We start from the raw sequence: 576716 nt of genomic DNA, 5'->3' as shown, positions 1-576716 counted from the left end.
CTACCTTTCAGTAGAAGCATTGGCAACAGTAATCCACACAACAGTCACCACGAGGTTGGACTATTTGCAACGCCTTATATGCCGGCCTACCGAAGTCAACAACCCAGAAGATTCGGATGGTCCAAAATGCAACGGCCAGGCTGCTAGTGGGATCATCTATAAGATCCCATATTACACCGATTCTGCAACAACTGCATCAGCTACCAATAGAACATCGGATTTCTTACAAGATACTGATCCTGACATTTAGAGCTCAAAATGGCCAAGGACCTTTATATCTTAGGGACCGCCTCATTCCTTTTCTCCATCAGTGGTCACCTCGATCCACCCAGGAAAATCTCCTATACATACCGGGCCCTAGGGAGGTACATCTGGAAGCTACAAGGCGTAGAGCTTTTTCGACCTATGCTCCAATTCTGTGGAACTCATTGCCTCCATACATCAGAGCAATGTCGGCGTTGCGACCTTCTGTAAAGGCACTCAAGACTTAGCTGTTTGGTTGTGCATTTAAGTAATCAGATCTAAATTGCCAAATAGTTACTGTTGAATGTTTTTATGTTGAATGTTTTTATATCGTGTAAATGCTATTTTAGACTGTAAGTTGCTCGGAGCACCTTGGTGTAGAGCGACTAATTAAGAAATGAAGTGAAGTGAAGTGAAGAATATGGCAGATAAGACTCTAAACATGGTCAAAGGCCTGTTTTAAAAGCCATTGAAGAGTGCGGGTAATCTAATCTTTCTAGGAAGGGCATTCCAGAGCCGGGGGGGGGGGGGGGCACCACCAAGAAGGTCCTCTCTCTTGTCCCCATCAACCGTGGTTGAGAAGGAGATAGGACTGAGAAAAGGGCCTCCCCGGCAGATCTCAGAGCCCACACCGGTTCATAGAAGGAGATGCGATCTCAAAGTCGCCCGTAAGGGCTGAGAATGGCGGTCAATAAGTGCATCTAATAAATAATAAATAAATAAAGATAGGTTGGACCTGAAGCGTATAGGGCTTTATAGGTAAAGACCTGCACTTTGAATTGGGTTCGGAAACTTGTCAATAGTCATACATGTCTACATCAGGAATAACTATGATAGAATCCTTGGGGTCTCTCAGTTCCTGAGATAAATTATAATAATACAATCCTGCTCTTTGCTAGCTTTATGGCATCATTTACTGCAGCCATGCTGTTGCAAGTTGACACAAGTTTGTTTCTCTAGCTTTCCTTGATGATGTTCCAAACGCTAATGCTATTTTTACATAATCTTCCAATCAAGATAGATGAGGAGAATATGGGCCAGTTGGGTTGCAGTCATAAAAAGACTTGTATTTCATACTTTCTTCAACATTTTTTGCTTTGGCTTGACAAGCTTGAGGCTGAGAAAAGATATGGTTACTGAAAATAAAGCAGAGAGATGAACTTTTCTCTTTTTACACAGTGTTTGTAGCGAAGGAGGGCAGATGGGTCTTACTAGCAGTTTGATTTTGTTTGTTTTTGTGCTGCTGGGAAAGCAAGTTCCCAACAGGGCTCTCTGTGGACGTGGAGCCTAGGGAACTTCTCCAATGCTGATCGGGGAGGGAGAAAAGACGCTGCAAGAACTTCTCCAGCAGCTCCGCGGGCAGACCCCTGCCTCAGGTATAATGCAGATTTAACTCCATCATCTCCAGAAGCCAATCAATCTGACTCTCTTGATCAGTTTTGGCGAGTGTTGGGGCTCAGCAGCAACATGCTGGGGATGCTGGAGATTCTGCCTTGGAGAATGAGGATTTTTCACTGAGTCTGTGTGTGATCAGGCTGAATCACAGACAGAAATGCAGGCTGTAAATAAGGATGAAGGACAGACAGCTACAGAAGAAATGAAAGATGTTTGGGATTCTTTTTCCCTTGAGAATCAGCCTTCACCGCTTTCTCAGCCTCCAGAGGATGGGGAGTTGTCCTGTAATATGAGATTAGGCCTCTGCTTAGAGAAAGCAAAGGAAATTTTAATTAGAAAGTCAGAAAAACTTTGTGGGAAACAGTCCTTGAAACCCAGATGCAGAAGGGATGGCGTCATGGCTTTTTGGTCAAGTTTGAGCTTAAATTAAGAGCTGGTTTCTTGGTCTCTTCACAGCAGACAACATTGCTTTAAAATCCAGTTCATGTTTTGATCTCAAGTTGCCTATGTTCCTTGAATAGTTTTGTCTTACAAAAGTTCCTGTTTTCATGCCTATGCATTAATGTCTGTGTTCCTGTTTCACGCTAATGGATTTACGGATTTCTTCCTACGCTCTCGATTTCATGGATTTCATGTACCTTGCCTTCATGGATTATTTGTACCCTGCTATCTTGGATTATTGATCTTTGTACGTTGGACTACTGCTATTTCATAGCACCCTTTCTATTGCTTTTTGGGAATTGCCATTTTTCCTTTTGTACATACCTTTTGTAAATAAACTGTAGTTAGCTACTTCTGGACTCTGTGTGGTACTGGGTGAAAAGGTGTTCCACAGCTAGAGCGTCATACAGGGAACATACCACCCCTCTGCTATGTCAGCTCCACTGGCTGCCGATCCAGTTCTGAGCACAATTCAAAGTGCTGGTTTTGGCCTATAAAACCCTATACGTTTCTGGCCCAGCATACCTGTCCGAACGTATCTCCTTCTATGTCCCACCTCGGAGTTTAAGATCTTCTGGGGAGGCCCTGATCTCGGCCCCACCTTTATCACAAGTAAGACTGGTGGGAACGAGGGACAGGGCCTTCTCAGTGGTGGCCCCTCGCCTGTGGAATTCACTCCCCAGGGAAATTAGGTCATCGATATCCCTCCTTTCCTTCAGAAGGAAGTTGACAACATGGATATAGGACCAGGTCTTTGGGCAATCTGGCAGACTGACAAGGTAATGACGACCAGAGATTGGAAAGGACTATGATAATGCTGAATGGACTTATGGATTTTTACAACTTGGTGAACGTTTAGTTGTTATTGTAATAATTGATTGTTTTTTACTATTTGTGATTACTGTTGCTATGTATTTTATTTGTTGAATTGTTGGCATCGAATTGTGCCGGTTGTAAGCCGGCCTGAGTCCCCCTTAGGGGGTTGAGAAGGGTGGGGTAGAAGTACTCGAAATAAATAAATAAATAGAGTGAAACACAGAGCTTTTTGGTTCCCTCCTCCCCGTTCTGTTTTCAGGGGATTGCACAAAAGAGAACACCAAATATTACAAATCACTTTTTAGTCAAACTGATTTGGGTCCAAGCCTAGTACCCAAGCCCAGGGGATGCCCAAAACAAACCATGAAACAGGATTACCAGACATGAATTGGCTGGATAAAATCAGTTTCTTAGGGGCCCAGTTCTTCCACTGGTTGGAAGGAGATGCTGGACCCCATCAGTTTTTCTTTCCAATGTGGATAACCTCAAAACTAATTCTAAAAGAGATGTGTAAAGGTGAACTGAGTATACAACCCGGGGGGGGATTTGTTACAGTAAGTCATAACAGGATCAAGTATATGTGTGTGTTAAAGAAAACCTTATACTGTTGATTATTATGTGCAGCTGCTAATGTAGGTCAACTAGTAAGAGTGGACCACACCCGGTGAAGTATAACTGTATGGGTTTTAGAATACAGTTCGGCTTTTGCTCTGAGGAGCTTTTGCTCAGGCATTTTGCTCCACCTTTTTGTATTGCTCTCATTTGTTTGAAGAAGCCTTATTCTGTATTGCTTACAAGGACTGTGTAAGTTTGTTGCACTGGGGTTTTTTTTGTTTGCAACACTGCAAGTTTATGTTTTAACTCTGCTGATAAGAGTAAAGATATTCTGTTCATTTTTCCTCTTGCCTCTGTGAAATGTTATTGTGTCTCCTGCATTAGACCTGACTGAAACCCGCTACGTGCAACAGGATGAATCCTACATTACAATTTCATTCAGGATACTTAGGGGAAAAGGTGCACACTCAAGATACCTTAATATATATTGAGATCTCAACTGTTGCACATGCTTATTAGTCTAATGATTATGGCAAGGGCTAAGAAGACTTTTTCTATTATAGCCTTAGGATAGTTTCAATATCTCCTCCCAAAATACAAAAAAAACAAAAACCATCATTTTGCATCAAAGAGCTTGATTCATCTCAATGGGCCTTTTATCCAACACTTAAAGGGTAATTTGCATGAGCCATACAGAGTTGCAAGTAGTGCTTGCAATCATAATTTTAAGTTTTATTGTGCCTAAATGTGTTCCTTATGTCGAGACTACATTATCAAAAGTGTGCTGATTGTTACATTGTACATGATTGTCTCTTTTCCTCACTTTAAAAGGACTACTTTGGCATTAAAATGTTGTTTCAAAATTATCCTAATCATTACATCAGATAGAAATGGTGTCTCCAAGTGCAAATTTGACTGCTAACACTCCATGACAAATACTAGATATTTGAGGATGCTAGATATAACGGTTAGGGACTTATTTGTGAACAAATCCCATCGCTGTGTCACCACTTGTAATGGATTATTAACAAAATCCCCCGGTGGCGCAGTGGGTTAAACCCCTGTGCCGGCAGGACCGAAGACCTACAGGGCGCAGGTTCGAATCCGGGGAGAGGTGGATGAGCTCCCTCTATCAGCTTCAGCTCCTCATGCGAGAACATGAGAGAAGCCTCCCACAAGGATGATAAAAACATCAAATCATCCAGGCGTCCCTTGGGCAACGTCCTTGCAGACGGCCAATTCTCTCACACCAGGAGTCACTCCTGACACAACAAAAAAAACCCCAAAAAACCAAAATCCCACCAGCTGTACCACCACTTATAATGGAATGTGGCCTATTTAATTAAAAATCAAAAACTGGATAAGCTGAAACACTCTTCTGGCCAAAAAACCTTTTAAAAGAACACTGGTTACCATCACTCTTAAAAGAAATGTTAAGCCCTTGGCTCGCCTTGAGGTATCTTTAGGCTAGAATGTGCTGGATTCGCACTCAGGCTTTATACTCTGAGGTAACACTTAAGAGATTCCTTTTAAAATACATGGTGCCACCATTTAACTTTGATTTCTGTAATAATTTGCTTTGGAACTCCTCACACAGAGGCACACGCGAGACAGATGTTGTGAACCGATAACAATGATGTTTATTTGAGAGAATTTGAACGATACAGGCTTAAAGCTTAGTGGTTGCAAATATTGAAATAAAAGAGTATGGTTTCTTTAAACAGTTCAGCACTTAGTTGCAGATAACACTCCTCTCTCCCTCCAGAAACTACTGACAGGATTCCTCTCTGCCTAATAATCCTAAACTCCACACAGACAGTCCTTTCCTTTGGGATCTGTCCTTCCAATCCACCAGCTATCCTTCCCAATAGCTATAAAAATCTTCTCACTAACTAAATCTGCTGACTAACTGACCAACCTCTGGCTTCACTAACTCTTCTCTTCTTCACACCAAACCCTAACTCCTTCTTCTTTGACACACAGACCCAAACTGAGCTGTCAGGATTTAAAATGGCCCCTTAAAGTCATTTTTTTCTTTTCTCAAGTTAAGCTCCACTCACTCTCTCCCAGCCAATCACAGACTCCCCTCATTTCCCTCCAAGCTGCTCCTAATCACGCCCCCTCCAGGAAATGAGATTCTAAGATGGATGCCCCCAGGTGCCCTTCTAAAATGGCTGCTGAACTTCCTGGCCCAACTTTTCTGAGCTTTTCCTAGCCTAACAGATAGGGAATTCATCACACTAGACATGATGATAAGAGCTGCAAAGACATAGTAATATCAGAATAGAATTATTAAAATCCTGATGCCCAATATGTAGTGTGCCATGAGCACACATTTAGAACTACTTAATACGTGAGCACACAGTAATTTGATTTTACTGCTAGAAGAAAGCTTGCAGACCTTTCATGAAAGAGCAGTTCTTGGATTTCTACCCAGCTTTCTAATTGAGGGAGGACAGCAATGGCAAGACCCTTTGAACCAATCTTGCCAAGAAAACCCATGACAAGTTCACCCTAGGGTTGACTTAAGTCGGAACTTGAAGACATACAGCAACAGCAACAACAAAACAAGTTTTCCCTCCTGGAAGTCAAATGCTCCTGCTGACCTTCTGATAACATGATGTAAGGGAAAATACACCAGAAGGCTTTGTACAAAAATGAAAAGGTTGATGTGTGCCACTTGCTCTATCATACTAACCACTTTCGCTATTTTCTGCCAGAAGCCTAAGCAGTACTAGCCTTGGTTCTTACTTATATCTGACTTTAGTGTGTAGCTGGCAGAGCCTTCAAGGAATTGAGGCATCAATGTCAGTTATTTGCTGTGATTCACCCTTAATAACAACAATAATAAATACTGTGGGACTTTCGAATCCAGACTGACAGTAGAACACAATAAACCAGACATCACGATTGGAAAAGAAAAAAGTCTAGATTATTGATGTCGCCATACCAGGTGACAGTTGAATTGAAGAAAAACAACAGGAAAAACTCAGCTGTTATCAGGACCTCAAAATCGAAGTGCAAAGGCTCTGGCATAAACCAGTACAGCTGGTCCCAGTGGTCATTGGCACACTGCAGTGCCAAAAGATCTCAGCTGGCATTTGGAAACAATAAACATTGACAAAATCACAATCTGTCAACTGCAAAAGACCACCTTACTTGGATCTGCATTCATCATTCAAAAATACATCACACAGTCCTAGATGCTTAGGAAGTTTTCGACTTGTGATTTTGTGATACAAAATCCAGCATATAGATCTCATTTGCTGTGACATACTGTGTTTTTGTGTCAGTAAAATAATAATAATAATAATAATAATAATAATAATACTTTATTTGTATTATGCCCTATCTCCCCAAGGGAACTTAGGGCAGATTCCAGCATATATAAACACAAAGGCAAACATTCAATGCCTAGAGACAACAAAACACGGATAAAAGTAAAGGCTTCCCTTTCCGGCTCTGAGGGGTAGCGCTCATATCCATTTGTAAGCCAAAGAGCCTGTGTTATCAGTAGAAACCCCTAGGTTATGTGGCAGGAATGACTGAATGGAGCGCCATTTATCTTCCTGCCAAGGCGGTACCTATTGATCTACTCACATTTACATGTTTTTTAACTGCTAGGTTGGCAGAAGCTGGGGCTAACAACAGGAGCTCACCCCATCCCATAGATTCAAACCACCAACCTTCTGGTCAGCACTTTCAGCAGCTAAGAGGTTTAACCTGTTGTGTCACTGTGGCCCCCTTGTCCAGATAAATGTAAACATAGCCCATTAGCAATTAGAACAACAATTATTCATTAGGTCATTATAAAGCAACAAAAGTAGGTATACGGAAATGCAAGCATACATTCAAAGCGGAATGGATATGACAAGTCAAAGGGACTCTATATAAGTAAAAATTTAATGTTCGCTTGTAGGATTGACATAACTCAAAAACCACTGGACAATTGGCCGACAAATTTGGCCTCAAGACACCCACTAACCCAAGGAGTGGACATCACTCAAAAATTGATTTTGTCATTTGGGAGTTGTAGTTGCTGGGATTTATAGTTCACCTACAATCAAAGAGCATTATGAACGCCACCAATTATGGAATTGAACCAAACGTGACACATAGGACTCCCATGACCATCAGAAAACACTAGAAGGGTTTGGTGGGCATTGACCTTGAGTTTTGGAGTTGTAGTTCACCTACATCCAGACAGCGCTGTGGACTCAAATAATGATGGATCTGGACCAAACTTGGCACAAATATTCCATACGCCCAAATATGAACACAAATGGAGTTTGGGGGAAATAGACCTTGACATTTGGGATTTGTACTTACTGGGATTTATAGTTCACCTGCAATCAAAGAGCATTCTGAACCCCACCAATGACAGAATTGGGGCAAACTTCCCACACAGAACCCCCATGACCAACAGAAAATACTTAAGGCCATCCAGTGCTACTCCCTTCACCAGGGCAAGAAAGCGTAATCAAAGCCCTCCTGACAAAGAGCCATCCAGCCATAGATATAGATAGATAGATATGATTCACACACACACAGATATAGTATCATAGATTTGAAGGGGGCCCCTAAAGAAGGACAATGATATGTTGTTTGTTCCAGAGTAGGCAAACCAGACAATCTCCACATCAATACTGACAAAGAAACATGCTGTGCTCTGCCCTGAGTCCCCTTCGGTGTGAGAAGAAAGAAATATAAATGTTTTAAATAAATAAATAAATAAATAAATAAATAAATAAATAAATTGTTTGGAATCAAGTCAAGATCTCGTCCCTGTTCTTTGGAAGCCTTGCTTTGGAAAGATTCATGTTCTAAGTGCCTTTGATCCATGTTTTTGATTCTTGGATTTTATGATTATGTGCTTAAGTGCTTTGGATTCATGTTTCCAGTGTTTTGGATTTTACTATAGAAGTTTCTGCCTTTGTTTTTGATGGACTAATTTCTTGGGCTATTTTGTTCCAGCTTATCTTCCTACCTAATTGGATTTACCTATACCTTTAAAGTGCTTTTTACTTTTACTGCTTTTTAATTATCTTCAATAAACGGATTGCATTTCTACTCAACTGTGTGGTGTATAAAGTCATAGGGCTCCTCCTGGTCTGGAGTGCAACACACAGTACCTTTGATTCACAATCCCTCTAAGTTTTCCAGAAGGATAACATGGTTGGTTGTATCAAAATCCACTGAGAGACCTAGAAGCATCAACAGGGCAACCTTTCCCCTATTACTGTTAATATGCAGATCATCCACAAAGACTTGGAAAGACATAAAATTAGAAGCAAGGCTTGGAAAAATTACTTTTGTACATTACAATTCTGAACTTCTCTAGCAAGGATGGGTACAAGATCTCTGACTCAACCAACACATCTGAATAATGAATCTAAATCAATCACAAGAGAAATACAAAACATTCAAGCTTACCAAATGACCGTTCATTCACTTCACCAGCTATCTGCTGCCTGTATTAAGCTAATACTTTGGCCTATATATTTTCAGGCTTCCATGCATCAGTGCTTGTAGTAATTAACATTTTAATCGCTTGGGGGAGTTCCTTTGTGAAATATTTGATAGCAATAGATTTTCTTTAATGATCTGGAGCAAAGTACACATTTCACAATAGAGCTGAAATGACGTACAAAATGGGTGGATGAGATATTTCTGGTTTCTATTGCCAGCTCCTTATTGCGTCAAATACTCACAGAATACTCCATCCTGTGAGCTGTCTATTCATTCACGACAGAAGAAGAGCAGCAATTAAAAGTGACAAATTCTGTGGCACAGGTGATTTTCCAAGTATCTCTTTCATAGGGTCTTGATTTCAATGACAACCGCTTCTTTGTCTTGAAGCTTGTCATTTGCAGAAGAGACAGCTCTGAGCTGTCTGTCCTTTCTTCCTGATGCTTTCTTCCTTGTCCTCAGATTGCCACCACCTTCTCATATCACTACATGTGGCATACCTATTCCAACAGAACCATAGTATTTTGGTCTTTTCTGGTATGCCTTTCTTTTAAATTAATTAATTACACAAATATACACTTTATTCCCTCACTGGCTTTTAAAAATATTATTAAATCTTCAAGAAAACTAGGAATTACCATGGTTCTCCTTTCTTCCTGTCTTCTGCATAAATTTTAGTGGTTATTTCCAACTGTACATCTAACTTAAAGCAGGACATTCAAATTCCTCTGTCTTCAATTTGGGTGATTCAGATGATGATGATGGTGGTCGTGATGATGATTATGATGGTGATGATGATAACAATCACAACAACAACAACTTTATTTCCAACCTACCCTCTCTCCCCGAAGAAATTCAGGACAGCTTCCAAAGCAAAAGGAAGCATTCAATTCCACATACAGTCATATAAACACAACACTCTAAAAATAACTGAGTAATATTTTTTTCCATGTCAGGAGCAACTTGAGAAACTGCAAGTCCCTTCTGGTGTGAGAGTATTGGCCGTCTGCAAGGATGTTGCCAAGGGAACACCTGGATGTTTTACCATCGTCTGGGAGGCTTGTCTCATGACCCTGCATGAGAAGCTGGAGCTGACAGACAAAAGCTCACCTCACTCCACTGATTTGAACTGCCAACCTTTCAGTCAGCAGGGGCTGCTTTGTAATAGATTAAAACATTGATTAAAAATAGACCCCCATAAGAAAGATAGGTGATCAGGCCTCATAAAGTGCATGAGCAGTAAATACTAGACATGGTTAGGTTCAGTCGTAAACTTCGTAATTCGGAATAAATTCGATAAGATTTGCTTTTTTTGAAGCGATTTTGAACTTTTTAAGGAAACCGGAAGTCCCTTTGCCCTTCCGAAGCTTTTTCCACCATTTCTGTAATGAGTCGGAAAATTATTCAGCATTTCCCTGTCCTTGGTTCAAGCCTGCATAGTGTTTTAAAACCCAGTGGGTGACTTTCCTCCATTTACTCCCCCCCCCCCAACCTTTCTGGAGTAAAACAACTACTTGCAAAGTAAAGACCACCCAATGAAACAGGAAACAACACTCTCAAACAATTAAGGAAGGATTCGGAAGTCTCGGAAGTTTTTTTTAAGTTTTGAACTTTTTTTTCTGTGAAAATTGGAATTGACTTCAAAATCGAACCACCAGCGCCCCCTACATCCGAAACGAGTTTTGAACCTTTTTTTTAATCAAACAAGCCTAGTAAATAATGTTTAAATATGAGATATGAGTAAAAATATAAGATATAAGTATAAAAGAGGCTCTCAGGATTTGCATATCCTTAACAAGGACACTTCTCATTCATCAATCTCTCCATAGGCTATGGAGCATAAATAGGTTTTTAATTGTTTTTTAAAGGGGGGAAGGAAGGGGCTATTCTAAGTTCAAAGTGGAGGGAGTTACTCTGATTTGGTGGCATTTAAGGACCTCCTCCCCACAAATACGATATATAGTATCTATATTTTGTGTTTCAACACATAAAACTGTTACAAAGTGTCTAAAGAAATGTTAATGTTTTTAGCCCATCTTAAGTTCAACAACAAATATTTTCCTACATTTAAAGAAAATTGTTACTTATGTTATTTTTATTTATTTTATTGTAGTTATATACTGCCTTTCTCACTCCTGGAGTTTAGAACATATAACTTTCTTAAAATCATTAAAACCATCAAACACAAGACATAAACAAAATTTAAACATTCAGACAAAGTATTAAAATTGTAACTTTCAATGTCACTATATATTGCACTCCAGGACTAGAAGAAGCCCTCTGACTTAAAACAGACCACATGAAGAGTGTAGAAACAAATCTTCTTTTATTGAAGCTTAGCAAATAGCCAGAAGAAATAAATGCTTGTAAGAAAATCAGAAGGTTTCAAAAAGTATTAATCCATAAACAGTAGTAATCCAAGGCAATATCCACACAAGAAATACAGGCAATCCAAGGCAGCATTAATCCAGACAGGAATCAAGCAGAATGCAAAAACAATCCAAAAGGCTAAAAAAACTCCACAGAAACAAGACCCATGAACAAGACTTCCATGGCACAGGAACTTGATTTCCAAACGATGCCTGATCTGACAGGTTTCCCCTTGAAGCAAACTTTATATCCCAAAACTCAGAAATTGGTTTCATTTCCTTCCACATTTTCCCTTTATCAGACGCAGCCTTTCAAAGCAACGTAAATACTGAGATTGTTGCCAATCCTGGCTAATATCCAGCCGCCTATTCATCAGCTCCTTATCTGGCTGCTCTAGCTGCTCATTAAAATTCCCAGGTGTCAGATTGTTTTCCAAACCCAAATCTTGAGAGTTCACAGAAAGAGGGAGGGAATTATCACTGCTAGGCCCAGGGATATTCTCATGAGAAAATGCCCTTTGCACTGGGGCCTCTCTGTCATTGTCTGTATGAAAATCATTGACCAAACCATCTCCATCTTGTACCTCAGCCTCGGCAACATCATTTCCCTCATCATTTCCCACATCAGATCCTGAAACACAAACACAGGCTGATTCCCAACACTATAGGGAATTAACACATTTCTGAAATGTGAGCCCAAAGAAGTACATAGCAGCCCTAAACATTTTAATATAATTCAAGAAGTTATCAATGTGTTGCTAGTCATAGTAGCTACATCGGTTTTAAATACAGTTTGAATTATTTTAATTCTCTGTTGATTATTTCTCCCTGATTTTCCATTTTTGGAAATCAATGCATGGGAGGCTTTTCAATCTTGAAACAAGTAATAATTATAATAAATAAAAAACTATAAAAACAAACAAATATTTAATCTCAACATTCTGGGGATGGATTCTTCATTATTTTCTTCTCCACAATGCCAAAAATCCCTATACTATCTTTTAAAAATATTTCATACATTATTCATCTCAATCTTCATATGACAATCCTTGTTAAACGTTGTTGTGCGTTTTCCGGACTGTATGGCCATGTTCCAGAAGCATTATCTCCCGACGTTTGCCTGCATCTATGGCAGGCTTCCTCAGAGGTTGTGAGGAAGAAACATCAGGAGAGAATGCTTCTGGAACATGGCCATACAGCCCGGAAAACACACAACAACCTAGTGATTCCGGCCATGAAAGCCTTCGACAATACGATCCTTGTTAAGGTAAACCAAAGTTGTGCTAGTCTTTCAATGACCTAGTAAATACTAGGCCTGTTTGATCAAGAAAAAATTTGTTTCTAAATTCGATTCTTAATTGGGGTGTTTTTTTGTTTCGATATTAAAAATATTTACAAAACTTTCAAAAAAAATGTTTTGTTATTTACGAATTTTCGTTATTATTTACAAAACATTTTTGAAAAAAAATTTTTCTTGATCAAACAGGCTAAGTGTGAATGTTGCAGTAATGGTCACCTTGATTAGCATTGAATGGCTTTCTCCCACCCTGGACATTCCATAGATAATATTAGATGATATATAACTCACCATTTGCCTAGTTTCCAACAGACCTCTGAGGATGCCTGCCATAGATGTGGGCAAAATGTCAGGAGAGAATGCTTCTGGAACATGGTCATACAGCCCTGAAAAGTCACACAAGCCGGATGGCGCGCGGAGGCCGCTTGTGAGCCCGCGCGCGCCATCCAATGGGCTCCGGCGCCCCCCTCCTCCTCCTCCTCCTCCTCCTCTTCCTCCCAGCTGGGAGGAAGAGGAGGAGGAGGAGGAGGAGGAGGGGGGCGCAGGAGCCAAAGCCGGATGGCGCGCGGAGGCCGCTTGTGAGCCCGCGCGCGCCATCCAATGGGCTCCGGCGCCCCCCTCCTCCTCCTCCTCCTCCTCCTCTTCCTCCCAGCTGGGAGGAAGAGGAGGAGGAGGAGGAGGAGGAGGGGGGCGCAGGAGCCAAAGCCGGATGGCGCGCGGAGGCCGCTTGTGAGCCCGCGCGCGCCATCCAATGGGCTCCGGCGCCCCCCTCCTCCTCCTCCTCCTCCTCCTCTTCCTCCCAGCTGGGAGGAAGAGGAGGAGGAGGAGGAGGAGGAGGGGGGCGCAGGAGCCAAAGCCGGATGGCGCGCGGAGGCCGCTTGTGAGCCCGCGCGCGCCATCCAATGGGCTCCGGCGCCCCCCTCCTCCTCCTCCTCCTCCTCCTCTTCCTCCCAGCTGGGAGGAAGAGGAGGAGGAGGAGGAGGAGGAGGGGGGCGCAGGAGCCAAAGCCGGATGGCGCGCGGAGGCCGCTTGTGAGCCCGCGCGCGCCATCCAATGGGCTCCGGCGCCCCCCTCCTCCTCCTCCTCCTCCTCCTCTTCCTCCCAGCTGGGAGGAAGAGGAGGAGGAGGAGGAGGAGGAGGGGGGCGCAGGAGCCAAAGCCGGATGGCGCGCGGAGGCTGCTTGTGAGCCCGCGCGCGCCATCCAATGGGCTCCGGCGCCCCCCTCCTCCTCCTCCTCCTCCTCCTCTTCCTCCCAGCTGGGAGGAAGAGGAGGAGGAGGAGGAGGAGGAGGGGGGCGCAGGAGCCAGAGCCGGATGGCGCGCGGAGGCCGCTTGTGAGCGCGCGCGCGCCATCCAATGGGCTCCGGCGCCCCCCCCTCCTCCTCCTCCTCCTCCTCTTCCTCCCAGCTGGGAGGAAGAGGAGGAGGAGGAGGAGGAGGAGGGGGGCGCAGGAGCCAGAGCCGGATGGCGCGCGGAGGCCGCTTGTGAGCGCGCGCGCGCCATCCAATGGGCTCCGGAGGAAGAGGAGGAGCCAGAGCCGGATGGCGCGCTCAGCAGCAGCCTCCATGCAATTAACGAGCGGAGCTTCAGCTCGTAAAATACATGGGGCTGCTGCTTCAATATTTTTAAACCCTTCCGGGTTTAAAAATATGTTTTGATATCGCTTCGGATATGCAAAAAATAACGATTTTAATACGAATTAACGAATTAACGAAACGAAACCGACAGGCCTAGTAAATACCCCCCACTGGAAAACACCCAAGTAAAAGTGACACAAATGCGCTTGCAATCCAAACTATAGATATTTCATTTTCTTATTTTTGTTGCTGTCTCCAGAGCTCAAAAATTAAAACTGTGGATTGAGATTTCTTTCTTAGTTAATAGTGAAACTACTCCACCTACTGGATCTCTAGTGAGAGTGAATAAAAATCACAAACCACAAGAGTACACAGATCACTTCAATTGCGTTTTGAACCATCTGGGAATATCTGATTCTGGGGCACTGCTGAACCTATGCACTTACACACTTCATGCGCCAATTCCTGTCCCTGATAATACACTTACACAGTTCTTTGGATGTGACATTAGAATAATAATAAAATCTGGGTTTTTTTTAGTGTTTGTCTTCAATCAGTCTTTCTATTTGGTAACATAATTTAACAAGTCCAACCAAGACGCAACTTGATTTATCAAATTTACAGCATGAGCCAAAATCCAAATTTGTACAACGATCCAAGAGAAAATAATGTTCGATGTTAGAAAGGTAGAGAACTATTGTACTAGAGGTTTGCAATGTACTTTTTCTAAGTTCTAGAAAGGATCAGGGCTTTTTCTGTTGCAGCTGTCACGGGTTAATTGAGTGTATGATTTTTCTCCTGTATATAGTAAGCCACAGTGTGTTTGTAAATTTTTGAGCATTGCATTCTAAGCTTTGCTTGAGGGCTCATTTTGAGCTGAAAAGCCTTTGTTTGGTGCCAGGAGCAGTTCTGCAAGCGTCCTGAAGATAAAGTTTGTTTACAGCAAGACAAGGTCACTCTACTAAGTTAGAGACTGTATATTATTCTGTTACAAGGCTGCATATCGCCGTTGATTGAAGAGGACTCACCGAAGACATTGTTTTTGTTATATTTTGGTGAGAACAATTCTTCTGTCTTGTTTTGTATATGGTGAATAGAACATTTTATTTCTACTTAAAGCGAAAAGACTCATGTTTTCTGAATGAGTTATTTTTATCACACTTAAGAGTTACAAGGGCTAGAGTCATTCTGCGGACTACTCATGCTAACGCTGGCAAAGTTGTAGTACAACACTCAAACCATTATACCATACTAGTCAAGTTGATATGCCACATAATTCCAGTGCATGAATATAGCAGCCATGCGGCCAGGATTGATTATGTGATTGTTCACAACCTTGCTTATTGGAAGGAAAAGACCAATGCAATTAGCTCGCTGGCTAAGAAGGAGACAGATTTAATCCTTGGGACATTTATTTATTTATTTATTTATTTATTTTATACGCTTGTATACCGCTAATATCTCAGCCTAAGTCGGCGACTCATTGCGGTTTACAACAATTAAAAAACAGTATTCAATTTAAAACATAAAACACATATACAATACAAATTATTGGGCCACCAATAATAATCCCATGCATCTCGTAACTAAAATCACAATCCAAAATTCGTCGTCCATGATTACCAGTCCTTTAGTCATCAAAATTCGTTGCAACGGATTAACCGAATGCTTGTTTAAACATCCATGTCTTCAATCTCTTCCGAAACACCATCAGCGTGGAGGCTGATCGTACCTCTATAGGGAGGGTGTTCCAAAGCCGAGGGGCCACCACAGAAAAGGCCGTCTCTCGTTCCAGCCAGCCGCACTTGTGAAGCCGGCGGGATAGAGAGCAGGGTCTCCCCAGAAGATCTTAGGGTCCTGGTGGGCTGATAGGCTGAGATACATTCGGATAGATAAGTTGGGCCAGAACCGTTTAGGGCTTTAAAGGCCAACGCCAGCACTTTGAATTGAGCCCGGTAGCAGATCGGCAGCCAGTGGAGCTGGTGCAGCAGAGGAGTTGTGTGCTCCCTGCGCCCCGCTCCTGTTAGTATCATGGCTGCCGCCCGTTGGACTAATTGGAGCTTCCAGGCTGTCTTCAAAGGCAACCCCACGTAGAGAGCATTGCAGTAGTCAAGGCGGGATGTAACCAGAGCGTGGACTACCGTGGCTAAGTCAGACTTCCCAAGGTACGGTCGCAGTTGGCGCACAAGTTTTAACTGTGCGAATGCTCCCCTGGTCACCGCCGAAACCTGGGGTTCCAGGCTCAGCAATGAGTCCAGGATCACACCCAAACTGCGAACCTGCGTCTTCAGGGGGAGTGCGACCCCGTCTAACACAGGCTGTAACCCTATACCCTGTTCGGCCTTGCGACTAACCAGGAGTACCTCTGTCTTGTCTGGATTCAATTTCAATTTGTTCGCCCCCATCCAGACCGTCACAGCGGCCAAGCACCGGTTCAGGACCTCGACAGCCTCCTTAGTAGCAGGTGGAAAGGAGTGACAGAGTTGAACATCATCCGCGTACAGATGACATCGCACTCTGAAACTCCGGATGATCTCGCCCAGCGGCTTCATGTAGATGTTAAACAACATGGGAGACAGTATTGAACCCTGAGGAACCCCACAAAACAGTAAAGTATGAAGTTATGAAGCAGGCTGGAGATCTAGTCCAAAATAGTGTTTCAGAGCAGGCAGCACTGTGCAAGACAGGTCAGCTCTCTGACTAAATATTGTGAAGCTTCATCAGTTTTGAGCAAAGGCAAAGTGATTAACTTACCCAGAGAATCTGCTTTGTTTTCAACAGTTTCATTCACTTTCCGAGCTACTCTTGCAACAGCTTCTCCCATCTTTTTCTCCATACAGAAATGTCCGACAACGAGAATAATTTGAGGGATGTGCTGCAGTTGAAGAAATGAAAACAAAACAAAAAGATTCATTGCACTAGTACTTTGTAAAAGGTTACTAAATGGCTTTTCAGAGAAAAAACTTACTTGGAAAAAAATGCTTAAAATTCAATATGAGCCACAAATCTAGAATAAAAGCTAAGTAGGGTTTTAATAAAGAGAGAGGTGCTTCTTTATCCTTCACAGAAACTACTTCCTCAAAATCTACACAGAGAAGAGGCAACAAGTTCTAGAAGCAGGTACACCTTGAAATATAGAATTTGGCCAGTTGATGTGGGCACACGTTCGGGGAATTATATATGCAAAGGTATTTTCCTTATTCCATTTGTAGACTATACATTGTCCAAAGTTTGCTGTTTTTCACCAACCAATATCCTAAACTTGGGAGTGGGTGAGCGAGGAAACTGCTATCCCTTCCAGGTTAAAACAGATTAAAACATTTGAAACCCAGAAGGGGCAGAATAGTTTAATACTATTTTTAATACTATGTATTAATATTTTTTAGTATTTTTAATACTATTTAATACTATTTTTAATACTATTTATTTTTTTAATACTATTTATTTTTTCTGTAGCTGTTTTGGCTCCAGTCATATCAGTATTTGCCACTCAAGTTAGAGGGCGTAAAAAATAAAACCATAAAAACAACACAAGTCAAACATACTGACAGAAACAGAGATTATAGTTTAAAAGTTCACAAGACGAAAACATCTGCTCCGGCAATTAATAAAGCTGGTGCCGTCAAGCAGTGCAAACACAATGCCATAAAGTCTTATCTCCACTTGTCCCCTGCTAACCTTAACATTCAGTGGGGCCTTCTCACCCTAAGCCAATAGTTCTCAACCTTCCTAATGCCGCGACCCCTTAATACAATTCCTCAAATTGTGGTGACCCCCAACCATAACATTATTTTCGTTGCTACTTTGTAACTGTAATTTTGCTACTGTTATGAATCGTAATGTAAATATCTGATACTGTATGCAGGATGTATTTTCAATCACTGGACCAAATTTGGAACAAATACCCAATACGACCAAATTTAAATACTGGTAGGGTTGCGGGGGGGGGGGGGATTGATTTTGTCATTTGGGAGTTGTAGTTGCTGGGATTGATAGTCAACCTCCCATCAAAGAGCATTCTGAACTCCACCAACAATGGAATTGAACCAAACTTGGCACACAAAACTCCCATGACCAACAGAAAATACTGGAAGAGTTTAGTAGGCATTGATCTTGAGTTTTGGAGTTATAATTCATCTACATCCAGAGAGCACTGTGGACTCAAACAATGATGGATCTGGTCCAAGCTTGGTACAAATATTCCATATGCCCAAATATAAACACACAAGGAGTTTGGGGGAAATAGACCATGGCATTTGGGAGTTATAGTTGCTGGGATTTACAGCTCACCTACAATCAAAGAACATTCTGAACTTTACAAACAATGGATTGAACAAAACTTGGCATACAGAACGCTCATGACCAAAAGAAAATACTGGAAGAGTTTGGTGGGCATTGACCTTGAGTTTTGTAGTTCACCTACATCCAGAGAGCACTGTGGACTCAAACAATGATGGATCTGGACCAAACTTGGCACGAATACTCAATATGCCCAAATGTAACACTGATGGAGTTTAGGGAAAATAGACCTTGACATCTGGGAGTTGTAGTTGCTGGGATTTATAGTTTACCTACAATCAAAGTGCATTCTGAACCCCACCAATTATAGAATTGGGCCAAACTTCCCACACAGCACCCTCATGACTAACTGTGTTTTCTGATGGTCTTGGTGACCCTCCTGACACCCCCTCATGACCCCCCCAGGGGTCCCAACTCCCAGGTTGAGAAACACTGCCCTAAGCAGACATGTACAGAATTAAAAGCTGAAATGATGCAATATTCTACACTGCCATATAATCCAAATTATCAAAGCAGATAACTCACATTATCTGTTTTGTACTGCATTAGATGAGCGTATAATCTAGTTCAAATCAGATAATCTAAATTTTATATGTAAAAGGGGGCTAAATAGAAATCAATACATTTATTTCATTTTGAAACATAACTGTAATAATAATAATAACATAATAATAAACTTTTATTTGTACCCCGTTATCATCTCCCAAAGGACTCGGTGAGACTTACAAGAGGCCGAGCCCAAATACAATAGTAAAAACAATAACAACAACAGCAAAATAACTCAAAAAACAAAGCAATAACATTAACAACACACAATGACGCAATTAAAATCAATGGCAGGGCCAAAAGTAGCAATTAAAATTAAAAAGTGCTGGGCGTGACCAGGTGGAGTGTTTGGAGGGGGATGGGTGTGTAACTGTATTGACATCAGTGAGTAAAAGCCTGGATCTACATTCCCCATTATCCCTGGATCGGATTCCAGATTATCTTCTTTGAGATGGATTATATGAGTCTACACTGCCAGATAATCTGGGATAAGAAGATACATCAGGGATCAGATCCTGGGATAAAGGGCAGTGTGGATTCAGACAAAGTAAGAAGCGCCTCCTAGTGATTGCTTTTGAAACATTTTCAAAACAAAGTATTATATAACTGATACATTAAAGACACACCCAACATTTCAAAACAAAGTATTATACAACTGATAAGTTAAAGACATATTCAACAGGCTTCATATCTCAACAGTCACATTATGCACCTGGCTTCTGGGATATTTTGACATCACGGCACTAGCAACAAACAGCAGAAAAGGATCTCATCTGCTCTTCATCTGGGGGATTATCACTCGTGATCCACTATTTAATGACCCTCTCCCTGATCTTGGGGTGAAGCTACACTGTAGAATTAATACTGATTGACACCACTTTAATTGTCATGGCTCAGTGCTATGGAAACATGGGAGGTGTAGTTTAAGGAGGTACCAGCACTATTTGGCAGAGAAGGCTAAAGGCCATACTAAACTTCAATGTGCATGATTCTGTAGCATTGAACTATGGCAATAAAAGTGATGTCAAACTGAATTAATTCTACAGTGTAGATGCACCCTAAATGGGTTGTACCAATAGAATCACCACTACCATTACTACTTTTTTTCTACTACTTAGGGGTTTTGAAGAAAGAAGAAAAGGTGAAAGAAAACCATACACACAAACACACACACACAAGTTAAAGGAGGAGGACACAGAAAGAGGCTCCTTGAAGACTGAGTTCATACATTCGGGCGTCCCCCGGGCAACGTTTCTCATAAACGGCTAATCTTTCCAAATCCAAACGCATTGCTTGTAAACATTTTAAATTGGAGGTGTTTTTTCCCCCTCCACATATGGATGAACACCAAAGGTCTTTATCAAGACCATTGCTAACTATTGCTGTTGCTTGTTTTTGGTCAAAAGATATTTAGCTGCCTGTACACCTTCTATTTTTATCAGTTTTTATACTAATTTATGCAATGCTTTTGATACGAAATAAATAAATAAGTTAGAGGTGGATCTTATTCCCCATCTATATTGACCATTTAATACACTTCAAAGCTACCTTCACGCTGTGGTGGAATAACAACAAACTCCCACAAAAGCATGCAAAAGAAATCCCTTAAAGAACATTGATGCTTTGTGGTTTGTGTAATCACTATTCAGGCCTCAAACTAGAAATTATCAAGATTTCCTATATAATCATTTGCAGTGAAATCACTTTCTTCAAAACCAGTTTGAAACTGCATTAAATGATCAATGTTACTAAGACTAAAAATGGATCATAAGTCAGAAAAGGATGGAAACAACTGGAAAGGACACCCTTTTCCATAGAGTTTAGAGACGTTTATCTTTTTGGAAACCCCAATTTGGCACACTGGCCTCCGTTTCATTGCCGATATGGTATACTTAATTTAAAGAATATATGGAAACCTAGTCATTATTTTAAATGTTGTTTTTATCTATTCATTTCATCAGTCACCTTACAACTATAGTGCTTTGGGTGACACAGAAAAGGAATGGGAAAATGCAATTATATCATAATGGTGAAAAAAACATAACTACAGAATCAAAGACTTTGGAACCAAAATCAAGAGGAGAAAAAAACCCTCAGTATCACATTTTTAAAAAAAAACCTGGGAGCAAAGAAACAATATGTGTTGTCGAAGGCTTTCATGGCTGGAATCACTGGGTTGCTGTGAGTTTTCCAGACTGTGTGGCAATGTTCTAGAAGCATTTTCTCCTCACGTTTCACCCACATCTATGGCAGGCATCCTCAGACCTCACAACCTCAGACCTCAGAATGTCAGGAGAGAATGCTTCTGGAACATGGCCATACAGCCAAGAAAACTCACAGCAACCCAAGGAAATCATAAATTTTGCAGAGGTACAAATAGACCACTCAGACCCCTTCTACATTGCCATATAATACAGGTTATTAAGGCAGATAATCCACATTGGATTATGTGAGTCTACACTGCCATATAATCCAGTTCAAAGCAGATATTCTGGACTGTATTTGGTTGTGCAAAAGGGGCCTCAGTGTGCTGTCTTCTGGAAACTGTAGTTTAAAAGGTAACATTTCCAAACATTTGAGACCATGGTACAAGATTTCAAGAGTTTTGAATAATAAATAGTATGTTTTCACATTACAATCCTTTCTGCAACAACTAACTTTAATGCACAGTTATCACATTATCGTTGCTACAGTTTTTTACCACAAACACAGCTCAGGTTCTATCTTTAGTTGCAATGGCAAAGTTGAAGTGCTGAACTGCTGACAGAAAACCAATCTGCCAAGCCGAGGGACTCTGCCAAAAAATAAGTAATACTAAACCTCTGAGGCTGGTGGCTCCTAGTACTGCCAATGAAAAAGATATTACACGTACATATATATATATATAAAAGCATGAAAGAATAATGGGAAAAGAAACAAGTTACAGGTGGAAATTATTTCCTCCCTGCAAAAAACTTAGGAATGGCCAAGTCTGGTTTAGCAGTCTAAATTTTGTTTTGAAGCTTTCTGAAATACGGATAAATATCCAAGAACTACAGTCACAAATATATAACTAGCTCAACATTGTAACACAATATGGCTGGAAATGTTTTGCATTCTGTTGTTGTTGTTGTTGTAGTTGTTGTTCTATCAGTACGCAAACCAAGTTTTATCAATATGACTTAGAAGTTCAATATTGATGATTTCATCAAACTTAATTTTCAGTGTGCATATTTAGGATTGTAACACTTCAATTTTCACAAGCCAAAAAGCTCGAAATTTTTCTGTGTTTCATTATTCTTCAGTGACAGAGAACACGCAAAATTCCCAAGCAGTTCATGATCAACCATCTCAAACAGCAACAAAGATATCCTATCATTTGCCCTTTTCACACTCAAGGTTACATATCTCTTAGTACTTGAAACACTGGGTCTGGACTAGACGCTTTTGAACATACTGAGTATAAAGCTTTTCTTATCTTTCATTCTTGTTCTGACATCAGTGGCTTTGTAGAGGTTCTTCCTTAAAACATTTCTCTACTTGCATGGAAATGCACCTTTCTGGGATTACACTCTATAATTCTCTGAAGATTGTAGGAATAGGTTCTGTGGGGTTTTTCGGGCTATATGGCCATGTTCTAGAGGCATTTTCTCCTGACGTTTCGCCTGCATCTATGGCAAGCATCCTCAGATGTAGTGAAGTCTGTTTGAGTTAACAAAATATATCTGTGGAATGACTGGGGTGGGGCAAAGAGCTCTTCTCTGCTGGAGCTAGGTGTGAATGTTTCAACTGACCACCTTCATTAGCATTTGAAGGCCTGGCTGAGTCTGCGGGAATCTTTTTTTGAGAGGTGTTAAGATGTGCCTGGTTGTTTCCTCCCAGACTCAGCCAGGCCTTCAAATGCTAATGAAAGTGGTCAGTTGAAACATTCACACCTAGCTCCAGCAGAGAAGAGCTCTTTGCCCCACCCCAGTCATTCCACAGATATATAAACCCATTTTCCTAACTCCAACAGACCTCACTACCTCTGAGGATGCTTGCCATAAATGCAGGCGAAACGTCAGGAGAAAATGCCTCTAGAACATGGCCATATAGCCCGAAAAAACCCCACAAGAACCTAGTGATTCCACCCGTGAAACCCTTCGACAATACATTGTAGGAATAGTTGTATGTTGGAGCACACAAAACGGAGAAGCAGAGAGAGAGAAAAAACTAGTGCAGAACTCATCATTTCAACTACACTGATCCACTAATACTTCTAAGGCTGGATCTGAACAGTTCTATATCCCAGGATCTGATCTGTTCTTATCCCAGATTATCTGGCTGTGGTGACTCAGCCCCTTCCACACAGCTGAATAAAATCCCACATTTTCTGCTTTGAATTGGAATATATCGTAGTGTCGACAGATATTGTGGGATTTTCTGTCTTGATACTCTGGGTTATGTGGCTGTGTGGAAAGACTCTCTTTAAGTCCAGTTCAAAGCAGATAACCTGGGATCAGTGTAACTCCAGCCTAAAGATGCATCTAGACCAGTGGTTCTCAACCTGTGGGTCCCCAGATGTTTTGGCCTTCAACTCCCATAAATCCTAACAGCTAGTAAACTGGCTGGGATTTCTGGGAGTTGGGGGTCAAACACCTGGGGACTCACAGGTTGAGAACCACTGATCTAGACTGTAGAGCTTTTCGGAAAGGAATGACTTTTTAGAGATCATAACCTTTTGGAAAACCAGAAATCTCCATAGCCTTTTGGAAATGTGTCCCTTTTGAAGATTAATTGGCATTTACATTATTTGAAATAATCATAACTCTTTTGTAAAGTATGATCTTCCTGAAAAGAGTTAAATACTCGTTTGAGGAATCTTCTCCTTAGAAGTAAACATCCACTAGTACAGTGGTTCTCAACCTGTGGGTCCCAGAAGTTTTGGCCTTCAACTCCCAGAAATCCTAACAGCTGGTAAACTGGCTGGGGTTTCTGGGAGTTGTAGGCCAAAATATCTGGGGACCCACAGGTTAAGAACCACTGCACTAGTATTCATGCAAGGCTAATCATAAACCTTTTGTATGATCTTCCTGAAAAGAGTGAAATACTCGCTTGAGTGAATCTTCTCCTTAGTGGTAAATATCCACCTGTATTCATGCAAGGCAATTTAGGCTTCTCAGTTGTTAGAATGATATACCTGGTCATCTCTATGAACTGTTAGGAACAAATATGTGCCAATGCACAAAATATATAGCAGATCTTCAGAAATGTTATTTCAGTTGCCCCAAAAACATCTACTCTCCCATAAAATAGATTGCTTTTAAATCATGCTCTCAAAAGGCCAAAATAAGTAGTCTCTGTTAGAAGTAACATAGTTGATTTATTTACAAACTTCACGTATTCAGCATACAGGTACATTTCTTATTGGTTGAGAGTTTAAACAGTAAGTTCTCTAAAACATTGTTTTAGTCTCTTCTCTGTTGCATACAGACTAACACTCTCTTCAGTCTAATACACTACTGAACACTGACTCAATACAGACTGACTACACACTGCAGAATACTGACACTAACTTTTAAACCAGGGGTCCTCAAACTAAGGCCCGGGGGTCGGAAGCGGCCCTCCAAGGTCATTTACCCGGCCCTCGCTCAGGTTCAACCTAAGTATGAAACTACTTGAAAGCACACAGTAACAACAATCCTATCTCATCAGCCAAAAGCAGGCCCACACTTTCCATTGAAATACAAATAAGTTTATATTTGTGAAAATTATTCTTAATTTTAATTATTGTACTGTTTTTAAATGTTTTTGCACTATAAATAAGATATGTGCACTGTGCATAGGAATTCATTCGTATTTTTTTCGAATTATAATCTGGCCCGCCAACAGTTTGAGGGACTGTGACCTGGCCCTCTGCTTAAAACGTTTGTGGACCCCTGTTTTAAACTGTACTGCTTCTGATGAAAACATTTTATCTCTGAAAGCCATCTAGGGCATTGCTTCTTATTTAAACTGTGGGTCCCAACCACAAACGGGAATCCACTTAATACTGGGGTCATTAAAATTTGGCAACAGTAAAATGCAACCTAGCCCCCTTCCAGTTGTTGTTCATTCATTCAGTCATCTCCGACTCTTCGTGACCTCATGGACCAGCCCACGCCAGAGCTCCCTGTCGGCCGTTACCACCCCCAGCTCCTTCAAGGTCAGTCCAGTCACTTCAAGGATGCCATCCATCCATCTTGCCCTTGGTCGGCCCCTCTTCCTTTTGCCTTCCACTTTCCCAAGCATCATTGTCTTCTCTAGGCTTTGCTGTCTCCTCATGATGTGGCCAAAGTACTTCAACTTTGTCTCTAGTATCCTTCCCTCCAGTGAGCAGCCGGGCTTTATTTCCTGGAGAATGGACTGGTTGGATCTTCTCGCAGTCCAAGGCACTCTCAGAACTTTCCTCCAACACCACAGCTCAAAAGCATCTATCTTCCTTCGCTCAGCCTTCCCTAAGGTCCAGCTCTCACATCCATAGGTTACTACAGGGAATACCATGGCTTTGACTAGGCGGATCTTTGCTATATCCCAGGATCTGATCCCAGGTTTTCTGCTTTAAACTGGATATCAGTCTCCGCTGCCAGATAATCTGGGATAAACAGAAAACCTGGGATCAGATACTGAGATATACGGGCTGTCTGGAAGGGCCCCTACACAAATCTGCTGACAAATCCTGCGGTGTTTACGGTACACTCTGCAGAAATTGCTTCAGATGAACATCATAAGACGAAAAAGCAGCCCATTTAGCAAGCCTTGCAAATACCGATTATCAGTATATGTCTAGTTTTTGTACCTATTTTATACAAAAACTATATAATATATATAATAAAAGCTATATTGTATTTCCTATTCTACTGCACTTTGGGGGGGAAGCCTTTTTTTTTGTTTTGTACATGTTTTTCTTAATAAAGTTTTGTAGTTAGTACTACTGGACTCTGGTGTGGTGCTGGGTGAAAAGGTGTCTTAAGGCTAGAGTGCAACAGTGAGGATTGTATACATAAAATGCAAACTTTGTTTAGAAAGTACAATATACACACCCAAATATGTAAACCTGTATGCATGTAATGTATTAGACCTTGAAGATAACATTCACTCAGACTATATATATTTTAGTCAATGTGTAAATACAAACTTGAAAAGCTCTCAAAACTGGGCTCCAGGTGCTACCTGAAAAAAAGTTTCACCCTGTAATATTTATTTTATTTATTTACGGCATTTCTACCCTGCCTTTCTCTACCCTGGCGGGGACTCAAGGCAGCTGACATATAGGCAACCATACGAAGCCATAGGATATGTACAATTATAGACTTTTAAATTAAGTTATAAAATACATTAAAACACTTGTAAAAACATATAAAACAAGAGAAGGAATGAAGGAGAGAAAGAAAGAAGAAAAGAGGGAGGGAAAGAAAAGGTAGGAAAGGAAGGGAAGAGAAGGAAGGAGAGAGAGAAAGAAAGAAGAAAAGAAAAAGAGGGAGGGGAAGAAAAGGTGGGGAAGGAAGGGAAAAGAAGGAAGGAGATAATGAAAGGAGAGGAAGGGAAAGAAAAAAGTGGGGAAGGAAGAGGAAAGAAAGAAGAGAAAGAGGGTGGGAAAGAAAAGGTGGGAAAGGAAGGGAAGAGAAGGAAGGAAGGAGAAAAAGAAAAGAAAGAGGGAGGGAAAGAAGAGGTAGGGAAGGGAAGAGAAGGAAGGAGATAATGAAACAAGAGGAAGGGAAAGAAAAGGTGGGGAAGGAAGAGAAGGAGAGAAAGAAAGAAGAGAAAGAGGAGGGAGGGAAAGAAAAGGTGGGAAAGGAAGGGAAGGGAGGAAGGAGAGAAAGAAAAAGAAAGAAAGAAAAGAAAGAGGGAGGGAGGGAAGGAAGGGAAGGAAGGAGATAATGAAAGAAGAGGAAGAGAAAGAAAGGGTGGGGAAGGAAGAGGAGAGAAAGAAAGAAGAGAAAGAGGGGGGAAAGAAAATGTGGGGAAGGAAGGGAAGAGAAGGAAGGGAGGAGAGAATGAAAGAAGAGGAAGGGAAAGAAAAGGTGGGGAAGGAAGAGAAGGAGAGAAAGAAGAGAAAGAGGGAGGAAGGGAAAGAAAAGATGAGGAAGGAAGGGAAGAGAAGGAAGGAGATAATGAAAGAAGAGGAAGACGAAGGGAAAGAAAAGGTGGGGAAGGAAGGGAAGAGAAGGAAGGAAGGAGATAATGAAAAAAGAGGAAGGGGAAGAAAAGGTGGGGAAGGAAGAGGAGAGAAAGAAAGAAGAGAAAGAGCATGGGAAAGAAAAGGTGGGGAAGGAAGGGGAGAGAGGGAAGGAAGGAGAGAAAGAAAGAAAGAACGAAAAGAAAGACGGAGGGAAAGAAGAGGTAGGGAAGGAAAGGAAGAAAAGGAAGGAGAATGAAACAAGAGGAAGGGAAAGAAAATGTGGGGAAGGAAGAGAAGGAGAGAAAGAAAGAAGAGAAAGAGGAGGGAGGGAAAGAAAAGGTGGGAAAGGAAGGGAAGGGAGGAAGGAGAGAAAGAAAAAGAAAGAAAGAAAAGAAAGAGGGAAGGACGGACGGAAAGAAGAGGGAGGGAAGGAAGGGAAGAAAGGAAGGAGATAATGAAAGAAGAGGAAGGGAAAGAAAGGGTGGGGAAGGAAGAGGAGAGAAAGAAAGAAAGAGGGAGGGGAGAAAGAAAGAAGAGGGTGGGGAAGGAAGGGAAGAGAAGGAAATAATGAAAAAAGAGGAAGGGAAAGAAAAGGTTGGGAAGGAAGAGGAGAGAAAGAAAGAAGAGAAAGAGGGAGGGAAAGAAAAGGCGAGGAAGGAAGGGGAGAGAGGGAAGGAAGGAGAGAAAGAATGAACGAAAAGAAAGAGGGAGGGAAAGAAGAGGCAGGGAAGGGAAGAGAAGGAAGGAGAGAAAGAAAAAAGAGAAAGAGGGAGGGAAGGTTTGCCACAGCAACGCATGGCAGGTACAGCTAGTGTAATATAAAATATATAATTATAATATCATATTATTAGTAGTAGTAGGATTATATTGTATTGCATTCCAATATTATGAATATTATATCTATATCTATGGCAGACATCCTCAGAGGCCCTCAGGCGAAACGTCAGGAGAGAATGCTTCTAGAACTGGGCCACATCAGCCCGAAAGACCTACAACAACCCAGTTTAAGTGGGGTTCTTCCGGTCGCCTGGTGTTCTTCCGGTCCCCGCGAGGGCAGCGCCATCTCGCCGGCCTCTTCCTCCTCTTTACTGCGCATGCGTCAGTCTGGCTGGTGGGCACGCGCCTCTAGCTGAGCGCGAGCCTCCTTAGGCTTCGGGTTTGTGGCGCGCGGCGTGCTCTTACCCGGAACACAAGCGCGACGGCGGCCTTTCCTTGCTGGTCAGCCTCTGAGCCTCGGGGCGAGTCAGGCGGAGCCTCGGAGGCCTGCCCTCCTGGCCATGGCTGAAGAGCGGCAACAGCTGGCTCTCCCTTCGGTGAATTGAGACGGAGGAAACCCCGGGAAGGAGAACCAGCTTCTCCAGAGCCAATCCGTGGAGGGAAAAAGCGCCCTCTGGTGTTGCCTAGGAGACAACCCCATCTGACATGTATCTGCTACACCACGCATGGGCAAACTGCCTTGATTCTTGCAGGTCTGGGCAAACTTCAGCCCTCCTGGTGTTTTGGACTTCAACTCCCACAATTCCTAGCAGCCAGTAGGCTGGGATGTTGTAGGTTTTTTTCGGGCTATATAGCCATGTTCTAGAGCAGTGTTTCTCAACCTGGGAGTCGGGACCCCTATGGGGGTCGCAAGGGGGTGCCAGAGGGGTCACCAAAGACCATCAGAAAACATAGTATTATCTGTTGGTCATGGGGGTTCTGTGTGGAAAGTTTGGTCCAATTCTATCTGAGAGGTTCAGAATGCAATTTCATTGTGGGTGAACTATAAATCCCAACAACTACAACTCCCAAATGGCAAGGTCTATTTTCTCCAAACTCTACCAGTGTTCACATTTGGGCATATTGAGTATTTCTGCCAAGTTTGATCCAGATCCATCATTGCTTGAGTCTACAGTCTGGATATAGGTGAACAACAACTCCAAAAACTCAAGGTCAATGTCCACCAGACCTTCCCAGTATTTTCTCTTGGTCATGGGAATTCTGTGTGCCACGTTTGATTCAATTCCATCATTGGTGGAGTTCAAAAAGCTCTTTGATTGTAGGTGAACTATAAATCCCAGCAACTCCAGCACTACCAAATGACAAAATCAATCACCCTTAACCCCACCAGTATTCAATTTTGGGCGTATCAGGTATTTGTGCCAAATTAAGTCCAGTTACTGAAAATACATTCATAACAGTAGCAAAATGACAGTAATGAAGTAGCAATGAAAAGAATGTTATGTTTGGGGGTCACCACAACATGAGGACCTGTACTAAGGGGTCGCGGCATTAGGAAGGTTGAGAACTACTGTTCTAGAGGCATTCTCTCCTGACGTTTTGCCTGCATCTATGGCAAGCATCCTCAGAGGTAGTGAGGTCTGTTGGAACTAGGAAAAGGGTTTATATATCTGTGGAATGACCTGAGTGGGACAAAGAAATCTTGTCTGTTGGAGCTAGATGTGAATGTTTCAACTGACCACCTTGATTAGCATTTGATGGCTGTTCCTGGGGCAGTCTTTTGCTGAGAGGTGATTAGATGTCCCTGATTGTACAGACCCACCAAGAAAATCCAACAAATGCTACGTTCAGCAAAGGACAAGAGGGATCCTCTCACTTCTGCAGGAGTCTACCTTATACTATAATATAAAAATGTGTTCCTGAATGAAATGCATACAACAAAAATACCACTTGTATAACATAAACAATAATATAATTCAACAACAGTATATAAACATGCTGCACTGTTAACCTCACAGCGACAACAAACAATATAGTGCAAATTTTTAGTAAAGTCGTATTTTCTTGTAAGTAGCTTGTGGATCAGCCATCCACGACCGGTTTCGGCCTACCTCAGGCCTTCCTCTGGTGGACTGAAATTAATGTACAAATCAATATTTTACTCCAGTAGCATACATATAGAAAATCTGTATCATTAAATATCATGAGTTACAACACACTTAAGTACTTAGAAAGTTATACACTTGAACAAATTCTCCTCAGGGGATACAGATATTTTTGAGTCAGTGGTATCTACATCAAAGGAACGAAATGTGGCTATGAGAGTTTGAAAATTACTATGTTTAAAATGATTATATTGTAGAAATACTTAATATTCAAGTATTTTACATATTAAGAAATTAGTAAAGTCTTCACACTTGTTATTACATCAATATTTGTTGAACATATCCATTAAATACCATAAGTTACAACACATTTGAGTACTTACAAAATTATATACTTGAGAGTTTGTTCTCTTCAGGAGATACAGATTTTTTTAGCTCAGTAGTATCTACATAAAAGGAACGAAATGTGGCTATGAAAGTTTGAAAATTACTATGTTAAAAATGATTATTTTGTAGTCTACTGTATACCATGCAGCTGTGGACAAGTCTACATAAGGACCACCAAACGCAGCTTTGCCCAAACACCAATCAAGGAACATGAAAGGCACTGCAGACTACTTCAACCAGAGAAGTCAGCCATAGCAGAGCACCTGATGAACCAACCTGGACACAGCATGTTATTTGAGAACACAGAAATGCTGGACCACTCTCACAACCATCATGCCAGACTACACAGAGAAGCCATCAAAATCCACAAGCATGTGGACAATTTCAACAGAAAGGAGGAAACCATAAAAATGAACAAAATCTGGCTACCCATATTAAAAAACCTCTAAAATTACAACAGCAAAACAGAGGTGAAACATTCACACCTAGCTCCAACAGACAAGAGTTCTTTGCCCCACCCTAGTCATTCCACAGATATATAAAACCACTTTCCTAGTTCCCATAGATCTCACTACCTCTGAGGATGCTTGCCATAGATGCAGGTGAAACGTCAGGAGAGAATGCCTCTAGAACATGGCCATATATCCCGAAAAAAACTACAACAACCCAGTACTCAATAGCAGACTGGCAGCCAATGGAGCTTTAAACAGTAAAAAAAACAAAAAACAGTATTAATAGCCGTAACATCATTCCAGTCAATTCCATATTCAATTCCATGTCAAAGTGCTATCTATGTCTGTTGTCCAAAAGCCTGATCCCAGAACCACGACTTCAATTTCTTCCTAAATGACAGGAGGGACGGAGCCAATCTTACTTCAGTGGGAAGCAAGTACCACAGGTGGGGGCCACAGCCGAGAAGGCCCTGTCTCTTGTCCCTATGTACTATGATAATAATATATTGTATTTACTTTTTACTTGTAAACTGCTTTGAGTCCCCTTCAGGGTGAGAAGGGCGGCATATAAATGTCATAAATAAATAAATATTTACTTATCAGTGTGGGGAAAAAAACCAAAGTGCTTTGGTCTCCAAGCATTTCAGATACTCAACCTGTATTTTGCAGGATGGTACGGTGCATATTACTGAGAGGAAAATTGAGTGTAAAAGCATTTAGAAATGGCACTACTTATAGACCCACCTCTCACAACCAGCTCAGGATTGAACTTCATTCCTGCGAAGGGGTAGAACCAGCTTCTCAGAGGTTGCACCAAGGGCATATAGTCCTGCTTGGGCTAAGATTTCTAAAATTGGGGATATGAGGGAAGCATATGGTCTGCCTGTGCTGTAAGCAGACATTGCTTTGCATGTGTGAAGCCTTCCTGCTGATTTTCCCCTGTTAAGCTTTTGAACGGTACTGAGATCCTGCCAAAGCAACAGAGGTAGATGCAATTAACCAGAGTTAGGAGTTGTTTTATTAATGAAGGGCTAAGCTAACTTTGACAGAATATGCATAAGAGAGAGTTCAACAGCTTTATCTCATAACATCCCTTCTTTCATCCAACTGCTTTGAGGGACAGAAGCCATCTCTTTATTACAGAGCAACTCAACTTTGTAGATGCCAGATCTCATCTGATTCATGAAAGATTAAAATGCCTTTGTTCAGAGGCTGCACTTGACAATCATTTGCAAAGCAAACACACCACCGACCTATTTAGGAGTCTTCTAAAAACTTTCTAAGGACACATTACTATCTGATGGGTTCTTTGCCACTTTCCTTGGCATGAGTTGATTGGTTACAGTTTGCTCAATAATAGGGGTGTGCAATCTTTGTTTTTAAATTGTAAGTCATATGTAATTAATAGATTTTGTATATATGAACAGATATTAAGGATGCTTGCCATAGATGCAGGCAAAACGTCAGGAGAGAATGCCTCTAGGCCATGGCCATATAGCCTGAAAAAACCTACAACAACACAGATATTAAGAAACAGGGCTCCCATGCAAAAACTTCAGAATCAAAACTCACCCAATTTCATTTGAATTTTGTAATGCATGGAAGTCAGACTCATTTTTAGCACAAGCAAAATGTCAAAACTTTTTTTAAAATCCCCAAAATCAGTAGATGTGTGAATATTTCTGAAACTTGAGGGGATAATCTGTTATCTTGTGTCATTGTATAGAAAATTCAAGGAGATAGCTCTTGTAGTTTTTTTAAAAAAATCTTTGTAAAAACATTGGAAATTCCTTGAAAATCCATGGATGAGTGAAACATTCTGAAACTTGATGGGCTAACAGTGGTAAATGTGTCCTTTAATCATAGCAAGTTTTGTGCAAATAACTCTAACAATGAGGGATACAGGATTTCCCCATTGGCACAATTACTTAACGAAAAAGGAGTTAACTCATCAAAGTTACGATACGGACCCTGTCCAGTTTCGTCAACACTTTAGAAACAATTTTCCTTCACTGCCTAATTTTGCAATGAGTATTGAAACTTTTTTGCTGTTGATTGCACAGGCCTACCAAATAATAATAATAATAATAATAATAATAATAATAATAATAATAATAATAATCTGATTCCTCTCTTCGTGTTTTGAGGTAGGTTACATCAATTCATTCTACATATGTATTTTGTAGAATGAATTTCTACAAAATACATATATTAAAATACACAGAACAATTATTAAAATATAGGGGACACAAAATGCGAGTTTAAAATTCATAATTAAAACTGTCTGGGCCTATTATTTTAATTTTCTTAGCATAGCGGTAATTAGTGTCATTCTCTGGTTAATGCTTGGATGGGAGACTGTCAATGAATACAATTTACAGTTTATTTATTTACATCATTTATATACCGCCTTTCTCACCTCTGGGGGGACTCAAGGAAGAGTCCCCTCAGGGGTTTTGGCTATATTTCAGAGGAAGAAGCTGGCAAAAACCACCCTTGCCTAGGAAAACCCAATGCAATTCATGGGGTCACCATAAGTCAACAAGCAAACTGAAGACGCATGCATACAAAAGCACAATTTTCTTTCTTTCTGATACCACTTTTACAATGCCATATAATCCAGGTTATTAAAGCAGATAATCGACATCCGCTTTGTACTGGATTATATGAGTCTACACTGCCATATTATCCAGTTCAAAGCAGATAATCTGGATTTTATGTGGCAGTGTAGAAGCGGCCTAGGAAATGATGATTCCTGGCTATGTATGAAATAGAATTTCCATGGAGTAAACATAGCTATTTCTCACAACTGAGAAATTGAGAAAAGAGTTTTCAAGACAATCTATATAAATAAAAATTTCATGTTCATTTGTGGGATTAACAGAACTCGAAAACCACTGGACAAATTGACACCAAATTTGGACATAAGACAGCTAAAAGCCCAATGTATGTTCTTCACTCAAAAAAATTGATTTTGTCATTTGGGAGTTGTAGTTGCTGGGATTTATAGTTCATCTACAATCAAAGAGCATTCTGAACCCCACCAACGATGGAATTGAACCAAACTTGGCACACAGTTCTCCCATGACCAACAGAAAATACTGGAAGGGTTTGGTGGGCAGTGTCCTTTGGTATTGGAGTTGTAGTTCGCCTACATCCAGAGATCACTGTGGACTCAAACATTGATGGATCAGGACCAAACTTTACACGAATACTCAATATGCCCAAATTTGAACACTGGTGGAGTTTGGGGAAAATAGAATATTGGCATTTGGGAGTTGTAGTTGCTGGGATGTATAGTTCACCTACAATCACAGAGCATTCTGAACCCCACCAACGATAGAATTGGGCAAAACCTCCCACACCACCCCCATGAGCACCAGAGTGGCCCACAGCAATGCGTGGCAGGGGACGGCTAGTCTATATAAATAAAAATGTAATGTTCGTTTGTGGGATTAACATAACTCAAAAGCCACTGGATGAATTGACAACAAATTTGGACACACTATACCTATCAGGCCAATGAGTGACCATCACTCATAAAAACACTGAAAAACACATCAGAAGAGATATAAAAAGCCAAATAACAATAAATTATAATGCATGTTCAAAACCACATATATACACAAACACACATATATACACATATACACAAATATATATATACCTACAAACATATATACACAGATTAGGCCACAGCAACACATGGCAGGGGACAGCTAGTAATAGGTATTTAAGGTGGGCGTCACACCAGAAGCGACTTGCAGTTTCTCAAGTCACTCCTGACATGAAAAGAAAGGTGGGTGTCATCCTAGGTACTTTGTTTTGTGTCTATAGAGTGTATTTTAGAGAATAGTTGAGTATGTTCTGAGATATGATTTAATAATGTTAAGCTGGACTCTGTGTGATTCCTTTATCTATTGGTAAAATAACCTTTATAGCTGCACAAAATACATTAATCACAGACAATTTGCATTACAAATAGCAAATTTGAACATTAACAATTATCAGAATGAATAGAATGTCATTCTTGAGTCATGACTTACTGGGTTTCTCTCTCCATATTTTCTCCATTTATTCATCATATAGTTAAAGCTCTCAGAGTAGTCTGCATATTTACAAAATAAGAATCAAGTAAATAAAATTAATAGAATTCAATTTTAAAAAATGAAGACCATTTAAAAATAGCAAAGACTAAAAGGTCAAATTAAAAATGCCTCCCCCCCCCCCCACCACCACCCCCTTAATGAGTTTCTTTAACAATGCAATTGTATACCTATTTATTGAGGAATGGGACTTCTAAATCAACAGCTACAGGACTGCACTGTTTTATTCTGACTCAGTATCTTCTAAATAGCTACAAAACAAAATAATCTTAAAGTAACAAATTGAAAAGTATGCCAAAATGTCCAGGTCCATTGATGGTTTATGCCGGGACTGTGGGTTCTCAGAGAACAGCTAAACAATTTGGTATTAATTGTTTAAGAAAATTCTATGAGATCATAAAACTGGGAACTTGAAGACACACATTTTCTTTGCATCTGTCACCAAATAATCTGGATTTATCTGCGGTTGAGATTCCAAAGTGATGTATGACTTTGAATGAGCAACAAGAAGGATGATCGGTTTTGTCGTAACTTTATTTTTCTTTTTACTATGTTTTGATTTTTATTATGTTTGATCAGTGTCCTTATATGATGTTTGTCTTGATAGAAAGGTGTCACTAAACAAACCAAGTGACCCCTGCTGGATGCCCAGAGGAATGCAGACAAACCTCCAGAATCCATGACCAATCTGTCCTGGAAAAAATTATTCCCCACCGCAAAAGGGTGTCCATTCATCTTCTCCTTCATAGGTCTTGCTGATTTACTGTAAATTTAATTGTTCCATGAAAAGCCATTCTGCCTAATACACAAATCAATTTATTTGGCACACATCTCTAAATGGGCCCGTTCTTCACTTCTATATAATCCAGATTATCAAAGTAGATAATACACATATAATCCAGTTCAAATCAGATATGGATTTTTTTTATGGCAGTGTAGACAGGGCCTCACTGGATCTGCTCTGGCTTACAAATCCATTTCTATGCTTTATCACATGAACTGCAACTGAAGCTGGAGGCACACTGCCATATAATGCAGTTTGGTACTGTGTTGGACAGGGTTGCACTCCCCCAGAAGTCACAGGTCCGCAGTTTGGGTGTCCTCGTGGACTCCTCACTTACGCTTGAGGCTCAGGCATCAGCGGTGGCCAGGAGGGCCTTTGCACAATTAAGACTCATGCACCAACTGCAACCATACCCGTGAAGGCGGATCTGGCCAGGGTGATCCATGCCTTAGTCATCTCCAGATTGGACTACTGTAATGTGCTCTATGTGGGGCTGCCCTTGAAAACGGCTCGGAAATTTCAGTTGGTCCAACGGGCGGTGGCCAGGTTGTTAACTGGCGCTCCTTACAGGGAGCGGTCAACCCTCCTGTTTAAGGAGCTCCACTGGCTGCCATTCATTTTCTGGACCCAATTCAAGGTGCAGGTGCTTACCTACAAAGCTCTGAACGGTTTGGGACTGTTCAGAGCTTTGTAGGTAAGCACCTGCACATTTCTGTGTACGAACCCACACGATCTCTTTGATCATCTGGAGAGGCCCTACTCGCGCTCCCACCTGCATCGCAAGCGCGATTAGTGGGGACGAGAGAGAGGACCTTCTCGGTGGTGGTGACTCTGGAACTCACTTCCTAAGGACATCAGGCATACCCAACTTTGGCAGTCTTTAGGAGCTTGAAAACGTGGTTGTTCCAGTGTGCCCAGAATAATGAACCCTTAGCATTATGTCCTCTAAAAGCATTTTATACTGATTTAAGACTGCTTGTACGTTTCCACCAACGCCCGACCTCCTCTATCTTGTTCATGCCCAGCATTATTTTTTAACTTAATTACATTTGGCCCAGTCATAGTTTTTAAATGTGTTTTGTGCTATTGTTCAATGTTTATGCTATTTGTGTATGAGATTTATTTTAATTGCTTTGTATTTGTATTTTGCTTTGTATTGTGGTTGTTATTGTTTCTATTGATGTATTGTGGGCTCGGTCTCATGTAAGCCACACCGAGTCCCTTGGGAGATGGTAGTGGGGTTTAAATAAAGTTTTATATTATTATTTTACTATTATTTATGTAAACAGGGCATACTTGACCAGGTTGTTTCATTTGACATGTTCCTATGGTTTATTCTGGATTAAAAAGTTTTCTGGAATATATTGAACTTTTCATACTCATTATGCTGTAGGGACCTATCCCTGTTGTTTTCATGATATTTCTACCAACTCTGGTGCCACATTTTTGTTGTTATTATTATTATTATTACTGCATTATATGGTCAGTGTGTAGAACTACATAATGTAGTTCAACTTCATTGAATTGCTTTATATGGATCTACACTGACCATATAATTCTATTCAAACTTCACTATATGGCAGTATTGATCCAGCCAGAAAGAAAAACTAGTGTGAATATGAGCTGGAACAGCCCCCTTCCGATTAGGAAAAAAAAAATTATGCCCAATAAGTCTGTCTGCATACCTCTCTCTTTTCCCCAGAGAGTGTAAAGAAGCCACAACTTGACAATGCCCAACTAAAAAATTCTTTATGATTTTTAGGCTGGTTCCTGGGGTTATTTGGGGCACTGCTTCAGGCAATTGAATTGGATATACTGCATCTAGTTTCTTAGGACCTTCTAGGGCCCTTCTATTGATGCGGAGCATCTCCCCCCCCCCCCAAGTATTTGTAGTTCGCCAAGGGCCGGACGATGGATTCTGCCGCTTCCTGACCCAGCACACATAACTGGATTCCTGTTTCCTCTTTGTGAATTCTCTGGCTTGTGCACTGGACTATGGACTCTGCTACTACCCAACCCAGCTCCCCCTTCAGCTCCAGCTCCTGTTCCTAGAAGGAGCCAATCTTCTGTTGACCAACCCGGACCTTGGACTGATCTTCTGATGGCCAGCCTGATGCATGGACTGGCCCCTGCACCCAAAACCCTTCCGTCCAGACTTTGGGACTTCTAGTTCTTTTCTCTCTCTTTTTATGAAATGAATAAAATATTTTCTTATTACTGTGGATTGGGGTTGGGATGGGTGGTGGGTGGTGATATATAGAATGCCTGTATACTGGTGATGCCTATGGTTTATGAATATGAAATATGTAACCCCTATGAACTCCTCTGTATCCTCACCCCCTTGACCCTCGCCCCACAAGGAAACCAGCGTGACCAGGAACTGCCTGGGGACAGAGCCCAAGCCTCTTTCCCCCAAATCACCCATTGATTGACTCATTTTGCATGGACAATGCTGCTGGCCCCAACCCTAGCCCTCGGAGCATGGCCAGCGAAGGAACAAGGGTCAGCAGAGCTTCGGAAAAAGAGACTGATTAATTCACCCAGATATTGTTGACCCTCCGGGTGGTCCGATATTGATCTAGCCTATTCAAATTCCCTGCCAGACTCATCAAGGACAGGAAAGCCTTTGTTTGTCAAACATCTGGAGACATTTTTCCTTTGTTTCGCTGAGCACATGGCATTCCTTTGTCTGCAGATTCCTTTCCCAGATTCCTTTGTGCTCCCTCCTCCCGCCCCCATTTCTCCTGATTGGCTGTCGCCACCATGTGATAGAGGTCTCCCCATTGGATCCTACAGACCACTGGAGTTTCCTGATTGGTACAGAGGCGCCAGGGGCGGGAGGGCTGCTTCCCAGGTGTCCGCCCATCACCCAATCACAGCGGGGAACACCTGAGGGGCCGGGGCAGAAGGGTTGAACTCTGGGTTTTCAAAAATTGTATAAATATGCCTGCATCACTGTACCCCAGTATGCTTATGGTGGAATTATCCCTGTAACGCATCCTTTTCAGCTGAATCGCAGAAATAAACGCTTCGGTCGCTGGATACCTCTTCAGCCTCTGGTGGGATTAATTCTTAATATTTTGCGCTTTGGATTGGCTTTTGCTGGCAGCTCACCAAGGTCAAAGACCCCCTTGGCGGTCTTCTGGGGCCTTCCTCGCTGGGAAAGCCCCCCAAAAGGAGCTCGATATCACTATCTGCTTTGAACAGAACTATGTGGCAGTGTAGACTCATATAATCCAGTTCAAAGTAGATAATGTGGATTATCGGCTTTGAAAAACTACATTATATGGCAGTGTAGAAGGGGACTCACATAATCCAAATCAAGGCAGATAATGTGGGTTATCTTCTTTCATAAACTGAATTATATGAGTTTACACTGCTACATAATCCAGTTCAAAGCAGATAATATGGATTTTATATGCAGAGATATACAGTGATATGAATATACGCATTTTCTGGCTCGAATCTGGATAATAGTGGACCTTTTTAACACGTGTTTTTTGTCAGTTGCTGCGAATCAGCATGGATTAACCGCTAGCATCATTGATCTAACCCCCCTTTTAATCCGGTAACTTCTGCATTTTTGGGCCCGTGTAGATGGGCCCTTAGATATAGTTTTCTATGAGTAAGCTGATGGTATGGCATCTATTCTGTGTATCGAAAAACAAGGCTGATAGAGGAAAACTGGTGTCATTTTTAGAATCAGTAGGTCAAATATGCCTAAAAACGAGACTAACATCTGGTACTAAAATGTATGTTGGCCAGTGTTATCAATTCCTTGTTGAAAGTGAATTTCCAGCTAAAAGAAATCACTTGTTTACCCATTCCCTAAAGATGTCATACTTTTTCATGGCCATTCTCAACTAGTAAATTCTTGTGAGTGATGGGAAGGAGCCAACTTGTACCTGTTAGAATAAACACTGGATTATCTTGACATGAACAAAATATAGCAATCCTTGGACACACTCTATCCTCTGTTTTCTCCTGCCAGAACTGCAAGGGAGAGAACGAATACTTTCACTTCTCTTTTTTATTAACCACAGCTCAGCACTGCATTCAAATTATGAAATGTGGTTCATAATAGGCACCTTCCACACAGCTGTATAAAATCCATATTGAAGTGGATTATCTGGAAGTGTGGATTCAGATATTCCAGTTCAAAGCAGATACTAGGGTTGGAACTTTAATATTGGCAACTATTTCTTTACATATAATACAAAAGTTATACATGCCACCAAGTTTTCCAGTCTTTCAATATATTCGGCAGAATTGTGTACAATCTGTTTCCAACAATGTGGAAGTCATAGGACACCTGTTGCAGCGCCTGTTCTGTTGATAGTTCAAATGGAGCTGTCTACTGACACAAGAATCGCTGAAACAGTTCTGAAGCGAATGCCACAAAAAGTGGTTCCTTCATCTTACGAATTAAGTCAAAGTCACAAGGGCTTACGTCTGGGGAGTATGGTGGGTGGTACGGCATTTCCCATCCCCATTGATCGAGCAAATCAGCCACAGCTTGCGCTGCATGTGGCCAAGCATTGTCATGCAAAATGATAGGGGCGTTTTGCAGAAAGTGTCACCATTTTTTTCTCAAAGCTGGTCTGAGATGGCACCACAATTCAAGAGAGATATTGACAAGCTGGAATGTGTCCAGAGGAGGGCGACTAAAATGATCAAGGGTCTGGAGAACAAGCTCCAATGAGGAGCGGCTTAAGGAGCTGGGCATGTTTAGCCTGAAGAAGAGAAGGCTGAGAGGAGATATGATAGCCATGTATAAATATGTGAGAGGAAGCCACAGGGAGAAGGCAGCAAGTTGTTTTCCTTGGAGACTAGAACGCGAAACAATGGCTTCAAACTACAAGAAATGAGATTCCATCTGAACATGAGGAAGAACTTCCTGACTGTGAGAGCCGTTCAGCAGTGGAACTCTCTGCCCCAGAGTGTGGTGGAGGCTCCTTCTTTGGAAGCTTTTAAACAGAGGCTGGATGGCCATCTGTTAGGGGTGATTTGAATGCAATATTCCTGCTTCTTGGCAGGGGGTTGGACTGGATAGCCCATGAGGTCTCTTCCAACTCTTTGATTCTATGATTCTATGATAAGCAGTAATACTGCGCATTGACGGTCTGATGTGTGGGGACAGTATGCGTTTGGATGACACCATCACAAGTCGTACACTGGAATCACCATAACTTTCACATTGCTGGGGTTCTGACAAAATTTCAAACTTTGTGGTGACCCATAATGACGCCATTCGTTCAGTTGCCATTTCAATTTTGGCTGGTACGATCTGGCCCAAGTTTTATTCAGTGTAGTGATACGGCGTAAGAAAGCCTCTCCTTCATGCTCATAGCGCTCCAAGCATCGTATTGTAGGCATTTCTGTATTTCCGTCAAATGATGTGAAACTCATCACGAAGCAATTTTTCTCATGCCCAGGCGTTCCTTCAGAATGTGGAGCACAATCGTATGCGCAAATCCTGTGTTTTGGGTCAGCTCACAAATCGTATGGCGTCAATCACTGTCTGCGAGTGAGGCAACAGCATTCACTTCCGCTTCGCTGACACTAGGATGACCTGGCTGATGCATGTTTGCCACACTTTGGCATCCTTCGTTGAAGCCTTTTACCCACCTTGCCACTCTTCTGTTAGGCAATGCAGATTCCCCGCAAGCCTCTTGAAGACCTTGATGACACTGTCATGCTGCATGACTTCTGGCACATTCAGTCTTGATCCAACTCCGTTGTTCTTGTTTTAAAAGCATCATGACAACACTTACTTTAGACCGCAAGCTAACACGAGGCGTGACGTAGGAAAGGCGAGTCTTTTTGCTCAGAGGTAAGGTTGGTATGTAACTAACATGTGGTATACACGACATTCTTTGGTTTCATTGTGTTGCATCTTTACAGCAGTGTTGCCACTATTAAAAGTTCCAACTCCCATATTATGGATTATCTGCCTTGATATTCTGGGTTATATGACTGTGTGGAAGGGCCCATCATTGCAGTTTTTTCATACAAAAAAAATTTGTTATAATCCAGGGTTTAAAAGTGGTTTGCTTCAAGCAAAACACAGTTAAGAGATTAAGCAAAGTTTTGTTTCTATGGTTCTTACTTCAGGGTACAGAAAATGTGATGGCGCGAGTGGCGCCACCTATGTATAGAACTGTTAGTTGCAAGATTTAAACTGTTGTATCATGCTTAATCCTTCCCCTTTTACCCTGCTTATGTATAGTTGTATGAATTGGTTGCTTATAGCTGTCAATCAGTACTGTTTGGCTCCACCTCTTCCTGCAGGAGGGGAGTGCTTCCTTTCTTTTCATTCTGCCATCAGAGTTCCTACCATATGGATGTGAGTAAGAGACTTGACTCTAAAAGACCCTGATTTAAGTTACCTCTTAGCACCAGTTCTGAGGTTTTTTACCCTTGAGACTTGTGCTTCATGTTCAGACCAACCTGAACGACATTGGAAGACTCAAGCGCCTTCAAACCGGTAGTTTTGGCACCAAAGGAAGATCCTGAGTCTTCAAAACATAGGCCATCTGAACTGGGGTTGTGGTTTGCTCCGGCATTCACAGCCATTGAGGAAAGAGGAAACTTGGTGGGGCTTCTCAGCTTCAAATACCTTGGACCCAGGACTAATTGAGACTGTAATGTATATTTTCCTTCACCCCTCTGAAGTTTCCAGTTCATTGCTGTAAAGAAATAACTCTTTGTGATCAATAAAACTTATTTTGAGTTATTTACAGCGTTTTGGGTTTTTGAGATTTCCAGTTTCCTATAGGAGGGCAAGAAGCAATCCCCTGGAGAAAGATGCCACGTCCATCCCTCCTTCATTTAGAAAAATAGCCCCCAAGCGCGACGGCACAGAAAATGCATAAGACTACCCTGTTAGCATGAATTTTAAAAAAAAGTTGTACATAACCCAGATGTAAATCCCACTTTCTTAATGAAATTTTCTCCTACATAAGTGTGCATATCCAAGAAAATGAGGAGCCAGTGTACTATAGTAGTTACGTCACTGGACTATGATTAGACACCAGAGTTCAAATCCCCACTTGGCTATGGAAATCTACTGGGTGACCTTGGGTGAGTCACACTCTCTCAGCTTTAGAATAAAGCAAAAGCAAACCCCTTCTGAACAGAGATTCCCAATAAAATCCTATGATAGTGTCCCCTTTAGGGTCATCCTAAGTCAGAAACTACTTGAAAGCACACAATACCAGCAAACCACACAGTAGAAGTGAAGGCTTCCTGATTTTCTTTTCGAGGAAGGTTGCATCAGACTAAACTAATGATTAACTGTTGTTCAGCTAGTTCATATTTTGAAAGACAGCATTATACCCAAACAGGTGAAGGCAGACATGCATTACCAAAAAAACAAAAACAAAAACAAAAAAAATCCTTGTCTCTAATTCTGGCACAAAAATCTATTTCTAAAGAAAACACACATAGCAATAGCCTGGGCGGTTATCTGTGAAGGAGGTCAGTTTTTCAATGTGTTACATACAAGCAACCAATACAGGGCATCAGTCTGATAAGGCAAGAAACAGTTATTAACGTAAGACATGCCGATGTCAGTTAAAATTAGTAGATTGTATACTGGGAACCTCCCCTCCACAAATTCCTGCAGCCTGGGACTCTTTAACACTGCACAGTTAAAACTACTACTGAGCCCTTAGACCCCTTCTACACTACCATATAAAATCCAGAAGCATACGAGAAGCTCGGCCTGTCATTGAACATTGAAAAAACCAAGGTGCTGTTCCAGCAGACACCAGCCAACCCCTCTCCAATGCCAGTGATACAGCTTAATGGTGTAATATTAGAAAATGTTGATCATTTCTGCTACCTTGGGAGCCACCTCTCCACCAAAGTCAACATTGACACCGAAATACAACACCGCCTGAGCTCTGCGAGCGCAACATTTTTCCAAATGAAGCAGAGAGTGTTTGAGGACCGGGACATCCGTAGGGATACCAAGGTGCTTGTTTATAGAGCTATTGTCCTCCCAACCCTGCTCTATGCCTGTGAGACGTGGACTGTCTACAGATGTCACGTGCAACTCTTGGAACGATTCCATCAGCACTGCCTCCGGAAAATCCTGCAAATCTCTTGGGAAGACAGGCGGACAAACGTCAGCATGCTGGAAGAAGCAAAGACCACCAGCATTGAAGCGATGGTCCTCCGCCATCAACTTCGCTGGACCGGCCACGTTGTCCGGATGCCCAACCACCGTCTCCCAAAGTAGTTGCTCTACTCTGAACTCAAGAATGGAAAATGGAATATTGGTGGACAGGAAAAGAGATTTAAAGTTGGGTTCAAAGCCAACCTTAAAAACTCTGGCATAGACACTGAGAACTAGGAAGCCCTGGCCCTTGTCCGCCCTCACTGCGGAAGAAGATGCAGAGCAAGAATAGGGCTCCACGGCCACATACGGACCCACCAGAATACTGGAAGGTAATCATCCTCAGAAAACGAGGGATCGCCTAAGTAAAAGTAAAATCAAGATTATCTGGTTTGAACTGGATTATATGACAGTGTAGACTCATATAATCCAGTTCAAAGCAGATAATCTGGATTATCTTCTTTTATAATTTGGATTACATGGCAGTGTAGAAGGGGTTAGAGAAGGCCTTCTCTTGCATTCCCACCACCCACTGACATCTCTAGGATGGTAACGTTAGCGGTGCGGTACTGGTGTGGTAGCATTAGCAGAGTGTTAGCAGTGCACTGCCAGTGTATTAATGGTGCAGTACTGGTTTGGTAGCGTTATCGAGCAACTATACCCGCACACGCCCCCCCCCCCCAAATGAGTTATAGTTCATCAGGAGACTACAAACAGATATATTATTATTTCTTTTTATTAAAAACCTTTTTTCGGAGGTCTGTAGTTGCGAAATTCCAAAGCATTAGAAGCTCCAGAACAGATCTAGCAGCAGCGTGGATGTTAGCGGGATCACCAAAGACCACCGGAAAACACAGTATTTTCTGTTGGTCATGGGGGTTCTGTATGGGAAGTTTGGTCCAATTCTCTCTGTGGTGGGGTTCAGAATGCTCTTTGACTGTAGGTGAACTATAAATCTCAGTGACTACAACTCCCAAATGTCAAGGTCTATTTTCCCCCAAACTCTACCAGTGCTCACATTTGACCACATTGAGTATTCGTGCCAAGTTTGGTCCAGATCCATTATTGTACCCCCTGGATGAAGGTAAACTACAACTCCAAAAGACAAACCCCACCAAACCCATCCAGTATTTTCTGTTGATCATGGCAGTTCTGTGTGTCAGGTTTGGTTCAATTCAATTGTTGGAGGAGTTTGGAATGCTCTTTGATTGTAGGTGATCTATAAATCCCAGCAACTACAACTCCCAAATGACAAAATCAACCCCCCCCCCCCCCCACACACACACACACACACAAGCTCCACCGGTATTCAAATTTGGGCACATTGGGTATTTGTGCCAAATTTCGCCAGTGAATGAAAATACATCCTCCATATCAGATATTTACATGATTATTCATAACAGTAGCAAAATTACAGTTATGAAGTAGGAACAAAAATAATGTTATGGTTGGGGGTCATCACAATATGAGGCACCGTATTAAGGGGTAGCGGCATTAAGAAGGTTGAGAAACAGTGCTCTATTGTATCTAACCCTTTAATAAAATGTAGCAATTTGATTATTTTTGTGTGATTTGTATCTTTCCTATACTGTGTACTGTATCAATTCCTTATATAGAATGTATAAGCTGTCCTCTAAATATATGTATCAAAATGTAATTTGAAGCAAGCCACCTCTCTGTGACCCAGCTTGCATAAATCCTCTAGGAAGGGGACCGTGGCCAAGATCCCTCCAGACATTTCCCAACTGTCAGACCTATTGTGTAGATATGTAGATAGATGATCCTCTTTTCCAACAACATAAGCCCAGGATATTTGTCCATTTAAGCTGAGGCTGAGAGTCTGCCACATTCATTAACTTTCTATACTGGCAGCCAAGTCCCTGATTGTCTAAGATCAGCATCTTTATCTTTTGAACCTTACACCTTTGTCTTTCATGGAACTGGACGTGCAAGTTGATCAAAACACATATCTACACCATTATTTCCTCATAGGGGGGCACTCTACAGTGGATTGGCTCCTTGGACAGACCAATCTCTGACCACCATTCTTCCCGCCATAGGAATTTTTGCCTGTATGCTGTGACATCAAGGGAACCCCCAGCCAATCTTAGCACAGATCTTGGCCAGCCTCTTTCTCAGACAATCATGGGACGAAATGGGAATTCTGAATGAACTGTGAAATGAACTGTGTAAGATATAGTTCATTTCTATGTGTATTTATGATCGTACCTTTGGAAGCAAATTGCATCCTTTTTTAGCCAAATCATATTACACCTCTTTGACTTGTCTTCAATCTGGTGAGTCTGTTTCTCTGTCCTGGCTAATTTGGTTTATCATATGCTTGCCAGGCACAGATCCTTTAACTGCAGTCCTATCTGAAAACAGTACAGTAGCAGTGCTTGCAATGGTGGTGGGACCAAGAGGAGACCCACTCCTGAGGATCTCAGGCAAGTCCGTACTAGGAGGTGTGGTCTGCCAATAGTACCTTTAAGTTATGTGTTTTTGTTATGCTGTTGTTTTATTGAGGCCTTGGCCTGTGTAAGCCGCATTGAGTCCTTCGGGAGATGCTAGCGGGGTACAAATAAAGTTAATAATAATAATAATAATAATAATAATAATAATAATAATACCTGGCACTGCTGCTGCATTATGTACCAGGAAACTGGGGGTGCATAGATTGCACAGTAGATTTATTTGTAAGGTAGGGTCACAATGATACAATAAACAGACCTTACGGATCTCAAATCTTGCAAAGAAGAATCCCCCCCTCCAAATACAACTTTTAAAGAATTATCTGGTAAGAATCTATTTAATTACTATTTAAGATACAGTGTGCACTGATACATTTAGTTCTCTAGTCACAGATTCTGCATCCATGCATTTCACAAGTTTAGATCCAAAAAGCCGACCTTGATTTTTTTTCATTTTATATAAGGGACACTGTTTAACTACAGTCTTCCCTTACTTATCGCGGGTGTTCCATTCCAGGAGCCACCCACAATAAGTGAAAATCCGCAAAGTAGGAACACTATATTTATTTTGATATTTATACGTTATTTTAGCATAATGTATAAATATTAAAATTAATATAGCGTCCCTATCTTGCGGATTTTCTTACCCACCTGGGAGGCAGGCCTTCCCCACCATGCATCAGGCTGCTGCACTTCCAAGGTCCGTGGAGGCCAGGGAGGCAGGCCTTCCCCGCTGCGCCTCAGGCCGCCACAATTCCGGGGTCCACGGAGGAATGGGAGGCAAGCCTTCCCCACTGCATCTCAGGACCCTGGAAGTGCGGTGACCTGATGCGTGGCGGGGAAGGCCTGCCTCCCTGGCCTCTGCGGACACTGGAGCAGGCCTTCCCCACCACGCCTCAAGCCGCCACACTTCCGGGGTCTGCAGAGGCCTGGGAGGCAGGCCTTCTCTGCTGCACCTCAGGACCCCGGAAGTGCAGGAGCCTGGGGCACAGTGGGGAAGGCCTGCCTCCCTGGTCTCCATGGACACCAGAAGTGCGGCGGCCTGAGGCATAGCGGGGAAGGCCTGCCACCTTGGTCTGCTGCCGCCTGCCTGGCCTTGGAGGCTCTGCCAGGATCTGCGGAGGCCAGGAAGGCAGGCAGGCACTCTCGGGATGGCCCAGGAGAAGCAGCCGCTGCACAAGCACTCCAAGTCGCGGGAGGGCAAGAGGAGCCGGCGGAGGGAGTTCCAACCCACACACCAGCCTCCTTTTAATAGGATATAAATATTTTATATTTTATTTTAATATTTACAAAACCCCGTGATACAGCAAGTCCACGTAAAATTAACCACGAAGTAGCAAGGGAACACTGTATGCCATTGTACACAATGGTAATCCATGAATTTTTGCATCCATGGGAGGGGGCAATTATGGAACTAAACCTGTGGATATAAAGAGCTCACACTATTTAGCATTGGCTACTTATTTACATCTTGGGAGGAGAGCAATGTCCAGTCTCGATAAAATAGTAAAGAGTAGAGACATCAGACTGGCAACAAAGATCCGCCTAGTCAAAGCCATGGTATTCCCTGTAGTAACCTACGGATGTGAGAGCTGGACCTTAGGGAAGGCTGAGCGAAGGAAGAGAGATGCTTTTGAGCTGTGGTGTTGGAGGAAAGTTCTGAGAGTGCCTTGGACTGCGAGAAGATCCAACCAGTCCATCCGCCAGGAAATAAAGCCCGGCTGCTCACTGGAGGGAAGGATACTAGAGACAAAGTTGAAGTAATTTGGCCACATCATGAGGAGACAGGAAAGCCTAGAGAAGGCAATTATGCTGGGGAAAGTGGAAGGCAAAAGGAAGAGGGGCCGACCAAGGGCAAGATGGATGGATGGCATCCTTGAAGTGACTGGACTGACCTTGAAGGAGCTGGGGGTAGTGACGGCCGACAGGGAGCTCTGGCGTGGGCTGGTCCATGAGGTCACGAAGAGTAGGAAACGACTGAACAAATGAACAACAACAACTTATTTACATCTCCTGGCCCACTTGGCTACAGTCCACCTTAATAGCCAGCAGCTGGAATAAGTAAAAGAAATCTGTTGAACAGCTGACAGGGGCACCAAGAGGAGGGTTTGCAAACTCAAAGCAAGGTGGCTACAAGGTCTTCTAATCGTTGCAACCTCACTTGCTGATAGAACCGAGCAGCTGGCTGTTATGGACATTTACAAGGTCTTGCAGTAAGACTATGTAGTTTGATCCAATACGGAACAACTACGATTTTTTAAGTCTAGTTTACAGATCTATAACTACATAGCTTAGGAACATATGGCCAACTTTGTCACTGAAATTACAGCTCTTGGATTTTTAGCAACAGCTGGCTGTGCAGAAATTAAGCAAAGATTGCACAGTATCTGGGGGGGGGGGGGGAGCTTTTATTTATTTCCTTTCTTTGTGTCCAAATGTTATGAACGTTAGAGGCAGTAAGCAATTATGAGTCTTTGAACATGTGTACACACCCAAAATGTATGCATCCACTGGCATCTGTAAACACCAAAACAGGATTGGTTATACAATTAAGAACGACATTATATGCAAAACATTCCTAGAAATTAAGTTCTGTTGTGCTGAAGATAAAGGTGAGTATGTATGCTTTAAGTGAGCCTCATGCCCTGGTTTTCTGCAAAAGAAAAAGAAAAGACCAAAAATGCACAATCAGCCAGTATCACTAACAGGGCCCACAATGTGCCCAGTCTTATCTTCTTTCTCTTGGCCTTGGCAAGAAGACAACAGCTTGCATTTCAAGTTAGCTTGTCTCGTTTTAACACAGGCTGGTGAATACACATCTGTATGAACATATATTTAGAATTAAGCTTGGTTGTATTAATACTATTCAACTTTTATTTTTATGTTGTAAACTACTCTACTACATTGGCAAAAAAAGGATAGAACTAATTTATAGCTATTCAAATAAAATGTAAACCCAAATAAACATGACCAAAATACTATTTGAGTATCTTGGTACTAATGCAAGGGCAGGGTCACGGAAAGGCAAGATAATCTTTTAAATTTAAGCTACATGGGGAGGGAGAAGTCAACACCCAAGGCGTGGACTGTAGTTCACTTAAGCTTGTGCCAAATAAAACCCCTGCCAAGGTATCTCAAGACTCTGAGCTCTTTTAAGGGATCCATGTGTTGCCCATGATCTGAATCCTTATGTTTGTTCCAACTGAAATAGAATTGCGTCAATGCAACTCACTCCAAGTGTGACCTAAGTCACCACTGGGTTGTTGTAGGTTTTTGGGGGCTATATGGCCATGTTTTAAAGGCATTTGCTCCTGACGTTTTGCCTGTATCTATGGCAAGCATCCTCACTACCTCTGAAGACGCTTGCCATAGATGCAGGCGAAACGTCAGGAGAAAATGCCTTTAGAACATGGTCATATAACCCGAAAAAACCTACAACAACCCAGTGATTCCGGCCATGAAAGCCTTCGACAATACATTAAGTCATCACTGCTTCAGTGTATCTCCTCTAGTCGGGAGTGACAATAGTACAAGTTTAGCATCTCTTTTCCTCAATTCCAAAATATTCCAAAATCCTCCACGAGTGGTTGAGAAAGCAACACCTTTGCTTTCTGGTGGTCCACAAGCTGTGCTTCACGCACAAATTGTTTTTTAACCACCAAACGCAGCATTGCTCAAACACGAATCAAGGAACATGAAAGGCACTGCAGGGTATTTCAACCAGAGAAGTCAGCCATAGCAGAGCACTTGATGAACCAACCTGGACACAGCATATTATTTGAGAACACAGAAATGCTGGACCACTCTCACAACCACTGTCAGATTACACAGAGAAGCACTTCCACATAGCCCTATATCCCACAATATCAAGACAGAAAATCCCACAATATCAGCTTTGAACTGCGTTATCTGAGTCCACACTCAGATAATGTGGCATTTCCTGCCTTGATATTCTGGATATAGGACTGTGTGGAAAGGCCCTCAAATCCACAAGCATGTGGACAATTTCAAGAGAAAGGGGGAAATCATGAAAATGAACAAAACCTGGCAACTAGTATTTTAAAAACTCTAAAATCAGGACAGTAAATAAAGAGGAACAGTCAGACTCCAGGCATGAAACAATCTGGGCCAGCTAACACCTCCCAATAAAGGATTCCCCCCAGGCAGGAAGCAGCCAGGCTTTGAGGCTGCAAAGCCATTAAATGCTAATAAAGGTGGCCAATTGCAACTTTCGCACTTGCCTAAAGCAGGCAAGGGTTCTTTCTCCCACCCTGGACATTCCACAGATATATAAACCCCACGTGTCTAGTTTCCAACAGACCTCACAGCCTCTGAGGATGCCTGCCATAGATGTGGGCACAACGCCAGGAGAGAATGCTTCTGGAACATGGCCATACAGCCCACAAAACGCACAGCTACCCAGTGATTCTGACCTTTTGTGTGTGTGTGTGTATGTCTAGGGCAGGCATGTAGCCGGGGGGGGGGGGAACCTTGAGGGGCTTCAGTCCCCCCCTCCGAAATTCTCATGGAGGTCCGCGAGAAGGCCTTTCTGGTACATTATTTAAACTGTTATGTTCATTCATATCATGATTTGATCACCATGCTCAATATATCCCATATACATGGGGATATTGGGGTAATGATACAAAAGGTTTGCTAGGGTAGACCCTCTTTCACTCAGACTCAGCCCCCCCCCCATCAAACTCAGCTCCCCCCGAAACAAAATCCTGGCTACGGGCATGGCCTGGGGCAACTTGAGAAACTGCAAGTCTCTTCTGGTGTGATAGAATTGGCCGTCTGCAAAGACGTAACCCCGAGGACACTCAGATGTTGTGACCTAAATGGCTTAGGTCCAGGTTATTTGACAAATCGTATCTCCCTCTATAGACCAACTCTGACACTGCGGTCATTGGAGAAGGTCCTCCTCTCAGTTCCAACTCTGTCCCAAGAACGACTGGTGGGAATGAGAGAAAGGGCCTTTTCCATGGCTGCCCATTTCTGGAACTCCCTTCCTAAGGAGTTAAAGATGGAGGAGACCTGGAGGGGATCCCTTCCAAGGAGCTCAAGGAGATTTATTTATCGTGCCAGGAGCGAACCAAAACAGTTGTACTGCATTAAAAAACAGACAAACAAACAAACAAAACACAAAGTTTGCAGACTTGGTATTCTATTAAATGTCCTTTGACCAGTATCTGGCCACTTGGAGTGCCTCTGGTGTTGCCGCAAGAAGGTCCTCCATTGTGCATGTGGCAGGGCTCAGGCTGCATTGCAGCAGGTGGTCAGTGGTCTGCTCTTCGCACCTGCATGTTGAGGAGTCCACTTTGTAGCCCCATTTCTTAAGATTGGCTCTGCATCTCGTGGTGCCAGAGTCATGCCCAGTATTTTAATTTTTTTAATTATTACATTTGGCCATGCTGTAGGTTTTTAACGCGTCGTGGTGTTATTATTATTGTTTATTGCTTTGTTATGAGTTTATTTATTGTCTGTATTGCTGTGTTGTTTTCATCAATGTATTTGGCTCGGCCTCTTGTATGCCGCACCAAGTCCTCCGGGGTATAAATAAAGGTTTATTGTTATTATTATTAAGAGAGAGAGGGGAGGGAGAGAGAAAGGGAAAGGGGGAGGGAGAGCGGGTAGGGAGAGAGAAGGGGGAGAGAAAGAAAGGGAGAGAGAGGGGGAGGAAGAAAGGGGAGGGAGAGAGAGAAAGGGGGAGGGGGATAGAGGGGGAGGAAGAAAGGGGAAGAGAGAGGGGGGAGGGAGAGAGAGAAAGGGAGAGAGAGGGGGAGGAAGAGAGGGGAACAGAGAGGGGAGAGGGAGGGAAAGGGAGAGGGGAGGGGGAGGGAGAAAGAGGGAAGAGTGAGAGAGAAAGGGAGAGGGGGAGGGAGAGAGAAGGGGGCGAGGGGGGAGGAAGAAAGGGGAAGAGAGAGGGGGAGAGAGAGAGAGAAAGTGGGAGGAAGAGAGGGGAAGAGAGAGAGGGTGGAGGGAGAGAGAGGGGAGAGAGAGAGAAAGAGAGAGGGGGGGGAGGAAGAGAGGGGAAGAGAGAGGGGGGAGGGAGAGAAAGGGAGAGAGAGGAGAGGGAGAGAGAAAGGGGGAGGGGGAGGGGGGGAGGAAGAAGGGAAGAGAGAGGGGGGAGAGAGAGAAAGTGGGTGGAAGAGAGGGGAAGAGAGAGAGGGGAGGGGGAGGAAGAGAGAGGGTGGAGGGAGAGAGGAAGAAAGTGGAAGAGAGAGGGGGGAGGGAGAGGGGGAGAGAGAAAATGGGAGGAAGAGAGGGGAAGAGAGAGAGGGGAGGGGGAGGGAGAGAGAGGGTGGAGGGAGAGAGGAAGAAAGTGGAAGAGAGAGGGGGGAGGGAGAGGGGGAGAGAGAAAATGGGAGGAAGAGAGGGGAAGAGAGAGAGGGGAGGGGGAGGAAGGGAGAGGGTGGAGGGAGAGAGAGGGGGGTAGAGAGAGAGGGGGAAGAGAGAGATAGAGAAAGGGAGAGAGAGGGGAAGAGAGAGAGGGGAGGGGGAGGGAGAGAGAGGGGGAGGGAGACAGAGAAAGGGAGAGAGAGGGGAAGAGAGAGAGGGGAGGGGAAGGGAGAGAGAGGGGGGAGAGAGGGGGGAGGGAGAGGGGGGAGGAAAAGAGGGGAAGAGAGAGGGGGGAGAGAGGGAGAAGGGGAAGAGAGGGGAAGAGAGGGGAAGAGAGAGGGGGAGAGAGGGAGGAGGGAGAGAGAGGGGGAGGGAGAGAGGGGAAGAGGGAGAGAGAGGGGGAGGGAGAGAGAAGGGGAAGAGAGAGGGGGGAGAGAGAGGGAGGAGGGAGAGAGAGGGGAGGGAGAGAGGGAGGGGGGGAGAGAGAGAGAAAGGGAGAGAGAGGGGAAGAGAGAGAGGGGAGGGGGTGAGAGAGAGAAGGGTGAGAGAGAAGAGGGGGAGAAAGGGAGAGAGAGGGAAGGGGAGGGAGAGAGAGGGGGGAGGGAGAGAGAGGGGGAGGGAGAGAGGGGAAGAGAGAGGGGGGAGGGAGAGAGAGGGGGAGACAGAGAGAAAGGAAGAGAGAGGGGGAGGGAGAAAGAGAGAGAGAGCGCGCGCGCGACGCTTCCTGCCGAGCCTTGCAATGGCCTTTGGGAGCGGGGCAGCCCCGCCTGGCTTTTCCCCGCCCCTCTTCCTCCTCCTCCTCCTCCTCCTCCTGCTCCCTCCCTCTCGCTTCCTGCTGCTGCTGCTGCTGGTGGAGGCCGAGGGAGAAGGTGGCGGCGGAGGCGAGGGCCCTGAAGCCGAGGAAGCGCAGCAGCCGCAGCAAGAAGGACGACGACGCCGCCCCCTCCTCCTCCGGCACCCTTCCTCCCCCCTCGCTGCTTTCTTTTCTCTCCGGGGTTTGCTTCCACCATGTCCTCCTCCTCCCGCAACAGCGGCGTGGGGCCCCTCCACCCCAGCCAGAGCCGCGCCATCCCCACCCGGACGGTGCCCATCAGCGACTCCTCGCAGCTACCTCACGACTACTGCACCACGCCCGGGGGGACCCTCTTCTCCACCACGCCCGGAGGTAAGCAAGCAAGGAAGGAAGGCAGGCTCCAACCCCCTCACCCCCAAGAGAGAGAATGGCCAAGCGAAGGAGGCGTGGGCTCAGGGCCCTTGCTGCGCGAGACGTGGCCCACTCGCTGCCTCGTGCGAGCGAGCGCGCGCGTTCCCAAGGCAGGCGCGCGGGCAGAGGGAGGTGGAGGGCTTTCCTTTCTCTCTGCTTTTGCAGCATTGCAAGGCTGTAGGCTCTACTAGCATTGCCTGTGGTTTCCATATAAAGCAGTTTGAGCAGTGGAGACCCCCACAATGCAGTCTGCATGATATGGACAGCGGAGACCCCTATAATTTATTGATTTTATTTATTTACAGTATTTATATCCCGCCCTTCTTACCCCGCAGGGGACTCAGGGCGGATTGCAATGTACATATACATGGCAAACATTCAATGCCATAGGCACACAACATATATTATTATTATATTATTATTATAACTTTATTTGTACCCCGCTAGCATCTCCCGAAGGACTCGATACGGCTTACATAGGCCAAGGCCTCAAAACACAATACAACAATACAATACCTAAAGCAAATTAAAAACAGTTAAGCAGAATAAACAACAACAATATATATAGACAGACACACAGAGGCCCTTAATATCCCAGCTTATTGATAAGGGCATTCTGGCCACCAAGGGAGCTGTTGCTTCACCGTCCATTTGTGACACTGATGAAGTACTTCCTCATTCTTTGCAGGCTTGCTGGAGTTTCTTATGGCATCGTAAATTAGTTAAATTGGCCTCCCCGCATACGCAGTACCTACATTTCTTACTTGATAGATGCAACTGTTTTTCAGACTGCAAAAGTCGACAGCAAGCTACACAAATTGGTCGGAAGCTCACTCCGACTTGGGCTGGCTTCGAACTCATGACCTTTCAGTCAGTAGTGATCTTAATGCAGCTGACTCCCAATCAGCTGCGCCACAGTCCCGGTGCATGATGTGGACAGTGAGACCCCCTTATAATGCGTGATGTGGATAGTTCAGGCCCCTATAATGCATAAAGTGGACTATGGAGACCCCTTTAATGTCTGATGTGGACAGTGGGGGCCCCTTTAATGCATGTTTTATATTATTATTATTATTATTATTATTATTATGTGGTTGACAGTGAGACCACCCTATAATGAATTACGTGAACAGTGGAGACCCCTATAATACATAATGTGGACAGTGCAGATAAAGGTTTTCCCCTGACATTAAGGCCAGTCGTGTCCGACTCTGGGGTGGTGGTGCTCATCTCAATTTCTAAGCCGAAGAACTGGCATTGTCCGTAGACACCTCCAAGGTCATATGGCTGTGATGACTGCATGGAGTGCTGTTACCTTCCCATCAGAGCGGTACCTATTAATCTACTCACATCTGCATGTTTTCGAACTGCTAAGTTGGCAGAAGCTGGGGCTGACAGCGGAAGCTCACGCCTCTCCCTGGATTAAGAACCTGCGACCTTTTGGTCAACTAACTTAGCAGCTCAGTGGTTTAACCCACTGCGTGACTGGGGATACCGGCGGACAGTGCAGACCCCCTATAATTCAGTCTAATGATATGGACAGTGAGAATACATGATGTGGACAATCTGCTTGATATGGACAGTGGAGACAGTGGAAACCCCTATTATGCATGATGTGGACCGTGGAGACTCATATAATTTAGTCTGCATAATGTGCACCCTCGAAACCTATTATAATTACTATTACTATTATAATATTTATTTATACTCCGTTTTATCTCCCCAAAGGGGACTCAAAGCCGCTTGACACAAAAGCATTAGTATACAATTAAAAATGTAAAAAAATGCAAACATAAAATAGAATTAAACACAAATGCAGACTGCATGATATGGGCCTACAAACTGCCCTTTCAAACTGCATTATATAGCAGTGTAGATCCAGCCGCAGATAAAGGCCTTTTGGCATGGCACTCCTAGGCGGCTTGGGCATGGAGGCCATTATTATTATTATTATTATTATTATTATTATTATTATTAGGGTGACTATTGGGGTGAACAGTAGGAACTGTAACAACAAAGGTGTGCACGCATAATTGTCAACACTAGACCAACAGGGAATCTATGCTTGTCAGATTCATGCAGTTTGGCTGCACTTTAACTGCCAGCCTGTGTTTTGAGGTTGACAGTCACTCCTTGGAAGGGATACGAGGATCTTTTGGCAAGGCACTCCTAGGTGTTATTTTTTGGTAGGGGGCGGGATGGTATTGTTGTTATATTATTATTTGAAACACAACAAGATGAGTCCACAGCAGACAAGATCACTCTGCTGGTTGTTGTATTGGATCACACGTTCGACACTTCCCAAGTGTCTAGGACTGTGTGATGTATCAGCGAATAAGGCGTGCAGATCCCAGTAAGTTGGCCGTTTGCAGCTGGAGGATGGCAATTTTGTCAGCGCCGATTGTGTTTAAGTGCAGGCCAAGGTCTTTAGGCACTGCACTCAGTGTACCGATCACCACTTTAATGGTTTGTGCCAGAGTCTTTGCATATCGTGTCAGGTTTTCCAGTTGTTTCTCTTCAATCCTGCTGTCACCTAGGATAGCAACATCGATAATCCATACTTTGTTTTTTAACACAATTGTGAAGTCAGGAGTATTGTATTATTGTATTATTATTATTATTGCATTATTATTATTATTTTACTGACACAAAAACACAGCACATCACAGCAAACGAGACCCACATTATTATTATTATTATTATTATTATTATTGTCGAAGGCTTTCATGGCCGGAATCACTGGGTTGTTGTAGTTTTTTTGGGCTATATGGCCATGGTCTAGAGGCATTCTCTCCTGACGTTTCGCCTGCATCTATGGCAAGCATCCTCAGAGGTAGTGAAATCTGTTGGAACTAGGAAAAAGGGTTTATATATCTGTGGAATGACCATGGCCATATAGTCTGAGAAAAACTACAACAACCCTATTATTATTATTATTATTATTATTATTATTATTATTATTATTATCAGGGATGACCATTAGGCTGCACAGTAGGAACCGTAAACAACAAAGATATATGTGCATAATTGCCAACACCAGGGGAGTCTATGCTTGTCGGATTAATGCAGTTTGGCCCCACTTTAATGCTATGGAATTGTAGTTTGGTGAGGCACCAGCACTCTTTGGCAAAGATGGCTGAACACCTTTATAAAAACTACAACTCCCAGTAGTTTGTGTGATATTGCTGGTACAACCTACTTTGGGTGCATTTTCCCTGTCGAATTATAGAATCATAGAATCAAAGAGTTGGAAGAGACTTCATGGGCCATCCAGTCCAACCCCCTGCCAAGAAGCAGGAATATTGCATTCAAATCACCCCCGACAGATGGCCATCCAGCCTCTATTTAAAAGCTTCCAAAGAAGGAGCCTCCACCACACTCCAGGGCAGAGAGTTCCACTGCTGAATGGCTCTCACAGTTAGAAAGTTCTTCCTCATGTTCAGATGGAATCTCCTCTCTTGTAGTTTGAAGCCATTGTTCTGCGTCCTAGTCTCCAAGGAAGCAGAAAACAAGCTTGCTCCCTCCTCCCTGTGGCTTCCTCTCACATATTTATACATGGCTATCATATCTCTTCTCAGCCTTCTCTTCTTCAGGCTAAACATGCCCAACTCCTTAAGCCGCTCCTCATAGGGCTTGTTCTCCAGACGGTTGATCATTTCAGTCACCCTCCTCTGGACACATTCCAGCTTGTCAATATCTCTCTTTAATTGTGGTGCCCAGAATTGGAATGGATGCAGTTGGCCCCCCACTTGAACAGCCCTGGCTCAATATTTTGGGAGTTGTAAATTTTGCAAAGTCTTTAGCTTTTTTTGGAGCCCCCGGTGGGTTAAAGCGCAGTGGGTTAAAGCACTGAGCTGCTGAGCTTGTTGATCGAAAGGTCGCAGGTTCGATTCCGGGGAGCGGCGTGAGCTTCCGCTGTCAGCCCTAGCTTCTGCCAACCTAGCAGTTCGAAAACATGCAAATGTGAGAAGGTAACGTAGCGGAAGGTAACGTAGCGGGAAGGTAACGGCGCTCCATGCAGTCATGCCGGCCACATGACCTTGGAGGTGTCTACGGACAACGCTGGCTCTTCGGCTTAGAAATGGAGATGAGCACCACACCCCAGAGTCAGACATGACTGGACTTAATATCAGGGGACAACCTTTACCTACCTTAGCTTTTTTGGCCCAAGAGAACTTGTGCCTAACAAACTGCGACTCCCAGGATTCCAAATAGGGTCGAACTGCATTGTTTCCTGCAATCTTGATACATCCTGTGTACGAAATAGCACTCTGCTTTTCAACTGGGGGATTTATCATAATCGGTGACTCTCTCCCTAATCTAAGAGTGCATCTACACTGTAGAATTAAAGCAGATTGACACCACTTTCACTGCCGTGGCTGAATGCTATGCAATCCTGGGAGTTTTGCAAGGACTGTAGCTTTCCTATGCTAAAGAAACTGCAAATTGTAGGATCTCATAGCTTTGACCCATGGCAGAGTGGTGTCAAACTGCAATAATCCTACAGTGTAGCTGCACCCCAATTCTATGCTCCACCAGAAAGCAAAAGTGTTACTTTATCAGCCATGCATGTAGATGACTTTGGTGCATTTTGGATTTTTCGAATGGAATGCAGTGGAAAAGGAAAGGGGGACCGGTGGTGGAATTGGGGGATATCCAGTCCTTGGCTCATCAGAAAAGACGCCCTACTGGAAGGGAAGGGGGCTTCTCAAGCGGAGAAGGGGGCATGCAGGCCTAGGCCTGAGCGGAGAGGGCCAGAGGCCTAGGCCAAAGCCAGGCCACGACAGGCCTAGGCCTCGCGGCGCGCTATTTGTAAACAAGGCCCGGAGCCTCGAGGAGAAGCCCGTGACTGTTGCACAATAGGAAGGGAGGAGCAGGGTTGAAAAAGGAGGAGGAGGCAGCCGCAGCGGGAAGAAATTCCCCAACAGCTGCAGCTCAGAAAGAGGGACCCACAGACACTCTCCCCGTCCAAGTCTGGCCCCATTCCCAGGGCAGAAGATGGAGGGAGCCCAGGGAAACCTTAGGGCTTTGCAGCCACGCTTGTTTACCAGCCAGGCTCCCCGATCGGTTAGGTTATTGGAAACTCAACCCTGCTGTTCTCCGTTATTAATAAACGGACTAGGCCACTGTCCATTTTCCTGGATGTAACAAGACATAACTGAGTTCTTCTGGTCTTATGACAATAGAAAGTCAATCCAGATTCCCCTCCCTTTTAATTTATAAACAAGAAAGGTCGAGTCCATTCATAGGATGTCATTGTCGAAGTAATGCATTTTGATGGCTTTAAACTGCTGTCCCTTAATTGCTGTGGAAACTTGAGAGTTGTAGTTTTCCAAAGTCATGTTAACAGAGGCGGCCCTAGGTAATTTTCAACAGTAAGCAAACAGTATCCCCCCCCCCCCCAACCAATCACTGATATTGTCGTGGGAGTTCTGTGTGCCATATTTGGTTCAATTCCATCATTGTTTGGGTCCACAGTGATCTCTGGATGTAGGTGAACTACAACTCCAAAACCAAAGGTCACTGCCCACCAAACCCTTCCAGTATTTTCTGTTGGTCATGGGAGAACTGTGTGCCAAGTTTGGTTCAATTCCATAATTGGTGGATTTCAGAATGCTCTTTGATTGTGGGTGAACTATACATCCCAGTAACTACAACTCGCATATGTCAAGGTATATTTTCCCCCAAGAGCGCCTTAAGAGCGCCCCTGGGCAAAATCAACTATACTGCAAATGCTTACTTTGCGTAATGGGTTTAGCCGCCCCTGCATGTTAGCCAAAGACTACTGGTGCCTCACCGAACTACAAATCCCAGGATTTGTAAAGACTTTTCTGTATATATTTCAGACTACCCCCCCCCCCCTGCAACGCATTGCTGTGGCCCAGTCTGTGTATATATGTTTTGTGTGTGTATATATCTGTGTATATATGTGTTTGCATATATATATGTGGGTGTATATATGTGTGTATATATGTGTGTATTTGTGTTTATATGTGTACATGCATATTGTGTATATGTGTGTATATATGTGTGTATATATGTGTTTGCTTATATATGTGTGTGGGTGGGTGGGTGTATATATGTGTGTATATATTTGTGTATTTATGTTTATATGTGTACATGCATATTGTGTATATGTGTGTATATATTTGTGTATATATATGTGTTTGCTTATATATTTGTGTGTGTATATGTGTGCGTATATATTTGTGTACTAGCCTTCCCCTGCCACACGTTGCTGTGGCCCACATGGGGGTTCTGTGTGGGAGGTTTGGCCCAATTTGCTTTGAACTTGATTATATGTGGATTATCTACTTTGATAATTTAGATTATATAGCAGTGTAGAAGGGCCCCAGGTTGAGAGATGTGTGGCAAAGAAATTTGAGTACTAGCCGTCCCTGGCATGCGTTGCTGTGGCCCACATGGGGGTTCTGTTAGGGAGGTTTGGCCCAATTCTATCGTTAGTGGGGTTTAGAATGCTCTGTGATTGTAGGTGAACTATACATCCCAGCAACTACAACTCCCAAATGCCAAGATTCTATTTTCCCCAAACTCCACCAGTGTTCACATTTGGGCATATTGAGTATTCGTGTAGAGTTTGGTCCAGATCCATCATTGTTTGATTCCACAGTGATCTCTGGATGTAGGTGAACTACAACTCCAATACCAAAGGACACTGCCCACCAAACCCTTCCAGTATTTTCTGTTGGTCATGGGAGAACTGTCTGCTAAGTTTGGTTCAATTCCATCATTGGTGGAGTTCAGAATGCTCTTTGATTGTAGGTGAACTATAAATCCCAGCAACCACAACTCCCAAATGACAAAATCAGTTTTTTTGAGTGAAGGACATACATTGGGTTGTTAGGTGTCTTGTGTCCAAATTTGGTGTCAATTCATCCAGTGGTTTTTGAGTTCTGTTAATCCCACAAACGAACATTACATTTTTGTTTATATAGAAGATTTGTGTGTTTATATGTGTATATGCATATTGTGTATATGTGTATGCTTGTCTATATGCATATTTGTATGTATATATGTATGTATGTGGATATGTATATGTGTGTGTATGTGTATATATGTGTGCGTATTTGTGTGTGTTTGTGCATATATATATATATACGTGTGTGTGTGTGTATGAATGTGTGCATGTGCATATGTATATGAGTGTATGTGTGTATGTATATATGGTATGTTTTTGGGTTTTTAAGTCTGTTCTGCTGGGGTTTTGTGTGTGTGTGTGTTTATGGGTGATGGACACTCGTTGGACTGTTAGGTGTGTTGTGTCCAAATTTTGTGTCAATTCGTCCAGTGGTTTTTGAGTTATGTTAATCCCACAAACAAACATTACATTTTTATTTATATAGATTTCAATATTAATGTCCAAAATACGTAGTATGATTTTACATAGGATTCGTGCTACATTCGAACAGTAAAGACAAATATCACATTAAATATTAAATTGAGCCATGACTGTTAAAGCGGCGTCAAACTGCATTAATTCTGCATCCATCTGTGCTGCATCTCCACTGTTTAATTAATTCAAGTTTCATAGCATTTTAACTCTGGTGAAATTTTAGGAGTTTTAGTTTTACAAGGTCTTTACTCTCCTATGTGCCCCCTGAGTACCAAGATCTTTATTGTTTCAGCATTACAGTATCTTGTTTACACTTAGAGCCCTTCCAGACAGGCCCTATATCCCAGGTTCTTTTTTATGTAAACAGGAATATATGATTCCGTACTGACAGAATCTGGGATAAACTGAAAACCTGGGATCAGATCCTGGGATATCAGGTCTGTCTGGAAGGGCCCTTAGTTTCTGTTAGTGCTCATACTTATACACACTTGATTTTCTTTTGTCTGCACCTTCTTCTTCTTTATATTCCCTTTTCTTTGATGGCATTTTTATTGTTTACACCCCTCAACCCCATCCCCATCATCCTTCCCTTTGACCACATATTTATATCTTTATCTTATCCATTCACACAATTTCCTGAATTTCTGTACAATATTTACGTTGGTTTCACCTTTTTCTGTCCATTCTATATATGTCTTCCATTCCTTTTTAATTTCTTCCATTTTGTCCTCCTGTGTATCCTCCCAAATAACATATGCTAAGATTTTGGATTGGATCTGATTATAAATATAGTTATTCCAATTTTCTTTTGTCCTTTTATTTTGTTTTTCCACCCCCAGGCTATCATCATTTTGAACAGTTCTTGGTTTTTTTTTTTTTAAATAATCTTATTATTCAGTAGGACTCCCATTAGCATCAGTTTTGCATTCACTTTGAACTGTATTTTAAATAATTTTTACGTTTTTTTCCTATAATTATTTTTCCTCTTTTTTAAGCTTTTGAACATTCCCACCACATATTGGTATTTCAACCTTTACTTATACCACAGTGCCAACACATATATTTATCTCTTTCATCATATACTATTTTGGGTACTCGGTATTGCCTGAGTTATTTGAAAAAGTCTATTTTTAAATTGTACAAAATGCATAAGGTTGTGGTTAGACTACAACTCACATCATGTCAGATGAACCCTGATAAACTCTATCAGTACTTAAAGTTTGTTATGTTGGGCAAGATTGCTCTAGAGATGCATCATCGGTGGTGTTCAGTGTGCTCTCTGGCTGTAGGGTAAACTACAACTCCCACTATGGTGAGTCAGTCCCTTCAATGGGGATTGACTCACCATAGTGGGGGTTTTGTGTGAAATGTTTGTCCAGGCCCATCCTCTATGGTGGTCACCGTTTCTCTGGTTGTGGTGAACTACAACTCCCAGAAAGGAGGGTCCGTTCCCCCCAAACCCCTCAAGTAATCAAATTTCAACACATCAGGTCTGTGTGCCAAGTTTGGTCCAATTCCATCTTTGGTGGAGTTCAGAGTGCTATTGATTGCAGGTGGACTATAAATCCCAGCACCCACAACTCCAAAATGTCCAGGCAAATTTCCCTCAAAACCCAACAGTATTCAAATTTGGGTATATCGGGTATGCATGGCAAGTTTGGTCCAGAGCCATCATTGTTTGGGTTCATAGTGTGCCCTGAATGTAGGTGAACTACAACTCCTATAAATCCCTCCAAAGACCTTCAGTATTTTTGTTGGTCATGGGGGTTCTGTGTGCCAAGTTAGTTCCAAGTCCATCGTTGGTGGAATTCAGAGTGCTGTTAATTGCAGGAGAACTATACATCCCAGTACCTACAACCCCTATAAATAATGGTGAATTGTCCCCAAACCTCTATAGTATGTTTAGTTGCTTATCAATTCCTCTGTTTGCTATGTGCCATAGAAAAGAATAGGAAAGGGTTAAGGGAAAGGCAGTGGGCGGGGTCATGCAAATTTCACGCCAATGGAGAGAGTCAGAAACACTGGGATGCCTGAAATTGTCATTGAAATTACTACCTGTGGACTTATAGCAACAGTAATTGGGAGGAAAAATCTTCACTCAATCATTCATTAATTTTATAGCTACATCATTGAAATCTATGGACATTCTATTAGTTACCAGTAAATATAGTCGGCCCTCCATATCCAAGATTCTGCTTTTACAGATTCAAACTTCAATGACTTGAATTTATTTTTAAATCCCAAAAGATTTTTGCCACGTTATATAAGAGATGCCATTTTATTATGCCATTGTACATAATGGTACTTAGCAGCCACATATGTACGAGGGTTGAATGAAAAGTAACGCCTCCATCTTCGAAACTCCTCAACAAATGACAGTACTGGCATGCGGCAGGTACTGGTTGCTTCAGTAGACTCTCCTCTACAGTTCCATTTTGGCAGGAAGCCTTAGCATTGAATTGTTGTGTTGTTAAAGTGCAAAGTATGGAACCCTGCACAGACGGTTGGTCAATGCAGCTTAAGCAATGTGCAGTGATTGAATTCTTGACAGCATAAGATGTCACCCCAAAGGAGATTCATCAGAGAATGCAAGCTGTTTATGGTGATTGTGTTGATATGAGTACTGAGCGTTGTTGGATGGGTAAGTTTAAAGATGTTGAGGAGGGAATGTCTGACTTGCATGACAAAGAGTTGGACGTCCTGTGACAGCAACCACTGAATTTCACAAGCAATAGGTTGACAGATTGATTCAGGACCATCGTCGTATCACTCAGAAATGTCAAGCATAATCAGCAATTCACAAGAGTGTGTGGTTCACATTATTGCTTTGCTTGGCTATTGGAAGATCTGTGCACGATGGGTACCCAGAATGCTGACGCCTGAAATGAAAGCGCACAGACTTGAAACTTCAGATACTGGATCTTACCACCATACGACATCCTCCATATAGTCCAGATTTAGCACCGTCTGACTTCCATCTGTTCCGAATAATGAAAGAAGATCTGCAGGGGCATCATTATGCTTCTGATGAAGATGTTGAGAGAACTGTGAGGCTGGTTGCGGAAACAGAATGTCAACTTCTTCTGTGATGGCTTCAGAAAACTTGTTCATTGTTTGCAGAAATGTATCCAATTGTCTGGTGATTATGTGGAAAAATGAAAAGTGGCAAGAGCACAATCTAAGGATTATTTCTGTGTTTGATTTATTAAAATATTACCATCCAAACCCAAGTAACGAAGGTGGAGGCATTACTTTTAATTCAACCCTCATAGTTATCTACAAAGGTCCTGGAACAAAACCCAAATGGATACCAAGGGTCCACTGTAAACATCTGAAGTTGAGTTGATTTCAGTGGTGTTATTACCTTGGGTTTCAGTGCTTTATTCTGTGACATTTTAAATGCTTTGAATGCTCAGTGAACCAGAGCAGGAGACCTGAAGGCAATCAGGATTTCTGAGCTAACTATTAGCCTTGTTTCTCTATAAGTTGAAAGAGCTAGTGTGTGACAGTGGGGAGGAGGTACTTTCAGCTCGAGAGCTGAATTGTATAATTATCATTTGAATGTTGTAGTGACCTGGTTCACAGCCCAAAACTAATTGCTAAAAAAATAAATTAAAATGTGGAAGTTGGCTTCTTATGATGAGCTATTTCTTACTGTTAGACGAGACCAAAACAATATCTAGAACCTTGCTGCTCTGAGTCACCCAAACATAAAGCCTTCTCCTGAAAACATAGCCTCAAATGTGTGGATGAATAAGATTGTTTCCTTTCTTATCCATTTTATATATATGCTGGAAGTACTGGATTGTAAATAATGATTCATTCCGGATAAGTATTCATGTTCATTTAAGGAGGAAGGGCATTATGTTGTACCTTCAAAACGCATGGTTACTGTGGCATTGAACTTCAAGGGGCTACCGTATTTTCTCGCATATAAGACTACTTTTTAACCCAAGAAAATAATCTCAAAAGTCTGGGGTCATCTTATATGCCGGGAGTCATCTCATATTGCGGGTGCTGAAACTTCCAATCCGGATTGGAGAATCTGTGTTTGCTGCATATTTATTTATTTATTTACTATATTTGTATACCGCTCTTCTCAGCCCTGGGGCAACTCAGCGTGGTTAACAATAGCAAAATTCAATGCTCAAAAACATCATAAAACAGTGAAAAAACAATTAAAACAATAGCATAATAAACAGTCAATATAATTTATTTATTTATTTTATTTATTTACTTTACTTGTATACCGCAGTTTCTCAGCCCAACAGGCGACTCAGCGTGGTTTACAACAAGGGTAAAAAGTCAATCAACGATATACAATTTAAAACCATAAGAACACAGTATACAAATATTAACACAACAGTAAGAACCCAATACATCTCATCACTAGAGTTGTGATCCAGTTCGTCATCCATATTTCCATTCCTGTGATCATCACATTCATTGCACTGTTTATCCGAATGCCCGTTCGAACATCCAAGTTTTTAATCTCCTTCGGAACACCATTAGCGAGGGGGCTGATCTCACCTCCATGGGAAGGGCGTTCCACAGCCGAGGGGCCACCACAGAAAAGGCCCTGTCTCTTGTCCCCGCCAGCCGCACCTGTGAAGCAGGCGGGATAGAGAGCAGGGCCTCCCCAGAAGATCTTAGGGTCCTGGCGGGCTGATAGGCAGAGATACGTTCGGATAGGTAGCTTGGGCCAGAACCGTTTAGGGCTTTATAGGCCAACGCCAGCACTTTGAATTGAGCCCGGTAGCAAATCGGCAGCCAGTGGAGCTGGTGCAGCAGAGGAGTAGTATGCTCCCTGCGCTCCGCTCCTGTTAGTATCATGGCTGCCGAGCGTTGGACTAGTTAGAGCTTCCGAGCCATCTTCAAAGGCAACCCCACGTAGAGAGCGTTGCAGTAGTCTAAACGGGATGTAACCAGAGCGTGGACTACCGTGGCCAAGTCAGACTTCCCAAGGTACGGGCGCAGTTGGCGCACAATATAAGTCAATAAAACATCTCATTAGTGTTTCATAGTTAAAATCAAGATCCAGTCTCATCATCCAATTGTTCCATATTCCTATATTTGTTACACTGCCTATTCAAATGCCTGCTTGAACAACCAGGTCTTCACTTTCCTCCGAAATGTCAACAGGGAGGGGGCCGATCTAATATCTGTAGGAAGGGCGTTCCACAGCCGAGGGGCCACCACTGAGAAGGCCCTGTCCCTCGTCCCTGCCGAACGTACTTGAGACGCAGGCGGGACCGAGAGCAGGGCTTCCCCAGACAATCTTAACACCCTAGCTGGTTCATAGGCAGAGATGCATATAGTGGGGGGAGCAGCGACTGTATGAAAGCATTAAGGGCGATGCTGTACAAGTATGATAGAAGAAAATCCATTCATCAGGATTCGTGGACAATGCAGTCCCGATGGTGAGATGAAGGGGAGCCTCGCCGGGAACGTGTAAGTCAGGGGTCCTCAAACTTTTTTAACCGGGGGCCAGTTCACTGTCCCTCAGACCGTTGGAGGGCCAAACTATAGTTTAAAAAAAAAAATCAATAAAAAAAAACTCCTATGCACATTGCACATATCTTATTTTGCTGTGTGAAAGGGCCCTTAGAGGGGGTTCTTTCTAGCCCTCTTTAGGCAGTAATTCCAGGAGCAGAGAATGGGAAATCTTCCTATTTCTACTCTGAACAAAATCTGGCTACCAATATTAAAAAAAACTCTAAAATTATAACTGTAAGTAAAGAACAACACTCAAACACAGGGGAACTCCAGACAAGAAACAATCAGGGCCAGCTAATCACCTCTCAGGAAAGGATTCTCCCTAAAAACTGTCAGGCCATGAAATGGTAATCAAGGTGGCCAATTGAAACATTCATACCTACCTCCAACAGACAAGAGTTCTTTCTCCCACCCTGGATCCTCCACAGTTATCCTAGGTAAAGGTTTTCCTGTAACATGAAGTCCAGTCGTGTCCGACTCTGGGGTGTGGTGCTCATCTGAGCTGGCATTGTCCATAGACACCTCCAAGGTCATGTGGCCGGCATGACTGCATGGAGCGCCGGGGCAGCCTCACTTGGCTGGCTCACGCTGCCCATCGGGCCTGACAGATAGCGTGAGCCAGCCAAGGGAGGAGCAGCACCACGTGGCCTACTCTCACATAAAGCACCTCACGAGATTTGAGCACGATTTATACTAATGTCTGAATTTGGCCCTCTCTGTTACATACATATGGCATTTCAGTGGCAGTTTTGACTATATTATATACCTGTCGAATTCTGAATGGCTTCTGAATATATTTAATATAAGTACATGAACACACAGTTTTTGCACACAGTGAAAACTTTTCAGTAAGATTATGTGTGGTCCTGTAAAACACGTTGACAAATAGTACCTTTTTTTCCTTGGGCAATAGATTTCCCCCATGAAATCACTGTATTCTGTGTATTGTGTGCTCCATTTTAAAATCCTAATGCTCAGAGTAAGAATCTTCACTGCTCTGATTACCTGGATAGGTATGTGTGCCTTCAAGTTGCTTGTTGACTTAATGAAAAGTCCATGAATTGCAAACTAGTATTACTCAGAGGTGGTTTTGCCAGTTCCTTTCTTTGAAATATAATATATAGGACCTGATATTTGCTGGAAGTCTCTCATCCAAGTACTAACAAGGGCAGATCCAGCTTAGCTTCCAATGTCAGATGGGATCTGGTGCCTTTAGGCTATTTAGGCCTGGATATATGGGTAGTTGTCGTTAATTGTATTTGGGGTTACAAATGCTCTGTACAGGCCGTCCCTGAACTACAAACATATGACTTGCATACAACTCATAGCTAAGAATGGGAGTTTATTTATTTATTTCGTATCAAAAGCATTGCATAAAGAATAGTGTGAAACAACGGGAAGTGACAGATATTTAGTGACATGGGCAATCCATGGTTCTAAAGTACTTACAAAACTAAACTTCTGGTGGTGAAAACTAGGGGGGTGCTAGTGCTTTGCTTCTACAGTGTTGCTAAAGTTCTGGTGGTTTTTTTTTTTTTTTTGGTTGTGTCAGGAGCAACTTCAGAAACTTCAAGTTGCTTCTGGTGTGAGAGAATTGGCCATCTGCAAGGACGTTGCCCAGGGGACGCCCGGATGTTTTGATGTTTTATCATCCTTGTGGGAGGCTTCCCTCATGTCCCTGCATGAGGAGCTGGAGCTGATAGAGCAGTGGTTCTCAACCTTTCTAATGCTGTGACCCCTGAATAAGGTTCATCATGTTGTGACCCCCAACCAAAATATTATTTTTGTTGCTGCTTCACAACTATAATTTTGCTACTGTTATGAATCATAATATAAATATCTGATATGCAGGATGTATTTTCATTTACTGGACCAAATTTGGCACAAATACCCGATATGCCCAAATTTGAATACTGGTGGGGTTGGCAGGGGATTGATTTTGTCCCTTGGGAGTTGTAGTCACTGGGATTTATAGTTCGCCTACAATCAAAGAGCATTCTGAACTCCACCAATGATGGAATTGAACCAAACTTGGCACACAGAACTCTCATGACCAACGAAAAATACTGGAAGGGTTTGGTGGGCATTGACCTTGAGGTTTGGAGTTGTAGTTCACCTACACCCAGAGAGCACTGTAGACACAAACAATGATGGATCTGGACCAAACTTGCCATGAATACTCAACATGCCCAATGTGAATGAACACTGGTGGAGTTTGGGGAAAATAGACCTTGGCATTTGAGTTTTAGTTGCTGGGATTTATAGTTCACCTACAGTCAAAGATCATTCTGATCCCCACCAATGATAGAATTGGGCCAAACTTGCACATGGAACCCCTATGACCAACTGAAAATACTATATTTTTGGATGGTCTTTGGTGACCCCTCTGAAACCTCCTCATGACCCCCCCAGGGGTCCAGACCCCCAGGTTGAGAACCACTGTGATAGAGGAAGCTCATCCGCGCTCTCCCTGGATTCGAACCTGCAATCTGTCGGTCTTCAGTCCACTGCGCTACAGGGGCTCCAAGTTCTGGTGGTGAAAATTTCAGAACTCTAAAAAAACTTTCAAAATTTTGTTTAAAAATGACAGTTCCTATTGGGTCTATCATAAAAATTGCCAATAATGAAAATTCGAAAGTTTTGTTAGAGTTCTGAAATTTTCACCACCAGAACATTAGCAACCCTGTAGGAACAAAGCACCAGCGCCCCCTGGTGTTCACCATCAGAACTTTAGTTTTGTAAGTATTTTAGAACCATAGAATCACGGATTGCCCATGCCCTACCCTTAGAAAGGGAAATCCACCCCTGGAAGAATTATTATGGGGAAAACGTGTCTCAGCTGAAGCTTTGTTACCGATTCTTGTTTCCACAACAAGACAAATGTTTCACAATCCAATTATCACAGGGACAGAAAGTGAGGTGAAATCTTCTGAGCAGGAGCACAGACAGCAAAAACAAACAGAATTTCAAAATTGCTCACATGGATGTTTGAGATAGTGACACCTTAGCTTTGTGGTGGTTCGGTATGCACAAACCTGAGTAATTCACCACATTATTGAAAATATTGTATAAAATTATCTTTAGGCTATGTGTATAAGGTATATATGAAATATAAATCAAGTCTGAGTTTAACATTAATATTAATAACATTAATATTAACTCCATTACATGTAAAACAACAATAAAGCCCCAATCCATTAAAACACGAAAGGACCTAACAAGCTGTAAAATAGGGGCTATGAGGAATATCTATCCTTGTAAAGTGCAACAGTGACTGCTCACTAACTACTACTACTAACTAAGTTTCTAAAAGTTTCTAAAGTTTCAATCCCTAAACATGGTTGAAAGTTTGTGTAAAAAGCCATGTTTTTAGCTGTTTACAAAAACCTGGAGATGGGGTCTACCCTAATCTCTTTGGGGAGGGGAGTCCAAAGCTTGGGGGGGGGGGCACCACCAAGAAGGCCCTCACTCTTTTCCCCACCAACCATACTTGAGATGGTGGTGGGACTGAGAGAAGGCTTCCCCAGCAGATCTTTGAAATATCTGTGCAAATACAAGTCTTTCAAAATCCAGAAAACCCCCAAATCCAAGACACATATGATTCCAAACATTTCAAATAAGGAATACATCTTGGAGGGCAGGGGAATGCCGGAGACATGGCACGAAGCATACATAACTAATTCATAAAGAAAAAACAGACTCCACAAATGTAAAAAATTATTGCCCAATTTCCCTCCTAAACTGCGACTATAAGATCTTCGCAAGTATAGTGGCAGAAAGATTCAAGAGACTATTAAAAGAAAGAATAAAGGAAGACCAGAGAGGGTTCCTGCCGAACTGTCAGATGAGGGACAATATAAGGTCAATCTTGGACATTGTGGAATATTATGAGAAGAATAGACAGAAAGAGATAGGTCTTCTCTTTCTCGATGCAGAGAAGGCCTTCGATAATACAAATTGGGATTTTTTAAATACATACCTTAAAGGAAATAGACACTGGCCATCAAATAATAAACACAGTAAAATCCATTTATTCCAAACAGTCTGCTACAGTTATAGTTAACGGACAATACATAGAAAAAATTAAAATACAAAGAGGAGTCAGACAAGGATGTCCCTTATCCCCGTTATTGTTTATTTTGGTGCTGTCTCACCATTGAGTAATGCTTTGTAGTTCATTTGCATGTTTACTCCTCTGGAAAGTCTGTGTGCAGGTGGTTTATATGAATAAAGTTCCATGATGTTGGAAAGTAATGGAAGTCTACAATTATTCTTCAATTGAGATGTTCATAAAATGATTACAAGGAAGTTACAGAAATATTGAAAGGGGGGGGGGAGCATCCAAAGTAGCAATTGCCAATGTGATGATGTGAATTGTTTGTAAACATACAAGTCCTGCTATCTACTGGGTTCAGTGAAGTTTTCATGCAAATGAGAGTGCCTTTAATTGACAGTTCTGTGCAAACTAGGGATGGAACTTCACTAAAAACAGAGGATTGTCCTTACCAATAAGACATAACTAAGATCAAGCTAAAAATGTATATTGTATTTTGAAGGCTTTCATGGCCGGAATCACTGGGTTGCTGAATGAATGGATGAATTTTCCTGATATTTCGTCCACATCTATGGCAGGCATCCTCAAAGGTTGTGAGGTCTGTTGGAAACTAGGCAGGTGAGGTTTATATGTCTGTGGAATGCCCAGGGTTGGAGAAAGAACTCTTTGTTTGTATTGTCGAAGGCTTTCATGGCCAGAATCACTGGGTTGTTGTAGTTTTTTTCGGGCTATATGGCCATGTTCTAGAGGCATTTCTCCTGACATTTCGCCTACATCTGTGGCACGCATCCTCAGAGGTAGTGAGGTCTGTTGGAACTAGGAAAAAGGGTTTATATATCTGTGGAATGACCAGGATGAGACAAAGGACTTTTGTCTGCTGGAGCTAGGTGTGAATGTTTCAACTGACCACCTTGATTAGCATTTGATTGCCTGGCAGTGCCTGGAGCAATCTTTTGTTGAGAGGTGATTAGATGTCCTTTGTTTGCCTTCGGCAGGTGTGAATGTTGCACTTGGCCACCTTTATTAGCATGTAATGGCCTTGTAGGTTCAAAGCCTGGCTGCTTCCTGCCGGGGGGATCCTTTGTTGCAAGGTGTTAGTTGGCCCTGATTGTTTCATGTCATGAATTCCCCTGTTTTTTTAGTGCTGCTCTTTATTTACTGTCCTGATTTTAGAGGTTTTTTTAATACTGGTAGCCAGATTTTGTTCCTTTTCATGGTTTCCTCCTTTTTGTCGAAATTGTCCACATGCTTGTGGATTTCAGTGGCTTCTCTGTGTAGTCTGACATGGCGGTTGTTCGAGTGGTCCAGCATTTCTATGTTCTCAAATAATATGCTGTGTCCAGGTTGGTGCATCAGGTGCTTTGCTATAGCTGACTTCTCTGGTTGAATTAGTCTGCAGTGCCTTTCATGTTCCTCGATTTGTGTTGAAATTTGGGGGAGACAACTTGGCCCCCTGAAGATTATTTTTGTACGAAAACTCCCAGCATGGAATACAACTCTCTCATTAGTAGTGATTGTAGGATTGCAGCCCCAAATATATGGAGGATGTCATTTTGCCTAACCTTTCTTGAGAATGTTCTCTTTCAAATTACAAAAACTGCGGAAAATGGCTTATGCATGACAAATACAGTCATCCATTCCTTCTGAAATGAAGAAGGGTATTTCAGAATTAGAGACTTATAATGGGATGGGGTGTGGCATGTTTATTTAAACCAGCAGCATGTATTTACAAATATTGTAATGTATCTTCTGTATTTCAGCAAAGTGCCACTAGTGTAAAGATATTTCTGAAGTGGAAATGCCATAATTCCTTTCCATCTGCTGTGCTGGCTGTAGCTACTGGGATTTGTAGCCAAAAACATTTGGGGAACCACAGTTGTCCACCTTGATCTAAGATGGCAAGACTGTGTTTATATTTGGGCATATGGAGTATTTGTGCCAAGTTTGATCCAGATCCATCATTGTTTGAGTCCACAGTGCTCTCTAGATGCAGGTGAACTACAACTCCAAAACTCAAGGTCAATGCCCACCAAACCCTTCTAATGTTTTCTGTTGGTCAGGGGAGTCCTGTGTGCCAAGTTTGGTTCAATTCCATCATTGGTGGAGTTCTTTGATTATAGGTGAACTATAAATCCTAGCAACTATAACTCCCAGATGACAAAATCACAATTTTTGAGTGATGGTCACTCCTTGTGTTTTGAGACGTTTTGTTGCCAAATTTGGTGTGATTTCGTTCATTGGTTCATTTGTTTTTAGGGTACTCATTATGCACGGAGCGTTTATATATATATATATAGATGAGTTGACATTTACCTTCCCCTGATGCATAGAACAGATGAATAACTTGCCCAAATGCTGATATTAACGTTCACGGCTAGTACTCTTGGGTGATGCTTCCCAAAGAAGCGGCCAGTATTTGCCCTCTAATATATCTGTATTGCATTATTGTCATGGGAGACAAAAGTTAGATTGTAGAATTTTTCATGATGTAGCACCTACTGCTGTGTGGTTGTTGCAAGAAATGCTGAATGAATTGTTGAACGCTTTCATGGCAGGAATCACTGGGTTGTTGTAGGTTTTGGGGGCTATATGGCCATGTTCTAGAAGCATTCCCTCCTGGCGTTTTCTGTTGGTCATGGGAGTCCTATGTGCCATATTTGGTTCAATTCCATCATTGGTGGAGTTCAGAATGTTCTTTGATTGTAGGTGAACTATAAATCCCAGCAACTGCAACTCCCAAACGTCAAGATGTATTTCCCCCAAACTGCATCTGTGTGCATATTTGGGCATATGAAAGTTTGATCCAGATCCAACATGGTTTGAGTCCACAGTGCTCTCTGGATGTAGGTGAACTACAACTCCCAAACTCAAGGTCAATGCCCACCAAACCCTTCTAGTGTTTTCTGTTGGTCATGGGAGTCCTATGTGCCACATTTGGTTCAATTACATCATTGGTGGAGTTCAAAATGCTCTTTGATTGTAGGTGAACTATAAATCCCAGCAACTACAACTCCTAAATGACAAAATCAATTTTTTGTGAGTGATGATCACTCCATGGTTTAGTAGATGTCTTGTGGCCGAATTTGTTGGCAATTTGTCCAGTGGTTTTTGAGTTATGTTAATCTCACAAACGAACAGTACATTTTTATTTATATAGATGATGATGGTGATGGTGATTATTATTATTATTATTATTATTATTATTGGTTATGGAATTTCCAATAGAGACCAATGTAGTTTCCATGGAGTTTGGCATTGAAGTTTGGCTGGAGTGCCAGCGGCTAGAAGGAACTGAGTAGGGGCAAATATACGTGTGTGTGTGTGTGTGTATGTCGTACATACTTACTTGAATGGGCCTGTGTGAGAATCAAGCTGAAGAAGAAGCTGTTAGCAGCTTGTTTCAGAAACCAGCCCAGAATAGCAGGGGCCAGAAACTGAATAGTACTTCTCTGTAGATGTAGCAGTGGATGTGTAAAGGAGAAGGAATTTGGAAGGACAGAGTATCAGTTTGCTGTTTAGGAGTGCCAGCGGCTAGAAGGAACTGAGGAGGGGCAAAAACACAGGGCTTTGGCAACATTCGGATTGGTTCTCCAGCTTATACAGAGTTCCTTCTGTTTTGTTCGGAGACATATTCCATGCGCATTCTGGTTTTGTTTTGTTGCGTTTGAAAGCACTGAGTGTGCCTCGCTACCTACCATGGCCACTGGAACTTCGCCCAGGTCAACAAAAAAGGTTATACTGGTGCCAAGAGTTTTTTAAAAAGATGAACATTCAGATTTTAACACTTCTTGTTGATCTTTGCATTCGAAAGCAGCACCCCAGTAGTTTGCTTTGGGAACTCTGCATTTTTAATTGTTGATGAACAGAGAGAAACTTAGAAGGAATCGCTTTAGTAGTATGGAAGAGTTGAGCTGGGAATTTATAAAATCAGTACTGTCCTCTCCTTATTGTTGACCTCATTTTATCTTGAGTTTGAAATCCAATGTTTGTCCTGTTCAGGAATAAAACAGGAAACAAAATATTTGTGTTGCCAAGTAGCCACCCATGGGTGAGACATTTGATATGAACAGTGAAAATAGGACAAAATTGTATTATCTGGATCACTAGATTGTGTGTCTGGAATCTAATTTAGATTGATGGAGGAAGTGAACTGGTTAGGGAAAAATGACAACCTGCACTTCATATGGTATTGCAAATTAGATGAAGGCAGACTTTAAGTTAAAGTGAAGACAAGTAGATAAAAAGTTTGCTAAAACATGAGGAAATGCTTTTCTATTTTGCAGTACATGAACCTACCCCCAATTTTTCCATGTTGTTCCTGCCTCCAATACAGTGGGCCTTTGTTACCTGCTGGGACTTGGTTCCAAGATCCGCTGTAAATACCAAAATCTATGGGATATACAGTGAAGTAAAATTGCATTCCTTATCTGAAATAGTAAAATCGAATGTTGGTTTTTGGATTTTGAAACAAATATTTTCTTTTCTTATTTTTAGATGTTGAACATTTTAAATACATCCCAGTACTCAAAATCTCAACATTTTAAAAACAAGGGTACTTGTAGCATGTTCACAATAATAATAATAATAATAATAATAACTTTATTTGTACCCCGCTACCATCTCCCCAAGGGACTCGGTGCGGCTTACATGAGGCCAAGCCTGCAGTACATCAATAAAACAAAGGCAATCACAAAATAATCAATACAAAACAATAAAATAAATCTCAACAAAAATTAAAATAACATACAAGCATTTAAAAACCTATGGCCGTGCCAAATGTAATAATATTGTTCGGGCTTGGCCCCATGTAAGCCGTTCCGAGTCCCCATCGGGGAGATGGTGGTGGGGTATAAATAAAGATTATTATTGGGTTGTTGTAGGTTTTTTCAGGCTATATGGCCATGGTCTAGAGGCATTCTCTTCTGACATTTCGCCTGCATCTATGTCAAGCATCCTCAGAGGTAGTGAGGTCTGTTGGAACTAGGAAAAATGGTTTATATATCTGTGGAATGACCAGGGTGAGACAAAGGACTCTAGTCTGCTGGAGCTAGTTGTGAATGTTTCAACTGACCACCTTAGCATACAATGGCCTGACTGTGCCTGGAGCAAACTTTTGTTGAGAAGTGATTAGATGTCCTTGTTTGTTTCCTCTCTGTTGTTGTGCTGTTGCAATTGTAGAGGTTTTTTTTTTAATACTGGTAGCCAGATTTCTGTGTTTCATTGTTTCTAGGCATTTAATATTTGTCTTTGTGTGTGTATATGCAGGGATCCGCCCTGAGTCCCCTTGGGAAGATAGGGCTGAATACAAATAAAGTATTACTATTATTATTATTATTATTATTATTATTTCTTGTCTGAGAAAACCCTATGAAATTAAAAGGGTCATCATAAGTCCAACCTGAATGCACATATTGATCCAAGCTGTCTTTTACATGCCTTTCTTTGGTTATTTTTCATTGATTTGGGGCCTGAAAGAAAAGGGAGGAAACTTGGTTACTGTCCAGTTTGCCTATGCTTTCTTTCCAGTCTTGTAGAAGTGCATCTTACTTGGGACAGTAAGTTGAGTAAGTGGCTGTTTACAGGCTTGTTCAGTTTGTGTTATTTATATGACGGGAAATGTGTTCAAATGGGGCCGTACAGGTGTCGCACTAAGTTGATCTTGCCAGAGCAAGCTGGAACATCAGGGAGGGACCTGTTATTTAACAGCGTTGGGCCCCAAGCCATCAAGGCCTTTTAGGTCACACTCAAAGCCCTCTTGTGTAGCACTTTGGCAGCTATTTCTATTTATTTGGCCTGTTGTCCAGGGAAGGAAAACAGGCTCGGAGGCGTGGTTGCAGAATAACTCATGGCAAAGATGGCCAAGTCAGAGTCTCTGATGACGATGGGAATTAGAAGAATTTGGATGTTCAGTGATCAAAACATCTTCAATCTGATAAACAAGGGGATTGAAGAGGAATTCTCCTTCAGGTGTTTTTTTTTCTCTTTTGGGGATAAACAACAAAATGCAAGATTGTTGTGCTCTCTTTTATGAAGAGTACAAAAATATTGCATTCTGTCTTCCACATCCTTTAGTCTTTCACATTCAGGGATGGAATTTGGTTCACATCTTTTCTTTTGATTAAAACAATACTCTTGTTTTCCTCTCCTTGTAGATTTGAAACTGCAGTCATAATAATTCTGCTTTTTATTATGGAGTGAAAGGAGGCATATAATTGGCTTTTTAGAAGAATTCTAGAGTGTTTTTGCTGGTGGTGCAAGACATTATGCACTTTTCCTTCTCCAGATGTTTCTTTTCCTCTGTTCTTCAGCAGTATTGGAGGGTGTACAGATGTATCTAGGTCTTTCTCCAGATCAACAGTGAGAATCTGAAGATAACAATGTCCTTCTGAATGGGAACAATAGCACAGTTCACCCACAATTTCCTTTTTTATTTCAAGAGTTCAATTTGAACCATAGTTGGTATCTTGGTATTTATCACATTGCCAGGGCTCTTCCAATATTTAGGCAGAGATGAACCAAACAAAAATCCAGTTTGTATGAAATAATTTTATTAAAAAAGCACTTACTTTCTGGCTGTTTTAATAGTCCAAAACATAAAACATAAAGATAGTAGTCAGCCACAGAATATAAAACAAAAATAGCAAACACTGTTGCAGGTTCAAGATAACTCCATAGTCAAAAGGTCCAGTCCAGTGGTCAAACGCTGAGAGTACAACAAACAAAGTCCAGGGGTCAAGAATCTATGCTGTAGTCAGAAGCCAGACCAAAGGTTTAAGGTTCCAGGATTCCAAAGGTTCAGGAGACAGGTCAGGACACTGAAGATCCACAAACCTGGGGGAAAACCAGCAGCATCTACCACCAAGATAAAACAAATACTTTTCTCCCGAAGATCAGTCCCAAGGCTAGCTCATTATATCCAGAAACATCCAGCTGCAACCCATCTCTTGCAAACCTCCACCCTTAACTGATTTCACCCATGAACTCTTACTTACAGATTACTGAACCCTTTAGAACTAAGAATTACATTAACCCTTCCATCACCAACTTCTAGGCCTGCCACCACCAATCACCATCAACTGCAGAACATGATACATGACAGTATTCTCCTCTAAATGTTTTGGACTTCCCATAACTCTACTTAACAGTGCTTATGGGAGTTGTAGTTCAGAACACGGGGGTAGGTGTTAGTACCTACATTCATAACAAGGATCTTTCTCTAGTACAGATTCCTGTTTTTCATGGTGGTCTGTCGCCATCAGAAAGCCCTCAAACCGAGCATAAAATCTAAAGCCTTCCCATGTTGTGTATCTTCAATGTTGGTATTCAATGCATTCATCCTCTGAATAATAGAAATAACTTCTTTTCATGGAATAGGAGTCAAAGATTGTCTGGGAAATCTAGAACATGGATCTATGTTTTGTCTGAGAGCCAGGGTTATATATTGGCTATGAGTAACTAGACAGGGGGAGTGTGTCCCTGTTGGTTCTGCTGGACCTCTCAGCGGCCTTCAATACCGTCAACCATGGTATCCTTTTGGGACACCTCGCAGGAATGGGCCTTGGAGGTACAGTTCTGCAGTGGCTCTGGTCTTTCCTAGAGGGTTATTCCCAAAAGGTGTTGTTGGGAGATTCCTGCTCGACCTCACAACCATTGTCTTGTGGGGTCCCGCAGGGGTCAATACTATCTCCCATGTTATTTAACATCTACATGAAGCCGTTGGGAGAGATCATCCGGAGTTTCGGGTTGCGGTGTCACCTGTACGCAGATGACGTCCAACTCTGTCACTCCTTTTCACCTGCTACTAAGGAGGCTGTCCAGGTCCTGAACCGGTGCTTGGCCGCTGTGACGGTCTGGATGAGGGCGAACAAATTGAAATTGAATCCAGACAAGACAGAGGTCCTCCTGGTCAGCTGAAAGGCCGAACAGGGGATAGGGTTACAACCTGTGTTGGATGGGGTTACACTCCCCCTGAAGACGCAGGTTCGCAGTTTGGGAGTAATCCTGGACTCATCACTGAGCCAAAACCCCAGGTCTCGGTGGTGGCCGGGAGAGCTTTTGCACAACTAAAACTTGTGCGCCAGCTACGCCCGTTGGTCCACGATGGTCCACACTCTGGTTACATCCCGTATAGACTACTGCAACGTTCTCTACATGGGGTTGCCTTTGAAGACTGTTCGGAAGCTCCAAACGGTCCAACGGGCGGCAGCCAGGTTGCTAACAGGAGCGGCGCCCAGGGAGCATACCACTCCCCTGTTGCGCCAGCTCCACTGGCTGCCAATTTGCTACCGAGCACAATTCAAAGTGCTGGCTTTAGCCTTTAAAGCCCTAAACCAGTGTTTCTCAACCTTCCCAATTACGCGACCCCTTAATACAGTTCCTCATGTTGTGGTGACCCCCAACCATAACATTATGTTCATTGCTACTTCATAACGGTAACTACTGTTATGAATCATCACGTAAATATGCAGGATGTATTTTCATTCACCGGACCAAAATTTGGTACATATACCCGATATGCTCAAATCTGAATACCGGTGGGGTTGGGAAGCGGAATTGATTTTTGTCATTTGGGAGTTATAGTTGCTGGGATTTATAGTTCACCCTACAATCAAAGAGTATTCTAAACTCCACCAATGATGGAATAGAACCAAACTTGGCACACAGAACTCCCATAACCAAGAAAAAATAATGGAAGGGTTTGGTGGGGTTTTAGAGTTGTAGTTCACCTACATCCAGAGAGAACGATGGACTCAATGATGGGTCTGGACCAAACTTGGCACAAATACTCAATTTGCCCAAATGTGAACACTGGTGGAGTTTGGGTGAAAATAGACCTTAACATTTGGGAGTTGTTGTTGCTGGGATTTATAGTTCACCTACAATCAAAGAGCATTCTGAACCCCACCAACAATAGAATTGGACCTAACTTTCCACACAGAATCCAGATGACCAACAGAAAATACTGTGTTTTCTGATGGTCTTTGGCGACCCCCTCTGACACCCTCTTGCGACCCCCTCAGGGGTCCCGACCCCCAGGTTGAGAAACACCGCCCTAAACAGTTCTGGCCCTGCTTACCTGTCTGAACGTATCTCTTGTTACGAACCCTCTAGGAATTTAAGATCTTCTGGGGAGGCCCTGCCATCTTCACAGTCTCGATTGGCGGGGACGAGGGCTAGGGCCTTCTCAGCGGTGGCCCCTCGGTTGTGAAATGCCCTCCCCAGGAACATTAGATCAGCCCCCACCCTCTTAACATTTTGCAAAAAAGTTAAAACCTGGCTATATGAGCAGGCCTTTCCAAATGCAGTGTAGCTATTAAACTCTGATCTCGGAACGGTTGGACAACGTGACTGGATAATGACTGGATAATGAAATGCGGAGGACTTATGGGTTTTTTTTAAAAAAATATTTTTTATTTGGAATATGTTGCTCCTCAGATGGAGCGGATAGAAAGAAGTAAATTCATCAGAAATAGGGTTACTTACATGGAAAGAGTGAGAACAATGTTTTCAGTAAAGCTGGAAACATAGACGGGGAATTGAGGAAGGGGGAAAGAGAAGAGACAGAAGATAAAAAAAGGGGGGGGGGGAGGAAAAAAAAGAAAAGTGTCTGTTAAAATACTTCCAGGAGTTCCCTAGGCAGATAATTGGGAAATAAACATTGAATTAATCCCTTTGTTATATGTTCTTGTTATTTATTTGTCAGCTTCCCATTGATAGTCTGTTGAGCTTCTTCACTGTAGATTGCTGATATAAATTTCCTTATTTGTCTTTCTTATATACTCCAGAAAATTTCTCCAATCCGTCTTGGGTGGTTTCACTATATTCCGTGATATTCTTAGCATTAAAATATCCATATTCATAATATCCATACTTTTAACAACCATTGTTCCACTGTGGGGGTTTCCTTAGATCTCCAAACTCTGGCTATTACTATCCTCGCCGCAGTGGACTTATGGTTTTTATTGTGTTACTGATGTTAATTGTAGTGAATTTTTACCTGTGTTAAATGTTTTTAATGTTTAAATTATTTTTGTACTGTTGTGGGCATCGAATTGTACCATTTGTAAACCGCTATGAGTCGCCCTCGGGCTGAGAATGGTGGTATAGAAGCATAGTAAATAAAATAAATAAATAAAGTCCGAATCCACATTCAGGCACAGAAACCCACAGGGAGACCTTGGGCATGCCATACTCTCAGCCTCAGGGGAAGGTAAAGCCAACCCCCCTCTGAACAAACTTTGCTAAGAGAACATCATGATACGCTTGCTTAGGGTTGCCGTTAGTTAGAAATGACTTGAAAGCATTTGAGATTTGCTGCTTGCAAAAAGAATGCAAGAAGGCACAGTCAAGATTACTCATTTGCCCCTATGTTGAAATGTTGTCATGTTAAAAATAAATAAAAGAGGAAGTGTGTTTTCATCCTAAGAAACTGTTATTGTGTGTCTTTAAAAGAAAAGAAAACAGAAACAATGCACATAGCAGTTGTTTTTGACTACATGTACATTGCAGTCTTAAGCATAATTACTCAGTGTTTACTTTTTTGCAAGCAGCTTTAGGAGTTTTCCTGCTTAGTTAGTATGAAGAACTTAGATGTTTGTTCATACTAAAGGTTTCCGTGTTAACTGAGTTTGTGTACAGATAGTATCTGTAATCTTTTCTGTTGTAAGTGAATGGTTGGTGCATCCTAGTCACCTTTTCTTCTCCCTCCTCTAGGTACCCGAATCATCTATGACCGCAAGTTTCTGTTAGATCGTCGCAATTCTCCAATGGCTCAAACCCCTCCGTGCCACCTTCCAAATATCCCAGGAGTTACCAGCCCTGGTTCCATGACTGAGGATTCCAAAGTGGAAGTAAACAACCTGAACAATCATGATGGAAAGGCTATAATTGGTAAGAACAGGAGTGGAAGTATGGCACAGTTCTCCATGTTTGCTTACAGTCTTAAAATATATCAAAAATGCTATTTACCTGTTTCCATGGGATGAGTAGCTACTGGATTTTTGACAAGAAAATTACAGTATTAGTACATCTGTAGGGCCAAGAAAGTAACATGCCTAGTTCTTCATGGCAGAAATTTTGAGCATTTGATTCCTCAAATGTTTTGAATTTCAGTTTCCAGAATCCCATTGGCCATGCTTGTTGGAACTTTTGAGAGCTGAAATCCCAAACATTAAGAGGACCAACATTTATAAGAAAAACTAGCCGTCCCCTGCCATGCGTTGCTGTGGCCCAGTCTGCTGATCTGGAAAATAATGAGAAGGTGTTGATTTCTAATATATGTAATGTCTTTATGCTTGTGGGTAAGCAGTATCTCTTGCTGTTTCTTTGTCAGTGTTGATGTGGAGATTGTCTGGTTTGCCTACTCTGGAACATGCAACATATCATAGTCCTTCTTTAGGAGTCCCTTTCAAATCTATGATACTATATCTCTGTGTGTGAGTCATATATATCTATCTATATCTATGGCTGGATGGCGCTTTGTTTACGTTTTCTTGCCCCGGTGAAGGGAGTTGGACTGGATGGCCTTAAGTATTTTCTGAAGAGATAGATCCAGGATAGGACTCTCTGTGCTGGTGTTTAGAATTACTTTCAGAGAAGCAATCCTGTCAGTAATCTGTGGAGGGAGAGAGAAGTGTTTCTGTGTAAGTCTGAACTGCTTAAAGTAACCACACACTTTTAAAGTCAATATTTTGAAACAGCTAAGCTTTATACCTGAATTGTTCCTGTTCTCTTAAATAAACGTCTTTGTTTTGTTGTTCACAACATCTGCCTCACATGTGCCTCTGTGGGTGAAGTTTTAAAAGTAGTTTCCTGCAGCAATCAAGAGTCTATGGTGGCAGCGTATATTTTGCTTTTCTGTTACCTCAGAAACACAAGCCTGAGTGCTAAATCCAACACACTCTTGCCTAAAATACTTCCAGTAAGCCAAGGGCTTATCAGTACTTTTAAGTTGGAATGGAATGAATTTATGGATTCTGAGTTGGCGAACGTTGAATATTATATTGGTTTTATTGATTGTTTTAATTGTTTAATAATTGCTTTTGATACATGTTTTATTTTATTGTTATTGTTGGCATCGAATTGTGCCTTGTGTAAGCCGCCCTGAGTCCCCCCTCGGGGGTTGAGAAGGGCGGGGTAGAAGTGCGCGAAATAAATAAATAAAATCAGTTTGGTGGTGGCCAGAGAGTTTTCCAAAGGTTTTTCATTCCAGCTTTTCCTTACAGCTTTTTGTTTTGGGGGCTTTTAATCACAGAAACCACATTCCAATCACAAGTGGTGTTCTGCCTTTAAGGATTTTATTCTCTCCAAATAAGCCCCCATCTTTTTATTAAACACGTTGTGTTAATACTGTCACGTATTGAGAACGTCTGCCTTTAGTGCCTGAGAACTCAAGGCTCACCAGCACAACCCGCGGCCAGGTTCTGGCTTGGGAAATGATGAAGGGTCTGAAGAACAAGCCCTATGAGGAGCGGCTTAAGGAGCTGGGCATGTTTAGCCTGAAGAAGAGAAGTTTGAGAGGAGATATGATAGCCATGTATAAATATGTGAAAGGAAGCCATAGGGAGGAGGGAGCAAGCTTGTTTTCTGCTTCCCTGGAGACTAGGATGCAAAACAATGGCTTCAAACTACAAGAAAGGACATTCCATCTGAACATGAGGAAGACTTCCTGGCTGTGAGAGCCGTTCAGTAGTGGAAATCTCTGCCCCAGAGTGTGGTGGAGACTCCTTCTTTGGAAGCTTTTAAACAGAGGCTGGATGGCCAGATGTCAGGGGTTATTTGAATGCAACAGGCCCGTAGCCAGGATTTCGATTCGGGGGGGGGGGGGGTTCGGGGGGGCTGAGTTTTGGGGGGGGGGCTGAGTCTGAGTGAAAGAAGGTCTACACTAGCAAACCTTTTGTATCATTACCCCAATACCCCCATGCATATGAGATATATTGAGTATGGTGATCAGATCATGATATGAATAAACATAACAGTTTAAATAATGCACCAGTAAGGCCTTTTCATGAACCACCATGAGAATTTGGGGGGGGGGGGCTGAAGCCCCTCAAGCCCCCCCCCCCCCCCGACTACATGCCTGGAATGCAATATTCCTGCTTCTTGGCAGGGGGTTGGACTGGATGACCCATGAGGTCTCTTCCAACTCTGTGATTCTATGATTCTAAGTGATATAAAAATTGTGAGGTTGTGGAATTGGGTTCCCTCTGAGACCCCTAGTATTGATTTTTTTTGCCTCTTCCTCTCCTTGACGCAGGTGATGATGCTCAGTTTGAGATGGACATCTGATCTTCCTTGAAGGTAACCATGGAAAGACAGCAACTCCTGATCACCTGTGCACATCTGATTTGGCCAACAGGATCAATAACGTGAAGAGTGGTGGAAGAAGAAGAAGAAGAAGCTGTTTCCACTCGAGTCCTCACTTCATCTTTGGAAGTGCCAAAGGATAAAGGGACTGTTCCCCTCCCTGATTCCCATTAGCCATACCATGCTTTCCCTGTTTCCTCTGCTTCCCTCCAATTCCCTCCTCTTTTTTTTTTCTATCTCCTCCCTGGTCTGTGATTGATTCAAGCCTGTGATAAATTTATACAGCTGAGGAACATACCTTGGCTTCTCGCACTTTAAAGGCAACTTATCAAATCATACACATGCGAGAACTTAAGATGCCCATCAACAATTTGGTATTTATTGCAAAACACAAAGGGCCACGGGAGGGAGGGGTGGATTTATGCTTGAAGGGACATAACATTGTCGTTGTTCTCCTCCCCTTCAACTACTGTTAACTTGATACCAATTTTTTTTTCTGTGTACCTTTTATTGGTGTGCAGAATGCACTCCCTTTGGTTGTAAGCCGCCTTTAAAACTTTTTTTTTTTAGTACACAAATCTTTACATATGGGCACATCATATGGTGGGGGTTTTGCCCCCTAGAACAGCATTGCTGACCTTAATAAATTCCTGTAACTTTAGAACAGACGGACAATTTGAAAAGCATTACTCTAGGATATATCCATTTTCTTTTCCATTTCATCTCATCCCAAAGATTGCCTCATAGATCATGCCATTTTTCAGTTTCCTTGTTTCCATCAGTGTTAAATAGGAACCACATTTTTGTTCTGATATAACCTTGGGAATACCATGCTTGATGGTCCTCAGTCTGTTTGTTTTTTTCTCCTTCCATATTTGCTGCTGTTTAATTTCTGCTGGTTTCTTTGCAAGTCTATTATTGTGCCAAAAGGATTAATTGAAATAACCTGGCTATGCTTGACTAAGATGGGCTTGGCAAGAGTCTGATGCTCTTGGGAAAGTCCTGTGTAGACTTGGGCCTCCCTAACAATTACTTGTCTGCATTGCGAATTTCATGATGCGTGACTTCAGTAGATGTGGACAACCAAATAGTAGGCAGTTATTTCCTGCTGTCTTCTGGAAAGTAAAACCCACCCACCTGTTTTGTGGTCACCATCTTATTGGTTACATCTCTCCTGAATTCACACATTATTAAATCTGCCAGAAGAGGCATAAAATTTGAGCCTGTCCGGGACCAGTTTCAACAGGCAGGAAAAAGTTGCTGATGGTCTCATTTGATTCCATTCATCTAGACTTGTTGCCCAATTGCTATCTATTTGTAGTCCATTTATATACTGATTAGGGTGGACTTCCCCCCATGGATTGGTGCTTTAATTGGGATAGAAAAGGCTCTTTGTGGGTGGCAAGAGATAATGTGTGATAGCATCTATAGCAGGTATGGGCAAACGCAGACTCAGGGGCCGGATATGGCCCCATGGGCTCTTTTCTCAGGCCCTCCTCTCGCTCACCATCCTATCCTTCTTTCCTTCCCTCTTTCCTTCCTCTTTCCCTCACTCTTTCTCCTTCCCTCCCACCTTTTCATCTTTCCTTCCTTCCCTCTCTTCCTGTTTCTCCTTCCTTCTTTCCATCTCTCCTTTATCCTTCCCTTCCTTCCTCCCTTTCTTCCTCCTTTTTCCTTCCTCTTTCCCTTCCTTCCTTCCCTTGTGTTGCTCCTTCCTTCCCTCTTTCCTTCCTCCTTCCCTTCCTTCCATCTTTCCCTCCCTTTTGTCTTTCCTTCCTTCTTGCTTTCCTTCCTCCTTACCTTCCTCTTTCTCCTTCCTTCCTTCCTTCCTTCTTTTTCCTTCCTCCTTCCCTCACTCTTTCTCCTTCCCTCCCACCTTTTTATCTTTCCTTCCTTCCCTCTCTTCCTCTTTCTCCTTCCTTCCTTCTTTCCTTTCGTCCATCTCTCCTTTATCCTTCACTTCCTTCCTTTTCCTTCCTCCCTTCCCTTGTGTCTTTCCTTCCTTCCCTCTTCCCTTCCTCCTTCCCTTCCTTCCATCTTTCCCTCCCTTTTGTCTTTCCTTCTCGCTTTTCTTCCTCCTTATCTCCCTCTTTCTCCTTCCTCCCTCCCTCCCTCCCTCCCTTCTTTTTCCTTCCTCCTTCGCTTTCTTCCATCTTTCCCTCCCTTTTGTCTTTCCTTCCTTCCCACTTTCCTTCCTCCTTACCTCCCTCTTTTTCCTTCCTTCCTTCTTTTTTTGTGTTTCCTTTCTTATCTCTTTCCCTCTGTCCCTTTCTCCTTCCATCCTTCCCTTCCTCCCTTTCATCCTTCCTTCCTTCTCTTTTTCCTTCCTCCTTATCTCCCTCTTTCGGCTTCCTTCCTTCCCTCCCTCTTTCTCCCTCCCTTCCCTTCCACCCTTTCATCCTTCCTTCCTTCTCTCTTTCCTTCCTGCTTCCCTTCTTTCCTTCCTTCCTCTGATCCATCCATTCATCCATCACCAGGCAGCCAGTGCTAGCATGTGGCCCCCAAGTTAGAAAGTTTGCCCATGCCTGATCTATAGCCAACTGGGCTATCTTGCAATAATGCCATGTGGAGAGGGGGGAGATGAGTGATTTGAATTCAGCCAATAGGTACATTTATGCCTTGGTTGTGGTGCCACCCAATCGCTGAACCAAGAAAATGTTTTTTCCCTAAATCTGTAAACCTTCGCCTCTTTAATTGGCTAGACTAACACATTAAAAGCTTTTTTGGGTTGATTTTATAATGCCCCGGAGAAATCAGATGGGAGATTTTTTTTATTTTTGCTAACTTTTTTTGTACAAATGCTTCACAAGAAGGCAACCAGAGAGACATTCCTAGTGGAATGCTTCTTCTCAAACAGTGCTTCCTGCACAGGCATCAGAAACAAAGTTTTTCCTCCAACTCATTTGACACACATCAGAATTGTATGTGTTTACTTGGAAGTCAATCCCACAGTGTCCAATGAGCCTACTCCTTTGTTAGTGTGTTTGTAGAATAAGATCTATGAGGACGGAGAAGGGAAACCCTTGGCCATCCTAGATGCTAGTTCATCCGCATCTGGAGGACCATACTTTCCCCACTCTGACTCTGACCTGCTTTAATCAAGCGTCAGCTTTACTTCTTCCAGTTTCAGAGTGGGTGGTTGTTGCCTCTGATTATTTCAAGGAATGGCTTATATGTGCCCTATGTTAATGTTTTGAGAAACAAGATGATTGGATCATAACCGAAGCTGTTGTATCAGTGGTGCTGACTCTCCCTCGCCACCCCACTGGGGCTGCTTCCGTTGCTGATGTTGCAATTTCCTCTGTGTTTTTTGCTGTCCAAATATAACTGAAACGGTATGGGACCCACCCTTGGGGATGGGGCAGTCGCACTATGATTCTGATGTAAGAGACAATCCTGGGAGATAAGCTGTGAGAAGGTGGTGAGTCCCATTAAATAGAAACCTTTCAAGTGACAGAGAAGACCTCTGCTCTACTTGTGGAGTTGTCATTTTTTCTGACCCTTGGGATAGACTCAACACTTTTAATTGTCCAAAGACCCCAATTTCCTTTAGTTGGAGATTTAAAAAAAGGAATAATTTTGCTTTCATTGCATGGTAGTTTCGTAAGCCAGGAGAAATCTACATTACTATAGTTTTAAATTTTTTTCCTACTCAAAAATGTGAATAATACAGGAACAAAATTGCTTTGTAACTGTTGATCTCTCAGGAATAGTCTCTGTTTGCAGTGTTTCCGGGGAGGGCAACGCTGCCTCTGAATTGGTGGTGAAGAGTGGCTAAGCTGTGATTCGTGCTCTTGAGAGTATTTTCAAAGCGCACTGCAGGTTCTGCCCAGGGTTCAGAACACAGTTGGATTTCCATCCTGCCTCTCGCATTATTATCACCAGCAGTTGTTTCTGGAACCTCGCCGCCTATTCTGTCGATGAAGCAGAATGGATACAGCTTTGCTCTGTGCTGCTGACAGTACAACTCAGTTTTGACCATGAATTAAACTCGTTTAGTTGGTGGTTAAGGTGGAGGAAGAGAGATATAGAACTTAAAGGTCACTATTCTCATCATAGGGTTTCTTCCATACATTTTTAGCGAAGGGAGTAGCTACGAGGGGTATTTTTTAAGTAAGGTCCGTTTTGTTGTAGACACTAGTAGTTCGCGCGCATACCGCAATGAGCGCGTGCGTTGTGTACCGGAATGCCTCTGGAACAACTGTGCTCAGTTTCCGCTCTGTAGTTAACCTGTATGGTTCTGTTCTGTGCTTTAAAAATGTTTAAGACTATCAACTCACCCTCCGCATGTGAGGTTCGCTCAGTGATACGGTTTTTCTGCCTGCTGCAGAAATTCATCGACAGATTTGTGAAGTGTACAGTGATACTGTTATGAGTGAAAGCAAAGTGCGTAAGTGGGTACGACAATTCAAAGATGGCCGTGACAATGTCCATGATGAGGACCGCTCCGGTCGTCCTTCTTTGATTACAGATGATTTGATGGCTTCAGTTGAAGCGAGGATTCGTGAGAACAGGCGCTTCACAATAACAGGTCTCTCAAACGAATTTCCTGATGTGTCAAAATCAGTGCTTTACAACATTGTTTCTGAACACTTAAAGTTTAGGAAACTGTGCTCCCGTTGGGTCCCGAAACTCCTAACAGAGGATCACAAAAACCAAAGATTTGAGTGTGCGATCAAATCAAATTGTCTGTAATCAAAGAAGGGCGACTGGAGCAGTCCTCATCATGGATGTTGTCACAGCCATCTTTGAATTGTCGTACCCACTTATGCACTTTGCTTTCACTCATAACAGTATCACCGTACACTTCACAAATCTGTCGATGAATTTCTGCAGCAGGCAGGTTCCTTGCTGACAAAAACTACCACTGAGCGAACCTCACATGCGGAGGGTGAGTTGATAGTCTTAAACATTTTTAAAGCACAGAACAGAACCGTGCAGGTTAGCTACAGAGCGGAAACTGAGCACAGTTGTTCCCGAGGCATGCCGGTACATGACACATGCACTTGTTGCGGTATGCGCGCAAACTACTAGTGTCTACAACAAAACGGACCTTACTTTAAAAATACCCTCATATTTAGGTGAGCAGTGCAGCAAATTTTCTCAAAGGAATGTAACTTCGGTTTGCAAAGGCTGCTATGGCCTCTGTTGTTTGTCCTACAAACTAAGGTCCCATCTACACTGTCATATAAAATCCAGATTATCTGTTTTGAACTGGAATATATGAGTCTACCATATAATCCAATTCAAAACAGATAATCTGGATTTTATACGGCCTCAGAGAAGGGAGGATATTTTAATAGTCCAGTGCTTGACTGAGACGTCAACAATCAGATGTCTTTCTCTTCTCTGTTGAAGGTTCCTTTGTGTGTCTCTGGGGAAGTCTCTTCAATCTCTTTGTGCCTCAATTCCCCACTGTCAAAATGGGGGGCCGTTGACTCCTACCTCACAGGGTTGTTGTGAGGATACATTTGTTGATATTTGTAAGGCACTCAGAAGAAGTGAGTGGTGAGTGCTGTAAAGAAGCCAATAAATTTTACTTTCTTTTAAAGCCCAGCAAAATGGTCCGGTCATCGCTGTGATGGCAATGAGACTGCCTTCTCCCTGGATTATCTCTCTCTAAATTCTTGATCAACTAAGGCAGGGTGGGTTGTTTTTTATTTATTTATGGGGCAATAGGTGAAAAAGCTGCATAGAGCAAAGGGCTTCTTAATCTTTTTCCTTCACAAAACCTCTGGCAGAGTTGTTACCCGTTATGCATTTCACTCACTTGCTGCTGATGTCTTCAAATGCTCAAAAATTAGAGTACAGGCTCATTAAAAACCCTCTTGTCTTCCGGGGTCCATATGGAAAGCTACCAAGGACTGAGTTGACCCCCTTGGCCTGCTATTTGCCTGTCATTTTTCTAGAAGTACAAACTCTGATACTGAATCAACAGTATGATGCATTGTTTCATTCAGAGACACATCCTGTGCTTCCATGTGCTGTTGGAAATAGAGGTTGAGTGGCCAGAGAAGTAATGCAACGATTCAACTGATAGATCAAATTATGCTGATTGATGCTTCACCATAATATATTCGATGACTTGAAATGTTTCAAAATGTCAGCATCCACTTGGGGACAATGGCCTTTCAGACATGTTGTAAATAACCTTGATTATAAGAGAAACACGAATGTACGGTGTCATTCAAAATATTTATTTACTGCCTGAAGCCAAGCAAAGCAAGGAGAGCCATTCTTAGCCATTTTTCTTTTTCTCAGGCTACTATTCTATGTTAAAAATGCTGCAGGTTAACATCTAAATAGGAATTACATTTTTCAGGACCTCCGAGCTTATTTGTTAGTATTCTGGCACAGTGTTTGCTCGTTAACTGAAATCCAAAATTCCAAAATGTAGCCGTTTTATGAACTAAATAACTGTTTGATGTAGATCTCATTCATTGAGGTGGTATTGTGTTTGAAACAACTTCCTTTGGTTTCTAAATTTAGGGTGATTTACAATGGGCTCTGATATTGCAGCCAATATCCATGCCAGTGATTCTTCTTTCCAATGCCGCCAATGTGGGAATTACTTTAGAAATGTGCTCCAAGGGCAGGATGGTTTTCAATAGATTCCACCACCAGTGGGAGGAACTGTCCTTCATCCCACAGCAACCTTCCCTGTCTTTCCTAAACCAGTTCTGGGGTGCCTGGAAACACTCCAGACTCAGTTTTTGGAAGATGTGAGTTGCTGCCATGGAGAGAAGATTAAGTGAGAGCAAAACAGTGATCACCTGCCCAACAGACTTCCAAAGACATTTGTATAACCCAGTGATTCTCAAACTGTGGGTCCCCAGATGTTTTGGCCTTCAGCTCCCAGAAATCCTAACAACTGGTTAACTGGCTAGGATTTCTGGGAGTTGTAGGCCGGAATACCAGGGACCCACAGGTTGAAAACCACTGATTTAGATAATTATAACTAACATAAAATGTGAACATAAGACATCCGAATTACCTTAAAAAGCCAATGAAGGTTCGAAGATGTATGCACTGATTGTGTGGCAAGTGATGTTAAATGGGCTAATATAGTCTAACAAGGCCGAATACATTGATAATTTCCAATCAGCAGTCTGGTAGTAGTCTCTCTTCATCTAATCCTCCTCTCCGTATGCTAGTGAGCAAAAATAGGTTGTCAGATGTTTTTTGAAGGAGAAAAGAAAGGGGGGCAGCTTTATTTCTTTAGGGAGAGAGTTCCAGAGGTGGAGGGTGGTCACAGAGAAGGCCCTGTCTCGTTCCCACCAGCCGTACTTGAGATGGAACTGAGAGCAGGACCTCCTCCGATGACCACAGTGCCCGGTTTGGTTTGTAGAAGGAGATGTGGTTAGTCAAATCATTGAACTCTGTAGGACATATTCCCATTGAGTGAGTGTACATGACAGTTGAGCCTAAATATTTCATCAGTTGACTTGCTTTCATATTTGAGTTTTGCACTTTAACACACAACCCAGCCCACCTATCTCTGCTTCCCTTTAATAGCTTGAAACTGGATTTATGGAAGTAGGAATGTTCAATGTTGTGGATCCCAGGAGTCTTTGTATTCTTTTGAAGCTTAGGCTCACAATGGAAAGGTATGTCCCCACTCCATTGTGGTTTTTTTAACAATACTTTTTTCCTAGAACTGTATTGAAGAATATTTAATCCTTGACTGCCACTTAAAATCTATGCTGGTGGTTTTTATGCTGTACTGACATGACTTGAAGGATTTCCGATGCGCCCCCCCCCCCCCCTTTTCTGGACGTAATTTGCCATCTGTTTTTCAGCCTTGCAAATTGGAAACTGCGAGCTCTTTATCAGTGGGACAGCCTTGTATTGTGTCTTCCGCAGAACGTGGCCTCCAAAGCTAATTGGCTGCTAGCTGCTTGCTTTTGTTTTTCTCCCATGTTCTAGCTTTATAAAAGGAGCGGTTTGTGGCTGGTACTACATACAAGTGCCCTTGTGATGATGTGGATCCAGTCCCAAACTGTTTAGCCGAGTAAGCTTTCAGCATTTAATCAAACATTTTGGTCAGTTAAGGAAGAATCAACAGATTTTAACATGTTAGGGTGAAATTAATTGTAACTGAAATAGCTATTGCAAAATTTCATCTTGAGCATTCTTTCCTAAATGAGAGAAGGAAAGGGATTCTTTTCCCAAGATGATCTGCTGTAAAACTTTTCTAAACTTCATAATATGCAGATTTATTTTGATCCAAACTCCTATGATCAAGATTTATTTAACTGAATGACAACCTTATTCTGTCTTTGCCTCCATGTATATAATGTGTGATAAATCAGGGATGTCTTCCTTCTGTATTCCAAGGCCACTCCACTCTCCAGGAGCAAATTGACTTCCTCCTTCCTGGTTAGGTTTAATCACGAACGTGGTGCAACCTTGCATTAATGCCTAAGCACAAGGGCTCCTTGGCCCAGACACAACATAGAAAATCCAGGGAAATGTGTAGTGCCACATAAGAACTATGTCACACGCTGCAAACATTTTTCCTTTCTAGTGAAGTCATAGAGAGCTTGGTATTTGATTAAAAGGTGCGAGATAATAGTGATTTATAAAGCATCTGTCAGATTTGGTTTATCCACTGATCCCAAGGCTATCCTGGAAAGAAGGAAGATCGTTCTAATTGCTAGTGCAGTTTCTATAGCAATTAGATAGCAATTAGATAGCAAAAGCCATGTTGAGCTCCTCCTACCTTAGAAGACCCAAAAGACTTCCCTAGTCTAACATTATTTTCCTTTGATACTCAAATGTCTATAGAAAATACCCAGAGCAGAGCATGAGTGTGGCAGGCCTTTCATTACATTTCCCACCAGCTGATAGTGAAAGCAATACTGCTAGTATTGATAGCTTTGTTCTCCTATCTTAGAAAAGTACATCTGGATGCTTCTGGTAGCCTTGTGGGGGAAAACATGGCACTTCAGGAGCCATCATAACATGGGAGGAGCCCCCGGTGGCACAGTGGGTTAAAGCCCTGTGCCGGCAGGACTCAAGACCGACAGGTCGCAGGTTCGAATCCGGGGAGAGGCGGATGAGCTCCCTCTATCAGCTCCAGCTCCTCATGCAGGGACATGAGAGAAGCCTCCCACAAGGATGATAAAAACATCAAATCATCCGGGCGTCCCCTGGGCAACGTCCTTGCAGACGGCCAGTTCTCTCACAACAGGAGCGACTCCTGACACGACAATAATAATAATAACAACGAGAGAGGTACATTATTTAAAGCAGGGGTCCTCAAACTTTTTAAACGGAGGGCCAGGTCACAGCCCCTCAAACTGTTGGCGGGCCGGATTATAATTTGAAAAAAGCATGAATGAATTCCTATGCACACTGCACACATCTTATTTGTAGTGTAAAAAACACTTAAAAACAATAAAATAACTAAAATGAAGAACAATCTTAACAAATATAAATTTATTAGTATTTCAATGGGAAGTGTGGGCCTGCTTTCATGAGATAAGGTTGTTGTTGTGTGCTTTCAAATCGTTTCAGACTTAGGTTGACTCTGAGCGAGGGCCGGGTAAATGACCTTGGAGGGCCGTATTCGGCCCTCGGGCCTTAGTTTGAAGACCCCTGATTTAAAGGCACGTTGTTGTAAGCATATCTCCATTTGCAATGCTGAATGATTGTTTCCATATCATTGAGGAAGTGAGTCCACTCATGTTTTAATCTGCACATTAAATTAGCTACCAAGAATATTCCTAAGGTAGTTATTGTCCCTTTGGGAAAGCCAGTGTAGTGTATTGGTATGAACTTTGGATTACAACGGTTTGATTTCCCATGGAAGCCGTTGGATAAACGGATCACCCATTCTCAGCTCCAGAAAATCTCATGATAGGGTCACATTGGTTGCCATAAATCAGAAACTGCTTATAAAAGCATACAATCACAATAGCTTTCTTTAAAAAGACGAAAATCCAGAGCAGATTCTCACTTTATTGACAGACCCACCTAGTACCGCTGTCTATTTGTGCAATAGCCGGGAGCATATTACGCTGATATCTGTGTTGATGTGTTAAGACATAGTGCATTTATCTGATAAAAAACTGAAGGTGGCACAGTGCTTCCAAACTTCTGACTTGACTGCCACTGAAAGGAAAAACTGAGGAGGCCGAGTTTTTGTAGTGTTTTACTTTCCTGTTTCCTTTCATTAACTAAAAATAAGACAACTGGTATTATTTCAGGCTGACAACTTGAGTGTCCTGGTACTATGCTGGTTTCTGTATTGTTGAGATAGTACATTTAGTCTTGCAAGGTTGTTAAATTTTATCTTTGTGGCATAACAAGTCAGATCCTAGATTTTCTAAGCACCATGGATGGTCCTTAAGTGAAATAATCCCGTGTAGACTTGATGTACTTCTGTATTGTCAAAGGCTTTCATGGCTGGAATCATTGGATAGTTGTAGGTTTTTTCAGGCTATATGGCCATATTCTAGAGCAGTGTTTCTCAACCTTAGGTCCCCAGATGTTTTTGGCCTACAACTCCCAGAAATCCCAGTTTACCAGCTGTTAGGATTTCTGGGAGTTGAAGGCCAAAAACATCTGGGGACCCCAGGTTGAGAACCACTGTTCGAAATGGTTCTAAAATACTTACAAAACTTCGCCGTAGATGCAGGTGAAACATCAGGAGAGAATGCCTCTAGAACATGGCCATATAGCCCGAAAAAATCTACAACAACCCAAGAACTCCACTTAATATTATCCTTTTAATACATTTTTCATTTCCTTTCTTTCTTTCCTTCTTTTTTAATGCTTGGCAATCACCAACAGGTTCTTGGAACCAAGAACTTGGTATGGATGCATCTTGAGTAGTGCAGAAGAATTTATAATGGGGAGTGATGCAGTCTGAAATTCAGGATTGCTATGCAAAATATGTGGCTCACTCTTGCTTAATTCTTTCCCATGCGTAAATCCTGATATCTGGCATGCCTTTTTAAAAAGTTCTCGTGTATGATCACTTCTTCTATCTGTTGTGGGACACAACTATGTTTTCGCAGTGGTAAGGAGAACTGAAGTTCAAATTTAACTGTTTACCACAGTTCACAATTACTGTGATTTATTTCTGTCATAATAGTAGCACACTGATCTAACCACAAATAATGGATGTTCCAATGTGGCCTTGGAATGTATCCTCTCTTCTGCCAGAATCCTATGTTTCTTGACTTTGGAGAGGATAAAAGCCACATTTGGTATGCTTGGCCAAATAAGTGGTGAAATTCCACTTTACTTGCACCAAAGATAACTTGCCCATTGCATCAGTGAAAGTTTTCCCACCAATGAAAAATATTCATGGCCAGATGAGAAATCATAATCCTTTCACTGTTATGTGATCTATTACACACCAATCGTGTTTTGTTGGAGAACTACTTCTAAGAATGGACATAGTGACACAATGAAGCTTTCAGTACCTGAGCAGTGGTATGATATATTCTGGGACTCGATAGCATCACCCCATTGTTGCCCCATTTAGAGTTATCATCACCATTCCAAGTTTCAGTTCAATTACATTCTTGGGATGTCAGTTGTTCGTGGGGTTTTGCCACTGTAAATTGACCATGACTGCCAGTTTTTCAGGAAAAGCTATTGGTGGTTTCCTAAAAGCAGAAGTGGGCAGTCAGTAGATCAGGATCCACTGGTAGGCTGGCAAGAGTGTCTATCTCCCCATCATCTATTGCAGGAGTCCTCAAACTTTCTAAACGGAGGGCCAGGTCACAGTCCCTCAAATGGTGGAGGGCCAGATTATAATTTGAGAAAAAAAAATGAATGAATTCCTATGCACACTGAACATATATTATTTGTAGTGCAAAAAACACTTAAAAACAATACAATAATTAAAATGAAGAACAATTTTAATAAATATAAACTTATTAGTATTTCAATGGGAAGTGTGGGCCTGCTTTTGGCTGATGAGATAGGGTTGTTGTTGTGTGCTTTCAAGTTGTTTCAGACATACGTTGACTCTGAGTGAGGGCCGGGTATATGACCTTGGAGGGCTGTATCCGGCCACCAGGCCTTAGTTTGAGGACCCCTGATCTATTGATTACAACAGGGAACAGCCATTCTCCCCAATTAAGCTGCCATAAAAGAAAGCTAGGAGTGCATTTCTGTGTATGATCTGATTCTGGTGCTGACCACAGATGTGCTGAGCATGTGCAGAGGCGCAGCCTATTCTTACTTCTTAGCATGTCTCTCCATTTCTCCTTAGCAGCCTTCAGGGTAGAATAAAAAGGAAAAAAAGCAAACCCAAAGTGGATCTGACCAGTCTGCAGTCTACCCACATCTTCCTTACGAAACCCATTGATGGCTTTCATATCAGTAGACCATTTCCTGTCCTGGATCTTCTCATGTAACCAATATCCTGTTCACATCAGGGAGTGACAGCCTTGGGTGCCTGCTCTCCACTGCCATTGTAGTTGTAGGCCATCTCTCTGCAATTTCTGGTGCCTCTCAACCATTCATGGTACTGTCCTTGATATTTCAATAGATTTTCATTATGTGAACACATTTTCACGTGGCCAGTTAGACTTGGATCATATTTAGTACTTCTTTGCAGGTCACAGGATAAGTTTTGTAGCTTGGATCTTCAGAAATCTGAGATGCAAATAACTTTTTCTTTGTATTGTCGAAGGCTTTCATGGCCGGAATCACTGGGTTGTTGTAGGTTTTTCCGGGCTATATGGCCATGTTCTGGAGGCAATTTTTCTCCTGACGTTTCGCCTGCATCTATGGCAAGCATCCTCAGAGGTAGTGAGGTCACCTCAGAGGACCTCACTACCTCTGAGGGTGCTTGCCATAGATGCAGGCGAAACAGGAGAAAAATTGCCTCCAGAACATGGCCATATAGCCCGGAAAAACCTACAACCCAACTTTTTCTTTCTTTTGCTCTAATTTGGTATCCTAGATTTGGCTGATAGGTGTAGCAATGCAGTCTCTGCTCCGTTCTTTCTAGTCTGTAAGCTTAAATAACAGGCCCCTTTGTGCGTTTTTTTTAAATCATAGCAAAAAAATGAGACTATACCGAAAACTTGGATAGTCATTTCAAGAGGCATCTCTCAATGTTTTTGTATCTCTAATAAAAAAAAAAGTTTAACATTTCATTACGTGAACAGAACTAGTTTATACCTTCCTAAAACGGACTGCGGAAAAGAAATTCTCCTTATGCAAACTTGGTGTGATGATAAGCTGCTTGCCTTTTTGTCTCCCTCATCCTGACATTATGCTGCACAGGGAGTATGGTAGGTTGAAAGGTTTGCTTTTGTTCGCCATCAGCAAAACTGGGTAACTGTGGAAAAAATGAGAAATCTCTAGTGTGGAGAGAGGGTGAGTGCAAAATAAATATGTATGTGGGCGGATGTTTATGCACACACAAAGGTATATATATATATGTATGTATATTTTACTTTTAGGAAAAAAATGAGAACTGTATTGATTCTTTTAAAGTTGAGAAACTATACTTAGAGCTGATGTATATACGGAATATCTGGTTCAACATGTGATACATCTCTAGAAAATCAGCTTGACAACATCAAGAATAATTTTGCCTAAAATGGAAAGAGGCATGTGCACTCGGAACTAGATGGTTTTTTAAAATGTGTGTGAATCAAACAAGAGGTGGGGGAGTTAATCAGCACCTTGGTCCCTGTTTACACGAGGAACACAAGACTTCCCTTGCCCCTCCTCCATATTCCCTTTTGTGTCTGCATCACTGCGAGATGATGATCCAGTGTGCCTTTCTTCGCCTGAGACAGGAGAAGAACTATTTATAATACTATGGGGCAGCTCACTTTCCAGGCTTTTGTTGGCCACCATGGGAGAAGAGTAGGGGCTGCTGCCAATAAGATGACTGAATGTCCTTTACATGTTGAAAAATGTTTAATTATGTATCAACCTACCCCATTCCCATTTACTGCTCCTTCACTTCCGTCTCCCCTATATCTTCGATTAAACATTTTAAAAAAGGAAAATAGGCCAACGGAGGTGGTCTGAACAGTCCTTCGGCTACTTCTGTACAAATTCGGTTTTTACTCAAACAGGTGTTTTGGGAAAACACTCTCACCAATGGTTGCTGTTACTGTGAGATCAATAAAAGATCTTGATTATATCAAGCTCCAGTGTTTGCTTTATTGGGGCAGTGAAAACAATTGGGGGCCAAGCTCTTTGTTTATAGGTTATGTGATGATTTTTCCACTGAAATGGTTATACTAATATATAGTTATCTATATAAATAAAAATGTAATGTTTGTTTGTGGGATGAACATAACTCAGAAACCACTGGATGAATTGACACCAAATTTGGCCACAAGACACCTACTAACCCAAGGAGTGACCATCACTAAAAAAAAAATTGATTTTGTCATTTGGGAGTTGTAGTTGCTGGGATTTATGGTACAGCTACAATCAATGAGCATTCTGAACTCCACCAATGATGGAATTGAACCAAATGTGGCACAAAGGACTCCCATGACCAACAGAGAACACTGTTGATCTGGACCAAACTTGGCACAAATATTCCATATGCCCAAATATGAACACAGGTGTAGTTTGGGGGAAATAGACCCTGACATTTGGAAGTTATAGTTACAGGCATTTATAGTTCACTTACAATCAATGAGCATTCTTAACTCCACCAACGGGTTCACTTACAATCAAAGAGCATTCTGAACTCCACCAATGATGGAACTGAACCAGGGATTTATAGTTCACTTACAATCAAAGAGCATTCTGAACTCCACCAACGGGTTCACTTACAATCAAAGAGCATTCTGAACTCCACCAATGATGGAACTGAACCAGGGATTTATAGTTCACTTACAATCAAAGAGCATTCTGAACTCCACCAATGAGTTCACTTACAATCAAAGAGCATTCTGAACTCCACCAATGATGGAATTGAACCAAAGTGGCACACAGGACTCCCATGACCAACAGAGAACACTGTTGATCTGGACCAAACTTGGCACGAATATTCCATATGCCCAAATATGAACACAGATGGAGTTTGGGGGAAATAGACCATGACATTTGGGAGTTATAGTTACAGAGGTTTATAGTTCACTTACAATCAAAGAGTATTCTGAACCCCACCAGCGACAGAATTGGGGCAAACTTCCCACACAAAACCTTGATGACCAACAGAAAATACTTAAGGCCATCCAGTCCAACTCCCTTCACCAGGGCAAGAAAACGTAATAAAAGCCCTCCTGACAAAGAGCCATCCAGCCATAGATATAGTTATGTATGATTCACACACACACACACACACACAGAGATATAGTATCATATATTTGAAAAGGGACTCCTAAAGGGCAATTATATGTTGCATGTTCCAGAGTAGGCAAACCAGACAATCTTCACATCAACGCTGAGGAAGAAGCAGCAAGAATTGCTGTTTACCCACTAGCATAAAGAAATTGCATATATTAGAAACCAACACTTTGTCATTACTTTATTTTCCAGATCACCAGAATGAGCCACAGCAACGCGTGGCAGGGGACGGCTAGTATCTATATATATATATTTATATTCTGCTCTATCTCCCCGAGGGGACTCAGTGTGGATTACAGAGTACCGTATTTTCCGGCGTACTGGACGACTTTTTGACCCTGGAAAATCCTCTCAGAAGTCACGGGTCGTCTTAATATGCCGGGTATAAAACTTATATTAAATATTTCGGAAGGGATGAGTAAATGTTGATTAAAGGGTGGGTGCTTACTTCGGCAAGGGTGCCAAGCAAAAGCCTCAAGTATTCCTGGTGGCTGCTTCTCTTCCTCTCCGTTGCCCAGTGGCTCCCTCACGTCGCCTCCTCCTCCTCCTCTTCCACCGAGGCGGGCATAGAGTGGAGGAGCCCTTCAGGGAGACTGAAGCCCAACAAAGGGAGGCAAGGGGTGCAGCAGCAGTAGCTGTGTCGAGTGCCCTGCTCCAGCGGGAGGGCAGTTGCTCTCCTCCTCCACCCTCGGCGTCCCGAGTGGCATGGCCTGAGGAGGAGGGAGCACGTGGGGAGGAGGAGCAGCAAGCCGCATTGCCAAGGAGACCGCTGGGCTGTCCCGCCGCCAGCAGCCTAGTCGCACTGCCTTGCCATGACTCTCCAGCAGAGGACCTTCAAGCCTGGAGTGAAGAAAGCTCTCCTCCTCAATTGCAGCAGGAGGAGAAAAGGAGGGAGAGGAGGAGGAGGAAAGTGGAGGGAGGGAGGGCACAGGGAGGAGTGGCAAGCTGCATTGCCATGGAGACTGCTGGGTTGTCTCCGCCGCCGCCATAGGCCTATACTGGCTTTCCCTGGCCCGGAGAGAAGGAAGCTCTCTCAAGCTACTACAAAAAAGAAGAGTGGTCTTATACGGTGAGTATATCCTAAACAGTCAATTTTAGATGGAAAAGTTAGGGGTTGTCTTATACCCCCAGTCGTCTACTATGCCAGAAAATACAGTACATATATGGCAAATATTCAATGCTGTTATACAACTGACAACAAAGACAGTACATAAACAGAGGCAAGGCTTTCCTCTTTTTCATTTCCGGCATCTGGAGGCTGTGCTCAACTTGGCCATGGGGAGGTGCTGTTGTTCCATTTTTCCACACCAAGGAGTATGTTGTCCCATGATTGAACTGCCGGCATGTTTTTAGGGGCAATTTTTATCTCCCCGCCAAAGTGGGACCTATTTATCTACTCACGGCATGATCTTTTGTAGCTGGTGATTCAACCCGCTGTGCTAACTATGGCCCTTTAATACAGAATGGGAAGCCAGCGGTAGTTGGCTTACTACATGTATGCTGCTGGGAGGGAGGGCAAAGAACCCATCAGTACTTTCTTAACCATTCCAAAACCTGCACTTAAGGATTTTGCTTTGTTAGTAGGCTTGTGCGATCAATGAAAAAAAAAAATCAAAACTCATTACGAAAGTAGGGGGTTCTAATTAGAGGGTTCAAATTTCTAAAGTGTTTCTGAAATTGAACAGGGTCTGTATCGTAAGATAGATGCTTTTGAGCTGTGGTGTTGGAGGAAAGTTCTGAGAGTGCCTTGGACTTCGAGAAGATCCAACCAGTCCATCCTCCAGGAAATAAAGCCCGACTGCTCACTGGAGGGAAGGATACTAGAGACAAAGTTGAAGTACTTTGGCCACATCATGAGAAGACAATTATGCTGGGGAAAGTAGAAGGTAAAAGGAAGAGGGGCCGACCAAGGGCAAGATGGATGGATGGCATCCTTGAAGTGACTGGACTGACCTTGAAGGAGCTGGGGGTGGTGATGGCAGACAGGGAGCACTGGCGTGGGCTGGTCCATGAGGTCACGAAGAGTCGGAGACAACTGAACGAATGAACAACAACAAATTAGGGGTTCACATTTCTAAAGTGTTTCTGAAATTGGACAGGATCTGTATCGTAACTAACAGTTAACTACTTTTTTGTTACTTTTATTAAGTAATTAATTATCCCAATGGGGAAACTTCAGGGGAAACGCCTTTCTCCCTCATTGTTAAGAGCAACTGGCATAAAACTTGCTGCAATTACAGAACACATTTACCATTGTTATTTCCTGTTGAATTGTGCAGTACTTATTTTGAAAGTAGTTGTTATACTCCAGAAACATGGTTTTTGTGGCTGCCACAAACTATGTTGAATAGGTTGAGACTGAGAATAATCATTTAAAAACTATAGCAAAAAGTGCTGCAGGATGTCCCGCAAAATCAAAGCTTTTACAGTTTAATAAACTTTTCCCATGTTTTTGTGATAGAACCAATTTGGAAGTGACATTTATAACCCAGGGTCAAAAATTGTGTTACATACCATTATTCAATGCCTAAAGGAGAATGCCAGGAGGGGGGTTGGCAAAGCGTCTGTTTATGTCCCCATGTTGTTGTTCAGTCGTCTCCGACTCTTTGTGACCTCATGGACCAGCCTACGCCAGAGCTCCCTGTCGGCCATCACCACCCCCAACTCCTTCAAGGTCAGTCCAGTCACTTCAAGGATCCCATCCATCCATCTTGCCCTTGGTTCGCCCCTCTTCCTTTTACCTTCCACTTTCCCCAGCATAATTGTCTTCTCTAAGCTTTGCTGTCTCCTCATGATGTGGCCAAAGTACTTCAACTTTGTCAACTTATGTCCCCATAACCAGATGCAAAATGATTACAGAGTCTGCTGTGGTCTTCTAAACACCTGAACAATTTGATATCATCAGTTCCTGTCTGGCTACTAGATGCTTCTTTGATCCCACACATACAAGTCACTACTTGAGAGATTGGCTATTGCAAGTATGGAAGATGCCAATCTCTGCATCAACCAAAGAAGGACATGTTGGATTGACTGACAGGATGTCAGATAGTATTTGCGAATTCCCCGGAATTTCCGCAAGCATGACAAAGGGTAATGGTTGGTTAAGAGTCACTTTCTACATTGCCTGGAGGTCAAGCATTCCACATCCTTTTACTAGCTGTGCCCTGCCACGCGTTGCTGTGGCTTTTAGTAAGAGTTTTGAATTCTCTGCCTGGCCTCTCTTCCTTCCTTCCCTCGCTCTCTTTCCCTCTCTCTCTCTCACACACTCCTTCCTTTCCCCTCTTTCTCTCTTTCCCCCTTTCTCTCTCTCACACTCCTTCCTTTCTCCTCTTTCTCTCTCTCTCTCCCTCTTTCTCTCTCTCTCACTCCTTCCTTTCCCCTCTTTCTCTCTCTTTCCCTCTTTCTCTCTCTCTCACTCCTTCCTTTCCCCTCTTTCTCTCTCTCTTTCCCTCTTTCTCTCTCACACTCCTTCCTTTCCCCTCTTTCTCTCTCTTTCCATCTTTCTCTCTCTCACACTCCTTCCTTTCCCCTCTTTCTCTCTCTCTTTCCCTCTTTCTCTCACACTCTTTCTGTTGGGTCATGGGAGTCCTGTGTGCCACGTTTGGTTTATTTCCGTCGTTGCTGGAATTCAGAATGCTTTGATTACAGGTAAACTAAAAATCCCAACAGCTACAACGGAGGGGGGTGGGTGGAGGAGGAGTGCAGGGGCGGGGCGTCGGTGGGTGTGGGCGGGGCTTGGGCGGAGGGGGTTGGAGGAGGAGTGCAGGGGCGGGGCGTTGGTGGGTGTGGGCGGGGCTTGGGCGGAGGGGGGTGGGAGGAGAAGGAGTGCAGGGGCGGGGCGTCGGTGGGTGTGGGCAGGGCTTGGGCGGAGGGGGGGTGGGAGGAGGAGGAGTGCAGGGGCGGGGCATCGGTGGGTGTGGGCGGGGCTTGGGCGGAGGGGGTTGGAGGAGGAGTGCAGGGGCGGGGCGTTGGTGGGTGTGGGCGGGGCTTGGGCGGAGGGGGGTGGGAGGAGGAGGAGTGCAGGGGCGGGGCATCGGTGGGTGTGGGCGGGGCTTGGGCGGAGGGGGGGTGGGAGGAGGAGGAGTGCAGGGGCGGGGCATCGGTGGGTGTGGGCGGGGCTTCGGCGGAGGGGGGTGGGTGGAGGAGGAGTGCAGGGGCGGGGCGTCGGTGGGTGTGGGCGGGGCTTGGGCGGAGGGGGTTGGAGGAGGAGTGCAGGGGCGGGGCGTTGGTGAGTGTGGGCGGGGCTTGGGCGGAGGGGGGTGGGAGGAGAAGGAGTGCAGGGGCGGGGCGTCGGTGGGTGTGGGCAGGGCTTGGGCGGAGGGGGGGTGGGAGGAGGAGGAGTGCAGGGGCGGGGCATCGGTGGGTGTGGGCGGGGCTTGGGCGGAGGGGGTTGGAGGAGGAGTGCAGGGGCGGGGCGTTGGTGGGTGTGGGCGGGGCTTGGGCGGAGGGGGGGTGGGAGGAGGAGGAGTGCAGGGGCGGGGCGTCGGTGGGTGTGGGCGGGGCTTGGGCGGAGGGGGTTGGAGGAGGAGTGCAGGGGCGGGGCGTTGGTGGGTGTGGGCGGGGCTTGGGCGGAGGGGGGGTGGGAGGAGGAGGAGTGCAGGGGCGGGGCGTCGGTGGGTGTGGGCGGGGCTTGGGCGGAGGGGGTTGGAGGAGGAGTGCAGGGGCGGGGCGTTGCTGGGTGTGGGCGGGGCTTGGGCGGAGGGGGGTGGGAGGAGAAGGAGTGCAGGGGCGGGGCGTCGGTGGGTGTGGGCAGGGCTTGGGCGGAGGGGGGGTGGGAGGAGGAGGAGTGCAGGGGCGGGGCGTCGGTGGGTGTGGGCGGGGCTTGGGCGGAGGGGGTTGGAGGAGGAGTGCAGGGGCGGGGCGTTGCTGGGTGTGGGCGGGGCTTGGGCGGAGGGGGGTGGGAGGAGAAGGAGTGCAGGGGCGGGGCGTCGGTGGGTGTGGGCAGGGCTTGGGCGGAGGGGGGGTGGGAGGAGGAGGAGTGCAGGGGCGGGGCATCGGTGGGTGTGGGCGGGGCTTCGGCGGAGGGGAGTGGGAGGAGGAGGAGTGCAGGGGCGGGGCGTCGGTGGGTGTGGGTGGGGCTTCGGCAGAGTGGGGTGGGAGGAGGAGGAGTGCAGGCAGCATGGGCAGGGTAAGATGAAGGAGGGGGCGGAGAGATGCTTTCGACAGGGCAGGAAGCGGCGTGGCGGGGCTTGGACTGGGGGAAGAGGGTGGCAGGGTTAGAAAGGGGCGAGGCTTGGCAGCGGCGTGGGTGGGCTTAGCAGGGGGAGGGGGGAAGTTGCGTGGTGCATGTGTGGGCGAGAAGGGGGCGGGGCGAAGTTGGATGTCGGTGAACTACAACTCCCATACTCAAGGTCACGGAGGGAAGGGGTGGGGCGAAGGGAGGGGGCGGGTCTTTCCGGAGGGGGTGGAAGGAGGAAGGAGTGAGTCAGGGAAGGCAGGGGGGTTTGTTACCGCCGTGTTTCAGGGCCGGAAGGGGTGGGAGGAAGTTGCGATGCGTGTGTGTGTGTTTGTGGCGGCGACGTGTTCGTGCTGGGCGAGGGAGGGAGGGAAGTGCCGTTCGGCCGTTCGGCCATGTGTGCGCGCGCGCTGGGGTCTTTGCGGCAGTGCGCATGCTCAGTTGTTTTGCCACTTTGTGAGTGTGTTGTTGTGTTGTTTGTAATTGTGAGTGGATTAGTTTGTACCGAGTGGGTTGTCCTAGGGCCATGGCAATTTTGGTGCAGTTTCGTTGGGGGGGTTTAGAGTTTACCTGTCCGGTATAACCAACCTAACAGATTTATATATATAGATTAAACAGTTACTACACATATAGGGTGTTAATAATCCCCGTAGGAAAAAGAAAGGCTCTCAAAACTTTTGAGACTCCGCACCTAAAATAATGGTGCAGATATCTACTCCAATCTCTCTTCCTGAGTCAAAAGGGAAAATGCAGGATGGAAGTACCTGAGTTTCTAGCATATTTACAGTAATTAAAAGAAACATGGGGTTAGGAAGCAAAAAACTGAACCAAAACTTGAAAAATAGCATAGCAGGAAGCACGCTAACTGGAACAGTTTCTATGTAAAATGATAGCAGCTGGCTTCATCTAATGGAATGCTTTTTGTTAAGAGTACAACAGGCCTTTTCAGACAACCATCTCAAGTAATATGCTACGTTACAACCTGTAAGATATGATAGGATGGTGCTAAAATAAGAAATGGGAACTCAACGTGAATGCAGACCTATTTTTTACGTCTACAATTGGACCACAATTCTAAGTTCATACTGAGGGTTGACCCACTTACCGTGGCATTCCTTCATGTGTGGGACAGCAAAGACATGGTCTAGAGTAGAGTTTCTCAAACTGCTCCTCCAGATGCTTTGGACTTCAGCTCCCACCAGGCCCGTAGCCAGGATTTTGATCTGGGGGGAGCTGAGTTTGATTCGGGGGGCGGGGGTCTGAGTAAAAGAGGGTCTACCCTAGCAAACCTTTTGTATCGTTACCCCAATACCCCCATGCATATGGGCTATATTGAGCATGGTGATCAGATCATGATATGAATAAACATACTCAGTTCTTGTGGGTTTTTTCGGGCTATATGGCCATGTTCTAGAGGCATTTCTCCTGACGTTTCGCCTGCATCTATGGCAAGCATCCTCAGAGGTGAGGTCTGCTGGAAACTGGGGAAAAAGGGGTTTATATATCTGTGGAATGACCAGGGTGAGACAAAGGGCTTTTGTAAGTTGGGCTAGGTGTGAATCTTTCAACTGACCACCTTGATTAGCATACCAGTATTAAAAAATTCTAAAATTGCAACAGCAAAAACAGCAGAGAGAAAAACAGGCAGGGACATCTAACCACTTTTCAAGAAGAGTTTGCTCCAGGCACAGTCAGCCCATTGTATGCTAATCAGGCGGTCAGTTGAAAGACAATACATTGAATAAACATAGTTTAAATAATGTACCAGTAAGGCCTTCTCGCAGACCACCATGAGAATTTGGGGGGGGGGGGGCTGAAGCCCCTCAAGCACAGCACCCACCCCCCACCCCCCTGCTACATGCCTGGCTCCCACAATTACTTAACAGCTGGTAAGGTGGCTCTGATTCCTGGGAGCTGAAGTCCAACAAAACATCTGGAGGAACAGAGTTTGAGAAACACTTTTCAGTTAACTCCTTTGCCACACAATGTATGGTATTTGGCATCTTAACTCTGCATAATTTCAGAGTTAGAGGCTGTTAGTCATAATTTTGGTCATATGGTGAGGGGAGACACTGCTTCGGGAATGGTTGTACCTTCAAGAACGCATAGAGAGTTGGCCACCCAGTCCAACCTCCTGCCATGAAGCAGGAAATCGCATTTGAAGCACCTCCAACTGATGGCCATCCAACCTCTGTTTAAAAGCCTCCAAAGATGGAACCTCCACCACACTCCGGGGCTGAGAGTTCCACTGCTGAACAGCTTTCACAGTTAGGAAGTTCATCCTAATGTTCAGGTGGAATCTCCTTTCCTGTAGTTTGAAGCCATTGCTCCACGTCCTAGTCTCCAGGGCAGCAGAAAACAAGCTTGTTCAAATTTGTTCCTTCCTCCCTATGACTTCTCACATATTTATATATGGCCACCATGTCTCCTCTCCTGCAGGTTAAACATGCCCAGCTCTTCTCTTCTGCAGGTTAAACATGCCCAGCCCTTTAAGCTGCTCCTGATAGGGCTTGTTCTCCAGACCCTTGAACATTTTAGATGCCCTTCTCTGAACACATTCCAGCTTGTCAACATCTGCCTTCAATTGTGGTGCCCAGAATTGGACACAGTGTGATTCCAGGTGTGGTCTGACCAAGGGTAGCATGACTTCCCTGGATCTAGACAGTAGACTCCTATTTATGCAGGCCAAAATCCCATTGGCTTCTTTTGCTGCCATATGATATTGTAGGCACATGTTTAACTTGCTGCCCATGAGGACTCCCAAGATCTTTTTCACACATATTGTTATCGAGCCAGGCACCCCACATTCTGTATCTTTGCATTTCATTTTTTCTGGTTAAGTGGAGTATCTTGCATTTGTCCCTGTTGAAGTTCATTTTGTTAGTTTTGTCCCATCTCTCTAATCTGTTAAGATCGTTTTGAATTCTCCTCCTGTCTTCTGAAGCTATCCTTCGCAATTTGGTGTCATCTGCAAACTTGATGATCATGCCTGCTAACCCTTCATCTAAGTCATTAATAGAGGTAGGCAGGCATTTTCCCCCCAGGCAGAAGTCATTAATAAAGATATTGAACAGGACCAGGACCAGGACTCCACTCGTCACTTCTTTCCAGGATGAAGAGGAAACATTGATGAGCATCCTCTGGGTTCGTTCACTTAACCAATTCCAGATCCTCCTAACCGTAGTTTTGCCTAGTCCACGTTTGACTAGATTGTTTGCCAGAAGGTCACAGGGGACCTTGTTGAAGACCTTACTGAAATCCAGATATGCTACATCCACGGTGTTCTATCCAGTTTGTAACTCTATCGAAAAAAAAGATCAGATTAGACTGGCATAACTTGTTTTTCATAAATCCATGTTGATTATTAGCAATGATAGTCAACATGACTATCATCATGTTGGAATAGCTCAACTGGAAGATCTATTCTGTTGTTTTCAAGTATACAGGATTAATGAAATTTAAAGGCAGGACACCATTTCAATAGATGAACATTCTAGAGAGAGTTGTCATCTGCACTCAGAACGTAACAGCAATGACTGATATCCTATTAGTTGTTTTCTTTTTTGTCGTGTCAGGAGCGACTTGAGAAACTGCAAGTCGCTTCTGGTGTGTGAGAGAATTGGCTGTCTGCAAGGACGTTGCCCAGGGGACGCCTGGATGATTTGATGTTTTTATCATCTTTGTGGGAGGCTTCTCTCATGTCCCCGCATGAGGAGCTGGAGCTGATAGAGGGAGCTCATCCACCTCTCCCCGGATTCGAATCTTCAGTCCTGCCGGCACAGGGGTTTAACCCATTGTGCCACCGGGGGTCCCCATCCTATTAGTGAGTTACAATGATTTTGGTCAGACTTACACAATTGCAACTCATTTTTATGGTATAATAATATGGAGCAATAATAATAATAACAACAACAACAACAACAACAATAATAACAACAACGATGATGTTGTATGGATTGTCGATGTCGCAATCCCAGGTAACAGCAGGATTGCTGAGAAACAACTGGAAAAGCTGACACGATATGAGGATTTAAAGATCGAACTGCAAAGAATCTGGCACAAGCCAGTCAAGGTGGTCCTAGTGGTGATCGGCACACTGGGTGAAGTGCCTGAAGACCTTGACCTGCACTTAAACTCAATCGGCGCTGACAAAATTACCATCTGCCAGTTGCAGGAGGCCACCTTACTGGGATCTGCATACATTATTCGCCAATACAGTCCTAGACACTTGGGAAGTGTCCGACGTGTGATCCAATTCAATAGCCAGCAGAGTGTCTGCTGTGGACTCATCTTGTTGTGTTTCAAATAATAATAATCATAATAATAACAATCTGAAGTGTATTCTAAGTACACTGCACAAGCAAGGTGGGGTTTGCCCAGGGAGGGGCCGTAAATGTTAAAGAGACGGGGAAGAGTAGGACTTAGGCCCATTCGCTAATTATTTTGGTCAGATTTACACCATTGCAACTCATTTTTATGGTTATTGCATAGAAATGCTGTTCAAATCGTGAAATAACCAAAACACACCACACAAACTTGTTTTGTAAGCAGCACAGCTCCCCAGCATAGCCAATTCTGTGTTGCCTGAGAGACAAGGGATAAGTAGGGACATATCCCATTACTTTCTTGAAGCCGCACATGCTGCAGATTAATTAACTACAGAACTCATAAGAACCCCTGGATAACCTGTCTTAGCTCATCCTTGCACGTTCTGATGACGTGGTGGCGGCAGGGTGGGGTTGTGCTGCTTACAAGGTGGGGTTGTGTTACAAGGTGAGTTTGGAGAGGTTGCATCATGAGACATAGAGAGACATAACATGAAACATTAACACGGGACAGGGCCTTCTCCGTGGTGGTCCCCCGATTCTGGAACTCTCTCCCCAAGGACATCAGACAAGCCCCAACATTGGCAGTCTTTAGGAAGAGCCTGAAGATGTGGTTGTTCCAGCGTGCCTTCCCAGAATAGGAAACTCCTAGCATCATGTCCCAAATGCACTTTACTAGAGATTTAAGATTGTCTGCACACTGCACCTATCTCCAAAAACCTATCCATCTCACCTGTCATGCTCAGCATTTTTAAATTTTTAATCATTACATTTGGCCCGGCCTTAGTTTTAAATGCGTTGTGGTGTTATTGTCTAATGTTTATTGCTATTGTTTTAATGTTTATTGCTTGTTTTATGAGTTTATTTATTGTTGTATTTTTTATGCTGTTGTTTTATTGATGTGTTGGGCCTCGGCCTTTTGTAAGCAGCACCGAGTCATTCGGGAGATGTTAGCGGGGTATAAATAAAGGATTATTATTATTATTATTATTATTAGGGATGCTTGGAACCTTGAAAATAAAAATTGATTATCACTTCATAGCCTGGGCATTCACAGTTAAAGGACACATACTGGGCATTAACATATGACAAAAGGAGGAACACAGGTGTATGTCGCTTGCAACCTAGCTTTCTTGTGCATATATTTACAGGTAACCTTTTTGGTCATATCTTCATTCAAGTTTGGTAGAATTCTTGGCCTGCAAGAAGACAGATTTGAGGAACTTATTATAGCATGCAGCCTATTAGTTGATCATCTGTCAACTCTTTTTCAGTCACTATCAATCAAGATCATTTTTTCCATAAAAAGACCTGTCTTTAAATTATTAAAATATTTTAAGGAGCAAAGGAGGATTGAATGACCTTGAAGCATTTAACTAACCACTTTCATTGTAAAGATACCTATAGCTCTTCTTTCTTCTCAGATATTTTACTGAAATGCAGTCAGTGATAGAAGAGCTATTTCTATTATTTTTAAGTATGAGGGTTGAATGAAAAGTAATGCCTCCACCTTCGTAACTCCTCAACAGATGGCAGTACTGGTATGTGGCAGGTACTGGCTTGTTCAGTAGACTCTCCCCTACAGTTCCATTTTGGCGGGAAGTCTTAGTATTGAGCGGTTGTGTTGTTAAAATGCGAAGTATGGAACCCTGCGCAGACGGTCGGTCAATGCGGCCTAAGCAAGGTGCCGTCATTGAATTCTTGAAAGCAGAAGGTGTCACCCTAAAGGAGATTCATCAGAGAATGCAAGCTGTTTATGGTGATTGCGTTGATGTGAGTACTGTGCGTCATTGGGCGACTAAGTTTAAAGATGTTGATGTGACACCTTCTACTGTCAAGAATTTAATGACTGCACCTTCCTTAAGCCGCATTGCCCGACCGTTTCGCACTTTAACAACACAACCGCTCAGAAGAAAGGAGAAGAGGGGTGAAGAGGGAAGGAAGAGAGAAGAAGAAAGAGAGGAGGAGAAGATAGAAAAAGTAGAAAGAAAACAAAGGAAGAAATAAGAAAGGAAGAACAGAAGAAAGGGAAAGAAAAAAAAGGAGAGAAATAAGACTGATGCTTGCAATCTGGAAAAAGAACAAACTAAAAGAGCTGTTTAAATATATTATTGAATGCCATGTTAGAGATGGATGGAGGTTATTTAATCACTTACCTGTATTTGGTCGTGTTTTTTTTTCCACTTTTGTATTTTTTCTCTCTATTATTATTGGTATCATCATCATTATTATTATCTTTATCAATATGTTTTTTCCTCTTTATTCGTTTCTGTCTTTTCTCTCTCTCTTCCTTTTTCTTGCTTTCTATTTACTCTATATCCTTTAATATAAGATTCGTGATTTTATAATTGTATATTTGAAAACTCAATAAAAATCATTTTATATAAAAAAAGAATTTAATGACTGCACGTTGTTTAAGTAGCATTGACAGACCGTCTGCGCAGGGTTTCATACTTTGCACTTTAACAATACAACCAATCAATGATAAGGCTTCCCGCCAAAATGGAACTGTAGGGGAGAGTCTACTGAACAAGCCTGTACCTGCAACATACCAGTACTGTGTACTGTTACTGTCCAATGCAGGGGTCCTCAAACTTTTTAAACAGGGGGCCAGGTTACAGTCCCTCAAACTGTTGGAGGGCCGGATTATAATTTGAAAAAAGCATGAATGAATTCGTATGCACACTGCACATATCTTATTTGTAGTGCAAAAGACATTTAAAAACAATACAATAATTAAAATGAAGAACAATTAAAACAAATATAGGCTTATTAGTATTTCAATGGGAAGTGTGGGCCTGCTTTTGGCTGATGAGATAGGATTGTTATTATTGTTGTGTGCTTTCAAGTCGTTTCAGACTTAGGTTGACCCTGAGCGAGGGCTGGGTAAATGACCTTGGAGGGCCGTATCTGGCCCTCGGGCCATAGTTTGAGGACCTCTGGTCTAATGTTTATTGCTATTGTTTTAATGTTTATTGTTTTGCTTTATGAGTATTTATTGTTGTATTGCTATGCTGTTGTTTTATTGTTGTGTTGGGCCTTGGCCTCTTGTAAGCCGCACCGAGTCCTTCGGGAGATGTTAGCGGGGTATAAATAAAGATTAATAATAATAATAATAATAATAATAATAATAATAATAATCTGTTGAGGAGTTACGAAGGCAGAGGCATTACTTTTCATTCAACCCTCGTACATTGGGGTACTAGGAGAAATAATACTTTTCCTTGTTTTAAACAAGCCATTAAATGTTACTTCATTAGCTAAGAGCAATGAAATGAAATGTTTTATCAAATCCGACTTTTATTTACCTGTGTGACAAAAATGTAAACATAGGATTAGTTCATGTCTAGCACACACTGTCCCATCGGGTGCTTGAAACTGTAAGCTTCCCCATGACCTCAAAGTTTAAGATCAGGGCACTTGTTGCCACATTGGCAGAGCAAATGATAGTTTATTGGTGCTGAACAGTTTTCCAGATCATGATAGATATCACTCTGTAAGGACAGGACCATGCATTCACTTGGGATCATGGTGAAGCTGCATGGTGAAGTCTATATCTTTCTACAGTCTACTTTAATTCTTGTATTTTCTACTTCTCGGCAGACAGCCAACTTTCATTCTCACTTTTGACTGGTGGATAGAAAACAAATACCTTTGGCAGCCCATGGCAGGCTGGGCCTGTCTTCCCAGCTGGTTTCAGCATCAAATTTTAACAACACCTTCATTACAGGTCAAAGCTCACAAGCTTTCTTGTCCATGAGGCAAGTCTTCTTTTATCTTCTCAGTTTAGGAAGGGCCAAAATGGAAGCTTCCACCACTTCCCGCAGTCTCCTCAGCGGCATCCACACTCTTCCACTATCATATCTTCATGATGACCTAGGTTAACCCGTCCTTCTTCATAATAGAGCAGGCTTAGTGGGCTCAGTCTCACTGGGATGCAGCAGGCAGCAGGAACTCTTTCAGGGTAATGATATTTCAGCACACTCTGGAAGAGAAGTGCATTTTCCTCTAAGACAGTGGTTCTCAACTTGTGGGTTCTCAGGTGTTTTGGCCAACAACTCCCAGAAATCCCAGAAAGTTTACCAGCTATTAGGATTTGTGCGAGTTGAAGGCCAAAACTTCTAGGGACCCACATGCTGAGAACCACTGCTCTAAGAGTTAGTAAACATTTATAAGGTGGAACACAAATACTGGGTTATGTTTCTCGATAACTTATCAATCTCTTACATTTATTATTTATTTATTATTAGATTATTAGAGAAAGTGGGTAATGAGGGCTCTGTGTGCCAAGTTTGGTCTTGATCAGTCATTGGATGAGGGTCGCAGTGATTTCAGTAAGTGAGTGAAGGTACTGCAAGTCCCATCATTCATGGTCCACACTCCTCCAAACTGCAGCAGGATGTAGAGTGGGTCATGGGGGCTCTGTGTGCCAAGTTTGGTCTTTATTGGTCATTGGATGATGGTCGCAGTGGTTTCAGTAAGTCAAATCCCATCATCCATGGTCCATCCCCCCTTAGAACTGCATCAGGATGTACAGTGGGTCATGGGGGCTCTGTGTGCCAAGTTTGGTCACTGGATGATGGTTGCAGTGGTTTCAGTAAGTGAGTGAAAGTACTGCAAATCCCATCATCCATGGTCCATCCCCCTTAGAACTGCATCAGGATGTAGAGTGGGTCATGAGTACTCTGTGTGCCAAGTTTGGGCCTGGTCTGTGATTTGTAGGGGCTGCAGTGTTCTGTAGGAAGGGAATCGGGTGAAGGTACTGCTAATCCCATCATTCGTGGCCCATCCTGCCCTAAACACCAGCACTAGATTGTAAAGTGGGCCATTGGGTCTCTGTGTGCCATATTTGGTCATGATCCGTCATTGGTGTGGGCCAAAGTGTTCTAAGGTAGTGAGTTAATGTTGTGCAAGTCCCATCATTCATGGTCCATCTTCCCTCAAACTGCACCAGGATGTAGAGTGGGTCTTGGGCGGGGAGGGGGTCTATGTGCCAAGTTTGGTCTTGTTCTGTCATTGTTGGGGGCCACAAGGTGTTTTGGACTTCAATTCCCACCATTCCTGAAAGCCTCAGACCCTTACCTTTTCCCTCTCAGTCACTTCAGAATGTTAGAATGTTGAGGCTGCCCTATCAGAAACCATATGCAAATTATACCACAGTGGGAACCTATCAGAATGTTAGAATGCTGAGGCTGGCCTACCAGAAACCATATGCAAATTATACCACAGTGGCAACCAATTATAATGTTAGAATGTTGAGGCTGGCCAATCAGAGACCTTATATACATTTATTAGGAGCATTTCTATCCTGTCCTTCTCACCTCCGAAGAGGGACTCAGGACGGCTACCAACAGGCACCATTCGGTGCTGAACAATAACAACAAAGCATAATATACTTTAGCATACATTAAAACAATTATTTGTTTATTTATTTATTTATTTATTTACCTTACTTATATACCGCTGTTCTCAGCCCGAAGCGGTTCACAACAAATAAGAACAGCAAAAATTCAATGCTACAGTATAAAAGCAGTTAACAACCTAACACATTGCACAATTAATAACAATTACTACAATAACCATTCACTATCGTCTCATCATCAAAAACATGATCCAGATTCGTCATCCATTGTTCCATTCCAGTGTTCATTAACCAATCATTGCACTAATTATTTGAACGCCTGCTCAAACAGCCAGGTCTTCACTTTTTTGCGGAATACCATTAGAGATGGTGCTAGCCTAATGTCCGTAGGAAGGGCGTTCCACAGCCGAGGAGCCACCACTGAGAAGGCCCTATCTCTCATCCCCGCCAGCCGTGCAATACATTAAAACAGGTCACCATTTCACTTTGTCTTCCAAATCAATCCACTGCCATCAGCTAAAACCAGTCCATTAAACCAATCTATTCTGCAAAAGGTTGATCCCATAACCAGGATTTGAGCTTCTTCTGGAAGCTCATGAGGGAGGGGACAGATCTGATCTCATTAGGGAGGGAGTTCTACAGCCGAGGGGCCACCACCGAGAAGATTCTGTCTCTCATTCCCAACAAACACGATGCGATGGCAGTGGGACCAAGAGCAGGGCCTCTCTAGGTCCTTGGGGGTTCGTAGAGGGAGATACGTTCGGACAGGTAAGCTGGGCCGGAACCATTTAGGGTTTTATAGGTCAAGGCCAGCACTCTGAATTGCGCTCGGAAGCTAATAGGCAGGCAGTGGAGGTGGCGTAACAAGGGGGTTGTAAGCTCCCTGTGAGCAGCTCCAGTGAGCAACCTGGCTGCATTACAATCACACTGCAATTCATTACATTTAGTTAACTTTTCAAGGAAAATCCTTTTCAGGAAAAGACAGCTCAGCAGCCATTTTTTCCTTGTCCAAAGCCATCATCAACTTCACATTATGACTTGGGCTCGTGGCATTTACTGCAATCATACCATTTAGTCACCACTGTGGAGCAGGGAGATTACAAAGTTGGTGTGTAATGAAATAATGGCATAAATCCAACACGGCACAAGCAAAAAGCACATTTTTAAATTTCCCTGCTGCCAGGGGGGAAAAAAACCAGGTTAGGTTTTGAGGGTTCATAAAGGGCTGAGTCTGTCGTACTTTATCCATATAATCAAAAGAGATGACTCAGAAAAGATGATAATGCTTGGTAAAGGGGAGGGTAGTAGGAAAAGAGCAGGGCTGTATTCCATATGGACAGAATTGATCTGAGAAGCTACGGCCCTGAGTCTGCAAGACCTAAGCAGGGTTGTTAAGGATAAGATGACTAGGAGGTCTCTCATTTATAGGGTCAATATGAGTTGAAGTCAACTTGAAGCTGGTTAACAAGAACAACAAAGGGAGAGGGAGGATGGGTTCCATCAAGAGATGCATCTTCATCAGCAGATATAGTTCTATCCACCAGAAAAAACCCAATGTTTTGATATTGTTTACAAGTGACAATGACAGGAGATATGGAGACATGAAGGAAGGAGGCAAGTGAATCTATACACATAATAAATGTATGTGTGTATGTGGTTGGGGTGTCCACGTACACATACAAGCTCCAGCCTCCACAAATGGCTATAGCTCTCACTACTAATGAGGCACCAAATGCCCTCCCTCCAAATGACATTACAGGTTACACTGAGCACCAAGAATATGCACAAGAACCCTTCCAATGTCCTCCACAAACACCACAGTGCCCACCACCCAAGTGAAGGCTTTCATAAAGGGACAATTTCGTCCTATGTATTGTCGAATTTCGTCCTAGATTTTATGTTTCCTCCACCACAGACATCCCAGTGTTTCTGACTCCACTGGTGTGAAATTTGCATGACTCCACCCACGGCCTCCCACTTAACCTTTTCCTATTCTTTTTTATACACGGCAAACAGAGGAATTGATCAGCAGGGTTGTTGTTTTTTTTTTGTCATGTCAGGAGCGACGAGAAACTGCAAGTTGCTTCTGGTGTGAGAGAATAGGCCATCTGCAAGGACGTTGCCCAGGGGACGCCCAGATGAATTGATTTTTTTAAAATCATCCTTGTGGGAGGCTTCTCTCATGTCCCCGCATGAGGAGCTGGAGTCGATAGAGGGAGCTCATCCGCCTCTCCCCGGATTCGAACCTGCGACCTGTTGACCTTCAGTCCTGCCGGCACAGGGGTTTAACCCACTGCACCACCGGGGGCTTCACCGATCAGCAGGTGAAAATACTAGAGAGGTTTGGGGAGAATTCACCATGATTTATAGTAGTAGTAGGTACTGGGATGTATAGTTCACCTGCAATCTAAGAGCACTCTGAACTCCACAAATGATAGACCTGGAACTAATTAGGCACACACAATCCCCATGACCAACAAAAAATACTGGAGGTCTTTGGAGGGATTTATAGGAGTTGTAGTTCATCCAGAGCACATTATGAACCCAAACAATGATGGTTCTGGGCCAAAATTGGCATCCAGATCCGATATGCCCAAATTTGAATACTGTTGGGATTTGAGGGGAATTGGCCTGGACATTTTGGAGTTGTAAGTACTGGGATTTATAGTTCACCTGCAATCAATGAGCACTCTGAACTCCACCAAAGATGGACATGGACCAAACTTGGCACACAGAGCTCCCACGACCAGCAAAAATAACTGGAGGTTTTGGGGAAAATTCACCTTAATTTGGGGGAATTGTAGTTCACCTACATTCAGAGAGCACTGTGAGCATAAACACCAATGAAGATGGACCAAACTTGGCACACATATGCTGAAATTTAATTACTGAGGAGGGGGGCTGGGGGGGGAGTACTGACCTTCCGTTCTGGGAGTGGTAGTCCACCCACATCCAAAGACACAGTGACCTCCATCGATGATGGACCTAGATCAAACTTGGCACACACAACCCCACAAATAACTCAGCCTACTGGAGGAGTTTGAGGGAACTGACTCACCATAGTGGGAGCTGTAGTTTAACCTACAGCAGTGGTTCTCAACCTGTGGGTCCCCAGATGTTTTGGCCTTCAACTCTCAGAAATCCTAACTGGCTGGTATACTGTCTGGGATTTCTGGGAGTTGTAGGCCAAAACACCTGGGGACCCACAGGTTGAGAACCACTGCTCTACAGCCAGAGAGCACACTGAACTCCACCGATGATGCATCTCTAGAGCAAACTTGCCCAACATAACAAACTATAAGTACTGATGGAGTTTCTCGGGGTTAACCTGGCATGATGTCAGTTGTAGTTAATCCACAACCTTATGCATTTTGTACAATTAAAAACTGACTTTTTCAAATAACCCAGGCAATGTTGGGGACCCAAGCTAATGAAACTGCACCAACTGAGAACATTGGGGGGGGGGGGGGGGGGTAATTCATAACTATCACTGGTTCTTTCTGTTGTCTCAATTTGTTCAAAATGTTTCTCAAACCACTTGAGGTTTAAAAAAAGAAATCCAAATTCTTTTTTAAAGGGTGCAGTGTAAATAGATGCACAATTGAATTCTGTTCAAGAGTGCAATCTCAGGCGAAGTTTGATGTGAGACTGCAACTTCTAAGGTAAAGGTAAAAGTAGTCCCCTGACATTAAGTCCAGTCATGTCTGACTCTGGGGTGTGGTGCTCATCTCCATTTCTAAGCTGAAGAGCCAGCGTTGTCCGTAGACACCTCCAAGGTCATGTGGCCGGCATGACTGCATGGAGTGCCGTTACCTTCCCGCCGGAGCGGTACCTATTGATCTACTCACATTTGCATGTTTTCGAACTGCTAGGTTGGCAGAAGCTAGGGCTGACAGCGGAAGCTCACGCCGCTCCCCGGAATCGAACCTGCGACCTTTCGATCAACAAGCTCAGTAGCTCAGTGCTTTAACCCACTGCGCCACCGGGGGCTCTCAACTTCTAGGACTCAGTATTTCATTCATAATTGAGGGAAAACAGAGTCTCATAGCCATTAATAAGGTCATGCTGAGAGCGTCCTCGTGACTGAAATCACCATGTCAAAATGACTTTTAAACATGTTGCCTTTTGAAGTCTTTAAGTTAACCAAGAAAATGCTAGGGTTAGATAAACATCTTAATTGGCAATCTCTAAAAGAAGCAATTTAACGCCCTGGTTGTCGAATAAAGCTTTGATACTTTTCAGAATACATAGATGTATCTGCCAACTTTGCAGTAGCAATTCCTCCCTTTCTTAAAACAGATATTAAAGGTATCTTATGTTTCGCATTGTTGTCCCAGATTCATCTAAGGAGTTGCAATGGTGCTTAAGAAGGCTTTCCAGCCTCAAGGCATTTGTAACAATGACTGATAGAGGGAGCGGTCTGGACTTTGCAGTTTTCAAGTGGTGTCTGTTGTCCTTTCTTCAGGGCATCGGGCATGCACAGAAATTCCTGATTTGCAAAGTGAGCGTTTTAAGATTATTCAGATCTTCAGGTCTTGAATTTGCTACCTGTTTTCATATTTAACTAGCTGTCCCCTGCCACGAGTTGCTGTGGCCCAGTCTGTGTATATGTATTTTGTGTGTGTGTATATGTATATATGTGTGTATATGCGTAAATATGTTGTTTTGTGCATGCATTTTAATGTTTTTTGCTTTTTTAGTCTCTTCTGCTGTGTTTTTCAGTGTTTTTATAAGTGATGGCCACTTGTTGCTGGCCTGATATGTGTATTTTGTCCAAATGTGGTGTCTATTCGTCCAGTGGTTTTTTATTTATGTTAATCATAAATACACAGACAGTATTTTATTTATTTTATAGGATGTCTTTAGCAGTGTTTCTATACTTTTTTTAAAGACACAACCCCTTAATGCAATTCCTCATGTTGTGGTGACCCCCAACCATAATACTATTTTCGTTGCTCCTTCATAACTGTAATTTTGCTAGTGTTCTGAATCATCATGTAAATATCTGATATGCAATATGTATTTATGTTGAAAGTCTTCGACAATACATTGTATTTCTGTTCTTATAAATTGAACATAATTAAGGCATACTGATTAATCACAAAAACATTAAGTTTGGGGAGTATGGACAATGGATGATGGGGTTTGGAGTACCTTCAAATGATTCAGCTCAGACTTCCACAGACCACTAAGACCCCCGTTAATGACAGATCTGAACCAAACTTGGCACATAGAACCTTCATGGTCATCAGAAAATACTGGAGGGATTTGGGAGGAATCCACAGTAATAGGATCCTAGTGTTGCAAGATACCTCCAAGGGCCATGCAGTCCAACCTCCCTCTGCCATAAGGGAAAAACACAATCCAAGCACTCCTAACAGATTGCCATAGAGGCTCTGCTTAATAACAATATTAATAATAATAGTAATAGAATCCTAGAGTAGGGAAACCTCCAAGGGCCATCCAGTCCAACCTCCTTCTGGCATAAGGGAAAAGCACAGCAAAACACTCCTGATAGATGGCCATTTAGACTCTCCGTAATAATAATAATAATAATAATAATAATAATAATAATTCCCTTCTTCCTCCCTTCCTTCCTTCTCTCATTCTTGCCTACTTTCCTTTCCTTCCTCTTTCTTTCCTTCTACCTTTCCTTCCATTCATATCCTTCTCTTCACCAGTCCTTTTCCTCCTGTCTTCTCTCCTTTCTTTCCCTTCCTTCCTCCCTTCCTTCTGTGACAGTTTGTATTGGAAGGAGGGGTTGCCTGGGGGCCATTTGGGCTTCAAGAAGCCTCTACGGCTCCTCCCTCTCTCCTTCCTTCCTTCCCTCTTTCCTTTCCTCAGGAGTTTGCCTTCCTGCTTGGAAAGGGACTCCATGGCGAGGCAGCCCCTTTCCCTCTCAACGGTTGGTGCCTCAGTCTTCTCGCGCGCGTGCTCAGTTAGGTACTTTTTTTTTGGGGGGGGGGGATTTATAAGTTGCTTACCTGTAACTGTAGTTTCCTGAGTAGTCACCTGTGAATTTGTACATTTGGTATTCTTGCGCTTGCGCAGTGCAACTTCCGGAACCTTCTAGAAAATAAAAGAACATCTTAGCCCCAGCTAGTCCCGCCCCCCCTCCTCCCGAGTATATATACCCCGAAGGCGGGGCTAGCCAACAGTTCTCTTCAACCGCAAAGCAGCTAGAAGGCGTGGCATGATACTCGAGGGGAGGAAGGGCGGGTATGTACAAATTCACAGGTGACTACTCAGGAAACTACAGTTACAGGTAAGCAACTTATAATTTCCTGTCGTAGTCCCTGTGAATTGTACATTTGGTAGACTAACGAGCTATCAGCACGGCTGGCGGGATCATGCCACCGCCGAGGATAGCACCGCTCTACCAAACTCTAAGTCTCTCTCTGACGGCGCGTCCACCTTATAATGAGACACGAACGTCAAAGGAGATGACCATATTGCCGCCCGACAGATAGCCTCCAAGGAAACTCCCTTCATAAAGGCCGTGGATGTTGCTACAGCCCTTGTGGAATGGCCCCTAACCTGCAAAGGCAGGTCTTTACCAGCCATACGGTAACTTAATTGGATAGTGGAGACTATCCAGGATGACAGCCTCTGGGAAGACAATGGCAGGCCCAATGTGTCCCTTCGATATTTAATAAACAACCTAGTCGTTTTCCTAATAGCAGCCGTCCTATCCACGTAAAAGGCCAACGCCCTACGAACGTCGAGTAGATGTAAAGAGCGTTCAGTAGGGGTGGAAGGATTTTGAAAGAACCCGGGTAACACCAGTTCTTGGGACATGTGAAACCTAGAAGAGGCTTTGGGTAGAAAGGCTATGTCAGTTCGCAAAACTGCTCTATCCCTGTGAAACCTGAGATAGGGGGGATCCACCCGCAGGGCACACAGTTCACTGGAACGCCTTGCCGACGTTATTGCCATCAAAAAGGCAGTTTTCCATGACAAAAAGGATAGATCAACTTTAGCTAAGGGCTCAAAGGGGGGTTTTGACAGGGAAGATAATACAATCTCCAAGCTCCATGCGGGAGTAATTGGAGCCACCGAAGGTCGAACATTAGCAAAACCCCTGAGGAAAGTCTTGACCAGGGGGTCGACAAAACATGACTGTAAACCTGACTTTCGCCGAAACCACGAAATAGCAGCAACGTAACATTTCAAAGAGGAGTGGGATAAACCCGCTTCTGCTAACTCAGCTAAAAAGTCCAAAACAACAGGTATAGGAGCTCTAGCGGGATCAAAACCTCTGGAGCGTGCAAAGGAACTAAACTTAGACCATTTGTAAATGTAAGATCGTTTTGTGGAGGCCCTATGGGCAGCCTCCAGGATCGCCAGCACAGGTGCGGAGAGCGTCTCAAAGGGAACTACTGATCCGGGTTGATCCTCCACGCTGTAAGCTTCAGCTTGTGGACCTCTGGATACAGGACCCTGTCGCCCTGCGACGTCAGAAGGTCCACTCTGGCTGGAAAACGAAAGAAGACGCCTTTCGCCATCTGGTGCAGAGGGGCAAACCACGGCTGTCGGGGCCACCATGGGGTCACTAAAATGCACCGAGCGGACTCTCTTTGGACCTTGGCCACTACCCGCAGGAGGAGGGGGAAGGGGGGAAACGCATAAAGAGTTCGGCTCGACCAGTCTAGAAGGAAGGCATCCCCCAGACAACCCCTCTCGGGCGAGGCCTGAGTCCGGGCGCAAAAAAGGGCGCACTTCGTGTTGGCCTGGGTCGCAAAGAGATCCACCTCCGGAGTGCCCCAGGCTCGGAAGAGTCTCACAGTCTCCCACTGATTGAGAGCCCATTCGTGGTGGGTCAGCGGGCTCCTGCTGAGCGCATCCGCTAGTAAGTTTTGCTCCCCAGGGAGGTGCGTCACCAGGAGGTGCACGCCTCGGTTGAGACACCAATCCCAGATTCGAATGGTCAGATGTAGCAGCGGGGGAGAGTGGGTGCCACCCTGCTTGTTGAGGTAGTACATCACCGTGGTGTTGTCGGTGAGCACCTGTACTACCTGACCTAGAATGACCCTCTCGAAAGACATTAAGGCCCTCTCCACCGCCAAGAGTTCTAAGACGTTTATGTGCATTGTGGTTTCGTCTCCTACCCAGACGCCTTGAGCGACGAGGCCTTGGGTATGAGCCCCCCAACCCCTGAGGGAAGAGTCCGTAGTGAGCACCACAGTGGCAGGAGGAGGATGGAAGGGGAGCCCCGCACACACCCAGAGAGCATCCCGCCAGCATAGGAGGGATTGCCGAACTGGGATGGGCAAGGTAAGGCGCATGGATGAACTGTCCGTTATAGGGTTGAACATGGAGATAAACCAAGACTGAAGGGGTCGCATTCGCAGTCTGGCATACGGCGTGACAGAGGTGGTGGAGGCCATGTGCCCCAACAGGATCTGGAGGTGCTTGGCTGTCACGAAGGGAGACTGAATGGTCTGCTGTACCAAGTCCCTCAGGTTGCTGAAGCGGTCCCGTGGAAGGAAGACCTTCTGGGAGACGGAATCCAGCATGGCCCCAATGAAAGTGATTCGCTGCGACGGGGAGAGGGACGACTTCTCGAGGTTGACCACGAGGCCCAGCGACTGGAGAAGGGACAAAACACAAGATAATTGGGTTTGAAGCTTCTCTCGAGACCTCGAAACGATCAACCAGTCGTCAATGTATGGGTACACCGTAACGCCCCTTGTGCGTAGGTAGGCTGCTACCACCGCCATGCATTTTGTGAAGACCCGCGGGGCTGCGGATAACCCGAAGGGAAGAACATTAAAACAGTAAGCCTCTTTACCCACCATGAAGGCCAAAAATCTGCGGTGATGTTGGGCAATTGACAGGTGGAAATACGCATCTTTTAAGTCTATGGTGGCGAACCAAACACCCTCAGACAATAAAGGCAAAATGGAGGCAAGTGTCACCATCCGGAACTTTTTAGGCCGGATATATTTATTTAGGCCCCTGAGGTCAAGAATGGGACGCAGCCCACCTCCGCGCTTGCTGACCAAGAAGTAACGAGAAAAAAAGCAGTAAGGAAACATCGAGGAACTCAGGGGTGAAACCGCACCCTTATTCAACATCATTTTAACTTCGTCCAGCAGGGGAACTGAAGGTGGGGTACACCGAATGTGTCCCACCCTTGGCTGGTCAACAAACTCAATTGAGTAACCATGAGCAATGATAGAAAGCACCCAACTATCCGTGGTACTGCTTGCCCAAACCTGGAAGAAGGGAGACAGCCTATCCTTAAACTGGTGAACCACCTGAGGCCCAGTCTGAGTGGGAGAAATTAACTGCTCTGCAACAGGCAGAGATGCCTCGACATGCTGAGGACCACTCCCAGGGAGCAGTGCGTCAAAGACGCTTTTTAGGGCCACCCTGGCCTTTTGTTTTGTTGCCGAAGGGCTGGTTACGGGATCTAGCAAAGTAGGGGGACTTTCTCCCGCCCTGGAATCTAGAAGAGTTATTATTCCTGTTTCTAAATGGGCCCCCATAGGAACTCCCGTAGTTCCTGCGGAAACCGGAGGAAGGTGGGTTCCACCTCTGGCGCTGCTGGGGGTAAGGCTGCCAGGCGTAGCCGAATTTGCCTGCAGCCTGCCGAACGTCTTGCTTTTGTTTCAAGTTGTCATCAGTTTGGGGATTAAATAACCCGTCCTCATGGAAGGGAAGGTCCTCTGCTAGGGCCTTCCCTTCTTCGGAGAGGTTGGAAGCACGGAGCCAGGCATGTCTCCTGATTGAAGCGGCGGTAGAATAGAGGTTACCGGCCGCCTCGGCCATGTGCTTCGCAAAATCTTTTTGCATTCTCGACACTGCGAGACCTTCGGCCTGTAATGCTTTAGGAAATCGTTGCTGGTCGGTAGGCAGCGCTTCGATGTATGGTAAGATTTTACCCCATAGGAAGGTCTGGTAGCCACTGGCATAAGTCGCATAATGCGCCATCCGGGTGAATAACCCCGCGGCGGAATGTGCCTTCTTTCCTAAAGTATCTATTTTCTTGCCCTCCCTATCGGGGGGGGGCAGTCAGTGAATTTTTGGGGCGTTTCGTTTTCGCCACCTCGGCCACCACGGTATTAGGTCTAGGTGGGGCCGTAACCCATTTTGCGGAGGAGACGTCAATCCTATAGAGTGAATCCAGCCTCCTTGGGATAGCCGGAACTAGGGAGGGCGACATGTCGGCTACCTTCGCTAGTTTCAAAAGATACGGTAAGACAGGTAACGGGGAGGCAGGGGATATGACCTGTTCTTCGGACGGAAACATAGGATCCTCCACGTGCTCGGGAGGCTTCGGGGCAGGGATGTCCAAGGCCTTTATCATTTTATCAATTAGTGCCGCGAAACGATTAACATCAGCGGGATGTATGAATGAGGCACTTTCGCCCTCCCCTTGCTGAGATGGATCCGGAGGCTCTTGTTCAGAGCCAGAGCTATCTCCATCAGCGTTAGTTTGCCCAGGCCCCATAGGGGTTGCGTCACCACGTGACTGTGGCAAGGAGACGCTCATGGTAATAGGGCCAGTCTCAGTAGCCCCTGCATGGGAAGGAGGGAGGGAGGAAGCCAACACAGGAGCTGCAATACAGGGATTCACATCATTTAACACAGAAACAGCATTACATGAGTTCATATCATTGGAGTTCAGTGTCATCGAGGGCCCATAAAAGGAAGCCCTACCCTGGCCAGCATGAGAAGTGGAGGGCTCTTCTGCCGATGTCGAGGGCCGAGCCACCGGAGCAGTAGCAGTTCCTGTGGGTGGCAAAGTTTGGGCCGGTGGTGCGGGAGGGGCTTGCAGCGGGGCTTGAACGAAGATCATTTGGCCCGCAGGGCCCATTTGCCAGAACCCGGAACAGGGAATGGGAGCCACAGGAGGGCGTCCCCAACGTGGGGTCCTGATGGACCTCGACCGCCTGCTGCGCCTCGAGCGACCGGAGGAGGAAGACGATGAGGAGGAGGACGAGGAGGTTGAGGAGGAGCGGGTGCGTCTCGACGCCGAGCGGCGGCGGCGGCGGCGCGATCTCTCGCTTCTCCGGGAGGGAGACCTGGATCTTCTTGGTCTCCTGCTCCGGCGATGGGGCTGGCGTTGCGGCCAGGATCCCGGAGCAGGATCAGGGAGAGTCGGTATCGGGGCGGTACCGAGAGGGGCTTGCTCCTCTCTCCGGGGGCCCGCCTCCATGGCGACGTCCACGGCGTCCTCAACCGTGCCCTCGGCACCCGAGGGAGCAAGGAGGACCGGAGCCTCCGGCTGCGGGATGGCGGGCAGCAGAGTGGATGCCGGCATCGGGGAGGTCTCCGCCGCGATCGAGAGCGGCATAGGCTCCTGGGCCCGAGTGATGGGCGGAGGCGAGAGGAGCGGCAACACAGAAGTGGGCGGCGTTTGGGATGCCGGCTCCGAGCCCGGCGCATGCGCGGCTCGAGGAGTCGAAGTCGTGACCGCCGTAAAGGAGATGGGGGCCTGTTGCCCAAAGGGCCTTCCCTCCGCTTGGCCGCTAGGAGTCGAGAGCGGCACGGTCTCGCGGTCGGGGCCCGGAGGCCTTCCCGCTTTTTCCAACGGGCTTTTGCCCTGGAGGGAGGCCTGAGCGCCATCTTGAGAGGCCTTTGGTTTGGGCCTTTTGGTCTTCTTTTTTGCCGCGGCCGCGGCCAGCGAAGGTAAGTCTTGGCGCTCCATTGCTCGCCCCGGGGTGACAGGCGGCAGCAAAGCCCTTTCGTAGAGGGCCGCTCGAAGCCTCGAGACCCTGTTTTTTCTCGTTTGAGGGGTAAACGAGGAACAGATGGCGCAGGCCTGGGTCAGATGGGCTTCGCCCAAGCAGGTGAGGCAAAGGGAATGTCCGTCCGTGTCCGGCAGGATGTTGGGACACCTCGTGCACTTCTTAAAAGAAGTAGTAGTAGCCATGGTTGTGGCCTAGAGAGTTGTCGAAAGCCGGTCCGAGGTCGAGCACTTGATCAATCCAATAGCGTCAGGCAGAGGGGCTAAGCAGAAGAGTCGTCAAATCAGTCCAGTCTAAAGTCCGTTATCACAAGAAATACACAAAGATCGAGGATCGAAGGTTCTCTCAGCTATGCACACGCGAGCGGATTAAGAGAACTGTTGGCTAGCCCCGCCTTCGGGGTATATATACTCGGGAGGAGGGGGGGCGGGACTAGCTGGGGCTAAGATGTTCTTTTATTTTCTAGAAGGTTCCGGAAGTTGCACTGCGCAAGCGCAAGAATACCAAATGTACAATTCACAGGGACTACGACAGGAAAATTAAAGTTATTTCCCTTTCCTTTTTAAAGATTTTTTTTATTTGGAAGACATAGATTGGATTACAATGTGTTTTGCTGCCAAATTTGGTCCCAATTCGTCCAGTAGATTTTAAGTTCTGTGAATCCCACAAACGAACATTACATTTTTATTTATATAGATTTGATAGGATGACCAACTGAAGTTTACCCCTGTTCTCTCTCATTGAATTACTAAGCTAACTTGCAATATTAAAATTAAAAGGGGATTATGGAAACAAATAAATGTTTGGAAAATATGGGGAAAATTTATTATGTCTTTAATGAGGGAAAGGGGTATAAGCCAGCAACAGAAACAATGACATTTTGGAATTGTGAAACAACATGAGTTGTTTGGTCCTGGTGAAGGGGGCACAAACTAAGGGGAAGGAGAAGGGGAAACGGCATAATAATAATTATAAAGAAATAAAACATGTATAAGTAGATAAAAGGTGTGTGATAGAGTTATATGTAGTATAAGTTGTAATGGAAATTTAAAAATAATGATAAAATATGCTTAAAGATGGTTTTTTTTTTGTATATACTCTTTTGTCTAAGATATTGTAAAAAGAGGGAAGAATGTATGCTTATACATTTTGTTTGACAAACTTATTAAAAAATATAAGAAACAGGGTCTAAATAAAATAAAGAAAAAAACGTATATACTCGAATATAAGCCAACCCGACTATAAGCCAAGGCATCTAATTTTACCACAAAAAACTGGAAAAGCATATTGACTTGAAGATACGCCGAGGGTAGGAAATGCCAAAAATAGATACCAATAAATGTACATTAATTGAGGCATCTGTAGTTTAAATGTTTTTGAATATTTACATAAAACTGTAATTTAAAATAAGACTGTCCAACTATGATTAAACCATTATTCTGACTTTCTCCAATGTAAATGTGCTTACGTAACCTTCTAATAATAAATAAAGTAAAATAATAAGTGTAATAATAAAAATACAGTAAAATAATGGAAATATAATAATGACAATAATAATAGAGTAAAATAATAAATGTAAAAACAACAACAATAAAGTAAAGTAATAAATGCAATAATAATAATAATAATAATAATAAAGTAAAATGATAAATGTACTAATAATAACAACAACAACAATAATAAATAGAGTAAAACAATAAATGTAATAAAATAATAGAGTAAAATAATAAATAACTTAAAAAAGGGCTGAAAAACTAGGCTTATACTCGAGTATATACAGTAAATGAATATGCTGTAAAAACTGAGACTGAAATGCTCTTGAGAAACCTAAATGGTGTGGAATCAGTGTGATTTACATATGCATTGATTCACCAGCTGATCAATGCATATGTAAATCAAGGCGGAAAATCCTACATTATCTGAGTGTGGACTCAGATGACCCAGTTCAAAGCAGACATTGTGGGATTTTCTGTCTTGATATTCTGGGATATAGGGCTGTGTGGAAGGGCCCTTAGTCTACTCTAACTGGGATTACAAATAGATTTCAGGCCAAAGATTTTATTTACCTTACTGAATGATTAGAAAAGAGAATAAAGAAAGAAAATTACATGAATGGAAACAATTATATTTTCAGTTGATGTTGCTCTTACTTGTTTCCTTTTTGCTACACACCTGCCTTGATATCTGAAAAATGTGTCCAGTGAGTATTCATTCACCCCATTTCTGTTTCTTCCACCCACAGTGTTGCCCCTATGATACACTTTCTCCTGTCCTAAACTGAAAGCCTAACCCCACTGTTCATCCTTTTGGGCTCCTCTCAAATGCACTTTTTTTTACATCCAGGATTTTATCATTTTACCTTATCCATTTGTCTCACCCATTGTGTGGCAGAATAGAGTAAACAAAGCAACATAACATGATTTTATATCATGCTATTTTGCTTTGTTTACTCTATTCTGCTACTGTATGTATTTTATTGTGATGTAATTTTTGTTATTTTTTGTTGTTTGCATTTTGTATTTTTTTTTTTTTTGCTGTATTGTATCTTTGGGTTTGGCCTCATGTTAGCTGCCCAGAGTCCCCCTTGGGGAAATGGTGGCAGTATACAAATATAGTTTGTTTATTTATTTATTTATTATGTTTGGTAGGCAATGGGCCGATTTCCATAGAAGTATGCGGTGGAGAAATAACACTATCATATTTCTTCTTGAAGAATGAGAATATGGAAAGCTGGGTCAATGTGTGGATTCGCATCACACTTATATATTATTTAAAGTATATAAGTTTGAGGACCTGGACATCCGTAGGGATACCAACGTGCTTGTTTATAAAGCTATTGTCCTCCCAACCCTGCTATAAGCCTGCAAAACGTGGACTGTCTACAGACGCCACATGCAACTCCTGGAAAGATTCCATCAGCGCTGCCTCCGGAAAATCCTGCTAATCTCTTGGGAAGACAGGCGGACAAATGTCACCATGCTGGAAGAAGCAAAGACCACTAGCATTGAAGCGATGGTCCTCCACCATCAACTCCGCTGGACCGGCCACGTTGTCTGGATACCTGACCACCGTCTCCCAAAGCAGTTGCTCTACTCTGAACTCAAGAACGGAAAATGGAATGTTGGTGGGCAGGAAAAGAGATTTAAAGATGGGCTCAAAGCCAACCTTTAAAACTCTGGGAAGCCCTGGCCCTTGAGTACTCCCGCTGGAGGTCAGCTGTGACCAGCAGTGCTGTAGAATTTGAAGAGGCACAAATGGAGGGCGAAAGAGAGAAACGTGCCAAGAGGAAGGCGTGTCAAGCCAACTCCGACCGAGACCGCCTTCCACCTGGAAACATTTTTTTAACTGCTGTGTTGTCGGGCTTGGCCTCATGTAAGCAGCTCCGAGTCCCCTTGGCGAGATGGTGGCGGGGTATAAATAAACATTTATTATTATTTATTATTATTATTACTCTTAAATTCAGCTCTGGCTTTGGAGTTTGGGACTCCATGAGCATTTGAGTACCTTTTGAGGTATTGTTTTACAATGAAATTCTTAATGGCCCTGAAATACTAGAGTTGAGGAGGATGAGAATATGACAGTAAGGAAGCTTCTAATATCCTTTCTATGTTGTATTGGGTTGAATACCTCGTCTTTCAAGAGTTCATAGACAGCCTACTTTGACCACATGACTGATCAGTGTTTTCTCTACACCACTGGTCACATAAAGAGCATTTATTTGACCCATGAAGGTGACTGGGCACACGATAATCCAAGAATCCTCTACACACCACTCCTAACCAAGCAGAAAATTAATTATTCCGGTCACCTTGTTCTAAAATCTCTAGAAGTTACTTTTGGCAATCTTACCTGCATGTAGGCATTGTTTGTTGGCTGGAATTCTTCTCTCAGTGGGACAGGACATGTTCCCTCACAACGGAAGGCGTTGTATTGCTTGGGATATACAATCCAGGAATCCCAGCCTATTGCCTCAAAGTTAATAAAGAAGTCCACCCTTCGGCAGAGCTGTTTGAGTTCTAGCTCTTCTGAGCTCAGTGAAGATGAATCTTTGGGGTTCTTGTGGCGCCTGTGCCTCTTGCTGTTCCAGAGAGGTACTATCTTTTTTGGTGTCTCCTGCTGAACAAATTTTGAACCTTTCACCGTCTGGAGTAAAGTCGGGCCGTGTAATTCTTTCTCTCCTTTGGAAAGTCTTAAGAAAAGCACCAATATGGCCCTTCTATCCACAGATCCACACTTGCTGGTTACTGTCTTTGGAAGACTTTTTGTATGTTGCTGTCTTTGACTGACAACTTCCTTGGCAGGATCCTTTGCTGAACTGCTATTGGCAAACCACTTCAGTAGCTGCTCTGTGACTTCCAGGACTACCCAGTTTGAAGGTGCTGATGGGGATACCCCAAAGGAGCCTAAGTGGTCAATGTGTATGCAGTTTTGGCCACTTGGGCAAGTTATTTCCTGCTGGTGATACAGCTCCACTGATACTGGTGTACTGTTGAAAGAAGAGTTCCTCCCAGACCTGGGCAGGTGAAGTCTTAACTCAGCGAGCTGCAGCTCTTCTTCTTCATAAATAGAAAAGTTGAAAACAATGCTCCATTTTTGTCCCACCTGATGGACACCTATAAGGTGAAGAAAGCAGGGATAATGAGCAAGAGAAGATAGTTTTCTATAGGAAGCAAACACTTCCTTCTTTCTGGGATCTAGTTCTCATTAAAGTGGTAAATCTATGTTAGACCGAACCACTTCAAATTGCAATATGGGCATTCTCTCTCTTTCTCCTGCTCTTCATATACACATATTCGCCCAAAAAACTAAACACTGGACCAGGGGTCCACAAACTTTTTAAACAGAGGGCCACATCACAGTCCCTCAAATTGTTCAAGGGCTGGATTACAATATGAAAAAAAAACATGAATGAATTCCCAAAGGCTTTCATGGCCGGAATCACTGGGTTGCTGTAGGTTTTTTCGGGCTGTATGGCCATGGTCTAGAGCAGGGAACCTCAAACTTTTAAAACAGAGGGCCAGGTCACAGTCCCTCAAACTGTTGGAGGGCCGGATTATAATTTGAAAAGAACATGAATGAATTCCTATGTACATTGCAGATATCTTATTTGTAGTGTAGAAAACACTTAAAAACAATACAATAATTAAAATTAAGAACAATTTTAACAAATATAAACTTATTAGTATTTCAATGGGAAGTGTGGGCCTGCTTTTGGCTGATGAGATAGGATTGTTGTTGTTATTGTGTGCTTTCAAGTCGCTTCAGAACTTAGATTGTCCCTGAGCGAGGGCCGAGTAAATGACCTTGGAGGGCCGTATCCGGCCCGCGGGCCTTAGTTTGAGGACCCCTGGTCTAGAGGCATTCTCTCCTGATGTTTCGCCTGCATCTATGGCAAGCATCCTCAGAGGTAGTGAGGTCTGTTGGAACTAGGAAAAAGGGTTTATATATCTGTGGAATGACCAGGGTGAAACAAAGGTCTCTTGTCTGCTGGAGCTAGGTGTGAATGTTTCAACTCACCACCTTGATCAGCATACCAAGGGCTTACTGTGCCTGGAGCAAACCTTTGTTGAGAGGTGATTAGATGTCCCTGCCTGCTTCCTCTCTGTTGTTGTGCTGTTGCAATTTTAGAGTTTTTTTTTCCAATACTGGTAGCCAGATTTTGTTCATTTTCATGGTTTCTTCCTTTCTGTTGAAATTGTCCACATGCTTGTGTATTTCAATGACTTCTCTGTGTAGTCTGACATGTTGGTTGTGAGAGTGGTCCAGCATTTCTGTGTTCTCAAATGAAATGCTGTGTCCAGGTTGCTTCATCAGGTGCTCTGCTATGAGCCTACCGTGTATCATGCAGCTGTGGACAAGTCTACATAGGGACCACCAAACGCAAAGAATCAAGGAACGTGAAAGGCACTGCAGACTATTTCAACCAGAGAAATCAGCCATAGAAGCCATTGAAATACACAAGCATGTGGACAATTTCAACAGAAAGAAGGAAACCATGAAAACGAACAAAAAGAACCCCAGATTCAAACCACCAACCTTTCGGTCAGCAAGTTCAGTCCCTCTGCAGTTTAACACACTGCGCCACCTGGGGCCCTACAATTATGGATACCAGGGATCAAATCCCCAATGAGCCATGGAAACCCTTAGAAAATCACACTTTCTCAGCTTCAGAGGAAGGCAAAGTTATAACCTCTCTGAACACATCTTGCCATGAAAATGCTGTGAATAGGAAGCCTTAAAGTCCCTATAATTTGCAAATGACATGAAGGCACACAACAACAACAAACTAAGTTGGAAAGAGAAGACTGCATTACAGATGGATTCGTTCAACAAAAGAAGTCATCACCCCAAGTTAGCAAGACCTGGAGGCTATTCACTTTGCACATTTATAGCACTGAAATTCCACTTGAACTGCCATGGCTGCATCCTTATGCATCATAAGATTTGGTGAGGCATTACAGCTCTCTGCCTAAGAACTCTAAATGCTTTTTCATATTGGAGGACATGCATATTGAAAAAGATTTTAAAACCACACTAAAAATGAGTCACACTTATGTCAATAATAAAAATAATAATATAATAATAAAATTTTATGTATACCCTGCCACCATCTCCCCAAGAGGACTTGGAGCGGCTTACATGAGGCCAAGCCCGACAACACATCAATAAAAAAAATACAGTAAGCAAAAGCAATACAATTAATATAACTCACATATAAACAATAACATGTAACGATTTTTAAAAACTATGTATACTTCATCTTGTTGATGGGAAGCTTCCCACCAGCGCAAATAATCTGGCAAGCTATTTAACCTCAGCAGACTGAAAGCCAAAACCAAGGTTACAACAACATCTGTTATAGAACTCCAATATGCTGATGACAACATCATCTGTGTGCATTCAGAAGGAGACCTACAAGCCACTCTAAACACCTTCACAGAAGCATACGAGAAGCTCAGCCCGTCACTGAACATCGAGAAAACCAAAATGCTCTTCCACCAGTCACCAGCCAATCCCTCTCCAATGCCAGAAATACAGCTTAGTGGTGTAACATTAGAAAATGTTGACCATTTCCACTACCTTGGCAGCCGCCTCTCGACAAAAGTCAAGATTGACATCGAAATACAACACCGCCTGAGCTCGGTGAGTGCAGCTTTTTTCTGAATGAAGCAGAGAGTGTTTGAGGACCGGGACATCTGTAGGGATACTAAGGTTCTTGTTTAGAAAGCTATTGTCCTCCCAATCCTGCTATACGCCTGCAAGACGTGGACTGTCTACAGATGTCACATGCAACTCCTGGAACGATTCCATCAGCGCTGCCTTCGGAAAATCCTACAAATCTCTTGGGAAGACAAGCGGACAAACGTCAGTGTGTTGGAAGAAGCAAAGACCACCAGCATTGAAGCAATGGTCGTCCACCATTAACTCTGCTGGACCGGCCACATTGTCCGGATGCCCGACCACCGGCTTCCAAAGCAGTTGCTCTACTCCGAACTCAAGAACAGAAAACGGAATGTTGGAGGACAGGAAAAGAGATTTAAAGATGGGCTCAAAGCCAACCGTAAAAACTCTGGCATAGACACTGAGAACTGGGAAGCCCTGGCCCTGGAGATCAGCTGTGACCAGCAGTGCTGTAGAATTTGAAGAGGCACAAATGGAGGGTAAAGGAGAGAAACGTGCCAAGAGGATGGCACGTCAAGCCAACCCCATCCGGGACCACCTTCCACCTGGAAATAAATGCCCTCACTGTGGGAGAAGATGGAGATCAAGATAGGGCTCCACAGTCACCTCCAGACTCACCAGTACACTGATCTTGGAAGACTATCCTACTTGGACAACAAAGGATCACCTAAGTAAGCAAGCAACCAGTATTTACAATCATTTTTTTAAAAACCATATTCAGATAAGAAAGTTTTAACCTGGCATGAAAAATAATGTAATGTTGTCATGCGGTATGAATCCTACAGGAGGGCATTCCCTTTTAGTTTTTAATATTCCAGAAAAGGCTCTCTTTTCGTAGGGAAGTGCCCTAAAGAAGGCATGTAAGGGATATAATACTCTTGCTATCAGCCCTTCTCTGCCCCAACTGCATTCTGTCAAAGGTACTATTTAATTTACTCTGTAATTCTTTCCCAATAGCGCTGCTTTGACTTTGATCACACCGCTCCATTTTAATCTGTTTTGAAAATGGATTGCCTACCAAGAAACTTAAAAGGAGCGTGCAATTGATTGGGAAGGAGTAAAGATGAACGATCCTTTTCAACTAAATAATGGGTAAATAAATGGAGAAAAGCTATGGGATGGAACTAATTCATGTCCCTCAAACTGACTGTGAATCCTCGTCTAGTGGTGATCTAATCTCCTTAAATGGGAAAGGAGAGCTTTAGAATGTGGATTGTAAATCCACTTGGATTTCTGTAGCTCCGGGTGTCTTGTCTGGAACACTGATCCCCATTATCTTGATTTAGGTTGCTGAAAAGAGGACAAAAAAGCTAACCTCTTTCAGATGAAAGTAACGAAGTAGATGGATGCGTGAATGAAGGACATTACCAACTGACACTTTCACAAGCATTCTCCCTGGGGTGGATTTTTTCAGACAGCACAAGGATGTGGATTGAGTCAGCTCAGGGTGTCTGGGTGTGAGGTGTGAAAGTTTCTCACTCATATATCTTCCCAGGCAAATGATTCAAAATTCAAAGACCCAACGTGGTATATTTGTTTGAATGTTGCATTCTTTTTCATGCCCAGAGAAATCCCGTTTAGCCTTTGGCCAGTCATACTCTCTCAGCCTTATAGGAAATCAACGAGAAACCCCTACTTTATAATAAAAACCTTGCTAAGAAAAACTCAAGAGTTGGGTTGTTGTAGGTTTTTGGGGGCTATATGGCCATAGTCTAGAGGCATTCTCTCCTGACGTTTCGCCTGCATCTATGGCAAGCATCCTCAGAGGTAGCGAGGTCTGTTGGGACTACGGAAAAGGAGTTTATATATCTGTGGAATGACCAGGGTGAGACAAAGGACTCTTGTCTGCTGGAGCTAGGTGTGAATGTTTCAACTGACTCAAGAGTTGACTTGAAGGCCTGTAACAACAACAAACGAAAGAACTGCAAGCCACCTGGAAGAATAATTTGACTTGGGTAGAGCAAAATGACATGGCCTAAGATGACAAAGTGCATGTGAAACTTTCTGAACATCCTATATCCAAAAATGGAGGTTATTTTTCAAAACTTCTTACAGTGGGATCTGGAGACCTGTTACTTCTAGTCCCTAGAATTGATTGATTTATTTACTAGTCATTCCCTGCCAGGTGTTGCCGTGGCCCAGTCTGTGTATATGTGTTTTGTGTGTATATATATTTATGGATATGTGTATATATGTATGTTTGTGTATATATATGTGGTTTTCCGCATGAATGGTAATGTATTTTTGGGTTGTTTTTTTTTTTTTTTTGGCTTTTAAAGACTTTTCTGCTGTGTTTTACAGTGTTTTTATGAGTGAAGGTCACTTGTTGGCCTAATAGGTGTATTGTGTCCAAATTTGGTGTCAATTCATCCAGTGGTTTTTGAATTATGTTAATCCCACAAACGAACATTACATTTTTCTTTATATAGACTAGCAGTCCCCTGCCACGCATTGCTGTGGCCCAATCTGTGTATATGTGTTTTGTGTGTGTATGTATGTTTATATGTGTATATATGTGGTTTTTGCATGCGTTGTAATACAATTTTTATCTTTTGGCTTTTTAAGCCCCTTCTGCTGTGTTTTTCAGTGTTTTCATGAGTGATGGTCACTTCTTGGCCTGATAGGTGTATTGTGTCCAAATCTGGTGTCAATTCATCCAGTGGTTTTGAGTTATGTTAATCCCACAAACTAACATTACATTTTTCTTTATATAGATTTACACAATTTATACCTTGCCTTTCACGACCGCAAAGGGACTCAAGGCAGTTTATATATGGCAATTAGAAGAAAGATAGTAATATATTTCCAACATATCAAGGCAAAGATAAGCTTTTTTAAAAAATGTGTCAAAAACATGGCATAAATAGGATCAAACTGATAAAATAGAGAGAGAACAAGCAGCTAAATAATTTTAGACAGAAAAAACGGGCAACAGCGACCACATTGACTATAGCTTTAAATGATTCCTCCTCTGTGCATGAGGCAGGGCATTGTGAGCAAGCATACAGATACAAAGTAGTTTGTTCTGCTACACAGTTGCACAAGGTGAAGAATTCTTCTAGGGACCCTTCCACACAGCCATATAATCCAGAATAAAAATCTAATTCTTTTGGCTAGCACTGCCAGAAGGGATGTGATGGGTGTGGCTAATCACAGCCATCTTAATTATAGTTTGGGAAGGCCAGGTCCCCAATGGTAGAGATTGCAAAAGGCCCTGCTGTTAAACTACATTTCTCACAATGCATACCTGCTCAGTAGCCAAATGATGGCTGAAGGACCCAAAAATAGCTGTCTGTAGCAGTCTTCATCTAAATATAAAATAAACTGATTGTATCTACAATGAGGTCTAAAGGTCAGTAAAGCAATAAGCGAATGAAGGGGGCCCTCCTCACTGCGCCTTCGTCCCTCCCCTCGGATACCGTACGGTGGTCCCTGCCACGTCAACAGAGCCGGCCCAGCCTGGCAGCTGTTACAGCACTCAGTATTTTCACTGGTCATTCTGACATGTAGTGCCTTTTGATTTTAGGATTTTTATCTCTATTTTATTATTATTTTATTTGCAACTTTTGCAAAGCCAAGAGAATATAAACTGCTTAAAAAATAATCATTTTACTTTGGCCTGATTGCCATGAACAAGGCACTGGGGTAGCCAGCCACAGCCAGCCAGCCCTTTACAGTCAGTAAGAAATGATAAAATAAAATGGATGTGTCTTGAGGGTCCCCTCCAACTCAGTAGAGAAAGCAAATGGAAGTCAGGAGAGTTTAGATGATGCCTTTCTTCCCAGAAGAAGGGAGTCAGTCTAGATGTCCCTTGATGACGCCTGTGCTATGATCTCTGTTCTCCGCCAATTTAATACAGTTTGCGCTTTTAACAAAGTTTCTAGAGTAGAACAACTACTTTCAAAGTAAATACCACCCAATGAAACAGGAAATAACACTTTCAAACCAGGAACAGATTTTCTTTATTATTAAAAAATTTCCTTCATAAAAATACTTTGAAAATTCGTCAAAAATCCATGAATAAGTCAAAAGTTTTGAAATTTGGTGGGCTAATAGTGGTCTATGTGTTATACCACTGTAGCAAGTTTAATCAGGATTGATCTAAAAATGAGGGAGAATCCTCTGGTTTCCCCAGTGCCCGTGCTGTTTTTCTCTACTGTGCATGAGCATCCGCATTAACAAATTGATTCAGAAGTTTCAGAAAGTTTCAGTTTAAAAAATGGAAATGACTTTAGAATTGAATCACCAGCACCCCCTACTTCTGAACTGAGTTTAGAACCATTTTTGATCAACCAAACCTACTACCAACACAATATTTTGAAGCTTAGAAGGTGGTTCTTGACTTCCACTCCCCAGCCTTTCCATCTATCTTCCTTTTCATTTATCTTTCTTTCATCTCTCACACATTTTTCATTGACTCATTGAATCTAGTCATCAGGAAGTGTCACCTGAAAGAATGGCAGGCATTATATTGCCTGGTTGACAGCAGAAAACAAATACATAGAAAGCTAATCCCTTTACAGCTGAGTGATTTGTTAATGCCTTGCTTATCACTAAAAGTCTGTTGCTGTCAGTTATTCGTATGCACAAGGAAGACACACAAATGGAGAGGTATGCCTGCTGGAAAGGATGAGAACCTAACAGCAAGGTTGTTGCTTTATAAGGAGCTGGATCTCCAAGGACACTTTAGAAGGGCTCCTTGGCTCTCAATATAAACCCTCCCAAAGTTGATGGAACCCCTGCTTGAAGACAAATGAGTTTTGGGGTCCTTGGTACAAGCAGGTTTGGATGTTGGAATTTCTGGTCTGTGTATCAAAATAAATGACTTATTTGAAATATTATGGAACTTCAATTTGGCAGTTGTACACCATCATTTGCTGTTCTGATGCAGTGGAACTCTCTGCCCCGGAGTGTAGTGGAGAGGCTGGATGGCCATCTGTCAGGGGTGCTTTTAATGCAATATTCCTGCTTCTTGACAGGGGGTTGGACTGGATGGCCCATGAGGTCTCTTCCAACTCTATGATTCTATGGTTCTATATATATGTGTGTGTGGAAATGGAGCCTCCAGCGGTGCAGTGGGTTAAACTGCTGAGCTCCTGAGATTGTTGACCGAAAGGTCGTAGGTTGGAATCTGGGGAGTGGCGTGGGCTTCCACTGTCAGCCCCAGCTTATGCCAACCTAGCAGTTCGAAAACATGCAAATGTGAGTAGATTAATACGTACTGCTCCGGTGGTAAGGTAACGGCACTCCATGCAGTCATGCCGGCCAAATGACCTTGAGGGTGTCTATGGACAACGCCGGCTCTTTGGCTTAGCACCACACCCCAGAGTCGGACACAACTGGACTTCATTTCAGGGGCAAACCTTTACTTATATATGGAAATAAAGAACAACACTCAAAAACTGGGGAATTCCAGACCAGAAACAATCAGGGCCGGGTAATCACCTCCCAACAAAGGATTCCCCCAGGCAGTAATTATTATTATTAATTATTATTAAACTTTATTTGTACCCTGCTAGCATCTCCCGCAGGACTCGATGCAGCTTACAAAGGCCAAGGCCTCAACACAACAACAGCAAAACAATAACAATACAATTTAAAGCAAATTAAAACATAAGCAATAAGAAAACAATACATCAATTATGCAATAAAAACTAGGGCCGGGCCAGTGATGGGTACAGGTTAAAAGTGCTGGGTGTCGCAGGTGGTATTTTGGATTTCCAGGCAAGTGCAATGTGCAGAGAGTCTTAAACTCTAATAAAGTGCTTCTGGGATGTAGTGCTGGAGGTTATCCTATTCCGGAAAGGCACATCGGAATAGCCAGGTCTTCATATTCTTCCTGAAGACTGCCAACGTGGGTGCTAGTCTAATATCTTTGGGGAGGGTGTTCCAGAGTTGGGGGGCAACCACAGAGAAGGCCCTGTCCCTCGTCCCCACCAAACGTGCCTGTGACGCAGGTGGGATCGTAAGCAAGGCCTCTCCGGATGAACAAAGGGATCGCATGGGTTCATACACGGAGATGCGGTCACGCAGGTAGGCAGGTCCCAAACCGTTTAGGGCTTTGTAGGTAAGCACCTGCACCTTGAAGAAGCCAGACCTTGAAACTGCTAGGCCATTCAATGCTAATCAAAGTCACCAATTGCAAGATGCCTCTAGCAGACAAGAGTTCTTCCTCCCACCCTGGACATTCCACGGATATATAAACATGACCTTGGAGGTGTCTATGGACAATGCCAGCTCTTCGGCTTAGAAATGAAGATGAGCACCACACCCCAGAGTCAGCCACGACTGGACTTCATTTCAGGGGAAAACCTTTACCTTTACTTATATATGGAAATAAAGAACAACACTCAAAATTTGGGAAATTCCAGACAAGAAACAATCAGGGCCAGCTAATCACCTCCCAACAAAGGATTCCCTCAAGCACTAAGAAGCCAGACTTTGAAACTGCTAGGCCATTCAATGCTAATCAAAGTTGCCAATTGCAACATACACACTTGCCTCTAGCAGACAAGAGTCTGCTATATCTGGACATTCCACAGATATATAAACTCAATTTTCCTAGTTTCCAACAGACCTCACAACCTCTGAGTATGCCTGCCATAGATGCAGGCGAAACGCAGGAGAGAATGCTTCTGGAACATTGCCATACAGATTCTTGTGGGTTTTTTTCGGGCTATAGGGCCATGTTCTAGAGGCATTTCTCCTGACGTTTCGCCTGCATCTATGGCAAGCATCCTCAGAGGTAGTGAGGTCTGTTGGAATTAGGACAATGGGTTTATATATCTGTGGAATGACTGGGGTGGGGCAAAGAGCTCTTCTCTGCTGGAGCTAGGTATGAATGTTTCAACTGACCACCTTGATTAGCATATAATGGTCTGACAGTGCCCAGAGCAAACTTTTGTTGAGAAGTGATTACTGATTAGATGTCCTTGTTTGTTTCCTCTCTGTTGTTGTGCTGTTCTAATTTTAGAGGTTTTTTTAATACTGGTAGCCAGATTTTGTTCATTTTCATGGTCTCCTCCTTTCTGTTGAAATTGTCCACATGCTTGTGGATTTCAATGGCACATCTTAACACCTCTCAACAAAAGATTCCCCCAGGCTCAGTCAGGCCTTCAAATGCTAATGAAGGTGGTCAGTTGAAACATTCATACCTAGCTCCAGCAGGGAAGAGCTCTTTGCCCCACCCCAGCCATTCCACAGATATATAAACCCATTTTCCTAATTCCAACAGACCTCACTACCTCTGAGGATGCTTGCCATAGATGCAGGCGAAACGTCAGGAGAGAATGCCTCTCGAACATGGCCCTATAGCCCGAAAAAAAACCACAAGAACCTAGTGATTCCAGCCATGAAAGCCTTCGACAATACATTGCCATACAGCCCAGAAAACTCACAATAACATACTCATATATATATATATACACACACACACATACATAAATATATATGAGTTTTGGATAGAATTGGGAAGTGGTGCTTTAACAATATCCCACTATTATTATTATTATTATTATTATTATTATTGTCTTCAAATAATAATGGACTGAATGCAAAGGTGGTTAGTACTGCATGCAACCCACAGTGTCATAACAGCCTACAGACCAACACACATGCCTTCCATGCCTTAAGTAAGGGCTGCGCCTCCTCTAAGCAAGCAGTCAGCAGGCTGAGCCTGCGGCCTACACCTGTCCAGGTGAGCGGTTTACTTACTGTGAGGCCGGAGGCTGCGGACGAGGCCTGCGGGCGGGAGAGCGCTGGGGCGGGAGAGGCCCAGCAGGTAGGCCGGCCAAGCGGCGCAGGGCCTGCGGGTGAGGGCCGGGGAAGCGCCTCCTCCTCCTCCTCCGCCTTGGGCCAGGCCCGCCAGCAGGAGCAGGAGCGGCAGGAGCGTCTGCATCTCGGCTGAGCGTCTGCGCCGCCTTTCATAGCTCGGCTAGGCCAAGGAGAGCCGGCCTCCCCTTTTGACCCGCCGGCCCGCCTCCGCCATTTTGTCAGATTGCAAGGCTGCCTGAAACATGCACCCAGAAGGCCTACCAACGCCACCGTTTCATTTCAGGCGAGGGATGAAGACAACAAAGATCCCAAGAGTTGGCCTTCCCATATCTCTGCATAAGACATCAATACAAGACTGGAAGTGCATTTCTTGAAGGATTATTTCACCCTCTTCTAAGGCCCATTCCACACAACTGTACACAATCCACATTGAGCTGGATTATATGGCAGTGTGGACTCAGATAACCCAGCTCAAAGCAGATATTGTGGGATTTCCTGCCTTGATATTCTGGGTTATTGTAGAACCCGTCCACACAGCTCTACACAATCCACATCGAACTGGATTATATGGCAGTGTGGACTCAGATAACCCAGCTCTCAGCAAATACTGTGGGATTCCTGCCTTGATATTCTGGGTTATATGGCTGTCTGGGATGGATGGATGGCATCCTTGAAGCAAGGTTTGACTGTGAAGGAGCTGGGGGAGGTGACAGTCGACAGGGAGCTCTGGCGTGGGCTGGTCCATGAAGTCATGAAGAGTCGGAAACGACTGAACGAATGAACAACTACAACAACATGGCTGTGTGGATGAAGGTTTTCCCCTGACATTAAGTCCAGTTGTGTCCGACTCTGGGGTGTGGTGCCCATCTCCATTTCTTAGCCGAAGAACCGGCGTTATCCGTAGACACCTCCAAGGTCAGGTGGCCAGCATGACTGCATAGAGAGCCGTTACCTTCCCGCCGGAGCGGTAGCTATTGACCTATTCACATTTGCATGTTTTCAAACTGCTAGGTTGGCAGAAGCTGGGGCTGACAGCGGAAGCGCACGCCGCTTCTCAGATTCGAACCAGCGATCTTTCAGTCAGTAAGCTTAGCAGCTCAATGGTTTAACCCACTGCACCATCGGGGTACTACCATATAATCCAGTTCAAAGCAGACAATGTGGATTTTATACAGCTGTATATAAGGACCCATAGCCATTTCTCAGGGCCCTTCCACACCGCCCTATATCCCAGAATATCAAGACAGATAATCCCACAATATTTGCTTTGAACTGGATTATCCGAGTCCACACTGCTATATAATCCAGTTCAATGTGGATCGTGTACAGCTGTGTGGGAGGAGTCAAAAATAATCCAGTTCAAATAAAACATGTGGATTTTCTGCTGTGATAACTTGGATTTATCTGGCAGTGCAGAAGGGACCTTAGTCTACACTGCTATATAATCCATTTCAAAGGCGATAATTTGGGATTTTATACAGCTATGTAGAAGGGGCCAGAGAGATGACTGAGGCGCCTTCAACACTACCATATAATCCAGATTATTAAAATATACTCCACGTGATCTGCTTTGCACTTGATTGTATGAGTCTACACTGCCAGATAATCCAGTTCAATTGAGATAATCTGGATTTTGTATGGCCGTGTAGGATGTGATGCTGAGATATTTCCTCTTGATTTTTGGTTTTAAAGGATCCCTCAACACAGCCAGATAACCCAGAATGTCAAGGCAGATAATCCATAATATTGCTTTGAACTGGGTTATAGGTGTCCACACTGCCATATATTCTGGTTCAAAGCACAAAATGTGGTATTTTATTCTGCTGCATGGAAGGGGCCCCAGAATATCAAGGCAGATAATCCACAATATTACTTTGAACTGGGTTATCTGAGTCCACACAGTCATATAATCCAGTTTAATGTGGATTCATACACCTGTGTGGAAGGGGCTAAAGTCTTTGACCCCTTCTACACTGCCATATAATCCAGATTATCAAAGCAGATAATCCACAATATTTTCTTTGAACTGGATTATATTAGTCTACACTGCCATATAATCCAGTTCAAAGCAGATAATGTGGATTTTATACAGCTGTGTAGAAGGGGCCTTTGATTCAGTAGTTGTGTGTTTTCACCATTATAATGTATTTGTATTTTCCCATTCCTTTTCTGTGTCACCCAGTGCACTATATGACTTATGAAAGAATAGATATATATTCTTATTCATATATATTCTATATATTCTTTCAATTAAGTGTATCTGTGATTAAACTGAGGCCACTTCTCTGGTAGATACAAGTTAATTCCCCATGTCTGAAATGTTTGGCTCCAGAAGTGTTTTGGATTTCAGATTCTGAAAAACCTATATTTACATATGCATAGACCCCTTCTACTCTGCCACATAAAATCCAGATAATCTGGATATAATCCAGTTCAAAGCAGATTATCTGGATTATTGTCTTTGATAATCTGAATTCTATGGCCTAAGAAGCTTCCTTTCTTATTCCTGTGAAAGACGTTTTCATTTTCTAAATAGAAATCAGTAACAATCCTTCAACTTTCCCACTGGTATTTGAAGTATTTAGCTTTGACTAGCATTTCAAAGTTAAGAGCTGGTTCACAGCAGCCATCTGCATACTCACCAACTTCAAGCTAAAGATATTATTTTGTCAATTTTTTTTTTTCAGAAGCGAATTCCTTGAATTAATACAATTATATGTAATATTATGTCTGGCATTATAGTAAAGAAGGAACAACAGGGTGGCACCGTCAGCGATTGAATCAACACTGAGTTTTTTCTTGTTCCCCAAGAACTGGGTTGTTGTAGGTTTTTTGGGCTGTATGGCCATGTTCTAGAAGCATTCTCTCCAGATGTTTTGCCTGCATATGTGGCAGGCATCCTCAGAGGTTCGATCTTCGAGGGGGGCCCTCCTTTCGTCCCTGCCAGTCTCACAAGCGCGTCTTGTGGGCACAATGGAGAGAGCCTTCTCCTCTGTGGCTCCCCGACTCTGGAACTAATTACCTGGAGATATCAGGAAAGCCCCTACCCTAGAAACCTTTAAAAAGAACCTTAAAACCTGGCTCTTCTGCTGCGCCTTTGGCGAGTAGGTGCACAACATGACACTATTGCTCCCCTCAACGCTTCTGCCACTGGAGTACACACACCCCTAATGGGAAGTTTAGTTTCACAACCCTGTGTTTCTTTATGAGCTCCCTGCAAATAATTTTGCTCCTATTCTTATCTCATTCGAGTTTTTAAACATTTTATCCTGCACATGTGGCGCGCCCACTGTCACTGTGATTGTGTTGATTGTAATGTTATATTGTTACTGTATTCATATGTTTTTTCCCCTTTTAAATGTAATTTTAATGCTGTTGCTTGTTGCTTATGTTTTGGTTTTATCTTGCTGTAATATGTTGTCTGGGCTTGGCCTCATGTAAACCGCCCGAGTCCCCGTTGGGTAGATGGTGGCAGGGTATAAATAAAGATTAATATAATATAAATGGGTTCCTGAATAAGTACATACAACAAAAATACCACTTATATATAGAGTAAACAATAATAGAATTCAATAAACAGTTATATAGACATGTTGTACTGTTCAATTTCACAGTGATGTCAAACAATATTGTGTAACTCAACATAGAGCAGAGTATCTTGTGAGTACCCTCTTAATATGTAAACTACTTTAATGTTTTTACAAAATAATAATTTTAACATAGTAATTTTCAAACACTCATAGCCACATTTCGTTCCTTTGATGTAGATACCACTGAGCCAAAAATCTGTATCTCCTGAGGAGAACAAATTCTCAAGTGTATAACTTTGTAAGTACTTAAATGTGTTGTAACTTATGGTGTTTAATGGATATGTTCAACAAATTTATTTATTTATTTATTTATTTACTACGCTTATATACCGCAATTCTCAGCCCAAGGGTGACTCATTGCGGTGTACAACATAGAAAACAGGTGCAAAATACAAGACATAGTGTAAAAAATCCAGAATTCATCATTATCAAAAATTTATCATTATCAAAAAACATCTCATCAAAACATCAACATTACTACAAAAGCCAATTCCGAGTCGTCTCATCGTCAAACCCACAATCCGATATCATTTCCGTTGTTCCATTCCTATGGTCAATTTACCAGTCCTTGCACTTCTTATTCAAATGCCTTCTTAAACAGCCAGGTCTTTAGCTTCCTGCGGAATATCAACAGGGAGGGAGCTAGCCTGATGTCCATGGGAAGGGTGTTCCACAGCCGAGGAGCCACCACCGAGAAGGCCCTATCTCTTGTCCCCGCCAGCCGTGCCTGTGACGCAGGCGGGATCGAGAGCAGGGCCTCCCCGGAAGATCTCAAAGTCCTCGTTGTAATAACAATTGTTGTAATAACAAGTGTGAAGACTTAACAAATTTATTTGAGTACATTTTAGTATAAGATGTTCTATATGTATGCAACTGGAGCAAAATATTTATTTATACATTAATTTCAGTCCACCAGAAGAAGGCCTGAAATAGGCCGAAACCGGTCGTGGACGACATCTATAAGCTACTCAACATAAGAAGATACGACATTGATATTATTCTAAAGAGACTGTACCAAAATTTACATAACAGTGTTTGACATCACTGTGAAATTGAACAGTACAACATGTCTATATAACTGCTTGTTGAATTCCATTATTGTTTTGATATTATTCTAAAGAGACTGTACCAAAATTTACACAATATTGTTTGACATCACTGTGAAATTGAACAGTACAACATGTCTATTGTTGAATTCTATTATTGTTTACTCTCTATATAAGTGCTATTTGTGTTGTATGTATAAATAAAGATTATTATTATTATTATTATTATTACCTTGTGACCATTTCCTCTAATTTGCGATAGCATATTTAAGAGTGGCAAGCTTCTGTGCGGGCGAAGCTCTGTTGCAGTTCTCTAGTTACCATTTTATTCCCTCAAGGATATAATTGTTTAAAGCTTTATACCACTTTTCCTTCCTTCTTTTACTCATATGGTGTCCTAGCTACATTTGACTACTATGTGATATTCCTGGCAATGATATTTGAGCAACAATTACACAACTTCCTGTCCATGTGTAACAGATGTGGTGCTGCAGGTCTGTGTGATGAAAGGTATAACAACCATTGCTCATACACGCCACTGATAGATCGAAAATAACATATATGAATATTAGGGAATACAAGTAAAAAAAGAAGGACAGCTGGGTTATTCTTGAGCAACAGGGCTGCAACCTGAGACATACTTAACTGGGAGCAAATTCCATTAAACACAGTGAGGCTTATGTCTGAGGAAATAGAGCTGCACATGCCCTGCTTTTCCTTTCCTTTAACAGTTTTTATGCAACTATGACAAAACCTTGGGGTATAATCTGGAGCAATAATGCAATATAATACTACTACTAATAATATGATATTATAATTATATGTTTATTTTACATGTAATATTACTAATAATATTACAGTATAATTGATATAGTGCAATATAGCAATATTTAAAACTGATATTGTACTATGTTAATAATATATTGTATGTATATATACCTTGTAAGCCGCTCTGAGTCCCCTTCGGGGTGAGAAGAGCTGCATATAAATGTCGCAAATAAATAAATAAATAAGGCTCTGTAGTATTCTACTTCATAATTCTGCTAATACATGGGAGAAATGGTGTGCTATACACACATGTTTTTAACATGCATCTGAATATGTGTATATATGTATGTGTGTTTATGATATCTATTCATCTAAACCTAAACAGCATGAAAAACTTCCTGATGATACGAGGTATTCTACAGTTTGGGAGTCTCCTCTGGAGGTTTTTAAGCAAAAGCTGAATGGCCATCTGTCAGGAGTGCTTTGATTGTGTATTCCTACGTTGCAGGAAGTTGGACTGGATGGCCCTTGGGGTCTCTTCCAACTATGATTCTGAATATGTCAATATGTCTGAATATCCATGTGTATTTATAAGGTATCACAAAATACTGATATGATGAATCTGTTTTGAATCCCCACTATGCAATAGAAGAAGAATTTTTTATCATATCAAAGGGTAATTGAGAATTCTGGTTTAAGAAAATTGGTTGTCTGCAAGGACGTTGTGCAGGGGACTCCAGGATGTGTTACCATCTTGTGAGAGGCTTCTCTCATGTCCCCGTGTGGGAAGCTGGGGCTGACAGACGGGAGCTCACCCCATCTCGCAGATTCAAACAGCCAACCTTTAGGTTTTCAGGTCAGCAGTTTATTTATTTATTTATTTGCTTTACTTCTATACCGCCTTTCTCAGCCGAAATGGCTGGCACAAGGGTTTAACCCATTGCTCCACCATGGCTGCAATAGAGGAATGCATGGGTGGAATGCAGTTTGATGGGTGGTTGCTGGGTTGATGGCCCAATGCCAGCTAGAGAAAGGAGATGCTGGCCAATAGACCATGGGTGTTTGGAGCACAGTTACATACAATTTTAGATAAAATCAGATAATGGTCCCTTCCATACAGCTGAATAAAATCCCACATTTGCTGCTTTGAACTGGAATACATGGCAGTATAGACTCAGATAACCTAGTTCAAAGCAGATATTGTGGGATTTTCTGCCTTGATATTATGGGTTATATAACAGTGTGGGTGTCAAGGGCCCAAAGAGAAAGAAGAAAGAGAGAGAGAAATGAACTAAGGATGGATATATATATAGAGAGAGGGGGGGGGGAGTTAGAAAGGAAGAAGAGAGATAAAAGAAGGAAGTAGAAGGGAAGGAAGGAGAGAAAAAGGAAGAAGAGGAGAAAGAGGGAGGAAGAAGATAAAAGAAGGAAAGAAGAAGAAAAACAAGGGAGAGAGAGAGAAAGCAAGGAAGAGGAGAAAGGAAGGAAAGGAGATAAAAGAAAGAAGGAAGGAGAAAAACGAGAGAGAAAGGAAGGAAGAAGATGAAAGAAGGAAGGAGAAAAACAAGGGAGAGAGAAAGCAAGCAAGGAAGAGGAGAAAGGAAGGAAAGGAGATAAAAGAAAGAAGGAAGGAGAAAAACAAGAGAGAAAGGAAGGAAGATGAAAGAAGGAAGGAGAAAAACAAGGGAGAGAGAAAGAAAGCAAGGAAGAGGAGAAAGGTAGGAAGGAGTTAAAAGAATGAAGGAAGGAAGGAAAAAAAGGAGAGAGAAAGGAAGGATAAGAAAAACAAGGGAGAGAGGAAGGAAGGAAGAAGAGAAAGGAAGGAGATGAAAGAAGGAAAGGAGAAAAACGAAAGGAAGGAAGAGGGGAAAGGAAGGAAGGAGATAAAAGAAGGAAAGAAGGAGAAAAACAAGAGAAAGGAAGGAAGAAGATGAAAGAAGGAAGGAGAAAACAAGGGAGAGAGAAAGAAAGCAAGGAAGAGGAGAAAGGAAGGAAGGAGATAAAAGAAAGAAGGAAGGAGAAAAAGGAGAGAGAAAGGAAGGATAAGAAAAACAAGGGGGAGAGAAAGGAAGGAAGAAGAGAAAGGAAGATGAAAGAAGGAAGGAGAAAATGGCAGGTGAGAGAAAGGAAGGAAGAAGATAAGGAAGGAAGGAGAAAAACAAGGGAGAGAGAAAGAAAGGAAGGAAGAGGAGAAAGAGGAAGGAAGAAGATAAAAGAAGGAAGGAGGAAAAGGAAGGACGAGGAGAAAGGAAGGAAGGAGAAAGAGGAAGAGGTAAAAGAGGAAGGAAGGAGAGAAAGAAAGAAAAGAAGGAAGAGGAGAAAGCGAAATGAAAGAAGAGGAGAAAGGAAGGAGATAAAAGAAAGGGGGGAAAGAAAGGAGAGGAAACGGAAGGAAGAGGAGAAAGAGGAAGGAAGGAGAGAGAGAGAAAGGAAGGAAGGAAGGAAGAGAAAGAGGAAGGAGATAAAAGAAGGGAGAAAAAGAAAGGAGAGGCATCGGAAGGAAGAGGAGAAAGAGGAAGGAAGGAAGGAAAGAAAAAGGAAGGAAGGAGCGAGAGAAAGGAAGGAAGAGGAGAAAGAGGGAGAAAGGAGATAAAAGAAGGAAGGAAGGAGAGACAGAAAGGAAGAGGAGAGGAAGGAAGGAAGGAAGGAGAGAAAGAAAGAAAAGGAAGAGGAGAAAGGAAGGAGATAAAAGAAAGGGGAAAAAGAAAGGAAGAGGAGAAAGAGGAAGGAAGGAAGGAAGGAAGGAGAGAGAGAGGAAGGAAGAGGAGAAAGATCAAAGAAGGAGAGAGAGAGAGAAGGGAAAGAAGGAAGAGAAAGAGGAAGGAGATAAAAGAAGGGAGAAAAAGAAAGGAAGAGGAGAAAGAGGGAGGAAGGAGATAAAAGAAGGAAGGAAGGGGAAAAAGGAAGGAGAGAGAAAGGAAGGACCAGGAGAAAGAGGAAGGAAGGAGACAGAAAGGAAGAGGAGAAAGAGGAAGGAAGGAGACAGAAAGGAAGAGGAGAAAGAGGAAGGAAGGAGAGAAAGAAAGAAAAGAAGGAAGAGAAGAAAGCGGGAGGAAGGAAGGAAGGAAGAGGAGAAAGAGAAAGGAAGGAGATAATACAAGGAAGGAGAAAAAAGGAGAGAGAAAGGAAGGAAGGTGAGAGAAAGGAAGAAAGAGGAGAAAGAAGAAGGAAGAAGGACAGAAAAAGGAAGGAAGAGGGGAAGTGGCTGGAGGGGAGAGAGTGGCTCTGTGCAAAGGGCAGGAGGAGCCAGGCGCAGAGCGGAACCATCTGCCTCTAAAGCCGGCAACAGCTGCTGCAGCTGCAAAGCAGCCTCCCCCTTCTTTACTTCCTTCCTTCCTTCCTTTCTTTCCTTTCCCCTTTCCCCGCCGGCTCTGATTGAGGAGTGGAGCCTGGGACCTCCATCCGGGGCTTCTGGCAGCTCAGGCGCGAGCCCATCCGAGGAGCGCCTGGACTTCGGCTGGACAAAGGAAGGGCTCGCTGGGGGCCCGGCGGGAGGTGCGTCCCCTCCGGTGAGCGGCCCGGCTCTTCCGCTTCGGGAGCCCCCTCCCCCCGCGTGCCCTCCCTCCCTCCTTCCTCGGCTCCTGGCAGGAAGTGGCGCCTCGGAGGGTTCTTCCTCCATGCCGCTTGGCTCCATGCCGACTTGTAAGTAACCACCAGATCTGATTCAATGGCATGCGGGGGGCATCTACACCACATTGACTGCCTTGGCTCAGTGCTAGGGGATGCTGGGATTTGTAGAGCAGGAGGAAAGGCTGGGGAAACTGCTGCTTCAGGTACAATATTGTGCAATGTTTTGCTTGGTAAGGAAAGGACCAGGGTCCAGGGAGGCAGCTTTGGATGAATCAACATGCCTTGTTCCTGATCTGGTGACATCTCCTAACGCTCCCTTGGATCTACACTGCACTAAATCCCAGGATCTGATCCCAGATTATCTGCTTTGAACTGAGTCTATTTCTTTCATAGAATCATAGAGTTAGAATAGATCTCATGGACAAACCAGTCCAACCCCCTGCCAAAAAGCAGGAAAATTGCATTCAAAGCACCCCCGACAGATGGCCATCCAGCCCCTGGATTGTTGTGGGTTTTTTCAGGCTGTATGGCCATGGTCTAGAGCAGTGTTTCTCAACCTGCAGGTTGGGACCTCTGCAGGGGTCGCGAGGGGGTGTCAGAGGGGTCACCAAAGACCATCAGAAAACACAGTATTTTCTCTTAGTCATGGGGGTTCTGTATAGGAAGTTTGGCCCAATTCTATCGTTGGTAAAGTTCAGAATGCTCTGTGATCGTAGGTGAACTATAAATCCCAGCAACTACAACTTCCAAGTGTCAAGGCCTATTCTCCCCAAACTCCACCAGTATTCACATTTGGGCATATTGAGTATTCGTGCCAAGTTTGGTCCAGATCCATCATTGCTTGGGTCTACAGTCCTCTCTGGATGTACATGAACTACAACTCCGAAACTCAAGGTCAATGCCCACCGAACCCTTCCAGTATTTTCTGCTGGTCATGGGAGTTCTGTGTGCCAAGATTGGTTCAATTCCATCTTTTGGTGGAGTTCAGAAAGCTCTTTGATTGTAGGCAAACCATAAATCCCAGCAACTGCAACTCCCAAATGACAACATCAACCCCCAACCCCAGCAATATTCAAATTTGGGTGTATCAAGTATTTGCGCCAAATTTGGTCCAGTGAATGAAAATACATCTTACGTATCAGATATTTACGTAACAGGAGCAAAATTATAGTTATGAAATAGCAACAGAAATAATTTGATGGTTGGGGGTCACCTCAACATGAGGAACTGTATTAAGGGGTCGCGGCATTAGGAAGGTTGGGAACCACTGGTCTAGAGGCATTGTCTCCTGACGTTTCGCCTACATCTGTGGCAAGCATCCTCAGAGGTAGTGAGGTCTGTTGGAAAAACTGGGAAAAGCCCCTGTTTAAAAGCCTCCAAAGAAAGAGCCTCCCCCACAATTCACGGCAGAGAGTTCCACTGCTGAACGGCTCTCACAGTCAGGAAGTTCTTCCTAATGTTCAAATGGAATCTCCTTTCTTGTAGGCATCCTACATTTCTTTCTTACGAGGCATCCTAGTCTCCAGGGCAGCAGAAAACAAGTTTGCTCCCCCCTCTCTATGACTTCCTCTATTTTTATTATATTTATACATTTATTATATTTATACATAGTTATCATGTCTCCTCCTCTTCTTCAGGCTAAACATGCACAGCTCTTTAAGCCGCTCCTCATAGGGCTTGTTCTCAGGACCCTTGATCGTTTTAGTCGCCCTCCTCTGGACACATTCCAGCTTGTCAATATCTCTCTTCAGTTGTGGTGCCCAGAATTGGACACAATATTCCAGGTGTGGTCTAACCAAGGCAGAATGACTTCCCTGGATCTAGACACTATACTCCAGGAGTCCTCAACCTAAGGCCCGGGGGCCGGATACAGCCCTCTAAGGTCGACTTGAAAGCACGCAACATCAACAACAACAATCCTACCTCATCAGCCAAAGCATGCCCACATTTCCCATTGAAATAATAAGTTTATATTTGTTAAAAATGTTCATCATTTTAATTATTGTATTGTTTTTAAGTGTTTTTTGCACTACAAATAAGATATGTGCAGTGTGCATAGGAATTCATTCATTTTTTTTCAAATTATAATTCAGCCGTCCAACAGTTTGAGGGACTGTGACCTGGCCCTCTATTTAAAAAGTTTGAGGACCCCTGCTATGCTCCTATTGATGCAGGCCAAAATCCCATTGGCTTTTTTTGTTGCCGCATCACATTGTTGGCTCATGTTTAACTTGTTGTCCGTGAGGATTCCCAAGATCTTTTTCACACTACTGCTCTCGAGCCAGGCGTCCCCCATTTATTTATTTACTCTATTTGTAAATAAAGGGCGAGAGAAAGAAATCGTATCTGTTTGAGACAGTTGTGAATGTCGCCATTGGCCAGCTTGATTATTTATTATTTATTTACCACATTTATATACCGCCCTTCTCAGCCCAGACGTGACTCGGCAACAATTTGATGCCTCAACAATTATAACAAATAAACAATAATAGAATACTGTTAAAAACATTAGCATACAATATAAGAATATAAAAAACCATACAAAGCCTTAAAAACATAATTGTGAGCGTCTCCATGTCAAGTCATTATTCAATTGCATCGTCAAGTGATTTTGTATAACTAGGCCGTGTTTGGGAAGGCCGCATTTGGGATTAGCATTGAATAGCCCTGCAGCTTTAAAGCCTGGCTGCTTCCTGTGTGTGGGGTCCTTTGATGAGAGGTGTTAGCTGGCCCTGATTGTTTCATGCCTGGAATTCCTCTGTTTTCTGAGTGTTGCTCTTTTTTACTGTCTTTAGTTTAGAGTTTTTTTAAATACTGGTAGCCAGATTTTGTTCATTTTCATGGTTTTCTCCTTTCTGTTGAAATTGTCCACATGCTTGTGGATTTCAGTGGCTTCTCTGTGTCGTCTGACATGGAGGTTGTTAGAGTGGTCCAGCATTTCTGTGTTCTCAAATAAAATGCTGTGTCCAGGTTGGTTCATCAGGTGCTCTGCTATGGCTGACTTCTCTGGTTGAAGTTGTCTGCAGTGCCTTTCATGCTCCTTGATTCGTGTTTGGGCAATGCTGCGTTTGGTGGTCCCTATGTAGACTTGTCCACAGCTGCATGGTATACGGTAGACTCCTGCAGAAGTGAGAGGATCCCTCTTGTTGTTCTGGTACAGCTGTACCAGGAGCTCCAACTTTATTTGCTCTGTTTAATTGCAGTCCTAGGTTTCAGGGACTCTGCAGACAGGTGGCTTCTTTTGGTTGCAGTCATAGGACAAGTCACCTGTCCATCATCGTTAAGTTTTGGTCCCGCCCCTTGCTCAGGGCAATTGGGAAGGGAAGGGAGCCATTTTTAGTTAGTCTCAGCAAGGAAAGCTAATGTATAGGATGTGTGCAAGCTTCCCCTGTACAAAAGCTTCAACCTTTAAGAATTTCCAGGAAAACAGCCCTAAAGACCAAAGAACTCCAGTTGGAGAACATCTAAGCCTTTACTGGTAGGTCCACTCGGCGTTCAAGAAACAGTTCGACCCGGTAGCGAAGCCCACATCAGTAAGGGTTAGATTACAGTTAGCCTGGGAGAAGTTAAAAGGGGGATTTTCCTTTAAAGAAGAAGATATTGAAGATGGTTGCCTGTCCTTCGTGGGCAAGATTAGGAATTCACCAGTTGCCTAAAAGCTTGGAATCATTTGCATAACTTTACTGAAGACAAGAGAAGTTTCTGATTGATTGTTCATTAATAAAATACTTTGTTGTACTTCACAAGCCATCTAAAGACTGTTTGTGGTGGAAAACCTCTGAGAACTTCTCTTCTCTGGCTTCCCACTGGGCAAAGGTTGCATGTCCTGTTCTAAAGGAAATTCTTCACAGGCCCAGCGTGCGACAGAATACTTGTCCTTTGCTGAACGTAGCATTTGTTGAATTTTCTTGGTGGGTCTGTAGATAGTTTGTGTTTCTTCATCAGCTTCCCTATGCGGTTAGTGGTTCCCTTGATGTATGGCAAGAACACTTTTCCTCTGGGTGGATCTTTGTCTTTACTCCCGTGGCTAGTCCTTGGTCATGCAGCTCTTCTGATATCTGTTGTAGAATACCCATTCGCCTGTAGAGCCTAGTTTAGGTGGTTCAGTTCACCTTAGAGGAGATGGGGTTTGCAGATCCTGTTTGCATGGCATACCAGGGCTTTAATTGTGTGTTTTTTTTAAAAATCTGGGTTGGAATTTTTATTTAGGTATCTAGCCTTGTGCATAGGTCTTCTGTAGACTGTGTGGCTCAATTGTTAATTTGGTTTGTGGATGACTAAGACATCTAGAAGTGGTAGTTTTCCTTCATTTTCTTTTTCCATGGTAAATTGGAGGAATTGAAAAGAAAAATGGATTCTCCTGAAACTGTGACCAAAATCCACTGATTATGGTAATGCGAATGTATCTAAATTAACTCCATGTATACTTACAAATACATAGATCAACAAAACACAAAGCTGCCACATTCACATTAAACAGAAACAATTGGTTCTTCTCTTGAAGTATGAAACAAAACCTTCATGTGAGTAAGAATAGTCCTTGAATGTCAATAAATGTCCTATTGGGTTGTTGTAGGTTTTTTCGGGCTATATGGCCATGTTCTAGAGGCATTTCTCCTGATGTTTTGCCTGCATCTGTGGCAAGCATCCTCAGAGGTAGTGAGGTCTGTTGGAACTAGGAAAAAGGGTTTATATATATGTGGAATGACCAGGGTGAGACAAAGGACTCTTGTCTGCTGGAGCTAGGTGTGAATGTTTCAACTGACCACCTTGATTAGCATTTGATTGCCTGGTAGTGCCTGGAGCAATCTTTTGTTGAGAGGTGATTAGATATCCTTGTTTGTTTCCTCTCTGTTGTTCTGCTGTTGTAATTTTAGAGTTTTTTAATACTGGTAGCCAGATTTTGTTCATTTTCATGGTTTCCTCCTTTCTGTTGAAATTGTCCACATGCTTGTGGATTTCAATGGCTTTTCTGTGTAGTCTGACATGGTGGTTGTTGAAGTGATCTAGCATTTCTGTGTTCTCAAATAATATGCTGTGTCCAGGTTGGTTCATCAGGTGCTCTGCTATGGCTGACTTCTCTGGTTGAAGTAGTCTGCAGTGCCTTTCATGTTCCTTGAGAAGTCACTACCAGGCAATCAAATTCTAATCAAGGTGGTCAGTTGAAACATTCACACCTAGCTCCAGCAGACAAGAGTCCTTTGTCTCACCCTGGTCATTCCACACATATATAAACCCTTTTTCCTAGTTCCAACAGACCTTACTACCTCTGAGGATGCTTGCCACAGATGCAGGCGAAACGCCAGGAGAGAATGCCTCTAGACCATGGCCATATAGCCCAAAAAACCTACAACAACCCAGTGATTCTGGCCATGAAAGCCTTCGACAAAATGTCCTATTCCTTATTGCATACGAGTAGACTCCAGTAATCACAATAGGTGTCCTATTTCCTTCCGTACACATGAGTCGACTCCAACCTGCAACCGGTTTCGACCACAAGAGCCTTCATCAGGCAGTTGGGTCTACAAACAACACATATCATTAATACACACATACAGCTGGATGATTTGTTCAACTGTATGTGTGTATTAATGATATGTGTTTTTTGTAGACCCAACCACCTGATGAAGGCTCTTGTGAGTCGAAATTGGAGAAACATCAGGAGGGAATGCTACTGGAACATGACCATTCAACCCGAAAACTTCACAGCAACCCAGTGATTCTGGCCATGAAGGTCTTCAACAACAGTGGGTTAAACCCCTGTGCTGGTAGGACTGAAGACTGACAGGTCGCAGGTTTGAATTTGGGGAGATTGCGGATGAGCTCCCTCTATCAGCTCCAGCTCCCCATGCGAGGACATGAGAGATGCCTCCCACAACGATGGTAAAAACATGAAAAACATCCGGGTGTCCCCTGGGCAACATCCTTCCAGACGGCCAATTCTCTCACACCAGAAGCGACTTGCAGTTTCTCAAGTTGCTCTTGACATGACCAAAAAAAAAAACAAAATCACCAAAACAACACATTGATATAATTGTTCTTTTTTACTTAGTGTTTAAGACTCTGAAGACAGTCGGCCTTTATGCCACCAAGAATAAAATGAGTTACAGTGCTGGGAAATCCCATCTTTGCCTTATATAGCAGAGCTTTCTTATCTTTAATTCCCTTTCTTTGACTCTCTGGAAGCAGAGAAAGGGGGCATTCTCAGTCTTCTCATGTGATCACTCATAAAATCAATACTCCCCAGTCTAGCACAAACGAATGATGCCTTCTGATTTGCATTTACACTTCCAAGGAGCACATGTAAGTTACTGCTATTGTTCATGACATGTGGCATGCAAGGCAGTCTGGTCTCCATCCCTTGGCCTGTCTGTCCTTTGCTCCTCTGTACATGCATCCCTTTAGTATTAGGTCATAAGAAATATTGTTTCTTATCAAACAACTCATCCTGCAATTGTTTTTTTTTTTTTTGGAAGGTCTTCCTTTTCATTTTTCTCCCTTTTTATTTCTCCTCCTTCCTAACCACAATCCCATTTTAACGTATTTTCTAGATGTGAAAGTATGTCATGGTACATGTGCCTTCACAAGTCATTGACTTTGTTATTTTGATCTGCTAAAAGAGGGATGGTTTGGCCTTCAGCTCCTTAATACCTTCGATATTAGAGAGAACCTGCACCTTTCCACACAGCCCTATATCTCAGAATATCAAGGCAGCCGGTGGCGCAGTGGGTTAAACCCATGTGCCGGCAGGACTGAAGACCAACAGGTTGCAGGTTCGAATCCGGGGAGAGTTGGATGAGCTCCCTCTATCAGCTCCAGCTCCTCATGCGGGGACATGAGAGAGGCCTCCCACAAGGATGATAGAACATCAAATCATCCGGGCATCCCCTGGGCAACGTCCTTGCAGACGGCCAATTCTCTCACACCAGAAGCGACTTGCAGTCTCTCAGGTCACTCCTGACATGACAAAAAAGGTAGAAAATTCCACAATATTTGCTATGAACGGGATTATCTGAGTCCACACTGCCATATATTCCAATTCAAAGCAAATATTTTTGGATTTTCTGCCTTGAAGGGCTCTAAGAGATCTCCAGCCTCCTTCAGTCCGTATTAGCTTGGTCATTGTTAGGGGATATCTATTTATTTATTTACCACATGTGTATACCGCCTTTCTCAGCTGGAGGCGACTCAAGGCGGATAACACATTTCCTAATTGACTCTCATAAAACATGGAAAAAGTTTGTTAAACTTCAAAAACTTTTGTTTTTGCGGGACATCCTGCAGTACTTTTCAATAACTATATGATAGAGTCTCAAACAATTCAACATAGTGTTGCTGTGAGTTTTCTGAGAAGCATTCTCTCCTGATGTTTTGCCTACATCGATGGCAGGCATTCTCAGAGGTTGTGAGGTCTGTTGGAAACAAGGCAAGTGGGGTCTATATCTCTGTAGAATGTCCAAGGTGGGAGAAAGAACTCTTGTCTGCTTGAGGCGAGTGTGAATGTTGCAATTGGTCAGTTTGATTAGCATTGAATGGCCTTGTAGCTTCAAAGCCTGGCTGCTTCCTGCCAGGGGATACTTTGTTGGGAGGTGTTAGCTGGCCCCGAGTGATTCTTGTTTGAAATGCCCCTGTTGTTTGAGTGTTGCTTTTTATTTACTGTCCTGATTTTAGAGTTTTTTTAATACTGGTAGGCAGATTTTATTCATTTTCATGGCTTCCTCCTTTCTGTTGAAATTGTCCACCTTTGGAAATTGCAACACTAAAAGAATAGGGGAATTCCAGACAAGAATCAATCAGGGCCAGCTAGCACCTCCCAACAAAGGATCCCTGGCAGGAAGCAGCCAGGCTTTGAAGCTACAAAGCCATTAAATGCTAATCAAGTTGGCCAATTGCAACATTCACACTTGTCTCAAGCAGGCAAGAGTTCTTTCTCCCACCCTGGACATTCTACAGATGTATAAACCCCACTTGCCTAGTTCCCAGCCAGTCTTACACCTCTGAGTATGCCTGCCATAGATGTGGGTAAAACGTCAGGAGAGAATGCTTCTGGAACATTGCCAGACAGCTCGGAAAACTCACAGCAACCCATTGATTCCGGCCATGAAAGCCTTCGACAACATAGTTTGTGGCAGCCAAAAAAATGAAGTTTCTGGAGTATAACAACTATTTTCAAAGTGAGTACTTCATAATTAAACAAGAAATAACACTTTCAAATCAGGAACAGAAAAACTTTCAAATTTTGTTATATAGTGTAATGGGAACAGTCATTCTTCAGGTCTACAAATTCCCTTGCTTAAAAGAGCTTGGCAAATATCTTTTTATGGTTCAACCTTTGGATAGCTGTTGTTACTGGATTTGGTAGGCTCTTGCTTTTTACGTTACTTAGGATTAAATATACTCCCTTCAAAATCCTGTTAAAACTTTTTTTTTCTGGAAGTAAGGGATACTTGTTGGTATATGGCTTCCAGTTTACCAGAAGCGTGTCTCTGGGTGCACATATTCATTGTTTATGTCAAACAGAGTTTCAGAATGGTGTTGCACGGCACGTTCATGTGTTAACTGCAGTGTGTAATGCGTTGTGTGAACGTAACGAGAAATGACCAAAATCTTGAAAATGTATGTCTTTTCCCCTTAAAGGTAAAGGTAAAGGTAGTCCCCTGACATTAAGTCCAGTCATGGCTGACTCTGGGGTGTGGTGCTCATCTCCATTTCTAAGCCGAAGAGCCAGCGTTGTCCGTAGACACCTCCAAGGTCATGTGGCTGGCATGACTGCATGGAGCCCTCTTTTCCCCTTACAAATCACATATTTCTAAAAAGATTAATGAAAGACTTTCATTAGCTATGTTGCATCCCCATACATTTCGTTATTACCATTTATGTATGTGTTCTTAACTCTTATAAGGGGTTGGTTTAACCTCCTTTGTGCTAGTAAAACTGAATTGCTGTGTTGCGAAATAATGTGTGTCTAAAAAGCATGTCACCAACACAAACTGGTTGGAAAGCTCTGGTTTAAAGTAATGCTTTGGCGTTGAAACACTGAGCATTTCTTACTACCCGTCCTCTCTATGCAGATAGTATATAGCTGTTGCAACCCAGAGCAGGAAACTGGACCCTCAGACAACAATCCATCACACTTGGCTTCAGGAAAACAATCCTTTTTTATTGATGAAAGATGAATACAAAATAGAGGAAAAAATGCAAAGGTAAAAAGCCACAGTAAAAACCAGCAACAAGAAATGTCCATAAACAAGATAATGAAACCCACAGCTAAACTGCTGAATCCTGGAACCTGTTAGCAAATCACTAACCGTACTTAGGGCAACTAGAAAACCTCTGAGGAACAAGGCTACCTGAATCAGGAGACCTGCAAACGCTGGCACATGAATCTGGAACAATGTCTGGTCTGAAGCTGGATTCAGAACAGGCATATTTAAGGCCAAGAAATCTATTGCGAGACATGCCTGAAAATTTTGTTTGGATTTCTTTCAATCTGGCTGACCTGCGTAAACATTGGGCTTCTCCCCGACTCTGCCAAATCTGCCCCCACCTATCCTCATTAGGCAGACCAGGTGCCTGATTCTCTGGAGAGCTAAAACTGGGAGGAAAAGGGAGTGAACCGTCTCAGCTTGGCCCGGAATGTATGTTCTCATGGGAATCTTGACTTTCACTTTCCAAGGCTGTAGGATTTTCACAACTCAAACCACCATCATCTAAATTGGCCTCAGAATTCACATTGACATCTACATGGGCATCAGGAAATACAATCAGAGAGTCAGGTTCAAGTTCACACACAGGCTGAACCCCAACAATAGCGTAGATGTGATATCGAACACAAATTTGGGAGGTCCTGCCTAGGCAGACCCAAAAAAGGGGATCCGGGACACCTGGCGAGACAACAAGCACCAAAGAAGATTTTCCCCTAATTTTCCCAAAATAAAGTTTCACTGAGTTAAAGGAAAGCCACTGAGGTTTTATTTCATCCCAGCTGGAACGGATGACAACCGTAGTTATCTGCCCAGGACCCGACATAACCACTGGGCTGAGAAATACAATATTTATAGAGCTGTCAACTTCATATCTCCCGCGCCCGCCCCCTGAGCCGGCTTCATTGTGATTGGTTGTGACATCAGCGAGCCGGGAGGAGATCCAATGAGGGCCCTGGCCCTGCTTTGGCTGCTCAACCAATGAGGTGGGAGGGAGGTGGGAAACAATGAAGAAATGTCTAGTTGACTAGATTACAAATGACCGGTGTTTGCCAAATGACCAGGCAATAGCTTCAAGCTCTCAAGCCTGGTCTGAGTTATTGTTTTGTCTCTTGAATTAACATTTTTGTCTGGCCCCAAGAGGCCAGGTTCTTTGTCTTACTGTCCTGTGATATGGAGTTCATTGATAAAGCAGAGATAGGTTCTGGAGGTCAGGATGTGGCACAGCAGGTAGGCGGTGACAAATCCCCGGTCCCTCGCAGATGGGGAAATGTCCTTGTGTTGTGTAATTCAATATGTCCATAGACTCCATTATTCTGGATAGCCTGGCTATCAGCCCTCTGAGGTCCAAGCAAATAGATTGGATGGATCTGGTTGAGTCCTTTGCCCAAGAGCCACAAGCTGCTGGTTTATGAAAAGGCAGCTTTGCTTCATATTTTCTTATATAGACATACATACATACATACACACACACATATAAATTCTCTGTACCTTAAAAACAAAAGAACCAATGAACGAAATCACACCAAATTTGGCAACAAAAAGTCTCACAACACAAGGAGTGACCACCACTCAAAAAATTATGAAGTTGTCATTTGGGAGTTGTAGTTGCTGGGATTTATAGTTCGCCTACAATCAAAGAGCATTCTGAACTCTATCAACGATGGAATTGAATCAAATTTGGCACACAGAACTCCCATGACCAACAGAAAATGCTGGAAGGATTTGGTGGGCATTGACCATGAGTTTGGGAGTTGTAGTTCACCTACATCCAGAGAGCACTATGGACTCACACAATGATGGATCTGGACCAAACTTGGTGCGAATATTCCATACGTCCAAATATGAATACAGATGGAGTTTTGGGGGAAATAGAACTTGACATTTGGGAGTTGTAGTTACTGGGATTTATAGTTCACATACAATCAAAGAGCATTCTGAACCACACCGGGAGAATTGGGCCAAACTTCCCACAGAGAACTCCCATGACCAACAGAAATGCTGCCTTAAGGCCATCCAGTCCAACTCCCTTCACCAGGGAAGAAAACGTAATCAAAGCCCTCCCGACAAAGACCCATCCAGCCATAGATATAGATATAGATATATTATTCACACACAGAGAGAGATATAGTATCATAGATTTGAAAGGGACTCCTAAAGAAGAACAATTATATGTTGCATGTTCCAGAGTAGGCAAATCACATCAACAATGACAAAGAAACAAGAAGAAATACTGTTTACCTACAAGCATAAATAAATTACATATATTAGAAACCAACACTTTCTCATTACTTTATTTTCCAGATCACCAGACAGGGCCACAGCAACGCGTGGCAGGGGGTGGCTAGTACATATATATAGGGAATGAGGAATGGGGCATGGGAGCATACATGGGAGTTCATAGGGAAGGGGGGGATGATAATGCAGGGTTGAAGGGGAACTCATGCCAGCCCCCCAAAGTCCATAAAAGTTCCTATAAAGTTCATGAGAGTTCATAAAAGTTATGGGGGATTATGGGATCATTTCAACCTGGTGTCCTTGGCAAAACTATGAATTCCCTGATTCTGAACTATCTTTTACAGAGCCCCGGGGGAGGGTCACCTTCAATTACAGATGCAATAGTCAAATGGGAGCTGATGGTTTGGTTGGAGTTTTTTTCTCCCCAGCTGTTTGCTGTAGTCATTGCTTTTCCAAGCAGAAGTCCTTATACGCTTAGCTACCTCATAAAATCATAGAATCAAAGAGTTGGAAGAGACCTCATGGGCCATCCAGTCCAACCCCCTGCCAAGAAGCAGGAATATTGCATTCAAATCACCCCTGACAGATGGCCATCCAGCCTCTGTTTAAAAGCTTACAGAGAAGGAGCCTCCACCACACTCCGGGGCAGAGAGTTCCACTGCTCAACGGCTCTCACAGTCAGGAAGTTCTTCCTCATGTTCAGATGGAATCTCCTTTCTTGTAGTTTTAAGCCATTGTTTCGCGTGCTAGTTAGTCTCCAAGGAAGCAGAAAACAAGCTTGTTCCCGCCTCCCTGTGGCTTCCTCTCACATATTTACACATGGCTATCATATTTCCTCTCAGCCTTCTCTTCTTCAGGCTAAACATGCCCAGCTCCTTAAGCCGCTCCTCATAGGGCTTGTTCTCCAGACCCTTGATCATTCCATTAAACCTATGACTTCAGACTTCATGGAGAGCACCTGCATTTAATAGCACTGCAAGGGATATGTAGGCCCTTGTGCTGCTCTACATCCATAAACAGGGAAATAGAAAAGTTTTGACTTTGCTTACATTGGATTGCATAGTCTGTGCTGTGGGAGTGCTTGCCTGAGCATGTGCCACATTGAAGGAATATTTAGCAATAGTAGTCTTGTTTTACCAGTTGCCTGTGGTAAAGAATCGCTAGGCTTCCCTTTGAGCATATGTGGAGCAAGGACAGTTCATGAGCTTTGTGGTGTGAGTATACGTTCAATTCTGTTTTGGTTATTTCGGCAGTGTTTTGTTGCATTTTGATGTTATTCGGGACACTGGGTTGTTGTAGGTTTTTCGGGCTGTATGGCCATATTCTAGAAGTATTCTCTCCTGACGTTTTGCCTGCATCTGTGGCAGGCATCCTCAGAAGTTGTGAGGTCTGTTGGAAACGTGGAAAATTGGGTTTATATATCTGTGGAAGGTCCAGGTTGGGAGAAAGAACTCTTGTCTGTTGGAGGTAGGTGCGAATGTTTCAGTTGGCCACCAGTGATTCCAGCCATGAAAGCCTTCAACAATACATTATTCGGGACAACTTATGTCTCATACAAAAGTTGGACTGCAGTGCAACCCTTGTATCTACAAGACCTGCTCCTCTGGTTTCATTTACCTTTTCTCTTTTCCACCAACCCTTTAAGGTGATCCACGTCTATGGAATTACCCAGGAAAACTGATTTACTTCCTCTATTCCAGCGTTTCTCAACCGGGGGGTTGGGACCACTGGGGGGATCGCAAGGGGGTGTCAGAGGGGTTGCCAAAGACCATCAGAAAACACAGGATTTTCTGTTGGTCATGGGAGTTCTGTGTGGAAAGTTTGGCCCAATTCTGTAGTTAGTGGGGTTCAGAATGCTCTTTGATTATAGGTGAACTACAAATCCCAGTAAGTACAACTCCCAAATGTCAAGTCTATTTTCCCCAAACTCCACCAGTGTACACATTTGGGCATATGGAGTATTTGTGCCAAATTTGGTCCAGATCCATCATTGTTTGAATCCACAGTGCTCTCTGGATGTAGGTGAACTACAACTCCCAAAGTCAATGCCCACCAAATCATTCCAGTATATATCCGTTGGTCATGGGAGTTCTGTGTTCCAAGTTTGGTTCAACTCCATCATTGGTGGAGTTCAGAGTGCTCTTTGAGTGTTGGTGAACTATAAATCCCAGCAACTACATCTCCCAAATGACAAAATCAATCCCCCTTCCAACCCCACCAGTATTCAAATGTGGGCATATTGGGTATTTGTGCCAAACTTGGTCCAGTGAATGAAGATACGTCCTGCATATCAGATATTTACATTACAGTTCACAACAGTAGCAAAATTACAGTTATGAAATAGCACCGAAAATAATGTGATGGTCGGGGGTCACCAAAACATGACGAACTGTATTAAGGGGTCTTTTCATTATGTGGCCAAAATACTTCATCTTGGCCTCTAATATCCTTCCCTCCAATGAGCAGTTGGGCTTTATTTCCTGAAGTATGGACTGGTTGGATCTTCTTGCAGTCCAAGGCACTCTCAGAACTTTCCTCCAGCACCACAGTACAAAAGCATCTATCTTCCTTCACTCAGCCTTCCCTATGGTCCAGCTCTCACATTCGTAGGTTACTATGGGGAATACCGTTGCTTTTACTATGCGGATCTTGGTTGCCAGTGTGATGTCTCTACTCTTCACTATTTTATCTAGATTGGTCATAGCTCTTCTCCCAAGAAGTAAGCGTCTCCTGATTTCCTGGCTGCAGTCTGCACCTGCTATAATCTTTGCACCTATAAATACAAAGTCTGTCACTGCCTCCATATTTTCTCCCTCTATTTGCCAGATATCAGTCAGTCTGGTTGCCATAAACTTGGGTTTTTTAAAATGTTTAACTGCCACCCATCTTTTGCACTTTTTTCTTTCACTTTGGTTAGAAGGCTCCTTAGCTCCTCCTCACTTTCAGCCATCAAAGTGGTGTCATCTGCATATCTAAGTTTGTTAATGTTTCTTCCAGCAATTTTAACCGCAGCTTAGCATTCGTCAAGCCCTGCACATTGCGTGATGTGTTCTGCATACAAGTTGAATAGATTGGGTGAGAGTATACAACCCTGCCGTACGCCTTTCCCAATCTTGAACCAGTCTGTTGTTCCATGGTTAGTTCTTCCTGTTGCTACTTGGTCCTTGTACAGATTCCTCAGGAGAGAGACAGGGTGATTTGGTATGCCCATACCACCAAGAACTTGCCACAATTTATTATGATCCACACAGTCAAAGGCTTTAGACTAGTCAATAAAACAGAAATAGATGTTTTTCTGAAACTTCCTGCCTTTCTCCTTGCCTGTTTGTATGAGAATACCATATTTTGCCAGGAGAGGTCAGCATTAGGCAACTTCCTGAAGGCTTTGTTTTGTTTTAAACATACTACAGAATTGGGATGAAGAAAACAAGCTGTTTTGTTAAAAGAATGGTATCCAAAATATCAGTAGAAAATTCCTGCCTTAATTAGCATTGTGAAAACATATATACTGAGAGTGCTTGAGGTGTAGAGGGAAAACCACATGTGAGTTTTGCTAGCACAATTCAAAGTGCTGACTTTAGCCTATAAAGTCCTAAATAGTTCTAGCCCAGCTTAGTTGTTTGAACGTATCTCCCTCTATGATCCACCTCGAAGGTTAAGATCTTCTGGGGAGGCCATGCTCTCAGTCCCAACTTCTTTGCGGTTGTGGTTGGTGGGGATGAGAGACAGGGCCTTCTCAGTGGTGGCCCCTCACCTGTGGAACTTCCTCCTCAGTGAAATTAGATCAGCTCCCTCCCTACCTTCAGGACCAAGCTTTTGTTTAGTAATTTTCAGTGCAATAAGTGAATATAGAAAAATTAAATGACGATTGGAATGGCCTTTATGATTTCGGACTGTGTGGTTTTAATAATTGGTTTTAAAGTTGATACGTTTTTAGCTTTTTGGTTTTAATGTATAACCTAGTCTGCATATATGTGTTTTGTGTGTGTATATATTTGTGTATATGCGTATCTATGTGTGTTTCCGTATGTATTTTGTAATTTTTGGCTTTTTAAGTCACTTCCAGTGTGTTTTTCTGTGTTTTTATGAGTGATGGTCACTTGTTGCCCTGATAGGTGTATTGTGTCCAAATTTGGTGTCAATTCGCCCAGTGGTTTTGGAGTTCTGTTAATCCCACAAACGAACATTACATTTTTATTTATATAGATGAGTGTTTCTCAACCTGGGGGTCGGGACCCCTGGGGGGGGGTCACAAAGGGGTGTCAGAGGGGTCACCAAAGACCACCAGAAAACACAGTACTTTCTGTTGGTTATGGGGGCTCTGTGTGGGAAGTTTGGCCCAATTCTATCGTTGGTGGGGTTCAGAATATTCTCTGATTGTAGGTGAACTATAAATCCCAGCAACTCCCAAATGCCAAGGTCTATTTTCCTCAAACTCCACCAGTGTTCACATATTGGCATATTGAGTATTTGTGCCAAATTTGGTGTTGTTGGGCTTGGCCTCGTGTAAGCCGCTCCGAGTCCCTTGGGGAGATGGTGGCGGGGTATAAATAAAGCGTATTATTATTATTATTATTATTATTATTATTACTAGCCATCCCCTGCCATGCATTGCTGTGTTCTTTGTGGGAGGTTTGGCCTAATTCTATTGTTGGTGGGGTTCAAAATGCTCTGTGATTGTAGGTGAACTATAAACCCCAGCAACTACAACTCCCAAATGCCAAGGTCCATTTACCCCAAACTCCACCAGTGTTCACATATTGGCATATTGAGTATTTGTGCCAAATTTGGTCCAGATCCATCATTGTTTGAGTCCACAGTGCTCTCTGTGGGTGTAGGGGAACTACAATTCCCAAACTCAAGGTCAATGCCCACCAAACCTGTCCAGTATTTTCTGTTGGTCATGGGAGAACTCTGTGCCAAGTTTGGTTCAATTCCATCGTTGGTGGGGTTCAGAATATTCTCTGATTGTAGGTGAACTATAAATCCCAGCAACTCCCAAATGCCAAGGTCTATTTTCCTCAAACTCCACCAGTGTTCACATTTGGGCATATTGAATATTCATGCCAAGTTTGGTTCAGATCCATCATTGTTTGAGTCCACAGTGCTCTCTGGATTTAGGTGAACTACAACTCCAAAATTCAAGGTCAATGCCCACCAAACCCTTCTAGTATTTTCTGTTGGTCGTGGGAGTTCTGTGTGCAAAGTTTGGGTCAATTCCATTGCTGGTGGAGTTCAGAATGCTCTTTGATTGGAGGTGAACTATAAATCCCAGCAACTACAACTCCCAAATGACAAAATAAATCCCCCCCCCAACCCCATCAGTATTCAAATTTGGGCATATTGGGTATTTGTGCCAAATATGGTCCAGTGAATGAAAATACATCCTGCATATTGGATATTTACATTACAATTCATAACAGGAGCACAATTACAGTTATGAAGTAGCAACAAAAATAATTTTATGGTTGGGGGTCACCACAACATGAGGAACTGTATTAAGGGGTCACGGCATTAGGAAGGTTGAGAACCACTGATATAGATTGTTTTGTTAATCTTATGGTTATGTTGTTTACTCTATATGTATTGATGATGTTACTTGGAAACTGCTCTGTGTCCCCTTGGGAAGATGGAGTGGTATATAAAAGGTAAAGGTAAAGGTTGTCCCCTGACATTAAGTCCAGTCATGTCTGACTCTGGGGTGTGGTGCTCATCTCCATTTCTAAGCCGAAGAGTCAGCGTTGTCCGTAGACACGTCCAAGGTCATGTGGCCGGCATGACTGCATGGAGTGCCGTTACCTTCCCGCCGGAGCGGTACCTATTCATCTACTCACATTTGCATGTTTTCGAACTGCTAGGTTGGCAGAAGCTAGGGCTGACAGCGGAAGCTCACGCTGCTCCCCGGAATCGAACCTGCAACCTTTCGATCAACAAGCTCAGCAGCTCAGTGCTTTAACCCACTGCACCACCGGGGGCCCCAACGGTGGTATATAAATAAAGATTATTATTATTATTATTATTATTATTATTATTATTATTATTATTTTCCATGTTCGTTTTTCAAGCCACCGTTAAAGCAAAATCTCAAACTTTCAGGACTATCACGTGTTATGCGGTTATGCAATACGACTACATAGTTTCCTGAAAAATGTTTTCTAGTATATAAATGCGTGTGTCCCATCTGTGCCTCATTTCAGGACAAACTCCTCTACAAACTTCGTTCACCAAAAAGTTAATACTGAGTCGTTTCCTACCTTTCTTCATTAGCGCTTTGGCTTGGCAAATAGCTTTGTGGCAGCGACAATAACAGCAAAAATCTGTGAGAAGAAATCTCTGTTGCTTGGAGACAGCCTGGCAACAGACCTTATTTCAAAAGCTGGCATAGAGACAAAGTAAAAGGAATCCAGTAGCAATGACAAGAGGCTTTATCCCCCCCAAACAGATTTTACTACTCTTGTTTAATCTTTAATTCTACTACTTTAAGAAGTTAAGCATTCTTGCCCAGATTGTGCAAACATCTAACTTTTTCCCATTGCGGGTCTTATGAGTTGCAAACCTGTGCCTCGTAAGAAGGAAGCAATTAACAGACTTACTTCCGTATGAATATATGTATGTATAAAATGGTGCTGTTAGGCATTTCCCCCCCCCAAATCCATAGTATTTCTAGTGTTTATTGAATGACATTTTTTCTAGCACTGAATATTTATCTGAAATGAAATGTTGGAAGTAGGGCTGTAGATCTCTTTCTTTCTCTGTTTCTCTGTCTTCTGTTATAGTATATATGTATTTCGGGAGTCTGTCTTCATAGACCTGTCAGCAGCTTATGATACCGTAAACCACCGCCTCCTCCTGAGAAAAATGTATAATATCACAAAGGACTACCACCTTACCTGCCTCATAGGAAACCTGCTACAAAACAGGAGCTTCTTTGTTGAGTTCCAGGGCCAGAGAAGCAGATGGCGGAAACAGAAGAACGGCCTGCCTCAGGGGAGCGTGCTTGCCCCATCCATGTTCAACATCTACACAAATGACCAGCCACTGCCAGAAGGGACAGAGTATCATCTATGCTGATGATCGTGCCATCACCGCTCAAGCAGGGAGCTTTGAGATGGTTGAAAAGAAGCTCTCCGAAGCTCTAGGTGCTCTTACTGCCTATTACAGGGAAAACCAGCTGATCCCTAATCCATCTAAAACACAGACATGTGCCTTTCACCTTAAGAACAGACAAAATCCCGAGCTCTGAGGATGACCTGGGAAGGAATCCCACTGGAGCATTGCAGCACATCCAAATACCTGGGAGTCACTCTGGACCGTGCTCTTACCTACAAGAAGCACTGCCTGAACATCAAGCAAAAAGTGGGCGCTAGAAACAATATCATACGAAAGCTGAGTGGCACAACCTGGGGATCACAACCAGACACAGTGAAGACATCTGCCCTTGCACTATGCTACTCTGCTGCTGAGTATGCATGCCCAGTGTGGAACACATCTCACCACGCTAAAACAGTGGATGTGGCTCTTAATGAGACATGCCGCATTATCACGGGGTGTCTGCGCCCTACACCACTGGAGACATTACACTGTCGAGCCAGTATCGCACCACCTGACATCCGCCGGGAAGTGGCAGCCAATAGTGAAAGGACCAAGGCAGTGACATCTCCAGCTCATCCCTTGTTTGGGTATCAGCCAGCACGTCAACGACTTAAATCAAGAAATAGTTTTCTAAGATCTACAGAGACACTCGCTGGAACACCTCAACAAGCGAGAGTCCAAAAGTGGCAGGCTCAAACCCAGAACTTCAATCAATGACTGATACCAAATGAGAGACTCCCCCCTGGGCACACAGAGGACTGGGCGACTTGGAAGGCGCTGAACAGACTGCGCTCTGGCACCACGAGATGCAGAGCCAACCTTAAGAAATGGGGCTACAAAGTGGAATCCACGACATGCGAGTGTGGAGAAGAGCAAACCACTGACCACCTGCTGCAATGCAACCTGAGTCCTGCCACATGCACAATGGAGGACCTTCTTATAGCAACACCAGAGGCACTCCAAGTGGCTAGGTACTGGTCAAAGGACATTTAATCAGCTACCAAGCTTGCAAATTCTGTGTTTTGTCTGTTGCTTGGCTGGGAGTCAGCTACATTAAGATCTCTACTGACCAAAAGGTCATGCGTTCGAAGCCAGCCTGGAAACTATGATTTTCTTTAGTGACAGAACGATGTCTCTCTTTTTTATTAGGGGTTGGGGTCGTTGTGCTTGATAACAATTTGGCCATGCCAAAGCGGAATGTAATTCCTAACGCCAGCTAGTGATTGTCAAATGAAGTTTGGCTCTTATCTAACACCCACAACATGAGCATTGTGTTAACAGAACTTTGGGACTTCAAGCTTTACCATTTTCGGACACTGTCTGGGTTCCGTTTACATTCCACTTTCCCCACTCCTCCTGATGTTTATTGTGCTGAATCCCTTTTCACTACTTTCCCTTCAGACTGATGCTATCCTATAAATATTTGGCTTCTTTTTGGCAGCTGCAGTAAAACCTGACAATGTTGTTGGAAGAAATCTAATCTAATATTTAAATGAAACATGTTCGCTGTGCATGGCTGGCGTGTGGCTAAATGCTTTCCCAGATGAAATGTATGAACTGTAGTAAGACTTCAGAAGATGGGGATGTGATGAGGTTAGTGCTAGTGACCAGTCCTGCCATTGTGCTCAGTATATGAGTGGCAAGTTAGACTATGAGTGTAGCCTTGATTCTCACTCTGGTCTGCATCTTACGGTGCATCTATACTGTAGAATGAATGCAGTTTGACATCACCTTAAGTGCCATGACTCACTGCTATGGGTTTTTAGTTTGGTGTGGCAGCAGCACTCTTTGGCAGAAAAGGCTACAAACCTTGTAAAACTACAAATCCCAGTTTAGATGCACCTCTAATAGTTTACTCTGTCTGAGTCCATGAAATGCAGAATGAGAACTACCAAGGAACTGATTGTTGCACTCCAGGTTAGGAAAGAGCCCTCTGACTTTAAACACACCATACGAAGAGTGAAGAACAAATTTTCTTTTATTGAAACTTATTAAATAGCCAAAAGAAATAAATGCTTGCAAGGAAATAAGATAATTCCAAAAAGTAATAAGTCCGTAAAAGGTAGTAACCCAAAGCAATGTTCACACAAGATATAAAAGCAATTCAAGACAGCATTTATCCAGACAGGAATCAACAGGATGCAGAGACAATCCAAAAGGCTAAAAAACTCCACAAGAACAAGACCCCTTCCATGGCACATGAAATTGATTTCCAAAACGATGCCTGATCTAACAGGTCTTCCCCTGAGGCAAACTTTATATCCCGAAACTCAGAAATTGGTTTCGCTTTCCCCCACATTTTCTCTTTATCAGGCGAAGCCTTTCAGAGCGACGTAAATACTGAGTTTGCTGTCGATCCTGGCTAATCTACAGCCGCTTATTGTTCAGCTCCCTATCTGGCTGCTCATTAAAATTCCCAGGTGTCAGATTGTTTTCCAAACCCAAATCTTGAGAACTCTCAGAGAGAGGGAGTGAACCATCATTGCTAGGCCCAGCAGGGAGATTCTCATGAGAAACTGCCCTTTGCACTGGGCCCTCTCTGTCATTGTATGAAAATCATTGACCAAACCATCTCCATCTTGTACCTCAGCCTCGGCACCATCATTTCTCTCATCATTTCCCACATCAGGATCCTGAAACACAAACACAGGCTGATTCCCAACACTGATCTGCACGCATCATCCGAAAATACATCACACCGTCCTAGACGCTTGGGAAGTGTTCGACTTGTGATTTTGTGATATGAAATCCAGCATATAGATCTCATTTGCTGTGACATACTGTGTTTTTGTGTCAAAATAACAACAACAACAACAACAACAACAACAACAGAATATGACTGAAGCAAATTTATTTGCATCTAATTGATATCAGACAACAATGGTCCATCCTAATAAATTACATTCAAGTGAAACAGAAGTGATTTATTCTTGTGATTTGTTGGAAGTTAAATCATTTGAAGATCACCCTCTATTTCAAGAAACTGAGAAGCAATTGACTTTTCCCCCTATTTTTTATTTTGTTTTTGTTTTGCCGATTTGCCTTTCCTCCAGCAGTAAGAATAACTTCTGTGTGTAATTTTTTTGTTCTTGCCAGTTCTTTATTTAGAAATCTAGGCCCCATGTGGGATGCCATTCCGTCACAAAGCACAAAAGAAACTTTCCCTATCGTCCCGTGCTATCCATTTCAAGTTGTAAGTTGCATGCTTCCTAGCGGGTAAATTCTATTAAACAGTGGTTCTTCTGAATGAAAATATGCATGATAATAATATATAATAACACTTTATTTGTATTCTGACCTATCTCCCCGAGGGGACTTAGAGCAGATTCCAGCATATACACAGACACAGGCAGACATTCAATTTATTGTCGAAGGCTTTCATGGCTGGAATCACTAGGTTCTTGTGGGTTTTTTTGGGCTATAGGGCCATGTTCTAGAGGCATTTCTCCTGACATTTCGCCTGCATCTATGGCAAGCATCCTCAGAGGTAGTGAGGTCTGTTGGAATAAGGACAATGGGTTTATATATCCACAAGCATGTGGACGATTTCAACAGAAAGGAAGAGACCATGAAAATGAACAAAATCTGGCTACCAGTATTAAAAAACTCTAAAATTACAACAGCAAAACAGCAGAGAGGAAACAACCAGGCACATCTTCACACCTCTCAACGAAAGATTTTCCCAGACTCAGCCAGGCCTTCAAATGCTAATGAAGGTGGTCAGTTGAAACATTCACACCTAGCTCCACCAGGGAAGAGCTCTGCCCCACCCCAGCCATTCCACAGATATGTAAACCCATTGTCCTTATTCCAACAGACCTCACTACCTCTGAGGATGCTTGCCATAGATGCAGGCGAAACGTCAGGAGAAATGCCTCTAGAACATGGCCCTATAGCCCGAAAAAACCCACAAGAACCTAAACATTCAATTTCTTTGAAACACAATGAAACACTAACTCAGAGATAAAAGCAGAGGCTTCCACTTTCATCTCCAGCTCTGGGAGAGGTGCTCTTCTCCATTTCTAAGCTGAGGAGTCTGCATTGTCCATAGACGCCTCCTAGGTCATGTAACTGGCATAACTGCATGGAGCGCTGTTATCTTCCAGTCGAAGTTTGGCCCAATTCTATCATTATTGAGGTTCAGTATGCTCTTTGATTGTAGGTGAACTATAAATCCCAGCAACTATAACTCCCAAATGTCCAGGTTTATTTTCCCTAAACTCCACCAGTGTTCATATTTGGGCATATTGAGTATCCGTGCCAAGTTTGGTCCAGATTTATCATTGTTTGAGTCCACAGTGCTCTCTCTATGTAGGTGAACTACAACTCCAAAACAACTGGAAGGGTTTGGTCAATGCCCACTATTGTAGGTTTATTTGCCCATCCCATCTCACATTTGCATGTTTTCAAACTGCTAAGTTGGGTACAAGTTTAGGGTAAAATTAAGGATTTTGATAGGTAAAGGTAAAGGTTGTCCCCTGACATTAAGTCCAGTCATGTCTGACTCTGGGGTGTGGTGCTCATCTCCATTTCTAAGCCGAAGAGCCAGCGTTGTCCGTAGACACCTCCAAAGTCATGTGGCCGGCATGACTGCATGGAGCGCTGTTACCTTCCCGCTGGAGCGGTACCTATTGATCTACTCACATTTGCATGTTTTCAAACTGCTAGGTTGGCAGAAGCTAGGGCTGACAGCGGAAGCTCACGCCGCTCCCCGGAATCGAACCTGCGATCTTTCGATCAACAAGCTCAGCAGCTCAGCGCTTTAACGGATTTTGATATGACCTGTGAATAAGTCGAGAGGGCAATGCCACTACCACCTTGGGCCAGCAGCCACCATTTCCCTGCCCAGGCATTCAAAAAGACAAGGGACCTCATCACATGGATGTTTTCCCCATGTTTTCTCTATTTTTGCATGCTGGCAAAACAGAATTCCACAGAGGCTTTCTCATGATGCATGACCCGTTCTGCCTGGTGGCCCCTCGTGGTACTCCATCCTGCAAGCTTGCTACAAGGGAGAGAAGACTCCCTTCTCAGGATTTGGGAAAGTTTATTTTATTTATTTCATATCAAAACCATTGCATAAATTAGTATAAAACCAATAAAAATAGAAGGCGCGCAGGTGGCTAAATATCTTTTGACCAAAAACGGGCAACAGCAATGGCATTGTCTGTAGCCTCCAACAATTCTTCCTTTGTACATGAGGCAGGGCATAGTGGACAGGCATACAGATGTGGAGTTGTCTGTTCTGCTCCACAGTCACACAAGGTGTGGGATTCTTTTAGGTAGTGCCATTTTGCCAGGTTGTCTTTTGATCTGCCCACTCCACTTCTGAGTCTGTTCAGGGACTTCCAAGTTGCTCATCCTTGGTTTGCCCCTGGAAGAAGACCCTCATGGGGGGCGATCCAGTTGGGATTTCCTGGTCTAGCTGCCCAGAGGGATACGCTTGCTGTTGCTGCGGGGACGCCAAGAGGAGTGGTAGTTCTCATAAAGCTTTTCCTTGATTCAGGCATGTAGCCGGGGGGGGGGGGGGGGGGGGGCTTGGGGGCTTCAGCCACCCCCCGAAATTCTCATGGTGGTCTGCGAGAAGGCCTTACTGGTGCATTATTTAAACTGTTATGTTTATTCATATCATGATCTGATCACCATACTCAATATATCCCATATGCATGGGGGTATTGGGGTAACAATACAAAAGGTTTGCTAGGGTAGACCCTCTTTCGCTCAGACTCAGCCTCCCCCCCCAAATCAAACTCAGCCCCCCCCCCTCCGAATCAAAATCCTGGATACGGGCCTGCCTTGATTTGAGTCTACTGGGAGGAGGCTGGTAGCCATGTAGTGGATGGCTTTCACAGTGTTCAACCTTATTTCTCTCACATTTAGCAGCAACTTCCTGTCGCACATCGGGGGGGGGGGGGGCAATGCCAGCTAGCTTGTAGAGTTTATCAACAGGTGGAGGTTTAAGACATCCTGTAATTATTCTGCATCTTTCATTCAATGCTATGTTCACCTGCTTGGCATGGGCTGACCTATGCCAAACAGGGCAGACATACTCGGCAGTTGTGTAAGACAAGGCTAGGGCTGATGTTCTTACTAATTTTGGGTCTGCACCCCATGTGCTGCCAGTAAGTTTCCGCAGGATGTTATTGCGTGCAGCTACTTAGTGTTTGGTGTTCAAGCAATGTTTCCTATATGCTTGTGTTCGATCTAAAGTGACATTGAGATATTTAGGATGGAAACAATGTTCAAGCTCTTGACCTTCGCAGGTGACTTTCAATTTCCTGTTGGCTTCACGGTTGTGTAGGTGGAATGCACACACTTGTGTCTTGGTAGGTTTAGGCTTCAGCTGGATATTTTTGTAGTAGCTGGAGAGATCTTTCAAGGCATTAGTAAGTTGGATATCAACTGTTTCAAAGTCTTTTGCTTGGGTTGTTAGGCCAAGGTCCTCAGCATATATAAAGCAGGAAAGTGAAATGAAGATGTCTCCAAATGTGGTGTCTTCTGGGAGAGAACAGGATAATATGTTTTTCTCGCTGTTCCGTCTTCCAGGAGCATGGTTTGCTTTACCTTTTAGCTGCATGGGATAGCATTCTTTTGCATTTCCCCAGGGCTGCTAAAGACCCAGCAGCACCCTGGAAGTTAAACAGTATCAGAGTCTGCAAAGCCAGACTGCAGGCCCTCTGCAGTTATTGGTTTAGAAAAGTATCTCTTTGGGTCTAGAGACTGCCCTTTTTCCAAGGGATGAGATTTCCATTTTGGAATCTCCCCTGCCTCCTTCAGTAGAGAAAGAAAGCTTCAGATGTGCTGTTGGTAAGCTAGGTAGCTCTGAAAAAATCGATTGAGTAGATTGAGTTATATAGATAAAGAAACAAATTGAGATAGATAGCAATTGAGTTGTAGATATCAATTGAGATATAGAAAAGTTATTGAATATTATTGAGCAGTACTTCATCTCCAAAGCTAATCTTGAGCTATAGATAGGGAAAAACCTGTTTTTCTAACCATAGCAGCTCAGGGTTAGGGTGAAAGGATCCCAGGATATTTTCTACCTTTTGGGGAAGACTAACTGAATAAAATGGAGCCCCCGGTGGCGCAGTGGGTTAAAGCACTGAGCTGCTGAGCTTGTTGATTGAAAGGTCGCAGGTTCGATTCCGGGGAGCGGCGTGAGCTTCCGCTGTCCGCCCTAGCTTCTGCCAACCTAGCAGTTCGAAAACATGAGTAGATCAATAGGTACCGCTCCGGCGGGAAGGTAACGGCGCTCCATGCAGTCATGTCGGCCACATGACTTTGGAGGTGTCTACGGACAACGCTGGTTCTTTGGCTTAGAAATGGAGATGAGCACCACACCCCAGAGTCAGACATGACTGGACTTAATGTCAGGGGACTACCTTTACCTTTTAACTGAATAAAAAAGGAAGATTATCTCTATGGTTTCACCAATTGACTGTTTTGTTTGTAACTTTGACAAGCTGTGCCAAGTCTACGAGGACTTTGAGAACTAAATATTCTGTTTTGGTGTTCAAAACCTGTAGTAGCCTCAATTGCTGGGAATCTCAAGCTTCTAAAGAAAGACCCCCGCGGTCCGCCCAGACAAAGAGAGAAGCATATCTTAGTTTTATTTTTATAGGATCTGGGTGTGATGGCACACTCGTTCTTCCCAACACTTTCCCCTGCTTCCTTCTTGTCTGTCTGATGAAGTCCTAGAAGTGGCATATAGCAGAAAGAAGTAGTTGTTTTAGGTTTTCCTGGGATGGACCAAGCTCTTACCCTCTGCCACTCTACTCAGAGAAGGGGATGTTTTCACACTGACCCATGGATACTAGGCTTGGGCGATCCAGTTCGTTAATTTCGTAATTCGTTATTAATTCGTATTTAAATTAGCTTACGATCCAATATCGAACCATGCAGGAATAGTGTGAGGAGTAATTAAGAATTGAAACAATTTTTCAATTTTCGTAATTATTTCGTAATTATTTTCGTATGTCTGGTGCAAGTTTTACAATCTCGCATTTAGCCCACTTCCGGTCCCTTTGCTCTGCTGCTTCCCTCCTCTTTCCTCATGCTTCTTCTTGCATCACTCTAATATACAATACTATAACATAATATATAATATAATAATATTATAATATATATATATATTATATTATTATAATACTATTATATTATAGTATTGTATATATTATATTATTATATTATATATTTTATTACTATATTATTATATTATAATTGTATAATATAATATAATATATATTATAATATCACATATTATAATATTATATATATAATATAATATATTATAATATAAAGTAATATAATATAATAATATAATATAATATACAATAACATAATATAATATAAAGTAATATAATATAATAATATAATATAATAATACAATAACATAATATAATATAAATATAATATAATATACAATAACATAATATAATATAAATATAATATAATAATAATATATTATATTATAATATAATAATATATAATATACAATAATATAATAATATAATATAATATATATAATATAATAATATAATTATAATATAATATACAATAATATAATATAATAATATAATATACAACAATATAATATAGTAATATTATAATAATATAATATAATATCATAGAATCATAGAATCAAAGAGTTGGAAGAGACCTCATGGGCCATCCAGTCCAACCCTCTGCCAAGAAGCAGGAATATTGCATTCAAATCACCCCTGACAAATGGCCATCCAGCCTCTGCTTAAAAGCTTCCAAAGAAAGAGCCTCCACCACACTCCGGGGCAGAGAGTTCCACTGCTGAACGGCTCTCACAATCAGGAAGTTCTTCCTAATGTTCAGATGGAATCTCCTCTCTTGTAGTTTGAAGCCATTGTTCCGCGTCCTAGTCTCCAAGGAAGCAGAAAACAAGCTTGCTCCCTCCTCCCTGTGGCTTCCTCTCACATATTTATACATGGCTATCATATCTCCTCTCAGCCTTCTCTTCTTCAGGCTAAACATGCCCAGTTCCCTAAGCCGCTCCTCATAGGGCTTGTTCTCCAGACCCTTGATCATTTTAGTCGCCCTCCTCTGGACACATTCCAGCTTGTCAATATCTCTCTTGAATTGTGGTGCCCAGAATTAGACACAATATTCCAGATGTGGTCTAACCAATGCAGAATAGGTGCAGAATATAGTTGTTGTTTGTTTTATCACACCAACAGTCAACAACAGAGGGAGAGGGAAGCTTCAGAAGTTCCCCCTGTCCCATTTGGAGGTTTTTTTAGCATATTGAGTAATTCAGTGCATTTCTGGTAATTTGAACATAGGAACGGAACAATGGACGTCGAACTTGGATCACGCTTGGATGATGAGACGATTGGGGGTGGGTTTTTGGGATAACTGTGTATTGATGTTTGTTTATTAGCTTGTAATGGAAATGTGTAATTTAACTGTTATGATATATTAATTATTGCTGTTTTTTACTGCCTTTGTTGTTTGCTGTCTGGAAACCGCTGTGAGTCGCTCTCGGGCTTGAGATACAGCGGTATACAAGAATAGTAAATAAATAAATAATAAATAAATATTGCGCAATCGCGTCCGCCATTAACGAATCGATTCGTAATTTACGAAATTTCGGAAATTTTGAAATCTTAAATTTCGGAAGTCCTCAGAATTTAGAAACGCTAGCGCACCCTAGAAACGAAACGAGTTTAGAACCAATTTTTTTCTTGATCGCCCAAGCCTAGTGGATATATTGAGAGTTGTTTTGGGTTGATGTTTTGACTTTGATTTCTAGACTTATACATGAGTATGTAGGGTAGTTTGTTGGATGCTTTTGAGGCAGTCCCCCTGAAGAAAGAGTAAAACATGAAAACAGACAGTGAGGCCAAAAGTGATGCCTGGAAAGTGCTGAGATGGCAGCATTTCTAGACAGTGCCAGGGAAGCTCTCAGGCAAGCGGCTGGATTCCTGTGCTTTCCTGTTCCTTTTTCATTATCTATATATACTCGGCCTGGAGTCTCTCCTAGCGCGTGTGGCTTCTGTTGCCAGGAGTCCCGAGCTTTCCATTGGTAGAGAAGCCCACGGAGCTGGCCCTCTCTCTTGAAAGTCCACCCCCACATCCTTTTCAGCGCACAGACATCCAGGCTGTTCCGCTCGGAGAGTGCAAGCCCCCGTTGCTCTCTGCTGGTCCTGTTTTTGTTGGCAATGGCTGGGATTTGATCTCATGAAAACAAAGTGCTACAGTCTCTGCTTCTGCGGCCGACATCGCTTGCTTGCTTCTCTCCACTTTTCTTCTTCCCCACCCGCTGCTCTTTAAAAAAAGGAAGAAGATGGGTTTAACTGCTTCGTCACCGAAGTAGCAGAAGCAGCAAGTCCTTGATGGCATGTCTGAGAATTGGCAAGGAGAAGGAAGAACAGGCTGAAAAGTTGGCTGGCATGTTTTTGAAGCCCTGAGATTCTGATTGTTTTCTCCTTCCATTCAACGTTCTTCAGTTCACTTGAAGGGATCCTGGATGTCCAGCCCTGCCACTTGAAATCAGGTACCTTCACAGCTCTATTCCATCATCTGCTTTGATGCTGTGCTATCTCTTTCACACTGCAATGGACAAAAAGGCATTTCTTGTAGGACTTTTTTTTGTAGAAACCTCTTTATTTAGGTTTCCCATCTTGAAACGGGGTTCTGTCCCTTATTTCAGGTTTCCGATTCCTTCGCTTCATTACTTTCTGTGGCCATTTTTTGGGAGGGGCCGCATTTTCCAGATCAGTAGATTATGAATCCGAAGTGTTTCAACAGCTCTTGTATATTTTTGTTTTTGTAATGCAAGCTTTGGAGGGTCTCGTATTTTGCATGCTGTCTGAATGCTGGTGAATGTGATGCGCTTGATATTGAGGAAATGGTGCAGGAAGATTGCAGTTCTCTGTGCAGGTTTTTGCTGGATTCGAGCACATGACTCCACATTCTGACAGATCCTAGATATAGTTGTAGGATAAGCTTCCCTAAATTGAGTGTACTCCAGAAGCCATACTTACTAGCGATGGTGGAAGTTGTAGTCCAGCCCACCCAGCAAATTGCTTTCTTGTTTTATTGATGTGTTGTTGGGCTTGGCCTCGTGTAAGCCTCTCCGAGTCCCTTGGGGAGATGGTGGCGGGGTATAAATAAAGATTTATTATTATTATTATTATTATTATTATTAAGAACTGGTTGAGAAGGAATTGTAGTTTATCCTCCTGTATAGTAAAGAGAAAGATTTTTCCCTGACATGAAGTCCAGTCGTGTCTGACTTTGGGGTGTGGTGCTCATCTCCATTTCTAAGCCGAAGAGCCAGCGTTGTCCGTAGACACCTCCAAGGTCATGTGGCCGGCATGACTGCATGGAGCGCCGTTACCTTCCCGCCGGAGCGGTACCTATTGATCTACTCACATTTGCATGTTTTCGAACTGCTAGGTTGGCAGAAGCTAGGGCTGACAGTGGAAGCTCACGCCGCTCCCCAGAATCAAACCTGCGACCTTTCGATCAACAAGCTCAGCAGCTCAGTGCTTTAACCCACTGCGCCACTGGGGGCTCCAGTTGTAGGATAGGCTTCCCTAAATTGAGTGTGCTCCAGAAGTCATACTTACTAGGGGAGTATGGAAGTTGTAGTCTAGCCCACTCAGCAAATTGTATTGTTTTGTTTATTGCTTTCTTGTTTTATTGATGTGTTGTTGGGCTTGGCCTCGTGTAAGCCTCTCCGAGTCCCTTGGGGAGATGGTGGGGGGGTATAAATAAAGATTTATTATTATTATTATTATTATTATTATTATTATCATTACTAGCCGTCCCCTGCCACGCATTGCTGTGTTCTTTGTGGGAGGTTTGGCCTAATTCTATTGTTGGTGGGGTTCAAAATGCTCTGTGATTGTAGGTGAACTATAAACCCCAGCAACTACAACTCCCAAATGCCAAGGTCCATTTCCCCCAAAATCCACCAGTGTTCACATATTGGCATATTGAGTATTTGTGCCAAGTTTGGTCCAGATCCATCATTGTTTGAGTCCACAGTGCTCTCTGTGGCTGTAGGTGAACTACAACTCCCAAACTCAAGGTCAATGCCCACCAAACCCTTCCAGTATTTTCTGTTGGTCATGGGAGAACTCTGTGCCAAGTTTGGTTCAATTCCATCGTTGGTGGAGTTCAGAATGTTCTTTGGTTGTAGGTGAACTATAAATCCCAGCAACTACAACTCCCAAATGACAAAATCTTTTTTTTTGAGTGAAGGACATACATTGGGTTGTTAGGTGTCTTGTGTCCAAATTTGGTGTCAATTTGTCCAGTAGTTTTTGAGTTCTGTTATCCCACAAACGAGCATTACATTTTTATTTATATAGATTATTATTAAGAACTGGTTGAGAAGGAATTGTAGTTTATCCTCCTGTATAGTAAAGATAAAGGTTCTCCCCTGACATTATGTCCAGTCGTGTCTGACTTTGGGGTGTGGTGCTCATCTCCATTTCTAAGCTGAAGAGCCAGCGTTGTCCGTAGACACCTCCAAGGTCATGTGGCCGGCATGACTGCATGGAGCGCCGTTACCTTCCTGCTGGAGCGGTACCTATTGATCTACTCACATTTGCATGTTTTCGAACTGCTAGTTTGGCAGAAGCTAGGGCTGACAGCGGAAGCTCACGCCGCTCCCCAGAATCAAACCTGCGACCTTTCGATCAACAAGCTCAGCAGCTCAGTGCTTTAACCCACTGCGCCACCGGGAGCTCCAGTTGTAGGATAGGCTTCCCTAAATTGAGTGTACTCCAGAAGCCATACTTACTAGGGAAGGTGGAAGTTGTAGTCCAGCCCACTCAGCAAATTGTATTGTTTTGTTTCTTGCTTTCTTGTTTTATTGATGTGTTGTTGGGCTTGGCCTCGTGTAAGCCGCTCCGAGTCCTTTGGGGAGATGGTGGCGGGGTATAAATAAAGCATTATTATTATTATTATTATTATTATTATTATTATTATTAGCTGTCCCCTGCCACGAGTTGCTGTGGCCCAGACTGGTGATCTGGAAAACAAAGTAATGAGAAAGCGTTGGGTTCTAATATATGTAATTTCTTTATGCTTGTGGGTAAACAGTATTTGATTGTGTTTTCTTGCCCTGGTGAAGGTAGTTGGACTGGATGGCCTTAAGTATTTTCTATTGTCATAAGGGTTCTGTGTGGGAAGTTTGCCTCAATTGTATCGTTTATGGGCTTCAGAATGCTCTTTGATTGTAGGTGAACTATAAATCCCAGCAACTACAACTCCCAAATGCCAAGGTCCATTTCCCCCAAACTCCACCAGTGTTCACATATTGGCATATTGAGTATTTGTGCCAAATTTGGTCCAGATCCATCATTGTTTGAGTCCACAGTGCTCTCTGTGGGTGTAGGGGAACTACAACTCCCAAACTCAAGGTCAATGCCCACCAAACCCTTCCAGTATTTTCTGTTGGTCATGGGAGAACTCCGTGCCAAGTTTGGTTCAATTCCATCGTTGGTGGAGTTCAGAATGTTCTTTGGTTGTAGGTGAACTATAAATCCCAGCAAGTACAACTCCCAAATGACAAAATCCATTTTTTTGAGTGAAGGACATACATTGGGTTGTTAGGTGTCTTGTGTCCAAATTTGGTGTCAATTTGTCCAGTAGTTTTTGAGTTCTGTTATCCCACAAACGAGCATTACATTTTTATTTATATAGATTATTATTAAGAACTGGTTGAGAAGGAATTGTAGTTTATCCTCGTGTATAGTAAAGGTAAAAGTTTTCCCTGGCATGAAGTCCAGTTGTATCCGACTTGGGTGTGGTGCTCATCTCCATTTCTAAGCCGAAGAGCCGGCGTTGTCCGTATACACCTCCAAGGTCATGTGGCCAGCATGACTGCATGGAGCGCTGATACCTTCCCGCCGGAGCGGTACCTATTGATCTACTCACATTTTGCATGTCTTCGAACTGCTAGGTTGGCAGAAGCTGGGGCTGACAGTGGAAGCTCACGCTGCTCCCCGGATTCGAATTTGCGACCTTTCGATCAACAAGCTCAGTAGCTCAGTACTTTAACCTACTGTGCCACCGTGGACTCCCACATCCTCCTGTATACTCCTGTTCAATTGGTTATCTGAAATTGAGAAAAAACCTGGAGTAGACACACACAAACATTCAAACTTGTTCAGTGTTACACTGATAGAAATCTTGATATTTGATAGGGAGTTATGTACTTTGGATTTTTTTTGTGTGTGGCCTGGAAAATGATTCCTTCTGCAGTTGAGAGAGGTCACAGCTGTTTGTTTATTTGTTTCTTTTTTAAATATTGGGATGGGATTCTGGGTAATGTAATTTTCATTTTTGTACAATAAAAATGCCAGTGGAATTATAGGTAGACTGTATATTACTCATGCTACCCGTACTTTTGTTTAGCTCTTATATTCACCCTGTATTTAAGCCTGCGGATTGCAACCCTGAAGGGCAACAGAATGTATTTCCAAGTCACATTTGAATTCAAACCTTAGTTTCATTGTATTTTCGAAGGCTTTCATGGCCAGAATCACTGGGTTGTTGTAGGTTTTTTCGGGCTATATGGCCATGTTCTAGAGGCATTCTCTCCTGACGTTTCGCCTGCATCTATGGCAAGCATCCTCATTTTCTTGGAACAGTTTCTCCCTGTAGAGATGCTCAATATATTGTCGAAGGCTTTCATGGCCGGAATCACTGGGTTGTTGTTGGCTTTTTTCGGGCTATATGGCCATGTTCTAGAGGCATTCTCTCCTGACATTTCGCCTGCATCTATGACAAGCATCCTCATTTTCTTGGAACAATTTCTCCCCGTAGAGATGTTCAATGTATTGTTGAAGACTTTCATGGCCGGAATCACTGGGTTATTGTTGCCTTTTTTCAGGCTATATGGCCATGTTCTAGAGGCATTCTCTCCTGACGTTTCGCCTGCATCTATGGCAAGCATCCTCATTTTCTTGGAACAGTTTCTCCCCGTAGAGATGTTCAATATATTGTCGAAGGCTTTCATGGCCGGAATCACTGGGTTGTTGTAGGTTTTTTTCGGACTATATGGCCATGTTCTAGAGGCATTCTCTCCTGACATTTCGCCTGCATCTATGACAAGCATCCTCATTTTCTTAGAACAGTTTCTCCCCATAGAGATGTTCAATGTATTGTCGAAGGCTTTCATGGCCGGAATCACTGGGTTGTTGTAGGTTTTTTCGGACTATATGGCCATGTTCTAGAGGCATTCTCTCCTGACGTTTTGCCTGCATCTATGTGGCAAGTATCCTCATTTTCTTAGAATAGTTTCTCCCCGTAGAGATGTTCAATGTATTGTCGAAGGCTTTCATGGCTGGAATCACTGGGTTGTTGTAAGTTTTTTCGGACTATATGGCCATGTTCTAGAGGCATTCTCTCCTGACGTTTCGCCTGCATCTATGGCAAGCATCCTCAGGATGCTTGAGAATTTATTTATTTACTTATTTATCATGTCATCAGCAACCATACCATTTATTACATTTCTAACAGAACAAAACAAACACACAGATTAAAAAAAAACATAGATTTTGCAAACTTGGTAGTTGGTTAAATGTCCTTTGACCAGTATCTGGCCACTTGGAGTGCCTCTGGTGTTGCCGCAAGAAGGTCCTCCATTGTGCATGTGGCAGGGCTGAGGGGGCATTGCAGCAGGTGGTTAGTGGTTTGTTCTTCTCCGCATTCGCATGCCGTGGACTCCACCCTGTAGCCCAATTTCTTAAGATTGGCTCTGCATCTCGTGGTGCCAGAGCGCAGTCTGGTCAGCGCCTTCCAAGTCGCCCAGTCTTCTGTGTGCCCAGGGGGGAGTCTCTCATCTGGTATCACCCATGGATTGAGGTGCTGGGTTTGGGCCTGCCACTTTTGGACTCTCGCTTGCTGAAGTGTTCCAGCAAGTGTCTCTGTAGATCTTAGAAAACTATGTCTAGATTTAAGTCGTTGACGTGCTGGCTGATACCCAAACAGGGGATGAGCTGGAGATGTCTCTGCCTTGGTCCTTTCACTATTGTCTGCTACTTCCCGGCGGATGTCAGGTGGTGAAATACCGGCTAAGCAGTGTAATTTCTCCAGTGGTGTGGGGCGCAGACACCCTGTGATAATGCGGCATGTCTCATTAAGAGCCACATCCACTGTTTTAGTGTGGTGAGATGTGTTCCACACTGGGCATTCGTACTCGGCAGCAGAGTAGCATAGCGCAAGGGCAGATGTCTTCACTGTGTCTGGTTGTGATCCCCAGGTTGTGCCAGTCAGCTTTCGTATGATGTTGTTTCTAGCGCCCACTTTTTGCTTGATGTTCAGGCAGTTCTTCTTGTAGGTCAGAGCACGGTCCAAAGTGACTCCCAGGTATTTGGGTGTTTTGCAATGCACCAGTGGGATTCCTTCCCAGGTAATCCTCAGAGCTCGGGATGCTTCTCTGTTCTTAAGGTGAAAGGCTCATGTCTGTTTTAGATGGATTAGGGATCAGTTGGTTTTCCCTGTAATAGGTAGTAGAGCTTCGGATAGCTTCTTTTCAACCATCTCAAAGCTCCCTGCTTGAGTGGTAATGGCACGATCATCAGCATAGATGAAACTCTCTTTCCCTTCTGCTTGAAAATGCTTGCCATAGATGCAGGCGAAACGTCAGGAGAGAATGCCTCTAGAACATGGCCATATAGCCCGAAAAAACCTACAACAACCTTAGTTTCATTCTTTCTCATGCCAGATTCAGAAAACATCCCATGCAGCAAGTTCCTTTGATTTATATCCTTCATCTTGTGTGCATCTTCTGGCTTCTTGCAAGCCTAGCAGTTATCAAAACATTGAAATATAGCTAGGGAAAAGAGAGAAAAAATTATTATTATTATTATTATTATTATTATTATAACTTTATTTGTACCCCGCTAGCATCTCCCAAGGGATTTGATGCGGCTTACAACAGGCCGAAGCCCACACAATACAACAATACAGTACCTAGCAAATAAAACAGTTAAGCAAGAACAATAACAATAGCAGTACAACAAGACATTATTAAAACTTAGCCGGCCAGAGTAGGGGTACAGGATTAAAAGTGCTGATGTGTCGGAGGGATATGGGATTATAATATAAGTGCGGTGATCTTGGTTCTAACTAAAGTGCTTCTGGGATTTGGTACTGGGGTTCCTAGTCTGAAAAGGCACATTGGAACAGCCAGGTTTTCAAATTCTTTCTGAAGACTGCCAATGTAGGGGCTTGTCTGAGGTCTTTTGGGAGGGCATTCCAGAGGTGGGGGGCCACCACAGAGAAGGCCCTGTCTCGTGTCCCCACCAAGCGCGCTTGTGACGCGGGCGGGATCACGAGCAGGGTCTCTCCAGATGACCGGAGTGAATGTGTGGGTTCGTAGGCAACGATACGGTCACGCAGATAGGGTGGTCCCAAACCGTTCAGGGCTTTGTAGGTAAGCACCTGCACCTTAAATTGGGCTCAGAAAATAAACGGCAGCCAGTGGAGCTCCTTAAACAGGAGGGTTGACCTCTCTCTGTAGTGGGCCCCAGTTAACATTCTGGCTGCTGCCCGTTGGACCAATTGGAGTTTCCGAGCCGTTTTCAAGGGCAGCCCCACGTAGAGCGCATTGCAGTAATCCAGTCTGGAGGTGACTAAGGCGTGGACCACCCCGGCCAGATCAGCCTTAGCGAGGTACGGTCGTAGCTGGCGCACAAGTCTCAGTTGTGCAAAAGCCCTCCCGGCCACCGCCGACGCCTGAGCCTCAAGCGTGAGCGATGAGTCCAGGAGGACTCCCAAGCTACGGACCTGTGGATTCAGGGGGAGTGTAACCCCGTCCAACACAGGTTGCCACCCTATACCCCGATCTGGTTTACGATCGACCAGGAGGACCTCTGTCTTGTCGGGATTGATCTTCAGCTTGTTCGTCCTCATCCAGATGGACACAGCAGCCAGGCACTCGTCTAGCACCCGAGAGGCCTCCTTGGAATTAGGTGGAAAAGAATAGTAGAGTTGTGTGTCATCTGCGTAGAGATGGCACCCAACTCCAAAACTCAATGTGTACTGCAAAAACCCAATGTGTACTGCCGAGGCAAAAATATTTTCACTTTCTGGTCAAAGGGATAGAAACAAAACTTCTCGTATGACATTTTGCTTAACATTTTAAAAAGTAGACTTAAGTTGAAATTCTGCATCCATTTTTATTGCCATTAGAGTATGCTTTCATCCTGCAGGAAAGCAAAAATATTCAAGGTGCAATCTTTGGAATATAACTTTTTACTGTGAAGTTTTAAACCTGTCTTGTGTGCGTAGAAAGGGAATAGCTGTAAAAGTAATAAATATTGTGCCATAAATGCATGTGAATCAAAATCTACTTAGTCAGAGGCATGAAAGAGGTCATCTCTCTAGTCTCTCTTCCATGGCTTGAACTTGGCAAGGGAACAGTTTCATGGGTAGGGCACAAGCAGGCAGCCCATGGACTCCATATGCCCTTTAGAGGCCTTGGCTGCAACTCTCTGTGTTCGGTGCCCGAGCCTGCTGCTCAGTTGTTCTTCTCCAGGAAGAGTGAACACATCCCCTCACCCAACCGATTGGCATTCTTCCCAGGGTCAATGGGACAATGCAGGGAGATTGCAGAGGAAAGATGAGAACTTCCCTGTCCCTGCAGTCACCAGATCCTGTCTGGTCTTGGAATCTAAGCAGGGTGAGACCCAGTTAGTACTTGCGGGGAGACCACCAACACATACTACATGCTGCTGGATATTTCAGAGGAAGAAGATCGCAAACCACCTCTTGAGTATTTCTTTCAAGAAAACTATTTGGAATCCATGGCTTTGTCATAGTTTGACAAGTGACATACACGCATCCCTGCACTTGGAGAGGGTGAGTGAGATATATGGTGTTGAACAAAAACAACCCAGTTCTAGTTAGGTCCGTTGCTTTCTTCCTGTATATGCAGAGGCAGCCCTAGGTAATTTTCAACGGTAAGCAAACAGTATTTTACCCCCCCCCCCCCCCAACTAATCACTGATATATATTTTCTGTTCATCGTGGGAGTTCTGTGTGCCATATTTGGTTCAATTCCATCATTGGTGGAGTTCGGAATGCTCTTTGATTGGATGTGAACTATACATCCCAGTAACTACAACTCGCATATGTCCAGGTCTATTTCCCCCCAAGAGCGCCTCAAGAGCGCTCCTGGGCAAAATCAACTATACTGCAAATGCTTACTTTGCGTAATGGGTTGAGCCGCCCCTGTGTATATGGCATCTGGACTTCTACTCACTACCTATATTTACTGTGTCTCAAGGAATGGGGAACTGTTTGCTTGTCCATTGTTGCTGCTGCTGCTGCTGCTGCTACTGTTGTTGTTGTTGTTGTTGTTGTTGTTGTTGTTGTTGTGTGCCTTTAAGTCATTTCCAACTTATGGCAACTCCATCATGGGTTTTCTTGGTTAGATGTATTTGGAAAGGATTTGCCTTTGCCTTGCTTTGAGACTGAGATAATTTGTGATCGGACCATGGTGGATTTCCATGGCTGAGTAATATAGTAAAGGTAAAGGTTTTCTTCTGACATTAAGTCCAGTTGTGTCCGACTCTGGGGGTTGGTGCTCATCTCCATTTCTAAGCCAAAGAGCCGGCGTTGTCCATAGACACCTCCAAGGTCATGTGGCCAGCATGACTGCGTGGAGTGCCATGACCTTCCTGCCGGAGCGGAATCTATTGATCTACTCACATTTGCATGTTTTTGAACTGCTAGGTTGGGAGCCCCCAGTGGCGCAGTGGGTTAAACTGCTGAACTGCTAAACTTGTTGACCAAAAGGTCGCAGGTTCAAATCCGGGAAGAGGCGTGAGCTTCTGCTGTTAGCCCCAGCTACTGCCAACCTAGCAGTTCGAAAACATGAAAATGTGAGTAGATCAATAGGTACCGCTCCGGCGGGAAGGTAACAGCGCTCCATACAGTCATGCCGGCCACATGATCTTGGAGGTGTCTAAGGACAATGCCGGCTCTTTGGCTTAGAAATGGAGATGAGCACCAACGCCCAGAGTCAGACACAACTGGACTTAATGTCAGGGAAAACCTTTACCTTTACCTTAGGTTGGCAGAAGCTGGGGCTGACAGTGGAAGCTCACACCGCTCCCCAGATTCGAACCTGTGACCTTTCGGTCAACAAGTTTAGCAGCTCAGTGGTTTAACCCACTGCGCCACCACCAGTTAACACCTCCCAGCATGACTGCATTGAGCGCCATGACCTTCCTGCCGGAGTAGAACCTATTGATCTACTCACATTTGCATGTTTTCGAACTGTTAGGTTGGCAGAACCTGGGGCTGATAGCGGAATCCCATGCCGCTCCCCAGATTCAAACCTGTGTCCTTTCAACAAGTTTAGCAGCTTAGTGATTTAACCCACTGCACCACCGGGGGCTCCCTGAGTGAAATAACATTCATTTATTTACTAGTCGTCCCCTGCCACGCGTTGCTGTGGCCCACATGGGGGTTCTGTGTGGGAGGTTTGGCCCAATTCTATCGTTGGCGGGGCTCAGAATGCTCTGTGATTGTAGGTGAACTATAAATCCCAGCAACTACAACTCCCAAATGTCAAGATTCTATTTTCCCCAAACTCCACCAGTGTTCACATTTGGGCATATTGATTATTCTTGTAGAGTTTGGTCCAGTTCCATCATTGTTTTGAGTCCACAGTGATCTCTGGATGTAGATGAACTACAACTCCAAATCCAAAGGACACCGCCCACCAAACCCTTCCAGTATTTTCTGTTGGTCATGGGAGAACTGTGTGCCAAGTTTGGTTCAATTCCATCGTTGGTGGGGTTCAGAATGTTCTTTGATTGTGGGTGAACTATAAATCCCAGCAACTACAACTCCCAAATGACAAAATTATAATTTTTTGAATGAAGGACATACATTGGATTATTAGGTGTCTTGTGTCCAAATTTGGTGTCAATTCGTCTAGTGGTTTTGAGTTCTGTCAATCCCACAAATGAACATTACATTTTTATTTATATAGACTAGCTGTCCCTGCCACGCGTTGCTGTGGCCCAGTCTGTGTATATGTGTTTTTCCTGTCGTAGTCCCTGTGGATTGTACATTTGGTATTCTTGCGCTTGCGCAGTGCAACTTCCGGAACCTTCTAGAAAGTAAAAGAACATCTTAGCCCCAGCTAGACCCGCCCCCCCTCCTCCCGAGTATATATACCCCAAAGGCGGGGCTAGCCAACAGTTCTCTTAATCCGCTTCGCGTGTGCATAGCTAGAGAGAACCTTCGAATTTCGATCTTTTCAAACTCCTGACTGATCTACAGACAATTTGACTTGGACTGATTTTGACGACTCTTCTGCTTAGCCCCTCGATTTGACGCTCGTTGGACTGATTAAGGTGCTCTGACCCCGGACCGGCCTCCGATTATTCTCAAGCCACAACTATGGCTACTACCACTTCTTTTAAGAAGTGCAGTAAGTGCCCGAATATTCTACCGGATACGGACGGGCATTCCCTTTGCCTCACCTGCTTGGGCGAAGCCCATCTGACTCAGGCGTGCGCTATCTGTTCCTCGTTCACTCCTCAAACGAGGAAGAACAGGGTCTCGAGGCTTCGAGCGGCCCTCTACGAAAGGGCCTTGCTGCCGCCTGTTACTCCGGGGCGAACAATGGAGCGCCAGGACTTACCTTCGCTGGCCGCGGCAAAGAAAAAGTCCAAAAGGCCCAAGTCTAAGGCCTCTCAAAATGGCGCCCACACCTCCCTCCAGGGAAGGAGCCCTCTGGAAAGAGCGGGAAGGCCCTTGGGCCCCGACCGCGAGCCCGCGCCGCTCTCGACTCCTGGCGGCCAAGCGGAGGACGGGCAACAGGCTCCGGCTCCCTTTACGGCGGTCGCGACTTCGACCCCGCGAGCCGCGCATGCGCCGGTCCCGGAGCCGGCGTCTCAAGCACCTCCCACTTCTGCGCTGCCTCTCCTCTCGCCCCCGCCCATCACCCGGACCCAGGAGCCGGTGCCGCTCCCGATAAGGATGGAAGCCGCCCCGATGCCGACACCCATACTGCTGCCTCCGATCCCGCAGCCGGAGGCTCCGACCAACCCTGCCTCTTCGGGTGCCGGGAGCACACAAATATAAATTCGCAAAAGCACACACACACACACACATATATATATATGTGTGTGTGTGTTTTTGCGCATGCGTTGTAATGTATTTTGGGGGAGGGGTTGCTTTTAAAGTCTCTTTTGTTGTGTTTTCCAGTGTTTTTATGAATGATGGTCACTTGTTGGCCTGATAGGTGTATTGTGTCCAAATTGGGTGTCAATTCATCCAGTGGTTTTGAAGTTATGAACATTGCATTTTTATTTATATAGATGTATTTATTTCTTGCCCGCCTCTCTTCATGGCTTGAAGCGGGTTACAACACTGTAAAGCAAACATTCACCTAAACACATTTTTTAAAATAAACATATTAAAACATATTTCCATATGATATATATTAAAATACACAAAACAGAGATATGCAAGTTGCACCTGTTGGACTTTTGGATAAATGTGAAATGCATTTTTTCTCACAGCTAATGTGCTCTCACCACAAGCTAATGGTTGTAACACAATATTCACTTTCCATGTAATGGATTTGTTTCTTATTTTCCTGCAAGAAGGGCAGACATTTCCCAGCTGCCCACTTAGCCTGCAGGAGCAGACTTTTCTTGAGTATGCAGTGTTTCTCTTTAGCTGGCATGCTGTATGTGGAAACCTGATTCCCTGAAGGTATTGGTAATGGTATGTGTTTTGTAGGGCCATATGCCCATAACACTCCTCCTGCAAAGTGCTTAATTAATATTCTTCCTAAAACAATTTACACAATGTTTTCTATTAAACCTGGGTGGTCAGCAGGATTTTAAAAACTGTTTTTGGCCTTAAAAGCGGTGGGTGCTATCTGGCAAGGTACCATAGGATCTTTCTCATATGTTTCTGCTGGGATTGCCAAAAGGCAGGGCATGTCTCTGGACCATCCTCCAAAAAATCGGGTGCCCTAACAAATTTGTGAACATCCATGTGGCTCCTCCATGATGAAATGATGACAACAGTCTTGGACAGCAATGGCTCCCAAAGTGACCCATTTAAAGTGGAATCTCTTCTTCTTTCTCTCCTTCCTTCCTTCCCCTATTCTGTATATGTGTTTTGTGTGTATATATATGCATATTTGTGTGTATATTTTTGTGTATATGTGTATATATGTGTGTTTGCATGTATATATGTGGTTTTGCGCACGTGTTGTAATGTGTTTATTTGTTTTTTTTGGCTTTTTAAGTCCCTTCTGCTGTGTTTTTCAGTGTTTTTATGAGTGATGGTCACTCGTTGGCCTGAGAGGTGTCTTGTGTCCAAATTTGGTGTCAATTCGTCCAGTGGTTTTTGAGTTATGTTAATCCCACAAACGAACATGACATTTTTATTTATATAGATATTGTATTACTAGCCTTCCCCTGCCACGTGTTGCCGTGGCCCAGTCTGTGTATATGTGTTTTGTGTGTGTATATATTTGTGTATATGTGTATATATGTGTTTGCATATATATGTGGTTTTGCACATGTGTTGTAATGGGGTTTTTTTTTTTGCTTTTTAAGTCTCTTCTGCTGTGTTTTCCAGTGTTTTTATGAGTGATGGTCACTCATTGGCTTGATATGTGCATTGTGTCCAAATTTGGTGTCAATTCGTCCAGTGGTTTTTGAGTTATGTTAATCCCACAAACAAACATTACATTTTTATTTATATAGATACGAGCTTGGGATTTATATGAGCCTTGCCATTTGTGGTGGTTGCCAGGGCTGAGACCTGCCTCAAGTTAAGCCCTGAATGTTTCTCCGAACTCTAAAATTATACTTCTGCAGGCACTGCGATTAACACAAAGGCTTGTTATAGGGGATGCATTGCCAGCTGTCTGAGCAGATTACCCTTTGTTTTGCTCCTTTCCCCTTCCCAAAAACCAGGTCTGGCGAACAGTGTTAGTAGGGTTTTTAAAGCTTTTTTTTGTGTGTCACGTGTGACTTGAGAAACTGCAAGTCACTTCTCACACCAGAAGCTTTCTTAAGTAGCAGAAAGAGAGGTTGTATTTTTTTTATCCTGTAGCCTTTTCATGCTGTGATTCTGTCTCATCTGCAGTACTTTAGTGATTCTTATGTCCTATGTGTGCATACTTCTGTATATACTGATTGCTTTAAGCCAGAAAGTAATCAACATTATGTAAATGAAGATTATATTTATCCTAACACTGGGTGTGGACTGGGTGTCTCTCGCAAACCCTTTTGTCTTGTTCTATAAGTTACAGAAAGTCGGGAGGGGTGCTTTCTCAGTGGTTTATAAAAGATCACAAACGTTTTGGCCCAGTGTGAGAGGCCAGTTTTGTGCAGGGATACGCAGTCCTTGTTGCTGATTCAACACAGCAGGCCCTCTGTATCTTTCTAAGGAATGAAAAACTCCTGATGACTTTCTATCATTGTGCTATAGAGTTTCCTAACCTACTGCATCTGCGCTGGTTTGGTAACTGCACAGTGGCAGAAAAGAGGTTGCACCAAAGGGTCACCACTACTGCACTAGGAATCATTGGTTGCCCTCTCCCCTCTTAGGAAAAACGTTATAATTCCCGCAGCCGTAAGAAAGCTCAAAGCATTCTTGGGGATCCATCTCACCCGGCATATTCTTTTTTTTTTTTTTTTTTTTTTGAATTCTTACCATTTGGCAGACTGTACAGGGTGACAAAGGCAAGGACAACCAGACTGGGAGACAGCTTTTATCCTAGAGCTGTGGCGATGTTTAACTCCATGGCTTTGCATTGATGTGGCATTGGGTCCTGTGGGAGTGTGGAGGGATAGATGTGTTGTTTTGTGATGTGTGTTGGGGAAGGCATTTAATTTCATTGTATAATGTGCAATGACAATAAAGCTATTCTCTGCTGTGCTGAGAATTGGCAATTAAAATGCTTACCCTTTGTGTTATATTATGTTTATTTAGTTTATCCTTGCTTAAGTTTGGTTTTATAAGTTATATTTAGTTTAGTTTATTTTATGTTTTATTTTAATTGTGGTGTATTTGATCTTGGCATTGAAAGTTTGCCATTTTTGTTATACAGTAGAGCAGGGGTCCTCAAACTAAGGCCCAGGGGCCAGATACGGCCCTCCAAGGTCATTTATCTGGCCGTCGCTCAGGGTCAGCCTAAGTCTGAAATGACTTGAAAGCACACAACAGCAACAATAATCCTATCTCTTCAGCCAAAAGCAGGTCCACACTTCCCATTGAAATACTAATAAGTTTATATTTTTTTAAATGTTCTTCATTTTAATTATTGTATTGTTTTAAAGTGTTTTTTGCACTACAGATAAGATATGTGCAGTGTGCTTAGGAATTCATTCATGTTTTTTTCAAATTATAATCCGGCCCTCCAACAGTTTGCAGGACTGTGACCTGGCCCTCTGTTTAAAAAGTTTGTGGACCCCTGCAGTAGGGTCTTGTTTATCCACCATAAAAGGGTCGGCAGAACGTTGGATAAGCAAACATGTTGGATAATAATGAGGGATTCAGGAAAAGCCTATTAAACATCAAATAATGTTATGATCAAATAATGTTACTAGAGACAAAGCTGAAGTACTTTGGCCACATCATGAGGAGACAGCAAAGCCTAGAGAAGACAATTATGCTGGGGAAAGTGGAAGGCAAAAGGAAGAGGGGCCGACCAAGGGCAAGATGGATGGATGGCATCCTTGAAGTGACTGGAATGACCTTGAAGGAGCTGGGGGTGGTGACGGCCGACAGGGAGCTCTGGCGTGGGCTGGTCCATGAGGTCACGAAGAGTCAGAGACGACTGAACGAATGAACAACAACAAATGTTATGATTTTACAAATTAAGCTCCAAAATATAATGTTTTATAACAAATTTACAGAAGAAGCAGTTCAGTACACTGTAACATTATGTAGTAATTACTGCATTTATGAATTTAGCACCAAAACATTGCAATGTATTGAAACAGCTATGGATTTCAGGCAGGAGGCTGACTGTGTTGGATAATATAGAATATTGGATGAGCAAAGGTTGGATAAGCAAGACCCTTCTGTACTTTGGAAACTTCCCTGAGTCCCTTCAGGGAGAGAGGGCAGAGTTGTTTTTGTTATTGTTGTTATAAGATGTGAAGTCAAGATAAAGTCACCCTTTTGCGCTGACCCTGGGGACATTCCTGGTTCAGTTTGACCCTCCGTTTACAATGACAGTACAGGTTCAATAGGTTTGTTCTTAAGTTGAATTTGTATGTAAGTTGTAACAGGTACATTTTTAAGTGTAACTCTAGGCAAACACCTTGAACGTTTGTTTTGCCATCTGTGCTACTGTTCAGAAGATTTCATCTCACTTTCTGTCCCTGTGAAAATTCAAGTCGAATCTAAGTCAGATATTTGTAACTTAGGGACTGCCTGAACAGTACTTTAGACCAGTAGAAAGAACAAGAATTTGCCCTCTTGCTGCCGTGTGACCAGAACCAATGGGCTACATGACATTACTCCCCTGTAATGACATCATTCTGCTGTAATGACATTGCTCTCTGTATGAGTCTGACTTGGCTGTGATCGCTTGTGGGATAGGAAGACTATTTGAAATGGAACCTAAGTAGTAGCTTTGGTATAGTGATTTCAATGTTGAATCACTCCCATCAGCTATGGAAACCCACCCTGGGCGAGTCACATTTGCAGGTATTTTAGTATTATGGGCATGATAATAAAAAGTTAGGATATTGATCTGTGTAAATGCATTTTCATCCTTTTGAATGGGAATATAGATCAAGCATTATTTCCACTTTCAATATAGCAGTTACCTAGTAACAGTTTGTGAGTGTATTATGGTAATACAGTTGCAGCACCTTTTGATATCTGTGTGTGTTAGAGAGAGAGAGAGAGACCGACCTCATCTCAGCCATTCCTGTTGTGTTGAAATCATTAATTATAGTTGCAGGGAAACTTCAACCAACACATATAGTTTGTAATTGTTAGTTGAAAAAAAAATACAAATTTGAGATGAATGAAATTAGATCAGAGTTGACGGAGTTACACTCCCCCTGAGGGCACAGGTCCGTAGCTTGGGGGTCCTCCTGGACTCAATGCTGTCACTTGATGCTCAGGTGTCGGCGGTGGCCAGGAGGGCCTTTGCACAACTTACACCTGTGCGCCAGTTGCGACCATACCTTGTGAAGTCTGACTTGGCCAGCGTGGTCCACGCCTTGGTTACATCCAGATTGGACCATTGCAATGCGTTCTATGTGGGGCTGCCCTTGAAGATGATCCAGAAGCTCCAACTGGTACAATGGGCGATAGCCAGGCTCCTTACGGTCACAAACTATAGGGAGCATACAATGCCCCTTTTAAAACAGCTTCACTGGCTGCCGATAAGTTGCCGAGCCAAATTCAAGGTGCAGGTTGTGACCTATAAAGGCCTAAACAGTTCGGTACCTGCCTATCTTCACGATCGCATCTCCCTCTATGAACTGACGTGAACTTTAAGATCTTCCGGGGAGGCCCTCCTTTTGCTCCCACCAATGTCACAAGCATGGTTGGTGGGGACAAGAGAGAGGGCCTTCTCAGTGGTGGCCCTATCCCTCCCCACCTTTCATAAGAGCCTGAAGACCTTGTGGTTTAAACAAACCTTTGAGAACGACTAGTTCTAGCTCTGCCCCAGATACTGTTGAAATTGGCCATATCTTTTTCTACCAATTACCCAGGTCACTTTCTAATATTAGGCCCTGGAAATGTATAGCCATAAACTCTACCTAATTTCCCGGGCCCTCTAAAATCGCACTAGCCCGGCCCGGCCTTTTAAACTGCCTTGAACAGGCAGGAGTATTTTAAATATATATGCTATTGTGGTTTTTAATGCTTATATTGTCTTGTTAATTTTACGTTTATGCTCTTTTCTTTGTATTATGTTACTTGGAAACTGCTCAGAGTCCCCATGGGGAGATAGAGCGGTATATAAATAAAGTGTAGTTGTTGTTGTTGAATGAAAAATTCAATTTTTCTCTACAAATAAACTAATGGAAAACTCCCCTAGCTTCAGACACCATTCTTTAATAATAAATTATCCGTTTCAGCTAAATATTTGCAATATTTACAGATAATACTTCCAAAATGTGAAAGTGGCACTATGTGGACTTGTTCAATGTTTTACTTATATCTTGTTGAATGTATCAGAATGCATTCATTTTGTATTAGAATAATATTTGGCATTTACAGATAAACATAAGAAAGTTACATACCCTAAAGGCACTAGATGCCACCTGATTTTGGAAACCAAGCAGGATCAATCCAGGCTACAAATTGGATGGGAGACTGCAAACAAATACCAGGTGCTGTAGCCCATATTTCAGAATAAGAATTTGGCAAAACCATGTCTGTGTAGTCCTTGCCAAAGGAAACCATATGGGATTCATGGGGTCACCGTAAGTCAACAGGCAGCTTGAAGGCACATACCCATATATTCTTTCAAATTATATCCCTGCAATATATAATTTCACTGAGGGTAAATGTGGTTGGAACCTGCGTGCTCTCACAGTCTTACTCTAAGACTGGAAAGATAAACTATTGTTCAGTAGTCAGTAGTCAGAAGGTCACAGTGCTTTAGCAATGCATGAATGCGTGTTTTAGAGTTGTCAAGAAAATATGTTGGAAATATGGTTAATGCATATCCCTACCCCATTTTTTTGTATGTACTCCCTATCTTTTTTTGCTTTATTATCTTTTCCCCATCTTTAATTTACTCATTTTCGTTTGGAAAATGGAAATCTTCAGAATCTTTTGGAGATTTTATGATCTTTGGAAAGGCATGACCTTGTTAGAAGTCACAACTTTTTGAAAAATGATGCCATAACCTTTTGGGAAAATGGCATTCGTGCAAGGCAGTTAGGTTTCTCAGATGTTAAACTGGTGTAACTAGTAGGGCTGGGCGATTTCGTTCGTTAATTTCATAATTCGTTATTAATTTGTTAATTTTTTTGATAACGAAGCGATATTGAACCATTCAGGAGCAACTAAAAAACGAAACGAATTTTTCAATTCATTTCGTAATTGTTTCGAAATCGTTTCGAAATCGTTTTGAAATCGTTTCGAAATCGTTTTGTTATTATTTCCGCATTTCTGGTGCAAGTTTTAGGGTTGCTGTTTGTTTTCTCAGTGAAAAAAAAATATAATTATCGCACCAACAGTCAACAACAGAGGGAGAGGGAAGCTTCAGAAGTTCCCCCTGTCCCATTTGGAGGGTTTTTTAGCGTATTGCGCGAACGCGTCCGCCATTAACGAATCGATTCGTTATTGTTTCGTAATTGTTTCGTAATTTCCGAAATTTCGTAAATTTCGAACTTTTTTAAAGGAAAATTTCTGAATTCTTTTAAAAATCGAAACGCAAAAACCCCCTAAAAACGAATCGAGTTTAGAAACAATTTTTTCCGTGGTTGCCCAGCCCTAGTAACTAGATATTTCTTTGAACTGTTAGGGACAGAGATATGCCAATGCACAAAACGCACACACACATATATAGCAGTTTCAAAAGTTTTCCTTTTAGTTTCCCCAAAACATCTACTCTCTCTCAAAATATATTTGCCTTTAAATCATGCTCTCAAGAGACAAAAATAAGCAGACTTCTTTAAAAGTAACATAGTTGGTTTGCTCACAAACTTCATGTATTCAGTATACAGGTACTTTGCATATCAATCCAGTTACAAATAGGATTTGAAGTACCATATTTTCCGGCATATAAGACAACCGGGCGTATAAGACGACCCCCAACTTTTCCAGTTAAAATATAGAATTTGGGATATACTCGCCGTATAAGATTACCCCTCTTCCAATGCACACCAAATAAAATTTTAAAAAGCATCAGATTTGATTTCAAAAAACATTGTCCCATCATGTCGTTCAGTCGTTCCAATTCCTGTTTCTTTTACTTTGCATTTTCAAATGCTTGCTCAAACAACCAAGTCTTGGCTCTTTTCTTCATTGTTAATGAGAATTTAGAGTAGAATGGGCAGGAGAAAAACATTTTGCCCAAAGGGTGGGCAAGGATTTGAATTGAAGAATTGTAAAAGCATCAGGAAATCTGGTGTTCTTCAGAACGTCTTGTGAATATAAATTGGGAAAACTCTGTATTTTTGCAACAGCACGATCTGAGCCTCTTCCTGCATTTGTAACCACTATGCTACGTGCTTCACTTGAAAGAGCAAGAATTGGCTTTCTCTTCCATCAAAGTCTATCCAGCTGTGATTGTGGCATACTAACTTCCATCTTCTCCTGCAGATACTCTGTTCACCAACCAGTTATCAAATGGTTTTTCATAGGTTTGGCACATCTTTATCCATCTGCTTCTCTGCCCCCCTTTTCCTTCATTGCTGTATCTGGTCTGATTCACAACAATTTGAATCACTTGCAATCGTTTACTAAAGGTAAAGATTTTCCCCTGACATTAAGTCAAGACATTGAGACCCCAGTGGCTCAGTGGGTTAAACCGCTGAGCTGCTCAGCTTGTTGACAGAAAGATCGCAGGTTCGAATCTGGGGAGTGGCGTGAGCTTCCGCTGTCAGCCCCAGCTTCTGACAATTATTATTATTATTATTATTATTATTATTATTATTGAGCCCCCGGTGGCGCAGTGGGTTAAAGCACTGTGCCGGCAGGACTGAAGACCGACAAGGTCGCAGGTTCGAATCCCGGGAGAGGCGGATGAGCTCCCTCTATTAGCTCCAGCTCCTCATGCGGGGACATGAGAGAAGCCTCCCACAAGGATGATAAAACATCAAAAAAAAATCATCCAGGCGTCCCCTGGGCAACGTCCTTGCAGACGGCCAATTCTCTCACAACAGGAGCGGTTGCTCCTGACACGACCAAAAAAATTATTATTATTATTATTATTATTATTATTATTATCTTTATTTATACCCTGCAAAATCTCCCGAAGGACTCGATGCGGCTTACAAAGGCCAAGGCCGCCAACAACAACAACATACAAATATCACAGTAAAACTCGTAAGCAATAATAATAAAACATCAAGCAAAACAATAAAACACTAAAACAATGACATCATGACGCATTTAAAACCTAAAGGCCGGGCCAAATGTAATGGACAGAATTTAAAAGTGCTAAACTTGACAGGAGGTATGTAGAGGTTTTTTGGAGGTAGGTGCAATGTGCAAACAATCCTGGTCTCTGAGAAAGTGCATTTGGGACATGATATCAGGAGTTTCCTAATCTGGAAAGGCACACTGGAACAGCCAGGTCTTCAGGCTCTTCCTAAAGATTGCCAACATTGGGGCTTGTCTGATGTCCTTGGGGAGAGAGTTCCAGAGTCGGGGGGCCACCACAGAGAAGGCCAACCTAGCAGTTGGAAAACATGCAAATGTGAGTAGATCAATAGGTACCACTCCAGCGCCATTACCTTCCCACCAGAGTGGTACCTATTAATCTACCCACATTTGCATGCTTTCAAACTGCTAGGTTGGCAGAAGCTGGGGCTAACAGGAGGAGCTCACTCTGCTCCCCGGATTTGAACCAGCGATCTTTCGGTCAGCAAATTCAGCAGCTCAGTGGTTTAACCAACTGCGCCACCGGGGGCCCTTTTTATCATTGACATGTGCCTATTTACTCTAATGGTAACATTCCTTGTTGCTATCCTTTATGCCAATTTCATGCCATATATAAAGCTGACCCGAATATAAGCCGAGGTACCTAATTTTACCACAAAAAACTGAGAAAATGGATTTTTAAAAAATATCTTTTTATTTAGAATATGTGCTCTTAGAGTAGAGCGTGATAGAAAAGTCTAAAATTCGCTTTTATTACATACATTAAAAAAAGAGGAAACAATGAAAACTGGGAAAATGGATTGACTCGAATATAAGCCAAGGGTGGGAAATGCAGAGGGTACTGGTAAATTGCAAAATAAAAATAGATACCAAATAAATTACATTAATTGAGGAATCAGTAGGTTCTATATTTTCGATTATTTATAAAAATGGTAACTTAAGATAAGAGTGTGGACTACCGTGGCCAAGTCAGACTTCCCAAGTCTGTGTGAAGTCTTCCCAAGTCTACTATGTGAAGATCCCCCAATCTTCTGTTATGGATCACCTTGGAGAACTGTTTGGTATCAGCTTTGAATTTATTTTGGTACAAAATAAATTTACTTGGAGACAAACAATGCTGCATTATGCATTATTTAGGTGATTCGGTGATTGCTAGGTTCGGTATTATAGCTGGGAGATTTTGAATGTTGTAGTACAAAAATGAATTTTTCCAAATTTTCTTTTCTAAGCCGCTTGTTAAACCTGTTTCTAACCTATTGGTTGTATTTCTGATTTCGGTTGTGGCAAATAAATGTGAAAGTTTCTCAAGTTTGTTCACCTAAAATAGCAAGCAAAATCTGTACTGATGTGGTTTGTGATGTTCATTCCATTGATGTGTTTGATCACATTCGTTGCACATGATAAAACAAAACTAGAGTAAATCAAGGCTTTGGGCAGCTTTTTCATTTATCTAGAGTAAATAAATTCAGAAAGACAGGAAAACCCCTCTTAAACTTTTAAGAAATATGATCTGAAAAGTCTTCACTCATAAACCGTTGTCCCTGGCCTCCTAACTGCAACAATATGGAAGGAATATGAGTATCATGAAGACACGATCCTCGGTGCTCGGAGGATTCTCTTAATTGGCAGGAGGAACAGTGGTTTTGCTATGAATAGAACAAAAATCATAGTGCTGAGTTTCCAAATATACATCTTTTTGTATGCTTGTTGGCTGTCCCTAGACCAAAACTTACACACACTAGTGTTTCATATTATCTTAAATGCTGTGCAGAATTTTGGTTTTTCTGTATGGGTGTTTCCTCTTGTGTGTGTGTATTTATTCTGGGTGAAAGATCTCATTGTTTCCTATATTCTCTTTCTTATTTTGGCCTATTCTTTTCTTTTCTTTTGGCATTTGTGTTGAAAGATTTCTTCATGAAGAATAGTTCTTTTCAATATTGACTGGATCACTTGATAATGTGAGAGAAATAAATTTCCAGGAACAGATTACAAATAGAGCTGTTTCAGGCTACAGAGACATAATCCGATCTAGTAAAATCTGTCAGCGAATTTGGAAAACAACACAGTGAAATTCAGTCCCCAAGAAAAGGGACATTGAGGATTGCAGAAACTGCACAACCATGGCATTAACTTTCTGTGCAACCTTCTGTGCAACTTTCTGTGTTGTATGAGTTATCAAACTCATACAACAAAAACTTTTATCATATATGGATTGAGAAATGCCAGATGTCCACCTGGATTCATGAAAGGAAGAGGCTCTAGAGATCATATCACAAGAAAATCAGCCTTTGCTTTACAGATTATAACAAATCCCTCAACTACGGGTGAGGCAGCATAACTTCCTTTTTTTAAATGTGCGCCATTCGGTTGAAGACGTAGCGGAGTGCTAGTGGTCTCGTTCGAGAAGCAGGAGTATAAAGTTTTGTCCTGACAGTTCAGTCGCCATCATGCGTTGGAACACTTTTCGAGCGGATTTGGAGTGGTCAGCCCGCTCTCCAGATTTGTCCCCTTGTGATTTTTTTCTGTGGGTTTTTTTTTAAATCCCATGTTTATGTGAACCGTCCAAGGACCCTACAAGATTTGAAGACCAACATCCAGGAAGAAATTGTCAACATAACGCCTGCCATGCTGGCAAGAGTCATGACAAATGCCAGAAATTGGTTTACCCTGTGTATGGAGAATGGAGAACGGGGGACGTCACCTACCTAATTTGATCTTCAAAACTACGTAAAACAAAACTTTAGGTATGCGCTTACATTATAAAAAACATTCTGATTCATACAATGGGTTTTATTAAGTTTTGAAAAAAGGAAGTTATGCGGCCTCACCCTGGATATGGTTTATTAAATGAATGGATCACTCGTGAAGAAATGAGTTTGCCACAATATTTGATTGCCCTGTTATGTAATCTATCATGACAGAATATAGAAAAATAGAATGATACAAGAGAGTAATGTTAGGACAGAAGAAGGAGAAATCTCACCAAGTTGAAGAGAAAGCCATCGAGGTTTTTTATTTCATTCCAGCTGGAAAGGATGGTGATGGCAGTAATCTGCCAACAAAATCGACATGCCCACTGGGCAAAAAGATACAATATTTATAGCCTTCAGATTCAAAAGTTCCCATGCCCACTCCTCCCCCCCCCCTTCCGAGCAGGCTTTGTTATGATTGGCTATGACATCAGCAAACCAGCAGGAGAGCCAATGGTGGCCTGAGCCCTGCTTTGGCCTCTCAGCCAATGAGGTGGAAGTGAGGCGGGCAACAGGGAAGAAGAAATGAAGAAATGTCTAGCTGACTAGATTAAGATGACCAATGTTTGCCAAATGGCTGGGCAATAACCTTTAGGCTCTCAAGCCTAGCCAAGGTTATTGTTTGATTCTTTGGATTAATGTCTTGGTCTAGCCCCTAGGGCCTACGTCCTATGTTTTTACAGTTCTGAAATATGGAGTCCATTGAAGAAGTTAATGTTGGTTTCTGGCCAGTTGGGTTGTCACACTGGAAAAGGCTGTGGTGAAATTCCTGGTTCCTCGCAGATAGGAAGACACCCTTTGTGTTGGATGATTAAAATGTCCATAAATCCTATTACTGCAGGTGGTCTGGCCTTGCTCTCAGAGGCCTGGTTTTGATAAGAGCTATTTACTTATTGTCCATGCAAGTGGGCTTGGTGAAACCTTTTGTTAAGGGATCGTGGAAGGATTTCCTGAGCCATGAGTGTTGCTGGTCTTACGAAGCAGTGGCTTTTCCTTGATTTTTCAAAATATAGACACACTCACATATATTGATATGGGGAAAGGGGACATGCAAGGAATTCATAAGGGATTTATTTATCGTGTCATCAGCAACCATACCATTGTATTACATCTCTAACAGAACAGAACAAACAAACAGACAAAAAAAGCACAAATTTTGCAAACTTGGTAGTTGATTCAATGTCCTTTGACCAGTATCTGGCCACTTGGAGTGTCTCTGGTGTTGCCGCAAGAAGGTCCTCCATTGTGCATGTAGCAGGGCTCAGGGTGCATTGAAGCAGGTGGTCTGTGGTTTGCTCTTCTCTGCACTCGCATGTTGTGGATTCAACTTTGTAGCCCCATTTCTTGAGGTTGGCTCTGCATCTCGTGGTGCCAGAGCGCAGTCTGTTCAGCGCCTTCCAAGTCGCCCAGTTTTTTGTGTGCCCAGGGGGGAGTCTCTCATTTGGTATCAGCCATTGATTGAGGTTCTGGGTTTGAGCCTGCCACTTTTGGAGTCTCGCTTGCTGAGGTGTTCCAGCAAGTGTCTCTGTAGATCTCAGAAAACTATTTCTTGATTTAAGTCGTTGACGTGCTGGCCAAACAAGGGATGAGCTGAAGATGTCACTGCCTTGGTCCTTTCACTATTGGCTGCTACTTCCCGGTGGATGTCAGGTGGTGCAATACCAGCTAAGCAGTGTAATTTCTCCAGTGGTGTAGGGCGCAGACACCCTGTGATAATGTGGCATGTCTCATTAAGAGCCACATCCACTGTTTTAGTGTGGTGAAATATATACTCAGCAGCAGAGTAGCATAGCGCAAGGGCAGATGTCTTCACTGTGTCTGGTTGTGATCCTCAGGTTGTGCTAGTCAGTCATAAGGGATAGATCATGCAAAGTCAAAGGGGAACCATGTTAGTGAAAATCATATGAATTCATAGGGTTTTGGCAAGAGGGTTCCAAAGAGTTCCAAAGTCCTTTAAAAGTTGATTTAAGTTCCATAAAGTTTATGAAAGTGGGGGAAAGTTCATAAGAGTTAGGGCATGGGGGCATGGAAAAAGCCTTAGGTTCCCACATGGAGAGAGATAGGGGATTATGGGATCATTCCAGCCTGGTGTCCTTGGCAAAACTATGACTTTCCTGATTTTGAACCATCTTTTACAGAGTCCGGGAGGGGGGGTTATCTTTGATCTCAATATCATGGGAAGAAATTACTCATTAGAAAGACAATAATGCTTGCCAAGGTAAAAAAGGAGGACTGCATTCCAGATGGATGGACCATCAAGGAAGTCTGGAAGACTTGAGTGGGGCTGTCGGAGATGGTGTGACTCAGAGGTCTCTCATCATGGGGACACCATAAGTCAAAGTTGACTTGAGGCTAGTTAACAACACACTATGCGGTACCACCAGTATATTTGCTGCTTTGTCATGCCTGCAGCATTAGAATTCAAAAGCAACAACACAAAGCAGATCCTTGCCTCAGGTCTTCCCCGGTGGCAAATGTTGTTCTTTTCACAAAATGCAAGAGTTCAAAGGCACCTGTTAAGATTAAATCTTTTCAGCATTGCAGTAGCAATGCTTTAAATGAGTCCCAAACAGGTTTTAGGGCCAGGTCATTAGTTTCGTCTCAAGTGTGTGCAACAGACTATTTTTCCGAGATAAAAAAACTTTATAATGGTTGCTTGGAGAAGCTACTGGAAACTGAGGTTTTAAAGCTCCATTTGGCTAAGTACTCATGTTCCACTCTTCATAACAGTAATAAATTTGAGGGAAATGTAATCTGCCCTCTTCATGCTGATGCACTCAAGTTCTAATAAAGCTTGCAGATTTTTGGGGTTTTTGGCAAATTGCTTTTCCTCTGCATAGACTTGATGAAAATTATATCTGTTTGGCAATTCGCTCTTCCTCTGCATAGATTTGATGAAAATTATATCTGTAATGTCTCGTTTTCAACCATTTTGCCTTACACTGAAAACAGATGTTGTTTATGCTGCTTGCTTGGCTACTCCTGTTCTGTCGCACTAGAATTCCAATAGTAATGATATTTCTCTTTTTTTCCTCTGTCTAGTTGAGCATGCTTAGTCTGGTTTACTGACTGCACTGGTGTAGTTAGGAGCCCTCGGTGACGGATTGGGTTAAACCAGGGGTCCTCATACTTTTTAAAACAGGGCCAGGTCACAGTCCCTCAGATTGTTGTAGGGATGGATTATAATTTGAAAGAAACATGAATTCCTATGTACGCTGCACATATCTTATTTGTAGCTCTTACTGCCTATTACAGGGAAAACCAACTGATCCCTAATCCATCTAAAACACAGACATGTGTCTTTCACCTTAAGAACAGACAATCCATCTAAAACACAGACATGTGTCTTTCACCTTACGAACAGACAAGTATCCTGAGCTCTAAAGATCACCTGGGAAGGAATCCCACTGGAGAATTGCAGCACACCCAAATACCTGGGAGTCACTCTGGACCGTGCTCTGACCTACAAGGAGCAATGCCTGAACATCAAGCAAAAAGTGGGCGCTAGAAACAATATCATACGAAAGCTGACTGGCACAACCTGGGGATCACAACCAGACACAATGAAGACATCTGCCCTTGCGCTATGCTACTCTGCTGCTGAGTACGCATGCCCAGTGTGGAACACATCTCACCACACTAAAACAGTGGATGTGGCTCTTAATGAGACATGCCGCATTATCACAGGGTGTCTGCGCCCTACACCACTGGAGAAATTACATTGCTTAGCCGGTATTGCACCACCTGACATCCGCCGGGAAATAGCAGCCAATAGTGAAAGGACCAAGGCAGTGACATCTACAGCTCATCCCTTGTTTGGGTATCAGCCAGCATGTCAACGACTTAAATAAAGAAATAGTTTTCTTAGAGCTACAGAGACATTCGCTGGAACACCTCAGCAAGCGAGAGTCCAAAACTGGCAGGCTCAAACTCAACACCTCAATCCGTGGGTGATACCAGATGAGAGACTCCCTCCTGGGCACACAGAAGACTGGGCAACTTGGAAGGCGCTGAACAGACTGCGTTCTGGCACCACGAGATGCAGAGCCAATCTTAAGAAATGGGGCTACAAAATTGAATCCACGACATGCAAGTGCAGAGAAGAGCAAACCACTAACCACCTGCTGCAATGCAACCTGAGCCTTGCTACATGCACAATGGAGGACCTTCTTGCGGCAACACCAGAGGCCCTCCAAGTGGCCAGATACTGGTCAAAGGACATTTAATCAACTACCAAGTTTGCAAAATTTGTGTTTTTTATCTGTTTGTTTGTTTTTGTTCTGTTAGAAATGTAATACAATGGTATGGTTGCTGATGACACGATAAATAAATAGCTCAAAAATACTTTAAAACAATGCAATAATCAAAATGAAGAATAATTTTAACACATATAAACTTATTAGTATTTCAATGGGAAGTGTGGGCCTGCTTTTGGTTGATGAGATAGGATTGTTGTTGTTGTTGCTGTTGTTGTGTGCTTTCAAGTCATTTCATAGCAAAGTTGACCTTGAGTGAGGGCCGGGTAAATGACCTTGGAGGACTGTATCTGGCCCCCGGGCCTTAGTTTGAGGACCCCTGGGTTAAACCCTTGTGCTGGCAGAAATGAAGACCGACAGGTTGTAGATTCGAATCTAGGGAGAGCGCAGATTGTTGCGCAGAAGCAGATTTTATCCAGGTCCAGTGCAATAGACACAAAGGCAAGAGGAAAAAGGAACAGAATAAAATGAATCTTATCAGCAGAGGCGAAACGTAAACTTGCAGTGTTGCATACAAAATCAAACAGTGCAACAAACTTACATAGTCCTTGTAAGTAACACAGAATAAGGCTTCTTCATCTTCATTCAAGAGAGAGCAAAACATAAACCTTGAGTAAATAGCTATTCCACCATAGCAAAGAGCATCGCTTTTGGAGCATAGCAGCATTACAGCATATTGCATCTCCTTCAGAGCAGCATATTGCTTCTCCAAACTGTATTCTAAAATCCATACAGTTACACCCCACCGGGTGTGGCCCAAACATGCTGGCTGACCTACGTTACCAGCTGCACATAATAGTAGTAGTAGTAGTAGTAGCAGTAGTAATTTTATTGATTAGCCCTTAGGCCATATCACAATAAGAAACAGAACAACAAGGCCTGACAAGACCTGATCACACTCCACGTAGAAAATTAAAATAAGACACTTATAATAATACAGTAAATACATATGATAAGACATGATAAAACTGATAAACTGATCAAGCTGAGTATATACATCATATTTCATTATCACCCCTACAATTTACCCCAATCAGCCCTATATATGTGGTTCTCAGACGTATTGTTTTGCTTAAGTACAGAGCTGTTTTATATGTTATTTTTGGGTTTTGACCACACATAAAATATGTTGTTCTGATGTGAGAATCCCAATACATTGCACATAGTAATTAACATCATAAGGGTTTTCTTTAACACACATTTGATCCTGTTACGACTTACTGTAACACAGATGAGCTCCCTCTGTCAGCTCCAGTTAATTAATAATAATAATAATAATAATAATAATAATAATAAACCTTTATTTATACCCCGCTACCATCTCCCGGAGGACTTGGTGCGGCTTACAAGAGGCTGAGCCCAATTACATCAATAAAACAACACAGCAATACAGACAACAAAAACTCATAAACAAAGCAATAAACAATAACAGTAACACCACGACGCATTAAAAACCTATGGCAGGGCCAAATGTAATAATTAAAATTTTAAAATACTGGGCATGACAAGGTGACATATGACTATGATGGGTATTTGGAGAGAAATGGGGCGAGCAGAAAATCCTAGATCATTAGTAAAGTGCAATTAGGGACATGTTGCTTAGGGTTCCTTATTCTGAGAAGGCACACTGGAACAACCACATTTTCAGGCTCCTCTTAAAGACTGCCAAAGTTGGGGCATGTCTAATATCCTTGGGGAGCGAGTTCCAGAGTCGAGGGGTCATGAGAGAAGCCTCCCACAAGGATGGTAAAACATCAGAACATCTGGGTATCCCCTGGGCAATGTCCTTGCAGACGGCCAATTCTCTCACACCAGAAGCGACTTGCAGTTTCTTAAGTTGTTCCTGACATGAAAACAAAAACAAACAAAAACTGATGTGGTTTAGAATAGCTACAGAGGCTATTATAGAAATAGTAGCCTGATAAGTCATACCTGAACAGGCTCTTTCTGTAGACCAGCTGTTCAAAATCACTTTTACCACGTGTTCAAGGTAAACGTCAGGGAAATTGGTTTTCTAAGGTTCACTGTCTATGCTGTGTTGTCGCTGGGTGGGCTGTGAGCCCATGAGCTAAAAAAACCCATGTTTAATGGGCTTTGGCTTTACAAAAGACAATAGATTTTGTAAGGCAATCCAGTCTCATTACTCGCTGATTTGCTGTTGTCACAATAATTTGGCTCATTTCGTAGGCAAGCTCAGTTTCTGTCCTGAAGGGTATGAAGTCTTCCTTCAGTGGTTCAAATGTTCCTTGATTAAATTTTGTTTGCTTCTCTCGGTGTTTAATTTCAAAGCAAATCTTCCTTCTTATTTTCTAGTCTCCTTACTAGCTGCTCCATCGCCTCTCCCCAGAGTGCAAGATTGATGATTTAGTAATGTATTGTAGTAAATAAAGCAATCTGAGTGATGTCTGTGCCATGCCACAAAGCTTACTGGTGGTTTTCTCATAGAAGACAAATACGCAATCGGATATTAGTTAGCAATGCAGGAGGAATGCAGTCTTTGGACCTTCCTATGTGAAATGATTTACACTCCTTGATATATTGGAATACATTGCTGAAGAGTCCAGAAACAAAATATGAATTTAAATGCATACTTTGAGGGGAAAAAACACATAGTTTACTTAACTTATATACAACTCTGGGGAGTTCGGTTTCCTTTAAAGGTGAAACCAGGATGCAACAGAGTTATGGGTGAATGGAAGTGAAAGTGAACCAGTCCACAAATCAGATACATAAATCAATTTGAGAGTTTGTACTCTTCCTATGTGAGCGAGAGATTCAGAGAGAGATCATTTATCTTCTTCTCTCTCCAATATACAAGCAAAATTGCTTAACAAGGTCAGTTTGCTCAAAGTGAACCAAATCCTTGAGGTTCCTATTGTATGTGTATATCCTTACGAACACAAGTCTGCAGCTGTTTTGGTCAAGCAAATTAGATTAGAAACTAGATAGGAATCATGTATATGCTGCTGAGTTCCCTCAGACAAAGTAGACATATAAATGAAGTGCATTTGGTCATGTGGTTGTCGCTCCTTCCATAGAATCATAGAATAATCAAAATGGAAGAGACCACATGGACCATCTAGCCCAATCCCCTGCCATGCAAGAAAAACACAATCAAAATACGCTGACAGATGGCCATCTAGCCTCAATTTAAAAGCTGCCAAGGAAGGAGCTTCTACCGCACTCCCAAAGCAGAGAGTTCCACTGCTGAACATCTTATTATTATTATTATTATTATTATTAAACTTTATTTGTACCCCGCTAGCATCTCCCAAAGGATTCGATGCGGCTTACACAGGCCAAGGCCTCAACAACACAACATAACAATACAATCAGCAAATCAAACAATTAAAAACAAAATAAAGCAAAGTAAGCAACAGGCACAATACATTAAAACACAATAAAACTGGGCCGGGCCAAAAGGTGGGTACAAGAATTAAAAGTGCTGATTTGACAGGAGGTGTATAAAGGGTTTCTAGTAGGGCTGGGCGGTTTCGTTCGTTAATTTCATAATTCGTTATTAATTCGTTATTTTTTTTTATAACGAAGCGATATTGAACCATTCAGGAGCAACTAAAAATCGAAACGAATTTTTCAATTCGTTTCGTAATTGTTTCGAAATCGTTTCGAAATCGTTTCGAAATCGTTTCATTATTATTTCCGCATGTCTGGTGCAAGTTTTATAGTTGTTGTTTGTTTTATCAGTGAAAAAAATATATAATTATCACACCAACAGTCAACAACAGAGGGAGAGGGAAGCTTCAGAAGTTCCCCTCTCCCATTTGGAGGTTTTTTTAGCGTATTGCGCGGTCGCGTCCGCCATTAACGAATCGATTTGTAATCGTTTCGTAATTGTTTCGTAATTTCGTAAATTTCGTAAATTTCGAACTTTTTTAAAGAAAAATTTTGGAATTCTTTTAAAAATCGAAACACAAAACCCCCCTAAAAACGAATTGAGTTTAGAAACAAATTTTTCCATGGTTGCCCAGCCCTAGTTTCTAGGGCAAGTGCGATGTGCGATGTGCAGCAATCATTGGTTCTGGTAAAGTGCTTGTGGGACTCGGTAGTGGAGATTTCCTAATCTGGGAAGGCGCATCGGAAAAGCCAGGTTTTTAAGTTCTTTCTGAAGACAGCCAATGAAGGGGCCTGTCTAAGGTCTTTGGGGAGGGTGTTCCAGAGTTAGGGGGGCACTACGGAAAAGGCCCTGTCCCGCGTCCCCACCAAGCGTGCTTGCGACGCCGGTGGGATCACGATCAGGGCCTCTCCAGATGACCGAAGAGAACGCGTGGGTTCGTAGATGGAAATGCGGTCACGCAGGTAGGCTGGTCCCAAACCGTTCAGGGCTTTGTAGGTAAGCACCTGCACCTTAAATTGGGCTCGGAATATAAACGGCAGCCAGTGGAGTTCCTTAAACAGGAGGGTTGACCTCTCTCTGTAAGGGGCCCCAGTTAGCATCCTGGCTGCTGATCGTTGGACCAGTTGGAACTTCCGAGCCGTCTTCAAGGGCAGCCCCACGTAGAGCGCATTGCAGTAATCCAATCTGGAGGTGACCAAGGCATGGACCACTCCGGCCAGATCCGCCTTCGCGAGGTACGGTCGCAGTTGGCGCACAAGTCTCAGTTGTGCGAAGGCCCTCCCAGACACTGCCGACGCCTGAGCCTCAAGCGAGAGCGTTGAATCCAAGACGACTCACAAACTGCGGACCTGTGACTTCAGGGGGAATGTAACCCTGTCCAGCACAGGTTGCAACCCTATACCCCGGTCAGGTTTGCGATCGACCAGAAGGACCTCTGTCTTCTGACTGTCTCTTACAGTCAGAAAGTTCTTCCTAATATCCTTTCCTGTCATTTGAACCCACTGCTCCAGGTCCTAGTTTTCAGGGCAGCAAAAAATAAACCTACTCTCTTTTCCTTAAGACATCCTTTCACATATTTAAACATGGCCTCTCAGCATTGTCTTCTGCAGGCTAAACATGCCCGGCTCTTTAAGCCGGCCTTATAGGGCTTGTTCTCCAGAACATTGATCATTTTAGTTGCCCTCCTCAGGACACTTTCCAGCTTGTCAATATTTCTCTTAAACTGTTAAGAGTCAACATCTTTAAGCAGCTTAGAGTCAACATCTCCCTTAAATTGTGTTGCCCAGAATTGGACACAGTATTCCAGGTGAGATCTAACCAAAGCAGAATAGAGAGACACCATGACTTCCCTCGATCTAGACACTAGACTCCTTTTGATGCAGTCCAAAATCTCATTGGCTGTTTTGGCTGCTGCATCACACTTTTGGCTTATGTTCAACTTGTCCATGAAGTCTCCAAGACCTTTCTCACATGGACTGTTGTTGAGCCAGGCATCACAAATTTCATATCTCCGCATATATATTTTTTCTGCCAAAGTGTATCTTAATATTTGTCCATCTTGAAATTTATTTTGTTATTTTTGGCCCATTTTTGAGGTCATTTTGAATTCTGATCCTATCCTCTGGAGTTTACTTTACTTAGGTGATCCCTCGTTTTCCGAGGATTGTCTTCCAGTGTGGGTCCATATGTGGCTGTGGAGCCTTATTCTTGCTCTGCATCTTCTCCTGCAGTGAGGGCATTGGTTTCCAGATGGAAGGTGGTCTCGGTCGGGGTTGGCTTGACGCACCTTCCTCTTGGCACGCTTCTCCCTTTCACCCTCCATTCGTGCCTCTTCAAATTCTGCAGCACTGCTGGTCACAGCTGACCTCCAGCTGGAGCGGTCAAGGGCCAGGCTTCCCAGTTCTCAGTGTCTATGCCAGAGTTTTTAAGGTTGGCTTTGAGCCCATCTTTAAATCTCTTTTCCTGCCCACCAACATTCCGTTTTCCATTCTTGAGTTCGGAGTAGAGCAACTGCTTTGGGAGACGGTGGTCGGGTATCCGGACAACGTGGCCGGTCCAGCGGAGTTGATGGCGGAGGACCATCGCTTCAATGCTGGTGGTCTTTGCTTCTTCCAGCACGCTGACGTTTGTCCGCTTGTCTTCCCAAGAGATTTGCAGGATTTTCCGGAGGCAGCACTGATGGAATGGTTCCAGGAGGTGCATGTGATATCTGTAGACAGTCCACGTCTCACAGGCATATAGCAGGGTTGGGAAGACAGTAGCTCTATAAACAAGCACCTTGGTATCCCTACGGATGTCCCGGTCCTCAAACACTCTCTGCTTCAGTCAGAGAAATCCTGCACTCGCAGAGCTCAGGCGGTGTTGTATTTCAGTGTCAATATTGACTTTGGTGGAGAGGTGGCTGCCAAGGTAGCGGAAATGATCAACATTTTCTATTGTTACACCATTAAGCTGTATCACTGGCATTGGAGAGGGATTGGCTGGTGTCTGCTGAAACAGCACCTTGGTTTTTTCAATGTTCAATGACAGGCCGAGCTTCTCGTCTGCTTCTGCAAAGGTGTTTAAAGTGGCTTGTAGATCTTCTGAATGCGCACAGACGACCCTCTGGAGTATTAGGTATCCCTTCTCATTTGGGATGGGGCCCTGTCTTATTTTCCTTGGAAAGGTGTTCCAAAAACGGGGGGCCACCACCGAGAAGGCTTGTGACGGAGGTGGGAGCGAGAGGAGGGCCTTCCCTGAGGACCTATCTCTTCTGGTAGGCCTACCCAGTCAAACAGGGGTTTTAAACTTGTGCCTTGTGTTTACTATAGTTTAATCTTTGTCCTATGTATTTTAATATATGTATTTTGTAAATATATGCTTTAATATGTGTATTTTATATAATGTTTCTATAATCTCATTGATGTCAGTTCTGATATTCAGCAGTTGTCATTTGGATGATGTTTGCTTGGATGGACCAGCCTTTTCCTGTCTTGAATATGTCATTGTGGCTGGAAGTCTTCACCTAGTCTGACTTCAGTTCATGAACCTGAAACAAGCTATGAATTAAGATCTGTTGTCTCCTGGAATCCTGTCAACAGGACTTAATGGGGTGATACGGTAACATGTTCTAGGAACACAGTGAGAACTGACAAAGAGGTCTTGCCGATTACATATACCTCTCCTGTTGCACAGGATGTGTCTTTTGGCATGGAAATGATTTAATTAAAGCAGTTAACAAAAGCTACTGTTCTGGCTTGGGGAGGGGAGGGGGCTTAACAGGAAGATAGAAGAAACCTCCCCCCTCCTTTCCATTTCCCCAAAAATGCATTCCTGGCATTCTTTTCCGCTTTTATAAGGGAAAAACTCTTTTTTTACTTCTACTTTCCTCCTTTCCCTAGAGGTTTTTGTCATGGCTTCAGCTGGTTTGCAACAGAATTTCTCATAACAAAAGCATTGCAGTTAATTTTTCCTACTGGACAGTTGGTTAGAGTTTGCAGTTTTGCTGCTGTTTAGATGGCACAGAAGCAAAGGGCTATAAACTATCATGGTATTGGAATAATGAAAAGTAACACATCCACCTTCATAACTCCCCAACAGATGGCACTACTGGTATGTGGCAGGTACTGGCTTGTTCAGTAGGCTCTCCTCTACAGTTCCATTTTGGCAGGAAGCCATAGCATTGAACGGTTGTGTTGTTAAAGTGCGACATATGGAACCCTGCACAGATGGTTGGCCAATGCGACTTCAGCAATATGCAGTCATTGAATTCTTGACAGCAGAAGGTGTCACCCCAAAGGAGATTCATCAGAGAATGCAAGCTGTTTATGGTGATTGTCTTGATGTGAGTACTGTGCGTCGTTGGGCAAGTAAGTTTAAAGATGTTGAGGTGGGAACATCTGACTTGTGTGACAAACTAAGAGTTGGACGTCCTGTGACAGCAAGCACAGAGTTTCACAAGCAAAAGGTTGACAGATTGATTCGGGATGATTGTCGTATCAGAGACAAATTTCAAGCATAGTCGGCATTTCATAAGAATGTGTTTCTCAGTCTCTTGACTGGATCACTTTAATCTTGTATTTTGTACAAGAAAGAGAGAAATCAATACCTCGGACCATTCATTACACAGAAGACTCACTGGGATCCCCGTATCAAAACTACATTTTAATGGCTAACCAGAATGCAAAGATAACACACCAAATGACCCTTTTTCTACATAAAGCAACACAGCTGAGACCTGCGTATTTGGAGGTGATTCGGTAAACTGTAGGGTGATGCAGATATCTGAACTGGATTAAGATTGTGTAATAGCTGGTCTATTTTAACCTTTGTTTTAACTTTCGTCCTTAACTTCTGTGGTAGGCAGGAAGCAGGCAGGCTTTGAAACTGCTAGGCCATTCAATGCTAATCAAGGTGGCTAACTGCAACATTCACACTTACCTCAAACAGACAAGAGCTCTTTCTCCCACCCTGGACATTCCACAGATATATAAACCTCACTTCCCTAGTTTCCAACAGATCTCACAATGTCTGAGGATCCCTGCCATAGATGGGGAGAGAATGCTTCTGGAACATGGCCATACAGCCCGGAAAACTCACAGCAACCCATGATAATAATATACCATACTTTTACAGGCAGCCTAAAAGTGCATATATCCCTCCCCTCATTTACCTCCCATATTCCAAAACAAGAATTGTAGCCAAAACCAGCTAGCTGCTTAAGGAGTGATGATCCATCGGCCAGCACGCCATGTATAATATATATGATGAGCTTATTTGGGAGACAAAATCCCAGCTCTTGCCACCAATATATAAAAGGTGGAGATTTATTTGGAAAACAAAATCCCCCCCAAAAGGCAGAACACCACTTAGAACTGAATGTGGCTTCTGTGATAAAGAGCCCAAAACAAAAAGCTGTAAGGAAAGCTGGAACTTTCTTCTGGCTGAAAACCTTTTGAAAGAACTTTCTGGCCGCCACCAACTTAAAAGCACTGATAAGCCCTTGGCTTATTTGAAGTATCTTGGGCAAATGTGTGTTGGAATAGCACTCAAGCTTGTGTTCTGAGTTAGCACTAAAAGATTGTTCTTAAAATTATACGCTGTCACCATTAGTCTCCTGTTTGCTGCAGGAAACTGCTTTTATAACTTCACCCACAGAGGCACACGTGAGGCAGATGTTGTGAACAACAAACAAAGATGTTTATTTAAGAAAACTTTTCTAGGCTTTTCCTAGCCTAACATGTAGGGAATTCACTACACCATGCTACCTTGACAGCCAGGAGAAACATAAACCGGGTTTGAAGGTAATAACAGAAGGTTTGATTTACTTTTATGCCTGAAAAGATGTCTGATACAGACTCTGCACTCAAAGGGAAATTTGACATAACAATACAATACAGTGCAAGACATTTATCCCATTTGACATCAGTTCAAAAGACCTGCTCCTTGCAGTGGCCAAAGGCAGTTGGCCTTAAGACGGCACTCCTTTGTATGGAATAACCCTTGACTCACTCATGGGACACATCAAAATCCATAATTAGGTCCTAAAACTGTCCCTCAATTATTACATGAGGTCAAGTGTATATGGACTTATATGCAAGTGTATGTGAAGTGTGTTGTTGAAGGCTTTCATGGCTGGAATCACTGGGTTGCAGTGAGTTTTTCGGGTTGTATAGGCTTGTTTCAGGAGCATTATCTCTTAACGTTTCATCTGCATCTGTGGCAAGCATCCTCAGACCTCTGAACAAACTTCTGAAGATGCCAGCCACAGATGTAGGTGAAATGTCAGGAAAGAATGCTACTGGAGCATGGCCATAAAGCCTGAAAAACACTCAGCAACCTTGTATGTGGTGTATTCTAAACGTATCCTCTTCTCACATATTTCCACTTTAAGATCCATTTAAGGAAAGCTTGGCGTCCGTATGGGATATACATGGGATATTTTCGTAGAAGAGGAATTGAACTTAAACCCAAACGTATCACTATAACACCTTTCCCCCTTGACTTGTAAACTTTCAGAACTGTTTTAAAATTTTTAAACAGAGCTGCACCCTGCTGCAACCATAACAACACAACACTTTTAAAATACTCTGCTTTTCGTCTGAATTTCACCAGCTGGCCTTATCCTACAGATCTGCGTTAGTTCCTGTAAAGTTCTCCATAACAAGAAGCAGAACTGATGCCTGCATTTAGGGAGATAAGGGCCCATCAAAACGCTCTCTGTTGGAAAGAGGATGCACTATAGCCTTTTAAGACACTGTTATCTTTTCACATAGGATTTGAAAAGGAACATAGAGGATGTACGGGATGTTCACTGGGAAATGCCAAAGGACAACCTGCTTAGTGAAGTAATTTCCTTCCTTCTTCTCTAAACTAATTGCTGCTGCTTTCTTCCACAATAACATTTCCCCTTTTTAGCGCTATTTGATGTTATTCCATTTTACTCTCCGGGATCGGGTCAGGAACAGATGTGATTAGGAATTTGCACACTGCACTTTAGGGACGGAAATGTCTTTGTATTCCTTTTTTCTATAGCTTTTTCCCTTGTCAAATTAAGCCTTTGAGAATGGGCTGTGCAGTTATCTTTCATTTGCTTTATTTGAGTCTCCATTGCCATATAATCTGGGATAAGAAGATAATCTGGGATCAAATTCTGGGTGCCTTTGAGTGATAACTGCCGCTCTGGGCCATAGTGAAGAGAGAGGGGGCCAGGAGACAGTTCCACCTTGTCTCCTGCCTATGTCATCAGTTGGGGACCCCTCCCCCCAGCACCAACTGCCGCTCTGGGACAGAGTGGAGAGAGAGGGGGCCAGGGGACAGTTCCACCTTGTCTCCTACCTATGTCATCAGTTGGGGACCCCTCCCCCCAGCACCAACTGCCGCTCTGGGACAGAGTGAAGAGAGAGGGGGCCAGGGGACAGTTCCACCTTGTCTCCTACCTATGTCATCAGTTGGGGACCCCTCCCCCTAGCACCAACTGCCGCTCTGGGACAGAGTGAAGAGAGAGGGGGCCAGGGGACAGTTCCACCTTGTCTCCTACCTATGTCATCAGTTGGGGACCCCTCCCCCTAGCACCAACTGCCACTCTGGGCCAGAGTGGAGAGAGAGGGGGCCAGGGGACAGTTCCACCTTGTCTCCTGCCTATGTCATAAGTTGGGGACCCCTCCCCCCAACACCAACTGCCGCTCTGGGCCAGAGTGAAGAGAGAGGGGGCCAGGGAACAGTTCCACCTTGTCTCCTACCTATGTCATCAGTTGGGGACCCCTCCCCCTAGCACCAACTGCCACTCTGGGCCAGAGTGGAGAGAGAGGGGGCCAGGGGACAGTTCCACCTTGTCTCCTGCCTATGTCATAAGTTGGGGACCCCTCCCCCCAACACCAACTGCCGCTCTGGGCCAGAGTGAAGAGAGAGGGGGCCAGGGGACAGTTCCACCTTGTCTCCTGCCTATGTCATCAGTTGGGGACCCCCGCCCCCAGCACCAACTGCCACTCTGGGCCAGAGGGAAGAGAGAGGGGGCCAGGGGACAGTTCCACCTTGTCTCCTGCATATGCCATCAGTTGGGGACCCCTCCCCCTAGCACCAAATGCAGCTCTGGGCCAGAGTGAAGAGAGGGGGGGCCAGGGGACAGTTCCACCTTGTCTCCTGCCTATGTCATCAGTTGGGGACCTCTCCCTCCAGCACCAACTGCCTCTCTGGGCCAGAGTGAAGAGAGAAGGGGCCAGGGGACAGTTCCACCTTGTCTCCTGCCTATGTCATCAGTTGGGGACCCCCGCCCCCAGCACCAACTGCCACTCTGGGCCAGAGGGAAGAGAGAGGGGGCCAGGGGACAGTTCCACCTTGTCTCCTGCCTATGTCATCAGTTGGTGACCCCTCCCCCAGCACCAACTGCCACTCTGGGCCAGAGTGGAGAGAGAGAGGGGGCCAGGGGACAGTTCCACCTTGTCTCCTGCCTATGTCATCAGTTGAGGTCCCCTCACCCTAGCACCAACTGCCACTTTGGGCCAGAGTGGGGAGAGAAGGGGCCAGGGGACAGTTCCACCTTGTCTCCTGCCTATGTCATCAGTTGGGGACCCCCGCCCCCAGCACCAACTGCCACTCTGGGCCAGAGGGAAGAGAGAGGGGGCCAGGGGACAGTTCCACCTTGTCTCCTGCCTATGTCATCAGTTGGGGACCTCTTCCTCCAGCACCAACTGCCTCTCTGGGCCAGAGTGAAGAGAGAAGGGGCCAGGGGACAGTTCCACCTTGTCTCCTGCCTATGTCATCAGTTGGGGACCCCCGCCCCCAGCACCAACTGCCACCCTGGGCCAGAGGGAAGAGAGAGGGGGCCAGGGGACAGTTCCACCTTGTCTCCTGCCTATGTCATCAGTTGGGGACTCCCGCCCCCAGCACCAACTGCCACTCTGGGCCAGAGGGAAGAGAGAGGGGGCCAGGGGACAGTTCCACCTTGTCTCCTGCCTATGTCATCAGTTGGTGACCCCTCTCCCAGCACCAACTGCTGCTCTGGGCCAGAGTGAAGAGAGAGGGGGCCAGGGGATGGTTCCACCTTGTCTCCTGCCTATGTCATCAGTTGGTGACCCCTCCCCCAGCACCAACTGCCACTCTGGGCCAGAGTGGAGAGAGAGAGGGGGCCAGGGGACAGTTCCACCTTGTCTCCTGCCTATGTCATCAGTTGAGGTTCCCTCACCCTAGCACCAACTGCCACTTTGGGCCAGAGTGGGGAGAGAAGGGGCCAGGGGACAGTTCCACCTTGTCTCCTGCCTATGTCATCAGTTGGGGACCCCCGCCCCCAGCACCAACTGCCACTCTGGGCCAGAGGGAAGAGAGAGGGGGCCAGGGGACAGTTCCACCTTGTCTCCTGCCTATGTCATCAGTTGGGGACCCCCGCCCCCAGCACCAACTGCCACTCTGGGCCAGAGGGAAGAGAGAGGGGGCCAGGGGACAGTTCCACCTTGTCTCCTGCCTATGTCATCAGTTGGTGACCCCTCTCCCAGCACCAACTGCTGCTCTGGGCCAGAGTGAAGAGAGAGGGGGCCAGGGGATGGTTCCACCTTGTCTCCTGCCTATGTCATCAGTTGGTGACCCCTCCCCCAGCACCAACTGCCACTCTGGGCCAGAGTGGAGAGAGAGAGGGGGCCAGGGGACAGTTCCACCTTGTCTCCTGCCTATGTCATCAGTTGAGGTTCCCTCACCCTAGCACCAACTGCCACTTTGGGCCAGAGTGGGGAGAGAAGGGGCCAGGGGACAGTTCCACCTTGTCTCCTGCCTATGTCATCAGTTGGGGACCCCCGCCCCCAGCACCAACTGCCACTCTGGGCCAGAGGGAAGAGAGAGGGGGCCAGGGGACAGTTCCACCTTGTCTCCTGCCTATGTCATCAGTTGGTGACCCCTCTCCCAGCACCAACTGCTGCTCTGGGCCAGAGTGAAGAGAGAGGGGGCCAGGGGATGGTTCCACCTTGTCTCCTGCACATATCATCACCAGGGGACAGTTCCATCTTGTTTCCTGTGCTATGCTAATAATATAATGTAATATAATATAATATAGTATATTGTATATACATATAATATTTATAACATTCTAATGTAATACAATATAATAATAATATGATATTATAAATATTGTATATTACATGTAATATTACAATATAGTGGTATAGTACAATATAGTAATATATAATACTGATATTGTACTATGCTAATAATATAATATACTGTATGTATATATATCTTGTAAGCCGCTCTGAGTCCCCTTCGGGGTGAGAAGGGCGGCATATAAATGTCGTAAATAAATAAATAAAACATTTTTTTTAATTTTACTAATCATTTAGATGATCCTGAAAGACTTGCTTGTATTCTGTTCCCTTCACAGTCTAAATCCCACTATCAAGTCTGGAAGTTTTAATAAAGAAATGTCTATGATTCTATCACATCTTCCTCTTTGGTTGAAAGGGAACACTACACTACACAGTCATAGCACTATGATCCCACTATAATTGCTATGACAGAGTTGTAGGGGCTACTGGGATGTGCAGTTTCTTGAGGGATATGTAGAATTCCCAGCCAGAGAACTCCAGGATTTCATAGGATGCAATCATAACAATTAAAGTGGAATATAACATCATAAGAATTCCTAAATACAGTGGGCTCTTGGTATGCCTTGGAGTTTGGTCCCAGAACTCCCCTGGATACTAAAATCTGTGGATGCTCAAGTCCCATTAATGCAGTGGTTCTCAACCTGTGGGTCCCAGGATTTTTTGGCCTTCAACTCCCAGAAAATCTAACAGCTGATAAACTGGCTGGGATTTCTGGGAGTTGTAGGCCAAAACACCTGGGGACCCACTGTTAATGCAACAGTGGAGTAAAATGCTAATATAAGATGGAAAATCATGGTTTGCTTTTGGGGATTTAATGGATTATTTTCAAACTATGAATTGTTGCATCAATGGATGCAGAAAGGACATGGAGAACCAACTGTACTTTGAAGGCACCAGATGCTATCTGATCTTGGATGCTATGCAGGGTCAAGCATGCTACGAGGGTTGAATGAAAAATAATGCCTTGGATTTGGATGGGAATATTTTAATAAATCAAACACAGAAATAATCCTTAGAATGTGCTCTTTAACTTCCACCATTCACTTTTCCACATAATCACCAGACAATTGGATACATTTCTGTCAACAATGAACAAGTTTTCTGAAGCCGTCATGTAAGAAGTTGACATTTTGTTTCCGCAACTCATCGGGCTCAGATCTTCCGATAGCCAAGCAAAGCAATAATGTGACTATACCGACTATGCTTGAAATTTCTCTCTGAGTGATACGACGATCATCCTGAACCAATCTGTCAACCTTTTGCTTGTGAAACTCGGTGGTTGCTGTCACAGGACATCCAACTCTTTGTTTGTCATGCAAGTCAGATGTTCCCACCTCAACATCTTTAAACTTCCTTGCCTAACGATGCACAGTACTCATATCAACACAATCACCATAAACAGCTTGCATTCTCTGATGAATCTCCTTTTGGGTGGCACCTTCTGCTGTCAAGAATTCAGTGACTGCACGTTGCTTAAGTCGTATTGACCGACTGTACAGGGGTGCATACTTCACATTTTAACAACACAACCATTCAATGCTAAGGGTTCCCACCAAAATGGAACTGTAGAGGAGAGTCTACTGAAGAAACCAGTACCTGCCGCATACCAGTACTACCATCTGTTGAGGAGTGGAGGCATTACTTTTCATTCAACCTGCGTATATAGTTGGAAAAGGGATCACCCAGGAGTACCTGATGCTATAGGTTTTATTTCAACTGTGAGCAATGGAACCACCTATGGCTATGCCTTGCCTAAGTTAATTCTATGAACGCCATTGGGTCACCATGACTTGAAAGTACATAACTACAAAGTGCTGTAATTGTGCCATATGAAAGAAAGATACAAGTAGATGTTCTCATGAAAAATTAGTTATTGAAGAACTTTTTGTCTCTCCCCCTCTTGCTGCAAATGTTCTCAACATGGACCATCTTTAAATCAATTATAATCTGCTTGTTATGATAGTACAAACAAACTGTTCCAAGTTAATTCCCACTGACAAACAAATGAGTGGCTCTGAATGTGATTTTGACAGCCTAGCCTATATGGTTGGAAGTACATGTAATAGTAATACAGTCCTTTCTGGGCTGCTTTACGTTGGATTATAGATGAGGCTTTACACGTTGGCATGCTCTGTTTCTTTGAGAACCTGATGCTTCATCCTTATATAATACTAGGCGGGGTACAAATAAAGTTTATTATTATTATTATTATTATTATTATTATTATTATTATTACTGTTAGCTGTCCCCGCCACACTTTGTGTGGCCAACCTTCTCTCCCTCTGTCTGTCTGCCCTTCCTTCCTTCCTTCCTTCCTTCCTTCCTTCCTTCCTTCCTTCCTTCCTTCCTTCCTTCTCTCTCCTTCCTTTCCTCCCTCTTTCCTTCCTTCCCTCTTTTTCTTTCCCTTCCTTCTCTCTTCTCTGTTTCTTTTCTCGCTTCCCTTGCTCTTTGGTTCCATCCTTCCTTGCCTCTTTCTTTCCTTCCTCCCTCCCCTCTTTCTCTCTTTCGTTCCCTCTCTCCTTTCTTCAATCTCTCTCTTTCCTTCTTTCTTTAACTTTTTTATTTCCTTCCCTCCTTCTCTACCTTTCTTTCTTTCCTTCCTTCTCTCCTTCTCTCTTTCCTTCCTTCCTTCATCCTTTCTCTGTGTGTATATATGCATATATGTGTGTTTGCGTATATATATGTGGCTTTGTGCATGCACTTGCATATATGTGTGTATATATTTGTGTATATATGTGTGTTTGTGTGGCTTTGCACATGCGTTGTAATTCATTTTGGGGGTTTGGTTTTTTTTTTGCTTTTTAAGTCCTTTCCACTATATTTTTCAGTATTTCTATGAGTGATGGTCACTCGTTGGCCTGATAGGTGTATTGTGTCCAAATTTGGTGTCAATTCGTCCAGTTTTTTTTGAGTTATGTTAATTCCACAAACGAACATTACATTTTTATTTATATAGATTTCCAGGGTGACCAAAGACATTAAAAGGGTTTGTTTTTTTTTAAAGGATGTGAGCAGATGAATAATTTCATATATGTGTACAATCCTACTTGTAGTCTGAATCAGTATAGTCCCATTGTTCTGTCGCGCACTGGGTTCGAACAAATAGACTTTATTCTATAGGACGTATACTTTAAACCCAGTGGGAAGCCGGGGTGCCCGAAGAGAGATTGTTAGAGATTTCCTGAAGTAATGGGCTTTAGAGTCTTTAATGGTACAACAAAGTCTTTATTAAGGAACAAATGTTCAAACAACACTTCAAGACTTTTCTATTCTAGTCTTTAAGAGACTGGCACTGACTTAAATTAATTGTACTCTCTCAGCACGAGGAAGAACTCTTTATAATCTCTCCAAGGCTGCTTTCTATCTATGCCTCGTCGGCGTGGGTACTACTACCGAATCCACATGCGTCTGGGTATTGAGCAGACCTTACCGGCTGAGGCTTGAAGATATTGCAGCTGAAATTCCGTGGTTCTGCAATGCTGTCTAATGGGAACTTCAGGGCTGTTTTTCCCCTCTGGTGTTGTGAGGCTGAGAGACAGTGAGCTCTCAGCCAGAGCCTTTGGGATCTTTTCCTTCTGTTTCCCCGGATAGTTTCCGGATGGTCCCCAGATGGTCTTGAGGAATGAAGCCTTTCCTACGGGACAAACTGATTTGTGTCCTATAGACTGGCTTCCTTGTGAGTGACTGACTAAAATGGTTCCTCTCTCTTCCCAGAGCCAAGAATAAGGGGCGGAACCAAAGCTAAATGATGATGGACAGGTGGCTTGCCCTATAACTGCAAACTTTAACAGGAAGCCACCCTGCTGCAAAATCCCAAGCCTAGGATTGCAGGCAAACCTTTAATATAAAGCAAATAAAGTTGGAGCCCCTGGTACTGCTGTACCAGAACACCCACAATAAGTACATCACTTGTCCAAACGTATCTCCTTCTATGTCCCACCACGGAGTTTAAAATCTTCTGGGGAGGCCCTGCTCTCGGCCCCACCTTTATCATAAGTGAGGCTGGTGGGGACGAGAGACAGGGCCTTCTCAGTGGTGACCCCTCGCCTGGGGAAATTAGGTTGTCAACATCCCTCCATCAGCTCCATTGGCTGCCGATCCAGTTCCGAGCACAATTCGAAGTGCTGGTTTTGACCTTTAAAACCCTATATGGCACCGGCCCAGTGTACTTGTCTAAACGTATCTCCTTCTATGTCCCACCACGGAGTTTAAGATCTTCTGGGGAGGCCCTGCTCTCGGCCCCACCTTTATCACAAGTGAGGCTGGTGGGGACGAGAGACAGGGCCTTCTCAGTGGTGGCCCCTCGCCTGTGGAATTCACTCCCCGGGGAAATTAGGTTGTCAACATCTCTCCTCTCCTTCAGGAGAAAGCTGAAGACATGGATATGGGACCAGGCATTTGGGTAGTCTGGCAGGGTGACAAGGTGATGATGACTAGAGTTGGAAAGGGCTATGGCAATGCTAAACGGATTGACGGATTTTAGAACACGATGAACGCAGGCTTTAGAGCGGTTTTAGTTGATATTGTATTGTGTTATATTGTACTGTATTAATTGTCTGTTTTTAATCTATTGTGTCATTGTTATTGCATTTTATTGTAATTGTGGGCATCGAATTGTGCCGGATGTAAGCCGCCTTGAGTCCCACCTAGGGGGTGAGAAAGGCGGAGTATAAATGACCGGAATAAATAAATAAATAAATAAATTATTTTTGCTGATTGTGCAAATCAGGAGGAAGAACGATGTAGCCCTTCACATGTCAGTGGACTGAACAACAACAACAACAACAACACTTTATATTCCGTCCATCTCCCCAAGTAGCCTTGCACCGGCTACCCCATCGTTGTTCCATTTGGTAGCTCAACAATATGTCACTTTCATATCTCTGGAAATACAGAAGGAAGAAAACACAACCGGGCCACGCTTCCCCTTTCAGCATTCTCACACAAAGTGTGAAGTCAAAAGATATTTATTTGCACACGCATATATTGAAAGGCAGCGCCACACACGCCATGAAACAAACCCATGAAGCACTTCAAAATCTCACATCTGAATTTGCTTTTTCTACTTCCAGCGACACAATAGGCGCAGTGTAACTCTCCACCAGTACCACGTGCTTGAACTTCATTCTTTTCCCCAAGTGGTTCTGTACTACGATTATTCACACGTATAGTTATTCACACGTCTTGAATTTGCATTCCACTAAAGTAGGGAATTTGGCTGGGAATCAGAGACAGACCCAACAATGGACTAAATATAGACAGCGTGTCTAACAGGGAGGAGAAAGAAGACCACAGCTGCAGGATGCATCTGTCCAGGACTCTGCTCATTGGGAGGAAGCATCTTTTTTGCTTTGCTTTCCTTGCTAAGAAGAGACTCTGCTCCAAAAGCATGTGTACACACACAAACACACACACCAACCTTTCATTTGCCTCAACAACCTCTCATCAGCCTTTGTCCAAACAAAGATCTTGAACAGCTGTGCACAGAATCGAAGCTAGGCAGCATATTGAAATTTATTGCTATATCTCTTTTTAATGTGTTAAGCCATTAACAATATGACATAACTGTTTTTCAAGCAGAACAAACAAGAAACTCACCAGGCATTGCACTTTTTCAAGGTTTTCAAGGTTTATATATCTTTGGTCCATGGGAGGAGAAAATAACAATAAATGTACCATTCAACTAAAACATCTCTTCATAGATCCAAACATGAACATGAAAGAGGTAGAAACTCCCTACGGTCACTGATAAAAAAAAATCAGGAAAAGGAAACTATATTGAAAAGATGTTAAGCTCTGATTGGTCATTTTTCTCATCTTGGAAAGTTTTTTCTTTTTTATTTATTTTTGGAAAGTAGATTTCATAGAATCATAGAATCAAAGAGTTGGAAGAGACCTCATGGGCCATCCAGTCCAACCCCCTGCCAAGAAGCAGGAATATTGCATTCAAATCACCCCTGACAGATGGCCATCCAGCCTCTGCTTAAAAGCTTCCAAAGAAGGAGCCTCCACCACACTCCGGGGCAGAGAGTTCCACTGCTGAACGGCTCTCACAGTCAGGAAGTTCTTCCTAATGTTCAGATGGAATCTCCTCTCTTGTAGTTTGAAGCCATTGTTCCGAGTCCTAGTCTCCAAGGAAGCAGAAAACAAGCTTGCTCCCTCCTCCCTGTGGCTTCCTCTCACATATTTATACATGGCTATCATATCTCCTCTCAGCCTTCTCTTCTTCAGGCTAAACATGCCCAGTTCCCTAAGCCGCTCCTCATAGGGCTTGTTCTCCAGACCCTTGATCATTTTAGTCGCCCTCCTCTGGACACATTCCAGCTTGTCAATATCTCTCTTGAATTGTGGTGCCCAGAATTGTACACAATATTCCAGATGTGGTCTAACCAAAGCAGAATAGAGGGGTAGCATTACCTCCTTAGATCTAGACACTATGCTCCTATTGATGCAGGCCAAAATCCCATTGGCTTTTTTTGCCGCCACATCACATTGTTGGCTCATGTTTACTTGTTGTCCACGAGGACTCCAAGATCTTTTTCACACGTACTGCTCTCGAGCCAGGCGTCCCCCATTCTCTATCTTTGCATTTCATTTTTTCTGCCAAAGTGGAGTATCTTGCGTTTGTCACTGTTGAACTTCATTTTGTTAGTTTTGGCCCATCTCTCTAATCTGTCAAGATCGTTTTGAATTCGGCTCCTGTCCTCTGGAGTATTGGCTATCCCTCCCAATTTGGTGTCGTCTGCAAACTTGATGATCATGCCTTCTAGCCCTGATTTCAACTTTTCCAAAAGTACTTTTGTTGTTCATTCATTCAGTGACTTCTGACTCTTCGTGACCTCATGGACCAGGCCACGGCAGAGCTCCCTGTCGGCTGTCACCACCCCAGCTCCTTCAAGGTCAAGACAGTCACTTCCATCTATCTTGCCCTTGATTGGACAGGAGCAGGATTCAAAACGATCTTGACAGATTAGAGAGATGGACCAAAACTAACAAAATGAAGTTCAACAGTGACAAATGTAAGATACACCACTTTGGCAGGAAAAACGAAATGCAAAGATACAGAATGGGGGATGCCTGGCTCGAGAGCATCAATAGGAGCATAGTGTCTAGATCTAGGGAAGTCATGCTACCCCTCTATTCTGTTTTGGTTAGACCACATCTGGAATATTGTGTCCAATTCTGGGCACCACAATTTAAGAGAGATATTGACAAGCTGGAATGTGTCCAGAGGAGGGCGACTAAAATGATAAAAGGTCTGGAGAACAAGCCCTATGAGGAGCGGCTTAAGGAACTGGGCATGTTTAGCCTGAAGAAGAGAAGGCTGAGAGGGGATATGATAGCCATGTATAAATATGTGAGAGGAAGCCACAGGGAGGAGGGAGCAAGCTTCTTTTCTGCTTCCCTGGAGGCTAGGACGCGGAACAATGGCTTCAAACTACAAGAGAGGAGATTCCATCTGAACATGAGGAAGAACTTCCTGACTGTGAGAGCCGTTCAGCAGTGGAACTCTCTGCCCCGGAGTGTGGTGGAGGCTCCTTTTTTGGAAGCTTTTAAACAGAGGCTGGATGGCCATCTGTCAGGGGTGATTTGAATGCAATATTCCTGCTTCTTGGCAGGGGGTTGGACTGGATGGCCCATGAGGTCTCTTCCAACTCTTTGATTCTATGATTGGCCCCTCTTCCTTTTTCTTCCCATTTTCCCCAGCATAATTGCCTTCTTTAAGCTTTCCTGTCTTCTCATGATGTGAGAAGCCAGGTTCTCACATCATGAGAAGCCAGGTTGCTAACAGGAGCGGCACTCAGGGAACATACTACTCCTCTGTTGCGCCAGCTCTACTGGCTGCCAGTTTGCTACCGGGCACAATTCAAAGTGCTGGCGTTAGCCTATAAAGCCCTAAACGTTTCTGGCCCTACTTCCCTCTCCGAACGTATCTCCTCCTATGAACCGACTAGGAACTAAGATCATCTGGGGAGGCCCTGCTCTCTGTCCCGCCTGCATCACAGGCGTACTTGGCGGGGATGAGAGACAGGGCCTTCTCAGTGGTGGCCCCTCGGCTGTGGAATGCCCTGCCTGCAGCCCCCTCCCTGCTGGCATTTTGGAGGAAAGTGAAGACCTGGCTGTTTGAACAAGCATTTGATTGAACATAGGAATACGGAATAATGGATGATGAGGCTGGATTCTGATTTTACTGTTGAGGAGCTAATGATTGTTATACTGATGTTTAATTATTTATGTTACAATTGTTTTTAATTGCCCTATACTTGACTCATGATGTTTTGTATCGATGTTGTTCACCGCTTTGAGTCGCCTGAGGGCTGAGAAAAGCGGTATATAAATAAAGTAAACAAACAAATAAATAAATGTGGCTAGAGTACTTCATCTTTGCATCTGATATCCTTCAATCCAATGAGCAGTCGGGCTTTATTTCCTGGAGGATGGACTGGTTGGATCTTCTAGCAGTCCAAGGCACTCTCAGAATTTTTCTCCAACACCACAATTAAAAAGCATATATCTTCCTTCGTTCAGCCTTCCCTATATTCCACCTCTCACATCTGTAGGTTACTATGGGGAATACCGTTGCTTTTACTATGCGGATCTTTGTTGCCAATGTGATGTCTCTACTCTTCACTATTTTATTGGGATTGGTCATTGCTCTCCTCCCAAAAAGTAAACGTCTCCTGATTTCCTGGCTGCAGTCTGCGTCTGCAGTAATCTTTGCACCTAGAAATACAAAGTCTGTCACTGCCTCCACCTTTTCTCCCTCTATTTGCCAGTTATCAATCATTCTTGTTGCCAAAATCTTGTTTTTTTAATGTTTAACTGCAACCCAGCTTTTATGCTTTCTTTTTTCACCTTGATTAGAAGGCTCCTCAGCTCCTCCTTGCTTTCGGCCATCAAAGTGGTGTCATCTGCATATCTAAGGTGGTTAATGTTTCTTCCAGCAATTTTCACCCCAGCCTTGCCTTCCTCAAGCCCCGCACATCGCATGATGTGTTCTGCATACAAGTTGAATCCGTTGGGGGAGAGTATACAACCCTGCCCTACGCCTTTCCCAATCTTGAACCAGTCTTTTGTTCCATGGTTGTTTCTTACTGTCGCTACTTGATCATTATACAGATTCCTCAGGAGACAGACAAGGTGATTTGGTATGCCCATACCGCCAAGAACTTTCCACAATTTATTATGATCCACACAGTCAAAGGCTTAAGAATAGTCAATAAAGCAGAAATAAATGTTTTTCTGAAACTCCCTGCCTTTTCCATTATCTAGCTCATATTGGCAATTTGGTCTCTCATTCCTCTACCTTTTCTAAACCCAGATTGTACATCTGGCAACTCTCTCTCCATGTATTGCTGGAGTCTTCCTTGCAGGATCTTGAGCATTTCCTTACTGGTATGAGAAATAAGGGCAACTGTACAAAAGTTTGAGCAGTCTTTAGCATTTTCCTTTTTTTGGTATGGGGATATAAGTTGATGTTTTCCAGTCTGATGGCCATTCTTGCGTTTTCCATATTTGCTGGCATATGGCATGCATCACCTTGACAGCATCCTCTTTCAAGATTTTAAACCATTCAGTTGGGATCTTGTGGGTTTTTTCGGGCTATAGGGCCATGTTCTAGAGGCATTTCTCCTGACGTTTCACCTGCATCTATGGCAAGCATCCTCAGAGGTAGTGATGTCTGTTGGAATTAGGACAATGGGTTTATATATCTGTGGAATGGCTGGGGTGGGGCAAAGAGCCCTTCTCTGCTGGAGCTAGGTGTGAATGTTTCAACTGACCACCTTCATTAGCATTTGAAGGCCTGGCTGAGCCTGGGAAAATCTTTTGTTGAGATTCAGTTGGGATCCTGTAGTCTCCTGTTGCCTTGTTGTTAGCAATGCTTCTTAAGACTCATTCAACCTCACACAGAAAAAGGTCAGCAGAAAGGATGCTGACCTTTTTCTGCTGGCTCCCCCAGATTGTCCTGTTTCCTTTGAGCTTTGTGGTATGGGGAGGGTATACTTTCCTTGCAACAACAACAACAACAACAACAATTTATTTATATTCCGCCCTTCTCACCTCAAAAGGGACTGAGGGGGGATCACAGTACATATACACGGCAAACATTCATTGATGCTTTTGTATAGACAATACACAGACAGACAGAACAGAAGGAGGTGGTTTGTTTCAGCTGTTTTTGGTGCCTTAGAAGGTTGGGTACTATCCATAGAGGATAGTGCTGCTGCTTTATCCTCTATGACGAAGAGCCGTCAGGACTTCCTCCTTCCTTTTGGTCACCCAGCATTTTCTGATCTTCTTTCTTTATGGCATCGTAAAACATCTCCCCCACTTTTTAGTGGTACCTAATTTCTCTAATCACAGATAAAGCTGTTTTCGCATTGCTTAGGTAAACAGTGAGCTAGGCTAACAGTTGGCAGCTCATGCCAACCCGGGGCTTCGAACTTGCAACCTTTTGGTTGATAGATCTTATAATTGCTGATGATTTATCCACTTGTGCTAAACCTCCAGCCTCACCAATATATTGGTATGGGCTGTTCTTGTAATGCAAAGTATTCTGGAATAGCTTGTTATTGAATGGGTAGTTAAGGTACATTTGCTTTGCAGAAGACATGGTCATGGGCAATTAAGATGGTTTTGTTTTGCAGAAGACATGAAAGCATCTATAAATGATTTTTTGACACTGAGATAAAGTGTTTGGGGGGGAGGGGTGCTGATAGTTACTTCATGCAGCACTCAATGCTTAAGTTCCTTGCCGTAGCAACTGGTAATTGCCACTGGATTAGATGGCTTTAAGAATAGATACAAAACCATGGAGGAAAGGACCTGGTTCTTGTTGCTTTGTTTCAACTAGAATATACCTGTTGATTCAGTTATTGAATGGTGAGTGAACACATAAGGGACTATTGTTATTGTGTGCCTTCAAGTCAAATTGTGACTTATGGTGACCATGTCACATTTTTTGAGTTTGCCTTTGCCTCTTTGATTGTAGGTGACCCTCTTACACATCCTCACTACTCCCCAGGGGTCCCGATCCCCAGGTTGAGAAATGCTGACCTAAGTCCTATGAACAGGTAGATTTTGCTTTAATACGTCATGGATAGGATCTATTCTTTTAAGAAGACATTTCTGCCTGTAAACTAATTGTAATTTTTGTCTTGTGTTTAGTGGTGAGGGGGGCCCCCGGTGGCGCAGTGGGTTAAAGCACTGAGCTGCTGAGCTTGTTGATCGAAAGGTCGCAGGTTCTATTCCGGGGAGCGGCGTGAGCTTCCGCTGTCAGCCCTAGCTTCTGCCAACCTAGCAGTTCGAAAACATGCAAATGTGAGTAGATCAATACTACTCCGGTGGGAAGGTAACGGCGCTCCATGCAGTCATGCCGGCCACATGACCTTGGAGGTGTCTACGGACAACGCTGGCTCTTCGGCTTAGAAATGGAGAAGAGCACCACACCCCAGAGTCAGACATGACAGGACTTAATGTCAGGGGACTACCTTTACCTTTACCTTAGTGGTGAGGCATATCTCACAGCCGTAAACTTGCTGCTGGTGTTTGAGTGTGTGTATATGAGCGAATATTCCTTAGTAAACAAGTGCTTAGCAGTGTAGATCCCTACAGCACACACCGTAAGGTTTTCAAACATATCTGTGTAATCTAGAGCCATGTGATTTAACCCTCTGAAGCCAATGTCAACTGTAAATTGATGAACTGGCAACTTGCACAAAAACATCGCTGTGACTTCTATGTGAATTTGGTTGTTTTAATTACCGAGTAAGCCATATAATATATGCATCTTTCGCTGATAGAGCTTAGGTCAGATTTAGCGTTTCCTCTCGTTAATTTTGAAGGCAATTTGAGTACTTAATGGAATTGGGAGGAAAACCCAAAACAGGACTTCTTTCTAAGAGAATGAAAGGCAACTGCTGATCCAGCAGTTGTGGTTGCAGCTGATACTTTGCAATCTGAGAACCCTTTTCTAAAAATATTTAGAGGAGAGAACAAGAAGTCCGGGAGAAAATGACAGATAGTTTGTAAAAAGAAGGCAGATGGTTGTTTCTATAGATTTTTTTTCCAGGGGGAACAAAATGGCTTTTCTTAACAGAAATGCTATGTTTATTCACTCAATTGTAAATCTTTTATCCTCCCGGCACAATTGTGCTTCACTCATTCTGTTTCTTCTTGCCTCTTCACCCATTTTACCCTTTTGTGTGTGTGTTTTTCTTCAGATTTCCTGCAGAACTGTTGAGGATGCCGGCCTCTTACGGTTTTGAAGGATGGTAGAAAAATAAGCAAATATGTGGACTAAAACCTCAGAAGCCAGGGATCTAGCTCTTCACAAATTCTCCTGAATATGATATTCAATCCCTTACATAGCATACCATATACCGGTTATGGAAGAAAACACTGATATTGTAATAGCATGACTTTCTGGCTGTGTGACTTCAAGTCATTTCTGACTTACAGTGACACAAAGGTGAACTTACTATGAGATTGGGTTGTTGTAGGTTTTTTCGGGCTATATGGCCATGTTCTAGAGGCATTCTCTCCTGACGTTTCGCCTGCATCTATGGCAAGCTTCTTCAGAGGTAGTGAGATTTTCTATGAGATTTTCTTGGCAAGATTTGTTCAAAGCAGGGGTCCTCAAACTAAGGGCCGAGGGCCAGAGACAGCCCTCCAAGGTCATTTATCTGGCCCTCGCTCAGGGTCAACCGTCTGAAATGACTTGAAAGGACATGACAACAACAACAATCTTATCACATCAGCCAAAAGCAGTCCACACTTCCCATTGTACTACTAATAAGTTTATATTTGCTATATGCCTGCAAGACGTGGACTGTCTACAGACGTCACATGCAACTCCTGGAACGATTCCATCAATGCTGCCTCCAAAAAATCCTGCAAATCTCTTGGGAAGACAGGCGGACAAATGTCAACGTGCTGGAAGAAGCAAAGACCACCAGCATGGAAGCGATGGTCTTCCATCATCAACTCCGCTCGACCAGCCACGTTGTCCTGATGCCTGACCACCGTCTCCCAAAGCAGTTGCTCTACTCCGAACTCAAAAACGGAAAATGGACTGCGTTGTTGTAGGTTTTTTTCGGGCTATATGGCCATGTTCTAAAGACATTTTCTCCTGACTTTTCGCCTGCATCTATGGCAAGCATCCTCAGAGGTAGTGAGGTCTGTTGGAACTAGGAAAAAAGGTTTATATATCTGTGGAATGTCCAGGGTGGGACAAAGGACTCTTGTCTTCTGGAGCTAGGTGTGAATGTTTCAACTGATCACCTTGATTAGCATTTGATTGCCTGGCAGTGTCTGGAGCAATTTTTTGTTGAGAGATAATTAGATGTCCTTGTTTGTTTCCTCTCTGTTGTTGTGCTGTTCTAATTTTAGAGTTTTTTTTAATACTGGTAGCCAGATTTTGTTCATTTTCATGGTTTCCTCCTTTCTGTTGAAATTGTCCACATGCCTGTGGATTTCAATGGCTTCTCTGTGTAGTCTGACAACGATGGTTATTAGAGTACTCCAGCATTTTTGTGAAAACACACCCGGGGCATTCCATATATATAATTCCATATATATAATTCCATATATATATTGGAGCCCCCAGTGGCGCAGTGGGTTAAAGCGTTGGCTGAAAGGTTGCAGGTTCGAATTCGAGGAGTGGTGTGAGCTTCTGCTGTTAGCCCCAGCTTCTGCCAACCTAGTACTTTGAAAACATGCAAATGTGAGTAGATCAATAGGTACCGCTCCGGCGGGAAGGTAACTGCACTCCTTGCAGTCATGCCAGCCACATGACATTGGAGGTGTCTACGGACAATGCCAGCTCTTCGGCTTAGAAATGGAGACGTGCACCACACCCCAGAATTGGACACAACTGGACTTAATGTCAGGGGAAAACCTTTACCTTTACCTATATACAAACATACTACATACACACACGTGTGTGTGTGTGTTTTATGTAAACATGGAATGTTTGCCATTGTATGTTGGAATCCGCCCTAAGTCCCTTTGGGGAAATAGGGCGGAATACAAATAAATTATTATTATTATTTATTTATTATTATTATTATTATTATTATTATTATTATTATTATTATTATGTTTGCCATTGTATGTTGGAATCCGCCCTAAGTCCCTTTGGGGAAATAGGGCGGAATACAAATAAATTAATTATTATTATTATTATTATTATTATTATTATTATATCACACCCCACTTGCTTCATTTCCAACAGACCTCTGAACAAACCTCTGAGGATGCTTGGCAAAATGTCAGGAGAGAATGCTACTGGAACATGGCCATACAGACTGAAAATCTCACAGCAACCCAATACTCTTTGCCTTTATATTAAGTAAAGAGGTAAAATCGGAGGGGTTTCAAAGTTTCTTTGTGCTGTGTTTTGGAGAAAATAAAGCATATTTATTTCAGGCACCAGAAGTGGGCATCATGACACTTTTCAGAGGTTGCCAGACTCCCGGCATTGTCACGATTATAAATACTGCTTGGAGTTGCTGGGATTTGCAGTCCAATAGTATTTGGAGATGTCTATGATCCCCATTCCATGGCAGTTAGTTGTATACAGTCTTACTTTCCCCACTTTTTCATGCAAAATAGGGTTGCAAAGTTTTATTGGCTCTGCTCCGTTTTTTGAAAACAGCAGAAAATGAGGCCCTTGGTGATGCTGAGTTGTTTCGCTTGGTGGGTTACAAGCCTGCCTGGCATTTGCTATTTCTAAAGCATTGTGAAGCAAAGGACAAAAACTGGGGTTATTCCTTCCTCCTCCCCAATCTGATTCCTTTTGTCGCCTGAAATGTGTGTGTGTGTGTAGCGCTCGCCCCTTTCAAATAGAAACTTGGGAATAGCTGTCCCTTCTCCCATAGAAATGTAAATTGATTCATTCTTTTCCTCTCACTAGAGGACTGTGGGGGCATGCTCTGTGTGCCAATTTGCCATCTGGATCCAGATCTTGGTGCATACTTGTCGCTTATCATATTGGATGGGCTGTGCAGATGCTTCCCTGAAAGATGTGCCATATGTAGCAAACCAGCCTTGCTAAATGTTTTTCTTGCCTGACCACTTCTGTTTCTAATAGCTAATAATTGCTTCTCAAGTTCTTGATGATAATACGAGAGCCACAGGCTCTTGCATTCAGCTTCCAAACTGCTTATTTATGGATTTGAACACACAATCAAATTGTGCAAAATTGTAGTGCCTTCCTAATTGTTATAGACATCACTGTGTGATATTTACTTACAGAGAACATTATTCCATCAACTGTAATTTAGAAAAGCCATGCGCCTAGTAAATGTTCAGTAGTATTAGAATAAAAACAAACACAATTTAATGTGTTGTCAAAGGCTTTCATGGCCAGAATCACTGCATTGCTGAGAGTTTTTTGGGTGTTCCAGTAGCATTCTTTCCTGACATTTTGCCTGCATCTGTGGCAAGCGTTGAAGCAAGTGTGAATATTGCAATTTGCAAGCTTGATTTGCATTGGTTAGCCATGCAGCTACAAAGTCAATTAGTGGGGGTATTTGCATAGAGGTAGCCTGGCTGTTGTTGCCTGGAGGTATCCTTTGTTTGGGATGTGTTAACTAGCGCTCGGTTGTTTGCTGTCTTCAGAGGTTTGTTGGAAATGATGCAAGTGGAGTGTATCTATGGACTTGTCTGTTTGAAGCAAGTGTAACTGTTGCAATTGGCAAGCTTGATTAGCACCGCGGGCCCTTCCAGACAAGCCCAATATCCCAGGATCTGACCCCAGGTTTTCTGCATTAAACTGGATTAAATGAGTCCCTACTGCCAGATAACCTGGTATAAACAGAAAACCTGGTATCAGATCCTGAGATATAGGGCCTGTCTGTATGGGGCCTGAGTAGATTTGCAGCTGCATAGTTGTTGCCTGGAGGCATCCTTTATTTGGGAGGTGTTAACTGGTGGTGGCACAGTGGGTTAAACCGCTGAGCTGCTAAACTTGTTGACCAAAAGGTCACAGGTTCGAATCCGGGGAGCGGTGTGAGCTTCCGCCGTCAGCCCCAGCTTCTGCCAACCTAAGGTAAAGGTAAAGGTTTTCCCTGACATTAAGTCCAGTTGTGTCTGACTCTGGGCATTGGTGGTCATCCCCATTTCTAAACCAAAGAGTCGGCGTTGTCCTTAGACACCTCTAAGGTCATGTGGCTGGCATGACTGCATGGAGCACTGTTATCTTCCCACCGGAGCGGTACCTATTGATCTACTCACATTTGCATGTTTTCGAACTGCTAGATTGGCAGAAGCTGGGGCTAACAGTGGGAGCTCACGCCTCTCCCCGGATTTGAAACTGCGACCTTTTAGTCAACAGGTTTAGCAGTTCAGCAGTTTAACCCACTGTGCCACCGGGGACTCCCAACCTAGCAGTTAAAAAACATGCAAATGTGAGTAGATCAATAGGTACCACTCTCGTGGAAAGGTAACGGCGTTCCATGCAGTCATGCTGGCCACATGACCTTGGAGGTGTCTACGGACAACACTGGCTCTTCGGCTTAGATATAGAAATGAGCACCAACTCTCAGAGTCGGACATGACTGGACTTAATGTCAGGGGAAAACCTTTACCTTTACCTTAACTGGCACTTGATAGTTTGCTGTCTGGAATTCCCCTATTGCTGAGTGGTGTTCTTTATTTATCGTTTTGAGAATCTATAACTTCTGTATGTAAAGAAGATACTTTGTAAAGCTGAGAATTTGTAAAGCATTTCCACAATAGGTAACAATTGCAGATATTTGACTAAACAACCTGTGATGCAGAAATAATTATTATTGTAATAATTATACGCATTGCTGTGGCCCAGTATGTGTATATGTGTTTTTTGTGTGTATATGTGTGTGTAAATAGTAAAGAGTAGAGACATCAGACTGGCAACAAAGATCCGCCTAGTCAAAGCCATGGTATTCCCTGTAGTAATCTACGGATGTGAGAGCTGGACCTTAGGGAAGATGCTTTTGAGCTGTGGTGTTGGAGGAAAGTTCTGAGAGTGCCTTGGACTGTGAGAAGATCCAACCAGTCCATCCTCCAAGAAATAAAGCCCGACTGCTCATTGGAGGGAAGGATACTAGAGACAAAGTTGAAGTACTTTGGCCACATCATGAGGAGACAGCAAAGCCTAGAGAAGACAATTCTGCTGGGGAAAGTGGAAGGCAAAAGGAAGAGGGGCCGACCAAGGGCAAGATGGATGGATGGCATCCTTGAAGTGACTGGACTGACCTTGAGGGAGCTGGGGGTGGTGACAGCCGACAGGGAGCTCTGGCGTGGGCTGGTCCATGAGGTCACGAAGAGTCGGAGACGACTGAACGAATGAACAACAACAATGTGTGTGTGTATATATTTGTGTATATGTGTTTTTGTGTGTTTGTGTATATATATTTCTGCTATGTTTTCCAGCATTTTTATGAATGATAGTCACTTGTTGGCCTGATAGGTGTATTGTGTCCAAATTTGGTGTCAAATTGCCCAGTGGTTTTTGAGTTATGTTAATCCCACAAACAAACATTATATTTTTATTTATATAGATTGTTTCATAGGCTTCATATGTTTTTATAGCCAGAATCACTGGAGTGTTGTGTAGTTTCCATCCTTTTATGGCCATGTTCTAGCAGCATTTATTCTGGATGTTTCACCTGCATCTGTGGCTGGCATCTTATGATAGTACAGCAAGTGTTCTTTAACTACCACTATTCACTTTTCCACGTAATCACCAGACAATTGGATACATTTCTGCCAACAATGAACAAGTTTTCTGAAGCCATCACAGAAGAAGTCAACACTCTGTTTCTGCAACCATTGTCTCTTAGTTCTCTCAATGTCTTCATCAGAAGCATAATGATGTCCCCGCAGATCTTCTTTCATTATCAGAAACAGATGGAAGTCAGACGGTGCTAAATCTGGATTGTATGGAGGATGCTGTACGGTGGTGAGAGCCAGTCTCTGAAGTTCTGCTGTGGTGGCATGTGAAGTGTGTGTTCTGGCATTGTTATGCTGCAGGAAAACATTTCCCTTTTCCTCTTGGATCCTTGTTAGACGTTGTTTCACAGTTCGCAGCATTGTGATGTAATGCTCTGAATTTATTGTTGTTCTCGGAGTGATACAACAATTGTCCTGAATCAATTTGTCAACCTTTTGCTTGTGAAACTCGGTGGTTGATGTCACAGGAAAGCCAACTCTTTGTTTGTCACACAAATCAGATGTTCCCACCTCAATATCTTTAAACTTACTCGCTCAGATGGAAGTCAGACGGTGCTAAATCTGGACTGTATGGAGGATGTCATACGGTTGTGAGATCCAATCTCTGAAGTTTCAAGTCTGTGAGCTTTCATTTCAGGCGTCGGCATCCTAGGTAACCATTGTGCACAGATCTTCCGATAGCCAAGCAAAGCAATAATGTGACTCACATTCTTGTGAAATGCTGTTTATGCTTGAAATTTCTCTCTTAGTGATACGACGATTGTCCTGAATTAATCTGTCAACCTTTTGCTTGTGAAACTCTGTGCTTGCTGTCACAGGACGTCCAACTCTTTGTTTGTCACGCAAGTCAGATGTTCCCACCTCAACATCTTTAAACATACTCGCCCAACGACACACAGTACTCACGTCAACACAAACACCATAAACAGCTTGTATTCTCTGATGAATCTCCTTTGGGGTGACACCTTCTTCTGTCAAGAATTCAATGACTGCAAGTTGCTTAAGTTGCATTGACTGACCATCTGGGCAGTGTTCCATACTTTGCACTTTTGCAACACAACCGTTCAAAGCTAAGGCTTCCCGCCAAAATGGAACTGTGGAGGAGAGTCTACTGAACAAGCCAGTAGCTGCCGCATGCCAGTACTGCCATCTGTTGAGAAGTTACGAAGGTGGAGGCATTACTTTTCATTCAACTCTCGTAGGTAATAACTCGTGTTTGAAGATAATTGTCTTGCTTAAGTCGCATTGACTGACCATCTGCGCAGGGTTCCATACTTTGCACTTTAACAACACAACCGTTCAAAGCTAAGGCTTTCCGCCAAAATGGAACTGTGGAGGAGAGTCTACTGAACAAGCTAGTACCTGCCACACGCCAATACTGCCATCTGTTGAGGAGTTACAAACGTGGAGGCATTACTTTTCATTCAACTCTCGTAGGTGATAACCCATGTTTGAAGATAATTGTCTTCCAAGGGTAGAGTTTTGGCAGTGGATCCAGAAGTGACCATAGAGACCTATTCTGGATCCACGTGGTCTTTCGCAGTATCACTGCAGTAACCTCACTTACATAATACCACTTCGTTCACTTGGATTGTTCAAAGACATTACATTTCTGAGTCATTTCTGCACTTCGGTTTGACCTTCTATGACCGCAACCAAAACGGTTAAATCTCACCCCAATGTTGTGAAGTCGATTTCTCACCAAAAAATTCCTTCCTCAGACAGTAAGGCACCAAAGTTGATTGACTTTACTGTTGTGTAAAATCATCAGTTGTGGAACAAATCCTCCGGTTAAGTTCTTTGATAAATATTTGTGATATGATCTATTCTGCAAATATATTCAGTTTTTTTTAAAGACACACAATTGTAAGGGATTATTTTTTCTGTAAATCCTCTTGAATGTTAGTGCCTCTGCCATTAATCTTGCTCATATTGTACTAGTTAGTGTTTCCTATCTCCTTTCCATCAGTTAATGGCCTTTTTTATTTACTTTCACTACTTTGAAGGGGGGGGGGGTGAGTGAGTAAGTGGGGTGAGTGAGATGTTTGCCTGCAGTTCCCTGACAGTGGCAGTCTGTGTATTGTCCTACATGAATCCAGTGATGTAAGATGCCTTTAGCTGCAGCCAATTTAAGGGATGGAAAAAGGATGTTTTCCCCCTTGTTTGTCTGTCTTGATCTAGGCCACATTGCTTTGGAAGCCTTATGAATTAGTGCATAGCTGTACGGTGGATTGGACGAGGTTCTGTTGTACATCTGGTGAACGGAAATCCCATTTAGAGTGAACAGTATGGCAGATGCGAAGCCATCTCTAAAAACCATTCTGAACCATCATTTCTGATTGTTTATTATTTTATTTATTTTATTTACAGTATTTATATTCCACCCTTTTCACCCCGTAGGATTACAATTTACACATATATGGCAAACATTCAATGCCATAGACACACAACATATATAGACAGACACTCAGAGGCTATTTAACATTCCAGCTTTTCTTGAGAGTATTCTGGCCACTAGGGGAGCTGTCCCTTCACTGACCATTTGTGACACTAATGAAGTACTTCCTCATTCTTTGCATGCTTGCTGGAGATTTTTATGGCCTCGTAAATTAGTTAAATTAGCCTCCCGCATATCTAAATTTCCTACTTGACAGATGCAACTGTCTTTCAAACTGCAAAGGTCGATGGCAAGCTACACAAAATTGGTCAGAAGCTCACTCCGACCCGGGCTGGCTTCGAACTCATGGCCTTTTGGTCAGTAGTGATCTTAATGCAGCTGACTCCCAGGCAGCTGAGCCACAGTCCCTGTGTAGTTGTGAACATAAAATGTGCTGACTTTGTTCCCCAAGCATTCCCTGAAATTTCAGCCAGTAAAATGAGTTCTGATGGGGAATACCTGCACAAAAAGCACCGGGATTGTGGCGCAGCTGGCTGAGTGACAGCTACATTAAGGTCACTCTGACCAAAAGGTCATGAGTTCGAAACCAGCCCGGGTTGGAGTGGGTTTGCAACCAATTGTGTAGCCTGTTGTCGACCTTTGCAACCTGAAAGACAGTTGCATCTGTCAAGTAGGAAAATTAGGTACCACCTTAAAGTGTGAGGAGGCTAAATTAACTGATTTATGAGGCCATAAAAAAAAGACCCCAGCAAGCACTCCAGCAAAAAGCATGCGGGGAATGCGGAAGTACTTCATCAGTGTCGCAGATGGACGATGAAAGCGACAGCTCCCCTGGCGGCCAGAAAAAGTTAAATAGCCTCTGTGTATGTCTGTATATGTTGCATGTCAAAATTGGCATTGAATGTTTGCCATATATGTGTGCACTGTAATCCGCCCTGAGTCCCCTGCAGGGTGAGAAAGGCGGGATATAAAATCTGTAAATAAATAATAATAAATAATAAATAATGATATGATGTCACATCATAATTTTTTTATTACTAGCTTGACCTAACATGGTATTAGGACTGGCTCTACCATTGGGCAACGTGAGTTTAACAGCTGAGAAACCTAGTTGCCTTGCATGAATGCCATTTTTCCAAAAGGTTATGGCATCATTTTTCAAAAAGTCATGACTTCTAACAGGGTCATAGAATCATAGAATCAAAGAGTTGGAAGAGACCTCATGGGCCATCCAGTCCAACCCCCTGCCAAGAAGCAGGAATATTGCATTCAAATCACCCCTGACAGATGGCCATCCAGCCTCTGTTTAAAAGCTTCCAATGAAGGAGCCTCCACCACACTCCGGGGCAGAGAGTTCCACTCCTGAACGGCTCTCACAGTCAGGAAGTTCTTCCTCATGTTCAGATGGAATCTCCTTTCTTGTATTTTGAAGCCATTGTTCCTTATCCTAATCTCCATGGAAGCAGTAAACAAGCTTGCTCCCTCCTCCCTGTGGCTTCCTCTCACATATTTATACATGGCTATTATATCTCCTCTCATCCATCTCTTCTTCAGGCTAAACATACCCAGCTCCTTAAGCCACTCCTCATAGGGCTTGTTCTCCAGACCCTTGATCATTTTAGTCGCCCTTCTCTGGACACATTCCAGCTTGTCAATATCTCTCTTGAATTGTGGTGCCCATAATTGGACACAATATTCCAGGTGTGGTCTAACCAAATTGGAGTAGAGCATGGGGAGCATGACTTCCCTAGATCTAGACACTATGCTCCTATTGATGCAGGCCAAAATCCCATTGGCTTTTTTTGCCGCCACATCACATTGTTGGCTCATGTTTAACTTGTTGTCCACGAGGACTCTAAGATCATTTTCACACGTACTGCTCTCGAGCCAGGCACCCCCCATTCTGTATCTTTGCATTTCGTTTTTCCTGCCAAAGTGGAGTATCTTGCATTTGTCACTGTTGAACTTCATTTTGTTAGCTTTGGCCCATCTCTCTAATTTGTCAAGATCGTTTTGAATCCTGCTTCTGTCCTCTGGAGTATTGGCTATCCCTCCCAATTTGGTGTCGTCTACAAACTTGATGACCCTGCCTTCTAACCCTTCATCTAAGTCATTAATAAAGATGTTGAACAGGACCAGGCCCAGGACGGAACCCTGCGGCACTCCACTCGTCACTTCTTTCCAGGATGAAGAGGAAGCATTGGTGAGCACCCTTTGGGTTTGTCCATTTAACCAATTACAGATCCACCTCACCGTAGTTTTGCCTAGCCCACATTGGACTAGTTTCCTTCCCAGAAAGTCATGGGGGACCTTGTCGAGGGCCTTACTGAAATCCAGGTACGCTACATCCACGTCATTCCCCGCATCTACCCAGCTTGTAACTCTATCGAAAAAAGAGATCAGATTAGTCTGGCATGACTTGTTTTTGATAAATCCATGTTGACACCGGGATTGTGGCGCAGCTGGCTGAGTGTCAGCTGCATTAAGATCACTCTGACCAAAAGGTCATGAGTTCGAAGCCAGCCCGGGTTGGAGTGGGTGTCCAGCCATTGTGTAGCCCGTTGTCGACCTTTGCAACCCGAAAGACAGTTGCATCTGTCAAGTAGGAAAATAAGGCACCACCTTGTGTGGGAGGCTAAATTTAACTAATTTATGAGGCCATAAAGAAAGAAGACTCCGGGGAATGTGGAATGCGGAAGAACTTCATCGGTGTCGTTGATGGACGATGAAAAGCAGCAGCTCTCCTGGCGGCCAGAAAAAAAGTTAAATAGCCTTTGTCTGTTAAATGTTGTTTGTCAAACTGGCATTGAATGTTTGCCATATATGTGTTTACTGTAATCCGCCCTGAGTCCCCTGCGGGGTGAGAAGGGCGGAATATAAATGCTGTAAATAAATAAATAAATATTAGCAATGACCGCATTTGTTTCTAAGTGTTTGCAGACCACTTCCTTGATAATCTTTTCCAGAATCTTGCCTGGTATCGACGTGAGGCTGACCGGACGGTAGTTGTTTGGGTCATCCTTTTTTCCCTTCTTGAAGATTGGGACCACATTGGCCCTCCTCCAATCTGCTGGAACTTCTCCCGTTCTCCAAGAACTCTCAAAGATGGTTCCGAAATGACTTCCGCTAGTTCCTTCAATACTCTTAGGTGTAGTTGATCTGGCCCTGGGGACTTGAACTCATTTAGAGCGGCCAGGTATTCCTGTATGACTAACAAGGTCATGCCTTTCCAAAGATCATAAAATCTCTTAAAGGTTCTGGAGATTTCCATTTTCCAAAATATTTTATCTTTAGGTTCTTGTGGGTTTTTTCGGGCTATAGAGCCATGTTCTAGAGGCATTTCTCCTGACGTTTCGCCTGCATCTATGGCAAGCATCCTCAGAGGTGAGGTCTGCTGGAACTGGGAAAAAGGGGGTTTATATATCTGAGGAATGGCTGGGGTGGGTCAAGAAGCTCTTCCCTGCTGCAGTTAGGTGTGAATGTTTCAGCTGATCACCTTCATTAGCATTTGAAGGCCTGCCTGAGCCTGGGAAAATCTCTTACTGGGAGGTGTTAATCTGTGCCTGGTTGTTTCCTCTCTGGTGTTTTGCTGTTGTAATTTTAGAGTTTTTTAATACTGGTAGCCAGATTTTGTTCATTTTCATGGTCTCTTCCTTTCTGTTGAAATTGTCCACATGCTTGTGGATTTCAATGGCTTCTCTGTGTAGTCTGACATGGTGGTTGTTGGTGTGGTCCAGCATTTCTGTGTTCTCAAATAATATGCTGTGTCCAGGCTGGTTCATCAGGTGCTCTGCTATGGCTGACTTCTCTGGTTGAAGTAGTCTGCAGTGCCTTTCATGTTCCTTGATTCGTGTTTGGGCAATGCTGCGTTTGGTGGTCCCTATGTAGAGGATCCCTCTTGTCCTTTGCTGAACGTAGCATTTGTTGGATTTTCTTGGTGGGTTTGTAGATTGTTTGTATGTTGTGTTTCCTCATCAGCTTCCCTATGCGGTCAGTGGTTCCCTTGATGTATTTATCTTTGCCCCAATGTGGGATCCCAAAGTACTTGGTCCAGGCTAGTCAGAAGTAAGGGTTGTGGATGGGAGGGAGTAGGAGTGGGAAGGAGAGAGTCAAGTGCAGAGCTATTATTTCCAGCAATCGACATACACCTTTCCCTTAGCACGCAAAGAGAACATTGTTTGGGATAGGGAAGAATGTGGGGAAAATCCGGTTTCTACCAGGTAATTGTGTTTCTTAACTGCATAAGGTTAAAAAGACACACACAACAGGATGGAAGCAGAGAGATTTCCTACTGTGAGCAGTTCCACGTGATAGCATTTTAGGATCCGCAGCTGCAAACATCAGTCTCTGCTGCTTAGAAGGCAGCCAGCTGCTCGGAACAGCCGGAAACTGTCAGTTTGAGCATGTTGTTCTTGGGAACTAAAAGAGCTGCAAGGAAACGTTGCTTCCGCACCTTTGTTGCCAATTTTGGGAATTAAAGAAAATGGATCAAAATAAAGTGGTTAAAATTTTACTTAAATTTTGCTTAAGCACTAGCTGTCCCCTGCCATGCGTTGCTGTGGCCTAGTCTGTTGATATGGAAAATAAAGTAATGAGAAAGTGTTGGTTTCTAATATATGTAATTTCGTTCTGCTTGTGGGTAAACAGTATTTCTTGCTGTTTCTTTGTCAGTGTTGATGTGAAGATTGTCTGGTTTGCCTACTCTGGAACATGCAACATATCACTGTCCTTCTTCAGTGGTCCCTTTCAAATCTATGATAATATATCTCTGTGTGAGAATCATATCTATCTATATCTATGGCTGGATGGCTCTTTGTCAGGAGGGCTTTAATTACATTTTCTTGCACTGGTGAAGGGAGTTGGACTGAATGGCCTTGAGTATTTTCTCTTGGCCATGGGGCTTCTGTGTGGGAAGCTTGGTCCAATTCTGTCATTGGTGGGGTTCAGGACACTCTTTGATTGTAGGTGAGCTATACATCCCAGTAACTACAACTCCCAAATGTCAAGGACTATTTCTTCCAAACTTCACCAGTGTTCATATTTGGGCATATGGAATATTCGTGCCAAGTTTGGTCCAGATTCATCATTGTTTGAGTCCATGGTAGTCTCTGGATGTAGGTGAACTACAACTCCCAAACTCAAGGTCAGTGCTCACCAAACGCTTCTAGTGTTTTCTGTTGGCAACGGGAGTCCTGTATGCCCCAGTTTGTTCAATTCTATCATGCTATTTGATTGTAGGTGAACTATAAATCCCAACAACTACAACTCCCTATCTATCTATCTATCTATCTATCTATCTATCTATCTATCTATCTACCTGTCTATCTATCTATCTATCTATCTATCTATCTATCTATCTATCTATCTATCTTTCTATATCTATGGCTGGATGGCTCTTTGTTAGGAGGACTTTGATTACGTTTTCTTGCCCTGATGAAGGGAGTTGGATTGGATTCTGTCGTTTATGGGGTTCAGAATGCTTTTTGATTCTAGGTGAACTGTGACTACAAACTGCCCCAAACTCCATCTGTGTTCACATTTGGGCGTATTGAGTGCTTGTGCCAAGTTTGGTCCAGATCCATCATTGTTTGAGTCCACAGTGCTCTCTGGATGAAGATGAACTACAACTCCAAAACTCAAGGTCAATGTCCACCAAATCCTTCCAGTATTTTCTCTTGGTCACGGGAGTTCCGTGTGCCAGGTAAAGGTAGTCCCCTGACATTAAGTCCAGTCATGTCTGACTCTGGGGTGTGGTGCTCATCTCCATTTCTAAGCCGAAGAGCCAGCATTGTCCGTAGACACCTCCAAGGTCACGTGGCCGGCATGACTGCATGGAGTGCCGTTACCTTCCCGCCGGAGCGGTACCTATTGATCCACTCACATTTGCATGTTTTCAATCTGCTAGGTTGGCAGAAGCTAGGGCTGACAGCGGAAGCTCACACCGCTCCCCGGAATCGAACCTGTGACCTTTCGATCAACAAACTCAGCAGCTCAGTGCTTTAACCCACTGTGCCACCGGGGGCTCCTCTGTGTGCCAAGTTTGGTTCAATTCCATCGTTGATGGTGTTCGGAATGCGCTTTGATTGTAGGCTAACTATAAATCCCAGGAACTGCAACTCCCAAATGACAAAATCACAATTTTTCGAGTAATGGTCACTCCTTGTGTTGTGAGACGTTTTGTTGCCAAATTTGGTGTGATTTCGTTCATTGGTTCTTTTGTTTTTAAGGTACTCATTACGCACAGAGCATTTTATATATATATAAATTAGAGAAAAATTGTTTGGTCAGACTCTTTAACAAGGATGGCCTTTCATTATGTGCCCATCTCCGCTTGCATATAAGTATTGCATAACTCCTGACTTCTAGGAATAAACAACGTGCTCTTCTTATTCCTAAAGTTGCCTTTCTCCTTTGTGGAAGGGTACCGTTCTCATGGTGACAAATTCTAGAAAAAAACCCACTTTTACCGCTCTTTGTCACACATATCTCCCCAGATGGGAAGACTCAGCTCTTGTCATTCAATGAATGCACTTACAAAGTGGCAACTCAACTTAATTGCGGCATACGCATAAACGTTTGATAATAGAAGCCTGTGCCTTTTGAAAGGCAAGGAAAAATTGCACCCGCTTGCCTCCACCTATTCAGAAATCTGTGGGAAGCAGTACAATTATCTTTTTGTCAGATGTGAGGTTGTTGTAAATGGCCAATTTTATCAACTAGTTACATGCATGCTATCATTTACTGAATGGCAGTCTGAATCCATCTGTTAAGGCTATTTTGCATGTGTTTCATATGTGGGAAGGAACAGGCAAAGTGCGTATGTGGGGGTGCTCTGAATCTTTTGAAGAATGATTGGCGGGGAGAGGAAAGGAAGAATCAAAGGAATTCTACTGATCAAGATAAAAGCCAACGTGTTTAAACTGGTGTATTTCACAGCCTAGTCTTGTAGTGAACACAGGGAAGTTCGAGATGAGGGTATGCAACTATTTTTATAATTGGGTTGCTGTGAGTTTTCCAGGCTGTATGGCCATGTTCCAGAAGCATTCTCTCCTGATGTTTTGCCCACATCTGTGGCAGGCATCCTCAGAGTTATATTGGAAACCAAGCAAGGGAGGTTTATGTATTTGTGGAATGTCCAAATTTTTATTTTTATTATTTATTTATTTACGATATTTATATGCCGCCCTCCTCACCCTGAAGGGGACTCAGAGCGGCTTACAAGATATATATACATATAATATATGATATTATTAGCATAGTAAAATATCAGTATTATATATTACTATATTGTACTATATCATTATATTGTAATATTATTAGTAAAATTACATGTAATATAAAGTATATAAAATACTGTATTATTTATTTATTTATTTACAACATTTCTACCCCTCCCTTCTCTACCCCCTAGGGCAGGGGTCCCCAAACTACGGCCCGCGGGCCACTTCCGGCCCGCCAAGGGCCCAGATCCGGCCCGCGGAGGAGGAGCGCCCCCCCCACACACAGTGCCCCTCCTTTGGCTGGCTCACGCTGTTAGGCCCGATGCACAGCGCGAGCCAGCCAAGGGAGGCTGCTCCGCATGGTCTACTCGCGCGTAAAGCACCTCGCGAGGTGCTTTACGCGCGAGTAGACCATGCGGAGCAGCCTCCCTTGGCTGGCTCACGTTGTCCATCGGGCCTGATGGAAAGCCTGAGCCAGCCAAGGGAGGCTGCTCCGCGTGGTCTACTTGCGTGTAAAGCACCTCGCGAGGTGCTTTACTCGCAAGTAAGTCGTGCGGGCCTGCTCCTCCCTTGGCAGGCTCGCGCTGTGCATCGGGCCTGAGCCAGGCAAGGGAGCCTGAGCCAGCCAAGGGAGGCTGCTCCGCGTGGTCTACTTGCGCGTAAAGCACCTCGCGAGGCGCTTTACACGCAAGTAGACCACGCGGAGCAGCCTCCCTTACTCGCAAGTAAGCCGCGCGGGCCTGCCCCTCCCTTGGCAGGCTCACGCTGTCCAAGGGAGGCTGCCCTGGTGCTCCATGCAGTCATGCTGGCCACATGACCTTGGAGGTGTCTACGGACAACGCTGGCTCTTCGACTTAGAAATCCAGATGAGCACCACACCCCAGAGTCAGACACGACTGGACTTCATGTCAGAGGAAAACCTTTAACCAGGAAAATCTTGGAAGATCCAGGGTGGGAGAAAAAACTCTTGTCTGTTGGAGGTAGGTATGAATGTTTCAATTGGCCACTTTGATTGCCATTTCATAGCCTGACAGTTTTTAGGGAGAATCCTTTGTTGAGAGGTGATTAGCTGGCCCTGATTGTTTCTTGTCTGGAGTTCCACTGTGTTTGAGTGTTGTTATTTATTTACAGTTATAATTTTAGATTTTGTTCAGACTAGAAATAGGAAGATTTCCCATGCTCTGCTCCTGGAATTACTGCCTAAAGAGGGCTAGAAAGAACCCCCTCTAAGGGCCCTTCCACACAGCAAAATAAGATACGTGCAATGTGCATAGGAATTTTTTAATTGATTTTTTTTAAAAAACTATAGTCCGGCCCTCCATCGGTCTGAGGGACAGTAAACTGGCCCCCGGTTTAAAAAGTTTGAGGACCCCTGCCCTAGGGGGAACTCAGAGTGGCTAACACTGGCAACAATTCTATGCCGCAATGAAACTAAACAACAATATTGTGCTGGTACGGCTGTACCAGGAGCTTCAGCTTCATTTTCTTTCTATTTAGCGTTTGCATATATTCCAAGGTTCCATGCATTTGCAACAAGGTGGCTTCCCTTGGTTTGCAATCATAGGGCTAGCCACCTGTCTATTATTGTTAAGTTTTGGTTCCGCCCCTTTCCTCAGGGCCATGGGAAGAGAGGGAGGCATTTTTAGTTCAGGCTTATAGTGGAAAGCTAAGCTACAGGACGAGGATTAGTTCCATCCGTAGAAAAGCTTCATTTCCTACAGCATCCGGGGCAGAAATTCCGGGGGAAAACAGTCCCAAAGCTCTGGCTGGGAGCTTACAGCCTCTCAGCTTTACAGCATCTGAGGGAAACAGTCCTAAAGTTTCGGAAGAAAACAGTTTTACAAACCCAAAGAACTCCAGCTGGAGAATCTACATAGCCTTGACTGGCAGGTCTACTCGGGACCCAAGACGCAGATTGGAACCGTTTGTAGAACCCACATCAGCAAAGCTTAGACAGTAGATTGCCTGGGAGGGGTTAAAAAAGGGTTTTCCTTGTTAATCATAGAATCATAGAATCAAAGAGTTGGAAGAGACCTCAAGGGCCTTCCAGTCCAACCCCCTGCCAAGAAGCAGGAATATTGCATTCAAATCACCCCTGACAGATGGCCATCCAGCCTCTGCTTAAAAGCTTCCAAAGAAGGAGCCTCCACCACACTCCGGGGCAGAGAGTTCCACTGCTGAACGGCTCTCACAGTCAGGAAGTTCTTCCTCATGTTCAGATGGAATCTCCTCTCTTGTAGTTTGAAGCCATTGTTCCGCGTCCTAGTCTCCAAGGAAGCAGAAAACAAGCTTGCTCCCTCCTCCCTGTGGCTTCCTCTCACATATTTATACATGGCTATCATATCTCCTCTCAGCCTTCTCTTCTTCAGGCTAAACATGCCCAGTTCCCTAAGCCGCTCCTCATAGGGCTTGTTCTCCAGACCCTTGATCATTTTAGTCGCCCTCCTCTGGACACATTCCAGCTTGTCAATATCTCTCTTGAATTGTGGTGCCCAGAATTGGACACAATATTCCAGATGTGGTCTAACCAAAGCAGAATAGAGGGGTAGCATTACTTCCTTAGATCTAGACACTATGCTCCTATTGATGCAGGCCAAAATCCCATTGGCTTTTTTTGCCGCCACATCACATTGTTGGCTCATGTTTAACTTGTTGTCCACGAGGACTCCAAGATCTTTTTCACACGTACTGCTCTCGAGCCAGGCGTCCCCCATTCTGTATCTTTGCATTTCATTTTTTCTGCCAAAGTGGAGTATCTTGCATTTGTCACTGTTAAAGAAAGAAATAGTTCTCCAAGCAAGGTGCCTGTCCATTTTGGGGCAAGTTAAGAAGCATTTGTTTAATCTGTTGAAGATCCAAGAAGTATTTGTTGTTTTATTGAAGACCTAAGCAATAATAAAGACTGTGTATGGGAAAATTCTTGAAGACCTCTCGCCTGAGGCACTCCGGCTCCCCGCTGGGCACAAAGAGCACGTCCTGTTTAAAAAATCAATTATTACAGGCCCAGCGTGTGGCAGCACAAATATAACAACCATAAAAACACAGATTAAAAACAATAACATTATTTATGCAGTCATATAGCCGTTTCCATTATTATAACAATCATATGGTCCAGTTCAATGTCCATGGTGCCGTTGTGCCTGCTAACCAAAAGCCTGGTTCCAAAACCACGATTTCAGTTTTTTTCCTAAAGATAAGGAGGGAGGACACTGATCTAATTTCACTGGGGAGCGAATTCCACAAGCGGGGGATCACCACCAAGAAGGCCCTGTCCCTCGTCCCCACCAAACATATTTGCGAGGCTGGTGGGACTGAGAGCAGGGCCTCCCTGGTGGATCTTAAACTATGAGGTGGAACATAGAGGGAGATACGTTCAAACAAGTAAGCTGGGCCGGAGACGTATAGGGCTTTATAGGCCAAGACCAGCACTTTGAATTGTGCTCGGAAATGGACCGACAGCTAGTGGAGTTGACATAGCAAGGGGTGGTATGCTCCCTGTATGGTGCTCCGGTGAGCAATCTGGCTGCCACCCATTGGACTAGTTGAAGTTTCCGAACAGTCTTCAAAGGCAACTCCACGTAGAGTGCGTTGCAGTAATCTATTCGGAATGTAACCAGAGCATGGACCACCGTGGCCAGATCAGACTTTCCAAGGTACGGGCGCAGCTGGCACACGAGTTTTAACGGTGTAAAAGCTCCCCTGGCACAAGCTTTATATTGTATTACATTATAATATTATAAATATTATATGTATATATATTATACTAGCTGTCCCCTGCCACACTCTGTGTGGGAGGTTTGTCCCACACTCTGTGTGGGAGGTTTGGCCCAATTCTATCATTGGTGGGGTTCAGAATGCTCTGTGATTGTAGGTGAACTACACATCCCAGCAACTACAACTCCCGAATATCAAGATTCTATTTTTCCCAAACTCTACCAGTGTTCACATTTGGGTATATTGAGTATTCAAGTTTGGTCCAGATCCATCATTGTATGAGTCCAGAGTGATCTCTGGATGTAGGTGAACTACAACTCCAAAACTAGAGGACACTGCCCACCAAACCCTTCCAGTATTTTTTGTTGGTCATGGGAGAACTGTGTGCCAAGTTTGGTTCAATTCCATCGTCGGTGGGGTTCAGAATGCTCTTTGATTGTAGATGAACTATAAATCCCAGCAACTACAACTCCCAAATGATAAAATGAATTTTTTGAGTGAAGGACATACATTGGGTTGTTAGGTGTCTTGTGTCCAAATTTGGTGTCAATTCGTCCAGTGGTTTTTGAGTTCTGTTAATCCCACAAACGAACATTACATTTTTATTTATATAGATTATATTATTAGTAAAGCACAGAAGACAAGATGGAACTATCTTCTGTTGCCTTCTCTCTTCACTCTGGCCAGAGCAGCAGTTGGTGCTGGGAGGGGAGTGGGGTTGTTTAGTGTAGGGAAAATTTGCTGTTGTGTTTTCAAAAGCCCTAATAAAGTTTTCCCCACATAAATCTTTAGCCTTCTTTCCTTCCCTTTTCTCTAAACCTTGTTTAGAAGGATTGAGGAACTGTTTTGAGACTGGGGCTGTATTCCCCCAACAGATCTGCGTCAAGACAGATGGCACCAGGAGGTAAGGCCACATGAAGTGATATTCCTGGATTTCCTAGCCAAGGCTCCATCTGGAGACCTAATTATTTTCCCCTTTTCTCATGCACAGATAGCACTTTGGGAGCTAGTTGAGTCCCAAGGTTGAGACCCATCTATCTTTTAGAATGCCAGTGGAGTGCACTGAGCTTCATTCCCTTCCTATGTTTCCTGTCCAGGAAATGTGGTAAGAAGCAAAATGCACTCAGCTGATGGTTTGGTAACCAGCTGAGTCCCGAGGCACTGGCTAAATGTGCCTGGCATTGTCTTCTGTGTGCAGGGAAAACATGAACACATGAATTCAGCTCAATGCATGGTCTTGAGGCTATGTTTTAATATCTTGCTTTTATTTCTTGTTTGGAGGGGAGAAAGCTCTTTGGAGGTGAAGTGGATAGGGTGAACCAAGGAATTGCCAAGGAACACATTGGGGACCCCAGTTGGCCATATTAGAGCTATGGACCAAGGTCCTTTCCTCCGTGCCGCTCCGTATCCTGAGAGAAGAGGAAGATAAGGTTACTGAGCATGCAAAATGTTATTTTAAAAATAGTTGTGTTCCCTAAATTTTAGAGTAACATGAGCACAGCCTACTGGAAATGCGAAGAAAACGAAGGGTCATATTTCCACATGTGGCGGACTTGTGACAGAGTGAAAAGATATTGGAAAGAAATACAGAAAGAAACACAAAAAATGTTAGAGATACAGATCCCCTGGAAATCAGAAATATTCTTATTAGGAACTAGCTGTGCCCTGCCACGCGTTGCTGTGGCCTATAGTAAAACTTATCAAAGTTGAGGTAGATATCTGGACTATTATGTGTGTGGGGGAATGATGGAGCCTGGGGTTGCGTGTATGTGTGTGGCGGCGGGGGAGTGGGGTTGCATGTGTGTGTGCGGCAGCAAGGGGAGTGATGGAGCGTGGGGTTGCGTGTGTGTGTGCGGCAGCGAGGGAGTGATGGAGCGTGGGGTTGCTTGTGTGTGTGCGGCGGTGGGGGGAGCGATGGAGCATGGGGTTGCGTGTGTGTGTGCAGCGGCGGGGGGAGTGGGGTTGCGTGTGTGTGGCGGCGGAGGGAGTGATGGAGCGTGGGGTTGCGTGTATGTGTGTGCGGCGGCGGGGGAATGATGTAGCGTGGGGTTGCGTGTGTGTGTGTGGCGGCGGGGGAATGATGGAGCCTGGGGTTGCGTGTGTGTGTGCGGCGGTGGGGGGAGTGGGGTTGCGTGTGTGTGTGTGCGGCGGCGGGGGGAGTGATGGAGCGTGGGGTTGCGTGTGTGTGTGCGGCGGTGGGGGGAGTGAGGTTGCGTGTGTGTGGCAGCGGAGGGAGTGATGGAGCATGGGGTTGCGTGTGTGTGTGCGGCGGCGGGGGGAGTGATGGAGCGTGAGGTTGCGTGTGTGTGTGTGCGGTGGCGGGGGGAGTGATGGATCGTGGGGTTGTGTGTGTGCGTGCGGCAGGGTGTGTGTGTGTGCGGGAAGCAGCGCGGCGGGGCTTGGAGTGGGCATGGCTTCTGCAGAGGGAACGTTGGCCGGAAGGCTGTGTGCGCGCGCCAGGGAACTTGCGGCTGGGCACCAATGCGCATGTTCAGTTGTTTTGCCATTTTGTGAGTGTGTTGTTGTGTTGTTTTTCATTTTGAGTAGATATGTTTGTACCTTGTGGGTTGTGTTATGGGCATGGGAATTTTGGTTAAGTTTCGTTGGGGGTTTGTGAGTTTTGTTGTTTTGCCGTTTTGTGAGTGTGTTGTTGTGTTGTTTTTCATTTTGAGTAGATATGTTTGTACCTTGTGGGTTGTGTTATGGGCATGGCAATTTTGGTTAAGTTTCGTTGGGGTTTTTTTGAGTTTTGTTGTTTTGCCGTTTTGTGAGTGTGTTGTTGTGTTGTTTTTCATTTTGAGTAGATATGTTTGTACCTTGTGGGTTGTGTTATGGGCATGGCAATTTTGGTACAGTTTCATTGGGGGGTTGTGGAGTTTTGCTGTCCGGTTGAACCAACCTAACAGATTTATATATATAGATACAAGAGATGGAATTAGAAGAAAACACAGATAAACTATTCATTTTGAGAACCACGGCAGCGAGAATATGTTATGTAAAAAGATGGAAACAAAAAGAAATACCAGAAGAAGACGAGTGGAGGACAAAGATATTAGACATTAGAAATATGGATAGGCTCAGTTACTGAATATTTTAAGCAAAGAAACAAAAAGATTTTGATTTAGTTAAAAAAAAAGGAATTGGACAATACAAAAAGAAAGAAGATTGCAAGAAGGGAGGCAAAGAAGCTTAATAAGAAGGAGAAGAAGGAGTAAGGAAGGGAACAAGAAAAGGACAAAGCCCCAGGGAGATACCAGGAAGTCAAAATATTTGTTGGTTTTTTTTACATATTTAGAATAATTATAACAATTTACATACTCATCTGTATATTTTGCTAGCTATAAGTAATTTCATATCTAATCTTCTTTAGTGTTTTTTATGTAATTTTTTTCTATGCTATTTCTCTTTCTCTCTAAACATATGCTATTTTCTCCAGAAACTAAATAATGTTACCTTTTAGATTTATGTTATTTATTGGGTTGTTGTAGGTTTTTTCGGGCTATATGGCCATGGTCTAGAGCAGTGTTTCTCAACCTGGGGGTCGGGACCCCTGAGGGGGTCATGAGGGGGTGTCAAAGGGGTCACCAAAGGCCATCGGAAAACACAGTATTTTCTCTTGGTCATGGGGGTTCTGGGTGGGAAGTTTGACTCAATTTTATCATTGGTAGGATTCAAGGGGCTTTTTGATCGTAGGTGAACTATAAATCCCAGAAACTATAACTCCCAAATATCCAGGTCTAATTTCCCCAAACCCCACGAGTGTTCACATTTAGGCATATTGAGTATTAGTGCCAAGTTTGGTCCAGATCCATCATAATTTGAATCCACAGTACTCTCTGAATGTAAGTGAACTACAACTCCCAAAACTCAAGATCAATATCCATCAAACCTTCCAATATTTTCTGTTTGTCGTGGGAGTTGTGTGTGCCAAGTTTGGTTCAATTCCATCGTTGGTGGAGTTCAGAATGTTCTTTGATTGTAGGTGAACTATAAATCCCAGCAACTACATCTCCCAAATGACAAAATCAACCCTCTACCCAACCCCACTAGTATTCAAATTTGGGCATATTGGGTATTTGTGCCTAATTTAATCCAGTGTACAAAATACATCCTACATATCAGATATTTACATTATGATTCATAACAGTAGGCAAATTCCAGTTATGAAGTAGCAATGAAAAAAAAAAGTGTTTGGGGGTCACCACAACATGAGGAACTGTATTAAAGGGTCACGGCATTAGGAAGGTTGAGAAACAGTGGTCTAGAGGCATTCCCTCCTGACGTTTCACCTGCATCTATGGCAAGCATCCACCTCACTACCTCTGAGGATGCTTGCCATAGATGCAGGTGAAACGTCAGGAGAGAATGCCTCTAGACCATGGCCATATAGCCCGAAAAAACCTACAACAACCCAGTGATTCCAGCCATGAAAGCCTTCGACAATACATATGTTATTTATTTGTTTGTCTTGTTATGATGTTGTTTTTAACTATAAATTTAATAAAGATTATTTTTAAAAAATTAGAGCAAATTCCTATGTAAAATGATTATCATTGCAAAGTAACAACCCTGACAAATTAGTGTGTTGTGTAATATGCTACATGGTCCGAAAAAGTTAGTTGTTGTCATTACCGGTGCAGATTTTTAATAGCTAATTCCACCGAATATTATTTGCAAGTTCTGGTGAAGAAGTTGTAGAATATAGCCTCTATACCTCACGAAAAAGGTAATTAACACATGGATTCTCCAGGAAGCTTAATAAACAGAACATCTATCTTGTCTTCCAGGTTGGGGGTTAATATTTAAAATGCAGATCTGATGTGAAATAACTGCTGAAAAATTGTGAATTGTGATGATAGAGTAGTAGATAAAGAGTTTATGAAATGTGATTGCAAACAGAACTCTGGCTATGAAAGTCTTCCTGCAGCTGTCAGTATTATGATATTTTAACATCTGTTTTCACGTTGTTTGGTTTGCAAGAGCATGGGTGGACATGCACAGTTTGTTGTCAGCTCCTCATAGCCATGCACTTTCTTTGCTGTGCCCTCTGCTGGTTTATAAAGAACTTTTCTTTTTCAGCATATCTCACTAGGTATAAAAAGTGAGCTCCTGGCAGACATTAGTCCTTGCTTTTCATTTATTGTTAGGAAAAGGGTGTATTTCTTCAAGTCTTCTGTTGACTTATAACAACTCTATAGTAGAATTAAAGTGCCACAACTTGGGCAGGGTGGTCAAACAATCTCACCACTGCCACCAAAGCAAGGGATGATAAAGTATTATAAATGACCGATGTTATTGGTAGTATTAGCCGCCGCCACCTCAGCTTTCTTGGTCTGAGGAACCAAAGGTGTGAATGTGTTGTAGGTAAAGGTGTGTTTGCCCTGGGTATCTTCTATTACTTCTTAACTGGCTGACTGGACTTTAAATGTGCTTGACAGACTGAGGCTTACACCAGTTAAAAGTGAACTAGAAAAAGTTTATTGAGCTTTAAACAAACATCTACTCATAGAATGAGTGGTACAGAAGTGTAATTCAGGTGCAGAGACTTAGTTGGATTAAACAGATAGTTCTACTGACTAAAAAGCTTTTAAAACTGTGAGTTCCCTTAAACACACTGTTCTATCCTTAGAAACAGTATCTCTTAGAGAACAGACTCCTGTCTGTCTCACACACAGGGCTATAAGATATCTTAAACTTCTCCTAAGTTTAATAAGACAAAACTCTCTTTTACTGGTCCTCTTAACACAGTAAAACTCTAGCCTTTGTCTCAACCTTATTCCCTAACCTTAAGGCTCACTTTAAAAACTCTTCTTCCCTGTCAGAACTCTAACTAGCTTCCTCTCCTAAAATCCTATCCTTCTGTGTCTGATGTCAAGACACTTCTCCCTCTGTCACAAGCTGACAGCTTTTTCCCTCTCTCAACCGACTCCTCCCCTAATTGCTCCACCCAATCAGGAGTCGGCTTGACTCCTCCTCCTGCCTCTGCCTGTCTTTCAAGATGAAAGCTACTGATATTCAGGCTTTGGCCTGTTCTCCTAAAGGTAGATTTCACTACATCCTCCATTTCATAGTGTTTTCTTAGGCAAGGACTACTCAGAGGTGGTTTGCCATTTCCTTCCTCTGAAATACCTGCAGTGTTTATTTATTATTTATTTTACAGTATTTATATTCCACCCTTCTCACCCTGAAGGGGACTCAGAGTGGATCACAGAACACAAATATGCCAAACACTGACAAGACAGACAACTTTACATATATAGAGGTATATATAGGCTTTCCCATCTTCGGCATCTTGGAGGCTTTGCTCAGTTCCAGCCATCGGGGATGCTATTACTCCACTTTCCCTGCCGAAGAGCTTTGTTCGTAAACGTCCTCCTTGATTGAATCACCATATTTTTCTGGCATTTCCTTATAGGCACCTTAAATACCTCCCTGCTTAAGCGGTACCTATTTATCTACTCACATTGCTGTTTTCAAAACTGCTAGGTAGGCAGAAGTTGGGCTAAAGGATAGGAGCTCACCCTCACTGGGGCTTCGAACTGTCAACCTTTCGGTTGGCAAGATTTATTGCAGTTGGTGGTTAACCTGCTGTGCTAAAGTCTGGCCCTGGTGTGCATTTCCAATCTCCCATCTCAGTATTTAACAAGAGCTGACTGTGCTTAGCACCGGGATTGTGGCGCAGCTGGCTGAGTGTCAGCTGCATTAAGATCACTCTGACCAAAAGGTCATGAGTTCGAAGCCAGCCCGGGCTGGAGTGGGTGTCCAGCCATTGTGTAGCCCGTTGTCGACCTTTGCAACCCGAAAGACAGTTGCATCTGTCAAGTAGGAAAATAAGGCACCACCTTGTGTGGGAGGCTAAATTTAACTAATTTATGAGGCCATAAAGAAAAAAGACTCCGGGGAATGTGGAATGTGGAAGAACTTCATCGGTGTCGTTGATGGACGATGGAAAGCAGCAGCTTCCCTGGCGGCCAAAAAAAAGTTAAAATAGCCTCGGTGTATTTGTCTGTTAAACGTTGTTTGTCAAACTGGCATTGAATGTTTGCCATATATGTGTTTACTGTAATCCGCCCTGAGTCCCCTGTGGGGTGAGAAGGGCGGAATATAAGAACTGTAAATAAATAAATAAATAAAATAAGACTAGATGAGATCCGGTGCCTTTAGGACAGTGTTTCTCAAACTGTGCTTCTCCAGGTGTTTTGGACTTCAGTTCCCAGAAGTCCCAACTAGTTTAATAGCTGTTAGGAATTGTGGGAGCTGAAGTCCAAAACATCTGTAGGTGTAGAGTTTGAGAAACACTGCTTTAGGATATATGATGGCTACATGTATAGACAGTCTCAGGATCAGAAGAATATCAGTTGCTGGGGAACAATTACCAGGGAATTCACGCAGGTTGTTTTGAGCTTATTTTTGGCCATTGTGGGAAGAAGGATGCTGGCTTAGAATAGTCTGTGTGCCATACAGGAGGTTTGTGGTGTGTTCTTCATGTTCAGAACCTGTGTTTGACCAGGTAATGATGTCTCAGCTTAGAGTAAGATGGTGAAGATAAAAAACAAGAATCTTCAGCAGTGGTTCTTTTCAGGGAGGATACATATGTTCTTGCAGTCATGCCGGCCACATGACCTTGGAGGTGTCTACGGACAACGCTGGCTCTTTGGCTTAGAAGTGGAGATGAGCACCACACCCCAGAGTCAGACATGACTGGACTTAATGTCAGGGGACTACCTTTACCTTACATATGTTCTTGGACTTCAGTTCCCAGAATCTCTGATTGTGGGCCATCCTGGCTGAGGTTTTTAGATTTGCATGTCAACAGTACACGAGGTTCCCCTCTGTTGTTGGTTTGAGCCCACTGTTAAGACCTTCTTAAGTTTTCCTGTGAGAAAAAAGGATGGATGTCACCATACTGACACATTGCTCTGGGAGAAGGACTAGAGCAGTTTCCTATCATTTTTGAGTGAAGAACTTTTGGGGTGAAGCATCATTCTATTTGGACCACGACCTGCCATGCTTGAACCACATGTTGCCTTGATTGCCAACTATGAAATACCCAGCTCTAAACCACGAGCTTCCAATTCAGATCTTGTTTTGATCAGAAATTCAGTATGTATAAAACTGTCTCTGGGATTGCTGGAATGGTGCTAAGCTTTTTATGAATAGGTTTAAGAATACCCTGGGAAGAAATATGGCTGAATTTCACATTCCAGTTGTAAATGATGGTGGTGTGGGTAATCTGGTTTTTGAGGGTAAAGGGAGTTTAAAGTTTTTTTTTGGACTTCAAAGGAAGAGAAGTTTTATTTCATCAGGATCCAGCCTGGAGAGAAGTATTCGGAAACTTTATTTTTAAAAAATAACAAGTGGCTAGGTTGCTGGTGGAATTCTGGATATTTCTAAAGGATGAATAGGAAAGTCTGCGCTAATCAATATAATAAATGTATGTATGTATGTATATGTATATGTTCTTGTGGGTTTTTTCGAGCGATAGGGCCATGTTCTAGAGGCATTTCTCCTGACGTTTCGCCTGCATCAATGGCAAGCATCCCCAGAGGTAGTGAGGTCTGTTGGAAATAGGACAATGGGTTTATATAGCTGTGGAATGGCTGGGGTGGGGCAAAGAGCTCTTCCTTGCTAGAGCTAGGTGTGAATGTTTCAACCTTCATTAGCATTTGAAGGCCTGCCTGAGCCTGGGAAAATCTCCTGTTGAGAGGTGTTAAGCTGTGCCTGGTTGTTTCCTCTCTGCTTCAATAGCATTTGAAGGCCTGCCTGAGCCTGGGAAAATCTCCTGTTGAGAGGTGTTAAGCTGTGCCTGGTTGTTTCCTCTCTGCTGTTTTTGCTGTTGTAATTTTTGAATTTTTTAATACTGGTAGCCAGATTTTGTTCATTTTCATGGTCTCTTCCTTTCTGTTGAAATTGTCCACATGCTTGTGGATTTCAATGGCTTCTCAGTGTAGTCTGACATGGTGGTTGTTGGTGTGGTCCAGCATTTCTGTGTTCTCAAATAATATGTTGTGTCCAGGCTGGTTCATCAGGTGCTCTGCCATGGCTGACTTCTCTGGTTGAAGTAGTCTGCAGTGCCTTTCATGTTCTTGATTCGAGTTTGGGCAATGCTGCGTTTGGTGGTCCCTATGTAGACTTGTCCACAGCTGCATGGTACACGGTAGACTCCTGCAGAGGTGAGAGGATCCCTCTTGTCCTTTGCTGAACGTAGCATTTGTTGGATTTTCTCGGTGGGTTTGTAGATTGTTTGTATGTTGTGTTTCCTCATCAGCTTCCTTATGCGGTCAGTGGTTCCCTTGATGTAGGAACACTTTTCCTCCGGGTGGATCTTCATCTTTACTCTCGTGGCTTGTTCTTGGTCTTGCAGCTCTTCTGTGGACAAGTTTACATAGGGACCACCAAACGCAGCGCCCAAACACGAATCAAGGAACATGTTGTCTTTGAATTCTGGGTATTGTACTCCAAAAACTAGCTTCTCCAAACTCTGGTAAAAAGTCGAAATGGAGACTATGGTAGTCCAGTGATGTCAGAAGAGCCATTTACGTGGGGTTACTTGGAAAGGCTGTGAGGTTGGAGAAGATAAGCTTCAGTTCCTATTTGTGTGCTTTTAAAAAGGTAACTCATGTTGATGTATTGTGGAAAGCTTTCATGGCTGGAATCACTGGAGTGTTGTGTGGTTTCTGGGCTATATGGCCGTGTTATAGCAGCATTTTCTCCTGATGTTTCGCCTCCATCTGCGACTGGCATCTTCAGAGGATCCTCTGAATCCTTTACATTTCTGCCATAAACTTCCAACAGTTTGCTGATCTTTTTTTGGGGGGGAGGGGGGGGGGGCTTGTTGTAGGATGCGTACACCTTTTTGCTGGAGCACCGCCTAGTTCAGTCTCACTTGTCTGTTTCTGGTGTTTAATCTTTTTGGAAAATGGCATTCATAACCTTTTGGGAAAATCAGAAATCTCCACAGGCTTTTGGAAGTGTGAGATTGGCATTCACACTATTTGGAATAATCATAACCTTTTGGAAAAAGCATAACCTTGTTAGAGATAGTAACTTTTTGTAAAGTATGATCTTCCTGAGAAGAGTTGAAACTTGCTTGAGTCAACCTTCTCCTTGGTGATAAATATCCACTAGTATTCATGTAAGGCAATTAAGTTTCTCAGCTGTTAGACTGATATACCTAGATACCTCTTTGAACTGTTAGGAACAAAAATATGCCAATGCACAAAACACAGCAGAGTTTCAGAAGTGTTATTTTCAGTTGCCCAAAAGCATCTCCTCTCCCTTAAAACATCTTGGTTTAAATATCATGCTCTCAAGAGACAAAAATAAGTAGTCTTCATTAAAATAACATAGTTGGTTTACTTACAAACTTCATGGATTCAGCATACAGGTACATTGCATATTAGTTTCAGAGTTTAGAGAATAAATTCTCTAAAGTAGTGTTTCTCAACCCTGGGGGGGGGGGGGGGTGACGAAAGGGGTTATCTGAAGGGTCGCCAAAGACCATCAGAAACCACAGTATGTTCGGTTGGTCATGGGGGTTCTGTGTGGGAAGCTTGGCTCAATTCCATTGTTACTGGGGTTCAGAATGCTCTTTGATTGTAGGTGAACTATAAATCCCAGCAAGCACAACACCCAAATGACCTGGTCTTTTTCCCCAAACTCCACCAATGTTCACATTTGGGCATATTGAGTGTTCATGCCAAGTTTGGTTCAGAAACCATCATTGTTTGAGTCCACAGTGCTCTCTGGATGTAGGTGAACTACAACTCCAAAACTCAAGGTCAATGCCCACCAAACCCTTGCAGTATTTTCTGTTGATCATGGGAGTTCTGTGTGCCAAGTTTGGCTCATTTCCATCGTTAGTGGAGTTGAGAATGCTCTTTGTTTGTAGGTGAACTATAAATCCCAGCAACTACAACTCCCAAATGAAAAACCCAATCTCTATTCAAATTTGAACGTATCGGGTGTTTGTGCCAAATTTGGTCCAGTGAATTAAAATACATCCTGCATATTAGATATTTACATTACTATTCATAACAGTAGCAAAATTACAGTTATAAAATAGCAACGAAAATAATTTTATGGGGGTCACTACAACATGAGGAACCGTATTAAGGGGTCATGGCATTGGGAAGGTTGAGAAGCATTGCTCATTCTGTTTCTACTGACTTTTAAAATGGAGTCTGAGATCTGAATGGTCCCTGGTCTGATCACATGGTCTGCAGCCCCTCCCAGAACATAGAGTTAAGGAAAACTGCATACCAATACACATATATACGATACAGTAAGCATTCTGACTTATATACATAACAAATAGTGGAGGCTTGGAGAAAGTTGTTATTTCCAACAAATCTGTTGGAACCTAGGCAAGGAAGTTTGTCAACCATGCCCATACAGCCCGAAAAAACCTACAACAACCCAGTGATTCCAGCCATGAAAGCCTTCGACTATACATTGTCAGCCATTGCTCATTTTTTCACTGAGTAATAGATGACAATTTCCTAGTATTTCCTATATTTTCCTAAGGATGAAGCACACATGTGTCAAATGCAAGTTCCTCTTTTTTGATATACTGCTACTACTGTTGTTGCTGCCGTAATGGCTTTTTTAATCTAAAGCAGCCTTGTTCTTACTTGATATCTTTTCCTTACCTATGCATTGTTGTGTTTCTATAGTTGCCTGTGGATTATGGGTACAACTGCCAGCACAGCTCAGCAGACAGTGACAACAGCAACATTTGAAAACATTCACGGCAACGGAACCATGGACGACCGCAACTCTCTGAGCATCCACTCCTTCCAGACGGTTGGCCTTCACAACAACAAAGCCAAGTCTATTATTACCAATAAGGTGGCACCTGTAGTTATTACGTGAGTTACCCCACTACTGATTTTTCTGTACATTGTTGAATCTCTGTCTTAGAGCTAACTTCACCTTTTATCTTTCCTCCATATTCTAACAATCTCTTCCCTTACTGGCAGGCATGTAGCCGGGCCGGGGGGGGGGGGGGAGGGGGGGCTTGAGGGGCTTCACCCCCCCCCCCCCAAATTCTCATGATGGTCCGCAAGAAGGCCTTACTGGTACATTATTTAAACTGTTATGTTTATTCACATCATGATCTGATCACTATGCTCAATATATCCCATATGCATGGGGGTATTGGGGTAAGGATACAAAAGGTTTGCTAGGGTAGACCCTCTTTCACTCAGACTCAGCCCCCCTGAATAAAACTTAGCCCCCCTCCTCTCCCGAATCAAAATCCTGGCTACGGGCCTGCTTACTGGTGTCCTTCAGTATATTGGTCAGTTGGTTCAATCTTCCCCAGCTAACACAGCAGTGGATATGCTGACAAGAGGAATTGATGATGAATATATGTGAAGGTTTAGGCCAGGATATGATAACACAACAGCCAACAGCTTCAATGATATCCAATCTCAAGGGAAAGACAGGGAGTGCTATCCTGTTGATCCTCCTGGATTTCTTAGTGACTTTTGATACCATTGTTCATGATACCTTGCTGGACAAGCTCTGGTGGGTGAGAGTAGAAGGCACTGTTTACATTGGCTCTACTCCTACCTGTAAGGCAAGTTCCAGAGACTGACATTCGGCCATTGTGCTGTGGGGTACCATAGGGCTCTATCTTATCTCCTATGCTGTACAACATTTATATGAGGCTGCTGAGGAGAGGTCATTAAGTCTTTTGGGGTTGGCTGGCATCATAGAGTACCACTTGCAACCTGTCCTTCTCTGCGCCATCAGAGTTGGCTGAGGTTATGGAGGAGCCCCCAGTGGCGCAGTGGGTTAAACCCTGTGCCGGCAGGACTGAAGACTGACAGGTCGCAGGTTCAAATCTGGGGAGAGTCGGATGAGCTCCCTCTATCAGCTCCAGCTCCTCATGCAGGGACATGAGAGAAGCCTCCCATAAGGATGACAAAAACATCAAATGATCCAGGCGTCCCCTGGGAAACGTCCTTGCAGACGGCCAATTCTCTCACACCAGAAGCGACTTGCTCCTGACACGTCAAAAAAATGGAGGTGCCGGAACAGTGCCTGAATGCCACACTGGGCTGAATGAGGGTAGATCTATTGAATCCCTTTAAGATGGAGGCGATGTGGACTGGTGATTCTGAAGTCTGCAAATTGGGAAGTTTGTAAACCCTAGATGGGATTGCACTCCTCCTGAAGAATCAGGTGGTAATCTGGAAAAACTCTCTAGATCCATTCTTACCACTGGAGGCATGGTTACAGCCAGCTTTGGCTGGTCTGCCAGCTTTTGCCTTTTCCGGACAGAGACAATTTAGCCACTGTAATGTGTGCACTAGTACCTTCCTGATTGGACTCCTGCATTGCACTCTACAAAGGCCTGCCCTTGAAAATGACTTGGAAATTGTAGTTAGTGCAAAATGCAGCCACTAAACTAATCTCCAGAATTCCAGTGAAGGAATTGCACTGGCTGCCAACTTGTTTCTAATCTGAATTCAAGGTGTCAAATTCAGTGGTATATGATCGCTATATCTGATCTCACATAGGCAACATATTTAAAGAGAGGTGCCTGCCTTAGGGCATACAAAAAAGAAGAGAAAGGCTGTATAGTAAATACCATATTTTCTGGCATATAAGACGACTGGGTGTATAAGACGGCCCCCCAACTTTTCCAGTTAAAATATAGAGTTTGGGATATACTCATAATATAAAAAAGGTTGTCCCCTGATATTGAGTCCAGTCATGTCTGACTCTGGGGTGTGGTGCTCATTTCCATTTCTAAGCCGAAGAGCCGGTATTGTCCATAGAGACCTTCAAGGTCATGTGGCCGGCATGACTGCATGGAGCGCCGTCATATAAGACTACCCCTAATCCAACGCAAACCAAATAAAATTAAAAAAAACATCAGATTTGATTTCAATATGGTAATTTTCCTATACAGTACTTCCTTTTCTGCCTCTCAGATCTCACACACGCGCCTGTGCCGCTTCACTGATGCTTCACCTCAGGAGCGAGATCTGAGAGGCAGAGAAGGAGATACGGTGATAGGATACTAGGGTGGGCCAAACGGGTGAAAGAGGCGTATTTTTCACCTGTTCTATCTCTTTTTTCCATACCCCGGGTGTCCCAGACACCTGCAGCTTGCTCTGCCCTTCACTTACACCTTCCTAGTGAGGCAACCCCTCACCTCGTCATCGGGACCGCGTTAAGTCACTTCTTTCCATGAATCCTGTTGAATTGATTTTCTTCTACCGTACTTGTACATTGCCGCTCTTGTTGCTTTCACACGGTCGCCGCATAAGGCAAGGATGCAGCCGCAGTCATTTTTTAGCTCTCCCCACCATATGCGGCAACCACAGATACTCCAGTCCAGCTCAGAAGTTTCAGCATCTGCTCTATAGATGACACACAGCGTATAAGATGACCCCCAACTTTTGAGAAGATTTTCCTGGGTTAAAAAGTAGTCTTATACACCAGAAAATACAATAATTGCACTAGCAGTTGTGGAAAGTTCTTGTTCATTCTCTTCTTTTTATGTGTTTATACCTGTGATTATATGTATTTTGCATCTTACATGGAAGTGATATAGAGTTCTGAGTACTGTTCCATTATTCAGGCAGACTCCAAAAGGGAGCCTAGACAGAGACAAATAATCCATTTTATGGGGAGAGGGTTGAAGGGGGAAAGCCATTTCCCCATTTTCACTGGTTATTCCCCCTCCCCACTTCCCGCTTTATAAACAAGGGAGGGTCACATGGGTGGGGGAATAACAGGAAAACAGGGGGAAATAGTTTAACTCCTTAACCCCTTTTCCACTGAAAAATTGACTCTTTCTCTCTATAGCACCCCCTTGTGGCCTTCGTCCGGATAATAGAGCAATACTGAGTTCTGATATTATAAAGGTAAAGGTAGTCCCCTGACATTAAGTCCAGTCATGTCTGACTCTGGGGTGTGGTGCTCATCTCCATTTCTAAGCCGAAGAGCCAGCGTTGTCCGTAGACACCTCCAAGGTCATGTGGCCGGCATGACTGCATGGAGCGCCGTTATCCCTTCTGATATTATAGCACTTCAGATTTCTGGTGAATTACACCCTGTAGAACAGTGGTGCTCAATCTGGGGTTCCCAGATGTTTTTGGCCTTCAACACAATGAAATCGTAGCAGCTGGTAAACCCGCTGGGATTTTTGGGAGTTGTAGAGGAGCCCTCGGTGGCGCAGTGGGTTAAAGCACTGAGCTGCTAAGCTTGTTGATCGAAAGGTCGCAGGTTCGATTCCGGGGAGCGGCGTGAGCTTCCGCTGTCAGCTCTAGCTTCTGCCAACCTAGCAGTTCGAAAACATGCAAATGTGAGTAGATCAATAGGTACCGCTCCGGCGGGAAGGTAACAGCGCTCCATGCAGTCATGCCGGCCACATGACCTTGGAGGTGTCTACGGACATCGCTGGCTCTTCGGCTTAGAAATGGAGATGAGCACCACACCCCAGAGTCAGACATGGCTGGACTTAATGTCAGGGGACTACTTTTACCTTTACTTTTTTTAGGCCAAAAACATCTGGGGACCCCAGGTTGAGGACCACTGTTGTAGAAATACTCTCACTTTCCAATCTGAAATGATATACCTAGAGGAACTTTGCACCAATCAGTCAGGTGTAACAACTGAGAGTAGTAGTACTACCTGACCATTGCTTGTTTCCCTTTCCCAATTTCCTTTTTGCTACAGTATTAACCATCTAGAGCAGGGGTCCCCAAACTAAGGCCCTTCAGCCTTCCAAGGTCATTTACCCAGCCCTCACTCAGGGTCAACCTAAGTCTGAAACGACTTAAAAGCACACAACAATAAAAACAACAACAATCCTATCTCATCAGCCAAAAGGTGGTCTACACTTCCCATTGAAATACTAATAAGTTTATATTTGTTAAAATTATTCTTCATTTTAATTATTGTATTGTTTTTAAGTAGCTTTTGCACTACAAATAAGATATGTGAAGTGTGCATAGGAATTCATTCATGTTTTTTTCACATTATAATTCGGCCCTCCAACAGTTTGAGGGACCCCTGATCTAGAGGAATGGTGGGAATGAGTATACAACATGTAATAGGAAATAACAACAGGAAATACTGTAATGCTGTTCTTTAAAAACTATTAAATGTGTTTAGCCCTCCATATTGGTGGGTTTAGCTTTCGTGGATCAGATTATAGTCTAGAAATGTGAATCTGTAGTCTTAGTTCCCTGGAAGTTTTTCTATCGGCAGTCCATAGAGTTGCATTCCAGGATTTAGTTTATCCCCACTTTTGTGTCTATGTGGAGGTCTGACAGTACAGATAACCCTACCATTACTTCTCCTGTGCGGCTCTTACAGGTACAACTGTAAAGAAGAGTTTCAGATTCATGATGATCTCTTGAAAGCTGGCTATACTGTTGGCCGCATTACAGAGTCAACTCCAGAGCATTATCTTGTACAGGTGAGCACACGGGATCTGATTTGAGGCTTACAATGTTGTTATGTAGTGACCAGGAGCCCCCAGTTGTACAATGGATTAAACCCTTGCGCCGGTAGGACTGCTGATGGAAAGGTCGGCGGTTCGAATCTGGGGAGCGGGATGAGCTCCTGTCTGTCAGCTCCAGCTTCTCATGTGGGGACATTAGAGAAGCCTCCCACAAGATGGTGAAACATCCAGGCATCCACTGGGCAACGTCCTTGCAGAAGCGACTTGCAGTTTCTCAATTCTTTCCTGACATGAGAATATATATATATATATATATATATATCGTGACCGAAGAATATGAATCCAGAGATGACAGAAAGTCCAGTCTTTTACTTGTCCAAGACCTCTGGAAACAAGGGCATGAAAGTAACTCTTCTATTTCCCTGTCCAGAAATTAGTATGCAGTTGCATGCTTCCTCTGATCATGGATACTTATTATTATTATTATTATTATTATTATTATTATTATTTACAGTATTTATATACCGCTTTTCTCACCCCTAGGGGGACTCAAAGCTGTTTACACATAGATAATGGATCCTCCCTTTAGCTATAATGGATAATAGTTCTTTATGGGTCTCTTCTCTGTGAATAGTAGTAGTAGTAGTAGTAGTAATAATAATAATAATACTTCATTTATATTCCGCCCTTCTCACCCTGAAGGGGAGTCAGAGCGGATGACAGTACACATACACAGCAAACATTCAATGCTGCTTTGTATAGACAATACACAGACAGACAGAACAGAAAGGAGGTGCCATGGAAGGTTGGGTTCAAGTCCAGGGGCTAATGTTGCTTCATTCTCTATGACGAAGAGCCGTCAGGACTTCCTCCTTCCTTTTGGTCACCCAGCATTTTCTGATCTTCTTTCTTTATAGCGTCGTAAAACACCTCTCCTGCTATTTAGCGGTACCTAATTTCTCTAATCACAGCTAAAACTGTTTTCTAATTGCTTAGGTAAACAATGAGCTGGGCTGACAGTCGGCAGCTCACGCCAACACAGGGCTTTGAATTTGCAACCTTTTGGTTGATAGATCTTATAATTGCTGATGATTTACCACCTGTGCTAAACCTCCGGCCATCTAAGTTTTGAAAAGAGTTGAAAGTGTACATCCCCACATTTCATGATCAACCGTTCATTTCCTCACTGTGTGAAGAACTTGTTTACTTAATTTATTTTCCTCTGATCTTCCTTTGTACAATCAAATAATAAATTACCATTCTTTTTTCTTGTCTCTCCCCCTCCCTCCGTTCCCCCCTCCAGGGGAAATACTTTATGGTCCGCGATGTATACAGCAAATTAGATGTCTTGAACACTGCCAGCAGCTGTGGTGCACCAAACTTTCGACAAGCCAAAGGGGGATATTCCGTGTTTGGCATGGGTCAGCCCAGCTTGGATGGTTTCAAACAGGTTCTGCAGAAAGTGCAGAATGAAGGCCATAAGGTCTGGAGATGGGTGAAAGCGAATCTCAAACTTTGCCAATTTTTTATCATGTATATATTTCAGTCTGTCAAACCCATTTATGATTGTTCCCTCTTGTAAATTTTAAGGGTTTTTTTTGGAAGGAACAAGATGGGAGAGGGTGGAATGTCCTGTTCTGTTGTGATCTGTAGCCCCTTGTAAAAGTTGACAAGGAACTTGAAGAATAGTATATGTAACTTAGATTATGAATGTTACAAGTAGTGAACTATTTGTGGGAAAGGGGAACTTTGTTTTTACTAAGATAATTCTCCTTAGTATTTATTTGTGTCCAAGGCGGGTGGGGCTTCCCAAGCTATGTGATATGGGGAACTGACAATTATTTTTCCCCAATGTGCTCAGGGCAGGAACCATATTTGTATCTGTGGGATACAATTGGTTCTATTTTTCCTGGAAATGCATCAGAGACCAGCAGCCAATGGTTTGTGGACTGGCATTGGTTCATAGACCACCACTTTGAGTATTTTTGACGTAAGGAATTCAAAGCATCAGATAGAATTCGTTCCAGATAAAGTAGAACAATTTTTGAAAGATGTCAGTTGGTATATTTCATACCCTAAGTTTGTTATACTCAAGTCGAACTCAGCACTTGCTCAAGGTTACCTGATCCAGTGCAGTCCGCACTTCATATTTGCAGGTTCAATTTTTGCAGATTTGATTATTTGTAGATTTGATTAATATGTTATTTTTAAAAATCCCTAGGTTTTCCAGATCAATTTTTGCCAGAGGTTGACCATAGAATTGTTCTGAAGGATCTAGAACAGTCGTTCTAAACCTGTGGGTCCCCAGATGTTTTGGCCTTCAACTCACAGAAATCCTAACAGCTGGTAAACTGGCTGGGATTTCTGGGAGTTGTATTATTTATTATTTATTTAAAACTTTTATATCCCAATCTTCTCATCTCCGTAGAGGGACTCAGACCGGCTTATAGCAAGGATTCAATGCTACTAATACAAGTTAAGACATCATACGACAGTACAAGATTAAAATACATATAGATAAGATACATATATACCAAATCGCCAAGGTAAAAATCATGTTCAACTCAGTCCGCATATGTTGCCACTCACTTTGGTCTGTAACCAGTCTCAGCCATTATTCTGGAAATGCTTCGTTCCATAACCAGGATTTCACTAGCCTCCTGAAGGACAAGAGGGAGGGGGCAGATCTAATCTCACTCGGGAGAGAGTTCCATAGCCGAGGGGCCATCACAGAGAAGGCCCTGTCTCTCGTTCCCACCAAACGCACTTGCAAAGGTAGGGGACTGAGAGCAGGACCTCTCCGGAAGATCTTAACATCCTTGATGGTTCATGGGGGAGAATACGCTCGGACAGGTAAACTGGGCCGGAACCGTATAGGGATTTATAGGTTAAAACCAGCACTTTGAATTGTGCTCGGAAGCTAATTGGCAACCAGTGGAGCTGGTGCAACAAGGGAGTTGTGCGCTCCCTGTACCCAGCTCCCGTCAGTAGCCTGGCTGCCGAGTGCTGGCTAATTGCAGCTTCCGGGCAGTCTTCAGAGGCAACCCCACATAGAGAGCGTTGCAGTAATCTATACGGGATGTAACCAGAGCGTGGACCACTGTGGCCAAGTCAGACTTCCTGTGGCCAAAACACCTGGGGACCCACTGGTTGAGAACACTCACCTAGAGAATCCAAGAACAAATACTTCTCTAGGCATTGGTCGGTCTTTCAATTCCATGCTGTGATCAATTTTGGATGTAAGATTTTTTTAGTTGTGGCTTTCCCCCTTTTATAAGAGTCCCTTTTCCCTAATCCCCCAAAATTAGAGGGCCTGCTGTTATTTTGCTCTGAACAGTGTTATATGTCAGATGAAATGCTGTCCAGTCTAGTTAAAAACCATTCAGTAGGACGGCATAGGGTTACATGTGGATGACCAAACAAGGCTACTGTTGCACTCCAGGACAGGAATAACCCCCTGACTTTAAAACACCACACGTTGAGTAGGAAAACAATCCTTTTTTATTGAAACTAGCTGTACCCGCCACGCATTGCTGTGGCCAACCTTCCCTCCCTCTCTCCATCCCTCTTTCTTTCTTTCTTTCTTTCTTTCTTTCTTTCTTTCTTTCTTTTTTCTTTCTTTTCTCCCTCCGTCCCTCCCTCCCTCCCTTCCATCTTTTTCTTTCCCTTCTTCTTTCTTTCTTCCTTCTCTATCTTTTCTCACTTCCTTTGGTTCCATCCTTCCTTGTCTCTTTCTTTCCTTCCTTCCTTCCCTCCCTCTTCCGTTCCTTCTCTCCTTCCTTCCTTTTCTACCTTTCTTTCTTTCCTTCTTTCCTTCTTTCTCTCCCTCCTTCTCTCCTTGCTTCCTTGCTTCCTTGCTTCCTTGCTTCCTTGCTTCCTTGCTTCCTTCCTTCTCTCCCTCTTTTGTTCCTTCTCTCCTTCCTTCCCTCTTTCACTTTTTTATTTCCTTCTCTCCTTCCTTCCTTCTCTACCTTTCTTTCCTTCCTTCTCTCCTTCCCTCCCTCTTTCCCTCCCTCTTTCACAATCATAGGCTGAATTCCAACAACTATATTGAAAGTGTACATCCTCACATGTTGTGATCAACTGTCTGCAATGTAGTTTCTCATTGGTGTAAGCTGCCATAGCCACCATTTTCTTCTCATCTCAACAGGAATGCATTATGTTCTGTGTTCGTGAGGAGCCCGTGCTTTTTCTGCCTTTGGACAATGACTTTATGCCCTATACTCCCAGAGGAAAAGAGAATCTGCATGAAAACCTGCATGGCTTGCAGAGAGGTGTCAAAGTAGAAAACCTGGAGCTCTCTATTCGAAAAGAGGTAATTTTGAGTGGCATAAAGAGGACCATGATCTGGACGTAGAATAGCCTTTTTATTATTATGGTTATTTATTTAATTGGTAGTCATTCATACACAGAGTGAATGGAAAAGACCATTTAGAAACAGCAACTGGAGTGGAAGGAGAAGGAACAAACATAGCTATAACACCTCACCCTTCATCACATACCCAAATAACATCTGGTTGGGAGCAAACAGACAAGAACATAAGAGCAAATACATTGGACCTCAAATGCAAAATGGAACATATCAGGGCAGACCAAATAAAAATATATCCTGAGCTCCTTTTCCAGAAACTCAAGAGATCACTACAGGCCTAACATTAAAGATCACAGAGAAAACAATGAAAACATTGGGTTGTTGTAGGTTTTTTTGGGCTATATGGCCATGTTCTAGGGGCATTCTCTCCTGACGTTTCGCCTGCATCTATGGAAGCATCCTCAGAGGTAGTGAGGTCTGTTGGAACTACCTCTGAGGATGCTTGCCATAGATGCAGGCAAAACGTCAGGAGAGAATGCCCCTAGAACATGGCCATATAGCCCGAAAAAACCTACAACAGCCCAGTGATTCCGGGCGTGAAAGCCTTCGACAATACAATGAAAACACCGAAAGGGCTAACCTAGAACATTTTAATTCATTTTCTGTGAATTGCAGTTGACTAAATACAAAGCAAACAGGCCTAGAAATAATTTCCTGGAACCTGGCAGGCTGGGAAAATAAAATGGCAGATAAGGAATTTATTAGAACTCTACAGCAATATGACATAATTTGCCTGCAAGAGACACATGAACTCAGTCCCCCATTCCTACATTCATAAAGCATTCAACCAACCAGCTGTAAGGAAATCTGTAAAAGGCAGAGGAAGTGGTGGTTTGTTGTCCTTTATTTCAATAGAATTAGCAAGAGAATCCCAGGTGGTGGATTTCAGTTTGTAAAAGATTATTTATTTATTTATTTGCTACATTTGTATACCGCCCCTCTCAGCCCGCAGGTGACTCGGGGCGGTTCACAAGGCAACAATTCAATGCCATCCACATCATAAAAACGTTAAAACACTTAAAACTATTAACATATCAAGTAGGACCATAACAATAATAAAAAACAAATCAATTTGTCTCTTAGATAAAATATAATTGGATCTCATAATCCAATTGTTCCATAATCATATGTCTGTTACACTGTCTTTTCCAAACGCCTGCTCGAACAGCCAGGTTTTGACTTTTTTTCGGAAGGTCAACAGCGAGGGAGCTGATCTTATGTCTCTAGGAAGGGCGTTCCATAGAGAAGGCCCTGTCTCTCATCCCCGCCAAACGTATTTGTGACACCGACGGAGTCGAGAGCAGGGCCTCCCCAGATGATCTTAACGTCCTAGATGGTTCATAAGGGGAGATGCGTTTGGACAGGTAAATTGGGCCAGAACCATTTAGAGCTTTATAGGCTAAAGCCGGCACTTTGAATTGTGCATGGTAGCAAACTGGCAGCCAGTGGAGCTGACGCAACAGTGTATTTGTATGCTCTCTGAGCACCGCTCCTGTTAGTAATCTGGCTTCTGTCCATTGGACCAATTGAAGCTTCTGAGCAGTCTTCAAAGGCAACCCCACGTAGAGCGCGTTGCAGTAATCTATATGGGATGTAACAAGGGCATGGACTATCATGGCCAAGGCAGACTTCCCAAGATATGGGGGCAGCTGGCACACAAGTTTTAATTGGAGAACAAGCCCTATGAAGAAGAGAAGACTGAGAGGAGATATGATAGCCATGTATAAATATGTGAGAGGAAGCCACAGGGAGGAGGGAGCAAGCTTGTTTTCTGCTCCCTTGGAGACTAGGAGGCGGAACAATGGCTTCAAACTACAAGAGAGGAGATTCCATCTGAACATGAGGAAGAACGTCCTAACTGTGAGAGCTGTTCAGCAGTGGAACTCTCTGCCCCGGAGTGTGGTGGAGGCTCCTTCTTTGGAGGCTTTTAAACAGAGGCTGGGTGGCCATCTGTCAGGGATGATTTGAATGCAATATTCCTGCTTCTTGGCAGGGGGTTGGACTGGATGGCCCATGAGGTCTCTTCCAACTCTATGATTCTATGATTCTAATGCTCCCTTGGTCCCAGCCGAGACCTGGGGTTCCAGGCTCAGTGATGTTTTTGCTGCTGCACCTTAATACAGAAACTGGGAAGATTTTATTCTGCATAAGTGTTTATTTCCTCCCTTTCTGTGGTCCGCTAGTGACTCCCAAAATGTGGAAGGACGTTCATCATTTCATGACATAGTAACAATCCCGAGGTTAAACCAATTCCTTATAAGAGATAGAGACACATCCATAAATTGTAATCACAAAACATATGGTGATGCAACATATCTGAAAAAAACCTTGCATTTATATATTTAAAAATATATGATCAATAGCTTATTCTCAGGTTTCTCATTTCATTCATTCGACACACTCACACACTGCAACTGACACACTAATGTGTTGTGACACATAATTTGGAAAACTCTGCTATAGGCCAGAACACGTGAAGAGTCAAGATTTCCCATTCTGCTCTTACTAAAGTTTACTGGAACCTTACTTACTTACTTATTTAGGCAATCCCTCATTGTCTGAGTAGGATAGTCTTCCAAGATCAGTGTACTGGTGGCCCCAGTATACCAGTACACAGTACACCAGTACACACAGTACCCAGTACACCGGAGCCCCCGGTGGCGCAGTGGGTTAAAGCCCTGTGCTGGCAGGACTGAAGACCGACAGGTCGCAGGTTCGAATCCCAGGAGAGGCGGATGAGCTCCCTCTATCGGCTCCAGCTCCTCATGCGGGGACAAGAGAGAAGCCTCCCACAAGGATGACAAAACATCAGAAATCATCCAGGTGTCCCCTGGGCAACGTCCTTGCAGACGGCCAATTCTCTCACAACAGGAGCGGTTGCTCCTGACACGACAAAAAAAAAAAAAGTGTACTGGTGGGTCCGTAGGTGACTGTGGAGCCCTATTCTTGATCTGCATCTTCTCCCACAGTGAGGGCATTGGTTTCCAGGTGGAAGGCGGTCCCAGTCGGGGTTGGCTTGAAGCGCCTTCCTCTTGACACGTTTCTCTCTTTTGCTCTCCATTCGAGCCTCTTCAAATTCTAAAGCACTGCTGGCCACAGCTGACTTCCAGCTGGAGCGCTAAAGGGCCAGGGCTTCCCAATTCTCAGTGTCTATGCCAGAGTTTTAAAGGTTGGCTTTGAGTCCATCTTTAAGTCTCTTTTCCTGCCCACCAACTTTCCGTTTTCCGTTCTTGAGTTCGGAGAACTCCACCATACTGGAACCATATGGAATCATGAAGGAATGGATCAAGTGTTTCTATGGTAAAAATATTATTTTGATCAAAGGGCAGCTCTGGCCAGGAAAAATGTCTTTCGGGAAGATGTGGAAGTGTATTTTATAAAACTAGATTGTTTTCAATTTGATTTTTTTGGCTTGGTCTCTTTAAGATACACGACTTTGCCCAGCTGAGTGAGAATACGTATTATGTCTACAACGATATTGAGCATTTCAAAGATGAACCACATTCAGTGAGCATCCGCTGTGAAGAAGACATCCATGTGACAGAAGAAGTGTACAAGAGACCAGTCTTCCTGCTGCCATCATACAGGTAACTTTCTGCATAACCTTCCAATGGTATAATTCCTTCTAACTCTGATGTGTTGTCTTTTTGCTGTATCACCTAAGAAATATCTCTGTAAGGTTAATATTATATATTGAATTAAATTGATGTATTTAATATTGAATTAAAATCGATGCTAAGCATTATTTTAAAAATAATTTTTATTGTGTTATGTGAAAAAAAGCATACAATCTGCGAAATTCAACAAAGTACAAATAATCCATTAATTCTGGAGTGATATAGTAATGAGACACTGAGGACTTGTGTCTTTATTGTCTTTATTGTCTTTACTGTTTTTATATGGTTTATATTACATGTTAACGTTCTTAATTATATTTATATTGTTGGGGGCATTGATTGCCAACTGTAATAATAATAATAATAATAATAATAATAATAATAATAATAATAATCCTTTATTTATACCCCGCTACCATCTCCCGCAGGACTTGGTGCGGCTTACAAGAGGCCGAGCCCAAATACATCAATAAAACAACAACGACAACAATACAATTATTTATTTATTTATTTATTTGCTTTACTTCTATACCGCCTTTCTCAGCCGAAATGGCGACTCAAGGCGGTTTACATAGTAAAGATCAACACAATAACAACAAGAAGGCAGTTAAAAACACATTATACAAAAACGTCAGGTCAAACAATCATAATCCTAGATATATGCCTCAGCAAACAAGTCAGAATCAGAATCCGTAATCATAATCCCTTATACCAATTCCTATGATCAATTGTACCGTATGACTGTATTTCATTGCATTACTTAGCCAAACGCTTGTTCGTAAAGCCAAGTCTTGACCTTCCTCCGGAATGCCAGCAGTGAAGGGGCCTGTCTGATGTCCACAGGTAGGGCGTTCCATAGCTGAGGGGCCACCACCGAGAAGACCCTGTCTCTCGTCCCCGCCAACCGCGCTTGTGATGCGGGTGGGACCGAGAGCAGGGCCTCCCCAGAAGATCTTAATGTCCTGGTCGGTTCATAGGAGGAGATGCGTTCGGAGAGGTAGGTAGGGCCAGAACCGTTTAGGGCTTTATAGGCTAACGCCAGCAACAATCAATAACTCATAAACAAAGCAAAAACAATAACAATAATATCATGACGCATTAAAAACATGAGGCAGGGCCAAATGTAATGGTTAAATTTTTTAAAATGCTGGGCATGTCCAAGTGAAATAGGATAGATATTTTAGGGATAGGTGGGCATGCAGACAATCCTAAATCTCTCGTAAAGTGCATTTGGGACACATTGCTTGGATTTCCTTATTCTGGGAAGGCACACTGGAACTGTAAACCACCTTGAGTCACCTTCGGGCTGAGAAAGGCAGTATATAAATATGGTAAATAAATAAATAAATAAAACGTCTATATAACATTTTATACATATTTTCCGTAATGGACCCAGCTAATGAAAATGTAAACCCTTTTTGCCATAAGCATTCCCAGTTATCCAAATCTATATTTTTCCCTAAGTCTCTGGCCCAGGAAACCATTACTGTTTTTATTTGATTATCTTCCAGGTTATATTCTAGAGCAGTTGTTCTCAACCTGTGGGTCCCCAGGTGTTTTGACCTACAACTCCCAGAAATCCCAGGCAGTTTACCAGCTGTTAGGATTTCTGGGAGTTGAAGGCCAAAACATTTGGAGACCCACAGGTTGAGAACCACTGCTCTAGAATATATCAGTATAACCTGGACAGCAATCCTTTATTTTCTTTCTCCAAAATATTTTACAAGTCCTATTTCCTTTAGGAGAACCCAATTTTAATGTCTTTCCTAAATATATTAAGCATTATTTTAAACACAACAATACAAGCAATAATAACAACAATACAAGCAATTAAAAACACATAGACAATAAGATAAACAACATTATCAATCAAACAACACATAATTAAAAACAGTGGGAATGCCAAATGTTAAGTTAAAATTGGAAATAATGCTGGGACATGAATATGGGTACTTTGTGTAAAGTATTTTGCTCCTGAGCATTTCTGTCTCTTCGTTGGTAGATACCATCGGCTGCCTTTACCAGTAGAAGGAGCCCCTTTAGAATGTCAGCTTGATGCTTTCCTCGATTTCCTCAGGGTAAGTAAGCCTTCTCCTCTGTGGCTCCCCGTCTTTGGAACTCACTACCTGGTGAGATAGGAGCCCCTGGTGGCACAGTGGGTTAAACCCCTGTGCTGGCAGGACTGAAGACCAACAGGTCGCAGGTTCAAATCCAGGGAGAGGCAGATGAGCTCCCTCTATCAGCTCCAGCTCCTCATGCGGGGACATCAGAGAAGTCTCCCACAAGGATGATAAAAACATCAAATCATCTGGGCGTTCCCTGGGCAACGTCCTTGCAGATGGCCAATTCTCTCACACCAGAAGCGACTTGCAGTTTCTCAAGTCACTCCTGACACGACCAAAAACAAACAAACAAACAAAAAACCTCGTGAGATCAGGCAAGCCCCCTCTTTAGCAGACTTAAAGAAAAATCTGAAAACCTGGCTCTTCCAATGTGCCTTTGGAGAGTGACCAATTTATCCTATTTCTGTTTGCCCCATCTTTAGTGTCATCTCCATGATACACCTTTCCCCCCGTCCTAAACTGAAAGCCTTGCCTCACTGCTTTTTTATCCTTCTTGGGCTCCTCTCACTTACTTATCTTTATTCCTACTTCACCCAGGGTTTTATTATTTCATCTTGTCCATTTGGCCTGCCCATCCTGTTCGGTTTTATTTTGTGTGAATTTGCTTTATTATTTTACTTTGCTATTGTAATTATCTTCTGATGTAATTTTGTTTCTGTGTTTTATTGTGTTGTCTTGTATTTTTGGGCTTGGCCTCATGTTAGCCGTCCCGAGAGATGGGGAGATGGTGGCGGGGTATAAATCTATACATATAATAAAAGCGAAAATGTGTGTATGTAGCAGAGGTGTCCACTTACACAAACAGCCTCCAACCTCCACAAACAGATTCCAAGTGCTGAGAATCCTCCAAAGGTACTCCTTCAACTGACATTGCAAGTTATAGTGAGCGCTGTGAACATGAAGTCCAACCCCTGCCAATATCCTCACATTTAAGGAATGCTTTCATTCGGGGACCATTTCATCCTAGATGCTGTTTTTTTCTCCAGAATGGACATCCCAGGGTTGCTTTTTCTCTCCAAATTTGCATAGCCTCACCCACTGCCTCCCACTTAACCCTTTCTACATATTCCTATGGCACACAGCAAACAGGAATTAATCAGCAACTTATTTATCGTGTCAGGCAACCGAACAGTTGTGTTACATTTTTGACAGAACAAACAAACAAACATACAAAAGACACAGAGTTTGCAAGCTTGGTAGTTGATTAAATGTCCTTTGACCAGTATCTGGCCACTTGGAGTGCTTCTGGTGTTGCTGCAAGAAGGTCCTCCATTGTGCATGTGGCAGGGCTCAGGTTGCACTGCAGAAGGTGTAGTTTGCTCTTCTCCACACTCGCATGTCGTGGATTCCAGTTTGTAGCCCCATTTCTGAAGGTTGGCTCTGCACCTCGTGGTGCCAGAGCGCAGTCTGTTCAGCGCCTTCCAAGTCACCCAGTCTTCTGTGTGCCCAGAGGGGAGTCTCTCATTTGGTATCAGCCATTGATTGAGGTTCTGGGTTTGAGCCTGCCACTTTTGGACCCTCGCTTGCTGAGGTTTTCCAGCGAGTGTCTCTGTAGATCTTAGAAAACTATTTCTAGATCTAAGTTGTTGACGTGCTGGCTGATACCCAAACAAGGGATGATCTGGAGATGTCTCTGCCTTGGTCCTTTCACTATTGGCTGCTACTTCCCGGCGGATGTCAGGTGGTGCAATACCGGCTAAGCAGTGTAATTTCCCCAGTGGTGTAGGGCGCAGACACCCCATGATAATGCGGCATGTCTCATTAAGTGCCACACCCACAGTTTTAGCATGATGAGATGTGTTCCACACTGGGCATGCATACTCAGCAGCAGAGTAGCATAGCGCAAGGGCAGATGTCTTCACTGTGTCTGGTTGTGATCCCCAGGTTGTGCCAGTAAGCTTTGATATTGTTTCTAGCGCCCACTTTTTGCTTGATGTTCAGGAAGTGCTTCTTGTAGGTCAGGGCACGGTCCAGAGTGACTCCCAGGTATTTGGGTGCGCTGCAATGCTCCAGTAGGATTCCTTCCCAGATGATCCTCAGAGCTCAGGATGCTTCTCTGTTCTTGAGATGAAAAGCACATGTCTGTGTTTTAAATGGATTAGGGATCAGCTGGTTTTCCCTGTAGTAGGCAGTAAGAGCACCTAGAGCTTCAGAGAGCTTCTGTTCAACCATCTCAAAGCTCTCTGCTTGAGCAGTAATGGCACAATCATCAGCATAGATGAAGCTCTTTGTCCCTTCTGGCAATGGCTGGTTATTTGTGTAGATGTTGAACATGGATGGAGCAAGCACGCTCCCCTGAGGCAGGCTGTTCTTCTGTTTCCGCCATCTGCTTCTCTGGCCCTGGAACTCAACAAAAAAGCTCCTGTTTTGTAGCAGGTTTCCTATGAGGTGGGTGAGGTGGTAGTCCTTTGTGATATTATACATTTTTCTCAGGAGGAGGCGGTGGTTCACAGTATCATAGGCTGCTGACAGGTTTATGAAGACAGCTCCTGTGATCTGCTACCTTTCAAAGCCATCTTCTATGTGCTGAGTCAGGTTCAACACTTGCGATGTGCAGCTTTTGCCTTTCCTGAAGCCAGCTTGCTGTGGAATCAGACATGGGTCTATTTTTATTTTTATTTTTGTAATTCTATGCAAAATAAGTCTCTTCAGAACTTTGTAGAGGTGGTACAACAGGGAGATTGGTCTACTGAGCAACTGAGGTTTGGGAAGAATTTACTATGTTTTACAGGAGTTGTAATTCACCTATATTCAGAGAGCACTCTGAACACAACCCACGATGGACCTGGACCACACTTGCCACAGATGCTGGGATTTGCAGTACCTTCACTCACTTCCTGAGACCACTGTGATCCCTAAAAATGACGGACCTGGATAAAATTTGGCAGAAACCCCCCATGACCCACCTCATGCCCTGGTGAAGTTTGGGGGAGGATGGACCATGGATGATGGGATTTGCAGTACCTTTACCCGAGTCACCTCCCACAGAACTCTGTGGCCCCCACTAATCACCAACCTGTACCAAACTTGGCACACAGACCCCCCCCCCATCACCCACTTTACATCCTAGTGTGGTTTGGGGGATGATGGACAATGGGTGATGGGAGTTGCAGTACCTTGAATCACTTCCCGAGACCACTGCAACCCCTACCAATGATAAATCAGGACCAAACTTGGCACACAGAGCCCCCATGACCCACTTTATGTCCTGGCGCAGTTTGGGAGATGACGGACCATGGATGATGGGATTCTCAGTACCTTCACTCACTTCCCGAATAACCCAGGCACCACCAGGTCCCCAAGCTAGTAATAATAATAATAATAATAATAATAATTATTATTATTATTATTTTAAGCACAACAAGATGAGTCCATAGCAGACACTCTGCTGGCTGTTGAATTGGATCACACGTTGGACACTTCCCAAGTGTCTAGGATTGTGTGATGCATCAGTGAATAATGCGTGCAGATTATTATTATTATTATTATTATTATTATTATTATTATTATCACCAACCTGTACCAAACTTGGCACACAGACCCCCGCCCCCCATCACCCACTTTACATCCTAGTGTGGTGTGGAGGATGATGGACAATGGGTGGTGGGAGTTGCAGTACCTTCAATCACTTCCCGAGACCACTGCAACCCCTACCAATGATAAATCAGGACCAAACTTGGCACACAGAGCCCCCATGACCCACCTTATGTCCTGGCGCAGTTTGGGAGATGACAGACCATGGATGATGGGATTCTCAGTACCTTCACTCACTTCCCGAATAACCCAGGCACCACCAGGTCCCCAAGCTAGTAATAATAATAATAATAATAATAATTATTATTATTATTATTATTATTATTTTAAGCACAACAAGATGAGTCCATAGGAGACACTCTGCTGGCTGTTGAATTGGATCACACGTTGGACACTTCCCAAGTGTCTAGGATTGTGTGATGCATCAGTGAATAATGCGTGCAGATTATTATTATTATTATTATTATTATTATTATTATTATTATCACCAACCTGTACCAAACTTGGCACACAGACCCCCGCCCCCCATCACCCACTTTACATCCTAGTGTGGTGTGGAGGATGATGGACAATGGGTGGTGGGAGTTGCAGTACCTTCAATCACTTCCCGAGACCACTGCAACCCCTACCAATGATAAATCAGGACCAAACTTGGCACACAGAGCCCCCATGACCCACCTTATGTCCTGGCGCAGTTTGGGAGATGACAGACCATGGATGATGGGATTCTCAGTACCTTCACTCACTTCCTGAATAACCCAGGCACCACCAGGTCCCCAAGCTAGTAAAAATAATAATAACAATTATTATTATTATTATTATTATTATTATTATTATTATTATTATTTTAAACACAACAAGATGAGTCCACAGCAGACACTCTGCTGGCTGTTGAATTGGATCACACATCGGACACTTCCCAAGTGTCTAGGACTGTGTGATGTATCGGCGAATAATGCATGCAAATTATTATTATTATTATTATTTTAAACACAACAAGATGAGTCCACAGCAGACACTCTGCTGGCTGTTGAATTGGATCACACGTCGGACACTTCCCAAGTGTCTAGGACTGTGTGATGTATCGGCAAATAATGCATGCAGATTATATTATTATTATTATTATTATTATTATTATTATTATTATTATTATTATTATGGCTTCTCCCAGCTCTATAAATATAAAATCTGAGGATTTTAATGACCTTATTTGGAAGGCAAAGAACAAGAAAAGCTTTTGCTGCCCAAGGGTATTATTTTTCCCACTATGGAATGGAAATATTTGCTTTCAGTAATACATTATGCTTTTCCTCCTTCCTGCTGTCATGTGTACATTCAGCAGAAATCTGTGGCTGTTTCTGGTTTTCTGGAGTTTGTACCTGAATACATGCATTTTTGGTTTGCCTATATTAATTTTAGCAACATGTTCAGAATTCCCCCAACACACTGAGAGGGGAGGAGAAGAGAATGCAAGTGCATACACATTAAAATATAGCATGTAGGAGTGGTACAGAAACTATTCAAGACTGGAGTGACAGGGCATTTGTGCAGCATAGTGGTTACGTGCCAAGGAAAGCCTGATTTTATGATGATTCCCTTTACCCTTGTATGGGTGTCATTGAGACGGCAGAGTTTCAAGATGGGATGTAAAATATTCCAATAAATTCATGCTGTCTTTGAGCATAAGCAGGGGGAGTTCTTCCCTCCTTGCAAGGAAATCTTGGGTGTAGGAAAAGTAGGAGAGGGGGGATGTAGATGGGAAAGGAAGAGAGAAGCAACAGGAAATCTGGAACCAGCAACAGGAGAAGCAGAGGGAGCTCATTAAGAGAGGCTCCTGTTTTTCATCTATCAGCAATCCCTTTAATCCATACACGCCTAAAGTGACTAAAACAAAGTTTTAAAAAGTTTTAAATCAGGATTGGTAATCTGTCTTCCTCTAGTTGTGGCCAGATAGCATGATAAATGCTGATGGGAGCTGCAGTTGGCAATATTTGGAGGGCCGTAGATTCCCCACCTCTGATTTAGATGTTGGGCTTATTCCCATTTCCCTTGCAGAGCACCAGGTTTCAGCGGTGGTCAGGGAGCTTTTGCACAACTAAAACTTGTGCGCCAGCTGCGCCCGTACCTTGGGAAGTCTGACTTGGCCACGGTGGTCCACGCTTTGGTTACATCCCGTTTAGATTACTGCAATGCTCTCTACGTGGGGTTGCCTCTGAAGACTGCCCAGAAGCTCCAACTAGTCCAACGAGCGGCAGCCAGAACACTAACACGAGCGGGGTACAGGGAGCATACTACTCCTCTGTTGCACCAGCTCCACTGGCTGCCAATTAGCTTCCGAGCACAATTCAAAGTGCTGGTGTTAACCTATAAAGCCCTAAACGACTCCGGCCCAATTTACTTGTCCAAACGTATTCTCCCCTATGAACCATCTAGATTGTTAAGATTGTCTGGAGGGGCCCTGCTCTCGGTCCCACCGGCCTCACAAGCGCGTCTGGTGGGGACGAAGGACAGGGCCTTCTCGGTGGTGGCCCCTCGGCTCTGGAACTCTCTCCCACTGGAGATCAGAACTGCCCCTTCTATCTTGACATTCAGAAAACAGGTGAAAACTTGCCTCTGGAAATTGGCATTCGACGAGTGAGTGATATGGATGTGATATGGATGGATGATAATGAATGACGAACAATGATTTCATTGTGACGACTGACCATTGTAATTATTTGACTGCATTTTGCTATTTTAACGTTTTTAGCTTAATATGTAATATGATGTTTTTAATGACTGTTTGTGATATTACTGTTGGAAACTGGCCTGAGTCCCTTGGCAGAGGTGAGAAGACTGGTATACAAAACTGCTAAATAAATAAATAAATAAATAAATAAATAAATAAATGTCCGTCTTCATAATTTTTCCATTACCCGAAAGAGAGTTTTTTTCTTCTGCCCAATTTGCTTCTGTGAGAATTTATGTGAGACTAAGTTTTAAAAAATGATTTTGTTTTATGCATCTGACATAACCAAGTTGAAAAAATAGCATTTTCAATATGTAGTTGTTCTCATTGATATGCATCATTGTTTACTCTGCTTTATGAGGGTTTATTGTTAAGGACTTTATCCTTCTGCAGTCAAAATAACTCTCAGGATAACTCGTAGGCCTGGGCGATCAATGAAAAAATGTTTCAATACTCATCACGAAATTAGGGGGTAGAGGAAAATAGTTTCTAAAGTGTTTCCAAAATTGGATGGGGTCTGTATTGTAATAATAATGAGTTAACTACTTTTTTGTTATTTTGTTAAGTAATTGTGCCAATGGGGAAACTTCAGGGGCTGTTTTCTCCCTCGTTGTTAGAGCTATTGGAGGAACTGCAATCCAGCATGAATCCCTTGTTGTTGTTGTTGTTGTTGTTGTTGTTGTTGTTGTTGTTGTTGTGTTTCTTCAAATGGTTTCTGATGAATGACAACTTTAAGGTGAACCTATCACATTTGGAACTCAATTGCTTGTGAAACCAGGAACAAACAATAAACCATCATAAAGCAGAGCAAACAAAGAGGACAGCAGCCAGCAATCTTTGCTCCCTTGTAATCCTGGCAGCAGCAATAATTTTGTTCTTGCTCCAAGAGTGTTTGGAGAAAATGGCAGGCCAAGAAATGTCCAACTGTAATTTTGTTTCCCCAGGAAAGTCCAAACCTGCTTCTTCTCCAAGACCCCAGCAGACCTCCTCCTGCTCTCCTCTTCAGCTGCCAAACAGGAGTCGGAAGGACCAATTTAGCCATGGTCTTAGGCACTCTGGTACTGTTTCACCGCAAAGGTGGTCCACAAAAGCAAGAGTAAGTGTACCATCTCCTCCTAAAGTAAAACATAAAGAAGTTCAGTCTGATGATTTGATAGATACTGGAGATTCCAATGTGCTTAATCTCAAAGAGCAGGGTTGCATGTTTTAGGAAATGCATAACTTTAAAAGGTGACATCCACCAGCTTGCGTCATATGTCAGGCTGCCGCCTGAATTATCTGAGTGTACTACACAAACATTGGCAATGGCAGTGAAATGAATCATGCCATGTGAAGAAAGGAAAGCATTGGTGAAACCGGTGACATGGAGCCATCAGAGTTTGCTTGCTTCTTTTGTCACTTGCCATTACTGTACAAACGGATGCCACAAATGGGGTCCCACCTTTGTGTTCTTCTCTGCAGTTTGATCTTTGTCCACAGTCGTCAAAATTTAGATTGATACAGAGGTAACTTAAGTTGCCCATCAACCAAGATAAAAGATCAAGCTTTGCTTGACATCAAACCACCATCCTTACTTCTACCATCATCCCCTGTCTTGCTTTGAGAGCCAAAGATAGAAAGCTTTTCAGAGATAATGGAGGAACTTGCATGTAGGATATTGGAGTTGGATGTGTCTGGTGCTACGCTTCCTCGGGGTAGATATCTCACTGCACCTAATGGGAGGACCAGGCCTGGGAAGAGTAAGAGTGATGGTGAATCACTCTTGGCAGGCCCATAGCCAGGATTTTGATGGGGGGGGGGGTGGGGAGCTGAGTCTAAGTAAAAGAGGGTCTACCCTAGCAAACCTTTTGTATCGTTACCCCAATACCCCCATGCATATGGGATATATTGAGCATGGTGGTCAGATCATGATATGAATAAACATAACAGTTTAATTAATGTACAGTAAGGCCTTTTCGCAGACCACCATGAGAATTTGGGGGGGGGGGTGAAGCCCCCAAAGCGCCCCCCCCCCCCCGGGCTACATGCCTGACTCTAAGTGATTATCAACTCAGCTGAACAACAAGCTGCAGAGAACGTGAAAGAGAAACTCTGCATTGTTATGCCTGGTAGCCTGGCAAAACATGATAATTTACACAAGGATCTTTGATTTATTATTTTAATGTAATTTGTGGTTCCCTGATTATTTCGAAATGCAGAGCACCCAGATATTACTAGGTTATCCATTGGTTAAGGAGATGTTATTTTCTTCAGCAATCTTGTAAGTGATATATAGAGAATAGTTCTTGAATTAACTAGATAATATAATTATATATTGCTATTTTCAACATGCTGAGTGGCACAAACTTTATGTTAAAAAATCCTAAGTAGTAGAAGATCCAATCAGAACATATTTCAGGAAATGAAGCCCGATTGCTCACTGGAGGGAAGGATATTAGAGGTAAAGATGAAATAGTTTGGTCACATCATGAGAAGATAGGAAAGCTTACCGAAGACAATGATACTTGGGAAAATGGGAAGAAAAAGGAAGAGGGGCCGACCAAGGGCAAGATGTGTAATATTGTGTAAATGCTATTTTAAACTGTAAGTCGCTCAGAGCACCTTGGTGGTGAGCGACTAATTAAGAAATAAAGTGAAGTGAAGTGAAGATGGATGGATGGTATCCTTGAAATGACTGGCTTGAGTCTGAAGGAGCTGAGGGTGGTGACGGCCAACAGGGAGCTCTGATGTGGGTTGGTCCATGTAAGTGGTGTGTTGTGTGATTGTGTGATGGCCAACAGGAAGCTCTGGTGTGGGTTGGTCCATGTAAGTGTTGTGTTGTGTGGTTTCTGGGCTGTATGACCATGTTCTAGCAGAATTTTCTCCAGACATTTTGCCTGCATTTGTGTTTGGCACCTTTCTGAAGATGCCAGCCACAGATTCAGGCAAAATGTCAGGAGAAAGTGCTGTTAGAACACCGCCATACAGCCCAGAAACCACACAACACCCCAATGATTCCGGCCATGAAAGCCTTTGACAATACATCGATATCCTATTTATTTATTTTTTGAAGGAGTCAAGTTAGAAAGCTCTGTAATTGTATGTATGTGTGTGTGTGAATGTGGACTGTTCAGATAACACAGATCTTTTGATTTTCTGCAGGCATAGCCTTCCACAATCCAGTAAATTCTTGCCCAAGGATCAATTTCAATTTATTCAGAACTTCATTGGCACAGTACCAAAAGGACAGCAAATAGTGGAAGAGGTGAGTAGATTCATGCTGATGTCTTGACATTCACTCTTTGCTGCACTTACTTTCCTTTCCAAATGTTTAAAACCAATGCTTTTGGATTTGGAAAGATTAGCCGTTTAAAAGAATCGTTGCCTGGGGGACACCCGACTGTACTTACTCAGTCTTCGAGGAGGCTCTTTGCATGGGCAGACCTATGCCCTGTTTGGCATAGGTGTGCCCATGCAAAGCAGGTGAACATAGCATTGAATGAAACATGCAGAATAATCACAGGATGTCTTAAACCTACACCTGTGGATAAACTCTACAAGCTAGCTGGCATTGCCCCCCTGATGTGCGACGGGAAGTTGCTGTTAAATGTGAAAGAAATAAGGTGGAACATTGTGAAAGCCATCCACTACATTGTTACCAGCCTCCTCCCAGTAGACTCAAATCAAGGAAAAGCTTTATGAGAACTACCACTCCTCTTGGCGTCCCCCCAGCAATAGCAAGGGTATCCCTCTGGGCAGCTAAACCAGGAAACCCCAACTGGATGGCTCCCCATGATGGCCCCCCATGAAGGTCTTCCTCCAGGAGCAAACCAAGAATGGGCAGCTTGGACATCCTGCAGCACATTTTGCTATAGTTTTTCAATTAATATCTCATCGAGCCTCAACCAACTCAACACAGATTGTGGCAGCCACAAAAACGAAGAAAATAACACTTTCAAACCAGGAACAGAAAAAATTTCAAATGTTACATAGTGCTATAGGAGCTGTATCCAAAACGCATCTGGAGGCTGCACATTATTCATCCTGGGCTTAAACTAAGGAACTTTCTGGTACCAGGAGAGACAGACAAACTATTGAAGGGGGTGAAATCCTTTTTGCGCTGATTTCTTGCACAAATTGACATTTACTTTTTTGGCCCCCAAAGGTAGATGCTGCCATCTCTTTATGCTCAGAAATGCACAATATGAGGGAAGCTATCTATGAGAATAAGAAGAAATTGGAAGCGATTGGAGAAGATTACCAGACCCAGGTACTGGTTGGGCTGAGGTGGAATTATGATTTGCTACTTAAAACTTGACCAGAATTCGTGGAAATACTCAGTGGGAAGTGCAGCAGCTACTGATAAATTTCAAAATAAAAATAGATACCTATAAAATTGCGTTAATTGAGGGATCAGTAGGTTAAATGTTTTTTAATATTTATATAAAACTGTAATTTAAGATAAGGCTATCCAACTCTGATTAAATCATTATTCTAATCTTCTTCAGTGTAAATGTGTTTAAGTAGCCTTCCAATAATAATAGAGTCAAATAACAAATGTAATAAAAATAGAGAAAAATATTGGAAATGTAATAACAACAGTAATAATAAAGTAAAATAATAAATGCAGTAATAATACAGCAAAATAATAAATGTAATAATAAAAGTAATAAATAGAGTAAAATAATAAATGTAATAATAATAACAACAACAATAAAGTAAAATAATAACTGTAATAATAATAACAATAATAAATAGAGAAAAATAATAAAAGTAATAAAAATAATAATTATAACCCAGTAAAATAATAAATAACTTTGACTCGAGCATAAACCAAGGGGGGCTGAAGAACTCCGCTTATACTCAAGTATATATAGTACATCATGTTGTTAGAGGTGATGGGTGGGTTCTGTTGTAAAGCTAAACTGTGTATATGGTTAAGTCCTGAAACTATGAACCCTGGTTGTGTTGTAGTTCAATTTTTATGGTGACAGAATTGGACTCATTGGTCTCATTTCAACATTACATCAAACTATGATTTAGCATAATGCAAATTCTTCTTGGATTCTTTGCCTTTTCTCCTTCCATTCACCTAGGATTTTCAGCTAACTGCAAATGTTGGATTAAATCAATAAAAGAGCACATAAGTTGAAGGTTTTCAGCTTCTGATTCATGGTTAATATGCTAAAATGTTGTAGTTCAGTGGTGCAGTCACACAAATCCAATATTTGCAATGCTGGACATAGAATCATAGAATCAAACCTCATGGGCCATCCAGTCCAACCCCATTCTGCCAAGAAGCAGGAATATTGCATTCAAATCACCCCTGACAGATGGCCATCCAGCCTCTGCTTAAAAGCTTCCAAAGAAGGAGCCTCCACCACACTCCGGGGCAGAGAGTTCCACTGCTGAACGGCTCTCACAGTCAGGAAGTTCTTCCTCATGTTCAGATGGAATCTCCTTTCCTGTAGTTTGAAGCCATTGTTTCGCGTCCTAGTCTCCAGGGAAGCAGAAAACAAGCTTGCTCACTCCTCCCTGTGGCTTCCTCTCACATATTTATATATGGCTATCATATCTCCTCTCAGCCTTCTCTTCTTCAGGCTAAACATGCCCAGTTCCTTAAGCCACTCCTCATAGGGCTTGTTCTCCAGAACCTTGATCATTTTAGTCGCCCTCCTCTGGACACATTCAGGCTTGTCAATATCTCTCTTGAATTGTGGTGCCCAGAATTGGACACAATATTCCAGGTGTGGTCTAACCAAAGCGGAATAGAGGGGTAGCATTACTTCCCTAGATCTAGACACTATGCTCCTATTGATGCAGGCCAAAATCCCATTGGCTTTTTTTGCCGCCACATCACATTGTTGGCTCATGTTTAACTTGTTGTCCACGAGGACTCCAAGATCTTTTTCACACGTACTGCTCTCGAGCCAGGCATTGTCCCCCATTCTGTATCTTTGCATTTCTGACAGGAGTGGTGAAAAACTAGTTGTTTTATATACTGGCTAGCTAAGAGTCTGATTGTGATGTGGACGAACAATTCTGAAAAAATCTGTGGCTTGGATTTGATCAGCCGGTAAGAACGGAATCTTGAGAAGCTCATCTCTTTGCCAAACTTTTATCATGTATATATTTCAGTCTATCAAGCCCATTTATGATTGTTCCCTCTTGTATATTTTTGAGAGGTTGTTTAAGGAGCGAGATTGGAGTGGGCAGAATGTCCTGTTCTGTTGTGACCTGTAACCTCTTGTAAAAATTGACAAGAAACTTGAAGAATGGGAAAAGGAAAGAGAAAAGAGACATACTGCTTTCATTATCTTTGTGGATGCTCCTGCCTGTCCTCCATCCCCTTCCACATGCTCAAAAATATATAAACAGGATAGACTATAAAATTCTCCAGGTGTAAACGATGACTATCAACAGGGACAATTTGTACTAAAAACCAGAATGCTTTCCACAGGACAAATGTGTATTTCGATAGCCAGAAGCATATCTTGTGTTTCCAAGAGAACACTTGCCATTGAAGATGAAAGCTCTTGTAATTCACTCTTCTTCTAAGGGTCTCCGGGCAGTGGGCTTGGAATAGTATCAGGACTCAACAATGTGGGGGGCGGGTTGGGCATTCAACATTTGTGCCAACATCCATTACTTACCAATGTATAAATAAATATGTGAGAGGAAGCCACAGGGAGGAGGGAGCAAGCTTGTGTTCTGCTTCCTTGGAGACTAGGATGCGGAACAACGGCTTCAAACTACAAGAAAGGAGATTCCATCTGAACATGAAGAAGAACTTCCTGACTGTGAGAGGCGAGCTGTTCAGCAGTGGAACTCTCTGCCCCGGAGTGTGGTGGAGGTTCCTTCTTTGGAAGGTTTTAAACAGAGGCCGGATGGCCATCTGTCAGGGGTGATTTGAATGCAATATTCCTGCTTCTTGGCAGGGGGTTGGACTGGATGGCCCATGAGGTCTCTTCCAACTCTTTGATTCTATGATTCTATGAAATGGGAAAATTGAAGAGAGATAACTATACCCACAAGAAAGTTATACCAGCAGGCCAAATAGTGTTTTCCAATTCCTACTCGGATGCATTTGTTCATTTGTTGGATTGCCTTGCATTTCCCTTCCTCTGTTTTAATTTAATTACATTTGTGGGATTGAAGCCTGCAGTCTCTACGACAGTCCCAAGGTGACAGAACTCTCTAATCATGTGTTTGTAGTTGATAGTTTTTACCTGGGAGGGTGGGAGAAGAACATTTTTAATAATTCTTTATAGGATGGCCAACTCCTTGTCCTGCATGGCAGTTTCACTCCCTGCCCTGCGGACAGACAGCATTCAGACTCTTTATCTCATGAGACTTCAGCTCCCATAGTTCTGAACAGCTGGTAAGCTGGCTGGGATTTCTAGGAGTTAAAGTCCAAAGCACCTGGAGGCCCAAAGGTTGGGAACCACTGGTCTAGATAGCCGATGTGGTCTCTGGGTTGTTGTAGGTTTTTTCGGGCTATATGGCCATGTTCTAGAGGCATTTCTCCTGACGTTTTGCCTGCATCTATGGCAAGCATCCTCAGAGGTAGTGAGGTTTGTTGGAACTAGGAAAAAAGGGTTTATATATCTGTGGAATGAACAGGGTGGGACAAAGGACTCTTGTCTGCTGGAGCTAGGTGTGAATGTTTCAACTGACCACCTTGATTAGCATTTGATTGCCTGGCAGTGCCTAGAGCAATCTTTTGTTGAGAGGTGATTAGATGTCCTTGTTTGTTTCCTCTCTGTTGTTGTGCTGTTCTAATTTTAGAGTTTTTTAATACTTATAGCCAGATTTTGTTCATTTTCATGGTTTCCTGCTTTCTGTTGAAATTGTCCACATGCTTGTGGATTTCAATGGCTTCTCTGAGTAGTCTGACATGGTGGTTGTTGGAGTGATCCAGCATTCCTGTGTTCTCGAATAATATGCTGTGTCCAGGTTGGTTCATCAGGTGCTCTGCTATGGCTGACTTCTCTGGTTGAAGTAGTCTGCAGTGCCTTTCACGTTCCTTGATTCGTGTTTGGGCAATGCTGCGTTTGGTGGTCCCTATGTAGACTTGTCCACAGCTGCATGGTATACGGTAGACTCCTGCAGAAGTGAGAGGATTCCTCTTGTCTTTTGCTGAACGAAGCATTTGTTGGATTTTCTTGGTGGGTCTGTAGATAGTTTGTATGTTGTGTTTCCTCATCAGCACCCCTATGTGGTCAGTGGTTCCCTTGATGTATGTCAAGAACACTTTTCCTCTGGGTGGATCTTCATCGTTACTCTCGTGGCTTGTTCTTGGTCTTGCAGCTCTTCTGATGTTTGAGGTGGAGTATCCATTGGCCTGGAGAGCCCAGTTTAGGTGGTTCAGTTCATCTTGGAGGAGGTGGGGTTCGCAGATTCTTTTTGCACGGTCTGCCAAGGCTTTAATGGTGCTTCTTTTTTGACTTGGGTGATGGTTGGAGTTTTTATGTAGATATCTATCTGTGTGTGTGGGTTTTCTGTAAACGGTGTGACCCAATTGTTGATCTGGTTTGCGGATGACTAGGACATTTAGAAAAGGCAGTCTTCCTCCATTTTCTTTTTCCATGGTGAATTGGATGTTTGGGTGGATGCTGTTGAGATGGTCCAGGAACCTGTTTAGTTCTTCTTCTCCAGAAGAACTAGATGTGGTCTCTATTATTCTATTATACACAAACTATCTCACCCCACCCCCTACTCCATCTCCACACATGCCACACATGCTCCCTAAGTCCCCAAACTCTCGTTTTGCCTAAGGGCACATCAAAATATAGGGGAGCTATCAAGTCCCATAAACATCAGCCATTCCTTGCTAATGGACTGGAATGCTCTTGGAGAGTCACACATTACATGGATCTGCCATGTACTCTACACATGGCTGTTGAGTCCTACTTTTCTACCATAGCACATTTTGACCAATAACAAAATTTGCCTGGAAAAAAAATCTTTCCATTATTTACAAAGAGCTGCAGCTGTGTTTGTACTTCAAAAAACTCTCCCGTGTTCAAATGTGCTTTCCAGTGGTTACTTCCAAGAGCTGGTAAAGACATACACCAACAACATCCTGGAAGTTAATGTCATTGCAACAGTCAAATCTAAGTTTCCCATTTGAAAAAAATGAAAAAGGAGGGAATGAAAACCAACTATGGGTGAACATCAACCATTGCAGTGGAACTCAGGCCACAGTAAAACCTGTTAACTACTGTAGGGACGTTGATCCAGTGTGGCTTGGAAGGAAGAAACAAACAATTTAGTCAGAAAAACACATTATCTTGTTTCATCCCTATATCTTCAGGGGATATGTTCCCATACCTTACATGGAAATGTGAAACTACAATTGAAATGAAAGATTTCTGGTTCAACAATACCATAGAACCATATTGGAGGATCTAGAAAATGCTTAGAGATGACATATTTGGATGAATATGGAGAATAAATCCACGGATATTGGTCCCATGGATATGGGGTCATATTTTATGCTGCAATAGCAAAAGTGCTAATGGGATAGCCCTGAGTTTTATACTCAGTGCCTTCCAAACAATCTTATCTTAAGTTGGACACATCAGGCTCACTTTGCATGAGTGAAGCCATTGCTATTGGGATCCTAGATGAAACACCTGGAGGCCCAAAGGTTGGGAACCACTGATCTAGTCCAACCTCCTGCCATGGAGGAAAAGCACCCCTGACAGATGGCCATCAAGCTTCTGTTTAAAAGCTTCCAAGGAAGGAGCTTCCACTACACTTGGAGGAAGAGAGTTCAACTGCTGAATAGCTCTCTCAGTCAGGAAGTTCTTTCTACGGTTCAAGTGGAATCTACTTTCCTGTCATTTGAACCCATTGCTCCGGGTCCTAGTTTTCAGAAAACAAGACTTATCCCTCTTCCTTATGGCATCCTGTTACATATTTATGCATGGCTGTCATGTCTCTCTCAACCATCTCTTCTGCAGACTAAACATACCCAGTTCTTTAAGACACTCCTCAAAGGGATTCATGGTCACCTTTGATCATTTTAGTTGCCCTCCTCTGGACATCTTCCAGCTTGTCAATGTTTCTTTTAAACTGTGGTGCCCAGAATTGGACACAGTATTCCAGGTGAGGTCTAACCAAAGCAGAAGAAATAGGCATCATGACTTCCCTTGATTTAAACACTAGACTCCTTTTGATGGAGCCCAAAATCTCATTGGCTTTTTTAGCTGCTTCATGAGCTGTTGGCTCATGGTCAACTTGTTGTCCACGAAGACTTCAAGATCTTTCTCACATGGACTATTGTCGAGCCAGGCACCACCCATTCTGTATTTCTGCATTTCATTTTTCTTGCTTATGTGTATTATTTTACATTTATCCTTGTTGAAATTCATTCATACTTTCACTTGTTTAAGCTCGTCTGGAGAGACCCTGCTCTTGGTCCCGCCATCTTTGCAGATACGATTGGTAGGAACAAGAGATAGGGCCTTCTCAGCGGTGGCCCCCTGGCTATGGAACGCCCTCCCTAGGGACATTAGGTAGGCCCCCTCCCTCCTGACATTTCGAAAGAGAGTTAAGACCTGGATGTTCGAGCAGGCATTTGCAGACGCAGTATAACTAATTAATTGAGACTCATGGAACGACAGGACGATGCGACGGAAAATGATTTTAATGATGAGACGCTGAGAACTGTATTTTATGATTTTAATTGTTTAATGTTTATTGTTTTTATATAGTTTATACTTTATGTAATTGTTTTTGACTGTATTTTATCGTATGGGGCATTGATTGCCAAATGTAAAACGCCTCGAGTCGCCTCTGGGCTGAGAGGGGCAGTATACAAGTATAGTAAATAAATAAATAAATAAATAAATAAATAAATAAATAAATTTTGTTAGTTTTGGCCATTCAGCTGCCTAATCTGTTAAGGTAATTTTGAATTCTGATCCTGTTAATCTGGAGTATCAGCTATTCCTCCTCATTTGGTCATCTGCAAACTTGTCCTCTAAATCATGTCCTCTAAACTTTCATCCAAGTCATTAATAAAGATATTGAACAGTACTGGGCCCAGGACCGAACCCTGTGGCACCCCACTCGTCACTTCTTTCCAGGATGAGGAGGAATCATTGGTGAGCACCCTGTGGGTTTGGTTGCTTAACCAATTACAAATCCACCTAAAAGTAGCATTGCCTCACCTACATTTGACAAGTTTGCTTTCAAGAAGGTCATGGGGGGACTTTGTTGAAGGCCTTACTGAACTCAAGATATGCTACATCCACAGCATTCCCTGCATCTACCAAGCTTATAACGCTATCGAAAAAAGTGATATGTTTATCCTGACATGTCTTCTTTTTGAGAAATCCATGTTGACTTTTAGTAATCACAGCATTCCTTTCTAAGTAATTGCAGATTGCCTCCTTAATGATCTGCTGCGGAATCTTCCCAGGTATTGATGTCAGGCTTACTGGACAGTAATTGTTTGGGTCCTCTTTCCCCCCTTCATTTGCCTTCCTCCAGTCAGTTGGGACTTCTGAGTGTGGAAAAATGTTTGGGCTACATCTTCCAGAATCACCAGAACCAGCAAGACTAGTCAATGCCATCTGAAGATTTTTGGGACTTGCAGTGCAAAACAAAACAAAACAAAACAAAAGACTCTTCAAAACACTCCCAGGCTCTGAGGCTAGGGAATGCAATCCTGCCTCAATGAGTAAAGGCAAGAAAGTACCAATTTATGAATTTTTGGTTTTTACCTGATTACATTTATAGCTTGATTCCAGTCCAAAATACATACTCACAAAGGTGGTGCTCTAATATGCTTAGTTTGGTTGGATTTTGCCCTCTACCTCTCTGCGCCCAGTTTCCACCAAATGTGGCTGAAAATACTCTATGCAGGAAAATGTTCTGTTTACTCTTAAGCCTGTTTCTTAATCTTTTTTGACTAATGACTTTAGGCCGGATTTTTCTTAAAAGATATTAAGTAAATATTAATGAAAGACAATTATATAATATCCCAGATTTCCAACGTACACTTGCCAAAATCTCTCTCTTTCTCCAAACGACATGATCTTTCCTTCTAAATAGAATTAACATGTCAAACCACTACATTTTCCATATGGAGAGCCAGAGTGGTTTAGTGAAGCAGATATGCCAGGAATACTTGATCAGATCTCTACTCAACCACACAACACATTTGGTGACATTGGCTAGCCACAGCCTCTGAGCTCAACCTGCCTCACAGGGTTGGTGCTGATAAAATGGCAGCCTGTGTGTGTTGTATGCCAACCCCAAGTATGGTATTCTGAGGCTCCTAAAACAGAGCAATAGAGAGGAGGCTGTGATTCTTGTATGATTATACTGTTGTATGTCCATGGCAGGGGAAGGATAATGCCAGTCTTTGGAATGTCAGAGTCTTAGTATCCGAAAGATGAAAAATTGATGCGGCAGGCTCTGTTTCTGTAGGGCCACTTTTGATGAAAATCTTGCAGTGCAGAGTTGCTCAAAGCTGGTGAAAATGGAAAAAAAAGTAGCATTGGGATCATAGCACCGGGACTGTGGCACAGCTGGCTGGGAGTCACCTGCATTAAGATCACTACTAACCGAAAGCAACTCTGCTCATGAATTCAAAGCCAGCCGGGTCGGAGTGAGCTTCCGACCAATTTGTGTAGCTTGCTGTCAATCTTTGCCGCCCGAACGACAGTTGCATCTGTCAAGTAGGAAATTTAGGTACCGCGTATGCGGGGAGGATAATTTAACTAATTTACAAAACCATAAAAATCTCCAGTAAGCATGCAAAGAATGAGGAAGTACTTCATCAGTGTCACAAATGGACGGTGAAGCAACATCTCCCCTGGTGGCCAGAATACCCTCATCAAAAGCTGGAATGTTAATAGCCTCTGTCTATATATGTTGTGTGTCTATGGCATTGAATGTTTGCCATGTAATGTACATTGTAATCCGCCCTGAGTCCCCTTTGGGGTTAGAAGGGCAGAATATAAATACTGTAAATAAATAAAATAAATAAATATTTTCAAAGTAGTAGGCTCAATTTCCAGTGCAGAGTATCAGTGGGCATAGGATGAAGTGCATCCTTAGAATTTGCCAAAATAAAATAAAGCAAACTTTTATAAGAGTTGGAGAAACTTCACATCCAGTTGTTAAAATCCAAGTGCTACTTAGCGTGGGATAGGGCTTCATGACATATTTTCTTGTATCCCATCATCACTATATGCTGCATTCATTCTTTTTAATATGTACTAGCTGTGCCCTGCCACGCGTTGCTGTGGCCTATAGTAAAACTTATCAAAGTTGAGGTAGATATCTGGACTATTATGAAAGAGAGGTCCCTACCTCTTCCTTCCCCCTTTTCCTCCCCCTTTCTCTCCTTTCTTCCTTCTCTACCTCTTTCTTTCTTTCCTTCTTTCACTACTTGGTTTCATCCTTCTCTCTTTCCTTCATTCCCTCCCCCTTTCTTCCTTTGCCTTTCTTCCCTCCCTGTTTGCTTCCTTCTATCACTTTTTATTTCCTTTTATTTCACCACCATCATAACAATAACAATAATGCAATGCATTGCCTCTGGGACCTGACACCTCTCCCATTCCCCCTAAAAGGGTCTCATAGGAACAATAGCATAATAATAATAATAGAAATAACAACCTTTACCCGCCACGTGTTGCTGTGGCCAATCTTCCCTCTTTCTCTCCTTCTTTCCCTCCCTCCCTCCCTCCCTCCTTCCTTCCTTCCTTCCTTCCTTCCCATCTTTCCTTCTCCTCTTCTTTCTCTATCTCTTTCCTTCCTTCCCCCTTTTTCTTTCTCTTCTGCTGTCTCTCTTTTCTTTCCTTCCATCTTTCCTTTTCTTTCCTTTTCTTCTTCCTCTAACTTTGTGTTGTTTTTCATTTTGAGTAGATATGTTTGTACCTTGTGGGTTGTGTTATGGGCACAGGGATTTTGGTTAAGTTTCGTTGGGTTTTTTTTGAGTTTTGTTGTTTTGCCGTTTTGTGAGTGTGTTGTTGTGTTGTTTTTCATTTTGAGTAGATATGTTTGTACCTTGTGGGTTGTGTTATGGGCATGGGAATTTTGGTTAAGTTTCGTTGGGGTTTTTTTGAGTTTTGTTTCCTCGTTGGATGCCCCTAACAAATTTATATATATAGATAAACATAGGGTTGCTGTGAGTTTTTTGGGTGATATAGCCATGTTCCAACAGTATTCTTTCCTGATGTTTCATCTGCATATGTGGCTGGCATCTTCAGAGATTCTGTTGCTAGTTAGGCAAGTGGGATGTATATTTTTCTTGTTTATTCGTTCAGTTGCTTCTGACTCTTTGTGACCCCATGGACCAGCCCACGCCAGAGCTCCCTGTAGGCTGTCACCATCCCCAGCTCCTTCAGAGTCAAGCCAGTCACTTCAAGGATACCATCCATCCATCAATCTTGTCCTTGGTCAGCCCCTCTTCCTTTTTCCTTCTATTTCCCCCAGCATCATTGTCTTCTCTAAGCTTTCCTTTCTTCTCATGATGTGGCCAAAGTACTTCATCTTTGCCTCTAATATCCTTCCCTTCAATGAACAGTTGGGCTTTATTTCCTGAAGTATGGACTGATTGGATCTTCTTGCGGTACAAGACACTCTCAGAATTTTCCTCCAACACCACAGTTCAAAAGCATCTATCTTCCTTCACTCAGCCTTACTTATGGTCCAGCTCTCACATCCAAAGGTTACTACGGGGAATGCCATTGCTTTAACTATGTGGATCTTCGTTGCCAGTGTGATGTCTCTACTCATCACTTTTTTATCGAGATTGGTCATTGCTCTCCTTGGGATGTATATATATCTGTGAAATGTCCAGGGTGGGAGAAAAAAACCCTCACCTGTTTGAAGCAAGTGTGAATGTTGTGGCTGGTGTTCATATCGAAGAATAACAGTTCCTTATCTGTATTTGCAAGTTCTTTGCCAGTGGTATTTATTATCTCACATTAAAGGTTTCGTTCCAGACTGCCATAAATATGGTGAGTGTGTGGTGTTTTGAAAGTCCTTTTGGCTATAATAAATGATGGGATAGTATCTGTGTCTCTGCAGCATAGAAGGAAAGTTAGAGGCCATAGTAGATGTGCTTTCCTGGTTCATAGTTTTTCCAATCTCCATGTATATTGGAGCAATGTATTGTCGAAGGCTTTCATGGCTGGAATCACTGGGTTGTTGAAGGTTTTTCAGGTTATATGGCCATGTTTTTAGAAGCATTCTTTCCAGACGTTTCACCTGCATCTATGGCAAGCATCCTCAGAGCTTGTGAGGTCTGTTGGAAACTAGGCAAGTGAGGTTTATATATCTGTGGAAGTCCAGGGTGGGAGAAAGAGCTCTTGTCTGTCTGAGGCAAGTGTGATAGTTTCAGTTAGCCACCTTGATTAGCATTAACCTCTGAGGATGCTTGCCATAGATGCAGGTGAAATGTCAGGAGAGAATGCTCCTAGAACATGGCCATATAGCCCGAAAAACGTACAACAACGCATTGTCTTGGAGCAGTTTCTCCTCGTAGAGATGTTCAGTATGTTGTCAAAGGCAACATACGGAACACCCTATGAGTTTTTTCAGGTTGTAGGACCATGTTCCAGTAGCATTCTCTCCTGACGTTTTGCCTGCATCTGTGGCTGGCATCCTCAGAGGTTCTGTTGCTTGTGAGACAAGTGGGTGTTTATCTGTCCGTCCGTCCGTCCGTCCATCCATCCATCCATCCATCCATCCATCTATCTATCTATCTATCTATCTATCTATCTATCTATCTATCTATCTATCTGTGAAATGTCCAAGGTGGGAGAAAGAACTTTTGTCATATTTTGTATGTATAAATATGTGTGTGCTCATGATTACATTATTTTTGAAAATAAATTTCCAACTGAAAACGCAGAATTCACTGCGCACTGTTCCATAAAAATGTGCTCAGAAGTACCGATATAATTAGTCTGTGTGTCTGTGCATTGCAGGCAAACACCACCAAGGAGTATTTCCTCCAGAGGACGTTACAGAGCCTTGAGCGCTATTTCTACTTGATAACTTTCAACTATTATCTTCACGAACAGGTAAGGCTCCTTCTATGAACTCTCAACAGGCAATGTGCCTTTTCACGTCTCTCTCCCAGAGGCATCTAGCAATATATGGCAGACTCTGTGCTGATATCATGGCATGAGGTACGCAGAATTAGTAGGAAGTCCAGCAGTGAAGATCTGCACGTAGAAGTGCTTGCTGGTCTCATGCTCATGCTGGTCTCATTTTTTTTCTTTCTTAAAAACATTTATATGATGGCTTTTCCATTGAAAAACAGCCAAGTTGGCTCACAATCTTTTATTTATTCTATTTATATCCTGTCTTTCTTCCACAAACAAGGCTCAAGGCAGCAAAGTTTTACAAGCTATCTGTTTAAAATGGAAGCATAACTCAAACCACAGTCATACGATTAGATGGGAAACAGGAACCAGTGGACAAAACCTGCCAAAATTGTCTCAGATTAAGAAAGTACATTTTAGCTGTTTATTGGGCTAAAAATGGAAAATGGGATATATTTCATAGAGGTTTTTTTTTTAAAAAAAAAAACAAAAACAAAACAGTTGATATTTATTTATTTATCGTGTCAGGAGCGAACCAAAACAGTTGTATTGCATTAAAAACAAACAAATAAACAAAACACAAAGTTTGCAGACTTGGTATTCTATTAAATGTCCTTTGCCCAGTAGCTGGCCACTTGGAGTGCCAGCTGCAGTATGTGGTCTGTGGTTTGCTCTTCTCCACACTCGTATGTCATGGACTCCACTTTGTAGCCTCATTTCTTAAGGTTGCCTCTGCATCTCGTGGTGCCAGAGTACAGTCCAACCTTCTGTGTGCCCAGAAGGGAGTTTCTCATCTAGTATCAGCCACGGATTGAGTTTCTCGGTTTTTGTCTGCCACTTTTGGACTCTCGCTTACTGAGGCGGTCCTGTGAGTGTCTCTTTAGATCTTAGAAAGATAAATAGTAGCAAAAAAACCAAAAAATGGACCATGTTATTTCATCTACAACATAGTTTGATGTGCTGCTCAGAATTATGGCTGGAGTATTAACACTTTAGGCTGATGTATCCAATGGAGTAATGGGAGCATAAGGTCTTTTGGTGCTCTGGCTTTTTTTGTCCACTCCCTAATAAGGACTTTTTGGGGTCATGTCCAGCTCTTAACATTTCCCTTGTCTGTCTTTTCCCTTCACCTTTTCTTTCTCCTGGACTGGCAGTATCCCCTAGCTTTCGCTCTCAGTTTTAGTAGATGGATGTGCAGGCATCCTGAGCTGTACAGGCTTCAAGCAAACATGAACATGTCAGAGCTGACCATCACAGGCGATCAGATCACAAAAGGGGCACGGGTTCTGGTAAGTGAATGACTGCGGATATTCTGGGTCCTCTCCTGACAGCCTGCCTTTGCTGTCCGATGCGTCCAATCCCGTGTTACGGCATATTTTGGACAACAGCCAATTGTCATTGCTTCTTTTTATTGTAAGAATACCTATTGCGTATATCACTGATCTTTGTTAAGGAATTATTTCTGCTCTCCTTCTCCATTTGTAATTAATTTTAGCCCTCTTCGGATGACAGTTTCATGTTTCTTTTTTAATCCCTTTTAAAAGATTTGATGTCAATCTTTTTTTATGTGTCAGGAGCGACTTGAGAAACTGCGAGAAGATGTCAAGCTGTAAGGGAGAAACACAAGCTTCCTGACATTTTATTAAAGTTTGGTCGCACTTGTGTATCACTTTTGACTGCAACTATTTTCTATTCCTAAGAAACAGTAGCAATCACAGAAAGTGACTTTATGTTGTCAAAATACCTCAAGTTGCATTCATGCAATTCTGATGCTGTAAATTTCCTTTATTTACGAGAGTTGAATGAAAAGTAATGCCTCCACCTTCGTAACACCTCAACAGATGGCAGTACTGGTATGCGGCAGGTACTGGCTTGTTCAGTAGACTCTCCTCTACAGTTCCGTTTTGTCAAAAAGCCTTAGCATTGAACGGTTGCGTTGTTAAAGTGCAAAGTATAAAACCCTGCACAGAAGGTCGGTCAATGCAACTTAAGCAATGTGCAGTCATTAAATTCTTGACAGCAGAATGTGTCACTCCAAAGGAGATTCATCAGAGAATGCAAACTGTTTATGGTAATTGTGTCGATGCAAGTACTGTGCGTAATTGGGTGAGTAAGTTTAAAGATGTTGAGGTGGGAACATCAGATTTGCATGACAAACAAAGAGTTGGACGTCCTGTGACAGCAACCACCAAGTTTCACAAGCAGAAGGTTGACAGATTGATTTCAGGACGATCGTAATATCACTCACCGAGAAATTTCAAGCATAATCGGCATTTCACAGGAACGTGTGCATCACATTATTGCTTTGCTTGGCTATTGGAAGATCTGTGCACAATAGGTTGCAGAAATAGAGTGTCAACTTCTTCCATGATGGCTTCAGAAAACTTGTTCATTGTTAGGCAGAAATGTTTCCAATTGTCTGGTGATTATGTGGAAAATTGAATAGTGGTAGTTAAAGAGCACATTCTAAGGATTATTTCTGCATTTGATTTATTAAAATATTCCCATCCAAACCCATGTAATGAAGGTGGAGGCATTACTTTTCATTCAACCCTTGTAGCTTTCGATTAGTTAACGATTTGGAAGGGGATTTCCCACAACTGCTCTTAATTTTCGCAGTATTTTCTTGCCAAAGCAGGGAGTGATGGAGGAGACAATTTTTAGTGGAAGGCATAAAAAATACCTAGTTTGCCCAGATTTGTAGCAAAATATATTTTCTGTTTTGTTTCTGCCACAGGTGGTAGATGATCGATTTTCTCCAGATGTACTCAGCACGGTCAGGGAGATGAGTGTGGCCAATTTCCGGAGGGTTCCCAAGATGTCTGTTTATGGGATGGCTCAGCCCAACTCCAAGGTAAATAGATGACGTAAGGCCATTTCTGGAAGGATGGGAGCAAAGAGATCATTGTAACCTTAACCTTAGAAGGCATGATCATCAAGTTTGCAGACGACACCAAAATGGGAGGGATAGTCAATACTTCAGAAGAGAGGAGCAGAATTCAAAACGATCTTAGCAAATTAGAGAGATGGGCGAAAGCTAACAAAATGAAGTTCAGCAGAGACAAATGCAAGATACTCCACTTAGGCAGAAAAAATGAAATGCAAAGATACAGAATGAGGGATGTCTGGCTCGAGAGCACTACATGTGGAACAGATCTTGGGATCCTTGTGGACAAGAAGTTAAACTTGAGCCAACAATGTGATGTGGTGGCAAAAAAAACCAATGGGATTTTGGCCTGTATCAATAGGAGACTAGTGTCTAGATCCAGGGAAGTAATGCTACCCCTCTATTCTGCCTTGGTCAGACCACACCTGGAATATTGTGTCCAATTCTGGGCACCACAATTGAAGGGAGATATTGATCAAGGGTCTGGAGAACAAGCCCTATGAGGAGCGGCTTAAAGAGCTGGGTATGTTCAGCCTGAAGAAGAGAAGGCTGAGAGGAGACATTATAGTCATGTATAAATACATGAGAGGAAGTCATAGGGAGGAGGGAGCAAGCTTGTTTTCTGCTGCCTTGGAGACTAGGATGTGAAACAATGGCTTCAAACTACAAGAAAGGAGATTCCATCTGAACATGAGGAAGAACTTCCTGACTGTGAGAGCCATTCAGCAGTGGAACTCTCTGCCCCGGAGTGTGGTAGAGGCTCCTTCTTTGGAAGCTTTTAAACAGAGGCCGGATGGCCATCTGTTGGGGGTGCTTAGAATGCAGTTTTCCTGCTTCTTGGCAGGGGATTGGACTGGATGGCCCATGAGGTCTCTTCCAACTCTATGATTCTATGATCTAAACCTCTAGAAAACTATGCCTCCAATGGCAGAAACTCCACACACCACCAAAGAAGCTCCACACACCACATATTGCTGAACTACAATCCCTGTTTTGGAAAATCAGAATCTCTATATCCTTTTGGAGAAAAATTGCATTCACGACCATTTGAAAATCATAATCTTCTGTAAAAGTATGATCTTCCAGAGAAGAGCCAAAAAAACTTGTTTGAGTAAAATCTTCTCTTTGGTGGTATATAACCACATGTACTTATGCAAGGTAATTTGGTTTTCAGTTGTTAGACTGATAACCTAGTTGTCTCTGATCTGTTAGGAACAGAGATTATGCCAGAGCACAAAATTGAGCAGTTCAGTGTCCCAAAAAATTACTCTCATAAAATATCTTGTTTCTATATAATGCAATCAAGAGACAAAAATAAAGGAGACTTTGTTAAAAGTAACATATCTGGTTTACTCACAACCTTTGTGTATTCAGCATACAGGTACATAACTTGACAATCCAGTTACAGATGGATTTGAAGTGGTTTCTCTGTTCAGATAATACAGGGCATCTTTCTTACAATCAACAGCAACATGAGTTTGCTCTTAACAGTCCACAGTCTAATGATGTCTGTTCTCTAAAATGGAGTCTGAGCTCTGAGCAGTCTCAGATCTGATCATATGGTCTGCAGTCTCTCCCACAACCTCAAAAAATAGAGTAAAGGGGAAGCTGCATACCAAAACATATATATACAATATAGTAATCAAACAGAATTACATACAAAACAAATTACTAGTGGAAGCTTGAAGATTGCTATTTCCAACACCCTGTAATTATCCATTGAACATGCCTTATCCAGAATTCCAAAAAACAAAACACACCAGAATTGTCCACATTTAGATTTGTCCACATTTAGTACATATAGAAAAATTAAGGTATTTCAATTTTTTTTTAAAAAAAAATATCCAGAATCAGTAACCCTTCTGGATCTCTTTTGCATTTTAGACAAAATAACCTCTCCTTGTTTTCCTTTAATGTTCTTATTATGATGACAATAATTTCTCTTTAGGCTATTGGGAGTGTCTTAAGCTACCTGACAGATGCAAAGAGGAAACATTCTCACATCTTGTGGGTTAATCTCCGTGAAGAGGTGGTTCTGGAGGGGAACGAGCAGACCTATACTCTCAGAGAGGTCAGCAACCTAGATCAACAGATAACAGTCCCTGTAACATCCCCTGAGCAGCTAGAGGTAAGAACTTAGATATATCTGACTTTCCATTCTTTCTGCAATGGAGCCCTAGTATTGTTCTCTTTTCTTAATTTTTTTATTGAAACCAAAATAACATATTTGAAGAGATAATAAATGTCTATTGTAGGTTTACATTATGATAACATATTTCTATATTATCCATTCACATTCTTTACAGATTCATTCCAATTACATTTTTTTCTATTACTGCCTTTCCTTCTAAGATCATTGCTGTAAATAGGTTTTGGTTCTTCACAGCAATGTTTTTATTCCCTGTACTTGCCAATAACATAAATTCCATATTAACTTGAATTGTTATTTTGAAAAGTTTCCCCATTTTAAATTATCTTATCCCAAAAAGTTGTTGCATTTAAACAGTCCCATCACATATGTGCATACCAGCCTTTCTCTACTTTACAATGCCAACATCGGGCTTAGTCCTTTCCCCATATTTGCTAATTGAGCTGGTGATTTGTACCAAGGTAGAGTTCAGCAATGCCCAAAAACAAAGTCCACAACTCTTTAACAAAATCCAAAGAACCAGGAAATGTTGATCCAAAGCATGAGCAGGTAATCAGAGACAAAACCCAAACCAGGAAACAAGAAATCTTTAAGCATGAATCTTCAAAGCAAGGCTTCTCTAAAATGAAGACAACTTAGCATGATTCTAAACGATGCTTCATCTGATTGTATTTTCCTTGCTTTGAACTTTTAAGCCTTTCCAAGCACTCAGAAACTGGTTTCGCTTTCCTTGAGCGGCCCTTATCTTTTTCTGTTGAAGCCTGGCAGAACGCCGAAGGCATTGCTCGGCCTGTCTGTTTTGACTAATTTCCGCCCGCCTATCTATGTGCTCATTAGTTTCAGTAGGTGCCAAGTTGTTTTCAAGCCCCAAATCCCAGGAACTCTCTGGGAGCAATTCAGGAAAATTCTCATGGGAAACTACACTTTGAACAGGTGTCTCTCTGTCATTCTCTGTATCAATGTCACTGACCAAACCATTGCCATCTTGAACCTCATTTACCTCGTTCCCCACATCCAAAGCACCCTGATCCTGAAACACAATCACAGGCCGAACTCCAACATTAATATTCATTCTGTAAGAGTTCATTATTTAAAAACAGGCCAGTACTTTTGTTACGGGTTTCTTGGGAAAGTCTTTCTTTCCATCTAAAAACACTCAACATTTCCAGTGACCCTTCTTTGGAAGCTATGGTTCAAAGAAGTAACTTTCCAAAGCAATAAAAAGCAATATGTAACACACTAGCTAATGGTCTGCTGTTGTCAAAGTCCCAAAGCTCCTGATGTGTCCAGTAATGTTTTGTATTCCTTCAAATTCCCAATAAGGCAACTCTATATCTGTTAGAGGAGCACCCGGTGGTGCAGTTGGTTGAACCATTGAGCTGTTGAACTTGCTGATCAAAAAGTTGGTGGTTTGAATCCAGGGAGCGGGGTGAGCTCCCGCTGTTAGCCCCAGCTTCTGCCAACCTAGCATTTTGAAAACATGCACATGTGAATAGATCAATAAGTACTGCTCTGGCAGGAAGGTAACAACGCTCTATGCCACATGACCTTGGAGGTGTCTACAAACAACGGCGGCTCTTTAGCTTAGAAATGGAGATGAGCACCACCTCCCAGAGTCAGAAACAAGTAGACTTAATGTCAAGGGGAAACCTTTATCTTAACTTACATCTGTTTGGTTCCAGACCTGTTTTATTACATCTCATACAGAATGCAAATGGATTTCAAACCCAGTTCATCTTACAGCAAAACACAGTGAGGAAATTTATAAAGGAAAAATATACAGAGCTGATGTCAAGTTAAGCCAATTAGTTTTTGGACCTGTAGGTTTTTAGTCTTTGGCGCAGGTTTTAAAGACTGTATAAATATTTCCAGGCTTTCCATGTATACTTCTAGTAGATTATTGATGTTGTAGAATTGTAGAACATACATATTTTGTCACATGAAGTGGGCACCAGTCATTTGAAAGGAAGCCCACTTCATGCACTCTCTCACCTGTTTTTATAAACCACAACAACAACAACAACAAATGAAAATACAAGGCTTCACTTGCCTACTTTTCTGAAAATGACTCTCCCATTGTACTCCAGATGCTGCCCTCACAACGTAGTATAGTAGTGGCTGTGCTGAGTGAGAATGATGGAATTTGTAGTGCAACATGTCTGGAAGGTGATAGATTGTACTCTTATGAGAGAGAATTTCTTAGTGAGTAGTGATTTTATATTGGATTTTCTAATAACGTCATTATTTTCTCTTTCAGAAATTGGAATCTGTCTTGAAAAGTGACTTACTAAAGTCACAGAAATGGATTGAGGTTTATCTGGAACAGGAGAAGCAGATGAAAATGTTCAAAACCTGCTTGACGATGCAGGAGGTGTTTAACCAACATAAGAGCACCTGTCAAGGATTGGCATACAAACGGATCCCAATTCCAGACTTCTGTGCTCCCAAGGAAAAGGTAACACAATTTGTCAAAGACAGGCAGCTTGCCTTTTCTGTCTCCATGTTTTTCCTCAAAGTCAAGATATCTTGACTTTGAGATATCTGTCAAGCTATCTTGAGCGGCATACAGGGAGCATATAACCGCTGTTGTGTCAGTTCCACTGCCTGCCAGTCTGCTACCAAGCACAATTCAAAGTGCCGGCTTTAGCCTATAAAGCCCTAAACAGTTCTGGCCCAGTTTGCCTGTCTGAATATAACTATTTATTTATTTGTTTATTTATTTATTTATTTGCTTCATTTCTATACCGCGTTTCTCAGCCTTGTTAGGCGACTCAATGCGGTTTACACAATGTAATTATCACAACACTAACAGTTAAAAAACATCATACACAATAACAAAATACACAATTATTATCAATACATAATACCTCGATAACAAAACAAAATCATTCTCATAATCCTTGTGCCATTCCTATGTTCAATTTACCGTCTTCCTATGATCGATTGCACTGAATTAGCCAAACGCTTGCTCAAAGAGCCAGGTTTTAACCTTCTTCCGAAACGCCAGCAGCGAAGGGGCCTGTCTGATGTCAGTGGGTAGGGCATTCCATAGCCGAGGGGCCACCACCGAGAAGGCCCTGTCTCTCGTCCCCGCCAACCGTGCCTGTGACGCAGGCGGGACCGAGAGCAGGGCCTCCCCGGAAGATCTTAGTGTCCACCTTCAACACCAAGCACAAAGTAGCTGCGCACAATAACATCCTGCGGAAACTTACTGGCAGCACATGGGGTGCAGACCCAAAATTAGTAAGAACATCAACCCTAGCCTTGATTTACTCAACTGCTGAGTATGCCTGCCCTGTTTGGCATAGGTCTGCCCATGCAAAGCAGGTGAACATAGCATTGAATGAAACATGCAGAATAATCACAGGATGTCTTAAACCTACACCTGTTGATAAACTCTACAACAGTGGTTCTCAACCTGTGGGTCCCCAGATGTTTTGGCCTCCAAATCCCAGAAATCCTAACAGCTGATAAACTGGCTGGGATTTATGGGAGTTGTAGGCCAAAACACCTGGGGACCCACAGGTTGAGAACCGCTGCTCTACAAGCTAGCTGGAATTGCCCCCCCCCCCTCCGATGTGCAATGGGAAGTTGATACTAAATTTGAGAGACTTAAGGTTGAACACTGTGAAAGCCACCCACTACATGACTACAGCCTCCTCCCAGTAGACCCAAATCAAGGAAAATCTTTATGGGAACTACCACTCCTCTTTCGCACTCCCCCCCCCCCCCCCCACAGCAACAGCAAGGGTATCCCTCTGGACAGCTGAACCAGGAAATTCTAACTGGATGGCCCCCCACTAGGGTCTTCTTCTAGGGCAGTGGTTTTCAGCCTTCCTAATGCTGCAACCCCTTAATACAGTTCCTCATGTTGTGGTGACCCCCCAGTCATAACATTTTTGTTGCTACTTCACAACTGTAGTTTTGCTACTGTTATGGATCATAATGTAAACATCTGATATGCAGGATGTATTTTCATTCACTGAACGAAATTCAGCACAAATACTCTATACACCCAAATTTAAATACTGGTGGGGTTGGGAGAGATTGATATTGTCATTTGGGAGTTATCGTTGCTGGGATTTATAGTTAACCTACAATCAAAGAGCATTCTGAACTCCATCAACGACAGAATTGAACCAAAATTGGCACAAAAAGTACTGGTAGGGTTTGATGGGCATTGACCTTGAGTTTTGGAGTTGTAGTTCACCTACATCCAGAGAGCACTGTGGACTCAACCAATGATGGATTTGACCAAACTTAGCATGAATACTCAATATGCTCAAATGTGAACAGTAGTGGAGTTTGGGAAAAATAGACATTGAAATTTGGGAGTTGTCGTTGCTGAAATTTATAGTTCATCTACAATCAAAGAGCATTCTGAGCCCCACCATTGGGCCCACCTTTCCACACAGAATCCTCATGACCAGCAGAAAATACCGTGTTTTCTGATGGCGACACCTCTGACACCTCCTCACGACCCCTCTGGGCGTCCCAATCCCCAGGTTGAGAAATGCTGCTCTAGGGGAAAACCAAGAATGGGCAACTTGGAAGTCCCTGAACAGACTCATAAGTGGAGTGGGCAGATTAAAAGACAACCTGGCAAAATGGCACTACCTAAAAGAATCCTCCACCTTATGTGATTGTGGAGCAGAACAGACAACTCTGCATTTTTATGCTTGTGCACTATGCCCTGCCTCATGTACAGAGGAAGAATTGTTGGAGGCTACAGACAATGCCATTGCTGTTGCCCGTTTTTGGTCAAAAGATATTTAACCACCTGCGCTCCTTCTATTTTTATTGGTTATATACTAATTTATGCAGTGCTTTTGATATGAAATAAATCAATCCACCTCAGAGGCTAATATTATCAAGGAAGGCCCTACTCTCGGTCCCACCTCGAGGGCCTACTCAGTGGTGGCCCCTCATCTGTGGATCTCCCTTCCTAGGGAAATTAGTTCGACCCCCTCCCTCCTGACCTTCAGGAAAAAAAACTAAAAAGATGGCTTGGTCAGTAAATGGGAGCAGTGAAATAGTCTATAAAATAACATATTGACAACTTAAATTGGACCTGGAATATGACCTGGGTTATGTGACTTTAATTGGTGTTTTAATGTTTATGCTTTAATTTGTTTAGATTTTAATGCAGTTGTTTATTTATCAATATGTATATGCGGCATCAAATTGTTGCCTTTGTAAGGCTGCCCTGAGTCCCCGTCGGGCTGAGAAAGGCAGCGTACAAGCGTGGTAAATAAATAAATACCTTCTCAAACACTGGCTGCACTAAGATCATTGTATCTAGAATTATTAAGAAAGATTCGATTATCTGAACCAGCCCAGCTGTATTGGTTGCTTCTGCAGCTTTATGTGCAATTTAGGTAAAATTATTAGAGTTTTAGTTTGTCTGTAAGGTGAAAAACAGCTTTAAAAAGCTGTTCAGTTGTCTTACCGAGTTGGTGTGGAGCTCTTGTGCCCAGGAAAGACTCAGCTTGTTGTTGTCTTCTATTTTCTGTCTGTAGGACTTCGATCAGCTGCTAGAAGCAACAAAAGCTGCTCTGGCGGAAGACCACCACACAGCCTTTGTGTTCAACTGTCACAGTGGCAGAGGAAGAACCACCACAGCCATGGTCATTGCTGTCCTCACCCTTTGGCATTTTAACGTATGTACCCATTTGGAGAAGGGTGTCCCGTTCTGTGGCCACGTTAGTTGATAAGAATTGCTATCAGTAACATCCAGAGGGGTCCATATATGAAAAGTCTGAATTAAGGACAAAGGAAGAGGTGTAAAAAAAAAAGAGAGAGAGAGAGAGAGAGAACGAAAGAGAAGTATCTGGAGCTGGAGGTTTAGCATAGCTGGTAATCATCAGCAATTATAAGATCTATCAACCAAAAGGTTGCAAGTTCGAAACCCCGGGTTGGCATGAGCTGCCAACTGTTAGCCTAGCTCATTATTTACCTAAGCAATTCGAAAACAGCTTTAGCTGTGATTAGAGAAATTAGGTACCGCTAAAAAGCAGGGGAGGTGTTTTACGACACCATAAAGAAAGAAGATCGGAAAATGCTGGGTGACCAAAAGGAAGGAGGAAGTCGTGATGGCTCTTTGTCATAGAGGATAGAGCAACAGCACCCCCTGGACTCAAGCCCAACCTTCCATGGTACCAAAAACAGCTTAAACAAACCACCTCCTGTTCTGTCTATGTTGGCTCGACGTGCCATCTTCTTGGTACATTTCTCCCTTTCACCCTCCATTCATGCCTCTTCGAATTCCACAGCACTGCTAGTCACAGCTGACCTCCAATTAGAGACTTATACTCCATCTCTCAGTTGAATTAATCTTTTTTTTTAAGGGTGTCTGGTAGTATTGAATGTTTGCCGAGCATATGTACTGTGATCCACCCTGCGTCCCCTTTAGGGTGAGAAGGGCGGAATATAAATAAAGTATTATTATTAGTATTATTATTATTATTATTATTATTATTATTATTATTATTATTATTATTTCTCACAGCTGTGGTGTGGTTCACATGGTCTTTCTCATTGCAAACATAGGTTTCTGATAGGAAGGTAGTCACAACAAGGGTTTGCTTGACACACCTCCCTCTTTGCACATTAGTCCCTTTTGCCCTGTATTTGTGCCTCTTCAAAATCCATGGTATCATGGATAACAACTGACCTCCAGTTACAATGCTCAAGTGCCAGGGCTTCCCAGTTCCCTGTGTAATAAACCACATTTGTTTAGGTTAGCTTTAAGCACATCTTTAAATCTCTTTTGCTGTCCACCAACATTTCATTTTCTGTTCTTGAGCTGAGAATAAAGTAACTGCTTTGGGAGACACCGATCAGACATTTGGACAGTGTGGCCAATGCAGCGAAGTTGATGGTAGAGAATCATCACTACAATGCTTGGTGGTCTTTGCCTCTTCCAAAACACTGATATTTATCTGTCTTTCTTCCCAGGAGGTTTGTAGGATATAGCTCTACCCTGGATATTAAATACATATTAAATAACATATGAAATGCATATTAAATAGCTCTACATTGGATTAAGAACTGTTGATTTAGAAAAATAAAATAAAATAATGGTTCTGGGACCAGGCCTTCGGACAGTAGATGCATGTAGCATTTTAGAGGGACATTAACTGGAATGGCGATTCGACTGCCGAGACTGTTTTAGTGTTTTAATTGTGATTTATGTTTGTGGTTTTACTATTGTAATTGTTTGTATTGGCATCGTATCGGTTCCCAACGTCAGACATTGAATCTTGCCATTATTTATGTGTAAACCGCTTTGAGTCCCCCCCAGGGGTGAGAAAGGCGGTATATAAATACTGTAAATAAGTAAATAAATAAATAAATAAATAAATAAATAGAGATGATATCTTGCAGGGATTAAGTATTAAACTTAAGACCTCTCATGTTATTACAGGGAATTCCAGAGATGGTCGAGGATGAAATTGTGAGCGTGCCTGATGCGAAGTACACCAAAGGAGAATTTGAGGTGAGAAAAAATTTGTTTTCCAAACTTTAGTCAGAAGTTATCTTTTTTGACTAAAGTTGCTTTCCCATTATTTTCCCATTATTTTTCAGTTTTCACTCCTTTGGGGGAAGGCTGTTCGTCATGTATCATGTTCTGCAGTTGTTGGTGGTTGGTGGTGGTAGGCCTAGTAGTTTGTGATGGAAGGGTTAATGTAACTCTTAGTTATAAAGCAGTGGTTCTCAACCTGTGGGTCCCCAGATGTTTTGGCCTCCAACTCCCAGAAATCCTAACAGTTGGTAAACTAGCTGGGATTTCTGGGAGTTGTAGGCCAAAACACCTGGGAACCCACAGGTTGAGAACCACTGTTCTAAAGGGTTGAGCAATCTGTAAGTAAGAGTTCATGGGTGAAAGCTGTTAAACATGGAGGTATGCAAGAGATAGGCTGCAGCTGGGTGTTTCTGGATATAATGAGCAAGCATTGGGACTCATCTTCGGGAGAAAAGTATTGTCATGATGCCAGGGTTCTGCCTTATTCAGGTAGAGATGAACCAAACAAACACCCAGTTTGTGTTAAACAATTTAATTAAAGCAGCACTTACTTTCTGGCTGTTTTAATAGTCCAAAACATAAAACATAAAGATAGCACTCAGCCACAGAATATAAAACAAAACTGACAGCAAACACTGTTGCACGTTCAAGATAACACTGTAGTCAAAAGGTCCAGTCCAGTGGTCAAACGCCGAGAGTTCAGTGAGCTAAATCCAGGGATCAAGAGTCTATACTGTAGCCAAAAGCCAGTCCAAAGATTCAAAGGTCCAGGGTTCCAAGGGGTCAAGAGACAGGTCAGGATACCAAAAATCCACAAACCTGGGGGAAAACCAGCAGCATCTACCACCAAAATAAGACAAATACTTTTCTCTTGAAGATCAGTCCCAAGGCTCGCTCATTATATCCAGAAACACCCAGCTGCAGCCTACCTCTTACACACCTCCACCCTTAATTGCTTTCACCCATGAACTCTTACTTACAGATTACTCAACCCTTTAGAACTAAGACTTACATTAACCCTTCCATCACCAACAGCTAGGCCTACCACCACTAGCCACCAACAACTGCAGAACATGATACATGACACTGTTTTAGCTTTATGACAAATTGCACCATTGCTTTTATCTACAAGGTGGTAATGAAGATTGTCCAGATATTGCCAGAAGGACACCGAATGAAGAAGGAGGTAGACATAGCACTGGATACTGTGAGTGAGACGATGACACCCATGCACTATCATCTGAGAGAAATCATCATATGCACCTACAGACAGGTATGAGCGACCCTGCCAAGGGTAAACATATATCTTTGGATGTGCTTTCTGGACTTCTGCTATGCTCCCTATATTGCTGTTTCACAGTTATTTAAGACTAGCCACCCCCTGCCACGTGTTGCTGTGGCCCAGTCTGGTGATCTGGAAAATAAAGTAATGAGAAAGTGTTGGTTTCTAATATATGTAATTTCTTTATGCTTGTGGGTAAACACTATTTCTTGCTGTTTCTTTGTCAATATTGATGTGGAGATCGTAAGGTTTGCTTACTCTGGAACATGCCACATATAATTGTCCTTCTTTAGGGGTCCTTTTCAAATCAAGGATACTATATCTCTGTGTGTGGAATCATATCTATCTATATCTATGGCTGGATGTCTCTATGTCGAGAGGGCATGATTACATTTTCTTGCCCTGGTGAAGAAAGTTGGACTGGATGGCCTTAAGTATTTTCTGTTGGTCATGGAGGTTTTGTGTGGGACGTTTGGGCCAATTCTGCCGTTGGTGGGGTTCAGAAAGCTCTTTGATTGTAGGTGAACTATAAATCCCAGTAACTACAACTCTCAAATATCATGGTCTATTTCCCCCAAACTCCATCTGTGTTCATATTTGGGCATATGGAATATTCATGCCAAGTGTGGTCAAGATCCATCATTGTTTGAGTCGGGAGCCCCCGGTGGCACAGTGGGTTAAAGCTCTGTGCCGGCAGGACTGAAGACCTACAGGTCACAGGTTCGAATCCAGGGAGAGGCGGATGAGCTCCCTCTATCACCTCCAGCTCCTCATGCGGGGACATGAGAGAAGCCTCCCACAAGGGTGATAAAAACATCAAATCATCCGGGCGTCCCCTGGGCAATGTCCTTGCAGATGGCCAATTCTCTCACAACAGGAGCGACTTGCAGTTTCTCAGGTCACTCCTGATACGACAAAAAAAATGTTTGAGTCCACAGTGCTCTCTGGATATAGGTGAACTACAACTCCCAAACTCAAGGTCCATGCTCACCAAACCCTTCTAGTGTTTTCTGTTGGTCATGGGAGTCCTGTGTGCCACGTTTGGTTCAATTCCATCATTGGTGTAGTTCAGAATGCTCTTTGATTGTAGGTTAACTATAAATTCCAGCAACTACAACTCCCAAATGACAAAATCAATTTTTTTAGTGATGGTCACTCATTGGCCTAGTAGTTGTCTTGTGTCCAAATTTGGTGTCAATTCATCCAGTGGTTTTTGAGTTATGTTAATCCCACAAACGAACATGACATTTTTATTTATATAGATAGGCAGACTTGCCTTTAGTTGGTGACTGGCAGAGTTTGATGTATTCATAAGATGGCAGGGGTATCATAGAAAGAAGCTCACACATGAAGATGACATAGATTCCAAGCTGAAAATTAAGTCATTAAGTTATTGATATGTACTAAACTTGTCTAATGATTTCCCTAAACTCAGTAGATTCCCCAGCCAAGTTCACCCCAAGCTGAACATACACATGACTGAGCTCCTCAGTTCACAGTCTTTGAATTGCAACTCAAATTGTTGCTGCTGGAGTTTGAGCTGCCTAAAAGATTTACCACCCTGGCTAGGCTGGATTTTCTATACTCAGCTAGTTTGGCAAATGCTTCATCCTCATAGGTCTCCTGTAAGTTTGCATAAGTTGGCCATATTTTAGGCAAATTGGGACTAAAGGCTGAACCAGCCCTGGTCACCAGTTGAGGACTAATTTACCCATGATGTTAGCAGTTAAAGCCCTTTTCTGTGTGGGCGGATCTGTGTGTAACTAGCAAGTACCACCATTTATGTAAACTTTGAGTTATATTATTACACGGAATAAGTTAAAGTCAACTTCACCACCTCATTACTGCTACCAAGTAACTCTGGACAGAAGTGCTTAACTAGGTAGCCTAGTGTTTGCAAACATGACATTAACCCCATCACAATCCAACCCTTGCGTAAATGTTTTAGTGAATGTATTTGCCTATCAGTGGTAGCCTATTTTAATCAAAGAACTACTCATCAGGACTGGCAGTTGCATTATTTACCATTAGCCAATAGATGGCAGTCGAACTCCTGTAGATCGTTTGGTAAGATGAACAGAGGCAAAACGTTATTTTTAAAAAGAAGAGAGAGTGTACACATATGGAACGATGCCGCCACGAATAAATATGTGGGGAGAAAGATGAGAGTGTAGAGTGGCACCTTTTAATAATATATATTATGTTTGAGAGAGGCTTGACTTTTAAAATGCTTGTATGTGACTCTTTAATGTGTGTAACCCAATATCATAAACTGTATTCAGTTCCAATATGATCTTCAGCCGTCTTCCTGTAGAATATGTTCAAGTCGGTTTTTATTTATTTGTCGTGTCAGAACCACCAGTCTAACAGAACAAAGCAAACAAACAGAAAAATACACAACTTGTGAGTTTGGTAGCTGGTTAAATGTCCTTTGACTAGTATCTGGCCACTTGGAGTGCTTCCGGTGTTGCTGCAAGAAGGTCCTCCATTGTGCATGTGGCAGGGCTCAGGTTGCATTGCAGCAGGTGGTCAGTGATTTGTTCTTCTCCACACTCGCATGTTGAGGATTCTACTTTGTGGCCCCATTTCTGAAGGTTGGCTCTGCATCTCGTGGTGCCAGAGCGCAGTCTGTTCAATGCCTTCCAAGTCGCCCAGTCTTCTGTGTGCCCAGGAGGGGGTCTCTCATTTGGTATCAGCCATTAGTTGAGGTGCTGGGTTTGAGCCTGCCACTTTTGGACTCTCGCTTGCTGAGGTGTTCCAGCGAGTGTCTCTGTAGATCTTAGAAAACTATGTCTAGATTTAAGTCGTTGGCGTGCTGGCTGATACCAAAACAGGGGATGAGCTGGAGATGTCTCTGCCTTGGTCCTTTCACTATTGGCTGCTACTTCCCGGCGGATGCCAGGTGGTGCAATACTGGCTAAGCAGTGTAATTTCTCCAGTGGTGTAGGGCGCAGACACCCCGTGATAATGCGGCATGTCTCATTAAGAGCCACATCCACTGTTTTAGTATGGTGAGATGTGTTCCACACTGGGCATGCATACTCAGCAGCAGAGTAGCACAGCGCAAGGGCAGATGTCTTCACTGTATCTGGTTGTGATCCCCAGGTTGTGCCTGTCAGCTTTCGTATGATATTGTTTCTAGCACCCACTTTTTGCTTGATGTTCAGGCAGTGCTTCTTGTAGGTAAGAGCACGGTCCAGAGTGACTCCCAGGTATTTGGGTGCGCTGCAATGCCCCAGTGGGATTCCTTCCCAGGTGATCTTCAGAGCTCGGGATGCTTCTCTGTTCTTGAGATGAAAGGCACATGTCTGTGTTTTAGATGGGTTAGGGATCAGCTGGTTTTCCCTGTAGTAGGCAGTAAAAGCCTCTCTCATGTCCCCCTTCAAGTCGGTAATTTGACACAAGTCTTTACTATAAGAATTGAACAAAGAAATGTTTATTTAAGGATTCTCGGGCACATAAAGCTTAATGGTTATACAGTATTTCTCTTCATTGTACTTTCTGGATATTGTTACAATTAACTTTTATTATTATAAACACATGAACCTCCATGACTAACTCGGCCTACTGGAGGGGTTTGCAGGGATTGACTCACCATAGTGGGAGTTGTAGTTTACCCTACAGCCAAAGAACACACTGAACCCCACCGATGATGCATTTAGAGCAAACTTGCCCAACATAACAAACTTTTAAGTACTGATGGAGTTTTTTTAGGGTTAATCTGACATGATGTAAGTTGTAGTGCACTCACAACCTTATGCATTTGGTACAATTAAACATTGAATTTTTTTCAAATCACCCAGGCAATGCCAGGGGCCCAAGCTAGTATTAAAATTAAATCACACTCTTCATAATATTAAAACAATTTAAAACATATGAATAAAAGTACTAGCAAGCAGTTGAGATCCTTTTATTTTATTCCACTCCATTTTTGTAGTTATTGTTTGTCTGGTAGAAAAGCCTTGAATATTTTTAGCTTGCTAATTTTTCAGAGGAATGATCTAAATAAGGGAACCTTGATTTAAAATCTGTTTATTTTGTAAAAGTCATTGCGGAAATGTGTTTCTGGTATTACTTGCAGAACAAGGTTAGAAAAGCTAGCTTAGTAACTCAGAAATCCCTCTGAGAAAGACTACCAAGCTTCCACATGCCGCTTCAGTGCATTTGTATAGAGGGCGGCTCCTGATAGTCCTTAATGCAGATGTTTGGTGTGACAAAAATAAAATGAAGCATGTGTGGTGGTGGTGATTTAACTTTCCAGCTTGTTGTTTTCTCATTGCTGTGCCTAGAAAGAGCTGTTCGACTTCCAGGACAAATGGATGAAATGTAGCTTTTTCGCTTCAGTTGCATTAAAGTGATTGCTTGGTGTGGCAGGCCCAACAAGGATTTGGTGGTTCCTATATATGTTCGATCTCGCTTTTCTATGAATATTAGCTATCCTTGTATTTAATTTTGCACACATTTAACATAGCCTAACGTTGTTTTACATCAGCTGTACACTTCCATTTTGATCTTCATCTTTTGATCTGCTGAAGACTCTTAATGTAATCATTTGGGCCTGCTTTTGGCGGATGAGATAGGATTGTTGTTGTTGTTGTTGTGTGCTTTCAAGTCATTTCAGACTTAGGTTGACCCTGAGCGAGGGCTGGGTAAATGACCATGGAGGGCCGTACCCAGCCCTCGGGCCTTAGTTTGAGGACCCCTAGTCTAGTGTAATGGCATAGTATGAAGGAGCTTTTGGACTGAATTGGCTAGTAATCCAGGCAGGCAATTCTCCCTTAAGAAGAAAGTAAGGCTGCTGGTGGACAGAGCCTCTACACATATGAGAGGAAACTCTGGTACACTTGCAAGTTCTTTCAAAGGCTTTTAAAACAGTCTTCCTCTCTTTCTCTGATTTACACTCTCCATAACATACCGCACCCTGCAGAACTTACGTCTGTGGGACCAGGTTTGTTTCTTTGCATGGTTGCTTTGCACACATGTGCCTCCTGGGTCTCACAGCTTTTCCGGGTCGGTATAAAATGTAAATACCAAGCAATGGGACATAAGCTCTGTGTTCTTTCCAGTAGACTTCTCTCGTCTTCTGAAAAGAGTCCTCTTTGCAGTGACCTTGAATCAACCCTGCTGCATGTGGTGGGATTTTTTGGGTGGGAGGGTGGGAGGGAGTTGGAAGCTTCCAAAATAACAAGCGTACACCTCCTGGGCCTTTTCAGGAAACTGTCAGCTAACCTATAGTATTTGGGACTATAAACTAAAAATAAAAAACAAATTACTAGTGTTGTGAATGGAAGTTTATTTCTGGTTGAGTGTATTTTAAATTGTTTGTTGCTGGGGTTTCGGAGAACCCCTAAAGGTTTCAGAATGTTTTCCAATCTACCTTCTTTTCCACACTCTATGGAGCTCCTTGGATGTATTCAACAATATCAGAAAAGCAGCTTGGGAGTGATCCTGGACTCATCGCTGAGCCTGGAACCCCAGGTCTCAGCGGTGGCCGGGAGAGCTTTCGCACAATTAAAACTTGTGCGCCAGCTGCGCCCGTACCTTGAGAAGTCAGATCTGGCCACGGTGGTCCACGCTCTTGTCACATCCCTTGTCACATTACTGCAACGCACTCTACGTGGGGTTGCCTTTGAAGACTGCTCGGAAACTACAACTAGTCCAGCGAGAAGCAGGCAGATTGCTCACCGGGGCGACGTACAGGGAGCACACCACCCCCCTGTTGCGCCAGCTCCACTGGCTGCCGATCCAATTCCGAGCACAATTCAAAGTGCTGGTTTTGACCTACAAAACCCTATACGGTTCCGGCCCAGTGTATTTGTCCGAACGGATCTCTCTCTACGTCCCACCTCGAAGCTTAAGATCTTCTGGGGAGGCCCTGCTCTCGACCCCGCCACTGTCACAAGTGAGGCTGGCGGGGACGAGGAGCAGGGCCTTCTCAGTGGTGGCCCCCCACCTGTGGAACTCACTCCCCGGGGAGATCAGATCGGCATCCTCCCTCTTGGTGTTTAGGAAAAGACTCAAGACCTGGATCTGGGATCAAGCCTTTGGTAATTCTGAAAGCTGACTGAATGAACTGATGATAGACAAGGACTAATGGAATGGAATGGATATATGGACTCTGAACCTGAGCATGAGATTGTTTATGATTTTATTATGTATTGATGTTTTTAATTAATTGTTGTAATTGTTTTTATCTGTATTGCTGTGAATTGTCTTGGGCATCTAATTGTGCCCCCACTGTAAGCCGCCCTGAGTCCCCCCCCGGGGTGAGAAGGGCGGGGTATAAGTAAATGAAATAAATAAATAAATAAATAAATAAATAAATAAATAAATAGATTACTGGTGATTCTGGTCTGGCCTATCTCAACTTCGGTCAGCCATAAGGCCGAACAGGGCATAGGGTTACAGCCTGTGTTAGACGGGGTTACACTCCCCCTGAAGACGCAGGTTCGCAACTTGGGAGTGATCCTGGACTCATCGTTGAACCTGGAACCCCAAGTTTCGGCGGTGGCCAAGGGAGTTAAAACTTGTGCACCAGCTGCGCCTGTACCTTGGGAAGTCTGACTTGGCCATGGTGGTGCACACTCTGGTTACCTCCCAAATAGGCTACTGCAATGCACTCTATGTGACTGAACAAATAAGCAACAACAAATGTAGTTGGACACATATTGGGTTGTTGTTGAGCAGACCATTATATTGCAGAGACTTCTATCTGGGTTTTTGTTATTGCCAAGATAATGGGATGATGACCAAACAAATGATTGACAATAAGGGATGTGTTGGAGGAAGCGATAGACTGGTAGATCAATCAATAGTTCCTCCAGCCACCCAAAGGCTTTTCAGCAGATAATTGGCTCATTCCGGTGTGAAGTGGGAATTACTTTTAGTGGTTCTGTTTGTATTGAAGAGTGCACAAGTCAACTTCATTAGCACAGTATAGTTGGATAACAATGTGCAATAGCTAAAATGGACACATTTAATTTCAGAGGCCTCTAGAAGTTTTCTTTTAAGGCAGGGGTCCTCAAACTTTTTAAACAGAGGGCCAGGTCACAGTCCCGCAAACTGTTGGAGGGCCGGATTATAATTTGAAAAAAAAAAAAGAATGAATCCCTATGCTCACTGCACATATCTTATTTGTAATTGAAAAAAAACACTTAAAAACAATACATTAATTAAAATGAAGAACAATTTTAACAAATATAAACTTGTATTGTCGAAGGCTTTCATGGCCAGAATCACTGGGTTGTTGTAGGTTTTTTTGGGCTATATGGCCATGTTCTAGAGGCATTCTCTCCTGACGTTTCACCTGCATCTATGGCAAGCATCCTCAGAGATAGTGAGGATGCTTGCCATAGATGCAGGTGAAACGTCAGGAGAGAATGCCTCTAGAACATAACCATATAGCCCAAAATAACCTACCACAACCCAAATATAAACTTATTAGTATTTCAATGGGAAGTGTGGGCCACCTTTTAGCTGATGGGATTGTTGTTGTTGTTGCTGTGTGCTTTCAAGTCATTTCAGACTTAGGTTGACCTTGAGGGAGGGCCGGGTAATGACCTTGGAGGGCCGTATCCGGCCCCCAGGCCTTAGTTTGAGGACCCCTGTTTTAAGGTATGTGGGTGTGTGTGTGAGAGTGATATATATATATATATATATATATATATATATATATATATCCTAAAAATAAAATTGAATGGCTTTCTGCATACTCTGCTTTGTAGGGCATATCTGAATAATCCATGTCTGACACTTGAGAGTAATTTGTCACTCAATCATCTTATTGAAATCGATGGCAAAATCTCCCACTGTGTTTGATGGAATGCTGGATTAACATTGCCTTTGGAAGACCTCCTGGTGTGAATGACTATGTGTGAAGTCATTGCAAAATCGTTGTATCTGTTCCGCTCTCCCTGCTGTCCCTGCTGAAATTGGCACGGATTTTACCCACTCCCAGCCATATATAGCACTGAACTAATCAGTTTCTTCTCCAACATCTGTAAAGGAGAAAGCACAAGCTAAGATTCTATTTCAGCATGTGCCTCTGCCTTTGCTGTTCCGTGATCTCCTTTTTCCTGATCAAGACCTGGAATTGAGTATAGAGCAGGGGTCCTCAAACTAAGGCCCGAGGGCCGGATACGGCCCTCCAAGGTCATTTACCCGGCCCTCGCTTAGGGTCAACCTAAGTCTGAGACAACTTGAAAGCACACAACAACAACAACAACAACAACAACAATAACAATCCTATCTCGTCAGCCAAAAACAGGACCATACATCCCATTGAAATACGAATAAGTTTATATTTGTTTACATTGTTCTTCATTTTAATTATTGTATTGTTTTAAGTGTTTTTTACACTACAAATAAGATATGTGCAGTATGCATAGGAATTCATTCATGGGTTTTTTTTGTTTGTTTTTCCAAATTATAATCCGGCCCTCCAACAGTTTGAGGGACTGTGACCTGGCCCTCTGTTTAAAAAGTTTGGGGACCCCTGGAATAGAGGGTATTCAATTTCTTTTAATGAAAATACGCCAGAAGTTTTAGCAATACATTTGCTTTTATCATGGCAATTTTCTCCATTAGGAATGACATTAACTTTCTCCATTTTTAGAAATCATTTTTAATTTAGGTTCTTGTGGGGTTTTTCGGGCTATATGGCCATGTTCTAGAGGCATTTTCTCCTGACGTTTCTCCTGCATCTATGGCAAGCATCCTCAGAGGTAGTGAGGTCTGTTGGAGTTAGGAAAATGGGTTTATATATCTGTGGAATGACTGGGGTGGGGCAAAGAGCTCTTCTCTGCTGGAGCTAGGTGTGAATGTTTCAACTGACCACCTTCATTAGCATATGAAGGCCTAGGCTGAGCCTGGGGGAATCTTTTGTTGAGAGATGTTAAGATGTGCCTGGTTGTTTTTAATTTCTTTATATGTTTTTTTCACAGTTATGTTGAATTAGCAAACTCTTATTCTTCACAATCATGACTCCTAAATATTTCTTGGACCCGTTCTGATTTAATTAATTCATATGTCTTCTTTCTCCCAACATGATATCCAAGGGGACATATGGTGGGGGAACAACACGGGCAAGCAAACCATAGTGTTGCCCTGGAGGGTTTAGAAGCTAATGTTGTTTTTCTCTACTTTTGTGTTGTTTGGATTTTTCTATTTTTGTATGTGGATCATGACAATATACTGAAACCACCTTTTATCTTTTGGTGGACAGTTCAACTATTATCTCTCAGGTTTACTTACTTACTTAGGCAATCCCTCGTTGTCCGAGTAGGATAGTTCTCAAGTTTACACTTCTCTGTGAATTGGCCGTCTTATGCCTTGTGAATGGAAAGAATGATGTCAAGTTTAGTATTTTCAAAGAGTGGAGAATATTGTGCAACAAAAGCAATAGCCAAATACTTTATAACCTAGCCCTGGGCTTTATGTTAGGCCTGTGATGGCGAACCTATGACACGCGTGTCAGTACTGTCCAGGGCGTTAGATGCGATCGCACCCGAACGCCCCATCTTGTTGCGCCGTGACAGGCCATCTCCCTGGTTCACCAGGGAGCTGTCTGTGATGAAGCATGCGAGAAGGGGGCTAGAGCGCAAATGGAGGAAATCTCGGGTCGAGTCTGATCGAGCACGGGCTAAAGCCTCTCTGAAGGCATACTCCGTGGCTATACGGGTGGCCAGGAAATCATTCACGACCACCCGTATAGCGTCTGCAGCAAATAGATCGTCGGAGCTGTTTCGGGTCGTGGGGGAACTCCTCCACCCACCTGTGGTGGAGGAGCTCACTGATGACCCAGCAGCTCGGTGTTGCGATTTCGCACACCATTTTGCAGATAAAGTCGCTCAGATACGTCTCGAGCTTGACTCCACTTCTATCGCAGTGCCAGAGGAGGTGACGGAGGCACCTGCTTGTCCATCTTTGTGGGATTCTTTTAGGCTTGTTCTTCCTGAAACCGTAGAGGAGGTTCTTGGGGCTGTGAGGGCGACCACCTCACCTCTAGACCCATGCCCATCTTGGCTCATTAAATCAGCCAGGGAGGGGCTGGCTGACTGGTTTGTATTGATTGTCAATGCTTCGTTGGAGCAAGGGATTTTTCCATCCGGTTTGAAACAAGCAGTGGTTCGTCCACTCCTCAAAAAAGCCTCCCTTGACTCCACGGTGCTGAATAACTACAGGCCAGTCTCCAACCTCCCTTTCTTGGGTAAGGTGCTGGAGCGGGTGGTCGCCTCGCAGCTCCAGGGCTTCCTAGACGATACCAACTACCTAGATCAGGCACAGTCTGGTTTCAGGCCTGGTCATGGCACCGAGACAGCCTTGGTCGCCTTGGTGGATGACCTCCGCAGAGAGCTGGACAGGGGGAGTGTGACCCTGCTGGTTCTCCTGGACATCTCAGCGGCTTTCGATACCATCGATCATGGTATCCTTCTGGGTCGTCTCTCTGGGATGGGCCTTGGGGGCACGGTTTTGTCGTGGCTCCGGTCCTTCCTGGAGGGACGTACCCAGATGGTGAAGCTGGGAGACGCCTGCTCGGACCCCTGGCCTTTGACCTGTGGGGTCCCGCAGGGCTCTATTTTGTCGCCCATGCTTTTCAACATCTACATGAAACCGCTGGGAGAGGTCATCCGGAGTTTTGGAGTTGGGTGCCATCTTTATGCGGATGACACACAACTCTACTACTCCTTTCCACCTAATTCCAAGGAGGCTCCTCGGGTGCTGGACGAGTGCCTGGCCGCTGTGTCGATCTGGATGAGGAAGAACAAGCTGAAGATCAATCCCGACAAGACAGAGGTCCTCCTGGTCGATCGTAAACCGGATCGGGGTATAGGGTGGCAACCTGTGTTGGACGGGGTTACACTCCCCCTGAAGCCACAGGTCCGCAGTTTGGGTGTCCTCCTGGATTCTTCGCTTACACTTGAGGCTCAGGTGTCGGCGGTATCCGGGAGGGCCTTTGCACAATTGAGACTTGTGCGCCAGCTGCGACCGTACCTCGTGAAGGCGGATCTGGCCGGGGTGGTCCACGCCTTGGTCACCTCTAGAATGGATTACTGCAATGCGCTCTACGTGGGGCTACCCTTGAAGACGGCTCGGAAACTACAATTGGTCCAGCGGGCAGCAGCCAGGATGCTAACTGGAGCTCATTATCAAGAGAGGTCAACCCTCTTGTTCAAGGAGCTCCACTGGCTGCCATTTATTTTCCGAGCCCAATTCAAGGTGCAGGTGCTCACCTACAAAGCCCTGAACGGTTTGGGACCACCCTACCTGCGTGACCGCATCTCCATCTACGAACCCACACGCTCACTCCGGTCATCTGGGGAGGCCCTGCTCGTGATCCCACCTACGTCGCAAGCGCGCTTGGTGGGGACGCGGGACAGGGCCTTCTCTGTGGCGGCCCCCCGACTTTGGAATGCCCTTCCAAAAGAGCTTCGTCAGGCCCCTACTCTGGCAGTTTTCAGAAGGAACCTAAAAACTTGGCTGTTCCGATGTGCCTTCGCAGATTAGGAATCCCCTTCCCAAGTCCTAGATGCACTTTAGCACTACTAATGTTGCTGCACACCGCACTTAACCCTACGTTTCCTCCTGCCATCTCAGCACTTTCAACTCTGTACCCCATTGCGCTGGCCGAACCAGTTTTAATAGTGTCTTGATGTATTGTTATTGTGGTTATTTGCTTAATTGTTTGATTTGCTTGTCTATTGTTGTGTTATGTTTTTATTGTATTGTGTTTTGAGGCGTCGGCCCGTGTAAGCCGCATCGAGTCCTTCGGGAGATGCTAGCGGGGTACAAATAAAGTTAATAATAATAATAATAATAATAATACTGACACGTGTAGCCATTTCTACTGACACGCGCCCGCCGGATATTATTTGTTTATTTATTTTATGCCATTTTAAAAAATAAATAGGAAAGAAATTATTATTTTGCAATGTTACCTAAATATTAAGGAGTTTTATATTTAAACTGAATGATAAATACTATTACTTTGCTATATTATTCAAATATTAAAATGCATTAAATTAAATGTCAATTTTAAAAATATTTAATTATTAATATTTAGGTAACATTGCAAAATAATATTGGTTTATTTAATTATTAAGTAAACGAATATTATTTTGCATTGCTTCCTAAATATTAAGGAGTTACATATTTAAATTAAATTAAATGATAAGTAATACTTTGCTATATTACCCAAATATTTCAGAATGCCTTAAATGAAATGGTAAATTGAATTTTAATTTGACATTTAATTTGGTGTTTCGGAGGAAGGTGAAGACTTGGCTATTTGAACAAGCATTTGATTAAACAGTGAAATTGAACATAGGAGTACGGAACAATGGATAATGAGAGTGGATTCTGATTTTATTGTTGAGGCGTTATGATTACTGTTGTTAATTGTTGATGTTATAATCTGTTTTAATTGCATTATACTGTTTTGTGATATTTTGCATTGTTGTGTAAACCGCTTTGAGTCGCCTAAGGGCTGAGAAAAGCGGTATAGAAATAAAGTAAATAAATAAATAAATAATGCATTTTAATTTAATGCATTTTAAATATTTTTAATATATGCCTTAGTATGTATGTATGTGTGTGTGTGTGTGTGTGTATATATATATTTGCCTTAAATGAAATGGTAAATTAAATATCAAAATATTATTTTGCAATGTTACTTTATTTTTATTGCATTATTATTATTATTATTATTATTATTATTATTATTAGAAATACATTAAATAGCATATTAAATGCTAGAAATACATTTAAATTAAATTAAAAAATAAATAATATTTTCTTGGGTTTTTTAATGTATATTTTTATTAAATACTCCAAAAAGGATATTATTTACATAAAGAGAGGTAGAACAACAAGATAAGAGAGAAAGTGGGAATTACAATTATATATTTTTTGTTATTTAAACTAAATATTGTGAAATTATGGTTTTTTTCTTGAAGTGACACACCACCTGAATTATGCTCAGTTTTTTGGCGAATTTTGACACACCACGCTCAAAAGGTTGGCCATCACTGTGTTAGGCTCAGAAACATTGCTACCGAACACGGTTATCTGGATGAAACTGAAATCCAAATACAATCTGGGAAGAAATCTCTGTCTGGAGCCTAGGTGTAGCTGAGTTAGCAGTATATACTATATCTTGGCTATGATCTTCAAATCTTATTCCTTTGTTCTTTCCCTTCCTTTCCATATTTTGAGTGGTTGGGAAGAGCTCTTGAAAGAACTGTTTTAAATACTAAATAAACTCATAACTCACGTCAAAGCTTTGAGCATTATCAACTGTGGAGCTTACTTAGAAAATATATTGTCCCCTGAGGAAGTCTGCATCAGCATCTTTATCTTGCCAGAGGACAAATCATAAAAAGCTACGCTTTCTATTAAGTTGTTTTAAAATGATAGATTAGTAGGGAAAGAAAGGAGGTCCTCACTGGGCCGTAATGCTTCCACCCTATTATATATATATATATATTTCGTACATAGTAGACAGGTTGTCTGCTAAGAGAAACAAATGGTTTTAGCAGACTAAAATAACAGTAAAACTTTTAAGTGCATTCCCTAAATATTCTCTGCCTAACTTGTCTTTTTCAATCTCTCATTAAACAAATCCTCTCACTATTGTGTTTTTAAAGTTGTAATGATTTTTTCCCTCTTTTGGATAGATCTCATTCCATGAGAAGAAAGAAAATAATTTTCCTATTTAACTCAAACAACCAGAACCAAATAGAATTTCTCTTTACTGTAATGCATGTTCTATAAGTGTATTTACTGAAATGGTTCTATACGCTGGACTGGGCGACCCCATCTTTGTCTCTTTTGGTTGTTGTATGTTTCCTTAAAACAAAAGAGGACCATTGTGGTCTTTCAGATGCTGTAGACTGAAATGGGACATTGTTCTGTTGTGCGCTGGGCCTGTAAATAATTGCCTTTAAATAGGACGTGCGACTTGAGCCCAGTGGGAAGCCAGGGCCCCCCGAAGAGAAGTTCTCAGAGGTTTTCCACCACAAATGATCTTTAGATGGCTTGTGAAGTATACAAAGTCCTTTATTAATGGACAATCAAACAGAAACTTCTCTTGTCTTCGGTAGAGTTAAACAAATGGTTTCAGGCCTTTATGCAACTGGTGGCTTCCTAAACTTGTCCACAAAGGACAGGCAATTGTCTTCAATAACTGATTCTTTAAAGGAAAATCCCCCTTTTAACTTCTCCCAGGCTGACTGTAATCTAATTCTTAGTGATGTGGGCTCCGCTACCGGGTCGAACTGCATCTCGAGCACCGAGTGGACCTAGCAGTAAGGCCAGTAGATTTTCCAGCTGGAGTTCTTTGGCCTTCCAGACTGTTCACCCTCTGAAATTCCTCAAAGCTTTAGGGCTGCTTCTCTGGAAATCTTTGGATGCTCTTAAGACTGTTTTCCCCCAGAAAGTCTTAAGGGTTGAAGCTTTTGTACAGGGGAAGCTTGTACACGTCCTCTACATTAGCTTTCCTTACTGAGACTAACTAGAAATGGCTCCCTTCCCTTCCCAATTGCCCTGAGCAAGGGGCGGAACCAAAACTTAACGATGACAGACAGGTGACTTGCCCTACGACTGCAACCAAAGGAAGCCACCTTCCTGCAGAATCCCTGACTGCAAGCAAACATTTAATACAAAGCAAATAAAGTGGGAGCTCCTTGTACAGCCGTACCAGCACAGACATACTCCTAGCCCATTATCCAAAGCCACAGCCTGTCAATATGTGATTACCATCCCCACTTTAAAAAATAATCTGGTTTCATTTGTTTAATATTAAAATGCTGTAAATCACCCTGTGGGAAAAAAATGTTCTATCTACTTTTTAATATGGGTATGATGGTTTGTGTTCCATATTCATTTTCTTATTTGATATAAACAGTAATGCTATTGAAACAAGATACTGGTTCATTTGGAATCCCGAAAGGATTGGTTTTTTGACCATCCAATCATCAGGTATCAAAACTTTAGAAATTTACATGCTGCTTAATGTCTAGTTTCAGAAAGGCAAACATAAAGGTCAAGGTAATATTTTCAGTTGACATTAAGCCTAGTTGAGTCCTACTCGGGGGGGGGGGGGTCATACTCATATCCATTTCTAACCCAAAGAACTGCCATTGTCCGTAGACGCCTTCTAGGTCATGTGGCCGGCATGACTGCATGGAGTGCCCTTACCCTCATGTCAGAGTAGTACCTATTTTTTTTATTTAAAAAAAAGATTTTTGATTTTTTTTGAGGGTAAAAAAAGAGAAAAAAATGAAAAGAAAAAAATGAAAAAAGGAAATGAGGAAGAGGGACTCTGTAATTTTTTAAAAAAATATATTATTTATTATTTAAAACATTTATATTCCGCCCTTCTCACCCCGAAGGGGACTCAGAGTGGAGCACAGCAAACACAGCAAACATTCAATGCCTGGATACAATACATAAACATTAAAAAAAGTAATTAAAAATTGAAAAAGAAAAATCAAAAACAAAAAACAGAACAAAAAATAAAACCTTGTTGACTTCTGAAACTTTTTCCTGTCTGGGGTGTTAGTCTCTTAAATATTAGTTTAGTTGATATCTCCGTCTTCTTGTACTTATTTCGTTTCTGTAGGGCTTTTGGATATGCCTTGATGGTCTTTCAGAAAATAAGTCTATTTGCTGTATATATAAACACTGTAAAATAAAGATCCAAGAAACAGATAAATTAATTATGGAACAAGCGATACCAGAAAAAGAGATTGAGGAAATTATAGACAATTTAAAACCTGGAAAGACCCCAAGACTGGATGGGTTGGGACCAGAATATTACAAAAAAATTAAAACATTGTTGATACTTAATAAAATCTTCTGTATTGTTTCATGGATCATTTTCCAGTAACTGTTAGCATTTTTACATCCCCACCACATATGGAAAAAAGTTCCAGTTTGCGTACTGCATTTCCAGCAATAGTCTTTAAAACGAGGGGTATTTTTAAGTAAGGTCCGTTTTGTTGTGTACACTAGTAGTTCGCGCGCATACCGCAACGAGCGTGTGCGTCGTGTACCGGCATGCCTCGGGAACAACTGTGCTCAGTTTCTGCTTTGTAGCTATACTTAGCGGTTTAACCGCTGTGCCACCGCAGCCCCAAACATATATTCAAGAAATTGGCTTTAAAAACAAGTTTGAAACATGGTTTTGGTGAAATAGTAAACTGTAGTTGCAGAGGAACTACGGTTCCTTAAACTGCCCAGCCAAGAAGGTCTGGATATTTAAAAAAGCAACTTTTCCAAGTTCTGTTTGAGCAGAAAAGAAACTGTAAATGATTTGTCTGGGATTGCTAACCAATCTCAGTGTTGGACTTCTTTGTGACCTCTGTTTGAAAGAGAATATAAGCAAATGCATGTGTTAGTCCAAGCTTCCCAATGAGTTTGTCCAAACTGAAGCTTGACACACCAGAACTTTATTTACGTAAGAAAGAGACAAAGAACACCGAGAAAGATGCAGCTAAACAAAACCAAAAGGGGAGAACGCCAATTCTTCTCTCATACAGGAAACAGAGATTAGAGAGAACCTCCTAGGCCCCATTTGGTTACCAGGCAACGTTAAGCCTGGTTTTTACCCAGGACTGTTAATTACTCTAAGAACAAGTTAACCCTTAGGGTCAAACTACACAGTATATCAAACACAATGTGTGTGTATGTGTTCTGTTAAACAGTACCTACTTCCCTTTCCACCTGGAAAACATAATGTATTTTTAATGCATATGATTATAGAAAATATTGCATGCCACCTGATTTAGAAGTGCCTTCAGAATGGTTTGCAACGACAAAAAACCAATACAATCACAGATCTATATAAATAAAAATGTAATGTTCGTTTGTGGTAGTCACAGAACTCAGAAACCCCTGGACGAATTGACACCAAATTTGGACACAAGACACCTAACAACCCAATGTATGTCCTTCACTCAAAAATTTTGTCATTTGGGAGTTGTAGTTGCTGGGATTTATAGTTCACCTACAATCAAAGAGCATTCTGAACCCCACCAATGATGGAATTGAACCAAACTCGGCTCACAGTTCTCCCATAACCAACAGAAAATACTGGAAAGGTTTGGTGGGCAGTGTCCTTTGGTTTTGGAGTTGTAGTTCACTTACATCCAGAGATCACTGTGGACTCAAACAATGATGGATCTGGACCAAACTCTACACAATCTCGATCTGCCCAAATGTGAACACTGGTGGAGTTTGGGGAAAATAGAATCTTGACATTTGGGAGTTGTAGTTGCGGGGATTTATAGTTCACCTACAATCACAGAGCATTCTGAATTCCATCAATGATAGAATTGGGCCAACCCTCCCACACAAAACCCCCATGTGGGCCACAGCAACGTGTGGCAGGGGACAGTTAGTTTGATAATAAAAACAAATGAAATGAAAGTCTATCAAACCATTAAAATATGAGTATATGATGAGCAATTAATAAAATGTAAGTTATGAAAGTGAGGCACTCCAGGCAGTGCAGTGGGTTAAATCACTGAGCTGCTGAACTTGTTGACCGAAAGATGGCAGGTTCATATCCGGGAAGCGGCATGAGCTCCTGCTGTTAGCCCCACCTTCTGTTCAAACACAAGAAGCTCGGCCTGTTGTTGAACATAGAGAAAACTAAAGTGCTCTTCCAGTAGTCACCAGCCAATCCCTCTCCAATGCCAGAAATACAGCTTAATGGTGTGACATTAGAAAATGTTGACAATTTCTGCTACCTTGGCAGCCACCTCTCCACAAAAGTCAACATTGACACTGAAATACAACACCGCCTGAGCTCTGCAAGTGCAGCTTTTTTCTGAATGAAGCACAGAGTGTTTGAGGACTGGGACATCCGTAGGGATACCAAGGTGCTTATTTATAAAGCTATTGTCCTCCCAACCCTGCTATATTCCTATGAGATGTGGACTGTCTACAGATGTCACATGCAACTCCTAGAACGACTCCATCAGTGTTACCTCTGAAAAAGGAGCCCCTGGTGGCGCAGTGGGTTAAACCCCTGTGCTGGCAGGACTGAAGACCAACAGGTCGCAGGTTCAAATCCAGGGAGAGGCAGATGAGCTCCCTCTATCAGCTCCAGCTCCTCATGCGGGGACATGAGAGAAGCCTCCCACAAGGATGATAGAAACATCAAATCATCCGGGTGTCCCCTGGGCAACGTCCTTGCAGACGGCTAATTCTCTCACACCAGAAGCGACTTGCAGTTTCTCAAGTCGCTCCTGACACGACAAAAAAAAAAAAAAACCTCCGAAAAATCCTGCAAATCTCTTGGGAAGACAAACGGACAAATGTCAGCATCCTGGAAGAAGCAAAGACCACCAGCATTGAAGCGATGGTCCTCCGCCATCAACTCCACTGGACCGGCCATGTTGTCTGGATGCCCGACCACCATCTCTCAAAGGAGTTGCTCTACTCTGAACTCAAGAACGGAAAACGGAATATTGGCAGACAGGAAAAGAGATTTAAAGATGGGCTCAAAGCCAACCTTAAAAACTCTGGCATAGACACTGAGAACTGGGAAGCCGTGGTCCTTGACTGTTCCAGCTGGAGGTCAGCTGTGACCAGCAGTGCTGTAGAATTTGAAGGGTCATGGATGGAGGGTGAAAGAGAGAAATGTGTCAAGATGAAGGCCCATCAAGCCAACTCCAACCAGGACTGCTTTCCACCTGGAAACCAATGCACTCCCTGTGGGAGAAGATGCAGATCAAGACTAGGGCTTCACAGTCACCTACAGACCCACCACCAGTACACCAATCTTGGAAGACAATCCTACTCGGACAACGAGGGATTGCCTAAGCAAGTTCGAAAACATGCAAATGTGAGTAGATTAATAGGTACCGCTTCAGCGGGAAGGTAACTGCGTTCCATGCAGCCATGCTGGCCACATGACCTTGGAGGTGTCTACGGACAACGCCGGCTCTTTGGCTTAGAAATGGAGAACAGCACCAACCCCCAAAGTCAGACACAACTAGACTTATAGTTTACCTTTACCTAAGTTGTGAAAGCAAAACTAAAAGGTAGAAATATAAAATGTCGACTGAATGATTGCTAACTAGACGTTAACTTAGAGTACAATTCCATTGAAAAGGGTTTTTGTGGCTGCACATTTGTCTCCACATCTGGAGAATTCAGGCTTGAGGAGCAAGATGCGGTTCACTGTATTAGTTTGCTGCAATTTGTAAAAGCAGTATCTTGATAACTTGAAAGTAGTTGTTCTTTATACGCATGTTGAAAGGTATGACTTAAAAGCCAGACAAAACTTAGACACATTGTGGAGGAAAGAGGAAACAGATGCTTGAAACAACAAGAAGAAGAAAAAACACAGATCAGGTTGCTACAAATATATATATATATATATATATATATATATATATATATATATAGTATTCACTTCCTTATTTATTTTGAATATATATTCTGGCAGCTATCCTGGAGATCCATTAATTTTTTCAGAAAGAGGGATCCCATAATATTTCTATTGAAGTGTGCTTAAATTCATTGCATTGCCATACTACAGTTAGGAATAGATATTTGTAAAAAATGCATATGCTGCGCGTGTGTTTAATTAGAACTAAATGTCTCTTGAACGCCTGGCTTATGACCAGTTTAGTTAGCTGTCAGCTGGCCTGTTTTCCAGCTGTGCAGAGTCTGTGTCTAAAATTGGGCCGTTCGTTGCTATTTGAAAACCTACATCTTTCAGGATTATTCTGGGCTGCATTTTTCCTCCGGTCTGCTTCACATTTATGAGCTAAAGAAAGCAGTGATTTACAATGCAAATAGTGGCATGTTGTAGATTCTGCTTTCATTAAAAGCAGGTTAATGATGGCAGAGTTTTGCCACATTTTGCTTTAATTTATTTGCTGTAATTCTTTGAATGGAATCCAAAGCAAGGCAGGGTGTGTCGAAGTTCTACCAAACTGAATAATAAAGTCATATTCATCCCACTGGGACTTCAAATACTAAATTTAAGTAAGTATTAACAAGTGTGTGCAGTGTTAAATGCAAGTTCAACAAACACTTCTTTGGTAATATATTTATGATTTTGTGATCATTATGTACTTTTTCATTTATTTACTTTGTTTTATTCCCCACTCTCCCTCCGTCATTGAGGGACTCAGAGCGGTTAACACTCGGCCGAATCTAAGACAATACAATAATAGGGTAAGGGTTTTCCCCTGACATTAAGTTCAGTCGTGTCCGACTCTGGGGTGTGGTGCTCATCTCCATTTCTAAGCCGAAGAGCCGGTGTTGTCTGTAGACACCTCCAAGGTCATGTGGCCAGCATGACTGCAAGGAGCGCTGTTGCCTTCTCTTGGTTATGATAGGATTACACCAAATGCAGAACTCAGCAGAATTATTTATTTATTTACTGTATTTGTATACTGCCTTTTTCAGCCAATTGGCGACTCAAGGCGGTTTCCAACAAATCAGGAAACATTAAACATAATAGATAAAAAACATTAAATGGTATAAGATATCACAAAAGCAATAAAAGCAACATCATCAGCATCTCATTATTCTCAAGCATTGTCCAATTCCATTGTCAGGTCATTCGATTTCCTATATTAGCTACTCTGTATTTGTAATGCTTGCTCGAATAGCCACGTTTTAACTTGCCTCCGAAACGTCAAGAGCAGTGTTTCTCAACCTTCCTATTGCCGCGACCCCTTAATACCGTTCCTCATGTTGTGGTGACCCCCAACCATAACCCTAACATTATGAATCGCCATGTAAATAATGATCTGCAGGATGTATTTTCATTCACTGGAACAAATTTGGCACAAAAAAAACGGTATGCCCAAATTTGAATACTGGTGGGATTAGCGGGGAAATTGATTCTGTCATTTGGGAGCTGTAGTTGCTGGGATTTATAGTTAACATGGAAACAAAGAGCATTCTGAACCCCACCAACAATGGAATTGAACCAAAGTTGGCACAGAGAACTCTCATGATCAACAGAAAATACTGGTAGGGTTTGGTGGGCATTGACCTTGAGTTTGGGAGTTGTAGTTCACCTACATCCAGAGAGCACTGTGGGCTCAAACAATGATGGATCTGGACCACGGATACTCAATATGCCCAAATGTGAACACTGATGGGGTTTGGGGAAAATAGACTTTGACATTTCGGAGTTGTAGATACTGGGATGTATAGTTATCTACACTCAAGGAGCGTTCTGAACCCCACCAATGATAGAATTGGGCCAAACTTCCCACACAGAACCCCCATGACCAACAGAAAATACTGTGTTTTCTGATGGTCTTTGGCGACCCCTCTGACACCCCTTCATGACCCCCTCAGGGGTCCCGACCCCCAGGTTGAGAAACACTGGTCAAGAGGGAGGGAGCAGATCTGATCTCCCTAGGGAGGGCATTCCATAGCTGAGGGGCCTCCACTGAGAAGGCCCTGTCTCTTGTCCCCGCCAAACGTGCTTGTGACAAAGGCGGGACCAAGAGCAGGGCCTCCCCAGATGATCTTAAAGTCCTCAGTGGTTCGTAAGGGGAGATACGTTTGGACAGGTAAGTTGGGCCAGAACCATTTAGGGCTTTATAGGCCAAAGCCAGCACTTTGAATTGGGCCCGGTAGCAAAAGAAATTACCTTATTTTGGCACAGAAGCAGACTCAGCATAGCTATTCTTGCAGTCTGCTTATCTGAATGTGGACACACCTTTCTCTTATGTGTGCCAGAAGTGGATTTAATTGGCTCTAAAAGGAAAGTGTGCTTTAAGGTTCAGTCTGAGAGTAGGAAAGTGCATTTCAGCTTTAGACAGGAAACCCTGCTTTGAATGGACAGGTTATTAATTCTGAGAGAGAAGAGGGAAGTGTGCATATGCCATCCTTTTTTTACCTTTTTAAGTAACATTGGAATAGCTATTAACCGTTTATCATGAGCTTTGCTTCATTGCAAAAGAAGCTCAAATAGCCTTGTGCTTTGACCAAAGTAGCAGATTTCAGCTGACTTTCCTAAAGTATTTAAGAATAAGTTATTCATTATTATTCCAGAGTAAGCCCAACGAATTCACTTACTCCCGGGCAAGTATATATAGAACTAGCGCTCCCTTGCCATGCGTTGCTGTGGACCAGTCTGTTGATCTGGAAAATAAAGTAATGAGAAAGTGTTGGTTTCCAATCTATGTAATTTCTTTCTGCTTGTGGGTAAACAGTATGTCTTGCTGTTTCTTTGTCAGCGTTGATGTGGAGAGTGTGGTTTGCCCACCCTGGAACATGCAACATATCATTGTCCTTCTTTAATGGTCCCTTTCAAATCTATGATATTATATATCTCTCTGTGTGTGAATCAGATCTATCTATCTATCTATCTATCTATCTATCGCTGGATGGCTCTTTGTCAGGAGGGCTTTGATTACATTTTCTTGCCCTGGTGAAGGGAGTTGGCTTGGATGGCCTTAAGTATTTTCTGTTGGTCTTGGGGGTTCAGAGTGGAAAGTTTGCCCTGATTCTGTCGTTCGTGGGGTTCAGAACGCTCTTTGATTGTAGGTGAACTGTGAATCCCAGTGACTACAACTCCCAAATGTCAAGGTCTATTTCCCCCAAACTCCATCTGTGTTCATATTTGGGCATATTGAGTGCTTGTGCCAAGTTAGGTCCAGATCCATCATTGTTTGAGTCCACAGTGCTCTCTGGATGTAGGTGAACTACAACTCCCAAGCTCAAGGTCAATACCCACCAAACCCTTCCAGTATTTTCTGTTGGTCATGGGAGTCCTGTGTGCTAAGTTTGGTTCAATTCCATCATTGATGGAGTTCAGAATGCTCTTTGATTGTAGGTGAACTATAAATCCCAGCAACAACAACTCTCAAATGATAAAATCATAATTTTTTGAGTGATGGTCACTCCTTGTGTTGTGAGACGTTTTGTTGCCAAATTTAGTGTGATTTTGTTCATTGGTTCTTTTGTTTTTAAGGTACTCATTATGCACAGAGCATTTTTATATACAGGGTGAGGCAGCATAACTTCCTTTTTTCAAAACTAAATAAAATGCACTGTATGAATCAGATTTTTTTTAAAAAAAATTATAATGTAGGTGCATACCTAAAGTTTTGTTTTACGTAGTTTTGAAGATCAAATTAGGTAGATGACGCCCCCCATTCTCCATTCTCCATACACTGAGTAAACCGATTTCTGGCATTTGTCATGACTCTTGCCAGCATAGCAGGCATTATGTTGGCAATTTCTTCCTGGATGTTGATCTTCAAATCTTGTAGGATCCTTGGATGGTTCACATAAACATGAGATTTCAAAAAAAAACCCCATAGAAAAAAATCACAAGGGGCCAAATCTGGAGAGCGGGTCGGCCACTCCAAATCCACTCAAAAAGTAGGCCTCAATGGCAAAAGCACGCTCCTCACTGTTCCAACGCATGATGGCGACTGAACTGTGTCAGGACAAAACTTTATACTCCCGTCTCTCGAACGAGACCACTAACGCTCCGCTACGTCTTGTATATAGATGGCAGACCTCCTATGCTACTTTAATTGCATTCTTTCCTCTAACCTTTCAGTTCCTTTCCTATTTTGGTACTTCTAGTCTATAAAGCTAAATTGCTAATTTCTACTTGTAGCAAAGTGGTTACTTAAAGATTGTTTTGAACTAGAAGATGGTTGGGTCTATGTTCATGGAGAAACCCAAAATACACCTCAAGCATTTACCTCTGTGACGGCTGTCGTGTGGTCATGACTCAACTGAGGTCATGGCTGGGACAGATGATTGCGGGGGTGAGAGAGAGGCTAATCTTTGGTTACTACAGCCTTTCAGGAATAGAAGTACTATATAAAACAATGATGCAGCTTCACGTGATGCCTGTTCTTGCCTTTTTCATTCTCATATATATAATCATATATATTTTGACAATATTTCCCCCTATTTTAGATATCTGTATGTTTAACTTAGGAAAGTATACGCATATAACCACAATTTAATGAGAGCTTGGATCACCAAATTTAAACATGCTCCCATTTTAACCACCTTTCCAAGAGCTGTTGTTGATACTCCAGGCTTGACAAATGACTTGTTCTAAAAGCTGATGGTTGTAGAAGGTTTTACGTAATGCAACCTCTCCACACAGAAGCTGCCAAAGTCATAGAGAGGTGAAGCTTGTAACTCTCCCACCAAACTACTCTAGTGATGAGGAGAATCATCTCATTGGTAGCCACCAGTAAAGCTTGGAAAATTATTTATTTGGACTACAGCAACCTGAATCTTTAAGCCAGCACAGCCAATGGCCATGTTTGCTGCAATATTCTTGGAAGTAGAGGTAGAGTTCATGCTCAGGCTACAAGTAGTCCCATTCTGTAGGGTTCTCCAACCTCAGACTATACATTTATTGAACTACTAGCTATACCCACCATGCACTGCTGTGACAAACCTTCCCTCCTTTCTTTCTCTCCTCCCTCCCTCCCTCCCTTCCTTCCTTCCTTCCTTCCTTCCTTCCTTCCTTCCTTCCTTCCTTCCTTCCTTCCCTTCTTTCCTCCCCACCTCTTTTCTTTCTCTCCTTTCTCCCTTCTTTACCTATTTTTGGACTGTAACTCCAAGCAGTTCTCCTGATTGATCTACCTACCTACTATCTATCTATTTTTATCTAATCTATATATCTTATCTATCTGGAGGATTGCTGAGGGTTGCAGTCCAGGAATGGGAAATAGGAAATATGTACGGATTGGGGTGCTCTCAAAGAAATCCAAGGAGAAACAAGCTTGCAGTGCATTTGGAGCATCCTCCTCCCCTGATGTGGGGGATGCTGGGAGCTGTCAATTTCTTGCATGCACTGTATCATCATTTAGCTTTTGGGGGAGGGAGATTTTAAGTCCCCCCCCCCCCCAAAAAAGGGTTTATGAGTGATGGAAAGGGTTTATGAGTGATGGTCAACTCGTTGGTTTTTTAGGGGTGTAGTGTCCAAATTTCGTGTCAATTCTTCTGGTGGTTTTTGAGTTATGTTAATCCCACAAATGAACATTACATTTTTATTTATATAGACTAGCTGTCCCCTGCAACGGGTTGCTGTGGCTCAGCCAGAGTTTTGCAGCTCTGGCTTCTCAAAAACAAAATATCTCTGCTTAAGAACCTCTTGTGACTGTTGCATTGTGTTCACAAGGAGATGCAGTAAGTGTTATTAATCTCTTAGATGGTTACAAAGGAAGGCCTGTCATTACTATGCCATTATTATATACTAGGCATCTCTTGCCATGCATTGCTGTGGCCCGGTCTGTGTATATGTGTTTTTTGTATGTGTATGTATGTATATATTATTTATTGGTTTGTTGATCTGGAAAATAAAGTAATTAGAAAGTGTTGGTTTCAAATATATATAATTTCTTTATGCTTGTGGGTAAACAGTATTTCTTGCTGTCTCTTTGTCAGTGTTGATGTAGAGATTGCCTGGTTTGCCCACTTTGGAACATGCAACATGGAATTGTCCTTCTTTAGGGGTCCCTTTCAAATCTATGATCCTATATCTCTCTCTGTGTGTGAATCATATATATCTATCAATATCTATGGATGGATGGCTCTTTGTCAGGAGGGCTTTGATTATCTTTTCTTGCCCTGGTGAAGGAGGTTGGACTGAATGGCCTTAAGTATGGGGGTTCAGTGTGGGAAGTTTGCCCCAGTTCTGTCATTGGTGGGGTTCAGAACCCAAATGTCAAGGTCTATTTCCCCCAAACTCCATCTGTGTTCATATTTGGACATATGGAATATTCGTTCATCAATGTTGGTCGAGATCCATAATTGTTTGAGTCCAATATCTATGGATGGATGGCTCTCTGGATGTAGGTGAACTGCAATTCCCAAACTCATGGTCAATGCCCACCAAACCCTTCTAGTGTTTTCTGTTGGTCATGGGAGACCTGTGTGCCATGTTTGGTTCAATTCCATCATTGGTGGAGTTCAGAATGCTCTTTGATTGTAGGTGAAATATAAATCCACTTGCAGCCTTTCCACAACTGCTTTGTAGTTTACAAGTGTAAAGAACCTTCGCCACTGGTAATGAAGCTGCCACCCAATTGTAGAGAGACGCTACCAACTAGTGAGGAAGCGCCTAGGTTTAGGAGAGAAGAGCCACTGATTTGTAAAAGGCTCTGGTATTCAAGGCTCTGTTTGTGTTGTGAGGTAATTTTGGTAGAATGGGTGCACAGAACGTAAAATTAATGGAGATGAGGCTGTTTTAAAAACCAAAGAGAACAAGTTTATTTTTAAACAAAGCGTATGCTTGGCAAATACTTGATGGTTACATGTAACTTGGTTGCGATACAATTCAGACTTTCGATGTTACAACTTATGAACTCTTGCTGTGGTGAAGCGCTTTATTAACCAGTGTTCCCTGCAATGAATAGTCTCTCTGTTTGATCTATACTTGATCAAATCACAGATCTCCAGTCTTCCCCCGACTAGCGATCCTAACAAGCCTCTGTTAGTTCTTTCTAACTAAAGCAACTAACAAGGTTTTCCCCTTCAGCTTCCTAGCTGAAGAAATCTCTACTATTCACGAACACTAAAACCTGACTCTTCACTTCTTCACTCCTCAGAGTCTAAAACTGACTCTGCTGCTCTCTCGGAGTCTCCCCTCGGACTCTGCTGCTCTCTCAGAGTCTCCCCCCTGACTGACTCTAACTGTCACTTTTTTTTAAAACCTTTTCTCTCTAAGCTCCTCCCACCTCCTCTTCTGCCTCGTTTCCATGGTAACACATTTCTCACAGCTAGGCCGCTCCAGCCTTAGGGCAACCAATGCAAACATAAATACAGTTATAAGCATATTATTATAAACACTTCTGTACAACAAGTAATTTAACTGTAAGCATACATTTTATCAGAAGAAGCTCAGCTATTAAAGACCCTGTATCAAAAGGGGCATTTGTGTTAGGTTTTTTGATATGTTGATAAAATACAAGGAACATGGCCTTCATAATTTGCAGGATGATTTGTGTTCTTATGCTACCTTATTTATTTCAGGGGAAAGCAGCTAAGGATGAGAAGGAGATGCGAACATTGAACCTAAGGAGCCTGCAGTACTTGGAACGATATATCTATCTCATCCTCTTCAATGCGTATCTTCACTTGGAGAAAAAGGACTCTTGGCAGAGACCTTTCAGCATCTGGATGCAAGAGGTAAACACCAACTACTTTCAACAAACTTTGACATCAGGAAACTTGCCTTTCATTGTTGTTTTTACTAAGAGTTTTAAAGCTGGGGTTGAACAGTGAAGGTGGAGAAGTATGAAAAAAAATATAGCCCAGTTTATTATCTTGATTATGCTCACAGGTATACTTTGCATGTTGAGCTCAACTCACAACCCACAAATTGCTGGCTATCATTAACATTTCTTTTATTACGAAACTATTGGTGTTCAGGGTATTATAGAGCACATGCAAAGGAGGAATCCGCTAACATAAACACTGAGTACTTGTGTTGTCTACCAGCAACATAAACTAACACATTCTGTGCAGTTTCTAAATATTCTGATTGTGTTTCCTTGTTTTTAAAACTTCCTGAATATTTACTTAGCTTTTGCTGCTGAATTGCCATTATTTTTTAAAAATATTTGTAATCATGATGTCTCTCTTCCACAAAATGGAATTCCTTTCTATAGAATAGCTACTGAGAGTATCAATTTTATTATAACTCCACCACTTAGGCTACAAAATGCTGTGGGTTCTCTTTATGACCAGTATTGCACATCCCTTGTTTAAATTCAGTGGGGCAGTTTTGCAGCTCTGGCTTCTCAAAAACAAAATATCTCTGCTTAAGAACCTCTTGTGACTGTTGCATTGTGTTCACAAGGAGATGCAGTAAGTGTTATTAATCTCTTAGATGGTTACAAAGGAAGGCCTGTCATTACTATGCCATTATTATATACTAGGCATCTCCTGCCATGCATTGCTGTGGCCCGGTCTGTGTATATGTGTTTTTTGTATGTGTATGTATGTATATATTATTTATTGGTTTGTTTACAGTATTTATATACCGCTTTTTTCACCCCTGGAGGGACTCAAAGCGGTTTACACAAAAATAACAGCAACATTCAATGCCTTACATACGTAAACCAGAACTCAAGTCAACAACATATAACTAGCATAAAATCAATAGGACACTTCACCATAAGATAAAAGGGCATTTAAAACACAAAATATAAGAATTAAAACACCTAATAAAAGGATTAAAATCACATTATCCAGAAGTATTTTAGCTATTTGTTTCAAAGATAATTTTTAATGACAGAAGGAAAAAACACCATGTTGTTGACAAAACATTCTTAGGTTTCTTTTGAATTTTTCAAGGCAATGAGGCTCTGATACAATAGATCTAGGAGATATTTGCATCGGGATTTCTAGAAAATTAAGATCCTGACTCAGGTATATATGTGGTTTTGTGCATGTGTTGTAATGTATTTTTAATTTTTTTTGACTTTTCAAGTCTTTTCTGCTGTGTTTTTCAGTATTTTTTTTTATGAGTAACTAGCTTGGGGACCCTGCGATGCCCAGGTTATTTGAGAAGGCATTGTTTGTTTTGTGAAGTTTGGTAATATCAATTTGGTAATGTGTAATGCTATTTATTAGGGAAAAAACAGTCGTTCTTTTTTGTTTTTTAATTAATGCTCCCATTAGAAAATGCATAATGATGTGGGTGAACTACAATTTCCAGAATCGTTGGTCAGTCATTCCCAAACCCTGCCATTACTTAAAGTTGGCCATGTTGGATGTGTGTGCCAAGTTTGGTCCAGATCCGACAGCAGCTGGATTAAGTGATATCTAGGTAAGAGTGAACTACAACTCCCAGATTCCCACGGCAATCACCCCCAAGCTCAGCCAGTACAATTGGCCATGTTGGTTCTGTGTGCCAAGTTTGGTCCAGATCCATCGCTGGCTGAGTTCACTGTTCTCTGGATAAGGGTGAACTACAACTCTCAGGGTAATCACCCCTAAACTCTGCGAGTATGGACAATTGCGGTCCCTAAGATATAAATGAGGCGGTCCCTAAGATATAAAGGTCCTTGGCCATTTTGAGCTCTAAATGTCAGGATCAGTATCTTGTAAGAGATCCGATGTTCTATTGGTAGCTAATTACCACAAATCTATTTAGCAACAATGTTCATTGTTTATAGCAGAGTCTGCAGAAAATGCTTCAGTTGTACTGTTTGAACATAGGTTCTGTGGGTTTGTTCTTAAGTTGAATTTATACGTAAGTTGGAACAACTACATTTTTAAGTTTAAATCCAGCCACGCACACACAGAGAGAGACAAACTTGGGATAGCATAGAGAAGGGTTTGTTTTGCTGTCTGTGCCCCTGTTCAGAAGATTTCACTTCACTTTCTGTCACTGTGATAACTGGATTTTGAAAAAATTGTCTTGTTGTCTCACCCTTGTTCTTAACTATGAATGCTTGTAACTCATGGACTGCTGGTGCTTCATAAAAAGAAAAATCAGCCTGTTTAGCAAGTCTTGATTTATTTACTGATTTACTTTCGGTAAATGTTTGATTTTATACCCATTTATATACCTGCATATCTGAGGTCAGGTAAAATTTCTCAGATGGAAAGGGGTCACAAGTGGAAAAGGTTTAAGAAACCCTTTCTATGCAGCCTATGGGAATAGAATTTCAAACTCTTCTCTTGCTAACATCCTTGTTCTTGCACTCTAGTTTCAAAAGTTGCTCATAGCTGTTGTTCACCCAGCTGTTTCAAGGAGTCTTCATAGGAAACTAAGAACCAGCATGCCACCCCCAGTCTTTGGGTCACATCTTTCACCAGTCTTAGTTTTTGAGTTAGATGTGGGCGAGGCTCTCTTGCCACTGCATTCTTTTCAGAATGCATTCCCACGAAAAACAGCTGTTTTCTTATTTGGGGTGGGTCCACTATTTATTTATTTATTTATTTATTTATTTAGTCATTTTTGGCAGAGGACAAAACTCATCTAGGTTAACTAGCCACTGGCTCCTTGCCCAAGGCTTCAGCAGCTGTGGACAAACAGGGAACAGGCCTGGCACAGGGAAGCAGCTGGTTTTGGGATGTGAAATATTTGGGAAAAGTGATGGGGGAATTATTGGTAAAGTTATGGTTCCATCTTCTTCTTGCCTAGAACCAGCATTTGGTAAAGTCACATTTTGGATGATACCCCACAGCATGGTGTTCTCAAACTTTTAAAGCCGTGGGGCCCTTTTTTAAAGAAACATTTCTCATGCAGCCCCAGGAAACTTTTAGACGCAGGGATCGCATTCCATTTAAAAATTTGGCAGATGGGCTGAGCCAGTGGTAGATGGATGAAGAATGTTTGTGTGGACTAATTGAAAAAAGCATGAACAAATTGGGTTGTTGTAGGTTTTTCCAGGCTATATGGCCATGTTCTAGAGGCATTTTCTCCTGACGTTTCGCCTGCATCTATGGCAAGCATCCTCAGAGGTAGTGAGGTCTGTTGGAAGTAGGAAAATGTTTTGTGAGGTCTGTTGGAAGTGGGAAAAATGGTTTATATATCTGTGGAATGACCAGAGTGGGACAAAGGACTTTTGTCTGCTGCAGCTAGGTGTGAATGCTTCAACTGACCATCTTGATTAGCATTTAATGGCTTGGAAGTGCCTGCAGGGAAACTTTTGTTGAGAGTGATTTTATGTGCCTGATTGTTTACTCTCTGTTGTTTTGCTGTTGTAATTTTTGAGTTTTTTAATACTAGTAGCCAGATTTTGTTCATTTTCATGGTTTCTTCCTTTCTGTTGAAATTGTCCACATGCTTGTGTATTTCAATGGCTTCTCTGTGTAGTCTGACATGGTGGTTGTGAGAGTGGTCCAGCATTTCTGTGTTCTCAAATAATATGCTGTGTCCAGGTTGGTTCATCAAATGCTCTGCTATGGCTGACTTCTCTGGTTGAAGTAGGGTAAGAAAAGAAGCACCATTAAAGCCTTGGCAGACTCTGCAAAAAGAATCTGCGAACCCCACCTCCTCCAAGATGAACTGAACCACCTCAACTGGGCTCTACAGGCCAATGGATACTCCACCTCAGACATCAGAAGAGCTGCAAGACCAAGAACATGCCAAGAGAGTAAAGATGAAGATCCACCCAGAGGAAAAGTGTTCTTGCCATACATCAAGGGAACCACTGACCGCATTGGGAAGCTGATATGGAAACACAACATACAAACCACCTACAGACCCAACAAGAAAATCCAACAAATGCTACATTCAGCAAAGGACATGAGGGATCCTCTCACTTCTGCAGGAATCTACCGTGTACCATGCAGCTGTGGACAAGTCTACATGGGGACCACCAAACGCAGCATGGCCCAAACACGAATCAAGGAACATGAAAGGCACTGCAGACTAATTCAACCAGAGAAGTCAGCCATAGCAGGGCACCTGATGAACCAACCTGGACACAGCATATTATTTGAGAACACAGAAATGCTGGACCACTCTCACAACCACCATGTCAGACTACACAGAGAAGCCATTGAAATCCACAAACATGTGGACAATTTCAACAGAAAGGAAGAAACCATGAAAATGAACAAAATCTGGCTACCAGTATTAAAAAAACTCAAAAATTACAACAGCAAAACAACAGAGAGTAAACAATCAGGCACATAAAATCACTCTCAACAAAAGTTTCCCCGCAGGCACTTCCAAGCCATTAAATGCTAATCAAGGTGGTCAGTTGAAACATTCACACCTAGCTCAAGCAGACAAAAGTCCTTTGTCCCACCCTGGTCATTCCACAGATATATAAAGCATTTTTTCCTACTTCCAACAGGCCTCACTACCTCTGAGGATGCTTGCCATAGATGCAGGCGAAACGTCAGGAGAAAATGCCTCTAGAACATGGCCCTATAGCCCAGAAAAACCTACAACCACCCAGTGATTCCGGCCATGAAAGCCTTCGACAATACATGAACAAATTCCTATGCACACAGCACATTTATTGATTGTAGTGCAGAAAGAAAGAAAGAACAATACACTATTTAAAATGTTTTGTATGTTTTAATGTTTTGTATGTTTTATTTATTGTGCATTTAATTTTAATTTTTTAACTTAAGTGTATTTTAACTGTTTGCTGTTCAAAGGCATTGAATATTTGCCATATGCAAAGCTGCCTTGAGTTCCCTTTGGGGTAGAGCAGTGTTTCTCAACTTGGGGGTCGGGACCCCTAGGGGGGTCACAAGTGGGTGTCAGAGGGGTCACCAAGGACCACCGGAAAAGACAGTATTTTCTCTTGGTCATGGGGGTTCTGTACGGGAAGTTTGGCCCAAATCTATCGTTAGTGAGGTTCAGAATGCTCTTTGATTGTATGTGAACCAAAAAATCCCAGCAACTACAATTCCCAAATGTCAAGGTATATTTTCCCAAAACTCCACCAGTGTTTACATTTGGGCATATTGAGTATTTATGCCAAGTTTGGTCCAGATCTATCATTGCTTAAGTCCACAGTGGCCCCTGAATGTAGGTGAACTACAACGCCAAAACTCAAGGTCAATGCCACCAAACCTTCCAGGATTTTCTGTTGGTCATTGGAATTCCGTGCTCCAAGTTTGGTTCAATTCTTTCGTTGGTGGAGTTTAGAATGCTCTTTGATTGTAGGTTAACTATAAATCCCAGCAACTCCAACTCCCAAATGACAAAATCAGTCCCTGCCCCGCAATCCCACCAGTATTCAAATTTGGACGTGTCAGGTATTTCTGCCAAATTTGGTTCAGTGGATGAAAATGCATCATGCATATCAGATATTTACATTACGATTCATAACAGTAGCAAAATTACAGTTATGAAGTAGCAACGAAAATAATTTTATGGTTGGGGGTCACAACCACAACATGAGGAACTGTATTAAGGGGTCACGGCATTAGGAAGGTTGAGAACCACTGGGGTAGAGAAAGGCAGGATACAAATAGAGTAAATAAAAAAAATGAAGAACATTTTTAACCAACATAAACTTAACAGTATTTCAGTGGAAGACCCCAGGGGCCATCCAGTCCAACTCCATTCTGCCATGCAGGAAAAGCACAGTCAAAGCACCCCCAACATGTGGCTGTTATTATTATTATTATTATTAATAATAATAATAATAATTTTAATGACACAAAAACACAGTATGTCACAGCAAATGAGATCTATATGCTGGATTTCGTATCACAAAATCACAAGTTGAACACTTCCCAAGCGTCTAGGACTGTGTGATGTATTTTCGAATGATGTGCGCAGATCCAAGTAAGGTGGCCTTTTGCAGTTGACAGATCATGATTTTGTCAATGTTTATTGTTTCCAAATGCTGGCTGACATCTTTTGGCATGGCTCCCAGTGTGCTGATGACCACTGGGATCACCTGCACTGATTTATGCCAGAGCCTTTGCAGTTCGGTTTTGATAACTTCTGATAACTTCTGAGTTTTTCCTGTTGTTTTTCCTCAATGCAACTGTCACCTGGTATGGTGACATCAATGATCCAATTTTTTTTATTTTCCATAATTGTGATAACTGGTGCATTGTGTTCCAAAACTTTGTCAATCTGGATTCGAAAGTCCCACAGTATTTTTGCGTGTTCATTTTCCACGACTTTTGCGGGTTTATGATCCCACCAATTCTTTACTGCTGGCAGGTGGTACTTGTGACATAAGTTCCAGTGAATCATTTGGGCCACAGAGTTGTGTATTTGTTTGTAGTCTGTCTGTGTGATTTTCTTGTAGCAGCTGAGGAGTTGAACCATGGTTTTACCATTTTCCTTGCACAGTCTGCATTTTGGGTCATCTGTTGATTTTTCAATCCTGGCCTTAATTGCACTGGTTCTGATGGCTTGCTCCTGGGCTGCAAGAATCAGGCCTTCTGTCTCCTTCTTCAGGGTTCCATTCATGAGTCATAAGCAGGTCTTCTCCTTGTCAATTTTTCCTTCAATGTTCTCAAGGAACTGCCCATGTAAGGCTTTGTTGTGCCAGCTGTCAACTCTGGCTTGGAGTGCAGTTTTCTTGTACTGACTCTTTGTCTGCTGTGCTTTGAGAAGTTTCCAATTATTGACTTCAATTAAAGCAGGTTCTTGGCTTTCCTTGACATATTCTGCCAGGGCGTGTTTTTCTTCTTCAACTGCTTGTTTGACTTGTAAGAGTCCTCTGCCACCAGACTTTCTAGGCAGATAGAGCCGGTCAACATCACTGCGAGGATGTAATGAATTATGAATGGTCATGAGTTTTCTTGTTTTTCTGTCCAAATGGTCCAGTTCTGCCTGTGTCCAGTTTATGATGCCAGCAGTATATCTTATGGCCATTATTATTATTATTATTATTATTATTATTATTATTATTATTGCTTTATCTTCCAAAGGGGGATTCAAAGCTGCTTGACATAAAAGCATCCAACCTCTGCTTAATGATAAGTATTAGTAGTAGTATTAATGTGTTCCGCGTGAAAGCTAAGGAACAGATCATCTACGTGACTAAGTGAAGTGATGATGATGATGATGATGATGATGATAATAATAATAATAATAATAGCAATACCAATGGCCATCCAGTCCTACCCCATTTTGCCATGCAGGAAAAGCACAATCAAAGCACTCACAACAGATGGCCACCCAGTATTTGTAACAACAACAACAACAACAAAAGTAACCCCAGGTGCCATCCAATCCAACCCCATTCTGCTATGCTGGAAAAGCACTCAAAGCACTTCCAACAGATGGTCATCCAACCTCCGCTTAATGATAAGTAGTGGTGGTGGTAGTAGTAGTAGTAGTAGTAATAATAATAATAATAATAATAATAATAGCAACCTAAGGGCTCAGCGGAGCACAGTTTAATAACCGCTGCCCCACAGAATTGGCAGACGATTCTGGAAAGGAACTCTTAAAGCTATATCTGGAATTTGTAGGGCTTGGACTGCTTGAGGGGAAGCTGCCAAAGTTCCCCTCCTACAAACTCGGGTCAAAATGACCAGCCAAGTACCCCTCATTTCTGCTATTGGATATCCTTCCAAAGTCCACAACTCTTTATTCTAGGATCATGTGCATAAAAGGTCTCCTGCTGCCAATTTGCAATGATTTGTATTTGGTATCTGCTTCAGTGGTTCTGGGCGTAAGATACTGTGTTTACATTAGATTTTCTGTAGCATATAGTCATGCCTTAGAGATTAAAAGCATGGTCTTCACTTCTGCTAAGAATAGAAGTTGACCTCAAATAAGCATTTATTAACTGGAAAATGTCCAAAGTGTATATGCAGCCCCTTAATATATTGTTTGTTTGAATTGCTCTGCCAAGTATAAAATGGGAGATTAGCACGTGCTCATATTTTGCTAAAGATCTGGAGAAACAGTAAAATTTTCCTCTCCTCTTGGCAAAAAAAGGCATGGAAACGCGACTTTCCATGCTATATAGTTACATGCATGTTGTGAAAAGTTACTGTTCACTTGGTGGTAGCAATGCATATTGGCTGGTGTACCACAATGGTAAGTAGCTATGTTTTAAACGGGGAAGAAAACCAATATGTATCTTGTTGTACAAGAGAAAGAATGGAAAATCATTTAATGACCTTGCTATCTATGTGTGTTTTTGGCTGGAAAAGTGAAAAGGAAAAAAAACCCACACTTGTTGTTTTGGTATTTGTTCAATAACCCCCAAAACAAACATCAATTGTGACTATTAACTTTTCAATATTAGAATCATAGAATCATAGAATCAAAGAGTTGGAAGAGACCTCATGGGCCATCCAGTCCAACCCCCTGCCAAGAAGCAGGAATATTGCATTCAAATCACCCCTGACAAATGGCCATCCAGCCTCTGCTTAAAAGCTTCCAAAGAAGGAGCCTCCACCACACTCCGGGGCAGAGAGTTCCACTGCTGAACGGCTCTCACAGTCAGGAAGTTCTTCCTCGTGTTCAGATGGAATCTCCTCTCTTGTAGTTTGAAGCCATTGTTCCGCGTCCTAGTCTCCAAGGAAGCAGAAAACAAGCTTGCCCCCTCCTCCCTGTGGCTTCCTCTCACATATTTATACATGGCTATCATATCTCCTCTCAGCCTTCTCTTCTTCAGGCTAAACATGCCCAGTTCCCTAAGCCGCTCCTCATAGGGCTTGTTCTCCAGACCCTTGATCATTTTAGTCACCCTCCTCTGGACACATTCCAGCTTGTCAATATCTCTCTTGAATTGTGGTGCCCAGAATTGGACACAATATTCCAGATGTGGTCTAACCAAAGCAGAATAGAGGGGTAGCATTACTTCCTTAGATCTAGACACTATGCTCCTATTGATGCAGGCCAAAATCCCATTGGCTTTTTTTTGCCGCCACATCACATTGTTGGCTCATGTTTAACTTGTTGTCCACGAGGACTCCAAGATCTTTTTCACACGTACTGCTCTCGAGCCAGGCGTCACCCATTCTGTATCTTTGCATTTCATTTTTTCTGCCAAAGTGGAGTATCTTGCATTTGTCACTGTTGAACTTCATTTTGTTAGTTTTGGCCCATCTCTCTAATCTGTCAAGATCGTTTTGAATTCTGCTCCTGTCCTCTGGACTATTGGCTATCCCTCCCAATTTGGTGTCGTCTGCAAACTTGATAATCATACCTTCTAGCCCTTCATCTAAGTCATTAATAAAGATGTTGAACAGGACCGGGCCCAGGACGGAACCCTGCGGCACTCCACTTGTCACTTCTTTCCAAGATGAAGAGGAAGCATTAGTGAGCACTCTCTGTGTTCGTCCACTTAACCAATTACAGATCCACCTCACCGTAGTTTTGCCTAGCCCACATTGGACTAGTTTCCTTGCCAGAAGGTCATGGGGGACCTTGTCGAAGGCCTTACTGAAATCCAGGTACGCTACATCCACGGCATTCCCCGCATCTACCCAGCTTGTAGCTCTATTGAAGAAAGAGATCGGATTAGTCTGGCATGACTTGTTTTTGATAAATCCATTCTCGTTAAAAGATGAGGAAATTAGTAAAAATTATTTACTGTCCAAATGGTAATTTAAGAATTCACAAGGTTTATTAAACAGGTCAATTTTCCTTTTTACAAAGTACAGCTAAAGCATTTTCTGCAGAGTACACTGTAAACACTGCATATTGTTGCTAATAGATTTGTGGTAATGAGTAGCATTCAGAAACTTTTTACTATTGCCAAATTTTTCATGACCCCAACATTTGGGGCTGGGCTCCACAGTTTAAGAAGCAATAGCCTAGACCATGGATGCCACAAGTGTCACAGAAAGAAGGATTTTTAGAATGTCTTGACATGAGGACCTATTTATTTATTTAGTTATTTATTTATCTCCAAGATTTGTACCCTGACCTTTTCAACCCCCAAAGGGGGACTCAGGGCAACTTACATCAGCAACAATTTGATGCTAGCACAAAATACATACATAATAAATCACAACATTATACATTAAATAAAACCATTAAGGTAAAAATACATTTAAAAACAATATTAGCAACCATGTAGCCAAATCCAATCCAATTCAGCTTCCAAAGACGATGAATTGAATTGGATTTGGCTACATGGTTACTAATAATGTTTTTTAGAAATGAAAATAATTTTATGTTTGGGGGTCACCACAACATGAGAAACTATATTAAGGGGTTGCAGCATTAGGAAATTTGAGAAACGCTGCCTTAGAATGAATCATTCAGGGAAACAGTAACTGAGGAGCCTTCTGATCTTTTCCTTGTTGTTGTTCATTCGTTCAGTCGTTTCCGACTCTTTGTGACCTCATGGACCAGTCCATGCCAGAGCTCCCTGTTGGCCGTCACCACCCCCAGCTCCTTCAAGGTCAATCCAGTCACTTCAAGGATGCCATTCATCCATCTTGCCCTTGGTTGGCCCCTCTTCCTTTTTCCTTCCATTTTCCCCAGCATCATTGTCTTCTCTAAGTTTTCCTTTCTTCTCATGGTGTGGCCAAAGTACGTCATCTTTGCCTCTAATATCCTTCCCTCCAACGAGCAGTCGGGCTTTATTTCGTGAAGTATGGACTGGTTGGATCTTCTTGCTGTCCAAGGTACTCTCAGAACTTTCCTCCAACACCACAGTTCAAAAGCGTCTATCAGCCTTCCCTATGGTCCAGCTCTCACATCCATAGGTGACTATGGGGAGTACCATTGCTTTAACTATGGGGATCTCCATTGCCAGTGTGGTGTCTCTACTCTTCACTATTTTATCAAGATTGGACATTGCTCTCCTCCCAAGAAGTAAGTGTGTCCTGATTTTCTGGCTGCAGTCTGCGTCTGCCTTAATCTTTGCACCTAGAAATACAAATTCTGTCACTGCCTCCACGTTTTCTCCCTCTATTTCCCAGTTGTCAATCATTCTTGCTGCCATAATCTTGCCATAACCTTTTCCTTTGTTATGTTTAAAGCTATTATTTACTTTCTTAAATAGAAACAGTTTGGGCTGGAAGGAAGCCACGCAATACATCTAGGCTTTTCCACTTCCCTGTCTCCTTTTGCTACCCATCGTGTTCTCCCAACCCAATGTTAAGTCTCATTTTGTACTTCCTCACTGATTATGTTCCTTGTTCTTTCCTCTGTCACCTTCCTTCTCTCTTTCTTTCACTCCCCCCTCCCCTAATGTATATACTTCTGCCTCCCACACTGTAATTGTTTCCTGGTGTCTCACAAACACGATTGTTTTTCCTCCTGTTAGTCTTTCTGAGTCACGCCACTTTGACACATCCGAAATCTAATTTTGATTTGGAAAGAGAGAATTGTGGTTTGTCCGCAGATGAACTCCTTGCCAGTTCTCTGGCTTTAGTCCCTTACTGTTTTGCCAATCAAAATAGAAAACGGAATTGCTTGTGTTAACTTGTCAACACTAACTTGTTCAGCAAATGAAGAAGGTTTTTGTTTGAGTAATATTAGTTCTTTTGTTTATCATCACTCAACTTTCCTACCTGCATCAGTCCATGGGCAAACCAATACAGCAACAACAAGAAGGCCCTCTAAAGTACATGTGGGCACAAAATTCACTCCAGGAATGGTCAAGCATCTATATAAATAAAAATGCAATGTTCGTTTGTGGTATTCACAGAACTCAAAAACCACTGGGGCAATTGGCACCAAATTTGGACAGCATACACCTAAAAACCCAATGTATGTCCTTCACTCAAAATTTTTTGATTTTGTCATTTTGGAGTTGTAGTTGCTGGGATTTATCGTTCACCAACAATCAAAGAGCATTCTGAACACCAATTATGGCACTGAACCAAACGTGGACTCCCATGACCAACAGAAAACACTAGAAGGGTTTGGTGGGCATTGACATTGAGTTTGGGAGTTGTAGTTCACCTACATCCAGAGAGCACTGTGGACTCAAACAATGATGGATCTGGACCAAACTTGGCATGAATATTCCATATGCCCAAATATGAACACAGATGGGGTTTGGGGAAATAGACTTTGACATTTGGGATTTGTAGTTACTGGGATTTATAGTTCACCTACAATCAAAGAGCATTCTGAATCCCACAAACGACAGAATTGGGGCAAATTTCCCACACAGAAGTCCCATGACCAACAGAAAATACTTAAGGCCATTCAGTCCAACTCTCTTCACCAGGGAAAGAAAACGTAATCAGAGCCCTCCTGACAAAGAGTCATCCAGTCATAAATATAGATAGATAGATATGATTCACACACATACAGATATAGTATCATAGATTTGAAAGTGACCCCTAAAGAAGGACTATTATATGTTACATATTCCAGAGTAGGCAAACCAGACACTCTCCACATCAACCCTGACAAAGAAACAAGAAATACTGTTTGCCCATAGGCATAAAGAAATTACATATATTAGAAACCAACACTTTCTCATTACTTTATTTTCCAGATCAACAGACTGGGCCACAGTAACGCGTGGCAGGGGACAGCTAGTATAAACTAAATTTATTCCAGGAATGATCAAGCATATAAGCAGATTAATTTTGTAGATATCATGTGAATATTTGAAAAATTAATCCATTTATATAATGAGAATCAGATGGGCCCTGCTAAGCCTTGGTAAATAGCAACATTATCTCCAAAGTCTGTAAGTTTTAATCCTTGATGCGATATTCATGCTACAAATGAGAACCCACTTTATTTCTTTTTTTGTTGTGAAGTAGCTTTATCAGTTCCCCTCCTTTGGTTAGTAGAGCTCATTGCAAAGCTCTCACAAAACCAAGCCAGGAATCAAAAGAATGAAAGGCAAGAGAAAATCACAGTGTCACACCCTCTCACCAGCACATATATTTATTTATCCCCGAGAGTGGAAGAAATACACATCTGAAAGTGTGTATACTAAGATAAAGAATAGGTAGCTTGTTCTGTATCCTTTAGGGACTGGATGAAGCTCTATTGCCACTTGTTGAAAGTTTAGTACAAAAAGGAAAGAGGAGTCAGAGTTTCACCATGTAGGGTTGTGTGAATATTGACTTGTTTCCTACTTAATCATATCTGTGTGCTTCCAGATGGGAGACCTTTAGTGTTACAATCAAAAACCATCAAACCATATATATATATATATATATATATATATATATATATATATATATTGGAGGAGGAGAAGATAGGAATTATAAAGGTGGAAGAAGCAGTGGGAAAACACAAGAAGATTAGGAGGACCTTATCACATTGGTATATAATCAGTATCATCCCATGCTTTTTTAGGATTGGATACATACTGTGTTGAAACGGGATGCACACTCTCTTCATCACACTTGATTATTACGATCCTTATGATTTGAAAATACTGCGCTTTGACTCATCACACCACGGAAGCCTGGCTCCTCCCAATCCATTTGAAACACCCCCTACATCAGTAGTTTTCAACCTGGGGGTCGCGACCCCCAGGGGGGTTGTTCGGCAATTTTAGAGGGGTTGCAGTGGCGCCTCCTTTGGTCTTGCCCCCTCCTGCAGAGCACCAAAAAGGCCTCGAGAGGTCTAGGCCTTCTCCTGGCATTGGCATGAGCACGGGGAATGAGGGCTGGTGCTTCCTGCAATGGGCCTCTTGCCAACACCGGGAGCGGGGTGTTCTTTGGTGTTGGCAAGTGCACGAGGGAAGAGGGCTGGTGCAAGGTGTATGCTCCCTTCAACAGCCCCTGGACATGTGCTCCCTTCAACAGCCCTCTTCCCCCGTGCGCTTGCCAAGACCGGGAGAGGGACACTCTCCGGCATTGGCTAACACGCAGGGGAAGAGGGCAGGTGCAGGGAGCATGTGCCCAGGGGCCAGTGGAGGGAGCACGATCTTTGCACCACCCCTCTTCCCCCACGCTCTTGCCAGGTCCAGGTCTGTAATTTGTGGGGTCTGTGGAAGTCAGAGCTGAATCAGTTGAAGGTACTGCAAATCCCATCATCCATTGTCCATATACCCCCAAACATACTGTCTCTACGCTTTAATTTGTAACAATGAAAATACATCTTGCATATCAGATATTTACATTTTGATTCATAAAAGTAGCAGTTATGAAGTAGCAAGAAAAATATGGTTGGGGGTCACCACAACATGAGGAACTCTATATAGGGGTCACGGCATTAGAAAGGTTGAGAACCACTGCCTTACATCATTCTGTGACCTTTTAAAAAGTATTGTTGCTCATGGGATTCATACAGATTTTCCTATCACACAAAAACAGCAACAGAAGAATCAGTAATGTGACAAAAAAGCCGTCTTCAAATAATCCAGTTCTGCAACTCTTTGCAGACAGATTCTGATGGGATACTGACAGGATGGGGCAAATGACATGTGATAGGATCTGTTAGAAAGCATTCTCAGTCTCAGAAACAGAGTATTTCGTAATGTGATAAGGTCCGAAGTGGCAGATGAGAATATCTGGACCCTTTCCTACCGAATTTTGCAAATAGGGCAGGTTCACTATATGATAGCAGTTGTTGCAATCCAGAGCAGGGAACGAGGCCCTAAGATAACTATCCACCACACTATCCTTTTTTATTGAAGAAAAATGGTTACAAAATAAAGGAAAAATGCAAGTCAAAAGCCACAGCAAAATCAGCAAACATGAATTTAAATGGACAAAACAAAACCAAAAGCCTCATTGTGAAATACTGGAACCTGTTAGCAATCCACTAACCGTACTTGATATCCTAGAAATCTTCCCAAACTATGGCCAGGGAACCGGGAGAACTGCCAAGGTCTTCATCAATTCTGAAACGATGCCTGAACTGAGACAGTCAGCCCGGCGTAAGGCAATTAAAGCTCAAGAGTTGGTTCCGTGAACCGCCCTTCTTCTTTGAAGCAATGTTTTTAATTCTTGAATTCGGGAGGATCGACGCAAACTAAGTGATTTACTTCTGTCTTCCCAAATTTGGCCCCTTCTGTTGTCATTACAGTTAACAGGTGCAGAAGGGAGGGAAAGATCAAGGCTTCCCTCTGAAACATTCTCATGAACACTGGTACTTTCATTTTCCAAGTTCCTTCCTCACTAATTTCAGGAACATTGGCATTTTCCAAACCTACAGCAGTTTCTTCCTCACTAATTTCAGGAGCATTGGCATTAAAAGGTACATTTCCATTAGCATCAGTAAATATATTTTCATTAGCATCAGGAGGAACAAACAGAGAATCAGGTTCAAGTTCAAACTCAGGCTGAACCCCAACAGCAGTCCTGTTTGGAGCCACTGACCATCTCACCCTCTCTTTCCTCTTGTCGTCTTCGAAATAATATTCTAGTTTTATTTGCTACTAGCTTTGCCCGCCACGTGTTTCTGTGGCCAACCTTCCTTTCCTCATTCTCTCAATTCTTTCCTTCCTTCCCTTTTTTTCTTTCATTCTCTCCCTTCCTTACTTCTCTTCCTCTCCCCCCCCCTTTTCTTTCCCTTCTTCTTTCTCCCATTTCTTCCTTCTCTACCTATACTTGGACTGCAACTCCCAGCAGTCCTCCTGATTGATCTACCTACCTACCTATCTTAATCCAAGGAGATAAAAGCTTTCATCTTGGAAGCAGTGCATTTAGATCATCCTCCTCTCCTAAACGGCCTGGTCTAGGGGGTTCTGCAAGCTGTAGTCCGGAAGAGAGAGAGCATTTGCTATTGTGTGTTTTGATTGCCAGGGGAGTCATTTTTGCGCATGCACTGTAGCGTCTTTTTGCTTTCTTTGGCCTTTTAAAGTCCCTTCTGCTGTGTTTTTCAGTGTTTTTATGAGTGATGGTCACTCGTTGGCCTGATAGGTGTATTGTGTCCAAATTTGGTGTCAATTTGCCCAGTAGTTTTTGACTTATGTTAAACCCACAAACGAACATTACATTTTTATTTATATAGATGTATCAAGGGAAGATTCCCATGCATGTCCTTGTTGTATGAAGGTCTGGCATGCCATGGATCTCTATTCTTTCCAACCATGCGTTCTTCACCCTTGTGGTTCCCTAGTGTCTGGAACCCAGGGAACTAATCTCCACGCAGTTTGGTCAAATGGACATACACAGAAGGGAATGGCATTCATGTGCATTCTTCACAGATTACAGCTGATTTGTCAGCTCTTGCCACTTTGGTGCACTATTTAGCTCTTTCTTTCCTTTCCTGAAGAGAGCTTAGCAATTGCAAATAGAGAACGTTGTTCCTAGATATTTCTGTATGGCAAGAGGGTAAGGAGAAGAAATTCAGTGAAGAGTCTAAGACTCCCTTCCTACAGTAAAGGATGCGTTTTTCCATTAGCTTTTGCTGGGAGACTGAAGTGTGAAACAGATCTGCCAGTGCTGCTGTCTGGTGCACAATGAGACTTACTTCTGGGGAAACATGCACATGATTGCACGTTAGGTTACAAAGGCTATCAATAAAACAGTAGTCTGTTTTATTTCATTTTGAACTATGTTGTTGAGTGTAACCAGAAATCCTGATACATAGCGCAGTGGAGAAAACAACCAACATCCATTAAACACTCTGTTGATTCTGTAACTTCACTTGCAGCTCAAAATAGATGCATGTGTAAAGCAGTGCATATAGGCTTGCGTCTTAAGCATCTATCACTTTACTTGGAAGTAGGTTTCCACCTATGGGAATTTATCTTTTTTTTTGCTCTTTAAATAATAGATCATTGCAGGTGCCTCTTTCTGCTCTGAATAATGAAGAAAGCACAAAAGTCATCCATATAATCATAGAATCATAGAATCAAAGAGTTGGAAGAGACCTCATGGGCCATCCAGTCCAACCCCTTGCCAAGAAGCAGGAATATTGCATTCAAATCACCCCTGACAGATGGCCATCCAGCCTCTGTTTAAGAGTTCCCAAAGAAGGAGCCTCCACCACACTCCGGGGCAGAGAGTTCCACTGCTGAACGGCTCTCACAGTCAGGAAGTTCTTCCTCATGTTCAGATGGAATCTCCTTTCTTGTAGTTTGAAGCCATTGTTTCACGTCCTAGTCTCCAGGGAAGCAGAAAACAAGCTTGATCCCTCCTCCCTGTGGCTTCCTCTCACATATTTATACATGGCTATCATATCTCCTCTCAGCCTTCTCTTCTTCAGGCTAAACATGCCCAGCTCCTTAGGCCACTCCTCATAGGGCTTGTTTTCCAGAGCCTTGATCATTTTAGTCGACCTCCTCTGGACACATTCCAGCTTGTCAATATCTCTCTTGAATTGTGGTGCCCAGATTTGGACACAAAAAGACAAGTACAGTTCCAGGATACTTGTCTCTGCAGAAGTTTGACAGCAACAGTGCACTGTCTGTGTTTGGACTGACTGGTTAACACACTAAGTTTTCATATCTCTAGCATACTATTTAATTAAAAGTGCTGGCTTTAGTCTATAAAGCCCTAAATGATTCCAGCCCAGCTTACCTGTCCGAACGCATCTCCTCCTATGAACCACCTAGGAGCTTAAGATAATCTGGGGAGTCCCTGTGCTCGATCCCACCTGCCTCGCAAGTGCGATTGACAGAGAAGGAGGACAGGGCCTTCTCAGTGGTGGCCCCCCAGCTATGGAACTCCCTCCCCAGGGATATTAGATCAGCCCCCTCCCTCCTGACTTTCCAAAAAAAATAAAGATATGGCTCTTTGAGCAAGCTTTTGAGAATGCAGCGGAATAGATAACACGGAACTATGAATGATGAACAGGGAATGGCCAGACGATGCTACTGGATAACGTTTTAAACAAGATGACACCGATGATTATATGTTTTTATATATGTTTTATATTGTAATGTTGATTGTTTTTAATGGCACTTTAATGAATGCCTGACATCGAATTGTGCCAATCTGTAACCCGCCTTGAGTTGCTGTATGGCTGAGAAAGGCGGGCTATAAGTATCGTAAATAAACAAATAAATATTTATCTGCAATTTCCAAATAGAGATGTCCACAGATCTTAGGAACTGAGATTTCAAAGAGGAAGTTGAAAGACTCCCCTATGGATTTTTTTTGTCATGTCAGGAGCAACTTGAGAAATTGCAAGTCGCTTCTGGTGTGAGAGAAGTGGCCGTCTGCAAGGACGTTTCCCAGGGGACGCCCGGATAATTTGATGATTTTATTATCCTTGTGGGAGGCTTCTTTCATGTCCCCGCATGAGAAGCTGGAGTTGATAGAGGGAGCTCATCCGCCTCTCCCCGGATTTGAACCTGCGACCTGTCTGTCTTCAGTCCTGCCAGCACAGGGTTTAACCCACTGCACCACCGGGGACTCTTCCCCTATGCATAACAATAATAATTTCCAAATTGGAATGTTTAGGATTTGAGGGGCTGGAATATGGCAACCCTGTAGCTGAGATTGGTTTTATTAGTATGGCTAAATGTTCTGCAATAAAAGCACATGCCCTCCTAAAGCAGTGGTTTTCAACCAGGTGTTTTGGCCTACAACTCCTAGAAATCCCAGCCAGTTTACCAACTGTCAGTATTTCTGGGAGTTGAAGGCCAAAATATCTGGGGACCCACAGGTTGAGAATCACTGTTAAAGTGTGATATTATTTGTTCCCCACCACAATGGGGAAATACTTAACATCATACAATGCAAAAGGTGAAGGAGAAAGTTGATCCAGAAGTGCTTGAGGATTACGTTTTTGAGGCTGATGTGGAATTTGGGAAACCTAGGACAACTCAAGACCCAAGATGTTGTGATTTGAACATTGGACTATGACTCTAGAGACCAGGGTTAAATTCCCATTCAACAAAGGTGAAGGAGAAGGTTGACCCAGAAGTGCTTGAGGATTAATTTTTTGAGGTTGATGTAGAATTTGGGAAACCTAGGACAACTCAAGACCCAAGGTGTTGTCGTGATTTGAACATTGGACTATGACTCTACAGACCAGGGTTAAATTCCCATTCAACAAAGGTGAAGGAGAAGGTTGATCCAGAAGTGCTTGAGGATTAGGTTTTTGAGGTTGATGTAGAATTTGGGAAACTTAGGACAACTCAAGACCCTGGGTGTTGTCGGGATTTGAACATTGGATTATGACTCTAGAGACCAGGGTTAAATTCCCATTCAACCAGGCATGTAGCCGGGGGGGGGGGGGACCTTGGGGGGCTTCGGCGAAAAGACCTTACTGGTGCATTATTTAAACTGTTATGTTTATTCATATCATGATCTGATCACCATGCTCAATATATCCCATATATACAAAAGGTTTGCTTTCTCAGCTAGGGTAGACCCTCTTTCACTCAGACTCACCCCCCCCCCCCCCCCGAATTGAAATCCTGGCTACAGGTCTGCATTCAACAAAGGTGAAAGAGAAGGTTGATCCAGAATTGCTTGAGGATTAAGTTTTTGAGGCTGATGTGGAATTTGGGAAACTTAGGACAACTCAAGACCCAAGGTGTTGTCGTGATTTGAACATTGGACTATGACTCTAGAGACCAGGGTTAAATTCCCATTTAACAAAGGTGAAGGAAAGGTTGATCCAGAAGTGCTTGAGGATTAAGTTTTTGAGGTTGATGTGGAATGTGGGAAACCTAGGACAATTCAAGATCCAAGGTGTTGTAGTGATTTTGTTGGGGTTCAGCCTGTGTGTGAATCTGTACCTGACTCTCTGATTGTATTTCCAGATGTCAATGATTCTGAGGTCAATGTAGAAGATGACGGTTTGTGTAGTGAAAATCCTGCTGCTTTGGAAAGCGAAAGTCCAAATTCCCATGAGAATGATTCAGAGCCAAGCCGTGAACTTTCACTCCCTTTTTAGCTCTTCAGATAATCTGACACCTGGTCCCTCTAACGAGGATAGACGGGGGCAGATTTGGCAAAGCAGAGGCGAAGCGCAGAGTTTACGGAGGTCAGCTAGATTAAGAGAAATTTATTTATTTTATTTACTTTACTTGTATACCGCTCTTTTCAGCCATCAGACGACTCAGAGCGGTTATCAGGCGACTCAGAGCGGTTAGAAATGCAAACAGCCTTCAGGCACATCACGAAATAGATTTCTATGCTTTAAAAACGCTTGGCCTGGATGCCCATTCAGTCCAGGCATTGTTTCAGATTCATGTGCAGACTCTTGTAGTTCTCCTGCTTCCGGTGGCTTTGTTCCAAGGATTTTTTCTAGTGCTTCAAGTACGGTTAGTGGATTGGTTCCAGGATTTAGCAGTGTTACTGTGGGTTTTTGATCTTGTTCATGGACATTTCTTGTTGCTGATTTTTACTGTGGCTTTTCACCTTGCATATTTTCCTCTATTTTTGTATTCATCTTTCATCAATAAAGGATTGTTTTTTCCTGAAGTCAAGTGTGGTGGATTGCTGTCTTAGGGTCCAGTTTCCTGCTCTGGATTGCAACAGATTTAAACATTGAACTATGACTCTAGAGACCAGGGTTTCATTCCCATTCAACAATGGAAACTCACTGGGTAAACTTGGACAAGTCACACACTCTCAGCTTCAGAGAAAAGCAAAGATGACCTCTCTCTGAAGAAACCTTGCAAAGAAAACCCTGTGATAGGATTGCCATAAGTCAGAAACATTTTGAAGTCACAGAAGAACAAAGATTGCCATTACTTCCAGCATATTTTAGACATTCTGTATTACAAAAGCTGTAATTGAACAGTGGAGTTGCACAACAGCAGAAATACTGCTTTTCAAAATAGCTACTCGGTGACTAGGGAGAAGGTGAAACTGTGCAGACACAGAAAAGGAGGGGGCAGCTTGGACTCATTTTTATCAGTGCCCTTGAGATTCGCCTTTCCCCCTCTCTTGTTTGTGTAAGCTGTAAGTAGGGAGTCGCTGGCTGGCGTGTGATGGGAAAGCCTCCACTCCTCTCTGTCTCAATTAGTTTCGCTAATTCATATTGGCATGTTTGATCTCCCCGGTGAGAGATGAAAGGGGCATCTGCCAACTGTAGTTATGATCAGAATGTTAGCCGTTCTCAATTGAAGAGACTTGTTGGAAAGCGGCATCTATCCAGTGAGTTGGCGCGGGGTGGGGGGAGCTGGAGGGGGAATGAGAATGTAGCCAGTGTCCTGTCCAGGTCAATGATGTCCAACATGAAAGGGGAGAAGTGGGGGAGGGATGTCATTTGCACAAGCTCTCCCTGCACATTATTGGAGCTGGAGTGCAGTCCCTTGTAGTGAACTACCCTGAGATACCAGAGAATGTTTGGTTTATATTTCCTGATTCCCTGCCCCCCGCCCCTCGCCCCATATACACACATTGTCCTGGAGGTGTGGTCTTGGAAAGGAGGCTGACTTCGGAGACTTATTCACAATTTCCTTAGATCCCTGGTTCCCAACCTTTGGGATTCCAGGACTTTTGGACTTCAACTTCCAGAAATCCCAGCCATTTTACCAGCTGTTAGGATTTGTGGGACTTGAACTTCAAAACACCGTGAGGCCCAAAGGGTGGGAACCACTGCCTTAGATCATATGGATCATGTTACTCTATTACCAACATTTCTCAACCTGGGGGTCGGGACCCCTGGGGGTGTCAGAGGGGTCAACAAAGACCATCGGAAAACACAGTATTTTCTGTTAGTCATCTGGGTACTGTGTGGAAAGTTAGGTCCAATTCTATTGTTGGTGGGGTTCAGAGTGCTCTTTGATTGTAGGTGAACTATAAATGCCAGCAACTACAACTCCCAAATGTCAAGGTCTATTTTCCCCATACCCCACCAGTGTTCACATTTGGGCATATTGAGGATTTATGCCAAGTTTGGCCCAGATCCATCATTATTTGAATCCACAGTACTCTCTGGATGTAGGTGAACTACAACTCCAAAACTCAAGGTGAATGCCCACCAAACATTTCCAGTATTTTCTGTTGGTCATGGGAGTTCTGTGTGCCAAGATTGGTTCAGTTCCATCATTGGTGGAGTTCAGAATGTTCTTTGATTGTAGATGAACTATAAATCCCAGCAATTACAGCACTCAAATGACAAAACCAATCCCCCCCAACCCCCATTATTCAAATGTGGGTATATTGATTATTTGTGCCAAATTTGGTCCAGTGAATGAAAATACATCCTGCAGATCAGATATTTACATTACGACTCATAGCAATAGCAAAATTACAGTTATGAAGTAACAATGAAAATAATTTTATGGTTGGGGGTCACCACAACATGAGGAACTGTATTAAGGGGTCGAAGCATTCAGAAGGTTGAGAACCACTGCTCTATTACAGTTTAGTCCATAAGTGAGTTCAACAATCAAACAGACAAAAGAAGTGAGGAAGAAACAGGGTCTTTTTCCAACTACTTGATTTATAAAGGCCACAAGTGAAGATCCCAAATTCAGATGGCATGTGAAATAAGCCATTTTTTTATTTATTCATCTGCTTGCGCTAGTGAGAAACCTAGGTGGGAGCAAAGAGGCTGTGTGTCATAGCATGCCACTTGCTTAGTTGAGCTAAAGTTCCCCAGAATGCATTATTATTATTATTATTATTATTATTATTATTATTATTATTATTGGGTTGTTGTAGGTTTTTTCGGGCTATATGGCCATGGTCTAGAGGCATTCTCTCCTGATGTTTCACCTGCATCTATGGCAAGCATCCTCAGAGGTAGTGAGGTCTGTTGGAACTAGGAAAAAGGGTTTATATATCTGTGGAATGACCAGGGTGAGACAAAGGACTCTTGTCTGCTGGAGCTAGGTGTGAATGTTTCAACTAACCACCTTGATTAGCATATAATGGCCTGACAGTGCCTAGAGCAAACTTTTGTTGAGAGGTGATTAGATGTCCTTGTTTGTTTCCTCTCTGTTGTTGTGCTGTTGTGATTTTAGACTTTTTTAATATTGGTAGACAGATTTTGAAATTGTCCACATGCTTGTGGATTTCAATGGCTTCTCTGTGTAGTCTGACATGGTGGTTGTGAGAGTGGTCCAGCATTTCTGTGTTCTCAAATAATTCTCAAATTATTATTATTATTATTATTATTATTATTATTATTATTATTATTATTTGAAACACAGCAAGATTAGTACACAGCAAACAATGCTGGCTGTTGTATTGGATCACACGTCGGACACTTCCCAAGTGTCTAGGACTATGTGATGTCTCAGCGAATAATGCATGCAGATACTAGTAGGGCCTTTTGCAGCTGACAGATGGTAATTTTGACGGCACTGATTATGTTAAAATGCAGGCCAAGGTCTTTAGGTACTGCACCCAGTGTGCCGATCACCACTGAGACCACCTTGACTGGCTTGTGCCAGAGTCTTTGCAGTTCGATCTTTAAATCCTCGTATCATGTCAAATTTTCCTGTTGTTTCTCTTCAATCCTGCTGTCACTTGGGATGGCAACATCAACAATCAATACTTTGTATTGTCGAAGGCTTTCATGGCCGGAATCACTGGCTTGTTATAGGTGTTTTTTCGGGCTATGTGGCCATGTTCTAGAGGCATTATCTCCTGACGTTTCGCCTTCATCTATGGCAAGCACCCTCAGAAGTTGTGAGGTCTGTTGGAACTAGGAAAATTGGGTTTATATTTCTGTGGAATGACCATGGTGGGACAAAGAACTCTTGTCTGTTGGAGGGAGGTGTGGAAGTTTCAGTTGGCTACCTTGATTAGCATTTGATGGCCTGGCAGTTTTTTGGTGTGGCTTGTTAGTGCCTGAGGGAATCTTTTGTTGAGAGATGATTAGCTGTCCCTGATTGTTTCCTCTCTGTTGTTTTGCTGTTGTAATTTTAGAGTTTTTTTTAATACTGGTAGCCAGATTTTGTTATTTTCATGGTTTCCTCCTTTCTGTTGAAATTGTCCACATGCTTATGGATTTCAGTGGCTTCTCTGTGTAGTCTGACATGGTGGTTGTGAGAGTGGTCCAGCATTTCAGTGTTCTCAAATAATGTTATGTCCATAATATGTTATGTCCATACATAATATGTTGGTTCATCAGATGCTCTGCTATGGCTGACTTCTCTTTTTGAAGTAGTCTGCAGTGCTTTTCATGTTCCTTGATTCGTGTTTGGGCAATGCTGCGTTTGGTGGTCCCTATGTAAACTTGTCCACAGCTGCATGGTATACGGTAGACGCCTGCAGAAGTGAGAGGATCCCTCTTGTCCTTTGCTGAATGTAGCATTTGTTGGATTTTCTTGGTGGGTCTGGAGATAGTTTGGATGTTGTGTCTCCTCATCAGCTTCCCAATGCAGTCAGTGATTCCCTTGATGTATGGCAAACCAGACAATCTCTACATTAGTACTGACAAGAAATACTGTTTACCCACAAGCATAAAGAAATTACATATATTAGAAACCAACACTATTTTCCAGGTCACCAGACTGGGCCACAGCAACCCATGGCAGGGGATGGCTAGTGTTCTATAAATACTTTGTGTTAGAGCACAGTGGTCCTTCTCATTCCTTCATGGAGGTTCTTCTCCTGAGACTAATCTTGGTGTGTCTTTTTGTGGTACTAGCCAGGCGGAGTCCTTTTACCACCCATTCACACAATCTTCTACTTCTGTCTTTGCATATGAGGGAGCTCTTTGCTTTCTGCCTAATGACAGCAGGAGGGGAAAGACACAGTGGAGAGATTTACAGTTTATTACTGAACATGCGCCACATCCGTTCTGCCCTGGCCCCAAGGGCAATATAAATCACTACTAATAAAAAATAGCTGTCTATTATCATGGAGGCATCAACTGTGAGGGCAACACCCACAAACCGGTTGATTTACAGCTGGACCTAAACCATGCCCTTACTTTAGCCTTTCATTCTCTGTATTTACATTTTCCTCCCAAGGAAGGAACTGGCAAAACCGCCTCTGAATATTCCTTGTCTAAGAAAACCCTATGAAACTCATGGGACCACCACAGGTTGACAGGCAATATATGCACTTTTAAAGGGGGCAGTGGAGAACTAGCCTTCTAAAAGGAAGGCTAATATATGGCGTAGGAAAGCCCAAGGGTGCTTCTGGCAGAGCGTTTGATCTTGAACGCCATCAGACGTTCTCTTTGCTTTTTCTGAAAGCCCCTTTTCTTTTGAAAATAGCAAGGCAACCGTGATACTTTCCGCCTATTTGCCCAAACTTAAAAGAGCTTGCGAACACCCACACAGAAAGTTAACAAGCGGCTTATAAAACAGTTAATGACCAGAATGCTTTTCCTTGTCTCTTTAGATAGCACAGTTCAAGTTTTCAGGAGGTCACATTTGCACTGAATTTTTGTAGCTCCTCTTAGACTGAGGTGGAAGTGGGGAGAAGACCTACATAATAATAATAATAATAATAATAATAATAATAATAATAATAATAATACTTTATTTGTACCCCGCTACCATCTCCCCAAGGGACTCGGTGCGGCTTACATGAGGCCGAGGCCAAATACAACAATACAAACAAAACAACAACAGTACCAGCAATTAAAATAAAACATAAACAATAAAAAATACAACATTATCAATAAGACAACACGCAATTTAAAACAGTGGGAAGGCCAAATGTAAAGTTAAAATGGAAATAATGCTGGGACATGGACGAAAGGTGATAGTGGCGTTTGTGGAAGGGCATACGAGCAGATATAAAAAGTGTAAAGTGCTTTGGAGAACACAGTGCTATGGAATCATTATTCTGGGAAGGCACATTGGAACAACCACGTCTTCAAGCTCCTCCTAAAGACTGCCAAGATTGGGGCCTGTCTTTAGGGAGTGAGTTCCAGAGTCGAGGGGCCACCACTGAAAAGGCCCTCTCTCTCGTCCCCACCAACCGCGCCTGTGATGCTGGTGGGATCGAGAGCAGGGCCTCCCCAGATGATCGAAGGGATTGTGTGGGTTTGTATACAGAGATGCGGTCACACAGGTAGGCGGGTCCCAAACCGTTCAGGGCTTTGTAGGTAAGAACCTGCACCTTGAATTGGGTCCGGTAAATGAATGGCAGCCAGTGGAGGTCCTTCAACAGGAGGGTTGACCGCTCCCTGTAAGGCGCCCCAGTTAGCAACCTGGCCGCCGCCCGTTGAATCATCTGAAATTTCCGGGCCGTTTTCAAGAGCAGCCCCACGTAGAGTGCATTACAGTAATCCAGTCTAGAGGTGACTATGGCGTGGACCACCTTGGCCAGATCCGCCTTCCCAAGGTATGGTCGCAGTTGGTGTATGAGTCTTAATTGTGCAAAGGCCCTCCCGGCCACCACCGATGCCTAAGCCTCAAACGTAAGTGAAGAATCTAGGAGGACACCCAAACTGCGGACCTGCGACTTCAGGGGGAGTGTAACCCCATCCAGGTTGCCACCCTATGCCCTGGTCTGGTTTACGATTGACCAGGAGGACCTCTGTCTTCTCAGGATTAATGTTCAGCTTGCCCGTCCTCATCCAGACAGCCACAGCAGTCAGGCACTCATATAGCACTCGAGGGGCTTCCTTGGAGTTAGGTGGAAAAGAGTAGTAGAGTGGTGTGTCATCTACATAGAGATGGCACGCAACTCCAAAACTCCGGATGACCCCTCCCAGCGGTTTCCTGTAGATGTTAAAAAGCATGGGAGACAGAATGGAGCTTTGCGGGACCCCACAGGTCAAAGGCCAGGGGTCTGAGCAGGCATCTCCCAGCTTCACCATCTGGGACCGACCCTCCAGGAAGGATCGGAGCCATGACAAAGCCGTACCTCCGAGGCACATCCCGGAAAGTCATCCCAGAAGGATACCATCGATGGTATCGAAAGCCGCTGAGATGTCCAAGAGAACCAACAGGGTCACACTCCCCCTGTCCAGCTCCCTGCAGAGATCATCCACCAAGGCGACCAAAGCCATCTCGGTGCCATGACCAGGTCTGAAGCCATAGATCTTTCTCAGTGTGCTTTTGCAAAGCACTGCAAAAAGGGTGGTTGGAAACCCACACAATGATAATGTGCATCTTCGGGTGATGATTTTCACTTGGAGTAAAGAAAGCTGTGGGGGTGGTGGTGATGAATATTATTATGGAGTTAACAAATCTGGATAGATGCAGCTGATTTTCCATGAAACCAGATCCTTTGGGAAATCACCTCCCCAAGAGATAACAACTTGGGAGAGAACTCAGATTGATAGTGTTCCTTTGCATCAATAACTTGCAGGAAGGACTTGATTCACAAATCAAAGTGAGACAGTGTGCAATTGTAGCACAGCCCCCCCCCCCCCCACACACACACACACACACTTTTTTCTTGGTGTCTTGGTTTATAGGCCTATTAATGGGGCTGTTTGGGGTGCCAAATTCAGGAAATTGCACCAGATAGACTGCATCAGCTCTGGTTAGATATGGTTATCATGATTTTCTATGGTTGAGTAGATGGTGACTTGTAACAACAACAACAACAACACTTTATTTATATTGCGCCCTATCTCCTCAAGTGAACTCAGGGCAGATCACAGTACACATACACGGTAAACATACAATGCTGGTTTTGGACAGACAGAACAGAAAGGAGGTATGTTGTGTCACTGTCAAGCTTTTTGGTGCCTTAGAGGTTGTGCTCGAATCCATCCACAGGGGGTGCTGTCACATCACCCTCTATGATGAAGAGCCATCAGGACTTCCTCTTTCCTTTTGGTCACCAGACATTTTCTGTTCTTTTTTTTATGGTGTCATAAAATACCTCCCTTGCTTGTTTTAGCGGTACCTAATTTCACTACTACTTTAGGAGTCCCTTTCAAATCTATGATACTATATATCTCTGTGTGTGAATCATATATATATATCTATATCTATGGCTGGATGGCTCTTTGTCAGGAGGGCTTTTTCTTGCCCCGGTGAAGGGAGTTGGACTGGATGGCCTTAAATATTTTCTGTTGGTCATGTGGGTTCTCTGTGGGAAGTTTGCCCTGTCGTTGGTGGAGTTCAGAATACTCTTTGATTGTAGGGTAACTGTAAATCCCAAAAACTACAACTCCCAAATGTCAAGGTCTGTTTTCCCCGAGCTCCATCTGTGTTCATATTTGGGCATATGGAGTATTCGTGCCAAGTTTGGTCCAGACACATCATTGTTTGAGTCCACAGTGCTCTCAGGATGTAGGTGAACTACAACTCCCAAACTCAAGGACAATGCCCACCAAACCCTTCTAGTGCTTTCTGTTGGCCATGGGAGTCCTGTGTGCCACGTTTGGTTCAATTCCATCACTGGTGGAGTTCAGAATGCTCTTTGATTGTAGGTGCACTATAAATCCCAGCAACTACAACTCCCAAATGACAAAATCAATTTTTTTTAATAATGGGCGCTTCTTGGGTTAGTAGGTGTCTTGTGGCCAAATTTGGTGGCAATTAATCCACTGGTTTTTGAGTTCTGTTAATCCCACAAACGAACATTACATTTTTATTTATATAGATGGTGGAAACATAAAGTAGAAACTGACTTGGATAATGTATAAGAATATATTTCTCTTTTTTTCTTTTTAGGTGGCATCTAAGGCTGGAGTTTATGAGATTCTGAACCACTTGGGTTTTACTGAATTTGAGGACCTAGAGGACAAACCGCTCTCCCAACTTCGCTACCGCTGGCAGGAGCAAAGCCGTAACTCGCTTCCGTTCCGGGGAGAATTCATTTAGGACTCAGCTTTATAAAAAGCAACGAGGATGGCAGCATTTCTCGAGATGTGACTGAATCACACACACTGCTTTTCTTGTGGATATTTGTTTTTTTAATGCATATATAAATATGAATATAAATAAATAATTTGGAGAAAGGTGCCTTAAGGAAGGACGATGACTCCAAGAAGAAGTAAATGTTATCCTGCTTTGAAGACATTTTTATAGTGTTCTTTCAGACACAATAAAATAAATTAAATAAATGTAGACAAATGTCAATGCAGCTGCTGTATACCATTCCTACTCTCTTAATTTTGAAAAATGCATTACAAGTTGATTTCAAAAGTTTGTAGTAGACTTCATTCACTGCCCAGTGATTATACAAGCATGCCTCAGTTAACAAAGTCTCTGATAAAGAAGTTCAGTTTTGCAAAGTAGTTTCCAACCTGCCCATTCCCCGTTTTTCCTCTTCACTATCTGTTGAAAACATTTTTAGCAGTATCAGCAGTGGGAAAATTTGAGGGTGGGGTAACAAAACACAGGCTTCCAATACAGTAAACAATGCAAATATACAAAACTTGAGCTGGGGAAGAGTGGTATTCAGTTATATCTGATCCCAGTATAACTGTATGTGCCTGACTACAACAGGCAAGGTAAACATCAGCAGCCTCCAGAATTCCTTATTGAGTGTGTGAGCAGCAAAACAGAGAAAAGGGATTAGTCTGCTTCACCAACTACCAGCATGTTGAAAAAACATAGATCTATATGTTTGGCAACAAAAATCATATGAAATCATACATTGGGGACTGATGAACATATGAGGGTTGAATGAAAAGTAATGCCTCCACCTTCGTAACTCAACAGATGTTAGTACTGGTATGCGACAGGTACTGGCTTGTTCAGTAGACTCTCCTCTGCAGTTCCATTTCAGTAGGAAGCCTTAGCATCGAACGGTTGTGTTGTTAAAGTGCAAAGTATGGAACCCTGTGCAGACGGTCAGTCAGTGCGACTTAAGCAACGTGAAGACATTGAATTCTTGACAGCAGAAGGTGTCACACAAAAAGGAGATTCATCAGAGAATGCAAGCTGTTGTGGTGATTGTGTTGATCTGAGTACTGTGCATCATTGGGCGAATAAGTTTAAAGATGTTGAGGTGGGAACATCTGACTTGCGTGACAAACAAAGAGTTGGACATCCTGTGACAGCAACCACCGGGTTTCACAAGCAAAAAGTTGACAGATGGATTCAGGACAATTGTCATATTACTCAGAGAGAAATTTCAAGCATAATTGGCATTTCACAAGAACGTGTGGGTCACATTATTGCTTTGTTTGGCTATCGGAAGATCTGTGCATGATGGGTTGCGGAAACAAGAGTGTCGACTTCTTCCATGACGGCTTCAGAAAACTTGTTCATTGTTGGCAGAAATGTATCCAATTGACTCGTGATTACGTGGAAAAGTGGATAGTGGTAGTTAGAGAGCACATTCTAAGGATTATTTCTGCATTTGATTTATTAAAATATTCCCATCCAAACTCAAGTAACGAAGGTGGAGGCATTACTTTTCATTCAACCCTCGTACAACCATCACTCGACTTCTGGAACAATTTGTTCCAGAAATCAAGTGAAGTTTGTAGATAGTCCATGTTTTGCAGGCATACAATAGAGTTGGAAGGACAATAGTTTTATAAACATGCATCTTTGCATCCCTACACGTATCCTGATCCTTGAACACTCTCTACTTCATTTGAAAAAATTCTGCACTCACAGAGCACAGACAGTGTTGTATTTCAGTATCAATGTTGACTTTTGTGGAGAGGTGGCTGCCTAGGTAGTGGAAATGGACAACATTTTCTAGTGTTACACCATTAAGCTTTACTTATGGCATTGCAGCGGGATTCGTTAGGCCAAGCTTTTCATATGCTTCTGCAAAAGTGTCTAAAGTGGCTTATAGGTCTTCCTCTGAATGAGCACAGACTACATTATCATCAGCATATTGGATTTCTCTTATAGAAGTTGTTGTAATTGACTTTTGGCTTTCACCCTGCTGAGGTTAAAGAGCTTGATATCTGTCCAATAGAGGATTTCCACACCGGTAGGAAATTTCTCGTTAACAAGCTATGGAAAATAAGGTTGAGGCGATAACACATTCCTGTATGTAGAAGGATAACAGTTGTCACATCACAACATGAACACTCTTATTTGTGATATCTCCCAGGTAACAGTTTTCTGGTAACAGTTTTAAAAATAAGAGGTGGATTCCAGATACTTATCTGTTAAAAAAGGTCTTCCTTGAACATAACATAGCTCAAGTGAAGGTAACAGTTTTCATCTGACATTAAGTCCAGTCCTCTGGGGGTTGGTGTCATCTCCATTTCTAAGTCGAAGAGTCGGCGTTGTCCTTAGACGCCTCCAAGGTTATGTGGCAGGCATGACTGCACGGAGCACCGTTACCTTCCTGCTGTCCAGTCGTATCTGACTCTGGGGGTTGGTGCTCATCTCCATTTCTAAGCCAAAGAGCCGGAGTTGTCCATAGACCCTCCAAGGTCATGTGACAGGCATGACTGCACGGAGTGCCGTTACCTTCCTGCTGGAGCGGTACCTATTGATCTACTCACATTTGCATGTTTTCAAACTGCTAGGTTGGCAGAAACTGGGGCTGAAAACTGAAGCTCACACTGCTCCCCGGATTCGAACCTGCATCCTTTTGGTCAACAAGTTTAGAAGCTCAGCAGTTTAACCCACTGTGTCACCGAGGGCTCCTGGAACATAGCTCATGGAAGCATAAAAAAATGAAAACAGAAATACATACAGTGAAATGTTCTCATGCCCCCAGAGTGTATTTGAGAGTACTGTATTTCCATCAGCACTGCCTCCGGAAAATCCTGCAAATCTCTTGGGAAGACAAGGGGACAAATGTCAGTGTGCTGGAAGAAGCAAAGACCACCAGCATTGAAGCAATGGTCCTCTGCCATAAACTCCGTTGGACCCCGTTGTCCGGATGCCCGACCACCGTCTCCCAAAGCAGTTGTTCTACTCCAAACTCAAGAACAGAAAACAGAATGTTGGAGGACAGGAAAAGAGATTTAAAGATGGGTTCAAAGCCAACCTTAAAAACTCTGGCATAGACACCGAGAACCGGGAAGCCCTGGCCCTTGGGTGCTCCAGCTGGAGGTCAGCTATGACCAGCAGTGCTGTAGAATTTGAATAGTCATGGATGGAGGGCGAAAGAGAGAAATGTGCCAAGATGAAGGCCCGTCAAGCCAACCCCAACCAGGACTGCCTTCCACCTGGAAACCAATGCCGTCACTGCAGGAGAACATGCAGATCAAGTATAGGGCTCCACAGTCACCTATGGATCCACCAGTACACTAATCTTGGAAGACTATCCTACTCAGACAATGAGGGATCGCCTAAGTAAGTAAGCATTTTGGAGCAAAATATTTTAAAGGATTTTTTATAAGAAAGGTGAAATGTGATCCTCCAAGATTTCTTGAGATCTCCTGAACTTTAGTCAGTTTCTTACTTCTGCCCTAGTCCTAAAGCAATACACTTATGGAAAGTAAGAACTAAAGTCAGGGATTAACCTAATGGAAAAAAAGAAAGAGATACTGACCACAACCAACACTGGAAAGTAAGGTGCACATGTATGATACAGTGTGCTACGATCAGAATGGCAAGGCTGTCCACCCACCAAGGAAGGAAACAGTGCAGCTTTTCTGTCAAATGTGAAAGAGCTGGTGTTGAATTTTATGACTTTAGTGGGGATTTTTTTTAGTGCTTAAATAATTAAAAAGCCTTGTCACTTAACAGCAGACTCAAGAGTGTTTTCAGATGGAGAATCCTTGTTTTACTTGTCAAACCAATTAAGGAATCCTCCATAATGGACAGTGGTAGTGAGAGGAGGGGAAACATGGAAAAAGTGGTAGAAAAATGCCAGGATTCCTAAATGGACCAAACCAAAGTATGGACGGTGGGGGGGAATTCCCAAAAAGGAATCAGGCATTCCCCAAGTTATGAACAAGATAGCTTCTGTGAGTTTGTTCTTAAGCTGAATTCTTATGCAAGTCGCAAATCAGAATAGAAACATTTATATCTTGAAACAAACCCAGTAGGCATATTTCTGAGTTTTTCTTAACCTTTTTAGAAACAATTTATTCAGAACTTTTATATCCCGTTCTCTACCTCCGTGGAGGGACTCAGAACGGCTAACAGGAATATTCAATGCTATACAATAAATAGTATCATAAAATAACATTCAATAAATAGGCTCTAAAATACAGGGTGAGGCAGCATAACTTCCTTTTTTCAAAACTTAATGAAAACCCATTGTATGAATCAGAATTTTTAAAAAATTTTTTATAATGTAGGCACATACCTAAAGTTGTTTTACGTAGTTCTGAAGATCAAATTAGGTAGGTGATGTCCCCCATCAGGCATGTAGCCGGGGGGGGGGGGGGGGCTTGAGGGGCTTCAGCCCCCCCCCCCCCGAAATTCTCATGGTGGTTCATGAAAAGGCCTTTCTGGTGCATTATTTAAACTGTTATGTTTATTCATATCATGATCTGATCACCATACTCTATAGATCCCATATGCATGAGGGTATTGGGGTAATGATACAAAAGGTTTGCTAGGCTAGACCCTCTTTCACTCAGACTCAGCCCCCCCCCCCCGAAACTCAGCCCCCCGAACCCCCCCTGAAAAAAATTCAGCCCTCCCCCTCCGAAACGAAATCCTGGCTACGGGCCTGTCCCCCATTCTCCATACACTGAGTAAACCGATTTCTGGCATTTGTCATGACTTACCAGCATAGCAGGCGTTATGTTCGCAATTTCTTCCTGGATGTTGGTCTTCAAATCTTGTAGGGTCCTTGGATGGTTCACATAAACATGGGATTTCAAAAAAACCCATAGAAAAAAATCACAAGGGGCCAAATCTGGAGAGCGGGCCGGCCACTCCAAATCCACTCGAAAAGTAGACCTCAATGGCAAAAGCACGCTCCTCACTGTTCCAACGCATGATGGTGACTGAACTGTGTCAGGACAAAACTTTATACTCTCGCATCTTGAACTAGACCACTAGCTCTCCGCTACGTCTTCAACCGACTGAATGCCGCACATTTTAAAAAAGGAAGTTATGCTGCCTCACCCTGTACATATAAAAACAATTCATCACATTAAAACAACATCCAACTCAGTCCAAAACTTCGTGGCCAAATAACTATTAGTCTATATCGAATCATCCGTCAATCTCCAAATGCCTGGCTCCACAGCCAGGATTTTAGCCGCTTCCTGAATGACAGGAGAGAGGGAGCAAACCTAATCTCGCCGGGGAGAAAGTTTCATAGCTGGGGGCCACCACAGAGAAGGCCCCACCAAATGCACCTGCGAAGGTGGTGGGATCGAGAGCAGGGCCTCTCCGGAAGATCTTAAACTTCTCAATGGTTTATAGGGGAAGACAGCCATATAGGGTTTTGTAGGTTAAAACCAGCACTTTGAATTGTGCTAGGAAGCTAATTGGCAGCCAGTGGAACTGGTGTAACAAGGGCAGGCATGTAGCTGGGGGGGGGGGGGTTGTGGGGCTTCAGCCTCCCCCCCCCCCCAAAAATTCCCATGGTGGTTCGCGGAAAGGCCTTACTGGTGCGTTATTTAAACTGTTATGTTTATTCATATCATGATCTGATCACCATACTCAATATATCCCACATGCATGGGGGTATTGGGGTAACAATACAAAAGGTTTGCTAGGGTAGACCCTCTTTCACTCAGACTCAGCCCCCCCGAAACAAACTCAGACCCCCCCCCCCCCCCCCCGAAACAAAATCCTGGCTACAGGCCTGAACAGGGGGGTTGTGCGCTCCCTGTACCCAGCTCCTGTGAGCAACCTGGCTGCTGAACGTTGGACTAATTGGAGCTTCCAAACAGTCTTCAGAGGCAACCCCACGTAGAGTGCATTGCAGTAGTCTATTCGGGATGTAACCAGAGCATGGACCACCGTAGCCAAGTCATACTTTCCAAGGTATGGCTATGGTTTCTTTCACCACCTTTTTCCAAATTGTTTTAGCTCTTTACAAGTCCACCAAAAAATGGAAGAAGATGCCTTTCTGAACTTTGCATCTCCAACATTCCTCGAGTTGGGTTTTATCAAATTTAGCAGTTGATTCTCACCCTCGATCTTAACCATGAGTTGTTTGTAAGTCATATGTTTGTAACTCAGGGGCTGCCTGTAATCTGATAAACAATTATTACGTGGACTAGCTCAAATTATTATATACAATCTGCTAAATAACCATTCTAGACAAGTCAGAAATATTAAGTACTGTGCTGGTACGGCTGTTCCAGGAGCTCCCACTTTATTTTCTTTCTGTTATCTGTTTTGCAGTCATAGGGCAGGCCTCCTGTCCATCATAATCCGCCCCTTGTTCTGGGCTCTGGGAGGGAAAGGAGCCATTTCTTGGGCAGTTTCACACAAGGGAGCTAAGCTATAGGACGTAGACCAGCTCATCCCGTAGAAAAGCTTCCTTTCTCAATAACCATCCAGGGAAAAAGGAGCATCCAGGGAAAAATAACATCCGGGGATACAGAAGCAGAAATTCCAGGAGAAAGGTCGCAAAAGCTCTGGCTGAGAGCTCACAGCCTCCCAGCCTCACAGCATCAGAGGGAACAGCCCTGAAGTTTGTAAGAATTCTCGAAGGGAGAACAGCATTACAGATCCACGGAACTCCAGCTGAAATATCTTCAAGCCTTGGCTGGTAGGTCTACTCAATACCCAGACGCATTTGGAGTTGGTAGTAGGTCCCACACCGATGAGGCATAGATAGAAAGCAGCCTGGGAGAGGTTAAAAGGGGTTTTTCCTACAGTGAAAGTTTAGTTAATCAAAGTCAGGTGCCAGTCCATTGAGGACTAAACTAAGAAAGCCTTGAAGTGTTGTTTGAACCATTGAAGATTTGTTGTTTATTCCATAATAAAGACTTTGTTGCATCATTAAAGACTCTAAAGACCATCACTTCAGAAAAATCCCTGAGAACCTCTCTTTGAGGCACCCCAGGCTTCCCGCAAGGCTTAAAGTATACGTCCTATAAAAAAGTACAGCTGTTACAGGCCCAGCGCGTGACAGAACAAGTACCACACCTCCCTGAAAAGCAAATTAAGTTCAGTTGTCTATTCATGACACATTTTTAAGTAGAGATGGAATTCTCCTAATAAAATATCCCTCAAATGGATGCTGGATATCGTTGCTAAGTATTCATCATACACACCCTGTCACACCATTTTGATCCACTTAATTTCAAATTGTTTTTAAAAGCAACAACAAATGTACAGAGAATCATGAAGGATGTTTGTATTTCAGGTCCACGCCCAGAACATGCCATGCAATATTGTTTAAATTTGCGGTGTTTTAGGTAACTTGTGTGATGTTGCAACCAAAATAACAAACACAAGTTCAAAACTTTACTTGTATTTGCTAGTCAAAAAGGTGTGCTGTTCTTTGAATGCAGTTTCTGTTTTGAACAGCTGTTAAATAAATATTTATTTGATTGATTATCTTCCTCACCTTTTCTTCAAGGAGCTCAGGGCAGAGCCCGCAATGTTGTTGTTGTGTGTCTTCAAGTCATTCCTAACCTGCGGTGACCCCAAGGTGAATTTCTCACAAGGTTTTCTATGGCTGAGAATGCAGGACTTGTCCAAGGTCACGTGGTGGTTTTTCATGGCCAAGAAGTGATTCAAATACTGTTTTCCAGAGTCAAGATAATCCAGTTGGGATATTAAATTATGATATAATGAGAGGACCAAGAGCATCCAATAAATTTGATGGTTCAGTTGGAATTTCAACCTAGGTCCTCTTGCTTCTTGAACTAGCATGTTTTTATGGTTTGAGTGTTGTGCTTAGTCATGGAAGCCCAGTGGATGACCTTGAGCAAGTCATGCCCTTTCTTAGAGGGAGGCATCGGTAAACAATCTCTTTCCAAATCTTGCCAAGAAACCCCAAGTACTGTGTCACCATAAGTTGGAGTTGACTTAGAACACATGTATCAAATACAAGGGCTGTGGGTTGAATCTGACCTGCCACGTCTTTTCATGTGGCCTGCAACCCCAGCAGGCTGAAAGCCAAAACCAAGGTCACAACAACATCTGTTATAGAACTCCAATATGCTGATGATAATGTAGTCTACGCACATTCAGAAGAAGACCTATGAACCACTCTAAACATCTTTGTAGAAGCATCCAGAAAACTTGGCATCTCAATGAACATTGGGGAAACCAAAGTGCTCTTTCAACAGGCACCAGTCTATCCCTCTGTAATGCCATAAATACAGCTTAATGGTGTAATATTAGAAAATTGTTGTTTATAAAATGATTGTTTATAAAACCATTGTGCTCCCAATCTTGTTATACACCTGCGAAACATGGACTGTCAGACATCACATTCAACTTCTGGAATGATTCCACCAACGTTGCTTCCGAAAAATCCTGCAAATCTCTTGGGAAGACAGGCAGACATATGTCAGTGTTCTGGAAGAAGCAAAGACCACAAGCACTGAAGCAATGATCCTCTGCCATCAACTTTACTGGACTGGCCACGTTGTCGAATGCCTGATCACTGTCTCCCAAAGTGGTTACTATACTCTCAACAAGAATAGAAAATGGAATGTTGGTGGACAGTAAACGACCTACAAGCCACTCAAAACCTCTTTACAGAAGCATGCAAGAAGTTCGGCCTTTCATTGAACATCGAGAAAACCAAAGTGCTCTTCCAGCAGTCACCAGCCAATCCCTCGGCAATGCCAGAAATACAGTTTAATGGTGTAACATTAGAAAATGTTGATCATCTCCACAACCTTGGCAGCCACCTCTCCACAAAAGTCAACATTGACACTGAAATACAATACCGCTTGAGCTCTGCGAGTGCAACATTTTCCTGAATGAAGCAGAGAGTGTTTGAGGACTGGGACATCCGTAGAGATACCAAGGTGCTTGTTTATAAAGCTATTGTCCTCCCAACCCTGTTATACGCCTGCAAAACGTGGACTGTCTACAGACATCACACTCAACTCCTGGAATGATTCCATCAATGTCATCTCTGAAAAATCCTGCAAATCTCTCAGTTCTTGTGGGTTTTTTCGGGCTATATGGCCATGTTCTAGAGGCATTTCTCCTGACGTTTCGCCTGCATCTATGGCAAGCATCCTCAGAGGTGAGGATGCTTGCCCTAGATGCAGGCGAAATGTCAGGAGAAATGCCTCTAGAACATGGCCATATAGCCTGAAAAAACCCACAAGAACTGAGTGATTCCAGCCATGAAAGCCTTCGACAATCCTGCAAATCTCTTAGGAAGACAGATAGGCAGACAAATGTCAGCGTGCTGGAAGAAGCAAAAACCACCAGCACTGAAGTGATGCTACTATGCCATCAACTCCGCTGGACTGGCCACATTGTCCGAAAGCTTGGTCACCATCTCCCAAAGCAGTTACTATACTCCCAACTCAAGAATGGGAAATGTAACATTGGTGGACATTAAAAGAGATTTAAACATGGGTTTAAAGCCAACCTTAAAAATTGTGGCATAGACATTGAGAACTGGGAAGCCATGGCCCTTGAGCGTACTAACTGGAGATCCGGTCACAACAACATCAACAGTGTTATCAACGCTGTTATGTAGAATTAGAGAATGAGGAATAAAGGTAGAGGCCCAGAGGTTGGTGATGATGCATAAACGGCAACCTAAACAAAAAGGCAGATTATAAACTATCCCAACAATGGTGCTTTTGTGAAATAACTACTGACTTCCCCTCTAACCCTGGCCCTGTCACTCAACAGAGATCTTTGGAAACCTTGCTCCACAGTTGAGGGATGCTTCCTTGAACAATTAATTAAACCTTAATTGCTTTGGAGGTCCATTCTTTTGATCTTATCAGCTTGAAGGGGAAGCTCAGATGACATCACCTGGGGAACTACCTTCCTTTTCATTCATCGGGCTGGAGAGCAGGAAGGAGGGAGCTGTCACCAGCTTCTTCTTTCCTTTTTTTCCCTTTTTGAGCACCCACTCCTACTCTCATTCAATTAGTTTACATGTAAAATTCAGTTGCCATTCAGTAGCCAGTTCCATTAAAATTTAGAAGGGTATTGATGGAAATACAAAACTAGATCAATCTATATTTAAACAACAATACTATGTCATCTGCATATATCAAGATATTTGTCTCCCTATCCATAATCTTTGGACTGTGACATTCTTTCATATTCAAATATTCCACAATATCATTAATATAAAAATTAAAACAGAACGGAGCCAAAAAACATCCCTGTCTCACACCCCTAGTCGTAGGTATTCCATTGGAGACTGCCCCACTGTTATCTAATCTCACTTTAACTGAGGAGTCATCATATAGAGCAATCATAAGAGCTAAGAGTCTTTTATCTATGTTGGACTTCAAAAATTTCCTCCAGAGTAACTCTCGGCTTATAGAGTCAAAAGCAGCGGACAGGTCTATAAAAGCAACATATAAACTTCTGTTCATTGAAGAATATTTGTTGATAACATGCTGAAGAACAAAGGCATTGTCTATAGTGGAGTAGCCTTGCCTGAAGCCTGCTTGTTCTTCTTTAATTATCAAATTATTTTCAGCCCATTCTTCTACTTTGTCCAGTAGACAAAGAGCTCTCGACATTGCTGCACAAAATGATCTAATGAACATAGCGCAAGCTAGAGCCACTCCATACCTGGCCAAATTTAAATGTAATGTGGGCATGGAACATTACCTCTCTTTTATACTTCCACTTTATATTAGAAATTTTTTTTACCCGGGCTAGATTTGAGCAGCTCGACATTAAGTCCAAGTTGGGACGACATCAGAATATTCCCTACACGAGGAGAACCTGTGGGTGTCGTGAGGTAGATGCAGAAGTGGAGGACTCAGAACATTTTTTCTTAAAATGTCCCTACTACAACAGGATCCGGTCTTACTACCTAGAGCCTCTGCTGGAGAATCATACTTATTCAGAGAATAAGGAGAAATTGCACATCCTCCTTCAGGGCTCAGATAAAAACTCTATTTTAAAATTGACCCTTTTTATCCAAAAAGCGCTGGCCATCCGTGAGAAGATGGAAGCAGAGAGAGGCGACCTTGCTGCCATCAACAAAACTCAAACTTAAAAACTTAATATGGACACGCCACTAGTTTTACCTACCCATGACCCCCACTCTAACCCTATTTTAAGGAATTAAACAATTTTAATCTTTTAACCTTTTTATCTCGTAGTTGATCAATTATTTAGGAGTGGGTTGACAGGCCAGTAGGCCATGATGCCTCGTATTCATATATGGTTTTACTGTATGTGTATGTTTTGTATGTTTTGATATGGTCAAAATTGACTAATCAATAAAGAATTGTATTGTATATTTAAACAAGACATGGTAAAAATATAGTATTAATATTCTAATAAAGTCAAATACCACCCTATTGTATTGATGCAGGGGCATATTCCCCTATCTCCCCTACTTATTATCTATTTATTTGTTTTAGACCAGGGGTCCTCAAACTACGGCCCGAGGGCCGGATACAGCCCTCCAAGGTCATTTACCCGTCCCTTGCTCAGGGTCAACCTAAGACAGAAATGACTTGAAAGCACACAACAGCAACAACAATCCTATCTCGTCAGCCAAAAACAGGCCCACACTTCCCACTGAAATACTAAAAAGCTTATATTTGTTAAAATTGATCTTCATTTTAAGTACTGTATTGCTTTTAAGTGTTTTTGCACTACAAATAAGATATGTGCAACGTGCATAGGAATTCATTCATGTTTTTTCTCTACTTATAATCCAGCCCTCCAACAGCTTGAGAGACTGTGACCTGGCCCTCTGTTTAAAAAGTTTGAGGACCACTGTTTTAGACCTTGCTGCCTCCTAAAACTAGGCTTCCTCCTGGCAAAGTAAACATAATGTTAGACTATAATTGAGTTAAAATCAATAAAATAAGACATCAATAGAAAAGGACAGCACCGATCCATTAAAAGGCACTTCTGCAGCAGTCGCTCAATTGCCTGGGAGCAGCCACCAAGAAAGTTTAGTGGCTAGCATGAGCCATGGAATTAAAGGGAGACCCCCAAAAAAACATGTCTACCCCCCCCCCCCCCCGCCTTCAATGGAGCTGGCAAAACTGGACAACCAAGACTGCTGCGTAGTTGATCCTCCTCAAGAATGATCAACCCAGATGCTTACTAAATGATCAAATGTTCATAAATATGAAGGCAGCTGCTGCTGTTGATTCCTCCGAGGAATGATAGAGGCTGCCTGCAATTTTATTCTATGCACATTGATATGTGAGCTAGCTGCAATGAACACATGGTGATTGCAACAGTCATCACACTAGTGTCAATTCACTTTAAATGCTGCAGCTACCTTCTGCAGGATTCTGGGATGTGTAGTTTAGTGAGGTCCGGAACTTCTCTGGCTGAACAGTTTAAAAGCCCCGTAATTATCTGGGAGGCAGCCACCACATTTAAAGTGAATAGACACACATTTTGAAAGGAATAACTACTAAAGTATCTATATAAATAAAAATGTAATGTTTGTTTGTGGTATTCACAGAACTCAAAAACCCCTGGGGCAATTGGCACCAAATTTGGACTCAAGACACCTAACAATACAATGTATGTTCTCCACTCAAAAAAACCATGGAAACAAAAAGCAGAAAGGACTTCTGAACTGCATGTCCATAAAGGAGAAACTGCATGTCTCCAAAGAGACCCATGGCCACGCCCCCTCCTCCTCCTCCTTGTGGGGAAACAGCCAGCCATTAAAGCCAGGCGCGTGTTCTTGGCCACACACACACACACACACACACACACATGAGAGAGAGAGAGTGGGCACCATGAGAGTGGAGGAGGAGGCTTGCTGCATGGAGTCCCTTCTCTTTCTCTGCTATTTCAGGAGGGCAGTCTCCTCCTCTTCCTCCTCCCTGTTGGAAGAGGAAGGGGCCGATGAGTGGAAGAAGGGGAGGAGGAGGTGGTGAGGAAGGCCAAAAGGTGGGGGAGGGACTTTCTGTAGATCCTTCTTTCTTTTTTAACTCTTTCCTTTCTGTTTGACCTGCTCGGCTGTCTCCAGCAACATGAGCACACATTTCACACACACACACACACACACACACCACTCCTATTAACATCCAGACTGCCACACTCCACCCGGAAGAACTCCCTCCCTTTATTTCCTTTTCTTCCTTCCTTCCCCTTCCTTTCCTCCCCCTCTCCTTCCTTCCAGTCCCTCCCTCCTTCCTTCTCCTTCTTTTCCTTCTTTCCCTCCTTCCCTTCCTTCCTGTCCCTCTTTTCTTCTTCCTTTCCTTCCTTTCCTTCCCCTCTCCCTTTCCTCCTTCTTTCTCTTTCTTCATTTCCTTCCCCTTCATTTCCTTCCCTCCCTCCTTTCTACATTCCCCTCCTTCCTTTCCCTCCTTCCTTCCCTTCTTTCCCTCCTTCCCTATCTCCCTCCCTTTTTCCTTCCTTCCTGTCCCTCCTTCCTTCTTCCTTTCCTTCTTTCTATGTAAGATATAAATACAATATTTTATATATTGTTATATAGATTACTATATAATATGTTACATATATATATATATATATAGTATTACTATATAATACAAATTAAATGGAAGGGACAGTCAAGAAGTAACGAGAGAAGGAGGGAAAGAGGGAAGGAAAGAAAGATAGAGAAGCAAGGAAGGAGAAAAGGAAATAAAAAAGTGAAATGAAAAAGACAGGGAAGGAAGGAGAGAAGGAAGGAGAGAAGGAAGGATGTAACCAAAGAACAAAGAAAGGGGGATAGAAACAGGTAGAAATGGAAGAAAAAAGAAGAGAAATAGGAAGGGAAAGAAATAGAGGAAAGGAAGGAAAGAGGGAAGAGGAAGGAAAGAAAGAGGGAGGGAAGGTTGGCCACAGCAACGTGTGACGGGTACAGCTAGTATAAGATAATAATTGAAATAAAGGAAGAAAAAACAAAAAACAACACCCTCAAGGAGGCCTGGGAAGAAGATTTAGGGATAAAATAAATGAAACAGTATGGCAACAATTATGGAGACAAAGACCTCTAAAAAATTTATCAATACGGGTTAAAGAAAATTATAATAAGTGAATATGGAAATGGTACCTAACACCAGTAAGAATAGCAAATATAAATAAAAACTACTCACAAATAGCTGGAGAGGATGCCAAGAATCAGGAACATATCTACATATGTGGTGGCAATGTAAATATGTAAATAAACTTTGGGGTAAAGTATTTAGAGAAATAGAGGATATAATGAACATTAAAATAGAACAGCATTTCTCAACCTGGGGGTCGGGACCCCTGGAGGGGTCGCAAGGGGGTGTCAGAGGGGTCACCAAAGACCATCAGAAAACACAGTATTTTCTGTTGGTCATGGAGATTCTGTGTGAGAAGTTAGGCCCAATTCATTCATTGGTAGGGTTCAGAATGCTCTTTGATTGTAGGTGAACTATAAATCCTAGCAACTACAACTCCCAAATGTCAAGGTATATTTTCCCCAAGCTCCACCAGTGTTCACATTTGGGCATATTGAGAATTCGTGTCAAGTTTGGTCCAGAACCATCATTGTTTGAGTCCACAGTGCTCTCTGAATGTAGGTGAACTACAACTTCAAAATTCAAGGTCAATGTCTTCCAGTATTTTCTGTTGGTCATGGGAGTTCTGTGTGCCAAGTTTGACTCAATTCCATCATTGGTGGAGTTCAGAATGCTCTTTGATTGTAGGTGAACTATAAATCCCAGCAACTACAACTCCCACAGGACAAAATCAATATCTTCCCCCAATCCTACCAGTATCCAATTTTGGGTGTATTGGGTATTTGTGCCAAATTTGGTCCAGTGAATGAAAATACATCCTGCATATCAGGTATTTACATTAGAATTCATAACAGCAGCAAAATCACAGTTATGAAGTAGCAACAAAATTAATTTTATGGTTGGGGGTCACCATAACATGAGGAAGTGTATTAAGGAGTTGTGGTATTAGGAAGGTTGAGAACCACTGAAATAGAAAGAAGTCCTAGTATAGCTTTATTATCATTATATAATAATATGTTATAATATAATATGTAATATATAATATATAATATATATAAAATTATAAAATTATATAATTATGTTGTTGTTGTTCATTCGTTCAGTCGTTGCCGACTCTTCGTGACCTCATGGACCAGCCCACGCCAGAGCTCCCTGTCGGCCGTCACCACCCCCAGCTCCTTCAAGGTCAGTCCAGTCCCTTCAAGAATGCCATCCATCCATCTTGCCCTTGGTCGGCCCCTCTTCCTTTTGCCTAATATAATTCCTAAATGGAGAGGAGGAGGAAGAGGCCAGAGGGGAGGGAGGAAGTGGAGGCCTCAAAGGGCAGCGCGAGGAGCGCGGGGCAGGGAAGCAGCAGAAAGGCCTTTTCTCCTCTCCATTCTCTTTTGGTGGTGCCTCCAAATGGAGGTACAGGCCTTGCTGTGGGGCGTGGCCTCCTCTCCTTCCTCCTCCTTGCCGGCAGATTCACCTCCCCACCGGGTCTGGGCCTTCCTGCGTTGCCCCCGGGGGCCTGGCAGCCATTGCAAGGTGGCAGAGGGGACGGGGCCAAAGGAGGTGGCGTCGCGACCCCTCGGAAATGGCCAATCGACCCCTCTGGGGGTCGCTACCCCCAGGTTGAGAACCGCCGCCCTATAGTTCTTTTCTAGAGATGTAGTGCCATACCCACCAACATTTCTCAGTTGAACACTAGGACATGGGTGGCCAAGCAACATATGAACAAGGTGGCAACTTGTGCAATCTATTTTTATATGTTGAATGCAATTTGCAGCAACTGAAGTAAGACAAAGTCAAAGGAAGAGGAGAAAGAAATTCATATTTAAACTAGCTGCTCCCTGCCATGCATTGCTGTGGCCCAGTCTGTTGATCTGGAAAATAAAGTAATGAGAAACTGTTGGTTTCTAATATATACAATTTCCTTATGCTTGTGGATAAACAGTATTCCTTGCTGTTTCTTTGTCAGTGTTGATGTGGAAATTGTCTGGTTTGCCCACTCTGGAACATGCGACATATAATTGTCCTTCTTTAGGGGTCCCTTTCAAATCTATGATACTATATCTGTGTGTGTGTGAATAATATCTATCTATCTATCTATCTATCTGTCTGTCTATCTGTCTATCTATCTATCTATCTATCTATCTATCTATCTATCTGTATCTAAGGTGGGATGGCTCTTTGTCGGGAGGGTTTTGATTACGTTTTCTTGCCCTGGTGAAGGGAGTTGGATTGGATGGCCTTAAGTATTTTCTGTTGATCATGAGGGTTCTGTATGGGAAGTTTGCCCCAATTCTGTCGTTGGTGTGGTTCAGAACGCTCTTTGATTGTAGGTGAACTATGAATCCCAGTGACTACAACTCCTAAATGTCAAGGTCTATTTTCCCCAAACTCTATCATATTTGGGTGTGTTGAGTATTCGTGCCAAGTTTGGTCCAGATCCATCATTGTTTGAGTCCACAGTGCTCTTTGGATGATGGGGAATTACAACTCCCAAACTCAAGGTCAATGCCCACCAAACCCTTCCAGTATTTTCTGTTGGTCATGGGAGTTCTGTGTGCCAAGTTTGGTTCAATTCCATCATTGATGGAGTTCAGAATGCTCTTTGATTGTAGGTAAACTATAAATCCCAGGAACTACAATTCCCAAATGACAAAATCATAATTTTTTGAGTGATGGTCACTCCTTGTGTTGAGAGACGTTTTGTTGCCAAATTTGGTGCGATTTCGTTTTTTTTGTTTTTATGCACAGAGCATTTATATATATATAAAGGTAAAGGTAGTCCCCTGACATAAAGTCCAGTCATGTCTGACTCTGGGGTGTGGTGCTCATCTCCATTTCTAAGCCGAAGAGCCAGCGTTGTCCGTAGACACCTCCAAGGTCATGTGGCTGGCATGACTGCATGGAGCGCTGTTACCTCCCCGCCGGAGCGGTACCTATTGATCTACTCACATTTGCATGTTTTCGAACTGCTAGGTTGGCAGAAGCTAGGGCTGACAGCGGAAGCTTACGCCGCTCCCCAGAATCGAACCTGCGACCTTTCGATCAACAAGCTCAGCAGCTTTAACCCACTGCGCCACCGGAGGCTCCTTTATATATTTATATATATAGATTAATTTAAAACGTGGGGTAATGAAGGATTAATAGGTACTGTCCCTGCTAAAACAGAACATTTAGAGGTAACAGACAGTAGTGAAACCAGCAAAGGCAGAGGAGGGGAGAAACTAACCAGAGCGTTGAAACTTCGTTTAAAAAAGTAATTTGTTCTAGTCCTACAGACTGCAAAATTAGTTCATTTGCAGTACCATTAAAATGTTTAAACCCCTTTGCTTTTCCATTTTTATAAGCTGAAAAACAAAAGAAAAAGGAAAGCAAAAAAGGTACCTTTTAATTGCCATAAAAGCCCACATGAATTATCTGAGTTTCTGGCCTGTGGTCCAAAACGCACTGTCCATTTCCTTGTCATGTCAATGCAGAGGCGGCCCTAGGTAATTTTCAACGGTAAGCAAACAGTATTTTGGTGCCCCCCGCCCCAACCAATCATTGATATATATTTTCTGTTCATCATGGGAGTTCTGTGTGCCATATTTCTTTCAATTCCATCACTGGTGGAGTTCAGAATGCTCTTTGATTTTAGGTGAACTATACATCCCAGTAACTACACTCACCAGGCCCATAGCCAGGATTTTGTTTCGGGGGGGGGTGAGTTTGGTTTGGGGGGGTGAGTCTGAGTGAAAGAGGGTCTACTCTAGCAAATCTTTTGTATCATTACCCCAATACCCCCATGCATATGGGATAGATTGAGCATGGTGATCAGATCATGATATGAATAAACATAACAGTTTAAATAATGTACCAGTAAGGCCATCTCACGGACCACCATGAGAATTTCGAGGGGGGGGGGGGCTGAAGCCCCCCAAGCCTCCCCCCCCCCCCCAGCTACATGCCTGCAACTCGCATATGTCAAGGTCTATTTCCCCCCAAGAGCGCATCAAGAGCGCCCCTGGGCAAAATCAATTATACTGCGAATGCTTACTTTGCGTAATGGGTTGAGCCGCCCCTGTGTCAATGCCATACATAAGCACAAAGCATAAGCACAACACCCAAGCCAGCATATGAATCACGTTATATTTTCCCTCCAGCTTTTAGTGAGGCAATGTGCCTGTAACTAAAAAGAAGTGAACTTATCTGTTGTCAAGTTATCCTGTAATAGTGGAGTGCCGCAGGGTTCCGTCCTGGGCCCGGTCCTGTTCAACATCTTTATTAATGATTTAGATGAAGGGCTAGAAGGCATGATCATCAAGTTTGCAGACGACACCAAATTGGGAGGGATAGCCAATAGTCCAGAGGACAGGAGCAGAATTCAAAACGATCTTGACAGATTAGAGAGATGGGCCAAAACTAACAAAATGAAGTTCAACAGTGACAAATGCAAGATACTCCACTTTGGCAGAAAAAATGAAATGCAAAGATACAGAATGGGTGACGCCTGGCTCGAGAGCAGTACGTGTGAAAAAGATCTTGGAGTCCTCGTGGACAACAAGTTAAACATGAGCCAACAATGTGATGTGGCGGCAAAAAAAGCCAATGGGATTTTGGCCTGCATCAATAGGAGCATAGTGTCTAGATCTAAGGAAGTAATGCTACCCCTCTATTCTGCTTTGGTTAGACCACATCTGGAATACTGTGTCCAATTCTGGGCACCACAATTCAAGAGAGATATTGACAAGCTGGAATGTGTCCAGAGGAGGGCGACTAAAATGATCAAGGGTCTGGAGAACAAGCCCTATGAGGAGCGGCTTAGGGAACTGGGCATGTTTAGCCTGAAGAAGAGAAGGCTGAGAGGAGATATGATAGCCATGTATAAATATGTGAGAGGAAGCCACAGGGAGGAGGGAGCAAGCTTGTTTTCTGCTTCCTTGGAGACTAGGATGCAGAACAATGGCTTCAAACTACAAGAGAGGAGATTCCATCTGAACATGAGGAAGAACTTCCTGACTGTGAGAGCTGTTCAGCAGTGGAACTCTCTGCCCCGGAGTGTGGTGGAGGCTCCTTCTTTGGAAGCTTTTAAACAGAGGCTGGATGGCCATCTGTCAGGGGTGATTTGAATGCAATATTCCTGCTTCTTGGCAGAAGGTTGGACTGGATGGCCCATGAGGTCTCTTCCAACTCTTTGATTCTATGATTCTATGATTCTAATATACTGTAGTTACCCTATGTTATTAGGAAAGGTGTTAATTTGGAGTTATTATTCTCTCCAGCAAGAATTCATTCCAAGCGGTGAACTTAAAAGTGAAAAGGTAATGGATGCTGCTTTTGCATTTGTGCGTAACGCTAAAGTGTTTATATATAGCCACATGTTGGCTGGAGGAAATCCATTTAAAAATAACACCCTCCAAATGGATCGCAGTGATCTCACACAGGATTAGCAGCCTACCCACAGAGCTTCCCATCTCTTTGGGGGATTGCTTATCGCTTGCATCGCAAATATGATCCGACAGGAAGCAGTGTCTGCTCCCACCAACCATCCCACACTCGGAGAAGATCTAATAAAAAGGGCAAGCTCAGGGTTTGCCCCAGGTCAAAGGGGGAAAGTACAAGAGTTGAATGAAAAGTAATGCCTCCACCTTCGTAACTTCTCAACAGATGGCAGTACTGGTATGCGGCAGGTACTGGCTTGTTCAGTACACTCTCTGCTACAGTTCCATTTCAGTGGGAATCCTTAGCAAAAGGTGTCACCCCAAAGGAGATTAATCAGAGAATGCAAACTGTTTGTGGTGATTGTGTTGGTGTGAGTACTGTGCGTCGTTGGGCGAGTAAGTTTAAAGATGTTGAGGTGGGAACACCTGACTTGCATGACAAACAAAGAGTTATTTATTTATTTATTTTGCTTATATACCGCTGTTCTCAGCCCAGGGGTAACTCACAGCAGTGTACAACATAGGAACATAGAGTTGGACATTCTGTGACAGCAACCACCAAGTTTCATAAGCAAAAAGTTGACAGATTGATTTAGGACGATCATCGTATCACTCAGAGAGAAATTTCAAGCATAATCGGCATTTCACAAGAACGTGTGGGTCACATTATTACTTTACTTGGCTATCAAAAGATCTGTGCATGATGGGTACCCAGGATGCTGATCCCTGAAATGAAAACACACAGACTTGAAACTTCAGAGACTGGATCTCACCACCGTACAACATCCTCCATACAGTCCAGATTTAGCACCGTCTGACTTCCATCCGTTCCCAATAATGAAATAAGATCTGCGGGGATATCATTATTCTTCTGATGAAGACATTGAGAGAACTGTGAGACACTGGTTGCGGAAACAGAGTGTCAACTTCTTCTGTGACGGCTTCAGAAAACTTGTTCTTTGTTGGCAGAAATATATCCAATTGTCTGGTGATTGTGTGGAAAAGTGAATAGTGGTAGTTAAAGAGCGAATTCTAAGGATTATTTCTGCGTTTGATTTATTAAAATATTCCCATCCAAACCCAAGTAACGAAGGTGGAGGCATTACTTTTCATTCAACTCTCATAATAAACATGCTCAGTATTCACAATTGTGGCATATCATTACTTTGGAATTCTTTCTTCAATGACATTCTCTTTGGCCATCAAGAATAAACTTCTGGCTTTTCCCGTTAACCCATCTGTGTCTGATTTGGCCTTCTGGATTAGCTAGACATGCTGGGCTTCCGAACCTGCAGTTTTGAGATAGCAGAAATCACTTGACAGCATCACTAAAGATCAGATATCTTGGTCTGGAGCTAAGCAGTCACCCAATAGTAGCATAATGTACTGAGGCTCTTGTTCAGCTTTGTGCCTTTGTTTGCCTTCACTCTTCCCCAGGCAGTAGGTTGATGACATCTAAACTTTGTGGAACTTTATCTAGCACAGCATAACTGATGACTTAATAATCCAATTTCTGTAAAAGTGAAAATGTTGTTCTAAATCCAATATTACTTTGACTTAGGATAGAATCATTACTGTCATTGTGATTTAAATCAGTGTGATTTATATCGGTTGTGACTAACAAATCAGTTGGAATAGGTATACTCTATTGTTGTTGTTCCTTCATTCAGTCGTCTCCGACTCTTCGTGACCTCATGGACCAGCCCACGCCAGAGCTCCCTGTCGGCCGTCACCAACCCCAGCTCCTTCAAGGTCAGTCCAGTCACTTCAAGGATGCCATCCATCCATCTTGCCCTTGGTCGGCCCCTCTTCCTTTTACCTTCCACTTTCCCCAGCATAATTGTCTTCTCTAGGCTTTGCTGTCTCCTCATGATGTGGCCAAAGTACTTCAACTTTGTCTCTAGTATCCTTCCCTCCAATGAGCAGTCGGGCTTTATTTCCTGGAGGATGGACTGGTTGGATCTTCTCGCAGTCCAAGGACTCTCAGAACTTTCCTCCAATACCACAGTTCAAAAGCATCGATCTTCCTTCGCTCAGCCTTCCCTAAGGTCCAGTTCTCACATCCGTAGGTGACTACAGGGAATACCATGGCTTTGACTAGGCGGATCTTTGTTGACAGTCTGATGTCTCTACTCTTTACGATTTTATCGAGACTGGACATTGCTCTCCTCTCAAGAAGTAAGCGTCTTCTGATTTCCTGGCCACAGTCTGCATCTGCAGTAATCTTTGCACTTAGAAATACAAAGTCTGTCACGGCCTCCACATTTTCTCCCTCTATTTTCCAGTTGTCAATCATTCTTGTTGCCATAATCTTGGTTTTTTTGACGTAGAGATCTATAATTGGATTCATGCAAAGTACCATATTTGTACAGGAACTGAAAGAAGAACAAAAATGGCTCTACATGTGCTAACCCCCAAATGCTCGCATCTCTGTTATTTTTGTATCCCGGAGCTAGTGAAATTCTTCCAAAGGAACAAGGAGAGGTTACATAGCACACTTTGTTCTACAATGACTGCAAGAGATTGGGAAATTGGTTATGTAGCAAGGACCACAGAACAATTGTTTTCCTTAGAAGAGAATCCATGACTAACAGACTCCTAGATGTTTTGACTTCTATCAAATTAGTTGGCTTCATGGAATTTTTTCCACACATGGGCTTTGCAGTTGTGCCCAAGCAATATTGGCAAAACTATATGATAATATCAAGGTACAGGGCACAGGATTCCCATTGTTCTCAGATTCTGCTCTATTGGGGTGGGGAGCATAAAGGTATATTTGCCTAAATAATGCTGAATTCTTGATTCACTAAGCCTTGTCTTCTAATTTCTCCTAGAATTACAGGGGAAGAAAAATCCCCTTGAGAACCATACCCGCACTTTAAAGCATTAATCTGTGTAGGCTATTTGTTATCTAAGCTAAATCTTTCTGACCAAACCTGTCCAGATAACTTGTGTAAAATGTCATTGTGGTGAAGTGTAAATTTTAGCTTGCAGTCATGTATAATTATAGATAGATGTTTTAAAGGGTAAGTATTTAAAGTTGCATAAACTAGGGGGGATGGTGGCCAACTCAGCTCATGTTGGGCTGGGTTACCATGGAAACAGGGGCGGAGCCAACTGCCACTTGGCAGGGCAGCCATTTTAAAACAGTTAGTCTGTAGTCAGCAAACTACAGGGGAAGTTGGTTCTAGTATGTGTTGAGAACCAGTAAGTTAGTCTGCAGTCTGTGAGCTGCAGGAGTGGCTGGATCTCTAGTAGTGAGAACCAGTAAGTTGGTCTACAGCAGGGGTCCTCAAACTAAGGCCCAGGGGCCAGATACGACCCTCCAAGGTCATTTACTCGGCCCTTGCTCGGAATCAACTTAAGTCTGAAACGACTTAAAAGCACACAACAACAACAACAATCCTATCTCATCAGCCAAAAGCAGGCCCACACTTCTCATTGAAATACTAATAAATTTATCTTTGTTAAAATTGTTCTTCTTTTTAATTATTGTATTTTATGTGTTTTTTGCACTACAAATAAGATATGTGCAGTGTGCATAGGAATTCATTCATGTTTTCTCCAAATTATAATCTGGCCCTCCAACAGTTTGAGGGACTGTGACATGGCCCTCTGTTTAAAAAGTTTGAGGACCCCTGGTCTACAGTCTGTGAACTGTAGGAAAGGCTGATTCTATAGTAGTGAGAATCAGGAAGGTTTTGGCTTTTAGCCTGAGTAGTTTAGATTAGTCGAGTTGGCTTATTTATATTAATAAGTAGTGTATGAGAGAAAGGGTGAGAGAAATCCAGTGAGGATCTCTATTGCAATGGAAACATCACAAAGGAAGAATAAGCTTGTAATGGAAGTAATCTATTAAGGAAAGAAACACAGTTTGAAGGAAAGTAAGTTTGAAACCTGTTTAGTGGAAGGAAGAGTCTTTTCCAGAGCTGTTTAAGAAACGTTACAAATGTAACCTATGAAGATGTGTGCCTTTAAGAGTTAAGTTACATTGAAACCATCACGCTCCTTCTATATTTCAATAAACTTGTTACTGTTTTTTTCCTCTAAAGCCTAGTCTCTGTTACAATTCCTTTCCAAGCTAAGTCACGCTACACATTAAAGGAAGACCAAGTCAATATCACTATGCTATCAAATTAATAAACCCTTACAGAGTGGTGGCTCTTTTACTAACTCTTCACAAATTAGTGGCCTCACAGCAATCCAACAATGATAATGTTATCCAAATTACTTGGGTGGGGGGGGGGGTCATAAAAAAAGCATAGATACAGTTCAATTCTTGTATCTTCAGGGGATTTATTCCAAGACATACACACACATGGATACCTAAAACTGCTTCTGAACTTGCTGGAAGCATACCATAGAATCACACTGGAGGACCTACAGAGGTCTGCAAACACTTCCGCAAGATATGGTGGATATCAAATGCATAGTTAAGGATGGCCTACTGTACATAAAACAGAAATATTCATTTCTTTTATTTCTGATTTAGGGAGCACTGACACATCATCACTCAAGATGGCAGACTCCTTTTCCCATCCCATTACTCCTCCCTTTCGAGAGCAGAACACATAGTCCTCCACATCTGGCCATTGGAAATCAGACTTGTTTATTGCTTAAGCATATTGTCAGCATCTGGAATTGCACGCGATGCACATGAGACAAAACTATTTGATAGCTCACCCCTGTTCTCTTCTGTCTGTTTTCAGAGTACTTTCCTGCTTTCTGTCTTCAGTCTCAAGCCTCTCCCTCCCATGGTTTGGGTTTGGTGTCAAGTCAGGCCATGTTGGCAGGAGTAACTTTCAGTATGGGAAAACATCTATATCTATATAATAAAAGTGAATGTTTTATGTGGAGGGCGGATGTAGGTAGCGTGGTGTATGTGGCAGCTTTCCAATTGGCTGCCAATTTAACAGGTCACTGTGACCAGCACGGGTAATGGACCTTGACCAAACTTGGCACACATAACCCCTATGACCCCCTTTATGTCCTGGTGTGGTTTGGGTGAGGACAGACAATGGATGATGGGATTTGTAGTACTTTGAAACCTTCCGTTTCCACAGACCACAGTGGCCCCCAACAAAGACCAATAAATACCAAACTTGGCAAACAGAGCCCCCATGACCCACTCTACATCCTGGTGCAGTTTGGAGGAGGATGGACCACGGATTATGGGACTTGAAGTACCTCCACTCACTTCCTGAGACCACTGTGACCCTCTTGCAATAACTGATCAAGACCAAACTTGACACACAGAGCCCCCATGACCCACTCTACCTTGGCACACAATGCCTTTCCCAAATAATCCGGGCAGTGCCGGATCCCCAAGCTAGTATTAAATAAACATTCTCCAAGAAGATTTCTTAAAGGATGCCCATTTCCCCATAACTGTTTTTGGATCTAGGATAATTTGGTGGACTGCAAGAGAATGAGGTTCTAAATTAAAGATCCAATCACTGAATGCCTAATTTTGTGGGTATATGAAAGAAAGAACTGAGGATAAGGACCAGCCACTGGCATCACTGAGGCTTATTAGTCAGTGTTTTTACACAACTAGCAGTGGTTATGGTCTTCACTATACCAGAAGCATTGTGTCTTTGATTGATATCTAGGTTTAGCTACTTTCTTGCTACATGGATCATTGCTCTTGTCCAGAAGAGGCAATGACTGAAGAAGGGGATCCACCAGAAAACATACTTCCCATTGACTCCACAAGTCTGGAGCTACCCAGCAGAAGAGATGCATTGTAGCCATCACAATCTTGTAAACACTCCCTATAATTTTTGATGGCAGATAGTCTTGCCCTACACCTGGCTTTGGGAACATAGCCCAAAACGTCCTGCAGTAGAATAGCCAGGAGGTCAATTTTGGGGGTTATAACAGGGAGCCATCATAGAGTCCTACACGCAGAACCCTTACGCTACTCTCAGTCATGTAGGATCTTATCCCATGTAATAAATCCATTAAGCATTTCATCAAATTTGTAAAAACAACAGGCAAATCACATCAAACTTGTATTTCTCAGGAGAAAACAGGTAACCTTATGAAAGAGCAGTATTTATCATGTCAGGAGCAAACCAAACATTTATATTGCATTTTTTAAAACAAACAAACAAAACCCAAAGTTTGCAAGAACTGGTGCATTATTTAAACTGTTATGTTTATTCATATCATGATCTGATCACCATACTCAATATATCCCATATGCATGGGGGTATTGGGGTAATGATACAAAAGGTTTGCTAGGCTAGACCCTCTTTCACTCAGACTCAGCCCCCCCCCCCCGAAACTCAGCCCCCCCGAACCTCCCCCCTGAAAAAAATTCACCCCCCCCCCCCTGAAACAAAATCCTGGCTACGGGCCTGCTTGGAGTGCCTCTGGTGTGACTATAAGAAGGTCCTCCATTGTGCATGTAGCAGGGCTCAGGTTGCATTGCAGCAGTTGGTTTGTAGTTTGCTCTTCTCCACACTCACATGTCATGGATTCCACTTTGTAGCCCCATTTCTTAAGGTTGGCTCTGCATCTCGTGGTGCCAGAGCTCAGTCTGTTCAGCGCCTTCCAAGTTGCCCAGTTTTCTGTGTGCCCAAGGGGAGAGCCTTTCATTTGGTATCAGCCATTGATTGAGGTTCTGGGTTTGAGCCTGCAACTTCTGGACTCTCGCTTGCTGAGGTGTTCCTGCAAGTATCTCTGTAGATCTTAGAAAACTATTTCTTGATTTAAGTCATTGACGTGCTGGCTGATACCCAAACAGGGGATGAACTGGCGATGTCACTGCCTTGGTCCTTTCACTATTGGCTGCTACTTCCCGGCGGACATCAGGTGGTGCAATACTGGCTAAACGGTGTAATTTCTCCAGTGGTGTAGGGCGCAGACATCCCGTGATAATGTGGCATGTCTCATTAAGAGCAGAAAGAGCAGTGAAGAATAGAAACTACCCAGAAAATTACACACCACCCTTTCAGCTCACCTCCCACACAGCTGAACTAAAACCTTGTGATAATTCAAGCATGAGTTCAGTTTTGGGCATTTTACTACTGAGCTTCTTGCAAAGGAAAGCATCTACTGGGGTTGCACAGGGAGAGAAAGCACACAAATAGCACAGCTGGCTAGAAACGGAGTCAAAGTCTTGCGTCTAGACAGACCACAGGCAACCCAAACAATAGAACAGCTTGCGGTTAAGAGCATTACAACACTCACGTAAGAAAGCCTTTCTTTCTTTGCCATGCTGTATTTAGACAAGGTACTATCTTGGGAACCTTTTTTTAAAAGCACTTCAATTGAGAAAGTGACTCCCTTTCCTCTATGCTTTTATAATGCTTCATTTGTGTTTTCATAGAATTGCACAGCTTAGGCAGGGATCAAAAGAACTCCTGCCTAAGTTCTCCAAATGCTCAAAGGGGCTTTTTACTTTCTCAAAGAGCTGACCCTCCCCCTCTCAGCATATGCAGCACAGAAAACCATTCTAGACACAGAAATCTATACCAAAAATAGGTGGTGATCTGACTTATTGTGTAGCAAGGGGGATACCAGTGCTTGTAGAAGTCAGAAAATCAAATGGGCACATCTTTCAAAATTCAAATAGCTGTTTGTATCATGGACATACTAGCTAAATTAGAGAAACTATTCAAAGTGTAGTTGGGCAAATCACACCAAATGGGTTTGAGCACTTGCTGAAGGAGTCATAATATCGTGTTTACTCAAATCTAATGCACCACCGAATATTTTTTTTTGGTCGTGTCAGGAGCATCCTGTTGTGAGAGAATTGGCCGTCTGCAAGGACGTTGCCCAGGGGAAGCCTGGATGATTTTGATGTTTTATCATCCTTGTAGGAGGCTTCTCTCATGTCCCCGCATGAGGAGCTGGAGCTGATAGAGGGAGCACATCCGCCTCTCCCCGGATTCGAACCTGCGACCTGTCGGTCTTCAGTCCTGCCGGCACAGGGGTTTAACCCACTGTGCCACCGAAATGAATGCACTCCTCAAAATTTTCGAAACCCTGAAACAGCAATGACAACAACAACAACAAAAGGATTTGCTGCCAGATGTAAAGCATAGCATCAAGATGTGCACTCTTTGTAATTTGGTCATGTTGTCTTCGCACCGAGGCGATGCTTATTAATCTATTCAGATAACATGTTTTCAAAGTGCTAGGTTGGCAGAAGCTAGGGCTAACAGTGTGACTTCACCCCGACCTGCGGCATTGAATCACCAACCTTCTGGTCAGCAAGTTTTTCTGCAGCTAGCGGTTTAACAGCCCCAAGATATCCCATTAGGTATATGTTTATGACCCCCCCCCCCCCCCAGTGACACAATGAGTTGAATCCTTGTGCCGGCAGGACTGCTGACCGAAAGGTCGGCAGTTTGAATCTGGGGAGTGGGGTGAGCTCCCATCTGTCAGCTCCAGCTTCTCATATGGGGACATGAGAGAAGCATCCCACAGGATGGTAAAACATCCAGGCGTTCCCTGGGCAATTTCCTTAGGTAAAGGTAGTCCCGACATTAAGTCCAGTCATGTCTGACTCTGGGGTGTGGTGCTCATCTCCATTTCTAAGCCGAAGAGCCAGCGTTGTCCGTAGACACCTCCAAGGTCATGTGGCCGGCATGACTGCATGGAGTGCCGTTACCTTCCCGCCGGAGCGGTACCTATTGATTTACTCACATTTGCATGTTTTCAAACTGCTAGGTTGGCAGAAGCTAGGGCTGACAGCGGAAGCTCACGCCGCTCCCCGGAATCGAACCTGCGACCTTTCGATCAACAGGCTCATCAGCTCAGTGTTTTAACCCACTGCGCCACCGGGGGCTCCAATTTCCTTACAGATGGCCAATTCTCTCACACCAGAAGCGACTTGCAGTTTCTCAAGTTGCTCCTGACACGGAAAAAAAATGTACATGTATGCAAACACAGATATTCAAAATCCCCCAAAATAAAAATCTAATGCATTTCTGCTCCCAGTCACTTTGAATAAGTGATGCTCAACCTTTAGTGAAACTTTAAATCCCTTTGCCACTTGTAGTGGGCATATCAACACAGGATTCCCACTGGTTTTTGGCTTCTTCTCCTCATTTTCTCTGTTTTTGACATCTCTGGCAGAGTGAATACTGGTTCCTCTCAGCCAAGTTGTCAGCCACAGTGCCAACGGAGATCTCGTGCATCATATTTAGCCTGATGGTGTCTGCTTGACATGCAACTCTGCCATTAGAAAGCTGTTCACAATCAAAACTTTTCAGTCGTCACCCAGAATGCGCAAGTTGGCACCGAGCCACTCTATATTGTCCCGGCAGAACTGCTCTTTAAAAATAATTTCCATGTTTTTCTTTCTGTGATGTACCACCATACATGAAACCCCATTAAACCCTTGGCCTGCAGTACAGGAAAGCCATCTGGGTTTCATTGAGCAGGGAAAGTATATGATAATTAAGAACTTTGTGCAGAGCCAGGGCTTGGAAAGCTAAAAATAAAATCAATTTGTGCATGATAACCATACCACTGAGCTTCATTAATGTTTCTCCTTCTGCCCTGTTTTGTCGTTCCAGAACTTTTTGCAACTTGTTGCTTTTATTCCCTGCCCACAATCATTCACCTCTGCCAAGCTAAACTACTACTTTCCATTTAATTGCTCTAGGGGAATAAAAATAGGGAGATTGCTTTGAGTTAGCAGGTATACTTTTTAAAAGTACATTAAAGTACAAAAAAGGAGGAAAAGTGACTTGAAGATCTAATGCATTTCCCATGAGTGCATCAGTATATTTGCATTTCATCCATGGTAAAAGATAGGCTGCTGTCCCCAGTAAGTATATGTAGGTGGAGAGACCTGTGGCTCAGAGGTCATCTTGATTCAGCTTGAGGAGTACTTGTTCTTGCTTTTCTCTGTGTGTTATCCTTCACAAACTGCCTGCTTCAGTGGTATCGCTAGTCCAGGGGGGGACAGATTACATTGGATGGCATCAATAAAGGAGATGATGATGATGATGATGATGATGATAATGATGATGATAATAATAATAATAATAATCCTAGACGCTTGGGAAGTGTTTGACTTATGATATTGTGATACGAAATCCAGCATATATATCTCATTTGCTAGATAGATATCTCTTTTGCTAATAGTGAAAGGACCAAGGCAGAGACATCTCCAGCTCATCCCCTGTTTGGGTATCAGCCAGCACGTCAACGACTTAAATCTAGAAATAGTTTTCTAAGATCTACACTCGCTGGAACACCTCAGCAAACAAGAGTCCAAAAGTGGCAGGCTCAAACCCAGAACCTCAACCAATGGCCGATACCAAATGAGAGACTCCCCCCTGGGCACACAGAAAACTGGGTGACTTGGAAGGCGCTGAACAGACTGCACTCTGGCACCACGAGATGCAGAGCCAACCTCAAGAAATGGGGCCACAAAGTGGAATCCACGACATGCGAGTGTGGAGAAGAGCAAACCACTGGCCACCTGCTGCAATGCACCCTGAACCCTGCCACATGCACCATGGAGGACATTCTTGCAGCAACACCAGAAGCACTCCAAGTGGCCAGATACTGGTCAAAGGACATTTAATCAACTACCAAACTTGCAAATTTTGTGTTTTGTCTGTTTGTTTGATTTGCTCTGTTAGAAATATAATACAATCGACTGGTTGCCCTGACACGACAAATAAAATAAATAAATAAATCTCATTTGCTGTGACGTACTGTGTTCTTGTGTCAGAATAATAATAATAATAATAATAATAATAATAATAATAATAACTTGCGCTACAAATACCATATGCCTGTGACAAAGAACTGGTAGGATCACAAGCCGGAAAAAAGTTACAGAAAATGAACACATCAAACTACTCTGGGACTTCTGAATTCAGACTGACAGAGTTTTGGAGCACAATACTCCTGGTCTCACAATTGTGTTAAAAAACAAAGTATGGATGGGTAATGTTGCAATCCCAGGTGACAGCAGGAGTGAAGAGAAACAATTGGAAAAGCTGACAGGATATGAGGATTTAAAGATCAAATTGCAAAGACTCTGGCACAAGCCAGTAAAGGTGGTCCCAGGGGTGGCTCAACACATTACGCAAAGTAAGCATTTGCAATATAGTTGATTTTGCCCAGGGGCGCTCTTGAGGTGCTCTTGGGGGAAAATAGACCTTGACAAATGCGAGTTGTAGTTACTGGGATGTATAGTTCACCTACAATCAAAGAGCATTCTGAACTCCACCAGTGATGAAATTGAACCAAATATGGCACACAGAACTTCCACGACAAACAGAAAATATATATCAGTGATTGGTTTGGGGGGGACGCCAAAATACTGTTTGCTTACCACTGAAAATTACCTAGGGCCGCCTCTGACTACCACTATTCACTTTTCCACATAATCACCAGACAATTGGATACGTTTCTGCCAACGATGAACAAGTTTTCTGAAACTATCACGGAAGAAGTCCACATTCTGTTTCCGCAACCCATTGTGTACAGATATTCTGATAGCCAGGCCAAATGTGACCCACATCTTGTGAAATGCCGATTATGCTTGAAATTTCACTCCGAGTGATACGACGATCATTCTGAATCAATCTGTCAACCTTTTGCTTGTGAAACTTGGTGGTTACTGTCACAGGACATCCAACTCTTTGTTTGTCATGCAAGTCAGATGTTCCCATCTCAACATTTTAAACTTACTCACCCAACGACGCACAGTACTCACATGAACACAATAACCATAAACAGCTTGCATTCTCTGATGAATCTACTTTAGGGTGACACCATCTGCTGTCAAGAATTCAATGACTGCACGTTGCTTGAGTCGCATTGACTGACCGTCTGTGCAGGGTTCTATACCTCACACTTCAACAACACAACTGTTCAATGCTAAGGCTTCCTGCCAAAATGGAACTGTAGAGGAGAGTCCACTGAACAAGCTGGTACCTGCCACATACCAGTACTGCCATCCAGGGCAAAAGCCAGAAAAAAATTTCGGGGAGGGTTGAAAATTTGGGGGGTGGGAGGTTTGAAAATTTGGGGGGGGGGTTGAAAATTTCAGGGGTGGGGTGGTTAGGATCACACTGAAGCAAAGAGCACAGCAGGGGGCAGAGCAGCCTTCAATAGCCTGCAGCTCCGCCCCTGTCAACCACCTCCACCAAGTCTGGCCTCCTTAATGAGAGCATTCAACACCCCCCCCCCCGCCCAATTTGGTTGCTTTGCTACATCGGCTATTGCTGCAAGTAATGGCAGTCTGAATAAATTGTCAATATTTGCTTGAGATAGTGCTTGCAGTTCTGGAGGGAGTCTTAATTTTTTGCATCTCATAGACTTTGCATGGGGGTTTGGTTAACCAGTTAAAATTCATGAGTAAACCAGTTTTTTTTAACCTGAAAATTTTTTTGGGGGGGGGGGAGGGTTGAACCCCAACCCCCCCCCCCCCGCTACAGGCCTGCTGCCATCTGTTGAGGAGTTACGAAGGTGGAGGCATTATTTTTCATTCAACCCTCGTACAGTTATTCAGTCCTACAATTACAAATAGCCCTTTGAACAAGGATGATGTGGCTCTCGAAGAAAATAAAATTGACAACCCTGATCATGAACAACATCATGAACAACAATGCTAATGCTGCATACAGAAAACTAGATCTCAGAGTAAATGTTCAAGTGGTGTATAGTTTTAGTGTTCCAACCCAGGCATATCTTTGCCATTCAGCATTCAAGTTACAAGCTTTTTATTTCTAGGTCAAGATACATCTTTTTTCCCCAGGGATTTTCCTCTATATAATCACTTAGTGCGCTTTTGTAATAAAAAAGGAAATTGCATTTTTATTGTTGGGTGGAGGTTTTTTTTACGGCTGTGGATGTTAATTTTATTGTACTGTATCATGCTTTTAAATAATTTATTACTTGTATGTCAGTCTGGAATCTCAAAGGTTAGTATTAGCACTTAAGGCGATGCCATGTGAAAGTGTTCTTTATTAAACAATGGCTGGATTCTTATTGCTATCTTAGGTAAAGGTAAAGGTAGTCCCCTGACATTAAGTCCAGTCATGTCTGACTCTGGGGTGTGGTGCTCATCTCCATTTCTAAGCCGAAGAGCCAGCGTTGTCCGTAGACACCTCCAAGGTCATGTGGCCGGCATGACTGCATGGAGCGCTGTTATCTTGCTATCTTAACACATATGCAAATTCCCCTATAGAGGTGGCTGCTCCTCTTTTAATAATGTAGAAGCTCACACTGAATTTTAGTATATAGAAGTTTGTTGAAGCAGAGATATACTTGGAGTGCTATTGCATTCAGGTGTTCATTTGAGTCATGTTCAGTTGTGCAACATTACACTCAACTCAACGGTTGTGTAGCATAATTCTGCATGTGGACTTTATACTCTATTTTAACATGTTGAAAGTTGCTTTAGGTCCCCATCATGGGAGAAAATAGACAATATAAATAAAGAAGAAGAGAAAGAGGAAGAGGAGGAGGAGGAGGAGGAGAAAGAGGAGGAGGAAGAGGAGAAGGAGGAGGAAGAGGAGGAGGAAGAGGAGGAGGAGGAGGAAGAGGAGGAGGAGGAGGAGGAGGAAGAGGAAGAAGAAGAAGAAGAGGAAGAAGAAGAGGAAGAAGAAGAAGAGGAAGAAGAAGAAAAAGAGGAAGAAGAAGAGGAAGAAGAAGAGGAAGAAGAGGAAGAGGAAGAAGAAGAAAAGGAGGAGGAAGAAGAGGAGGAGGAAGAAGAAGAGGAGGAGGAAGAAGAAGAGGAGGAAGAGGAAGAAGAGGAGGAAGAGGAAGAAGAGGAGGAAGAAGAAGAGGAGGAGGAAGAAGAAGAGGAGGAAGAAGAAGAAGAAGAGGAAGAAGAAAAGGAAGAAGAAGAGGAGGAGGAAGAAGAAATAATTATTTTGTCACACTACTCTGGGACTTCCGAATTCCGAATATTGGAGCACAATACTCCTGACCTCACGATTGTGTTAAAAAACAAAGTATGGATTGTCGATGTTGCAGTCCCAGGCTACAGCAGGATTGAAGAGAAACAACTGGAAAAACTGACACGATATGAGGATTTAAAGATTGAACTGCAAAGACTCTGGCACAAACCAGGAAAGGTGGTCCAGTGGTGATCAGCACACTGGGTGCAGTGCCTAAAGACCTTGGCCTGCACTTATACACAATCGGTGCTGACAAAATTACCATCTGCCAGCTGCAGAAGGCCGCCTTACTGGGATCTGCATGCATTATTCGTCGATACATCACACAGTCCTAGACACTTGGGAAGTGTCCGACGTGTGATCCAATACAACAGCCAGCAGAGTCATCTTGTCTGCTGTTGACTCGTCTTGTTGTGTTTCAAATTATTATTATTATTATTATTATTATTATTATTATTATTATTATTATGAGATTTCCATTATGCAGCATCCCAACATAGGCCAATATATGAGGCAGGTAAAGGTATTTTTTCTGCATCAAGAATATGACATATTTGTTTTGACCAAAAGCATCTTCTGACACATTGAGGACTAGCAAATTTTATTTGGCATACTTTTTCTGACAAAGGGAGCACGTCATATCAGATGGAACTGGGCTGAAGTGTAGAAAAGCTTATGCTGAATAAATACTGCATTTCATCGCATAATAGTCACAATCACATAATAGTTGCATCTGTCCTTTTTGGGTCCCTGGTTTTTGGTGTTTGTTTTTTGTATTCCCTGCATAATATTCATGGGTGGGTGAAGGTACAAGAGCCAGGAGGCTTCTCTCGGCTACTGTCAGCTGAGGGAGGCCTCCTACTTCTGGTTGGCAGATGCGTGCGCCAGCAGGAGTGAGCTATGGGCTCTCCCTTGACTGGTGGATGGGAGAGGCCTAGTAAACTTCACCATTTTCACTGCATAATAGTCGCACTCCTCTTTTTTTGAATAGGTGAAAGGTGCAACTATTATGTGGTGAAATATGGTATGTTAGTGCTGCAAATCACTATGTTATTTTTTGCTTCAACAGGCTGACATAGTTTTGTCTCTCAGTTCTTGTGGGTTTTTTCGGGCTATATGGCCATGTTCTAGAGGCATTTCTCCTGACGTTTCGCCTGCATCTATGGCAGGCATCCTCAGAGGGTGAGGTCTGGAGCTGGGAAAAAGGGGGTTTATATATCTGTGGAAAGACCAGGGTGAGACAAAAGGCTACTGTAAGATGGGCTAGGTGTGAATCTTTTCAATTGACCACCTTGATTAGCATACAATGGGCTGACTGTGCCTGGAGCAAACTCTTAATGAAAGGTGATTAGATGTCCCTGCCTGTTTTTCTCTCTGTTGTTTTAATTTTAGAATTTTTTAAAACTGGTAGCCAAATTTTGTTCATTTTCATGGTTTCTTCCTTTCTGTTGAAATTGTCCACATGTTTGTGGATTTCAATGGCTTCTCTGTGTAGCCTGACATGGTGGTTGTGAGAGTGGTCCAGCATTTTTGTGTTCTCAAATAGAATGCTGTGTCCAGGTTGGTTCATCAGGTGCTCTGCTATGGCTGATTTCTCTGGTTGGAGTAGTCTGCAGTGCCTTTCATGTTCCTTGATGCGTGTCTGGGCGCGCATTCGACAATACATAGTTTTGTCTGCCCATGAAGGGATGCAAGAGGCTGCCACCTCTCTTTCTCTGCTCCCAAGAAGCCCGCTTTTTTGGGGTTCTGATCCTCAATAATAATAATAATAATAATAATAATAATAATCTTTATTTATACCCCGCCACCATCTCCCCTGTGGGGATTCGGGTCGGCTTACATGAGGCCAAGCCCAGCAACACAATACAATAAAAGAAGTCAAAACACAACAAAATATGATAAATTACATAAAACATAAAAATACAGCAAACAATATAAAATTAAAATAAAATCATTCATAATACAGTAACAATGAGCGAAAGAACGAAGGAATTGACAAAAAAGGAAGTGAAGAATGGGAGAAAGGAAGAAAGGAAGGAAGGAAGGGAGGAAGGGAGGAAGGAAGGAAACAAGTGAGGGAAGCCTGGAGAAAGAGGGCTGGTGGAAATTTGAACAGGGGCCACAATTGGCCCCCGGGCCAGACTTTGGATACGTCTGACCTAATGTTTGGCTGTAAAAAGTTCTTTAAATCCAGGACATCTATTTAGCAGTTCAAAGATCTTCCTGTACATGGAATGAACCCTTGGCCAAGCTAATAGGAGCCATGCTAAGCTTCTCTAATTTTAGAGCTTAGTTGCCTCTTTGTACATTGTAGCCCTCTCTGATAAGCAATAACCACAAGAAGGAAAATAGCAATCTGTTGATGTGTTAGTTATTTGGGGGTGGGTAGAAAGAGACTTTTATGTCTGGACCAGCCTTTGTAGTTTAACCACTAAGTGCTTACATACCTTCCCCAACCCCATGCAACTTCTGAGTCATCCCATAACTTGAGAGATTGAACTCAGTTCACCACTAAAAAGGTTTTTCTTGCATTGAGAGAGATGAGATGCTTTGGTAGCCTTCATGAACTGACCAACAGATAGTGAGGAAATATATAGATTCCCTAGCATCTATTATTCATGGAATCTTCATTTCTTTCCCTCTGATATGTTTTTTTTTGTTGAAAAAACAAAGGGTGTATTGTCGAAGGCTTTCATGGTTGGAATCACTAGGTTCTTGTGGGGTTTTTTGGGCTATAGGGCCATGTTCTAGAGGCATTTCTCCTGACGTTTCGCCTGCATCTATGGCAAGCATCCTCAGAGGTAGTGAGGTCTGTTGGAATTAGGACAATGGATACTCCACCTCAGACATCAGAAGAGCTGCAAGACCAAGAACAAGCCACGAGAGTAAAGATGAAGATCCACCCAGAGGAAAAGTGTTCCTGCCATACATCAAGGGAACCACTGACCGCATAGGGAAGCTGATGAGGAAACACAACATTCAAACAATCTACAAACCCACCAAGAAGATCCAACAAATGCTACGTTCAGCAAAGGACAAGAGGGATCCTCTCACCTCTGCAGGAGTCTACCGTATACCATGCAGCTGTGGAGAAGTCTACATAGGGACCACCAAATGCAGCATTGCCCAAACACGCATCAAGGAACATGAAAGGCACTGCAGACTACTTCAACCAGAGAAGTCAGCCATAGCAGAGCACCTGATGAACCAGCCTGGACACAGCATATTATTTGAGAACACAGAAATGCTGGACCACACCAACGACCACCATGTCAGACTACACAGAAAAGCCATTGAAATACACAAGCATGTGGACAATTTCAACAGAAAGGAAGAGACCATGAAAATGAACAAAATCTGGCTACCAGTATTAAAAAACTCTAAAATTACAACAGCAAAACAGCAGAGAGGAAACAACCAGGCACATCTTAACACCTCTCAACAGGGGATTTTCCCAGGCTCAGCCAGGCCTTCAAATGCTAATGAAGGTGGTCAGTTGAAACATTCACACCTAGCTCCAGCAGGGAAGAGCTCCTTGCCCCACCCCAGCCATTCCACAGATATATAAACCCATTGTCCTAATTCCAACAGATCTCACTACCTCTGAGGATGCTTGCCATAGATGCAGGCGAAACGTCAGGAGAAATGCCTCTAGAACATGGCCCTATAGCCCGAAAAAACTCACAAGAATCTGGGAATTATTGTTTCACAAGGTCTTTAGCCTTCTCCGCCAAAGAGTGCTGATGCTTCACCAAACTCCAAATTTCAAGTTCCCATAGCATCACACTTAAAGTGGTGTCAAACAGCATTCATTCTGCTGTGTAGATGCATCCTCAGTTGAATTTTGTGGTGGAGGCTGACTTTGTCCTTCGGGTGACCCAGGATTTAGAAGATGATGACTTAAGGATGACTCAGTATAATCATAGCTACTGACTGCAAAAAGAGTACAGCTGGAGGTTGGCCCGATATCAGGTTTCTCCAGAAGCTCAATTCTTGTTCCGTTGTTGTTCAATATCCGTATTCATTAGTGTCAAGGAATGTGGTCTGGGGGTTATGCTGATCAAATTTGTGACTGGTACAAATCTAAGAAGGATCTTGGATTCTTGAGGAGATAACACCAGGATTAAAACTTGAGGCATAAATACTTTTTTGTACATGGGAAAACCAGGCTGATATAAATAAACTACAAATCATGGAAGAGGTTTGCCAGGGGCTGAGTTACAGATGGCAGGCAGAAATAAAGTGTGTGAGGGAGAGTTAAAACAAAAAAACAAACAAACCAACAGTTCTACAAAATGTTACGAGGGTTGAATGAAAAGTAATGCCTTCACCTTCGTAACTCAACAGATGGCAATACTGGTATGCGACAGGTACTGCCTTGTTCAGTAGACTCTCCTCTACAGTTCCAGTTTGTCATGAAGCTTTTGCATTGAACGGTTATTAAAATGCTAAGTATGGAACCCTGCACAGGCAGTCGGTCAATGCGACTTAAGCAATGTGTAGTCATTGAATTATTAACAGCAGAAGGTGTCACCCCAAAGGAGATTCATCAGAGAATGTTTATGGTGATTGCATTGATGTGAGTACTGTGCGTTGTTGGGCAAGTATGTTTTAAAATGTTGAGGTGGGAACATCTGACTTGCGTGACAAACAAAGAGTTGGACATCCTGTGACAGCAACCATCGAGTTTCACAAGCAAAAGGTTGACAGATTGATCCAGGACGATCATAATATCAGAGAGAAATTTCAAGCATATTCGGCATTTCACAAGAACGTGTGGGTCACATTATTGCTTTGCTTGGCAGATCTGTGCACGATGGGTATCCAGGATGCTGACGCCTGAAATGAAAGTGCCCAGACTTGAAACTCCAGAGACTGGATCTCATCACTGTACGACATCCTCCATACGGTCCAGATTTAGTACCGTCTGACTTTCATCTGATCCCGATAATGAAAGGAGATCTGTAGGGTCATCATTATGCTTCTGTTGAAGACATTGAGAGAACTGAGACACTAGTTGCAGAAACAGAGTGTCATCTTCTTCTGTGACGGCTTCAAATCAAATCAAATCATTTATTTCGGTCATTGACCAGCACAGGAAATAGAGTCACATTTTCATATAAGCCATGACGGCTTCAGAAAACCTGTTCTTCGTTGGCAGAAATGTATCCAATTGTCTGGTGATTGTGTGGAAAAGTGAATAGTGGTAGTTAAAGAGTGCATTCTAAGGATTATTTCTGCATTTGATTTATTAAAATATTCCCATCCAAACCCAAGTAATGAAGATGGAGGCATTACTTTTCATTCAACCCTCGTTGCTGCTCCCATTTAGGAACTGGCCAAGCTATCTCAATACCTTCTGTTTAGGGACAACCTCAATCCTACCTCATGCAACAGAATTGTTTACCAGAAAAGAAAAATTCATTCTTACAGCACAGAAAAAGTAAGGGTATTCCTATTAAGTTACAATTCTAACAACATAGTTGTACCCTTCTAATATAGTGTTGTTCATTATCAGAGAAAGGAAGATATTGTAAATGAATTGTTATTTTAGTAACTAGTAACACCTCAAGCTACCTCAAGGGCCATAACATTAAAGAAAAAGTAGAAATAAGCCACGTATAATCGAAAAATTGATTGTGAAGCAAGCCTGGGTGAAATGGGATCACTGGGAATCATGCTGACAAGTTTGGAAGCTTTCCACCTTCTACTGTAAACAGCTAATGAGCAAGCAGTGGAAGAGGGAAAGAGAGATTTAATCTCCTTCTAGGAACACATTCTCAGAGGTGAAAATAACAAATTCTTCAGTTAAAATTCCTTTCCGGGGCCAGCATAATCACAGGCACAGTAGTGGTACAGTAGGAGTGTTGTTCATTTAAGAGAGTATACCCTCCAGCTTTTCACAGATGAAAACCAGGACGCTGTGGCCAAGTGACATCAGGTGGCAGTCAAAATAACAGATTTTATGAACACATAAGCTAACCACCTCATCACATTAGACAATTTTCCCGTTTCTAGATGATGTTAAATTGAAGTCCCTTGGTTGCCACCAAATGACACAAGCCTACTTCTGGTGGTCACCTGAGGGTCCCTGGTGCTTTCATTAAAAATGTGTGTTATTTGGGGTCAGCAACCTACCTGTTCCAGGCCTCTATATGCTTCTAGATATGGGAAAAATCATAGTTTTTCCCATGTGATGGCAACTGGTCATTTTCACTATGCCAAACTGTTTTATGACATCAGTTGGCAGGCAAAAAGTGGGTGGTTCCAAATGTTAACCATAAATCTTTCGCTGCCCTGAGTCCTCCCTCTGGGGAGACGGGTTGAGAAGGGCAGGATACAAATACCGTATATTCTGATGTATAAGACTACTTTTTAACCCAATAAAATCTTCTCAAAAGTCAGGGGTTGTCTTATACGTGGGAGTAGTCTTATAAATGGGAGTAGTCTTATACACGGGAGTAGTCTTATACACGGGAGTAGTCTTATACATGGGAGTAGTCTTATACACTGAAGTAGTCTTATACATGGCAGTCGTCTTATAGAGTGGGTGCTGAAACTTCCAATCGGATTGGAGAATCTGTAGTTGCCGCATATGGTGGGGGAAGCTCAAAAATGGCAATGGCCGTGCCCCTGCTGTGTCCAGAGACTGTATGAAAGCATTAAGGACAGCGCTGTACAAGTACGGTATAGGAAAATCTATTCATCAGGATTCGTGGACTTAATGTGGTCTCGATGGTGAGGTGAAGGGGTGCCTCACCAGGAAGGTGTAAGTGAAGGGTGGAGCAAGACAGTTGCATCTGTCAAGTAGGAAATTTAGGTTCCACTTATGCGGGGAAGCTAATTCAACTAATTTACGACGCCATAAAAATATCTTAAAAAAAAAGAATGAGGAAGTACTCCATCATTGTCACTAATGGACAGTGAAGCGACAGCTCCCCTGGTGGCCAGAATAACCTCATGAAAGCTGGAATGTTAAATAGCCTCTGTGTGTCTGTCTATATATATATATAGCGTGTCTATGGCATTGAATGTTTACCATGTATGTGTACATTGTAATCCGCCCGGAGTCCCCTGCGGGGTGAGAACGGCAGAATATAAATACTGTAAATAAATAAATAAAATAATATCAAGACAGATAATCCACGATATCTGCTTTGAACTGGCTTATCTGAGTCCACACTGCCATATATTCCAGTTCAAAGCAGAAAATGTGTGTGTGTGTGTATGTGGGGGGGGGGGGGGGTTCAGCTGTGTGGAAGGGGCCTCAGATAACCTAGTTCAAAACAGATATTGTGCGTTATTCTGCCGTGATATTCTGGATTATATGGCTGTGTGGAAGGGCCCTGAGTAGTCTGTTCTGGAGCAGCCCTGGATGTATATGGGGAATCCACTAAGGAACTACTCCAAAACCATTTTGCTGATGGCATATTGGGGTCCAAACACCAGGGATCACTGGAGTTTGCTAGGAAGCTCTGGAGCAACCAGCAATACATTTAGTAATGGATAAAAAGCTGGAAGCAGGACTTCTGTGGCAGAACTGGCCATGCATCATCTGAATGGCACACTGTGGGTTTGAGGTGAGCGTGTTTAATTTGGCCAGTGTTAGACATAGGGCAAGTCTAATTCTCAAACCACTACACCACACTAGCTCTTGGGATTCATAGAAACCATTAAATTATTGCTGTTGGCCAGGGGCATCTCAGACATTTTATAGCCTGAAGCAGAGCAGTAGTTCTTGATCCCTCACCTTGCAGAAAGCCAAGATTCATAATACTCTAGGCCTGTAAAGTTATTTAACATTTCACAAGCATCTCTCCCTTTTCCTGGCAATGCAAACAAATTAATAAGTAAGAATTCACTGCTTTTTTAGGATACAGAAAATTGACCACCTGAGGCAGGTGCCGCCAGCCTAAAGATAGGGCCAACAGTGCTATTGGCATTCTTGCAATCCTCGGGTGGTGAGCTGTTTGGAAAAGACTGCTTGAAATATTTCTTCTTGGCATTGGCAGGTACCCCATCTCATACATAACATGTTTGCCATAGTTGGAGCATGTATATCTATCCTCTGACATATTGATATGGGACCTATCCCTCTCCCCACTGTTGATGCAGTAGTAAATATTTTCCATTCTAATATAATCCTCGCTGTGCACGTCTGGAGGATGAGATCATCCTCATTCATGAGGATGCTGTTGGCATTTGGACAATCAAGGCTTTAGGATCATGGTCATTGCAGGGAGCTCAAGTGTGGTGGCAGTGAACCGAAACACTGCTGCAAAAGCTGGTGAGAGACTGCAAAGAATGATCACACATGGTAAATGGAGACTACTGGAGATGTGTGATGATTTGATAACAGCTGATTGCATACTTGCTGAGCAGGTGAGAGCAAGCAGGCATCCAGATAAAGTATACAAGCTTTCAAGCATCAGCCACACCCCAAGCTATGGGGTTCTGTTACAGCTTCCCAATGCTTTCTCTTGGGACTTCATCATTTGATATGGTCGATCACAATCTATTGACCCACTGCCTAGCCATGACTGGGGTTAGGGGGATACCCCTTAAATGGGTGTCCTCCTTCCTCCAAAATCGGGGACAGCGTGTGGTGAGTTTTAGAGTGATATCATGGAACATAGCGCGATGGAAGAACAAATGCCCCATGGTAAAATTTGTTGAATTCCTGTCCCAATTTGGTATTATTGCACTCCAGGAAATGTGGATTACAGAAGAGGAACAAATCTGCCAACTCTTGGGATTTCAAACCTGGTCCAAACCAGCCATGAAACTTTCAAAATACGGTAGACCTAGTGGGGGCATTTCCACTTTAATCAAAGGTGCATTAGGTTGCCAGGGAGAAGAAATCTCACTTAAAAGTACTACAAACTGTAATAACATCCTTACAGTCAAATTAACAAATATTTCTGCCCCTTTGGCAAAAAGGAGTCCACCTATAATCCTCCTAAATGTCTACATACAACCTACAACATCAAAGTTACATAAATGGGATATATGGCCAATTCTTGAAGGGGCGCTGGAGGAAATTAATGTGCTGTTCCCGGCAGCACAGACCATCATCCTGGGTGACTTCAATGCGAGACTGGGCAACTCCAAACTGAAGATTGCATCAGGTAGCAACATCCCCCCAGATGCAAGTTTATTCGACTTCGGATGGAGGTCCCGTGACTGTCAAAGAAACAAAGCTGGAGTTTCATTGGTGGCCCTACTGTACAAATTCGATCTCACGATCCTTAGAGGCTTAAATGAGGAATTTATATACCCATTCACCTTCCATTCAGCAAACGCCAGTAGTGCTATAGATTTCATTTGCGTTTCCAGGGATCTCCAACCAGCGTTTACGCCCTTGGAAGTTATTCCCAGATTGGAAAGCGATCACCAACCTGTGACAGTGAGATGCCTCCTGCAGACTGACCTTAGAAGGCCCACACTTAGCACCAATCAGGAGAGCCAGACATTGGAATTACAATATAATAAAAGACTTAGAGGGAAATTTGTCAATCCAACCCACCTAAAGGACTCGTCAGAAGTAGACCTTCTTAAAAGAGAAATCCAGTTGGAGACAAATAATATTGAGGTTGTTTTTGATGCTCATAACTCTTTAGTTAATGGATTAAAGGGGGTTCTGACAGGGACATCCAATAAAAAACCACTACTGACCTCTTCAAATTCCAACAAGTGGTTTGATTATGAATGCCAACTAAAAAAAAAAAGATAAAGTATACAAACTTTCAACCATCAGCCACACCCCAAGCTATAGGGTTCTGTTACAGCTTCCCAATGCTTTCTCTTGGGACTTCATCATTTGATACGGTCAATCACAATCTATTGACCCACCGCCTAGCCATGACTGGGGTTAGGGGGATACCCCTTAAATGGGTATCCTCCTTCCTCCAGAATCGGGGACAGTGTGTGGTGAGGGGAGGGATGGTTTCCGAGAGATCTCCGCTAACTTTCAGGGTCCCGCAGGGAGCTATTCTCTCTCCTCTATTATTTAACATCTATATGCGACCGCTTGCCCGACTAGTGCGGAGCTTTGGACTTGAGTGCCACCAGTACGCTGATGACACTCAGCTCATTCTGAGGATGGAGGGCCGGCCGGACTCTGTACCTGAAAATTTCCATCAGTGCCTTGAGGCCGTTACTGGATGGTTGCATCCCAGCAGGTTGAGGGTGAATCCAGTGAAGACGGAGATCCTTTGGCTGGGCCGTCCGGGTGGGAGGGAGATCCAGCTGCCTACCCTGGATGGTGAGACACTATGTCCGTCACCTTCTGTAAAAAGTCTTGGTGTCTTATTGGACCCTCTGCTCACAATGGAGGCCCAGGTCTCTGCTGTGAGTAGATCTGCGTTTTTCCATCTACGTCAGGCTAGGCGACTGGCTCCCTTCCTATCTAGGAACGACCTGGCTACGGTGATCCAGGCGACGGTCATCTTGAGGCTTGACTACTGTAACGCCCTCTACATTGGCCTTCCTTTGTCAGTTATCCGAAAACTGAAGCTGGTGCAAACTGCGGCAGCTCGTCTTCTCGCCGGGGTGTCGGCGAGGTGTCATATCACCCCAATTCTATAACAGCTGCACAGGCTTCCGATTGAGTACCGGATCACTTTCAAGGTGCTGGTACTAACCTTTAAGGCCTTATATGGTCTGGGGCCAGCGTACCTTGAGGGCCCGCTTATCCCCCTACCAACCCCAGAGATTACTTCGGTCCGAAGACCAAAATTTGCTTGAAGTCCCCAACATCTGGACTTATCATCTGTCCTCTACTAGGCAGAGAGCCTTCTCGATTGTGGCCCCTTATTTATGGAATGCCTTGCCAGTTGAAACCCGAATCATCCGAGAGCTACTTGCTTTTTGGAAAGCCTGTAAAACCTTTCTTTTCCGACAACTTTCGATGGGTGAATAACTCGGGACTATGTCTGTTCTCGTTTTTATTGTATTTTAAAGTTGGTTGTATTGTTTTAATGTACTGTTGTAAACCGCTCCAAGCCAAATTGGGAGTGGTGGTATACAGGTCAAATAAATAAATAAATAAATAAATAAATAAATAAATAAATAAAAATATGTGCCTTTAATAGTGCCGTAGGATGCTTTTGCCTGAGCTGATCCACGGAGCCCACCACCCATCACACTGAGGGGGTCTGTGGATCAACCATGGCAAAATCATCCTGCGATGCTGCATCTAGAACACAAGAGGCATCCCATTTTCCATTAGAAACAATGGGGTCAGTGCAGGGGGAAGCTGCATGGCAGAGAAGTAGTAGCCTATTTATCACTTTAATTGGGTGATGTAGAGAAGTGGCCTTTTCACACTAATTGTAACACTATGATTCCACTTTAACTACCATGATAGCATTTGATGGAATCCTGCAACTTACAGAGATATCTGGAAAGCTCTACTTGCAGGGGCGGCTGAAGCAATAGGCAAGATACGCATTTGCATATAGCGCGAATCCCCAAGGGGCGCTCTTGAGGAGCCCCTGGTGCGGACCTTCTGGTGTCCCAGCTGGAGCAAAGTGAAGGTGTCCCTAGCTGGTTGGTCCCCTTTGCACTGCAGGCCCCGTGCCCCCAAGGCCCCCACCTGCACATGGCTCAGAAGTAAGGAAGAAGAAGGAGGAGGGAGGAGACCCCAAGGGCAGAGCCCATCATCCTCCGGTGCATCACCACGGCACCCCAGGCTCACCCTGGGCTGCAGGATGTGGCAAATGGGAGAAAAGGAAAGAAAAGAAAAGCCAAGAAGGAAAAAGCTGTGCCTCTGTGCCACCTCAAGGGGCGGCTCCTCCTCCTTTCTTCCTTTCTTCCCTTCTTCCAGGCTGAGGCTCCTCCTTGCCCCATCGCAGCTGCAACATGCAGATGCCCCGCAACAGACCCGAAATAAAGCAGACCCACCTTGAAAGGGAGGGAGTGAAAAGGAAGAGGAGGAGGAAGAAGAAGGGCGGGAAGAGCCCCTTAATAATACTAATTATAGTAAGAGGCAAAAGAAGGGGCTACCTTTGCTGCCACCTGGACAAAGAGGAGCCTCGAATAGTTGGAAAGGGGGTCCTCCAAAGGGCATCCAGTCCAGCTCCTTTCTGCCAAGCAGGGAGGGAGGAAGAGAGGAAAGAAAGAAAAAAAGAGGGGAGGAATGAAGGAGAGAGAGAAGAATAGAGAGAAGTAAGGAAAGAGAGAGAGAAGGAAGGAAAATGGGAAGGAAAGAAGGAAAGAGGGAAGAAAAAAGAAGGAAGGAAAGAAAGAAGGAAAGAAAGAAGGAAAGAAAGAGAGGATGAAGAAAATAAGGAAGGAGAGAGGGAAGGAAAGAAAAAAGAAAGGAAAGAGAGAGAGAGGAAATAAAATAAGGAAAGGAAGAGAAGGAAGGAAAGGTGCCCCCCCCCCCCCCCCACACACAGCAGGGGGCACCTTTCCTTACTTCTCTTTCCTTTCTTATGATTGGTTTTGGGGGGGGGGGCACCAAAATACTGTTTGCTTATACTTAAAAATCACCTAGGGCCACAGTCTTCTTGCCACAGTACAAATTCCAGGATATCATGGGATGCAGTCATGACAGTTAGAGCAGAATTGTAGTGCTATAACTGTGTAGTGTGAAAGACACTTAAGTCCACAGAAGGAGTTAAAGATGTGCTGGTTTATATGTTGGCATATTGGCAGAGTTTATTCTTCAAATATTATTAATATCAACAATTTCCTGCTACAATTAATTCATTCTGTGACACACAGATGGAATTGTGAGATACCCAACAGTGCCTTCTTATGTTGCTTGACTGCCACTGTTTTTTCAAACAATCACCAAGATGCAATTTTCAGGTTGCCAGATGGAACCACTGCTTTCTGTTCTCACCTTGGAGGTCTCAGGATATTGGATCATACACCTGAGCGGTTTCCATATAGGAAATCTCTTTTTGTCATTATAGAAAAGACTTCTGTAATTTATTCTTTTGGGCATGCACACCCATTCTTGCAGAGTCTCAAGCTCATGGATTTCACATATGAGGAGACTGGAAGCAGCACCAATTAAAATTTATTTTTGAGCTTTAGCCAATATTTCTAAGAGAGATCTTTAGCAAAAATGTGACATATGCAAAATGTATTATAGCCTTGGATGGAAGTTCCATTGACACTCATTTGGGATATGCATTTGTTCAGATGCCCTAAACTTATGGCCAGGAAGACCCTTTCTAATATATACTGTATTTTCCGGCGTATAAGATGGCTGGGTGTATAAGGAGGCCCCCAACTTTTCCAGTTAAAATATAGAGTTAGGGATATACTCGCCATATAAGACTACCCCTCTTCCAATGCACACCAAATACAATTTTTAAACAGATTTGATTTCAGTATGGTAATTTTCCTATTACCATACCTCCTTCTCTGACTCTCAGATCTCACAAATGCATGCCTATGCCGCTCTCTCTCCACCTCAGTCTGACAGAGATCTTTATTTCCTTGTACAATTCTGTGATGAAACTTTACAACATCTGTTCTGCATGATACGAATCATAAGCAGTAAAGCATAACTGCCATATGATCTTAAGTGCAAACAGCTGTCCGCAAAGGAATCTCCAAGGGGGTCCCCAGAAATTGCAAGCAGGACTTTGCAGCTCCTAGGATTACCATAGCAAATGTTCAAAAATATGCATATGACAGTGTGATGTGAAACTAGGGTGCTGTGGAAGGAGGAGCATTCTTTGGGAATGACACTTGCCCAGCCACTATATCATTACATCTGTTCAGTCCTGACCAAAATGGGACAAGCATTGAGTTCTTGTCATAATAGGAATTGTAATGTTCTAAATATCTGGTTCATAAAACAACTTCAGAGCTCTTGGGATAAGATTGTAAAGGCTGGCAGACTGGAACAGCTCACTGCAAGCAAAACGGGAAATCTAAGGATATCCTAAAATGGCTGAGATGCACCCATGCTATCAAAATTTAAATTTCTTTTACATATCCCATTCAAGATCACCTGGACATCTTTTGTTTTTGTCGTGTCAGGAGCAACTTGAGAAACTGCAAGTCACTTCTGGTGTGAGAGAATTGGCCGTTTGCAAGGACGTTGCCCAGGGGACGCCTGGATGTTTTGATGTTTTGATCATCCTTGTGGGAGGCTTCTCTCATGTCCCCGCATGAGGAGCTGGAGCTGATAGAGGGAGCTCATCCACCTCTCCCCGGATTCGAACCTATGACTTGTCGGTCTTCAGTCCTGCCGGCACAGGGGTTTAACCCACTGCGCCACCAAGGGCTCCACCTGGACATCTGGAGAAGGGTGTTGTTATTCCAGGAGCATGCCTGGAACAAGAGGGAAATGCCTTTGTCCATGCCCATCTCTTTATCTCCCCACCAGGCCCATAGCCAGGATTTCAATTTGGGGGGGGGGGGGGGTTGAGTATGTTTCGGGGGGGGGGGCTGAGTCTGAGTGAAAGATGGTCTACCCTACCAAACCTTTTGTATCGTTACCCCAATACCCCCATCATATAGGATATATTGGGTATGGTGATCAGATCATGATATGAATAAACATAACAGTTTAAATAATGCACCAGTAAGGCCTTTTCGCGAACCACCATGAGAATTTGAGGGGGGGGGCTGAAGCCCCTCAAGCCCCCCCCCCTGCTACATGCCTGCTCCCCACTTATCTTTTCTCTTAAGTAAATGATTACTTTAGAAAAGCAAACAAAATGACAATGAACCTACAAAACATTCTGCAAAACAAATCATCTGGAAAGACTGAGTATGCACCAAAATCCCACAAACACCTCTAGCTGTCTCTAGCAATAAACATGTAATAATGATTCATTTTTTTCTTTACTCTTGTGGCTTGTTCTTGGTCTTGAAGCTCTTCTGATGTATGTCTACTCTACGATGTCTGTCTGCTCTATGACAGACATCGGAAATGCTGTAAGACCAAGAACAAGCCACGAGAGTAAAGAAAAAGATACATCCAGAGGAAAAGTGTTCAAGGGAACTACTGACCGCATAGGGAAGATGATGAAGAAACACAACTTACAATCTACAGATCCACCAAGGAAATTCAACGAATGTTACATTCAGCAAAGAATATGTGCCGTCCACCCAGACGCTATAAAAAATAAGACTGTAACGTGCTTCTCTCTATAGCTGAGCGAACTGCAGTTGTCTATCTTGAAAACTTAAGATACCAAGCAACTGAGACTAGTACTGGTTTTAAACATCAAAAGAGAATATTTATTTATACAAAGTCCTGGAAGACTTGGCACGGTTCATATAGTTGCAAACAAACAGTCGATAGATGAAGCTACAAAAATATTCTTTCTTTCCTATAGTTACAGAGGCAACCCTTTCTCCAAATGGCAGATAAGATTCTGAAATCTTAACACCCTAACCTTAAGCTGTTGTGGTTTAGAAAAAGGCAGGCTTTTTCCCTACTATAACTTAAGGTCAGTCCTGGAGACAAAGCAGTCACGACTCTCATTCTATAACTATATAACTCAATCTTCTCAACTAAGCTTATCGGTCTAAAATATCTCAATGCAGCTCAACACACAATATACTATCTATATTAACTCAATATAGCTTACTCGGTTTATCTATACTATCTATAGCTTAATATATCTTACTCAGTTTAGCTTAATACTTATCTATAGAGTATAATATACTATCTATAGCTCATAGAATCATAGAATCAAAGAGTTGGAAGAGACCTCATGGGCTTTCCAGTCCAACCCCCTGCCAAGAAGCAGGAATATTGCATTCAAATCACCCCTGACAGATGGCCATCCAGCCTCTGTTTAAAAGCTTCCAAAGAAGGAGCCTCCACCATACTCCGGGGCAGAGAGTTCCACTGCTGAACAGCTCTCACAGTCAGGAAGTTCTTCCTCATGTTCAGATGGAATCTCCTCTCTTGTAGTTTGAAGCCATTGTTTGAAGCTTACTCAATTTATAGTTTTTGCAATGGTTCTCCCAGAGCTAAGTGCTTAGCCATCAGCACGTCTGAAATCTTTCCTCAAACTGAAAAGGCAGGGAGAGTCTAAAATGGAGATCTTTCCCTGGGAGAAAAGGCGGTCCCTAAACTCAAAGAGCTGCTCTCTAAGGCAAAGAGGCCTGCAGACTCTGATACTATTAACTTTTAGGACTCTTGCAAAGATGCAGCAGCCCTGGGAGAAAATGCAAGAGGAAGCAACCTCAAGCAACTTTAAAGTAAGGCAAATCAGGCTTCTGGGAGACGGAACAGGATAAGAGGTATCCTCTAACTACTGCAGGAGCCTATCGTATACCATGCAGCTGTGGACAAGTCTACATAGGGATGACGAAACACAGTATTGCCCAAACACGAATCAAAGAACACAGAAGGCACTGCAGACTAATTCAGCCTGAGAAGTCAGCCATAGCAGAGCACTTGATGAACCAACTTGGACACAGAATATTATTTGAGAACACAGAAATGCTGGACCACTCTCACAACTACCATGTCAGACTACACAGAGAAGCCACTGAAATCCACAAGCATCTGGACAATTTCAACAGAAAGGAGGAAACCATGAAAATGAACAACGGTTGCTACTTGGTCCTTATACAGATTCCTCAGGAGAGAGACAAGGTGATTTGGTATCCTCATACCACCATGAACTTGCCACAATTTATCATGCTCCACACAGTCAAAGGCTGTAGAATAGTCAATTAAAACAGAAATAGATGTTTTTCTGAAACTCCCTGCCTTTCTCCATTGGCAATCTGGTCTCTCGTTCCTCTGCCTTTTCTAAACCCAGCTTGTACATCTGGCAATTCATGTATTGCTGGAGTCTTCCGTGCAGGATCTTGAGCATTACCTTACTGGCATGAGTAATAAGGGCCACTGTATGAAAGTTTGAGCAGTCTTTAGCATTTTGTTTTTTGGTATAGGGATATAAGGTGATTTTTCCAGTCTGATGGCTATTCTTGTGTTTTCCATATTTGCTGGCATATGGCATATGGTCATTACAGTTCTCCTATTGCATAGATTATATAGCAGCATTTCTCAACCTGGGGGTCAGGACCTCAAGGGGGGGGGGGTTGCAAGGGGGTGTCAGAGGGGTTGCCAAAGACCATCAGAAAACACAGAATTTTCTGTTGGTAATGGGGGTTCTGTGTGGCCCAATTCTATCATTGGTGGGGTTCAGAATGCTCTTTGGTTGTACGTGAACTATAAAGCCCAGTAACTACAACTCCCAATTGTCAAGGTCTACTTCCCTCAAACTCCATAAGTGTTCATATTTGGGCATATGGAATACTCGTGCCAAGTTTGGTCCAGGTCCATCATTGTTTGAGGTCATAGTGCTCTCTGGGTGTAGATGAACCACAAGTCCCCACCAAACCCGTCTAGTGTTTTCTGTTGATCATGGGAGTCCTGTGTGCCATGTTTGGTTCAATTCTGTCATTGGTGGGGTTCAGAATGCTCTTTGACTGTAAGTAAACTATAAATCCCTGCAACTACAACTCCCAAATGACAAAATCAATTATTTTTTTTTAGTGATGATCACTCCTTGGGTTAGTAGGTGTCTTGTGGCCAAATTTGGCGGCAATTTGTCCAGTGATTTTTGAGTTCTGTTAATCCCACAAAGGAACATTACATTTTTATTTATATAGAAGATGTGCAGTGTGCATAGGAATTCATTCATATTTTTTCCAATTATAATCCGGCCCTCCAACACTTTGAGGGACTGTGACCTGGCCCTCTGTTTAAAAAGTTTGAGGCTCCCTGGACTCAGGGGCAGCTCAACCCATTACGCAAAGTAAGCATTTGCAGTATAGTTGATTTTGTCCAGGGGCGCTCTTGAGGCGCTCTTGGGGGAAAATAGACCTTGACATATGCGAGTTGTAGTTACTCGGATGTATAGTTCACCTAAAATCAAAGAGCATTCTGAACTCCACCAATGATGGAATTGAACCAAATATGGCACACAGAACTCCCACGACGAACAGAAAATATATATCAATGATTGGTTGGGGGGAGGGGCACCAAAATACTGTTTCCTTGCCGTTGAAAATTACCTAGGGCCGCCTCTGCACTGGACTACATTGTCTATGCAAATATACAGGGGCGGCTCATCCATTACGTGAAGTAAGCGGTCGCAGCACATTTTTTTTTTTGCCAGGGGCGCAGAGGCGACTCTGTAAATGCCCCTCGACCGCCACTTGAGGAGCGCCCCCTCAGCTCACAACAGCCCTAGCAGTCCGGGGGGAGCCTCGGCTTTCTTGCCTCGCTGCCGGGCGATCCTCTTCCCAAAGGGGCCGGGCCCTTGAGCCTCTCCTAGCCCCTCTCGTTCTTGCTCCACCCGGCCACCGGGTGCGCGAGCAGAGCCGGCGCTCAACCGTTCTCCGCGTTCGATCCCTTCCCCATGACCGGCTCCCTTTCCCGATCCCCCGGCATTCCACCCTCCTCCTCTCCTCTCCCCAATCTGTGGGTGGGCCAAGGGGCAGAGCCACCGCGCCTGGCCCACTTTGGGTCCAGAGGCGTGTCTGCAGACGCCAGCATGAGCACCAAAAGTCACCTCTTCTCCTGACTTTCTCTTCAGCCATTGGGACCAAGAGAGAGAGAGAGAGAGAGAGAGAGAGAAAGCCCCTCTGGCTGGAGGTATTTCCCACCTCCGCTCCCTCCTTTGTTTTTGCGCCTACCTTCAGGAAAGGTGGGCATCTCCACCTCTCTCTCTCTCTCTCTCTCTCTCGGTCCCAATGGCTGAGGAGAAAGTCAGGAGAAGAGGTGACTTTTGGTGCACACGCCGGGGGTCTTCAGGCATGCCTCCGGACCCAAAGCGGGCCAGGCAAGGGAGCAAGTGCAGCAAGTGTAGTTACTGGGATGTATAGTTCACCTACAATCAAAGAGCATTCAATGATGGAATTGAACCAAATATGGCACACAGAACTCCCACGACAAACAGAAAATATATATCAATGATTGGTTGGAGGGGGGGGGTACCAAAATACTGTTTGCTTACTGTTGAAAACTACCTAGGGCCGCCTCTGCAAATATATATAACCTCACAACCTTTCAGGATGCTTGCCACAGATGCAGGTGAAACGTCAGGAGAGAATGCTTCTTCAGCATGGCCATACAGTTCGAAAAAGCTACAACAACGCAGACTATACTGTGTTTGGAATACACCTCCCTGCACTTTTGCTGAGGCGAGGAGGCGCGCGCGCAAACCAACATAACAACCCGGGAGGGGCTCGCGCTCCCATTCTTTTGATAGACACCATCTATCGGGTTGTGGTCCTCGGCGGTGGGCGGGGCTTGGCCGAGGGGGGCTGACCAATGGCGAGCGAGGAGCGCTGGAAGCGCCACGTGCAATGGAAAGTCTCTCTCTCTCTCTCTCTCTCTCTGGTTCAGTCCCGAGGGGGAAGACGAGGGAGGGAGGGGAGAGGGGCACCTCTCTCTTGCAGCCCCCCTCCCTCTTCTTCACTGGCTCGCCGGGCTGTCACTCAAGCTGGGGCCCTCCCCTCCGCCGCCTCCCCTCAGCTGGCACTCCTCCCCGAGACCGGCCGCCGCTCCGCGTTTCATTTGCCCATTCGCTTTGCATGGAGGAGGGGAGGCGTCCCGGGCGGCGGAGGCGGCGGCGGCGGCGGCGGAGGCTGAGGGGCCAGCTGGGGACCCGGCTCTCCTGCCGCTGACAGGACGGGAAGCCAGGAAGGAAGCCGGGCAGCCGAGCGGCGAGGTGGCGGGGGTCTGCCTCCCTCTCTCCCTCCCTCCGTCATTCCCCTCCTGGCGCCCCTCGCTTGCCAAATGGATTACCCGCCCCTCTATGTGATGCTCTCTTGCTTGGTCCCTCTCCACTGGTGGCTGGCCCAAGGCAGAGGAGCCCGAGCCCAAGGTAGGAAGCCCCAGCCAGGCAAGACCGCGCTCAAAGAGTTGCTGGACTTTCATGAGAGTGCAGGACTCTCCCAAACGCTGGGGAGCAGAAGCGACTTTGGATTTCAAGGGGAAGGGGACTGGTTTTAGAATGTTTTCATGTACATTTCGGGACACATGTTGCATTCCTGCAGCTTGACACCCCTCCAGCTGCCACTGCTCAGTGCTATGGGATCCTGGGAGCTCTAGTTTGACAAGGTCTTTAGCCGTCTCTGCCCAAGAGTGCTAGTGACTCGCCAAAGTAGAACTCCCAGGATTTCATGGTCGTATCTGTATAGTGAAGGCACTGCTCAGTGCTATGGGATCCTGGGAGCTCTAGTTTGACAAGGTCTTTAACCGTCTCTGCCCAAGAGTGCTAGTGACTCGCCAAAGTAGAACTCCCAGGATTTCATGGTCGTATCTGTACAGTGAAGGCACTGCTCAGTGCTATGGGATCCTGGGAGCTGTAGTTTGACAAAGTCTTTAGCTGTCTCTGCCCAAGAGTGCTAGTGACTCACCAAAGTAGAACTCCCAGGATTTCATGGTCGTATCTGTATAGTGAAGGCACTGCTCAGTGCTATGGAATCCTGGGAGCTCTAGTTTAACAAGGTCTTTAGCCCTCTCCGCCCAAGAGTGCTAGTGACTCACCAAAGTTGAACTCCCAGGATTTCATGGTCGAGTGAATGCACTGCTTAGTGCTTTGGGATCATGGGAGTTGTAGTTTGACAAGGTCTTTAACCGTTTGATTCCATTATTTGATGGTATGGGACCCTGGAAGTTTTAGTTTGACAAGACCTTCAATATTCTCTGCTCAAAAGTGCTGGTGCCTCACCAAAGTAGAACTCCTAGGATTTCATGGTCGAGTGAATGCACTGCTCAGTGCTATGGGATCCTGGGAGTTGTAGTTTGACAAGGTCTTTGGCTTTCTCTGCCAAAGGGAGGTGGTGCCTCACCAAACTATACATCTACACTGTAGGGTGAATGCAGTTGGGCACCACTTGAACTCCCACTGCTCAGTGCTGTGGGATCCTGGGAGTTGTAGTTTGACATGGTCTTCAGCATTCTCTGTCCAAGAATGCTAGTGCCTCACCAAAGTAGAATTCCCAGGATTTTATGGTTGAGTGAACACACTGCTCAGTGCTATGGGATCCTTGGAGTTGTAGTTTGACAAGGTCTTCAGCTTTCCCTGCCAAAGGGAGGTGATGCCTCACCAAATTATACATCTACACTGTATAATGAATGCAGTTTGGCACCACTTGAACTCCCACTGCTCAGTGCCTTGGGATCCTGGGAGTGAATGTACTGCTAGTTCCTCACCAAAGTAGAATTCCCAGGATTTTATGGTAGAGTGATGGGATCCTGGGAGCTGTAGTTTGACAAGGTCTTCGGCTTTCCCTGCCAAAGTGATCAGGGAAACTATACATCTACACTCTATAATGAATGCAGTTTGGCACCACTTGAACTCCCACTGCTCAGTGCTATGGGATCCTGGGAGTTGTAGTTTGAAAGGGTATTCAGTTTTCCCTGCCAAAGGGAGCTGGTGCCTCACCAAACTATACATCTACACTGTAGAGTGAATGCACTTTGGCTCCATTCAAACTGCCACTGCTTAGTGCTATGGGATCCTGGGAGTTGTAGTTTGACAAGGTCTTCAGCTTTCCCTGCCAAAGGGTGCTGGTGCCCCACCAAATTATAGCTCCCAGGATTTAATGGAATGAATGCTGTTTGACACCACCCAAACAGCCATGGGCTCAATTCTATGGGATCCTGGGAGCTGTAGTTTCCTGAGGCACTATCACTCTTTGGCAGAGAAGGCTAAAGGCCCTGCGAAACTAGTACACTTTGACAGAGAAGGCAACAGACCCAAGATTTCGTAGCACTGAGCAGTGGGAGTTCAAGTGGTGCCAAACTGCATGATTTCTATAGTGTAGCTACATCCTTGGGGGTGGGACACATATCTAAACATGGTATTCATTTCTCTCTCTCTCTCTCTCTCTCTCTCACACACACACACACACACTTATATGCATGGCCTGAATGTCACTTTATGAATAGTTTCGTATTGTTTTATGAATGGTTTGAAATAATGTTGTGCATGGAAAAAAGTTTGCGCGCCTTGATCCGGCAGAAAGCAAAGCTGTCACCGCTGCAGCCTCCCATAGGGACTGTTTCCGATTCTGGAATTTTTATGGCTGGAAACAGCATGCAAGTCTCAGTGGATTGGAGCAATCAGAGCCATCGCGCTTCATCAGGACTCATTAGATTTAGTGCCACTGAGCTGTACACCCCCCTCTATGCACATTGTTCCATTGGTGTCCAAATGCACACCAAAGGAAACTTGGATTCCAGTCTTAGTAAGACTTTATTTATTTATTTACGACCTTTAAATGCCACCCAACGGGGACTCAGAGTGGCTTACAAGATATATATACATACAATATATTATATTATTAGCATACTACAATATCAGTATTAAATATTACTATATTGTACTATACCATTATATTGTAATATTATTAGTAATATTACAGGTAATACAAATATATAATTATAATATATTATTATTAGTAGTATTATATTGCATTACATTATCTATATAAATAAAAATGTAATGTTAGTTCGTGCTACCATCAGAACTCAGAAACCACTGGGGAATTGACACCAAATTTGGACACAAGACACCTAACAGTCCAATTTATGTCCTCCACTCAAAAAAATTGATTTTGTCATTTGGGAATTGTTGCTGGGATTTATAGTTTACCTACAATCAAAGAGCATTCTGAACTCCATCAATGATAGAATTGGGCCAAACTTAGCACACAGGGCTCCAACAGAAGCCCTGTGTGACCAACAGAAAAAACTAGAAGGGTTTGGTGGACATTGACCTTGAGTTTGGGAATTGTAGTTCACCCATATCCAGAGAGCACTGTGGACTCAAACAATGATGGATCTGGACCAAACTTGGCACGAATATTCCATATGCCCAAATATGAACACAGATGGAGTTTAAGGGAAGTAGACCTTGACATTTGGGAGTTGTAGTTGCTGGGATTTATAGTTCACCTACAATCAAAGAGCATTCTGAACTCCACCAAGGATGGAATTGAACCAAACATGGCATACAGGACTTCCATGACCAACAGAACACACTGGAAGGGTTTGGAGAGCATTGGCCTTGGGTTTGGGAGTTGTAGTTCACCTACATCCAGAGAGCACTGTGGACTCAAACAATGATGGATCTGGACCAAACTTGACACAAAAATTCCATATGCCTAAATATGAACACAGATGGAGTTTGGAGGAAATAGACCTTGACATTTGGGATTTGTAGTTACTGGGATTTATAGTTCACTACAATTAAAGAGCATTCTGAAATCCACAAATGACAGAAATGGGGCAGACTTCCCACACAGAACCCCCATGACCACAGAAAATACTTAAGGCCATCCAGTCCAACTCCCTTCACCAGGGCAAGAAAATGTAATCAAACCCCTCCTGACAAAGAGCCATCAAGTCATAAATATAGATAGATATGATTCTCTCTCACACACACAGATATAGTATCACAGATTTGAAAGAGACCCTTAAAGAAGGACTATGATATGTTGCATATTCCAGAGTAGGAAAACCAGACACTCTCTGCATCAACACAGACAAAGAAACAACAACAAATACTGTTTACTCACAAGCATAAAGGAATTACATATATTAGAAACCAACACTTTCTCATTGCTTTATTTTCCAGAACACTAGACTGGGCCACAGCAACGCATGGCAGGGGACAGCTAGTAATATTATACATATTATATTATATTATATTATATTATATTATATTATATTATTATCATAGCAAAGGAGACAAGATGGAACTGTCTCCTGCCCCCCCCCCCCCCTCGCTTCACTCTAGTCACTTCTGTATATGTTTGGGGTGCTTTTCCTCCTTCCACCGGAGGGCTGCAATCCTGTGCATAATATACATGTTCACTTGGAAGTGCATTCCACTGAACACCAGGGGGACTTTTCTGCCTAAGCGAACCTATCTGGGTTCGGTGGTGACCATGTGTGAATTGCTTCTTGAGTGAAATTGGACTGACTGGCTCCTAGTATGGTCACCAAAATAATGGTTCATCATACAGAAGAGCATTTCCGACTGCTGACGGTTTGATCAAGTCCCAGGCTGGTGCACTAAACAGTCTTTTAAGTCTCATCTTCTAGAAGGCAGATGGCTTCCAGGCAGCATGCAGGATGTATAATGTATTCTAGTATCTATTGTAGTGTTCATTCATTTCACTGCGCTGAAGCTTTTGATTGTCATGGATATAGACAACTTATATCTTTGACAACCACCTGTTGCTTAGGAATAAGAAAACAAAAGGCTAGTGTCTAGGATCCACCTTGTTTCATAGGTATCTGTCCTTCCTTCAGCTCTAGGTTTCAGGGTTTGGTTCCATTAAACTGGCAAGGAATATATGACATTTTCTATGTTACCTGCAATTAAGTTTCTTTTTATAGAATAAGAGAGGGAGATGGAAAAAACCCCGCAGTTTCATATCCCCGTGCCTTTTTAGTTTGGAAGTGACTAAATTGCCATTCCATTGACTGGAATGGCGATTTGATTGTTTTAATGCTTGTTGATGTATTGTTTTAATTATGATTTATGTTTAATTGTGGTTTTACTATTGTAATTGTTTCTATTGGCATTGAATTTTACTATCATTTATGTGTAAAGCGCTTTGAGTCCCCCAGGGTTGAGAAAGGCGGTATATAAATACTGTAAATAAACAAACAAATAAATGGCACATCCTGGTTGCAGATTTAAGCTTGTCACTTATATTTTACTTTGCTAGTGCCTGCTGATTAGATTTTAAAAGTAGCTTTGTGCTTTTCAGTCTCAGCAGGTGGGTTCAGAAGTCAAATCCACTGATTTTAGCTGAGTTGTGACTTTTTGTGGGTAAGGTAAAGGTAAAGGTTTCCCCTGACATTAAGTCTAGTCATGTCCGATTCTGAGGGGTGGTGCTCATCTCAATTTCTAATCCGAAGAGCCGGTGTTGTCCGTAGACACCTTCAAGGTCATGTGGCCGGTATGACTGTATGGAGTGCTGTTACCTTTCCACCAGAGCCCCTGGTGGCATAATGGGTTAAACCCTTGTGCCGCAGGACTGAAGACCAGCAGGTCACAGGTTCGAATCCAGGGAGAGCGCGGAGGAGCTCCCTCTATCAGCTACAGCTCCCCATTGCAGGGACATGAAAGAAACCTCCCACAAGGATGATAAAACATCAAAACATCCATTTGTCCCCTAGGCAACGTCCTTGCAGATGATCAGTTCTCTCAAACCAGAAGCAACTTGCAGTTTCTCAAGGCGCTCCTGACATGAAAAAAACCTTCCCACAGAAGCAGTACCTATTGATCTGCTCACATTTGCATGTTTTCGAACTGCTAGGTTGGCAAAAGCTGGGCCTAACAGTGGAAGCTCACCCCGCTCCCCAGATTCGAACAGCCAACCTTTTGGTCAGCAAGTTCAGCAGCTCAGCAGTTTTACCCTCTGTGCCACCAGGTGCCCCTGACATCTTGTGGGAATGGAAGAAGACTTCATTCTGCTGTCTTGCTGTCAACTTGTTTTTAGCAGGTCCCATTTAAAAAATGTGTAATGTGTGTAATGTTGGGTAGTTAGTGAGTTAACAACATCAATCCCAACAGTGCAGGAGTAGAGGTTGAGTAGTGAGTTAAATGATATTTTTCCTCTTAAGATTATGTTATTTGATTATGTACCTTTTAGAACATGAATAAGCTTTCATCTCTGGAGCCCCCAGTGGCGCAGTGGGTTAAACACCTGTGCCGGCAGGACTGAAGACTGACAGGTCGCAGGTTCAAATTCAGGGAGAGCGTGGATGAGCACCCTCTATAAGCTCCAGCTCCTCATGCAGGGACACAAGAGAAACCTCCCACAAGGATGGTAAAACCTCTAAACATCTGGGCATCACCTAGACAACATCCTTGCAGACGGCCATTTCTCTCACACCAGAAGCGACTTACAGTTTCTCAAGTTGCTCCTGACACGACATAAAAAAAAAGCTTTCATCTGCTTGATTTTTTAACATTTAGTGTGATAATCTACAGTCTCCTGTTGTAGATACTTCAAGAAATTGGAAAACGAAGGCGTCACTTGGGATCAAAATGTGTTATTACGCTTATATACTTTCAAAACTCAGTTGGATTCTCTGCTTTGGAGCAATGCTACATGGAAGCTGAACAATGAATAGTTTGGATGCTTGGTCTTAGCTGGGTATAAATGTGTGTCATTGTGCATTTCTTCTGCCACACTGAACCTATCCAGTCGATATTTCATAAATCACAGTTTATGAGCAGGAAATAATAGAGGTTCTGCAAGCAAGAAGTATGGGCAATAATGGTTTCCTGTTTTTAAGATTCCCCTCCACAGAAAACACATAAAACTTTGGTGATGCCATTGTTTTGCACTTATAGGAAACAGAACATTAAGTATTGGATGTTTCTGAGTAAATGTGCAACATCCATAGAAATGCCAGTGAACGCTGTGTCCTTCCCCAAATGTCTTTATCATCATATCATCATCCAGGATCCAAAATGACTCCGGACATATTTTTTTTCATGTCAGGAGTGAATTGAGAAACTGCAAGTTGCTTCTGGTGTGAGAGAATTGGCTGTCTGCAAGGACATTGCCCAGGGGACACTCAAATGTTTTACCATCCTGTGCGAGGCTTCTCTCATGACCCCACATGAGAAGCTGGAGCTGACAGACAGGAGCTCACTCCACCCCCCAGATTCGAACTGCCGATCTTTCAGTCAGCAGTCCTGCCAGCACAAGGGTTTAACCCATTGCATCACCACTCCTGACATTATGCAAGGGCACTGCTGTCCTGTGTAGACCCATGGGTGTAGATGTGTGTGTGTGTGTGCGCACGCGTGTGCGTGTATGTGTGTGTGCATATATATACACACACATATATGCTGCAGGTCTGGAGCACAGTGGAAAACACACACACACACACACACACTCAAACAGTAGTTCAGAGCACAAAATGCAACGTGCTGAAATTTTAAGGTTTTAATTTTTTTTAAACTTACTGAAAGTCTACTATTGCTTTTTTAAAAACAGGTTTTAGTACTTTAAGGCTGTGAAGATAGCATATGGAAGCAGTTCTTTCTGAATTATTCAGCAAGATTTTCAGTGTGATTGGGAGGCTTTGCTTCAACAGCTTACCATGTCTTGCCCTACTATCAGAAAAATCAGAACTAATGCAAGATAGTTGAAATTATACAAAAGAATTAAAATGGGTTCATGCATTGCAAGTAGAATGTATTTCAATACATTTGTCCAAGTGGCAGAATTCGTCTAGTTCTGGTGCAGTCACTTTTGTTTAGGGCAAAGTGCACACAATATCTGTGTGTTACTCAATGACTTGAGCAACAGTTTACTCATGAGACTCACTTGGGGGGTATTTGTCCATCTGAACATTAGGAAGAACTTACTGACTGTGAGAGCCGTTCAGCAGTGGAACTCTCTGCCCCGGAGTGTGGTGGAGGCTCCTTCTTTGAAAGCTTTTAAACAGAGGCTGGATGGCCATCTGTCAGGGGTGCTTTGAATGCAATATTCCTGCTTCATGGCAGGGGGTTGGACTGGATGGCCCATGAGGTCTCTTCCAACTCTATGATTCTCTGGAATTCAATCCCATGCTGGTTGAGTCAATGAATATCTCTAAAAAGGAAGGCTTTACACACACATACACATAATGTTTTTTCTGCTCTTAATATACTGAAGTTTGTCTATCTGTATTTATTTCCAATAGAGCTCCTCCTGTCTGGAAAACTAAGTGAATATGGTGTGATTGTGCCCTTCAGTGCAGATTGCCAGGGACGGTTCCTCTCGCACGTGGTGTCTGGCTCAGTGACAGCAAGGAGGGGGGAAACCGATCATCCTTCTGCTCCTCCACCTCGCTCAGATCGGCGCAGGGTGGTCCGCAGCACCCCTGTGAACCAAGGCATGTCTGGGAACCATTTATACTACTTCAATGTCACTGTTTTTGGCAAGGAACTGCATCTTCGCCTGAAGCCCAATCGGCGGCTGGTGTCTCCTGGTGCATTGGCTGAGTGGCAAGAGGACTTCCAAAAGATCTTCCAGGAACCATTGCAGAAGGAGTGCGTCTTCACAGGAGGAGTCTCGGGCATGCCAGGGGCCAAGGTGGCCATCAGCAATTGTGATGGGCTGGTAAGTGAAAAGAGAATCCCACCTTTAAAAAAACTTTTAAAAAGTTTTTTGTATTAGAAGCCTGAAACTTTTATGTTTGTCAGGTAAAAGAAACATTACTATTTGATCTAGAGCTTCAAAGAGGAAGGTTTTAGGGCTATACCTTCCAAAATGTCGTCAGTCATGAGAGACTGAGAATTACAGTCCAAAAAGTTTCCAAATGTTTTGGACTACCAATCGCATCAATCCCAGCAAACATGGAGACTAATGATGTCAGGAAGGAACCAAGGTGGGAATATTTATCTTTTTAGAAAATCACTGGTCACATAACTTTTGGAAAATGGCATTCATAACCTTTTGAAAAAACCAGGAATTGTTTGGAAAAGCATGACCTTGTTAGAGATCGTAACTTGTGTTGAAGTATGATCTTCCTGAGAAGAGTTAAAAACTCGCTTGAGTCAACCTTCTTCTTTGTGGTAAATATCCACTAGCAGGCATGTAGCCGGGGGGGGGGGGGGGGGGGGGGCTTGAGGGGCTTCAGCCCCCCCCCCCCAAATTCTCATGGTGGTCTGCGAAAATGCCTTACTGGTGCATTATTTCAACTGTTATGTTTATTCATATCATGATCTGATCACCGTACTCAATATATCCCATATGCATGGGGGTATTGGGGTAACAATACAAAAGGTTTGCTAGGGTAGACCCTCTTTCACTCAGACTCAGTCCCCCCGAAACAAACTCAGCCCCCCCCCCCCCCGAATCGAAATCCTGGCTACGGGCCTGTCCACTAGTATTCATGCAAGGCAATTAGTTTTCTCAGCTGTTAGACATCATGAGAAGAAAGGAAAGCTTAGAGAAGAGAATGATGCTGGGGGAAATGGAAGAAAAAAGGAAGAGGGGCCAACCAAGGGTAAGATGGATGGATGGCATCCTTGAAGTGACTGGATTGACCTTGAAGGAGCTGGTGGTGGTGATGACCAACACGGAGCTCTGGCATGGGCTGGTCCATGAGGTCATAAAGAGTCGGAAATGACTGAACGAATGAACAACAACATCTGTTTTGATAATCTGGATTATTTGGCAGTGTAGAAGGGGCCTGAGACTGCATCAAGCTTAATGCTTTCTTTGGGCATAGGATGCTTTCATAAATGAGGTAGTAGCTTCGAAAGCTAGATCCCCAAACAAGGCATTGAGCTGATGTGGCTCTGTGCTGAAAGCAACAGTGTATCTTAACATCAACATGTGTAAATGCCAAAATGGAAAAATAAAGAACAAGATGATCTTTAAAGGTTTTGTTGTTGTAGTATAATTGTTATGTAAATAGTTAATTGATACAAATTATTTTAATACATTCCTGAACTGTGAGTGGTTTTTTTTTTTTGGGGGGGGGGGGGGAGACCTATCTGTCTCCAAGAGAAGCAAAATTATTATATTGTTAAATGACTGATTCTCTATTCCAGCCACGTGCAAGGGGAAGTAGATTTTTTCCCTTGTTTTTGGATTCATCTGAACTGTAGAATTAATGGAGCTTGGCACTACTTTAACGGCTCTGGTTCAATGCTATGGGATCAAGGGAGGTGTAGTTTGCTAAGGCACCTGCACTCTTTATTTACACAAGACTTATTCGTATTTTACCTGTTTTTTATTTGCTGAAGTATGTTGATCTGCTCTTTTTACATGTTGTATAATAACCCTTTTCTATCTTTCCATGTTATCTTTGCATGTAATAAAATTCCTGTGAAATAACAAATGGCCAGTATGATGTCTTGGCCTAGCTTTCCCCTCCTCTGTTTCATTTCCTTGTTTTGTTCTCCCCCTGATGTGGACTTTTCCATTTGCTCTTAGCTTTAGGGGTGGAGCTTAACACCACCCCCCCGCCCCAGGCCTGGCTTTGTTAGTTTAGCTCTTTGCCTCAGAACTTGTCTTTTTCTTCTTTTTCTTCTGGGTCAGAGTTTTAGAGAAGGCCAGAAATTGTCTGGGTTCCTTGGCCTGGCAATCTAAACAGGCATTCTATAGCACGTATATACCTCATCATAGCTGTGTATATAGCAATACAGCCTAGTACAGACCCCTAAATATGCTTATGGATTTCAATGGCTTCTCTGTGTAGTCTGACATGGTGGTTGTGAGAGTGGTCCAGCACTTCTGTGTTCTCAAATAATATGCTGTGTCCAGGTTGGTTCATCAGGTGCTCTGCTATGGCTGATTTCTCTGGTTGGAGTAGTTTGCAGTGCCTTTCATGTTCCTTGATGTGTGTCTGGGCGCTGCCTGATGAGCCAACCTGGACACAGCATATTATTTGAGAACACAGAAGTGCTGGACCACTCTCACAACCACCATGTCAGACTACACAGAGAAGCCATTGAAATCCACAAGCATGTGGACAATTTCAACAGAAAGGAAGAAACCATGAAAATGAACAAAATCTGGCTATCAGTATTAAAAAACTCAAAAATTACAGCAGCAAAACAACAGAGGGGAAACAAACAGGCACATGAAATCACTCTCAACAAAAGATTCCCCCCAGGCGCTTCCAAGCCATTGAATGCAAATTAAGGTGATCAGCTGAAACATTCACAGCTAGCCCTAGCAAACAAAAGTCCTTTGTCTCACCCTGGTCATTCCACAGATATATAAACCCCTTTTTCCTAGTTCCAACAGACCTCATTACCTCTGAGGATGCTTGCCATAGATGCAGGCGAAACGTCAGGAGAAAAAAAAAAGAAAAAAATTGCCTCCAGAACATGGCCATATAGCCCGGAAAAACCTACAACAACCCATGGATTCCAGCCATGAAAGCCTTCGACAATAAATTGTGTTTTCATCGTTACAAATTCAGCATAATTAAAGCATCATGATTAATAAGAAAAATATGTTTGGGGGAGTATGGAAAACAGATGATGAGATTTGCAGTACCTTCAACCAATTCAGCTCTGACTTCCGTAGACCACTGAGACCTTCACACAGGACTCCCATGTCAAACAAAAAATACTGGAGGGGTTTGGGAGGAATTGACAGTGATTTAAGGGAGATGTAGTTTACCTACATCTGGAGAGCAGTGTGAACCCAAACAACTATGGATCTGGACCAAACGTGGCACGAATATTCAATATGCCCAAATTTGAACACTGGCGGAGTTTGGGGAAAATAGAAAATAGGATTTGGTGGGCACTGACCTTGAATTTTGGAGTTGCAGTTCACTTACATCCAGAGAGCACTGTGGATTCAAACAATGATGGATCTGGACCAAGGCGGGACCGTGGCCCAGCCGAGTGAGGCTTTGGGCGAAGCGAGGCCTTGGCTGGGTTGCGGCCTTGCCGGCTTAGTTGCCGGTTTAGTATATACCATCATCATAGCTTGTACAATACTGTCAGCATAGCTAGTACTGACCATCATAGCTGTGTATATACTTCATAGTCACTATAGCTTGCGCTTCTTCCATATAGTTGTTATAGTTCTGTTCTTTACCATTTTAGTCCAGTATTTTACTTTCAGTAGCCAATTATTTTACCAAGTGACTTACCACAATTATAGTCAAGTGTTTTACCTCATATTCCACGAATATAGTCAAGTATTTATTACCAGAGCAACTAAGTTCAATCAACAAACTTCGTCTTTGTAATATTTTACGTTGATTCGCCTTTGAAGAACTCTGACTGAAGTTAACTTTGCCTTATTTGGTTAACTTTAATCCTGTCTCAAGAGTCTTTATTTTAAAGAACTAAAGTACATCAGAGGGTATACCGATAGCCACCGGGAATAGCCAGACATATAGTTTTCCTTTTATCCCGGCGTGCCATCATAGCCAGGAAATATCAGCTTCATTAGCTGAGGTTTATCTGTACAACATTGTTACATTTTGGGGATATTGTGGAATAATTCCATTAGTTTCCCCATGATTATAATGTCAATGCATTGGATTTTGGAGCAACTTTTCCTCATTATTTTTCAAATGGTATTTTAGGGCCATGTTGGTGGTTTTGGAAAGTAGAAGAAGGGTGTTTTTACACCATATATCTATTTAAAATGGTTGTTTTGGTGGGTGGATAGGAATTAAGTAATAAATATTGGCATAATACACATTATGTGAACATGTTAATGACTAACATTAGCATATTAGTATTTTCCCATAACAATTTCAAGCACTGATTACATTGGCTCGTATTAAAACAAAAGACTCCCATAATCTTAAACTCAATTCGCAGATGCCAATTGATCCTGGGATGGGTGTACCAAAAAGAGGCTAATTAAATTAATGCTGTCCTTAGTCTGTATTGCATATCTCATCAAACATCTTTGCCATTCTTAATTTTGAAAGGCTTTGAAAGACAATCTTGGTTACTTTTACTGTGCCAGTTCCTTCTGATCTTGCCAACATTGCCCTATATTAATGGAAACAGAAATTACTTTCATGCATGTCTGCAAACATGAGAAATTCATCAAGGCCTTTATCTAGCTCTGGTTGTAGTCCAAAACTGATTTGTTGGTGGCCTCTTCTGATTTTAGTTAGACATTGAATGGCAGCCTAATGCATCAGAGTTTCCAGCATCCTATTATTGGCAGCTAAAGTGGGCACAGAGGGCTCAGTGGGAAGTTTGGCATGTTTCTTGGCAGTGAAATCTCATTTTCCATCCCCTTGTACCTGATGAATTTTTCTCTCCAACTTTCTGCAGTTACTTTCTATCATGTAGGTCTTCTTCCATCCAAGTTCCCCTCTATATTTATATATACCACATCCACCCATCCATGCCAATAATGAGCAGAGACCTAAATCCATTTGCCAGTCCCAACTAGAATACAGAATCATAGAATAATACAGTTAGAAGAGACCACAAGGGACGACCCTTTGCCATGCAGGGATTCAAAGCACTCCTGACAGATAGCCACCCAGTCTCTGTTTAAAAACTTCCAAAGAAGAAGACTTCACCACACCCCAAGGCAGCATATTCTAGTGTCGAAAAACTCTTACTCTGGGGAGGTTTTTCCTAATATTCAGGTGGAATCTCTCTTCCTGTAGTTTGAATCCATTGCTCCATGCTTGAGTTTTTGGAGCAGCAGAAAATATGCTTGGTCTGTTTTCAGTGTGACTTTCTTTCAGTTATTTAAACATGGCTATCATGTCCCTTCTAAATATTCTCTTCTCCAGGTTAAACATACTCCTGCTCCTCACAGGGCTTGGTTTCCAGACATCTGATCATTTTGGTTGCCCTCCTCTGGACACATTCCATCTTGTCAATATCTTTCCTGTACTGTAATTCCTAGAATAAGTAGTGAGTAGACCCATTGGATTAGCTGCAGATTGTAGGACAAGACTTTTGCAACTTCCATTGATTCCGTGGGAATACAAACAAATATGTGTGGGAGAGTGAGATATCTATATAAATAAAAATGTAATATTCGTTTGTGGGATTAACAGAACTCAAAAACCACTGGACGAATTGACACCAAATTTGAACACAAGACACCTAACAACCCAATGTATGTCCTTCACTCAAAAAAAATGATTTTGTCATTTGGGAGTTGTAGTTGCTGGGATTTATAGTTCACCTATAATCAAAGAGCATTCTGAACCCCTCCAACTATGGAATTGACCCAAACTTGGCACACAGTTCTCCCATGACCAACAGAAAATACTGGAAGGGTTTGGTGGGCAGTGTCCTTGATTTTTACATTTGGGGGTTGTAGTTGCTGGGAATTTATACCTTTATGGTATATCTATTTATTGTATGACATATATTCATTTGTTTCCTTACTTAATTATAGGATTCTGTATGTTGTATGTGTTCCAAATTCAAGACTGCCTTTTGCCTTGGGAAGGATGGATATATTTTCAATAAACAAACATACTATTGACATTTAAAGAGAAAGAATCCATACCATCATTCTGCTTAGTGCCTCCAGGCACATTTTTCATTTAATTGACAAAGAGACAAATAAGCTGGATGCAGGAAGCATGTCTCCAATAGTATTGATTTGGTATTGAAGCTCATTTGCTTATTTTAAGTAAATTTTGACTGCAGTCTCATGCACACTTTATGTGAAAATGTGCTTTCAAGTTGCCTCTTGACATATGGCAAGCCCATGATTTTTTCCATAAGGTTTTCTTAGGCAAGGAATATTCAGAGGTAGTTTTGATTGCCCCTTCCTGCATACTTACCCATGTAACTCTGTGAGGTTTACTTCAGGATATATGTGTTGATATGATATAACCAGACAGGTTATTGCAGTAGTTTTAGGGAAAATATGTGATGCAGTTAACAGCAATGTAATGGGGGTTTTTTTTTGCCAGAAGTGGGGTTCTTCTTTCCTCAGTTGATGCTTCCCAGTTTCCAATATCCTTAATATTGGAAGTCCTGAATTAATATGTTGACATTCCACAATGTGAAAACTTACTTGTCTGTTAGAGAGATCTCTAAATATATTCTATAGAATCATTTCCTGTTGATTTTTTTTGTCTGAAACATATATTAAGCCTGGTAAATGTTTTGTTATAGTAAGTGTGCCTTTAAGTTGCCTTCCCATAACAATTTCAAGCACTGATTGTATTGACTCATATTAAAACTAAGTGTCCCATAATCCTAAACTCAATTAGCAGATATCAAGTGAAACTGGGATGTGTGAACTAAAAGGAGGCTGGTTGATGTTGTCTTTGAAAGACTCGATACTAAAACAATATATTGTGACTGTTATACAAATAGGTATGAGTCCCGTGTTGCACTCCAGGCCTGGAAACACCTATGACCACTGCACCACACAAAAGTCCAGGAATATAAGTAGACAGTTTATTGTTAAAACATATACAAAGCATATAAAAATCAGAAATAGGAAAGGAACATATATAATCCAGAAAGGTTTAGCAGAGGGTGAGATCTAAACAATAATCCAAATGTCTCATAAAATTCCAGAGGTGGCAAAGTCCAGGAACAGCCAGGAATCACAGATATAGCATAAGTCCACAATCATGAAGGTATAACTAGTAACACTTGAACAGGTATATGAACAGAAACATAGAAAACTTCCAGGATATATTAAATCCAAAATCAAAGCTTGACTTGAACAAGGAACAAGAAAACCCAGGCTTAGCTTCCCACGCGAACACGTCATTGCCTGAACTGACCTTAAGGTAAACAACTTGTTTAATAGACACCCATGAAATCATGCCGTTTCCCATAAATTTCTTTCACAACTGTCTCACATAATCTCTCTGAACGACGCAATCTATTTTCGGCTCTTATTTGTAAACAAAGACTTTTGTTGATCTCTGTAGCTGCAGCCGGGTTCACTCAGCTCTTCACTTGATTTCTTATCTGTTGTTGCTACTTCTGACTCCCCTGAAAATCCTTGAGGTCCTGCACTTGCCAAGCCGGTTTTCTCAAGAGAGAACCATCATTTCCCAGACTTGAGGGCCCATCACTTTGTGCCACAGGAAAACTCACAATTCTCTCTAAATCATCAGTTAAACCAGCAGCTTCTGGTGATGGATTTACATCAACAGGAAGTGATTTCACGGAATATATGTGCCCTAAGATGTGTACAGTATGGCCCCTATAACCATATGTTACCAAGCTGCATGGATATGTGAAACCCTATTATAGTGAATCCTCTTATTTTCAGTGGGACAAATAACCGAGGCACTGAGAAGAAAATGCCTTGGTTATTCATCTCATTAGGAAGCCCTAAGTGAATAACTGAAATTATTATTAGTGAAACTACATAATATGTGTTCTGTGAATACAGGGATTGTACTGTACTGTGGAATTTCCTAGAAATATTAAATAACTATATAGATCTTTCGTTAATTATAAACCTTCTTTTCCTGGATGCACATTTTCGTATTTAAAAAATTAACTGCTAAAACTTTGTAATGTAACACACTTCATGCAGTACATTTCCACAGTAGAAGAATTTGAGACTTCACTGGTGGAGCTATCATATTTCCTGAAGTCTGTCAGATTGTCTCTCATCTTCTATTGATTGAACTGCTACGATTTCAGAAACATGTTAACTATTAACAAGAAAAGAGTGGAAGTCTGTACATCTGTTAGTAAACCAGGGAATCACTTAGCTGTGCTTGAATTACGCTTGGATATTAGGTACTCTTGTTACAGTGTCTGCCAGCAGGAGAGGAGATGTCCAATATTGCTTTACAAAGTGTTATTTTATGAAGTTTTACAAGTGCAACAATTCAAGAAATACGGTCTCCCTGACATAATTCAAGAATTTTAATGGGTTGGCTAAATTTATTGAGCACAAACATCTAAGGACTATGATAGAAGTGCATTTCCTGTTCTTTTCTTCTTTGTAATGAGATCATAAAATTCTTTCCTACAAGAATAATGAGAGGTAGAAACCTTTTAAACGATGTTCAAAACATGTGGGATTTTGTGTATTGGATCTCTTGATCTCAGGAGTTTTATCCGCTGTTAACCACCATTCTCTATAAATAGTTACAATTGTTGGTGTGGGAAATCCATCAAAAATATCACCAGGGGAATTTGCTGGATTAAAGAAATCCATCACATTAATCTTTAGGGGAGTTTCATTAGAGCTTCATGAGAGTTAATGCTCTATTCGTCTGCCACTTTTTTGATCAATCACCATGAGCTATTGTTTCTATTTCACATCATATAGAACGGTAGTTTCAAAATATATTTAGGAACTTGCTGTCTAGGCAGTGAGGCAACAAGATACAAATACATCTTCTTGTGTAGTAGGCTTGTTTCAGCCAAAAAAAGGTTCAAAACTTGTTTTGGGTGCAGGGTGCACTGGTGGTTCGATTCTAAAGTCAATTCCGATTTTCACAGAAAAAAATGTTCAAAACTTTTCAAAACTTCCTAGACTTCTGAATCCTTTCTTTAATTCTTTGAAAGTGTTATTTCCTGTTTCATTGGGTGGTCTTTACTTTGAAAGTAGTTGTTTTACTCCAGGAGCGGAGAAAAGCAAGCGGAAGAAATACCTTCCTTCTCCGGTTTAAAACTGGCTTCTCTGGCTTGAGCCAGAAGTGGGGAAAGCAAAGGGAGGAAATTCCTTCCTTTCCTGGTTTAAAACTGGCTTCTCTGGCTTAAGGCAGAAGCAGGGAAAGCAAAGGGAGGAAATTTAGCCTTCCCCGGTTTAAAAATGTCTTCTCTTGCTTAAGGCAGAAGCAGGGAAAGCAAAGGGAGGAAATTCAGCCTTTCCCGGTTTAAAACTGGCTTCTCTGGCTTGAGACAAGGGCAGGGATCAGAATAATTTCTGACTCACTTCCTGAGTTGGAAGAAAAATGGTGAGAGTAGCTTTGGAAGGGCAAAGGGACTTTTGGTTTCCTAAAAAAAGTTCAAAATCGCTTCAAAAAGGTAATTTTTCTGAATTTATTCCAAATTACAAAGATTCTGACTGGACCTAACCATGTCTATTGTGTAGTCTCCCCAGTCTCCCTCCTTTTCGCTCTCTCCCTACCTCCCCCCTCCCTTTAACACACATACACAGAGATCTTTTAAAGATTTAGCATGTTGTTTTGCTTGCCATATTGCTTAAAACATTTGTCATTTCCACCTAATTCCAAAGAAACCGTTTCTGTGCTTGGTGTCTGTAATGAAGATGATGAGGTTGGACATACTGAATTTAAGCCATTCTTGATCAATTGAAAGATCTGTAAAGAATGAATTCTCCTGTAGCAGATGGGCATACATTCCCCCTGAACACAAGATTCAGGATTTGGACTTAAGCTTGAATCTTGGAGACTCAGGTGATGATCTGGGGTGCATTTGCATTGTTGAAGCTAGTGTGCCAGTTGTGTCTGTTGCTGGAGATATTTGACCTGGCTACAGTGGCATATGTTTTGGTTACATTCTGGATGGATTACAGCAATGCAGTCTACATGGGGCTGCCTTTGAAAATACTCAGAAGCTAGTTGGCAAGAGGAGCTGTTTGTTAACTGAGGCTGCATCTACACTGGGCAGGTTATTCTGGTGTAAATCTGGTCTAGAGTAATTCCTGATTGAGCATGTATGTGCTGATTCTGAAGCCAGTATCCATACAGGCCAAGGCTGTATCAGCCCCACTGGCCTGCTACCCCTTCCTCTGGGTCGTTGCTCTCCGCCAGCTATAAAGCTTCATTGAGAGTGCCTGGCTGTTGCATGCCATTTCTGCTGATGTCTGAATGGGGTTTCCGTACAAACACCAAGGTTGTCCAGGTTACAAATCCAGACAAAAGCACAATGGCATTTTCATAAAGCTTGGCAGGAAGTGATGATGGTGGTGACATGGGGATGAACTATCCCATTCTCCTGTGTGGATCAGGATGATGTCTGTCTGTACGAAGGATTGGACCCAAATTGACCCAAACCAATTGTCCAGAGGGATGCCAAGCCCCAGGATACTCTGGAGTTTCGAGTAAATTCTGACTTTGCTTAAAGTGGGGCCGACAGTGTAGATGAGATTGGTATAGACAAGCCCTAGTATTGGCCACTGGGAACATATTTGCGTGGTATGAATATTCATGCATATTTACTGATTTTTTTTATTTGTTTTGCTTTTCATCATTTGTAAGGTGCCTTTGGTTCCACTACTGAGAAAAATGATACAAATTACGAAAAAGCATAAAGTACAAGGGTTGAATGAAAAGTAATGCCTCCACCTTTGTTACTTGGATTTGGATGGGAATATTTTAATAAATCAAACACAGAAATAATCCTTAGAATGTGCTCTTTAACTACCACTATTCACTTTCACACATAATCACCAAACAATTGGATACGTTTATGCAAACAAATGGATACATTTCTGCCATTTCTGTACAAGTTTTCTGAAGACGTCATGGAAGACGTCGACACTCTGGTTCCGCAACCCATTGCGTCAGATCTTCCAATAGCCAAGCAAAGCAATAATGTGATCCACACATTCTTGTGAAATGCCAATTATGCTTGAAATTTCTCTTTGAGTGATATGACGATTGTCCTGAGTCAATCTGTCAACCTTTTGCTTGTGAAACTTGGTGGTTGCTGTCACAGGACGTCCAACTCTTTGTTTGTCACTCAAGTCAGATGTTCCCACCTCAACATCTTTAAGCTTACTTGCCCAATGATGCACAGTACTCACATCAACACAATCACCATAAACAGCTTGCATTCTCTGATGCATCTCCTTTGGGGTGACACCTTCTGCTGTCAAGAATTCAATGACTGCATGTTGCTTAAGTCACATTGACCGACCGTCTGCGCAGGGTTCCATACTTCGCACTTTAACAACACAACTGTTCAATGCTAAGGCTTCCTGCCAAAATGGAAGTCTAGAGGAGAGTCTACTGAACAAGCCAGCACCTGCCGCATACTAGTACTGCCATCTGTTGAGGAGTTACGAAGGCGGAGGCATTACTTTTCATTCAACCCTTGTAATGTAATAATAATAGTAACTTCTCTCTTCCCTGTGGTTTCTTTCTGAAGACAGACATCAGGTAAAACCACACATAATTGTAGGATATTTAGGAAGAAATACTTCCAGACCCCCTTTCACATGCAGACACTAACGTTTTTTGTTCCTTCTTCTCAACCATGTAATTATACACATGGGACCAAATCCTCCAAAGTGGTTTAGGAAATTAGATGTTCTAATTCCTATAGAACTGGAGACCGAAACCATGTTATTAATTTGAAAAACAGCACCACAGCCATAGCTGTGCCAGCTGTTGGTTATTGCCTGAACAAGTTTGTTAGCAGGTTTGGGAATGGCCAGGAGTCATTGTTTTGCTATAGTTTTAACTTGAATTGAAGTGTTAGAAAACATTCTTGTTATATTTTCAGAACTGCAGCCACATTTCAAAAGGTAAAATGTATGCATCTGTCTTATATCCAGTAAGGCCCCTGGTTGATTTGAACTGGACTTTTCTGCAGCAATTAATCTGTGTTTCAGACTGGAATATTTCCCAGACATCCCTGGAGATGGCAAAGATTGACCTTGGGATTTTTTGTATGGAAATTGTGCGCTGTCTTGTAGAACTGCAGCCCTTTGTGTTCTAAGTTGCTGCTGGTTTATAGACATCACAGAAATGCTGCCTCATCTTGGCACATTTTCCTAGTGTTGGCTGTTTTCCTGCTAAGAACAGGCCAGTAACCATAACACTAAAGCTTTTGCCAAATCAAATGGATGTCATGGCCAGAACTGTTAGAGGAATTAGCTCAGAAGGCATTGTTGAAGGTCAGGATTTGAAAGTGGATTGGGAAAGGTTTTCAGGAAAGAATCTTGCACTGTCCTTTCCAGCTTTAAACAAACAATAATTGGGTTGTTGTAGGTTTTTTCGGGCTGTATGGCCATAGTCTAGAGGCATTCTCTCCTGACGTTTCGCCTGCATCTATGGCAAGCATCCTCAGAGTTAGTGACTCTGAGGATGCTTGCCATAGATGCAGGCAAAACGTCAGGAGAGAATGCCTCTAGACCATGGCCATACAGCCTGAAAAAACCTACAACAACCCAGTGATTCCGGCCATGAAAGTCTTCGACAATACATTAAACAATAATTGGTTGTTGTGAGTTTTCTGAGCCGTATGACCATGTTACAGTAGCATTCTCTTAATTTTGGAGAGTCAATTAAGTAAATTTCTACCCTTCCATCTTGCAGATTTCTAAAATCCACTATAAATGAAGGTGTCAGGATGGCGGGGATTGGACTAGATGGCCCATGTGGTCTCTTCCAACTCTATTATTCTATGATTCTATGACAGCAGAGGACCATTTACCGAGACCGACAGTGCTCCTGAAATGTGCTGATGCAAATATCTAAATGTACACACAAGCAGATTTCTTATCTCCCCTCACCCTACTGTAAATTTAAGCCCTGTTTAATTTTATAAACATAATAACAAAGTAATAGTTGCAGAGAGTTTTCATTGTAGTTGTGCTTCCATTTAGCAAACTATGTGTCCATGGCTCCATTTGTTTACAGCCCTGATCAGTTGTTTTGGGATTTAAAAATTTCACATGCGCTGGAGCAGTCCACACCAGGGCATAGGAACAAAGTCATGTATTTTCCTTGACTGAAGGGATATATAGTCATGTGAATATTATCAGCCAGGATGGACCCCTGTCCATCCTTGTTGATAAAAGAAGCCAGAGGGGGCTTGGCTGAGTGGGTGAAGGTGGTGGTTAATGCCTCCTTACAGGAGGGAAAGTTTCCAGCGAGCTTAAAACAAGCTATCTTAAAACCGCTGTTGAAAAAACCATCACTGGACCCCACTCAATTAGACAACTATCGGCCAGTTTCCAACCTCCCCTACTTGGGCAAAATTATGGAACGTGTGGTGGCAACACAATTTCAGGGATTTCTGGTAGGCACTGATTATCTAGATCCGGCACAGTCTAGTTTTAGGCCGGGACATTGAACTGAGACAGCCTTGGTCACCTTGGTAGATGATCTTCGCCGGGAACTGGACAGGGGGAGTGTGTCCCTGTTAGTTCTGCTGGACCTCTCAGCGGCCTTTGATACCATCGACCACAGTATCCTTCTGGGACGTCTCACAGATATGGGACTTGGGGGTACTGCTCTGCAGTGGCTCCGGTCCTTTCTTGAGGGACGGTCCCAGAAGGTGTTACTGGGTGACACCTGTTCGGCCCCACAACCATTGTTGTGTGGAGTCCCACAGGACTCAGTTCTGTCCCCGATGTTGTTTAACATCTACATGAAGCCACTGGAGGAGATCATCCAGAGTTTCGGAATGAGGTGTTATCTCTACGCAGATGATGTCCAAATCTGTCACTCCTTCTCACCTGTCACCAAGGAGGCTGTCCAAACCTTGAACCGGTGCTTGGCTGCTGTGTCGTACTGGATGAGAGCTAACAAATTGAAATTGAATCCAGACAAGACAGAGGTCCTATTGGTCAGTCGTAAGGCTGAACAGGGCATAGGGTTACAGCCTGTGTTAGACGGGGTTACACTCCCACTGAAGACATAGCTTGGGAGTGATCCTGGACTCATCGCTGAGCCTGGAACCCCAGGTCTCAGTGGTGGCCGGGAGAGCTTTTGCACAATTAAAACTTGTGCGCCAGTTGCGCCCGTACCTTGGGAAGTCAGATCTGGCCACAGTGGTCCACGCTCTTGTTACATCCCGAATAGATTACTGAAATGCACTCTACGTGGGGTTGCCTTTGAAGACTGTTCGGAAACTTCAATTAGTCCAGCGGGCAGCGGCCAGATTACTCACCGGAGCGTCATAAAGGGAACATACCACCCCTCTGTTATGTCAGCTCCACTGGCTGCTGATCCAGTTCCGAGCACAATTCAAAGTGCTGGTTTTGACCTACAAAACCCTATAAGACCCCGGCCCAGCGAACCTGTCCGAACGCATCTCCTTCTATATCCCACCTCGGAGTTTAAGATCTTCTGGGGGGGGGGGGCGCTGCTCTTGGCCCCACCTCTTTCACAAGTGAGATTGGTGGGGACGAGGAGCAGGGCCTTCTCAGTGGTGGCCCCTCGCCTATGGAATTCACTTCCCGGGGAAATCAGATCATCGACATCCCTCCTCTCTTTCAGAAGGAAACTAAAAACATGGATATGGGACCAGGACTTTGGGTAATCTGGCAGATAGACAAAGGTCAATGACAACTAGAATTGATAGGATTTGACAATGTGGAATGAATTTACGGATTCTGAGCTGGTGAACGTTGAACATTAGATTGGTTTTATTGATTGTGATATATAACTTGTTTGTTTTAATTGTTTTATAATTGCTATTGATACATGTTTTATCTTATTGTTGTTGTTGGCATCGAATTGTGCCTTTTGTAAGCCGCCCTGAGTCCCCCCTCGGGGGTTGAGAAGGGCGGGGTAGAAATGCGCGAAATAAATAAATCTGGGGTTCCAAACATTCAACCCCTTCTACGGAAGTTACGCCCTTCGTCTAAGGTGGAAAAACCCAACAAAAACAAACTGTCTTTTAGCAAAGAAAAATTTATATGAAGGTATTTACAAATAAAGCAGTGTCTTTAGAATATTCAGCTACTTCCACATGATGGCTTGTAAACACAAAGTCCTTATCTCCAGATAAGACGTCACAGTCTTGCTCTTTCAGACGTTGTAGCAATAATACAACTCCGGCAACTCCAGCTCCATCCTTGAGCCTCAAACTCTCTCCAATCTTCAAGCCTTTTTTTCAACCTTTTTCAAAAACCCCAGTAATACAATGTACTTAGCCTCTATTAGTAGTACTTCACCTTCCACAGATGGCTTGATTGTTGCTGGTCATACAATGATTGGACATGATTCTTACAATCACGTATCCATTTTTCACTTTAGAAATGATCTAATCAATATAAAACTCTGACAAATAGGAACATTTTTTGTTGCGATCGGGTTTTAAGCACACCTTTTTAGCACGTGTTTTTTAGCTGTTAATCCGAATCAGCACACATGTTCCTTTAAATGTCATTTAGCCTCCACTCCTTTTATCCCAGTTTATTCTGCATTTTAGGTCCTGTGTAGAAGGGCCCTAGATCTCAATGGAAGATACTTTGCTGCTGCTACTAATGGATTTGCATTTTTTTTACACAATTTATGTACTGTCTCTGGGGTGTGTAAGAATGTTTCCAACTTAAAAATTTCCAGTTAAATTGACTACTTGTCCCGAAAGGTGCTGCCACTCCCAACTGGCCTTGGAGCTCCATCTGGACTGTTGGCCGTAAGGGCCATCCCAATCTAATATCAACAATCAATTGTAAGAGGGCATAAGATGATATTGTTGGCAAGATATAAGAAAAGAGAATATTCAAAGAATATGACCCTAAGCTTCCCCTGCCCTAGTTTTGTGCCCCCCTCCCGCCAAATAAGCAGAAGAGCTTTTATGGGATTAGGGAACTTGCCCAAAAGTATAGTTGTCTATTTAAAGGTAAAGGAGCTGGTGTGGTGTAGTAATTTGTGCATTGGACCAGCACTCTGCAAGGTAGAGTTTCAATCATCAGACAAGCATAGAAACCCACGGAATGTCTTTGGGCAAGTCACAGTCCTGTAGCCGTAGAAAAAGGCAATGGGAAACCTCCCCCAAGTACTTGATGAGCCTCAGAAGTGATTCCTGATGCAACCAGAAGTTACCCACATCTATTCCAAATCCATGCAGTTGGATTTCATAACCTATTTTTTTCATGCTTTCAATTGATCATATGCCTGGAAAATATGCAAATAAAGCTAGTATTCTTTAATATGTATGTGTGTTCAAAATATTAAGTGCCCAGTTATCATTGGCAAGACTCGAAGGGGCTGTTGTGAGGGCCACTTGGTTTTCTGCTTTTTCAAAAAGGATACTCTCCCCGTCGTCACCTATGGATGTGAGAGCTGGACCATTTAGCCTCCACTCTTTTTATCCCAGTTTCTTCTGCAATTTAGGGCTTGTGTAGAAGGGCCCTAGATCTCAATGGAAGATACCTGAGTAGTTTATTCTGCCATTCATAGGAAGGAGATAATACCGTTAAAAAGAAATTAAAATTTTGTTTCAGTGCCAAAGAGATTGCAAATAAAATGAAGGTGATGGGGAAATTTTCTATCAGATGGAACAGTTGCTGCAAACTGTTGAAAGACCATTCAGTGGACATCCTAGCCAAGTACAAGCTGTCTCTAAGTTACAAACAAGATGGGCTCTGTAGGTTTGTTCTTAAGTTTAATTTGTTTGTAAATCAGAACATGTACATTTCTTAAGTGTAACTCCTGCCATTTTAAAGCTTTGGATAAGATTAGGGAAGGGTTAAAACCCATGTGATGTTTGATTTGCTGTCTGGGCCCCTGTCCAGAAGATTTCACCTCACTTTCTATCCTTGTGATAATTGGATTTTGAAAAAAATGACTTGTTGTGGAAACACAGATTGGTGAGAAAGCTTAAGTGGAGACACCATTTCCCTTGGGCTATATTTCTCTCACTTCCTGTCTGTTGTCTTCCTCACATTCTTAACTAGGAGTTGTTTGTAAGTTGTACATTTGTAACTGCCTGTATTCAGTATGTGCTGGTTTAAGGATTGCTAGAAAGAAATAATCCAGTTACTTGGGAAAGTGTAGGGATGGATGTATCTTTGCCTATTAATGTGTTGGTGGATATTGACATAACTCAGTGTAAAGTGGTCTCTACAGTTTGATGGAAAACTGTGTGCTTCTGTTGGATACTTCTGCTCCACCCTTCCTCTAGAAGTTATCCATTAAAAAACTGTTCCAAAGGGATGGAAAACCCTTTGGAGTGGGTTTTTGGCACCACAAAAGAGCTGCTTCTACAGGAAAGGGAGAGGAAGAAAACCCAATTTCTGATGCCGTTGGATTATGAATTACCCTGTTGGGTCAGATCTTGGCCTTCAATGTTTATTTTATTTTATTTTATTTTATTTTATTTGAAACATTTATTTTCCGCCCTTCTCACCTCGCAAGGGACTCAGGATGGAGCACAACATATGTACGGCAAACATTCAATGCCGGGACATAAAACTATAAATATACACAAACATTAAAATCACTTACTGTATATACTCGAATATAAGCCTAGTTTTTCAGTCCTTTTTTTAGGCTGAAAAAGCTCCCTTTGGCTTATATTCAAGATTATTTATTATTTTACTCTGTTATTAGTATTATTTTTATTACATTTATTATCTTACTCTATTATTACATTTACATTATTTTACTCTATTATTTTATTACATTTATTATTTTACTCTCTATATTACTGTTTTGACTACATTTATTATTTTATTCTATTTATTATTATTATTACATTTACATTATTTTACTCAATTATTTTTATCACAATTATTATTTTGCTCTCTTTATTATTATTGGAAGGATACGTAAGTACATTTACACTGGAGAAGGTTAAAAGAATGATTTAATCAGAGTTGGACAGTCTTATCTTAAATTACAGTTTTATGTAAATATTCAAAAACATTTATCCTATTAATGCCTCAATTAATGTAATTTTATTGGTATCCATTTTTGTATTGAAATTTACCAGTAGCTGCTGCATTTCCCACCCTCGGCTTATACTCGAGTCAATACGTTTTCCCAGTTTTTTTGTGGTAAAATTAGGTACCTCGGCTTATATTCGGGTCGGCTTATACTCGAGTATATATGGTATATCCACTTTAAAATCAGTTGCTTAAAAACTATCTCTTTTTAAATGTGAGCAAGAAGAATTTGGCTTTGCTTTTTTGAGGCAATGGCTTGGAAGCTACCTCTACTAACTTTCTGTTTATTTTTTTAATTGGTAAGTCTGTGTTTGGCCCCATCACGACTCTTTGATGGTACCCCTCTTCCTCGTTGATCTTTTTTTTTATGAGAAGAAGAATCCCTGGCTACCAGTCTGGATGTGTATTCTTATTTAACTGCAAAGGTAAATATATAAAAATACCTCCTACAAATTTATTTAATACTGCCATTGATCATATTTTTCTATATTTCCATGAACTTGTGTTGTTGTGGACTAGTTATTATGGAGTTGTGGGAATCAAGATTTTTCCAGACGTAAACCCATAAGCTGGTTTCTGGCAAGTTGCTATCTCTGAACCTCAGCCTCTCCATGTACAATATACGCTAAAACCCTATGCGCATGCTGTATCTATGGGGGGTGGGTGGGATACACTCCTATCTGGTCTGTGGTTGTGTTGAAGATCATGAAAGATTTTATGGTGCTACAAGTTCCATTGTATTCCTGTGACTGCACTATTTCAGAATACAGATGCTGGTCTCAATGTTTGTGTGTTTCTCTACATCAGTGGTTCTCAACTTGTGGGTCCCCAGGTGTTTTGGCCTACAACTCCCAGAAATGCCAGACAGTTTACCAGCTGTTAGGATTTCTGGGAGTTGAAGGCCAAAACATCTGGGGACCCACAGGTAAAGAACCACTGCTCTACATAAAGAACTCTCTGGATTTTGAAAACTATTCCAGAAAGCTTGATTTGAGATAACTATGCTAGAGAGAACCAGTGTGGTGTAGGGCACTCAGTACTGAACTGTGTCTCTGGAGAGCAGGTTTCAAATCCCACTTGACTATGGAAACCCACTGTGTTCTGTTGCGCACTGGGTCTGAACAAATTGTTTTTATTCTATAGGACGTACACTTTAAACCCAGTGGGAAGCTGGGGTGCCACAAAGAGAGATTCTTAGGGAATTCCTGAAGTGATGGTCTTTACAGTCTTTAATGGTACAACAAAGTCTTTATTAAGGAACAAATAACGAATCTTCAACAACACTTCAAGGTTTTCTTATTCTAGCCTTTAAGAGACTGGCACTGACTTGGATTAACTGTACTTTCTCAGCATGAGGAAGAACCCTTTATAATCTCTCCCAGGCTGTCTGTTATCTGGGCCTCACTGGTTTGGGTCTTACTACTGATCCCAACTGCTTCTGAACATAGAGTAAACCTACCAGCCAAGGCTTGAAGATATTCCAGCTGGAATTCAGTGGTTCTGTAATGCTGTCCTGTGGGAACTTCAGGGCTGTTTTCCCCTCTGGTGCTGTGAGGCTGGGAGGCTGTGAGCTCTCAGCCAGAGCCTTTGGGATCTTTTTCTTCTGTTCCTATTTCCCTGGATGATCCCCGGATGATTCCCGGATTATCCTCGGATGATTTTGAGGAATGAAGCTTTTCCTACGGGACGAGCTGTCTGCGTCCTATAGACTAGCTTCCTTGTGTGTGACAGACTAAAAATGGCTCCCTTCTCTTCTCAAAACCCAAAAGGGGGTGGAACTAAGGAACCTAATGATGATGGACAGGTGGCCTACCCTATAACTGCAAACTTTAACAGGAAGCTACCCTTCTGCAAAATCCCAAGCCTTGGGCTGCAAGCAAACACTTGATACAAAGCAAATAAAGTGGGAGCTTCTGGTACAGCTGTACCACCACACACTGAGTGACTTCAGACAAGTCATTCTCTCTTGGCCTCAGACAAAGGCAAAGTCAAATCCCCACTGAATCAATCTTACCAAGAAAACCCAATGAGAGCTTATTTATTTATTTATTTAATTGCGATATTTATAGCCCACCTTTCTCAGCCATACGGCAACTCAAGGCGGGTTACAGATTGGCACAGTTCGGTGTCAGGCATTCATAAAAGTCCCATTGAAAACAATCAACATTACAATATAAAACATATATAAAAACCGTTAAAGCATATAATCATCGGTATCATCCTGTTAAAAACGTTATCCAGTAACATAGTCTGGCCATTCCATGTTCATCATTCATAGTTCTGTGTCATCTATTCTCAAAAGCTTGCTCAAAGAGCCAGGTCTTTACTTTTTTTCAGAAAGTCAGGAGGGAGGGGGCTGATCTAATATCCCTGGGGAGAGAGTTCCATAGCTGGGGGGCCACCACTGAGAAGGCCCTGTCCTTCGTCTCTGCCAATTGCACTTGCGAGGCAGGCGGGATCGAGAGCAGGGCCTCCTCAGATGATCTTAAGTTCCTAGATGGTTCATAGGAGGAGATATGTTCGGACAGGTAAGCTGGGCCGGAATCGTTTGGGGTTTTATAGGCTAAAGACAGCACCTTATAGGTTCAATTGGAAATGGCTTGGTATAAAACAACAACAGCAATGTTAGAAACCTCCAGTGCTTACTTTGTTGAGAAAAGGCAATTGTTTAATGTATGGAACATTCAAACATGGTATTGACTTCTCCTCCTCCACTACCAGTAATGGTGCACTCCAAAGATCGCCTTACGTTTGAACACTTAAATTGGCTTAGATAATATTTGTGTCCATGAAAAACACCAGAATCTTTTGTTTTGCTTTTTCATAATTGACAAAAATCTACAGTAGCCTAGAGATTTAAAGTCCATCCATATATTCACCATGTCTGCTGTAAATAAAAATGTTTAAGACCAAAGTTTACCAGATAGCTGCCAAGCGATTGTAGGCTTTGGCAAGGATTTCTTATTGCTCTCCTGTGCTGGGAACTGCCAGGAGGTTCGGCCAAGCAAATCTCTCTTGGCTCAAAGTGGGTGCTAAACTCCAGGGTTGCAGACAAGATTCCAGAGGAGCAATGTGAAACGTCTGGTGCCAGGCCCGTTGGGGAAGTGAAAATAATGGGATTAGGCTTCTGTTTGGGTTCCTTTGGGGACACTTTGCTTGCATGTCTATAGTTCTGAGTCTGCTCTAAAAGAAAACAATAATTCCCTAGACTATATAATTGTTTTTCTTTTTAAATTTAACATGTGCTGCTGTTGATTGTTTTTGGAACAAATTGTGTTATCAGAAATTCAGCAGATGTGGAATTCGATACAAAAAAACCTTGTTGGTTCAGAATCAAAGTTTCATCTCTCTGATACTGGATCCAGTTTTCCAAAGTCATTGAACTGAAAACTAAAGGAGATGCTTCCTGTCCAGTAATTATGTTATATAGTGTGCCGTCGCATCTGGGGGCTATAATTCTTAATGAAGGAGGCATGGCTGTTTCAGTGTGCCTTCCCTGAATAAAGGAAACAATTCCCTGCAAATATCCTGAGAAGCACTTTAATTACCCGTTGGGTTGTTCTTTACATTTCGTTTAAAACCCTCTTACTAGATACACCCTCTGTTCATGTCCAGCATTTATTTTAAAGTTTTAACTATTACATCTGGCCCGGCCATAGGTTTTTAAATCCTTGTGTGTTACTGTCTATGTAGTAAAGGTAAAGGTAAAGGTAAAGGTAGTCCCCTGACATTAAGTCCAGTCATGTCTGACTCTGGGGTGTGGTGCTCATCTCCATTTCTAAGCCGAAGAGCCAGTGTTGTCCGTAGACACCTCCAAGGTCATGTGGCCAGCATGACTGCATGGAGCGCCGTTACCTTCCCGCCGAAGCGGTACCTATTGATCTACTCACATTTGCATGTTTTTGAACTGCTAGGTTGGCAGAAGCTAGGGCTGACAGCGGAAGCTCACGCCGCTCCCCGGAATCGAACCTGTGACCTTTCGATCAACAAGCTCAGCAGCTCAGTGCTTTAACCCATGTATGAGTTATATTAATTGTATTGTTTATTTTGCTTATTCCCTGTTGTTTTTATTGACGTGTTGTTGTTGGGCTTGACCTCATGTAAGCTGCTCTGAGTCCCTTGGTGAGATGGTGGCGGGGTATAAATAAAGTTTTTAAAAAATATATTATTATTATTATTATTATTATTATTATTATTATTATTAGTTATGAGACGCTAGTGAATTGTTTACTGATGTTTATTGATGGTTATTGATGTTAATTGCTTAGTGTATTATTGTGTTAATTGTTTTTTAAATGGTTTGTATGATGTTTGCATTGAATTTTTGCCGCTGTTTGTTGTTAACCGCTCGAAATCGCCTAATGGCTGAGAAGAGCGGTATACAAATAAAGTAAATAAATAAATAATAAATATTATTATTATTGTCTCCTTCCAGTTGCAACAGAGGACCTTGGGATTCCTAGGGAGAACATATTTACAAAAATCAAACCCACAAATGTGTAGGGCCAATTATAGTTTAAAAGTTATAGCCTCAAGTAGGATATTATTGTAGCCATATTGATTTCTACATCTGCTGTCAGACTACTGTTTAAGAATTATAGTTGTTCTGCCCAATTGATATGCTGAGAATAATGTCATTGCCACCTATTCAGACTAAGAGCAATGAAAAGGAAGTATTTACTTCCCTTGTACTCTTCAGTAATTCAGCCATACAAACCATTAGCCTGAAAAATTTATGTATGAACAAGTTTGTTTTTTCCACACATTAACACATGATATGTATGATAGTCTGGAGGCACCAAATATGGTGACATGGCCAAGCTTGGTTTCAGATTCCCAAAGAGTTTGTTGATTTAATAGGGACGAAAATATTTCTTAAAAAAATAGTCTGGATTGTTGCAGAGCTTCAAAAGATACCGCTGATGTGAATTACTAAAGGTTCCTTGCTTCTAGCCAAGAGACGAAGTAAAAGTGGACGATCATTGAGGGATCCAATAACCTCTAGGTCTGTTTACTATGGACTGCAGCAAAGTGATGCCCAAATGCAATTTTGGGAAGATAGTCATAACATTGCTATTATGTAATAAGTAGGTGGAATAAATAGTTTCTTAATGGTGTCTAGCCATGCAAACTGTGAACTTGATGATCAATGGTGTTTCTGCTTTTTCTCCCACTCCAGAAGCTCTGGTATTTAGAGATGCTTATTAATACTCTGCTGTGTACAAGAGATGGGAGGGAGGGGAAAAAAGCCTCGTATCCCATGTGTTGAACTTTCCTATAACAATAATACATTTTCTTATTGTTCTTTCACTATGTTTTCCTCTGATTTCCTAGGCAGGTCTGATCCGAACAGACAACGGTGAATTTTTTATTGAGCCTATGGAGCGAGGACAATGGGCGACGGAGAAGAATGGGAGAGCCCACGTGGTCTACCGCAGGTCTGCTGTCAAACGAGACAGACCAGAAGCATTCAAGGACCATCGGAATGAAGGTACAATCATGTCTTCCTGTTGTTTCATGTGCCTTAAAACCACGTTGATTCATCTTATTTCCTCCCATATCCACCCCAGATGGGGTTTGCACAGAGGAAATGTGTTTTGCTTCCACAGTCTCAGGGCAGAAAGAGACATTTAGTGCCAAACATAACTTCTGTCAAGGTGCTGTAAGGGTTCCTGTCCAGATGCTGCCAGTGTTGGCCATTTCCTCACGTTCTTCATCTATCTAACATCTGCTTGTCTGAAAATACGAATTTAATGTCCTCTAAACTGTACTAGAGACAAAGTTGAAGTACTTTGGCCACATCATGAGGAGACAGGAAAGCCTAGAGAAGACAATTATGCTGGGGAAAGTGGAAGGCAAAAGGAAGAGGGGCCGACCAAGGGCAAGATGGATGGATGGCATCCTTGAAGTGACTGGACTGACCTTGAGGGAGCTGGGAGTGGTAACGGCCGACAGGGAGCTCTGGCGTGGGCTGGTCCATGAGGTCACGAAGAGTCGGAGACGACTGAACGAATGAACAACAACAACAACAAACTGTTCCTACTGGAAAAACATGTATCTTCATTTTCTTATATGTATACCCCACATTTCCCCCTTAGTTTTTCTGGTTTTCTTTTCTGTACATACATTGATCTTTGCTTTGAGATAGATTATTTATTTGTTTACAGTATGTATATTCGGCCCTTCTCACCCCGCAAGGGACTCAGGGCGGATTACAATGTACATATACATGGCAAACATTCAATGCCATAGACACACAACATATACAGACAGACACACAGAGGCTATTCCAGCTTTTTCATGAGGTTATTCTGGCCACCAGGGGAGCTGTCACTTCACCATCCATTTGTGACACTGATGAAGTACTTTCCAGAATAGGAAACTCCAGCAATATGTCCCAGAAGCACTTTAAGATTGTCTGCACATTGCACTTACCCTATTTTCACCTGTCATACTCAGCACTTTTTAATCTATACCCATTACATTTGTCCCGGCCCTAATTTTATCGTGTTATGGTGTATTGTCTTATTGTTTACTGTTATTGCTTAATGTTTTGATTTGCATGAAATGTTATGTGTATTGTTATGCTGTTGTTTTTATTGAGGCCTTGGCCTTTGTAAGCCGTATCGAGTCCTGCGGGAGATGTTAGCGAGCTACAAATAAAGTTAATAATAATAATACAAATAAAGTTAATAATAATAATAATAATAATAATAATACTTCCTCATTCTTTGCATGCTTGCTGGAAATTTTTATGGTGTCATAAATTAGCTATAATGTAACTATAGTAGAAGCAGGGACAAGGCATATACAGATTGCCCACACATTTTGTGGAGATAGGAGTTTTCCCACTTCTTTAAACTATAGTGGAAGCAGGGACAAGGTATATGGGGCTTCTCAGACTTTGTTGCTGGGAGCTCCCCTGCAGTTGCCACCCCTGTTGCCACCCCACCCCCATCCGAAGCAATTCTGTTCCAAATGTTCCAAATGTTACTTGGAATGTAACTTGCACGCTTTACCCTGCTTTTTTCTGTATGCTGAAAAACATATATTAGAGCTGAGGTGGAAGCCATCAGAACCTCCAGATTGTGGGACTGTATCTCCAAGCATTCATCACTTTTGCTGCTGCCACCTTGGATTGTTGGGATAGCATTTAATTAATACCTCTTTGTTAGACATCAGAGCAAATACTATCTATTGAATAGGAATAACAAGCTATGTTCTTAACTTTTCTAGTTCCAGGTTTCAGCTTGGGTCAGCTTCCAAACAGTCTGAACCTGGTTGAAGAGCAGGTTGGTGAAGCAGATCGAAAGAGGCGCCATGCCAAGAAAGATGATTACAACATAGAGGTTCTGCTGGCCGTGGATGATTCAGTTGTACGGTTCCATGGAAAGGAGCACGTCCAGAATTACGTCCTCACCCTCATGAACATAGTGAGGCTCTTTCTTATAACTTTTGGTTCTTATGGATGGGGGCAGGAGGCGAGAAATGAGTGAGTGTGATCTGCATGCGATGTCTTTATTCTGTTTGGATATTATGCTTTGGTGGGATGGATTATGAATTTATATGAAATATTTATAGCCTGCTTTTCATAATGTCCTATGTTGGTTCTCTGAGGGCCCTTCCACACAGCTGTATAAAATCCACATTGAACTGGATTATATTTATTTATTTATTTTGTGTACTTCTACCCCGCCCTTCTCAACCTCCGGGGGGAGGGGGGACTCAGGGCGGCTTACAAACAGGCACAATTTGATCCCTACACAATAATACAAAAACATATAAAAACAGCAATTAAACAGTTGTAACAATTAAAACAATTAACACAATCAATATATATCACAATCAATAAACCAATCTCATGCTCAGCATTCGCCAACTCAGAGTCCGTACTTCAATCCACATTGTCTATTCCTATCCGTCGTCGTAGTCCTTTATTTATCTGCCAGATTGCCCAAACGCCTGGTCCCAAATCCAAGTTTTTAATTTCTTTCTAAAGGAAAGGAGGGATGTCGTTGATCTAATTTCCCCGGGGAGTGAATTCCATAGGTGAGGGGCCACCACTGAGAAGGCCCTGCTCCTCGTCCTCACCAATCTCACTTGTGATAGAGGCGGGGCCGAGAGCAGGGCCTCCCCAGAAGATCTTAAACTCAAAGGTGGAACGTAGAGTGAGATCCGTTCGGACAGATACGCCGGGCCGGAACCGTATAGGGTTTTGTAGCTCACAACCAGCACTTTGAATTGTGCTCAGAATTGGATCGGCAGCCAGTGGAGCTGACATAGCAGAGGGGTGGTATGCTCCCTGTATGACGCTATATGGCAGTGTGGATTCAGATAACTCACTTCAAAGCAAATATTGTGGATTATCTGCCTTGATCTTCTGGATTATATGGCTGTGTGGAAGGGCCCTAAGATGTTCTTTTTCATGGGTGTGTTTTGAACTGCTTTGAAGTCCATAAATAATTTCATTTTTTTTTTAAAAAAAATGCATGATATCAAGGTTTTTAGCTGTATCTTGAGAAACCACTTGGAGAAAAGGCAGAATGACAACAATAACATCAGCTATTCATTGGCAGCAATATTGGGAGAGGCTCAGGGAAATCTCTTACTAAGATGAAAAATGAAGAGAGTCCAGTTGGATGTTTGCACGTCATGGTAGCATTGGAAATTTCTAGAGGAGGTGTATCTCAGTGTTGAAAAGGGAAAGAAGGCAGGAATACAAACACAGAAGAAGGGAACAACTGAACTAGAGGGGTAGATTGGAGAAAACAATTTCTGATATCCTGTCAAATTCCTTGGATGTTGAAATCAAGAGTTGATCAGAAATCCCTCAAAGATCTAATACTGGATACTATTGGATTTTCAATTTATATTTAAAAACCAGTCATGTTCATTCAATATATTTCCTTTATTGACTTGACAATACTTTGAACCCATATCAAATAGCATTTTTAGGCATGTTAATAGATTTTAAATTGTTTTTATTTAAAAAATATGAAGCATTTCCAAATAAAATTAAAACATTTCACACTAAGGAAATGGGTGGGGGGGGGGGGGGAGGTGAGGGGAAGAAACCAAAGGGAATGAAAAAGAATATAGGGATAGAAGAGTTATTATTAGTTAGTTGTACCTTTACTGATGTCTGATTTGTCGCAAAGAAAGAACGCAAAAAGTGTGGGTTGTAGGAACGGGAGGGGTTCTTATACAAAATTATCATTGTTACAACTAAATCATATCTATTCCATTGACACACATTACATAAGATATTGAAGATTCTAACAAATCTAGTTTTAAGTCTAGTGGTTGTATCTTCTTATTCTTTCTCACATTATCTCATGTTCTTCTTATTTTCTCTTCTAGCTCTTCTTTGTTCAAAGTTACACTTAATTATTCTTGACAGGTTATTTCATTTGAATCTTTTCCTCTGTTGATTATTATCATAAAAAAGAAAATTCTATGAATTTCATAGGAAGAGACCACTAATAGCAAAGATAAGACACAAAGGAGAGACAATTACGAACATAAGAAAAATATTTTTTTTTGAAGATTATTATAGAAACCTCTATAAAAATAATCAATCAGATATTAAAAAATAGACCAATACCTAGCGGACATGAAGGTCACCAAATTCACAGAAGATATTAAATCAGACCTGGACAGACAAACAACATGGGAAGAATTGAATTCAGCCATAGATAAAGCTAAATTAAATAAAGCCCCGGGTCCAGATGGATTCTCCGCTTTGTTTTACAAGGTGTATAAAGAAGAATTAGACCCATAATTCAAAATGTCTTAGATTTTAGGTGGTTGCCTAATGCAAAATACAAATGCATATATCAAATAGTAATAACATTCTCAATTCATAATTCTTGAGTTCCCACTCTTCCTGACTCTTATATATCTTTATTTAAAGTAAACCCAATTTTTCATGCCTCAAATATTAAACCCTAATTTAATTTGTCCAATTTGGTCATGTCAAAGACTCTGTCTAGTGATCTAACAACAAAACATTTAGCATTACAGTTTTTTAATAGTCCATTTTTGTAGGCTCTCCCAAATAGCTTCTGAAGACCAAGTATCTTGAACTTCTCATGCCTGAAGATATAATAGCTACTTCTCTAGAAGTTTCATTCCTTATAACTCATTCAACATTTACCTCCAGGTTTTAACTGTTTATTTTTAATAGTTTTAATGTTTAATCCTATTTTAATGTTCGTATGTTTTAGGGTTTAAACTGTATATTGTTTTTAGTGTTGTATAGTGTATACAAAGCAGATTTAACAGTCTGCCTTAGTTTGACTCTCAAACTTGTCTACCACACAAATGTAAATACAAAACACAATCTGTATCCATATAAGTTTGGAAGTTTAAGGTGCTGTGATTTGGAAACCTGCCTTCAGAGTTCATTATTTTGTTCATTAGCTGGCCTAAATGGTAGAGTTTTCTTTTCTCCTTGACTCTTGTTTTCCCCTTCCTGCTCTATTGGTGTGTTGCATGATGTCATTTTTTGGCTTGGGGGGGTGGGAGGTGGGATGGCCTGAGAAGCTCAAAATTGTCAGGTTTAATCAAAAGCTTTATTTTCAACACCATTTCATGGTTTATACTCAGCAGGGAATGCTTTTCACTTTGTGAATGTTCAGGATGCTGTGGAGGGAACCAAAAGAGGGGCAACTCTCTTTTCAGATGGAAAAAGACCCATTGGAGAGCTTAATGAGCTAAAAGAAAAGATCAATAAAGTAGGGAAACAAGACCTCTTGGGGGGAAGATGCAAAATGAATACTTTACCAAAGCATTATTTCCTTCATCAGCCTCCAGGCAGACCTTTTTCTTCCCCCTTTTCTTTGTCCCCACTTCTAGTTCTGACACTTTCTTTTTGAGGTCTTGTCAAGTCTCCTCCACTCAGGGAGCAACACCCACAGTCTCATAGCCTCACCCCACTAGTTATCCATCATTGCTGGTGACCTTTTGAGAAGCTTCTTTTTAGATTGGACTCCCACCGTGCCATGACGTCAACAGGGGGGGCCACGGTGCACTTCAAAAACGCATTTGGCGCTAGACCGTTGCCCAAACAGCTTTCCTCAGCCTGTCTTCCTTTTGTATCAGAGTTACTACCAAAATGGGGCTTTCTTTTAAAGTGAGGAAGAATAAAATAGAAATGAAGCAGAATAATGTTAAGGAGATACAAAATGTGACATGAGAGCCAGCATGGTGTAGTGGTTTGAATGTTGGACTTCAACTTTGGAGACCAGGGTTCAATTCTCCCCTTGGCTATGGAAGCCCATTTGGTGAGCTTGGGATAATCATCCAGTCTCAGCCCCAGAAAACTCTGTGATAGGTTTGTTTTAGGGTCTTCATAAGTGAGGAATGACTTAAAGGCACACAGCAACAACAAGAACAACAACATTGGTATACAAGTAATTAGAGAGGAGATTGATGCTTCTTAATGTCTTGCATGGTAGTAGTAGTAGTAATAATAATAATAATAATAATAATAATAATATTTTTGCCACCTCTGTAGTTGTTTTGCTTCCAGTTGCCCTGGTTGCTCAGCAGTGGGCCCTGGTTCCTGTAGCCCATTTTTTGACAGATGACCAGGAGAAGCACTCACCTTATTATCCTGGGCGACGACCGAGCCAGTATAGACTTCTTTAGAGTTTGTTTCACCATATTTAAATGGGTTGGGTGCACTTAGTTCTACTTCTCCATTGAGGCTACTCTGGCTTGGTTGAACCTTCTAGTAGTTTACACTACTGCCAGCACAGCTCTCAACATCATAGAAGCAGTTAAGCCCCCCGCCAACGACAAGGCAGCACCCGATGGGTGACAGAATGACGATCTGCCAGCTCCAGAAGGCCCCCTTACTGGGATCTGCACACATTATTTGCCAATACATCACATAGTCCTAGACACTTGGGAAGTGTCTGGCATGTGATCCAATACAACTGCCAGCAGAGTGATCTTGTCTGCTGTGGACTCATCTTGTTGTGTTTCTAATAATAGTAATAATAATAATAATAATAATAATAATAATAATAATAATAATAATTTGTTACTTATAACCCGCCACCGTCTTCCTGAAGGGCAGCTCACAAAAGCACTCCAAGGTGTAGCACATGTAAAATAAGTCCTTGAGTAAACATTAAAACTTTAATCAAGGTTGAAGGCTTGTTTTAAAAGTCATGTTTTCAAATTAGACCGAGTGTGGGGGATAGCATCATCTCTTTAGAGAAGGCATTCCAGAGCCAGGGGGACCACCACCGAGAAGGCCCCATCTCCACCAGATGATCTTGAGATGAAGGTGGGACCGAGAGAAGGGCCTCCCCGGCAGATCTCAGAGCCCGCACCAGTTCATAGAAGGAGATGCGGTCTTGAATGCTCAATAAAACTGAGCATCCCTATTTAAAACTTTGCTTTTACTGTGGACTCTGATGGCATCTTTGGGTAAGGAGGCAATGTTATCCCAGGCCCCTTCTACACTCTTAAATAAAATCCAGATTTATTTATCATGTCAGGAGCAAACCAAACAGTTGTATTGCATTTTTTAACAAACAAACAAACAAAACACAAAGTTTGCAAGCTTGGTAGTTGATTAAATGTCCTTTGACCAATAGCTGGCCACTTGGAGTGCCTCTGGTGTTGCCGCAAGAAGGTCCTCCATTGTGCATGTGGCAGGGCTCAGGTTGCATTGCAGCAGGTGGTGAGTGGTTTGCTCCTCTCCACACTCGCATGTCGTGGATTCCACTTTGTAGCCCCATTTCTTAAGGTTGGCTCTGCATCTCGTGGTATTCAGCGGCTTCCAAGTCTCCCAGTTTTCTGTATGCCCAGGGGGAAGTCTCTCATTTGGTATCAGCCATTGATTGAGGTTCTGGGTTTGAGCCTGCCACTTTTGGACTCTTGCTTGCTGAGGTGTTCCAGCGAGTGTCTCTGTAGATCTTAGAAAACTATTTCTTGATTTGAGTCGTTGACGTGCTGGCTGATACCCAAACAAGGGATGAGCTGGAGATGTCTCTGCCTTGGTCCTTTCACTATTGGCTGCTACTTCCCGGCGAATGTCAGGTGGTGCAATACTAGTTAAACAGTGCATTTTCTCCAGTAGTGTAGGGTGCAGACACCCCGTGATAATGCGGCATGTCTCATTAAGAGCCATATCTACTGTTTTAGCGTGGTGAGATGTGTTCCACACTGGGCATGCATACTCAGCAGCAGAATAGCATAGCACAAGGGCAGATGTCTTCACTGTATCTGGTTGTGATCCCCAGGTTGTGCCAGTCAGCTTTTGTATGATATTGTTTCTAGCACCCACTTTTTGCTTGATATTCAGGCAGTGCTTCTTGTAGGTCAGAGCACGGTCCAGAGTGACTCCCAGGTATTTGGGTGTGCTGCAATGCTCCAGTGGGATTCCTTCCCAGGTAATCCTCAGAGCTCAGGATGCTTGTCTGTTCTTTGATAATCTAGATTATATGGCCGTGTTGAAGGGGCCTTAGTCTCATTGCATACACATCCATCAATATATGTAGGATAGTATCTCATGATATGATTTTGCTGATAATGTGGAAATATTTCATAAATTTAAAATGGTTAAAATTTTCAACAGTGAATAAATTCATTTTTAATCAAGAAGCATCAGCTACATTTTTTCAGCAGTGATCAGTATTTCTTTTTTACTTTTTTACTTTAATTCAGTAATGGCTTTTGAAGTGATTTAAAATGAGTTTTAGTTTAAAGACTCAATGATACAACACATTAATAAATGAATTTCCATTTTTTTTAAAAAAACATTAGTGTGCTGATGTTCTTCAAGCATTTAATGGTATCATGCTTATTGTAAGAGTGATGGTCTAAACTGGTTCTGCTTTTACAAAGATGTTCTAAAAATGTATATGTCAAGTGTGGTTGCTTTTGAAAACCATTTCTGAGACAACTCATTCTGTACAGATATGCAAATACAGGTATTCCAAAGTCTGAAAAAATTAAAAATACAAAACTCTTCTGGTCCCAAGCATTTCAGATAAGGACTACTCAATCTGAACTGTACTTAACTTCTTAGAAACTGTTGTAAAGATGCATTTTCTTGCTCCTTTTGCTCCCTGTGTTCTTGACTTAGTATTTTTAGTTATATATAGGAATAAATGCTATATTTTGAGCTGTTTTTAAGGGAGAAATTGAAATGAATAATGTGATTTTACTACTTTAAATTGTTGTACAAAATGCCAAGTGTTAAATGTGAAGAAACAAGCTGCTGTACGAAGGGGACTGCCATGGGAGATGAAAGATGTGGGGATGCTGGAGGTTAGCTTTACTCAAAGGTAGCTTGTTCTATCTTTCTTTCTCAAACAGGAAATATGTTAATGGAATGCACACTTGAGCATAATGCCTTGCGCTTTTGTGGGGGGTGGATGACCCAAGAGGAACAAGATGGTGTTTGGAGTTCATTGGGAAGGGATACACCAGGGAACCTTGCCAGCAGCTATAAATCACAGCCTGTCCAAGACCACACAAATGAACATTAATCCTATTAGTTCAAGGGAAGGTTGAAGAAGAGAGGCTCAGTTAGGCTATTGTCAGGTTGCAAGAAGAAAAGATTTCATGAACTGTTAGTGGGGGTGAGTCGAGACCACAGTGTGGATCGAAAGAGAACTGGGAGTGCAGGGAAAGCCTCTAAGTATAATAATTTTAGCCTGAAATTCTTTATTTTAAAGCAGCAACAATAGAAAGGTTAAGTGTTTAAAGACACAGCTAAGACACACATACCATTTTAATTAATTATTATAAGGATGGTATATTATACTGACTCATTTTTTGGATGATGGTAGTGTGAACGCAGTGTCACAAAAATTAAATGTGCAGATTTTATAAATGTGGATATAATATAATGTGTGGGAATGAATGGAAGAATGGAAGGATGGATGGAGCTTATAATTTTGGAGACACCAATATAATATTAAGGCCTGCAATGACTAACTACCTGCTTGCTGGACTGTGATTGAGACCTGCTAATAAGAACTGAAAAGTGAACTCTGATAAGAATTGGGACAGTGATAGCAGAAATGTTTACAATGTTAAGAAGGAAGTCAACACAAGCCTTGTGTTTGTCAACACCAATCAAGAAGATCAACATCTGGCCTGGAAACTGAGATGAAGCCAAGATGGAAAAAGTCTATCATTAATTTACAACTTTGGGACTACATCAACAGAATATTCCTATAAAAGACTCAGTCAAATAATACTTAAAATGTGGCTGACCTGAGGAGTCTGTTCCACCCACTATGCTCTGCTCCATGGGAAGGAGAGAGATAGTGTACCATGGAGTGGCAGATTTGTAAGGGAGCAGTCTGGTCACTTTGGGGCTTCTTTCTCAAGGGACGAGGAATAAGTGCTTCTGGAGTCTTAGATTTTGTGCAGGGAGTCAGGTTTTGCTGTATGGAAAACAGAGATCTGGTCCTTGGCATTGTTCTTAGAGAAAGAAGTTTTGGCATTTTGAAGTTTTGGCGTTATGGAACTATGCATTAACAGGCTGCAGGAAAGCAGGGTCTGGCCTAACAGGTGGTTCTTCAAGGAGGGAGAATATTTGGGTGCATGAGGATGAATGCATGTACATGTGTGTGAAAGTTGAGTGAAAATGTAATTCCCCTTGTTTGTTTGTTAGCCATGTAATTGTAAATCCAATGTAGTTGCATAGACTTACTTACTTACGCGATTCCTCGTAGTCCAAGGATGATGGTCCTCCAAGTGTAGTGTCCTGGCAGTGGGTCCATAAGTAACTGTGGAGTCCTATTCTTGATCTGTACCTTCTCCCACAGTGAGGGCATCGGTTTCCAGGTGGGAGGTGGTCCCAGTCAGGGTTGGCTTGACACGCCTTCCTCTTGGCACATTTCTCTCTTTCGCCCTCCATTTGTGCCTCTTCAAATTCTTCAGCACTGCTGGTCACAGCTGACCTCCAGCTGGAGCACTCATGGGCCAGGGCTTCCCAGTTCTCAGTGTCTATGCCAGAGTTTTTAAGGTTGGCTTTGAGCCCATTTTTACATCTCTTTTCCTGCCCTCCAACATTCCATTTTCCATTCTTGAGTTCAGAATAGAGCAACTGCTTTGGGACATGGTGGTCGGGCATCCGGACAACGTGGCTGGTACAGCGGAGTTCACGGTGGAGGACCATAGCTTCAGTGCTGGTGGTCTTTGCTTCTTCCAGCATGCTGACATTTGTCCGCTTGTCTTCCCAAGAGATTTGCAGGATTTTTTGGAGGCAGCACTGATGGAATTGTTCCAGGAGTTGCATGTGACGTCTGTAGACTGTCCACGTCTCACAGGCATATAGCAGGGTTGGGAGGGCAATAGCTTTATAAACAAGCACCTTGGTATCCCTACGGATGTCCCGGTCCTCAAACACTCTGTGCTTCGTTGGGAAAAATGCTGCACTCGCAGAGCTCAGGCGGTGTTGTATTTCGGTGTTGCGTACAATCTGTATGTCTAAATGTTTTCTGTAATCTGATATATCCTCTCACACTGGAAATTGCAATAAAAAGAACCTATGCTTTAAAGTAATTGAAAAGTCATTCATGACAACAGGCAGGATTGGTGTGCTCTGGCTCCCCACATGTTCATTTACCGTAGGTCTGGAATGCTTGAATAGGGCTATATTCACAGACTATACAGTACGGCCCCCATATCCATGGGAGATATGTTCTCGGACTTCACGTGAATACAAGAAATTGTTGGATAATTGCAAATCTTATTTTACTTGGGACAAATGACAAAGGTACTGTACTGGGAAAAAGCCATAGCTTACCCAGGACGCCCTAAGGGCGCTTCCAGATAGCGCCAAAATCTGTGTTTCATAACTGAGTCAAAAAATCTCAGGACCTGACTACAGACCCACACACAGACCTGTCAGTCCTGAGAAATGCTCCCCTGCTGTCTTCTTGGGCCCCTTCCACACAGCTTAATAAAATCCCACATTATCTTTTAACTGGGATATATGGCAGTGTGGACTCAGATAACTCAGTTCAAAGCAGATATTGTGGGATTTTCTGTCTTTACATTCTGGGATATAGGACTGTGTATATGATCCACAGTCTTCTTTTGAAGTGGATCAAGATGGAGGCTAGATGGGACATCCATTATGTGCTGGACTCTGTATATGCTCATGTGACTATCTTAATATAAATACAAGAAGATGTGTCCATATGAGGTCCAGTGCATAATGAAGATCATGTCCACGGTTCCTCTGGAGGGGTGGAAACCATTCTGGGATTCTGGGAGGGTGTTATAAAGACACGAGTATGGCAAACAATAACTGGACAGGGGTAAAACAAATCCCACCAACTGTCCTTCCAATATAAAGAATTCACTGGCACCAATATAAATGATTGAGGGGATGTCTCACTAATTAAACTTCCGCTGCCACCATAAATAAATGTACAGGAACACCCTAGCTGTTTAAAATATTAAAAAGGGGTTTTAAGATCACCAAACACTGTATCTTCTTATTTTCTTCTTTAAAGGGAAACAGGTGAGGTTGTTTGAAAAGAACTATAGCCACAAAGGCACACTGGACTCAGGCTTTTTAAGTTTCAAAATAATCAAGGAAAGTTTATTGATAGAAATATACAGAATGAAATAAATGCTGTTTAATTAAGCTTGGCTGTTACAGAGAAAATATTCTTGTCTTTAAAGCGTAATGGTTACATGTACTGGTTCTTTCTTTTGTTACAATACAGAGATTTTCTTCTCTTTAAAACCAACTGCACTTGACAGGATCTGAATCTCTGCCAAGATACAACTGTAGCTTAGCTACCCCCAACTGTGGCCTAGCTAACTATAAATCCAGCTATTTCTCCCTAAATAGCTGTCCCAGTTTGCTACAGCTTCTTTTGCTGGCAAACCTAAGGCAAACTGCCTTCTCTTAACTGATCTTAAAACACGAACTCCTAAACTGCCTTCCTACTCTAATCTCTAACAACAACAGACTGACTGAAAAAGCCCTCTTCTTTCCCTCCAAACAGTCTAAACTCCGCCCCCCTTTAATAAACCAATCCTGGCTGTTCTAAGGCTGACTCAGGCCTAGGCCACTCCCCCTCTCTGAAATGGTGCTTTCCCTAAACTAAAATGGCTCCTGCTGCCCTCTGCCAGGCCTTCTAAAGCTGCAACTAACTGGCCTGCTTCTCCTAGGCCCTGCCACCCAGGCTGGAAAGGTAAGGGATCTTTACAGGTGTCTCCTGAGAGGGGCAGAAGGCGGTTTGCAAGGATTCTTGCGAAGATTTTCCCAGTTGAGGTTAGAAGGGAGATACCTCGATAGTTTCCGCAGTCTGTTCTTTCCCCTTTTTTTGAAGAGGGTGATGATGTGGCATCCTTGAAATCTGCTGGGATTTTCTCGGTCACCCACAAGAGTAATATAAAATAGGTCATTATAGTTTTGTATATAAAACAGTAGTCAAGTGCAAAGACAAGATTTTGGGTCCTAGTTGGGAACAGCTATCTAGGGAATTGCCTATTCAAAAGCACAGCGGAACATCAATTAATGTTAAATAATATGTGTGGAGACGAGAGAGTACCTTGTTTTCTATCCAAAGGTATTACCTTACATATCATTACTGAATATTGGCTGTGGCATACAAGAGTATTACTGTATTCAAACACATGCTTCGCATTTCCCTAATGCTTTGGGAATTTTGTTGATTTTGCAAACTCTAAGTGCAAACATGCTTTATAAATACAAAAACCTTCTTGTGTAAAGCTGTTTTGAATGAAATTTGAGATGGCTTTTTCCTTTATGTATGCCCTGATTCTTTTTTTAAAATGTTGAGCATGTCACAGTTGTTTGAAAGAAATCATATAACCTAATTTTATGCAAAGGGATCATTCTAATCGAAAGAATGAATTTGGTAACATAAGCTTTCATAGACTAAATCTACTTCCTCAGATGCAGTGAGTGAAGGGCCCAGGAACAGACCTTTATAGGCAAACTACATATAACTTGAAGACGCATCTATATAAATAAAAATGCAATGCTCATTTGTGGGATTGACATAACTTAAAAACCACTGGACGAGACACGAAATTTGGACACTACACCCCTAACAGACCAATGAGTGACCATCACTCATACCCCCCCCCAAAAAAAACAGTGGAAAGGACTTAAAAAAAAACCCCAAAAGCTAAATGATGATACAGAAAAAGGGAAGGAAGACGGAGGGAAGGAAGGGGAGAAAGAAAGAAGGAAGGAAAGAGAGAAGGAAGCATGGAAGCAGAGTGAAGGAAGGAAGGAAAGAGGTAGAGAAGGAAGAAAGGAGAGAGAGAGGAAAAGAAAGGAGTAGAGAAAGAAGGAGGGAGAGAAGGAAAGAAAAAGGGAAGGAAGGAAAGAGGGAGCGAATGAAGAAGAGAAAAAGGAGAGAAAGAGGAAGGGAAAGACAGAAGGAAGGATAGAAGCAAAAAGCAAAGGAAGGAAGGACAGAGGTAGAGAAGGAAAGGGAAAAAGGAAAAGAAAAAGGGGGAAGGAAAGAGATAGAGAAGGAAGGAAGGAGAGAAGGAAAGAAAAAAGTAAGAAAGGAAAGAGGGAGCGAAGGAAGAAAGGAGGGAAAGAGGGATGGATGGAAAGACAGAAGGAAGGGTGGAAGCAAAAAGCAAAGGAAGGAAGTAAAGAGGTAGAGAAGGAAAGAGAAAGAGGAAAAGTAAAAGGGGGAAGGAAAGAGATAGAGAAGGAAGGAAGGAAAGAAGGAAAGAAGGAAAGAAAAAAGTAAGAAAGGAAAGAGGGAGCGAAGGAAGAAAGGAGGGAAAGAGGGATGGATGGAAAGACAGAAGGAAGGTTGGAACGAAAGAGGTAGAGAAGGAAAGAGAAAGAGGAAAAGTAAAAGGGGGAAGGAAAGAGATAGAGAAGGAAGGAAGGAGAGAAGGATCGAAAAAAGTAAAGAAGCAAAGAGGGAGCGAAGGAAGAAAGGAGGGAAAGAGTGGGAAGGAAAGACAGAAGGAAGGATGGAAGCAAAAAGTGAAGGAAGGAAAGAAAGAGGCAGAGAAGGAAGAAAGGAGAGAAAGGGAAGGAAAAGGAAAAGGGGGGAAGGAAGGAAAGAGGTAGAGAAGGAAGGAAGGAGAGAATGAAAGAAGAAAAGGAAGGAAAGAGGGAGGGAAAGCGGGAGGGAAGGTTGGCTACAGCAACACGTGGTGGCTACAGCTACTACCATATTTACTTTCTACATCAACAGCAAGCTTCGTCTAGTATGTTGATAATATCTTGCTTTGGGCTATGTAAAAGAGCAGTATGCAAATTACAATCTGTGTTTCTGGCATGCTTTCCTTTGTTTGTTTGTTTGTACTTCATGCTCTAGCCAAAAAACCTCCCAGGGTGACTTACAAATTGTTAATTTGAGAATTCCCTCCTTTCCATACAGATCAAGTTTCTGTTTTTCCCTTTGGTATTGTATATTAATACTAGAGGTTAGTTTTTTTTTCCCCTGAAGGGCTTGGTACATAATATCTCCCATTCTACTTTCTATCCATCCATTGCAGCCAATTCCTCTCTTTTGTGTTTTCATAACCAAGTAAATGCAAATGTGCCGCTGAAAAGCAGCATCATAACTACAATTATTGCAAAGTCTCGGAAATACATATCATCCTGTTTCTTGTTCTTGGTTCTTATCCTATGAAATAGCTTTGTTTCGGTCTTAATGCCATTAATTACAGCTCTTCAATCCTTTTGGGAAGTGTCCCCCTCCCACAGTTGTTGCTATAGTATTCTAAATTGTGTATATGACAGAACACATGATGCATGGAAATACAAAAAAGCTCCTTGTTGGAAAGGACTGTTTTGCTTCTGTTACCTTTGGAATATTTGCATCTTTGTTGACCTGAACGTATTATTTTCCACCAGGACGTTCCTTCTTTCGTCTCATGCTGTGGGAAGGTCAGGACACTGTTTATATAGGATCATTTTCCTTTGGAGGAGATTGAATGGGAAACCTATTTTTTTTTTGTAGATGGTTTGCTCACAAATGTATATAAAATGAGGGAGAATGTGACCCCTTCCACACAGCCGTATAAAATCCACATTGAATTGGAATATATGGCAGTGTGGACTCAGATAATCCAGTTCAAAGAAGGTATTGTGTATTATCTGCCTTGATATTCTGGATTATATGGCTGTGTGGAAGGGCCCCAGGTTTTCCCTTCCTGTATAGTCTCTCCAGCAGTGTTTCTGTATTGTGTGTTTGTTAGTAGGTGTGTATGTATGGATGTTTCATGATGTATTAATCTGGTTTTTATGTTTTGGTTGTTTAACCTTTGAACTTCATTATCTTGTTGATTTTTGTTGTTAGTTGCTTTGAATCTTGAACTGACAAAAAAGGCAAGATATATATCATCATCATCATCTTCTTCTTCATCATCATCATCATCATCTTGCACAAGTTGATAAAATAGTTATATATTATCCATATGCAGAGGTGGCCCTAGGTAATTTTCAGTGGTACCCAAACAGTATCCCCCCCCCCCCCCCCGCAACAACCAATTGTGGGAGTTCTGTGTGCCATATTTGGTTCAATTCCATCATTGGTGGAGTTCAGAATGCTCTTTGATTGTAGGTGAACTATACAACCCAGTAACTACAACTCGCATATGTCAAGGTCTATTTTCCTCCAAGAGCACCTCAAGAGCGCCAATGGGCAAAATCAACTATTCTGCAAATGCTTACTTTGCGTAATGGGTTGAGCCGCCCCTGTCCATATGTAAAAATTTCTTCCTTTTGCAAAGCTGTTTGTACAAAGATTTAGATAGCATAAACACATTTGTCTGTTGTAGTTATTTAGCATTTCTTGAGTGGTGGGGTGAGGTGGAAGAAAAGGATTGACGATGGGATTTATCATTTAGAACAGCTAATAGATTCAGACCAAGAATTCTAACCATTTTCAATATCATAACGTACTTATTAGCATATCCCTCCTTGTATTGTTTCAATACAGTGGCTCTTGGTATCCGCTGGGTTTTGGTTCCAAGATCCCCATGGATACAAAAATCTACGGATGCTCAAGTGCCATTCCTTATATTCAATGGCATAGTAAAATTGTCTTCTTTATATAAAACTAGTGGCCTCCTGCCACGCGTTGCTGTGGCCCAGTCTGATGATCTGGAAAATAAAGTAATGAGAAAGTGTTGGTTTCTAATATATGTAATATCTTTCTGCTTGTGGGTAAACAGTATTTCTTGCTGTTTCTTTGCCAGTGTTGATGTGGAGATTGTATAGTTTGCCTACTCTGGAACATATCATTGCCCTTCTTTAGGGGTCCCTTTTAAATATTTGATCCTGCATCTCTGTGTGTGAATGGCTAGATGGCTCTTTATCAGGAGGACTTTGATTATGTTTTCTTGCCCTGGTGAAGGGAGTTGGACTGGATGGCCTTAAGGCAGTGTTTCTCAACCTGGGGGTCGGGACACCTGGGGAAGGGGTCACGAGGGGGTGTCAGAAGGGTCGCCAAAGACCACCAGAAAACACAGTATTTTCTGTTGGTCATTAGGGTTCTGTGTGGGAAGTTTGCCCCAATTCTGTCGTCGGTGGGGTTCAGAATGCTCCTTGGTTGTAGGTGAACTATAAATCCCAGTAACTACAACTCCCAAATGTCAAGGTCTATTTTCCCCAAACTCCATCTGTGTTTATATTTGGGCATATTGAGTATTCGTGCCAAGTTTGGTCCAGATCAATCATTGTTTGAGTCCACAGTGCTCTCTAGATGTAGGTGAACTACAACTCCAAAACCCAAGATCAATGCCCACCAACCCTTCTAGTATTTTCTGTTGGTCAGCAGAGTCCTATGGGCCAAGTTTGGTTCAATTCCATCGTTGGTGGAGTTCAGAATGCTCTTTGATTATAGATGAACTATAAATCCCAGCAACTACAACTCCCAAATGACAAAATCATAATTTTTGAGTGATGGTCACTCCTTGTGTTGTGAGACTTTTTGTTGCCAAATTTGGTGTGATTTCGTTCATTGGTTCTTTTATTTTTAAGGTACTCATTACGCACAGAGCATTTATATATATACAGATGGCAAAATCAAGGGGTTTTTTTTTGGTGGGGTGGGGGAGGCGGGATATTTTAAGCTGTGCGTGTTTGAGTCAGAGCATCCCTGGATGGAGAAAGCAAATTGCATCTGCAATTACAGTAACTCTTGGTGTCTACATATGGCACATCATCTCTGGCACAAATTTTTGACCATTTCTGATGTAGGCTGCAAGTATTAACTATGCCCCTAGAAACCAAAACCAAGAAGTCAACTTTATACATTTGATATTTCGGAACTTAGACTCAACATTACTAAAGAATTAGATTGTCTCGTGCAAATCAGCCAAGGAAGGCCACATCAGCTTCAATATATAAATATCTTTAGACTTCAATCTATTTTTAGTTTAGCGAAAATAAATAAATATATATAATTGATGTTCAGATATATTGAACTCCATTTGTGGGATTGCTTGTTTGCAGTTCAGTGGTCCATGACCAGGAGTACTCAGCAACTGAGTAGGAGAACAATACTGGAATTGTTTCTGCATTTCAATTTTACGACCAATATATGATTCCCTCATTCTGCCAATTGGGAATCAATTGATCTGGTTGCATTTGATGGTGTCAGTTGTCCTTATTATAGTCTTGCAAAGTAGAGCTGTGTTGTTATTCCTGTGATGCTGAGTGTAAAATGCCATTGTGGACGATCTGAGAGACTCAGACTGACAGAGAATGACTTGCTTAAGACCTGCTGAATTCATGGCGGACACAAGATCTGTTTCTGTTTATGCTGCCTTTTCTTTGCTACCTTGTGCTTTTACTTCTTTGCAGACTTAGAATCACAGAATCAGAGAAACAAGGTTAGAAGAGATCCAAGGGCAATGTAGTCCAATCCACCACCTTGTTTGAATGCATAATCAAAGCATTCTCCGCAGATGGAAACTACAATCTGAGGCAGCTCTTAATTCAATTTAAGTCAGAATTCTATTTTCTACAAAGCTGTGCAATGCAATAATATTTATTTATATATTTATTTAAAACATTTATATTCTGCCCTTCTCACCCCGCAGGGGACTCAGGACGGAGCACAAAATATATACAGCAAACATTCAATCCTGGGACATAAAACCATAAATATATACAAACATTAAAATCACTTATATTCGCATTAAAATTTGCTTAAAAACCATCTCAGGACACCATTTTGCCTCATTGCACTGCCCCAAAGGCTTGGTCCCACACCCAGGTCTTCACCATCCTTCTGAAGGACAGGAGGGAGGGGGCTGATCTAATATTGCAATAAGGGAGTTCCATACTTCATAAGGGAGTATTGTCCCCCATGTTGTTTAACATCTACATGAAGCTGCTGGGTGAGATCATCTGGAGTTTTGGAGTTCAATGCCATCTGTACGCAGATGACGTCCAACTCTATCACTCATTTCCACCAGATGCTAAGGAGGCTGTCCAAGTCCTGAACCGGTGCCTGGCCGCTGTGACGGTCTGGATGAGGGCAAGCCAATTGAAGTTGAATCCAGACAAGACAGTGGTCCACCTGGTCAGTCGCAAAGCCGAACAGGGTATAGGGTCACAACCTGTGCTGGATGGGGTTACACTCCCTTTGAAGGCACAAGTTCGCAGCTTGGGGGTCCTTCTGGATTCATCACTGAGCCTGAAATCGCAGGTTGAGTGGTGGTCAGGGGAGCATTCGCACAATTAAAACTTGTGCGTCAGCTGCGCCTGTACCTTGGGAAGTCAGACTTGGCCACAGTGGTCCACGCTCTCATTACATCTAGGATAGACTACTGCAATGCACTCTACGTGGGGTTGCCTTTGAAGACTGCTCGGAAGCTTCAAATAGTCCAATGAGAGGCAGCCAGGTTAATAACTGGGGCGGCATACAGGGAGCATACAACTCCCATGTTACGCCAGCTCCACTGGCTGCCAGTTTGCTACTGGGCACAATTCAAAGTGCTGGCTTTGGCCTATAAAGCCCTAAACGGCCCTGGCCCAAATTACCTGTCCGAACACATCTCCCCCTATGAACCATAACGGAGATTAAGATCTTCCGGGGAGGCCCTGCTTTCCGTCCCGCCATTGTCACAGGCATAATTGGTGGGGACAAGAGACAGGGCCTTCTCTGTGATTACTCCCCGGCTATGGAACTCCCTTCCTGGGGAGATCAGGTCAGCCCCCTTCCCTCCTGTCCTTTAGAAGGATGGTAAAAACTTGGCTGTGGGACCAAGCTTTTGGGACAGGGCAATAAAGCAGCAATAGGAAAGATGACCAGGCCAATTGGATTTGATGCGGATGACTAGGACAGTTTTAAATGGTGTATTTTAATGTTTTGATAAATGTTTTTTAATGTTTATGTATTGTATGTGAATTTGTGTCCCGGCATTGAATGTTTGCCATGTATATGCTGTGCTCCGCCCTGAGTCCCCTTCAGGGTGAGAAGTGCAGAATATAAATGTTGTAAATAAATAAATAATCTGGGGGAGGGGGCAATCACTGAGAAGGCCCTGTCTCTCATCCCCGCCAAACGCGCCTATGATGGTGCTGAGACTGAGAGCATGCTGCCATGTTTTCTGCTGAAACTGAAGCATTTAGGGACCAAAATAGTTTGAGCTGTACCATTTTGACCCAACTTTTTTTACAAGAACTTGAATAGCAGCAGACAGCTGAATCTAGAATTAAGAGGGAACTGGTTTCGGTAAAATAGGAAGCTCTTGGAATAACGCACACCGTCTAATGTTAAGATGCAACTTAATCCCAAAGCTAGTGATATTTTCCAGACAGGCAACACTCTGTGTGATGTGCGGCACAAGGCCTCATTTGGCAAGGAAGAGGTATTGGCTCTTATAGTGGAGATGAAATAGTTGCTGCCAAAGGAGGAGAACGGGGGAACTGTATGGAGATTTTTTTTCTTTTATGCAAAAACAGAGCAAATGCAGGAAAATACATAGCTATTACAGTCATATTGAGATTGTTGAGACTCGCGACAGAGATCATGATACACATTTTAAAAAATGGTTTTATTTTTAAAAGAGCTCATAATTTACAAGTACGGGTGGACAAATATGTCTTCCCAGATGTTCCTGCACTGCATTTCTAGCTGGTATAAGAAAGGTGACTTGAAGACTGATAACATCTTATTGGAAGATAAAGCAACATCTGCACTTGTTCTTGGTGCTCTCTTGCCCAACAGGGATAAATAGCTTAGACAAAAAGGGATTAGGTGCTTTGTCTTCTTTTCCTGCTTGTTATTGCTTCCTTTGTCAGCTACTTGTCCCAGTCACCTTATGGGAAGATATTTATTTATTATTATTTATTTATTTACAGCTTTTATATTCTGCCCTTCTCACCCCGCAGGGGACTCAGGGCGGATTACAGTGTACACATATATGGCAAACACTCAATGCCAATTTTTGACATACAAACATACACAGACATACACATAGGCTATTTAACTTTTTCTGGCCACCAGAGGAGCTGTCGCTTTCATCGTCCATCTGATGAAGCACTTCCACATTCCCCGCATGCTTCCCCGCTGGAATGCTTTGCTGGAGTCTTCTTTATGGCCCCATAAATCAGTTAATTTAGCCTCCCCACACTTTAAGGTGGTACCTTATTTTCCTACTAGACAGATGCAACTGTCTTTCGGGTTGCAAAGGTTGACAACAGGCTACACAATTGGTTGGAAACCCACTCCAACCCGGGCTGGCTTCGAACTCATGACCTTTTGGTCAGAGTGATCTTAATGCAGCTGACACTCAGCCAGCTCCGCCACAATCCCTGGATAACATTTATCCAGTCAGGGCTAATTAATAGGCATGGTTAGGTTCAGTCAAAAACCTCGTTATTCTGATTACATTCAGATCAAATTCCTTTTTGAAGTGATTTCGAAGCGATTTGGGAACCCGGAAGTGTCCTTGCCCTTTCGAAGCCACTGTTGCCATCTTTGTTTCGACTGAGGAAATGAATCGGAAATGAATCGGAAATGACTCAGTGTTTGGAGGCAAGCAGCAGCTTGCATGCGAGGATGTTTGCCTCTAGCCAATGAGGGGAAACCATGTGGGGAGGGGCGGGTGGGGTTTCTGCACAGCAGCCATTGGACTTGAAAAAGGGCTGTGCATGCCTTGTGGGCTCATTGCGAGCCGGGGACGTGAACGGGAAGGGACCTTGGGTGCTGTGACTCAGCTAGAACCACAGACACAGACGGATAATGTTGTGACTCAGATGGGGTCTCAGAGTGACTCTGACAAGGATGATGGGATTCAGGTTCACAATCAGGTTCAAAATGTTCCTGTTGTAGACAATGAGGAACAGGGTGTGCAAGTTCAGTTTCCCACAGCAGGGAATGATGTTTTTGATACTGAAACTAGCCAGGTGTAAATTGACGCAGAAAAGGAGGACAGTTCTCAGCCTGATAGTTGTTGCAACCCAGAGCAGGAAACTGGACCCTCAGACAACCATCCACCACACTTGACTCTAGGAAAACAATCCTTTTTTATTGATGAAAGATGAATACAAAATAGAGGAAAAATGCAAAGGTAAAAAGTCACAGTAAAAATCAGCAACAAAAAATGTCCATAAACAAGATCATGAAACCCACAGCAAAACTGCTGAATCCTGGAACCTGTTAGCAATCCACTAACCGTACTTGGAACAACCAGAAAACCTCAGAGGAACAAGGCCACTTGAATCAGGAGACCTGCAAAAGCTTGCACATGAAGCTGCATTCAGGCCAGGCATACCGAGAAATCTATTGCGAGACACGGCTGATGTTTTTGTTTGCATTTTTCTCAATCTGGCTGACCTACATAAACTTTGTGCTTCTCTCCGGCTCTGCCAAATCTGCCCCCGCCTATCCTCATTAGGCAGACCAGGTGTCAGATTCTCTGGAGAACTAAGGCTGGGAGGAAAAGGGAGTGAAACTTCTCCGCTCGGCTCGGAATGCATGTTCTCATGGGAATTTTGATTTTCACTTTCCAAGGCTGTAGGATTTTCACTACTCAAACCATCATCATCTAAATTGGCCTCAGAATTCACATTGACATCTACATTGGCATTAGGGAATACAATCAGAGGTTCAGGTTCACACACAGGCTGAATCCCAACAATAGTAGGCAGGAAGGCAACCAGGCTGACGCTAACGAGCAGCCTGACCTTGATAAAACGGGAATCCTAGATCGGGCTGACCGTTTGGAATTCAGAGTTCAAAGGAGTGTGAGAATAGCCAACAAGAAGGAGATCAGAGGCTAAAGAAATGCTTTCATGTATTGCAAAGAGTATTAAGCAGTGTGTTTGAAAACAAACTTTTGTCAGAGCAACTTCTCGCTCAATGACGCACAGTGCTCACATCAACAGAATCACCATACACAGCTTACATTCTATGATGATTCTCCTTTGGGCTGACACCTTTTGCTGTCAAGAATTCAATGACTGCACGTTGCTTAAGTCACATTGATCGACCGTCTGTGCAGGGTTCCATACTTCGCACTTTAACAACATAACCGTTTAATGCTAAGGCTTCCTGCCAAAATGGAACTGTAGAGGAGAGTCTACTGAACAAGCCAGTATCTGCCGCATACCAGTACTGCCATCTGTTGAGGAGTTACGAAGGTGGAGACATTACTTTTCATTCAACCCTCGTATCGGATCTCGTTTGGTCTGTTCAGTCTGCGCTTAATTCTTTACGAGTCCCACTGGTTTTTCCCAGTCTACCTTTTCACATAAAGTGCTTTTTAGTTTTGGAATAAATTTAGAATTAAAAGATTTCTCAAAGGCCCATGCCTTTGAGAAATCCCATTTCAGTTGCCAGGATCTTGAAAGAGTTGGATACATAGATTGCCTAAGAAGCCTGGCAGTTACGCTTCTGCGCCATCTGTTTCCATGGAATCTGCCCTTTTAAAAGAACTGGAGCAGTTCATTGTTATGTGCAGATGTTGACTTGCAACCTTTATTTGCACAGAGTAACTGAAGTATTTGCTCCACCCCTCCCAGTAGTGAAAATGTCCTCTGGACTGTATAGAAATTAATGTAAATCTCTTTGCTGCCAGCAGTAGCAATTCTGCTCTTCCACTTAGAGCAAACTTCTTGACCATGTTCCAGGACGCTTTGCTCTGCATGTAACTCTATCTTTCCCATTAACTGGAGAGAAAGGGAAGAAGGGCATAACATCTCCTATAGATGGCTGGTGACTAAAGACTTCTGATCACTCCTTCGGTTCAAAATTGAATTCAGATAATATGGATGTCCAGCAAGGACTGAATCCCTTTGGAGGTAGCAAGGTGGGGTGAAGCAAGGTGCTGGTATTGTCTGGAAGCCAATACCTTCTCCCAGGCATGTAACCGGGGGGGGGGGGGGCTTGAGGGGCTTCAGCCCCCCCCCCTGAAATTCTCAAGGTGGTCCGCGAGAAGGCCTTACTTGTACATTATTTAAACTGTTATGTTTATTCATATCATGATCTGATCACCATGCTCAATATATCTCATATGCATGGGGGTATTGGAATAACGATACAAAAGGTTTGCTAGGGTAGACCTACTTTCACTCAGACTCAACCCCCCCCCCCCAAATCAAATTCACCCCCCCCCCCCCCGAACCAAAATCCTGGCTACACGCCTGCCTTCTCCTGTTTTTCCCCTCTCTTCCTCCCTTGTATCCAGCTAAGGCCAACCTATTTGAAATTTTGATGGTGAACTGTGCCGTCACACCCAGACACTATAAAATTAAAACTAAGATGAGCTTCTCTCTTTATCTGGGTGAACTGCTGGTGTCTTTCTTAGAAGCTCAAGATTTTCAGCAACGGAGGCCAGTCCAGGTTTTGAACATCAAACAGAATATTTATTTCTCAAAGTCTTTGGCAGACTTGGCACAGCTTGTTGAAGTTACAACCAAAACAGTCAGTTTGTGAAACCATATAGATGTTCTTTCCTTTCCTTCACCTCCAGCTGCTAAGTTAACTTCTCCCAATGGTAGAAAATTCTGGGACACTCTACCCTAACCCTCAGCCGCTATGGTTAGAAAGAACAGGTCTTCCCCTACCTAAGCTCAAAGTTAGCTTTGGAGATGAAGTATTGAAGTCTCTCTCTCTCTCAGTGACTCAATAGCTCAATATCCCAATAACTATTTCTATCTATCTATCTATCTATCTATCTATCTATCTATCTCAATATGTTTCTCAATAAGCTTCTCTATCTAACTAACTTAATATTCTATCTATCTATCTATCTATCTATCTATCTATCTATCTATCTCTATAGTACTCAATTTCTCAATTGTACTTACAATGGCTTGTCAGAGCTGCCTTAGCTTGACCTAACAGCACATCTGAGGCCTTTTTCTAAACTGAAGAAGGCAGGGAAGATTCCAAAATGGAGATCTCATCCCCAGGAAAAAGGCGGTCTTTAGACCCAAAGAGATACTTTCTAAACCAATAGCTGCAAGGGCTTTCAGTCTGGCTTCCAACCTCCGTTAATAATTAACTTTCAGGGTGCTGTTAGCCCCCGGTGGCACAGTGGGTTAAACCCTTGTGCCGGCAGGACTGAAGACCAACAGGTCACAGGTTCGAATCCGGGGAGAGGCGGATGAGCTCCCTCTATCAGCTCCAGCTCCTCATGCGGGGACATGAGAGAAGCCTCCCACAAGGATAAAAACATCAAATTATCCAGGCGTCCCCTGGGCAACGTCCTTGCAGACCGCCAATTCTCTCACACCAGAAGCGACTTGCAGTTTCTCAAGTTGCTCCTGACATGACCAAAAAAAAAAAGGGGGGGGGGTGCTGCTGCAACCCTGGGGAAAATGCAAAGGGGTACCATTTCAAGCAACTAAAAAGCAATGCAAACCAAGCTCCTGGAAGACGGAACAGTGAACAGACAAAGAATTTTTGAAGGCACTTCAGGTCAGGCCTGTCACATTCAGCGAAGAGCCACGATCAGTCCTAGTAAAATTTCTGGCACTGTCATCCCTCCGTTTCCATCCCAATAAAGAAATTTATTTGCACGTCAAAGCCAAGGAGATAGTTCATTTTTTCCTTCTTGCGTGTCATTATTTGTAACCAGACTGTTTACATTATAATTCTTATCATCTCTTCCTAAGTGAGCATCTGAAGTTATGCAGTTGGGATCTTAGCTGTCAGTGAAGCTAAAATATTTTAGGATTGTAGGACTCATATATGTCTTTTAAAATGATTCCTCTTGTATTCATCTGAACACACATTCACACACTGGACAGTTATCCACTTGTACATCTGCTAGTGTCCAGCTGCCCAGGAATAGCTTTTGGCACTTTCAGTTACCGTATATTCCGGCATATAAGACGACTGGGTGTATAAGAAGACCCCCAACTTTAGAGTTTGGGATATACTCACTGTATAAGACTATCCCTCTTCCAACACACACCGAATAAAAATTTAAAAGCATCAGATGTGGTAATTTTCCTATTACTGTACCTCTTTCTCTGCCTCTCAGATCTCGTACATGCACACCTGCACCACTTCACTGCAGTCTTCAGGAGTGAGATCTGAGAGGCAGAGGAAGAGGTACGGTAATAGGATATAAGGGAGGGCCAGACAGGTAAAAGAGGTGTGTTTTTCTGAGCCCAGAGCCACTCTATCTCTTATTTCCATACCCCGGGCACCTGCAGCTTGCTCTGCCCTTCACTTACACCTTCCCAGTGAGGCACCCCTTCGCCTCACCATCGGGACCACATTAAGTCCACGAATCCTGATGAATGGATTTTCTTTTACCATACTTGTACAACGTCGCCCTTAATACTTTCATACAGTCGCTGCATATGGCATGGACACGGGCACTGCCATTTTTGAGCTCCCCCCACAATATGCAGCAACCACAGATTCTCCAATCCGGATTGGAAGTTTCAGCACCCACTCTATAAGATGACACCCGGCATATAAGACTACTCCCGCATATAAGATGACTCCCATGCATAAGGCTACTCCAGTGTATAAGACTACTCCTGTGTACAAGATGACTCCCGCGTATAAGATGACCCCTGACTTTTGAGAAGCTTTTCTTGGGTTAAAAAGTAGTCTCATACGCCAGAATATATGGTACTTGTTTGGCAAATAAAACTAAGGTCTAGATTTAGGCCTGCTTTCCAAACAGGTAGAATCATAGAATCATAGAGTTGGAAGAGACCTCATGGGCCACCCAGTCCAACCCCCTGCCAAGAAGCAGGAAAATTGCATTCAAAGCACCCCCAACAGATGGTCATCCAGCCTCTGTTTAAAAGCTTCCAAAGAAGGAGCCTCTACCACACTCCGATGCAGAGAGTTCAACTGCTGAACAGCTCTCACAGTCAGGAAGTTCTTCGAATCATAGAGTTGGAAGAGACCTCATGGGCCACCCAGTCCAACCCCCTGCCAAGAAGCAGGAAAATTGCATTCAAAGCACCCCCAACAGATGGCCACCCAGCCTCTGTTTAAAAGCTTCCAAAGAAGGAGCCTCTTCCACACTCCGGGGCAGAGAGTTCCACTCCTGAACAGCTGTCATAGTCAGGAAGTTCTTCCTAATGTTCAGATGGAATCTCCTTTCTTGTAGTTTGAAGCCATTGTTTCATGTCTTAGTCTCTCGGTGATTGTTCCTCCCCCAGTCCCGACAATTTGCTGCACATAAAATTCCCAAGCTACTTGATGCAAAGATGAAACACTGGATATTATTTCTTTTTGAACAAACGTTTCCCAATTCAGTAATGTGTGCAAGCCTACTTCTCGCACACATTACAGTCAGTTCTGTAGCAAACATCTGACTTGCAAATGACTCCTAGTTACACACATGGATGAGACACCAGGAAATGAGAAGAACTCCACCTTTGGAAATTCACTCCTGAAAAAGCTATCATTATGCAGAAAAGGTGTCTCCGTTGAAGCTTTATTACTAGTCCTTGTTTTCATAACAACCAAATTTTTCAAAATCCAATTATCGCAGGGACAGAAAGTGAGGTGAAATCTTCTGAACGGGGTACAGATAGCAAAACAAACACAACAAGGGTTTTAATAATGTCCTATGCTATCCAAAACATATATGTATATATGTTAGTTGGAACAGGTACATTTTAAAAAAATCTATCTATCTATCTATCTATCTATCTATCTATCTATCTATTATAATATCCCCTCTGCTGTGGATGGGAATGGCCAAAGGAGTTTAGGAGGTGAGCCCTTGGTAGATCTCCCCTGCTTTGGAAGATCTTTCCCTGATATTAATTTTATTTGTAGATGTGTGGCATCAGAAATGTATAGCCCTCCCAGTGTTGTTGGATTTTAGCTCCTACCCTCTCTTGACTATGCTGGCTGGAGCCATTTAGAACTGGCAGTACAACAACATCTAGAGGGCAACACGTTTCTCACCCTTGATGTGTATGGACAAGTGCTCCAGAGTTCTGCTTCTTGGTTTATGCTCAATTTTCAGCCACCAAATATTTGCCTGGTTCACATACTTGAACTGTTTATAATTTGAAAATTTGTTATAGTGTACAAGGAAATATTTCTTTATTGGGCATGTGGAAATATGTGCATTAGTTGTTTACTTGCCAGAGATTAGACTTCTCTTCTCTCCCAAGAATTTACATGCAACAGCTCTTTGCCTCATATGTCCGCTACATTGCTTCAGTGGGCCTGCAATTGTTGTTCTGCACTCTGTAGTAAGTAATGCAAATTCTGATGAACTCAGAATAACTGAAAAGTGTTTATGGGCAAATTGGGTGGGAGAAAAATATTCCTCTGTCTCCTACTCTGCACCATGGAAGAGAAAGATGAACACTACCCAGAGGGAGCTATAGAGGTCCAGATTTTGGGCAATCACTTTTTTTAATCGTGTCAGGAGTGAACCAAAACAGTTGTATTGCATTAAAAACAAACAAACAAACAAAGAAAACCCCCACAAAGTTTGCAGACTTGGTATTCTATTAAATGTCCTTTGACCAGTAGCTGGCCACTTGGAGTGCCTGTAGCAGGGCTCAGGTTGCATCGCAGCAAATGGTCTGTAGTTTGCTCTTCTCCACACTCGCATGTCATGGATTCCACTCTGTAGCCCACTTTCTTAAGATTGGCTCTGCATCTCGTGGTGCCAGAGTGCAGTCTGTTCAGCGCCTTCCAAGTTGCCCAGTTTTCTGTGTACCCAGGAGGGAGTACCAGCCATTGATTGAGGTTCTGGGTTTGAGCCTGCCACTTTTAGACTCTGGTTTGCTGAGGTGTCCCAGTGAGTGTCTCTGTAGATCTTAGAAAACTATTTCTTGATTTAAGTTGTTGGCGTGCTGGCTGATACCCAAACGGGGTGGGCCGGAGATGTCACTGCCTTGGTCCTTTCACTAATGGTTGCTACTCCCCGGTAGATGTCAGTTGGTGCAATACCAGCTAAAAAGTGTAATTTTTCCAGTGGTGTAGAGCACAGACACCCCATGATAATGCGGCATGTCTCATTAAGAGCCACATCCACTGTTTTAGTGTGGTGAGATGTGTTCCACACTGGGCATGCATACTCAGCAGAAGAGTAGCATAGCGCAAGGTCTTCACTGTATCTGGTTGTGATCCCCAGGTTGTGCCAGTCAGCTTTTGTATGATATTATTTCCAGCGCCCACTTTTTGCTTGATATTCAGGCAGTGCTTCTTGTAGGTCAAGGCATGGTCCAGAGTGATTCCTAGGTATTTGGGTGTGCTGCAATGCTCCAGTGGGATTGCTTCCCAGGTAATCCTCAGAGCTCGGGATGCTTGTCTGTTCTTAAGATAAAAAGCATATGTCTGTGTTTTAGATGGATTAGAGATCAGCTGGTTTCCCCTGTAATAAGCAGTAAGAACACCTAGAGCAGTGGTTCTCAGTCCGTGCGTCCTCAGGTGTTTTGGCCTACAACTCCTAGATATCCCAGCCAGTTTACCAGTTCTTAGGATTTCTGGAAGTTGAAGGCCAAAACATCTGGGGCCCACAGGTTGAGAACCACTGACCTAGAGCTTCGGAGAGCTTCTGTTCAACCATCTCAAAGCTCCCTGCTTGAGCACTAATGGCACGATCATCAGCATAGATGAAACTAACGGCTGGTCATTTGTGTAAATGTTGAACATGGATGGAACAAGCACGCTCCCCTGAGGCAGGCCGTTCTTCTGTTTCCGCCATCTGCTTCTTTGGCTCTGGAACTTAACAAAAAAGCTCCTGGGGAATCACTGCTCTAGTTGGACTAGCCTTGAATGAACATTGCCTTTAATTAAAGGTTCTCTGTTAGAAAGATGATATATTGCTTTGCTTCAGATTTCAGAGAATCCTCCTGAAATTAGTATTTAATATATCTAAAAGGTACAAATGTATTTGGATGGGAACATTTTCTTTTTGCTGGATAGATTCCACCCATTCCTTGGCCTTTGCATCTGTTGAATTCTTGCAGAATGTTCCATGGCTGATGAACTCTCCCAGGAAAATACAGCTGTTCTCAGCTCTTTTTGGTGATGTAATCACCTAGTCCAGTATCCTATTTTGTACACTTTATTTATTCAAGTTCAGTCTGTTTATTGTAAAGGGGGATCTTCTTTCTGTACCTGGCAAAGAAGGGAAGGTTCTTACTCATTAACAGAGGACTTTGTGTTGAATGTGTGATGGCATGACATGAAAGAGCATACTCTACCCAGTGTCAAAAGCAATAATTTTAATCTGAGCGTTCTTTGGATGTTTCCTTTTTTCTTTAGGTAGATGAAATTTACCATGATGAATCCCTAGGAGTTCACATCAACATTGTCCTGGTTAGAATGATCATGGTGGGATACAGACAGGTAAACTATTAATACCTTCTCTCTCTCATGCTGTCTCTCTCTCTTGGTCTTTGTCTCTCATTCGTGCTGAGTTGTGCACAATCATGGTCTTTTTCACATTATGTAATCATAGCACTTTAATATCATGTGCAATCTTGCAATGCGTAGTTCCAGATGTTGGACAAAAACTATTGGCCATATATCCAGAAATATTGGAGGGCCACAAGTTCCCTGATCTGCTATATATAATGAGGAATTGTGTTATTTCAGAATACATCTATGGAAATCTAATAATCTAAATCATACTCATAAGTTTAAACAAAAAATACCAATTTCTTAAATATAGAAAGTGGTATATTTATTTATTATTTATTTATTTACAGCTTTTATATTCTGCCCTTCTCACCCCGCAGGGGACTCAGGGTGGATTACAGTGTACACATATATGGCAAGCATTCAATGCCAATCTTTGACATACAAACATATACTGACATACACAGAGGGTATTTAACTTTTTTCTGGCTGCCAGGGGAGCTGTCGCTTTCATCGGTCCATCTGCGACGCTGATGAAACAGTTCCGTATTCCCCACATGCTCCCCCACTGGAATGCTTTGCTAGAATCTTCTTTATGGCCTCATAAATCAGTTAATTTAACCTCCCCACACTTTAAGGTGGTACCTTATTTTCCTACTTGACAGATGCAACTGTCTTTCGGGTTGCAAAGGTCAACAACAGGCTACACACAATTGGTTGGAAACCCACTCCAACCCGGGCTTTTGGTCAGAGTGATCTTAATGCACTCAGCCAGCTGCGCCACAATCCTGGTATATCAGCCTTGGGTAATTATTGAATGGGAGACTGACCACATATAGCTTATACTGTAGGCCAGGGGTCCTCAAACTAAGGCCCGTGGGCCAAATACGACCCTCCAAAGTCATTTACCCAGCCCTTGCTCAGGGTCAACCTAAGTCTGAAACAACTTGAAAGCACACAACAACAACAATCCTATCTCATTAGCCAAAAGCTGGCCCACACTTCCCATTTAAATACTATATTTGTTCAAAATTGTTAAAATTGTTCATTTTAATTATTTTTTAAATTACTGCATTGTTTTAAAGTGTTTTTTTGCACTACAAATAAGATATGTACAGTGTGCTTAGGAATTCATTCATGTTTTTTTTTTCAAATTATAATCCGGCCCTCCAATAGTTTGAGGGACTGTGACCTGGCCCTCTGTTTAAAAAGTTTGAGGAACCCTGGTGTAGGCTGTATTTCAAAGGAGGGAACTGGCCAAATCGCTTCTTATAGGGTTTTCTTAGGGGAGTATTTATTTATTTATTTTTAAATTTATTTATTTATTCAGGGGGTGGGTGGTGGTGAATGTCACCGTATTTTGATAGGTGAATTGAGGACATATATACATCTGAGAAAATACAGGGTTATTAAACTGGAGAAGGATTTTGTGAATGATGGTAGAGATTGGATGGTGGAGATTGGAGGATTTATTTTAGAACTATAATTCATATAACCACTATGCAAGTAATGGCTAGCCAACTTTTGTTGTAGTCCAAAATGTAAAAAAAAGTCCAGCTCCACTTCATGTAGGAGGATGTCTCACCTGCAAATGAGGGTAGTTTCTCAGATATGACAAACGTATTTTGCATTCTCCTTTTTTCATAGGTGTGTCATCACCTATTGAATTGTGTGTTTTTATGAGGCAGACCTCAAGGCTTTGTGCTAACAGTCCTCCAGGGAGACAAAGGAATGTGTCCAGCCTTGAGAAAAAGGTTAACAAAAGTAGTTAAGAATGAGATAAACAAAAGTGGGCAGATTCAGAGGGATTGGGAATTGTTTTCCACTCTCGCTTCACTCCAGTGAGCTATGCCAACATGCCGGTTGCAGCTAGAAGTGGTAATACGTCACATTTGGTTTCCTTACGTGTAGTGGGCATATGTGTTTTGTAGCAAAATCATTGTGTTTTGCAGCAGTTTTGACCTATTTTGAATGTTATTGATGAAAAATTAATTTGGGGGGGGGGGGGGTAGCTTTCAGGAGATTTCAGTACTGCCTTCTGGGACATGTATTGCCAATACATAGCATCAGTTGATATGGGGGAACATTCAGCTGATGTATTCATTATAATCAAAGCATAGGATTCTGAGCTAGACTTTCCCAATCTAGTTCTTTCCACCTTCACTATGACTAAACCTTCCTTCTTTTGCCTTCTGTAGTCAATCAGTTTAATAGAACGAGGGAATCCATCTCGAAGCTTGGAGCAGGTCTGCCGGTGGGCTCATTCTCAGCAGCGCTCAGATCCTGAACATGTGGAATACCATGATCATGCTGTGTTCCTCACCAGGCAAGATTTTGGTCCCGCAGGTATGCAAGGTACTGTATTTATCTTCATCAGGTATGTGGAGTTTGGTGGACACATGCAAAGCCCAACAGTTTGAGAGTATTGCCATTGGCAGCCTAAGTGGGTACGGCTTTTCTGGAGAAATTGCCTAGAAGGTTTTGCAAAAGCCAGTAAAAGTTGGAATTAAATTAGAAAATATTGAAAATTGACACAACGATATCTTGTCAACTTGCACTGTGAACTTCAGACTCAAAGAGAAAAACATGCTGGTAGTTCACATTTACACAACTTGTGACTCATCAACCCCTGAATAACTGCTGGTTATATATTGTGGCCTCATAGTGGTATTCGATCTTCTGTTTCTGCATTTTTAGACAGGTAGTAAAATCAGGGTGTCACTGAACCCCCACGGAAGTGATTATGTGTCTGTTGGGTTATATTTGGATTTGGTGCAGAACATGGTGCTAGCCTGCACTATATTCTTCACTCATTCTGAACAGCACAGTCAAACTTGTGGTCCTGATGGAAGAAGAGTATGTTTGAGTCCCTTTGGGGAGATAAAATAAAGTCTTATTATTAAGAACTATACTAGCAAATAGGACTTTTAAAATTGAATTATTGGTTTAGATTGAATAAAGAGTGTGGAGGAGAGAGAGTTTATGGAGAAGCATTTAAGTAAGGATAGTTGACCCCCTTTGTTCCTACCAGTTTTTTTCTCAGGGAACCATCTGCCTCCATAATAATAATAATAATAATAATAATAATAATAATAATAATAATAATTTATTTTTACCCCACCACCATCTCCCCACGGGGACTCGGGGCAGCTTACATGAGGCCAGGCCCAGCAATACAGTACCTCAATAGAGCAAGAACACAGTAATAAAATACCTATATAAATAAAAATGTAATGTTCGTTTGTGGGATTAACATAACTCAAAAACCACTGGACGAATTGACACCAAATTTGGACAAAATACACCGATCCAGCCAATGAGTGACCATCACTCATAAAAACACTGAAAAACACAGCAGAAGAGACTTAAAAAGCCAAAAAAACAAAAAATGTATTACAACACATGCACAAAACTATACACAAACACACATATATACACATATACACAAATATACACATATATATATACACACACAAAACACATATACAAAGAAGGAAGGAAGGAAGGAAGGAAGGAAGGAAGAGAAAATGAGGGAGGGAAAGAAGGAGGGAAGGAGAAAAGGAAGGAAAGAAAGGTAGAGAAGAAAGGAAGAAGGAAGTAAAAAAAGGAAAGAAGGAAGGAAAGAGAGACGGAAGGAAGGAGAGAAGGAATGAAAGAGAGAAAGAGGGAGGGAAGGAAGGAAGGAAAGAGACAAGGAACCAAAGAGCAAAGGAAGGGAGGAAAGAAACAGGTAGAGAAGGAAGAAGGAAGAAGGGAAAGAAGAACATAAAAAAAAAGATGGAAGGAAGGAAAAAGGGAGGGAGGGAAGGAAGGAGAGAAAGAAAGAAGGAGAGAAAGAGGGAGGGAAGATTGGCTATAGCAATGCATGGCGGGTACAGCTAGCAAAGAAATAAAAATACAATACAAAACCAGTAAAAATAACACATCAGCAATATAAAATCACAACATTTAAACACAGAAATTAATCACAGTGGGCGAAGCAGGATTCAATAAATTAAAATTAAAACACTGGTGAGACAGCAATGACATGTATTTGTACAGGGGATCCGAAAGATAAAGTAGGGTTTGGTTGTACTGGCAAATAAAATAAAGTGCTTCAGAGGGTATTTTTGAAGGAATTGGTCAGGTCAGGGGATTATTGTTCATTTATTCATTGAAGGCACACTGGAACAGCCAAGTTTTCAGGTTCTCATTGAAGACTCAAAAGACAATGGATTCCCAAAATCACAACAAACACAAATCCACTACAAGTCGTAGTACATAAATCACAAAGGTAATTTTTTTTCCAGCTTATATAATACAGTATTAAACGTATAACCAACTTATGTACTGCAGCATTGAGCAATATACACCGAACAAAAAACCGTTGTTTATACAGTGATTTTACATCAGTAACAAAAGTAGAGTCTTTCTTGCTGTAAAGCAGACTTCTCTTAAGGGCATAAGATCCCTTACTTTCTCTAAAGATACTCTTGATTGGGGTTTCCAGTCCCTTGTAAGAGGATATCCACGTAGAGGATTTCCAGAGCCAAGGGGCCACCACAGAGAAGGTCCTCTCCCTCATCCGCACAAGTCTCGAGGCTAGCCCAAGATTTTTTTGCCCCAATCATGTTTCACTGTAACACATAACTTATAATTAATTCCTTTTGATGCCTATGAGTGCAACACACTATTACGTTGACATTCCAATTTTTTCTTCTTGGGTTTTTTTTTTTGCTTTGGTGCTGGACATTCATTATTAGTGCTCTCTGAAGTGATGTTAGACTGGAGATGAAACCACATGTTTTTCAAATGGCTTTGATTTTGTTTGAAAAAATAAAGAAGAGGTCAGTAGGGGGAGAAGGACACTGTGGGCCCTTCCATACAGCCATGTAACCCAGAATATCAAGGCAGGTAATCCACAATACCTGCTTTGAACTGGATTATCTGGGGCCCCTTTCACACAGTTGAAGAAAATCCCATATTATCTGCTTTGAACTGGGGCCAGATGCAGACAGTCCTTTATCCCAGAAGTATCCACATTAAAAAATGCAGATGTTTCTGGGGGCCTGTCCATACCCAATCCCAGAAAGCACATGCTTTCTGGGGTGGATGTCCAGACGTTCTTTTGGGACTAGCCGGAGAGAACGTTCAGATGCCCTACCTCCTCCCCCCAAGCTCCAGACCCCTTATAAAAGTAAAAAGTACTTACCAGGTGTGCAGTATACCTTTGGTCCATCTCTCCCGGTGTACAAATAATGCGCCAGGAAGGGGGGGGACGGACCATTTTCCTTCTCCTTCTTCCGCTCTCCTGCTGTGTCATTTGTACACACCAGGAGAGTTGCTCCGAGGGTATACTCCAACCTGGTAAGTTATTTTTACTTTGCAAAAGGGTCTGGAGGCTTGGGGGAAGGGGTTGGTATTCCCACAGTTTACCAGGTTTATTTAACCTGATAAATTGTGGGAATGGTGTCAGGACTGTAGTCCAGAGACTGGAAATAGTGGGTTTATCTCTCGCCTTCCAAGAAGGTACAGAATAAATCCACTATCAAATTAATTTGCTGCAAATGGTATGTAGCAAATTAATTCGGGAAATCCAGAACATTGTCTGGATAGCTTCTCCTTTATTGTGGGAGTTCCCGCAATCAAGGTCTTGTCTGGATGGGCCCTTTGATATATGTCAGCGTGGACTCAGATATTCCAGTTCAAAGCAGATATTGTGGGTTATTCTGCCTTGATATTCTGGGTTATATGGCTGTGTGGAAGGACCCTGACACCACACTGTCATATAATCCATGGATTTTTTGCATCTGTGTGGAAGGGGACTGAGGTATAGTTGTTGTCCCTGTCTGTTTCTAAGGGGAGGACCTTTAGGGGGACTTTGCAAGCTGTGGAGAGCCTATGGTAATGCATCCAGGAAGGTATTGGGATTAGTAATGGATAGTGTGCATCCAGGAATGGAAACTTAATGGGTTATCTCAAGCTGCATGGTCACAAGAAAGATAGGTTCCATTTTTCCTTGAACATTACAAGCTGTGATGTGGATGTTCCAGTTTCCATATACAGAAAGCAGGTAAATTTTGCTGCCCATAGGATGGCAGCGGGACAACTTAGGTGAAGCAGGGGTGTCATGGGGTATGAGGAGTGTTGTCATTCACACTTACTGTCACCAGCCAATCCCTCTCCGATGCCGGAAATACAGCTTAATGGTGTAACATTAGAAAATGTTAATCATTTCCGCTACCTTGGCAGCCACTTCTCCACAAAAGTCAACATTGACACTGAAATATAACACTGCCTGAGCTCTGCGAGTGCAGCATTCTTCCGAATGAAGCACAGAGTTTTTGACGACTGGGACATCTGTAGGGATAGCAAGGTGCTTGTTTATAAAGCTATTGTCATCCCAACCCTGCTATACGCCTGTGAGACGTGGACTATCTACAGACCTCACATGCAACTCCTAGAACGATTCCATCAGTGTTGCCTCCAAAAGGTCCTGCAAATCTCTTGGGAAGACAAGCGGACAAATGTCAGCGTGCTGGAAGAAGCAAAGACCACCAGCATTGAAGCAATGGTCCTCAGCTACTAATTCTGTTGGACCGGCCACGTTGTCTGGATGCCCGACTACTGTCTCCCAAAGCAGTTGCTCCGAACTCAAGAATGGAAAATGGAATGTTGGGGGACAGGAAAAGAGATTTAAAGATGGGCTCAAAACCAACTTTAAAAACTCTGAAATAGACACTGAGTACTGGGAAGCCCTGGCCCTTGAGCGCTTCAGCTGGAGGTCAGCTGTGACCAGCAGTGCTGTAGAATTTGAAGAGGCAGGAATGGAGGGTGAAAGAGAGAAATGTACCAAGAGAAAGGCATGTCAAGCCAACCCCAACCGGGACCGCCTTCCAGCTGGAAACTAAAGTCCTCACTGCGGGAGAACATGCAGGTCAAGAATAGGGTTTCACAGTCACCTACAGATCCACCGCCAGGATTGGAAGACAATCCTACTCACAACCAGGGATCACCTAAGTAAGTAGCAGCTGCCACTCTCTGTCCTCCACCAATTTTCTCTTCCTATCTTGCCTCAAATGAACTTTCCCTGTAGACTACTCTCCAAGCTTGGCTTGGAGCAAGGAATATATTATTTTTCAAAAGAACCACAGGGTTAGTTTTTTGGGTGTGTGTGTGTTGAAATAAAAAGGTACTAACTCCCTATGCAGTTTTTCCTATACAGATTCACTTCCTGCATTAGCTCATATTTTCCCTTTTAAGATATTTTGCCCATTGAAAGTAGAGAGACTCGCAAGCAGAACAAGCCTCCGGGACTTATTGGTATGCAGTTTTCAAGTTCCAGTTGCATTTACTGTATTTGCTATAAGCCTTAAAGTAGGGGGAAACTATACAAGGCTAATTCCTTACACTTCATTTGTAATCTTGTGATTTGAGATTTTCTTGAGGAAGGGGGAAGGGCAAGGAAAACTTGACCTAAAAGCACATTTAGCCTTACCTGATTTTTTTTTTTTTTTTGCTGTAAACAATAAGAGGTGAGGTATTTGAAAAGAATCCCAAGCATTAGACTTTGTTTTCACTGTCTCCCACTCCCAAGGAAAAAAAATTCTTATAACCAATAACAAGCCAGTGTGTTGTCCTTATGCACACCCTTGTTCTGCCCAAAGCAATGAACGGGAGTTTCAGTAAACAACCCTAACCTGCCCTTTTAACAACGCTCTCATTGGAGGAACTGTTTCTTACACAACAGATGCAACAGTTCAAAACTCCCATCTGGATGGCTGCAAATAACATTCCATTTCAGATGAATATATAAAGCAGAGCTAAGAAACATTTGGCCCCATTTGTTGTTGTTGTTCATTCGTTCAGTCGTTTCCGACTCTTTGTGACCTCATGGGCCAGCCTATGCCAGAGCTCCCTGCCAGCCGTCACCACCCCCAACTCCTTCAAGGTCAATCCAGTCACTTCAAGGATGCCATCCACCCATCTTGCCCTTAGTTGGCCCCTCTTCCTTTTTCCTTCCATTTCCCCCAGCATCATTGTCTTCTCTAAGCTTTTCTTTCTTCTCATGAGGTGGTCAAGTACTTCATCTTGGCCTCTACTATCCTTCCCTCCAATGAGCAGTCGGGCTTTATTTCCTGAAATATGGACTGGTTAGATCTTCTCACAGTCCAAGGCACTCTCAGAACTTTCCTCCAGCACCACAGTCCAAAAGCATCTATCTTCCTTCGCTCAGCCTTCTCTATCGTCCAGCTCTCACATCCGTAGGTGACTATGGGGAATACCATTGCTTTTACTATGCGGATCTTCGTTGCCAGTGTGATGTCTCTACTCTTCACTATTTTATCGAGATTGGACATTGCTCTCCCTCCCAAGAAGTAAGCTTCTCCTGATTTCCTGGCTGCAGTCTGCGTCTGCAGTAATCTTTGCACTTAGAAATACAAAGTCTGTCACTGCCTCCACGTTTTCTCCCTCTATTTCCCAGTTGCCAATCATTCTTGTTGCCATAATCTTGGTTTTTTTTAAATATTTAGCTTCAACCCAGCTTTTGCATTTTGTTCTTTCACCTTGATTAGAAGGCTCCTCAGCTCCTCCTCGCTTTCGGCCATCAAAGTGGCCCCATTAGCTCCAACCATTATGACCAATGGCCAAGTTTCATGGAAATTACATCTAGGCGCTTTGTACACAACTGAATAAAATCCCACATTTTCTGCTTTGAACTGGAATATATGACGGTGTGGACTCACATAACCCAGTTCAAAGCAGATATTGTGGGATTTTATTCAGTTGTGTGGAAGGTGCATAGATGTAATTCCCATGAAACTTGGCCATTGGTCATAATGGTTGGAGCTAATGGGGTCTGTACAGTTTCATTTTGGTGGGAAGACTTAGCATTGAGCAATTGTGTTGTTAAAGTGCGAATTATGGAACCCTGTGCAGACGGTTGGTCAAGGCGACTTAAGCAGCGTGCAGTCATTGAATTCTTGACAGCAGAAGGTGTCACCCCAAAGGAGATTCATCAGAGAATGCAAACTGTTTATAGTGATTGTGTTGATGTGAGTATTGTGTGTCGTTGGGCAAGTAAGTTTAAAGATGCTGAGGTGGGAACATCTGACTTATGTGACAAACAAAGATTTGGACGCCTTGTGACAGCAACCACTGGGTTTCACAAGCAAAAGGTTGATAGATTGATTCAGGATGATTGTCGTATCACTCAGAGAGAAATTTCAAGCATAATCGGCATTTCACAAGAACATGTGGATCACATTATTGCTTTGTTTGACTATCGGAAGATCTGTGCGCGACGGATACGTTGAGAGAACTGTGAGATGCTGGTTGCGGAAACAGAGTGTCGACTTCTTCCATGACGGCTTCAGAAAACTTGTTCATCCTTGGCAGAACTGTATCCAATTGTCTGGTGATTATGTGGAAAAGTTTTTCTTTGTTGTGTCAGGAGCGACTTGAGAAACTGCAAGTCGCTTCTGGTGTGAGAGAATTGGCCATCTGCAAGGACGTTGCCCAGGGGCCGCCCGGATGATTTGATGTTTTATCATCCTTGTGGGAGGCTTCTCTCATGTCCCCGCATGTGGAAAAGTGAATTGTGGTAGTTAAAGAGCACATTCTAAGGATTATTTCTGCATTTGCTTTATTAAAATATTCCCATCCAAACCCAAGTAACAAAGGTGGAGGCATTACTTTTCATCCAACCCTCATAATCCAGTTAAAAGCAGATAACGTGGATTATCTGATTTGATCATCTGCATTATATGGCAGTGTAGAAGGGGCGAAACACATGCTGTATCTTCATCAGTGAGCACGAAAAATCTCTCTCTAGGCCTTTTCAGTAATGGCAATGTGATTGTGAAGTGGATAGGGAAAAATCTTGCCTCTTGATAGGAAGTTGTGCCTGTAGAGATATATATACACAAGACTGCACAGTATGCCCTCAGTATCTGCTGGGGTTGGTTCCAGGATCCCTCATGGATACCAAAGTCTATAGAGGTACGGGTCCCATTATATGCAATGACATCGTAAAATGGTGAACAACGCAAGTAGATGATGGAAAGAGCATGAGGATCTGAAAACTGGTGGGAAGCTACAGCAGGGTATGTCTACACAGCTTAGTGTTTGGCATGCAGCAAAATCAAGCTTTGCTTTTTGGATTTTTTCTCTCTGAATATTTTTTACTGATGGTTGGTTGAATCTGATAATGCCAAAGCCATGAATATGGGGGTCCTCAAACTTTTTAAACAGAGGGCCTGGTCACAGTCCTTCAAACTATTTGAGGACCGGATTATAATTTGAAAAAAAAAACCCGAAACATGCCTTATTTGTAGTGCAAAAAACACTTTAAAACAATACAATAATTAAAATGAAGAACAATTTTAACAAATATAAACTTATTAGTTTTTCAATTGGAAGTGTGGGCCTGCTTTTGGCTGATGAGATATGATTGTTGTTGTTGTTGTTGTTGTTGTTGTTGTTGTTGTTGTTGTGTGCTTTCAAGTCATTTCAGGCTTAGGTTGACCCTGAGCGAGGGCTGGGTAAATGAACTTGGAGGGCTGTATCTGGCCCCCGGGCCTTAGTTTGAGGACCCTTGATTTACATCTTGCTATGTTTAGATGGAGCTGGTTGCTTGTAAAGAGTGAAAAACAGCACAGTACATACCTTGGATATTGGAAAGCAAGCCCTAATTTAATGTCCTCATTGAAACGGCTCTCAGTGATGCCTGGACTTTGGTTTCTGTGGAAATATATTTTCCCATTGGTTGTTACCCTTACTCAGTACTGTTCCACCCAGCCGCTTAGTATATAAATACATTTCAGCATGATCACATTTGCACTAATAAAACCCAGTGCCTGATTCATTCATATTTGTTCTGCTTTGACTGGGTATCCGTGGAATGAACAACATGAGAAGATCTTGGCAGCATTCAGGGGTCAGGGCAAGTCTTCAGCTTCTTGGGAAAAAAATATGCTGCAACTCCACAATGTTTGGGCTCAGCACAGGGAGAGCAGCCAAGGGAGGTAGTCAGCAAAACTGAAATGGTAATTAAGAGTGCACATGCTGGTGGCTGGCTTTCTCAAAAAGGGCCCAGCGTTGATCCTGCTAAAACCGTTTACTTTAATGGAAAGTGCTCTGGGCTTTTAAACCCGGTAGCTCTGCAGCGTATTGTAAATGGAAGATCAAAGTTACAAAGATGGCCATTCATGGCTTTGGCACCATTCCCTGACTTTCCAGTTCCATTTGGCAAGCCTGCCCACTTTAAAACGCTGAAGCCTCTGTCTGGGTGGAATGCAGTGCGTTGGGTTGTGTATGAGAGGCTATCATGGGAAAAGAAAAGTGATTATTTCTCTCCCTAACCCCTGGAATAGCTGTTTATGTGGATTCTTCTGTGCTATTACAGAGATCTCCAGAGGTAGCTAAATCTCTGTCCTGTGATATGGGGTTGGCTCATTTATCACACCAAGCAAACATTTTCCTTCTAACTTTGCTGAAATTACTCTTGCCTCTTTCTTTCTGGATTAGGGTCCCAGTTACTGACATGTTAAGTTAGTGTGATGACAATGAAAATGGTCTTCGAGATACTAGGGCTGGGCGGTTTTGTTCGTTAATTTCGTAATTCGTTATTGATTCGTATTTAAATTAGCTTACGATCCGATATTGAGCCATGCAGAAGCAACTAAAAATCGAAACGAATTTTTCAATTTATTTCGTAATTGTTTCGTAATTGTTTCGAAATCGTTTCGAAATCGTTTCGAAATTGTTTCGTTATTATTTCCGTATGTCTGGTGCAAGTTTTAGGGTTGTTGTTTGTTTTATCAGTGATAAAAAAATAAATTATCACACCAACAGTCAACAACAGAGGGAGAGGGAAGCTTCAGAAGTTCCCCCTGTCCCATTTGGAGGTTTTTTTAACGTATTGCGCAATCGCGTCCGCCATTAACGAATCGATTCGTAATTGTTTCGCAGTTTACGAAATTTTGTATATTTAGAACTTTTTTAAAGAAAAATTTCGGAATTCTTTTAAAAAACGAAACGCAAAAACCCTAAAAACGAATCGAGTTTAGAAACAAATTTTTCCGTGGTTACCCAGCCCTACCAGATACCTTATATACTTGAGTATAAGCTGAGTTTTTCAGCCCCTTTTCTAGGCTAAAAAAGCCCCCCTCGGCTTGTACCTCACAACCCCTGAGGATGCTTGCATCTATATGCAGGTGAAACATCAGGAGAGAATGCCTCTAGAACATGGCCACATAGCCCAAAAAACCCTACAACTACCTGGTAAGACTTTGTATTTCAAGGTGCAAATATTACTGCAGATGCAGACTGCAGCCAAGAAATCAGAAGATGCTTACTTCTTGGGACCAATCTTGATAAAATAGTGAAGAGTAGAGACATCACACTGGCAATGAAGATCTGCATAATAAAGCAATGGTATTCCCCGTAGTAACCTATGGATGTGAGAACTGGACTATAGGGAAGGTTGAGCGAAGGAAGATAGATGCTTTTGAACTGTGGTGTTGGAGGAAAGTTCTGAGAGTGCCTTGGACTGCCAGAAGATCCAACCAGTCCATACTACAGAAAATAAAGCCTGACTGCTCATTGGAGGGAAGGATATTAGAGACAAAGATGAAGTATTTTGGCCACATAATGAGAAGACAAGAAAGCTTAGAGAAGACAATTACCCGGTGGAAAATGGAAGGAGAAAGGAAGAGGGGCAGACAAAGGGCAAGATGGATGGATGGTATCCTTGAAGTGACGGCCGACAGGGAGCTCTGGCATGGGCTGGTCCATGAGGTCATGAAGAGTTGGAAGCGACTGAACAAATGAACAACAACAAGACCCAGATCTTTGAAAAGATTGGGTCTTTCCATGTGTGGGCCCATTGTGTATTGGGCCTGGGGACCACATCACACAATTTCTGGGCCCAATTCACACAGCAGTCTCTGTTTTTTTTGGGCTGCATGAGCCCAAAAATCCAAGATGGCACCAGCCCCTTCCCCAAACCCCAAAATAAATCATTACAAATTAAAACAACTTACCCGGTCACCAGGGCCGTAGCCAGAAAAAAATTTCGGGAGGGGTTGAAATTTTCGGGGGGGTGGGGGTTGAAAATTTCACGGGGGCGGGGGGGGGGGGGGGTTGAAACCTGCCTCCTAGCTCACGCTGAAGCAAAGAGTACAGCAGGGGGCAGAGCAGCCTTCAATAGCCTGCAGCTCTGCCCTTGTCAACCACCTCCACCAAGTCTGGCCTCCTTAATGAGAGCATTCAACACCCCCCCCCCACTTGGTTGCTTCACTACTGTTCTGTCGCGCACTGGGACTGTAAATAATTGTCTTTAGAACAGGATGTGAAACCTTTGCCCAGCGGGAAGCCAGGGGGCCTAAAGAGAAGTTCTCAGAGGTTCCCACCACAAACAGTCTTTAGATGGTTTGAGAAGTACAACAAAGTCTTTTATTAATGAACAATCAAACAGAAACTTCTCTTGTCTTCAGTAAAGTTAAGCAAATAATTCCAAGCTTTTAGGCAACTGGTGATTTCCTAATCTTGCCCACGAAGGACAGGCAACTGTCTTCAATAACTTCTTCTTTAAAGGAAAATCCCCTTTTTAACTTCTCCCAGGCTGACTGTAATCTAACCCTTACTGATGTGGGCTCTGCTACCGGGTCGAACTGCATCTCGAATGCCGAGTGGACCTACCAGCAAGGCAGTAGATGTTCTCCAGCTGGAGTTCTTTGGTCTTTAGGTCTGTTTTCCTGGAAATTCTTTGGAGACTCTTAAGACCTTTCTCCCCCGGAAGGTCTTAAGGGTTGAAGCTTTTGTACTGGGGAAGCTTGCACACATCCTATACATAAGCTTACCTTGCTGAGACTAACTAAAAATGGCTCCCTTCCCTTCCCAATTGCCCTGAGCAAGTGGCGGAACCAAAACTTAACAATGATGGACAGGTGACTTGCCCTATGACTGCAACCAAAGAAGCCACCTATCTGCAGAGTCCCTGAAACCTAGGACTGCAAGCAAACATTTAATACAAAGCAAATAAAGTTGGAGCTCCTGGTACAGCTGTACCAGAACAACTACATCGGCTATTGCTGCAAGTAATGACAGTGTGAATAAATTGCTAATATTTGCTTGAGATAGTGCTTGCAGTTCTGGAGGGACTCTTGATTTTTTACATCTCATAGACTTAGCATGGGGATTTGGTTAACCAGTTAAAATTCATGAGTAAACCAGGTTTTTAAAAAAAATCTGAAACATTTCGGGGGGGGGGTTGAACCCCTAACCCCCCCCCCCTCGCTACGGGCCTGCCGGTCACCATTAAAATAGTGCCGAAGTCCTCCTAGTGTGTAGAGAAATGACACGGCAGGAGATGATGGCTGAGTAGGAAAATCACCACCCACCCCCCTCTCCTGGTGCATCATTTTTACGCATGAGGAGGACTTCAGTAGTAGTTTAATGGCTCATGAGTATGTTGTTTTAATTTTTAAGGGATTATTTTGAGGGGGCTTCTGGGTATCTGTACCGGGAAAGTACAGGTTTTGTAGGAAAGTGTGGGGACTTTAACGTGTACCTAAGTAGATTTCTTAAACTCACTTTGGCATGTGTTTAAGTGAAGTCTGGAAGTGCCTTAAGATTCGGAGCAATGGGTTCAAATTACAGGAAAGGAGATTCCGCCTGAACATTAGGAAGAACTTCATGTCTGTAAGAGCTGTTCAGCACTGGAATTCTCTGCCATGGAGTGTGGTGGAAGCTCCTTCCTTGGAAGCTATCAAACAGAGACTGGATGGCCATCTGTCAGTGGTACTCTGATTGTGCCTTTCCTGCATTGAAGGGGATTGGACCAGATAGCCCATGTGGTCTCTTCCAACGCTATGAGTCTAAGGAATCATTTTTGAGAGGCGCTTTCTATAGTAATACCAATGAATAATAATAAATGGACAGAAGAGATAGATGATTTTCACAGTTTCCTCCCTTTTCCTTCAGTTTCTCGTTTCACCTTTTGTGGTGATCTAAATGGTGCCTCCATTCCATGGAATAAACTGGGCGGGAGCATTGGGGAGTGCAGAAGGATAAATGAAGAAGCCATCTCATGGAAACTTTGATTGAGTTGAAGGGCTTTCCTTTGAATGGGACCCAACTGGATAGAATCCAGTATTAATAGCAACGCAGTCCACTCTCATGCAGTAGCTGTCTATAAGGAGATGTGATGCTGGCCTGCTGAAGTAGCATAATATATCTCCTCATTAACACCATGTTTAATGAACTACAGATGTTACTGCTATGGTGTTGAAGCTTACCATCTCCTTTCTCACTCTGGTGAAGTTATACCTTGGAAAATATGTCACAGGGACTTCTGATTGTACCAGTGATCAGATGTTGGAAAAGACACTTTTTTGAACCTTACCTGCCAAAATCCACCAGTGACGCCCCATTTCCTCTATTATGTATTGAATCTATTCATGAAGTAGATGGCATCTATCTTCTTATATAAATAAAAATGTAATGTTCATTTGTGGGATTAACAGAACTCAAAAACCAGTGGGCCAATTGACACCAAATTTGGAAGGCATACACCTAACAACCCAATGTATGTCCTTCGCTCAAAAAAAAACATTGATTTTGTCGTTTGGGAGTTGTAGTTGCTGGGATTTATAGTTCACCTGCAATCAAAGAGCAAAAATGAACTCCACCAAAAATGGCAGTGAACCAAACGTGGCATACAGGACTCCCATGACCAACAGAAAACACTAGAAAGGTTTAGTGGCCATTGACCTTGAGTTTTGGAGTTGTAGTTCATCTGCATCCAGAGAGCATTGTGGACTCAAACAATGATGGATCTGGATCAAACTTGGCACGAATACTCAATATGCCCAAATATGAACACAGATTGAGTTTGGGGAAAATAGACCTTGACATTTGGGAGTTGTAGTTGCTGGGATTTATAGTTCAACTACAATCAAAGAGCATTCTGAACCCCACCAATGACAGAACTGGGGCAAACTTCCCACACAGAACCCCCCCCCCCCCCAAAGACCAACAGAAAATACTTAAGGCCATCAAGTCCAACTCCCTTCACCAGGGCAAGAAAACATAATCAAAGCCCTCTTGACAAAGAGGCATCCAGCCATATATGTGTATGTATGTATGTATGTGTGTGTGTGTGTATGTGTGTGTGTGTGTGTGTGTGTGTGTGTGTGTGTGTGTATATATATATATATATGATTCACACACACACAGATCATAGATTTGAAAGGGACCCCTAAAGAAGGACAATAATATGTTCCATGTTCCAGAGTAGGTAACCCAGACAATCTCCACATCAACACTGACAAAGAAACAGCAAGAAATACTGTTTACTCACAAGCATAAAGAATAGAACAATTGCTTTGGGAGACGGTGGTCGGGCATCTGGACAACATGGCCGGTCCAGCAGATGAAGGCGGAGGACCATCGCTTCAATGCTGGTGGTCTTTGTCTCCTCCAGCACACTGACATTTGTCCGCTTGTCTTCCCAAGAGATTTGCAGGATTTTTTGGCAACGCTGATGGAATCATTCTAGGAGTTGCATGTGACGTCTGTAGACTGTCCACGTCCCGCAAGCATATAGCAGGGTTGGGAGGACAATAGCTTTATAAACAAGCACCTTGGTCTCCCTACGGATGTCCCGGTCCTAAAACACTCTGTGCTTCATTCGGAAAAACGCTGCACTCGCAGAGCTCAGGCGGTGTTGTATTTCAGTGTCAATGTTGACTTTTGTGGAGAGGTGGCTGCCAAGGCAACGGAAATGATCAACATTTTCTAATGTTACACCATTAAGCTGTATTTCTGGCATTGGAGAGGGATTGGCTGATGACTGCTGGAAGAGCACTTTGGTTTTCTCGATGTTCAGTGACAGGCCGAGCTTCTCTTATGCTTCTGTGAAGGTGTTTAGAGTGGCTTGTAGGTCTTCTTCTGAATGTGCACAGATGACGTTGTCATCAGCATACTAGAGTTCTATAACAGATGTTATAGAACAGATGTTAGGAGCCCCCGGTGGCGCAGTGGGTTAAACCCCTGTGCTGGCAGGACTGAAGACCGACAGGTCGTAGGTTCGAATCCAACACATCCTTGTTTGACACCTGATTCCACCTTAAATGGGTCACTTTGGGAGTGATTGCTGTCCAATACTGTTGCCATCATGTCATCAGATTTTGATAAACACTAGGCTATAGGATCCATGGGCCATGGTTGACCTGATATATCCTATCTTTTAGCTTGTCTGAACATTTTCTCAAATGCCAGAAAGTGCCAAACGGAAAGGTTATATAAAAGAAATACCACATTTCAGAAGCTTGTTTGGGTGGGTGCCTATGTACTGAGATTTAAATTGCTGTATTTTTAATGAGAATTCCTGCCATTTTTTTTTTTTTTTTTGCTTTTATGATGTATGTCTGGTGGAACATCCTAATGGGTTTTGTTCCTATTCCCAGGCAGCTGTGTGTTCATGGCCCTCCAGTGGGAACCAAGCGTGAAATATGATTGAAACAATTCCAGTGCATGGTTTCTTCTTTCTCATGTACCCTCTCTCCACTCTTTTTTCTTCCCCCTCCCTTCTCTCTTTGTCTTTGCTCTTGTTCTTCGTTTTGTTCCTTTGCCTCATTCCAGGGTATGCTCCTGTCACTGGGATGTGCCACCCTCTGCGCAGTTGCACCCTCAACCATGAAGATGGATTCTCCTCTGCATTTGTGGTTGCTCACGAGACTGGACATGTGTAAGTTGCTGGGGGTGGGTGGGGATTGTTCACTGGTGGTCACATATCTTTACAGTGAGTGTGGCTGCTTAGCGGGAGTCTTGGCAGGACATTCTGTGCAGTTAGTTCCAGCTGTTGTTCAAAGTTGCCAGCTTAATTAGAACTTTTAATAGCAGGCCTATTCTCCAGAACAACAAACTTCTGATGTCGATTCCTTCACAATATATTATGCAGTCTTTTATATTTCGCCCATTTGGAGGTGAAGCTATAGTAATGTAGCTTGAAGTATATTTTAAAAAGGTAAAGGTTGTCCCCTGACATTAAGTCCAGTCATGTCTGACTCTGGGGTGTGGTGCTCATCTCCATTTCTAAGCCGAAGAGCCGGCGTTGTCCATAGACACCTCCAAGGTCATGTGGCCGGCATGACTGCATGGAGCGCCGTTACCTTCCCACCGGAGCGGTACCTATTGATCTCACATTTGCATGTTTTCAAACTGCTAGGTTGGTAGAAGCTAGGGCTGACAGTGGAAGCTCACACCGCTCCCTGGAATCGAACCTGCAACCTATCGGCCAACGAGCTCAGCAGCTCAGCGCTTTAACCCACTGTGCCACTGGGGGTTCATATATATTTAGAGAACATGAAATACCTGGGTCTGAATCAGCTGAGTTTCTGCCATGAGCTCAAAATGAGTGAAATTTGCACCGGGACTGTGGCGCAGCTGGCTGGGAGTCAACTGTATTAAGATCACTACTGACCAAAAGATAATGAGTTCGAAGCCAGCACGGGTCAGAGTGAGCTTCTGACCAATTTGCGTAGCTTGCTGTCAACCTTTGCAGCCCAAAAGACAGTTGCATCTGTCAAGTAGGAAATTTTGGTACTGCATATGCGGGCAGGCTAATTTACGAGGCCATAAAAATCTCCAACAAGCATGCAAAGAATGAGAAAGTACTTAATTAGTGTCACAAATGGATGGTGAAGTGACAGCTCCCCTGGTGGCCAGAATACCCTCATGAAAAAGCTGGAATGCTAAATAGCCTCTGTGTGTCTGTCTATATATGTTGTGTGTCTATGGCATTGAATGTTTGCCATGTACATTGTAATCTGCCCTGAGTCCCCTGCGGGGTGAGAAGGGCGGAATATAAATACTGTAAATAAAATAAGTAAATAAATAAATGCTGCCAGTGTACTGTGACTAAGGAAGGGTAGGCAGTGGCATCTGTTAATGAGGTCTTCTTATGTCTCTGACCAGATAGATTTTTCACCTTTGGAATAAATCTGAGATTAGTTGCTTAGAATGTCTGGCCAAAATATCATGTTTATCAGCATTGCTTTTTTACATGTGGCAAAAGACAAGCAAGAAGATGGAATAGGTGTTCAAAGTATTGGGTTGTTGTAGGTTTTTCCGGGCTATATGGCCATGTTCTAGAGGCATTTTCTCCACACGTTTGCCTGCATCTATGGCAAGCATCCTCAGAGGTAGTGAGGTCTGTTGGAAGTAGGATGATGGGTTTATATATCTGTGGAATGACCAGGGTGAGACAAAGGACTCTTGTCTGCTGGAGCTAAGTGTGAATGTTTCAACTGACCACCTTGATTAGCATATCATGGCCTGACAGTGCCTAGAGCAAACTTTTATTGAGAGGTGATTAGATGTCCTTGTTTGTTTTTGTAGTGTAATTATTGGAATAAAATTGTATATAAAATGTATATAATGCATATTTCAAGGTAAAAAAATATACAGAATGCATATTTCATAAAATAGTCAATTTGCATTTATAATGTTAATAATGAATGAAATGAAATGAATGAATGTTTCAACTGACCACCTTGATTAGCATTTAATGGCTTGGAAGTGCCTGGGGGGAATCTTTTGTTGAGAGTGATTTGATGTGCCTGATTGTTTACTCTCTGTTGTTTTGCTGTTGTAATTTTTGAGTTTTTTAATACTGGTAGCGTCAGGAAAAAATAACGTCAAGAGAAAATGCCTCTAGAACATGGTCATATAGCCCGGAAAAACCTACAACAACCCAGTGATTCCGGCTATGAAAGCTTCGACAATACGTTCAAAATATTATTTCTATTTCACTCTTCATTGTTGTTTCATAGTCCTTGGGAAGCACTGCTTACAGACTTTTTTAACAGGTTAGGTATGGAACATGATGGCCAAGGAAACCGATGTGCCGATGAGACCAGCATGGGGAGTATTATGGCACCGCTTGTGCAAGCAGCATTCCACCGTTACCACTGGTCCCGATGTAGCAAGCAGGAGTTGAACCGTTACATACAGTAGGTCTACTTCCTGGGATTTAAAACTTTTTGTTTTGTAGAGGCTGAATTGGTGGGATATGGAAATACTTTGAGGGTAAACATCTCTGGAGTAGCTGAATGCAGATGTCAAAACTGTGAAGAATGTATGAATGTGGCAACACACCAACTTTTTTCTCACTTTTGCTTGTAGTTCTTACGACTGCCTCTTAGATGACCCATTTGAGCACAACTGGCCCAAGCTGCCAGAACTGCCAGGAATCAATTACTCGATGGATGAGCAATGCCGCTTTGATTTTGGTGTGGGCTACAAAACATGCACAGCTGTGAGTATAGAAACCCTGTTGGCAGGGCCCACTGTTTCTTCTCTCTCCCACATTATCCTTAAGGGCTTAAGATTTTCCCCAGGGCTGATTCACATGTTTGGGTTTTGTCCACCAGTGACACTCCACAATGCAAGTCAGCACATCTGATTTTCACGGATTCCTCCCACCACGTGCCATGCATTTTATATCTCATACACATCCAAGGATTTACTCATCCTCAACCACAGCTTTTCATGGATTGTGGGATATAGGCTGCCTTGTAAAAATGTATCTAATTTTTGAAATGTTTAATGTGGGAATCTGATTTATTCATTAAGGTGATTGGATTACACTCAAAGGAGGATGTTCATAAGATGTCTGTATTTTTGAACATTCAAAGTCGTTGAACTTGCTTTGGTATTTAACAGCTACACAGATCTATATAAATAAAAATGTAATGTTCGTTTGTGGGAATAGCATAACCCAAAAACTACTAGACAAATTGATACTATTTTTTTAAAAGAAATTTTATTAAGCTTTATAAGAAGAATACAACGAAAGAATGAGAACAATAAGATATTAGAAAGGTGAGAAGGGAGAGAAAGAGAGAAGAGAGAGAGAGAGAGAGAGAAAAGGGAGATAAAAAAACTCCCACAAAAGCAAAAACAAAAAGGCACAAAAAAAGGGATGACTTCCATTCCATCTTCTTGGCAATAGTCTTTCTTTCATAAAAAAAAAAATTACTTCTCAAAGAGAAAAATTGTCCCTCGTATTTATTTTCATTTTTGCAAATTTTCCAGATAGTTATTGAGAGTCCTCTTTAAAATATTACTTGTGTTTCTCTTCAACAAAAAAGTCAATTCGTCCATATCTTTTATTTCTCTAATTTTCCCTATCCACTCTTCTATTGGTGGAGTTGTTTCCTGTTTCCATTCTCTTGCGAAAACAATCCTGGCGGCTGTCGTAGAATTGATACCAAATTTGGACACAATACACCTATCCAGCCAACAAGTGACAATCACTCATAAAAACACTGAAAAACACAGCAGAAGAGACTTAAAAAGGCAAAAAAACACATTATAATGCATGCGCAAAAACATATATATATATATATATACGCAAACACACATATACACATATACACAAATATATACCCACACTTATACACACAAAACACATATACACAGACTGGGCCACAGCAACGCATGTCAAGGGACGGCTAGTATACAAATAAAAATAAAAATAAATAAAATAAATAAAAACACTGAAACCACAGCAGAAGAGACTTAAAAAGCCTAATAATAATAATAATAATAATAAAAAACAATACAATACATGCACAAAACCACATATATACTCACACAAAAATATATATATACACAGACTGGGCCACAGCAACGTGTGGCAGGGGACAGCTAGTTATATATAAGTGAAACTTGACAATTCAACAGTTTTGATATTTATCATGGAAAGAGAATGTACACGTTTCCTATCAACTATAAAACTGAGGGATTAAAAGAGCATTAGCGTAAACCACTCTGAAATAATACTAGCTATTATTTTACCTTAATACCATATATACTCAAATATAAACCAACCTAAATATAAGCCATGGCACCTAATTTTACCATAAAAACTAGGAAAACGTATTGACTCGAGTATAAGCCAAGGGTGGGAAATGCAGCAGATAGTGGTAAATTTCAAAGTAAAAATAGATACCAATAAAAATACATTAATTGAAGTATCAGTAAGTTAAATGTTTTTAAATATTTACATAAAATTGTAATTTAAGATAAGACAGTCTAACTCTGATTAAACCATTATTCTAACCTTCTTTGATGTAAATGTGCTTATGTAGCCTTCCAGTAATAATGAAGGGAGTAAAATAATAAATCTAACAATAACAGTAATAATAGAATAAAACAATAAATGTAGTAATAACAATAAATAAAAAATAATCAATGTAATTTTTAATTTTTTTGTCGTGTCAGGAGTGACTTGAGAAACTGCAAGTCGCTTCTGGTGTGAGAGAATTGGCCGTCTGCAAGGACGCTGCCCAGGGGACGCCCAGATGATTTGATGTTTTATCATCCTTGTGGGAGGCTTCTCTCATGTCCCTGCATGAGGAGCTGGAGCTAATAGAGGGAGCTCATCCGCCTCTCCCCGGATTCGAACCTGCGACCTTTCGGTCTTCAGTCCTGCCGGCACAGGGGTTTAACCCACTGCACCACCATAATAGAGTAAAATAATATAAATGCAATAATAATAATAAACAGAGTAAAATAATACATGTAATAATAATAATAATAATAATAATAATAATAATAATAATAACAACAACAACAACAGAATAAAATAATAAATAACCTTGATTTGAGTATAAGCCAAGTGAGTCTTTTTTAGCCTAAAAAGGGCTGGAAAATCTAACTTATACTCGAGTATGTACAGTATTTTAAAAATCAGTATTTAGGCTCTGCTGCTGTGATTTAAACCATAGCGCAATATGAAATATTAAGGAGTTTAAGATGTTCCTAGTGTTTTGAGTAATGTGAAAGAAAAACATAACTTTTGCATCATGAATTTCTGTGATGAGAAGTAATAACTCAAATCTGGAGTGCCTTTTTTCCCTGTTGGCTAAGATCATTTTTTAAAATGAGAGTTACAGTAACAAAATATTCTTAGCGATGACTACATAGATTGTAGATAGTTGAGAACAAGCTGTTTGTTAGGTTCTTGTGGGTTTTTTCGGGCTATAGAGCCATGTTCTAGAGGCATTTCTCCTGACGTTTCGCCTGCATCTATGGCAAGCATCCTCAGAGGTTGTGAGGTCTGTTGGAAGTAGGAAAAATGGGTTTATATATCTGTGGAATGGCTGGGGTGGGGCAAGGAGCTCTTCCCTGCTGCAGTTAGGTGTGAATGTTTAGCTGATCACCTTCATTAGCATTTGAAGGCCTGCCTGAGCCTGGGAAAATCTGTTGCTGGGAGGTGTTAATCTGTGTCTGGTTTTTTTTTCCTCTCTGTTGTTTAGCTGTTATAATTTTAGAGTTTTTTTAATACTGGTAGCCAGATTTTGTTCATTTTCATGGTCTCTTCCTTTCTGTTGAAATTGTCCACATGCTTGTGGATTTCAGTGGCTTCTCTGTGTAGTCTGACATGGTGGTTGTTGGTGTGGTCCAGCATTTCTGTGTTCTCAAATAATATGCTGTGTCCAGGCTGGTTCATCAGGTGCTTTGCTATGGCTGACTTCTCTGGTTGAAGTAGTCTGCAGTGCCTTTCATGTTCCTTGATGCGTGTCTGGGCGCTGCGTTTGGTGGTCCCTATGTAGACTTGTCCACAGCTGCATGGTATACGGTAGACTCCTGCAGAGGTGAGAGGATCCCTCTTGTCCTTTGCTGAACGTAGCATTTGTTGGATTTTCTTGGTGGGTTTGTAGATAGTTTGTATGTTGTGTTTCCTCATCAGCTTCCCTATGCGATCAGTGGTTCCCTTGATGTATGGCAGGAACACTTTTCCTCTGGGTGGATCTTCATCTTTACTTTAAGCTGTTTGTTCTTTCTCCCAGCTCAGAGATTGCTTCTCATTTGTGTACATTGCTCTTCTTTCTTCACAGTTCAGAACATTTGACCCCTGCAAGCAGCTGTGGTGTAGTCACCCAGACAATCCTTACTTCTGTAAAACAAAGAAAGGACCACCCTTGGATGGAACAGAGTGTGCTTCAGGCAAGGTACCTATTGCTTTAGAATATGTTCATTTTTACCTGAAGGCTGGTATATCTTATACTTAGTCCATGTAGACACATCTTGACATGCCTGTGTGGACACACAGACAGCACACCATATGTATAAATCCTTAGTGGCTGGAATGCGTCTTCTCAGGCAGTGATATACATTTCTGTGAATATACCCTTTATTGTCCAATAATATTTACAAACACTGCCCATGAACATATCTCTCCCCATTGACACTGATGAGCAGAGTTTTAAAACTGAACTTTTTCCTGTTGTATGATGATTGAATTTTCTGTTATAAAACCACTTTGAACATCTTCTAGTGGGAAAGGAATAGAGGTAAATGTAAATCAAATGTACATAAATAAACCCAATAATCCAAATATTTGACTCAATAGTGACTGTTTACTAGGCATGGTTAGTTACCGTCGGAATCGTCGGAATTCATAATAAATTCGGAAAAATTACCTTTTTGAAGTGATTTCAAAGTTTTTAAGGAAACCGGAAGTCCCTTTGCCCTCCAAAACCTTTTCCACCACTTTTGTTATGACTCTTGAAGTGAGTCAGGAATTATTCAACTTTTCCCTGCTTCTGGTCCCTGGCTCCGGCTCAAGCCAGAAATGCCAGTTTTAAAGCCAAAGAGGCTAGTTTTAAACCAGAAAAGGAAGGATTTCCTGGCCTTGACTCAAGCCAGAGAAGCCAGTTTTAAACCAGAGAAGGAAGGAATTTCCTCCGCTTGCTTGTCCCCATTTCTGGAGTAAAACAACTACTTTCAAAGTAAAGACCACCCAATGAAACAGGAAATAACACTTTCAAACCATTAACAAAAAGATTCAGAAGTCTCGGAAGTTTAAAAAAAAATTCTGTGAAAATCGAAATTGACTTTAGAATCGAACCACCAGCGCCCCCTACATCCAAAACGAGTTTTGAACCATTTTTTAAATCAAACAAGCTTACTGTTTATTTAAGTTGTTACTTAGGTTGTTACTTTTGGAAAATGGAAATCTTCATAACCTTTTGGAGAATTATGATCTTTGGAAAGGCATGACCTAGAAATCATAACTTTTCGGAAAATGTCATTCGTAACTTTTTGGGAAATAGAAATCTCCCTGAGAAAAGTTAAAAACTTGCTTGAGTCAACATTTTCCTCAGTAGTAAATATCCACTAGTATTCATGCAAGGCAATTAGGTTTCTCAGCTGTTAAATTGATATACCTAGATATCTCTTTGAACTCTTAGGGACAAAGATATGCCAGTGCACAAACACACACACATACACACCGAACAGAGTTTCAGAAGTGTTCTTTCAGTTGGCTAAAAAGCATCTACTCTCCCTTAAAACACCTTGGTTTAAATCATGCTCTCAAGAGACAAAAATAAGCAGAATTATTTAAAAGTAACGCAGTTGGTTTGCTCACAAATTTCATCTATTCAGCATACAGGTACATTGCTTATCAGTCCAGTTACAGATAGGATTTGAAGTAGTTTCTCTGTGCAGATAACACAGGGCATCTTTCTCATTATCAACAGTCCATGGTCTAAAGCAGGGATCCTCAAACTAAGGCCCGGGGGGCCGAATACGGCCCTTCAAGGTCAGGGTCAACTGACTTGAAAGCACACAACAACAACAACAACAACAATGCTACCTCATCAGCCAAAACCAGGCCCACACTTGCCATTGAAATACTAATAAGTTTATATTTGTTAAAATTGTTCTTAATTTTAGTTATTGTATTGTATTATTGTATTGTTTTAAAGTATTTTTTGCATTACAAATGAGATGTGTGTAGTGTGCATAGAAATGCATTCATTTTTTTCCAAATTATAATCCGGCCCTCCAACAGTTGGAGGGACTGTGACCTGGCCCTCTGTTTAAAAAGTTTGAGGACCCCTGGTCTAAAGCATCTCTCTGGTCTGAGAGTCTAATAGAGTCTCTGTTCTCTAAAGCATTCAGTTTCTACTGACTTCTGAAAGTATACTGTTTCTACATTGAAAGTCAATGGCTTCTGCCTTTACTAGCACCTGAAGGCATACAGTTTCTAAAATGGAGTCTGAGGCCTGAACAGTCCCAGTTCTGATCACATGGTCTTCAGTCTCTTCCACAACATAGAGTTAAGGAAAACTGCATGTCAACACACACATATGTAATACAGTAAGTAAAATGAATTGTATACAGACAAATAACTAGTGGAGACTTGAAGAAGGTTTCTATTTTCAACAGTTACTATGCCTCCGGTGGTGCAGTGGGTTAAAGCACTGAGCTGCTGAGCTTGTTGACCAAAAGGTCGCAGGTTCGATTCCAGGGAGCGGCGTGAGCTTCCGCTGTCAGCCCTAGCTTCTGCCAACCTAGCAGTTCGAAAACATGCAAATGTGAGTCCGGCGGGAAGGTAACGGCACTCCATGCGGTCATACTGGCCACATGACCTTGGAGGTGTCTATGGACAACGCTGGCTCTTCGGCTTAGAAATGGAGATGAGCACCACACCCCAGAGTCAGACATGACTGGACTTAATGTCAGGGGACAACCAACCTTATGTATTGTCAAAGGCTTTCATGGCTGGAATCACTGGAGTGTTGTGTGGTTTCCGGACTGTGTGGCCGTGTTCTAGCCACATTTTCTCCTGACACTTTGCCTACCTCTGTGGCTGGCATCTTCAGAGGATCCTCTGAACATGACCATACAGCCTGGAAACCACACAACACTCCAGTGATTCCGACTGTGAAAGCCTTCGACATTACATAGTAACAACCTAAGTAAACAGTCACTATTGAGTGAAATATACACAACAGGGGGTTACTGCTTGGTAGTTGTGTTTGATGGCCAATTACATTTCAATAATACCCAAGTGAACATCAAATGCCTGGGGTATTGTTTTTAATTTTTTTTAATTTTATTGTTCATTGTTTTTATGATTTTAAATGTACTGTAATGTTTCTTTTTTGCTTTTTATCAATGTATGTATTTTATATATGGCATCGAATTGTGCTGACTCTGTACGCTGCCCTGAGTCACCTTCGGGTTGATATGGGCGGGATAGAAATAGCGTAAATAAAGAATAAATAAAAAATAAATATCAACTGTATTGGTAGGAACAAATAATTGATAGGGTTGTTGTAGGTTTTTCAGGCTATCTGGCTCTGTTATAGAAGCATGAGGATGCTTGCCATAGATACAAGTGAAATTTCAGGAGAGAATGCTTCTAGAACATGGCCATATAGCCCAAAAGACCTACAACAACCCAGTGATTCCAGCCATGAAAGCCTTTGACAATAAATAATTGATAGATTGATGGATTTGCTGTTTACACTTCATGTTCACTGCAGGCGTAGCAAACTTGATGGCAGATTATTCTATACTTTACTATGCCAGTCTTTGAACTGTTCCAAGTAAATACTACAAACTTCTGGCAGAGTGAAAAGGCTAAGTGGGCAATAGAAATAGATCAACCACAGTGTAGTTTTGGGGTTTTTTAAGGTGCTGCAGAAGTGACAGGCTTTTTTAATGACTCCACTGTGCCACCCAGGCCCCCTGAGACCTTTCTTTATTACTTTAAGGTTTCGTGACTTCACAGCCGTCACTGTCCGCCTGACCAATGAGAGCGGGAGAAACAGATTCCGAACCCAATTGTAAAGCCGGGTGCTTCTGTGGCTGTAGAACTGCTCTCCTCACTAACACTGGACAGTTATGAAGAGGCAGGTGTTCAGGTAACCCCTGTTTCTTCTCCTGTTCCAGTGGTGTTTCAAGGGTCACTGCATCTGGAAGACTTCAGAACAACCTTACAGCCAGGATGGCAGCTGGAGTTCCTGGTCCAAATTTGGTTCCTGCTCCAGGACTTGTGGGGGTGGGGTGCGCTCTCGCAGCAGGAACTGCAACAACCCACCGTAAGTTTGGCTTTCGGGGAGATGAGGATGGAGGGAGACCATGTCCCCTTTCCCTCCCATTTACTAACAGTACGGATGTAAATCTGTTAATTGTTCCCTTCTCTCATGCATCAAAGAATGGAGATTTCAAGAAATGTTCTTCTCTAAGGGTGACATTGTGAGAGGTTTTGCAACTTTAATGGTCTTCTGATATCTGATAAGAAGAGGTATTTCACTTGATCTTAGCCAAAAGGCTGAGACTTTGGGGACTTCTGCATGAAATATGATTGCGCAAAAGAAAATTGGTATATTTTGTATAATAAGGGCCTTTGCACAACTAAAACACGTGTGCCAACTGCGACCATACCTTGGGAAGGTGGATCTGGCCAAAGTGGTCCACGCCTTAGTCACCTCTAGACTGTGTTACTGCAATGCACTCTACGTGGGGCTGCCCTTGAAAACAGCCCGGAAATTTCAGATGATCCAACGGGCAGCAGCCAGGTTGTTAACTGGGGCTCCTTACAGGGAGCGGTCATCCCACCTGTTCAAGGAGCTCCAATGGCTGCCATTCATCTACCGGACACAATTCAAGGTGCAGGTTCTTACCTACAAAGCCCTGAACAGTTTGGGACCCGCCTATCTGCGTGACCGCATCTCTGTATACGAACCCACATGATCCCTTCGATCATCCGGAGAGGCCCTGCTCTCGATCCCACCAGCACCGCAGGCGCGGTTGGTGGGGACGAGAGAGAGGGTCTTTTTGGTGGTGGCCCCTCGACTCTGGAACTCACTCCCTAAAGACATCAGACAGGCCCCAACCTTGGCAGTCTTTAAGAGGAGCTTGAAGATGTGGTTGTTCCAGTGTGCCTTCCCAGAATAATGATCCCATAGCACTTTGTCCTCCAAAGCACTTTACATTTTTTAGATCTGCTCGTATGCCCTTCCACAAACGCCACTATCACCTTTCGTCCATGTCCCAGCATTATTTCCATTTTAACTTTACATTTGGCCTTCCCACTGTTTTTAATTGTGTGTTGTCTTATTGATAATGTTGTATATTTTATTGTCTATGCTTTATTTTAATTGCTTGTACTTTTGTTGTTTCGCTTGTATTGTTGTATTTGGGCTCGGCCTCATGTAAGCCACACCGAGTCCCTTGGGGAGATGGTAGCGGGGTACAAATAAAGTGTTATTATACCTCTGAGGATGCTTGCCATAGATGCAGGCAAAACGTCAGGAGAAATGCCCCTAGAACATGGCCCCATAGCCCGAAAAAACCCACAAGAACCTAGTGTTATTATTATTTATTATTATAAGACTGCTTTCTATGTAAAAATGAAGGTTTTATGCAAATACCTTTTCTTGCTATAAAGTCCGCAAAGGCAAAAAAAAGATCTTGTGATAACTATCCAATTTTATAAAATGAGGCATCTTGAAAGGGCCTAGATTTCTTTTCTCACTGAGCATTAAAAATGTGAAAGTATTCTTTATACCTATAATTGTCAGCAAGGGAGGAGAAAAGAGTTGTAGCAATTCTTAGGACAAGGAAATGCAGTCATTCTTCCATGCCGTAGCACCAAAGGAGTACTATTTACTTTTATAGCCTTTAGGGATATGATTTCCTGCTAAGTAACTACCCTATATTCTGGCGTATAAGACTACTTTTTAACCCAAGAATATCTTCTCAAAAGTCAGGGGTCGTCTTATACACGGGGTCATCTTATACACGGGAGTAGTCTTATGCATGGGAGTAGTCTTATACACGGGAGTAGTCTTATACACGGGAGTAGTCTTATACGCTAGAGTAGTCTTATACATGTGAGTAGTCTTATTCGCTGGAGTCGTCTTATAGAGTGCTTGCTGAAACTTCCAATCCGGATTGGAGAATCTGTGGATGCCGCATATGGTGGGGGGAGCTCAAAAATGGCAATGGCCGTTTCCCTACCATATGCAGTGACTGTATGAAAGCATTAAGGGCGACGCTGTACAAGTACGGTAGAAGAAAATCCATTCATCAGGATTCGTGGACTTAATGAGGTCCCGATGGTGAGGTGAAGGGGCGCCTCACCGGGAAGGTGTAAGTGAAGGGCGGAGCAAGCTGCAGGCGCCCGGGGTACCCGGGGTATGGAAAAAAGAGATAGAGTGGCTCTGGGCCCAGAAAAACACAACTCTTTTACCTGTCTGGCCTGCTCTTGTATCCTATTACCTTTCGGTAATCCTATTACCTATCCTATTACCTATTATCCTTGTATCCTATTATCGTACCTCCTCCTCTGCCTCTCAGATCTCACTCCTGAAGACTGCAGTGAAGCGGTGCAGATGTGCATGTGCGAGATCTGAAATGCAGAGAAGGAGGTACAGTAATAGGAAAATTACAATATTGAAATCAAATCTGATTTTTAAATTTTTTTGGTGTGCGTTGGAAGAGGGGTAGTCTTATACGGTGAATATATCCCAAAGTCTATATTTTAACTGGAAAAGTTGGGGGTCGTCTTATACACCCAGTCGTCTTATATGCCGGAATATATGAGTAAATTAAAATGAGAATTGTAAATACTCGGAATTGTTTATGGGCATGTGGGTAGGTACAACGTAGCTAAGTCTTATAACTAATGTTGAACCTGTGCAAAGCCAAATATAATGGGCTGCGGGAGTGAAGGGGCTGTGGTGGTGCAATAGGTCAAACCCCTGAGCTGCTGAACTTACTGACCAGAAGGTTGGGGGTTCAAATCCGTGGGATGGGGTGAGCTCCTGATGTTGGCCCCAGCTACTGCAATACCTAGCAGTTCGAAAACATGCAAATGTGAGTAGATCAATACCTTGGCAGAAAGGTAAACAGCACTTTACGCAGTAATGCTGGCCACATGACCTGAGAGGAGTCTATGGACAATGCAGGTTCTTCGGCTTAGAAATGAACACCACCCCCAGAGTTGGAAATGAAAGAGGAAGCCTTTATCTTTACCTGTATATCACTGTTTCTAGGCATTGAATGTTTGCCTTTGTGCCTGTATATATTGGAATCTGTCCTGAGTCGTCAACATTGTTGTTGTTGTTGGTGTTGTTGTTGTTGTTGTTGTTGTTCTTGTTCTTGTTGTGAGAAGAGAGCCTTTCCCAAGGCGAGCTCCTATCATGATGACTTCCCTTCTTCCATGACTTTCTCTATTCCTTATATGTGCCTCTTCCCAACAAACTTGGAAGTGAAAAATTGTAAATTCAGCTTTCAGCAATGCTGCAATCATGTTATATTAATAATGTATATTATTCTTTGATTGACAATGGACAGATCTTGGACTATGACTTTGGATGTGGATTTGGTCTTGGATTTTTTAGTTTTTAAATGAATGTTTTAATATATTGTTTAGTTAATGTTTTAATTGTGGTTTTATTGTTATTGTTTGTGTGGCATCTAATGAGTGCCAATTGTAAACCGCTCTAACTCCCCCTTCGAGGGTGAGAAGGGCGTGATATAAATATCCAAATAAATAAATAATATTTCACAAGTAATGTAACAGATGGGAATGATCTTAGGATCTGGAGAATGTAGTGTTAATGAGTGATATTTTCGAATTACTTTTAAACGTTATTTTTCACAGATTTTATTAGGCATTATATCTATATAAATAAAAATGTAATGTTCGTTTGTGGGATTAACATAACTCAAAAACCACTGGATGAATTGACACCAATTTTGGACACAATACACGTAACAGTCCAATGCATGTCCTTCACTCAAAAAAATTGATTTTGTCATTTGGGAGTTGTAGTTTCTGGGATTTTTCATTTATGTACAATCAAAGAGCATTCTGAACCCCACCAACGATGGAATTAAACCAAACTTGGCACACAGTTCTCCTATGACCAACAGAAAATACTGGAAGGGTTTGGTGGGCAGTGTCCTTTGGTTTTGGAGTTGTAGTTCACCTACATCCAGAAAGCACTGTGGACTCAAACAATGATGGATCTGGACCAAACTCTACATGAATACTCAATATGCCCAAATGTGAACACTGGTGGAGTTTGGGGTAAATAGAATCTTGACATTTGAGAGTTGTAGTTGCTTGGACTTATAGTTCACCTATACTCACAGAGCATTCTGAACCTCACCAATGATAGAATTGGGCCCAACCTCCCACACAAAACCCCCATGTGGGCCACAACAACGCATGGCAGGGGACGGATAGTAGCATTATAAAAAGATTGTTTATGATTTATGCCACCTATGAAATCATTCCTAAAGTGTTTCCCTTGTGGATAATTTTCAAAGCAATGTTAATTAACAGTAAACCATGGAGTTGCCCTGAGTCACCTAATGAAATAATTTCAAAAATTAACTTTCTAAACTTTTCGATATCCCTTGTCTGGAATGATATCAAAGGCAGTGGATAAAAGCTGTCATTCAAAGCTGTCCCTGAATAATTAATGTGTATGTTGCTTTGAAGCATTGTTGGAAATTTTAAATGGTAGCCTGGAATATTTTCTTGGAGAGAGAGTACTTAGCAACTTTCCAGTTTTGACCTTCTCTTTGGGAATAAAGTATAATGGATAATAGTTAAGTTCTTCAACACAAAAAAGTACAGGTTGAGCATCTGGAAAGTTGAAATCCAAAATATTTATCCAATATGCAGGCCCGTAGCCAGGATTTCATTTGGGGTGGGGGTGGGGTGGGGGGTGCTGAATTATTTTCAGGGGGGTTTCGGGGGGGGGGGGCTGAGTTTCGGGGGGGGCTGAGTCTGAGTGAAAGAGGGTCTAGCCTAACAAACCTTTTGTATCATTACCCCAATACCCCCATGCATATGGGATATATTGAGTATGGTGATCAGATCAAGATATGAATAAACATAACAGTTTAAATAATGCACCAGTAAGGCCTTTTCGCGAACCACCATGAGAATTTCGGGGGGGGGGGAGAGCCCCCCCCCTAGCTACATGCCTGCCAATATGCTTTGGACCAAACATGATTTAGATTTTTTCAAATTTTCTAATATCATTATATCCTTACAGGACGCTTGCTATGTTCTTCCTTGATCTATTAGTTGGGCTAGAATGCCAAGTCAATGCCATTTGTGTAAAGCATATCCTCCTTTTCCAGACCCTGGGTTGGCTGAAGAAAAGGCCAAAAACCTTTTTTAAATTAAAGAAACATTGAGTCTATCATTAGAATTAAACTGAAAGAAATTTCTTTTTGAGGTTGGGATACGAATTCACTTTCCTAACCAATATTTTGTATATTTTCCAGGCCAGCCTATGGAGGTCGTCATTGCCCAGGTGCAACCTATGAATATCAGGTTTGCAATACAGAAGATTGCCGGGGTCCCTATGAGGATTTTCGGGCCCAGCAATGTTCCAAGCGAAATTCCTATTACACCCACCAAAGCTCGAAACACACTTGGCTTCCTTATGAACACCACGATGGTAAGTTACCAAGATATTTAGAATACAGGATTATTTTAATGGGCCCAGAGCATACGGCTCCTTCTACACTGCTATATAAAATCGAGATTATTTGCTTTGAACTGGATTGTATTGGTCTACATTGCCATATAATCCAGTTCAAATCAGATAATCTGGATTTTATATGGACATGTAGATTGGGCCTTTCTTTATGCCTAAGGGACTATGTGTCTTATAATTTGTTAGGCTCCTGTCTCCATCAACCACAACCAGCATGTCACATGGTCTGGACTGATGGGAGGTGTGGTCCAACAACATGGGTAGGGCTGCAACTTTCCTGGTCCTGGAAGAAAGATTGAGTTGAACATTCTATATTGACAAAAGTCTAATTTTTGGTATCTCATCAGAAATGATGGACATGAACTCCGAAGCAGTTAAGATTTTCCAGAGTAGTTAGAATAGCTAAAATATGGTACATATCTGGTTAAAATCATACATCCAATGTCCACTCTTAGTTGGCTTAAAGGGGAGTTCAGGCTTGATTTTCTTGAGGACCCAGTCAACAATATCCGTAGATATTTATATATAGTGTTTATTTTAAATCTGTTACAGTAATTTGTGATATATGATATTTTAATGATTGTATGTTGTTTTTATGTCTGGAAACCGGGCTGAGTCCCTCGATGAGGTTGAGAAGCTCGGTATAGAAAACTGCGAAATAAATATAGAAAACTGTGAAATAAATAGACCTGTTCTCTGATACAATATTTCAAATTAGTTGATCTTTTTCGTATCAGCTTTTTTCACTGTCCTGCTTTCACAATTATACAAAAACTGGGGAATATGATGACATGGACAATACTAACTTTAGTATTCAATGATATGTCTTTACACTTCAGGATCTTGTTTTGCTGCTTTTCCAAGTCCCAGTTTTCTTCTTTTTTGACTGCAGTTTCCATTCTTATTAATGCCAGAGTTTTCACAGTAACCTTATATAAAGGATAGTAGTGCACACAATGAAATTAATATGTGTTGTTCATGCTAAGTAATTGTTGAGATTAACTTCACAATTAGGGAGCAGATCAGTTGCACAACTTCAGCGTTTTCCAGTAGCTTCTTCCTGCACAGTATTTTCAGTCAACTGCTTCCACGGCCTGCAGTCACTCTGGAACCCTTTACATACACTTGAACACATGTCCGGCCATTGTCAGTTTTACCATTGTCTTTCCCCCAGTCTAGATGATATTACAAACTTACCACAGAATACAGTTATATCTTGTCTTAGCAGACAGATTCTTTTAATTACATATAGCCTTCGACAAACAACATCACAGCACAAGGAGAGATATACACTGTACATGACTTCCTTATATACAATTCTATACAATTACACATAGCAATCTCTGATTGGTTCCCAACTCATTAACTTAACTCAGACTCAGGATTACATCATTCACAATCACCTGGACTAGGCCAGAACACATTCCCCAAATGATTCCCTATATACAGTTAATGCATGACTCAGCATTTCCAATAGAAGCCCATTAGCAGTGCATGACTCAGCTATATTGCATTACAATACATTGTAAAACCTGACAGTAATTCTGTGTGATTTGACCTGGCATCACATATTACCTCTCCTACTGTTGTGTATTATATTGCATGTCCTTTTAGATATTTGCCCTGAAGGCATATAAAAGGTGCGATTACATATGACTTTGGAGTAGTGGTGAGTGCAGATCTATTCCTAGATCATAGATTGAAATCAGTATATAATTTAGGAACAGATCTACACCCACCACAGATCTTCCCCATTGGTTTATAATAATAATACAATAATACACTATATTTATATTCCGCTTTATCTCTCCGGAAGGACTCAGGGCAGATTACAGTTATGCACCTATGAGGCAAACATTCAATGCCTTTTGCACATAGTGAACAACCACATACTACATAGACAAAGGTGTTCTTCCCCTTTTTCTATCTCCGGCGTCTGGAGGTGATGCTCAACTCCGGCCATGGGAGGTGCTCTTGTTCCATTTTTCCATGCCTGTTGTCCATAGATAACTCTGATTGTGTTGCTGGTATGTCTGCATATTTGCATGGGGTTCTCTTTTGCCTTCCCGCTGAGGCGATACCTATCGATCTACTCGCAGTGCATGCTTTCAAACCACTAGGTTGACAGAAGCTGGGCTGACAATTGGGAGCTCGCCCCAACTCAGCTTTGAACTGCCAAATTTCTGGTCAGCAGATTTTCTGCAGCTAGTGGTTTAACCCCTGTGCTATCACAGCCCTAAACAATGATTGATGTACAACATAATAATAATAATAATAATAATAATAATAATAACAACAACAACATTTATTTATACCCTGCCACCATCTCCCCCAACTGGGACTCGGGGCGGCTTACATGATTGTGTAGTACACAATGGATATGTTAATGCATGAATAAAGCTATAAAAAACTCTCAACATATAGAATAAAAATAAAATAAAATGAATTGACAAATTCATTTAATTTATGAAGCAGTTTTTCATAATTATGGTTCTATGATTTTGGTTTTCAAGCAGGGGAAATTTGAGGTGATTACTTTCTCTGACAATAAAAAACAACAACACGAAGCCTTTTAGAAGTATTTCTCAATAGTATGAAATCCAGAAACTAAATTATGAAGAAGACATTTTTTTCCTCCTCAGAACACTGACCATGAAAATGCGGAGTCCCATTTTTGTCTCAAATATCAATAAACAGAACATTTTCTTCTATTTTTTTGTTTTGTTTTCCTGCAGATGCCCAGAAATGCGAGCTGATTTGCCAGTCTGAGGAGACTGGAGATGTGGTATTTATGAATCAAGTCGTTCACGATGGCACCAGGTGCAGCTATAGAGACCCATACAGTGTTTGTGTGAGGGGGGAGTGTGTGGTATGTAACCGAACCTTTAGGTTCATCCATTTTTAATTTTTTTCGAAGCAGAAAGGAGATGTCTTTCAAGATGCTGATAGAACCTTCTTGACTGTTGTAGCCTTTACTTTTTAAAAATTGACGCTCTGAGATGTGCTGGAGCTCATAAGCGCTGGTGCAGATATCTGAATGTGCACACAAGCAGATTTCTTGTCATTATCTCTCCTCACCCTCTTGCTGCCTTTACTTTTTCCCTCTGAACCCCATTTTTCTTTGGGGTCACTTCTCTGACATGCTGATGCTCACTGTATAAATTCAAGCTCTGTTTAATTTCATAAACATAGAACAAAGGAATGGTTGTAGGGAGTTTCCATGGGAGCTGCTTTCCATTTGTGATTCTATTTAGCCACCTGTGTGTCCATAGCACCATTTGTTTACAGCTGTTTCAGGATTATAAAATGCCCACATGCACTGGAGCAGTCCACCCTAGTGTATCACAAGGAAGTCCTGTGTTTTCCTTGAGTGGAGTGATGCAAATATGCAATTTTTTTCGGATGAAATCGGATTTTAAGCACACCTTTTTAACACATGTTTTGCGGTCATTAATGCAATCCAGTGCACATTTTAAGCAAACGTCATTTAGTCCCTCCCACTTTTATTCCAGTTTAGTCTGCATTTTAGGGCCTGTATTGAAGGGCCCCAAGAGAGCTGGAAAAAAATATATTTTCATCCCCAATAGAGTAAGTCTTTCTCATTCTTTTTCTAGCCATTTTGCAGACAAGAATACAATCCCTGTGGGAATGCATTTGTCCATGGCTTCCCAAAGAGTTCATGACTGAATTAATGGGTTGACATTGCTCCTTCAAAAACCAAGATCCAAGGCCATCCAACCACATTGGCTTTTTGTCTGTGGCGGCAGTTAATTCGCACCACATACACTATAATTGTGGTAATGGTCATCCGCTTTGCCATTTTAATACTTTTAGCAGGCTGTTGATGAACCAGAACTGCGATTGCTAGAAGAAATGAATACAAGAGATACCGGGGAAGAATAAGGATTATTAGGTTCTTGTGGGTTTTTTTCGGGCTATAGGGCCATGTTCTAGAGGCATTTCTCCTGTCGTTTCGCCTGCATCTATGGCAAGCATCCTCAGAGGTAGTGAGGTCTGTTGGAATTAGGACAATGGGTTTATATATCTGTGGAATGGCTGGGGTGGGGCAAAGAGCTCTTCCCTGCTGGAGCTAGGTGTGAATGTTTCAACTGACCACCTTCATTAGCATTTGAAGGCCTGGCTGAGCCTGGGAAAATCTTTTGTTGAGAAGTGTTAAGATGTGCCTGGTTGTTTCCTCTCTGCTGTTTTGCTGTTGTAATTTTAGAGTTTTTTAATACTGGTAGCCAGATTTTGTTCATTTTCATGGTCTCTTCCTTTCTGTTGAAATTGTCCTCATGCTTGTGGATTTCAATGGCTTCTCTGTGTAGTCTGACCTGGTGGTTGTTGGTGTGGTCCAGCATTTTTGTGTTCTCAAATAATATGCTGTGTCCAGGCTGGTTCATCAGGTGCTCTGCTATGGCTGGCTTCTCTGGTTGAAGTAGTCTGCAGTGCCTTTCATGTTCCTTGATTCGTGTTTGGGCAATGCTGCGTTTGGTGGTCCCTATGTAGGCTTGTCCACAGCTGCATGGAATACGGTAGACTCCTGCAGAGGTGAGAGGATCCCTCTTGTCCTTTGCTGAACGTAGCATTTGTTGGATTTTCTTGGTGGGTTTGTAGATTGTTTGTATGTTGTGTTTCCTCATCAGCTTCCCTATGCGGTCAGTGGTTCCCTTGATATATGGCAGGAACACTTTTCCTCTGGGTGGATCTTCAAGTAGTTTTTTCCCCTGCAGGGGGATTCAGAGCAGCTCACAATGGCAACGATTCAGTGCCACAAAACTTACAATTATAAAAGCAGAATAAAATCATACCATACTACACATTAAAACAACATTAATTAACAATCATAAAAACATTTCCATTATAACAATCGTCGTCTGGTCCAATTCACTGTTCAGGTGCCGTTATATCCATTAGCCAAAAGCCCGTTTCCACAACCACGTCTTCAGTTTTCTTCTGAAAGAAAGGAGGGAGGGTGCTGATCTAATTTTGCTGGGGAGCGAATTCCACAGGCGGGGGGTCACCACCGAGAAGGCCCTGTCCCTCGTCCCCACCAGTCGTGTTTGCGAAGTTGGTGGGACCGAGAGCAGGTCCTCCCGACAGATCTTAAACTATAAGGTGAAACGTAGAGGGAGATACATTCGGACAAGTAAGCTGGGCTGGAGTCATATAGGGCTTTATAGGCCAAGACCAGGACTTTGAATTGTGTTCGGAAATGGACCGGCAGCCAGTGGAGTTGATGTAACAGGGGGTGGTATCCTCCCTGTACGATGCTCCAGTGAGCAATCTGGCTGCTGCCCATTGGACTAGTTGCAGTTTCCGAACAGTCTTCAAAGGCAACCCCACGTAGAGTGCATTGCAGTAATCTATTTGGGATGGAACCAGAGCGTGGACCACCATGGCCAGGATAATATGAAGATCATAATTTTGAGGATTATTTTCTATTTGATAGTCTGATAATATGTTCCTACCCAGTTATAAACATTATTGAAGTATACTTGTATATGATGTGTGCATATCTGACAGTATTGTTAAACACTTTGTTTCATCTTTTGTAGTGTCAGGGCCCTTCTACACTGCTTATCTGGGTTATCAAAGCAGATAATCCACATTTGCTTTGAACTGGATTATCTGAGTCTACACTGCCATATAATCTAGTTCAAAGCAGATAAGCTGGATTTTATATGGCAGTGTAGAAGGGGCCTCTATCTTTTCATTTCAAAGTCAAGACTTCCAGGTGGTGATTAAATGTCATATTTGGTTTCAGCCATGGCTCTTAGTGTATCAAGGAGACTTGACTGATTATTATCAGGGCTTCCATAAATGCATGAAAAAGAATAGTCCTGAACTGGGTTGTTGTAGCTTTTTCCGGACTATATGGCCATGTTCTAGAGGCATTTTCTCCTGACGTTTCGCCTGCATCTATGGCAAGCATCCTCAGAGGTAGTGAGGTCTGTTGGAAGTAGGGAAATGGGTTTATATATCTGTGGAATTACCAGGTTGGGACAAAGGACTATTGTCTGCTGGAGCTAGGTGTGAATGTTTCAACTGACCACCTTGATTAGTATTTAATGGCTTGGAAGTGCCTGGGGGGAATCTTTTGTTGAGAGTGATTTGATGTGACTGATTGTTTACTCTCTGTTGTTTTGCTGTTGTAATTTTTAGAGTTTTTTAATACTGGTAGCCAGATTTTGTTCATTTTTATGGTTTCTTCCTTTCTGTTGAAATTGTCCACATACTTGTGTATTTCAGTGGCTTCTCTGTGTAGTCCGACATGGTGGTTGTGAGAGTGGTCCAGCATTTCTGTGTTCAACTGTTCAACTAAGCTGTATAATTGCTGGTGGCTGATTAAAATCTGTTGATGAAGTTACCATTCTGAAATTTAACCACAGTGCCCATTCTCTTTGTGTTTCCTTTCCTCATGATGGTCACAGCATGTTGGTTGTGACAAAGAAATTGGGTCTCTGAAGCAGGATGACAAGTGTGGTGTTTGCGGAGGTGACAACTCCCACTGCCGGACAGTTAAAGGGACTTTGGTGAAATCTCCTAAGCAAGCAGGTAAGAGTAGAGGAGTAGCCACTTCCCTCTCCCCTAAAGGTCAGGATGATTTTAGTACTTTTCTAGAAGTTATACCAGAACCACAGTTAGGAGAAACGGTCCCAATTACAACTGGAGCCCAAAAACAGAGTGGTGATTGATTACGGTGTTTTTGCCCTAGCATTACTGTTGTCAAGAGAACACAACTTTCTGTTTTCCCTGATGTTTTTGGATAATCTTGGGTGTTAAAGTAGTATTTTTATTTATTTATTTACTATATTTCTATACCACCATTCCCAGCCCAAGGGCGACTCATGGCGGTTTACAAAGCGGCACAATTCGATGGCGACAACAATACAAAGATAATTAAACATTAAAAATATTTAACATAGATAAAAATTCATTACACATAACATCAATAAAACATAATAAAAAACAATAAGTCCTCCACATTTCATTACCAATCATTATCCAGTCAACGAAGACCCATTTAGTGAGCAAACCCTTCAAGCAGCGCAGAGCATTGTGTCCTCCATCTCTGAAGCCAAGAAAGAACAGTGGATCAAGCTGATCACAGAGGTCAACATGGGCAGGAGCAGCCAGAAGGCGTGGAGGCTGCTGAGACGGTTGAGCAACGACCCCTCACAAACTAATACCCATGCCAACATAAAGGCAGACCAGATAGCACACCAACTCTTGAAGAATGGGAAACCCAACTTTGCCACCAAAGTAGGAAAGAAACCAATAGCCAGACAACCAGAGATTGAGAACAACAACCTTCATGAACTCTTTACATCTACTGAATTGGACATGGCTCTCAATAAATGCAAAAATGGCAAAGCAGCTGGCCTGGATGATCTATGGATGGAACAAATCAAGAACTTTGGTTCAAAAGCAAGGCGCTGGCTGCTGGAGCTGATGAACAACTGCACTGCATCCTGTCAGATCCCCAAAATCTGGAGGAAAGCAAAAGTCATCGCCATCTTGAAGCCAGGCAAAGACCATAATGACCCAAAAAGGTTGACAGCAAGCTACACAATCTGTGGAATCAGGCGGCCAACTATAATTTTTTTACATAGTGGTTGGTGCTCTTTAGTTTTTACCCAATTTGAGTCCCCAGATTTTATTGTATGTGATTATCTGCCTTTGCTTTTGATTATCTGCCTTTTGAACTGGGGATAATGGGAATTGTCACCCAACAGGGGAGCCAGGAGGACGTTGCCATCTTGTTCCCTGTGGCGTCAGCGCCCCTCCCCCAACACCAATGGCCACTCTGGGGCCAGAATAAAGAAGGGGAGCCAGGAGGACGTTGCCATCTTGTCCCCTGTGACATCAGCGCCCCTCCCCCAACACCAACGGCCACTCTGGGGCCAGAATTGTTTTTATACTATGTCTTGAATTTTGTTGTTCCTATATTGTACACCGCTGTGAGTCGCCCCTGGGCTGAGAACAGCGGTATATAAGCAAAGTAAATAAATAAATAAATAATAAATAAATAAACAGCACTTGTGACTCTGAGGTGGGGAAAGGTTAGAAGACATTTTAAAGTCAGACATCATATCCACAAGCTTTGTATCTCAACCCAAACCCAACTATCCTGACCAAACAGAACAAACTTCAGCCTTCCAGGTGTTATTGTATTCCCATTCCCATCAGCTCTGGTCTAATGATGTGGAATACAGGAGACGTAGTCCAACACCTGGAAAGCCACAGAAAATTACATGATGGGCCAGATTTTTCCTGCGAGTTGTAAGTTTTCGACATGTGTGCTTTAAGTGAAGGCATGCACTACTTCAGAAGAGGTGTTTCATGGACTTCATATCTGACAACAGTGCATTTAGTATTAAGAATGTGTTTTTTTCTGTTGGAATTTTCAGTGGGTGCTTTGAAAATGTTTGAGATTCCAGCTGGCGCCAGGCATGTTCAGATTGAGGAGATGGAGCCTGCTGCCCATACACTTGGTAAGAGCCAAACATGTTCATTGAGTTGGGTGAGAATCAATATCTCATCTTACATTGTTTTCCCAAAGAGGTGTTTTCAACAGTTTAGTTATCAAAAAAGAGCTTGTTGACAATTTTAGGATTCAGTCCAGTGAGCATTATAGCCATCCTTATCATAATGGGAGAAACTCTCACAGTCAACTCAGTGAGTTTTTTGAGTGCTTAACTTTGGCTGAATTGCAGGATGTAATTTCCAAGCCAGCACTTATTGAATATTAACTTCCACATTGCTGATCTTGAGTGGAAAGTTATATTCATATTTTGAGAATGTTTTTTCCCCTTTGTGCCCTGTGCCAATTTCATTTTGTCATCAGTTCCATAGTGTAAATAGTCACTGCAGGGCTTTGTGTGCAATGAAAAATATTATGTGGGAGTCATCCCTAAAAACAACATTTGCACTGAACTCGGAATATCAGGCTAGAATGTTTTACAAAGTAAACATATGTTGCAGCACTTTTCTAAAATTGCTGTTGCTATTGTGTGCCTTCAAGTAGTTTCCAAACTTATGGGGTCTCCTTTGCAAGATTTGACCAGAGGGGGTTTGCCATTGCCTGCCCCTGAGACTGTGACTTTCATGACTGGGCATGACCCTTGTTTCCAGATTCATAAAGTACCACTCTATATCATGCTAGCCTTTCCTCGAAGATATAGGGTTGTTAATCATACCCTGTGAGGAGTGAGGGTATTGGAGTATCATTCATTATTTCATCTCTACAGAGGAAGAAACAAGCACCTCTGAGTAGGCTTGCGCATTTTGGCTGAACCTCGATCCGTTTTGCTGGCGAAATTCCAGGACACCAGCAGATCAGTTTTTGCATGCCTCCCGGCCCCTACCCAGCATTTTTAGGGCTATTGAGATGAAAATGGCCACACTTGGAGGACACATCTACCACTGTTAGCCCACCAAGTTTCATAACGTTTGGGTCATTCCTTGATTTCTTTTCTTGTTTACTACCCAGAGTGAAATATAAACAGAGAGAACTTGTTTGCAAAGGAATAAAATTATAGGTAGGATATATATATATATATATATATATGTATGTATATCCAGTGTACATGAAATGTGGGGTAACAATCATATAGAAGAAAAATGAGGAAGAGAAGAGATAGAGAAAAGGAAAAAAATGAAAAAATGATAAAAATAATAATTTGAGAAAAAAAACATAAACATATGTAAAATATAAAAAAGTTGTTGCTTGTGACTTCCATCTCCTCTTCGGTTTTCGGGTGCTTCTATAATTTCCTTTTCCTTCGTCTTTATTTTCCTCATTTTCTAGGTTTAACATCCCTAGTAGGTAGTATTCTGTTTCCAGTTTCATTCTAATTTTTAATATTTTTTTGGATTTTATGATGCATATCTGTCCAATATTTTTTTGCCTTTTCACATGTCCACCATGCATGATAAAAAGTACCAATCTGCCGGTTGCATTTCCAGCACTTATTTGAGATATTTTTAATTATTATTTATTCATTATTATTATTTATTTGACTTGTATACCGCTACTCCCAATTTGGCCTGGAGCGGTTTACAGCAGTAGATTAAAACAATACAATTAACTTTAAAATACAATAAAACAAGAACAGACATATTCCCGCGTTATTCACCCATCGAAAGCTTGTTGGAAGAGAACATTTTGATAGTCTTTGTGGTGTTATGTACCATTGGTACATCATTTTCAGCCAATTTTCACTAAGATCTGATGCATAAGTTTGTTTAATTTTGTAACTCCAAATTTTATCCCATTCTGCTAATTTAATTGGATGACCAATGTTAACTGCCTATTTTTACCATGCACTCCTTAATTTGTTCAGTTTCAGTGGCCCAACCTAATAATTTTTATATATTTTTGCAATGACTTTATCTCCTGTCTTGATGATTTTATCCCAAAATGAATTCTTATCTTCAAAACCTAGTTCTCTATCTTTCCTAAATGCCTCTGATATTTGTCCGTGCTGGAACCGAGATACATTTTTGAATTTTTGCCTAATTTCCTGTTCTGGTTTCAAATTATTATTCTTTAATGTGTTCTAATATGCTGGCCATTTTGCCACCCCAGCTGAGATGGACCTAATCTTAACCTAAAAATTAAAATATTATTTGAAAGTTGATCAATTTTTACATTTGTCCTGTGGAGTGCCATGCGAGTTGTAGTTTGGTGAGGCACCAGCACAGTTTAGCAGAGAAGGCTAAAATTACAACTCCTACAATTCCATAACATTGAGCCATGGCAGTTAAAGTGGTGTTAAACCGCATTCAATTTACAGTGAAGATGCACCCATAGCTTACATAAGCCTAGAAGGACGTAACATAAGCACAAAGAAGCACATAAGCACAAAGAAGGACGTAAGAAGGAAATTTACTTTATCCACTTCTTTCTCCAGCTGTTAAGAACCAAGCTTCTGGCAACTTCATTCTTCATGCCAAGGGCAAAGATGTCAAGAGCAACACCTTCCTAGAAATGGGCTTGGAATGGGATTATATAGTTGAAAATGGCAAGGAAAGCTTGAAAACCAGTGGACCCCTACATGAAACCATCAGTGTCCTGGTGAGTTTTGGAACAGAGCTTATAGGTTGACACATTAATGCATATATGTAGGAATATATAAGTAGCAATCCTGTTTGGTGCTTTATGCCAGAATAACTACTTAAGAAATGTATGTTATGCTTAAGTGGAATTTAGTCTGGTCCAGTGCAAAAGACACAATAACTTTGCACAGAGGCAAGAGGAAAAAGAACAGAAAACTTTACTCTTGTCAGCAGAGTCAAAATATAAACTTGCAGTATTGCATACAAAATAAACAGTGCAACAAACTTACACAGTCCTCTTAAGAATAACAGAATGCAAAGAGCATGGCTTCTTCATCTTCCTTCAAATGAGCAGCACAAATGGTTGAGCAAAATGCTGTGAATATAATAATAATAATAATAATTATTATTATTATTATTATTATTATACTTTATTTATACCCCCCACCATCTCCCCAAGGGGACTTGGGGCGGCTAACATGAGGCCAAACCCAACAACACATCAGTAAAAACAAAACAGCAAGCAAATAAAACAGTACAATTAATATAACTTACATATAAACAACAACAACAACAATAGTAATAGAAGCTCCTCAGAACAAAAGCCGAACTGTATTCTAAAATACATACAGTTATACTCCACTGGGTGTGGCTCAAATTTACAAGCTGACCTAGATTAGCAGCTGCACATTATGATTAACAGTATAAGGTTTTCTTTAACACACACACATACTTACTAGTGTTGATCTTTTTACAACTTACTGTAAGTGTGTGGATGCCTTCCATACAGCTATATAAAATCCCACATTATCTGCTTTGAACTGAGTTATATGGCAGTGTGGACTCAGATAACCCAGTTCAAATCAGATATTGTGGATTATCTGGGTTATATTGCTGTGTGAAAGGATCCTTAGTTGAGGAGCACTTTGATTTATCATTATGATATGCAAAATCTACACTAATTATGAGTGTTGGCATAACAGCTTTTGTTTTATAAATGAGAAACTGAGGCAGAATGAGAGAAACAAAGGACTTTAAGATCATCTGGGAAGGCCCTGCTCTCGATCCCGCCTTCATCACAAGTACGGTTGGCAGGGACAAGAGACAGGGCCCTCTCAGTGGTGGCTCCTCTGCTATGGAACACCCTCCCTAGGGAGATCAGATCAACTCCCTCCCACTTAACATTTCAGAGAAAAGTTAGAACATGGTTGTTTGAGCAAGTGTTTACAAATGCAGAGTAACTGACATAGGAAACTGAATGACTAGACGATGGAATTGGACAATGTTTTTTTTTTAATAACGAGACGCTAATTATGTTGGTTTTTATTGCTTCTGTTGTGGTTTTATATCATTTTAATGTTTTAATTTGTATTATGATATTATGTGTACTGATTTGTTGTAAACTGCCTTGAGTCGCTGACAGGCTGAGAAAGGCAGTATACAAATACAGTAAGTAAGTAAATAATTAAATAATATCTGCATTGAATTGGATTATCTGAGTCCACACTGCCATATAATCCAGTTCAATGTGGATTTTATACAGCTGTGTGGAAGGGGCCTAAGCAAAGGGTTGCAGAAGTTCAGTTTTAGACATCTGTACAGAGTAATAGCTGTGAGCACATTCACACATTCCTGCAGATTTGTGTAACAATTCGACAGTTCCACTCCTTTCCTTTGATTCCAGGTTATTCCACAAGATGATGATTCGAAGAGCAGCTTGATGTATAAGTACATCATCCACGAAGATCTCCTTCCTGTCATTGGAAACAACAACGTCCTGCTTGAAGAAATGGACACTTATGAGTGGGCCCTTAAGAGCTGGTCACAGTGCTCCAAAGCTTGTGGAGGAGGTATATTCCTATTCCTATTTCACATAATATTCACATTTCTGGATGCATTCTCAGCAGGTGGAGTGAGCTGACTATGCATCACATTGGTTCACCAATGTATGCACATTGTCTTTGATCACACAGATGAAGGTGTGAAGTGGCTCTCTTGAGAATCAGCATTTTTGCAGTGATGCAAAGAGGAAAGTTTATCCAACATAATTGGAAGTCATCACTTGATTCCCCCTCTTATACCGTCTACGAATGTGTGAAACATCCCTTAGGCCCCTTCGACATGGTCATATAATCCTGATTATCAAAATTGAATTAACCTCTTTAGTGTTTTTACAGCTAAAATATAAATTAGAAGCGCTTTTTTGCTTTAAATTACATTTATTTATTTATGTTTATTTACTATATTTGTATACCGCTTTTCTCAGCCCTTGGGCGACTCAGAGCGGTTAACAATAGCAAAATTCAATGCTCAAAAACATCATAAAACAGTTAAAAATAATTAAAACAGTAACATACAGTTAATATAAATCAATAAAACATCTCATTCGCGTCTCATAGTTAAGATCGAAATCCAGTCTCATCATCCAATTGTTCCATAATCCTATGTTCGTTACACTGCCTATTTATTTATATTTATTTACTATATTTGTATACTGCGCTTCTCAGCCCTTGTGTGACTCAGAGCGGTTAACAATAGCAAAATTCAATGCTCAAAAACATAATAAAACAGTTAAAAACAATTAAAAGTACCATACAGCTAATATAAATCAATAAAACATCTCCTTCGCGTCTCATAGTTAAGATCGAAATCCAGTCTCATCATCCAATTGTTCCATATTCCTATGTTCGTTACACTGCCTATTCAAATGCCTGCTCGAACAACCAGGTCTTTACTTTCCTCCGCAATGTCAACAGGGAGGGGGCCAATCTAACATCTGTAGGAAGGGCGTTCCACAGCTGAGGGGCCACCACTGAGAAGGCCCTGTCTCTCGTCCCCGCCAAACGTACTTGTGACGCAGGCGGGACCAAGAGCAGGGCCTTCCCAGATGATCTTAACACCCTAGCTAGTTCATAGGAAGAGATGCGTACATACCTTTCTGAATTCTGTACCATAGGGTAAAAGTAAAGATTTCCCCTTGACATTAAGTCTAGTCATGTCAGATTCTTGGGGGTGTTGCTCATCTCCATTTCTAAGCCAAAGAGCCGGTGTTGTCCGTAGACACCCCCAAGGAGGGAGGTACCCAATCTGATGTCTTTGGGAAGGGAATTCCACAGACGGGGAGCCACTGTTGAGAAGGCCCAGTCTCTTGTCTCCACCAATTGCATTTGCGATGGCGGTGGGATCGAGAAGAGGGCCTCTCCAGATGATCTTAAACTTCATAATGATTCGTAGCAGGAGATGTACTCTGGACCAGAACCATTTACACTTGATGTAGTTTCGTTGTAACTTGTAGTGGTTAGTTAGCTGATGGATTCCGGTTAGTTAGCTGATGGATTCCGACAGAATACTGATGGGATGAGGCAAATGTCATGTGATGAGACCCGCTCGAAATCATTCTCAAACAGTCACAGAAACAGAGTATTTCCTAATGTGATAATGTCCTCAGAAAGCTCCAGCATGCAACCCTTTCTTACACAAATAATGTAGCATCCAGGATCGTTTCTGTTAGAATTCTCTCCCCTCTGTTGTTTAACATTTATATGCGACCACTTGCTCAGCTGGTTTGAGGTTTTGGGCTTGAGTGTTACCAGTACACTGATGACACTCAGCTTGTACTGAAGATGGAAGGCCGACCAGACTCTGTACCCAATTATTTCCATCAGTGCCTTGAGGCCGTTACTGGATGGCTGCGTGCCAGCAGGTTGAAGGTGAATCCAGCAAAGACGGAGATCCTATGGCTGGGTCAACCGGGCAGTGGGGATATCCAGCTGCCTACCCTGGATGGCGAGGCACTACGCCCGTCATCATTGGTAAAGAGTCTGAGAGTCCTTTTGGACCCTCTGCTGACAATGGAGGCCCAGGTCTCCGCCGTTAGCAGAACCGCCTTTTTTCATCTGCAGCAAGTTAGACGGCTGGCCCCCTACTTGTCCAGGGACGACCTAGCTACGGAGATCCAGGCTACGGTCATCTCAAGACTGGACTACTGTAACACCCTCTACATTGGCCTCCCTCTGTCGGTGATCCGGAAGCTCAAGTTGGTACAAAATGCAGCTGCTCGGCTTCTTGCGGGAATTCCGATGAGATGCCACATAACACCAATCTTACTACAGCTGCATTGGTTACCAATTGAGCACCGGATCACTTTCAAAGTGATGGTACTCACCTTTAAGGCCTTGCATGGTCTGGGGCCGATGTACCTTAGGGACCACCTCTCCCCCTACCAACCCCAGAGATCCCTCTGTTCTGAGGACCAAGATTTGTTGGAAATTCCCAATGTCAAGACCTTGCGTCTAACAGCAACTGGACGCAGAGCCTTTACAGCAGTGGCACCATCACTCTGGAATACTCTGCCACCTGAAGTCCGTGCCTTGCGGGATTTATCAGCTTTCTGCAGGGCATGTAAGACATACCTGTTTTGACAGGCCTTTGATCTTTGATATTGCTGTTTTTAAATTGTTTCAAATTGTTTTTAAATTGTGTTAGATTTTAGCCTGTTCTTGTAAGCTGCTCAGAGCCCCAGGGGAGTGGCAGCATATAAGTTCAAATAATAAATAAATATCTAGCAAAGCTGATTTGCTTAGAATCTTCCACTTTAAAAAGCCTACTAGAGCAAACACTGTGAACAAAATTCATGCACAAGAAAACAATCCAATTTCTGCTGTTATCAGAACCATTCTAAAGCTGGAGCACAATTCCTAGTTAAGCTTGAGAAAAAATGTGGGCATAATAACTAGGAGATTCTGAAAATTGTAGCTCAAGAAAGTAACTTCTCCAAGCGCCAGTTCCTAACACAATGCCTGCTCAGAGAAACAATGGGGTGGGCAAGGAGAGAGTACCACTTTAATGAGTCACATTCCTTTCCAGCAAACACAACCCAGTCGTGGACACAATCTGGAATGTAAGCTGTGGATTTAATCAGCTGTCACCAGGGCATATCCCTGGAAATAGAGCTTACATTGCTACAACAACGCAGACTTGGGTCAGCAAGTTCTGACTTGGCTTTTCAAAAGCGGCTTTGTTTATTTAAATTGCGCTAGACATATGCTTGCACTAATTCGCTCAATATTTATTAACTTGCTCTCAAAATGGTCACCACGAAGAACCACAAATGCATCTAAAGTGTGCACTCATTTTATCTTAAAAGTATCCTATCACCTTATAAACATGACTGCTTTATATTTTCTCTCTGACAAGACAAAAAAGCTATCCAACCATAGTCATCATTAACAAATGTAAAACATGGTCCCATTCCTGATGCTTTGAAAATTCCCTTGATGCCACAATTGACATGGGAGTATTTTGCTTAGGACTGTTAAAATACGAGGGTTGAATAAAAAGTAATGCCTACACCTTCGTTACTTGGGTTTGGATGGGAATATTTTAATAAATCAAATGCAGAAATAATCCTTACAATGTGCTCTTTAACTACCACTATTCATTTTTCCACATAATCACTAGAAAATTGGATACTTTTCTGCCAATGATGAATAAGTTTTCTGAAGCGGTCACAGAAGAAGTCGACACTCTGTTTGCGCATCCAGCGCCTCACATTTCTTCCAATAGCTAAGCAAAGCAATAATGTGACCCACACGTTCTTGTGAAATACCGATTATGCTTGAAATTTCTCTCTGAATGATACGACGATCGTCCTGAATCAATCTGTCAAACTTGTGCATGTGAAACTTGGTGGTTGCTGTCACTGGACATCCAATTCTTTGTTTGTCACGCAAGTCAGATGTTCCCACCTCAACTTTGTCATGAATGACTTTTCAATAACTTTGAAGCATAGGTTCTTTTTATTGCAATTTCCGGTGTGAGAAGGTATATCAGATTACAGAAAACATTTAGACAAAGAATGACATTGGACATACAGACATAGATTCTATGCAACTACATTGGATGTCAATTACATTGGTTAACAAACAAACAAAGGGGAATTACATTTTCACTCCACATTCAAACCACATCTGCACGCATTCATCCACATGCATCCAAAATATTGCCATATTATTTTCTTCCTCCTTGCAGAAGCACCTGTTAGGCCATACCCCGCTTTCCTGCAGCCTGCCGAACACATAGTCCCAAAACTTCCATAACGCCATAACTTCAAAATGCCAAAATGCATCCTTTCCCTAAGCACAATGCCAAGGACCAGATCTCTGTTTTCCATACAGCAGAACCTGACTCCCTGCACAAAATCTAAGACTCCAAAAGAGCGCTTCTTCCTCTTCCCTTGAGAAAGAAGGCCAAAGTGACTAGACTGCTCCCATGCAAATCTGCCACTCTCCGAATACATCTCTCTCCTTCCCATGGAGCAGAGCATAGCGGGTAGAACAGACTCCTCAGTCTGCCACAATTTGAGCATTATTAGACTGAGTCTTTTATAGGAATATTCTGTTGATGTAGTCCCAGAGTTGTAAATTAATGATAGACGTCTTCCATCCTGGATCCATCTCAGTGTTGATCTTCTTGATTGGTGTCAACAAACACAAGGCTCGTGTTGCCTTCCTTCTTAACATAAGAAAGGTTGCAAACATTTCCTTTATCACTGTCCTGTTCTTATCAGGGTTTCTCATTAGCAAGTCCAGCAAGCAGGTATTAGTCATTGCAGGCCTTAATATTATACTGGTGTTTCCAAAATACATCCATCCATCCTTCCATTCATTCCCACACATCATATTAAATTCACATTTATCAAATTTGCACATTTAATTTCTTATTACAACATCTTTAAACTTATTCATCCAACGATGCACAGAACTCACATCAACACATTCACCATAAACAGCTTCCATTCTCTGATGAATCTCCTTTGGGATGACACCTTCTGCTGTCAAGAATTTAATGACTGGACGCTGCTTAAGTCACATTGACCAACCGTCTGCACAGGATTCCATATTTCACATTTTAACAACACAACCGTTCAATGCTAAGGCTTTCACCAAAATGGAACTGTAGAGGAGAGTCTACTGAACAAGCCAGTACCTGCCGCATATCAGTGCTGCCATCTGTTGAGGTGTTACGAAGGTGGAGGCATTACTTTTCATTCAACCCTCGTAGTTAGTTAACTATTAAGCTATAGATTTAGTGCCGTTTTCTAGTTGTCGATTCTAATGTCCTAGGTCCCTTACACACAGTTGAATAAAATCCTACATTATCTGATTTGAACTGGAATATATGGAAGTATGGATTCAGATAAACCAGTTCAAAGCAGATATTGTGGGATTTTTTTACCTTGCTATTCTGAGTTATATGACTGCGTGGAAGAGCCCATAGAAACTACCATTAATGCTGAAGTAAGAAATAAGTTGTTTTATTCCAATAGTAAATAAATAAAAAATAAAAATAAACATATGTATTGTCGAAGGTGTTCATGGACGGAATCATTGGGTTGTTGTAGGTTTTTTCGGGCTATAGGGCCATGTTCTAGAGGCATTCTCTCCTGACGTTTCTCTTGCATCTATGTCAAGCATCCTCAGAGGTAGTGAGGTCTGTTGGAACTAGGAAAATGGGTTTATATATCTGTGGAATGACCAGGGTGGGAGAAAGAACTCTTGCCTGTTGGAGCTAGGTGTGTATGTTTAAACTGACCACCTTGATTAGCATTTGATGGCCTAGCAGTTGTTTGGTGTGGCTTGTTAGTGCCTGGGGCAATCTTTTATTGAGAGGTGAAATAAACATAATCCAGTTCAAAGCAGATAATCCACATTCAGATTGAATGAAATATACCCCCTACTAACTGCTCCAGGCTTGTGAACGTATCTCCTGTTACGAACCATCATGAAACTTAAGATCATCTGGAGAGGCCCTGCTCTCGATCCCATCATTGCAAATGTGACTGGTGGGGATGAGGGACAGGGTCTTTATTGCAGTGGCCCCCCGTCTCTGGAACTCCCTCCTCAGGGACATCAGATTGGCCACCTCCCTCCTGTCTTTCAGAAAGAATCTTAAGACCTGCCTATGGGATCAAGCGTTCGACCAGTAATAACAGCAAGTAAAAGAAGTTTTAAGACAATGAATTGACCCAGACTGGACCTTGGACTCTGGATTTTGGATTCTGATTTTAACAGGCGTGTTTTTAATCAATTGTTTAATTACTGTTTTTAATATTTTAATGTATTGCTGATTGTTGATTGTTTTTATGATGTCAGCATCCTATGATGCTTTTGTGAGGCCACCCTGAGTCCCCCCTCCAGGGTGAGAAGGGCGGGGTAAAAATATAGGAAATAAATAATAAATAAACTGCTTCATTTCAGAAGTAAAACTACTCTAGTCACTTCTGGGCCATTTTCTAGGTCCATTAGACCAGCCACACAGCTTTATAAAGAGAGCCATCTTGTACCTAGAGAACCCTGTGCGATACTCTTACAGTATTGGTTTTTGCTTTGCAGGAATACAGTACACAAAATACGGCTGCCGCAGGAAGAGTGATAACCGAATGGTACATCGGAATTTCTGTGATAATGGAAAGAAACCCAAGCCCATCCGCAGGAGGTGTAACATGCAAGAATGCTCTCAACCAATGTGAGTGCTTCTCCCTTTTTAACAGGATTCACCAGCTCTTTTTGAAGTAATTGGTTAGAATCAGCCTGATTAGTACTTGGATGGGAGTCTTTCAGTGAATCTCAGGGCCCTTCCACACAGCCATCTAACTCAGAATATCAAGGAAGATAATTCACAATATCTGCTTTTAGCTGGATTATCTGAGTCCACATTTCCATATAATCCAGTTCAATGTGGATTTTCTACAGCTTTGTGGAAGGGATCTTGGCTGCAATTCAGAGAAAGGACCTGGCCAAACTTCTTGTGAGTATTCCCTCTCTAGAAAAAAGCTAGGGCAGAAAATCCCATATTTCTGACTGTGGAGTCAGATAACCCAATCATCATCATCATCATCATCATCATCATCATCATCATCATCATCATCTATATAAATAAAAATGTAATGTTCGTTTGTGGGATTAACATAACTCAAAAACCACTGAACTAATTGCTGCCAAATTTGGCCACAAGATACCTACTAACCCAAGGAGTGACCATCACTCAAAAAAAATCAATTTTGTCATTTGGGAGTTGTAGTTGTTGGGATTTATAGTTCACCTACAATCAAAGAGCATTCTGAACTCCACCAATGATGGAATTGAACCAAATGTGGCACACAGGACTCCCATGACCAACAGAAAACACTAGAAGGGTTTGATGGGCATTGACCTTGAATTTTAGAGTTGTAGTTCACCTATATCCAGAGAGCACTGTGGACTCAAACAATGATGGATCTGGACCAAACTTGGCACAAATATTCCATATGCCCAAATATGAGCACAGATGGAGTTTGGGGGAAATAGACCTTGACATTTGGGAGTTGTAGTTGCTGGGATTTATAGTTCACCTACAATCAAAGAGCATTCTGAACCTCACTAATGACAGAATTGGGGCAAACTTCCCACACAGAACTCCCATGACCAACAAAAAATACTTAAGGCCATCCAGTCCAACTCAGTTTACCGGGGCAAGAAAACGTAATCAAAGCCCTCCTGACAAAGAGCCATCCAGCCATAGATCTACATAGATATATATGATTCACACACACAGAGAGATAGCATCATAGATTTTAAAGGGACCCCTAAAGAAGGACAATTATATCTTGCATGTTCCAGAGTAGGCAAACCAAACAATCTCCACATTAACACTGACAAAGAAACAGCAAGAAATGCTGTTTACCTACAAGCATGAAGACATTACTTATATTAGAAATCAACACCTCATTATTTTCCAGATCACCAGACTGGGCCACAGCAATGCGTGGCAGGGGATGGCTAGTAGTAATAATAATAATCTTTATTTATACCCCTTCAACATCTCCCCAAAGGGGACTCGGAGTGGCTTACAAGAGGCCAAGCCCAGCGATACATTACAGCAACATAAAATATAACCAACAAAATAACACCACAATAAAATAAATAAACCAATCAAGTAAAATAAACAGTACAAAATAACACAATGGAAAATAAAACACAGTGGGTGGGCCAAATGCACAACATAAAATGATAAAACACTGGATGAGATAGCAATGAAAAGATACATTTGTGGGGGAGGAGCTCATAGGGGACTGAACAGTGGAATTAGATTTTCAATAAGATGGGGGAAAGTGCAATATGAGGGAAGCAGTGTAGGTGAAACAACAGGTCTGGAATATATGGTCACTCTCCAAGGGCACATCAGAAAAGCCAAGTCTTTAAATCTTTCTTGAAGGTTGCTAGGGTAGGGGCTTATCTAATCTCACCAGGTAGCGGGTTCCAAAGCCAGGGGGCCACAGCGGAGAAGGCTCTCTCCCTCGTTTGCTCTAAGATTACTCTAAGACTTGTAGACAAGCAGTGAGTCCAGTGGCTCTCTTCCTCTTTCCAATGCAGTTGTCTTCTGTTTTTTGGGCAGCTGGGGAGCAGAAGAATGGGGAACCTGCAGCAAGTCCTGTGGCAAGCTGGGAGTCCAGGTCAGAGTGGTGCAGTGCATCCAGCATTTACACAATGGCACAAACAGGACAGTGCACACCAAGTACTGCACAGGAGATAAACCGGACACCCGTCGGCCTTGCAGTCGCATCCCTTGCCCTGCCCAGTGGAGGACAGGTGCCTGGTCTCAGGTAAGATGGCATTACCAAGCAGAAGTTTTTCATATTGGCCACTCTTACATTTTTTGAAACTTTACAGAAAGTAATAAAATAAAACAACATTTGTTTTCCCTTTTTTTAGCCACCATTTCATCTCAACAGCTCAAACATAGGCCCTAAAGCAAATCAAAGTAATCTAACAACTTTGCTGCAGAGGAATACTTTAGTTAAATAATGTTCAGACCATATATGGCATTAATGCAAGTTGTATTGTTTGGTATGCTTTGGAAATGCTATGGTTTAAAATCGAGCCAGGATATATACAGAAATGAATAAATATTCTTTCCACTCTTATTTGGACAGATTTGAAAGCATTTGCAATGTCAAGAGGATTCTTTATAGACCAAAGTGATAAAACCAGACCTAGAGCCAACACTCGAGTGTTATAGGGGAACTTTGATGTGAGAATGGTATTGGAAGGATTAATGTGCTGTCTACTAACAAATGACTTGGGATTTAAATCTGGCCTTTTGAACTGCTTGTGAAATATTCTTCAGATCCATAACCATTTTAGATTAGATTTTGACTGGTCTAGCTAGCCCTGGTCTCAGATAGGCTTTCATAAGAATTTATTTATTCTTTATTTACAGTATTTATATTCCACCCTTCTCACCTCACAGGGGACTCAGGGCGGATTAAAATGTACATATACATGGCAAACATTCAATGCCATAGACACACAACATATATAGACAAACACACAGAGGCTATTTAACATTCCAGTTTTTTCATGAGGGTATTTTGGCCACCAGAGGAGCTGTTGCTTCACTGTCCATTTGTGACACTGATGAAGTATTTTCTCATTCTTTGCATGCTTGCTGGAGATTTTTATGATGTCCTAAATTAGCCTCCCCACATAAGCAGTACCTAAATTTCCTACTTGACAGATGCAACTGTCTATTAGGCTGCAAATACATGTACTTTCATGGATCCTCCTTGCAGGATGGGTTGTCTTATTTCATATGACCCCACATGGATTACTTTTTATTAGCATCAACTCTTGCTTCCTCAACCCTAACTAATCTTTTTTCTTATTTTCTCCCTCTTCTTCCTTGGTGGCAGTGCTCTGTCAGCTGTGGAGAAGGCATCCAGCAGCGTCAGGTAGTCTGTAAATCCAGTGACAACAGCATTGGACATTGTGAGAGCAACAAGCCAGAGACCATCCAGGTTTGCAAAACAATCACATGCCCAGGTGAGAAGCTGGCATTGTAGAAGGAATTGTATAGCCATCTATATACCATATACTTCGGGGTACTAAACGACTGGGGCTATAAGACGACCTCCCAACTTTTACATGCAAAATAGAGAGTTGGGGATACACTCGCCATTGAAGATGACTCCCCAAACCAGCCGGGTGGTTTCTGTCCTCGGGCCTCTGGGCTGTTTCCTGCGCCACCTCCAGAAGGGCCTCTGGCGCTGCTCAGGCCGCTCTCCTTCTTCCTGACCGGGCAAAGAGGCACTTCTTGCGAGGCCAGGAAGAAGGGAGTCAGGACAGCTTACTAACCGGCCACAATTTGAAACCTCAATATAATTACATAAATATAAATACTTTAAATAAATAAATAATAAATAAATTAGGATTATTATGTAATTGCTTTTTTTTTTTTTTTTGCTAATCACGAAAATTATTTTTTGCTCATCAGTTATCATTAAAGTTCATGTATTTTATGTGTGGCCCAAGATGATGATGATTCTTTTAATGTGGTCCAGGGAAACCAAAACATTTGGACAACCTGTCATAGAAAAAGGATTTCAGCATGAACCATGCTGAACTTGGGTTAATCAAACCCAACCACTCCTGACGTTCTCATCCGCAATGGGATAATGGGTAGGCTGTTCCATCTACTCAATTCTCCAGTGACAGGCAATTTTCCTCAACTATCATTGCCCAGATCATATGTGTATGCAAGATGAAGAGTTATGAGCAGAGACAACGCCAGAATCGGAAGATGGGGATGCAACTCCTAGGGTGCAGCTTGGGGCTTCATGGACTACAAAAGGAAAGGGTGGGGAGAAGGACAAACCTGGGCTACTAGGAATAGTTAGTCTGGATTGTAGAGGTCACTGTGTATCTTAGTTTAAAAAATGAAGAAATGTGAGAAATAAAAGGAATTGTAGCTTCTGACCACCCCATGGTGCTCTGCGGACTACAAAAGGAAAGAGTGGGGAGAAGGACAAACCTGGCTACTCAGGATAGTTGGTCTGGATTGTAGAGATCACTGTTTTTTTTAAAAAAATGAAGAAATGTGAGGAATACAAGGAATAGAAGCTTCTGACTACTCCATGGTACTCTGTGGACTACAAAAGGAAAGAGTGATGAGAAGGACAAACCTGGGCTACTCAAGATAGTTGGTCTGGATTGTAGAGGTCACTGTGTATCTTTTTTTAAAAAAATGAAGAAATGTGAGGAATACAAGGAATAGAAGCTTCTGACCACTCCATGGTGCTCTGTGGACTACAAAAGGAAAGAGTGGGTAGAAGGACAAACCTGGCTACTCAGGATAGTTGGTCTGGATTGTAGAGGTCACTGTGTATCTTTTTTTTAAAAAAAATGAAGAAATGTGAGGAATACAAGGAATAGAAGCTTCTGACCACTCCATGGTGCTCTGTGAACTACAAAAGGAAAGAGTGATGAGAAGGACAAACCTGGGCTACTCAAGATAGTTGGTCTGGATTGTAGAGGTCACTGTGTATCTTTTTTAAAAAAAATGAAGAAATGTGAGGCATACAAGGAATAGAAGCTCCTGACCATCCCATGGTGCTCTGTGGACTACAAAAGGAAAGAGTGGGTAGAAGGACAAACCTGGGCTACTCAGAATAGTTGATCTGGATTGTAGAGGTCACTGTGTATCTTTTTTTTAAAAATGAAGAAATGTGAGAAATACAAGGAATTAAAGCTTCTGACCATTCCATGGTGCTCTGTGGACTACAAAAGGAAAGAGTGATGAGAAGGACAAACCTGGGCTACTCAAGATAGTTGGTCTGGATTGTAGAGGTCACTGTGTATCTTTTTTTTAAAAAATGAAGAAATGTGAGGAATACAAGGAATAGAAGCTTCTGACCATCCCATGGTGCTCTGTGGACTACAAAAGGAAAGAGTGGGTAGAAGGACAAACCTGGGCTACTCAGGATAGTTGGTCTGGATTGTAGAGGTCACTGTGTATCTTTTTTTAAAGAATGAAGAAATGTGAGAAATACAAGGAATAGAAGCTTCTGACCACCCCATGGTGCTCTGTGGACTACAAAAGGAAAGAGTGTGGAGAAGGACAAACCTGAGCTACTCAGGATAGTTGGTCTGGATTGTAGAGGTCACTAAGTATCCTTTTTTAAAATGAAGAAATGTGAGGAATACAAGGAATAGAAGCTTCTGACCACCCCATATATTTGGACTCCTTTTCAATAGGAAGACGGTTTACTTCAAAGGCCAGAAGTGACAACTGTATCTAACCATGCTTTGAGATTAAAGAGTGACAAAATGTTCTGGTCCTGGGATGACTGACCGTAGTGCAATGATTCCTTTGATATGGAGGCACCTTGAAGGAGGTTGCATTGATGTAAAGTTTTTCAACAGTAAAGCTGTTAACCTTAAGAGGCCAAACTGCACATTTAATTAAAAAAAATCCAGCAGCATTATGGGACTGGGCCAGGTTTGCCCTCCAGTGATTTATCTCATTGTCATGTATCAGACTGTTTGACCTACTTTCCCCTTCCATTTCAGGAAAGCTATCAAGTACAAATGGAGATACCGGGGATCATGTGACTCCAAAGGTACAATGGGTGCCTCAGGAAAGTGCCAAAAATCCTGTCAGCAAGATATCATCAAGTAAGCACATTCCTTCATTTGAGCTTCACGTTTTGATTCATCACCTGTTTCTCTGTCTGTCTTCTTTATGAAACCCGGCACTGCTCAGGAAAGATCTGTCTCGTGAAATATGAGAAATACTGTCAGGATTTTGTAAAGTTGTGCAGTCATGCTGCTGACTGTCTATATTTACTAAGTGGGGAGTGAACCGAGACGTTTGAGAAGGGAAAAAAACTTTGCTCTCACCCATAAAGATAACGTGAACCTGGAAAGTTGTGATTTCAGATCTTTTTGAGTATCTGGCCCCTTCTACACTGTCATATAAGACCCAGATGATCTGCTTTGTATTATAGTGAAGTGTAGATTCTAGGGCTGGGTGGTTTCGTTTCGTTAATTCGTAATTCGTTAAAAATTCGTTATTTTGTTTTGTTAACGAAGCGATAACGAACCATTCTGGAGCAACTTAAAAACAAAACGAATTTTTCAATTCGTTTAGTAAATGCTTCGTATTTCGTTATGTATTCGTTTCGTTATTGGTTTGAGGTCGTTTCGTTATTATTTCCGCATGTCTAGGGCAAGTTTTATAGTTTTTTGTTTAATTAGTGAAAAAAAATTATAATATCACACTAACAGTCAACAACAGAGGGAGAGGGAAGCTTCAGAAGTTCCCCCTGTCCCATTTGGAGGTTTTTTAGCGTATTGCGCGGTCGCGTCCGCCATTAACGAATCGATTCGTTATTGTTTCATATTTGTTTCGTTAATGTTTCATAATTTTTTTACCATTTACGAAATTTCGTAAATATCGAACTTTTTTTTAAAAAAATTCGGAATTCTTTTAAATATCGAAACGCAAAAAACCCCAAAAAACGAATCGATTTTAGAAACAAATTTTTCCGTTGTTACCCAGGCCTAGTAGATTCATATAATCCAGTTCAAAGCAGATAATGTGGATTGTCTGCTTTGATAATCTGGATTATATGGCAGGGTAGAAGAGGCCTCTGATGGGCCACAATGCATAATCTGCATGAGTTGCCAGCTATGCAGGCTGGCTTTCAATTAAAACTATTAAAGAAAAGCAGTTTTTAGAAGTACAGTAGAGTCTCGCTTATCCAACACAATTGGGCAGGCAGAACGTTGGATAAGCGAAAATGTTGGATAATAAGGAGGGATTAAGGAAAAGCCTATTAAACTTCTTTTCTCTCTCTCTCTTTTTAATTTTTTTTTCTTTTTTACATTTTTATTATTTTATCATGGTTTAATACATTGGTTATACATTGTTTGTTTTACAGCAGATACATATTATTCAATACAATCTACCATACTTTTGGCATCTAGTATTATTTTTTTGCTTATACATATTATCTATCCCTCACCGCTGTGCTCCCCTCCCTCTCCTCCCAACAGGCATGTAGCCGGGGGGGGGGGGGGGGGCTCAGGGGGCTTCAGCCCCCCCCCCCCCGAAATTCTCATGGTGGTTCGCGAAAAGGCCTTACTGTTGCATTATTTAAACTGTTATGTTTATTCATATCATGATCTGATTACCATACTCAATATATCCCATATGCATGGGGGTATTGGGGTAATGATACAAAAGGTTTGCTAGGCTAGACCCTCTTTCAGTCAGACTCAGCCCCCCCCCGAAACTCATCCCCCCCCGAAACTCAGCCCCCCCGAACCCCCCCTGAAAAAAATTCAGCCCCCCCCCCCCCCAAAACGAAATCCTGGCTACAGGCCTGCCTCCCAAGCCACAGTTTTTACATATCACCTGTCCAAAATTTCATTTTTTCTTGTGGAGGTAACTTTCCTTCTTTATTTTTTAATCCTTTCTCAATAAATTTTCTCCCTACATCGTCACAATCACTTTGTTTCCATGTACCAGTGGCTGGATCTACCTCCTCCGCTCTTTCTTCACACTTGTTTTCTCTTCCCTTCATATTATTGTATGTCCATTTCTTTGTTTCGAATAATTTATTACTTTTGTCCAGTCAGTCTCTTTTATTGGGGTCCCTTTATTTTTTGTTATTAGATATGTTAACCTGTCCATATTTTTAATGTCTATCACTTTTTCAATCCAGTCACTAATTTCTGGTATATCTTCTTTTTTCCACAATTTTGCATAGCATATTCTTGCTGCAGTGTTTAGCAGAAAGAGGATTTTGTCTGTATTTTTCTCCGTTTTTTGGTCTGTTATTCCTAATAAAAATACTTCCAGTTCAAATAGGATTTTCATATTTAATATTTCCTGTAGTTTCTTATGTATTTTTCTCCAATATGTTCGAGCTTTAGTGCACGACCACCACATGTGGAAATACGTTCCTTCTATCTTTCCACATTTCCAGCATTTAGTGTTTATATTTTTGTAACATTTTCCAAGTTTCTGGGGTGTCATGTACCATCTGTGTGCGACTTTAATCCAATTTTCTTTAAGGCCTGTTGCTTGTGTATATTTGATTTTTGTTTTTCATATTTCTTTCCAATTTTCTTTTTAAATTGTTTTTCCTATATTTTCTGACTCATATAATTTTTTTCTCCATCTGGTTCTACATTCCATTCCAGTAATTTTTTGTAAATCTTTGTTATTACTCCTCTTTCTGAAATTAATATTGTGTCCCAGAAGGTATCATGTTCTTGAAAACCTTCCTTGTCTCTTAAAAGCAGCAACGATATTTTAAAAGGGATTTTTTTTTTCATCATAGTCATGCATAAAATGGATTCTGGTGACATCTAGCGTCACTTTGGTTTATCTGCAGGATATGCAATTGCTATTGTATACTATTTACTATTGTATGCAGATGTTCAAGCTGGGTTTAGAAAAGGCAGAGGAACGAGAGACCAGATTGCCAATATCCGCTGGATAATGGAGAAAGGCAGGGAGTTTCAGAAAAACATCTACTTCTGCTTCATTGACTATTCTAAAGCCTTTGACTGTGTGGATCATAATAAATTGTGGCAAGTTCTTGGTGGGATGGGCATACCAAGCCACCTTGTCTCTCTCCTGAGGAATCTGTACAAGGACCAAGTAGCAACAGTAAGAACTGACCACGGAACAACAGACTGGTTCAAGATTGGGAAAGGCGTACGGCAAGGCTGCATACTCTCACCCAACCTTTTTAACTTGTATGCAGAACACATCATGCGATGTGCGGGGCTGGATGAATGCAAAGCTGGGGTGAAAATTGCTGGAAGAAACATTAACAACCTCAGATATGCAGATGACACCACTCTGATGGCCGAAAGCGAGGAGGAGCTGAGGAGCCTTCTAATCAAGGTGAAAGAAGAAAGCGCAAAAGCCGGGTTGCAGCTAAACGTCAAAAAACCAAGATTATGGCAACAAGAATGATTGACAACTGGAAAATAGAGGGAGAAACCGTGGAGGCCGTGACAGACTTTGTATTTCTAGGCGCAAAGATTACTGCAGATGCAGACTGTAGCCAGGAAATCCGAAGACGCTTACTTCTTGGGAGGAGAGCAATGTCCAATCTCGAGAAAATAGTGAAGAGTAGAGACATCAGACTGGCAACAAAGATCCGCCTAGTCAAAGCCATGGTATTCCCTGTAGTCACCTACGGATGTGAGAGCTGGACCTTAGGGAAGGCTGAGCGAAGGAAGATCGATGCTTTTGAGCTGTGGTGTTGGAGGAAAGTGCTGAGAGTGCCTTGGACTGCGAGAAGATCCAACCAGTCCATCCTCCAGGAAATAAAGCCCGACTGCTCACTGGAGGGAAAGATACTAGAGACAAAGTTGAAGTACTTTGGCCACATCATGAGGAGACAGGAAAGCGTAGAGAAGACAATTATGCTGGGGAAAGTGGAAGGCAAAAGGAAGAGGGGCCGACCAAGGGCAAGATGGATGGATGGCATCCTTGAAGTGACTGGACTGACCTTGAAGGAGCTGGGGGTGGTAACGGCCGACAGGGAGCTCTGGCGTAGGCTGGTCCATGAGGTCACGAAGAGTCGGAGACGACTGAACGAATGAACAACAACATGCAGTCTTTGCCAAACAAATTCCTAAACCTGAGTGCAATTACTAGGACCAAATAGAATATCCACATTAAATTAATTTCTGGATTATATTCAACTGTCACAAGTGGTACTGGCAGTTAAATTCAGCCCTTAGTAAGCTAGTCTACTTCTGCTTGTTTGTCCACCTGCCTGCCAGTTTCTTTCTTTCAGTTGTCTGTACACTTCCATCTCAGACTTTTCTGTTCCTTTCTTTCTCTTCTCAATTTAGGCCCCTTCCACACAACTGTATAAGTTTCACATTGAACTGGACTACATGGCAGCATGGACTCAGATAACCCAGTTCAAAGCAGATATTGTGGATTATCTGCCTTGATATTCTGGATTATATAGCTGTGTGGAAGGGCCCTTAGGCTCCCATAATGACATTCTACGGTTGCTGACAAATCCATAGGCCTAATGACTTGCTTTTATGCACCTTCTCTCTTGTAAATAGAAGATGCAGATGTTATTTTAAGACTTTCTATATATGTTTTGAACACGTTTTTCTATTTTACACACAAATACACAGCATTAAAGAGGGACAGAGCATTAATCTGTCAGGTACTTAGCATATACATATGTCACGTTGCAAGGGTTCTGCCAATATTTAGGCAGAGATGAACCAAACAAAAACCCAGTTTGTATAAAACAATTTAATTAAAACAGCACTTACTTTCTGGTTATTTTAATAGTCTAAAATATAAAACATAAAGATTGCACTCAGCTACAGAATATAAAACAAAAACAGCAAACACTGTTGCAGGTTCAAGATAACTCCATAGTCAAAAAGTCCAGTCCAGTGGTCAGACGCCAATAGTTCAGTAAACAAAGTCCAGGGATCCAGAGTCTATACCAGTGGTTCTCAACCTTCCTCATGGTGTGACCCCTTAATACAGTTCCTCATGTTATGGTGACCCCCAACCATATATTATTTTCGTTGCTACTTTCATAACTGTAATTTTGCTCATGTTATGAATCGTAATGTAAATATCTGATATGCATGATGTATTTTAATTCACTGGACCAAATTTGGCACAAATACCCGATACGCCCAAATTTGAATACTAGTGGGGTTGGAGGGTGGGGATTGATTTTGTTGTTTGGGAGTTGTAGTTGATTGGATTTATAGTTCACCTACAATCAAAGAGCATTCTAAACTCCAGCAATGATGGAATTGATCAAAATTTGGACACAGAACTCCCATGACCAACAGAAAATACTGAAAGGGTTTGGTGGGCATTGACCTCGAGGTTTGGAGTTGTAGTTCACCAACATCCAGAGAGTACTGTTGACTCAAACAGTGATTGATCTGGACTGAACCTGGCGTGAAAACTCAATATGCCCAAATGTGGTGGGGTTTGGGGAAAGTAGACCTTGACATTTGGGAGTTGTAGTTGTTGGGATTTATAGTTCACCTACAATCAAAGAGCCTATTGAGCCCCACTGACAATAGAATTTCGGGACAAAGCAAGGTTTACCTGCTTTGTCCCAAATTAATTCCCTTTTACCAGACACATTGTTTAGATGTCTCCAGTTAAAGTCTGAAAGGGCCCATATTTTGGGTTCTGTTTGGAAGGGCCAAGAGTCAGACAAAAGCAAACTGCTGTGGCCTCTCTTAGCTTGTGTATTCTTTCATATTAAGGACCTATTGCCATCTGGACCTCACTTGATGTTGTTTGACTCAGTTTTCATCTCTGAAATCTTGGGAGGTATGGTGGGGCGAGGGAGAGAGACTATTTCCACATTAAAAACCTCTTTGCTGCCTTACACAGATTCAGTTTTTCTTTTATATTGGCTGGGACTTTCTGTGTGTTGTTAAACCTTTGTACTTTATATCACAGGCAATGAAACACTCTTGTGTATAACCAAGTAACACAGTTTATTTATAATTTCTGGCTCCAACGCTTGTAGTTACATTTGTGTTTTGCTGCAATCTTGAGGCTTACAGTTAGTATCATTTACTTGGTTAACTTTTCTGAATAAACTATCAATGTTTCACATTCACAAACATGTTACTTGCTTTACACACTCTTGGCTGAATTATATTCTGAACTAAGGCAACACTAGCCTTCTTTATATTCCTTAAAACTCGAGCTCTATTTAACTAACTGCTTCTCTATATCAGAAGTCTTTAACACATCTTCATAACTGCTTATTTCTATCCGGCACTCAAAAAAACAACTCTCCATTTCACACACAGATTCCTAACTGTCATTTTCAAACTCCCTCACTCTAACTGCCTCTTTCAGAACCTTGGCTCCGCCCCTTTGGAATGTTCAGCTCTGCTCTCCCCAACTGTCATTTTGGCCTAGCAGCCTTTTCAAATCCTGGGCCTACACTAATCTGCATATGACCAATCGGCTTCACATATGCAAATGAATCCTATCTCTGCTGTTCATACCCTGTCTGTGCCTATTTCTTCCCTATCTGCCATATGTAAACATAGAGCTATACACCAAAACTTTAACATAGAGTAGAAATTTCACTACATATGGTATTGTAATGTGATCGTTTATAAACTTGCACGCCTATGTAAGGTAGGTTCGGCAGCAGTTTGCCTCCTATCAGACAGGAAGAGACTCCCAAGTCACTTAATAAAACCTATTTGTATGTTTTCTTCTCACAGAAGAGCCTTGCCTTGGAGACAAGTCCATCTTCTGCCAGATGGAAGTCCTGGCTCGCTACTGCTCCATCCCTGGCTACAACAAACTCTGTTGTGAATCTTGCAGCAAAAAGGTCTCCACCAGTCAGCCTCCCAGCAGCGACCAAGGTGCTTCTGAGACTGGGACGCATGGGGGTGCTGTCCTTCCCAGCCCCTTACCACAGCTGCAGTTCCACCCCACTGCCATGAGTCAACTGCACAGGCTAAAGGGTGCTGCTCTGAAAGAGGCAGAGGTGGCCCGTGGCCTAGTAGCCACCCATGCTGGTTCCACAGCCTGTCAGGTGAAGACTGCTGTCCAGCCTCAGGGCAGCTCCAACAATGGCACTTCCAAAGCTGGTGTGCCACGACTTCTACCTCCTCCTCGGCAGGCCATCACAGGATGGAGCGCTGAGGACCCGCAGAGCAGGCCAATGTTCCCGTGGCTCCGTGCTGCCTTGAACAATCCTGCAGCAGCATCACAGAAAGAAAGAAAACCTCCTCTTCTTGCTCAAGACATGGCAGGACGGAGAAAGGACAACATGATGGAGCCCGTCAAGCCAGCTCCCAGTCTCAGGACCTCTTCCTCTGTTGGGACATGAGTGGGAATGTCTTTTCCCAGGACTTTCTGTCCCTTCTTTCTTTCTCTGTCACTCTCCACAGTTTACATCGGTCAGAGCTGCAACGTTCCTGGGCCCCTTTCTGAAACAGAAGGAGACAACCATGGTCATTTGTTCACGACAACAGCAACAATTTTGTTGTTTGATGGCACTTTTATTTAAAGAAACATACACAAAGAGTTGCAGCCACCGCCGTTCTGTTGTAAACAAGCTGCCAAGAGCAGTTGAACGCACAGTGCTTGTGTAGCCCACCTTAGATTACCTCAAAGTGTGGCTTGAAGCAGCCGGGCTTTTTCTTCCAGGGTGCTAACAATTATTTATTTTTTTGATCATGCAATAAGCCGGACAAAACAAAGCAACCAATTATGAACGGAAGGATTTTGGGTACTTGACCCCTGGTCACTGAGTCTCCACAAATTCCACCATTTGCTTCTGCTTTTACTGCTCAGCCCTCTAGAGCATGTTGAATTCTGATATGGTGCTTCTTGCTAGTTCTAGTTTGAGTGATGGTGGATGGTGAGCGTGGTGTGTCAGGCCATGCGGACTAAAGTGTATCATATAGGAGAGATGAGGAAGCCTAGTTTAGAAAGAAGGAAAGGTGTCCATGGCTTGGATTAAACCCCTGAGATAGTGACATAGCATCCATGCCTTGCTGAGCTGTTGTGTCGAGTCTCTTGGAAGAATGATTTGTTTTAATCCCAAAGCCATCACTGAATGTATCTTGAGCTGTGTATGATCTAGCAACACCTTCAGGATTGAAATGAGGATCCGCATTTCATGGTAGTGATACTTACCAGTCATAAAATATGAGTATATAGGAAAATAAAATCCAATTTTCATCCCATCTACAGATCCATTGAAATGAACGAGACTCAGGCCCCTTCCACAAAGCTGTATAAAATCCACATTGAATTGGAATGCATGGCAGTGTGGGCTCATGTAACCCAGTTCAAAGCAGATATTGTAGATCAGGGCCCGAGGGCGGGATATGGCCTTCCAAGGCCATTTACCCGGCCCGAGGGCAGGATACGGCCCTCCAAGGTCATTTATTTACCCAGCCTGAGGACAGGATATGGCCCTCCAAGGTCATTTACCTGGCCCGAGGGCAGGATACGGCCCTCCAAGGTCATTTACCCGGCCTGAGGGCAGGATACGCCCCTCCAAGATCATTTGCCCGGCCCAAGGGCAGGATATGGCTCTCCAAGGTCATTTACCCAGCCCGAAGGCAGGATACGGCCCTCCAAGGTCATTTACCCAGCCCGAGGGCAGGATACAGCCCTCCAAGGTCATTTACCCAGCCCGAGGGCAGGATACGGCTCTCCAAGGTCATTTACCCGGCCCGAGGGCAGGATACGGCCCTCCAAGGTCATTTACCCAGCCCGAGGGCAGGATACGGCCCTCCAAGATCATTTACCCAGCCTGAGGGCAGGATACGGCCCTCCAAGGTCATTTACCCAGCCCTCGCTCAGCGTCAACCTAAGTCTGAAACGACTTGAAAGCACACCACCACAACAATCCCATCTCATCAGCCAAAAGCAGGTCCAGACTTCCCACTGAAATTGTTCTTCATTTCAATTATTGTATTGTTTTAAGTGCTTTTTGCAGTACAAATAAGATATGTGCAGTGTGCATAGGAATTCATTCATGCTTTTTTCAAATTATAATCCGGTCCTCCAACAGTTTGAGGGAGTGTGACCTGGCCCTCTGTTTAAAAAATCTGAACACCCCTGTTGTAGATTATATGACTTGATATTCTGGGCTGTATGGCTGTATGGAAGGACCCTTAATCTGATCTCTTCTGGACTTTGTCTGCTGTAGTGGTTGTTTGATAGCAAATGAGCAATACAGCAGCTTTTTGTTGGCCCTATCAGGAAACAATCACCTTAGGCATCATATTTTGTTAATTATTGACTTTGTTGTTATTGTATTGTATTTTAATTGCTAGCAGGCAAGGAGGGTTTTTTGTAGGACATTCTGTTTTCTGTGCCAAAATAACACATCTGGTTTCAGCTTCTATACATACTTACTTAAGCAATCCCCCATTGTCCAAGTTGGATAATCCTGCAGGGTGGGTCCGTAGGTGACTGTGGAGCCCTATTCTTGATAATAAATAAATAATAATAAACTTTATTTCTACCCCGCCACCATCTCCCCAGTGGGGACTCGGAGTGGCTTAGATGAGGCCAAACCCGAACAACGATTACAATAAAATAAAACCAAAACACAACCGAAAGCACAAACAGTAAACAGCAACATCATAATAAAATAAAACATGTAAATACATAACAATATAAAGTTACAATAGACGCAATCACAAGGACAATGGGTGTGCTGCATGTAATGATTAAAAGAGAGACTAATTAAAACTAATTTAAAACTCGGGCAAAATAAAAAGAGACAGATTATTTGCGGAGGAGAGCCCATTATAGCGGGGGTTGAGGAATCCAGCTTTCCCACAGAGGGGGGACGACATATACTCCAATGACAGAACATTGAGGCTAAGCAGTAGTGTGGGATTGTATACCTAGTCTCCAACGGTGCAGTGGAAGAGCCAGGTTTTAAGATCCTTTTTAAAGGTTTCTAGGGTAGGGGCTTTCCTAATTTCTCCAGGTAGTGAGTTCCAAAGTTGGGGGGCCACAGAGGAGAAAGCTCTCTCCCTTGTGCTTACCAGGCGAGCTTGTGAAGCTGGCAGGGGCGAAAGAAGGGCCTCCCCAGATGAACGGAGGGCCCGAGATTGTACATGGAGGGAGATACGGTCACGAAGATAGGCTGGTCCCAAACCGTTTATCTGCATCGTCTCCCACAGTGAGGACATTGGTTTCCAGGTGAAAGGTGGTCCCGTCAGGGTTGGCTTGACGCGCCTTCCTCTTGGCACGTTTCTCTCTTTCGCCCTCAATTCTTGCCTCTTCAAATTCTGCAGCACTGCTGGTCACAGCTGACCTCCAGCTGGAGCGCGCATGGGCCAGGGCTTCCCAGTTCTCAGTGTCTATACCAGAGATTTTAAAGTTGGCTCTGAGCTGTTTTTTGTACGACAAATGAGATATGTGCAGTGTGCATAGGAATTCATTCATGTTTTTTTCAAATTAGAATCCAGTTCTCAAACCTTTTGAGGGACTGTGACCTGGCCCTCTGTTTAAAAAGTTTGAGGACCCCTGTATTAGGATATGCACATATATGGATCAGCACATAATTGTATACTTTAAAAAATGTCTTCCGTCTGCCCTCCATTTTATCCTGAGACACAGAAGGGAGGCCAGTGAGGATAGTGTGGGAAGAAATCCTGGGATTGTCAGTTTAGTGTGGAAACTTTCTCTGAGGTCCTGGGGTTTTGTTTTTTGTTTTTGTCCCTCTTAGAAATCCATCAATTTGGCACTGTCTGGAAGCGCCCTAAGTCTCTCTTTCCTATCTCTAGTTTTGGTTTCTTAGGTGATTTACAGTCATCCCCTTTTGTTTCTCTCTCCCTTCTTTAAGCATGTTTACATAGTGTAATACATACAGGGCATTACTTCTCCTTTTTCAGACCTTTTAAATGCCACAAGTTTAGTCTCAGGGATCAGGACAGCTTTATGTAGTGCCCGGTTATCTGCATTTAATCTTCAGTTTGCAGCTCACTTTGTGCTGTTTTACTTTTGTCTTGGATGAGAGCAGTTTTCTAAAGACAAAGGACTTAGCATTTTAACATGTAGCAAAAACACACAAGTCAATCTAATACTGTGTGAAGAGTGTTCTTATATCTTTCTTTTGGGGGATTGGGTGGAGAAATACGAGGGGTTTTTTAAAGTAAGGTCCGTTTTGTTGTAGACACTAGTAGTTCACACGCATACTGCAACGAGCGTGTGCGTCATGTACCGGCATGCCTCAGGAACAACTGTGCTCAGTTTCCGCTCTGTAGCTAACCTGTACGGTTCTGTTCTGTGCTTTAAAAATGTTTAAGACTATCAACTCACCCTCCGCATGTGAGGTTTGCTCAGTTATACGGTTTTTGTCAGCAAGGAACCTGCCTGCTGTAGAAATTCATCGACAGATTTGTGAAGTGTACGGTGATACTGTTATGAGTGAAAGCAAAGTGCGTAAGTGGGTACGACAATTCAAAGATGGCCGTGACAACGTCCATGATGAGGACCGCTCTGGTCGCCCTTCTTTGATTACAGACGATTTGATTTGATCGCACTCTCAAATCTTTGGTTTTTGTGATCCTCTGTTAGGAGTTTCGGGACCCAACAGGAGCACAGTTTCCTAAACTTTAGGTGTTCAGAAACAATGTTGCAAAGCATTGTCAGGAAATTCATTTGAGAGATCTGTTATTGTGAAGCGCCTGTTCTCACGAATCCTCGCTTCAACTGAAGCCACCAAATCGTCTGTAATCAAAGAAGGGCGACCGGAGCGGTCCTCATCATGGACGTTGTCACGGCCATCTTTGAATTGTCGTACCCACTTACGCACTTTGCTTTCACTCATAACAGTATCACCGTACACTTCACAAATCTGTCGATGAATTTCTGCAGCAGGCAGGTTCCTTGCTGACAAAAACCGTATCACTGAGCGAACCTCACATGCGGCGGGTGAGTTGATAGTCTTAAACATTTTTAAAGCACAGAACACAACCGTACAGGTTAGCTACAGAGTGGAAACTGAGCACAGTTGTTCCCGACACACGTGCTCGTTGCAGTATGCGCGCAAACTACTAGTGTCTACAACAAAACGGACCTTACTTTAAAAATACCCCTCATACATTTAAATCTCTGGAAAGTCTAAGAGATTGACTCAGAGAAGAAAAAAATGTATATCTAAATTGTTTTTCTTCACTGAATGGCTATACAATATATGAATTGTACTTCTCAGATTGCATGTTTTCTTAGGGTTGAATAGAAAAGGCTGCTATTGTGGGAAGTTAATGCTGTTTTGTCGAAGGCTTTCATGGCCGGAATCCATGGGTTGTTGTAGGTTTTTCCGGGCTATATGGCCATGTTCTGGAGGCAATTTTTCTCCTGACGTTTCGCCTGCATCTATGGCAAGCATCCTCAGAGGTAATGAGGTCTGTTGGAACTAGGAAAAATTGGTTTATATATCTGTGGAATGACTAGGGTGAGACAAAGGACTTTTGTTTGCTGGGTCAGCTGTGGATGTTTCAGCTGATCACCTTGATTTGCATTCAATGGCTTGGTAGCGCCTGGGGGGAATCTTTTGTTGAGGGTGATTTCATGTGCCTGTTTGCCTGGTAGCCAGATTTTCATGGTTTCTTCCTTTCTGTTGAAATTGTCCACATGCTTGTGGATTTCAATGGCTTCTCTTTGTAGTCTGACATGGTGGTTGTGCGAATGGTCCAGCACTTCTGTGTTCTCAAATAATATGCTGTGTCCAGGCTGGTTCATCAGGTGCTCTGCTATGGCTGAGTTCTCTGGTTGAAGTAGTCTGCAGTGCCTTTCATGTTCCTTGATGCGCAGTGCCCAGACAGAATTGGGGCTTTCTGCTTAATTTAACACACCACCATCTAAGGTCCTCCCCTTATTCTTAAGCACAGTGATATCTCTTTTCTCTATTTAGTTTAACCCAGGGGTCCTCAAACCTTTTAAACCAGTGGTTCTCAACCTTGCCAATGCCGCGACCCCTTAATACAGTTCCTCAGGTTGTGGTGACCCCCAACCATAAAATTATTTTCGTTGCTACTCCATAACTGTAATTTTGCTACTGTTATGAAACGTCATGTATATATCTGAAATGCAGGATGTATTTTCATTCACTGGACCAAATTTGACACAAATACCCAATACGCCCACATTTGAATATTGGTGGGCTTGGGAGGGGATTGATTTTGTAATTTGGGAGTTGTAGTTTCTAGGATTTATAGTTCACCTACAGTCAAAGAGCATTCTGAACTCCACCAACAATGGAATTGAACCAAACTTGGCACACAGAATTCCCATGGCCAACAGAAAATACTGGAAGGCTTTGGTGGCCATTGACCTTGAGTTTAGGAGTTGTAGTTCACCTCCATCCTAATAGCACTGTGGACTTAAACAATGTTGGATCTGGACCAAACTTGGCACAAATACTCAACATGCCCGAATGTGAACATTGGTAGAGTTTGGGAAAAATAGACCTTGACATTTGGGAGTTGTAGTTGCTGGGATTTATCGTTCACCTACAGTCAAGGAGCATTCTGAACCCCACCAACGACAGAATTGGAGCAAACTTCCCTCAAGGAACTGTCATGACCAACAGAAAATACTGTGTTTTCTGGTGGCCTTTGGAGACCCTTCTGACACCCCCTCGCAACCCCCCCCCCCCCTCTCCGGGGCCCCAAACCCCAGGTTGAGAAATGCTGCCTTAAGGCTATCCACTCCAACTCCCTTCACCAGGGCAAGAAAACATAAAGCCCTCCTGACAAAGGGCCATCCAGCCATAGATATAGATAAATATATATATATGATTCACACAAACACATACACAAACACACATATGTTTATGACAGATATAATGCCATAGATTTTAAAGGGACCCCTAAAGAAGGACAATTATATGTTGCATGTTCCAGAGTAGGCAAACCAGACAATCTTTATATCAGCACTGTCAAAGAAGCAACAAGAAACACTGTTTACCCACGAGGATAGAGAAATTACATATATTAGAAACCAACCCTTTCTCATTACTTTATTTTCCAGATCACCAGAATGGGCCACAGCAATGCGTGGCAGGGGACCGCTAGTTGTTCTATAAATGCTATGGTATTCCAATTTTTAAAGCGAGTTTAAAAACCTGTGATTTAGTTCTACTTTCTTTATCCAGTTTTGGTAAATTGCAATTCTCAACCTTTCTAACCAGAGGCAATGCTGATGGAATCGTTTCAGGAGTTGCATGTGACGTCTGTAGACAGTCCACGTTTCGCAGGCATATAGCAGGGTTGGGAGGACAATAGCTTTATAAACAAGCACCTTGGTATCCCTACGGAGGTCCCGTTCCTCAAACACTTCATTTGGAAAAAAGCTGAACTCGCAGAGCTCAAGCGGTGTTGTATTTCAGTGGAGAGGTGGCTGCCAAGGTAGCATAAGGAAGCACAAGGTAGCATAAACCCTGGTAGCATAAGGACAGTGCAAGTGGCCCTGTCTTTATGCCAAGAGGATGGTCCGAGAAAGGTAAGCAGTGTCTAGGAGCCCTCCGGAGCACTCTCAGCTGTCCTCGCCCTCCTCCTGACAAGAGGACAGGCCGAACATTGGGGGGATGAGGACCGGGGAGGAGGATCGGGGCAGTTGCCACATGTCTCATTCTCCTCCCGGCATAAGGTTGGGGTGAGCGGCCCCATCCTTATACCAGGAGGACAACCTGAGGGTGATCCGGGTGCTGCCCTGCTCCTTCCTGGCTCCGTCCTCTCACAGGCCCTCTCCCTCCTGGCCCGGCTGTCTCAGTTGGGCCCACAATGTGACCCCAAGGCAAAAATGTTTGGCCACGCCTGATCTATAATTTGGTATCAGGTTACAATGGGATTTCTGGGTTGTTGTAGGTTTTTTCGGGCTATATGGCCATGGTCTAGAGGCATTCTCTCTTGACGTTTCGCCTGCATCTATGGCAAGCATCCTCAGAGGTAGTGAGTAGGCCTGGGTAACAACGGAAAAATTTGTTTCTAAAATCGATTTGTATTTGGGGTTTTTTTTTTGTTTCGATATTTAAAATAATTACAAAATTTTCCTTTAAAAAAGTTCGATATTTACGAAATTTCGTAAATGTGAAAAAAATTACAAAAAATTAACGAATCGACTTCCGAAACAATAACGAATCGATTCGTTAATGGCGGACGCGACCGCGAAATACGCTAAAAAACCTCCAAAAACTTCTGAAGCTTCCCTCTCCCTCTGTTGTTGACTGCTGGTGTGATATTATAATTTTTTTTCACTAATTAAACAAAAAACTTGCCCCAGACATGCGGAAATAATAACGAAACGACCTCAGAACAATAACGAAACGAATACAATAACGAAATACGAAGCATTTACAAAACGTGTTTAAAAATTCGTTTTTTTAAAAAATTGCTCCAGAATGGTTCGTTATCGTTTTGTAATTGAAAAAATTAACGAATTATTAACGAATTACGAATTAACGAAACGAAACCGCCCAGCCCTAGTAGTGAGGTCTGTTGGAACTAGGAAAAAGGGTTTATATATCTGTGGAATGACCAGGGTAGGACAAAGGACTCTTGTCTGCTGGAGCTGGGTGTGAATGTTTCACACCTAGCTCCAGCAGACAAGAATCCTTTGTCTCACCCTGGTCATTCCACAGATATATAAATGCAATTTTCCTAGTTCCAACAGACCTCACTACCTCTGAGGATGCTTGCCATAGATGCAGCCGAAACGTCAGGAGAGAATGCCTCTAGACCATGGCCTTATAGCCCGAAAAAACCTACAACAACCCATTGATTCCGACAATGAAAGCCTTCGACAATACAGTGGGATTTCTGACTTCTTTTCATCTTAAATTCTTCTCCCCTAGATAAATTATATGGTACTTTTGAAAGATACAGATAATTCTTTGTTCCCGCAACATTATAAAACATTAAGTAAAATATACAGCTACCATCAAAGTCAGATGTATTGAAATACTTGTGATCAAGGAAAGGATGTGCATATTGCAATGTCAGGATGCAAGGAGTATTTCTGTGCAATGTGCATCTCCCATCTTAAAGAAACAGGTTTGTTCATATAAATAAATTTAATCATTTGCAAAGCCAATTGCAATTTCAAAAGAGAAAAACGTACTTCCATTGATAAAAAATATATGCAAAAGGATCTTACTTAAAATACTTTTCTGGAGAGGCTGTGAGTCGGGTTACTATAAGTCTCTGCTTCTCATTTTGCTCACCATACAACTGGAGGATGTCTTATCATTGGAACAACATGTATTTAAGACAAGCTAGAATTGAAGCAAACCCGTTCGATTCCTTTCCGATCAGGGCAGTCAGACAGATCCAGTCCTTCTTGTGCTGTAGCAATGTTAAGTATTACCATGTATAAGCGTTTTGTATATATGAAATTTGAAGCTTTTAAAAATATTTATTAACTTTCTTGGCTTTGATTTGTTTTCCTTTGTTCTTAGAGGAGGTAGAAGTTAACACTGTAAGAGAAAACTGACCCTGTGTACAGGATTTATGACTTGTTTTAGAAAGACGAGAAGTACAAATACACCCTTCTAGTAACTCAAGTGGTTGGAGTGGTAATTGAAATAAAGGCTGTGGTTTTAGTAAAAATGGTTGACCATAAAAGACCCTCCAATTGTCTCATCGGATAAGATGGGTGATTCATACTTTCCACAATTTTTATGGGAATGTTAGAGGCAAGCAAGCCCAAAAGGGTTGAATGAAAAGTAATGCCTCCACCTTTGTAACTCCTCAACAGATGGTATGCAGCAGGTACTGGCTTGTTCAATAGACTCTCCTCTACAGTTCCATTTTGGTGGAAGCCTTAGCATTGAACAGTTGTGTTGTTATAATGCAAAGTATGTAACCCTGCGCAGACTGTCGGTCAATGCGACTTAAGCAATGTGCAGTCATTGAATTCTTGACAGAATAATAATAATAATAATAATAATAATAATAATAATAATACTTACTTACTTACTTAGGCAATCCCTCGTTGGACGAGTAAGATGGTCTTCCATTATGGATTTCCTTGTGGGTCCGTATGTGGCTGTGGAGCCCTATTCTTGCTCTGCATCTTCTTCCGCAGTGAGGGCATTGGTTTCCAGGTGGAAGGCGGGCCCGGTCGGGGTTGGCTTGACGGGCCTTCCTCCTGGCACGTTTCACTCTTTCACCCTCCACTCGTGCCTCCTCAAATTCTGCAGCACTGCTGGTCACAGCTGTCCTCCAGCTGGAGCGCTCAAGGGCCAGGGCTTCCCAGTTCTCAGTGTCTATGCCAGAGTTTTAAAGGTTGGCTTTGAGCTCATCTTTAAATCTCTTTTCCTGTCCACCAACATTCCGTTTTCCGTTCTTAAGTTCGGAGTAGAGCAACTGCTTTGGGAGACGGTGGTCAGGCATCCGGACAACGTGGACGGCCCAGCGGAGTTGATGTTGGAGGACCATCGCTTCAATGCTGGTGGTCTTTGCTTCTTCCAGCACACTGACATTTGTCCGCTTGTCTTCCCAGGAGATTTGCAGGATTTTCCGGAGGCAGCGCTGATGGAATCGTTCCAGGAGTTGCATTTGATGTCTGTAGACAGTCCACGTCTCACAGGCATAGAGCAGAGTTGGGAGGGCAATAGCTTTATAGACAAGCACCTTGGTCTCCCTACGGATGTCCCGGTCCTCAAACACTCTCTGCTTCATTCTGGAAAATGCTGCACTTGCAGAGCTCAGGCGGTGTTGTATTTCGGCGTCGATGTTGACTTTGGTGGAGAGGTGGCTGCCAAGGTAGCGGAAATGATCAACATTTTCTAATGTTGCACCATTAAGCTGTATCACTGGCATTGGAGAGGGATTGGCTGGTGCCTGCTGGAAAAGCACCTTGGTTTTTTCAATGTTCAATGACAGGCCGAGCTTCTCGTATGCTTCTGCGAAGGTGTTTAGAGTGGCTTGTAGATCTTCTTCTGAATGCGCACAGACGACATTGTCATCAGCATACTGGAGTTCTATAACAGATGTAATAATAATAATAATAATAATAAACCTGTATTTGTACCCCGCTACCATCTCCCGAAGGACTCGGTGTGGCTTACAAGAGGCCGAGCCCAAATACAACAATAAAAACAGCAGCAACAACACCAACACAATAACTCAAAAAACAAAGCAATAACATTAACAACTCCCAATGATGCAATTAAAAACAATGGCAGGGCCAAATATAATAACTAAAATTAAAAGTGCTGGGCATGACAAGGTGGGGTGTTTGGAGGGGGATGGGCATGCAGATATCCTGGATCTCTGATAAAGTGCATTAGGACATAATGCTAGGAATTTCCTTATTCTGGAAAGGCACACTAGAACAACCACGTTTTCAAGCTTCTCCTAAAGATTGCTAGCGACGGGGCCTGCCTGATGTCCTTAGGGAGAGAGTTCCAGAGTCGAGGGGCCACCACCGAGAAAGCCCTATCCCGTGTCCCCACCAATCGCGCTTGCGATGCTGGTGGAATTGTAAGCAGGGTCTCTCCAAATGAATGAAGAGATCGTGTGGGTTCGTACACAGAGATGCGGTCACATAAGTAGGCAGGTCCCAAACCGTTTAGGGCTTTGTAGGTAAGCACCTGCACCTTGAATTGGGACCGAAAAATGAGTGGCAGCCAGTGGAGCTCCTCAAACAGGAGGGTTGACCTCTCCCTGTAAGGAGCAACAGTTAACAACCTCACCGCCGCCCGTTGGATCAATTGAAATTTGTCACCTCAAAGGAGATTCATCAGAGAATGCAAGCTGTTTATGGTGATTGTGTTGATGTGAGTACTGTGTGTCATTTAGCGAGTAAGTTTAAAGATGTTAAGGTGGGAACATCTAACTTGTGTGACAAACAAAGTGTTGGACGCCCTGTGACAGCTACCACCAAGTTTCACAAGCAAAAGGTAGACAGATTGATTCAGGATGATGTCATATCACTCAGAGAGAAATTTCAAATATAATCGGCATTTCACAAGAACGTGTGGGTCACATCATTGCTTGGCTTGGCTATCAGAAGATCTGCGCACGGTGGGTACCCGGATGAGGGAACTGTGAGACGCTGGTTGCGGAAGCAGAGTGTCGACTTCTTCCATGACGGCTTCAGAAAACTTGTTCATCATTGGCAGAAATGTATCCAGTTGTCTGGTGATTATGTGGAAAAGTGAATAGTGGTAGTTAAAGAGCACATTCTAAGGATTATTTCTTTAAAGGAAAATCCCCTTTTTAATTTCTCCCAGGCTGACTGTAAATTTAAACCTAACTGATGTGGGCACCACTACCGGGTTGAACTGCGTCTCAAAGCACCGAGTGGACCTACCAGCAAGGCCTGTAGTCTCTTCAGCTGGAGTTCTTTGATCCTTAGGGCTGTTTCCCTGGAAAGTCTTTGGAGACTCTTTTCCTTCTGTTTCTGTTGGAATTTCTGTAAGCCTGGAAATTCTTAAAGGTTGAAGCTTTTGTACAGGGGAAGCTTTACACATGTCCTGTACGTAGCTTTCCTTGCTGAGACTAACTAAAAATGGCTTCCTTCCCTTCCCAATTGCCCTGAGCAAGGGGCGGGACCAAACTTAATGATGATGGACAGGTGGCTTGCCCTATAACTGCAACCAAAGAAGCCACCTATCTGCAGAGTCCCTGAAACTTATGACTGCAAACAAACATTCAATGCAAAGCAAACAAATTTGGAGCTCCTGGTACAGCTGTACCAGAACACAACATATGAATGTAATTATCCTTTGAAATTTTCATTTTTTCCCCAAAATTTTCAGTTCCCAATTACATTACACTTTTATATTTCTACAATAAAATAAATATCAAAATCAGTAGTTTGGAAATACATTCAAATAAGTAAAAATACAATTTCTCATGAGGGTTAAGCATAATAAATCAATGCAGAAACGAGAAACAACAGAGTTAATAAATGGGAGACTGAAAAATTAAATATTTTTAATTATTTAAACTTTTTATTTAAATTTTATTTTTTTAATTTTTTTAATTTAAACTACTGAGTACTCTTTGCCTTCTATGAAATGTATGAGGTCACCACAAATCAACAGACAATTTAAAGACGCACAAACACAAAACACATCCACATTTGTCACCATTGTGACTTCAGTAACTTAGAACAGCTATAGGTATAACCACCTATATACTGATTTTCATTGTGTGTTTGCATAGTCCAGAGCAGGCACTCAAAACCTCTATGGAGCAGATGCCACTGACCTCTTTTGCTTGGAAGCAGATGGAAAACATGCCATAGACACACAACATATATAGACAGACATTCAGAGGCTATTTAACATTCCTGCTTCTGGCCACCAGGGGAGCTGTCATTTCACCATCCATTTGTGACACTGATGAAGTACTTCCTCATTTTTTGCATACTTCCTGAAGATTTTTATGGCCTTGTAAATCAGTTAAATTAGCCTCCTCGCATAAGTGGTTCCTAAATTTCCTACTTGACAGATGCAACTGTCTTTCAGGCTGGAAATGCCGACAACAAGCTACACAATTTTGGTCGGAAGCTCACTCCGACCCAGGCTGGCTTCGAAGTCATGACCTTTTGGTCAGTAGTGATCTTAATGCAGCTGACTCCCAGCCAGCTGTGCCACAGTCCCGGTGTGCCAACAGTCCCACTCATGAAGCCTACTCTGAGTTGTAACACAAGAGATGTCAGTGGCATCTGCCCCATACAGGTTTTGAGTGCCTGCTCTGGACTATGCAAACACACAATGAAAATCAGTATATAGGTGGTCATATAGACTCCAGCAATACATGGAGCGAGAGTTGCCAGATGTTCAAGCTGGGTTTAGAAAAGGTAGAGGAACAAGAGACCAGATTGCCAATATCCGCTGGATAATGGAGAAAGGCAGGGAGTTTCAGAAAAACATCTACTTCTGCTTCATTGACTATTCTAAAGCCTTTGACTGTGTGGATCATAATAAATTGTGGCAAGTTCTTAGTGGGATGGGCATCCCAAGCCACCTTGTCTCTCTCCTGAGGAATCTGTACAAGGACCAAGTAGCAACAGTAAGAACTGACCACGGAACAACAGACTGGTTCAAGATTGGGAAAGGCGTTCGGCAAGGCTGCATACTCTCACCCAACCTTTTTAACTTGTATGCAGAACACATCATGCGATGTGCGGGGCTGGATGAATGCAAAGCTGGGGTGAAAATTGCTGGAAGAAACATTAACAACCTCAGATATGCAGATGACACCACTCTGATGGCCGAAAGCGAGGAGGAGCTGAGGAGCTTTCTAATCAAGGTGAAAGAAGAAAGCGCAAAAGCCGGGTTGCAGCTAAACGTCAAAAAAACCAAGATTATGGCAACAAGAATGATTGACAACTGGAAAATAGAGGGAGAAAATGTGGAGGCCGTGACAGATTTTGTATTTCTAGGTGCAAAGATTACTGCAGATGCAGACTGTAGCCAGGAAATCAGAAGACGCTTACTTCTTGGGAGGAGAGCAATGTCCAATCTCGATAAAATAGTAAAGAGTAGAGACATCAGACTGGCAACAAAGATCCGCCTAGTCAAAGCCATGGTATTCCCTGTAGTAACCTACGGATGTGAGAGCTGGACCTTAGGGAAGGCTGAGCGAAGGAAGATCGATGCTTTTGAGCTGCAGTGTTGGAGGAAAGTTCTGAGAGTGCCTTGGACTGTGAGAAGATCCAACCAGTCCAGCCTCCAGGAAATAAAACCCGACAGCTCACTGGAGGGAAGGATACTAGAGATAAAGTTGAAGTACTTTGGCCACATCATGAGGAGACAGCAAAGCCTAGAGAAGACAATGATGCTGGGGAAAGTGGAAGGCAAAAGGAAGAGGGGCCGACCAAGGGCAAGATGGATGGATGGCATCCTTGAAGTGACTGGACTGACCTTGAGGGAGCTGGGGGTGGTAACGGCCGACAGGGAGCTCTGGCGTGGGCTGGTCCATGAGGTCACGAAGAGTCGGAGACGACTGAACGAATGAACAACAACAACAGGTGGTCACAGTCCCACTCATTAGGGTATTGGACCAGTGACCAGAGGCAGCCCTAGGTAATTTTCAACGGTAAGCAAACAGTATTTTGGCGCCCCCCCCCCCCAACCAATCATTGATATATATTTTCTGTTTGTTGTGGGAGTTCTGTGTGGCATATTTGGTTCAATTCCATCATTGGTGGAGTTCAGAATGCTCTTTGATTGTAGGTGAACTATACATCCCAGTAACTACACTTGCCGCATTTTCTCCCTTGCCTGGCCCGCTTTGGGTCCAGAGACATGCCTGAAGACCCTGGCGTGTGCACCAAAAGTCACCTCTTCTCCTGACTTTCTCCTCAGCCATTGGGACAGAGAGAGAGAGAGAGAGAGAGGTGGAGATGCCCACCTTTCCTGAAGGTAGGCGCAAAAACAAAGGAGGGAGCGGAGGTGGGAGATACCTCCAGCCAGAGGGGCTCTCTCTCTCTCTCTGTCTTGGTCCCAATGGCTGAAGAGAAAGTCAGGAGAAGAGGCGACTTTTGGTGCGCACGCTGGGATCTTCAGACACGCCTCTGGACCCGAACTGGGCCAGGCACGGCGACTCTGCCCCTTGGCCCACCCACGGATTGGAGAGGAGAGGAGGCGGGTGGAGAGCCGGGGGATCGGGAAAGGGAGCCTGTCATGGGGAAGGGATCAAATGCGGAGAACGATTGAGCGCCGGCTCTGCTCGCGCACCCAGCGAGGCAAGAAAGCCGAGGCTCCCCCCGGACTGCTAGGGCTGTTGTGAGCTGAGGGGGCACTCCTCAAGTGGCAGTCGAGGGGCATTTACAGAGACGTCTCTGCGCCCCTGGCAAAAAAAAAGGTGTTCTGCGACCGCTTACTTCGTGTAATGGACGAGCCGCCCCTGCCAGTGACAGACAGGTCAAAATCTCCATGGGAGATACTGTTCCATAAGTAAGCACTTGGAAATCTCCCTGATTGCAAAGGGAAAATTAACGACATGCTTAAATTTCTTGTGTTAAATTCATTGGGGAACATGAAACTATTTTAATTGCCATTGGGATTTACCCTTGCCAAGGCGAGAATGGCTTTTTCTTCTCTAAAGTTTTGGACTGTACTTGGTACCATGGTTTCTCACCTCATGCTTAACATACATCCAGGAGTTGTTCCATCCATCACTGCCTTGACAATCCATTCTAATAAATGAACTTAGTTTGAGATTTTTAATCACCATTTGTTTTATACCTAGAAGTCATTTTATACAAATCATGTCACAGACTTCCCTTCGAAAGAGGAGAAAAAAAATCACCAGCAGTGGCTTCTGCTTGACTGTCTCTTGTCTAAGTAAATGCAGTTTCTAGATAAAGATCTTAGTAAATAATGACATAAATAATATACTGGAACTCAAGAGTGATTGGATGATTTGCTGGTTTTTAGAGCACAATTTCCTCGAGGATGTTGAATGACCATCACTTCCTCTCCAAGGCCTTTTATCCTGTTCATTCTTTCAATATATATGTACATGGACTTAATTAATTGCCTATTGGGGTATCATTTTCCTTTTTCCACAATAGAGAATGGCTTGCTTTAAATGCCTACATGAAATATTGCTTTGCACAAAGCTGCTCTCCAAACAATCACCATTTCTCAAAGCTTAGAAGGAAAAATTCTTTAACTGATCCACTCATCTATCTATATAAATAAAAATGTAATGTTCGTTTGTGGGATTAACAGAACTCAAAAACCATTGGGGGAACTGACACCAAATTTGGACAGCATACACCTAACAACCTAATGTATGTCCTTCACTAAAAAAAACTTGAGTTTGTCATTTGGGAGTTGTAGTTGCTGGGATGTATAGTTCACCTACAATCAAAGAGCACCTACAATCCACCACTGATGGAATTGAACCAATCTTAGCAATTAGGACTCCCATGACCAACAGAAAACACTAGAAGGGTTTGGTGGGCATTGACCTTGAGTTTGGGAGTTGTAGTTCACTTACATCCAGAGAGCTCTGTGGACTCAAACAATGATGGATCTGGACCAAACTTCCATATGCTCAAATATGAACACAGATGGAGTTTGGGGGAAAAAAACCTTGACATTTGGGAGTTGTATTTACTGGGATTTATAGTTCACCTACAATCAAAGAGCATGCTGAACCCCACAAACGATAGAATTAGGGTAAACTTTCCACACAGAGCCCCAGGTGGCGCAGTGGGTTAAAGCACTGAGCTGCTGAGCTTGTTGATCGAAAGGTCGCAGGTTCGATTCCGGGGAGCGGCGTGAGCTTCCGCTGTCAGCCCTAGCTTCTGCCAACCTAGCAGTTCGAAAACATGCAAATGTGAGTAGACAAATAGGTACTGCTCCGGCGGGGAAGTAACGGCGCTCCATGCAGTCATGCCGGCCACATGACCTTGGAGGTGTCTACGGACAACTCTGGCTCTTCGGCTTAGAAATGGAGATGAGCACCACACCCCAGAGTCAGACATGACTGGACTTAATGTCAGGGGACTACCTTTACCTTTACCTTCCACACGGAACCTCCATGACCAACAGAAAATACTTAAGGCCATCCAACTCCCTTCACGAGGGCAAGAAAACGTAATCAAAGCCCTCCTGACAAAGAGCCATCCAGCCATAGATATAGATAGATATGATTCACACACACACACAGATATAATATCATAGATTTGAAAGGGATCCCTAAAGAAGGACAATTATATGTTGCATATTCCAGAGTAGGCCAACCAGACACTCTCCACATCAACACTGACAAAGAAAAACAAGAAATACTGTTTACCCACAAGCAGAAAGACATTACATATATTACAAACCAACACTTTATTTTCCAGATCATCAGACTGGGCCACAGCAACGCGTGGCAGGGGATGGCTAGTACAGGATAAATGCATTAAAATCACCGACAAGTCACAACAAGCATCCATATGATTTCCCCTGCAGAGCTGAAATACCCATGCTGATACAGAATGCAGTGTGGTGTTGAATTGGGTTGAACTGGAACTAGTTGAGCCCTTTGGATATTTTGGATAAATGGTCAACATTAGAAAATGTTGACCATTTCCGCTACCACCTCTCCACAAAAGTCAACATTGACACTGAAATTCAACACCGCCTGAGCTCTGCGAGCACAGCATTTTTCTGAATGAAGTGTTTGAGTGTTTGAGGACTGGGACATCCGTAGGGATACCAAGGTGCTTGTTTATAAAGCTATTGTCCTCCCAACCCTGCTATATGCCTACGAGACGTGGACAGTCTACAGACGTCGCATGCAGCTCCTGGAACAATTCCATCAGCTCTGCCTCCAGAAAATCCTGCAAATCTCTTGGGAAGACAGGCGGACAAATGTCAGCATGCTGGAAGAAGCAAAGACCACCAGCATTGAAGCGATGGTCCTCCGCCATCAACTCTGGTGGACTGGCCATGTTGTCCGGATGCCCGACCACCATCTCCCAAAGCAGTTGCTCTACTCTGAACTCAAGAACAGAAAACGGAATGTTGGTGGGCAGGAAAAGAGATTTAAAGATGGGCTCAAAGCCAACCTTAAAAACTCCGGCATAGACACTGAGAACTGGGAAGCCCTGGTCCATGAGCGCTCCAGCTGGAGGTCAGCTGTGACCAGCAGTGCTGCAGAATTTGAAGAGGCAACTCCTAAAACGATTTCATCAGCGCTGCCTCTGGAAAGTCCTGCAAATCTCTTGGGAAGACAAGCGGCCAAGTGTCAGCATGCTGGAAGAAGCAAAGACCACCAGCACTGAAGCAATGGTCCTCCGCCACGTTGTCCAGATGCCTGACCACCGTCTCCCAAAGCAGTTGCTCTATTCCGAACTCAAGAATGGAAAACAGAATGTTGGAGGACAGGAAAAGAGATTTAAAGATGGGCTCAAAGCCAACCTTAAAAACTCTGGCATAGACACTGAGAACTGGGAAGCCCTGGCCCGTGAGCGCAGTCAGTTGGCAGTCAGCTGTGACCAGCAGTGCTGTAGAATTTGAAGAGGCATGAATGGAGGGCGAAAGAGAGAAACATGCCAAGACGAAGGCGCATCAAGCCCACCCGAACTGGGACCGCCTTCCACCTGGAAACCTATGTCCTCACTGTGGGAGAAGATGCAGATCAAGAATAGGGCTCCACAAACACCTATGGTCCCACACTTGGAGGACCATCATCCTCAGACTACGAGGGATCACCTAAGTAAAGTAAGTTTGGCATAGCATTTCCATCATCCACACTCAACATGGACAAAACGGTCAGGGATTATAGGAACTCTTGCTCAAAATATCACCTGGCTTAAGTCCTCTCTTCTTTCTGCTGCTGATCCCAAGAACCTGGAAGGCCACTTGGCATGATCACATTTCAGGGAACACACAGACTGGTCAATGTTAGTTGTTGACCAGTTAAAGATTTTCCACCTCAAGCACAGTTTGACACATAAAAGTGTAAACCAAAGTTCACATTGTGGACTCAGTCATACTGGCCTCAACAGGACTTTGACTTTTGTACAGACAGAAGTGAGCAAACACAGTTCAGGGCTATACTATTAATAGAAAGTTATTTGAGCTTCATGCACTTTGTAATCACTAGAGGTCACTGATGATCTTTGTATGTGAAATGTCAGCTATCCGGAAAGGTCTGTATGTCAGTTTCTTTTGGAATGGGAAAGCAATGGAAGTGTTCTTTCAGTGGAAAATTCATACAAGAGGGAGCAGTCTGTGCTCCACCACAATCAGCACCAAATTCCCAATTGATCTGATTGGTGACAGACTGCAACCATAGCTATTTATTTGTCAATTGAGTGGGCAAAATAAAGTCCAAAGAGAGAGAGAGAGAGAGAGAGAGAGAGAGAGAACAAGTGGTGTTATATAAAGATTTTATTCCAACCCTCTTCAAATATTACTTGGCTATCTGTGGCCAGGAAATCAGAACACGCTTACTTCTTGGGAGGAGAGCAATGTCCAGTCTCGATAAAATAGTAAAGAGTAGAGACATCACACTGGCAACAAAGATCTGCCTAGTCAAAGCCATGGTATTCCCTGTAGTAACCTACGGACGTGAGAGCGGGACCTTAGGGAAGGCTGAGCAAAGGAAGATAGATGCTTTTGAGCTGTGGTGTTGGAGGAAAGTTCTGAGAGTGCCTTGGACTGCGAGAAGATCCAACCAGTCCATCCTCCAGGAAATAAAGCCCGGCAGCTCACTGGAGGGAAGGATACTAGAGACAAAGTTGAAGTACGTTGGCCACATCATGAGGAGACAGCAAAGCCTAGAGAAGACAATTATGCTGGGGAAAGTGGAAGGTAAAAGGAAGAGGGGCCGACCAAGGGCAAGATGGATGGATGGCATCCTTGAAGGGACTGGACTGACCTTGAAGGAGCAGGGGGTGGTGACGGCCGACAGGGAGCTCTGGCGTGGGCTGGTCCATGAGGTCACGAAGAGTCGGAGACGACTGAACGAATGAACAACAACAATTTATTTATTTATTTCGTATCAAAAGCATTGCATAAATTAGTATAAAACTGTTTGCCTGTTTGTTTCCGACTCTTCGTGACTTCATGAACCAGTCCATGCCAGAGCTCCCTGTCGGTTGTCACCACCCCCAGCTCCTTCAAGGTCAATCCAGTCACTTCAAGGATGCCATCCATCCATCTTGCCCTTGGTCGGCCCCTCTTCCTTTTTCCTTCCATTTTCCCCAGCATAATTGTCTTCTCTAAGCTTTCTTGTCTTCTCATGATGTGGCCAAAGTACTTCATCTTTGACTCTAATATCCTTCCCTCCAATGAGCAGTCAGGCTTTATTTCTTGAAGTATGGACTGGTTGGATCTTCTCGCTGTCCAAGGCACTCTCAGAACTTTCCTCCAACACCACAGTTCAAAAGCATCTATCTTCCTTTGCTCAGCCTTCCCTACGGTCCAGCTCTCACATCCGTAGGTTACTAGGGGGAATACCATTGCTTTAACTATGCGGATCTTTGTTGCCAGTGTGATGTCTCTACTCTTCACTATTTTATCAAGATTTGCCAAGAAGTAAGCGTCTCCTGATTTCCTGGCCACAGTCTGCGTCTGCAGTAATCTTTGCACCTAGAAATACAAAGTCTGTCACGGCCTCCATGTTTTCTCCCTCTATTTCCCAGTTGTCAATCATTCTTGTTGCCATAATATTGGTTTTTTTGATATTTAACTGCAACCCAGCTTTTGCGCTTTCTTCTTTCACCTTGATTAGAAGGCTCCTCAGCTCCTCCTTGCTTTTGGCCATCGAAGTGGTATCATCTGCATATCTAAGGTTGTTAATGTTTCTTCCAGCAATTTTCACCCCAGCCTTGCATTCCTCAAGTCCCACACATCGCATGGGGCTTGTTGACTGTAGCCTCCAACAATTCTTCCTCTGTACATGAGGCAGGGCATAGTGGACAAGCATAGAGATGCGGAGTTGTCTGTTTTTTTTCCACAGTCACACAAGGTGTGGGATTCTTTTAGGAAGTACCATTTTGCCTTTTGATCTACCCACTCCACTTCTGAGTCTGTTCAGGGACTTCCAAGTTGTCCATTCTTGGTTTGCCCCTGGAGGAGGACACTCGCGGGGGGCCATCCAGTTGGGGTTTCCTGGTCTAGCTGCCCAGAGGGATACCCTTGCTGTTGCTGGTGGGGACGCCAAGAGGAGTGGTAGTTCTCATAAAGCTTTTCCTTGATTTGAGTCTACTGGGAGGAGGCTAGTAGCCATGTAGTGGGTGGCTTTCACAGTGTTCAACCATATTTCTCTCACATTTAGCAGCAACTTCCCATCGCACATGGTGGGGCAATGCCAGCTAGCTTGTAGAGTTTATCAACAGGTGTAGGTTTAAGACATCCTGTGATTATTCTGCATGTTTCATTCAATGCTATGGTAATAATATATTATTTCTCCCATCACTTTTCAACCTAATGTGCGCTCTAATATCATTTCTGCTGATATGGAGGTTTCTTTCTGTCTCCACTCTAAGACAACTCAGGAGTAAGTGAATCTCAAAAACAAACCATTCTCTCTGCTTCAGAGAGCCCTCTAGTTGGAGACGGAGAGAAATCAAATTTTGGTTTGTGCTTTTATTTGTATCCCAGACAACAGATACTTTATCACTTCTTTTCATCGCTCTGTTTGTAGTCTCTCATTTCCCAATCCAGAAAGAGAGGGTTTTCCCCACTCCTGTTTCCTATTTTTTTAAATCTCTCCTTGCCTTGTGAAATGTTCTGGGAAACTCAAAAGCTAACTCTACTCATGCATTGATTTTGGAGTGTTTTAGTGGCCCATAAACATTTAATAGTCCAATCAAAGGGTCAGTATTAATATAATAACATTATTATATTCATTACTCATCCTTGGCCAAGATACTGCATTGAAAGGTCAATCTATCTATCTATAAGGCATAGTTAGTAGGCCTGGGTAACAACGGAAAAAAATGTTTCTAAAATCGATTTGTATTTGGGGTTTTTTTTTGTTTCGATATTTAAAATAATTACAAAATTTTCCTTTTAAAAAGTTCGATATTTACGAAATTTCGTAAATGGTAAAAAATTAACGAATCGATTTCCGAAACAATAACGAATCGATTCGTTAATGGCGGACGCGACCGCGAAATACGCTAAAAAACCTCCAAAACCTTCTGAAGCTTCCCTCTCCCTCTGTTGTTGACTGTTGGTGTGATATTATAATTTTTTTTCACTAATTAAACCATAAAACTGGCCCAGACATGCGGAAAAATTCGTTTTTTTTAATAATTGCTCCAGAATGGTTCGTTATCGTTTTGTAATTGAAAAAATTAACGAATTATTAACAAATTACAAATTAACGAAACGAAACCGCCCAGCCCTAATAGTTAGGTTCAGTTGGAATCTTCGTAATTCAGAATAAATTTGGAAATATTTGCTTTTTGAAGCAATTTTGAAGTTTTTAAGGAAACCAGAAGTCCCTTTGCCCTTCTGAAGCTTTTTCCACCATTTCTGTTACAAAGCAGTAAGTGACTCGGAAATGATTCAGCTTTTCCCCGCTTCTGGTCTCAAGCTTGGGAAGCATTTTAAACCAGACTGGATGGATTTCCTGCCTTTCCTCTCCCCTCGCTTCTGGTCTCAAGCTTGGGAAGCGTTTTAAAGCAGACTGGATGGATTTCCTGCCTTTCCTCTCCCCTCGCTTCTGGTCTCAAGCCTGGGAAGTGTTTTAAACCAGACTGGATGGATTTCCTGCCTTTCCTGTCCCCTCGCTTCTGGTCTCAAGCCTGGGAAGCATTTTAAACCAGACTGGATGAATTTCCTGCCTTTTGTCTCCCCTCGCTTCTGGTCTCAAGCCTGGAAAGTGTTTTAAACCAGACTGGATGGATTTCCTGCCTTTCCTCTCCCCTTGCTTCTGGTCTCAAGCCTGGGAAATGTTTTAAACCAGACTGGATGGATTTCGTGCCTTTGCTTTCCCCCTGGAGTAAAACAACTACTTTCAAAGTAAAGACCACCCAATGAAACAGGAAATAACACTTTCAAACCATTAAGGAAGGATTTGGAAGTCTCGAAAGTTTTGAAAAGTTTTGAACATTTTTTCTGTGAAAATCGGAATTGACTTCCTAATCGAACCACCAGCGCCCCCTAGTTTTAAACCATTTTTTATCAAACAAGTCTATCTATCTATCTATCTCAAGGCTACAGCTCTGTATCTACATCTGTTGTCACCCCCACTAAGCCAACATAAGCACTTCAGTCCCCAACATAGCCATTGCAATGTTGTCAGAGAGTGAGAGAATTAGGGATGGTATGTCCAACTATTCTTCTTCTGCACGGCTACAGATATCTACAGGGATGTCTGGAGAAGTTATCCTTATATCTTCTTCTCTTCCTCTTTTCTCCAGTCTAAATTGCCCTCTGGTTCTGCTTTAAGATACCTGGATCATGGAAAGCCAGATTGTACCCAGCTTCCGGTGCCATTTACCCAGATTATTCGGAAGCCCATTTCCACAGTCAGCCAATCCAGAAGAAGTTCCAGCTCGTGTCTATGTGACATCATAAGGACTTTGGAATAGTGTGAACAGTTTGATCTAGTCCAGTTCTAACTAATATACTTTCTATATGTGGCTGTTTCCCTGCACTCATCAGTATAAGAAAAGGAGATGGATTGTGCCCATGTTGCTACTATCACCAGCCAACAGAGGTATCAATGTGGCCGGAAAGAAGAGTGGGGAACCCACCACTTCCATATTTTTAATCATGTGGGCACCTCTGCTGATGTGAGAATGATGTCACAATAGCCAGGAGCTTGCAATAGAGTTTTGCCACAAGTTGGAAGTAGTTATGGCAGCAAGGAAAATGAGATGACAGTTTAGCAAGGCCAACTGCAGTCTCAGCCCTGGACCATGTGAACACCAACACATTTGTGAAGATGCATACAGTTACCTCTGGGACTACTCAATAGCATTTGTGCTTCAGGCTGGCTCTGGATTTACCAACCAGTGTAGACACAACCTTGGCTATATAGCAGAGGCACTAAAACTTGTGGAACAGTACACCAGCAAAAGCACCCAATGTGCATTCGCGATGTGGGAAATTGGACACCAATGCACACTGAACACGGTATGGGTTCTGCTATAGGACATGCTCCAGGTTTAACTGAGCTCTGTGAGTGCAGCTGTTTTCCCGAATGAAGTAGTGTTTGAGGACAGGGACATCTGTAGGGATACCAAGGTGCTTGTTTATAAAGCTATTGTCCTCCCAACCCTGCTATATGCCTGTTAGACGTGGACTGTCTACAGATATCACATGCAATTCCTGGAATGATTCCATCAGCGCTGCTTCCGGAAAATCCTGCAAATCTCTTGGGAAGACAGGCGGACAAACATCAGCATGCTGGAAGAAGCAAAGACCACCAGCACTGAAGCAATGGTCCTCCGCCATCAACTCTGCTGGACCGGCCACATTGTCTGGATGCCCGACCACTGTCTCCCAAAGCAGTTGCTCTACTCCGAACATAAGAATGGAAAATGGAATGTTGGAGGACAGGAAAAGAGATTTAAAGATGGGCTCAAAGCCAACCTTAAAAACTCTGGCATAGACATTGAGAACTGGGAAGCCCTGGCCCTTGAGCGTTCCAGCTGGAGGTCAGTTGTGACCAGCAGTGCTGCAGAATTTGAAGAGGCACGAATGGAGGGCAAAAGAGAGAAATGTGCCAAGAGGAAGGCATGTCAACCCAAACCCGACCAGGAACGCCTTCCACCTGGAAACCAATGCCTCCACTGTGGGAGAAGATGCAGACCAAGAATAGGGCTCCACAGTCCTGGGCTGAGACTGCATTGGCCATGCTAAATTGTCATCTCATTTTTCTTGCTGCCATAACTACTTCCAACTGTCTGCAAAACTCCATTGCAAACTCCTGGCTATTGTGACATCAAGAATCAAGAATAGGGCTCCACAGTCACCTACGGACCCACCCTGGAGGATTATCCTACTTGGACAACGAGGGATCGCCTAAGTAAGTAAGTACAGAAGCTGAAACCAGATGTGTTATTTTGGCACAGAAAACACCTACGGACCCCCCAGTACACTGATCTTGGAAGACTATCCTACTCGGACAACGCGGGATGGCCTAAGTAAGTAAGTAAAGTAAGGTCCAGGTTTACAGAGAATTTGACAAAACAAAAATGCAGTTGAAAATTAGTTCTTGGAACAAGCAGCTAATCTGAATTAGCTTCTTGTTCCAAAGTAGGAAAGGAGGGATTAAATATTCGGGAATTTAAAAAAATAGCATATTATTTCAAAACAACTATAAACACATCCAGGAAGAAATTAAAAGGGACTTAGAGGGAGATTTAATGAGGAATGTTAAATTTCCCCCTTTTTGGTAGAATTTCATTAATAAAAACAAATATTTTGCTAAAGTTTTTAATTTTTTTTCAAATGAGGCCTGTTATAAGAAATGGAATGATTTTTGTGTAATGACGGAAAGATAGACAAAGAATCCTCAAATGAAATTTAAGGAAAGGGGCCAATTGTATTACACGGCCTGCTCTTTTGTATGGTGGTCCAAAGATATAAATTGTATGTTGTGCAGTAATTCCAAAGGAAACTTGTATAAGCTGATGTATTGATCATAGAATCATAGAATCAAAGAGTTGGAAGAGACCTCATGGGCCATCCAGTCCAACCCCCTGCCAAGGAGCAGGAATATTGCATTCAAATCACCCCTGACAGATGGCCATCCAGCCTCTGTTTAAAAGCTTCCAAAGAAAGAGCCTCCACCACACTCCTGGGCAGAGAGTTCCACTGCTGAACGGCTCTCACAGTCAGGAAGTTCTTCCTCATGTTCAGATGGAATCTCCTTTCTTGTAGTTTGAAGCCATTGTTTCGCGTCCCCAATAATGCCCAATAATCTGTCAAAACTCTGACATAATGTTTCAATACTGGAGATGTCAAGATGAGGAGCCCCCCCCCCCCCCCGCCCAATGTAGTGG

The 576716-nt window shown here is 42.7% G+C and overlaps 5 protein-coding genes across 9 annotated transcripts in view; 3 read left to right on the top strand and 2 right to left on the bottom strand.

Annotated features, from left to right (window-relative positions):
• The window catches only part of LRRC20 (leucine rich repeat containing 20), a 174897-nt gene extending 146394 nt beyond the window's left edge, over window positions 1–28503 (bottom strand). The window contains exons 1-2 of one of the 2 annotated variants that reach the window (XM_060768837.2): window positions 28308–28503; window positions 16916–17036 (exon numbers count right to left, since the gene is read on the bottom strand). In XM_060768837.2, coding sequence (XP_060624820.2) covers window positions 16916–16997 — 82 coding nt within the window. In that variant the 5' untranslated portion in view covers window positions 16998–17036; window positions 28308–28503. Of the gene's footprint in view, window positions 1–16915; window positions 17037–28118; window positions 28215–28307 lie in introns of those variants that run through there. The other variant, XM_060768836.2, reaches the window with a different exon arrangement.
• A 24920-nt stretch (window positions 28504–53423) lies between these two features.
• On the top strand, window positions 53424–86780 carry EIF4EBP2 (eukaryotic translation initiation factor 4E binding protein 2). Its single transcript, XM_060768838.2, has 3 exons — window positions 53424–53776; window positions 81433–81609; window positions 83975–86780. The coding sequence occupies exons 1-3, from the start codon at window positions 53620–53622 to the stop codon at window positions 84004–84006; spliced, it is 366 nt and encodes a 121-aa protein (XP_060624821.2). The 5' UTR covers window positions 53424–53619; the 3' UTR covers window positions 84007–86780.
• A 25335-nt stretch (window positions 86781–112115) lies between these two features.
• On the bottom strand, window positions 112116–149867 carry NODAL (nodal growth differentiation factor). The gene is given in 5 exon segments (XM_067466256.1): window positions 112116–112801; window positions 129724–130487; window positions 140770–141012; window positions 141015–141086; window positions 149630–149867. Coding segments are annotated over 5 exon segments (1470 nt in total). The 3' UTR covers window positions 112116–112648.
• PALD1 (phosphatase domain containing paladin 1) lies at window positions 149484–369716 on the top strand. 3 transcript variants are annotated; one of them, XM_067465697.1, is made up of 20 exons: window positions 149484–149742; window positions 262567–262761; window positions 267233–267335; window positions 268624–268803; window positions 271471–271635; window positions 275119–275279; window positions 277312–277387; window positions 284639–284790; window positions 286836–286938; window positions 287839–287943; window positions 299630–299725; window positions 300904–301038; window positions 302487–302603; window positions 304585–304764; window positions 307043–307240; window positions 310305–310445; window positions 312212–312283; window positions 313443–313583; window positions 340590–340745; window positions 369296–369716. In XM_067465697.1, exons 2-20 carry the CDS (start codon window positions 262580–262582, stop codon window positions 369443–369445), a joined length of 2613 nt encoding a protein of 870 aa, XP_067321798.1. In that variant the 5' UTR covers window positions 149484–149742; window positions 262567–262579; the 3' UTR covers window positions 369446–369716. The 3 variants fall into 3 exon arrangements, with proteins under 3 accessions (XP_067321798.1, XP_067321796.1, XP_067321797.1); XM_067465695.1 differs by lacking the exon at window positions 149484–149742 and adding an exon at window positions 149749–149875; XM_067465696.1 differs by lacking the exon at window positions 149484–149742 and adding an exon at window positions 178411–178864.
• Window positions 369717–422201: 52485 nt separating this feature from the next.
• Window positions 422202–551497, top strand: ADAMTS14 (ADAM metallopeptidase with thrombospondin type 1 motif 14). Of its 2 annotated transcripts, none has more exons than XM_067465694.1 (22): window positions 422202–422625; window positions 430470–430888; window positions 454100–454256; window positions 456002–456198; window positions 484441–484524; window positions 486735–486882; window positions 502165–502270; window positions 504393–504536; window positions 504709–504841; window positions 508431–508544; window positions 512281–512429; window positions 517645–517820; window positions 520595–520728; window positions 524294–524417; window positions 526274–526357; window positions 528779–528942; window positions 530608–530773; window positions 537317–537449; window positions 539358–539565; window positions 540655–540784; window positions 543311–543415; window positions 550022–551497. In XM_067465694.1, exons 1-22 carry the CDS (start codon window positions 422538–422540, stop codon window positions 550633–550635), a joined length of 3777 nt encoding a protein of 1258 aa, XP_067321795.1. In that variant the 5' UTR covers window positions 422202–422537; the 3' UTR covers window positions 550636–551497. The 2 variants fall into 2 exon arrangements, with proteins under 2 accessions (XP_067321795.1, XP_067321794.1); XM_067465693.1 differs by having other exon boundaries at window positions 486735–486891.
• The last annotated feature ends 25219 nt before the right edge of the window (window positions 551498–576716 follow it).

The sequence above is a fragment of the Anolis sagrei genome, chromosome 3, assembly GCF_037176765.1.
Source record: "Anolis sagrei isolate rAnoSag1 chromosome 3, rAnoSag1.mat, whole genome shotgun sequence".
Lineage (NCBI taxonomy): Eukaryota > Metazoa > Chordata > Lepidosauria > Squamata > Dactyloidae > Anolis > Anolis sagrei.
The sequence above is the reverse complement of the archived record's forward strand: the minus strand, read 5'-3'. Positions and strand labels throughout refer to the sequence as shown.

Coding starts and splice junctions, on each gene's coding strand:
- PALD1 (XM_067465697.1), top strand. CDS start 262,580: ATGGGTACAACTGCCAGCACAGCTCAGCAGACAGTGACAACAGCAACA. Junction 275,280..277,311: donor TTCCTGCTGCCATCATACAG/GTAACTTTCTGC, acceptor CTTCGTTGGTAG/ATACCATCGGCTGCCTTTAC. Junction 340,746..369,295: donor TCAGCATCTGGATGCAAGAG/GTAAACACCAAC, acceptor TTTTCTTTTTAG/GTGGCATCTAAGGCTGGAGT.
- EIF4EBP2 (XM_060768838.2), top strand. CDS start 53,620: ATGTCCTCCTCCTCCCGCAACAGCGGCGTGGGGCCCCTCCACCCCAGC. Junction 53,777..81,432: donor CTTCTCCACCACGCCCGGAG/GTAAGCAAGCAA, acceptor TCCCTCCTCTAG/GTACCCGAATCATCTATGAC. Junction 81,610..83,974: donor TGATGGAAAGGCTATAATTG/GTAAGAACAGGA, acceptor TCCTTGACGCAG/GTGATGATGCTCAGTTTGAG.
- ADAMTS14 (XM_067465693.1), top strand. CDS start 422,538: ATGGATTACCCGCCCCTCTATGTGATGCTCTCTTGCTTGGTCCCTCTC. Junction 454,257..456,001: donor CAAGGACCATCGGAATGAAG/GTACAATCATGT, acceptor TAACTTTTCTAG/TTCCAGGTTTCAGCTTGGGT. Junction 512,430..517,644: donor AGGAACTGCAACAACCCACC/GTAAGTTTGGCT, acceptor TATATTTTCCAG/GCCAGCCTATGGAGGTCGTC.